General features: G+C 37.2%; 7 protein-coding genes and 1 long non-coding RNA gene across 25 annotated transcripts; 1 reads left to right on the forward strand and 7 right to left on the reverse strand.

The window, feature by feature from the left end:
* Positions 1–8,144: 8,144 nt before the first annotated feature.
* On the reverse strand, positions 8,145–24,068 carry ARL5B (ADP ribosylation factor like GTPase 5B). Its single transcript, XM_040545637.1, has 6 exons — positions 23,913–24,068; positions 16,810–16,870; positions 15,394–15,541; positions 12,447–12,530; positions 11,102–11,253; positions 8,145–10,086 (listed from the first exon to the last, which is right to left on the reverse strand). The coding sequence occupies exons 1-6, from the start codon at positions 23,956–23,958 to the stop codon at positions 10,038–10,040; spliced, it is 540 nt and encodes a 179-aa protein (XP_040401571.1). The 5' UTR covers positions 23,959–24,068; the 3' UTR covers positions 8,145–10,037.
* Positions 24,069–24,125: 57 nt separating this feature from the next.
* Positions 24,126–46,073, forward strand: NSUN6 (NOP2/Sun RNA methyltransferase 6). Of its 2 annotated transcripts, none has more exons than XM_040545635.1 (12): positions 24,126–24,264; positions 25,367–25,475; positions 26,198–26,353; positions 27,998–28,077; positions 29,311–29,420; positions 32,176–32,329; positions 33,969–34,050; positions 36,524–36,643; positions 37,573–37,717; positions 39,526–39,674; positions 41,617–41,742; positions 44,467–46,073. In XM_040545635.1, the coding sequence occupies exons 2-12, from the start codon at positions 25,401–25,403 to the stop codon at positions 44,677–44,679; spliced, it is 1,410 nt and encodes a 469-aa protein (XP_040401569.1). In that variant the 5' UTR covers positions 24,126–24,264; positions 25,367–25,400; the 3' UTR covers positions 44,680–46,073. The 2 variants fall into 2 exon arrangements, with proteins under 2 accessions (XP_040401569.1, XP_040401570.1); XM_040545636.1 differs by lacking the exon at positions 24,126–24,264 and adding an exon at positions 24,373–24,822.
* A 2,772-nt stretch (positions 46,074–48,845) lies between these two features.
* On the reverse strand, positions 48,846–294,678 carry CACNB2 (calcium voltage-gated channel auxiliary subunit beta 2). Of its 15 annotated transcripts, none has more exons than XM_040545628.1 (14): positions 294,348–294,678; positions 282,821–282,913; positions 131,435–131,554; positions 90,763–90,885; positions 86,629–86,765; positions 84,867–84,943; positions 80,750–80,769; positions 77,419–77,499; positions 77,043–77,101; positions 74,634–74,743; positions 60,019–60,170; positions 59,103–59,198; positions 57,590–57,775; positions 48,846–52,882 (listed from the first exon to the last, which is right to left on the reverse strand). In XM_040545628.1, exons 1-14 carry the CDS (start codon positions 294,441–294,443, stop codon positions 52,394–52,396), a joined length of 1,839 nt encoding a protein of 612 aa, XP_040401562.1. In that variant the 5' UTR covers positions 294,444–294,678; the 3' UTR covers positions 48,846–52,393. The 15 variants fall into 15 exon arrangements, with proteins under 15 accessions (XP_040401562.1, XP_040401556.1, XP_040401555.1 ...); XM_040545622.1 differs by lacking the exon at positions 80,750–80,769 and adding an exon at positions 80,915–81,048 and having other exon boundaries at positions 48,846–52,879; XM_040545621.1 differs by lacking the exon at positions 80,750–80,769 and adding an exon at positions 80,915–81,048 and having other exon boundaries at positions 294,348–294,674.
* On the reverse strand, positions 231,806–234,208 carry LOC121064338. The gene is made up of 2 exons (XR_005816461.1): positions 234,035–234,208; positions 231,806–232,293 (listed from the first exon to the last, which is right to left on the reverse strand). It is a non-coding gene; the product is annotated as an uncharacterized LOC121064338 (long non-coding RNA).
* Positions 294,679–326,996: 32,318 nt separating the features above from the next.
* SLC39A12 (solute carrier family 39 member 12) lies at positions 326,997–362,041 on the reverse strand. The gene is given in 17 exon segments (XM_040549129.1): positions 326,997–327,462; positions 332,800–332,987; positions 334,436–334,594; positions 337,368–337,431; positions 340,043–340,150; positions 341,324–341,391; positions 341,394–341,475; positions 342,755–342,861; positions 342,864–342,926; positions 345,594–345,653; positions 345,656–345,764; positions 350,263–350,354; positions 350,357–350,464; positions 352,598–352,805; positions 356,190–356,468; positions 360,437–360,789; positions 361,913–362,041. Coding segments are annotated over 16 exon segments (2,094 nt in total). The 5' UTR covers positions 360,707–360,789; positions 361,913–362,041; the 3' UTR covers positions 326,997–327,333.
* Positions 362,042–386,827: 24,786 nt separating this feature from the next.
* Positions 386,828–421,705, reverse strand: LOC121064332 (macrophage mannose receptor 1-like). 2 transcript variants are annotated; one of them, XM_040545613.1, is made up of 30 exons: positions 421,543–421,675; positions 419,087–419,485; positions 418,170–418,343; positions 416,410–416,574; positions 415,492–415,605; positions 413,021–413,167; positions 411,924–412,106; positions 411,196–411,353; positions 410,707–410,817; positions 409,012–409,127; positions 408,433–408,581; positions 406,105–406,304; positions 405,663–405,790; positions 404,807–404,894; positions 404,099–404,234; positions 402,953–402,991; positions 402,690–402,853; positions 401,507–401,574; positions 400,926–401,026; positions 400,129–400,271; positions 398,872–398,977; positions 397,865–398,061; positions 395,846–395,948; positions 394,944–395,176; positions 393,593–393,758; positions 391,807–391,959; positions 390,404–390,520; positions 389,985–390,149; positions 388,733–388,768; positions 386,830–388,389 (listed from the first exon to the last, which is right to left on the reverse strand). In XM_040545613.1, exons 2-30 carry the CDS (start codon positions 419,115–419,117, stop codon positions 388,187–388,189), a joined length of 3,894 nt encoding a protein of 1,297 aa, XP_040401547.1. In that variant the 5' UTR covers positions 419,118–419,485; positions 421,543–421,675; the 3' UTR covers positions 386,830–388,186. The 2 variants fall into 2 exon arrangements, with proteins under 2 accessions (XP_040401546.1, XP_040401547.1); XM_040545612.1 differs by lacking the exon at positions 419,087–419,485 and having other exon boundaries at positions 386,828–388,389; positions 421,543–421,705.
* A 1,631-nt stretch (positions 421,706–423,336) lies between these two features.
* LOC121064331 (macrophage mannose receptor 1-like) lies at positions 423,337–459,032 on the reverse strand. Its single transcript, XM_040545611.1, has 29 exons — positions 458,855–459,032; positions 457,594–457,767; positions 456,228–456,389; positions 455,192–455,305; positions 453,924–454,070; positions 452,926–453,108; positions 451,919–452,073; positions 450,545–450,658; positions 449,299–449,414; positions 448,282–448,430; positions 447,226–447,425; positions 445,787–445,914; positions 444,322–444,409; positions 443,576–443,720; positions 441,057–441,092; positions 440,793–440,956; positions 439,972–440,054; positions 438,962–439,062; positions 438,484–438,623; positions 437,017–437,131; positions 435,474–435,655; positions 434,603–434,705; positions 432,881–433,110; positions 431,317–431,482; positions 429,753–429,899; positions 428,410–428,526; positions 426,916–427,083; positions 425,122–425,151; positions 423,337–424,452 (listed from the first exon to the last, which is right to left on the reverse strand). Exons 1-29 carry the CDS (start codon positions 458,913–458,915, stop codon positions 424,211–424,213), a joined length of 3,960 nt encoding a protein of 1,319 aa, XP_040401545.1. The 5' UTR covers positions 458,916–459,032; the 3' UTR covers positions 423,337–424,210.
* A 1,361-nt stretch (positions 459,033–460,393) lies between these two features.
* LOC121064329 (macrophage mannose receptor 1-like) lies at positions 460,394–499,058 on the reverse strand. Of its 2 annotated transcripts, none has more exons than XM_040545609.1 (30): positions 498,199–499,058; positions 496,104–496,505; positions 494,641–494,814; positions 492,976–493,134; positions 491,944–492,057; positions 491,199–491,333; positions 490,188–490,370; positions 488,271–488,428; positions 487,483–487,596; positions 487,034–487,149; positions 486,564–486,712; positions 485,085–485,284; positions 483,138–483,265; positions 482,019–482,106; positions 480,647–480,791; positions 479,039–479,074; positions 478,744–478,919; positions 478,105–478,172; positions 476,515–476,615; positions 474,790–474,926; positions 473,575–473,689; positions 472,757–472,953; positions 471,421–471,511; positions 469,916–470,148; positions 469,105–469,270; positions 468,309–468,461; positions 467,765–467,881; positions 465,466–465,627; positions 463,310–463,342; positions 460,394–462,557 (listed from the first exon to the last, which is right to left on the reverse strand). In XM_040545609.1, the coding sequence occupies exons 1-30, from the start codon at positions 498,254–498,256 to the stop codon at positions 462,403–462,405; spliced, it is 4,263 nt and encodes a 1,420-aa protein (XP_040401543.1). In that variant the 5' UTR covers positions 498,257–499,058; the 3' UTR covers positions 460,394–462,402. The 2 variants fall into 2 exon arrangements, with proteins under 2 accessions (XP_040401543.1, XP_040401544.1); XM_040545610.1 differs by having other exon boundaries at positions 496,104–496,455; positions 498,199–499,057.
* Between the last annotated feature and the right edge of the window lie 16,253 nt (positions 499,059–515,311).

Raw genomic sequence — 515,311 nt, forward strand, 5'->3', positions numbered from 1 at the left:
GATTCATAGGAAGTGAAAGAAACTTTCTACAACATTTGCAGAGAATCAGCGTATGAAATTCCAAACAGTCCAATATTGTGTTCATTACCTTCTAATTAGATAGTCCTATAAAGAAGAAGTGCTGCTGGATTACATACCCTACTCCAAGTCCATACTTGGAGTATGGATATTTCCTATAGTATGTTTATCCTCACAGAAGCGTAGGATTTAATTCTGCAGTAATTAATTCCCAATTTTCCTCCAGAGCAGAAGTAGATTAGCTTTTCTACTAAAACAAAAATTGATTCGATCAAGTATCTGCTATCTTGCAATTTACTGAAAAAGGACAACAGAAAATATTTTGAATTTGTATTCATCTTTCTAATGTGCAGAGTCCAATAGTAACCATTTGATGGGAAAAGCAGTTGCCAGAGCTGAGAATAGTGTTCAAGCCTTCGTAAGATCAATGCTAATTTTATTCAATATTCTCTGGACAGAGGAGGATAAGAATGGGCATCATTTTTTTTTTTTTTTACATGTAAGAGAAAAACATAATAAATCTTTAAAAATTAGTCATTCTTATTCTCCTACAAGTTTGGCTTCTTCAGCCAGCCTTTGTCTAATTGTAGTATACTCAGCTGAAATCTATAGCAAATTTCTAACTATATATATACATATATATAGTTAGAATATATAAAATATATATTATATTATATAATATATATTTTATATTTTATATATAATATATGTATTATGTATATGTAATGTATATATATAATAATATATATAATATATATAACTATTTCTAACTATATATATTTATTTATTTTTATTTTTTCTTACCCCAACACTGGAATTTGAGTGTTATTGGTGGTTGAAGATTTTTGTTGTCAAATTTTAAAGCTTGACCAAAAAATTTTTTCTCAACACAAGGTTAAGATACCAAATGTCCAAGCATAATGTCTTCAAACAGCAGCTTCCTTTATGACTTCAATACAGTGGGTGAATTTTTGAATTTTTGGCTTTAGTTCTGTTGTCTACAGAATAACAATAAATAAATAAATAAATAAATCCAAGGAGATTTGGGAGTAGCTGACGTAAAAATTACAAACATTCAAATGATTCAGTGAAAACATCTCTTACAGAACAAAGGAGGCCCAAAACCAGAGTTTGGAACTTTGTTTGTTTGTAAAAAAAAAAAAAGGCTATATTTTTGTTTTTTACTGTTGTAAAAGATTTTGACCAGTGTTAGCAAGTTACCAAGACTTTTTGAAGTAATTATCAGTTTTATCACCTCTATTTTTGGAACATGCATTCTGAGATTCTTTAAGAGAATTCAGTAGACTTTTTCCTGATCAACAGGATCCTTTTGGTCTTTGATCCCAAAAGATCAGTGGTTACATCTCAAAATTTCAACTAATACTGCACTACGTTTTATCTCTTCGCACCTTTCATTTCAGCTGTCAGTGTCTTCACTGGTAATCATGATTGTTTCTGGAGAACAGCGCAGTGAAACCAAAGCCATCTCTGGAGGTAGAGCTTTGTTTGTGGATGCAGAGTATGCTTCATGCACCACTGTGCAGCACAGAAGCCTCTACATAGGCTTTGGAGACAGCTTCTGAGGGCTGGACAATCCAGCCACAGAAGGGGTACACAGGTGCAATCGAGGTGTGGAGATCTCAACTTTCCTAGAAAGCACATTCAGTTCTTGAAGAGTGTGTGCTTTTAACACAACCCTGTGCTTGTGCTAGTACATTTATCTGAGCAGATTTGTGAACAGAGTCATATCTCATCCTACAGACTCAGAGCACAGCGGGGATAGGTCATGACTGCTTACACTCACCCCTGTAGATTTGTCTCAAGTTTTAGGCATGAAACACTTTCACAACTAGCTGTGAAAGGTGTGCTGCAGAAACACATAGAAAGTGAGTTTCAAGAAATTTTTGCTGACTACTTTATTAAAGAATATCCTTAGAGAAAAGCTTAAGTAAATTATGGTCTTTTTAGATTTGACTACCTAAGTGCTCTACACTGTTCACCACTTCATTTCTTTCTCGGTAAGGAGGTTAAGCCTTTAAGACCATACAAGTCAATTCCACCTATAATGAAGATTGGCCAGTAGTAATGTTTGTAGTGGACATCAGTTGAAGTGCCAAGTACTAGGCAATACTCTTGTCAATAGTAATGTAAGTAGTTTGCAAAACCACAACTGTATAAAGAGAAATACAGAAATCATGAGGCCATGAAATATAAAAGGAAGAATTATACATTCACATTTACTTTTATATAACACTGTGTTTTCCTTTTGTGCATATTTCAAGGTATTTTGCAGGAAATGACTTTAAATTCTGTAAATGTGCTGCATAGATGAGGATTGAATTCAGTTCTATGATTAAATATGATGGCACCGGGCTTTGCAAAGTCATGAAGGAAAGTTTTAGCAGGGACAGAAGGAGAGTTATTTTGTTGTCTAGCCCTAAGTGCCAAAGAGGGGGATGATAGAGGGACAGATGTAATGTATTATTACCTCTTCTGGGTTAGTCAGGTAAAAGTGCCTTTCTGTGTCTGAAGTGTCCTGCTGGTTAAAAGAAGTACTTTTTTTCATTTCAAATTCTGCTTTATACAAGAAGCAAATTCGAAGATCCTAATTTCACCACCATAAGGACATGGTTGTGGATGCATAGATCAAGAATTCATACTGGCAACCATGCCTCAGGTAAAATTCAGATTGGCTAAATTATACTGTTTTCATCAAAGTCATCAATAAGACACTCTTTAATAACACCTCTAGGTTGGCATCCTGTTTTGCTAAAGACAGCATTTTTTTTATTATTATGAATTATCAAATCTAAAGCAAATGCATACAGCTTTCCAAGTGACATAACTACTGGAGAAATCGTAGCATGACATGTCACCATACTGTGCTTTCTCACTCCATTCCAACCTTTCTTCAGCCAGAAGTGGTATTTCAGCACTACACTTCAATCTTTGTTCTAGTCTCTCCTCTCACCCCTACTTAAATTTCAAAGAAAGAAAATTCTTGCAGGCACCAATGTGTCTCAGATGCTTCATTTATTTTCATGAACCTTGTAACATTTGGTACAAATCCACATTCCTTACCTCTCTCATTTCAGATGTTTTGATAAATACTGAATCACTTACAACCAATAGTACAGAATAGCAAGAATTACTGCCAGTTCACAGGAGACATGCATTACATCAACTGCAACAGAAATGAGATGGGCAATGAAAGACTGTTAGTGGTACTGCACATTGGGACCGTTGTTATTTTGAGTACTGCTCATTATTAATAATGACAACAAAACTGCTGTGTTCCTTAATTTTAGCCTTCATATGCATTAAGTTTATAGGAAAAACTATAAAGTAATCATCATGGTTAAACACACAGCAAAGTATCTTCATAATTTTAGAAGTAGAACTGAAAGTTCAAATGTTATAGATCTAAAACATTATAGACTACCACATTTGCCTTGCAATTTCTGAGTAGTTGTGTAACTTGGGAGAGCCAAAGAGGAGCAAATAACAATCAAAATTCAGAAAAAATAGTGCATGTCATGGACAGCAGGCAGATGTTGTTATAAAAATGAAATATCATCTTAAGAACCATATTCATTTTTTTTTATTGTCTTTATTCTCAGATAGAGCTACAATAAAAGGTCTAGAATGCAATAATTTTAACTGTAGATGAGAAAAAATGCTTTTAAGTTGTAGAACTGAGATTCAGAATTCTTCAGAACTCACAGAAAGCTTTGCAACAGAAGGGATTCAACTGTCCTCTTCTCTGTGCTTTCTCCTTTGTATCCAAGCATGGTTCCCACGATTTAGCTGATACACGCAACCGCTCTTTTCTAATGAGGTATTTTTAAAATCCCTTATGCCCACACTGAAGCACACGAGTTTTGCAGGTCCGGCATGGTTAAAGCGATCCTTTCCTGCCATCTAGAGGATGTGCCGTGCACAAATGGAAGAACAGAAGCAAGACCTATGCTGCAATAAACCTTGTGTAATTATCAACAGCTATAGAGAAAAGAAAAAAAAAAAAAAAAAAAGGATCAAGATATCTGTGGTCCCAGAAACTGAGCAAGTTACTAAAAAACATACTGTACCACACCTGATATTATAAAAACTCAGTGCAGTGCCAGAACTTGCTTTGAAAAGATCATTTATATGAAGTGCTTTTTCAGAGTCTCGTGCACCTGCCTCATGGCAGGCATGGCAGAAACTTAGCACCAACCCCCTCCATACACAGTGCAGCCTATGCACCTTTCTTAACAAAAGCAAAATATAAACATTTTCAACATCAAAACATCATCATGTTAATTACAAATAAAAATAAAAGAAATTAAAAGTCATTCCAAGATGCAGGTTCTTATTCCTACTGTACACATCGTGATCATATTTATCATTATTTGCCCTCTATACTATCGTCTGCTGGTCTATTTCACAGGGCAGACTATACAACAGGAAAGAGCAAACTCAGCAGAACTCTCCGTGCAGTCAAGTGCACACAAAAATCCAAACAAGTTTATTTCCTGCTTTTCCGTTTCGATTTGTTTTCCTTTTACTTTGAAAGGCAACAGTAAAACAAACACCCTTCATGAAAACAAACAAAGATCCATACTTCCCATGGCTGAAGTGATGTGAAAGTCTCCTTAGGATCAAAGCTGGGGCTTCTCCTGGGGTGAAAGGAAGCAGGTGTCCAACCAAGATGTTTTGTGAACTGGCTACGTTTGGGAAAAAATGTAGGCCTCAGTTCTGACCCAGAGTAAGGATGGAAGATGAAATGTTTTCCCTAAAAATGTACAGAAGAACTCTTCAATTAATTTTCTTTTGATAAAAATATTGTGAGTATCTCTGCCTAAGTTCTCTTCCTATTACTGTATGCAGTATGTTTAAACAGATGAAGGAAAAAAAAAAAATCACTGGTTTAGGAATATTGAAACGCTTCCCCAACTAGGCAAGAAATTTCAAAAAATAAGTTGTAGGAAAAGTATGAGAAGCAAACTGACACGGATCATAACTGTGTACTTATAAAAGCCATGGTGTCAAACAATTTATAGCAGTATAATATAAATCTAAGTCACTGTTATTTCTTGAACAGCACACATTTCAGTAGAAGGATCTCAGCGGTGAATGGCAATTTTTAAATTTGATACAGAAGAAATTGGAAGGATTAAAACTAGAAACTGCTAATGCCCACAGGTATCAAAACAAGCTGTGACATGGATCCTGAGTGTTAGTTCAGCCAGGCAGGCTATGCTTTGGGAAATATGTCCCTGTGCTAGAAACTGCTGTCCAGTTTTTGTAGAATATCCAGTTAGGGAACTCTTTAGGTCCCCAGATGAGATCCCAATGACATCAAGTAGACTACTTCTCTTGAAAATGAAGACTGTGAAGGGGTGGAGGATAAATATGAACACAAAGTACCAGAAAGTACTTAGTTAAGGTATATTAAAAAAAAAAAAAAAAAGGGGGGGTGGGGGTGGTGGGGAACAGTGAAACAAGACTCGACTTGGTAAGACAGCTGTATGTATGAGATGTATGAGGAAAATGCAGCTTGCTTAGTACACTTGGAAAGACTTTTTTTTTTCATAACCTCATATGCTTTTGGCCTTGCACTTGGCCTTGTTGAACCTCATGAGGTTAGCACAGGCCCACCTCTCAGGACTGTCCAGGTCCCTCTGGATGCCATCCCTTCCCTCCTGCGGAAGGCTCAGGGGGATCTTGTAAATGTCTGAAGCGAGGGTACAAGGAAGATGGAGCCAGGCTCTCTTCAGTGGTACAGTGCCAGGACAAGAGGTAACGAGCGCAAACAGGAACACAAGAGATTCTGCCGAAACATCAGAAAGCAATTCTTTACTGTGAGGTGATGGAGCACTGGCACAGGTTGCTCAGAAAGGTGGTGGACTCTTCCTCCTTGTAGATCCTCAGAAGCAACCTTTACTTGGTCCTGGGGCAAGCTATTCTGGGTGGCCCTGCTTGAGGAGGGTGTTGGACCAGATGCCCTCCAGCAGTTTCTTCCAACTTCAACCATTCTGTAATTCTGTGAAACACTGCATGATTTTTGTTTGTATGTATATGCAGATAGTAAATATATGACAGGATGTTTTGCACTTTGAAAATACTCAGTACTTAATGTACTGTCGAGAAAGCTGTTAATCATCTTGTCAAAAATTACAAATGTAAGGAAATATTAGAAACATTCTCAGAATATTGAGGACTTTTTCCTAAATCCATTTTGCTCAAAATACAGGATGTTGCAATATAGCAATTGATAAATATGTTATAGTTTATAAGATCATACCCATTGTGCTAAAACAGTATTTCATTATGAGAGAAGCAGTTTTGACTTGTTTAGCAACTTCTATGAGCAAGCACCTTTGAGCAATATTCATCATACTTGGTTGAGGTTAGAAGGATCAGCTTTTTGAAAGTAGTCTTTGAAGACTTGGAAGTTTCTTTTACTTAATTGAATTTACTTTGTTTATTTGAAATGGAATCACATTTTAAAATGACTGCATTGATGTGTTCCCTCTGAGAGCCAGCTGTTTTTACTAAAGTTGTTTATATGAGAAACTAACATCTACCTGCACTTGTGCAAAGCATTTGACACCATCCACCATGATATCCTTGACTCTAAATTGGAGAGAGATGGATTTGATGGATGGACCACTCGGTGGGTAAGGAATTAGCTGGATGGTTGCACTCAAAGTGTTATTGTCAACATTTCAATGTCCAATTGGAGATCAGTAACAAATGGTGTTCCTCATGGTTTGGGACTGGGACTGTTTAACACCTTTGTCAGTGACATGGACAGTGGGATCGAGTGCACCCTCAGCAAGTTTGCCAATGACACCAAGCTGTGTGGTATGGTTGACACGCAGGAGGGAAGGGATGGCATCCAGAGGGACATGGACAGGCCTGAGAGGTGGGCCTGTGCGAACCTCACGAGGTTCAACAAGGCCAAGTGCAAGGTCCTGCATCACAGCTGGGGCAATCCCCAGCTCAAATACAGGCTGGGTGGAGAATGGATTGGGAGCAGCCCTGAGGAGAAGGACCTGGGGTTGTTGGTTGATGAGAGGCTCAACATGAGCTAAAGTGTTTTCAGAATCACAGAACACCAGAGTGGTTGAGGTTGGAAGAAAGCACAGGAGGCCATCTGGTCCAAGCTCCCTCCTCAAGCAGGGCCACTCAGGTCACCTGCACAGCAAAAAAATGCTTCCTTATATTTAGATAAAACCTCCTATGTTTTCTCCTATGTTTTTTTGCACTCATTACCTCTTGTCCTGGCACTGTGCCCCTCAGAAGAGCCTGGCTCCATCTTCCTTTCAGGTATTTGTACGCATTAACAAGATCCCCTTGAGCCTCTTCTCCAGTCCCAACTCTCTCAGCCTCTCCTCAGAGGAGAGGTGTTCCAGTCCCTTGATCACCTTTGGTAGCCCTCTGCTGGGCTCTCTCCACTATGTTTATTTACATCTCTTGTACTAGGGGGCCCAGATCCGGACACAGTTCTCCAGATGCTTCTCCAGATGCAGCCTGACCATTGCTGAGCAGAGCAGACATCCCCTCTCTTGACCAGCTAGCGATACTTTCCATAATGTGGCCAAGACTACTGTTAGCCTTATTCACAGCAATCAGCCTTCTTAGCAACAACAAAAAAGTTTGGGGAAAAGTTTGGCAGTAAAAGAAAGCTATAATGCTCTAAAGCACCCCAATGTAAAACTGATTTTCACTGAACCACTCTTCCTTTAATAGGCTCTGAAGGTGATGAAGATTATGAACCTGAAGATTCCACACGAAGCGTTTTTCAAAAACCACAACACACCAGCTGTGCTGTTAACAAATGGATGTCATAAATGGAAAACTGTTGTAGTAAATTAAGTAGTAAGCTCATCAAAATCACTGCTATTGTCAAGAATCGGTTTTCTGTAAAGGAAGTGGTAAGGAACTTTTTATTCTGATACAAAAAACTGTTTAAAAAAAGCTCCATCAGTTCAAGGGCTATATATATATGTATATATATATATAAAGCATCATCTGGATATACGTATATAAACATATTCAGGATCACATCTTAAATTACATAAACTTGAAAATAAATTTAAATTACAAGCAGAAATTAAGTCACCACACAAGAAACCTCATTCACAGTATCATTTATTTTTTCATTTATAATTTACTTCCCAAAGAACAAAACAAAACTTATTTTCACAAATTAGAACAGTTGTTAGCATGAACATCACAGCAATAAGCTTTAGTATCAGAGTTTAACCTTGTTTTGCATTCTCTTTTTAAGTATTAGTTTTGGTTTGCATTACTATCTGAGCATTTTGACTTGACACTCAACATAGTCTCTCCTAAATGTGACTTTTGCTAGCCAACATTAATATGTAGCAACCAATCATTGATTCAACTTGTATTTGAAGTCTTTTTTAACACTTATATTTGATGGCATTGTTAACATTTCATTAAGCTTTGTTCAAATAAAAATGGAATCATATTGGAAATTTACAAAACTTAAAATTTTATTAAAAACTCAGTGTGCTTGAATTATTAAAACAAAATTCATCAAAAACATTGTCATTAAAGGACTCTAGTCAGTTAGAATTTTTTCTAGTGACCATGCTCCATGTAGTTGTTCGGGCATGCAGAAGCACAGAATGGTGCTTTTGTGTAGTTTAAGCATTTATGTAAGTTAGATATCTCATTGCTAGCGGGATTTTACTCGGAATTGGATGCCTAGTGTTGATTTTTTTTCCTCCTCTGGATTTGCATTGTGTGTGTCCAATATGCTCTATTAACACAGAATCTGTTGTTTCAGATTCTCTTTCCAGATCTAACATCATCTTCAAATTGAATTAAGAGTTACTAGGTCCAATCTTTTACCACCTGTTTTTTTAACTGGAAGTTCTCTACTTTTTCTGCTTCCAGTTCATAAACTTCAGGTGAATGAGTAACTCAAACCACAAAATCAGAAGGGTCTCTAATCCTGCAAATAACAGTAAAAACAAATATAAGGCAAAATATTTTCCATGCAATGGAATCTAAAAACATTTAGATTTGATAGTATGTAAATAAGGTCAAGGTTAGCTTCATTCTCAAATTCACAGATACATACAGATACAGCACCATGATTCTGTTCTGTTTATAAATCTGGCTTCCCTTTTGATTTTACAGTCATTTAGAAAACAGCACTCTCAATAAAAGGTGAGGAAGGCTCATGTACGTACAGCATTTAAAATTTTAACAGATTACACATAACACTGTCTGCCATGATTCCAAATTTAATTACCACGAGGTTTATTTTTAAAAATGGTATTCAAAGTCTAAATGAATAAACCAACACTTAATAACAATTTTTTTAACCACTGTGCAGATATCTATTTGCAGGTGAAAGGAAGAGAGTCATAACCTAGAATTACTTATCAGACAAAATGAGAAGGACAGATTTCTTTTAAGGCAGAAATTCAATTATATACTAGGTTAAAAGCTACCTTAATAATTAACTATAACTAACTCATTCAGCATTTAAATTTTTGCATTCTTTACTAGTGCTGGCTAGAACTCTGCTGATGTTCCAGGAAGCCCAACTGAATGGTTTTTAGTCCCCCGTGGTTATCCTTGGAGACTAAAAACTATGCCAGAGTAAAGTCAAACTACTCACTACTTTTTCATTATTAAACAAACTATGTTGATTTATTACGTTAGTAAGTTATAGAAACTTTTTAGAAAGAGGAAGTATGAAATATTGACAATGACAAAACAGATTTTATAAAGCTATCATTGAAAAAGTTAGAATACATAGAGGAATTTAAATGCTTAAAAACAGATTCATATATGTCCATCCAGTTGAAGATTAGTGTATTAAAAAAAGGTTAAGAAAATACTTTGTGTTTCAAGTTCAACTGCACTTGATTCAAGTACAGCTTGGAGATTGGCTGATATAAATTAAACATGGTCACTGGCTCAGCAGCCAGAAGTACAGAAAAATGTACATGTTCACAGGATAAATAGAAGTCTCTTCTTTTGGAAAAAAGCTATCTCACTCCAATACGGGAGGTCATCCACTCCAAGCCTTGGCATAATCTGAAAAATAAAGAGATATCATATTGGTACTAGATCTATTGCAACATCTTAAGAGTGTTTTCTACTTCTCCTACAGTTAAAATCCTCTGCTTAAAATTAAAAAAAGTCATCTGGAATGGGGAATGAGACATCAACAGAATACACAATGTTTTAAATTAAGTCCTCTTAGGCTTTAGCCATAAGAAGCTAGTCAAACATGCTATTTTATTGAAGCTTGGCACTCTTTCAATTTTTGTTCTAGATCTAAAACGCGCTACTTTTAATTTGCTTACTCAGAAGTACATAGAACCAAATCATGAGAAACTGCCTAACTGAACACTAGACCTTTTCATTCCAAGACTAAAAGACAAAGACTCAGTTACCCAGACTGAATTGGTTCAAAAAAAAGGCAGTGCATCAAGAATTCCACAATACAGTTACAAAACTGTAAGCATGTCTATATTGAACACCAGGATTGCATGGGATCTAACCTGCTTACTCGCTCCTTTTCCATGTCTATTTAAAGGCCTTCCATTTCAAAAAGACAGTATTCCCTTTGATTTGCTAGGGATTCAGTTACATAGTTGACACCACCTTTAACTTCACCTTTGTAAAGTAAATCATGATTTATCCAAGAAGGCCAGCTTCCCTGTCATGGTGCTAATCTCCTTTGATTCTTCTCAGTTCATCCTGAAGAGGATCACGCAGTGATTTTACTCTGAGTGGTTTCTTTTTTTTTTTTTGCTTGTTTGTTTGGATGACTTGGTCTCACTAATGTCACAGTTTTAGGAGTTCTAATTATTTAAGGCTTCTTAATAAAAAAGCAGCCTAGGATGATTAATGTTTCTGAACTGATGTTCATGAATTCATTTGTGATGCCCCCCTATACCACATTGTTGTCAAGGCTGTACATACAGCACAGTTGAAAAAAAGCTTTGAGAAACGCTAGAAAAAATAGAATACTGCTTTAAAGACAAGATGAAAAATCAGTGTTCCATTTACCATATATTATTGTATTTAAACAGTAAACATTTACCCTTCTCCTGTCAAAGCACAACAGGACTGAATGTGCCATGGGTGATCCTTTATGGAGCTAAGGGTGAGGTATGTGGATATCTCTGCAGCTGTCATGCAGCCTTTCATGTCCTGCTTGTTTGCAAAGATGAGAACTGCAGCTTTCCGTAAATCCTAGAAGTAGTTCAAAGTATTCATAGAAGTTATTATATAGAACTAACAGCCTATTGCGTTAACTGAGTATCTCAAAAAAACGTAGATTAGCTTGAATGCAATTACACAGTAACAGTTTTAACAGCTTTACTGCATTAAAAATCAATTACATTAATACTGAAGACACCAATTTATTTAGAAGTGTTCACCACAGGGAATCAAATTATAATGTATTATACTAATACCCTTTTGCTTTTGTCCATATGTTCAGATGTTAACTAAAGAAAGTCTTGTTAACATACACTTCACAGAGCTCTAAACCATCCAGACAGTGGAATTATTACTGGATAAACATTCCAAAATCAGTATTAGATGCTATTCAAATGGAAAACCCTGCTAGATATTGTTCCCTTGAAATTGTTTTCCACTTCATTAAGCAAATTCTGTAGCAATTAAAACAGTAACAATTAAAAAAACTTTTATACTGCTGTTCCAAAAAGGGAGCTCTAATAATGCTGCAGCAGCTTAAGGAAAAACAGAAGCTAATAAGAAGCTGTTTTTTTTGTATGGAAATCAGGATTCCACAATGCAATGAAACAAACTGGGCTGCATGTTTTTAGGAGTGGAAAAGGGAAAACAAATGCAAAGTGCAGGCAGCTGGCAGGTTTAATTAAAGTGTTTAACATATTTAAATGTATATTAAATTTGGAGACAATTTCTCCATTAAGAGAAAAACAAACCTTTAGGATCCAAAGATGAAAACTCACCACTACAAGTAGTACGTATTACAGCTGAGGCCTACTGATTGTTTTCAAGAGATAATAGATCACAATCTCCTGATCTTATAACACCAGAAGCTAATTACAATAGAAAATTTCACCACAAAAAGTCATATTTCCTCCTTTTTTGTTAATATATTTGCTCCTTACTATCAAATGCAAACTAGATTAATAAACTTTAAAGTAAAAACATTCATTTGAAACACTAAATCACTCAGATTTTTTATTACAATCAAGCAAGCCCTACTACAAAAGTGCTTCATGATAGCTTTCCCTGTTTATTTGTAATTTATATGGTTTCAAAACAGTCAACATGCATGCACATTTAGGCTCAACTTTTCTGTGACAGTGTAACTTCTGTAAATATAGGAAGCATATAGTGCTATTTGACTGATCACAACAAAGGAAAACTATTATCCCAATCCCCTACTTTACCTCATGAGCCAGCATTCTATAAAGTTCCTCTTTTGTAATAGAAAGTCGCTCTCTGTCAATGCTGTCAACAACCAGAATGATGAACTGGGGAAAAAAACAATAGTATAATATGTAAGTACAAAGTGTAAGTTATAGAAAGTACATTTTCAAGTGATCACTACCACAGGCCTTTGTATGTAAGACAGACACAAACTTTCAGAGCACATTAAAAAAATAGAGCAAGAAGTTTGTTACATCCTTTCATTAGTGCCCTAGGAATCCTACATAAAGATTATAGTTTAAAAAAACATCTATTGCTTGTACATTTCAGCACTGCTATTAAGCTCTACTTTTATGTACCACATTTAAAATCACCAGGCTTGATTTTCAGCCCCCACAGCATACACAAAATAGTGATGTAGGTACCAAAAGCACCTACAGATCATGGATCACACTTAAAACATGGATGACAATTGCTATGAAGTTATCAATGAAAACAGCTATTAATGTCCACTACTACTTGTATACTCAGGAAAACAAAGCTGAAATTGAAACTCCCTATTTAAAAAAAACACTTAATCTACCATCACCATCCTCACAAGGCTTAAGAGAACTTATTTCACAATCCTACATCAGACCTCAGAAAGCTATGCACCTGTAGGGCTTAGCATTACGGTGCAACACCTTACCCTTTGTAATGCAAAGTTGGCCTCTCACAACTTTGCACTGGTCTACCTAGGCACTTGGAAACAGCTATGGCACTGATTTTACCCTAATGTTCTTCCAAGTGACATTATTCTCACGGTCAGGCTCTTGTGAAACCTTTAACACTGCTAGGTCTGCCACATCAGGTTTCCCATGGGAGGCAATTGTCACTAGTGTGAAAATGACTCCTAACCCCAGTTTTTCTTTCCCTTTTTTGTATCTTTTAATTCATAGCCTTATACTAGAAGTAGAAAAACAAAAAAAATGTTACATAGTAAGTTAGATACACTTCAAACAGTTTGTGAGCATTATGCAATAGTGTGCATACACAAACCCTAACAACTGATCAGCATTCAACACTCGCCCTGACCAGAATACACACTGAGCTGCTCAAACAGCATCATAGGTTGCTGCCACCAGTAAGGAGATCAAGAGGAAATCTTATAAAATTATACAGCTACTGTAAAAAAAGAATTACAGGGAACACATACTGCACTGGAGAGGAAACACAGGAGATGACGTTCGTCTGAGAGACTCCAGCGCTTCTCTTCCCAACTCTCCACTGGGAATATTTTGCCATCCCTTTTTCTCTTCTACTGTCTTTCCTTTTGCTTTTCTCCCTGAGAATAACTTAACCATGAGAGCTTCCTGCTCTTTCCTCTCCCTGCAAATCCTGTGCTATCTCAACATCTGTGTAAAAAATGTGATCTCTTAAAATACAATTGCAGAATCAATTGAGTTAAGTTGAAACTAAATATAATAGGTATGCTCTACAAAATTATTTTTATTTTTATTTTTTTATCATTCCAAAGATTTTCTTTCGATTGCTTCAATTGCTAAATAAGGAAAGAGAGAAAAGACAAAGCTGCACGTGAGTCGGTAACAAAAAAGGAGGACTGGAAGTTATCGCTACAGTTCTCCAACATATGCTCCAAATCACTGTGCCTTAAAAAATTAAAAAGATTCATTGCCCATTGAAAATGACCACAAACTATGAAATACTAAGTCAATTTAATGCTGCTGTGGCTTTGAGATGTCTAGCAGATGAGGAGGAACAGTATAGCAATTATTCATAACAGGGATGCTAGGATTAGCATACCAAACAGACCCTTTTCTTCTTCAGCTGTTTCCAGCAGGCAAAGCTGCTAAGTAAAGTTCTTTCCAAATGCTATAGAGCGTTGGATTTCACACGCTTACTAGGCAGAACATGGAGAGCATCTCCAAAAGGATCGAAAACGAACTAAGACGCATCTACTCAAATTCCAAAAATCAAAGAATATTCAGTGAACAAATGTCAAGAACTTATCTGCCAGATATTGCTCGCAGATGTTCTTCACCCTCTTGCGTATGTATTTGTATCACACATACCCATACTTTTCAGATAAAATTAAAAGTAAGCTTAAAATACTAGAGCTAAAGATTAAGATGTTATCACCAGGCTTTTAATACATAGGTTTCTGAACATCTGGGTTGGATCACTCTAACCTCCCCTCTCTCAAAAAGAGGGATAGGGCAAAAAAACAACTTATTTTCACATAAGGTTTATATAATGAATAACATCTACAAGACATCTCTATTTTTAGTAGAAATGGTTAAGAAAAATTTAAAACCCTTTACATCAAGGTGTAAAGTGAGGCTACAGAGATTTTAAGTGCACGTTGTGTCCATAACCTTTCGGCAAAGAAACAGCCATTGACGAATTCTACTCCACCCTTTCAAGCAATAGCAACTTTATCAGTACATCAAGAGTACTGCAGTTAGGTTTTCCTTTATCCTTTGGATAAAAGCCACAAGCTGATGAACTTTTAAATACTGCTGTCTAGATAAAATTTCATTCCTCATCCTTAGTTATCATTACTTCAGAACCATTTCAGACCGATGTACAGAAGCTAGGTTAACCACTGCATATCCTCACTGAACTTGCCAAGTACATGGCAAAATTTGCTTTAAAATCCACTCGAAAAATATGCAATAACTCAATTTCTTATTTTAATATCACTCAATTGCCTAGGAAAAAAGTCTAACTTCACAATTTGTGCCACAGATCAAACAACATTGAAGTAAACATGAAAAATACTTAAAATATTACCAGGAAATTGGCTGCATACCAGAGACATATTACACTTTTGGAGTTTGTTCTTTCTTAAAAAGACTTAAAAACAATACAACCACGAACTTAATAAAAATCTACCAATGTTCCTAGTAAAAAAAGAATTTTAAACAAACTTATGGAATTTGCATACTTCAAAGTAGCTTCTCATACCTCTGTGTTCGAATAATAGGTATTCCATGATGACCGTAACGATTCTTGTCCTCCAATATCCCACATTAAGAAATGGGTGTTTTTCACCACTATTTCTTCTACATTGCTTCCTATGGTTGGAGAAGTATGAACCACTTCATTCATTAAGCTAAAGGAAACAATATAACATCATAAAGACCAGCCAATAAAATTCACAAGGCTTGTCACAGCTCAATTTGCTCAACAAATTTGTTGCAGAAAAAGTAAACATGTCTAGCTCTGATAAAAACTTAAAAAGATGAAGCATTTCTCAAGTTATATATTTGAATTTCTATGGAAATAAAGCAAATGTTTAAGAGCTGTTCTTTAGTAAGGTTAGTTTAATGTGAATTTCGTCTGGAAATTGCGGTTGACAAAATTCAAATGTACTTTTTGTTGCAGATTGTAGACATCTGCAATGAAAAATAAGCATGTAAAAGGTTTATAACAAATGCAGATAAACATCTGCATTTTAACAGTGTTCCCTTATTAAAAGACGTTTTTCAAATGACTTTTTAGACAAATTAGATTCTTAAAATGCTCTTATTTCAAAGGAGAAGTCACCTTTCTGAAGATCACAAATAAGGAGAGCAATTAACCATGCAAAATATAAACCAGAATATAATTTTAGAAGAGCATTCAACTTAGCAATTTGATAACGGAATAAATTCTGAAGGACCACTTGTTTACTTAACTGAAAATTTCTCAATTCTACCTTTAAATTTTGACAAAACTTAGGAAAAAGGGTTTTCTGGTACCTTCATATCTAAATATACGGATAGTCATTTCATTATGCACTCCTCCGTCTCCACAATCACAACAGTAACTATGTTCCTGCCAATATGCTTAGATTTATCATAGATATTCCTGCAATGCTGGCAAGATTTAAGGGTGATATGATACAATGCAATAACACTATAGAAGAAGTTTATGGTTGGACCTAGGCAAGTTGAAATACTATTCTGAGGAAAACTTCCATCACAGATTTTAGCCACTGAAATTAGGAAACATTTGGAAACATGTATGGATTTTGCACAGTGGCTAGAACTCCCATTAATATAAAAATCACTTTCTTCTCTGTAGTTCTTGGTCAAATTATTTTTTCAACGTTTACCAACAAAAATAGGCTTTTATAGCAAAGAAATTTTCAGGTCACTATGTGCTTGTGTGTACAATTTTGTTATTCAATTGATTTACAATTCAGTTTTAAAATACTTCAGTTCTTCCACTTAGCATTTAAATATTAAATCTAAATATGTTTAGAACAACTAACACCATTCACATACAAACTACGACCACACCCCTAGAGATTCTGCCAGGTTCCAAATCTGAATTTTCAATGATTAAATCAACGCCAAATACTAAAACTAAGAAAAACAAAGTAGTTTGTATACTTACAACTGGTAAAGAATTGTAGTCTTCCCAGCATTATCAAGTCCCACAATGATTACTTTGTGCTCTGCATACACAGAAAAAAAGACAAGAATAAACTAGCAGAAACAGCAATAATTACAATTCTTGTTAATCACTTTTTCTTATTTAAGAAAGCAACAGCTTGTTTGTCTGAATTCATTATGCTACACAAAGCAGTGATCGCTTCTTGGAAGAAAAAAAATCCATAAAGCCTCTTCTCCTAAGACTACAGTTTAAGGACAAGTCAGTATTGGAAGTGTTCATAAAGTAAGAATTACTAGCATGAATCCATTAAAAAAAGGGAAAGAAAGAAAAGATCTAGTATTAGAAAGAAAAATGCAAGGAAAAAATATAACTTATCAGTGTCGTCATCTTAAGAAGACGAGCAAACATCCAAAATAAAATTTATAATATGCCAAAGCCAAGTTTCAGTAAACCACCAGTTACAGAGAATTTTCAAAGAGCTAGTTTTCCACAGAATGTATGAGCCTGTTCCTCAGTGATGCAAAGGAAATCCAAAGAGTGTAGAAAACATTAGCCTGAAATGCAAGGCTGAACAATAACCATTAGTTAAGGGACCACACCACCATTCTCATGGTACAAAGAGGAAGCTCTATTTTCAGTAGGTGACAAATTCCAACACTCAAGTTCTGAGCTGAAAAGTTCTGCTTATATAATAGCAATCTCCCAAATGCTGCAATGTTATTTTTCCAAGCACTGGGGAAACAAACAAACTCCAGAACTTATCTGTTTCTTTGTATTTAATCCTTTTTAGGAATTTCAAATACAACAGCCCAGTCAATTACGTTTTTTTTTGATACATACCAGAAGTCAGAAGATACCAATTTGCCTACTGACAAAAAACACAAATTACTTGAGAGCAGAAACTACAAATAGATACCAGAAGCAAAACTCAAACAAAAAGCTTGTAAACAGGCTCACTCACAAGGGGTCATACTTAAAATTCTAAAGGCATTTATTCCAAAACAAAACTTGCTTCACAGCTTAGAGATTTCCTCTAAAACACCACTTTCAAATCTACAACACTTATCACAAATTACTAAAAGATCTATCAAATATCAAGGTGGTAGATTTTTTTGCCCGTGAGCAGGTAGTCTAAGGAAGAATAAGGAATTTGTTTAAAAAAATACATCTATTCATGCATATTCAGGGTTTTCATACTGAAAGTAATTTTAATAAATCCCTTTGGGCTTTTAGAAGTTTTGTTAAGAGACACGGCCCTAACACTTGTTGAAACACTTCCCTTTATTGGTTTTTTGTACTGCCACATCCTGCCAACATATCCTAAGAAAATAACTTCTCCTGGCCTTAAGTCCAGTAATACTTTTAGCCCCAGAAGAAGCAGCACCACTAATTAATAATCTTCCTCGATACATAAATAGTATGAAATCCTCTCTGCTTTCAACTCTAATAAAACATTCCACATAGCTAGGCTCTCCTTTTCTTCTTCAAATGCAGTACAGTTTAAAGGGCTTTCGAAGTTGAAACAGAAATACCCTTCTGTTGTTTTCAAAACAACCATATTTCTCAACTATTGTCCGGAATATGACTAATTTCGCAACACTGTTTGCATTATTTCAAGGAGGAAAAGAAGCCAGCCAAACAAAAACAAAACAAAAATTTAGTAACACGTTACATTTGCTCTTTCCCACCTTCACATCAGAATCCAGAGCCTTGCTTAAGAATGAACATGAAAAGCATTGATTAAACGGTACCACACTACTGAAAGCAGGAAAAAAAAAAAGTATTTTTCCCCAATCAGATGATTTTTTGAAAGCCACTGATATGCAAATGGTTCAACTCTAATTGGGAAAGGGAGGGCTGGGCAGAGTACGATGACACGCACAGCTTAGCTCTGTAGTCAAACAGTATTTTATACAGTAACTCAACATCCACATAGAAGAAAGTCACACAAGTATTAATTAATGAGGTGAGGACAAAATTAATGAGATGAAAGCATCAATATCTTACGCAAATAGCTGTGTCCACCTTTAATAAAAGTTAGAACTACTCATTGCTTTCAGAACTGTCATCTGTGCTAATGACAATCTCTTCACCTACAAACACAGAAGTTGAATTTCTCTCTAGTTTGGTTAGATTACACAATTTTTACTTGTACATGTACATTAACAGATAAACATATGAACTTAAATATTGTTATACGAAGACAAAACAAAGCTTTACCAAGTACTTGTTTACAAGAGCAACAAGTTGAAGGCAGATGCTTCATTTAAGAGGAAGGATGATTATGGGGTAAACCACAGGCTCTGATTTATGCTCTTTGTGTTCTGTACTTTGAGACTAACCCAAGTTTCTAACACTGGGTGGTATTGGTATCAGTTTGGGCTGTGCTCCTGAATATCTTCCCCATTCACTATGGTCTTGGCAACAGGAGAAGAAAATCCTTAAGACAGTTGCCACAGTAGAAGAGCTGAGTCTTCATAAATCAGGTAGAAAGAGGAAAAAAATGTAATAGAAATGAGTAGAAGAAGAAAGCAAACACATGAAAAAAAGAGTACTAGGCTACTTGAAAGAATCCAAAGAATTCCGTTATATCAACCTTTCCTGGGCAGTTGTTAAAAAATATATCTATGTGGTATTGTTAAAAAACTGCTGGCAGTCCAGTATTACGACATAACAGGAAAGTTAAAATGATCTTGCAGATGTCAGAAGACAGACATAATACGCTCTTCTCTTCACTTACTCTTATATATTCCCCTACATAAGGGTTTTGTAAAAGGATCTGAAACTGAAGATTCAGTTAGTGTTTTTGCCCTTTCCTCTAACTTGAAAAAAATAAAACCACAAAGAAAAACAAAAGGCTAAATACTTTAGTGATGGGCAAGATGCTGTATTTTTGAAAGAAGAAATCACTGAGAGAAAGAGTACTGATCATTATCAGGCACCAAACAGCACTGTCCAGTTGTTAAGAAAAACTGTCTTGGAGGCTTCAAAACTGAAGGCAGATGGAAGTTTGCTAAACAGAAGGCACATGGAACAGAATTTTACCAAAACTTTCCAGCACGAGAATGCATTCTGCGCACTAAGTGAAAAGCTGCCTTTGAATCTTCTATTTAACACAAGAGAACTGCTCGAATACATCTTGTATTTCCAGACTTACTAACAAGAATGAAAAATTGTCTATAAACTTCACTAGTAACTGGAATCAAACCCCAGAAGGTTTTCTAGATAATGGTCTCTGATAGCCTGACTTTATGGTCTGGGGACTGCCAGCAAGCCTAAATGAAGTAACCCATGGAGTTACAGAAGTTCTACCACGGTGATTTAGAGCCAACCATTATTTTTCTTATGGCAGCACTTCATTTTTTAAAAAAAAATCTATAGCATTTATTCAGAGTAACCTTGAAGATTATGAACAGCTGTCATCCAAAGCAACTAAAATATAGACTTGGGAAGGGTCAAAAGTTGCCATGCTCACTTCTGTTTTGTCCTTATACCTCCATTAAGAGTTACACAGATAATGATGAATAAGTCAAGCAAGGTTTATCCAGATATGTACTGACACAGACAGTAAGTTAGTTTCACCACCATTTATTCATATCTCCACATGTTGCTTAGCAGACTGTTACTTGAGTTCTTAATCATAGCTTAGACTTTCGAAATGACCTTCTTAATTAAAAAAATATACTTTTAAAAATGAAGTTAAAAATAAACAAGAGTCCAACTTGAACTTACCATAATTTATAACTAGATTTGAATTGGCTGTAGGTGACTATTTTAAGTGAAAACAATACTCAGGCAATGTTTTTCTGACAGTTTCAAAAACACGGAAAAAGAATCAGGAAGCCATCAGTAAGTCACCCAGAACAAAGATAACAATCTATTTTAACACCAATTGTTTCTCTTATAAAGAAAATACCTACACTTCAGTTCGCATAGTTCAATTACTCCTTGATTTAGAGCCAATATGTACTGAGAGCTGAAAAACTCAGAAATGTTTAATCGTCTATTTTCAGTCTTTAACCTCTGTACTGTAAAAGCATGAAGACAAGAAAACAAAAAAAATATTAAATAAGGCCCTGGATCAGTTTTGATCACTACTACTACCACCAAATATAATAAAAAAGCCACTGTCCAAAGGCTACTGCCAAACAGTCTGGAAACAAATCCTTCTAAACACAACAGCACAATTAAACAGATGTTCCCTGACAGACTGTTCTAAGGGCAGACACGCTTAGCTTTCCTCTTTCATAGTCATCAACTCACAGATCAGCACAGGCATCACTCGAATTCCATAAGCTTGTCTGCACTGTAGCCTGTCTTGTTCCAAAATCCTACATACTGGTTTTGGAGAGTAGATGGTGCACTGCAATGGAAGTGAAAGCACATTCTGCAAGGGGAGTAGGAGAAAGCGAGAAAACTTTCCCCATCTAAAACTTTCCATCATTGGCTATTGTCACATAGCACCATTTTAACTACTTCATCTTCCACCATGAACCAGTATGGGTTTGCCAAACTGAACCGAAACCAAAATAGGGTGAACCACCTGGTACAATCTCTATTGCAAGTGCGGCGAGCTGGAACAGAACTGACAGGCTCAGCTCCCTGGCAGAAACACTCGGATGCTACCTCAATCATAGGGATAAACCAGTTAAATACAAAGAGTAAAAAATGCTGCCAGAAGAGGTCAGTAGAAGAGATTAGTTACTAGAGTATCACTGGATGCCTATAGGAACATGTTAGATCAAGTCTCTCCACCTTGCCTCTAGTACCTCATCCTTACTGTTGGAAAGAATGGTAAGAGAAACAAATTGCCAGAGAAGTGGATGACATGTAAATTAATAAAGTGACATTCAGTGCTTTAGTAGGATATAAAGTGTCTCTATTACGAGTCTTTTTTTGGTTTGCAGAAATCATTCTGAATGTACTTACTCTTCCATACATCACACATTTACTTTAACTGTGCTTAACCCAGAGGCACAGAAATGCCTGGGGCTTATTTTAAGATGTTAGTATCTTAAGATGTGATTTTTTGAGAAGGCTACCTGCCTATCTTCTTCCTGTAAGTTAACAGTGTTAGTTCACCAGTTGATAATTCCTTAATGTATTTAGCTGCCTAGATACTACTGATTAAATGTCTTTTAAATTTGGCATTTTCAACTCAGCTGCTATTAACCTTTATGTAAAGTAAAAGTGCATTGCATAGTTAATACCAGAGTGAAACAGCCATGATTTCCTGAGCTGTATCTTCTGGCACTTCGGCACACCTCCTCTGCCATGCTCTCCTCGATGGAAGCCACATGGCACTTTCTAAATCTTTACTTTGTTTTGCCAGTATCAAGCGTCTCAGACTATCAGCACAACCCATGCTAGCTATGATGAACTGATTGATGACATGCTCCATGCACATCTGGGTCTATTTTTTATCTCTGCAATATTCCCTCTCATTTGCTAATACAATGATTTTGACCATGCCAGTCTGCTCAACAAGGAGTTTCATGAGTCAGTCTATGAATTCTCCAAGAAAATGTCTAGATTCAACATATAACTAGAAGAACAACAAAAACAAATCAGTAATTACTGCCTTTATAGTTAACATCATCATTATTATGGGGAAAATAACTGTGCATTTAGAGGAACATCCTAGTAGATTGGTCCAAAATTTATCATTGAAGAGAGCTTTTCTAGGGTGGAATTTCAATCTTGGCCATGAAAAGAAACTCAGTTTACTCTGCGGTTGCCACAATAAGACCAGGGAATGGGGAAAACAAAAGCAAAATGATTAAACAAAATGATTTTATCTCCCATTGGGATAAAAGGTGAATGGTAAGTATTTCACGGTACTGTCTCATCCACAGTAACCATCATACTAACAGTTAATATTTTGAATGTATTAAAAATAACTTTCAGAAATTAATATACAGTAACAAAGACACTTTTTTCCACTAATGAAACAGAATCAACATAACCCAGTGATGTCACGTACTAACAAAGAAAGAAACCAAAACAATGAAACTGTAACTCTTACTCCCTTCCTGAGGGTAAATATCACCATCATAGGGGGACCATACAGACCAGCAATAAAAGCCACCAGAAGTTATCTTCTAATCAGATCTCTCCTCATAGAGAACTCCACCACATCTTGGTGGAGTCCTTGAGGGAAGGAAATGAGCAGCGGGCTATAGTATTTAATAAAAAGCAAGGTAGTATTTCACAGTTTTCTGGAGAGTAAGGGGGACCTTGAATCCTTTCAAATGGTTTTCCCACTTGAGAAAAATAAGAGTAACCAAATAGATAGAAAGTAATAATTCAGAAGGCTTGGATAGAAGACTTCAGGAAAAACGTGAGGACACAGCATTCGAGGGGGGGGGGGGGGGGGGGGGGGGGGGGAAGATAAATGGTTTGGATCCTACCCCCCACTCCCGTGAGGTACGAAAATGGTATGAGATGGACGGATGCTACTAAGCACACACGCGGAGACTTTCCTCTGCTATTGACAGGCTCAGAGAAGTTCGCTCTTGGTGACAAGACCATTAAAGGGGCAGCGGGTGTGCTCCGCTCCCACAACTTCTGAAGCCGTGCCGGCAGCAAACACGAGCCACAAAGCCGCAGTAACCTCGCTGCGGGAGGTAACAGATGGAGAGTGGGCACGGAGCCGGCACGGGCAGCCTGAGGAGAACAATACCCCCACCAGCCTGGCTGCTCCGAACGCTGGGCCTCACGGAAAAACAGCACACATGGGGAATTGCTCGAGTATTTCGCTCCCTAACCGACGAAGGCTAGGGAAACGGGATTAATTACAATAAATTGGTATTAAGTAGTATATTTTAATTTATGGTAACCGAGCTAGCGGCAGCCGCAGGCGCTGAGCTCCGCACAAGCCCCTTCCGCGGGGTGCACCGGGAAGGAGTCACCGCTCCCCTAGGCTCGGAGGTGGCTTTTCGGGGTCCCCACACCACAAGCGCCGCCCGACCCTCCCCTCGCAGGCCCCGCGGCCGCCCGGAACGGAGCGGCGGGGAAGGGGCGAGCTGAGCTGCCGGAAAGCCCCGCGCTGAGGGAAGCCCAGCCCGGCCCAGCCCAGCCGGCCCGGAGCCCCCCGCGCCCACCTTGGTTCCCGAAGAGGCTCCAGAGCTTGGCGAACACGAGGCCCATGCCTGGCCCCGGGGCTCGGCTCGGCCCGCGGCGGCCCCGGGGCGGAGCGGGCGGTGAGGGGACGGGGAGAGCGTTGGCCCCGCCCCTAACGGCTGACACGTCACGGCGCCGCGCGCGTCATCGCGCACTGGGGCTGGGGGGGGGGGGGAAGCCGCCGTTCCTCCCGGACGCCTTAAAGGCCGTTGGGCACGTTGCCGTGTGCTTGGTTGCCATGGCGACAGCCGCGCCGCCACCGCCCTGAGGGGCTCCCGCCAATCCGTGGCGGCCGCAGGGGCGGGACTTCCTGCGGCACCGGCGCGGCGGCAGGTGGGGGCCATCGGGGGGGGGAGCGGGACGGGCCTGAGGGGGGGGGGGGAGCGGGACGGGCCTGAGGGGGGCGCTGGGCCCCCCGGGTCCCTCCGGGTCCCTCCCGGTACCCTTAGTGACGGGGGGCGCTCGGGGAGGGAGCCCGGGTTTGTCCTCCTGGGAGGAAAAACGTGGAGCCTGAACCTCGCTCGGGACCCCCCGGGGCTCCGAGTCCAGCCCCGAGCGGCAGCTCCTGTGTTTAATGTTTCCAGGCTGCTCACAGCGGTTCTGGTGTTCTGACTGCGCTTTTTAGCAGAATCGCTTCTCGGTTGTCATGTTTAGGAGGATGGTGGTTTCTAAGACGGACGTTGTAACTTTCCTACTTTGGCATCAAGTTTAAAACCACTGAGATTCTGCAGCATTACATGTTGGTAAAATTGCCCTGTTTATTTGTATCATGGCTCTGCCTCTTCCCTTTTGTAACACATCTGTGGAACTTCACTGCACTTCTGTCCTGCCTGCGTAGTGTTTTTGACCAACCGTTTTGGGGTTTGCCCACCTACTGGCTCATTTTTCACGGTATCCTTCAGACACATTTTAATAATGTGGTAGAAACAAGTCCCGTCACCGGCACGCTGTCAGATCGGTTGTTGGCTTACTAAGAAGTGACTGCAGTTGTGAGATCACCTCAACAATTCTGTGGGATTCTGTGGTTATCAGCAAGTACCTAGTTCGTGTCTTAAAAACATGCTTTTGTAATCTTAACACAAAAGTCACTCAAATACAAATATGAATCATATATATGATATAAATCATATGTATTGCTACCAGTTTTCAAATGACTGCATAATTATATTCAGGTTTCCAAATCTTTTTTTAAAAAGTTACAAGAGTAGGATTGTTGCAAATGCTAAACCCTTTACTTAACTTGTGCTGAAATCTAATTAATAACATTACAGCCATAATCTGATCAATATCTATTTTACTCAAAAAAAAATCGCATTGTCTGAGCAGAAGAATCAGAAGGCTAGTGCAGCTTAGTTTGTTACATACGTTTTATGTTACATTTGTAAACTTACAGATTCTGATAAAAACTGCTAAGAAAATATGTTACTTATTTCAGATCTCCGCCAGGAGAATTTAAACACTGAAGGAAGATGTCTTTTTTCCCGAAAATATATTTCCATCGTGAAGTTGAAGAGTATCTCACCAATGTGTTCAGAAATAGTGAGGTATGTGAAACAGATACTGCTACTATTCATCAGCAAATATACACAAATCGAACACTATTAATATTCCTTCAATTTAATATTTTGTTTGACTGATGCCTTACAATAAGGGGTTATCTTCACATTAGCCACAGATTTTTAAATATAGTTCAATTTAAAATACAAAAATATTCTTTAGGATTGTTGGGTCAAAGTAACATGAAATATTTAAACTAAACAGTAAATCTGAGGCTTCAGTTTTGGAAATTAACCACGTATTAATCCATAATATTAAAGAGAAAAACTTTCTTGCCCCGGTACAAAATCAAAAATACTATAGACAATTTATGAATTACTAAAGTGAAGGGACACAAAAATGATGTTTTTGTCTATTGGTTTAAGAGTTATCAATTGATAATTTTGAATCTGCTTGTCCATCTCTGGCGTATTCTTTCTTCAGTATCGCAGAGCTCACTAGCAGTTGGCTTTGGTATTTGCTGCAGCCTTTTTGGAATCATCTTGCTAATAAGACCATTTTCGAACAAGTCCTTTTCAAGAAATCTATAAGGTTATCTCTGGGATTAGACCTCTATTGCAGAGACATTCCTCACTACTGCACACCACACAACCATTATTCCTTCATTTCTACATAATGTTTATTTTATGTTATGTTTTTTATTGAGCAAGAGGCTGCTGTGTGAATCTTATTAATACTTATTTTAAAATTTATCTTCTTTTCCTCTCAGCTTGTAACTGCTTTAGGTACAAAGGAAGCAGAGAGTAAATATCAATCTCTGTTAAGTCATCTATCTCATCCACCAGCTTTCACAACTGTTAGAGTCAATACCCACTTGGCCTCAGTGAAACACGTGAAAAAAATGCTGTTTGAAGAGATCCAGAAGGTTTGTGCAATTTCTTGTTACAGCAGAAATAACAAGATTTTTCATCTTTTGCCTGATTAAGAGAGCTTTTCATTACTGGAAACTATTCCTTAACTTAATACATGTCGACTACTATTAACATTATACACTCGTATTGATTTCCTGTCAGCATTAAATGTTAAATGAAAATTCATTGTCTAGCAGGATTCAGCAGCTAATACATCCACAAAAAGCAACAAGAGAAGGAAAAAGACAACCAAGTCTTTTTTATATGGCAGATACAGACATTAGATAGGATTGGGATACTTCTGTAGTAAATCTGTACAGCCATCTAACTCTAGAGAAGATGGTAGAAACAGTTGAAAACTGTAGTTCAATATACTGTGTCTAAACTAGTATGTTTAGAACTTATTTTTAGTAAAGATTAAAGGAGATTGGATGAATGGTGGCTTACATAAACTGTTTAAGAATTGAGAGAATCTACATGTTGAAGAATTTTGCTAGAGTGATGCCCAGCAGCTGCCATGACTTTTTTTTCCTGTTTTTTAATCTTTACATATTTTTTATTTTTACCTAATTAAATATTTGTTTATGTGATAATATGTAAGCCATAATGATTAAGAAGCAAATTATTTGGAAACGCTATTGTAGATCCTTACTCTGTCTAAAAAGATCCTGTTATTTAAGTAAATTAATAATGCCAGTGGGTGTATGGGTATATGGGGAGCTATTGGATGACAAGAGCCAAGATGTTTCTGTGATGCTGAGGCAGTTGACAATATTCTGTTGGCTAGAATGGTAACGAGTTATGCTAATTTTAGCTTGATTTTAGAAATCTGGAAATTGATATTTTGCTTTGAGGGAACGTGGTTTGCTGAAAGCTGAATAAAAAAATGGCTTTTTGTAAACTTTTTTTATTTTCAATTATGGTTATATTAGAAAAGGAAACGACAACAGTTTTCAATAAAATTATGCACATGGATTGTTTTCTTTCTTAAGAGAAAATAGTTATTTATCAGATGCAAACTAATTTATGGTTTTGCACGTTTTGGGCTTGTATTTCAAAAGCCTCAGACAATGAGACATCCTCCTTTTAAAGTCCAGGAGTAGTTTTAAAGTGGCAACCTGTCATTTTTTATTTTGCAACTCTACACACGACTCTGCTCTCAGTACCCAATCAAACTTACATTGAAAAGACAAATGAAAAGTGTTCCAGCGTGGCACGTATAGTACAACAGACAATACATAAGTTGATTTTTACTGTGATTTATAATTAATAGCATCAAAATAATAACACAGATTAGACCCAAGTTTCCCTGGTGGTGTTATTGTGACCTGGTGATAACGTGACACAACTTTTCTCCACAAGAGAGTGAAAACAAGTAGTAGGGTTATGAGTGTCAGGACACCATCCCAATCTCTGAAGTCAGTTCTCTCAGTGAATCCCTTTACAGCCTTGATACCATTGTTCATTATTTGGTGTTTTTATTATGGAGTGTCCCTCCCAACATAGCATTTCCCAACCTCTCTCAACTGTTTTCACTACATTTGCTTTTTGTACTCTACATCTTTAAATTCTGAATGGAAAAATAGTTTTCAGTGTAATTAACTACTTAAATACTACATTTCATTTTTAACAACTGTATTTTTTTTTTAATTTAACAGCAATTTAAAGGAATATGTGTTCCAGTTCTTGAGCACCCAGAACTCCAGGACATCTTATTAATTCCTGCCATTGGACCCAGGTTTGAAATTTTCAGACTTTAACCTTAAAATGTCATAACACATACTTTATGTATACATGTCTTGTTAAACGGTTAACAGAACTAATTTGCTATAAATAAAACTGCTTTTATATTAAGACCTATTGGACAGTCAAACTGGGTGAGAGTTTAATCCTTAAAAGAAAGCGTAGAGATGGTACTTTCCTTGTGAGATAAAGTTTTTACAGGGAAAATATAACATAACTGCATCCTCTCTGGAAAGCCAGGTAGGTGACAGACTAAAGAATTAAACGTTTGTGTGGGGGGTGGGGTGGGGTAGAGAATTATTGAATATAGTTACAGGATAGAAAGTTTATTTGTTATAAACAAATAGCTTAATGCAGTGTTTTCTTCCCCTGGGATCAATTCCAGAGCAAGAGGTAGGGAGACTAGCATCAATAATGCTGAGAGGACTCTTGAATAAATTTTATCCTCTACAAAATGACTATTCATTCTTCTTTCTTAAGCTATATTAGAGTATTTCCCTTGTTGCATTTGTGTTTGCCCCTTGGAGTTTTTTCATCATTTTATTGAATACAGTGATGAACATTTTATTTAAAGTATTTTCTTCGTCAAAACTAACATACTTCAGTTAGTGAAAACTAACATACTTCAGTTTATATCATTCAGTTGTAGAGATTGGTAACAAGCTGTTTTAGTTAGTAAATGCTACACATTCTAAAATAGCATTTAATGCTTTTTTTTTTCTTCATTCGCATCTAATTGTCTTTTGTGGCTTTTTTTTTTTTGAACATTCTGTTCTTTTTACACTCAAACATGTTTACACGTTAATACGTTTGGGTAACTGTCTTCTTCACGGTTCTTACTGGCAAAGTTCTCTGCATCTGGCCATATGTTTATTATAGAAGTACTTAGCAGTTGTTAAACACAAAGTCACTTTAGAGTTGTCTGGCCTAGGAAGGGATAGAGATTATTTCTTGAAACCAATATCATTTATTTGTATTCCTGTATTAGGTTTGTAATAGTGGCAGAATGTGTCCGAATCTGATTTACTTTGGGGCAGTTTTTCTGTTTGGCTCTGTACTTTGATTCCTCTTGGAAGTAAAATGAAACGTTTACATTGAATACATGATAATATAGAAGAAAAAATACGTAACTGACACAAAAAAAAGTTATGAACCACATAGAGTATTTGAGGGAGATATATATATTTCAGTATTTTGTTTTTTTGACTTAACTATATCTTGTTTTCAGGCAGGATTTAAAAAAACATGAATCTGAAGTCATTGTTGGAGCACAGTGTGGGTATGCAGTACTTCGAGGAGCACATGTTTATGTTCCTGGAATCATATCTACCTCAAGATGTAAGAGTTCTCTAAATACATCTAGTTAAGATTTAAATAGGAAGGAAAATATGTCACTCTTTGATGAATTTCCAATAAATAGTGCCATTAATTTTTTTCTTCTATTCACAGTTGAAATTAATCTTATAGTTTTATTATAGTGTAAATATACATTTTAAGTTTGTCTAGCTTTTGCTAGAAAATTTCAGTATTGTTGTGCTATACTTATAATAAATTATATGTAATTATTTCTCACTTGCATTGTTACAAGTTCTCCTTACAATACATAATTAATAGCTGAAGTATTAGTTCACAAAGAATTCAGTTTCTTATATTTATTTAAAATTCTATATTTCTTATAAAATTTAAATAATTTCTTATATTTATTTAAGACATGTTTAAAGTAAAACCTGGCTGGCTTTTTAGTGTTTTTTTTTTTGTTTTGTTTTGTTTTTTACTAGTGACGCTTTCCAATGTTGTGGAAAAAAAATTTAAAAATGTTTCCACAACAGATACATCTGGATGGTAGCTGAATGTACGGTGATAATTTAGTAAACAGTACTTGAAGATCTGTTCTGTCTTCATGTAGCCATGAAGGCACTTGACTTTATGATCCTCTCATATTCCAAGTCACAGATCTACAAAAATTGATTTTTTTTCCAGTGGTAATTTGTTTCTTACTATTCATCTCTTTTGATTTGAGAGATCTAGTAGAAACTTCTAGATTAAAAAGTCTTCAATTTTAATGTCAGGTTCTTAAGAAATAGAAATCTGTGGTTTTCCATCTATCAATGCCTGTTAGACAAGATAAAAAAACTACATATACATGTTCAGTGTTCAGCAGCCTATTTATTTTTTATTTAAAGGTAAAAATAACTTCATGTGAAACTAGTATAATTTTGAATGATTCACCTCATTATTCTATTGTGATGAGATGTACTGATGATCATAGTCCTTATTATTAAACAAAGTGATTCAGGAAAGCCTTTTTCCATCCACTTAACTTCATTCTTTTGCCAAAAAGCACATTCAAGAAGTTTTAAGCATGTGCGTAAGTCCAGTTCACTGAACAGGAATGTTTATTAGTCTAGGACATGCTACAGAAATAAGTATATTTGTGTAGCAGTTGTTGAAAATGCTTATTTTGACAACCTCATGAATATTAAAATCCCTCTTTGAGTCAATAGTGATTTATCATAATTGCTGCATGTAATTCTGCATAAAACATCACATTCAAAGAAAAGAAATGATACTATAACTAAAACTTTAGCAACGCTTCAGGAGAATTGCAGATTTGAAAATAAAATAGAAGGGTATGCTCCTGCAGGCCAAATATAATAAGGCTATATTAAGCACAGATAGTTTTAACTAGGGAAAAAAAGAATACAGCAAGAACAGACATTTAATCACTGAGCTAGCAACCCAAATGAGAGGAAACTAATTATCAAAGGGGGGAAGGGAAGGTGAGTTTAATTTAACTAATCACATTCTAAGTTTCATGTTTATGAAATACCAATATAAGCTACCCAAGTTAACAGAAAGGGCAGCTATCAACAGAGAGTGATTTAAAATCCTTTTTGCTTGAATACTGCAAAAAAACATTGGCAAATACCTTGCTTGTTGGATGGGTTAAATTGCTGCAAATTTTTGTTCTGTGAAGATTAAACAGACAGTAACAATAGTTACTGTTACACATTTCACATAATGTTTTGGTTCATGTATAAAAAGAAGCTACACATAAATACACACCCACCCACACACAAAGAAATGTTCAGTGGCTATCCAACAGATACTACCGTTTAAGAATTCCAGGGCATCTCTGCTTATTGAGAAGGCTACTTGAAAAGTAGAAGAAAAGATTCCCAAATACAGCTCATGGAATTCTTGGGAAGCTGAATTGTCATTCATCTTATTCGTCGTATCTTCTGGTTTCACCAGCCAGTCAGCAACCTTTGAAGTGTCATTTCAGAAAATTGTTTATTGCAGTTAGTGGGGACCTTTATTTTTAAGCATGTTTTTACCCAAGCACTGCTCATAGAGCTTTCTCACTATTCTACAAAACCACCTAAACCATCCCCCTTTCCCATCTATTTTTTTATTCCAGCTCAGAAAGCTCATTTAAGTCCCTAGAACTAGAGTTTTTTGTATACTTAAAACTTTACTGGTCTGGAGGTTTTTAATTGGAGAAATAAAACTTTTATAGGATTACTGAGAACAGCAGTTGCTGTGGAGGAAAGAGAGCCATAGTGAAAAATTTCTGTTAACAGGAATATATAATCACATGTATTAAAGCAACAGTTGGGGATAAGCAGCTGTAGCTATGTTCTGCTTAGCTATTGAAAGTTCATTAGACAAATTTAGTATTAGTGTCTTCGTGAAATAATTGTCTCTGGGTATGAACCAGTGTGGTTTGAAGTACTTCTGTGCTTGGAGTACACAGAAGACTGAATCCTGAAGAGCGTGCTTAAAGCTCCTGGGTGACCATGTGGTGATAAAAATAAATAAAGTGAAGGCTTGTCTAGCCTCTAAGAAACAAGTCAAGCTCTCTGATTTGTAACCTAGTGGCTCTCAATACCTCTAGCTAGTTGATAGCCATTCACCATGTACACTTTCAAGCCTAATGCCAGTTAGGTTTTCTTTTTTTTATTACACTACGAAAATCTAAATTATGCTGTGATATAGGAGTTGAAGTAATCTACTGAAAATCCTAAAATATTTGGTCACTACTGTCGTGTCAAGTATAAGATTAATCTCAAAATTTCTTTTCTTTGCCCAGTTATGAAAGCTGGAGATTTGGTCTCAGTATATTCAGATATTGAAGGGAAATGTAAAAGAGGAGCCAAAGAATTTGAAGGAGTCAAGGTTTTCCTTGGAAATGGGATTTCAGAACTGAGTCGCAGTGAAATCTTCAGCTCACATGGCCCAATGAAGTAAGTGCATAGTAACTGCAATCTTTACCTACAGCTTTTCAAAGGAAAGGGAGAAGATGAGAAGGCATTTTAAAATGTTCTGTACCCTGTGTGAAAGCCAAAGTTCGCTTTGACTGAGACCTGTGTGGTATGTAGGCATTTTCACTATTTTGGGGGAAGCATTAGCTTTTGAGAATATAATAGTATTGTCCCTCCTGCTGTCTTGTCACTTCACAGCTAAGGTGGTAGCAATACGATGACTCTGTGGCAGCATGTGAAGGAAATCCTAATTATGGTTAAAGTTCTACAGTAAATATTAGCAGATAACACATTTAGTTGCATAATGGAATCCAGATACCAGTTTACTTGAAAGACAGGAGGAAATAAATGGAGGTCTTTTCAAAATTTGCTTAGCATATAACTTCATTAATATAGAACAGATATTAATGTAGAACGAAAAAATGTTAGTACAGAACAATCTGTGGTAAAATTGCATTTTGATAAATTCTTCTCTTATTTGGATGGAACAGAGCTGTAGCCTTGACAATTTCTCTTATCTCCTAAAAATATTTGCAAGCTTTTTTTTTTTTTGGAGGGTGAAGGGAGCAGGTCATATATCTTTAAAAATATAACAGCATCTGCCACGGTAGTTATCTAATTAAAGATTACTTGCTTCTCTATTTTGTATCCAAAGCATATGGCTTGTTCTTCTTCTGTTGTCTAAACTGCATACAAAAAGCAGCGTATGAAGAGTGTGACATCAAATTAATGACTGAAGCTTTACATCATAAGAACAGACTACAAAAGATATAGTAACAAAGATCACACTGTTAGGGGATTTTTGGTGTATTAGAGCTTAAATGTAGTAGATGTAGTTGTCTTGTATTTTTGTGGCGTTGTTGACATAGACTGGCAGTATGTAAGATCTGTAGTCTGCAAGTTTGCTTCCTCATATCCTTCCTTCTTGTTGTAGGACGGTGCAGTGTATATACAAAATAATACTCATTCTTGTTATCTTCAGAACTCTAGAGTATTGTTTTCAGGCTCAGTTTTGTGTGTTTGTTTTGTCATTTTCTTCTTGTTGTTTTCCATTCTCTTGTAAATTTGTCCTAACATAACAAAGTTATGTCAGAACTTCATCCATATTTGAAACTTTTAGGTTGCTTCTAAGTTTAAACCTTTGTTTTGCAGGTAAGTAAGAGTTTTGAAAAAGATTTTCTTTAGTTATTTGAATGAAATCTCAGACAGTCTAGAAAAACAGAGGAAGATCTAAGTAGGAAATCATATGCTAGTGCCCTAATGCATACCTGGCTAGCCAACAGCAGTAATGGATTGAAATTAACGTATTTTAATCTGTTTTTCTGCATTTTCTTGTATTGTCAAGGCTTGGATTAGATATCCGTTTGTCTTATGTATAAAACAGGTAACTTTATGCAATTTTTTACAGATCGTTCCAATTTATAATGTAGTAGATTTGGTGTTACAGTTTACCCAACTTAATGATGTCATTTTAAAGAATATCAGATTGCTAAATTATAAAAGCTTTCATTTTTGCAAGATTTTCTTTCAAGTTTCTGTATATAAGCACAATGATTTTAATTTAATACTGTTGAAAATGATAAATCTGAGTTCTTGAAATAAATTGTTTCATGTTTTTCAGTGGGATGGGCATCAGAATGATAGAGCCAGTCTACCTCAGTCCGTCCTTTGACAATGTGCTCCCTAGTCATTTGTTTTTACAGGTATGTTTTTTACAAAAATAAAAATCTCTACTATTCACAGAATGATGAATATCCTCCAATCACCCACTGATTGTGTATTATGGAACCTAATTCACTATTTGGCTTGAAAGAAAACAAAGCACTGAAAATGAACGTAGTATCTACATGAGGCTAGTTTAATCACACTGGTTCTGAGATATTATAAGGGACTTCAAAGTGACTTAAGGGATACTTAAAAAAGCAAAAGTTCTTTTTGCACAGATATTCCACAGAACTTCTAGCTTTTTGGAATCGGCTTATGAACTACAAAATACGAGCTTCTTTCAGGGTACATCCTTCTGTAGATAATGAGGAAAATCTCCAAATATTCCATTGACTTTAAGCTTAAGAGAACTTGAGCTTCATTCAAGACAGCTTTTTCTTTTGCAGCTTTAATGCTACTTTTCCCGCCCGCAACAAATCTGATTAAAATATGCAGACATGACAATGGGCCACCTGTGCTATGTTGAAATGTAGGATGATGAAATCATGTAACTTTCTAGTTTTCTTAGATCAGGTAAATTTCTTAATTTCAGTTTGTTGAAATAATAATAATAAAGAACACTTCAAGTAGATGTGGAGACTATGCCAATAATTTTTTTTTACTGTAAGTATTAACATTCCTTGGGTTAAAAAAAAAAAAAAAGGCAAGCCATCCAGCCCTCAAAGAAGTGGTTTTAATCTATAAAGCAAATGTAAATTCCATGTCAAATAAACACTTGTCAGCTCATGTCATGGTCATATCATGGCCACAGTCAGTCAGGTTTGAATGCCTTCAAGGATGAAGACTTTCTGGGCAACCTGTTTCAGTGTTTGATCACACTCAGTTTTTTTTAAAAAAAAAAAAATAAAAAGGCTTTTTCTTATTTTTAAATGGAATTTCCTGTATTTCAGTTTGTGCCCATTGCCTCATGTCCTATCACTGGGTAACACAGAGAACAGTCCAGCTCTATCTTCTTTACTTTCTTCCATCTATCATTTATATATGTGTGGATAAGATCCCCCTGGGACTTCTACAGGCTAAATGGTCTCAGCTCTCTCAGCCTCTCCTTTCATGCCAGGTTCTCCAATCCTTTAAACGTTTTTGTGGCCCTTGGCTGGACCCACCCCAGTATATCCATGTACTGGGGAGCCCAGCACTGAACACAGCACTCCAGATATGTCTCACCCGTGCTGAGTAGAGGGGAAGGATCACCTCCCTTGAACTGCTGGCAACACTTTTCCTTACACAGCCCAGGAGGCTGTTAGCCTTCTTTGCCAGGAAGGCGTATTCCTGGATCATACTCGACTTCTTGTCCACCAGCATCCCCAAGGCTATCTCTGCAAAGCTGCCTTCCAGTCAGACTCCAGCCTGTGCTGGTGCATGGGGTTATTCCTTCCCAGGTGCAGGAATTAGCATTTGTGTTTGTTGAGCTTCATGAGATTCTTGTTAGTCCATTAATCTGCCAGGGTCCCTCTGGAAGGGACCTCTGGAAGGGTTATGCTGGAAAGCAGCATAACCTTCCAGTTTATCAACTACTCTTTCCATTTTTTTATCCTCTGTAAATTAGCTTAGGATGCACTCTGTTCCATAACCCAGGTCCCTACTGAAGAGGTTAGATGGCATTGGCCCCAGTGTTGACCACTGGGGTACACTAGTATTGACTGGCCGTCTGGACTTGTTGCCACTGATCACAACCCTTTGAGACTGGCTTGTCTGACAGGAATTTGCAGTGTGTGAGATGAAGGCCCACATATGATAGTGTTAGTATTTAATTATTGTTCATTTTCTTGAATGCTGTGGCATGGAACTTGAAAATGTGCTAAGCAAAGAGAACATGTAGTAAGGTCACCCTTAAAAGATTTTCATACCTTTGTGTTCAACCACATTAGAAAAGATTTTTTTTTGGAGTATTTCCTTATTTTGTACAATGCAATATTGCTCACACTGCATATTACTTCTCTTCAGCATATCTGTTCGGTTAATACAATTAGTAGCACAGCTTCTCAGTACCTTAATTGAGCAAGTTTAAACTCCTGCCTATTAATCTGATTGCTTGATACTAAACTACACCAGTATATTCATAGAGTAAATGTTCCAATATACCAGGTTAGCGTAAAATACTTGTAATATACAAAGCCACTCTATGTCTGCGGTAGTATCAGTTTATTTTCTTTTCATTTTTAGCAGTGTTGTCTCCCTAGTCATGAATCCTTAAATTTCAGTCATGGATACTCACATGCAGCTTTAAATAAAAATAATTTAAAAAAAAGAGCCAGCCACTGGTGATTTCAGACATCTATAGTCTCTTTTATATAAAAATCACAATATTTAATTTTCTCTTAAGGAACTGACAGCAATATCTTAAGTATCTTCACAGATGATTTTTTTTTAAAAACCTGTTAGTTTTTCCATAATACAGGTCTTAGTACAGACCATAAGATTTGAATTCTCCCATTTTTGTTTTTATGATAGAACTTACCTTCTGTGGTTGTGAGCCATGTTTTAAACCCTCAACCAGGAGAGAGAATTTTGGACATGTGTGCTGCACCTGGAGGAAAAACAACCCATCTTGCAACATTAATGCATGATCAGGTAAGAGGAGTCATTAGGCATTTTCTGTCTCAATAAAGAAAATCTGACCACTGTTCATTTTAGTAGCGTCCTTCACTTATCTCTGTGAGAATGCACAGATAACTTAGAACAGCAAGATGCTAATATTTGAACATTCTGCTTACCAGTGTTTTTTGTTTGTTACTGAAATGGCACAAACTACCAAATACTCACTGTCCCATTTAAAACCTTATTTGCTGCGAATTGAAACCAAACATTTCAACAGGTCACTTTTTGAATGTTACAGACTTAGTTATAATGGAAGAATTTGTATTCCTTGTATGCTACTCAGGAATATGCTGGATTCATGAAACTGACGATGTTTGGAAATCATGGGTTACTGCTGTGTGCTGAAAGAATGTACAGCTTTAAAATAGGAATTGGAAAATAGACAGTATAAAAAATACTGTCTAGAGTCCAGACCAGACCACCATTTTATCCAGATGTCTTTAAGGAAATTGTTCCAGTAGTGGCTGGAATGGGCCAGATGGGGAAGACCGGTTTCAGTCTGTTCTTGTTCCTGAGAGACTCTCAAGAGAGGGAGTTATCTTTGTATATCCACAGTACAGCACATGTGCAGTAAATCCACTTTTTTAGCAACAGACCTAACAACTTTCAAGCACCATCAGATATTAATGTGCATGTGCAGTATGTTGAATGGTGATAGGGAAGAAGCAGTGGCACCAGGTCATCGAGTGCTCATATAAGGGGTGATTTGGCTCACAAGAACGAGGACTACTGATTTGGCTTTGGATTACGAGGACTACTGGAGTGTAGATTTAAGAATAATAACATTCTTTAGGGAAAAATAAGCTTCATTCATTACATTGCTCCAAAGGAAAAAAAAATCAGGAATTGCACATCCACTTAATCCCTTTGTTTTTGTTTTTTAAAAAAATCTTTTTTTTCAGGGTGAAGTAATAGCAATGGACAAGATAGCTAACAAGGTCAAAAAAATTAAGCAGAACGCTGAATTGCTACAGCTGAATTGTATTAAGGCATTTTGCTATGATGGAACAAAGGCACTTTCAGTTGAGAAGAGAGAGGATGAACAAGGTAAAGTAAACAACTTGGGTAGTAGTAGTATTTAGAATAAATAATCTTTTTTTTAACAATAATATTAAACCTGCCACAAGTCCACAAGCTTTCGAAATCTTGGCAGATAGCTAGGTTGCTTCAGCACTGTGGATGTCCAATTATTTTCTATTCTGTTGTGATTATCAGCTTCTCCATAAAGTAAATACAAAGCTCAAACTAACCGTCCTTATCATAACCTAATATGCTCAAAAGAAATGCATTCCTTTTCCAGATACTATCAAAGATTGATGAAGCCTTAAACCTTCTTTCATGAAGATGTTTAACCCCATAATCTGAATTGTTTGGCTTAGCCTGAGAAATAAATTACTTCTGCAGAATTGTTTGGATTTCCTGCCTCAGAAGCCTCATCTGTAAAATGGAGTTATTAATACCTAACTCCCGGGTGTATTGCAATGTTAAGCTCATTAATGTTTGTTCAGCTGTTTAGGGGAAAGTTCTATAGATGCAGAGTGTATTATTTTGAGTTCATTTCATTTGCTTTTCTGTGGTACCGTATTTATGATACTGGTTCTGTTCCCATGATGAAATGATTTGAACGGTATCTGCTGTCTAGATTATTTTTAGTTTGTTGTGCAAAGTATGCTGTTCTTTCTCACTCTATCTCATCCCAGTCACTGGTTAGCCTAAGTAGGGATCACATTGCATAATTCACCTTCCTTGTCCCCATGCCTTCTAGTTTGTTCCTAAAGGTATTTTTCTTAATCATCTTTGAGCAATAAAATATTGTAGGTGGTTTGTAGCACTTACACAGATGAACAAGAGCTAGCTATAATACTGAGAGATCATGAAAGCTTTTCTGTACAGCCCTGCAATTATGACATATTTTGAATGTTGTAGTAATGAATCAGAGGTAGATAAATTGGTAGTGCCAAAATAGACTCATTTCTGCAGTGCTGGAACAAGCTAGGTAGCAGTCGTGTGAAGTCACCCACTGGTTTTCACTTGTGACCTAGCTTGCATATCTGAGGGACAGAAGGAGAAAAGGAAGCAAAGCTTTCTTCCTCGTTGGTTACTCACAGATAACACATATGGAGCCTAGACTTTTGTCTTCGTAATCCTGAGCTGAAGAGTTTCTCCAGCACTAAGACAATAGAAACTTTTGGGCTGTTAAGCCAGTGCGATTTGGAAAGTTGAAAGGATAGGTTCTGCATCTAGTGTATTCCCTTATCTATCCAAGCAGTATTCAAAAGTAGTTCTTGTCTTCATAATCACTGTTTATTAAATTCTTCTGCTGTGGAGGAAGTATGTGTATTGCATTAGAACTTGTAATATTTCACATTATTATGAAGTGCTTTATGTTCTGTATGCATCACAGTTATTATCTAGACAGTCCAATTATGTTACTTCAGGCAGTCTTAATAGTTGACTACGGGCTTCTCTCACTAAAGATTTACACACTTGTTCACTCAGTTATGAGCTGTCTGTGGTTCATAACAACCTGTATGTACAGCTTGGTACCTAGCACCTCTGACCAATCGTATTTCAACAGATTTGATTTTTACATTTTACTTTCAAAGTATTAAACTTGAAAAATATTGCTGTCTAAAGTGATCATGTATTGTTTGAGCTCCCAGAATGGTAAAACCCTTCTGTGCGATGAAATCCACCACAGGCAGTGCTGAGGCTTGTCTCTAACTGTGATCACTTTTGCAGAAACCGTCTATAGCACTTAAATGTTTCATGGCAAGCAGGCAGTAACAGCTTGTCATTATCTGTAGTGAAATCTCAGGGAAAGACAACCACGTTTTACATCGCTGTTTTTACAGAAGGACCTCCATTCTTACCAGAGTCATTTGATCGGATTCTTCTTGATGCTCCGTGTAGTGGGATGGGGCAGAGACCAAACATGTCTTATTCCTCAACTTTAAAGGAAGTGATGTCTTACCAGCCGCTGCAGCGCAAGCTTTTCACGGTGGTATGTATTAATCATTGAGTAGCTAAATTAAATTGAACATCAATAGTTTTGCAGTGTAAAACTTACTCACCCCCCAAACAGTGCCTCATTTTCCCTACATTTTCAGCGGTTAGGTGTTGGGATGTAATTGCACAGAACCAAAAATTTCAAAGTTGATTCTATTCGAGGCAAATGGAGTGCCAGAGTTCCATGAAAAAGTTCCATGAAACCATTTGCCATTCTGCAGTATGTCACTCTTTCTGAATATAAGTTTCATGTCAGTTCTCTGTCCTTTTCTAGGTCCGCTTTCTTTCGTTCCTAGTTACAGTTCTTAGCTGCTTTTAGATCCTATTCTTACTTGCTATAATGTAATACTACAAACCTTAAAGTACTAACATTTCTTTTTTATCAGAGGATATCTTTGCTAAGCTTTTCTTCTTTCTGTGCTTTCCCAACTAAAGTTTTTTCTGTCACAAAATCATCAGCAGTTTTTAGCTTATCCCTAAATTTATTTGAACAATACTGAAACTTATGCATCTTGCCTGATTTCCCAGCAGATCTTGTGCTATCACAGTCCTTGGGGACCAGTAGTTCCCAGAACGCTTGTTCTTCTGCAGATGCCTCCTAGGGTGCAGCCTGCCCCTTTGAAGCTCAAGTATCTGAGTAACTTTCATCAATTGAAATCTACCTAGTTTTCAGTTTCCTATTCTCCATACACCAAAAGATGTCCAAATATTTTTTTTTCTTAGAGGAAGTAGTGCAGTTTTCTTTAATGTATCCGTAAATTTGGAATTTCCTGTTTTAGAACTAAACCCAACATCATCTCATCATCTAAGACTTTTTCTGATAGCTACAGAGACTGAGGAATTCCCGAAAAACAAATCACATGGTGTTCTTTCAAGATGTTAGATCTTTGGGGACTTATTTTCCTCTTGCATCTGGTGTTGTGTAGAACAAGTTAAAGAACTTAAGCCATTTGGTCAGCTTTGTTTTCTCTCTTTCATAGCTGATGTAGTCAAAGAGAAGGAGGAAAGTTGAAATCCTTTATGACCATTTAAATATTTATAAAACAAGACAGTGCTCTCCAGTCTTTCATAAAACCCCTCCTGTAAGTAAAGGTAGCATTCAGTTAGCCTTTCAGCTCTATCATATCCGCTACTGGGTAAAATCAGTTCATTGATGCATGGGAAAGATACGTGTAAGACATATATAAAAAAATTTATATTTGTTTTTATTTTTTTTTTTATTTTTTTTTAATCTTTCAGTTTCATCCATTTCTGTTTATAATAATTGGAAGGCTATAAGTCACAGAGCAGGTTAAAGTATTTTCTGTGCAGCAGCTTGGACTCTTGTAACTTCGCTGCATATAACTCTCCTGCAGTGGTGCTGTAAGGTACTATATGGGATATGTGAGGGAGTACAAAGCCAGGAGGCCATATTACAACTTCCCTTGCTAGTAAGAGCGTGGTTGGGCTGATGCTGAAGGACAAGATTCCACGATTCTTGCCTACATCTGAATTATGTGTATTCAAAGTGAATCACAGCTTGAAAAGCAGCATAGATATAACTTCATGCCAAATATGTGGAAACAGCTGACATCTGATATCACTGATAAAAATACTGTATATCGATGCTTGGAAACAGGTGATGAAAACAGAATGTGTCTGTCTGAGATAGGCAGAGCTGTACAAATAACAAATCTTACAAGGTGAATCATCTCAGTAGCATTAATAAACTGCATGAGTTACAATGCTGATTTTGAAAGAAAAGCCTTTCTATTCCATAGGATCCTTTAATGTAGTCCCTGAGAAGAAATAGCATCCTAATGTCTATCTTAGACAGAAAGATTTGAGTTTAATTAAGTGTTAAGTTTTAATAATATAGCTTAATGTTTTTCTTGGTTAATGTTGCTTAATATGCAGCTTTTTACATTTAAATATAAACCGTTATTTTTTCTCTGCAGGCAGTGAAATTGCTGAAGCCAGGAGGTGTTCTAGTGTATAGTACATGTACGATTACACTCTCTGAAAATGAGGAGCAAGTTGCATGGGCCCTAGAAACTTTTCCATATCTCCAGCTTCAGCGACAGGTACTACTATTTACAGCATACTTCACACAAGCCAATGAGCTTGTTTTGGCACTGTAAAGTTATGCAGTGTATTTACTATCAATAAATATCATTTTTACTGCAGAGAATTCTAACTGCTTGGGATAGAAATAATGCAGGAATTTCTGAGACTCTTGTAAACCTATTTTCATGTTTAATTGAGCTTCACTTAGGGAACATTAAGTAGTTTCTCACTGTGTACTATGGTTGTTTTGATTTGTACAACAGTCATTTAAAACAAGAGAGGGATCAAAGTTCAGACAGGTTAAAATTTCTCTTGCTATTCTTTCTTTATATTAATATATTTTACTCTCTTTTTCTGCACATTAATAGTAAAGGTGAACAAGTTTTTATTAAAGCTTCTGAAGTAGCGAAGACTTAGATAAAGCATGGGAAATAAATTGGAAGAACGTGGTACTTTGAGAAAGGAGGATTTTATATGTATGAGAGCCATCTCTGTGTTACTTTAAGAATGAGGGAATACATTTATTTCAGGCTCAGTGTCCCAAGACTGTACCTTGTCTTTTTTGGAGCCAATGTCTAACATAAAGGTGTCTAGATAGGTAGTATATAGGGAGATGCTAGAATTTTTATCTATGATGCGTACATTTCAAAAATATATCACTTTTATTAGTGCCTCGAATAGTTTACCATCAGACCATATGTGGCTCTCTTCTCCTTTGCTGATGTGATGTGTTGGAGCGGGTTAGTGTTAATCATTATGGCTTTGGGGAAGAGCCTAAATCTGGTACTTGTTTAACTTGTACTTTCTGTAATGACTTGTCCTAAGAAGTTTAGATGCATCTTTTAACTGAAATTTAAAAAATACACAATAGATATACAACGAGAAATTATAAGAAGACTGCTAAAGATTTAAGAGAACTGAAGCTTTACTTAAAACATTTTGTTTGTCAGGGTTCTTCTGCCTGTTGGTACAAATCTAAACTTTCCATCTATTTCCATCTTCTCAGTATTTTTCAATTCAATCTGTTTCAGCTGAGATTACACGTTTTACCTAACAGGATAGAAAATCATACTCAATAGAATGACAAAGCAAAACACAAGCCCTATTAACTCAAATGCAAGATTTTGATTTCATAGACTTGATCTCTCACCAGTAATATGTCTTGAGTGAGGTACTAGTTTTCACACAAAAAATGGCATCCATATAAAAATTAAACTTTTGTGTATAGCGTATTTTAAATAAGATACTGGCTTGTTTACCCACAGATTATAGTATCTTACAACCAGCTCCCCAGTAGTGTAAACTAAGGTGATCTTTTGCAATGAACAGGAAGCTGGAGTCTAGGGCTGACTTACCTCATGGTCCTTCATTTATTTCCCGTGTTCTGTAGTCTCCCAGTGGACACCTGCTTTACACCCAGTCCACTGTTTCCCATGTTCTCACTTTTGCAACGGGTCCTGGAATCATGTTGCGCAAGGCAAAACAGGAGATGGAGCCATTGGTGTTGATCTCATAGGTGGAGGTTACTGCATGGCAGCCAATCCTTTGTGCAGACTTACTGCCTCTTAGGGATTTGCACAGAGGAGATACTGTGTATCAGCTTAAATGCAGTAACTGAACTGGAAGGAAAAAGGAGAAGGTAGAGGAAAAAAAATTGGTCTTTGAACGAGCAAGTCACTTTGCCTTGTGTAATATTTTTGGTAGTCTTTTACCTTTCCATCTCTCAATTTCATTGCTTAAGTCACTACCTCTTGTCTCCCTTTGTGTATTATTTTTTCTCAATTTGCTACAGGCACCTCCTTTTGTCTGTTACCTGGAAAGCACTGAAATCCTATTGAGGGAAAGCAAGAGAAGACTCAGTCTGCAGCCTCTTGGCTGCCCAGCTTTAGAGCACACAGTACATGATTAAGCAATTAGCTCGCATCATGTGCTGTCTGGGTGAGCTCGTGTGTCAGCAAAGTCTGAGGGCTCAAAAATTCTCTGCTCTCTGCTGCATTACAGACTACACCAGACTAGATTTACAAAGGAGATCTTTCTTTTAATATTACTTGTATGGTTTTCTTTTTTTTTTTCTCTTGAATGCGTTGGAGGAATGACCCAGCTAAGAATTAGATTTTTCCACGAATCACCATATTTATTAAATAAAAAACATCATCCAGAAGAGGGCCGTGACTTTAAACACAGCTCCTCTCTAGGATTTTGATGCTAAATGTCCTCTCCTAAATTGAAGAACACTAAAGCAGTTCCTTTCTTTCTTTCTCTGTGATATACACACGTAAGGGGTGGTATCAGTATTGTCATTTACCCATTAGTCTAATTACATAATGTAGAAAACCCAAAGTTCAGACTTTTTTCTGCAGCATCATCATCTTCTGAAATTATGCCTCTTTAGGCAGTACTCTGGAGTGGCACTGTCAGTCTCTCCAGTTGAAGTTTATAAGGTAAAGAATCCAGATATTTCTACTACTGTTACTAAGTATGTTAGTAACTGACTAAGGGATCACTGTTTTTGACAACTTAGAGCTGTTAGTATACAGAAGAGCTTCAACACTTAAAAGTGAAAAAAAACTAAAACCTTTCAGACATACTGGCTGGTGATAACAGCTTTCTCGTGATGGAGGTGATTTCACTCTTAGGTGATGAAATGATTTGGATCTGTGTATAGCCTTAGAGGAGTACGTGTAGGAAACCAGGAACTTTTTACTGATGCAGTAATTTGCTTTTCTGTGTCACTTGCAAAGGAACCTCATATCGGAGGAGAAGGCATGAGGGGAGCTGGACTGGCACTTGATCAGCTGAAGCTGCTTCAGAGATTTGATCCATCCGCTGTGACCGTGCAAGGAATGGATATTAAAGCCTTGCAAGATTCCCGGGAAGATGATTTGATTTCACTGGCAAATAAGGACTGTATAGGTTTTTTTATTGCAAAGTTTATTAAATTGAATGGTAAATAAGCATGCAGCAATACAACCTGGAAAAAAAATACCTCTGTAAGGCTGAAATGTGGCTCTTGGTGCCGCGCCGTTGCCAAGCCAACAGGCTGACGGCAGGGTTGCTGTGGCAGCCAGAAAAGCTGCCAGCTGCTCTGCTGGGAAAGGGCCACGGGCTGGGGGAAGGGCACGGTCATTTGGGGTCGGTTTGCTTTCCTATGACAGCAGGTCACTGCTTGAATGACAAGCACGTTCAATCGCACTTCGGTCTGTTGGCTCTCGCCATGCGAGCAGCTCGGCTAGTGCAGGAAATGCAGGAACAGGGTGGTGTTTTTTTTTTGGGGGGGGGACGGGAACTGGGAAGGTAAGGTCCTTTAGAAAATGCAATCATAAATAGGTGGGAACTATTACTGTGAATTTTGGAAAAAAAGCCGTTTCAGTGGAGATTTGCGGATAGTTAATGCTTCGTTAAGTAGTGCTTCAGGAAACACTGTAACATTTTACAAATAACTTTTATAAATTGATACTTAGAACCTCATTTCTCTTTTATTTTAATACAAGCAAGATTCTCTGTACACATAGTATATACACAAAATACGATTAGGCTTTGTAGCATGTCTTTTATAGCAGCATGAATATATTAAACCATCTCACTCTGGGAATGTAAATAAATATTGTTTCAACATCAAACTTCCCATGCATAAACTGTATTGGTTCCCAAACAGCCTATTGGACTGGCTGACAAGTGACAATTTTAAAATCAAACATTTGCAATAGAAGGGGCTACAGCTGTGATGAAAATATCAAAAGACAGAAAACAATGCATAATATCATCTTAAATGTTGCAAATCACCTTTCAAACAACTAAGAATATTAACTCTTTACTGGTTAGAAAGCATCAACGGCTAAAATCATATGAAAATTGAAACTGGGGAAGCATGCTAATGAGAACTGACTTAATACACTGCTCAAAGTTTTAATAATCTAAACTTCTTAAATGTGTTGTATGTATTTAAAAAATTCTGCTTCAGTTACAGAGGTGTTCTCTGTCTGAATAATGTTCTCTTTTCTTAGTACTGCTGGAAATAGCACGAAAATTGGAGGGAAAAAGTAAGCATGATTCAAAAACCTAAACTGACACCTGTGTTTTGTTGTGGGCTTTTTTGTTGTTGTTGCTGTTTTCCCACTGATTTTCAAAGCATTATCTGGAAAAAATATCTTATTTTGCACACATGGTTATTTGGTTGGATTAAAGACTGACATTTCTTTTCTAATTTGCTTTTTGTACTGTCAGAAGTGCTTTTGCATTTACTCAATTTATAAAACTCTGTCACTAGTCTGGTTGTGTACTTATATTTGCTATAAATGTTTTGATATATATATGTTTTGTACTGTTCTTGAATAAATGAAATGTCTCCTCTTCTGTTCTGCTAAGGCTGCTTAGTATGTACTCTATAAGGCCTATTCTGGCAGACTAGGAGGAGGGAATTCTTGCTTGCTTTTGTAGCTCACTCCTTGCTGTTAACCATGACATGCCAAAACAAGATTTAAAGTCATCTTGTTTCATCAGTAGTAGGTAAGATAACCCATTTAGAATTGTAATCACTTGTACTATAAATTACAGTCCTTTTAGTCAAAATATGGCTACAATAACTACTTGGTAACAAAATGTCTTAGTCCTTTACTGTAAGTACATGTTGAAATCTTTAACTTGGTGCTAGTAAAAAAGCATATTTTTTTTTCAGAATATATAAACTCTGTAAACATTAATCGTAGACTATATATTGAAATTTGCACATACCTATAAAGGGAGGAATTTTTGCCTCCAGTTTCAGTAGCAGGATCTGTGCAATGCTGAATTCTTTGTGAAAATTTGAGAAGTTCCCATACATATTAGTTATAAACAGTCTTTTCAAGAAGGTGATCTTACTTGATTTTTATATGAGAAATTTCTTAGCTCATCCCCACCCCCTCAAAAAAAATGTAACTGACTTGCATTTGATTCCAGTGTAATTGCAGACCAGACTTAATGTGAAAAAACACTGCCGATATCTGAACTTTTAACTATTAGAGTTGTTTCTGCAAAAGTCACTGATAGGCTCGAAAAAACAGTCAGTATATTAAAGAGCTAAGCCTCAGCTTTCTCCCCTGGACCTTCTCTCTGCTGGTAATTCAGGGAGAGGGGATGACACAAGAGGAGAGAGAAAGAGATTTCTCCATCAGGCAGTTCAGAACAGGAATTTGAGATGCTTCAAATCATCCCTTGAAGGAGCCAGCCTCATTTTGACTGTGGTCAAAGCTTGCTAAGTTAGATGTCTAAAGCTGGGTAGATGCCCTTTTTGTTTTTCTTTCCAGTGTGATTGTAACTTTAAAAGTACAGGAATTATAGTACTTTATTATTTTCACAATCTTAACGTATGGAGTATATGTATTTTTAATACCTAATAGGGTTATTTTCCTGATAATGCTTTGCAGACTGAAACATGCTTCAGTGTCTGGTGCTGAAGCACACTTGAAATATATATATAAAATACATTTTTTATATATATATATATACATATCTCACACTGTGAGATATTTATATATTAAATTAAGAAAAAAAAGTTACTGTCATTTTTAATGAAAGATTAACCCTACAAAATAGATACAATCAGATCCTGTCTGGAAAAAAAAAAAAATGAATCCGAAAAGTATCTTTCCCTATTCGCAGAAATAGCGATTAGTAATGATGCCAAATCTAAATATTTATTTTGGTCAATATAAAAGTACTAAAATTGACAGCCTAGTATAGTATGATATATTATTATACAGCTTCTTTCTGTTCATGTGTCATGGAGCCCAAAAGCTTTTAGATCATAGGGTTTCATGTGCTCTTTAAGGAAGAGGGAATACCTCAGTAACAAACAGGCTAGTCAAGGTGATCGACAAGTAACGACTTTGGAGTGGGTAATTTAAAATAAAAAGAGCCTTCTTTTTTTTTTTCTGTTGTTCACTGCTAAAGCTTTATGAACAAATCCAGTTTGTACTGTTAGAATTTACTGCCAAGTAGGATGCCTGATAGGTAAGTGGTAAGAATAAAGAAAGGAGACAGATAATATAGAAGAACCAACTGAATCTCTATTATATCTGATACAAATCTTTTTTGGGGCTGCGTAGGAACACATCTCTAGGGTGATAAGCTATAAAAAGAAACTGTCCATAAAACTACTGTAAGCACATATTTAACATAGTTTGTTATATAAAAGTAGGGAAATAAATTATGGACAAATTGCCGAACAGTAAATCTGACTGAGTAACATTTGAATAAAAATATTCACAATATAATGTCATCCACATATTTTAAAGATGATAGAACAGCTAAAATTTTGGTGAACAACCTGCAATAAAGTAATAAATATACATAAATGTACACCAGAAATATTATATTACATTCTCAAAAGGAATTTCTCTGTTCTTTGTCCAGACTGTGTAATAGTTGTCTGCAGTGTGCTATTTTCACAGAGGGAATACAATTAAAGTCAAAATTGTAAGAACAAAAAACAGGCTCATCAGAGTGAGCATTTGGGAAACAGCCTGATGCATCAAAGCAATCAGAGGTCAAATGTAACCAGAAACAAAAATGCATCTTGAGGAGGCCTCAGTAACGCCACAGGAGGTGGTTTACTGTAACCTTGTACTTTGGACAGACACTGCTGAAAAGCCATCGGACCACTCACTGCATTCCAGTTACGGGAATGCTGATACATCACCGTAAAACCTCTGCAGTTGTCACAGAACACAAATATGACTTTACAAACCAATGGAGCTTAAAAATGGTAATTACTAACAATTTCATGAAAGATAGTAAGTTTAAGGGGCAGAGTGTTTGAACTGGGCAGGAGCTGCATGGATAGGATGCAGAAGATCTGTATGCAAATGCAGAGAAAAGTGAAACTAGGTATCTAGATTGATTCAGGATTTGATGAGTAGGACTGAATTTCCTTATCCTCCATTTAACAAACTCCACTTAAACTGTAGCTTTAAAACCTGCCTTCATTATTTAGGGCCAAATCTTTAGGAGACACTATTTATATTTTACACCTTTAGAAGCATAAATTATCAAAGACTCTGAAATTCTAAACTCCTGATATCAGATAGACTATGAATTCACGAGTACTTTAGAAAAGTTTTTTTTTTTTTTTCTTTTTTTCCATCTGTAAATTAATTTTTCAATTCCTAGTCAGTGGATAAAATTTATGAACCTATTTCAAAATAGTTTCTTCCAACTCTTAACACCTAGTGATGCTAACTGTATAAACCTGTTGCTTATTTGTCCCTGCTGTCCTGTTCCTTTACAGGTCTGGAGACTGTTACTCCCACCTCCTTCCAACCCCTCCTCAAGAATCCTTTCTTCCGTGATGTCTGTGATACTAAACTGATAGACTTGAGCTGCTGAACAACACTGATGTGTACTCATTTGAAAAGACATACAAAAAAAGTTAACACCTAACATATATACAGAGAAATGTTAAATTGTATCACATTCCTTCCATATACTGTAATCCTTTAGAAAAATATAGAGTAGAGGTGACAAGACCTATGTATCACTCAACTGTTTTATTTTCCTCCCTTCTCACTCATTGAGTTTATCATCTTTCTGATTCATTTGAATAGAAATTTTACAGGTTATTTTGTACCACACATACATAAGAAGACTGGAGCTCACTGGGACCTCTAGCATTCCTCAGATTCAAAGCTCCTGAAACCAGATACAGAAATATGAACTCATTAGTATCCCAATGCAAACAATATTAAACTTTCTATTTGCAAAACTCTGCAAAGACATTTCATCACAATAACCTTTGATATGTCCTCCAGCTGGAGTATTTTTAAAGCTTCTTGTTGAAATAATTCTGTTAAAGTGCTTTTCAAAGTAGTGCTCAGCAGGCAGGTGGTATTGTGCAAAATCTGTAGTACAAGCTCACATTAAAACTGATTTGTCACTCTTAATAACTGAAGAAAAATACCTTAGCAAGGCTAAAATAAACCTACTGTCTGCCTAAGAAATGTGTTAGTATGTTGCCTATACATTGTTAGTTGAAGTATACAAAAGATAACTCATTAACTGGACAGGGACATGCCTTTCTTTGTAAGATATTTATATTCCATACATCAATATCTAGACCATACTTAAATATTAGGGCTTGGACTGTGCTCTTTATTTTCTCTTTATTTGTCTGTACATGGCTACCTTAATCCATGGTTTTAATATGCTGCTCACTGCTTTGAAATTCTGCCAAACACTCCTTCAAAATAATTTAAGAAAGGTGGAAAATTAACACCTCCTGTAGCAAATTTTAAAAAAGAAAAGAACAAAAAACATTCAAGGTATTGTAGCGGAATCTATACATCACTTCTTGCAGGACAAAACTGTCATGTAACAGTTGTAGGGAGCAACAGCAGTTTCTGAAGCTGGCAAAATACCTAAAGCCAGGCTATATAGAGCAAGACAATATAACTTTTTGCATTAAAATGCGATCTGATATGATTCAAATAACAAACTCTTTCAATGTTTTTCTCCACTGATACCCTGATAATCCCCTCGTATCAAAAGCCACTTTTTATATATTCTTATATATCCATTGACTAATACAGCAGGTCTACTTACCTATGCTTCCTTTGTCTACAAAGTCATTTAGATGTTTAGAGAAATGCTGAGAATTTTGTTTCTAGAAAATATACCTTTTCCCTTGTGTTCCCCACAGTTCATGCTTTGAACCAACTACTACCCTTGAATAACCACAACAGTCAGCAGCACTAGGAGGAACATCCAAATACCTGACAGCAGAATTTCACACTCTTGAGTTGTAAAAAATGCACGTAAAGCAGGAGGGAGAGCAAAGTATGTGAGAGAGTCAAACTGAACTGCTTGGATGCTAGAGAAAGCATGCACCTCCATTTCACTAAAATGATATTCAAAATCAGGCAATGCTGATATTCCCAGAATTAAAATAATAAATAAAAAGAAATTCCAGCTAAATGAATTATTATCCCACTACAGTCTTTATATAATGTGATATTTACAGTGAAATACAAAAAGTATTTCATTCATACAATTACTACAAAGACTATATGTGATGCAGAACAGCCTTTACACTAGGCAAGGGTATGGAACCTGTAGCCAAAAATAATTATGAATTTCCCCTCACTTACCAGTGCAACAGGTGTTCAATACAAAACAAACTGTTTTCACTCCTTTTGATTTCAATGCATTTTCTCTAGTAAGCTCGCAACAGAGTATTTTGTCACGTTTTTCTAAGCTCTCACTGGCAGCACATTTAGGTGAAGGAAAAGCAGTGAGCTGGCTGCAAAGTGGGAATGCAGAGGAATTGGCAAGTGTAGAAAAAGTGGAGAAGCTACAAAAATTTATTTTCCAACAAAATAATTCTCCACAAGCTGTGTAAACTTTTCTTACTAAAACAAATACTCTAAAACACAAAGATTTTACATTTCCAGTGAAACACTCACAGTAACATTTGCCTGTTTTTACTCTCTTGAAGTCTGAACAAGAGCCAGCAGATTTATGCTTTCTCAATTACCTGGGTCAGTAAACTCCCTCATATTCCCTGACTGCAATTTGGATTTTTAAAACTAACAATAGAGTGAAGAAACAAACATGTTGGGCTTTTGAGTAACCTTTGTTTTCTTCAGTAGATTTTCACACTTTGCTGCCTAACGTGCACATGCACACGTATGCCCATCCATCGCCCACCCACTCACATACACACCTCCATCACGTGTGCTCTATTATTCTGAAAACAGAACAAAAATTAGGTTGTGTCCATTGCAATTTTGTGACCTGTACGGAGAAGAATAATTTATAGCGGTAAACTAGTTATCTTTACCAAAAATTTAAAATGCAAAGTTGGGTTTGCAAGGACAGCATAAGGTATAAGAGTTGGTTAGATCCTCTGTCTCAAGCACTCATTCGTATTTACAGAAGTATAAGCTTTCTGCTACAGAAGAAAAAGTATTTAGATTGAACACTGTTACAGATTTCCTAAATGAGGCTAGTTCCAGTTGCCAGTAATTCAAAAGCAAATCTGCTGACTTGGCATTAGGACTCTAAAACAGTGTGATCAAACTTATATAGTAAGAAGGTGTCGGCAGAAAGAACATTTATAAACTGTATATACAGTACACAGTACCAGTACATAGAAAATTGATTTTGACTTTATGATCCCCTGTGTGTAAGGCAAGACTGAATTCCGTCCTCAAATGGAGACCACCAGAGGTACAAGCAACAGATAGTGGCTTTTAAATCAATATGCAAATCAAGTGCATTACAAATTAAAAATCAGAGCAGACAAAAAGTTTTAGATTTTTATGTGCTGATTCTTGCTTGCTGAATACACGGGAAGTTATTAAACATCAAATGTACCTTTCTCTTTTTTAAAAAACACTAACAACACCTTGATGGCAACAGATATTGTTCAAGTGGCAGCTACCAAAAAACAGCTTGAAAAACGGCATAGTACAACATCAGGGACTCTGCAGTTGTACTACACTAATTCATATAGCACTAACCAAAAAAATAAGTATATGAATATTCTATTTCATGCTATTGCTATACAAGCAACAGCAATACAAATCAGCATACAGAAGGATACCATATGTTCTGCAATGAACAACCCAAAGATATTTTCAAGGGGCATTGTTACAAGACTTCAAAGAAACACAAGAGTGCCAGAGGCAAAAGTTACTGACGGATGTAAACATCCCTGTTCCATTCTCCTGCGTCGTTACGTTTTTTAGATATCACTTCTCCATCCTTGTCACAATATTGGTCCCTCGATTTATGACGACTACGTTGTTTGTTGCATTCATTGTGGTCCTGCTCCCGGTCCCTCTCCTTTGAGCGATGCCTTGATTCTCTATGTCTGTGATCACTGCTCCCATGGGACTCGTCTCTGTGATTGTGATCCCTGTGAGAATCATAGTGGTCACCATGCTCATGTGAGTAGTCCTCCTTTGGCTCTATGTAAGCTGAATCTCTGCTATCTTGTGTTTCTGAGTCAAAAGTTTCTTGCCTAGAAAGGCCTCTAACACCACTGCGATGGTTATGGTGTTGGGTTGAAGAGCGATGCTGGGATTTCTTGATGGGTTCAACCCGTGCTTCCTCTTCAATTTGTGAACCGCTGCGTTCAGGGACTGAATGGTCATTCCTCTGGTCTCCTTGAGATCCCTGCTGTCACAACCACCAGTAAGTTCACATACATGACTATACACTTTAATACTTTCCCCAATACCGCATTAAACTAGAAAGCATCAAGAAACAAATGAAATTTAAGTACACAACACTCCACTTTGGATCTAAACTAGAAAAGAAAAACATTTGAATTCAACTTTTACTGAAAATTCAGTATTATAATACAAACAATTCTTTTCACTCTAATCAGAAAGGAGGGTGGCACTCAGTGTCTGTGACACTGACTCGTCACCTGTGTTTTGACTGTGTCAGTTAGCAATAAGTGCTATCCAGACAAAAAAAGAGCATGCAGAAGCACGACAAACTGCAGAAAAATTAAAGAGGACGCATCATGCCAGGAGAGGGCACATATCAGTTTAGAGTTTACAGATGCCTGCTTGGAAACAGACACTATAGGAAAGCGATTACAGAGGGCTAAGGAGACTCCAGAAAAGAACCAAAGTACAAAATCCTGGCTCTTTTATAGTAGCTTCTTTTTTCTCTCTCTCTTTTTTTTTTTTTTTTTTTTTTTTTTTTTTTTTTTAAGATACAAATGCAATTGGATCTGGAATCAATAAAGTTTGTATTATGATACTAATAGTATCACTGACCTCCTGTTTTTCTCAGCAATAATTTGATTTCCTCACAGTAATGAAAAATTAAAACATTAACTTCATAATTTTAAGAGTCCAAAAATACAAACCATTGCCAAGGAAAGTGGAAGGACAGTGATATTATCACCTAAAGAACTTCCTAACACACCACTGCTATTAAAAAACTAAAATAAAAATTACCAGGTAATATCAAACCTACTCTTCGTCAGCATAATGCTTTGAAATCACTGCAAAATGAACAAGTGGCATTATTTAACTCAATTTGGGGTTTCATTACATTAACCCGCTTTTATTCTCAAACCACAGCCAAAGGTTTTTCAAGCTTAATTGCCAAATCTTCAGAAATAGTTTATGGTGAAATTGAATTACCCTTCTCACATTAGCTTAAGAACTTCAAGACAAAATCATTGCTACTGGCACAAAATTAAAAGTTGGTTTTAACGGAGTTATACAGTCATTTGTTTGTGAGACTGTACTGCAGTTACCAAAGTTAGTCTAAAGTTTGTCCTCGTATGTTCAGAGCTATCTCTGAAAATAAGATTGCCTCCAGGGCAGCTCACAGACGTATCTTCTTTCTGTTTTTGTATGTTGTGGAAAAGAGCTGGGAGAAGGAAGAAATGTTGTCCTTCAGCCACAGATCCTGGCAGGTGGGTTTCCTAGCAACCCAACAAGTCAAATTACAGGAAATTGGACAGGAAAAAAACTGTATTTTATCAGGATTTTATCAAAAGCAACATATTTCAAATCAGCAATTTGACATCGCCTCATTTCTCAGATAGTATTTTGTACTGTAAACTTCCCAGCAACTAGCTGCACTGTTCCATGTGTTCCTCATTTGAAACAAATGGCATACATGAGAACAAGGTACCAGAAACGGCGATAGAGGTTTTTTGTTCTTGTTTTTATGATTACCAAGATGATTGCGATTTGCTGGAAAAAGAACGTAGTATTTGCAAACATTAATAGACGTGTTCAAGGTGAATCGAAATGACTCTATGGAGGTGAACTATAAATGGAACTAAGTGAAAAGCTAAAGAATAAAGCAATGTCTGCTTTGGATGTGTAAACACATTTTCATTAGTTTGTAACCATGACTTTTTAAGACACACAAACTGGATACACACATGAAAACCCTTTAATTTTCATATGGCCAAATGCTGAATATGTAGGCATCTCTATAGAATTGTGACTAATAAAATCTGTCATTGCTGTGGTTTGAGAACAAATGCAAAATCTGAACCTGCTTTGAACAGAATCCTGGTGTAGAAACTCAGATGCATCTCCTTTGCTACAACGAGCTGTGAGCAGGAACACAGTCAATACATTTAGAACCAATACTCTTATTACCCTGCAAGTGCAGAATAGTGTTGGGGGCTACTGGCATTTATGAGCAAATTCATCGACACTAAATATTACAGGGACACTGAGCTGGTACAGTTTGAATATGGATTAAGATCTGGCTTTGTGGTTCACAACCAAATTAGGGCTCTGAACTGGATTAGATTTTGCAGTGCAGAAATTTCATGGCCCAATCTCATAAGGTTTTCACCTAAAATGGAGAAAGTTTGAGATAAACTCATTTCAGTATTCAGGTTGTAATTGCAAAGAAGTAGGGGTTCTTGAAAAGACGCCTAAGCAGCGTTGAAACGAGAGAGAAAAGTCTGTGTCCACACACTCAATTAGACTTGCTCTCTATTTCCATCCAGAGGGCCCCTAATCACCTACACCATGCGCTTGATCCCAGTCTCCTTTTTGGAATTCGCCAGCTATTTCTCTACAAGAGGAAATCTGAGAACAGATGTCAGTTATCAGGACACTGCTCCAAAGTGCAGCCCATCAGATAGGCAGGTGGGATATGGTGTTTACCAGCTCATTCCTCAAGCACCTCATGCCATGCAATGCACACCGTCAGCATCGTGCTACAAAAATACCACTCTGGCAGCTGGCAACACAAATCTGTCATTACAATATACAGCTGGGTCTATCAAAAATACAAAAAACAATTGCATCTCATGACAAAGGGGTGCCAAATTGGACCCAGAGGAGAATGCTTTCCAGTGCAGATGTGGGCCTACCAGTCCAAATGGCTGGTGGCAAGGTCTTTCTCTCTAGAGCAGTCCGCAAAAATAGTACAAGACACACACTTTAAATTCTCCTACTAGAGGTTCTCAACATTATTGAGAGAATGGTTTCAGCTACTGTAAACCCACTCCATTCCAAGGCCTTGACAGACTCAGGTTTGGGATGACAGCTGAAGGTGTGTCATAGGAAAATGAAACAAAAGGAACATTAAGTTCTACATTCCACAAGGGACCCCCATTGCTCCACACCTTTGGATTAACAGGCCTACAAACAAACTGTGAAACTACAAGTACACTCTTGTTTTTAGTCTTTAAAATAAAAAGTTGTTAATTTGTAGGAAGATACAGATAACACAACATTCAAAAAGGTGTTATTAACCTCTGTATAACTCCTCCAGGGCAGGTGGTTAATATTATGAGTAAGTGAATTATAAATCCACACCCAAAAGATAAAAATCTTGAGAAAAATAATTAACAGATCTACAAAGCAAAGGAAGTTTATCTAGCAAGTCTGCACACAATGATACTGAATTTCATACTCAGAAATTCTTCCAGCTCACATTTTTTTCAGGGTGTTTCAGCTCTGAGGATAGAAAAAAAGGCAGAAATGAGCTACAGCTTACAGTCTCTCTTTTCTTGCAACTGCTTCTGAAAGCAGAAGGAGATACCCTGTAAGGCTGGTAAAGCAATATTCCTTATGAAAGAGAGAACCTGATAAGTCTGTGGTCTTCTAATGGGAAATAAATTCTTCAACACACACACAATTGTTTTGTAAGACCATAACAACAAAAAGCGATTTAAAAAACAAATGTTCAGCATTTCAATTTGGGTGCAGAGACTTTTTTTTTCCTTCATTTTCTAAAAGGATGTATTTTTCTTAGCCAAAGTGATGAATTCTAACTAATATATAGGTACACAATTTTGGTGCATATATGTTACTTAGGTGGAAATTCAGATGTAATAAGACATTCTTGGAGCTGGAACAGATGCATTTTAATCTCCACTGTAATTTCGACCTCAAGGTGTCACTCACTGTTTATAATGAAGTAGCATCTTTAAAGTCCTCATTTCAAGCCATGCAACACATATACAGAGGAAAAGCTCTCTTTATGCTGAATACCTTGATATGGTTAAATAAAGCAAAAGTTGAAAGAGAAAAGAAAGGACACAATATGTCCAATGACAATAGGCAAGTCAGTGCAGAGGTGAGAAAAAAATGAATTTCCCAGCTCTCTAGACAGTACCTTGTGGGTTCAGAGCAGACTGCCTCTCGAGGTCTGTCTGCAATATGCAGCAGGACTCTGGTTTTATGTCAGAGTTTGGCTTGAAGGAAATATGTACTTTTCATAGCAATGGCCAATGAATAAAAGAGCAAAGGAAACACTGGGAGGGCCACCTTGACCTTGAGACTTCACTACTGCAGTTAGCCATTTTCAACCTCTACAACTGTACAACTGATACGCACAGATTCCCCCTACCCTTTGTGGATCTGCTCTATACTTAAGCCAGTTTGTCACAGAGGGCCTCTGGGGCTGGAATTTGCCTAGCAGAGATAGCGTGCCTATCAGTCAGAGATTTACCAGAGGCAGGAACATGCTATGCATTAGCCCAGTTTCATTCCTCTGACTGGATTCCATACGACCAGTTATAAAAATGTTTATGGCTGGTACACATGTTACTGGCACAGTGGCATTCTGGGCACAATGAAACCTTAAGTATTCCACTTCAGATCACAATATGTTTTCAATCAAGTTTGCTTAACCTTTGGCATCAAAAATAGCCCACTAGTGAATATGCTAACACACGCCACTGTGAATACAGCAGTGGTAACCATAATGTGCTTGTATTTGGCTTTTATACAAAAAATGGTCAACTGTCTTCTGAAAAACTACTTACTCTATCACCAGCTGTAAGATGTATTCAGCATATTCTAGTATCAGACTAACACTGTGCTTTGGAAGGGGAAGTTGATATGGAAAAGAAAAGAAGAAGAGATGGCATAAAAACTGTACCTGTAAATTAATATTTGGACCTGGACTAATAGGAAGAGTGGCTGTTGCAAGTGTGCGAGTGAGAAGCTGGTTAGGAGGATTGCTGCTAGGTGGATGTGTGGCCTTCCAGTAGGCTTCCAAATAGTCAGCAAGGTGCTCACAAGCATCTTCCAGCTGGTTCTCATCAAGAATTACATCGAACATTTCCTAATAAAGGAAAGGTTTTAGTGAGAATAACCACTTGATTAAGGGAGATCAGCTAGAGACAATGATTATCACACTTTCCATTCGTCAAAAATGAACCACATTTGTAACACTTGTGTTAAGGTATTTCACCTTTTTTTTTTTTTTTTTTAATGCCAAGTGATACAAAAGACAGCAATCATAACTACTGCTAACGTTACACTTGCCAAAGCAATTCCTCGTGACTTCCACTTAGTAGCACCAATAGTCAACAAAGATGGGAAGAAGCAGCTTGAACAAATTTTAAAACTCAAATATTCAGAAAAAAAGTTTGAATATTAAAGCTTCAGAGCTACCGGAACAAAACGGAATGTGAAGAAAAGGAATTCAACCTCCATACCTAGAATAACTCAGTCAAATGAAGGCAAACTAAGACAATTAACTTATAATAGTAATAAACAGGAGTAAGAAAGAGCATCCAGTTTCCAAGTTCCGTGCAAATATTATGTGTAAGATTAGTTACAACCATCTAAATTTAGGAGGAGAGTTTCCTCCCTGGTCAGGGAGACAGAAGTTCTGAAAGCAGCTCTGACAGCCTATGCATGTTTCTAGCATTGCTCATTGACTTCTTGAGGAGCTGAGGAAACTAGTCTCTTAACACAGATGCTTGAACTTAAATGATGAAATTTCCACATCTGCAACTGAACTGAACCTTTATCTTCCGGGTTCTTAACATACTCTTAGGAGCCGAGTATGCAGATAAAAACGTTTGCCACATTTTGCACACAGCTGGGGTCTCATCACCTCCACTTTATACGTGCAAGTTGAGAGAATTTGCATAAATGCATATCAACAGAAGAACCACAGGGCTTCTTAGCTACATGGTACCCCACAGCTCTTTGCCTAAATTGTGACCAAGAACATAAGCAGTGATGGGCTGTGGTAACATATGCCCACGGAGAGCTACTCAAACCACCTGCCTTATCCTAAACTGCTCAGTCATCAAGAGAGTTCATTAGTCAATTTTCAGACAAATACCACCACCGCCCACCCCCAAAAAAAGACAAACAAACAAACAAACAAAAAAGGTAAAACAAAAACTTGTTTTGTTCAAGCAGTGAATGTGTTCAGCACACATCCTAATAACTGTGACAATGAGTGTTTTTTTTTCCCTGTACCCTAGTGAAGAACCCACAGACAGGAGGCATTCTGCAAAAAAGCAATAGTGAAATACGCCAGAAGGGGGCAAACATTCCCAGAAATTACATAATTAAATGCCTGAAAGTAAAGGCACCTTTAAACAGGAATCAGATATTCTCAACTGAACAAGACATAAATTAACATAACTCACTGGAGGACACTGTGCCAGTTTATCAGCTGCCACCATCTGAACATTAAGGTGTTTGGCCTGAGATTTCCCTCGAGATTTTATTAACCTCTGTAAAACCTGTGGAAAATAAGACGTTAACAAAAGTATGTTGGTAGAGGAGACAAAAAGAAAAAGAAAAATGTTTAATCCTTCTCCCATTAATTTTAAGAAAGCATTTTTCAGTCAGTGGCCTGTGAGCAGCTTTGGACTTAAGGTACATCTATAGCCACTTAAAATGTTCATGCTTTTAGCTGTCCACTTGAGCAGATCAAATTCTTCATTTGTTGGCTTCAGGAGCATCTCTCATGCTGCTTACATCCAGGACAAGCTAATGTTCACGTTCTCCCCAGCATTTACTTTTCTGTTATCAACAGTAAAAAGTTCCCTTCCTGTTCTCCTCTGCAGCTACTGTTGTTGTTTGTCTCTAATTTGAAATTCTCTAATTGCTTTCCTCTTCCATCTTCCAACCATTTGATCTTCTCTTTCAAATGCCTCTTCACAAGGCCTGTGTAGGTTTTTTCGGAGAATGAAAGTACACAACCAGGAGGTGTTAAGAGTTCACCAATCATTCTGATATTCAGTATGTTAAAATCTTTCTTTCTTTTCCTTATTATTTCGATTGAACAAACTGTTAGCACTACTTACATGGTTGATACTAAAGGACAGAGGAACACATACAGCACGATCCCAAACTAAAAACAGATTGGAGCTACAGCATCTCTTCCTTTTTTTGGTAACCCAACACCTAAGATATTTGTTGATTAATAACATTTTACTATTCAAAGGAAAGTAATAGCAACATATAACTCTTTGAACTTTAGTAAGGACATATGACCATCTGCATTTAATGATGCAAAACAAAAAAGAACACAGCACAAATATTAGAAAAAATATTTACCTTAGGAGAAGAAATCTTTACGTATACTATAATGGGCGCCAGAGAGGTTTTGCTCAGTTGTGCTGGGTGATTAATGGTATCAGCATCAAGCACTACCAACTGCAGTGTCCTTGCTAATTCAAAAATCCGCTCAATTTCACTCTGAACTTCAGCTGCAGATAAGTAGAGAATTAGAGTTACGGAAATGTTAAAAGGCAGTTAGTTGTATGAAATGTAAAAACTGAGGTAGGTTGCTATGCTGCTCCACCGAGGCATGAGGAGGGTGGCAGTAGCCATTAACCGCCCATGTCACTGGCACGCTAGGGAAACGAACGCACCATTAGCAAGAACATTTTGCCCAGTTCGCTTCCCCTGAGGGAAGGGGTACTCCCTGCCCCTCTCAGCCTCCACCACTTCATGTGATTCCAACCTGGAGAGACACTGTTAACATGTTCCTGTATGACCCTACTCATGCACACAGGAAAAAACGGGGTAAGTATACCTGCTGCATCACATGCCAATCCCCATGCCATTAATTCACTACATGTACATAATTTCATCTCAAGCATTAATTCCACACAGAAATAAATTTGCTCAAACTGGAGTGCCCAGGATAAGCCGTAAATTATACTGAGGTGTCTATGCCAGCAGAAGCTTCTCTTTTTCCATTTACTTCAACTTACCAAAGCTCCAGGGTTTCCCTCACATACTGGCCTCAGTATGGTGCCAGATTAAATATTTCTTTAGCACATGTAAAACACTTTTAAGAACAAATAAATCAATAATGTAACTTATACTACAGTATCAACCTCACAACCCTATGAGTTCTGGAAAGGTGATTTTCTCACAGAAAATCATCTTGTCTTCTACTAACTCATGCTTCCAGCTTCCTAGCACCCTGCCTGATGGGAGTAGCTTCCAGGGCAAACCTCTCCATGGCAGATGTACTGTGTCCAATTTCACAAGTGATGTAGAAGCTGTCTTCATTTCCAATAGAAACAAAACTAAATGATTAAATAGCAAAGTCATTCTTGAAATGGAATGACATTCTCCTGCTCAACTCTTGCCATATCTCTACTTCACTAAGAAATTAAACAAGTTGGGTGATTTTCACAAGTCTATAAAGAGAGTTATAGAACCAGACAAGATTGTAATTCATAGGGGTTCCCCTTATAAGATTGTGCACACTCCATGAACCAAAACCATATTTGATACCTATGTAGTTCAAAGTAAATATTAGTAAATATTAGAAGATACTCAACAGACTCAAATACTCAAATGTCAGCAAGAGGTATCAAATACTTACTTATTCAAGATTTTCTTGTAACTACACTATCAGCATGTTATCTATTGTGCTGGTGACAAGCATTATTTGCTTGAAAATACAACCTACGTGGTCTGGCTACCTGAAGAGCCATTCACAAAAGAAATGTCTCTCTCTCCAAAGACAGATGTCCCTTTCAAGGGTGTTAGGAGATTACTTTTTATTTTCTTAGAACAGAAACTGAATAAAGTAGGCAGCATGATAAGGTTGCAAAATTTTCAAGAAAGAGCATGGCACCCCAGCTAGTCTCCGTTTAGCTGAACGTCTTTTGCTCCAAGTCAATAGGTGACTACTATGATCATTTTATAAACTAAATAGTAACTTGAATGGCCACCAGAAAAATCTATATATGATGTTCTCTACTGGAGGAGGTTTACATTGTATTGGATCTGTTAGAGATCACCTCCATCCATTTGTAGTTATCTGCAATTGTAGCTGCATATATGCCAATCAGTCTTTTACAGCAGAGAAGATTGTGAGACGTGCATGGTGTTCTGCTACAGACAGCATTGTTGCTTGCTTTCCTGCTTGTCAATAAAAGCACTATGGCCCAGCTGCTGTCTGAATGAGGACAACATTTTTGAAGACAGGACTTTTGATAGTTCTTGGCACACTTATGGTAACATTTTCTGCAACTTCATTGCATACAAATATTGTTGAAATGATTCAATACCATTGTCTCTGCGATTTAGTAGAAGATAGTCAATAGTCTATCCCTAATTAAAGTCCAAGTGGCAACTAGAATAAATAGATCAGAGACAATTTGTCATACTGTTCTGATGATGAGTTTGAATTGCTTTCCTGCAATTTCAAACCAGGCTCAACACTTCAGTCAATATAATAATATCAACTAATGCATCATTTTTAAGACCATTCCAGACTGCTGAAAACACTTGTTCAAGACAAACTGTACCAGCAAAATCCAGCCTTTTGCCACTGTATCATAATTTTGGTTGGAGAAGTAGCATTTGCTACACTGCTGGAAGCAATTTTCTGTCAGTATAGGATACATCCCTGTATACTAGATTTCCTGCTGTACTTTTGGAATCAACCCTTTGTTAGGGAGAGGATGCCTCGCTATCTTCTTTTGTGAAGCATACCCAGGGCAATAATTTCAGGTAACTATGATCCTGTGAACTAATAGTTTCCACCTGAGTCTTGAGGTGGAGGGATATCTTTTCCATCAATTAAAGAGCACTTCAGTATCTATATTTCTCAACTCTGGTATAGGAGAAAAGTTAAAGCACCTACACTGCATGGCTGCTGAACTAACATGTTGTGCTTCAACCTCTCAAACCAAGAATGGATGGAAAAAATGTCATAAGTGTTGCCAAATAGGTCCTGATCACCTGTCCCCTGGAGTACTTCTCCAGCTTCTGGAAAAGCCTGCATTTTTCTTGAAATTTTCCTTGTATTCTGGCCTTTCACTACATGTAAGACTGTTGCAACTACTGAAGTAAAAATAGCTTCTCTTTTTAGCTTTTTTATTTTCCATCTTTCTTCAGTCACATCTCTCAGAAAGTGCATTCTGTACCTCTGAAGATTCCTTCCCAACAAGATACTCAACACAGATTTTCTCTCTGACTTTCGACCAAAGTAAGCAAAGAAGCCTAATTTTCATGTGACATAAATGTCACCGGTAGTTAAAATAGAGAGCTGAGACCAAACAAAGAACAGTGACAGTGTAGAATCTTCAGCAGCACAGTAATAAGTTAGCAGCTTCCCATCTCCGTGGATTAATTAAGGTTGGAACTGGATGGTCTTTAAGGTCCCTTCCAACCCAAACCATTCCATGATTCTATGATTCTATGAATACATTTTATTTCCCAGGCATAATGAGAGGCATCAGTATAATCAGATCTACTGTGAAATGTTAGCAGCCCAGCTATAACGGTCAAAACCAGAAATAAGCTATCAAATTTTAAAATGAGCTTTACATGTCGCAAGGCAATCTATTTGACATTGACTCCTTGGTTATTAGAAAGGGAACATATTTTACACGACAGGAGCACTTGACTACGCAACAGAAGGTCAACTCTAAGAGATGAAGCACTTCTTCCAGCCAACATTAATCACTGCAATTTTACAGTTTCTCCTATATACTAATGCCAAATCTCTGTTGTGCCCCCAAATGAACAGAAATTCAGTGCAATAAGAGTACAAGATGGCTTGTTCCATCATGGGGGCAGTCCAAACCAGTTGGGCCTTACAAATGAATTTCAAACAAAAATCTTTAACAGTCCACTACAATAATATCACCTAAAGTAACTGCAAAGACATACTAACATCACACTGCATCCACGTCAATTCACTAATAACAAAACTAATTATGGTGGAGTTTGGGGACACTTATGCATTCTATTATACAGGTGGAGAAACAAAAAAAACCCTTTTAAACCTGGGCAGAAATCATCCACAACACTCAGGAGTCACTAGGACATGCAGCTTGACAGAGCAGCGGCTATATTAGCGCTATGTTTTAGGAAGACCCTGATGAGATGGCAGTTTCATGATGGGGATGCGGTACAAAATGGTGAGGCTAGTGCCCAGATTCTGGCCTGCAAGGATCAAATTAGAAACCACAAAACATTGCTCGTATGAAGCAAAGAGATTTTGGTCTTCAGCAGGAACACTCAAGTTCACATATTGTCAACTGAGTACAGTATGACTTTAATATCCTATTCAATTTGACCTCACCTACTTGTCTTTGGTATCAGTGGCATTAACAGATTTGTAAGTTATCACTTGTGCTGCAACAGCCACAGAGACAAAGCATTCTCTTTTTTCTACAAACGCCTCCTGATATTACATTTGTATAGCATGAAATGAACATACCTAGGTGAATGCAGATCATATTAAAATGATTAGCAGTATCTTGCACAAATGACTTTCAAATAATTTTATAAATTAAGGAGAACAGACATCACTAGTCCTATTTTTTAAGCTAATTCTTTCATATGACTACACTTACTTTGAAATGGTTAATCTTTAAATTCCATGAACACAATGTGGTGAGACATTTAAGGCAGCCTCAGGAATTCCAAAACAAAGGCAAAAGAAATAAAGCACCATATATTGCCAGTGCATTAAAAGTGCACAAAAAATATTGCAACAAAAGGACAGCTGAGAAATGATAAAGTCATATCTGAAATCCAATTAAATGAAAAAATAAAAAGGAAGCTATGAGTATTGGAGTTGTGCCCACATACCTCTTGATGAAGAAATAGATCATGCGTTTGACTGACAAAATTCAAATTTAAAATTTTAATTTCTGAGTATTTGTGTTTATACAAAGGCATATACACACAGGTGCATCGATCTGATGAACAGTGTATATGCTAGGAAATCTGCCTGACAGAATGTGTGTGTCTCCCTATATGTACATGTGTGCTTATATCAGGGGTAAGGCCACCAAAGTGTCTACATGAGGTACTGCACCAGAATATAGGTACTTGGCATGCTACCCCAAACTAAATGAGGTGCCTGTACTCACTGTATCAAAGTGGAGAGAGTGAGGTGCTACCAAAGGTGATCCAGAAAGCTGCACAACGTGCGAGCAGCCCAGAGCTGGCCAATAAGAAACACCACACATACGGAGGTACCTGGTCTCTTTCTTCTCATCACACCCTTCCCTCTGCCAGGGTTGCTGTGGGCTGGCAGGGAGCTGACAGTGGGGGCATGCTGAATGGGGTCCAGCCCTTGCCCAGCACCACCCAGGTCCTCTTAATCTCCTGCCCCACACTGATGGCAAGGTTGGGGAGCTTCTGTGCCCCCTTAGCATAGCCAGCTAAGAAGGAAAGAGACTTAGATGGGAATGTAAGCAAGTAAGAGGGAATAACCACTCTAGCTGAGTCTTCAGGCAACAGGACAGAAGATACTTGGACTACAGGTGTTTTAATGTGACTTCTGACATAAAAGAAATTTTTGTGAATACAGTTACATTTCCCTGGTGTCCACCAAGTCCTTAACCACCAGCATGTTTCATAAAAAAGGGGGGTGAGAGGGTGGATGACTATTTTTCAGGGAAGCGTCTGTGTGCGTTACTCATGCCCAAGATCCAGGGCTGCTGTGAGGCCCAAGGCAGAAGGGAGAGGAGCAGCAGCGAGACCAGGCATCTGCTGCTGCTCCACCGGGCGCTCACATCTGGGGAGTCGCGGGGCGAGGTGCTGCAGGAAAACGGGGCTTTCTCTTTCTGTTTGCTGAGGCTCAGCATGAACAAAAGCATTCGTGGAATGATGATTCTTATGCCAAGCTTGAACTGGAAGTAAAGTTTAGTGGCCTATCAACAAAGAGGCTTGAAATCAGTGGATGGCAGCAGAAAGATAAATGGACACGGCACACTGAACACAGGGGAAAGCTGCATGGAAATGACTCTGGCACAACTGCAGGTTCTCAGAAGGGGCTGTGTACCCATCACTAAGCTCCCCTACACTCTCTTAGTGAGTCCGTGGGGTAATAAAGACTGCAAGGAACCAGTCCAATATTTATTTTGCTCAGGAGACCAAGCAAGCGTCTCCTCATTGCTCATGATGGATGTGGCCACATCAGGCTGCCACTAACTTGGATGGATACTTCTGCACCATGCCTCATTACTCGGCTTACAGATACGGTCCATAGATACTAAATAAGTGGTCCCTAGGTTTGTTGTTTTATTCAGAACAAATGTAAATAAAAACGTTCAGTCTTCCTCCCAGATAGGATGGGGAGCCACCCCAATGGTGGCCATTCGATCTCCCTTGCTGATGCTATGCTGCTCTTAAAACATTTGTGTATTCACTGAGTGGGAGAGATACCGACTCTGTAGCCTGATGCTTAGAGTGGGAGGACCTGGATTCCAGTCCTTTCTCCAGGGAAAGTTAAATTATTATGCGAAGTGCATAAGACTCAGCAGGAGTGACTGACAACCTTCATAAAGGTGATCACAGCCCTGTCATGGGGATGGGAGTTATGAGCTCATATCTCTGTTAGCAGAGGTGAACAGAAAGGAACCCAGACTTCTTTGCATTCCGGTAGAACAACCTAAACCCTTACTCTTGGGCACAGACACCAACTTTTTACCAGTTCCATAAGCCTAGGAGAAAGAAAAAATGCTGGATCAATCCAAACTCCTGGTGTGAAAAGCTTTCAGGGAAGCAAGCAACTAGCTTATTAAAAATATTTAATTCACCTATCCAAGTACCTTAGTTATTACAGACGTATCTATGACCTTAAAACTATTCTTGCATTACTATATTGCTTTGTCTCTAAAACATGCTTTGTTTCACTACAGTTATCAATCATATGTATTTCAATGCAATACCATAGGAAAATACAGTGACATACTGCTGAGAGCTCTCTCTAATTTACAGAAATCAAGATTTTTTTCCCCCATATATCCTTTGGAAGCATGCAGGAAATTTCATTAAAATACTTTGCCAACACTGTACCAAGAAAAGTATTTGTAAGTTAGAATAGTGGAAAGTGAGAATCAAAGTTCTATCACAAAACTACCTGGAGAATTCGTTAGAGAAACACTGATATTAGATGTTAAAAACAAAACAAAACAAAACAAAAAAACAACAGGGCTGGCCCAAAAGGATGGAAGAGCATGTTCAGACATATAAGGCATATAACATTTTATATGTTCAGACATATATATTATAACAAGTTTAGGATCTTCATGCCACTCTTTCCCACCCCTATGTTAAAAGAAGTGTAGCCCCATCCTCAGGATAACCCAAAAGCTCGTGCCTTCTTCTGGCTCAAAGCAGCTTGAGGTTTAGCATATTACTTTACCAAATCTGAGGATTTAATGCCTACAACTGATACTTCTGGACCTTCATCCCAGCTATTTTTAAGATACATTATAAAGAGACAAACAAAATTTTCCTTAACAAATTGAAAACTTTTTTTTTTCCTTCTTTTCTTTGAACTACATTAGATCCATGAGACTTTGAAATGGAAATATACCCTTAGACAAATTTTTGCATTTGTGTTCCATGGCCTCTGTAAATAGGGAAGGAGTCTTCTGAGGCTTAACTAGCACTCTTTTAAGCTTCCCCCTCAACCCCACTATTATCAGGGCAGTATTTACTAGAAACATCATATATATAACAACTGTTATTAAATCATCAAACATGGAGAATACATAACAATATTATCATATATACATAATGTGTGCGTAAACTGTTAGCATAGTTACAAACATTCAACTGTTTTTTTTTTTTTTTTTTTTACATAGACATCAAGAAACTAAAAATACAAGGCTGAAATTTGCACTGATAATCCATTACTATTTCTTCAAGCATTTATGTTTCAATTCCAGAAAACAAAACTCTGGAAATATCAGTGAAATGATGTGAATGGGAGCTTTATATTTGTCTTGAGACACATTTCCAAAGGTAGGCACTCAACTGAACATGCAAAGTAGGTGCATATAATGCCTTACGGCATATGCGCATACAGTTAGGTACAATAGTAAATAAGCAGATTCACAGCCTTTGGACTGCAATCTATTGCACATCTACACACAATAACAGATCAGCATTCACATGTGTGTGTTAGAATATGCAGATTAGGTACAGACACCTTAGAAATTTACAGTGGAAAACACAATCTTTAGTGTTTACTTGTCAATCTCAACTTTATTTTTAGAACTGCTTAATTAATTGGTTGAGAATACTTAAACAAAGAAAAATGAAAGGATTTTTGGATAAAACAAAAACAAATTTAGCAACACAGTACAGCACTGGCTTTTGTCTATCAGTGAGTCACTTACTAGAAACACAAGTGGTTTTGTGAGGTACAATAAAGCATTGAACACAAAACAGCAGGAAAAGTAATTTGCAAGCTTGTATACATACCCAAAACATCTGGAAAGGGAGAGCATTAATGAAGCAAAGAATGGAAAAAGCCAAGACAATCAGGTTCTTGTACAAAGCATACAGCATGAGGCAAGGTTATAACAAGTGTAACATACACAGAAACAACAAGAAAAAGGTTCGGGCCATTTTGACAAAGAAATGCAGCAAAAACACAAAGCTGGTTCAGCAGTTTCTGCAAATGGCATGTGCACATATGGAAGTTTAACTAAGTCAATTGGGATTGCTTTTCAGGTGAATGAGATTTAACCATCTACTGTACCTGCTCAGAGAGCAAAGTCTTTTTTAAAATAATAGATTTCTTATACTCTTTTAAAGACATGAACCAATTGCCCTTTCCTTAAATTTAATTCTAGCATTTCACATGTTAAACAGATAGCAGTATTGACAAGCAAACACTTCCCTTTAACATACAAAACAAGCTTTCATATAAGAGAGGAATAAAACTGTAGTGCCCTACCAAATCTTTATGAGTCAGTTACTATATTTTAATAAGATTCTTGGAGACATTAATTTTACACTAGAATACTCAGAGAATCATAAATATTTAACTGTAGCCTTGGTTTCCAATGAATCAAATCCCCAAATCTATTTTTACCTGATTCCTTTATAGAAGCAAACTTTCAGTCAACAGGTGTCAATTAAGCCCATTGAGACTTCCCTATAATCCTGTGAAGACAGTTCCTCATGCTAATTCCTACTCCTCATTATCATGTTGTTTGTGTATGCCTCCTTCAAATTAATTGTTTTATTTATTAAATCAGTTCCAAATAGTGGCAACTCACTCAGCTGTTTACTGTGCTATGAACATTCATGAACAATATGCACCATACTGCAAACCTATACTGGGGCATAAGGTAAGAGGTGCTCATTGAATTCTCAGGCAACTGTATTTGGTATTGATGTATTAAGCACATTACCTCTGTACCATATTCATTCATTTCTAGAACAAGAGCCATATATAAAATAATACTTATATGAAAAAACAAGGATATATTTTCAAAGGTCTACAAAATAGCCTTCTCTGCTGCAGTTACAACAGCTGCTCTCAAATGTGAGCATAATTTAGGCAAAAATTAGTCAACTTGACTGTTGAGCTGCTTGATGTACTACATAAAGGGGGGTGAGAAAGCGAACACTTCCCATTGAAGCTGGAAGGGATTTGAATGAACACAGAGCAGTTCTGGGGAGCTGCATTTGCCATACCATAAAGACGTTTTAAAATTATACTGGATGTGGAAATAAGCATGTGGGTTTCAGTTCATGCTCTGCTGGCTGTTCAAGGAGGAGACAGAGAGCAACTCATCCCTCTTGTCCCACAGCCATGGAGCCCCCATTCAGAGCAAGACCATCCTAACCCATTCTTCATTAGCAAGATCAAATTTCATTGCAATAAATATTATTTCTATACAATCAGACTAGAACTAAGTAATTGTAGACACACTGAATAAAAATAGCCACAAACACAGTGTTTGCAGAAATTCTGTCTTTTCCTTGAGGTAACTTGGAAAAAAGAAGGCCCTATTATTCTTATATTACATAAAGGAAAATATAGATGGAGAAAACATTTCCCAGAACCCCTCAGCAGACCTGTAGCAGATACTAGAAAAGAACTAAGGTAACCTGAGTCCTGACTTAATGATTTATCTATGACTGATGTTTTTAATAATATATTTACTGAGATACTTTTATTATACATACTGGTACAGAGCATATATATATATTAATATGTGTTGCATATATATTGGCTGTAAAGCTAACACTTAGAAATTAGGAAATGACAAGATAACTGTCTTAAATCAAACCTTTTGTGGCTTGTAATATAAGACAACATTCTCAAGAACACATAACAACATTTCTGTAAGGCTAATGCCTCAACCAGCACACAACTCCATACACTGTCAACTGATAAGCAGCTATTGAATCATTTACTTTCCCTTCGTCGTCAAATGTGTGTTACATGTCTCATTTAGAGCACATTGTCCAAACCCTTCTCTGAAAATTGAAAGAATAAATTGTTTGTGAGCTAGCTTATGGAACTTACTTTGGTGGTATTTCACTGCTCCAATAAAATCCAATAAAACATCCCAGTTCAGTGAAAATCTGGAATTATTTCTATTTTCCAGATATAAAATTGGATGTCAGAGAATAACCATATTTTCACTCATTTCAGGGGTGGGTAGTGGGGTCCAATTTCAGAAACATACTACCTGATTCTTCTGAGCAATTACTATATTAAAAATTAATTTCAAACTATGAAGATGAAAGCCATCCTACAGGAAACCCTGAGTTCTGGGGATTCTTTCTTCCAAAATGGAACATAACCTTGAAGCTTCTTTTAAAAGTCAGTACTAAGACTCATGACATTCCTGATGCTACTGTGTACTGTCAGCACATGACATTAGTACTGACCTGAGAGAAGAGAAAAATTCTTTGAGCTAGGTTGGACATGAAAATAGTATCTCCCCAGCTGAATGACTGCAAGGAAAGAGCCTAAAATAAGAGGACTTCTGGGGAACAAAGCGTCGTAAGCCTGGTATTTGGCAAGGTACCCAACAGTAGCTCCAGCAGCCCATAAAACACTGCCTGGTTTCCATCTGCATTTTAAAAATCAGTACGCTACTGTGTAAAATGCTGATTTTGATGACACACATTATCTTTTGATGGGTTTAAAGCCTAAATCTCAGTTGCAGCCACAATACTTAGTACCTCTATAAATCATGCCTGAGGAATGCAGAAAGTACAGGGGTGGGGGTGGGAATTGCCATCTATAAAGAGCCTGTAAATAACTAGTCCAATGCCATACAGGAAACTCTATCAGAAACAGCATGAGCCACTATTGCTAGTTTGGTCAAAAAAGAGCCTCCCTTTCCACTCCTTGTACACTGCACCTCACCTCCAACTTGGTGAGCCCAGATTGCCATTGGTGCAGCAAAGGGGCCTGTCAGGAAGGGGACCAAGGCGATGCCCCTTCCCCTGCACCTTCCTCCACCCTCCATCAGCACCAAGCCTGGCTCTAGGCATGGGTGGTCACCACAATCCAGGCACAGCATGCTCTGAACTCCCTTGGTGAACTTTACAAGGTGCCACCTCCAGAGCCAAACCCTCAGTGGTGCCACAGAGCTACTTGTAGGCCCTGGGTGAGGAGTGCAGGCTGCTGAGATTCAAAACAGAGGCTCATGGCACATCATGCTGTAGCTTACAGACTACTGGGTTGTAGGCAGCAGACCACCCTCTCCCACTGGGGCAGTCCCATTTTTGAACAGGGAATCAACGTCTGCTGAACAAAAAGAGAGAGATCAATGCTCAGTATACTTAAGACTGAAATTCTGATCCCTCTTCCACACCAGATGCAGCAGAAGCTTGACTCTGGGTGTTGTATAGCTCAAAAATGTTTTAATTACTGGGGTATGAGCTGCTTTGAAGGTAGAAGATGGGTGATGATGAATATTCCTCTTTATGAAAATAATTTTATCTTATCTTGGTTCCAACAAATCTCCTCCGTAAAAACTAGCAGATATATCACCACAGGTGTTTTTGTTCAAATCAATATTTTCTGGCCTGCCATAAATTTAAATTGAAAATGCCCTATTGTACTTTTAGAGAACTTCCTTTGCTTTCCTGAAGTTTTTTACCCCATATATTATACAAGCTTAATAGCAACTGAAACAGTTGCTGACCTCTGTTTCTGAGCAGTTCCAATTTCCCGTTACAAATTTGTACATTTTTCAGAAAAAAAATAAAAACTAAGACAGAGGATTGATGGAAAACTAGACCACAAACACAACCAAAGACTAAACCGCAGACTTAGTCGTGGTACTAAGCTGAATAGTTAACCTTTATACTATTACTTCATAAGCTTTATTTTGCACAACTTCAATTTGCAAATTTAATAATATTCTCGTAATGGACTTTTTGGTGACTTACAAGTATAGCATCACATAAACTGAAAATAAAAACTCCACTATCTGGTATGAGATTGCCACTCACCTCTGCTACTTCAGCCAGCAAAGCACTCACAGCAGTGATAATGCTGTCATCTTCTTTGTGAACCACTGCTAGAAGAGGCCACCTAAAGGCAGGCTACAATGACATTTTCGGATTCTGATTCTACTTCTACCTCGATGTACGTTGCAGCAAGCAAGGGAACAGGCTGTAACACTCTTTGACACTCTTTGTATTTTCTTTTTTTTTTTCTTTTCCTTTTTTTTTTTTTTTCCCCTTGCACAAGTGTTTTCCCACTGACTTACCAAAACAGTTCTATTTTCTGACTCCAGTTATTTTATCCTATCTTAGTTTTCCTGCCAATCCACTGCCCCCACATCATCATTTCCCTTTCTGGCTTCCTTCCTGACTGGTTTTGCTCTTCCCATGGTTTCCCCCATGTCTGGAGCACAGCTCCTAGGAGTGCTTCACCAGCAGCTTCAACTTTCCCAGCTCCTACTCTGTAACTCCAACCTTTTCTGTAACGGTGTCTCACCTCTTGCCTTTCTCCCTACTCCTTCAGTTGAACACCTTTAAATTAAACATCTTTTTACTCCATTCTGCACAGCACAGTAGATAATGAAAGCTTAAACACAAGTACCTTCCTGTTTCATTGTGTTTTTCTGCCCTGATCCAATCTGCTGGGGGCAGGTTCTGCTCAGCATCATCGCCGGACCTTGCCCAGCAGGAGCCAAGTATTTAAGTAATCCAGATACAAAGCTTGGCATGCATTAACTGTGCTTCTACTAATGCTTATAGGAATTTGGTCATGGTTGCTCATTATTTTCATAAAAATACTCAGGAGCACATAACTGGAATACATTTCAGCTCACAAATTTCAAAACCTTGCTAGATTATTAAGTGTATGGGAGTATTGGAGCTTCTGAAAGAAAAGGTTTTGAGAATTTTTTAACACAGGTAAAATTAATTTTTGTCCTATCTTGTTAAAAGTGACCTGGTTGATCTAGTATTTCCCAAGATAATTTAAAACAATTTTATAAATCAGTTAAATTTTAGCACAGTTATAAACAACTGAAAAACAGATCTATAGCAGGAAATATTAGCTAATAATAACAGGCATCAGTTACAACAGACAGACATACCTGTCTATAAACATTTATACAGAATCAGCCATGTCTTGGATGTTTCCAACTGATATTCTGTTAGCACTTCCATCTTAAATAACTCTAAGATGTTGATAGACTTAAGGTATGGTTTTGCATGAGATAAAGGTGAACAATTCAGAGAGCTTTTTATTATTATTATTATTATTTGTACATTCCTGGGCTGCATTTACTTTATAGTCTCTTTTCCTGTAGATGTTTTTGTGATAGCTATTTTACGTGTATGAAAATATTTTAGCATGGGGAGTAGATGATATTCTTTTTATTACTGCATATATTCGTACAGCAGTGTAACCTCATGCTTTGATGTTCAGTCTGGGAAATTAATTCCCGTGGTTTCTGCTCATGTTCCATGACTAGGTGACCTCCATCTTTATTACTAATTTTCAGTTCTATTAAGAAAAAAAGTAACACTTCATCTCTTTACTACACTGTTTAACAGACTTTGGACACAAAACTGAAATTCACACTAAAGAATATTCTTGTATATAAAGATATTCATTATGTTACATTACAGTACATTTCATATTTGAAAACACCCAAACTAAGACAAACATGGAAGCCATCAGATTATGTGTAAGTGAAGATTCACATAGCTGAAAACAAGGGTTTTCAGAAATATGCCTTCAAGAAAGGGAAGTCAAACTTCATAAGGCAGAAAAGCACATTCTACAAAAGACAGTTATTTTATGCAAATGTGAAACAGTCAATGCTCATATGTGCTCAGAAATTCTGTTATAAGACTAGGGATAAGGAACACATTCAGTAGGGTGAATGATACTGTTTCCTGTTCCACAAAATTGTAAGATTTCAAAATATGATGTGGTGTCCAGGAGAAATTAAATTCTCTCAAAAGCTTCTGAGAGAAATGCAGTCTTTTAAAGAAAGCCCTAGCTTTGTCTCTTAAAAAAAAATCATAAAATGTGTACTTCAACACTTTTTTTCAGGTCTAAGATATCAGTAGATATCACTACTTGGAACCTCACCAAAGATAATGCATAAAATCTATAACATCCATATAGTTTCAGACATTCTGATACTGTCACTTCTATTTAACCAGAGGAACATCTGCTTAGATTTTATTTAGCTTACGGACAGTTACTTCCTCTCACCAAGGCAAAGAACAAACGTGAAAAGTGAACATAAGCAGGATAAATCAAAATCAGCACTACATTAAGTTTATCTGGTAATGATTTAAAAATGACCTCCAGAGCCAGGATTTCTGAAATACAAGAATCATGATTGTCTCACAGCAGAGAGAAGGCTATTTTTAGCTTACACAGATGAATTAAGAGTAGTGCACTGTACAGCCATTTTTTAGAGAGCATCATTATAATTACTTACCTAAGCTTGATCTCGTGTTAGATCGCTCTATTATCGCATGCTTACTGGGGTTATTTAATACTGAGCGTTTGGCAAGCGAGATGTCTGCTGTGACTCGTGTAATTGATATACTGCAAAAATAAAACAAAATAGAACAGAATGTTATTTATCTTGTGGGGAGAAAAGAGACTCATCTAACATTAGATGATGTCTAAGACTACAGGAAAACAAGTTCTCAGTGCTACAGTATGCTTTTCACAAACAAAACAAAAAAGAAGATATTTTATTTAACTACTATTGTTACAAGAACTATTGTAAAGACATCCTCCTTTCTGCATAGCACCAAACTGCAGTATGACCGTGAACTGCGAAGCTACGTGGATCTGCAGAGAGTGGAGGCATGGACAGGGGAGAGACATGCTGCAGAAGACGCACTTGTCCTCCCTAGGGACTGCAGGCTTGCTGTGGTGAGATCTTGCACCCAGTATGCCCAGCATCAACTCTACAGAGTTTCAGGGCTCTGAAACTCCTAATTCACTGAAAGAAAGTGTAATTTGTCTCCAACTAAATAGGCTGCTTTCTTCTTTCCCTCATTTTGATTAAATCTTTTCAAAGATTTACAACCTGGCTTACCTCAACCATGTGTGTAAGAAATGTAGGGATTTGCAGAGTTAATAGGTGAAGGTAAGGCTCAACAGGCAAGCTAGTACAGCCATGCAATTCTTATCTTTATTATTCAGTTTACTAGCATATGTTTTGTTTTTTAAACTGAGTGCAAGAGCTACCTATATTTTTCCAGAAAGATCCAGAAATATGCTGGCCTCCTAAAAATGGAGACTGCAACACAGAGAAGCAAACCACAGTAGTGAAGAAGCAAATGAAAACTCTGGGCTAAGTATCTGGTAAGCTCAGTTTTGTGTTTAGGAGAAAACATAAGCCAAGAAAAAAGTGGTTACTTCCAGCTGTTTCATGCAGACCTGCTACATAACTTTCTGCATATTCCTCTTCCTAGGAAAACGATTAACCCAGTTTGTTTTGCTTTCCAGGGTCAAAATACACCCTTTGGCTAAATTCCCCTTTAAACTCTGGTCTAATGAGGTTTAGAGGTCACATTTTTCCAGTGCTGAGGGTTAAATCAGACTGATGGTATTCCCTTGTTCTTCCTTGTATGATTTTACTTGCAATTTAAAAGGAGGAAGTGGATTTGCTAAGAACAGGGAGAGCTCCTCTCTAGAAAGCACACTCAGATGCTATTCAGCTGAAATGTAACCAAAGAGGTCATTTCCTAATGAGTTTAATGTGTGTATATATTTTTCTAAAGCCCTATAAAATGTAACAAAGCCAGAAGTTAATACAGAAAAACAGAAATATTTTCAAAATACTGATCAGCAATATCATTTTGAAAATTTAGGCATGATTTAACTTAAGCTAAAAACATAACCAAGTACTATTTCTGGCACAGCTCCTCACAGATAATCCCACTAGCCTTAAAATGAAATCCAACATGTTATCTGTGCTACTGGTTAGTTATCTTTATTTGCTAATTGATGAATAGTACCACATTTTCAATTTTTTTCCTTCCTACGTGCTATAGGAAAATAAAATCCTCTTTTTCAAATTCAATTATGCAGTATTGAACAAAGATTTATCACTAAAAAATGTGTTTTTTTTTTTTTTTTAAATTATTTTAAGATCTGTTAACAACTTTTTAAGTTCATTTTAATATCTTTTGAGATATATCATAGAATCACAGAATATCCTGAGTTGGAAGGGACCCATAAGGATCATTTGGTCCAACTCCTGGCTCCACACAGAACCACCCAAAAACCAGACCATGTGTCTGAGAGCATTGTCCAAACACTTCTTGAACTCCGGCTGGCTCGGTGCCGTGACCACTGCCCTGGGGAGCCTGTCCCAGTGCCCAACCACCCTCTCAGTGAAGAACCTTTCCCTAACACCCAGCCTGACCCTCCCCTGTCCCAGCTCCATGCCATTCCCTCGGGTCCTGTCGCTGTCCCCAGAGAGCAGAGCTCAGCGCCTGCCCCTCCGCTCTCCTCGTGAGGGAGCTGCAGGCCGCCATGAGGCCTCCCCTCAGCCTGCTCTGCTCTGGGCTGAACAAACCCAGGGCCCTCAGCAGCTTCTCATACATCTTCCCCTCTAGACCCTTCACCATCTTTGTAGCCCTCCCCTGGACACTCTGTAATAGTTTTATGTTCTTATATTGTGGTGCCAAAAACTGCACACAGTACTTGAGGTGAGGCAGCACCAGCGCAGAGTAGCATGGGACAATCCCTTCCCTTGACTGATATAACAACAAAAAGAAGTAGCCTACTCTCCAAACAAAGGGTACATACGCCATTATTTCTTAAAAACTAATTAGTGCCTAAGTAGAACCTGAACTCAAGTAAATTTGCAATGCGAAGTACTTACCGCCCTTCGAATCTATGTTTTAAAAAATCAAATAATGCTTTCTGCATCATATCTGTTACCTAAAAGCAAACAAACAACAAATTAATATTCAAATGTGAAACTGATAATACTTGATGTTAATAATTTGGAAAAACCTGTCATTAAAGTTGACAGCAAATCTTGTATCTGAACAATATGATAGGAATATAAGTAATTAATTCTTTATTTGAAATTGGATATGAAATAAAATACGTGACCAGGTATCTAGTAAAAGTGCAAACTGTATATATTTACCTATGAAAAAAAATGTTATTCAGCTTAATTACTTTTGAACATTCAAATTCACATAAAGCAAAATATTTTTGGCAAAATAAAACCATTCCCAACAATCACGTACCTCATATCCCTTCAAAGAAGGCCCCACTAAAACTACTGGTCGCATAGAAGGCACTACATCATAGGGAGGGATGTGCTCTGTCTGTAAAACAGAAAAAGCTCTCAGCATTGCAGCACCTAGGTAGAATGCTCATTACTTACAATATCAGGAACTCTGAATTTCCAGTGATGTCACCACCAGAGGAATTGTGGACTCATTCACTTTTCTTGAAAACTGGTACTACAAGGACTTCACAGGTACAGGGATTTCTTTTGAAGAAGCTTTTAATTGACTTTCAGTTTTCTTACTACTTTTATGTTTGCTCTGGGTAGCTCAAAAACTGTTATTCTGGAGATGTTCACATGTGCCACCCCATAATTTCTGACTGGTTAATTGAAAAGGTTATTTCCAATAGTTAATGACTTGATATGATTGACTCTACAGAGGTGACATCTGTTTTCCCAACAAAATTTTATTTAGGCAAATTACAGAGGCGAAAAATAAAACAAAAAGAAAGGAGAGAAGCCTAACATATCCTTTGTGCTCCAATCTGCGTACTGCTTTGTAAAATATCGTGACACCACTGCAAATTCCAATGGAAGCACTCATAATCTGACTTCCACATTTGCATCCACAATTCACTTCCAAAAGAAAATAAAATAATGACTGATCAAGTTAGTATTTACAGAAAACTTTCATAAACAGAACTTGGGATAGCAATACTTCCACTCTAGGAAGTTCCCATAACCACCCAAGAGTGGATTATGTTAGTACAATATCCACCAAACTACTTACTGATGTATCATGCATGATTTACAAAAAAAACCATTTTGAACTAGAAATGTAAAAAAGATTGCCTGTTTCCAAAGACTGCCAACATTTTTATATTGTTATTGAAATAAAATATAAGCAGATTAAACTGTTTTATTTTCTTTAATAAATGGCTATTCGATATATATACCCAAGAATGACTAATGTTGTTTTCTCAGAAAGGGCTTTTTGTTTTTAAGAAAGGGTTTGGTTTATCTTTGTCTAGGGGAAAAATGTTTCAAATCCAAACCCAGGAGCCTGTGGGTGATACGAAAAGATGGTATACCAGATCCATTTTTCAGATGCCTACATAGTACAAATACATCAGTCAAGACTGTAGAAGACAGTCATTGTTCATTGTTTCAGTACTCAACATATCCCAAGGTATTTCACAATAACATTAAAGTATATACATTCCAAACACAAAAACACAGACAGACATTAATACAGTGACAGCACAAAATGCTACACAAGCGGCAGTCTAAAGCAGTCTAAAACATGGAAAACATTTTTGCAAATGTTTTTAAATATAATTTATCTTCTTTTTTGTTACCTGTAGCTTCACCAGATAATTAGTAACATAAGAATGAATACCAGTGCCCAAGGCATCATAAGCATGTCAAATGAACTTATCTTAAACAGGGCAGAATCTAACTCAACACATTTCAAAGCAAAACCCTGCAGTTACACCGTGCCAGTATTAAAATGCAGCCCTCCAGTGTTCTTGCTGATATTACTAATAATCTGATAAATGTACTAGAGTCAGCTCCTAAGAGAAAACAGTTACAGAAGTGTAAGTGCTTATAGCATGAGTGTCCTGATGCAACAGATCTTTGTTTTAATGCAGCAAACTCTACTGAAGATATTCATGCTAGAAGTTAACCAGCTATTTGAAAATTAGGAAAAGTACAGAAGCTATCTTATTTGATGGAATATGGGTTATATTTAAGATCTGTTCTGCTGAAACAGGCTTTATTAATATTATTTTTAATCTTTGCAGCTTGAAGGTAACAAAGGTATCAGCAGGAAATTGACTAAGTAATCTAATGGAAGCACCTAAGTAATTTAGTACTAGTGAATTTAATATTCTAAGGGACTGGCACTGAGCTATACAGTTTTCACTTGCAGAGTCAAGTTCAGACACGAACTTGGAATAAAAACTAACGTAGTTCAGATTATATATCTTAGTGGTTTGACCATGAATGACTAGTTTGGGATGCCCATTCAATTTTTACTGTAAATGGCAGTATTAGAAAAGCAACTATAACCAGTAAAGACTGTGATATGGAAGAAAAGAGGCCCCACACAATTAAGAGAGATGGAATTTGTCACTATCCAACAACATGCTTTTTTGTCCACAAAACACATCTAAAGATGTATTATGCAGATTAGTATCCAATATACATCAACGTGTTACTCTTCCTTAGCATTTATACTTGGTTATAAATATGATTAATGAAGAAATTATTCAGAAGCAAGAAACTGCTGTTGAGTTCCACAGCGGGCTGTGAATGACATGGTGCTTAACACAACCTACTGAAGAAAATACTAATGACTGAAGATGAGAAGGATCCTATAGTATTTAAAGGAGCTCATGAGAGAATAAAATGTTTTATTCAGCTAAACAGGAGAGCATCCAACAGCACTGGCAAGTGTCACTTGGCACTATTTCTAAGCACCATATACAGTCTGTTGTTACTTTAGATGTGAGTGGTTAAAACAAATGAAGAAGAGCTATGAAGAATTAGAAGATTTAAAACAAAAGTAGAAATGTAATATCCAGTTTCATAGTTTGGCTGCTAGCTAGTGTCTTGATAACATATTCCAGCAAAGATCCTAGAAGCATATGGCATAGCTTGCTGCAACAGGATGCCAATGGCCTAATTCTGCAGTGCTTTGGGCTGTATATGGTGAGACACTGGCTCTCCTGTGAGCCATCAGTACCATTTCCGATAGCTGAGATACTAAAAAAAATCTGACTGATGGAAAGCAAGAGCATTTGTCCAGTAATTTATACATGACAATAGGAAAAACTCACAGTAAACTGCCGAAACAAGTCTGCAGTTTTCCACTGGTCTTGTTCATCTGCAGATTTTGCACCAAGTGAATTAGAAGCTGAAATACTAAGTAAAAAATTCAAGGATTTTGACTATTTGTTGTGTAAGTCCAATCTGAGTATCTGATTAGATTCCAAGAATGATTTCAATAGACTGAGTTTTAATGAAAAAAAATACTTTGAAAAAGAGATAGAAAGAACAAGCATGCACTAGAGGGGTGTATTATATGTATTTATTAGAAATAAATTCCTCAGATTTAGAAGGCCTTCTAAGTGTGTCTATTTATTCCATCAAAAAGGATAAGTACTGTAGCAGGGTTTCATGGATGCTCTGAACTTAGGACTTTATCTTTTAGTGTACTGAATCCTCTAACAGCTTGATTAATCTCTTCTTTCAATCTAGGATAGCTGCATTGTTAAACTGGGGTAATAATGCTAATGATGCCAGTGGCAGGATAAACATAGGTAATGCTGATATAAACTTACCGATTTCTGCTTCTGCTTAGCTACAGCAGCATGGAAAAGAAACAAAGAACAACAAAGCATGCATGTTATTGGCTTGTCAAAAGACGCAGACAATTAACAGGACTAGAAATGTGACGCAGTGCAGGTGAGCAGGTGGACAAATGGGAGCTTGGAAGTTGGTGTTACCTTCTTAAAGAAGGGCATTCTTTTCTCTTTGGAGTGGGGTGATGTTACACTGTTTGCACTGGGTTTGGGGGAGCGATGGTTTGCTGGAATATCATTTTCTTCTGCATCTAAGCCAGTGGCATCTATGTCTATAGCTATATACAGACAAACAATTCAGAATTATCAGATGACAGGGAAAGTAAAAATAGGTTAAAAAGGAAATTAAAAAATAAAGAAAAATCCTGTCCAGAGTAAAATAAAAATTTAAAAAATCAACCATGAATACAAAACACAATAAAACAATGGGAAAAATTTAAAGGTGCAGTACATTAGGATTAGAAAACACAAAGCAGTCTGTAGCAGCTACTGTAACATTTTCCTCTGATCCCTTATTACAAAATTAAATCAGACATACACATAATTACGCTTAGAAAACAGAGGGGTGGCCAAGTTTTTTTGTTATACCAGTGTAAATCCAAACTAATCCACTGGAATAAAAGAGACTTGTACCAAAGTAAAAAACAGAATCTGACCAACAGCATTTGGCCAACAAGATTTGAATTATTTTACAGTGATGAACACTAAATAAAAAATGTGCATCATCAACTGAAATTTGAAGTGTTACTAGTGTGTACTTGGAAATAAAAAAAAAAAAAAAAAAAAAAAAAAAAAACATAAAAATAATTTTTGGAGCCAAAAAAATAAAAATCAGCCTAATAGTGGTACAGTAATATCAATATTTATCTTAGGGCATACTACAATTGGTATTTTTAAACCACTTTAACTAAAAATGCACAGTAGGCATAAGATACATTTATTAAAAATAATATAAACAGACTTACAAATAATGAAAACTAAAAAGAAGAGGTATCAGAAGAGAGAAAATAGATCCAAGTTATCTCAGAGACCTGGATCCTGTGTGAAGAGTGAGGATACAGGCAGAGCAAAATGGAGCTGAATACAACAAACCACTGTTCAACCTCTTTCCCAAAGGAATAAACAGCGCTCAAAGCCTGTACCATAAATATAAAATAGCTACCCTCTTTAGCAAGTAACTAGCTTGCAAAGTATAAGCAAAAATCATCAGAGACTCAGAAATAAACACATCTTCAAAATGCAATGTCATCCTGAAGACAAAGCCCAATGGATACCTGACAACCAAAAAATGAGACACTTCATAAGCCTTCTTGTTTACAGCACCCAATCCTGATCTTAGGTACTGTATTAATATTGTTTTCATAAAGCAAGTACATACACAAAAGTGATCCACAAACATGCTGTACAACATCACCCTTGCGTGAAAAGATCTTACCCACCTCTTGACACCCGCTGGTAACAGGCCCATCTTCTCCTGCCATTATCATGCACTGAATGTAACCCTAAATAATCTGTAAGCAGTATCGTTTGTATAGACTTTATCCAAAACTATAATTAATCAGTGTAAACTATTATGAAACCACCTTAGTGACCTGCTTTCAGCTGCTTGATGAGTGGGACATCAATTAATACAGCAGCCTGAGCTAATAAATTATGCAACACACAAATATTTCTGTCAAGGCTATGTGCAACTGCTGATTTAAGAAACACTTGGGACAGCGATCTCCTCCTTTTGAGAGGAGTATATTTTCCCATTTGAATTGTCTACACATCTAATGCCACGATCCCTGACATGCCTTGAGTTTGTACCTCTCCCTTTGAGGCTGACCTTGCCAGAAAAGCCCATGAGCAGATCTGCAGCCTGTTTCTATACTCCTGCTCCTAAAAACAGCCACAGAAATCACGTAACATTTTCTTCTAGCAAAGCTGTTCCTTCATCCTCTTCATAATTATAAAAAGAACATATTATCTTTTCTTGAATACAGGCCAGCACAGCCGCTATATAAACCACTCATAATAAGACATATTAGAACACCTCCACTAAAATCATCTGTAAAGAAAATTGGGATTGTTAAGTTTTTCCTGTAAAAGAGAAATGCAGCATTTGATCAGCTATCAATATCTTCATTTTTCATTCTCAGTTTCCCCATTACATAACATCTGTGACAGGTGTTTTTTTTAACTGTCAATTATTTTTAGTTAGCTGATTTTTTTTTTTCCCAAACTCATTTTCCCAATTATCCACATCCTGTTTGGTAGTCATTGAGGACTGTATGGGTTGATTTATTTATTTATTTTAAGTCTTTCTTCACCTTGTTTCATGCTTTTGCAGCACTAGTTTATATAGGGAAAAAACAAACAAACTGTAACTCAAAGTCAAAACATGAAGTTAACTTATTCTTGTTATCTTTTCTTCAACTTATTAAATAATTGATGTGTTTGCCATTTATTACACTTTCACAAAAAGGAGGCCTGGGACTAGCAGAAATGGACCAGGTCAGAATTGAACTGCACTTCAAAGTCAAGTGAGTTCTTGTCTGTAGCATTAGTTACAAATTATGCTTCTTTCACCCTTGGTATGTTTTAAGATAAGCAACAAAATACTGCAGATCCCAAATATAAAGACCATAGTATAAGCAAACACAATCTACTCATAAACACTCTCCAAATTTTCAATGTAACTGAAACAACTTAAATAGATTTTCTTCTTTCTCCAGAAAACGATGTTTCTGAAAACTACTGTCTGAAGAAATGACTCAATGCAATGAAAATTACAGCATCACTAGCAATCAGTGAGTGGGCAACCTAATTATGCTATCTATTCTCTTACCTTTAAATTCTGTGCAACATTCTGAAAATTTCATATGTACTGCTATCTAAGTGGGTTTAGTATATAAAAATATTATAACATTTCAGTTGCTCTAATTAGAAAATTACAATATAGGTCTGTGGACACTTTCTACTGCAAAAACGCAGTCATTGAAAAGGGGCCTTAACAGTAAATAGGACAGTTAAAGGCCTTTGTACGGCCACAAAAGATTAACGTGTGTTCTACCAACTTGTGACAGACACATATTAGTAAACTAAAATATATATTTTCCTACAAAAATGGCAGATAGGGAACATAAGTGGAATTTTGATAAACAAATTGCAACTGTAATAAAGTTGGTCATTACAAACAAATTTATGTTTTCACAAGAAGGACAGATACATTTTTCAATTAATTTAACCACATGAAGGTACTACCATAACTTGACTGAACTCCTGTCTCTCTCTTAATGTCCATGTAAATGCTTTAAAATCTTCAGGACCATTTTAAGATGCCTGCTCCGTATGCCAGCTCCATATAAACTAACGATATGAAAACACTCATCTCAGTCTCTGTAGCCAAGACGCTAGCAATATTCACTAGTATTTTCTGACGTCAGGTATTCCAACTGTCCTTTTTTTTTCTGAGGAGAAGATAAAGATTACAAAGGGACTAACGCCAGTGTCCTACTCCAAATCATGATGAATTTGCTTCATACTTCTTAAATCTAACATAACCAAAGTTAAAATCTGTCTGTTGATGCTCTAAATTCAAAACAATACTCGTGAAGTCTTCTGTCAGAAAAGAAAAAGAAAAAAAAGATAACCAGTATGCTAGAGTTATGTGAAGCAGATTTTCATTATCAGAACTGTGAAACTGAAAACTCCTGTTAAAAAAATGATGTGGTTGTTGATGCTACGGCAGAGACCTCATGGGCATTTTTATTCTTATTGCTGTTTTTTCTCCTCTACCAGAATATATTTCTTGTTCAGCAGGATTCCCCAGACCAAGTCTTTAACTATCTCATCACGAGACTGTCTCACCACTTGACTATTCCTCTGCTATAAAACCTCGCGGGAAAAGCAAAGAAGGAACTCTGTGGATTGCTAAGAGCCTATCATTGCCTAACCTTGCAGACATTATTTCTACTACTTCAAATGAACCCAAATCAGACCGATAGGGCAATGCAAACACACTGGAAATAAGAAAAACAGAACTAAAAGTAATATAAATTTTAGCAGATGAAATGACTGATTCTGTAATCTGAAGGGTTCATGACCTACTCACCAGATGATGGAGGCGTCGATTTTCTGGAACTAGGAACTATATCACCCAGACTGGATGAAGAGTTTCCTCCTGATTTACTGGAGTAAAGCAACAAATTAGTTTGAAGTTTTATAGCTTTCTCAGTATTTATTCTAGCCTATTTATTACTTGTTTTATAAATGAGCTGCTAGCCAGAAGCAAACAACATTTCTGACAGTGGTATAAAATATACATCTTACACAAAACGTATGTACATTTTGAAGACTGAGGAAGTGCAAACACCAATCACGCTCCTTGCTCTGCTGTGCAACTTCATTCAGCTACATATGCTCTTACTGTGATCTAATCTTTAATGACAATTAATATTATTACCTACTACTATAAAAAAATTTTAAACCAATAAGAATATCTGTTTAACAGAATAATTATTAAGAGTGCCCTAGTGAAACTGACAGTGTGTTTGTCTAATGTCTTTTCAATTTAATTAAGCTGTGTTGGTACAAGGTAGCGCTTAGGTAAAAGAAGTCTGTCCAATGAAGATAAAACAGTCTAAGATTTTGTCACGTTCTACTTTGTGAAAGCCTAACCAAGTGGTGCAAATGGAAAAAATATTTTTAGCAACTTTATTTTTGTTACCGTAACTAGAAAAGCACTGAAATGAATGTAAGAACGTATGTTTCTCTCTTCAAACAATTAATGCGGCAGTACTAGTTGATACTTCCTCTATCTTAAAATATTTATAATCACTAAGTAAATTTATTTGTAGTATAGGACAGCGTTATCTCCAGTGAGATGTTCTGGAGAACAGAAGCTTGTACAATTTGGGAAGTGACCAAGTCATTGGGTCAGATGTGGCTGCATCAGAAAGGCCAGGAGACGAGTAAGGAACCAACTTCCTCCTGCTGAGGATGGGACACTCATACAAAAAGCATTTCCCAGCCAGTAAAGACAGCTGACACTGCAGCATCCTGGTCTCCTCCTCATGTTGATATGTTCTTCAGACACTGCTGCCCTTCCCATTGGAGCAGAAAAGCTTTTCTGACTTGCAAAATGTTTCCCAGATGTTTTCTCAGCTCCAGCTCCATCCCACTCAAACATAGTAGTAATATTTCTGTATCCTATATACTCAAGGAGAAGCAAATGGCATTTGTTTCTACATATGTTACTTTTTGATGGAAAACTACTGTATTAAGCATTCCATAGAAAGATCACAGTATTAGATCTTACATTATTGAACAATACAGTTAGATATTGAATCTGCATTTTTATGTCATTATGGCTGCAGTCAGACACAACAAATGAGACAGAACAAAACATTTTTCTCTGAGAGCTAAATAACAGCCACTGGCTTCACTGTATGAAAAAAAAAATCATATTAACATTCTCTGTAATTTCCGAAATCATCTTTAAAACGGTTTAGTACATATAGTATTGTGAAAAAAATATAACATTATAGAACTTAGGGGGATTGATTTTTAGCTCAAAAATTGTGCTTGCACATAGCAAATGTACTAACTGCAATGTGTATCTACAAATACTGTATGAAACTAAACCAGAATGAAAATCACAGGCCATCACAGACCACTAACCTAAGCACCTGCTTGCACTCTGCAATGTCAATGACATTATTAATCGTATACATAAATATTACTTTTTTCATTGACTCAACGTTTTTGAAACCATCAATTTTAACAATTAAAGAGATCTACAACATACACAGCATTGATTTCCAAAATAACTGCTACAAGCAGTGCTACTACTTTTAATGTTTTGTTGTTGTTACCTGGAGTAGAATTTCCCTTGCTTTGCCTTTTGTTCATGCTGCAGCCTCATGTTTTCTAGTTTGACTGGGCTTGGTATGAATCCTATTTCACAGCCTTCTTTTACCAACCGTCCTATCCACCAGTCATTATTAAATTTCTACAGAAAAAAAAAAAAAAGAAATAAGTCATGTATTATGAAATTACTGTATTTGTGATCATTTTGTTATTATTTTTAACTTGCAGCTAAGTCATTTTATGTAATTCTTCCCTGCAGTTAATCATTGTACTATGTTATTATGGCAATGAAGAATAGTGGTAATGTTCAGAAATACATTAAAATAATTATACCTTCCAAATTATTAAAATGCTACAGTACTTAAGCAGAAACTTTCCCTCACAAAACATCATGATTCTCCCTGGCTGTTAATTCCACCCATTTCACCATCTTTATTTCTTTCTGCTTCACAGTCTTTTCTCTTCATACATTAGTTTCTTTTGTTCTCCCTTGATCTTTCTTCTCAGTGGACACCAGAGATTTCTTCTGATCTGCTCCTATCCACTGCAACAATTTTTACAATCTATTTTTTTCTTACCGTATTAAACTCAGTTCTATACTTTAAATAAAATACCACTTCTCAAACTCTACTGCTTCTCTGAACTCACCACTACCTTCTGAAATATGACCACATTCCACTTCTTATATATCTTCTGCTACCTACCTGCATACAGCTCATGTGATCTGTATGTTAAGCAGACAGTGACAGATACACAAGGAATGGATATCTTTGGATAACTAAAAAAATTAGAATTATACAAATGCACATGATATTTCAATTAACTGAATTTCTGCCATTTAAGTATGAGATAATGAGTGCTCCAATTTAATAATATTTATTCATATGCTTTATTGGGTTTACGTGGCAATGGTTTGGTAGCAGAGGGCTGCAGGCATGGTCTCTGTGAGCAGAGCCCAGCAGCTGCCCCATGTCAGAGCAGAGCCAGCTCCAGATGGCTCCAAAAGAGAACCATCACTAGCCAGAGCCGAGCCAGGGAGCGATGCTCAGTGGGCCTCTGGGAGAGCAGATTTAAGGAACTGGGGGAAAAAAATACAAACTGCTGTGCAACAGCAGCTTGGAGAGAGGGGTGAGAGCCAAAACTGTTGACCCCAAGGTCAGTGCAGCAGGAGGGCAGGAGGTGCTCCAGGCATCCCCTGCGGCCTGTGGAGAGGCCCCTGGTGGAGCAGGCTGTCCCCCTGCAGCCCATGGGTCCCACATGGAGCAGATCTCCACGCTGCAGCCCGTGGAGGAGCCCCCGGTGGAGCAGGTGGATGTGGCCTGGAGGAGGCTGTGACCTATGGAGAGGTCCCGCAGGAGCAGGCTTTTCTCAAAGCTGTGTTAGTTCAAACATCTTATTAAAACTGTAACTTTTCGCTACAAAATGCTAACTAAAGACATTCATGTGCGTTTCAAATACACTGTAAGACAATATAGGTGGAAGAAGACTATAGTAATTGAGTCAACAGAGGTTGCCATTATATGGATCTGGCCTATGTTATACACAAAATCTGCAAAAGTAGTATCGCTTAGCTTGGTAAAAGGAAGAGACAGATAATTAAAAAAAAAACACCACTATATTAAAATCTGAACAGTCAGTACTTATTAAAACTGTCCTATAGTACAACAGACAAAACTAGTCAATTTAATTAATAGAAGTACTAAATCTATAGGAATTTTTTCTTCTTACAAAAATAAAAGCACCTTCTTACAAAAATAAAAGCACCTTCTTACAAAAATAAAAGCATTCATGCTTGCAAAGTCTCAACGCTAACTGCTGTTGTCAGTATATGAAAAGGAGGATAAGGTAGTTTTATGAGAAAGTAATACCGCAGATGACACTTCCTAATGTTACAAAGCAATAGCAGAAATTTTGGTAGTGATGTGTCCAGCTCTCAAGTTGCTGGCTGGGGTGAGTGATTCTCTTTAAGACAGCTGTGCTTGGAGAGCCAAGTGAAATACAAAGAGGAATTAAATGCAAAGCAGAATTATGGCCATGCATTTAAGCCCTGAAAAATTCAGGATTGACTGTGATGCAGGACATGTTTCTTCATACAGGAAGCAATCTGTCATCTTTATATGTACTGAGTTTTAATGACTCTAACTTAATAATAAAAACAAATTTCCCTCATATTTAATCAGTGCAGCCCTCAAGAAGAAATGAGGTTTTCCTTGCTTGAGCCCTCTTAGCAGCATAAATTGGAGAAAACTCCTCACAGACAAGAACAGGACAACATCAATCCTACATTGCTGTGCAGTCAAACATCACGGGAGATTGTCATACTGTTGTTTTTTGTTGTTGTTGTTTTTCTTAAATATTTGTGATGTGAAAAGCAACGCTACATTTTATAGCAGTGTATATAATATGATTTTTTACTTTCATCTGCAGAAATAATTAAATTGTAGAGATTTCAGTTCTCCCTACGTTAACTCTAGGAAGCACCAAAATGAGTGAAGGAGCAATGTCTGGTTGGTTACAGAGCCTTGGAGATCAAGCAGGAGAGGGCCACTGCAGGGGAATGGGCAGGATGAGGAAGGGGTGCTACTTGGGCACCCTCCAGAAGAGGTCTGAGCCCCCCAGAAGCAGCAGCCACTGCCCAACGAGTCTGATTCCTTGGGCTCCCAGCCTGGCAGTGCACCTGACTGGAGTGCAGGGTCCCAACTACATCCCTGCTCTGGCCTAGCATCACTGGACAGTCAACTTCCCTGAACTGCTCAGAGGGGAAAAAAAAAATTGATTTTTAAAGTCAGTTAGTTCAGAGTGCTTGTTGTATTACACCTGAAGCTGCATAAAGAACTGCAGTCTAATCTCGTTTTTCATTCCACAGCGCTACATGCACCCACCCACAGACAATATAACACCTCAGCTGAGTTAAGCTTCCTTTCAAGATATTTCTGAAGATTAGGAAAAGTTTGGGAAACTCTGTCTTCCTCATTATCTTCCATGTATTTTTACACCCAAGACTAAGTTCAGCTATGAGGGAAAAAAAAACCACACACATATATTCTAACAGAAATATGCTGACAGCCTGTTTCTGGTTCACATGGAAACAGGGGAAAGGCTTGATGTGAAGTCAGAGATTACCAGCTCATTTGACATATGGATGGAATAGATAATCATACAAAATCATTTAATGCAACCAAACTGCACCGTATTTTTCCAGATTCACCAGAAAATGCTGATGGCTTTCTTTTGCCGAGACTGTGCCTGCTCATCCCTACTTCTGTCATAAGAAGTAAAGCAATTCTTTTTTGCACTATCATCAGACTTGAAACATTGTCTTTGCTATATACACTTGCTTGGAATACAAATTATCCCTTTTTTCTATGTGTTTCATATATATGGAAAATGCTGATCACTAGTCATCATGATAAAGGTACTAAAGTCCACTTCTTGTGTTTCCTTTGTATTTGTCCACCTGCACTTCTACCTGTGTATTAGGGAAAGCTTCTTGCTTCTACAAAGTACCTGTCCTAGCAGAAATTACTATGCAACATGAATTGTAATGACTGAGGGATTTTTTCAGCATTAAAAAAATGGATAATCTAAAATGGGTCAAAGACATAAATTCAAGTGTATGACTAAGTTGTTCTCCTCCTCAAACAAATTTTCCAGTTCTTCTGCTACAAATCTCCATTGTCAGATGGACCATTGTGTGGCAAAATACAACGGAATATGACCAGAACCTGGGAAATCTGGTAAAATGAAATCATTCAGAATAGAGCAGTAGGGTGCTTAGGAAGGTTTGTATGGGAAAGTTACCAAGTTTGAATTGTCTTGCAAGGAGGAGAGAAAGAACAAGAGTTTAAATGTTTGAAAGTTTGCAAAACCTGAAAATTTTCAAAGAAAAACTACAGGAAAAGAAAAGCAATGCAGCGAACTCAAAGTACATTTTTTGACAGTTGATATGTATATCTTGAAACTTATGACTTCAGTTCTTCAGTATGTAATTCTTAAAATATTTTCTATGTCAGGGAAATAACTTTCGTGAAAAACAGGACCTGAAGATTTGAGAGATTAATCTAACCATTAAGAAATGGTAGCACTGTTACTTAAACAGACCTTTAAAGAGATTCACTTACTCCTTAAGTTTTACTTACTTCTTTAACGTGAAGAAAATCTTTAGCCTCAAATGAGATGGCCATGCCTGGGACTGGAACATCATCATCATGAGCTGCACTGTAACCAACATTTGTCCGAACTGCAAATGCAACAGGTTTTGTCTGCAAAGTAAAGAAAAAAAGCTTGAAGATTTCCCTCAAAAATGTGCATATATATAATAGTACGCACAGAGGACGGTTTCTGTAAGTTGTCTTTTTAAAATAATAAAAATGACAAAGAACTTTCAAAACATATGCCGTTCTTCTCAAAATATTTGTTGATCATAGAACAGTCAATTTACGTGAGGCAAATGGCTGACACTTTGTTCCAAAGCAACTGAATCATCAGGAATGCTTGTGTTAGGCTCATCCTGAAGGTCAAAGTCTTCAAAAGTTACTAGCAATTGAGAGCACAGAAAGACTGAAGCACCTAAAATCTCTAGTTGCTATGGAAAACTCAGAGCAAAAGTCCATGTTAAATGTGCGCTGGATCAACATGTGAAAAATCAACATTCTACAAATCACACTAGGAACTAAAGGACAGCATAATTTTTTTTTTCCTGTTGTTAAATAGACAAGCTCAAAATGTGCTTTTACGCTATAAACTATCCATTTAAAACATTATGAAGGATCATGTTTACTTACCTTCGTTATTTAATATCAACACATTTTATGGATTGCAAGATTTTTTTTTCTAGCTACTAGCACTCTGAACTCATTTGGGATAAACCCAATCAGGAATTAGAATCGTAAAACAGTTGGCAAGCCATATACTATGCTCAGTTATGATGGAATTGCACAGTAGATCTTCATTTGGCTGAGATTTATTGGAGATTTCTAACCATAATTCTGTACTGAGGTGGTCATGCATCTCACTTGCATTGCAGTATATTTAAGAGGTGTGTTTGCACTTGCATGGAACATTTATTCTGCTTTCAAGGCAATTACAAGGCCCCTATCGACTTCAGAAGGGAATGAGAACAAGGGAGTCAGACTTCAGGTTTGCCTAGTACTCATTCTTGAAGTTTAAATTGCAATGGTTTACTATGCTTTGCTAATATACAAAGAAATACAATTAAAATGTATATAATAATGAGAATTTAGGTATACAGAGTAAAAGTCATGAAATTCAAACATGGTTATGACCAAAGCTATTGTAATTTGGCTCCACTGCCTACACACTGTAATCCCACTCACAGCAGCAATGGAAGGAAAAATTTAAGAAGAAGAAAACACTTTTAAATTTTATTTTTATTTTTAAGGAGGCCAAATCCAATCCTGAGATTTCATCATCAGCACTAAGCTGTTACCTGTCCCCAGCACTTCAACAAAAGTTGAGCGCTTCCTCCTCGGCTGAGCTGAAAGTCCGCTTCCAGTTCTGCTGCCGTGTTTGCCTACAGCTACCTCACACTGTGAAGAGTCCCACATCAGCCCCAACACAGCCTTCAGCAAACTCCAAAATGAGGAGAATCAGTGCCAGCAACCATTATGGACCCCGACAAAGGGCAAGACGCCCTGCTGCAGAGGCATTCTGAGAGTGTGGTCATGTCAGGCCATCACCAAATACTGGCAAGAAATCACCAAATACTCTCTCACAGAGAGACTTGCTGATTCCTGTTACTCATACCTATACCAGTAGTCAGTATCAGTAGGTTACAGAATTTTTACAAGTTTTATTTTCAAGAAGCAGTTGCAGAACAGACAGGGAGTCTTGTGGCCCCACACCGAGGCTGAAAGCCTTTCTGCACAGGAAGGGTTAAGCAGGTAGCAAGAGCTGCCATCCAGCTCAGTGCAGCCCATACCAGCCTATATGGAGGGCTTCCTCTTCTCCTTGGAGCTGCAACCAGAACACAGGAGAACAACCTCCACTGTGGCTTTTTCTCCCCCAAACAATGCCTTGAGCTTGCTCTCCCAGCAGAGGATATGAAGCATGGCATTCCTGGGACCCACCATTGTCCCACCCCAAATCCTCCACACTGCTTGTCAGGTCTGGTCTAAAGGCCCTACACATTATGGCTGGTATATCTTTGTGAACTGAGACCCACGGGTGCTCACAACTCATTGAGGAGGGTGTGACGTAACTTTTCATCTCAAAATATATTAAAACTTTTACCAGACAACAGTTTTAGTTTTATTAGTAATGATTTCATTGATGCCAATTTGAATACAACCAAGAGCAGATGTAGTTGGTATGGGTCATCATTTTATGGTTTGGGTAAAGAGTACGGTATTTTGCTAAGATGACAAGGTGAAAACAACCACCACCACCACCTCGTTTCCTACATAAGGAATTGCATCCATTTCTTCTTGAGACGGAAGATATGAAAACACATCCCATACTTCATGAATGCAGACCCAAAAACCTGAGACCAAGAATCATGCAATATTTTTCTGATTACCAAAAATCTCTGACTATTCCACCCAGGTTCATTCTGACAACTTGCACAGTGATAGAGGTCAGAAATCTGCAGCATTTAAAACCATGATAAAATAGTGATGGAGACGTATAAATAATTCTAAAAACAATATCATGCTACCTGTCCTCGAAAGGACAGTCGGAAATGATGGGGGGAAAAGGTTCCCTGCTGCTTAATTCAGGTCTGATGTGCTATAAAAGCCACAGGGTTCCAATAAAGCACATTTTAAAACCCCTTAAATAGGCCTGTATTTGAATGAACTGCCGCAGTCAAACAATTTACATCTAAGTGCACATTCTAGGGAGGATTTTTAATTTAGAAGGAGAAATAGTATGCTTTTTCATAACATTGGGTCAAGATTGTCTCTGTGTCCAAAAACAAAACAGTTTCACTAGCAATAAGTTTTGGAATGGGCTTCATATTTATGTGGTATTTAAAATCTAAATAGGCATTTGTACAAAGAGATCCTCAGGAAACTATCAGAAAAGGCTTTTATCAATTCTGTTCATTCTTTGGGATTTGATGGAAAAATCTAAAAGGCTGTGGAGGAAGGGCTCTCCAGGCTGAAACTGGCACCATTTAAACTGCAAGGCTGAACATATTTACAGGTTACCTGGCTGTGATTTTTCTGCTACTCATTCCTCTCCTCCCCATCTCAGTGTCTAAAAGGAATTGATGACTATCTCTGAGGTTTTAAAAAACTGGTATATCAGTCACCTGAGTGAAAAATAAGTGATTATTTCAATATAATTCTTACACACGACCACAGGATTACATTGTTACAGAAGCCACAGTTAAACATGGAAAATAATTATAGTTGGAAACAAATCTGCTCAGTACAGTTTCCTGAAACTTTCTGGAGAAAATAAATTTTTCCTTGTGCAATGGGACATTAATTAAGAAAAACCTACTTAAACCATCTTTGCATATTCTTCGTCTGTTCCAGAAGCCAAAATACTCACTTTGGGATAGTATTATGGAGAGAAAGTAACACTTATCCCAACCCATGTGATTGTATGGCAAAAGACAACTTACAATTTACCTTCCATATCACCAACAAGTTCAGAATAAACTCCACAAATCTTCACATGTGCTATTAGTTACAAATAGCAAAACAGATAGAGCAACATAGAGATGAAAATAGGGAAGTGGCTCTGTCTTTCCCTTGCTTTTAAGGGAAAATGGAATGTTTTAGGACTTATTTTCCTTAAGGGACCTCATTTAATACACAAATCAAAAATATGTTTCCTTTGGAGATAAGTCATACATTATAACAAACAAACAAACAACAACAACAAACACACATGGAAATAATTAAAGAGTAAGTTTTGGCACTTGTGTATTGACATCACGTTATTCAGACTTTTCATGCAGTACATCTTAGTGCTTCTTTATCTTCTCAGAAAATTTATTTATTTATTTATTTTTCCTACTCTGGTTCTCTTTGCCTATGAATTTAGGTATGCATTATGCATCATATATACCGTGCCTGTGAACCACTGCCTATTTTTTCTGCTTGCCTCCCAGCTTTTAAAATAACACATCCCAAGAGTTCATTGTATTTCTTGTTTAGCTACAGTTAGATTACAAATACTTGATTGCTTTTTTTGCAGATCACCTCTTCTAGGTGTTGTTGAAACAACAACAGAAATTTTTAAACAAAAAATTAACAAACTAGAAAAAAAAAACAAATTAGAGTACTATGCAAAAAGCAATAATTAAATAGCCAATAATTTAAAAAATCTGTTTTCTTTCAATAAGAAAAATCCTATTGCTGTTGGAACATGTTGGAGATGCTATTCAGGAGGTAAATTATATGAAAAGCTTGACTGCATTTGCAGGGAATTGATTAAGATTATTTTACTAGATGTTCTTATTAGCTACCACCCTATATTAGAAAATGATAGCCACAATGACAGATATTGTTTGCATATAAACAATTATATGTAAGTATACATTATATATATATACATATATATATAATATATACATTTAACAATACAATCAAAAACTAACAGATGCTTATTTTGCTGAGCAACTTTTTAATACCCTGAACTATTCCATTTTGATGCAGAAGGGCACCTAACACAGATTTCTGGACTCCAATACGAGAGAGATGTATGTAAAAGCTAGACACCCAGGTCCTTTAATAAGCCCTTAATAAGTTCACCTTTTCATTAAACAGATGAACTGTTAGAAGGGCATCAAAACATGATTATGCATTCATGAATACATTTCTGAAAATGGGCATTTATGAGAATGATCATCCACAAAATAAAATTTGGCTATTCCTCCATAACAATTTAAAAACATTGCAGTGTTGATGCAACATGGATGTCCGATTCCTAGCAACCCAACATCATATCTGATTCAGTTCCTCTAATATTCTTAGTTGCAACAAGCACTCAGTTATCCTATGCCACAGATAGCTATCTATAAGATGTTAGAATTAAGCATGCCAGAAAGAAAAAAAAAAAAGTCATATAGATACTGAATTCACCGGTATCAAGTATCTTCCTTAAAAATAAAAGCCAACACAAATTATTGTTTGTTTTTTTTAATATATATATTCATACAAAACTCCACAACTTTCCTGAATATAAAAATTCTACACTAACAGAGTTGATGCTTTATATGCTATTATTCATTTCAATATCAGAAAATATGGATATGAGTAAGCACTAAGTTGTCAAATCTCCTAAATAATACTTTATCATTGAATAGCAGAGAATTGAACATATCATTCATTGTTACGAAGAACGAGTTTTCTGCAAAGCATAGTAAACTGTCATTGTAGAACTGTATCTCAGAACAAGAATGGAAATATTAAGGAACGATCTTTGCTAAACGCTGGTAGGGGGGATAATACACTTACTTATCCTTTCTCACATTTCCTATATCCTCTACCAAATATAAAAGAATGCTCAGCAGAGTACTGTGACTTACTTCTAACAGTATCAGTGGATGAAAGACTTTAGGCTGACTAAAGACTTTAAAATCTCTGCTGCATTGCAACAAACAGACAACTTCAGCAAGCTAATGTCCTTGACATACTTCTAAGTATTCTAAAATTTCCTATTAGAGGCTACTCAAGAAAAAAGAAAAAATGAAAACTACTCCATAACCATCTGAACATGAAAGTTAAGTAGCAGGTAAAATAAATAAATAAATAAATAAAAAATCCTCTTTCATTTTCTGCTATTGAAAAATTAATGTGAAAATGTAAGTAGAAAGCAAAGCAGAACATTTAGCTTCTAAAACAGTTCATGTCCCATTTTAGATACTCGTCATACTGGTACAAAGGGAGACTAAATTACCATGAGATTAGACAACAATAATTAACCTTGCTGAACATTTAAAACTAATTAATTTATAAAATTTAAATGCTAGCTTTTTTACATCGATCAATAATTCTGAAAGTTCCACAGAACTGTAGAATTCAGTACCTTTTCTTTTCTTGAACTCTACCGTCTTGGAGTAAAATAATCCAAGTCTGTTATGCAATTCCTTACTTTTCTAAGGAGCTCAAAGGAAAAATAGGACCTTGTATCAAACAAAATAAAACTTTTTTTTTTTTGAACATACACATATGTATGTTTTAAAATATATCTAGCATTTGCCTACATATTGTACAGTTCTAAAATTAGACTTGGTCAAAACAGTTAAGTACTTTCTGTTCATTCTCCAAATCTCCAGGAAAAAGTGATGGCAGTTCAGCACTCACTTAATCCACAGGCAGGACTACAGGGACAGATATTCCTAGATGTTAAACACTAACATTTTCTCCCTCCTGAAAGGAATAACACAGCTTGAAAATGTATACATCTTCAAAATGAAGATTTGTGACTTCTTTTCATTTTTTTTCCCTGGAAAAATACAATGCTCAACAGACAGAATAACCCATTAGGAGAACAATAACTAGTCTATGAACATCACCATAATCTGTACCACTGGGGCAGCAGGTGGCATTCTCTGGTGTGGCATTCTTCATGAACCAGTTTCAGCTTCTGATTTAAACGCAGAATGTAAATCAATGAAACCATATTCACCAACTGTTAAGCAAACTTTGGCAGAGGACTTTTTTGTAACAGACATAAATTAACGTGGGACTAGGGGGACCTGAGTTAATATTCCTTTTTTTTTTTTTTTTTTTTTTGTCTGAATCTCATTTCTTCCTTTTTGTTCACAAGTTATATTCGTTTTAAACATCTTTGTGCAAACTCTCACTACTAACTCAATACTATTTACAGTATTATTATACTCTGCTACTTATATTCCTTATCCTCTGTTTTATGACTAACTTGCATTCAATGCATACACAAGCATTTGCAGTATCTGTCTCACTCAGTTTGTTGGTTTAAGCAAATTAGAACCTGCTTGCCTCAATCTGTACTTGAGAAATATTGCACCCTAAAAAATACAACCTGTTTTCTAGTAAAGTACTTAAAACATGACAGGACCATCTTTTTTCCGATAACTCATTTTAGATTTTTAATACTGTGCCATAAACCCAGTGCATGCAGCCCCTAGAGATCCTTGCCAAGTAGGTAAATTTTCTGACATGGAATTTGCTCTCAGAACAGGTCATCTCCCTCATGGTCACTAATTTTGGGAAAGGTGCTTGATAATCAAGGTATCTCTATTCCCTGGATTAGAGCATTCTCCAAGCCACTTTCATTTACACCTGAGGCTGTCCTATACGAAGCAATGACCCTAGGGCTGAAGGAACACAAGCAGGAATTAAAGCTGCCTTTCCTTTTTTCAGCAGTAGGTGATGAGGATCTAGGGTCTCAGATCCATCTCATTTCTCACTTCACTTCATTGTACCCAGAGTAGAGGTATGCTGCATTTACACAAGCTTAAATGAAAACCGAATGCTGTTCAGACTGCATGTTTTATAAAGATAATGCCAGCTAAGTCCAGAATTGACTCAGAAAATGACTTCAGTTATCTTTTTGATGAAGTCCTTGTTGATGTTGGCATCTGTGTTAAAGTTCAGAGAATTCATCTCAAAGCAAGTCACCTCCCTCGCTATTTATATATAATGTTATGCATCGTTCATCATACCCACTTTTCATGGATGCCTGTAACTTTAGCTTGAAAGCAAGGAGTTATTTTTCTCTTGGGTAATGAATATAATGGGTCTCACTTGAAACACTACCAGGTTTGCACTCATGAAAATTTAAAATAACATTTTTTTTTTTCAGCTAAGGAAAGATGATACTACTCCCAAACTTCTCTTTAGTAGTCTTGGTCAGGAGTAAATATGTCAAGTGATGACCTACATTTGCCACTATTTCTGCAGAACAACCCCATACATACTGTTTGTGCCATAAATTAAATTTATACACCACATAGGACAAAGATCAATAGGAATGTGACAGTGCAATAGCTGCAGTCTTAAAATATGCCATTTTGTTTTGCCCTGCTGATGGCTGAGAGTCAAACATACAGTGCAAAAGCCAGATGTTTTAGAGAATTGCAAGATTTTTGTGAACAACTCAATTATTTTAAGGGAGTTTGCAATGTTATGAAATAAATATGGTAACAAAAGTAGCTCAAGTGAAGAATGGAAAAATAAAACGAACAAAAGAACTTTCAGCTTTTTAATTCATTATTTGGTAATAATTTATAATGCTGTAACAAAAGAAACAAATCGAAATCACCTGAGTATGCATACAATTCACAAATTTACCTCCTAAACACTGATTATTGTTGGAGCCACATTACGGTTAAATAATCGCCCAATGTCTGCTCAGCAATCTCATTGCTAAGGAAGCAACAACAGTTCACGGATGTCCCAATGGAAAATCAGAGTAAACCTGCTGTCATTAAAAGTACCGATCAATAATAACTTCCCAGCAAAGACTCAGCCCTCTTTTATTTGTGTGGGTGTATGCATCGGACAAGGCTGGTAGCAAGACAGAATCACAGAGTAACTTTGGTTGGAAGCAGCCTCTGGAGTTGTCCAATCCATCCCTCTGATCCAAGTAGGTCTGCTTAGACCATGCTGCTCAGGGCTGCGTCCAGGTGTGTCTTAAGTGCCTGCAAGGACAGAGACACCAGCACCTCTCTGTGCATCCTGCTGCAGTACTTGACCACCCTCTTGCTAAGAAAAAGACCATAAAGTAACCACATATCTATGATTAAGGACATTAAATCTCTAATGGATCACAAATACTGGATTTTATGCTGCACTACAAGGAAAATCAAGCAGTATTACAAGTGGAAATCACCATTTTCTAATTTTAATTGCAAGTGGCCTAAAAGGAGTATTTAAAAAAAAAATATATATATATTATTATTATTATTATTATTATTATTATTATTACCATTGTGTGGGTATTGGAGGGTGAGGGGGTATTATTTCAGGTTAAGACAGCAATTTTATTACTTTACTTTTACAGCAGACAGCAGTGCTCCCATAACTCATCTAATGCCTGAGGCTCAGCTCTTGGATTTGTGCCTCCCAGTGCAAGGTGCTGTACTCAGCACTTCCTACAAAGTGAGGGAGCTGAAAAACAAAAATATGCTGGGAGAACAAAACACAACAAAATTGTAGTTAACAAGAAGCAGCCCAAGTATAGCTACTGTATAATGAGATTCAACTCTTTTGAATTATTAAGACTTCGAATATTATGGATCTGTCTTAAGGGACTTGGGAGACAGTAGTCAGCCAGAACATTTCATTCTGGAGCCAACTTTCATCATTTCTCAGTGTCCAAGTCAGTAATTGGATCTGAGCATATTTTACCACATATTTTCCAAACTAAGGCTACGTGAACTATGGGCAGCTGTTACAAGTGCTTGCACTGCCACCTTACAGCGGGCTGACTCGCCAAATTCTCACCTAGGAGCTTGTGCACCCTGACAGGAGAGCAGTGAGTGAGGAGACGTCCCCATTACACAAGCTACAGTCGCCATCAGCCTTTTTGGCCTCTCCAAACAGGCTGTAAGGAACGACATGGAAACTGAGCTTTTAAAGCTTAAGTGTTATTTTCCTTAGGATCAAGGTGAAATTCACTGAGGAAATCTTCTCTGAATCCTTTTGGTTACTAAGGCTCTCTGCTACTGGAAGGCCCATTCTTAAAGAAAGGAAGGAAAGTTTAACACATCCAGCTGGCAGAAAAGAGTCTGCCAGATCGTTTTTTTTCTTAACAATAGGTATGCTTAAGAGAATTTTTTGTCCTCTCATACTCTCTAGAGATACATTTGTTACTATTTTAGCTCCTCTTCACATACAGCTTGAAAGTCATGCTTCCTACTTCCTTTTACGAAATCATATTTGAATAGAGAGTCACCGATGTCGGTTTACATTCAGCACAGGAGGCAGCAAAGACTGAAATAGCTTTAGTGACGCACAAAAAGCTTTTTCATATGAGCTGGGTCTTTTTTTATTAGAGCATAATGCCATCAGTCAAAACTCATCGGTGGCATGGTGTTGTTTGCATGTAAGTATGCCAGAAAGGTGGATCTGCCGTACAACCCTCTTGGGGAGCCGATGGGAACAACTGGAAACAGCACAGCTGAAGTCTGTTTGTGCTTACTGAAAACATGCTTATTCTGGCAGCAAAATCCAGCAGATGAAAGCTGTCATTTGCAACAAAAATACTGTGCTGGGATTTCAAGTTCTTTTTTCAATGTCACAAGTGAGGACATTTTATGCTTATGAGACATTTTAAGCTTATGAGACAGCATTTTAGTAATCTTAGCATTTGGGCTAAACCAAGGTTCACATAGATAAAAGATCTGCATTAGCATTTTCAGACGATTCACAAACAAAAAATTGTCCAGGAAAAGCATAAATCCGTGACACAGCAAACTAAAGCAAACACTAAATAAATCAATAATGCAATGACTGATAAAAATGAAGATACTATTTTCAAAACCTTCTGAAAAAGGTATAGCATTGAATATGTTTCTTAATTCAGTATTATGCTTGCAAATTTTATTGCTAGTTCCAGTATTTAAATAATTTCACACTTCATTCTTTTTCAATTTGATCAGAAAATCTGTACGACCGCTAGAGTCAAAGATTAATGTTATTAAAACATTTTATTTTTACATGATATGTTAAGCATGCATTTTTAAAAAAAACTGTTCTAAAAAAATTCTTTCTTGGTTAGAAACATACATTTCATAGCTAGATAGCCCTATTTACAGAAGTGATATGAATATAAGTTTAAGGGGTGATATTTTAGAGTTTGAAAAGTCAAATGTCATATTAGCTCTTAGTTAGTACACTGAACAAAAACTTGGAAGTTATTTCAGAAGATGGTAAACTCTACATCTCATTCAGTGGGCCTCTCAAATGATTACAATTTATGTGCATAGCTTATGTTATCCCACTCATCAACTAAGTGCAATTTCTTAAATCCTGCACTATCTGAGATACTTTCCATGTCTAAATTCAAATGGAATCTCTACTCCAAGTCTCCATGACAGCCTAGATACAGATTACAGAAATTATAGCATGACACATACATTTAAAGTTCTGCTGAAAGAACATTTCTTAAAGTTGAAAGTTAAGCATTCCAGACTTCAGTAAAGTCAAAATGGAGTTGCCTTTAACTTAGGCAAACAGTGGTATCTTTAACAAAGCTCTAATTACATACAGTATTATGGTACGGCCATTAACTTCAGAATGATATGTTGTCCTCCAACCTAGTATATCTTATTTACATGCAGGATCCCCTTGGGATAGATAGATCAAGAATATATGAAACATAAGGGCCTATCTATAGCATCCTAAATTCCTCTGAGGGATTAACTGTGGCTAAAGAGTTGGGCTTACCAAGTCCAACAAAAAGAGGTAAGCAGTCTGTAAGGAGTGGTTTATCTTTAAAAATAGCATGAATCACATTTTCCTTCTTTCTTCCACAACTAGGGAACTAAAGCACCAATCCTTAGCTGTCAAGGCATATGAAATCCCATCCAGTACTCAGTGTTACGAGTGAAAGGTTTCTTGAATTTGACATTCAACATTAATGGAAACTTTTGATTTCAATCTGTGATTTAGCTGCCCAGCTGCTATCCCATAAAGATAAATCGATACTCACACAGCATTCAGATAGCTTCTCAATAAGGCCCCACAAAAACAAGAAAATGTTATAGAAATCAATGCAATGCATACAACATTGGGCCACAACAAGAAAGAAAACCAAAAATAATCAACAACTGCATGTTAAATATGATCAGACTACATAGTAAAAACTGTACCATTATATATTCACACTAGAGGGAAAGTTAAGCTAACTCAAACCACCTTCATTTTCTAGTTTTAGAACACTGGATATTGCCTAGTTAGTTTTTTGTTGCTTTGTTTTGGTCAATGCACAATTTTCCATGTTTAAATGAAACAAACAACAAAAGGATCCTGAAATAATAATACATTTTAGTGTTGTGTTGACATTTGCATTTATCGACAGGACAACTGAAATCTTTATATTCATTGCCAAAAACTCCTTGCAACTCCAACTGCAGAATTAACAGACCGCAAATGGTTTACAGCTCTGTAAGAGGAATAGCACTAGACAGAGTTGAGGCCCACTTTGGCTGTGATCTTTTCAAGTATTTGCTGAAAGCAGAACAACTGTGAGACTTAGGAACTAGAGCTATTTAAAGCAAAGCTAATCAGAAACACATAGTTTTGTATGATTTTTATGTATTTTTAAATAATATTCAGCTGAAGGCAGTATGAAGCACAAAAAATATTAGGCCAAATATCTTAATTTTGGCAGAATGACAAACAAAAGCAAAATAGATTCTGTGACACCAACTTTATCTGCTATAATCCTCCTGTAGCTATTATAATTCTCCTTCCACCGCTCAGGCAAGACCCATGGTCTTGGGTCCTCAGCCCAGCCATGGCTGTGGCCATGCACACCTGGGAGATGCGTAACACTCACCCCTACTCCTTCTCCTTGCATGGAAGAGCTTCTGGGAAGCTGAGCACCGGCAGAGCCGCTGTTGCACTGCAGTTCTCCTGCCCTTTTATAGCAGGGTCACGGCCTTACCCATATGTTCTGGTGATCCCCTTCTGCCAGAAAAGACCCCTGGAGATTGAGAATTAAGTCAGAGCAGCATTAAGGCTTCTCTGACATAAGCCAGGAACTAGCCAGAATTGTGCTGGGGAGAAGCCAACATAAGAATGGCTAAAAGCCAGGGTTTGGGCCATTCTTCATCTGAGCTGTGCCAAGAGCAGCCCCTAATCAGGGCCTAAAGATTTAACAGATCTCTCATCCCATTCCAAAAACAATCCCTCAAAGTAACATGCTAGAAATGAATTTACTTCTCTTTAGTATTTCCTAACATTCCTAAAATCCTTTTCCTTAAACATCTCATTTGGATTCTTTGCTCCAAGCACAAGATAAAACAGGTTTCCTGGTGGGTGTATGAGATCCAAGAGTGAAATGCGGTGATGACGCTATCCTTACAGAATATATTATACAGCTGGTGCACAGCTAGTCATCAAACGAGCAGATGAAACACTGGCTGGCAATAAACCTTCCTCTTATTATAGATGTAGAACTGCAAATGTTTAATTCCAGGTTGCATGCAGCAAGAGTTACTACAAAAGCATGAAACAGAGCGACACAGAATTGCATTCTTCGTAAGAAAGAGGCATGGCATCAAAATGGAAAGTGGCAGTTACAAATCCAATTTGGGTTTCTAGACATATTTAATTTACACTTTTCTTTACACTGCTCAGTGGACTGCATTTTCTGTGGGTATGCTGGGAGGTAGTTCCTTACACTGAACCAAAGCAAGTGGAGCAGACCACACACAGTCTTACCAGGGAATGAGCCTGAGTAGGACAATACCGTTGTACGATACAGCTGCTTGTCTACACACAGTTTACCTTAGGGAAACCACATATTTGTTATCACCAACAGATGCACTGGGGAGAATGCCCAAAGGAGGACATTCATCAGGGGACCCCATCACTTCTTCTCCCAGCTGGCCAACAGCTGTCTTTCCTGTTTTTTTTGTTTTGTTTTGTTTTTTTCCTTTTTCCCCCTCCTCTGCCCCCCCCCTGCTGGCTTTTTTTTTTTTTTTTTTTGCCTTCCACAAGTACCTTTTGCTAGAAAGAGCTGATCTAGGTCATCACCTATGGACCTGGTGACAAGGCCTTGTGCATGCAAGTCTGCCTCAACACCCGTTGTGCATCAGTGCCATTTGGAAATGGCCATTGTGGGACAATTCATGTGCACATGGTAATGCTAGGGATGCAGGGAAACAGATGGTAGATTTCTGCTTTTTAATTATGTATTTAATTTAAGTGAATTTTATTAGTAGTGATATTGTGTTTCTCAATTTACTTAAAGAAATTAGAAGACTGTAGTCAAACTTAAAAGGAGGATATTAACCCACAATACTGTTAAAACAGTATTTTTGTGAATAAAAACTGTTTATAAACTATGGAGAAGGGAGAGCGAACAACAACAAAAAATCAGTAGGCATTATTTAATTAATATATTTTCTTCCCATTTTATCTTTGTATTTCTTCCCCAAAGCAAACAGGTGTTCACATCAGCAAAGAAGATTATTTAAACTTGTTTGTTTGTTATCAAATGCAAGATTCTTATCATTTATTCCTATGACTTTGCTCATTTTTGAGGCACACATTAGAAGACAAAAGTATGGTTTACCAGCTTACATATAAACTGAGTCCTTTTGTGCACAATGGGAATAAAAACTACTTAAAATGAATCAATATAAATACAATACTAACTTTACACAGCTTTGTAATTTTTATGACTTTAACACATAACCAGTTTGATTTTTAAAATATTCATTGTAAAACATTGTTATTTAATATAGCACATCATGATGATACAAAGATTGGTTTCACATGAAACAATGCAGACTGTGTACCAAATTAAGCAGCATCCCTCCATTTGTTAAGAACTGAAGAAGACTAACTCATCGGTTTATTCATCACTAAACAAATAGCATACATCTTGTGTTGTCACTTTGCAATGTCACCAATATGGGAAGTGAAACGAACTGGAAGTCCACTATGTAACCAAAATTATGTCTTAATTAACAAAACAGTTGTGTGATAACAATTTGCATAATTAGAATTTACATGAAGGGAATAACATTTTCTGGAAAGGAGAAGAAATATGCTGTCTACGATAACAAACGTGGACCTCCTCTAGGGTTCAAAATGCAGACTGAGATAGCTCACTTAAAGTACCTGATTTAAGGATGAAATAGAAAAAATAAAACAAGGAAAGTGAAATGGAAGAGATGTTATCAAGTCTGGAGAAGGAAGTGATGGATGACAATTTCACTTGAATAATTACAAATCATATAAAAGTAGTTTAAATATGCCATTAAAACAAAGATTTACTGAGAATGGAGCAAATGACGATACAGAGTAATGCCTTTGAACAAGTTGGAAAACCCAAGGAGGGAAAACATAGAAAACATAGAGGGGGCTCTTCTACATTTGTTTCTAACCAAATGGTACAAACTGTCTGAGAACATGAAAGTGAAAGGAAAGATGTCGCAGATCTCATAAAATAAAGAAACTTACCAACAGTGAGGAAAGAATGATAATAGAAGAACAAATGCAATGATCTCTGGGAAAGTAGATTTTAATATACTTTCAGTATATTCTCAAGTAAAACTGCTTCCCATGGGAAGCAGATCTCAAGGAAAAATTAGTTCAGGAAAGTGACAGGTCCTTAGTGAAATAATATTAAGGGCAGAAGCACAAACTAACCTATATGAAAAAAAGATAGCAGGTACATAACCTGAAATTTAGGAAAGATTACTAAAGGGGAAAACTAATATGAATAACACAAAAACAACAGATAAGATTAAAAAAAAAAAGGCAGCATAAAATTATATACAATTAGTTAGGAATATTCAGACATTTTTCCTCCTGCTTGTAATGTGTATTAATAGTAAAAAGGATGATCAAGAAGAGAGAGCTCTCACCCAAAGGGAAAAAAAAAAAACCAAAAAAAAACCCACTAAAACTCAATGTTCCTAACAAAGCAGAAACACAATGCATTTCTGGTTTAGTCTTCAATTTTTTAAAAGTTCTCTACTCCTACATATTTAATAATTTTAAAAAGGCAGTAATGAAACAAACACCCTGCTAGTAAATGAATAAAAAATTAAGGATAGAGAAAGAAAAGCACAGGTGAGAGACAGAGGTGAGACAGAGGTTTAATAGCACTCAAGCTACAGTATGCCTTGCTCAGACAATCTTTGATCCATATTAAGAGGGGAAAAAGGACCACCAGAAGAACAATAAGGCTAAGTTCAGTTTCTAGAAAAATGTAATTCAAATGAAAAGGTTATGCAGAAAAAGCTGGAAGATAACAAGAAAAACATCTATAACAAGTCCACGCAGTCCTAACTTCTTTCTGTAGAAGAACACGCAGGCAGCAAGGATTCTCTCTCTGCTGCTCTGATTGATGCTCTGAACTTTGCTCCTGTAATAGTCTCAACAAGCAAGCTCTAAAAGTGCTTAAGTAAGGGGACTGCTCAACGGATTGGAAAAGCTGATGGTAGGTTGACATCAAATATGGAAGATGGATTAATTGATTTTCTGCAGCTTTGTGTCCTTTGTCCATTTCTACTCAGTATTTCCATTAACTATTTAGATGATAGGATACAGAAAGTCCTTTTTAGGTTTACAAATGATAGCAAACTGGGAGAAACAACAACAACAACAACAAAAGTGGAAGAAAGGACAAGAATTCAAAAATTGGCTTTCTGAATTATTCAAATTAAAAATAGGCCACAATTTAATCAGGAGCACAGCAGATGAGCAGACTTCATACTTGTGGAGTTGGCGACTGCTAAATATATAACTGATTTGACAGTTGTCCTAACAACAAGATCTAAGGACTGGATCACAATTAGAAATGATGGTCAGACACATGTGAGAGGCAGTACCCTGCGGAGGATGAGTAGGCAAGAATACAGCCTGAAGGGGACAAAACAATTCTTCTATGTGATTTGAGAGGGATGGGGCAACAAGAAGCATGTGCTGCCCCACCTTGCGCACAGTGCTTCCATAGGGTGTATGAGAACAGAATTGGTTTGGACAGGAACAGCAAAGATGATTAGAGTTGTAGAAAACAGAATATAAGAATGTTCTCTGCTAGCTGCCAGAAGTTTTAAGAATGAGTTACACAAATACTTACCAGGAATTGTTTAGGTACAACACATGCTGAACTGATGGAGAACAGACTTCCAGAGGATCTCCTGAAAACCCTTTAAGTCTTCATTTCATTTTAGCCTAAACTCTTTCATAATTACATGGGTTTATTTTAACAAACAAAATGTCAACCTCATTAAACCCATTTTTTTTTTTTATATATATCTCCAGTCTTGGCCAGCTATTATGTCAAAAGTGGGATCATTTACCACAACTTAAATCTTTACCAAAACAAACAAACAAACAACAACAACAAACAATAAAGATTACTTTAACCACCAGGCAATGGACTGTAGAACCTAATAGTCACAAAACAGTCAAACTTTCTCTGTTTTACTACTTCCATTTACTCAGTCAAACACATGCTGGACGTCATGGAGTCACCAGAAAAGCTAATCTCTTTGCTCTTGCATATCTCATAATATTGTTTTATCGGAACGGAGATATTACTAGTGATTTTTTTTTGTTGGTTTTGTTTCCAAAGCAAACAGACTCTATATGAATATATACGGGTTAGTTAAGTATCTCTCTCTGATAATCAACAAACTTCTCATGTGTTTATTATGTGGCATCTAAGTGCCACACAAAAATTCATAAAGCATTCATATGCAGTTTGCAGTGGCAATATGCAGGCTGAGAAAGATGCATAAAAAAAATGAAAGACCCAAAGTGACAGAAGGACAGATTTTTTCTTGGATCCCAAAACAGACGAGATGGCGTTTATAACAACCCGGGAAGCTAATAAGTTCCTGGGCAGAAAACAACCCTTAAAAAAAATACCATCCTTACTCAGGGCAGAAATCATCTTTCTCATTTCCAGTTTTCTCAGTTTCATGAAGTTCACTGTTCTAGTTTCTTAAGTTTTTAGGGAGTTTTGAGCAGATCTCAGGCACTCTGAAAAATGAGAAAGAACTCTGTTTTGCTCCGCTCTTTGTGGTAAGAAGGATAGCATATGACTATGGAAAAGGAATGGACTTCCCAGAAAGGAGAGGCAAACAAACCCTCGTGTACTGCAGGCAGACTGCTCTACAAGGCAAGTTGACCAAGGCCTGTGTGCTGTAACTGCTGCTCAGTTCAGACTGGGACAGCACTAACTGCAGAGGAGTTAATGCTGGCTCTGGGCTTGGGACTAGAAAATCTACCACCCTGCCTGTTGGTTTTTGGTTGGTTTGTTGTTGCTGTAGTATTAAAAATAAAATAAAAAATCCAATACAAATCCTATCTTTTCCAGACATTCACACTTTTGCAACTAAAGGTACAAAGCCATCACCATTTAACTTTTTATCAACTATTATTCTAAATTGACTCCTATTATTTATTCTTATTTTATGTAACAACTAAAGACAAAAGGTATAAAGAGAGTTTAGGGCAGAAATATTAATTTATCCCCGTATTTTCTACATTCCAGCACTGTATTACCTGCTCTGTCCATGTAACTGAATGTTCTCATAAAAGTCCCAGAGCTCCAACCCTTTCTGATTTACTACCATCAATATTATTTTTTATTTTTTATTACACTTTTTTTTTCCTACACAGGATCACATTAGCCATCTCTTAATTCACAATGAGATGGTATTGTTTTTATATTGGGGTTTGTATCAAAACTGTATTTTCCTTTGCTTCTGAAATCCAGAAGCACTGGAATTAAGGCAACTGCACAGACCCAAGGTGTTTCTGAGACACTGCATACGCAATGGAATGAGCTCACAGCATTAGAATGGTGGCTGTGCATGACTGTGTTCTGGTGCTTCCTTGGCTTGCCATCCCACACACCATGACCCCTTCACCCAGTAAGTTTCCAATCTTTCACACAAATTTGATAGAGAGGGTAAAAGTCTATACGAAATAAGTTCTTTTAAGTTTTGTGATAGGTGAGCAAGCAAAAGCAAAGAAAAAAACAAGTATATAACAGTGCCACTAATGTACAAATGTCGACTGTACTTTGCAATAAATCAAAAATCAAAGTCATAGAAAAAGAACATTTAATTCTAGTGCTAGAGAACCCCTTTGTTTTGATGTTAGCATGGTAAAATGACAGCCTCAGCAAAGAGAAATTCAGTATGAAGAAGGATCTAGGGTTTACAAACTACATTTACTACCCTAAATACAAATCAAGTTAGATACTACACTGGGAAACAAAAGGAAACATCTAGACGTTCTGTGAAAAAGCTGTGTTCTTTTGAGCAACCTGCAGGAGTGTTTTTCTGCCTTATGCTACAAGCAAGCAATGATGAGCATGCTGCCTTTCACTGGCTAAATCACATTATACCAGATTTGAACCATTAGCATTGAAAGCAACCAATGAATTCCTCAGGAAGCAGAAGCCGTAGCTGACCCAGTAATCCTTGAGAGGCTTAGGACAAGCTTAGAGCCTTTAAAAGCATAGCAGACAAGCACCCAGCAGATCCTCCATCATAAACAGTTTCCTCTCTGGGAAGAGAAAATCCCACCACCCCAATGAAAAGACCTTGGAAGATGTATCCTTCTTCTCCGAGGGGGATATTTAGTCAGGCTGCCGAGACAAGCACCATCCCATGGGACATGGGAGGGGAATAAAGAGAGGGAGGAGACTTCAATTCCTGGGAAAATGCCTCTTGAGGTCAGGAGATTACTGCTGACCAAGCCAAGAAAAGGGATGCACTATTCCCAGAAGGAAGAGGGAAGGAGCAAACAACATAAAACCTTCACCCTTTCTGTTCACAGTATCGAAGTGGTCAACCAAAGGGTAATGGTAGCTTACTGGCTTTTGCATCCCATAACCTCCCAAACTACTAGAAGCCCCGTCCTCGTCATTTCTCTCCCATTAACGTTTCATGAGCTGTTTCTCAAGATATCACCTTTTCTGTTCTTTTTCTAATTATAAAGCAGCTCTTCTACTAGATGACACTGGCATAAATCTGTTAGTGCCTTTTGAAAAGTCATCTATTCCCACATTAGAGGTTTGTTTTCTGTTTAGGTAAATGAAAGTCTTCCAAAATTTCATTCCAATAAAAGAGATTAGAGACAGAAACAAACAAACAAACAAACAGAAAACAAAACCAAAGACAACTGTTTCCACTGACGGACAGGAGACTTTTCACAAAGAAACACAGGGAAGAAAAATAAATAGGTAAGCATAACAAGTGAAATAATTGTTATATGGGCTGCAAATTTTTACTTAATTTTCTTGTTCCAACATGCAACTAAGCTGTATTGATCTTAAGGTATACACTTACCTCAAATGATGCTTAAAAATGAATGAGTTCAAATCAAATTAATGGTAAATGAGTTTTAGAGAAGTGTAAGAATAGTTTTAAGTAAGTTAAATAAGAATAAAATAAGAACAATAACAACACCTTTCCAGAAGTTATTCTATTCCAGGGAAAGTTCTCAACCTTTCTGTGAAAAGATAGGGAAACATCATTTTATTTCTTTAAGTAGCTTCATGCAAACCTGTGAGGAAGCAGACATTCGGTTTTACCTGTACACCCTGGCAGAAAACTTTCATATGTGTCAGAAAGTTTCAATACAATTAAAGTACAACTCATCAAGACACAATAATCTATTGGATAAAAATCAAGAATAAAGTATCCTACAAGGTACCATTGTGACAACAGAACATAAGTAACTAATCAACTATTTAAAAAATGTAATAAACCAGCTGCTTTGAAATCCTATCTATTGTTAATGTAATATAAAATTGTGCTTTATAAAGATAAGCTAATCAATTGAGTGCTCAAAACAAAGTCTCTTCTTTCACTGAATGGCCACCAACAATCTTGCATTTACTACAATATTCTTGATTCTCAATTAGCTCTCCAATTATATAACTGTATACTCCATATCAATTTAGCAGGGTTAGTGTCCTCCACTCAATGTTACTATTTCCATTAGCAACATTTATAACTAATATACAAAAACATATCAGTTGTGAGAGCTATTACTTGAATGCAATAATTATAAATGACTTTTCATTCAACATTAATCCTGGACAAAAAAATGACCAATCATCACATAGGGTAATTAAGAAATTATATCTATAACCTCTAGTGCAAAAAATATTACATTGAAGAAGCAGTGTCAGAGGGGAAGTTGGTGAAAGAGCAATCTCGAGTCATACGTTTTCCAAGGAGGAAAAGGTAAATCTCTCCTTTAAGAACACAAACTTACTAACCCTACAAAATTTTTGAAACAAAACAAGGATAACTACAAAGCATACATAGATTAAGATGGTGTCAAACAGTTTTGTCTTTGTTCTCCCTCTGCAGAGTAGCCAGTTTAAAGAATGGGAGCGTGGCAAGATGCTGCGCAGGTCTAAAAAGCCACAGTAAGGAAGCTTATGTTGCTACTTGCACATATGCAGGACTGACTAAACCTTGAAGTGCCCAGTAGAAACCATGAAATCACAGGTATTAAGATGTGTGGTATGCTCTAGATATAGATAATTTAGGTCATAACCATAAGAGATACAAGCAGTCCTCTGAGATAATCCTCATATGACACTGTTACTACTTTAAAAGGAGTATTTCTATAATAACTCTTGATTAAATATAGAAATATGACAACAGTGACTAAATCTAGATGCTTTATGGCTCTTCTGTGAGGTTCTTCACTCAAATCTGACTGCAGTCACTGGACAGACAGCATTAAGGTTTCTCACAAGAAAACTGGTTTCCTTTTTGGAAAATTAGTCTCCCATCAAGGCATTTGTACATTTTAAATACGTTTTTCAAAATGGTTTTAGAGATACAAACTCAGTTCAGGGGAAAAAAAAAAAAAAAAAAAAAAAAAAATGGAGAGAGATCTTGGAGGTCTCTTCCAACCTAGATGATTCTGTGATTCTGTGATCTATCTATAGCCTTTGTCACAAAATATAAACAGATATTATCGTCTTTCTAAATGTCAGAAATCTCTTAACATTTCATCTATTATCTTCACCAACTCCATTTATTCCCAGAACACTTGAACTCAGGAAGTCCCTAATGTACTGGAGTATCTAAGTCTGACTAAGTTACTTGCTGCAGTTATTCAGCTTTTAAGATTTAAAACAAAAACGAGCAGGAGATGTACAGATGGCTGCATGCACTGGGTAAGAGTGTTCAAGGGTGAAACGATACAGAACGTTTGCATTTCTCAATCCTCCCTGTTAGCTTTCTGAAAGCAAGCGCGTAGTATTGCCATATGCGTTATTTTATAAATGCTGGATTATTTAGTCCTTATTCTTATAGCCTGTGGTCTTAAAAAACTATGATTTAGCTAGAATGACAGCTTTCATTAAAAATAAAAAAATAAAACTAGTATTCCAGTCCTTGCAATTGTGAAAGAAGGTTTGAAGATATTTCCCAAACCTTGCCTAAAGGCTCAGAAACTTTGGAGTGAATTTCATAAATGACATTGTTTTCAGTGTTCAGCTTGTGACTTCTTGAGGTCTGCAGCTAAACAGGGAAATTGCATTTACTTCTCTGATCTTTCTTCCCATTACTTTTCTTCCCTTCATGGCTGATTCATCATCACCAACTATGGTTCTCAGATGTCCTATGTTTTGCTTTTTTGCTTTGAAGTATTTTGGGGTTTTCTCCCTCCCCTCTTTCAACAGACATTTGCCACATCCTCTCTTCTCATCTAACTCTGTCAGGAGGAACTGGACAAAATTCTGCCCAGCCTCTCAAGAACTCTGTGCTACCACGACACCTGTCTGGTATCTGTACAAAGCTACTGCTTTCAGCAGCTCAGGGGAGAAAATAGGAGAAATGCCATCCAGCCTTACAACAGGGCAGATAAAGTGCTGTTGTTTCTTGTAACAGGCCACAGACTGCATGTTAAATTAGTAGCACAGGCATGAGAATCTTACCTTGCCCTGCCTGGAGACTTGCTTTAGCTTGTAGCAGAAATTACCTAGTATCCAGGTGACTGGCACAAATACTTTGCTTTACCTTTCTCTTAGCTTTTTACAACTGTGTTGTAGAATGCCTATTAAATATACTTTTGCAACTCATAGATAGTAATAACAAGGAATTAGGCAGTGCACTCTGCACAGGATATGACTTTAGAATAAAATGCAGCAGACAGTACAGGCACAGGAGGAAGGCAGAGCCCTGAATGTGCAGGCACAGGACAACCATGGAAGTCCAATGGCTAGAAGCAACCTAGAAGCAACCCATCCATCACAACCCACGTGCATAGAACAGTCTTAGGGGTAGAAAGAGAGCAAAGAACCAGTATCCAGCATAAAATAACATCTTTGTTTGTAAAGTGAAGTTACAGCCCAACGAAGGAAGTGCAAACCACAAAGCACGCTGACAGAGTACAACCCAAGATGGATGCTATACTGAGGAAGAAGAAAGCACCAACATCAGCACTGTACTCCTCCTCTTACAGGACTCCACACTGATGATTCCCTGTTTCCCAACCCTAATCCCAACTGCTCCCTTCAGTGCTGGGACCCAGAGGTGCACTGTAGAAAGTATCTATAATTTAATTGCATATAATTTGAAACTGCTGAAATTGAAATAATAGTTAATTCACTGAGCTAGCAATGAAATCTTGGCTTTCCAAATAAAAAGCTTTCTTTTCTCCAAAGCCAATTTGTGAGCCATAAACTGGTAATAATTCAACCAACCTATTCTGTAACTGAGATGCAACAAATTGATAAGAAAAAAAAAATGTGATAAAAAGAACATCCTTTCTGAGAAAAACATCCTTGTACGAAAGCAGCTGGAACATTAGGACTGCCTCCCAAAAGGTCAGTCCACCTAAATCATGTTGGTATTGGTAGGGAAAAGAAAAATCTGGCTCATTTTTCCTACAGATTACAATAGAGAAAGCTCAACATTTTTTACCTCCTCGAAAAATGCATGTTGCTAGCAAAACCGAGCTCAACAAATGGACAGCATTAAATAACTGTGGGACTGGTTTTTGTTTGTTTGTTTGTTTTTGTGTTTTTGTTTGGGGGTGGGAGGAGGGGGTTGCTTTTTCCCGTATCACTCAAATTATTTGCTTTGAAGTTGTCTAAGAATGATCCAGACATGTCTTTTTAAAGTCATACTTCTCATATCTTCATTCAACTCTTTTCAAGGTTCAGGACTCGCAATGCATTCATTTTTAATTACTACAACTAATAAATAACCCAAAACCAAAGTTTACTGGATTTATGCTTTTTTCTGTTATAAAGAGAAACTTCATTTGTAGAAATATGGGCAAACTATTGAAGAAGTTGTACTTTTCAAAACAAATTACTAAACACAAAGGTAAAGCAAAGCAAACAGGAATAGACCCAATCATGCTGCACCAGTTTTCTTCTGGTTTGAAGTTAGGTTTGAAAGGCTGTATGTTTTTTCCAAGCAAGTATGACATTGCAGTTAAACTTTTCCTTGGTCTCCTGAAATTTCAAACCAAGCTACATCAAAAAAATAAGGCAAACATGTAACAAATTCTGCCCCCGCAAGACTGTAAATCAGATTTTCAATTGGATTTTTTTTTTCTCCTGTTCATGCTCACATATCTGGAAAGGACAAGAATAAGAGGAATCTTTTGGGTAAAAATGTTCAGTTTTACATTGTTAAGAGCTGTATTTAGCTCTTAAAAGTACCAAACGTTCCTAAACAGAATAAAGATAGAGTCACATCCAGAATTCAAGGCAAATATTGTCGCTGCCTTTATCCTTTTCATGCATAATGCTGATGACTGTAATTTTGTCTGATTTTAGTGTTTGCAAATTCTCTTTTGCAGTAAAGAGAACAGACCTTTCAGTGTTCCCGATTTGTAAGCTACTGCCCACTATTACATAAACTTAGAGAATATGTTTGCTGAAGGAAGACATTAAGTACCTTTGCAAGCTCAGAGATCCAACGTTTATTATCCAATGCGCCTTTGCATAGTCATGTTGAAAGAGAGATATATATAAACGTGCTTCATGTATGAACATTATCCACAGTTCAGTATCACCCAGACCAGTAGATTTTCAATCATTACACCTACTTTCCACAGAAAGACAATATTCCTCCCTCATTAAGATCTATATGCGAAGGGAGAATGGCAAGGGAAATTCATTGTAAGGAAAGCAAATGCAACAGAGATAGCTGAGGTGGCATTATCTGTACTGGCAAATCACTGCTAATGTCTTCAACAAGTTTCTAAAAATTCTGAAGCAATTTTGCCACAGGATGATTCCCACAAAGAGGTTACATTAATTAAGTAATGGACGCTACACACACTATCTCATATTCCAGAAAGCTTGCAGCTTCCAGCACCATGTCCATAACCATTTTTGTCTCAAAATGCTGTAACCCATTTTTTTGCCTAAATGCAAAATTTAGAAGCACACACTTTCTGATTCTACATTCTTCAAAAAATTATGAACATTCCATTTTACTTTTATACACCAAACATGGTAAAACTATACCACCTTAAAATACAAGAAATCTAAGCTTGTGATTTTTCACCAGCACAGAAGAGCATCATCATTTAAAAGCTATCAACTATAGATATGGCGTTTCCCATTTGATACTCCTGCAGACAGCTGCATTTACCAGTATTCTGCATACCTTGAAGTCTTTGTGATCATAAGGCACAAACTGGAGAGGAGGAGATGTTTCAACTTTAAGCAAGAAAGCAAAGAAAGAAAGAAACCAACCAACAAAATAATAATAATGAAGCAACAGTAACAGTATAATAATATATAAATATATATAATATATATATATTAAATATATTTATAAATATATAAACAGTATAATAATAATGAAGTAACAGTAACTCAAACACTGTGGAACAGTAGTTATCTTTGAGGAAAGAAAGAAAGAAGTATCTGATATTAGAAGACTTTAAAACAGCTGAACTTCCACAAACTATAAAAATAAATAATACAAGTAGAAATCTATTCATAACTTCCAAATCTTGAAGAAGCTACCAAGTTCTTGAGAAACATCCCAAGCTGATTTTGAACACACTCGGTATTAAGTGGATGGTACATAATAAAAGAGAGGTGCCAAAATCAGGACCACAGGGCTTTCATCATTTTGAGGCTTCAGTGTTTTTATCATGAGAGAATAACTCAACTTACAATGTGAGCAATATTGCCAATGTCACCACTGATTCCCTGTTTTAAAAATGACCAGAAGAACAACTGCAAGCATGGCAGGGGGACAACTCAGTAATACATGTAATCATGTAAGAGTCTTTGTCAATCTTGAAAATCAAGTTTAGTAAAGAGAAAACAGCCACATCTCACCCTGTTTATGCAATACATTGACATAAGTACACAGGATAGCCAGAAAACGTTATCCAAGGTACTAAACAAAAGGTAACCATTTTGACATTTTATTTCCACAAGCTAAAATATCGAAGGGTATTAAAAATCACAAGCAAAATAATACAGCATTTTTAAAGATCAACAAATAATTATAAAACTATAAGAAGTTTGCAAATGAAATCCAAGAGAAATAAGGCTTGAATGAGAGGGAGGCAGAGTTGTTGTACAGCACATGGGAAGGAATTAAGAGCACTGGTCACTCTGCTCAGTTCTATCCAGAGATAGCAAATTCACTTAAAAGTCTCCACTGAATATGTCACATATGTTGCACTAGACATGATCATTCATTCAAACTATGATATTTTATTTTGGGGAAAAAAAAAAAAAACACAACAGGAAAACTGCAGATACGTACAAAAAATGGAACACAAAAATCATAGATTACAATGCCTACTCATGTTTACCATTCCAGCACGGCAAAAAAATGCATGCTGAGGAAGGAGACCTCAGAGATTTAGGTACCGAAGGAAGATGTAAAAACAAACAAACAACAAAAACAACACCAACAAAACAGTATTTAAAGAACATGAGAACATGGGAAAACAACATGGGGAATAAAGAGGCAGCAATCATTCCAAAGGCTAAGGCCAAAAAGCCACTTCATTGACTTCCTGCTTGGTCAGCATGCAGAGTATACAGAGCCCGCAAAGTCTTACGTGAATCCCGGAAAATGAGGTTCATGCCTTGACAGGGAATCCGGACAAGTGAAAAAAGTTTTAAGACATTTACTGGTGAAATTTACAGTCTAGATTTCTCTTATGCTATAAAAATGAAACTTGCCATTTCTTTCATGTGAATTCAGCTTCTTTTTTCCACACAGGACACCACAGTGGTGGGATTTGACAATTTGCTAGTAAAAACATGAGTGGCCACTTTTAGAGTTCTTCCACAATCAATGCAGGCTCATTTCTTTACCTGTATCTATCATTTGTATACATAAATTATAAACGTAATAAATGCCAGCACTGATAGACATTCTGAGCTGATTGGAGTCATTAAAAATAAATTGCTAAATTCTATCTGCTGCCTTCTACTTTAACTAGGCTAAATTTAATGACTAATCCCAGGCTTGAATACAGATTTATATTACAATTTAAAAGTTCAACAGTAAACAAAATATGTTACTCAAAACTGGCTTTCTGCACATGCAGCCTACCTACCACCTTTCCACGTTAGGGAAAGTAGGAGTGATTTAGAGGCCATTTAATATATGACAGATTTTTTTCCTTCAAGTTCTAGAATAACACTAAAATATACGTTTCTCCTATTCATCCAAACGTGACCCTAAGATGAAATAATCATTTAAGCATTATCTATGTGTCACTAAATAAATCTATTAAATGTGCTTTGCAATGAAGTCCATCCAATGAATTTTCCTTCTGATTGTGCTGAAATCAGATTTCAAAGCAGGTGACTGGAAGCAGGACAGTGTCAGTGTGGGTCTAAGTACCACCCACTGGCCACAGCCAGCTTCCAGCACGCCAGTGTGAGCTGGCTTTTAGCAAGGTTGTTAAAATCTTTGAGCTGCTGGTCAGGGAGTGGAAGCAACCTGAATCTTTTCCATCTCTAAAAGCAGACTCTAAAAGCTGTTAAAGCTTCTGTTGGTCATCCCAGGAGGGGAGATGCTGAGAAAATGCATGTTGGGACTCAGAAGGGAATAAAAAATGAAAAAGACATTAGAAATACTTACAGAATGTTCACTGAAAAATTGTGAGATTTTACCTCCTATTTTATTTTACTTCCTAAAATGAAGCAACTTTCTGTAACGATAGACAACATACAGTGAACTGCAAGTATATGGCATGTTTACATATGATGTCAAACAAGAATCTGGCATCAAAAGACACCATAAACACAACTGACCAAAAGCTATCATACAAAACGTGTACCAATAGTCATACAGACAGGTCTACCTGCTCTGAAAATTTCAAACAAGGCAAATGTGTAAAGAAAATTTATGCAAAGAATGAGCCAGGCAGAAGTGTTAATACCTTCCATTACAAGTGCATTTTATGCAACAGAGATATGATAGAGACAGTGGCTAGTTTCCTGTATTTTGTTGTCATCTCTTTTTGATGAAGGTCACCCAAAATCAGAATATATGTTTCAGACAGCCTGGCTGGAGACAGTTGACACTCAAAGGGATATTTGGCAATAGCCAAAGAAGTGCAGAAATAGAATCACAGAACAGTTTGGGTTGGAAGGGATCTTAAAGATCACCCAGTTTCAACTCCCTGCCATGGGCAGGGACACCTCCCACTAGGCCAGGAGCCCGAGCTTCAAAAGATCTCTGCAACACCCTGCAACACCACCGACCCCACACACCCAGCACTCTTTCATAGGATAAACAATGACTGGTGCATTGGAGCAGAGATGCTTGTTGCTAAAATACAGTGTTTCATAGCCATCATGTCATTTTACAGATACTTAGAGAAGTTTTACTCTCCACACTTGAAATTTCTTTAGGTGTTATTCAACTTACTGCTAAATTTGACAGTGTTATGCAAGAGCATGTGCATCCCCCACCCCTGCAAAAGGTTTTTTTCCTGTGCATACTTGATACTGATTTCACACAGGACCCAGCATGTACTGAAGCTGTTACTGTCCTTAATATAGTTAAAGCAACATAGAGCAGCTATTCAACTGCTGCTAAAAGGAATCATGCACTTAATTTGCTGGATTTTTAACAGCTTCATTTCCTTCTACTGTACTAAAAATCTCAAACCTTATATAGAGTGTGAAAAACCTAAGTCACAAAAAATACAGAATATATTGAGAATGCCAATCAAAAAGTAACTGAAAACCTCTTTAGCTGAGCAAAAATCTACAATAAGGAGAATTTAAAGAATATACTTTTAAGGTTTAGAATTCTGCAATAAGTGAAAAAGAAATCTGCTAAAACATATTTTGACACTCTTAAAGTAATATGTGTGACCACAATGCTGAATTAATTTATATTCTTTGAAGAAGATAAATTTGGGTTCTTAAACCTTGAGTAACTGCTTAATTTACCAGTTAAATTCAAACAATATGCTCTGAACTGCCCCAACATGTTATCTGCTATTCCCATTCAAAGTTATTCCACTCAAAAGAGCATCAACAGATTTCAGTAATTTGATAAGACATCCTCCCCCTTTTATTTCCACCTAACTTTCAGCTTGTTAGAAAATGTGTCAACCAAGTTAAAGAAGGAAAGAATGTCAGGACATTCAAAGTAGATGACTTGTTTCTATAAACATATTTTATCCAAGCAGAATGGCTTTAAAATAAAAGATTGAAACATGGAAATGAGCAAGAGAGACAAACTGAAGTGTTTGCTATAAATGATGAGAAATGGAATCCAACCTATTTCTCCAATATTTCTAATAAATACTAAGATATTTCTTAGCCCTAAATTTGAGGTGGGCAAGTGCATTAACTTTTCTCTAGCTGCATAAACGCTTGTGTTTATGTTATCACTTACTTTCTTTTATTTCTACTTAAAACATTAAAAAAAAATACTTAAAAAATACTTAAAACAAAAATACCCATTTTAATAAGAAAGAAAACATTTGTGGGTCTTGACATAGAGGTTCTTGATTTAGTTCCAGCTTACAGAAGGTGATAAAAAGAAGTGAGTTTATTGATGAAAGTCAAGATTTGGAATAGTATTTTTTATAATTTCTAGAGGTTGATGCTATGATTATCTAGAAAGATAAACAATATAAATATACAATACCATAGCAATACTGCCAGTGAACACTCCATATGAGCATGTAAGTGATCCATCTCAGAAAAATATGCTTGATGCAACATCTCAAAGAAACTGATTTAAAACTTGAAGTAATTTTGTTTTACATACACGCATATGAAACCTGACAGTATCAGTAAGGACTTAATTATTACTTTTCAGAAAGAGAACTATTTCCCGTATCCACAATTAATAAAATGCCTACTATTAAAGCACAGTATGATGAATTTTAGTTTTTTTCAAACATTTGAGAATAAGATAAAGTTATGGCATATTTAGCAGCTTTTCATCTCTGCAATTCCAGGCTCTCATAAAGGAGTTTGCTTTTGTGGGCATGGTTTATTACATCTAGCACTTTTTTTTTTTTTTGTTCTGATAAAAGACCACTGTGGTGAGAGCTTCAAATCAGGATTAAAACATACAGGGAAAATCTGCGGGAAGTCGTGTACCAGGAGACATATTCACTGTGCCTAGAATTAATGATCATGGCTTCAAGACCCCAGTCATGAATAAACAGAAATCAGTCTCTCTGCAGTGACATGAAAGATGCATGCAGAATGGCATGCATGTTGTATGTTCCAGCTGTTGATTTATATTTGTCTGGATTCCTGTTTTCAGCAGTAGGAAACTGAATATAAAGGATTTCTCAGCTGAAAAGTGTGCACTTTTTTTTTTTTTTTCCCATTCTTGTTGTATGGAGCTTTCAGTCTCAGTCCACATTCCCATGCTACTGCACATTGCTGCCTGTGAGGCTGCATCGTGGTCTGCTGACCATCGGTGTGGTCTACTGACACAACTATGAAATAACGCTACTGAAATAAATGATCAGAGCAGCTGCTGAACTGAAACTTCTTAGACTAATATTTTGGAACCAAAGATGCTGTCATGAAACCACATTGACAGAGACAAAGCATAACCAAAAGGTGCGATGGGAAGAGAGTCAAGTCTGAGATATGCAAAATAAAATTGAGTCTCCCAAATCCAAACATTGGTCAAGAATGTCAATGTTAAATTCTTTCCATCTCCTCCTTTCCCCAGATCTTCAAATTGAATCACAGAACAAGTCTGCATGAATCAATCCACATTATGTCCATATTTCTTTCCAAAAACTATTTTGCCTTGTTTGCCCTTTCCTCATCCTCAGGCCTGCAACTCCATCACAGGCTTTCTAATGAAACTCAGTTTGAGAGCTTGCCTTGAAGCTTTTACCAGCAATGAGCCAAATTCCAAGATGAGCTATTGCTCTGGATGAACAAACAGCAAGGAAACAGTTTTATGCTGGATGACTTAATCTGGTGATTTTATGTTGAGGGAGTTTAAAAGTAGGAGTAGGGAATCCTTCCCTCTGTGAGTTCACACATGCATAGCACATATATGGCAACACAGCTCCACAGGTTTACCCTTGCAAGAAGGAGGCACCAACCTCCTTTGTCACAAGCTTTTGGAGCCATCCCATTCCTAAAGTCACTCCCAGCAGAACAGGAACAAACACTGGAAACACAACTCTTCCTCATCCTTCTGTCAGGGAAAGAAGGATAAGGACTCTGCCTAATTCTACTGTGCAACACCCAACATGGTTGGAATAGACTATTTGTTGCCAATCTCTCTTCTGGAGTAAAGGTGTTTTGAGAGTGGTTAGAGATGTCTGTCTTTGAGCAGGTAATTTTTATTATTATTATCTGAAAACTATGAGGTGGTGCAGCAATACTGCCCATCATCCAAGAGATGGGGAGCTCTGTCAATAGTCCTTCAGCAGCTTATGATGACACATAGTGTAGCCAGTGGGACCAGGGAGACGATTGTCCCCTTGTACTCAGCTCTGGTGAGGCTGCACCTTGAGTACTGTGTTCAGTTTTGTGCCGCTCACTACAGGAAAGACATCAAGGCCCTGGAGCATGTCCAGACAAGGGCTATGAAGTTAGTAAAGGACCTGGAGCATAAGTTTTATCGGGAGTGGCTGAGGAAACTGGGGTTGTTCAGTCTGGAGAAGAGGAGGCTCAGGAGAGACCTTATTGCTCTCTACAACTACCTAAAAGGAAGGTGTGGGGAGCTGGGGGTCAGCCTCTTCTCGCAGGTAACTAGTGATAGGACTAGAGGGAATAGCCTCAAGTTGTGCCAGGGGAGGTTTAAGCTGGAAATTAGGAGAAATTTCTTCTCAGAAAGAGTGGTTAGGTGTTGGAACTGTTTACCCAGGGAGGTGGTGGAGTCACCGTCACTGGGGGCATTTAAGGAAAGGTTGGACGTGGTACTCAGGGACATGGTTTAGTGTGCAATATTGGTGGTAGGGGGATGGTTGGACCAGATGATCTTGGAGGGCTTTTCCAACCTTTATGATTCTATGCTCCCTGATCCTGCGTTTGACAACTCAAGTGCCAGGAGAGGCAGCAAGACGAGGAAGGCCCATGGTTAGCCCCACCAGACAAGGAAGCCACACAAATTCAAGTCCACAGAGCACACGAGGCCTGCTATAAAGGCAGAAGATATCAAGCAATACCACAGTTGCTGAATTAACACTAGGGGAGAACACAAGAAAGTATGCTCTTCTGTGTATGAGTCATTTGACTTGCTAAAAAAAAAAAAAAAAGGAGTAAGGAGTCAAAATAATGAAAAAACTGTGATAAATGTAGCAAGCTTCCTTACAGCTCCTCTGGGAGGGATACTTTCAACTGTAATTTGACTATTATTGAAAGTCAGAAATATATTTCCCTTTCCAATTACTGCCATTTATTACTGATGATTACTAAAAGCAACGTGTACAGCTGAGTCTCAAGATGGCAGGTACTCAGCATTTCTCCTCATTTTTATTTCAGTCAGGAAGCATCTCTTTCATGACAGACTGAGCTGACCTGGAGTTATAGGAACCCCAAGTGCTTTTGTTCATCTGTTTCATTTCAAGTGAACTATTAGAAGCCAACAGCATTTTAAAACTCAATTTACAAATAATTGGCAGAAAAGATGGAGTCAAAAAGCAGAAGAGCATCTCTTCCTTTACTTCAACATTCTGACATCTCTAGTCAAAACAATCAAAGCAGCTGCAGCTTGAGCCTTCATCTTCCCTTTCAAGATGTTTTTTGCCTTCACTTTTCCTTCAGTCACTGAAAAAAGGACAGTTTGTGGATCAATAACACAAGAATACTTGCAAAATAAAAGCCGAAACCAGGGGGTGGATCCCTGCTTTCCATACTTGTCAAATGCAGATCAGTTCAAAGTACTGAAAACAAGGCTGGAGTTTCAAACTGTATTTTGGATTCCAAATATAATAAACAGCAGGTCACCTTGAAAATAGGCATCTACCGGATAAGATTCCCAAAAAAAGAATAAAGGACAGTCTTATTGATATGTATTTCAGTCATACATTTATCTTAAATATTGTATTTTGTCACTGATGTACTATCATACGTTTCCAGGAACAAAAAAGAACAAATTTTATACTCATAAGAAAAAATGGTTTAATTGTTAGCAGGGAAAGAGAATTTTGTAACAGTTATAAAGAAGCAAGAAAGGAGTCTCATCTCCAAGAATAATAAACAAAACAGAAACTCATGATTTCATGCCAATTGTTGGAGGCAACTGAAAGGATAAAAAAATAATATAATAATTACAGCATGGTAAAATTCTCCTGATATGGACAGGGAGGAGTCCAGGTACAGTACAGCTGGATATTGTAAAGAAAATTAAAATGGAAGAAACCATAGTATTCTCTCGACCACTATCAGTAACACATTAGTTGTTTGCACAGCTGTATTGATCATCATTGTACCACTTTTTAAAACTTAGGTAGCATGCACATGTGATGCTATCAATAACGCTGGATTTAAAATTAAAAAAATCCTGGATGAAATTATCATCATCTCCTCCTTGCCAAATATATAAAGAAGGGTTTTCAAGAAAAATGAGTGCAACAATTAATATTTCAGTGGATACCTTCTCAGCTAAAGCTAGAGAATACCACCTAGAAGTTATTTAAGATTTCATATCAGATCCAATAAAAGTATTTGATTGCCAGGTGAATATGAAATGCCAGAGGAAAATGTCAATGCAGGATTGGAGGTACAGAGAAGGTGATCTGAGGTTTGTACAGGCTCTGCAAGTGAATGTTAGGGTAAGTTTACACCATGGCTGTGTTTTTTTTTGTTTGTTTGTTTGTTTTTGCTCTAGGGTATGCACTGGTTTTACATAGAATATAGAAGAAAAGATGACAGGAAAACAACCAGGAATTCTATTCTTCACTGGGGCCTTCTCTGAATCTTCAAATGTTTTTAATGAATTTTTGTCATACTATGACTAACACAGAAACCAGACACTGTTCACAGTTCAAGCTGAGTTTTGCACTTAAAATGTTCCTAACCTGGGAATACATCTTCCTCCCAGGTATCATTGGTTTACTTTGGGCTCCTACTGATTTTCTCTTTAAGTTTTACACAGCCAACGACTAGTTTATGTAATTAAAGTTTCCTAAGAAAACACTTTTGAATTAGCATCTGATGTCAGTCTAATTTTGTACCAAAACACTCTACTGCTACCTATAGTTAGAACTCATCGGCATCTTATGTATAATGTTATAAAACAAGATGTAATTGTGAAGAAAAAAAAACACACTTATTTTTCAACCTTCCAACCATTTTTTTTCCTGATTAAGCATAAAAACAAAAACAGATAATTCCCCCTCCCCACCTCCTTTACTCTTCCTTCTTGTTTTTGTTTGTTTGTTTTTTAAGAGAGGAAGGAGGGGAGTCAGACTCTACAGATCTTTGCCTATGACTCAAGAACCATACCTGGGGGCTGAAAAATGTGCACTTTGGCTAGGTTGGACAACTAAAGTTTTGTTTTCTACCACTGAACTGTTCTCAAAGACACAGAACCTCATCATGTCCAGCAGTGCAAGCTGAGGCACCTCTGCATGGTGATCTACTGGCAGATATACTGAAGTCCTTTCTCCATCTCATTCCTGCTTCCTGGCAGTCCCATCAGCTTTGATTACAGGAAAACTTTGATCTCTGATAAAACACTTCTACTTCATCAGAAGTTTACCCTTTAGTACAACAGTTCTCCTTGTGTACAAAATAAATACTTTAAAATAGGAAGTTACCAGCTGTAGAATATGGCTAATTCAAGTCACCTGTTCTATTTACCTAATACATGCAAAAATATATACACACATGTATTTGTACATGAATATATAAAATGCAAAAATATATGTATAAGCACACACAGCTTCTATAAGCCTGCATTGATAATGCCTAACTTGAATATATTTTATACGTACATACTTTTTAAAAATAGTTTTTAAAAGATAAAAGACAAAAGATAAAATCTCCAGACAGATTTTACATTAAGTTGGAGTTGAAGTATGAAATACACATCGCCCAGAGTACAGAAGACAAAATTATACAAATTGTCCCAAAAATAGATAATACAGATACAAAATCTCAGCATTTATCTTAAGGTGGTTACAAACATTTTAGTTACCTTTAACAATGGCCTATGTCTTGCAATCTTATTTTCCCCTCTATTTTTGAGACAGTAATCTCTAAGTAAAAAAGGCATATGTTAACTTCTCAAAAACAAACAAACAAACAATGGCATGAGAAAGCTGGACCAGCTGCTGAGAAGAGTCAAGTTCTGGAATATGGCATACTGTCTGAGATGTTGGCAAAAGTAAGACAGTAATATAAGCCTCAAGAAAGTTAATGAACCAGGTAATATATGCCTTAACTGGAAATTACTTTGCTTAGAACCACCAGCAGCATCTACCTACATCTGTATCAGCAGAACTGCTCGCTTTGTGCCAGCCTGAACAGCATGCAAAGGCGTATCTTAATTCCTCCTTTCCCACGCCCCATCAAACACACTCACTCCGCACCAGTCACAGATAGCGTCCCCAAATCCACTTCTCATCCTCTTCTATGATTCCCATAACCCTGTGCAGCCTCTGCTGAGACACAGAGCAGCATCTGGCCCCACGCCTGGACCCACTGGTCACAGCCACCTGAACCACACCAAGGGCTGGTCCAAGCATCCTTACTTAAGAGAGCAGGAGTGTGCAAAAGCAGCAGGTGAAGAGCTGGCAGAGAGCTATGAGCTATGCTTGTCTCAGGACTTTCTTAGAACTGTCTCTGTTCCTCAGAGACAAACCATCTCTTTCTGTTGATTATTCAAGGAGCTGCAGGATACTAAAAGATCTATCTCAAGTAAGGTATCTAAATTTAGGCTGAGTTAATGTATCACCACACTTTTTTCCCTACTCAGCCTCAAGAAGCAGAAGAGGAAAGGATACTTATGAAACAGATTTGATCACTCTGTAATCACAGTATGAATGGGATGTGACAGATGTTTTTTAGAGACGGTACTATTTCTGGAGCACTTGGTTCCAGGTTACATGAGACCCCACTGGAAGAAACTATTCTAGTCCCCAAAACAATGCAGTCAAACAGTGAGAATGGATAAAATGTTCAGGGAAATAACGCCCATAATGACAGGCGCTAATGTAAAACAAGCTTATACACTGAAGTTGAAGAAAAAATAGGTCATGAACAAAGACAAAAAGAAAACTATAGGTCACAGACAGCAGTGTAAAGAGAACTGCTTGATGCCCCGGTGTTACAATCTTAAAAAAAAAAAAAAAAAAACAGCAGAAATGACTGAAGAAAATTAAGAAAAAAAAGAGTATCTGCAGCCTGATTCAAGCAGATCCAGCAATGCAGAACTCGCCCCCAGCTAAGCAACAACCAGATTTGCAACTGTACTTTTAGATCAACAACTCATTAATCCCAGCTAGACTACTGTGCCAGCTCACATGTAATCCCAGCAACTCTGATACGCAACATTAGCTGTCTAAATGATAACATGCACTGGAAGTATTCTAAAACAAAATGGCAAATGAGAAGAAATCAATGAAGAAATATTACCATACACAACAGCTGACACAAAGCACTACCCTGTGTTGCTATGGCTTTGGATGCTGTTCAGCACCACAGCGTTCTCATAATTAAGAGAGAATGGAAAGGGTCTCCATGCTGTAACATGCTGACATAATATAAGGACACACATCAAGATGATGGGCACTTCTGGTCTGTCAAAAGTGCTGCTGCAGCTTAAGTAGACATACCTTAACTAGCTTTGCAGCTGCCTGCTAGCAGCGTGGGGTCATTCAGAGGCTGTGAAACCTGCCTGAGAGTGAATAAATACTTAAATAACTAGTCTTGGCACACTGCACTGGATAATTACATCTGACAATCTTTTTCATGCCTTCAGCCTTGCAGGGATACGTAGGCATTATCCCAGCCTGCTAGATATTTCAAAGCAACGGTCCCCAAACCATGCATGGGGCAGTGTGTCGCACTTTAAGACATTGCACTGTTGCAGTCACAAGCCCTCACGACTACTACAGCACACATCAAGAAAGCAACACGTCAGCTTTCATTATTGCTCTGTATTTCTGCCTAAGAGTCAGCAAAGGGATACTTGGTACCAAAATTTTAGTGGTTCACAGTCCTAGTGTAAAAATGATCAAAATTAACTTTTAAACCAGGATTACAGATATTTCAAGTTTTAACAAACTCCTAAAAGGATGCTGGCAGTAGAGTAGTTGGTGGCTTGCAAACAAAGCAGAGTTGAGAGGAACTGAGATTTCCTATTCTGGACACAATTACTGACTGTAGAAATGACAAATTTTTAAAATATAATCACTAAAAAGCAAGTAGTGTCATCAGGCTAACTTATTTTTTGACTTATCAATGCATAAGATTCTGATTTTTATATAAACATGAAATTTGGCAACAGCATCAGAAAAAGTCCTTAGATCTCAGCATCATTAGTGTGCCGTCATCAGCCACAGTGCAGGTCCGCTTTAACCTAGTCCTCATACTACAGACTATGGAGTCCATGCAAAAAATAATCAATAAATAAAAAATCCGCCTTTCAGAATTTGCATTGTAAAACTGTTCTAACCAAGAACGTTTTATCTTCAGGCTTAACAGCTTCATTTGGAGAACCGTTTCCTCTGGGAATAGCTGCTGGCCCACAGGTACCCTCATCTGTTGCCTCTTCATTTTCCATCCCTGGATGATTCCACAGATGCGCTGTGCCCCCCGCTTCCTTACAGTAAATCTCATGCCAAAGTGAGTCAGCAAAATCTGCTTAACCATTTTCTAGAGAAGCAATGCTTTTAAAAATCCAGGTGCCAGAATGCATATTTTCTTACAGTCTTTTTAGTTTTTTTTTTATTTATTACCCTATCTGGGTACATATTGGATGTGATATTAGAATCCAGAAAAAGCCAAAATTAAAAACCTTAAAATCTGCCTAACAATTTGCCATTGTGTGCTTTATTAGTATAGTTTTCCTCTACAGTTTAGGTGTTTTCCCTAGCTGTAAGAAAGGAAAATGGATGTCATTAAAGTGTTTTCACCGAGTGCGTGACACAGTTCAACATTTTTTTTTAATCTACCCTTAATTCACTATCATTTTCTCTCCACTGCTGCATTATTCATGTATGTCAGCCTTTTCTAATTCCTGTGACAAACAGAATTATAATGACTTTATTTAGGATCAACACTTCCACTCACAGTATTAAAAGGTGAAAAGTTAAAGCAGCTGCGTCACTTGGCTCTGCCTGATAGCTGGTGCTGGCGATGGCGAGGCAGCCAGGGAACCGCTGCCTGTGGGGAACAAGTCTGGTTGCACACAGGAGCCAGGCAGCGCCAGCAGAAGTTACTGCTCCGTTGATTTCACCGTGTTTCAGGAAGGTAAAGAAACACCAGTGAAGACAGAAGAGCATACCCTATAATATTTCAGAGCTACTGGGTTAGGTTTAATTTAAGTCTTTAAAAACATTTATTTTAAATGAAACTGACAAATATGTGTAATATTTTATTTATTATTATTAAGTATTAGTATTAACACTAAATATTGCATGGCCATAGCCACTAAATAAAATTATTTCCATGCATTACAGCCTGGAACGTTTTTTTTTTTTTTTTTAAACATTTGGCTTAAGAAACAAACTGCTCATGTAGTTTCAGCTTCAATCTATTTCAAAGCACAAGAGTTTTAAATAATTCATTTTGTGTTTTATACACGACTAGAACTACCCATTGTTATAGAAGGCTGTTTTTGGCAGTTGCCTTTGCTACTTTGACTGTTCACAAGTTGTCTTATAGTCTCAGACGGTGTCAGACCTAGAGACTGTATCTTATGCCAGCTGGAGTGAGAACATTGCCTGGATGTATAGAAATACAGTTTTAAAAACTCAGGATCTGGTAGCATTTTTCTCTATGAACTACAATGGCAGCTGTGCTAGAGGTCATGAATATTACATAAGGGCTGTCCATGCATTCAAGCCAGCATCAGTAAGCCAAATTCCCATAGCAACACTCGCATAGATTTACTCATCACTGAGATGCATCAGTTCAGCAGTAAGTGCTGTAGTGCTACCCTGATTAGTCTGCAAGATATTATTACTTCAACTCTTCTTTTAAAGATTGTGCATTTACTGATAAATTCCACACTTAACCCACATTTCAGAGCAGTCTTTATCATTTCTCCTAACAGGAAAAAAAAAAAAAAACACAACTAACTAAAAGCAATCCTGATAAAATTGAAACTCCTGATTACGATCAGCAATAGCTGTGAGATACAAGGGGAAAGGGAAGAAACAGGCTGCTTTTGGGGCATTTCTGCTGTACTGATCCCAGGGCAGCAGGATCTGACCAAAAAGAGATGTTCAGCATCTCCTATGGTTGGCAAGTTCCAGCAGCACATCAAAAAGCTGCATTAGGAACTCTTATTAAATATAGGTCAATAATTACGTTTTCCAAAAAACATCTTCAGCTTCCCTATTCAAGTTTTCTTGAAGAGGCTGTCTACTTGTGGATTACACTATTGTTTTATTTATGGAGCTGGCCCTCGCTAAACAATCAGATGAATACTTCAGTGATATGGACTCCTGAATTTATGAAGAAACCTTGTAAAACAGGTGGTGTAAATGGGCAGAGGCAAAGCTGGCAGTGGAAAAGGAAACAGAACGGGAGATAGATCAGAGATAAGGAAATAAAAAACGAGGCAAAATGGAGGAGGGGAATCAGAGAGAAATGCAGAGAACACAGGAGAAAAAAAGGTACATCTGAGGAGGAATCTCAATAGTGTATTTTAATATATAAATATAAGAAATGGTACTGAAAAACAGATCTTGGAAAACAGCAATGCACCAAGATTTGACCGGCAGCACACAAAAGGAAAGATTGGAATGAAGTGATAAATGAATGATAACAAACAAGATGAGCCCCATTTTTACAGGTGCAATAATATTTAAAGATATAGTACATACGAAAGAAAGACAAGCCCATACTCTTTCATTGTATTACTGCTAAAAGCCTTACAGTCCTAACTAAACACACAGAAAGAACCTGAAGCTCATTTAGCATTTTCTTACTAATCTGTCACTATCTGCCAGGAGTATGGAGTTAGAAGCAGAAATCTTAACAAGTCCTAGAGCATATTACTCACAGGGTCATTTAACAGTCAAACTGCAAAGAAAGCCAGTGAAGTCTTCAGAAAAAAAAGAAAAAAAAAAAAGATCTTTCCAATAGACTCTATTTACATATGACTTTTAGGGACCAATCCTTCACTCAAGTGTGGTGAACAGGATGTTTGAGGGCTGATTTCTAGAACTCTTAAGTTTTAAGTGTCATAGGGATCCACAGGCAAACTTCCATGAGCATCTTCAGTAAAAACTCTAAGCTTTGAGCATATGCATTGCAAATTAATAAGTATATTCAATAAAAGAAAAAGTGTACACATTTAAATAAGATTATTCTTACTGATGCATGCTAACTGAATGCCTTTTATGGCAAATTCAGATTCTAAGTGATTTTTCCTGAAAAATATAATTCCTACTGTTGTCTGGAAAATCTTTATAACAGGTCTTACAGTGTATGTTAACACATTATAAACATTTGTACCAGTAATGGATGAGATGACAGCTCTTTAAAGCAGAACATTTTATGAATCTTATTCTTTATGAATTTTATGAAAGGAAAATAACATCTTACCTTTGCTTTTTCCAGCTGTGCCTGGGCCTGTCGCTCTGCCTCTCTCCGCACTGCTTCCCTGTCTTCTTCCAGAGATACATCTGAATCGGATGGACGGCTGGTGTAGGAGTCCGCCGAACCCTGCACAAGGAAAAGAAAAATAATGTCACAAGTTGTTTCAGCGTTCAAGAAGAGCAGAAGTGGCTATTCACCTTGTCTTTCCTATTAAATCTGTATCCCTGAAAAGAGAATAACTGCCAAAAAGGGAAAGTCACTTAGTAAAATTACATCTAAGTAAATATTTTCTTCTGGACACTTTCCAGAAGTGCAGGTGTCTTCCCCAGTGTTATATTTCCTGCACTATGCCTGTGTTCTTATTCACATGCATTTTAGTAACCAGAGCCAGTTGCTCTGTAGAGTTACAGCAGTGGTGCAGTGCAGGGCTGAAGGACACACAGCAGCTTCAAGGATGGCTCCATAAAGATGAAAACTCTAAGCAGTGACATTATTAGCAAGGAAACAGATTTTTGTAGCCAAGATGTAACTTCAGTATCAATAATTACCATTACACAATATCCCTGCTAGCAGGATTAAACTCTGCTATCCATTTTTATTTTAGGGCAACCTCTTTACCTGACACACTTTCCCCATCAGAACTGCAAATGGCTCATATCCATCTCTGCCCCTCAGCAAAACATGTAAATGACCACAAATCAACTTCCAACTAATAAAATCTGTCTGGACTCAACACACGTCCACGTATTGCCACAATGGAAGCAGTCACAATGCCAGAACAGCTCTATAAATAATGACAGCTCTGATTTCCCCCTGCATCTCCCTGCATACAAAACAGAGTTCTGCTAATTCAATCAGAATGAAAACAACTGCACTCTCCTCACCGTATTTTTTTTTCTCCTCCCTCTCTACAATACATATAATATATGCCAGTAATGAAAATGTAGGGCTTACACAGATATCAGAATTCTTCAGACGTCCTCCTTTGGCTCTTTTCAGAAGCCTGATCCAGGTGGCCTTCATTAGCCAGACAGCTCAGTTATTGTCCGCAGCTGCAGCGCCCGGCACTGATCTCATAAAACATGTGCACACTGAGCACCGCAGAATCACGGCTCCTTTCCTATCCATGCTCTGCTGTGAGAGCCTTCCTTCTCTTCCCTCTGCCTTTCAAGCTTGCAGCCTCGCTGCTTCCAAGTACTCTAGTGCAATTAAATTCTCAAATTTTCTCATGCCAGTAAAAAGGCAAAAAATAAAAATAATAAAAAAAAATCCACACCACCTCAAAAAAAAAAAAATCAACTTGAATGATAAAAAGGTAAAATAAGCCAGACTTCAGGTAAATGTTGTGAGAGAGGCTTCAATTGATGATAACTGAGATCGACCACAGAAAAATACCTAGGGCTTTTTCCTTTTCGTTTGGGGGGGCGGATTTGGCTGTTAAAAATAGTGCTTATAAGAGAACCTTTTAAAATCCTGTGCAAAATGTATTCAGTGACATTTGCAAGTGCAAAGTTCATTTCATCTCTTCCTAGATTGGCTGGGGGTGGGGTAACAGGCTGTTCAGAGCACTGGGCATGCTCCATATGTGCAGCCTTTTACGCAGATGCTCACATCACACCGTGCTGGTAGCCTATGCCAAATTGCCATTTTACATCTCAAGGGTAAACAGCTGGAAAACGTGAGGTCCCTGCAAAGCTGGAATAGCTGGTACAGTGTCTCGCTGCTGTCATGCATGTCTGCTGCAAGCCCTGCTCCTGTCACGCAGCGCTTCCCGTCACTGTAAGGCACCGAGCCCTCTTGCAGAGACGTAAATCCCAAAATGCGCCTGTTGAACGGGAATTTAACCCCCTAGTCGCTGCTTGTATTTTCCTGACATTGACAGATGAGAAAAGCAAGGATGATGCAACTTACCGCTTAATGCATAAATATTAGATGCTAACAGGGCTAAAGCAAAAGGAAACATTTCATTTCCACGTTCTGCTTTCCAGAGCCACCCTCCATCCTTTCATAAGCTGACGTGGGAATAACAGACTAAGGCATGATTATCCAGAACATTTACGATTCACTGGCAGATATGCAGAATTCTGGTCAAAAAAAAAGATTGGTTACAGCTAAAAGTTTAATAACCTGTCTTTGAACAGACATCAAGGAAATTACATTAAGAAAATTAAGGGATGTTTTGCTTACAGGAGTCCAAATAGATCTAATATGTTACAGTGATCTTCTAAAACTAAAATGCCCAGTGAGCTAAAGCAAAAGGAGAAAAAAATAAAATATACTCAAACTTTCCCTGGAATTTATAAAAAAATCTTGTCCATAAGGGAAATGCCCAAAGTCATTGTAAGCCCATTTCAAAGGTGCCTATTGTTTAAATTTCCCCTTTACTGTGACTTTGCACCAGTGGAGCTGGAGGCAACGGTGACAAAGGACGAGCAGCAACAAGTGGCCAGAAGTTCAGCCTAGACATTAAAGGCTATTACGGTTGACACAATAGTGACCATTGGTCAAAACCATTAATATTATCGAGCATTAATGAAAGCTGAGACTGTGACAAAGCCACCACCCGCCCCCCCCCCTCCAGAACCCCAGCCCCCCAACACTCCAGGGTCCCCCAGCAACCATTCACTGCAGCAGTGGCACCTCCAAACCCTTCCCCAGCTCTGCAGCTCCATGCTGCTCCTCTGGAGCAGAGCAAGGCACCCGGTCACAGATCAACCCCTAAGCAATGCTGTCTTTAAGCAAGAGGAAAACCAACGAGCAAGTCTGACACCGCAATCACACAACTGACACTGGGGGTGCTAGCTTTCTACAGTGGTTCCACAGTGAATGCATCACATTTTCCACTGATGAAGTGGCGTGGAATCACTTTTACTGTCCTTCATCCTGCTGTCCAGAAGGGATGCTGCCTAACTGGTCCTCAGCCTATAAAAAAAGACACCAAGCACAGAAAAGTAATTCCTGTGGCCCTAGAGGAGCCAGATGTTAGGTCAGCATTATTAAAACTGGAATTTCATCTTTCCGGCTGCAGAGATCATTTGTAGTGCTGGTCATGTCTTATGTTGGCCACAAACCCAACATACATTCAAAAAAAATCATAATGATTCAATTTATTTTAATTATATTGACAAATCACATGTATCAAACACAACATTACATTTATTTCCCCAGTGGGACAGACACGGTCATGTAAATTCCTGAGCACAGAAAAAAAATTGGAAGTCTGACATCAGGGCAATCCAGAAAAGGAGGATCATACAATTAATTCATTTTATAAGCTAGTGACTATTTTTATACAAACTAGGAATGTTTTCAACTACTTTCATATGAAAGAAAAATAATTTAAAACTTAGTTCACTGTAGTTTCATCATTATTTTTTTTTTTTATCTGACTTGGAAATACCCTGACTATTCAAGGAAAATATTGCCACGTGGATGTGTATTGCCCATTCATTACAGGTAAGGAAACTGCCCTACCTCCCTGGGTTACACTAAGTTTCAGAGCTTGCTCTGGAGACTAGCAGAGACTTTTCCCAAGTGCTTCTGAAATCTTGTGTTTCTGCAGGTGTTCATCTCATTCCACTGCAATATGGAAGAGCTGCAATGATACATGCTGCTATAGCCCCCAGTTACTCATCTTCCATAGGAAGCTGTCTAAGAAAAGTGAGATAACTCACGTTAATAATTATCCCATCTATTTATTCTTTTTCTCCTTTTCTCTTCCTTATGTGGCAGGTTTACAAAACGTGTTTGTTTTAAAAATCATTCCCGGTTTTAATGACATACTTGTCAAATATTTACCAACTATCTTATCACTTATTCTATTAGAGTAGCTTCTATAAGTTTTTTTTTTTTTTTTTTTTTTTTTTTTTTTATGAAGCCATACTTTTCACATCCGTAGTGTAAAATCATGTGATCATATCTGAGGTCCTCTTTCCTCAAGACCAAACGTCTTATCTTTTGTAGTAGGGGCGTATCATCTTCATAAGACTGTCTTCCAGGTAAAAAACACTGCTCTGTAAAGATAATTCTTGCTGTTATTTTCCTTTACTTGTAGGTAGAAATTCCTTAGTTAAATTAGGTGGTGCCTCTAGAGATCTTATTTTTCATGCTAATTTTCTTTACCCACCTGTAACTTTGGTCAGTACAGTGGGAGCCTAGCTACAGATTTTGTCTGCAAGGTTACGTTTGTAGTGCAAAATCTGATGTGTTTGGTCTGTTACTGTAATAAATTCTCTCTGGGTTCATACAGCTATCATTACACTTGCAAATTCGGTCATGGACTTTATATTATGCCTTCCTCATGAAAAATAAAAGTGGTCCTCTGAGAACACAGGGTTTTTCTTTAGCTTGGTAATCCACTTATGAATTGAATATCACTAGGACAGATAACTCCAAACTCCTGAAAATTCTCAAATAATTATCTTGTTAGAATTATCAAACAAGTTCCTTCAAGGAGGGACTTTTTACAGTATTATTTATTAAATGAAGACATGAAACAGTGTGCAAACATACAAGCTTTTACAAGAAAAAAGAAGTACATGTGAATGCACACACTGTCCTCATTTATAATGCTAGGTTTTCCTCTCAGATGTATTTTTCATCTCTTCACTTATTTAATGCTGAAGAGAATTTTAAATCCAAAAGGAGAAATATCTGTATGCCTTCATACTTTTAATTGTTCTTTGTTAGCACAGTGAGACCTGAGCTAGGTCTCACTAGGTTAGGACATGATTTGAGATGATATACCATGGCTATCTGACGCACTACGACACCTGGAATGCCAAAAAATAAGTTAATAGAAAAGAAAACATTGAAAGGTTACTTCTCTAAAATTTTCAATTCATTTAAAAATCTTTAAAAGTGATGCAAAACACAAGAAAAATGTGAAATGTTAAAATATAGCATAAAGTGAAACTGCTGACATGGGCAAATTTTAATCATAACACGCTAACAAAGAACACAGATTGCCATGTTTCATCACGGACTGACCAACCTGCAGTCTGTGGGCCATACAATTAGAAAAAAACCACCAGTACAATGGGTACCTCAGTCTTGCACAGTGGCCAGAGCTGGCAAACGTGCAAATTTCTTGTTTAAGAAGATTTCTCTAGACCTCTAAGCAATGTCTTTATTTTGAAAGATGTTCTTCAAAGCCTAAAACACAGCTCGATTCTGAAAGTGCCATACAGTGTTGTATAGATTGTAAAATTAATTACTTGAGGGTTGTATTTTTAAGGAAATACTGAAGTAATTCTGATTGTTTGGCATGTACCTGTGGTACGTGCAATATGAAATATATTTTGGAAAAGGAAGGAGAGCACGCATTCATTAAGGGGATATGAGGCAGGAATTTTTGACTCCTTGGGTAAGGGCCATGGACACTTCACAGCCTGGCAGGCTCAAAGGCTAGTCAGTCCTCGTGCCCTCTCTGGTCCTTGGCATGAGCGGAGGCTGGCCATTTGCCCACCACACGCCCATTTCCACTTAAATGCTGTAAAGCTGCTCTGCCACAGGCACCATATAGGGAATGCAAACAACTCTTAGAACCGTCACTGAAATGCTTTGCTTGCATTTAAGAACCAAAGCAACAGTGATTAGAATTTTTCTTTATTTTTTGGTTTACAGCAAACTGGGCATTGCAGTGGAATCTACATCCACAGGGGACATTCATATAGCAGGAGGAGTGAAATTTTAGAACAGCTGGGAGCTTTAGGGTGGCAATGTGATTAAAAAGGAGATTATATAGAAAACCAGTCTTCTCTTTACCCTTAACATGACTTTGGCAAGCTTAATCGCAGCACCCAGCTGGACATTAACAGGTTTCCAGGATGCTAATCCAATCAACAGCTGGATGAGTTTTTTAAAACAGACCTTAGCTTTGCAGAATCCAAGATTTTGGCATTCTTAGACCAGGGAAACAGTTGTACCAGGTACTTTATCAAGCAAATAAATAAATTTAAAAAAAAAAATTTGCACACCAAAAAAAAAAAAAAGGCACACATTTGTACTAACATTTTCACAATACTAGCCTAAATGTTTGTTTTCCTGTTGTTGCTTTGTTAAGAGAAAGTAGCATGAGTTTGTATTTTTAGAGGACTGATTGTTTTTTCTGTGGCTACTCTTTGGAAAACTTTTGGCAACATGCAAACCGTTTCCAAAAAGGCAGCTGCGGAGCTTAGCACAGTGATCAACCAAACACACAGACCCCTCAACCAAAGCCAAACTTTCCCAAATCTGTGGGATGTTCTGGTGTGTTACAGTTTACCATATTTTGCAAAAAACGTCTAAAAGAGACGACTATTTGAGGCCGCGTTGTGCTAAGCATTGTACAGTCACAAAGTGAATGACATACCATGCTTAAAAGAATCTGCAGTCTGAAGGATGTCAGCAGAAAAAAAATGGGAGTAAGAAAGGGATCAAGGTAGCAAGCGCAATAGAAAAAGCAATTTTAACCATTCAGTAACAGCATTATGACTCATCATTGCATAACCATGGTGGGTTGTTATTTAAGCAAGTTTTCTATATGTATTATGGCAGAGATTAGTTCTGTGAAAGCCTCTGAAGGAGGATAATCTGGTAGCTCTCTATATTCTGACAGAGAGATTCTCCCACTTACAAGAGAAAGTTTAGAGTGCTTTTTAGGAAGAGGGCAATGATAGGAAACCAAGGAGGTCTCCTAACTCACCAAAATATGGTTTATCAACAATAATCACATAATCAAAAACTTTAGTTTTTTTTTTTTTTTTTAAAACAATATAATTTGATTTTTCATTGAAACAATTAATTGGATATAGAGGATGAGATTAAATTGTTGATGATTTTGAGCTGTAAGAAAAAGTCAGAGCAACAACAGAGGTAAGATGTTTCCAGTGGAACAACTCAGAGAGAGGTGTCAGAGTAACAAAAATACACCAAGGACATGATTGCAAGCTGCTTGAACTTGAATCATCTCACTTTTGTCTCAGACTGCCAGCACGCACACGGATCTGAGCACAACTTGGTTGACTCATGACAACTTCTTAAAGCCATGGTAACTTAACCATATGTGCAAGCCCTTAGGCAAAGGTAAACCAAGATTATTAGTAATAACAAGTTGCATTGTGGTGTTGTTTACTGAGACAGAAACAGGTAAAAAAAAAAAAAGTAAGGTTTTCACGAAAGAAAAAAATACCGTTTTTGACTGCATTAATCAACAGCTGATATCACAAAGGAAGGATTTTAAATTACAGAAAGACAACACAAAAAAAAAGGATTTAAAATATAAAATGGTATGAGCTGATATACAAGAAAGAACAGAGAGAGAGAGAGAGAGAGAGAGACAAAGATCAGGTCAGATACAAAATCGCAAGGGCTCTCAATTAAAACGAGGAAAAATGGAAAACGCATCTGAGATGACACCAAGGAAACAGAAAGACAACTAGAAAAGGAAAGAATTTACAGAAAAGCATGGCAACCATCATCTCAATTTGTCTCAGCTCAGTTAAAAGTGCCAATTTAGATTCTCTGTTCCAGATCTTCAGTATATTTTTATCTGGGATTTTGGTTCAAGTCATTAAGATTTTCTGCATACTTAAAAATAACTTCCTATAAAATTTAGCATGAAATGCTGTTAGCAATGGAGAATTTTGAAGAAAAAAATATTGCCTTTGCATTTCATCAAATTATCTCTATATATACAAGCCCTACTTAGTTTTCTAATTTAATATTTTAAGTCTACTCCAGATAACTAATGGAAGGTTTGGGTTTGTTTTTTTAATTTCTAAAAATGTTGAGATTAAACATATAGAGTGAAGTCTTCCATATTCTACTATTTCAAATGTAACAGCTGCTTTGAATACGTATTTATGCTTGCTACCCTTCCTTTCTATACTGTAAACATATTCATCTGTTTAACTAATTATTTTATTTCCATATATCTTCTCGAGTTAGTTTGGCAAGTGTGCACTGTGAAGAAGCTGCTGTCATAGATTAGTTGTCAGAAACAACATTTTTCTACTTCTGACAAGTTTATTTTCCAGCTCACCTTCCACTGCTGAAATCTCGATTCTTCCAGTCATGATCTTTTGTTAACAGTAATCAGCGATTGTCATGACATAAAACACTGCAATTTGCTCACTGCTTATATTAGGTGGGCTTTTCTTCTCAACCCCGTTGTCAAATTACACACAGTGAAGACTAATGAAATAATTAATGAAGTGTTCACTAACCCAGGCTCACTTAAAGCTTGTCAACCAGCGGTCGGTCTGTCTGTCTGTGACTCAGCCCAGGTATCACTAGCAGGCACGACCGTCCTTTAAGCACCTGCAGCCTTGCTCTCTCCATTAGTGCCAGAAACACCAAGCGAGCTGCTTACACACTGCGTGGCATCATTTATTCCAGGCCATAAACACTACCTACAATACACATAGCCTCATCGGTGGGCTAAATGTAAGCTCGGTTTCCAAGTGTATCCCGAGCCACGTGGGTCCTTGTGGTTTCAGGTCTTAGCTCCAGCTTTCAGCCTTGTGTGTGCTGCTTGGGAAACATCAGGACTGGTGCTTTACACCCATTACCTATCCTCCGGGTCTAGCATAAAGCAAAGCAAACCGCTTGCAGTTTTTTGAGAAGATGGGGCCCCTTACTCTATTTAGATATTACCAGATTTCTAATAATTAATCTCATCGGATTTCAAGAATTCAACAGTGCGTAATACTTTAACAGCAATGCAGAAGTCTCTCTGGGAAGACCTCCTGCCCCTCTTGTCTATCATATACCAAAATAATAATCTTGGAAAATTGCATCTCTCCAGCATTTCCTATCTTTAAAATTATTGTTCTAAATCCAAAATATACCAGCTGATGTATGGATTGCATCATGTCAACTCTTCGCATCCGTTGGCTCTTTCAGATTTGACTCTAAGCTGTATGTAGCCCAGTGCACCCACACAGAGAGGGTGAGGGTACAAAGCGTGCCACCCAATAGTATATATTCTATAATAATGAACAAATCTATGCGTATTTTTGTTACAGCTAAAACAGATCTTGTACTTTGGATTTGTAATAGCACCACTGAGATATGACCATTTAAATAAAGATGGGAGGGTTAGAAGAGGAGTAAATGTTTTAGGCAATGTGGAAACAGAAACGTGTGAGCTCCTGAAGACAATGATTAGATGCTAACCTGAAGGAAAATAAAATATAAATGAATTGCAACAGAAAAATTAAAGGAAAACATTTAAAAAGCACAAGATATTGTGATCTTTCTGAACTCAATGCTGAAATATTTTTCATACTCTGGAATGTTCAAAGTTTAGTAGAGCACAACAGCCACTTTCCAGGATAATAAGTGAACTCCGGATTTGACCTACAAGACCAAACATTTTCTGTCTTTCAGACATAAGAGAAACTTCAGGACCAGACTTCTTTCTGATTCAGAACAGACTTCGTCTGGGTCAGGAGAGCACATTACATCATATCCCTCTCCAAGCTATTTCCTCCTTGAGAGGAAGCAACAAATTGTGAACCACTGGTTGCTCTTTTATCTACTGCTGCAATACTGAATATCAACACAAAATATGCTTGATTTGCTGACAAATTCAAAATCCTCAGAATGCCTGAGGACTAAAACACCTGCCTGAGCTCTCTCCGGTGTCAGAGACTTAACATACTCCCTCTTATTCTCAGGACCACAAGGTATTTCAGGCAGAAAGGGGCCTCAGGACATCTCCAGTCCAACCTCCCCCCAAGCAGCCATCTCATCTCCAGGCTGAACAAGCCCCCGTCCCTCAGCCTCTCATTGCAGCACGAGGGCTCCATCTCCAACCTTCTAGGGGCCCTCTGCTGAGCCCACCCTGGTTTATCCAGGGTTTATCCTGGTTTATTTTCTTTTTGGGAGGCATCAAATTTGGTCACATTAATCCAGACGTGGTCTATGGAGTACTGAGCAGAGTGGGGTGATCATTCCCCTGGATGTAGCACCTGTGCTTCTCTGTGTTCTTACTGCACAAGATGCTGTATTCAGGAGCTTAGGATTTTAGATGAATCTGCAGCTTTGGAAATCTAACAAAATACTCCTTGCAGAACTTGCACCTTGGCAAGCCGGTATTTCTAGACGTGCTATACGATAGTCAGCTCATTTAAAAACATTAAGGTTAACAATGCTACACATCACCGTAAAGTAACATCACTAATATGCTACTAGCATCAAGCAACTTCGGAAGATTCCTGAGAGGAAGAGCTTCCTTCCACCACATCCCTGCCCAGCTGCTGGTCACAGAGGAGAAGACAGCCTTCGGCACCTGCAATGACGACAAACTCAAGAATGGAAATCCCAGGTCTCAAAATAAGTTGTGCTAACTCTCACCAAAGAAATTAAAACAAATCCACGTCCTCCCTGCCAATTTGTGTTCTTCTGGAGCTGCACTGGCCAAAGGCTGCTTTTTCCTCTTGCTCCATTGTTCGGAAATGAAATTAAACACATTTGGTTATGCTGATTTAAAATTCATTATTTCCTTCAGTTTATGAGGGAGTTTTATGAGTTTCCTCCAGTTTCTGCTTAAAAAATTGCCACCCAAAACCTCAGTGGACCCACAGATTGTATATGTGTTGCTGCACCACAACTCAGGTATCTTCATAGTCAAACCCCCTGGAATATTCTCCAGAGACACAAAGCTGGCTTCCTTGGTCAGGTTAAAGCCAGAAGTCAGCAATAAATGCAAGATGCATTCCAGCTCATCGCTGTTTTGGAAAAAGGAATTTAGTAACTCATTATTATTTTACATTTTACAATTATTTTACATTTTTCCTTAACTGATTTATATAAAGCTAAAGCAGTTGTTACAAAGTATTGTAAATTTTTATTGAGGAAACCAGAACTTCCCCCTCTAGACCTGAACTTTCCTTCTTCCATCCTTCCTTCTGCAATAGTTAATTCAGTCTATAACCAGCGGTAACTCATAAACTTCGCATCTCCTTTACTCTTAAAGTTTCTGAGTTCACAAGGGGTGAAACAAAAATTACGGTTTATTATTTCTTTCTTTGTGGAGAAAGAAAGGAAACGCTTGTTGCTGAACTTGGCACAGTAACACAAATGTGCTCTTTTATAACCTTTCGTGTTCTGTTGCCTGTCTGCAGGCTTGGATCCTTTTGTGATTTCAAAAGGCATCATGTATTTTAAAGCTCTGTTCGTTTTCAAAATCAAGATAGCCAATGATCTCAAGAGTAGCTCCTTCCTGTTTCCCCTTTGATCACAGTAAAAAAGATCTCATTTAAATGGAATAGCATTTTATTCACGCCATAAAATCTACCACAGAATTGCAGGGACAACGCTGTCAATTGTCACAAGGCAAGCTGATCCACAAAACATGTTGTGTAACCGGCAGGACTAATCTCTCCCACCACACTTACAAACACAGATGTCCAGGTTTATTTAAAATAGCCCTAAGCAAAACAGCATAACTCGTGGTTGGGTTTTTTGCCTCTTTTTTTTTTTTTTTTCCTCTTTTAATTTGCCTTTTTTTAATGTATGCTTCTAACTGGGAGGAATTTGATTACAGAAAGTGCTCAAATCTTCTTAGTCCTCTGCTGACAAGGCCAGAATGGTTGGAAGAAATGGTATCAGTTGGATTGTATTTTCCTCCCTCAATACACTAAGAATAGCCATATCCTGACCATTTCCCAGATGTTCTTCCCTGCGAAGTCCATCAAACCTCTGAATACAAGTTGATCTGAGAATTATTTTGCACTAACAAGATATGGCTGAGCAAAATTATTCATTTTTCCTTAAAATCCATATTACTGATGAGGAGAGGGCAATAACATCCACGCATGCATGGGAAAACTCTTATAACCAGAAGGCAAAGCAGTTTAAATTACTAGCTGGTATCGACAAGTAAGTGTTTGTGATAACTAGATTAAAAAAATCATTTTCTTGCTGTTAAGTTTTAGTGGAAAGTCAATCAGCAAAAGCAAAATTTCACATATGGTATTAGAGTCTTGTACAATGAGCCTTATGATTTTATTTAAGCATCTCTGAAGGCCACCCATGTTCTTGCCAGGATGTCTGTATAACAAACAACAGAATTATAGCAAACAATAAGACTTATTCCATCCTAGAAAGACCACAAGATAATTAAGGGAAGTAGAACACAACTTTCTTAAATATAAGTGGTAAACCACAATGTGATACATATGATAAATTGACTATATTTGAGCAACAACCTAATGCCCCTGTTCTTCAATTCTCACTGTTTAGGAGCATAACCATGTTTATATAGAATGCAGATGAAGGAAAAGAATTAGGGTTAATTACAGATCAAAGGCCTAAAGTCTCAGACCTATATAGGGCATCCTTCAGCAACAGGAACTAAATCATTGACAATTGTTGACTTCTGTGAGTGAGTTTTGATTTATACCATAAAACACAGGAATTTCCATTTCAGTGACATCAATATTTCTCTATACCCTATATCCTCTGAAGAGAATCACATAAAAAAATAGACCGGAAAGAACCTCTGGAGGACATGTAGTCCAACCTCCTGCTCAAGGCAGGGCCAGATTCAAAGCCGGGTTAGGTTGCTCAGGGCCTTGTCTAGTTGAGTTTTGAAAATCTACATGGGTGAAAAATTTTGCAACTTTCTACAGAATTTTCCTTGCTAACTTCCTATACCAGAAAAATACAAATGAACTCTGAAAGTAATCTAATACCTTAAAATAATAAATTATGCAGTTAAATGACATTTAGCCTCAATTTATCTTGCTCAGAGGTTTGCACGTGCAGAGAAATACAACTGCGTCGAGTTCGACACAAAGTCACTTCCATTACAGCCAGTTTCAACACATGGAAAAAGCAGTCACTTCCCATGAGGAAAAAGTAAATATCTCATGTACTTTTGGGCAAATATAGATTATAACAAGACATGCAAGGACCTTTTCCTTTCAATCTTGAGCTGTTCCTTAAAGGAATACAGTTATATTATTATAATATAATACTCTAATAATAGTTATACATGTATCAGCTTTGCTTCTATGAACCATCTACTATTTTTCCCTCTGCTTAAAATTCCTGTAATGGTCTACCTGACATTAGACTTAAGAATTCAGCTTAGTAGGAAACGTGTTTTTTTGTTTTTGTTTTTGTTTTTTTTTTGATCTGTGCAACAGCATTGTTTTGCTTGCACTAATACACAAATACTCTGATTTAAACAAATTCTTTTTAATAAGAATATTTGCTGAGATATTTGGAACAAAACACAGCAACTGACTTTAAAAAGGTCAAAACTGCATTAAAAATTATGCTTATTAAGTCCATTTGACTAGTTTGCAACATTTATCAGAACAATAAAACTATACTGCATAACATAAAAGAAGACAGTGCCTTATTCTAGAATTGTAAATGCCAAAAACTGTATGGATATTCAATCATGTATTGCTAAGTTAAAACGTGTAGATTCACATTGTGTTATAAATGAGAAAGAAACACGCTCAGAGCTTCTCAGGGCTTTCATTCATTCATTCCTCAGAGAAAAGCTTCTAAAATTGCTGGTTCTTACAGTCCTGTAATTACAGTTGTCAAAACACCCAAGTTTCACTAAATTTTCCCCTGCAAAAATCCTAGTTATTAATATGGTCAGAGACGCACAAAATAATAAACAAGCTTGTCATGGTTAGTATTACCTGTTTCTACATAAATAAAAGATTTGCTGAAAGAAGAATTAGTGACTCTTACGGAAAATGCAATAACTATCCCCAGCATTTTGTGATTCCTATTCATCAGCTGAAGTTGCTATCTGGGAAGTAACACATAGGCTGAGTAAACAAACAGCACTTCATTTTGTCAACCCAATTGTTCAGAGCTTGTTTATTATTTAGAGAAGGCAAATCTTCATATAGACAGATGCCCATAGCTTTCTTAAACAACTGGATGGATTTTTCTATAATAGACCTCCTGACAGCCAGTATTGAAGAAAAGTAAGTAATAAGTTTAATCTGATCAGTTGTTCGGAACTGGTTCATCAGACCTACTTATCATAATGGACTGGAAAACAAAAATCTACTCCCACACAGGCATGAACACACAATCTCAACTGTAAAAGAAGAAGAGAAATAAAGGGAATTGTGCCTGGAAGGGATGAACGAAATACTTCCAGATCACATGATCCAAAACAGATTTTTCTGGCTTTTGATTCACCTGTGTGGAAGGTTCCTATCAAAATGATGTCAGACTATATTCAGCCCGCCTGCCAGGAGTGTTTAATCTAGCTGTCATAACTACTGTGGTGTTGAAAGGTCAAGGGAGCAACGAGCGATCTAGGCTGCCACACACAGCATCATACACTGTAGATGGGAGAAACGGAGCTGCACTACCCGAGACAGAGCATCTAAACCAGGCAGTCTGCCACAGCAGGCAGCCGGGCACGTACGGCAGACAGCATGAACATGCCTTTGTGACTTTAGCTTCCCATATGTGCTGCAGGGGAGTCACGATTTCAATTTTTCACATAAAACAGCCTGTATATGTACCCCTTTTGCTAACTCCCATCTATCTGTGGACTAAACAACACAGAAATCAAAATGCATGTCACAAATACTTAACTGGAGAACAGACTTTAAAATAATGCTATTTTTAGAAACACCACACTGGGGCCCCTGCAAATTCTGGAAATTTCTTGTACCATATTCATGCACAGCACACACAAGTCCCGTTTCTTTAACAAGAGACATTTAGGATGCCTGCTTCTAAATAGCTGTGACTTTCCTGCATAGGGTTCCACCATGAGAGTTATAAATTAATGACTTAAAACAGGCGTGACATTAGTATCTCTTACCCACAAGACTTCTCTAACTAGAGATGTCTCCTGACATCTAATTAAATATGAAGTATGAATGTATGTGGCGTAACAGGGAGCAAGTTGTAAATAATTCCCAAAAGCCTGCGGACCTATACACACACATACACAGGTGCATGCAGAGAAATCCAAGCCAATTCTGCATTGTTGTAGCTATGTAAATCAGAGAAGCACAAGGAATTAGCTCATCATTAGCTCTGTGGTGCTGTAGCCAGCTTGGTGCCTCTCCTGCTAACACTTGTTTTGGCTATGTTACACTCGATTCAAATTTGTCACTGAAAAATAGCTATTTTTTTTAATAGCGAGACCTGTAGAGCAGATGACAATACAGAAAGGAAAAACTCAGTTATTCCTGATCATGAAGTTATATTCAAGGACAGGTTGGATGGGGCTTTGAGCAACCAGGTCTGGTGGGAGGTGTCATTGCCCATGGCAGGGGGTTGGAACTGGGTGATCTTTAAGTTTCCTTCCAACCCAAACCATTCTATATTTCTATGTTTGTTTGTTTGTTTGTGTTTTCTTGTAAAAGTTACTGTTGGTTGACTTCACTGAGGCAAACTGTCCAGCAAGAGGTGTTGAGCAGTGCTTTGCCAGATTTTAAGAGAGCATAGAACCACTTAACAAATCAGTAAAAATTCTTCCTAAAAGTACATGGAACATCACTGAACTACTCAAAGGTAATGCTACTTTATCATACATTCATACCACATTTCTGAGAACAAATCTACACAATCACAACTGGATAAGTGTTTTCAATACCTGCCCCTAGTCACGACAGGCTTTCCAGAACACCTCTGTTCTGTTGTGAGCTCATGCACTTGGTTTTGACAGGCCTGGTTTGCCTTCACAGAGATCTGGGAGTCTGAGAATTCACTTTAGTTTTCTGCTCCTTTGTTTTCACTTGTATACAGATCTATTGTTAATGATGAAGGAAGTCAGAGACTGTGTGGTTTCATGTAACAAGTAAAAACAGTAAATTCTTTATGAGATCAGCTGCAGTAGGATATTTCACTGAAAAAAAGCATTTGATACTGTCTTAAAAAAACTTGCTAGAGAAAAATAATTATGCATTTTACACACACACACAAAATTTGTACGTTTCCGTATTAGTAAATTCTCTCATTAAAAACTGGAACAAATTACAGGCCCAGATCTAATATTAGCTTCTGCTTTAACCAGGTCCTGAGCAAGGCTTCCTTCCATCCTTCCAGCTGCTGACTCAAACATGGAAAAGGAGGTGCAAGGTACAGGGCTACCTCATGCAGTCTGATGGAGGGAACATGGAGACGGGGCTCTGCACTTGTCTCCGTCCTTGTGGGTTTTTTCACCAAAAGCACTTAGTACAAGTTGGGAGAAGAAAGTGAGAAGCAAAGGAGGGAGCTACGGAAACAACATGAGGATGCTCACCCACGCTGTGTATGCAACTTGAAAATACTTTTGGTTTCTTTTCATTGTTTTTTTCCTTTGTATCTGCGGAGGGAATTGCACTATTCTTGCCAACCCAGGCCAGTCTGCACACTCCTCATCTCTTCCTCTCGCCTCCATAAACTCAAATTTTCAATTCCTTGAAGGAGGAAGGACACAACTTCTCCCTTGCTACTGGATCACCTGGAGTTGAGCAGCATGGTTGGTTTCTAAATGCCAGAAACCACTTGGCCTTCTTCACTTCCCAGGGCTCCCTCCTGTGTGTGCCTCAGTTACAAACCTCTTTCTCAGCCGTGGTGAGCTACTTGTGTCCCATTTCCACAGCAAGAGGTACATTCATTGCCTTCAGACACTCAGCACTAACCTGGTATCAAAAGGTCCGGGTTAATTGTTGCCATCAATTTGCCTCATATTTGCTGTCAGAAATCCCTGTTTCTATAAGTTAATTGCAGATCCTCGTGCTGAGTTTCAGAAAGCACAACATACCCCAGGACACCACGCTATGAAACAAACGAGCTACACTCCATGCGAGGGACAGCTGAGCTACAGTCAACAGGCTGGCATGTGCGTCATGATGGGGAGATGGAGGGAGGGGAAGGCCAGACACAGTGTGCATCTCTCCAATATTTGGTGAAAGGTCTTGAGAACAAGCCTTACAAGGAGCATCTGAGGGAGCTGGGGTTGTTTAGCCTGGAGAAAAGGAGGCTCGGGGAGACCTTATACAGGGTCCTCAGGGGAGGCTCTGTACAATTATCTTAAAGGAGGCTATAGTGAGGTGGGGATCGGGCTCTTTTCCAAAGCACCAGGTGATAAAACGAGGAGAAATAGTCTCAAGTTGCACCAGGGGAGGTTTAGGTTGGATATTAGGAGAAATTTCATTACTTAAAGGGTTGTACAGCATTGGAACAGGCTGCCCAGGGAGGTGGTTAAGTCACCATCCCTGGAGGTCTTCAAGAAACATGCAGATGTAGAATGTAGTAGCATGGTTTAGTGGTGGACTTGTCAGTACTAGGTTAAAGGTTGGACTAAATGATACCAGAGGTCTTTTCCAACCTGAATGATTCTGTGATTCTATTCTGTTCTAATACACTGTCAATAATCAGAATGGCTCCATCCTCAGTCAGTGAGATTCAAATTAAAGAAAGGAGACAAGAAAAAATATACGAAGATCAAATAATGTCATCATTAATAAAAAAAAGAATCTAATCTGGCACTACAGGAGGTTAAACACTTGCTTAACTCTGGAGAAAAAAAATATTTTCAGTACAATTGCACAGATCATTAACTGGAAAGCATGCTGGGCACCCTGGGAGTAACACAGAAGTGACCGAGACCTCTCTGTGCATGAGTTTAGCACGGTTTTTCTCCCCAGCACTTCACTGTCCCAGCTGACACCACTTCAGGGGCTGTCCCAGTGCATGCTTAGAGCCCACAGCTCTCCCTCGGGGGAATCCCAGAGCTCACATGCAATGCCTAAAGCACAGCTGAGACATCTCCAAGCTAGCCATGGGGAATGATGCCATGCAGAATGACCCTTATTTTTCCAATTTAGGAAAGAAAAACTGTATTGCTTCTACACTTTGGCTGCTGCAGAGGATCCATGGGCAAAGGGCTGCTAAGAGCGTCTGTTTCACAAATCCACGTCCAGCTCTGGCTGTGAACATATCTTTCACGTAGCGTTCTTCTCACTAAACACCCTGTTTTAGGCATGAACAACTAACTTCATTTCTAGTACGTGCATACATCATTTGCAGTTGCAACTTAATCAAATATCAGCATTTGTTATGTGTAAGGCCAGTAACTTTAAAGCAACTTACCAGCCTTAAAAGGTTAAACCTCTATCATTAACAGAAGAGAACCAAATATCATCTAAAGTTTAAAGGCAGCAAACCAAAATGTCAAGTGATTTGTCTGAGGATGGACAAATCACAAGTTCAATTTTCCCTCCTTTCAAGTCTGCCCTCCAAGTTACTCTCACGTATGCCTCACGACGTATTCACCTGAACACAGCACAAGATGTTGCTGCCTTAGGCTGAGCTAAGATGAACAAGAAAAGTCATTCCAAATCTCAGGGCTTCATTTTAAGTATTCTCCCACAGGTAATTTGCAGAACCATGCTTGCAATTCGAGTGACTGGGTTTCCCAAACATGCAATCCTGATGTATGATTTGTAGACATGGCATGGTCCTGTGTAAATCTGCAATATAATTAAAAAACCAACAAACACAATATTGCTCAACACTGACATGTGACTCTTTCCAATCTTAACAATACCCTGATTATCCTTTCTCCCTTTACTCAGTTTGTGAAATTGGGTAATTAACAATGACTCAGAATAAACACTGAAAACACATAAATGTGTTTGCCTGACCGATTTCTAGGACTTACAATAGCAAGTTTCTAAAATAGGTGTTTTTTTCCCCCTTTTTATAGCAAAATTAGCCCTGTAAGCTGTTGCCTGCTGCAAATGGAATCAGGGTTTGACTGATTCACTAATAGCACTCAAAAAGCACCTATTCTCAGTTTGAATGTTATTTGACTGCTGCAAGACCTTCCACCCCTTCAGAAATTTAGCAGACAGACTTTCATACTTCTTAGCAGATCAGGCTGCCCTGCAGGAACCATAAGTATAACTGGCATCTGTCAACATCATCCTTAATATTCTAGGCAAAGTGCTCCATCCTGCAAAAGGACATAAGCAAACTCCAGGGAACTGAAGATTTAATTTAAATTGACAACTTCAAAACTTTTGCTTGGAGAATCCAAGTGACAAATGCTGGATTTACAAGACAACCGGAACACTTGCTCTGGACCTCATGACCATATCACCGAAATTATCAGGAGGTTTTCCATTTCTCCTACAGATATTTTCAAATAGAAATCTGTGAAGAGTAAGATTTTGAGAATCAAGTTTTGAGTTTATTCAGTTAAAATATTTTTATATATATTTATATATATATATAAATATACATATATAAATATTTATATATATATATATAAAAGCTATTTTTCTGCAAAAGTTTGAAAGTTGCATGTGATATTTGAGAAAATGTATTTCAATAGTATGTGTAGCTAGAAGTAAAAAGGAAAAAAAAAATGTAAATGAGACTAAATACTGAACACCAGATATAATTTCTTAAAAGCATGATCCTAATATCTATATGCTCCATTACCTGGCATGTATTTTACAAAAACTTGAGTAAACTCAACTCCAACAACTTATTCCAACAAAGAATTAGAAAACTATCAAATGGTTTTCTGTTTTTTTGTTTGTTTGTTTTGTTTTTTATTTTCCCCCCAACAGGCTCATAATAAAAAGTAATATAGATGGCATAATGGAGCCTGTCAGCTTTGTCAAAACACCATTTCTCTCTAATTGCAAGAAATTACGAGTATTTCATTTTTGTGATACTTTTAAAAAATTCTAGAAATAGTGTTTACTAACAAAAAAGTATCCAATCAGCAGATTTCCCAACAGCTTTAGTCATTAGAGCTTAGTCAAACTTTAGATAGACAACTAAAGAAGAGGAAGAACCAAACCGTAGGCACTGCAGTGCCAAGTGGTGAAAGTGTCTTCTATTTCCCTGTTTGTGCAGGTTATTAAGTCCTCCGAGCTGCATCGCCCTTTCCCTTTACATTCACAGGCCTAGCTCTTCTTCTGCCGGAGATCTTTTATGTTTGCCATCTCCCTCATCCCACCAGGCTATTCTAGGGCTGCAGGACTTTTCATCTTTTGTATTGAATTTGTTCCACTGGGTAGAAACAATAGTAAGTAATAATAAAGACTTATTGGTGTGGAAAAAGAAAGCAAGGTGCCTGCAAACACACACTCCAAGTGTTGATACTGCTCCTTTGGGACAACTTCTGTTGTAGCAATAGACTATTAGAGCCATTCACTTCAAATCATTTCTGAAGAGAAAGGAGAAACTTGCATGCCTACCATTTTGTAGCTGGAAGTTCAACAGATACAGTTCAAACCCCCTTTAAGTTGGGTTCAAAGGGTTAATGCGATTAATGGAGACAGAGAAGGATAGTGTTTTAAACTGAATTCAGTTATCAGCACTTTATCTCAACTGCAGAGGTTTTGGAGTAGTTAAAATGAACTGCAGTTCTGAGGAGTTAAATCCTTTCCCAGCCCACCACGCTTTCTCCTAAGCTAGCACATACCCTTCCCTTTCTCATTTCATTTTAGACTGGCTATAAATTTAACAAAGATTTACATGTAAATAAATATACATTCACCTAATTGACCTCAGGAAGGACATATGAAACTAAAAGTGAAGGAAATACAGTGATTCTTCTTAAACGAGCAATTACCAAGAAGGCTCCTCCCTGCTTCAGAAATACTCCGCTACAAAACACCTTTTCAACAGTCAACCTGTCTTCAGAAGAAATCCGAATTAATCCAAACACGGTGCCTGAGCACGCTGCTAGAAGACTGCCCAATATCTCTACCCCAGAGGGCTGCAGGGAGACACCGAGGTGTCTTGGGCCCAATGACAGACAGACAAGCCGCCCCTGACAGTCTTCATTTGTGCACCTAAACCCAGGGGCCTAGGAAGAAGACAGCAGTGGGACACAGCTGCAGATAACCCACGGCCCGCACAAAGCTCACCCGAGAGCAGAAGCAGAGGATCTGTGGCTGTGGGAAAGGCCCTGCTGGGCCAAACGCAGCCCGGGGGGCCAGCCAGGCCTCCCGAAAATGCAAGCCCAACCCTAGATTTCCCTCATCCCTTACGCAGTGACTAAAAAGGTTGTCTGGAGTAATTTTCAAATGTTTTTGCTCTGGGAGGTTAATGCTGAGTACATTTTACCAGACAGCCATGAAAAGTAGTTCCCACCCTTTGTTGGTTTTGACAAACTATTCCAATTCTGTTCTGTTCCAGAAGTTTATTTTGCAAACAGGAAATCCCTACACAAACAAGTTGTAGCCACAAATAAGATAGCTTGGCCTATAGCTTTTTATGGATTCCTCTATTTATGAAATAAAATTGCTTACTAGACTCAAACATCTCAGTATTTCCAGGTTTACAGCACAAAAAATGTTTATTCCATCAGTTCTTAAGAGGTTATGCGTTTTACCTGAAGTGCTAAAATGCAATGCCAAAGACATTTAATATCCCGATACTGAACATTTATGAAAAAGAAATCATTTGAACAGGAGAGGATGGCAGCCACATGGTTCTATCAAGTGATTTTAAAAAATATATAATTTCTCACTATTTCATGATACAAGCAATTTTTCTGAATTATGAGCCGTTCTAGACCCCAGCATTGTCTCTGATATCTGATCCTTAAGTAATATTATCTTTGTTTATCCAAGGTTTGTGGGTAGTGTTACAGAAATTGAGTATCGGTGCTGACAGATATCTAGACTTCTTATGCACTCGGAATTAACTAATAATCCACGTTTGTTTATGCACTGGAATAAAAAGAAAACCAAAGAGGTTTCCAAAACCACATGCAAAACCTGGTTGTACCAGTCTAAACAGTTAAGTTCTGCTGTTGAGTTTAACTGAGTTGGAATATCACTTCACGTGCTCCTGTTTCTTCAAACGTGTGCACACGTAGACATAGAGGTGTGCATATGAAACACACACAGTGATCAAAGAGAGAGTTATTCAAGGGTTGGGTTTCTAAGAGGGCTTTATTGAATTCCTTTAAGAGAGATTTTAATCACACGATGTTTAATTTTATTAGTAATCTTCTTTCTAAGATAAAAATCACATTTTACTTTCACAGCTAGAATGCCTCACACTCATTTTAAATTGTCTGAAATTAATAGTGAACTTTAAACAAAATCTCAAGATTCTTCATTGTCACTCTTTTCACTGACTTTGTCCTTCAGTGATTCATAAGTAATTGTTTGTGTAGGAAGATAAAACAAATGCCTTTTCCACAGCACAGAGCATATGGCTTCGTGAACTACAGATCTGTACAAAGAGAAATTTTCCATTGATTCTAGGTTTTATTGAACAATAAAAGTGTTCTTCAAGCTTTCATAGGCCATCTTTTCTATTTTTGGTGATTTTAAGAATAGCCCCGTTGCAATCTTATCACTGAGTAAACAAACATCTTGGTAAATTTGGCTGCCAAAATAACACTAAAAAAAGCAGACCCGTATTTTCCCCAGAATAATCTTGCTTAAAAGAGAGAAAAAAAAAGATATTTTGGTATGGACTTAATGAAACATTTTATTTGCGCAAAGCAATAAACTTTGGTTTCATGGACCTCTAGAGATACTGAAGGTAGAACAAACACACACATACACACACACACCAAAACCCATGCAATTCATTGTGGACTTCCTATGTTTTTCTACAGATGCTACTTCACTTTGCCTAATTACGTGGAAGAACTGGAATACAATGTCCCACCTGCCTGGGACAGGTGTCTTAAGCATTAAACTATTTTCTATGACAAAGAACTTCTATATTTTTAATAACATTGAAACAGTATCAGGACAAGAGATGGAGAGATGCACTGGGCTCCACAACCCTAGCGCCATTCTTCAGCCATTTAGGTGACTTTCAAGTTACTTGAGTATTTCAGACCCATAGCTCCCACTCCCTTTACAAAACAGTAAGTAACTGCAAAAGGTGTGGAGGAACACTGAGACTGCAAAACAAAACAAAAATAACCAATACAGATTTGCACCCCTTTACACATAACTACAATGAAATGGATTAAAGAAAACAGTCTATTAAAAGCTTATAGTTGGAAACTTTCTTTTGCTTGTCAACTTTTTTTAAACAATCAGTCAATCCACAACTGTAATGCCCTGTTGTTTACTGCTTTGGAGAAACTAAGCTCTTTTCAGTTTCCGTGCTTGGTCTGTGAAAGTTTGTGCGACTTGCACACACAAATGAGTTCAATGTGCAGACAGCTGCATTTAAATTATTTTCCTCAACAACTTCTTCTACGTTTCCTGCATCTCAAAAACATAGCTGTTTGGCATTACAAAACAAGGGGAAAAAAATCCAAAGTAACTAAATTAATTCCTTGAAATGTGTTGGAGAACCCAGAATGCCATAAAAGGCGCTTTCATACTTCAAAGAACAATTTCAATAATCAAAACAAAACATTTGCAACTGCAAGTTGTATGCAAAGAATGTGCCACTTTTTAACATGCGAAATTTGTTTTGCTTTCCTATAGCAAAGTTCATAAACGATTCCTTTGGTCTCGTTATTTTTCCCCATAGCTCCTCAGGTCGTGCCGTGGTCACGAGTTGTGTGGGGGTGGAAGAATCCATCCACACCGCTTACAACACAGCGCTTGAGCCTCAGGCTGCAAAACTGCAACTTTTATGTCAGATACCAATGCCATGCAACAATGCGGAGTTATTTGCGGTTTACTTCTCATCTCCTCTTACATCACCAACTGATTTAAAGTGTCATTTTACACTAATACTGGAGTAAAAACAGTGTCAGATCTTAGTGCGGGCGTGCTGCGGGTTTTTGTTAAGCTAGCTCTTATGATGGACGTAACATTACATCACAATGGCATGTTTTGAACTGGACAAAAGAAATGGCTTGGCAACACTCCCACAAATATACAATTAAGGTCAGCTCTGCAACCCACTTGTAGTCCATCTAAAGTGCAAAGTCTGAGAAGAATTCTCAATTATCTGGAAGTGCAGCCCAAAGTCTGGGTAGCCTCATAACAGTCAGTATTTTGGTATTTTCAGCACCCATAAACGTGACAAGGAAAGGAAATTCAGTTTTAGCTACCAAGTAGTATCTCGCTACTTGGAGGACTTGCAGAGCAATGCCACTTTGCAAAGCAAACTGGCGAGCACTGAAGTCCAACCACAGAAAGCAGAGCACTGGCAGACTTTCAAAGCTGCCCGGTATATCCTGAGAAACACCCAGCGTTACAAGAAACCGTAAGAAGAAAATCCACGCGTTATCTTACCGCTTCGTATTCCTCGCTGCCAAAAAGGTACATCGCTACCCCTTCCCGGCCGCCCCGACCGCCTACGGCACCGGCTCCGGCTGCATCTCCAACTTCTCCGCCTCAGCCAGGCGGGCTCTGCCCCTCTCTGCCCCTGCCTGTGCCGCCGCGCAGCTGCAGCTCCTCGCTGCGAGCGGCCGGGGAGGCGCTGCCCGGAGCCCCGCGGCGCTGGGGGCCGGGATCGGGATCAGGACCGGGGCCGGGATCGGGATCGCGATCGGGATCAGGGCGGCCTCCCGGGCTCCCGCCGCCCGTCAGGCGCCGACTGGCTCCGCGGCCGGGGCCTGCGGCGGGGCAGAGCCCACCGGGCGCCGCCGTGGTGAGGGCAGAGCCCTCGGGGAGATGGCGGGGCCGCCGCGGCACGGGGAGAGAGGCGAAGTGAAGCAAAGCGAAGCAAAGCGAAGTGAAGCGAATCGCCCTGCGAGCCACAGCGACTGCTTGAAGTCGCAGGAGGTGGAAATCGGGTCTGGATTCCCGAGCTCACCTAAAGGTTGCTCTGAGTCCTCTGAAGGCTCTGCAGAAAGCCTGGGAGGTATCTGTCCCTCTGTCTCTCTCATAAAGAAAAAAAAAAAAAGAAAAAAAAAAAAAAAGAATCACTTCAGGATTGTTTTCCGTTGCTATGTTTCACTCACTTCATCGCTTCCTTCTGCTGATTAATCCCAGATTGCTCTGCTAGAGAAGCGTGGTGCAGCTTAATCTCTGTAGCATGATGGCACTCAGGTACCAGACAACCTGTGCCCAGCACCCTCCTGGTACAGGACGTGGCTCCAGCGAGTCCTGCTGCCCGTGGCAGGGACACCTGAGGCCACACCTGGCCCCTGTCCCAGCTCCAGCCCAGGTAGAGAGGAATGCCCAAGGAATGGCAGGCAAGAAAGGGGAGAAGTGGCCAAAGAGCAGGGTAAAACACTACAGACTAAAAGTCCTCGGAGGCTGATTCACTGCCAGCATTCCAAATCTCATACTAAAACAGCACTTTAAAAATGTATCTCATTAAAACTGGTTTAGGAATACAAAATAAGTCAGGTATACGGAGTTGCCCACTGTTAGAGGCTGACCTCCACAGCTCAGGGAGAGGCCACCAGCTGGCATCCAGCAACAGCTTTAAAGCAGCACTAGGAAACCTATCTCCTCCCTGCTCAGCCCTCTGATATGAGCTCTTCCATAGAGCTTGTATTGCTGCTGGCACTATATCCCGTACTCAGGACTACACATAAGCTCTAGGAAAAATTACTAGTGTTGTAAGCATGTAATACCTGAAGAAAATAAATGTGTGTATACTTGCCCATATATATATCTATGTATCTATAATCACAAGCGTAACACAGTGATACCATGATAAGACACCAATTACACACACAGCACTGAAAAACAGTTTGTGCTGCTTAACTTCCCTGTCTTGCACATAGAAAAGAGGACCAGATCTCTCACCTAAGAAAAACACCAAATGATGAAGTTCAAATATGGTGTAGATATCTTCCCCGTTCCTCCTCCCCCAGACCCCTGCTTATTTTAAATAGATCTTGACTATCTCAGTTTCTTTGCATGAGTTACAATACTCTTCTCTCAATCTGCCTTCACTGTCAAAATAGACCTTTGGGCCTCTGTTGACTGTATGTGATGTGATTCATAAATCATGACTTAAGTTAGTGTATATATTCAAATGCAGAGTTAAAACCAAGCTAGGTACTCTTGGAAAGGGCAAATTGGAGATCAGAAGATATTAATATTGTTTCCTTTCACTGTCTTCCAGCCATATGTTTACAAAACAGCAGTAGTTTAATCTGTCAGCCAAACCGGTCACTTCACATTATATCAATTGCAAATTATGCTTCAGACAAGGAATATCATAATATTGTGTTGCCACAAACAAATAAAACATGCATCATTCCTGCACCAAGGTAAATAACAGATATAAAACAGTTAACAGAATGCAATTATCACTCATCCAAGACAGGTGTCACTACTGATGCTGAAAGAGCATGGTTACATATGCTTATTAATTTGAACATAATTGTCTCAGCTTTACTGCACAGCTTCTTAATGTGAAACCACACCTGTCAATACTAGGCAAAACTAGCGTCATCACCCATTACTTTACTTGTCTCATACAGCTCTTATAAGCAATTGAAAAAAAAAAAAAAAACCACAAAGAAACGAAGGAAAAAAACAGCGGAACTGTCACAACTGTTCCTACTATCAAGAATAAGGAAAGCATATTGCTCTCCATGTATTAAAAATTGTGGTGATCTTTTTCTGAACAGTTTCATCAGCTCCTGTACTTTGGGCATGAATATGAAATCAGGGGGCGGGGGGGATTACAGTTCACATACACTCAGCAGAGACTAAATTCAGATTGTCACCATAAGTGACTTACATGTCACAAGCAATTCTCACTACCGACAGTACAAGCAGCCAGAGTCTGGCAGCTTGGACGGTAAATAAGCTGAATTGCTCATTGCTCTCTTGAATTGAAACATCATGACAGGTACCCAAGTCTATCTTAGGGCTCCAGAAAGCAAGTCTGTATATAGCTTTTATGGTTCAAGAGTTAAAGTCTGCAAAAATGTCACCCCTGTTGAGGATGTTTAAACTTATAACAACATGTGAATGGCCTGTGCTCCACTCCTAGTCCAAGGCTAAGTGACAACAGTGGATTTTCTCTGTGCATCCCTTCTCCAGTGGCTCAGTGTGGCATGGGACTGACCAGGACTTGGAGGACAGCATCTCTCCACTATTGATCCTTGCCACAAGGCAGTACAGATGAAAAATATCAGCATCAGTGTAGAAAGAGTAAGCACAGAAGTGGAAATGGCAGAGAGAAGAGTGGGTTGGAAATGGGAATCAGGCAGTGATGGGACAGCAGCAGTTGTGGGAACGGGAAAGTAAAAAAAAATAAAAAAAAAAGTGCAGAACTAGGAAAGTAAGCAGCATGATCTACAGGAAGGAGAAACTAAAAGCTGGACCAGCAGACACATGAAGATTGAGTGATACAAGTGTTCAAGGTAGGGCATGGAATACAATAGGATTTGGAAAGACCTGCACAGGGACAGTCAGCTACCTGACTAGCCTAAAGCTAGGCTAAGGTAACCAGGGAAGAGGGGAATACCATGGAGAAGCTCAGAAAGATGCTGACCCAGAACTGGGATGCCTGAGCAGAACTGCCTGATCAAGCAATTAGCGACTACCTAAAATCCTCTAGGATGGAGACTTCAGCAGGAAAGCAAGTTTAGGATAGCAACGGAGCTTGGATAAACACAGAGTGCCAAAAGTACAGCAACAACTCTGCAAAGAAAGAATGTGGAAACAAAGTTAAGGACTCTGCCACAGTGTGGAATTGCTCCTCTCCTGCACTGGTACCCTCCAGCACGACACATGCTTTTAAGTATGCATGACAAGGAGATACACAGGAAAACAAACACAACTTGATCCAGACTGCACCTTAAGATCCAGCCTTCAGACTAAAGAAAAACAAGCTACCTGGAGGCTTGGCCATGAGAGTCGAGACTATAGTCTGAAATGATGAGTAAATCACAAGAATAAAAGAAATTATCTCTTAAGTGTTCTAATGTATACAATTACTTGTAGAGTAGTCCTTAGTCATCCATGGAATCAAGGACGGCAGTAGCAATATGAAACATCTGTTAACAAAGGCAAGCAATCTAAACTGTAGGTGTGTCAATGAATGTGGACTGTTTGCTCTTGTTGTTTCTGTAAGTTTTGTTCCTTTCATACAAATCTATTCATATGTATAATCCCTAATGGGAAGGAGTAAAAAACAACAGAGCCAGACTCTTTTCAGTGATTCCCAGTGACAGGGCAAGAAGCAATGGATGCTGATTAAAATACAAGAAATTCAGTTGCAACACTGGGGGGAAAAATATATATATTTTTTCCTCTTACTGTAAGTGTGACTGAGCACTAGAACAGGTTGTCCGGAGAGTTTGTGGACTCTTCATCTTCGGAAATACTCAGAAGTTGCCTGGACCTGGTCTTGGGCAACCAGCCCTAGCTGACCTTGCTCCAAGCAGGCAAATGGACTAGCTTATCTCCAGAGGTGCCTTCCTACCTCAAGAAATCTGCGAAACCATAAAAAAACTTGTGTGTATATATATATATATGTAAAATCTAGTACATGCTGATATGTTATTTATTCCACCCCTTGATTTTAATTTTCAAAGATTAAACATAATGACTTTTCAAATTGTCTAGGACAGCATTCAACTCCAGTATTTAAACTCTGACCCATGTCTTTTAAGCATAGCTATGAATCGTCTCCACTATAAATAACCTTGTATATCATACTACTTCAACATAGTGCCTTTGGGAAAACAAACAGAAAAAACTGCTGACACGGTTGTCAAGGTTAATAGACTAAACAGACGCTCCTTGATAAACACAAATCTTTCAACTTGCATCCAGCAGTAACAACTATTTTTTCCTTCAAGAACTCTAAAGGAAAGCAATTGACTCCCTCTCACCTAATTCAGATTCACATTCAAATCCCAGTGAAGAGCATCAATAGCTTGTAACTTTCTTTTGCACAGCTAGCAACAAGAATTTTCTTGTAAACACAAGGAGTGCTTCATGCTTAAGGGAACGTTGGCAATGCTCCTATTTTCATTTTTCATTTACCTGTGGCAGATAACTCCAGAAAACGCATTCCCTTTCACATACGAGACCGAAGAGCAAGAGCTATTTCTCTTCAATTACCTGCCTTCCAAACTATCCTCTCCCGCATCAACACTACATAGCTGTTTAATAGTGTTACTTAAATTGGAAAATGATAATTAGCAAGTAATTTTTCAGTTTTTCCTATGAAATTTAGCAATTTAGCTGTCCCATTCATTTTCTCCTATGGTGCTCAGGATAACTGCAGGCACTGCACTTACATTGGCATAAACTGTGCCCAACTGCACCTCCAGAAGTGTTATTGATCCATGAAAGAGCTACCAAAGGAAACTGAAGCCTGTGTTTTCCTGTTCCTTAGGAACGTTTTGAAGAATTGGTCTTCTTCAACTCTTATAGCCAAAGTTACTTCTTGAATGAACTACACAAGTAATCAGTGTCCCAGTAGTTAAAGCAACAAGGAAACCAGACTGCGTTCTAAGAAGTATCTGAGTACTTTATGGAAATGAACTCTCTCAGCAAAGGAGACTGGAAACAAACTAACCCATAAGAGTTAACATCGGTCAGAGCACCATGCTGCTGCACGAAGGCTCATATCCTTTCACTATCGGTACGTAATTCAGCTCCTGCTAAATGTTCCTATCTGTAAATTATGGTGGGAGGGGGGGACAACTCGACACAGACCTCTTCTTATAGTTCTCTTGGATAACACCTTCCTTTCTTTTTAAAGCACCTCCCAAAAATACCTAGTTTGAATCAATTAAAAGGTTCACTGGATATTGTTTTTTCTTAGATTTTCATTTCAAAAGCATTGGGCAACATCCCAGAACATGGTGCAAACTCCAAACCACAGAGATGCTCTGCATTCAAATCCAGAAGACTTTGTATTTCTTTTCAGTGTATTGTATTACATATACATAAATTTAAAGTTCGTCTCCTTACATAAAAGACCATACACTACATTGGATATTTGTAATGTTCTACATATGGTGTGCATCTGAAAAAGGGTTGATAAGTAACATTTTATTTGATGAGATACTATTTCATTTAGGTATATTACTAAACAATGTCAATTAAATGAAGATGCAATAATTAAAGACCTCCTTAAGATTAATGTCACATCTTAGATCCCCATAACAACCTTACAATTAATGAATAATAAAGTTTGAAAGTATGCTCATGGAACTATTGGAAAGCTATTTCAATTTTATTTTTAAACACTGAAGCTGCTTATCATTTGCAGATTGTTATTGGTTATTATGGTTACCATTCTCTAACACAATCCAATCTGCCTGCAGTTTTCTATTTCAGGATACAGCGGTGATAACATTAACAGCAGACTAGACTTCTCATCTTGCAGATATACATACATTAGGGGCACATGCTATCTCCTCCTGCATTAGAAGATAACATGAGCATGTTCTCAAAGTGTCACAGAAATAACAAGCTACAAGTGGCTGTCATTCTTGCAGTCAAATACTAAAACATTTAACCTAACTCACAAGGACAGTCATGAACATAGTAAAGTTTTTGTACCATTTTAGTTGTATAATAGGTCCTCTGCATTCCTCTGATATTGGAGAGGTGTTTAGAGTTGAAAGATCAGTCCACAGGTGATTGTTCCCATGTATGGGCAAGATTTATTTGTACGGTTTTGTCTGTTTGTTTGTTTTAATACAGTGCAGTCATGGGGAATATCATATTCTTTCAGTCTTGAAGCAGTGAAGCATAGAGAATGGGGATACAAACCTAAGCAGCAAGTCAAGTGGTCAACATGCCCTCACTGGTCTAAGACATGTGCAGAAGTGGCCTGCAATTCAAAGTGTAGCCAAACGTTTCTGAAACAGCTGTAACCTTTCTCAGAGCTTTATGAGGCTGGGGAAAAATTAATTGCAAGAAGAGAAATGCATATGCTTTGGAGCACAAGAACAGCAATAATAGAACCAATCTTTGAAGTAAAATATATAAAATCTATACAACTTGGAAAAAATAGCCTGTGATGGCTAACGTTCCTTAGAAAATACAGATTTCCACTGAAAATTTAGCATTTTAACTCTTTAAAGTCACCAGTACATGCTGCCGATCTGCTACATCAAATGCTACATTAAATTAAAACTGGGGTGTATTTCCAGTGAGAGGCCTTCAACTCTCATATGCGGAACATGTCTACTCCTGGGTGCGCACTATATTTCACGTGCCTCAGGCAACTTGATGATCGCCAAACACTTATCTCCCAGAGCAAGTGACTGAGGAGCAACTGTGGGAATCCCTTTGGCTTGTAGCCTTCTACAGAAGCCACCATGAACTGCCGTGGATACTAACTACCTCTGTCCACATCTCCACATCCTGAAAATTATGCTAAAGTTAGAGCTTGTCCTCTGGGTCCTCAGGACATTCATTTATCAAGTGATATTTCACAGTGGAACGGTCCAAGTGCTGTGTCCTTTAAAACTGTTTTGTTTTTTAAAATGAGGCATTAATTCATATACCAAACCCAATCATACCTTAAAGTCATATTTATAAAAGTCCATGTAAAACTTGAACTATTGATAACTCTGCATTCTGTTCTCATTTCAGAAGCGAAAGCATATCTGATTAGCAGAGCTATAACAGCAGGCCACAGAAGGCATTTTGGCACACTTTGCTTTTGTTTATTCATTTTTGGCACAAGCCATCATTCCATATTTCCATCAATTTAAGTTATTGATTCTCACCAAATGTTGTGGTTACTTTGGCCTCATCATGCCTTCAAATCTCAGTTCCCATTCCTAATTTTTACTATATTTGTAATATTTCTGATGCCTGCATTTTTGGCAAGCCTAGAAGTACTATTAATTATGTTTAATTTTTGTGAGAACCGGTTTGTACAATTTAACGAGTTCCAGTGAAATGAGTTCTGGTGCAATGCAAAAGCTGGAAAAACTCTGCTCGGCAGAAAGGACTATGTATCACTTGAGACCCACTTCAGAGCTCAGAATAGGAATTAAGTGGAATTTAGGCAGCATATGTGCTGTTGTAATGACCTCTCGCACCTCTGAGTATGAATGTCACCCTGGCACTGCAGAAACATACTTCAGTTTAATGAGCAGGGAGCCAGAAGCATAACCCTGGCTAATAGGAGCAGTAACTGTAACTCTCAATGTGTTGTGGTGAAAGCAGAGTCAGAAGAAGCAGTCTGCTAGCTAAGTGAAGCGAGAAGTTAGTAAGGTAACGGAGATAATTTGAATAGTTAAGTTATACCATGCACAGATTTAATGCAATATGTGAGAAAGGCATTTTCAGAACTACCCTGATGAAATGCAGCGGTAATATACTTGCAGTCCTACTGCCCTGTCCACCCTAATTAACAGAAATCTTGTTGGCAGGGAGTAAGAGTGTTAGATCCTGAATATAAGGGACAGGGTTCCAGAGTCTTTTCTCTCCTACACTGAAAATATATATATTGTTTCCAAGTCAGTTATATTATTTTAGATCAGCATAAATTTGTGATTTTTAAATTACATTTTCTGTTTGGTACATTTTTTTTTTCAATTCCCTGTTGCTACAATTCACAGTCAACATTGATTAAATAAGTGCTCTGAACAGCCTGGTTCCTCAGTGTTGTCATTACTGAGAATTCAAAATGTGTACCTCAAACTATATTTCTCTGCTGGGTTTGCCTTCTTAACCCGAGACTGCAAGGTCATGATCCTCTGAGAGAGGCTTCAGCACTTTCTGCACCTCAGCTGGACTTTTAAAGGTGAACCTTCTGGTGTTTCAGCAGACCTTTTCCAGGTTCAGATACGTGACACTAAGGTGAGTTGGGTGACAACTTCTGCAGTCACCAAGAAACTCCTACTGAGTACAAAAAGTTTACTAAACAATTGATTTACTACAATGACAACAAAAAGTGAATATCATAAGGATTCTGATCAAATCCATAATTGTTTATCTTAATATGGTAGTGATCTATAAAAACATATTATTGTAATCCCAAGCTACATTAATTTCTCCTCTCCTATCATCACAAAACTGAACCTAAGGAGTTTATCGTGTCAGGCATGAGATGACCTGAATAATGGATTTACACTAAGCCAGCATCAATGCAGAGTTGCTTTTAAAACTTAAGAAAAGGATTCTCTCAAGCAGTCTAGTTCAGAAACCGTAAGCTTCTCCGCCTAAAACAAAAGATTTCTGCAGTTATGCTGCTAGTTACGTGAAGTCTATACAAATTATAACAAAGCCAAGACTCATGTGAAAGCACAGCAATAGAAGCTGATCACATTTTCTTAACAGAAAATATCCAGCCAGAAAATATGAAAGCCAGAAATATCACAATGTTCTGGGAACTCACCAATTTACTTGAAATCTGGCAGAAAGTTCTCAAAGTGCTTAGCTTGAAATTGACTTTTATAGCATTCCACTGTAGCATGAGCTCCTGAAACTGTTACCTGATTAAGCACTTTGGTAACTCATTCCTTGTACACAGTGATCCTGCTTCCAAGATGAACTGGAAATATTGCTGAAAAGCAATACTTAGACTTCAAATGTTACTTTTTTCAATACCTTATATTACAATCTATTAGTTTCTAGAGAGCAAATACTGAAGAGATTACTCTTTCAAATACAATTTTTTTTTCCATTGTTACGTTATTAGAAAAGGAAAAAAAGAAAGATATGCCTATTTTATTATCATATAATAATAAAGTGTATGTGGATATGACAAAGAGAAACCACCAGAACCTTTCAAATGAAAAATAGTCAGAGTGGTGCTTAAGGAAGCAAAATCATAGTCTCTTCATAAGGTGAAAAACAAAGCCTATGCATGTCTGGGTCTCACAAATTTGCAAAGAAATGCTTTGACCACGTACAAATTTAATTGCACAGAAACGATGATGCTTACTTTACTGAGGACTTTGTCAGACTGAGAAGATGCTGAGTGAAAACTATCACAACGGGAGCAAGTCTTACCAATGACACCCCTGGATCAGAACAAGCCCATTCAAAAGGAAATTTAACTTTTACCCAGAATTGCTAGTAGATCTTAAAAATGATTTTCTGATACTAATAGTCTACAAATATAATTTACTGCCAAGTTAATAATTTTTAAGTGATGAGTATTCTAACTTGTCAATCTGTCAACATCTTTTCAGCAGCCTCAAAAGATTCAGGGAATAAAATATATATATCCATTAAAAGACTGCAAAATGCAATGTATCATTAATGACGAGCTGCAGAAAAACAAGTTGTTTTGTGAACAGCAGAAGTAATGAAGCCTGGTTTCCCACTCACACCTCCACAATACCTTTAACTTGCTCTCATTTCCCTACACACCACATGCTCTGCACACTCAGTTCCCCTCCCCTCACTAAACTTCCCTTCTCTTTCCATGAGTTGCTGGTTGAACAAGAGGCAGCATTTGGTTCAACTACTCTGGAGTTAAATTTGTGCTAATCAGCTGGCGGGATGCTATCTTTTAGATGCCAGAAGACCCCAGAGAGTGACTTGACTTAAACACTGGCATGCAGAGCAAATGGCTTTAGCAGCTCCAGCCAGGCCCCCAAGAAGGTCTCAGTAACTCCGAGAATTTAAATTGGCCATTGGACTGAAGTTAGAGAGAAGCAAAACTAACGGATGGAAAGTGGGATTGCATAAATCTTGTCTTAGGGAACCAACCTAAAATTCAGAGCTGTTACACAAAGACTGTCCATACGCTTTAATACTCAAAAGCTTGATTAAATGTAAAATGCTGCATGAGCAGCAATGTAAACAATATACTTTTCGAACTATCTTTTTCTAAGAACAACGGTTGCTGTTATTAAGCAGTTGCAAGTACAATGTAAGCACCAGGTTTTCATGCAGTGCACGTGCAGAAACAGTGGAGCATAAAAATATAAGTACAGCATTTCTCTACATAACAGTGAATGGTAGGGATCAGTAATAAAAAGACTGCAAAAAATCACATGTGCATATGTAATTAGAAAACCTGTTTTCACAATTTCACAATTCTTCTGCATTTTATCTCATAGCAAAAAGTCACTTTACAACAGAGCAGCCTAGTGGCTCAACAGCCACTGGGTAATGTAAATGTAAATGTAACCTCAATGAAATGTAAACACTAAGGTTTACGTGTAAACCTTAATGTAATGGAGGTTCAGAGGCCCTTTACCTCCCCTTCTTTCACACCCTTTTTATTCTGCATTTCTGCACTGTCCATCCTAGTAAGAAAATAACAAAACTAACCTGTTTGATTTTATGAATTTCCAGGCTTGTTCATTATAATTTGAACTAAAAACAGCAGCATAAATTTCATACACCACTGATGCTGAAAACAAATTCAGGAATATTGGGATAAATTGGCAAAAGTCAGGATATCACTTCACTGTGTCCTCACCTCACCCGCGATGCAATGACAGCCTCGGCAGACCATAAGGAATTACTGCGCCTGATGTGCTTACAGTTTCTGGCAGTTACAGAACTTTCCATATTGTAGAATTTTATGTCACAAGGACTGTGTTGGTGGTGAAAACATGTCAGTGGTTATGCAATAAGTATTATTTTATCTTATTGTAACATTTTGACTAGAATACTTCAGCGGTTAACTTGTTACAAGGGACATCTGACATTAAGAGGCTATCACTAATAGTCACTTTACTTAATTACACATGTCAAAAACATGAAAGAGAAATCAGGCTGTATCTTTTAATCTTCCCAATCTTACCATTGCTTTCTACTTAGCCACCTAAACAATACTTTTTTTTCGGTTATATAGTGTTTGAGGACTGTTACTGCGAAAAAGAAGCTAATTTGCAAGCACAGTTTCCTATAAAATCCTTCTGAACAATGAGTGACTACAGCCAAAATTCATATCAGCCAAGCTAAACAGCCCACTCCCCCTCAAAACATACCGAAAAACTAGGAGAAAAACTGAGGGAACAGGAAAAGAAGAGTCCTCAACCATCATTTTGAAAGAAGGGTTGAGTAAATGTTCAGAAATGCAGATTACGCTGCACAGATGAAATTGCCTTTTTTTTTTTTCCTCCTTTCCCCTGGTCCATTCCCCTTATTAAGGGCCTGCCATGAAGCAGAAATCTACATGATGAATGTTGATGAATTGTTCCAGTCAAGTTTTATTCCTTTCCACCCATATTCCATTTTACCTATCCTGCTTTCTTGCTACAAAAGTCCTTTACATCCACAGCACAGCTCCTTGAGATCTTCTTGCCCTTTCGAGCAGGGGCTCTCCTCCTTCCACTAGCACCTCTATGACGATGCCAGGTAGAGCTCAGATTGCTTCATGCTGCGATACAGGAATAATCTCTCAGATTTTCTCCATTTGTAATTGTACTGGGATTGTCAGAGAATGCCAAAACACACTAATTCATCAGAATTTTTAAGAACTGATGGGAAAAGATATATTAAGACTTAAAGAATTAAGCATTTAACTATGTTAATAACATTAGAAAATGCAAAAGGCAGCTATAGTTACAAGTGTAATAGCTGATTTCCACTATCCTGAACACCTATGCCGAAAACAAATTTGGCATAGCTGTAGACAGCAGTTGTATATCTTCCTACGTCACGACATGCCTATAAAACCCACTGATGAATTAGTCCCCTCCGTCCCCCAAACATAGGTGCGGATTTAGATCCTGAGTGAAGAGCAGTTGTCTACAGGTGGACAGAAGGGAAGTTAGCAATAATCACTCCACTTCCCACTTGGAGATCCCCAAATAATCCAGAGAGAGAAACAATTCAGATTTGCTTTCCTTCAGGAAGAGTGATGCAGAGCAGCTGTTACACGAGGCACTGTCCCTGAGCTTTGTTGGAATAATTCTGAAAAGCAACCGTCATGCCTCTGATACACTTCTTCACTGCAACCATATTCAAATCTCTCATACAGCAAGTTTTTGAGCCAAGCATTTGGCTAACGTTTGTTTTTACTATTACAGAAATACGTTATTTTTACCATTTTAAATCTCCATTCTCTGTATCCTATGGCACAAAAAGGAAAACCATGCACACCCAATTACAATTCTTATAACGTATTTGTTGTCTATCTATATTTTATTTCAGAAGCACTGCTGGTGCTGGGATACCTGCTGCTATCATTCCCTGGCACTAGGGACACACACCTGGGAAGATGCTGCCAAACCAACACTTGTGACAGTGGTACAACCCAACCCAAAGCAGAAATATCAGAGCATAACATTTGTGCCTGTCCAGAGAATGTACTTCAAAGTATTGCCAGCAGAGAGTCCCATTGCTCTCAAATTGAGGAGAAAACTATCGTTTAGCACAATCCTAAGAGCACAGAACAAACAGCAAGCTACTTCATTTCAGCTATGGTTAACAGGGTTACAGACAGAAGTGCTCGCAGCAGCAGCCACCTGCACAGGCTTTCACTTCTGCTCAACTCCAGTACTGGTAGTTTTTCAGAAAGACAGCAATTTAGTACCTGTTTTATTTTATTATATATATATTTTTTTTAAGAAAAACAAGCTCAAAAGTATAATTTGGACTTCTACTGTATGGCAGGCACATTTTTCAACACTATTTATTGGCTAGATGAGAGCAAAGTGAAACATTTTAACTGCAATTAAGTTAATTTGTTAGCCAGCCTGTACACTTCATATTAAAATTAAAGCGCTCCCCAGCATCTGGCCTGCACTCCTTCAGCATATGCTTACCCCCGGCGTAACATGCTTAGCTTGAGGAGTCATCAGGCGTCTGTCGAGCATGTCAGGCTTGCTCCAAGTGGGCCAGCCCTTCCAGCAGCAGCAACACTTCCTCCAGGAGCGAAATCCCCAAAACAGAGCAGCACGCTGGCAAAAACTTCAGCAAATCAGCCTGCATTAACCAACATTTGAGTTTCTTCTCGTCCTAAGGCCTGGTTTAAAATGCCAAGCTTTTGCCTATATGAAGTGATACTGTTTGCTTAGAGATTTCTCTCAGCTGTTGATCTGATTCAGTTCCTATGTTAGGTTACAGCTCAGCAGAGAACCCGTCACCATCAATTAACAAATAGGAGTGGGAGGGCTCTGTGCTCCCAGCAACGTCTGATGATTTAAGAAAGAAGCCTGCACACTTGCTGGAGTAATACAACATTTTATTAATCTCAGTTGCATGCCTTGCAGTGCACATGGCCTCCTGTTAATATATAACAACTAGCTATGCAGTAATAAACAAGTCACAGAGAAGTGTCTGAATGTGAAAACAGATAATCAGATTTCTTTATGTTTGTGGATATGGATTTGTTTTTACTTTTTTCCCCCTTTCTGAACAGAGATGTTAGGCACTGGTATGTCAGGTTGGAAATCTCAAGTCAGGTGGGAAATCTCCCAAGTAAAAGGAAAATTATGCTTGACTACAATTAGGCAGATGATACATTCTAACGAACCTCAACCATGGTTGCTTATAAAAGCTACCATTCTAAAAAAAATAAAATAAAAAATTGCCACATCGGTATTCTGGTACTTCCATGCATTAGCTGGTCCACTCAAAGTGTCAGGAAAACTCCTATGCATGCCATTATTGGCCCCTAATGCGTTTAAGAGTTTGCAGGATTAGGGTCAACCGGCTTAAATTTAGAGTATAGGGTAAATGTAAATAAGAAGAAAGAAGAATAAATGTATGCATTTGATCAGAGGCTTCTGAAGGTGTAGCAAAGAAGAATAAGGTACAGGGAGCAACAGGTATGAACAAAGAACAGCAGGGAGACAGCTTTCTGCCCCTGCTACCACCAAGAAATAAATGACAAGGCAGCGACTCCTGAGAGTAGCAAGAAGCACAACCGTTTTCGGAGGGCTCCAGCTGCTCAGTGAGCCAGGCAATCTCTTCTGATTGTACCTGGAGACAGGCTTTTAATACATGAAGCAAAGTCTCATCAAGTCAAAACTGGTCCATGAGAGCTGAAAACATTTTGTATTTCCAAAGGCCAAACCCATAATACTGACTTTGTAAGTAGACTCTGTAAAGTCTAAGGTAGTTGCAGAGGGACACCTACTTCTCTCACTACAAGAATCAACACATTATATATATATTATATGTTATATATTTATATATATATATAAATAAAGACTTCAGACTGGTTTCCATTAATTGGTTTCTACACATATTTTTATACAGTCACTTCTAAGGTGTATCAAGGTCAATATAAAGTTATCCTCTTTTCTTTCCCCCAACAAAAATCACTGTACATGTGATTTATTTATTTTTTATTTACAACGACTGCATACCACATTCTTAACAATTCTAGCTCACTGAAGCTAGAGCTGGTTTTTAGTTTATACATGATTACTCATTTGTGTTTTTTTTTTTTGGAAGGTGGGGTCTTGGAATGCAGGATTGTTAAAACCTTAGCACAGTTTCAGATGCCAATATTCATCTTAAATGTTGAGATGGCAAATTAAATTAAAACAGTAGAATTAAATCAGCAGAAACCTATCATATATATATGATAGCCAAAGATTTATTTCTCATGAAATAGATACTTCTATTTACATGAAATGGATTCAAGAAAATATAACAAATAAATTACACAGAAGATCAACAAGTGCTTGTATAATTTAATTTGACTTCCAGGAGGCACTCCTAGGCTGCATTATTAAACTGGAAATGTTGAAACCACTACTGTTTTTCAGAGGAAGCAAACCGAAAACTCCAAGCTACAATTTTAGAAGGCTGTGAGAAGTATAGCAACTTCTGATGCAATAGTATATTAACAAAGTTTTTTTTTTTTTTTTTTTTTTTTTCCAGTACAATTACTGAGCTAGCTTTTTGGCAAAATCAACATCCTTAAAGAGTTTAACACATGCTGTGGGACACAAATACCTTGGGGCCAATCAGAACTGTTCTGAATACACAATCGTAGTCCCAGCTGGAATATCACGTTTAGTACAGGGCAGCCCTGATTCCAGAGGCGTACTTTCTGTCCTTCAGCAGATTTTACAGAACACCAAAACCAAGCTTTCAAGACCAGGCTGTCATTATGGCAAATTTCGGCATCACAATATTGAAACAAAAGAACTTTGCACTAGAAAACACAGTAAAAAGATGACTTAAGCTGCAGACAAAGTTAACAGGGAAATTCCCTGGTACTGATCATAAAGTTTCAAAATCTCCCTAGATCTTCTAGACATAGAATAGGAAATACTTTTTTTTTTTTTAATTTATTTTTTAAACAAAACTTCTGAACAACAGATTGTCACAAAACTAGAGTGGAAAAATGCCATCTGACTTCTGCCCTTTCTTGCCCAAGAGGGTGAATTGTCACCTGAGAAGTACCAGCTCTATTAAAAGCCGTGTGCTGTGCATTTCCTGACAAATTAATTAAAGTGCCTTAGAACAAAAGTGAGTGATCTTCAGTCACTTACAGAAAAATGTAAGGTCTTTATTATTAGAATAGGGACACAATTCATCCAATTACTACTATTTTCCTTTATTCTTTAATCCTGTATGGCACTCATGGAGAAGAGAGAAGTAGCTTTAACAATAAATATCAATTTACACAGTGTTTTCATCAGAAGTTTCAATCAATTTTAAATACAATGTTATGAAATTTTACTATATGTTTGGACTATAGTCCAAACGAGTCAATAGAAGCACTGAAAGCCTAAATACTCAGTCTAAAAGAAACTCATTAGTGGATGTCTGATTTTATTTTATTGTAGTATTTTTATTTTACTTCTTTAATTGATAAAATGATGTATTTGGACTCTGTCTCTTTCTGTCCCAAGCTAAAAATGGATGCCTGTCTAAAAAAGTTCTTGTTGACAAACCAGATAATGAGTTGCTAGAGATCACAATAGGCAATATCTCAGAAGTAATAAAACTTTAGAAATATGAGTAATTTTTCTCATCATCAACTGATCTATATGTGGACTGTGGGCACTCTTAGCATATGGCAAACAAATTAAGAGAATTTATTGTAATACTGCCTCATTAAGGATTATGTTATCTGGCATTTGCTGATGGAAAAATGCATGACTAGATAGAGCCTGGTAACTTGTCAATCCACATGTCTAAATCTGATATATTCATGTGGATCCTTCTGTTTCTCCTTTTCTTCCAATTTTAAAAGCAGAAATTGTATTTCATAGAATCATAGAAGCATGGAATGGCTTTGGTTGGAAAGACCACTCAGTTCCAACCCCCTGCCATGGGCAGGGACACCTCCCACCAGACCAGGTTGCCCAAAGCCCCATCCAGCCTGGCCTTGAACACCTCCAGGGATGGGGCATCCACAACCTTTCTGGGCAACCTGTGCCAGTACCTCACCACCCTCTGAGTGAAGAATTTCCTCCTAACCTCTAATCTGAACCTCCTCTCTTGTAGCTTAAAACCATACCCTCTTGTCCTGTCATTATCTGCCCGAGTAATAAGGCGCTCTCCAAAATTTATTTTGCTTCAGTTATCTGAGAGACCAAAATTGCTTTTATTCAGTCATTGGGTACCTCACCAGTCTTGCACAATCTCTCAAAAGACAAATTCATGTTTTTGAGATTCCTAAACCAACTCTTTAGCATGAAGACCCCATACATAGTTAAGTACTGTGTAAATTAAGTAAGGGTATAAGTTATGTACTGCTTAAGCCGTTCCCTTTCCTGACCAGCCTCTGGCACCAAACCTTACTGTGAAATATTATGAGATAATCCACTGAGGGCCTAATTTCCCTTGCGAGTTTAATTTCTATTTTGTAATTCATAGCAATAGCTATGCAATGGAATGTTCTTTCAGTTTTAAAGTACAAAAGAGTTCTGTTTCAAAATGAGTATCTCAAACTCAAAACGTAAATAAATATCCACCCCCACTTAACTCAAGTAAACACTTGTGTAACATTTACCAAAGTATATACAAAAAAAAAAAAAAAAAGGCTTTAAGAAACAGACAGTTGTACTTAACATCTAAATGAAGCATTTTTATATTAAAGCTAATTCATGTCACGTTTCCCCCCCTAAAGTATAAATTTAACTCCAACCACAGTGAATAAAGGCACATCATCCATGCACACATTTGGATTTTACACTTACAATAGCTATAGACAATGTCAGCTCACTGAAATATCCTTTGATGTTAATTCTACCAAAAACATTCTTATTGGCATGATATGAAGCTCACGAGGCGCTCTTTGCTTGGCTTTAGATTAGGCCCTTACATAACTGTAACATCTGGGGCCCGTTTCTACTATGCAAGTTCAAACAGACAATTTCTGCATGTATAAATTCATTTCTGTTTAACAGAAGCATGTGTTTCAGAAAAGTAGAACTGATACACAATTCGGTTCAACTGAACATATAGTACATATTCTCCCAGAAAATAATGAAACAAATAATGCAGTCTTCTATATCTTTAATGTATTCTAGTCTCGCAGAATAGTTGGGTGAGCCAGAACTACTATCCAGTAATATGCACTGGTTACTGTGAATCTGAGAACAGTCTTCAGATTACATCCTCTGAGAGCGTATTGAGAATAAAAGAGTACAACAATTTATTAAAGTGACTAAAGATAAATTATTTCTAAATTATTTTTAAAACTTTTATCAATGCAATAAGAGTGGATTATTCACACTCCTATCTATTTCCTTCTATTTCTGGTATTTCACATTCTCTGTTGAAGAAACATTTATCACAGAATGCTACAGCCCACAGATATCTGAGATTATCTTTCTATACCGATAGGAGTTATAGCTAATTCATCTGGCAGTTCAGAATATTCAATGAACCTTCTCAGACATTGCTCCAACAACAGCAGAGTCTCCACATATCAATCTAAAAGGCTGTGACTTTGCAGTTCACAGCTCAACACTACTTATCTGGATTAGGAAAGCAATTACTTACCAATTAAGACATATAAATAGGATCAAGAAAACAGAAAGTAACACAGAAAAACAACAACAATAACATTCTTTTTAATAATAATAAACAGTCTAATGATTTTTTTTCATTTTAAAGCAAGAAAAGAATGACAAAAAACATATTCATACCAAGGTTAAGCTAAAATATATTATACACAGAGCTAACTTTGAAAGAAGATTAGCGAGACTGCAAAATAAAGCAATTAAGCATTTGGTCAGCTTTAATTGAATTCTCTTGTCCTCACCTACCTGATCATATTTTGATTTCCAAACAGCTCCTAAACTCTTCAGAGCAGAGAATGTTTACTGAACTGCTACTTTATTTATATATATATATATATATATACATATATATATATATATATTCTCTATTTGTTCTCCTCAGTGTTTGGGCCCCAGGCCTCTTTTCTTGCTCTGAAGACTGTATTATTAACTTGTTCTTTGAATTTTCTGAGATGCTCATCACTAGCATTTTATATATCTTCAAAAAGAATTTATCTTCACAATGCACCAGCACAGGAAGATGAAGGGGTAATTTTACATTTTACATTTTTTTTCCCATTTACTACTGCATCAGAGTAATTGATAGCTGTGAGAGACCCCCCTACAAGGCCTGACATCTTTGTAAGACATGCACAATATGTCCCTCACTTTCAACATGACCACATCTATCCAGATTGTCAGGACTTTCCTGCAGTTTTCCCCTCTGCTGCATAGCAAATTTTATATGGAAACAAGATCAGAGCATCTTTCAGTTGAACAGATTGCACCCCCTCTGTCTCAGGATAGCCAAGTCCTCAAACTGACGTAGGATCAAGGGAAAGTTGTTAAAGCTGCCATTTAGAGTGCTGAAATCCCTCTTTTGCACAGTTTATCAGTCTGCATGAGAGGAAAGGAAATGAATGAGGAACCAGAAATTCAGTAGGTACAGAGAATACTTCTTCTGATAAGTGATTTCACAGCACTGTAACAATCTTCAAAGTGTTGCAATCAGAAGAAAGCTTTTTTACGGTAGAATAAAGGTGGTAATCATTGGGTAAAACAGAATTCAGATGCAGATAAACTCCTCAAGGCAGAAGTGTCCTTACTGTTGCATGTTGATCAGTCCCACAGAACAGTACAGGAAAGACCTTGAGGCATCACAACCATCTGCAGTGAAAGTTCAGAAACTGTATTCCTCTTGAGTAAATAACAGTAAATTGAGTAAATGACAAGAACCCAAAAAGCAGGTGAACATGTTCTTGCAATACAAATGCATAGAGAACCACTGAATACACATGAAATAAACCTTTAGTAGTACCTAAATTAATAGTACCACCATTCCAGTTCTGCCACATTTCATGGGGAACAAACCATATTGTGGAAGGGCATCACTAGATGCTTGCTTTGTGCTTTTATTTCTCTGTATTTCTGTTACTGCCTACTGTTGGAAACTGCAAGGTAAATCCGTTGTCTAACTTGGTAGAGCTTATTTTATGTCAAATGCTAAATTAACAGATGAGGGGGAAAAAGGAGAAAAAAAAAAAAAAAAAAAGGAGAAACACGGAAAAGGAGTTTTCCAGCTTTCAAAGTTAGCTTAAAGTCTAATTTGAAACTTAGCTCCCAGGATGTACAGCAGTGTTAAGCTGCCCCTAAGGCTTCAGGACTGAGATGCCTCTGCAAAATCTTGAATGAATTCCAGAAAAGGAGGCTGGTGTTAAATATACTTAAAGTTTCCTTTCCATTGCTTTTATGTTTTCTTTTTTAACTCTGGTTCTGGTTTTGTGATCAAGGACTGACTTACCTGTCCCTCTGGTAAAATAAAAAGCCACAAGCCACCTTTTATTCTGTTAGAGCAATCTCTTTATATGACTGTGCACAGGAGGGCAAAAACAAACAAACAAAAAAGGACATTCAAGGAACTAGTATGCATTTCCATTAAACTACATAGGTCAATACGAATGGTAGTCGTGTCAAGTACCACGTTATGGGAAAGAGTTTTCCCCGGAGCATTGAACAGTGCTTTCCACCACGAACCAAGTTGCAGAGGGACAGCCCACAACAGCAGGAGCTGCCCAGAAGGTTACATTTTCTCTGCAAATAGAGACTTCAGCTGATAGTGTTATTTTATTTTCCCTCCTAATATAATTCAGTCCATTTATTTCCCATGATTACTTCCTTAATATTCTCCAAGAGCCAAGGACATGACATACCCTGCTTTTAAACCTGATTTTGCCTGTAACCAGAAGTAATAGTAGACACTGCACTTCCTATTAAACATTGTTGTATAGCCAATTTTGTTATTTTGTTTGAAAAGTTTCACTTTCAGTACACAACATATCTGCAAAAAGTACTATTTTTCAAAAGCAGAAGAATATGGAAAACAATATAACCAAAAGAGTCTTATTTTTTTAAACACAGTGGAATATTAGGTAATGCATTTCAGAGTAGCTATAGAGTAAACTAAGAAAATTACACAGGAAAAAAGCTGCTGCTGTAAATTATCAAGCACAACATGACTTACAAGTGGTTGCTAAAATGTAATCTGGGCCATGCAAATGCCTGTCATTTATAGAAGGGCAAAACCAGCCACACTTTCTCAATGAACATGGGGGGACCTCCAAGGGCTGGAGGAAGACCAGGACTTTTTCTCCTGGCTCCTTCAGCTCCTGGTCCACTCCTAGCAGTCAGCAGCACAATTCCAAGGCCCCAGAAGATAAATCAGTGACTACAGTATAGGACACTACTTCTGACTCCTCGTGCTGGAGACCAATAAAACCCAATGTGACTGAACAATTCTCCCAAACCAAAGCCAACTGGCTTGGAGTTGCAAAGTCCATAGTATTAAACTAATGCTCTTCCCCTTCAGAAGAGGATGGCTGAAGCCAAACTGCCTCGCAGAAATACTACCTGGCCTGTGCTGCCTCACAGACGATGCCAAAGAGCTGTCTGGAAGACTGCAGGGTAGCCCAGGCCAAACACACACCAGGGACCACTCTGACAACTCAACAATGGTTGAGCTGTGCCAGGAACCCCCTGACGCTCCTCCTCTCCCGAGGAGAGAAGCAGCCTGAGTGCCAGACAGCTTCAGCAACTCCTAAAGGCAAAGCAAAGCCCCATTTATGGCCACAAATATATGTTAAGGTGCACTCAGACGATCGTTTCACCATCGATCCTAAGCCAACTGGAGTATTTTCATTTTATAACCTCACCTGCTCGCCTTGAGCTTTCCTTCCAGCTGGCACTGCACAGCATCAGCCCAGACACCTGCCTTCCTGCTGAACCTCCCCGCCTTCTCCTCAGAGACTGCCCCCCATCTCTGACAGCCAGTGGGGCCCCAAGCAGGCAGGGGAGGCCAGCAGCCGTGCACTGAGCACCTCACACCGCTCTCACAGCCTGGGAAACCTTCATTCTGATCTGAGCACTGCTGCTATTCCCAGGGTTTTCCTTCTGAATCTTCTTCTCTTTCCACTGTAACTCAGTTCAGTTAATTAATTCAATAAAGCTTTGGTAAAGTGTGTGAAAAGAGATTTAGAAAACCAAACTGTGCTGGACACAGCACTGATGTTTAAATGCCTAGTTAGTTTAATGCAGGTGATGGTGGCTTAAGGCCTGGGTTACCACACACACCCAGTACACTTGCAGGCATCTTACCCAAAAACAAACAAACAAACAGACACAAAACAAACAAACAAAAAAAAAGGAACACTTATCTCATTGCAACTGGTGTTATTTCCATGAACCTCTTCTGACACTGACCCATGCCAGTCACTCTTTCCCTTCTCCGCACCTTTCCACACACAGTTCATTCCCCTTGTAAACACAGTCAATATTCAGATGACTATATTATAATACCAATAAAGACATACATTGCCTTTGAGTCACCTGGACAGGACTTCAAGTTTTGAGGCTCCCAGATGACCATGCTTTCTTCTGGAGGGGAAGCTGCTGGCCACCACTGGACCTGCAAAGCAGCTAACTGCACCCCTCAACACACAGGGCTGCTCGGAGTCTGCAATTTCCTGAGAGAACAGGCTTTTTGTTGTTGTTTAATTTTATTTTATTATTCTTGGCCGATAAAAGGTTTCAGTGGTGCAACAAATCAAACCTACTAAATCTGCGTGCATCAGCTCCAGAGCACGGTCAGAAGCAGAAAGTAATCAGAGGCGGGAATTAAGAGAATGATTTTGTGTCCCAGATCTGGTGAATGCCACAGGATTGCTGGGCAATATTTAGACTAGAGGCTGCTAGAAAGAAGCTTCTAGAAAAAGAAAAAACAAACAAACACAAACAACAAACACATAATTCCCATTTGCTATTTCTAGTACAAAACAGATATTCCAGGTTTTACTTCTGATGTATAGAGGTGTACTCTCTAGGAAAGAAATGCTGTGAATTCTAAATGCAATTAGGCTACTTGTGTAACAGAAATAAAAGAAGGGAAAGGGATTAAGGAAGGGAATAAAGTAAAACACAAGGGTATTTAAAAAAGCACATTTCCCTACAGAAGCATTTTTAAATCTGAAATAAAGGACTAAGCAAAAAGAAAAATATATAGAAAAAAATATATAGATAGCTAGCAGCTATCTTCTACACTTATTCTTTTTGGAGAAAATCCATAGGCTTGAGAGAGACACAGAAAAGTCTGAAAATCACAGCACTCTGCATCCCTGAGCCTTTGTGAGGCTGCAGCATGCTCTGTACCCTCCTGCCCATCCAAAACCCTCTGCCTGCCTCCAAGCTGAGGCAGGAGGGGTAGGAGGGACCCGCTTTTTCCAGCTCCTGGGTGGGAAAGAAATAGGGAATTCAACTTTTTCATTTCAGTAGACACCAAAGACATCTTCAGTAGATGGCTGGGATTACCTTCTGAGAATTTAACTAAATAAATACATATCTAAATATTGGTTTTGAATTTTGAGTTATATTTTCTTTCATTGATAGTAGATAGAAATCAAATATGAAGCACTCGTTTGTGTTGTTCAGTGTTGTTTTCCATGCACTCTGCATATGTTACTGGCAGCTCAGGAAAGCAGAAGTTCACAGTTTTATGGTGTCTGACAACGGTGAGCCCTGAGTTACAGATTTTTTTTCCTTTACAGAACTACTATTCAGTGGTATCTGACTTTTAGAATCCCAAATTTCAGTTTGGTACATCTCAAAACACTAAGTTCTCAACCACATCATCTCAAACAAATATCTATAAGTCAAATGCTTTTTTAAGAATTAGATCATTCAGATTACATCTGATTAAAATGGCAACTGCTTATTTTTAATGTCACCTGTTTTCAGTAGCAGCTGTTACTCAAGATGGTTTAACAGCTCACCTTCAACTCTGGATTAATTCCTTTCTCTGTCTTCTCTCTGCTTCCATCTTCTGTCACTCACTCACGTCATCATTCTCTTCTCCCTCTGTATCACTTGCTGCTCTCACTGTATATTGAATTTTTTTTCCTAATTAATTTTATTTTCCTTCCAGTAGTGTTTTACTTTTTCTTATTATTTTCCTGTATTGGTAATCCACAAAAGCCAGCCAGACAAACAAAACCCTGCAAGGAAACTTCAGCTCCAAATCCTACTTTCTCAAAACACCCAGGCAGTAAGAAACTAACCAAAGAGAAAGGAGAAGCATTAACTGACAGTACCAGACCTTTTCTTTTAAATATCTGAAACCTCTCCAGAGATCTTTCAGGCAACATAATTCACTTTAACATATATCTTAATCCTTGTTTTCTTATGAAATTCTGTCCAGTAAAGACAGACTAGCTACTTGTGAAATTACTTCAGTAGTAAATCAATTAGATAAACCCAGACAAAAAATAACTAATTTGCAATGGAGAATATAAAACATTTAAATACTTGGAAAAGTCAGGTCATTTGGAAGCTGCTGCACCTCTAACATTTTTGTTTTACATTTGCTTTGCAGCATCTTTGTGACAGGTCCCTTCTGATGGAGGTGTTCGGAGCCATCTTCTCCCCTTGGTGACAGATTGCTGAGCTGGCAAGCCCACCCCTCAGTGAGGAAGGATGCACAAGAGAGTGACAAGAGCCAGGTATCACTTTGGGTCATGACCCATTATTTTTAAACAGAAACAGAAAGATAGTCTTGCTGTTAAGAAATGTGATTTCAGTTTTTCCCCTTTACACACGATCAGCTTACATAAAGAAAGCATAATGCTGCAATGCCATTCAGAAACAACAAATTTGCTGGGATCATTGATCCATTGAAGGAAATTCCTACAGAGATCAGAAAAAATAACTTTCAATTTGAGTTTTTATTTTTACAACTTACTCCTTATCTTACTGTGCAAGCAAATTCAGGTACAATAACATTTTAAGAAATCCTTTAGAGCCAGAGCTTACTCCCTTGCACAAGCCATCCAGCTTGCATGGCCAAGGCAGTGTACAGGGGGTTGACTGCAACTACTCAGCCATCTCCTTCAGCAAAACACCTCAGATAAACGCAGGCAACACACAACACACATTTGTCCTGGCACTGCTCTGTGTATGAGAGAAGTCTCCTGCCCACCCATCCCAACATGCCTCGCAGTGCCTGTTTCTTCCTAAAGAGATTTAGGCAGTTTGCGTCAATCAAGGATTTAACAAGAGACATAAATGCCATCCCCTCTTAACACAAACAGCTGCCAGCACCTTCCTTGATGATCTCAGGGTGCATGGGCGGCTGGCAAAAATTATCAAAGTTAGTCATTTACGGTGTATTTGCCACTTTTAAACATACAACCTAATCCTGCACTTTAATCATAGGACTGATTTTAAAGGTCCTCATTTTTTCATTTTTTCCAGTAGAAAAACTATTTAAAAATACCATAAAGACAGACATAAAATGGGAATTCTTATGAATAACAATATTAAATGTTTAGAATAAACACAGAATTACATATAGAGTACAAAAAAAAAAAGGAAAAAATATAAACATTAACAGAGTAAGCATAGCTAATCATTAAATTTCTCCAACTGTCTAAACAAGGAAACCGGTATAACCTAACTCATAAATTATTCTATAATTCCATGTACTATATCTAATGCATTTGCAGAACTATGGCTGAAAATAGTACACACATCTGGCTTCAAGTCTTTTCATATCACCTTTTTTCAGTAAAGAAATGAATAATAATGATGAAAATAACTTGAAATTAATTGTTTCAGATTGCAATATCAACACAAAATAAGCTTGTTTTTACAAGCAATAGCTTTTGCTTTTTAAACCTGGTTATGTTTGATACATACTTGCCAACCAGACAATTACAAAATGGAATTATGAATTTTTTAAAAACTGTCCCAATCATTCCCACAACAAACTTCAGGAAATCAGCAGGAAATTAGCAGTTTGCTCTCCAAATGACCTGCTACTCATTAGCTCAGTGGCAGGGCTGGGTGCATTTCTCTTCCTCACTCCCGTCCACACACCGTTTGCCAACAGCACGGAAGGGCAACGTTTCTTCACGTAGAAATGAAATGGGTAAAATATAGTTCATATATTCTCTTATTTTTTCATAAAATAATTTAAATGTGAGTATTTCTTCTATTCCTAGATTCTCCTTTAAATAAGCTGTTTGGTAGCTCCCACCGAACACCACTAGCTCAGTTGCATTAATCCTTTTAGCGACATTTCCAAAAGTTGAGTTCATGATGTTAGAAGCTTATCACAATTATAGTACCTCTTAGCACTTGAACTTTTGATCTGATTTCTTAAAAATAGCAAAGATGCCCGGATCAAAAGCACATTTTTGAAAATAACAGTATTAATGTTATTTAATGAGCTCCAATTTCTTCCAGCCTCTCGAAGGGCAAGGCAGTGTGCTGCATACTGCATTCTACACTTGGACTGATTCAAAAGTCAAAAAGCCGTGTCTGCGTATTTCATTCTGACACTGTTCAGTAGCAATTTGGGAGGCGTGCAAAGCCCCATGCTAACATTCTGGGGTCAAGCTTGTCCATCTTAACTTCGTCTCATGTTATTCCGCTCGCATCTTGGGAGTCGAATCCAGAAGTCTAGCTCTGACTTTCTATTCCCTTCCTCCCACCCCAAGCAGGGATGGTTGTTAGATCAGGTAGCCTACCCCAGAGGCTGAGCAACTATTTTTGATTTTGTGTCTTTCTTAGGAGCCTTCTTGCTTTTCTGCAAAATCTCTGTAAAAGCATCCTATCATGGTGTAAGGATGTTTTCAAAAACCTTCAAAACTCCAAGTCCTGCTCACAGGATATCATTGCAGCATTTCTTAGACAAAGTCAAAATCAAACACATTTTTCTGGAAAGCAGGGTTCTAAACATACACTAGATTTCTGTAAACTAAACTGAAACTGTGACTTAGTAAAACAATTTTGTGAGCACATCATCTGATTATCTTCCCTTCCATTCCCTTCCCTTCCCAGGTATGATACCACTCCTAGCAGGTAAAAATAATGTCCCAAACACACCACACAGATCAAAAATAACATAGCAATTGGTGGCACAGTTCTTGTCTTCACTTATGCTCACACAATCCTAATTAACACAGGGCAGAATTTGGCCCACCAAGCAAGCCCTGTCTAATCCCTGTACTGTATTCTGCCACGCCAGAAGGCTATTCCTTGAAACACTCCCCAGTAAGCTGGATAATTCTAGAAATGACATTTCAATGCCACTGAATCAGTTTGTCTAGTGCTGTGATTTATTTTCCAAGCCTTTTCCACTTGACTGTGCTTGTATTAGAACATACAAATAGTAACAATATCTTTTTTTGAGAAAGAAGTCAAAAAGATGAGTATTTTGGCCTTTATGTTTCGGCATTTATTCCAAAATAACCCAGTCTTTGCAAGGGCAGCATCTTCACTCATTTGTTGTATGTTTACAAAATGCATCACAAATTATAAAATGCAAGCACAACATTGGAGAGGGGAGTATCAGACAGAAAGCATACAAACTAATGCTTAAGATAAAAGTAATGATTTTGTTTAGTGTCTCGGGACTGCATAAAAATGAGACCCTGGCTCAGCTAGAACAGAGCAGCTGTTTCAGCAGTATTTGCCTTCTGGCTCCCAGAAAAGTGGCTAGCAAGGGCAGGGGAACATAGGGAGAAGCGATGCACTGAGCATCCCACTGGCTGCTGGAGCAGAGCTGGGGAAAGTTGAGATTAGGTCACGTCATTGTCCCGAGGCTGATGGCTTGGGGCCATTTTGCACCTCCTTGCCTGAGCTGCACTTAGGGCTCATTATCTCTAACCCTGGATATAAAGCTGAGGGTTTAGCACAGGAAACTAAGCTTTATGATATAAATAAAACCAGATCCTGCAAACAAATACGTCTTCTCTACTAAATTGAGACCACTTTTACAAATATATCCAAGTTCAGCTCCTTGCTGTACTGGCTCTGTAACCTGCATGGAATAAAGTGACATCTGCAGTGCTGCAGCCTCAGGGGAGAGTATCATCATTCCCATACTCTAAATTCAGTCTCTGATTTCCCACTTGTGCCATGTAAAAATTCAACAGGGTTAGCTTCTGCATGAGATCCAGTGCACCATCCTACCATCCATGTGATACAAGAAGAGCTGGCCCTGGTGCACTTGTTACCCCTTCACATCTGCATCTCTGCAAAATGTGGAGGGCCCAGCAGGGCTAAAAGGAGGCACTGCTGTGCCTGATATTGAAGCCAGGAGCATTACACCAATAACTATACTTTTCAGGATATACCTGTCCTTATTGTCTAAGCGCCATGACATTTTTTCTTCTGTTCTTTTTCATTGTTGTCTCCTTGGCACACCTTGGTACCATTTAAAGATCACTGGTTTTGTTACATCTTATTTTCTGATTTCACTTTTTTTTTTTTTCACCTGTTGTCTCTTGCCTTGTGTAAATTCCTCAGACTTAGTATTTTTGATAAAACTTATTTTTAACTCTTCCACTTATGAGACTACCACAATGATTTTTTTCTTGTTTTTATTAGCAAAGCAGTAATATATAAAACCTTGAAGAATGAATTACAACAGCATAAGAAAATTTGTAACTGCTTCCCAGCACTCTATACTCCCTCACATTTCCTTGAAGACAATTTTAGTATGAAAAATCAATGACTACCAAGTCAACTGGAGATTTAAGTATGTAGTTTTCTTCAAGTCAGACTCATTTCCAAACAAATGCTTAGGTGTATGTGCAACAACAGAGATTCTGATGAGCATTCAACTATTTCATACTCACCACTGACCAACATTTTTTTATCTTGGTAAATAAATTACATTCAGTTGAAAAATAATTTTCTAAGTTCTGCTGTAATAGTAATACGGTGTTAGGAACCAAGAATGACAAAAGAACACAATCTGACTAACTATACTGACATAGAAACATTGAAAAACTTCTGCACGTTCCTCCCCACAAAACATATCATATCAGACAGTCTTAAAAAAGACTGGGGGACATGGGGGTCTTCCTATATCATCAGCATGATAATATCATATCATAAAACACTGCCCATTACAAACATTTCTGAAGTTCACCAAAATCCTTAGAGAGGGGTCAGGCAAGCGAAGGTTGTGTGCAGCAGAATAAGAAAATGCTTTAGAGCAGAGAAAGAAGTGGGCATTAAGAAGGTTATTTTAATGGAGCAGTCAAGGCTATTTTTCAGTGAAACTCAAGGTGATGTTTCATCCTTGGGATCTTAATACTACTAGATTTTTTATGTATGATTGAGAGTACTCTATATAGATTTACTAAATTAAATTTAAAAGACATGTTTTTACTACAATCTTGCTAGAATTCACCTTGTAACTGGGACAATACAAAATATGGAAGGATAAAAACACAAAGTGCTGTCAGCAGCATAAACTCACTTTATGTCAGGATTTTGTACGCTGCAGAAGCAAGCAGCAGGGTAAGGAGCTCTGCCCCTCCCAGCACACAGCAGCCACCAGCCTGGGCAGGCTGCGTCCCAGCTGCACAAGGCACAGTTTAGATTCTTCAAACCTATAGAAAACTGCAGTTAAAACATCTCTCTCTGAAAATATAGCACCTGAAAAATACAACTTTAGACTTTCCAAACCGTTTTTTTGCTCAGCACTCTATGGCCCATCACCATATCATTATGGATGCTTCATTTCTCTATTCCTTTTTGTTTTGAAATAAATCTGATGATTTCATCTTTTCTTATGTCAAATTACGCACAAAAGAGAAAATCGGAAAGTCAACACATAATTTACATTAAGTAACTATAGCTTTTATATGGGTTGACATCTTTCTGGCACAATATAGAAAACACTACAGAATGTTTCAAGCTTAGCATAATCCTAACATTTATTATACAGCATGTTTAGATTCAATTATCCTGACTTTGAAAAAAAAGCAAAATTCAGGGACAACACTAGAGAACTGATCTGCATAATCTTCCATCATAGAATCATTAAGATTGGAAAAGACTTCCAAGATTATCTGGTCCAACCATCGCCCTACTACCAATGTCACCCACCAAACCATGTCCCTGAGCACCATGTCCAACCTTTCCTTAAATGGTATTGATTAAATTTGGGCACATTTACACTGAGCTGTGTATTCAGAGTCATACACAAGGGGAGTATCACAGCATTGCTCCTGGTTGAATTCTGAGCAGCTCTCCTTGACTGCCTTCAGGTTATATCCACACGTAGCAGTGCCTGGTGGGTACCACCTGCTCATGATGGATGGGTGGGAAGCACCAGATCCAGAAAAGGACCCAGAAAGAACAGAGTTCAAACCCAATGTTTCAACCCTGAAAGCTCTGTCCTTCAAGACTCCAAAATTTCTTATGGGAAAGAAATATCTTGCTCTTGACACAAGAGCTTAGCTCCTAACGTTTTGATCCCAGAATATCTCTGCCTCGTTCCCCTGCCAGATTTCATCTGGCAGCTTCTGAGCACGCACAAACAGGAGTGAGCTACTGAAACAAGATGTAAACATGTGAGATATTAAGACCCAAATGGAGACAAAGATGAACAAAATAAAAATAAAGTAGCTGCATGAAAAGTACAGAAAACTAGTGGATTTCAAGGACCTGCTCTGTCAGCCGGAAAACTGAGAAAGCAATGTTGAAGATCATGTTCCATCATTCCTAATCAGAGCTACTTGAATAATTCATTTTTGGAAGCAGGGGCCAAATCAATGTATTGTAACATTATGTAATAGATTGTACAATACCATGAATACACCCAATTTTTTTTTTCCAGTTTACTTTTACTGAAGTACAAAATGAAAAATGCACTTAAAATTAGTATTTTAAAAATTGATATCTGATGCAGGACTCAATTTTAAGAGATTTATGAATTAAGATTGTATGCTATTTGTACAATCTCTCATCAGAAATTTACATTTATTTGGACCTAGGTCATGAATGCACTGCTGATTTTCCTTTCCTCAGTAACAGTTAAACATATCTCCCATCTGCCCAACAGCTGAGATCTCAGTTTCAACTTCCATACTACATAGTCATTACCACAGTTAATATTAATTGGTAATCAAACAGAAAAGCACCTGAAACAAAGAAACAAGACAGAAATATCCTTTTTATTTCTACCAGGCAATAACTGAGATGTGGTAATAAGGCAATATGTTTACCTTTTATGCTTAAATATTTATATACAATAAAAGACTTCACCAACTAGAGTGAATAGTCATTTTCTGTCAGCACCTCTGTTTTTCAAATGGAAGTGTTTGATTATATGCAAAATAATATTAAGCATCCAAAAATAACTCAGTGATTTGCATAAACATCTTCCATGGTGTGCTCAAAGCCTGACAGCTGTGATTTTCTTTACCCATGCATAAATAACAACAAAATTAGCCCAAAGACTTGTACTTCACATTTTACATAGGAATTCTAAAAGGGTAAAGGAGAAGGTTATAACTTTCAGGAATACTGGAAAAATACTTAGCTCAGATCTAATAAATGAAATAAACAAACAAAATCATAAGTTGATTCAAGTTAAGATAATTTGCCAGAAAGCTCATGTTAAAACGTGTCTCTTAAATTAAGTTTACACTAGCAAATAAACCAGGTCAAAAGATGACAATAAATCAACAGCATAAAACTCCTAAACTTCCAGAGATTAGTACCTTGTGAATTCATTGCTGAGTGGGACAGAACTATAGTTACAGGGGCTAAATCAATGTATATTTCTTTCAAACGGTAAAAAGCATTTTAAAATATTTTTGGAAGTTTAGAATATTTTAAATATCCAAGTATTTGTGTATTTGGAAAATATCAAAATCTTTCAAATACTCATTTAAAAAAAATCAATAAAATACAAAATTTAAACATTTCAAAATACTTTTAGAACTTTACAGTAATTAAGGCATTTCAAAATACTTTGGCTATTCTATTCTTCGACTAGACTTTCAGTTACTTTGAGAAGTCTACAATGAATACCCATCGTTGTCCTGAACTTGGTGAAGGATTATTGTTTTCTTCTTTCTATAGCCATTCCTATCCATTTAAATTGAATGTATTTTTTGCTTTAACCTCAGTGGCTGCACTGTGGTGATGGAAAGGCAGGTTCCTCATTGGAGGTGATGATTTTCTTCAGATTTAATCAAAACTTAGAAGGCTAGAGGATAATGAGAAAATTACTTTAATGACCTTTGCCTTCTTGCACTATCAGGTCTAGACCATTTAAATACTTCAGTCAAAGTATCCTCTTTAAACAGTATAGTCTTTATTTCGACAATAAGCTGCTCAAGTGACAGAGGTTTCCAACTTGCCTTCAGCATAATATGCACTTTGGATACAGATGAAAATCAAAACTATTTACAGAGTTAGTTCTGCAAAACAATATGGTAACTTGAATATAAAAGTCAAAATTAAACCATGATGTGAAAATCACTCAGTGATAAGTCTGAAATATTTAGAAGGAAAAAAGTCAAGATTAAAAATAATAATAATAATAATTTTAGAAGAAATATATTCCTTCATTATCCCATGGAAATAACTACACAATTTGAAAAATTATCAGATGTAAAGGTTAACCACACCCATTCTCATTATATCTTTCATTCTTACTCACAACTTTTACAGAATGACTTGCTATTTTTTTATGTTTTGAAATTGTGTTGAACATAAATCAGGACAGCTTTTGGATAGCAGTCTCTCTGAGTTCCAAAATATTTACTTAGCTAGTTGCTTAGTAAGAAGGTAGCAGAAAAAATGTCATCACCCTTATGCTAAAAAAAAAAAAAAAAAAAAAAAAAAAAAAAAAAGTTTAACAGCATTTGGGGTTAAGTACAATATGGCCTTGACTGTAGTTTGCTGCCGTGTACCGGAAGGCATATGGAACAGCACAGGAAAAGAGCCTTGAGGCATTACTGTAATCCACAGAGGTTAAAGTAGGAAAGCTAAAATTATTTAATACATTTTAAGCCCATAGTACAGTAAATGGTCCGTTGCTAGGAAGCAATGCTGGCTAAAAATATAATATGCTGACTTTACGTCTAAAAAATTCCAGAAACCAGTCTTGCTGAAGTTATTTCTCACATTCCTCCTTTGGATCAACAGAGTCCTCAGCTGACATTCACAAACATATGAAGCTAAAGTGCTTCTAGACCTGGAGGTTATCTTTGATCAGGATGAGACACGTTGAAAAGATGGATGATCTTTACTAACATTTTGTCAGGAGTGCCCACACCCAGGGAACCACAGAAATAACTAAGAACTCTGCAAAATTATCAGATTTAAAGTTCTGACTCCCCTTTCTTACCATGGATTGACCAGCTGTCCCACTGGACACCTAAGACCCCATGGCTGGGCTGACTGTCTGGGGAGTTCACTTGGGGGGAATTGGAGGATGCAGTCAACAGTCCCAAACCCCATCCTCTAGCCATGATAAATACCCATGAATAACCAATAACCGGCATTTGCTCAGTTCTGTGAAAACAAAAGCATTCAACTGTTCTAACTGACAGTTGTAAACAGATGAAACAATGCTTATTCATGCAAATTAAAAACTAGAAACCTCATAAACAGAGAGCAGAATTTGGCAGTAATGGTGCAGAGAAGTTGCACCCATTTAGTTAGAGAACTGATCAGCCACCTAATAATACCACACCAGTAACAAAAAACAAACATTGCCTCCAAGGGATGAAAGTGCCATGAGTACCTTTAAAATAGGAACCTGTTCCTTACAGGATGTTCTGGATAATGTCTCAGTTTTACACTTCATGTAACAGATCCACTCAGTCACACTTCAAAGGATTAAGAATGCATTAATGGAAGAATAAAATAACCTTAGGCACAGAATTGCAAAAGTAGCACAAATTATTGTAAATAACTTGAAGGTCATGATCAGAAAATATTACAACACCTGTTCATTCTATGTTTAATCTTTATTGAATGCATTCTTCAAATAAACTGTGACAAAAACCTGTACAAAGTATCCCTGAAAATGAATGTGCAAGTAGAAATTGATAATGGCCTTAAAACTGCCAATAAACAACGTATGAGAATTCTATTTCTATGGCTGAGTTATTTTGTAATTCAACTTTATTTTTTATGTTTTTGCTCTACAGTCTTGGCTCCTTTCTAGGTGGTTTTCTGCTAGCAAGGAAGAGACATTGTTTCTGATTGCTAAAGTCGAGTTTTACATTTACGTTACTACTCTAATCCAAACTGCAACCACTTAACAGGCAGGGATAAGGAGGAAAAGCTCAGAGCTTTGGTATGCCTACTTTTCCACCCTTAAACTAACTCATAACTGGAATTGGTCGCTGTCTCAAAGAGTGTGGGATCAGACCAAGGTTGTGTTGTCTTCCCCAGTCTTAAAAGTTAAGCCTTGATTCTAACCATTTGCTATTCTCCATAGCTTCATGGAGAAGCTATGGAGAAGCTATATGGAGAAGCTTCATGGAGAAGCTGTAACCTAAAATGTTCAGTGGCCACACTGATGTGATTCACTGAATCACAGTGAATCTGTGATCTCTGTGACACTCAGCATCCAAGAACATGGCCCAGTTGCTTACTGAGTGCAGAACATTTCCCCTGCCGACCACAGGAAGGCTATTCTGTGCCTCCATTGGCTTGGCATCAGCTCAACACCTAGCTCAGGTGGGACACTTCTGCTAGTCATGGATGCACTGGGGGATGCAAAAGAGAGATGAACACGTCTGACCTCTTTGCGAGGTCATTAAGCAGTTAATTATGAGCACGTTCCGAGTCTGTTTTTAAAGACACTGACAGCAAGAAACACTGAAGAGGTTTTACTGTCTGGAAGTGAAGAATTATCTATGGCTTTTATAAATTATTAAATTTGGCAAGTCTTGAAAATTTCAAGCTAAACTACAATTATTACAGTGCCATTAAGTCTCCTGTTAATGACGAATGGACAAGAAAACACAACACACTTCAGAGATATCTTATCCTTTCTTTTTTTTTTTTTCTAAATATGCTTCAACATTGTTAAATATTGTAATATTTATCATCTCCTTTGCACATTATACATGAAAGATCTGTACTAAATTGACTGGCCTCCTTTTCCACACACTTTGTCCCCAAATCTTCAATAGCTCAATTTTCTATTCAGTTTTAGATATGTAATACCATGCAATGTGGATACTATTCAACTGTTACTATAACTGTCTAACAGCTGTACAGCTATAAAATCACATTGCTAAAGCCCACTGGTAAGACTGTACTACAGTAGAACAAGAATAAATCAAGTACTAGTACTTCAGGAAGAGACTAAATTCAAAGCCTACCATCCAGCATTACCATTAACTAATCTGGAATGTATAGGTTGATGCTGAAGAGCTTTTTCCTTCCTTTTCCTTAAAAATGCAATATTTACAGCAGCAAGTTTACACCGTCACTAGGAGAACACCCGTTCCCAGAGCCAACGCGTTCATAACTCATGATGTAACTCACAGCATGAGGAGTTCCTTGAAAACCGTATACTACAAGAATACAGTAGTTTCCATTAGTGTGGGAACATACCACATTTCTCAGAGGATTCAAAGAATTTCCCTTAGCAACAATAAATCTATGGAAAAAGATACAAGGGAGTAGTTAAAAGTATTGGCTGCAAGTGAAAAAAAGTCCTTAATTCACTATCATGAATTAGTCTAACGCTGCTCAGCTCCTAAAAATGAAGAAATGACTCCAGTAGTTTAGACCAATTGGGTTTTAGATTTCAACTTAAGTGATTTATTTATTTTTTTAAAGGAGGCAATGTGAACATTTGTATGATTTTATTTGCAAACACAATTTCAGAGGAGGTACTTTAAGAACACACCAGATGTGTTGTTCCTTGGAAGAGGTCACCTACAAAAATCTCTTAAAATAATCTCTTTCAAATTTACCAATACATTAAGGGAAATTTACAGTAAAGGCTGCAATTGAAAAGCTCTCTCCCTCTCCTTCCCCCTCTGGTGCAGTTACATACACACATAGATGTTTCACAACTGCTCGTCATCTAAAAAAAGTGCTCTGACTTTCTGCGTTTCTTTAAAGAAAGAAAATAATCCCATGCTAAAGATTAATTCTGATTATGGCTCAAAACAAGAGCAGCTATTTCTCAATGAGTGCTCAAATCACCCACAGAAACAGTCCAAATTAAAATCCACATGCTTACCTGGATCTGATCACTTAGCACGCTACTTTCCCACTAGCAGCAAGAGTTACAGAGATACCACTGCCTCACTTACGCATGATGGACCCCTTTCTGTGACCTCTGTACTGCTCATGCACATAACCTGATGACAGCAACCATATCAACAATGGATACAAGGCCAAGATAACCTGGCCAACACTGTCAGACATAGCAATATTGGGACAAATGGGGAATAAAGGTAATTAAGGGAGGTCTATGACTGGCTTTGCCTCAGACAAGTAAATATCTTCCCTCATGACACCAAGCTCACTCGATGGATGCACAGCAGCTAAATGTCACATCCTAGCTGGAGCCCTTGGTTTCCTTTCAGCCCCTGCACCTTGATGCTCCCCCACCACACCAGCTAGTCCCAGTCCCAGGACCATGACCATCAAGAGCTGGTCCTGGGTCACTGGATTTGCTGATCTGAAATAAGCTTCCCGTTGGTTTTTGAAAGGCGGGACATTCAGAGGGTTGCTTATAAAGGATGCCAGTCCAACAGTGTAAAGTGGTGATTGACTGCAAAGCTGGTGGAGAAAGACGGTCTCACTAACGGACTCGTCCAGTGCAGCCCACATGCCCTGTGCAGGTGAAAAGATGCGTACCTGCATGCCTGTTCTGATGACAGTGCAGAAGGAAGTTGTGTGAATTATGTCATTTTATTAATCAGAAATACAGTATAATCATATTATATCAAGTATTTTCCTCACACTGTTACAAAGCACGCTGAGTTTAAATCAGAATGAATTTACTGACTTTAAATAAACATTCTGAGATAATTTCTTACTCTTATATGACAACACCAAAAACGTGACTGAGCTGATGGCATTCAAAACTCTACTTGAGAGAACAGTCTGTTCAAAAGAAAGTTGGAAAGTCACTTAAGAGATTTTGCTCTATCTCTGTGTCATTTTGCCAGGAACTAAGGCCGTGTTCTGCCCTGTCCCCTCTCCTTTCGTTGGCTGCAGCACTGGGAACTGTTCAAAATTTCTGGCAGTCCAACATTTTTCAACTTACTCTTCATTTCAAAGCTCACAATAGAACTTAATTAAGTTTATGGGTTTTTGAAAGTGACCTTGCAAGAGCCCAATTGTCAGCACTGAAATAGCTGGCATGCAGCACTGAAATAACTGGCATGTTTTATTTTCTATTTACAATGGGAAAAATCTCTTCACATGAGTCTCTGGGATACTGGGAAATATTTTACCCCAAATAAAATAAAATAAAATAAAACAAAATAAAATAAAGAAAGGAAGAATTTGACAGCAATCTTAAAAAGAAAATTACCTAAGTGAAACTAATTATAGACTTATTACATTAATACTTCTTAATGGTTAGAAATGTATCTGAAATTAGAAGTTTTATTTCCTTTGCACAGAAGAATACATTTTATCATTTTTTATAGTAGTTGATTTCCAAAGCTGCTTTAGCTGGCAAGGAGCCAGCTTCTTTCCTCCTCTAGAAAAATCTGCTCCAAAAATATGCTATTTTAGAAGAAAATTAATGTCCATTCTCTAGTTATGTTTTGCCTCATTAGCTCCTATTTTCTATCAATGGTTTGTGACTCCAAAGAATATCACCATGTATTAATGTCTTCCAGGTCTAGTATAGAATCCACTTATGCACTCTGAGTACTCGTGCATTCCTGTTTCGCAAGTGTTCGGAAACAGACTAAATAATTATTAGTTATGGTGTGTGTTTGTTTGTTTTTTAATCACTTACAATAGAATTTACAGCAAAAGTGAAAAGTATGCTCTGTCCTAAGTGGTCAACCAAACACAAAACAAATCAGTTGTCTACTTTGAGAGAAGCAAGTCATGGTACATCACCAACTACCAAGTCTGCAAATCATGGCTTTATGGAGAAGAAGCCACAAGTCCCTAAAACTGGAGGTTGTCCTCCGAGGTTTCTCCTGTATGTTAAGATCTTTATGAATAAAAGTAAAGTGTATTTAGCTAGTGCTCTACGTTTTTGATGACCAAAAGATAGAGAGGCCATAAATATGGTAAGGCATGCCAGTAACATCCTACTTTCACAAAAAAAAAAAAAAAAAAAAAAAAAAAAAAGGAACAGCTCCATACTTCCCAGTGAGAAATAAATAGAGAGGTAGATATCAACAGCTGAGATAACATTAGTGCAATTTCTCCATTCCCTTTGTGCATCTGGGATTTCATACTCTTTCCTTGATGTTTTTAGATGTTCGAGCACTTTGATAGCCAAAGAGTAAGCCAGGACTTGTAGTTTAACAGTTGGAAACCACATTGAGGTGTGCAGCAATTAAAAGAATCTGTAAAATAACATCTTTCCTTATGCCTTCTCTTTTGATCGAGACATTTTCTCCTATGGTGCATATGTATTTTTTATTCAACACAGTGTAGATGTAGAGGGAAATCTGACAGTAAAACCTCAAAATGACTGGATGGCTCAAGGGAAATCATATTAAAAAAAAAGAAGTGCAATTCACTCTTTGCCACAGGGTAGGTTTCAAATTGCAAGCAAGTCTTCCAGTGGAAGATAAAACAAAAAAGATAGTAAAATCCGAACACACTGAACACAGATGAGCCCTGCAATAAAAATAATTCAGACCTGAAGAATACAGTATTGATTTGAAATGCTGAATACTTAAAGATTTATGTGTTTCTTTCAAAGCATCTCTTGAGTATTAGTTTCTAAAAAATCTAAAGATAACAATATATTACAGTAACTATCAAAGTGCCTGTTGAAGTTCATCAAATTTACTTAATGAATTCTCACACAGTTGACTATGGATATTTTGCATTCAAGAACTCTGTAACATAGCAGGAGCATAAAGGAGAGGGATTTGGCCTGAAGAGTGGCCAAGGACATGCTGAAATGAGAAAATAGCATTTGGCATGGAAATAATGCAAAAATTAAATATGCTATATAGAACTGAATCCATTATAGTAGCCAAATACTTATTTACCAAAGCCAACCTGAAGGTAAGGAAATTAGGAGGCAGAGACAGTGGGAAGTCAGACAGAACGGTAACTCCTTAGAAATCTGCAGAGAAGGCATGTTGACAGACTTCAAGCAAAGGTCTGGATTTTTGAATTCTTGAACCCTAAAGATTTTCGAGCTGTATTTACTTCTCTGCTGTTTTGTTTCTTTCTTTGTTTGTTTTTCCCAGGGCAAATTACTTGAATTGTTAATGATTTTGAATCTCTCCTCTCATTTCCAAGATGCTTTCACTTGTGACTGAAAGTATTTAGGAGTTGTATAATGAAAAAGAAACACATCCACATTGCCAGAGGCCTTCATGTGAATGGAACACATACTTCCACACAGGTAACTGTTTGAACATTATTTGTACATATACATTCTCTGCATGACATACCTTTGTTCATCTTTGCCCAGATTTATCTAGTCTAGCAATTAACAGTTATATTCTGTGTTAACAAGTGACAATACAGTTTTCACTCCACTATTGAAGCCGTCTAACCAACCTCCCCTTAAGAGGCAACAAATAAACATTTCTTAGTATTTTTGTAATTGTATTCCTCATGATTATTCAGAGAAGCTATGGTAACTTTTTTTTTTCCCATTTTGTTTTGTTTTGTTTTTTTTTAATCATGGAAATTTTAAAAAAAGATATTTCTACAACAATAAATAATAGAAATGCATACTTTCCTTGCTTTAGTTGTCTGCACAGTCAGACATTCAGATTAGGTCTAAATACTCAGAAATAATTTCCACATGGGAAAAACTGCCTTTAGTTTTCTTCAAGAACAGACTACCTAATGAAAATGGAACTTAGGAAGGCTTTCAAGGGAACAGACATCCCTTATGAATTCAAAGTTAAATATAAATATCCTCTTATGAATGAGTATAAACAGCAAGCAATAAACAGATACACAAAAGCCCGAGAATACAATTACTAAATTTCCATGGAATTCTGGCCAACTGTATCCAAAAGTTTATGACTAAAATATGGACACATTTCTTGAATATTTCTCATGAGCCCTTCTTATTTTATGCATGGTTTTTGTATGGCATCACACATTATTTGAAGGGCAATATAACTTGATGGTATAAAATAACTGCAGGACATTACAAAATCCAGGATTCCAGTTGAAGTTTGGCAACCACGACCAGCACAAAGATTTCAAAAAGGGAACAAGATGAATCCAAACAGAAAACTTTACAACCATAACATCCAGGGCTAGTCTTAGACAACATAACAGCTCTATGTCATCTATAATAGTAATCAAATACGAAGGGGAAAAACTTCCCCATCTTCTATAATATTTCTGGAGTATTCCTAATATTACAGTATGTTCTCAGTCCTAAATACCTGGTAGTTGGTCTCCACTCTCCCTTTCTATTTCCCTTGGCTACCACATTTTTAGGAATAATTCTCCCATTAATGCACTGACGATTTGAGTGAAGACCTCACAAATGCTTATGCAGTTACATGTTTGAATTTGTCATGCATCAGTGGAAAAATAAACCATTTAAACTTTAAACTCTCTGGGTCCACTTATGCCTCCAGAAATGCAAGATGTATCTGGCAATTTGTCATAAATTTAAGTAACAGGCAGACCTCAGTCAACCTTATTCTTTGCAATTCAAATAGAGGAAAATTACATTGCAAATTTATATCATGAGCTTCTCTGATTTTAGCAGTTGCAAAGAAAAGAAAAAGAGAAGTGACAACAGAAATAACTAAACCACTGGAATATACAGCTAGCATTCCTCTATCCAGAATTGAATGTCAAAGGCCAATACAAATACCACCGAGAGAAACACGCATAATTTCCTTTTATCCACAGATGCTTCTGTTACTTCACTTTTTATTTCATTTCAGACAACATTACCTTCAAAGTCAGGTGTATACTTTTTCCTATGCTCTCTTCTATCCCAGAATAAACTGAATAAACCAAGCAAAAAAAATAAATTAAATCTCTTAAGACAGTTTAGGTCAACTCAAATTGATTGTGACTGGGTCAACTGGTTACTTCTTCTGTCTTTTTGTTAACCCTTGATACTGAAAAACAAACCAAATTTTACTTCTTTTAAAGGGAAAAACATCTCTCTGACATTCCCCTCTGTATCTATGTGATTTCAGAAGTCTGTAGAGATTAGAAGTAGCAATTAGGTTCTGTGATATATGCTATATACTTGCTATTACACGATATAAGAAAAAGTACTCCAGGAATGTTTATCAGAAGGAGGGTATCCCTGACATCAGTCACCTCCCACTGCTGGCAGACTGAGCCCAAACACCACCCTGGAACACGCAGACAGGTCCTGCCCACAGCACGCTGCCACCATGCTGCCAGCCTCTTTGGGGAGGCTGTGGGGATGTGGGCAGAATCCTAGCTTCCTTTATCCATGGCAAAACTTTCAGAAATTTCCAGGGAAGCAAGTCCTCCAGCTGACAGCAGACCACTTGATGTTCTGCATGTGCGGACAGCCTTCCTGCTAACTGGATTATGCATCTAATTCCAACCAAAATCAGTGGGGATTACACCAAGAAATAAGAAAAAAATAGAGGAGGCGGTAATAAGGAAGTAAACTTTTTTCTTTTGTTTCCTAATGCTTCAAATCTCCCAAACTTTCTGCACTGCAGCACTGAGTCTGTGCAAGCAAAGAGAGACAACCTGGTGGCCACAGCAGCTTTCCCACAGGTTTGTGTTTGAAGCACGGAGACAGCCCAAGCCTGCCTCTATTAATAGAAAACCTGGACTGCTGGCAGCCAGAGCCAAAGTCCTAATCAGAGCTTTGCCGAGGAAGCTTGCTCTATCTTGCACGAATGCTAAGAGCTGTCACCAACAAATACGAAGGACTTGATAACAACCGAAAAGAAAGCAAATGACAAAGTCATTTTAGTCCATGGTTATTTGACAGATTTAGTATCACATTAGCGCACATTAAGCCAGGCCAAGACAGAACCAAAACAGCAGCCTATTGATTTACTGGAAAGAAACACCTCTTTATAAGCAATGTAACAAATGTAAGAAGGTATTTGGTTGGTTGGTTTTGTTATTCTTTTTTGTTGATGATATTTTGTGTTTTTTGATTGTTTTTGTTTGTTTTGCTGTTAGTGGTGTATTTCAGCCAAAAATATCTGCAGCTGTTCGAGCTATGTCAAACTTCTAATGTCAAGAGCCATGGTTTATCAAAGGATAAAGTCTCCATGCAAGCCAGAGTTGAGCAATCAATTGCCATGGACTGCTCTGATTATTGCACAGATAGATCTTCAAGCCCACAGAGATACTGCTGCACTTGGCAGTCCTCTACTTAGAACTTCTATCAGATCTTTGCCTAGCCTCTTTCAATAACACCTTAAAAACCCTTGAAATGAGCAACAGCTTTATTACTGGTCCATGTTATATATAGACGGAAATCTTTAATATTTCCTCACTTCACCCACTTTTGTAGCTACAAGCAATCTCCTCACAAGATCAATACTAATCCATCCAGAATAACAGCATGCCCGTAAATAGTGACTGCTTCTCTCCTCCGTGTACCTTGATATCCTCATGCAAAAAGAACCCATCTGAGGGAATCTTTTGTCCTTTCCCTTAGGAAGAGTACAGCAAATTTCTGTTCTCATTATCCTCCATGTTTCAGAGTAGAATCTGTGCTCAGATAATTTTTCAATTCTTTTCACATTTTTCCACTGTCTGTTCTTCAAAAAACTTATATAAATTCCTATTTCCAAACTGACCCAAAATGCAGATACAAAAATAGAACTCCTACTGTAGTTGCACTCTCCTCCTTGTATTTCCATATTTGTTTAATCCTTCCTTTCTAATACTATCACTTTTCATAACATTCAAAGCTCTACTTTGTCATTTTCTTTATCTCCATTTTCTCTTACAATTTTATCTTCTCCTTTTTTTCTTTGAGAACTTTACCCTGCGTTTTTTCAAGATACTCTATATTACAAGAGTTTCTGGACCAGTATAACTGAATTTGTATTCTTTATATTTACCACAGATGTCCCATCCACCGTTGAAACATTCTGAGCTGGAAAAAGCATATTTCATTATTTATATCCTATCTTTCCTCTTTCATTCCTCACTTTCTTTACCATTGCGAACCTATGTGCACCATCATATAACTTCTTAAGTAATAAAGTGAGATAGAAGTATCACTCACTTTTATTAGCTCAGGGAATTCATCAGGAATTGTAATTTAGTTAATTACATAAAGTCCGTCTTCCTTCTCTGTAAATTCCACTCCTTTGAATTTGAGTGATAAGAGATATGTGACAAAGAGTGCTAATAACTAAGAGGACAGATATAATAGATAATTTGCAGTCAAGAAGATTTCTCTCTTAAATACCAACAGTGACAACTCAATTTAAATATTAATAAAAGCAGAAACATACTGTCTATGCACTTTCAAGCATCCTACTTATGGTAATAGCAATGCAGCAAATTTTCTACCCACCCAAACCTGTCTTCCAAGGAAGAAGGGTTACTCTAGCATTGTGGCACACAGACTCAACTTGTTTTGCAATGGACATCATGATCTACAACTACTGACAGCAAAGCATGGCAGGAGGCTTTCAGCTAAAGAACTGGAATTTATTTAGGGGTTTCTGTGGCTCGATGACCTTTCTGCTCAGTAGTTTGGCTTGGCACTGAGTCAAGGCCTGCAGCCCTCCAGTGGGACTTGTATGGCTCCAAAGGCCAAAGGACGTTTGGTTGGGGAAAAAAGGCTGTATGTGGAACTCTGTAAAATCAATGCTACCCTTGAAAATGACATAAGGTACAAAATTAAGTGTCTGTCATAGAATACTAAAAGGTGTTTACTTTTTGTAATACTCTAGTATAATGGACTGGCCAAATATTTTAGAAGAAATACAGAGAGGAATATTTCATTAACAGGCATAAAACATTATTTTGAACACCTTGTGGTACTTCAAAATTAAAAGTTTCTTTAAAGTAAATTCTCACCATCATCTGCTGCGCAGGTCAAAAACATCGTTTTAAAAAAATCTACCATGTCCTGCATTTTATTTTGTCTCAAGATTGCAATCTAGTGGCTTTTTCACAGGTGTAGGTTGTATCTAGGATATCTATCTATATATCTATCTATATATCTATATCTATCCTAGGATCTAGGATAGAGCTTGAGGACAAGATTTCTTCTATGGACATAAAGTAACAAATAATAAAAATGCTTACACTGGCCAATAAAAATGAAATATATGTCGATAGGAGACAGTTCAACAAAATGATCTCCTTAGGGATAATTAAATGGATGCATTTTACAAAACAAATTAAAACAAAACAACGACAAAAATCAACCACAAGGCATTAGATGACAAACAGATTTTACAGTCATCTTGTCCAGACAGACTCAGTTCTTTCCAGTAACTTTTCAAAAGCATTCACATGTGTCAGCACCGACATCCTTTAGAGACAGAGTAAAAATATTCTGTATATAATTCAAAACTGAAGTCACCACATCTCCTTCATGGCCATTTAATGAACTTTAAAGAAAGTCACACATCATGTGCAGCAGTGACCAAAGCGTTCCTCAAGACCACATGCATGAAACCAAGGCTTGCATCTGGAAACCCTACAGCCTTACTGAAATCATGCAGATCTATCAAATGATATCTGAAAGGCTTCCGTAGCAGGGGGAAAAAAAAAAAAAAAAAGAAGAAAAAAAAAAGTTGTCAGTATCTCAGCTCTTGAAAGCCATGAGACTTTCACTTCTCAGTCTTGTGATTTCTGAAGTGACGGTCCTTACATCAGTCAGGGTTCTGTCAGACATGTTGGTGCTAAATTTTGGCAAAGGTCTCAGGAACCTCCTAGCTTTTAAACACTGTAGAAAGTTTTGGTTTGGCCTGTTTTTTGTTTTGTTTTTCCCAGGTGAAGGCACACAGGTAGGCAGTCTGAAGCTCTACAGGGGAAATATGACTTGTGCAGGTAGCAGCCATTCGTACAATGATACACAAGCACAGCATGCTTCCTGTCCTTAAAAACCTGTATTCTAAAGACACAGGGATCAAACACCAACTTTAATTATAGAATAACATAAATTTACTAAACACCCTGATTTGGAAAAGCATTGACCACAGGCTTAAGTTTTAAGCAGGTGGGTAATATGCTGAAATTTCAGCAGATGTTGAAATGCTTTGCTGGACTATAGCCAAAAATTTTTCTTACACTCATGATTCAACCTTGAGCCCTCATATTTCCACTGAATATGTACAAAAGTCAAGATGAAATTACCAGATAGGTAAAACTTCCAGAGTCAAATTCCAGATTTTCAGGAAGTTGAAGATAATCTCCACTTGTCGGGATTTAAACCAAGAGATACTTCGACCACAAATCTGATTCTGTAAGGTGCCTTTATGCCTCACTGCAGGCTATCTCAGGTTTTCAATACATTATAGCACTAAAAAAATAATCACCATTACGTACTGAAAAATTCTCATTAATTGTTTTAAACATCCTCATTGTAATACCTATGGTAAACTTATTCTCATTTAAAATACTGGTCATAAAATTATCTTTAGATTTACTAAGAAAATCATACCTTCCATTTCTTAGCAACGAGTAAGTTTTATTTCCAAAGATGGAGAAAGGAATTTAAAACAAGAACAATAACAACAAAAAATAAATCAAGAAAACCAAAGGGAATGAGCACAGAAAAAGAAGGTGAATGCAACAGAGTTGCATAAAACAATTTCATCTTTTTATAAAGCTCTGAATTTCTTCCTTTTGCTCTCTATATCTCAAACAAATATCCAGTCATAATCAGCAATTACTACTAGAACACACTGAATTCAAACTAAATCAGAACTCCTCAAAAATAACTCTTGCAGTTCTATTTATTTATTTATGAAGGGGGAAAATGTTACATGAAGTAGAAGTAATCCTGAAAGCTACAGTGGCTTGGATGATGAATGTATTTCTTTATGTAGCACTTAGTTCCAGACATGTAAGTCATTCCAGCAATTTTTACACTAGATTTTTCAAATCAGTTTGTAGTTCAATTTCACATGCATGTTTATGGTTTTAGTGAGACAACTAAAGGCCATTAATATTTACAACACAGGGATGTGCTATCATAGACACACTCTGGATCAATTGTTCATCTGAACAGAGTACCAAAATTTACTACTTCCATGACACCATACATTATTTCCTTTTGTATGCAAATCAGTAATGAAAGTATCAAGAGGAAGAGAGTTCATATTTATTTTATTCTTGGTGATTTTTCCACAGCGTAGAACTCCAGGTGAGACTAAGGACCTTGGTGATCTCAACACAACCAACAGAAATAATATACAAAATGCCTAAACCTGGTGACAATCACAGCTGAAAAGATGGGAGATCTCTCCCTCCAGGAGGAAACACCATGCATGTTAGGAGTTTATGCCCCAGTACTAAAGTTGTGGAATACAACTATGATTAAATACATCATGGGGACACATATTTCCAAGTTGTCTGAGACTTAACACATTATCACAGATTCTAATCACTGAGCAGGGATTAGAAGATATCTGTAACGCTGTACCTGGCAGATATGTCCTTTTATTCCTGAATAACCCCTACTCTCTGGACAAGGTAATATAGTTACAGGCAACACTATTGAGGCAAGATTTGAGACTCGGTATGCTCACGGGAGAAGCCCTAAAGCCATCCACTGAGCAGCTGTCCGTGTGTCCAGCTTTCTGCATGGAGCCACAGTTTGATATTCTGCTGGTTGGGTCCAGCAGGCTGTACTCTGGCAGCATTATATAATCGTATGCAATGGGGTTAGGAAAGGCCACTGTTACTTACTCTGGAATTATATTTCATGTGTTACTTTATTCCCCAGCAGGGAATCTGGCTATTTGACACAGAAATAATGCACAAGGACGAAACAGCAATGTACTTTCTTAGTAAAGATGAAGAAAATCAACAAAAATATACTGAATGCAGTCTGCTTTATCCCACCGTGTGTTACAACTTATTATAACATATCGATCATTTGGAAACAACTCCTAGGGCTTTTTCAATAGCATTTAAAGATCTGTATCATATTACATACGAGAATGTCCACAGCCACAAACCATTGAAATATATAAAAATAGAAATTAAGACATAACTAAAATCATTAATCCCTCCAAAAAAGTCTTTAAACCTTACTCTTAGGCCTTGACCTTGTATCCTGAAAGCCACACTGGTTTTGCAATTGATTTAGAAGTAAGTAGCACAAATCCTTTACTAGCAGAGATGAAAATTATACATCAAAAGCAAGCAAGTTGAAAGCCTACCATTTTAAAATTTTCCAAAGATAGATCCTTCAAAATATCAATGTTCCAATTTATGTATTTTTATTACTCTTAATTCTTAGAAATAAATGAAATAATTATGGTATTTAATCACTCATCACTTTTTAATCTACCATCTATCACAGTCTATTTAAGTTTACATTTTGAGAGAGAAGTGTACTTTTCTACAAGTATATAAAGAAATACATATATTTAAGGGAACTTTGTTCATCCTTCTGTACTTACCCAGGACACATTTTTGGCCTTGGGTGTTTTTAGCATGGCAACATGCAAGGCTGAGATGACCAACAGAAGCCCCACCAGCATGGAAAGTCGGATGGAGGGGTAGTCCCGGTGCCTTTGTACCCCCGTGTACGGAGTCCCTGTGCCTGGATAGCACAGGCACACTGAGCATGTGGTCAGGTAACAATAAAAAAAGTCATTTTTTCTTCCTGACATACAGTCCAGTCAGAAAAAAGCAGATATTTGTGAAATATATGTCTTCAGCAGAAGCTGGCTATATTTCTGTATATCCATGAAACCCAAAGTTGGCTCTCCTCTTGGAAAAAGTTAAAACCGAAATTCAAAAGGACTCAGTCTCCCAGACACTTCACTTTCACACCGGGAAAACACAGTACTGGCTACTCACCCAGCTTTCCCAAAGCTCCAGCCCTGGAGCTTGCAGGAGAATTAAGCCCAATGCTGGGAGCAACGCGTGAGCAGAGGATGTTGAAGAGCCCGCTGGTGCTGTTTGACTGCTGCTATGTCTGAATATTTCACAACCCCAGGATCTTCCGAGTAACAAAACGAGTCAGGACCTGTGTCAGTACGCAAGGCATGCCCCCGGGCAGCGTGGTACCCAGGTACAGGATGGGGACTGCCACCCTGAGCAGGCACCTGTTGTCCCCGCACCTCCGCCGCGGCGATGTGTGTGCCCAGCCAGGCGTCCCAGGAGCCAACGCAAGAGCAAAAAATCACCCTCCCTGCTCATTTCTCTTTGTTCCTCTGTCCTTCTGTCCCTTTACTTTTACCTCCTGTCAATCTAGATTACCAGAGCAGATCCAGGCTAAATTTTGCAACTATCAGTAGTGATTAGAGTGAGTTGATTGAAATCGGATTATACAGGAGGACCTCTGCCTTCTCACTCAGCACGTGGGCCAGCACCATTTGCAAAATACTTATGCTTCACCGCACAGGATCAGAGCATTTGGAGCCGTCCATTTTAAGAGAAATGGTGCAGCAAAAACAAGCCAGTCTGCACTGTCTTTACAGAGGGGAAAAAAAAAAAAAAAAAAAGGAAAAAGGACCCTGCTTTTCATAGCTGCGTGAATTTATAGGGAAATGTTTCAAACCATTTCCAGATGGAAGAGTTTGCTGGGTTCTCACAGATTACCCAGACAGCATGGTATAGCAGAGAGCAGTGTTACGTACCTCAAGTGCTCTGTGTACCTGGTCATTGCTGCTCAAACATGGAACCCATGCAAAAGTACATGTGGCATCTGAGCACCAAATGCATGAGAAGCATCATCCTTTCCCAGGGTAAAGCCTGCAGAAGCTCACTGCTGGTATCTATACAACTCACAAACATTAACATTCAAATGTGCTCTTTCCAAAGCATATCATTAAATGTATGAGAAAGTAACCTGCCTGAACTATACATAAATATAAATATTCAGTTAGTTATTTACAAATTCAGGCTACCAAGTACAAAGGTAGTACGTATTATAAAATTATAGTGCCACCTCTAACTGTGCCTCCTAACTGTGGTAGGAAATCTTGAAGAAAACAAAAAATGAAAATATAAAAGGAGATTGGTCGAACAGAACAAGAGGCTGAGATGATGAAATAAAAAAAAATCATTTAAGTTCAGCTGAAACACACCATGAATGTGATACACAGGTGTAGTATACATTACTGAATACCATTTTTCTAGGACTTCCTAACTTAATAATATTATCTACACATGATACAGACCTAGATTATGCTCAAGCATCATCTGTCACTTTACACTCGTTATTTAATGTACTTGTATAAATGCAATGAGTCCATGATTCCACAAATTCAGTTTATAAATGGTCCATTCATTGTGGGGGATTATTAATGTATTATTAACACCTTTCAAAGACAACAGCATAAACATTTTGTTGTTGTTGTTGTTGTTAAAAGAAGCCTTAGAAACTGCTTACACTGACTGGGGCAGACAGAAAAGCAAACATTTATTTTCCAGTTGAGATAATCATCTGATTTCAAAATAATTATGGTCTTCTAGAAATTTGTTGTCCATACTGAAGATAACTAGCAAAAGTTCTGTTTTACATATGCTAGAATGAAGGGGGATATGCACATTTTTACTGGATACCTCCTCTTTTAATAAGTCCACCCAATCTCATGGAGCTGAAACAGTACCCACCACCGGCTCATCAGCAGCTTTAACTAGGAGAATCTGAGGACCTTGATTTCTATTTAGGAAATCAGCAGCTGGTAGACTCTAGAAGTTCATGAGGCAGAACCATACCTATCTAAGACAGTATGAATTATTGGGCAGTTTAACAGCAGTTTTTTGTTTGTTTGTTTTTAAGAGGAACATAATTCTTATACTGTAGATGTTGAAGTATAATCCAATCAGCAGAAATTCTGCTAGAGTTAAGGAAACTGTAATTTAATTTAAATATATATATATATGCAAAGAATGCAGCTATTGAATGTTGACTATATTTTGAAAAAAAAAAATAGTATTTCAAAAATAATGAGATACAGAAAATCTTGTCTATTACAGAAAAATTTTGAAAAACGGTGTACTATATGCTGGCTGCCTTACATCATGACAGATTGTGTAAGTCACAGGAAAATACACATTCCAGGAAATATAATGTTAAAAAACAGCAGGTTGAACTTGCTTCTTTCAGTGAAGCTCAAAGTTGAATTTGTAGCCCTAAATTTCACTAATACATTCCACATCATCCTTTAAACAAGTAGACCATTTATGAAATGCATACAATTGAAAGTTTCAATGAAAACTATACAGATCAATCTTAAAACAGAAGCTCATGTATAACCTGTTGCTATTAATTGCATAATCCAATTAGGTAGAATAGTTTGAAGATGCACGTATAGGCAGAGGAACACCTATATATATTTTGATAAACTATGCAGCCCTTCTGGGATACAGACTATCCAAAATCTTTAACTGTTCTCTCATGTGGCATATGGAATAACTTTGCTCAGTCTTAGAACAACTCTGGCATTGATTTTCACTAGTAAGGAGCATTCTTCTTGTATTCATTCTTAAATGAATCACATATCATCCCCTTTGCTGTTAATGCTGACCACAGAATCACTTGCAAGCAGACCATGAACCAATCCGTCATGATATACAAAGTTAACAGATGCACAATGACAAACAGAAGCTCAGGATTTATGCACTTTCCCGGTGATGATTTTCCTCTGTCTGGACAAGCTGTTGCATCACAAGGAGAAGGATCATTCAAATATCTGACATGTCAGAGCTGGCTGAAACAAGTCAGAGGAAATACTTCTTGTTCAGTCCTAACCACAGGAGTACTCCATGCTGATAATATTTTATCTTTTCAACCAGAAAAGATAAATATCACTCATCTTGAGAAAGAAACCATAAATTTTAAAAACTAACACTGAAAGGCAGAAACAGTAAAAAACCCTCTGGAAAAATTCTCTAGACTATCAATGTAATTAAGATAGCCAAATGAAAGCCTCCCCAGAGAGAGAGAAAGAGAGAGAGATATTATCCACAGATGGCAATGCGCAAGCGATAGTTTTCCGAACATAAAATGCCGTGGATAGAAGCCCACAAGGTAAAATTGCCTGGAAACAATAAAGTACAAGCCAATCTTGAACACTTTAGCACGGCTTACTGGTTGGGGCTGCCTTTCACTCATCGGTGACACCTCATCATAAGAAGCTTTTTAGGCTGTGCTTTTGTGTCTGTTAGAGGCCTGTGCTGAAGTGCATGGGATTCTGTTTCAATACCAATGAAGACCACTGTATTTTTCACCCATTCATTTCTTTTGAAACATTTATAATCTATTATGTGCTCCTCACCGAAGACAAAAAAGTACGTATTTTATGAATAACTATGTGCTACGTGTCTGCATTCTCTCTTAACATCACTGGAATAGAGCTCTAGTAAAACATAAATTGTGTGAGATGAATGCATTGTTTCATCTCATAATATAGTTTTAATAGCAGTAGGAAACTGCCACTGACATTCTCTTTTTATGGTGGCAGAACTCTTACATACGATATTTATTGTATGCATGAAAATTTCTTTATACATATGTAACAAGCAAATACCACAATTTCCATATACTTTGATATCAAATTATTATTTCCCCTTATTGTGACTTCGACCATAAAAAGAGAAAACACATTATAGTAATAATAATAATAATAATAAAAAGCCAAACAAAACAAACAAAAGGAGTTAATGATAAATGCATAGGAGATACTTTCAGTGCCATTCTGCAGCAAGTTAGTTTTTAACATAGGATAAATAACTTCAGAAACTAATTTGCTTTCCACTGGTTGAGAATCAAACAGATACATTAAACTGATAACACTTGTGTCATTATTATTTCCGGTTATTCTCTATAATCCCAGTAATCCCAATTCATTGAAACTAATAGGTTGATGTAAGCAAGAGCAAGCTGGAGCATCCTTAAGCAGGCTTGAACCTGTGGTTTTGCGATCTTTGCGGAATTCCCACTACAGTCAAACTATATCTGATAAAGGACTAGGCTGAGACAAGTCTGTCTGCAGCCAGGTTCTGGGAGGAGCAGGCCCTGAAGAGTACAAGTCCCACTTTAGCCTGGAAAAAGGAAGGAATGGCACAAACCAGTATACATAAACCAGAAGAAACATTAACATAAATAGGGTTGTGTAACATAATTGAGTCTGTCACCAGGGCAATCCCAGTTCCACCTAACAAAATTACCTGCAAATAAATTAAAAAGCTCAGAGCTTCTGGGCTTCTCAGAATGCTAATAGTAGGCATCTACATACTGCATTCTTGCACAGATACAAACACTATAAACATACATTTGTGTATTCATAAGAGCATAAATTTCTACTTCCTCGTTGAATTTCTACAGTTTCTGTGGTTTTAATATGATACATATATCCTCAATGAAACAAACTGTTAGAGACTCAATAAGACGCTAATTTAAAAATGTGAAGTGAGTCACCACTAACACAGTAGAAAGCTAACATGGCTTTTCCCAGTGTCCAAGTACATTGCAGCATGCACAGACCTCAGCACAGTGGTTACCCTACAGACCACGCTCTTGGTCTGGTCCTGCAGCAGAAGGGCAATAGCCTCCTTGGGAAGAATTCTGTCTGTAAAGCTATGTTTAATTTTTAAATGATTTGGGCTCAAATGAAACTTGATCATTACCTCCAATAAGTACCCAGAGGTTCAAATTCTAATAGTTGGACTGGTGAAGTAAAAGGCTGGATAGACAGCCCTACAGCAGTGTGGCAATTTTCCCCAGTGAAGCACTTAAAAGTACAAGAAAGTTTCCCAGTGAGATGTTAAGCAGTTATTAGAAGCAGTTCTCTTTCAACTGCACCATGTCTAGACATATTAAAGAAAAAAAAATATTTCAGAGAAATTGATGACTTTATTCCATTCCGAAAGTCAGAGGATATAAATATAGCTTTTTACATTTGTACCTAACACAAAGCTACCCTGTCACTGGTAAAAGAGATTAAGCGACTGATCAGACCTGACCCTATATATTCTGCTATTAAACATAAACTTCATCCCATACAAACAAGCTGGAAAACAGCTGGCATTTGAGTTTCCTCCTTCTTAATATTAACCCAGTTCACAGAATTTTAGAGCCGCAGCTGCTGATGGCTTGCCAGACATGCTCAAGTAAAATGAACTAAATTTACTCCCTCACACAGAAGCCTTTACTGAACTTTATGTAAAGCAGCTAATTTTAATGCCATCAGAGTGCATTACAAATTCCTACTTGAAAAAATAACAAATTAACAGGCACAGAGGTTGACACATGTTGACATGACTGGAAAGTCCAGAAATTAGCCCTGTTGTAGGTACCTGTGGTGGAATCTTTATTTATGTATTTATTTATTTATTTTAAAAAGGACATGAATTTAATTGCAGAAAACAGAAGGTCCTCACCTGATGACCTCCACTGAACAATAAACACAGACATACTCTGCATGTGTTCATCATTAGACCATCGTCTCTTCTTGTCCCACACTCACTAAGCTTCTGCTCCACCAACAAAGTGAGGCTGTAGCCTCATAAAAAGAGAACTACACTTTCTTTTCTAAGTATCAGCCATCCAATTATGTATATAGCTGTTATGTTTGGAAAACCAGAATGCAGTTCTTGATCTTTAAATACTGTATTGCAGTATATATTTATACAGCTCTAATGTAATTCAGTTTTCCAATAACTGACTTCCTAATCCAAACACTTTAATGCAGTGGCTTTTTTTTTTTTTTTTTAATTTATAGGTTTTAATAAAATTCCTAGCACTATCACCAGCAGGAAAACAAACAAAACAAAACAAAAATAAATGCATGGAATAATTTTGATTGCAAGATACTTCAGGAGGCTGCCTGTAACTGTCCCCAGTTCAGAGTTGTCTGAAACAGGAGCACATTGCTAGAGTCATTTCACGTTGGCTCCTCAAACTAAGCAGGCACTGGAATTAACGTCTGCTCTCCAGATACAAAACAGAAATAACAACGTAACGTTGCAAAAAAGTATTGTAAATTTGCTCGTCAAAGTTTGTGAAGCAATTAGATGAATGTTATACAGGACTGCAATGCTCAGTGAAAATCATTACAGTAAAGATTTCAAAGGCATAACACAGGAACATGTGCCATGGGCTGCCAAATGCTACTTGTTATTCTTTACATAGGGCAGGCCCTCAAAAAAGGCAAGGCATGTGCTCTTCTCCTTTCTGATGCCAGAAATATACTGCAGCTCAGACAGTGGTCACTCCTCTTGCTCCTCCTGCTGTCCCCACCAGCTCCGTATCTTGGTAATCATCTCCTCCCTCTGAGTGACTTCTGACTGCATGGATCAGCTTCCCGCCTCCACTCTGCTGTCTTCCAGATGCTTATAAAACTTCCAAGTTATGCATTTTCAGAGCCAATGTGTATGGGAAGAGATATTTGTATGTATCTTTTGTATGTATTTCACGTGAAGTATATTTACGTTAAGTAATCCTTTTCACTGCATTTATTTAAATAGTAAGGCAATATCCTTTACTATGACTTACAGGCATAATTCCTTGAATATTTTCCTTTTTATTTTTCTGTTATTTGCCTTATGACTACTCCAACATTTACTTTAGAGCACACTCATAAGAAATAGAAGCTAAGCCGATTCATTTGTAATATTTTATATAATACAACAACAGGAACATTGTACACACATAAGCAAAGCCATGAAAGTATTTTAACTTTGGTTTTATTTCTAACACTATTAAATACACCCTCCGCTGATATTTTTGTCCTCTGGCTATGTCTTATATTGATTGAAATTTCACTGACTGAAAAGCCAAATAACCTAGACTACGGCAATAACCAACATTATAAAACCTTCAAACACATCCCAAGTTTTAAAGGACTGGATACTGAATTTACTCAACGTTTAACTTTTATTATATATACTGATATATATGTATATATATATATATATATATATATCAGTAGATAACATAGATGAATTCAAGCCTTCTGCCACTGGTAGGATTTTCTTCTCTGCTGTTATTGCACAACTTTGTAAAATATCTCAAACCCAAATTGCTAAAATTGGGCAATGAAGCTTAGAGATACTCAAAATCACTACTTGAACTGTGCAAATCTTTGAGAAAGAGTTTCATTTTAAACACAGTGTTGTATTTAAATCAATGAAATTACCAGTGAAAAGCCTGTATAAATCAGAATCTGTTCAACCATGTTATATTTCTCCTCAGGGACAAGCAACATACTATGAGGCAAGAATTTAAAAACAAAAACACTCTGAAACATGCTTTTAAAGATGACAGCATTTGGCATCTGTGTGTTAAGAATGATACTGGCTTGTATCTTTCCTTTTTTAACCTGATCTTTACTCATCCTTATTTGTATTTGCTATAAACAAAATGATATGATGGGTCTGTATCTCTGCTTCTCGTATTTAAGCATCTACAGGCAGGGAAGACAGGAAGTGTAGTATGAGCAGCCAGTCCTGAAAAGATTGAGGGAAAACATCTAGTGCTGGTTAAAAGCAGAGTTGTAACTGAAGTCAACAAGAAAGGCTCTGAAGAGAAGAGGCAAAACTGAGGAAAGGGAAAAAAGAAAAAAAGTAACTAAATAAAGTTCAGTTTGTCCAGGTAATATTTATATATTACATACATATATTATACTCCTGAGCTGCCAAACACAATCCAATATAATCTGAAGTATTGTACTGGAAAAAAGCCACAAATTGCATCATCTTTCAGGCACTGAAATAAATGTCCTGCTAGCAGAGCTAGCTCAGGAGCGTGTCTTGGGGTTTGATGGATGAAAACAATTGGGACTAGCATGTGATAGAGCAATGTTCAGCAATTTGTCTGTCCTGCTAACAGGACTGTTGGGTTGTGCATGGCATCACAGAGTGCAGACTCCTGAGCTGAAATGACAGTAAGTAGGACCAACCACCCCTGGAAAATGGAAAGGTAAAGAAAAAACAGGACAGATTCTTGTAAACTCCGTAATTTAACACAAACATCTCTACCAAACAATATGCACAATACTTAACACTGGGGCTGCAATATATCTTAAATTTAGGCTATGCCCTAGCTCATGGAAGACCCCTCCATTTGAAGCCTGATTGATGAGAAGAGATTACTCTGGCCTTTGCCTGCAACATGGGTAATATTGGGACGTAGAGCAACAGGAGACAGGTAAAAGGTGTGGGGCAGGTGGCCTCTTCTGAACTATCTCCTTCACAGCAAAGTGAAGCCACAATGGCAACATCAGCAACACTGGGAAACTTCATTTTGGCAAATTGCATGAACTCTGATATTTGGTTCAATATCCAAGACCTGAGAATGATGTACATTTGGAGCTGGGTCTGCCTTGCACAGTAGAGACCCACAGTTTACTAGGTACTCCTTTTGGTGTACACCAACGTCCCTGCTGCTGGCCAGTTAGAGATGCCAGCTCTGAACAAGCTAAAACTGAACTAAGGAGAAAATGGGCTTTGTGACTACAAACAGTCCCAAGCACGTATTCTCCAGCTTGCTGTCTATCTAGCTTTGGCAAGCAATACTCCATCATATTCCCTCAAATAGGCCTTAAATTAATCTACTTGCTTGTCTTAGCTTAGATCTTATCCTCCTGAGTTGTGAGTAACTGGTATGTTTTACTTTCTCATCCAATTCTTATTAAGAAATCTAAACAATTCTCCATTCCAGATAGAAGGACTTTCTTACAAATCATTTTTTCCTAGGTCCTAATGTTCACTGTGTCAGGCCAATCCTACCAACTGGACAAGCTATATAACATAGCATGATGCTGTGATAACAGCACATTATGCATATTCAGTTCAGGAAATACACTTAAGAATCTCTAAAATTTGAACTGAAAAAGTTAATCTATTGAAATTGTGGTACGAGTTTATGCATGAGTAAATTAATTGCTTATATTATTTTTTAATGTTTATCTAATTTGCTAGATTGAATCAAGGATAAAGTAATCATTTATATAAAAAATAAAACACCTTTTTACCTTCTAGACCAGAAATTCACATTTTGCATGAGGTGAAAGTGACATAAAAGTTACTTTCAAATCCATTTGCAATTCACACAACTTTGGACTGGGAGAGCACCCCAGAAACTTGCCAGGTACACACACCAAAAAAAAAAAAAAAAAGATACAACTTCTAAAGAAATGACTGCAAATTCAAGTTTTATTTTGTAGTCTAATTTGTTTTTCTTTAGCATGCTTTTAACTTTGAAGCATGGAAGTATAGAAGTTCAATGTAAACCACAGGCTAAAGAACACACGACCACCATTTTATCAGTAAATTGCTTTGGGTCTCTCTGACCTTGGCAGTTTTACAAAAATTTTATTTACAGCTGGTTGAACTGTTCTTGGACAGTATTTTTCTTCAGTGTAATAGTAAACAAAAAAAAAAATCCTTTTCTGCTTCACCAATTATCCATATTCTCCATCTAAAAGTATATATTTTTTTTCCCACAATATATATGACTTCCTTAATGCAAAACATCTGCCCTATTCTTCTGGTACTTTTATGGCATCCTAGAAAAGCAACGATTTTTTCCCCCTATAATCATGCCATTTCTCAAAGGGTACACAAAGCATTTTTGTTCAGTGTTCCTGTGACAGAGTCTCACAATAAGAACTGTTACTGTGACAAAGCTTTGCATATGAAGGCAGAGATTTCCTTTGAATGTTGTCAGTGCTTGGCCGTGAGTGACTGCAGAGAGTTCACAGAACAGAACATACGTCAGGGACCTCAGCCTGGACCAGAGGCAAAGATCACTATTTCTGGAAAGGTTTTTCTATCTTCTCTGTTCAGTCTCCTTTTAATTATTCTCTTTCAAGAAAAAGATATTTCATTTCGTGTTTCACATTCATTTCAATATACGGGGCTCTGGCATTGTTCTTTTAAATTTACAAGGATCACTCCATCCAGCTTAAAAATGTTGGTATGACTGAGGTCAACCCCTTAACTGTAAGTACTAGCATAAAAAATTATTAGATGATGCCATATCTCTTTGAATGCAAAGCAGTTTCAAAACCAAGTATAAAATAAGGAGAGAATATTTGGCCTGAACACCACATTTGCAAATGCCTGGAGGAAGGGTCACAGTAACTCCTCTGCTCAGGACTGGCAGGAGCTCGGCAATGGCAAGCATATCACCATAGATCATAAAATGCAAAACAGTTCTAAAATGGTTTGTGGCAAAGTCATTGAAGATCTGTTCATACTTTGCTGTCTTGGTTCCTACCAGCACCTGGGACTTGCAGACCCACTTGATTCTGGGACACACTTACTGCCCAGCAGCTTTTCTGGGGCACACTTTTATTACCCTTCTACAATCTGGATACTTTGGACAAGGAGAATACATTTCAAAATATGTGGTAAATACATTGGGACATTTGACTCGTGATAGGCTTGAGTGGCCCATGCTTTGACTCAGGCACTTTCCAACAGCTAATACAATCCAGGTTAAGATAAAAACAAACAGAAAAATTCTTCCTTACAACTTTGGAAGCAGACAACAGCTAAAAACGTTTATGAAGACAAAAATGAAGAAACATTTTTTTCTCCAGCAAACCTTCCACAGACTTTCCTGTATTTCTATTCCACTCTTCCTCTTTCTGCATCTTTTAGCCCTCAGGCCACAGCCCTCACTGAGCACTTCTTTTTGGTGAAGCACTTAGCTTCCCATAACCACTCCAATCATTGAAGGCCCCTTCCATCTTTGTCACTGAGAATTTATTGCCTCTTGATTTACAGAACTGCATGGTCATTCTTCTTATTAAAATAAATGCTGTTTCACTTCCTCTGAGATGTAAATATCTCCTTCTCAGAGATATCATCTCATGTAGTTGCCTGGTTTAATGAGCATTTCTTTACCTCACTCAGGGAAACATTTATTTCCTTCTCCTGCCATTTGATGACATGTTGTGTCTTCTCCTCAGGTTTGTATTTCAGTCTATACATAATCCACACAAATACATTATCACATGTATAGGTCAACTATTAGTAAAAATAGCCAAACACTGCATTATTTTTTAAAATGATTAATAAAATGAATATAGATGGGATTAATGAATCATGGCATACAGCTCGCTCAGTATTTCAAACATGGCGATACTTAATGACTACCAGCAGTTTTTAGCCAATATTGATAACTAAAAAGCGTAAAAAAATCAGTAGTCCACATTACTTGACTTGTTGTACTGCTTGTAGATATATAACACATGTATCTTAAATGAAATGAAATCATAATAATAGCAACAATTTCTTTCATACCAGAAGGTTCCACATATGTGACCTCTCTTCCTTTAGTTTTTCTGTACATGACATTCCTTCTCAGTGTCTGCTGAATTCTTGTTTGGCATCCTTTCCAAATTTTTCTTTATCCTTTCTCTAATTCTCTTCATTTGAAGAGTTTAATTATTTCACACAAACAGTCTAGACTACACTCACTTCTTGCCCCACATTTGAACTTTTTTGGATGAGTTTTTCTAATATAATGATATATGAATATTGGCATTCCTCAGGTGTGTGTATATATATATATATATTTTTTTTTTTTACCAAAAGTTGGAAAAGTCAAGATGCAAGAATAGTAGTCATATCATTGCTAAATAGTATTTTATTTTCTACAAATCTATAGCCTGTAGCAACATTTAATCACTTGTTATTTCAATATTATTATGTGGTAATAGAAATTCAATGAAATGGATGATAATCCATTGCCTCATTTCTTTTGGCTCACAAAACAGATAGGGTAACATCAATCAATTTATACTGTCCTAAAGCAATTGTATGACTAAGCCTTTCTTTCTTTAACTGCTGGGGCCCAAGAATCACATTCTTATATTTATTTACTGGTGCTGGTTTTATGTGGGGCCACACTATTTTGGAATATTTTCAGTGTTCCAGGAGAACAGGAGGACTAAAAACATGAGATTAACTCTAGTAGACTATTTTTTTTTTCTTCTCTTTTGGGTAATCTTTTACTACATTTAATTCTGATTAGGCAGATAACTAACCAAACTAGTTTATTTTCTGAATCTTTTAAATAGCCTGCAGTGGGCTACTTCTTGTTCAAAAATGCTTTTCTTTGAAATAGTAAAATATCCAGTTTCAGTAAAATCTTGGGCCCCAAATTAATTCAATAAAAAACACATGGAAAGCATACTATGTAATACATTTAGCTCGCATTTACAACTAGGAAGATACGAGTTGAACATCCTTCACTATTTCAAAGTCAGATGAAAACAAACATTGAAAGAAGTTGCATATGCAACTAACTGAAAAAAATAATCACAAAATATGGGAAAAACGTTAGTAAAGAAAAAGGAAGCTATATTAACAATAACAGTTACTGGTAAAAAAAAAAAAAAGGAAAGAGAAACAATAAATGAAGCACGATGTTCAAATGAAGCAATGCCTGGTATAGTAGACCAGGTTCTGTGAACAAGCCCATAAGCAGAAAGGGTTATAAAATGTGAAGATGGTGAATGTTATTGCTAACAGTCTGGTTATAAACTCTGAAATAGAGTTTACAGAGACCAGGGACAGCATGAAGAATCTGACTGCATTTTGCCAGATGCAGAATAAGTAGGGCAATATTCCCATAAAGATAATCATATTCACTACTCTATAATAGATCAAAGTTTGCAAATACTACCTTCAAATTATTTATTTCCAGAAGCAATGCAAAACCCAAGAGCATTCCTTCTTTTGCATCATGCCTCTAATGCCACAGAGTATGCTCCTAGCCAGGCATGTGCACTTCAACATAGATGCACAATTTTAAGTGCATGCTGCAGCATTTTATTCAGCTGTTAAACAGTATTTCAGCCAAGTGAAGCAGCAGTGTGGTTCCATCTAGAGGAAGAGCGTGTAAAAACTACTAATCTCTGATGACTAGTAGGTTTTAAATAAAGAATAGGCACAAACTGTTAATACAGCACAGCTGGGATAAAGAGCCTCATGTCATAGTCCTATGAACAGTTCAAATCAACGCAAATCAAAACTCAGCCCTAATTTCATTTCTTCTTGCCTTCACTAGCAAACATTTAAAAGATTCCACAAAAGTAGAAAGTTTCTTTTTCTACTATACATAAAAGTCCAGTGTTAAGTCATTACTTAAACAAAATGTTCTTTCAGCTCTTATGAAGAAGAAAGATCTGATCTCCTTCCAGTCATCTTAATTTGCCTGTTCCAGCCTATGTATGTGCACCCCGACTCTCTGCATTTCTTCTCTCATTCACTAGCCAACAGTTGCCTTTTCTTTCATCATCCCTGCTGGAAGGGGATATTTGATCGTATCAGAACCTTTTCAAGACTTTTGCAGAGAAGTTTCTACTCGTAGAAGCAGCCTTGCTGTGTTCAGCACTTTACCAAATCTATTTTACAATTCAAATCTAAAAATATTATTTATTTATTTATCTCTCATTTCCCTTTGGTAATTTATTCACTTTGCTACTCTGGTTTGATATAAAGATAGCACAAAAGACATTAAAGATGGCATCTGTCCTCAGAGAAGTCAGGAGACTCAATAAGCATTATAAGACAGCTAATTTATCGTGACTTCACACTAATTTATCGTGACTTCACAGGCTCATAAAATTGTTATGGAATGCCAACTTATCCAAAAAAATGTATTAAAATTGGCAGAAAACTTATGTTTTTCCTCCACAACTGAAATCAGGAAGCAGGGAACAAGAGAATGAGAAAATAGATAAAAGACAAAAAAAAATCATAGCCAATGGAAGCAGGGCAAAAGCAGGAGAGAATAAATAAGTAAAAAGCAATTAATGGCTAAGAAGAAAGGTGAAAAATATTTTTACCAAGTGAGAATAGCAAAACCCACTGTGTAGAGAGTGGGGGAAAAGGCAGAGGGTAAAAAGATTGTGAGCTGTAAAGAGGTACTGTGCAGCTAGGAAGGATGAAAAGGGCTTACATCTTACTTGTAACAATCTCTTAAAATACTTGTGTCCATTTTTAATACTCATTTATTCAGGTTTTGTATACAACAGCGTACTTCTACACACATACTCAAGTATCAGGATTCTCCTTCCGTCAAAGAATCACAGCTTTATGGAAAGTATGCACCTCAGGCTTCTTTTTACCTGGTTTGTCCCCAGACACGGGATGAATCACTGGCAGGTCTAGAGACAGAGGTTACATGTCCTGATTCCCACTTGTTATCTCTAAGACACTAACAGTAGAGCACACAATACTGTACTATACTATAAGTGTATGACTTATAGTTGCAAATTGGCAAATTATTGTCAAGAATGTAACACAGATTGCCAGGAGCAATGCAAACAATGTCACTACTTTTATATTTCCAAATTAGTGGAGGGTAACAAAATAATGATCCAGTTTAGCAGTAAGTTATAGTATTACTAGTAGAAATATGAATTCATCTTTAACAGACGAGGATAGAGGAACATAAGTAAAGAGGAGTTCTCTATTTCAGTGTATTTAAAACTATGATATTGCTGCTGACTTGACATTTTAAACATTTTTAATCTATTATTCAAGTACAGTTATATTACATGCAGAATGAAAAGAGAGCAGGCCCTTATTGTCACAATATTTTATCTACCAGCTATATTGTTATATAATTTTACTTCAGAATGCGTAATGAGCTATAAATGTTCCATTTAATACTCGTAAATGTAAGAAGTTTTTCAAAAGAAACTCCTTTCACTAGTAAATTAAATTCAAAAGGTCGTACCTTGGGAATGCAGAAAGAAGAAAGAATTTAAAGAAGGGGGACAGGAAAATGTAGTATTTTGTTCAACTCTAAGCTGGAAAAATGGAACAGTCATTTAAATGCCGCCACAGGAGTCAGAAATAAGAAATTATGACCGCCTAATGTATAAAATAGATTAAAAAACAATAACAACAAAAAGCTAATTGAAAAAAATGTGTGAAATTTCACTTGAAAGAACTGGAGCTACAATGAAAACAGTTTAGCTTCAGTAATAATCCACAACATAACTGTAATGGTCTTGCAGACATCTTTATGTAAATGGAGGTGGGGGGGTTGGGGTTCACACTTATGAAGGGCACTTATTTCCATTTAATTTGGGCAGTGCAAAGTTTGTCCTTGTTCTGGCTAGTATACAATGACCGGCACACAGAGTCTTGGTTCACATAATTTTCCCTTTAAATATTTCCACGCCAGTTTACTCTAATTTATTCATTTACTGTTTTCTTCCCGTATTACCAAAGTAAAATATTAGAAAAGTAGGCTGCAGAAAAAAAAAATGAAAGCAAAAGGACTTCCAATAGATATTTAAAATGCACACTTTCCCTCGAATCCAGAGATTATAAATTGCTCCCAGACAGTTTTATGTCAGTCAGACCCACACAGAACCAAAGACAATCCAATCACATAAAAAAGCTAAAGCTATTTTTGCTAGTCCAGCCAATTCCTTTAAGGTGTAGATATTCCATGGTAATGATAAAAGATGTCACTTCAGTCTCATTATCTATCAGAAAACCACCATTTTTCTGTTCTTCCTTTCCTCCTTCCCAACAGTTTGGTTTTCTTTCTATAATACACATAGAAAAGAAACATGGAGGAAAATCTTCATAATAACAACTGCCATAGCCTGCAACTTCTGCTTGAGAATAGATGTGGTTTCCACTACAGGAGCAACAGAGAAAAGAGGGATAGATGGAAGGCTAAGGTTGATGGTATGGGAGCACAAAGGGTCACAGGAATAGCCCTGGCAGGTGCAGTCCCACAGTCCCAGGAAGAGAAAATACAAGACTCAGACTAATGTCAACAGAAAATTTTGCAAATGTGAAGCAAGATTTCTGCTTGTCAAAATCACAGAGAGTGTGTGGTGGTGAAAAGGAAAAAAAAAAAAGTAGTTAAATCTGGAAAAAAAAATATATATATATAAATCAGCAGTGAAGAAGAGATATGGAGGCAGTGAACAAAAGGAAGAAGGACAGCATCTGCTATGATAAAGAGTGGTCTGGTGAGAAACATGATTAAGTGATAGATGGATAAGATTACAGTATCAAGAGGAACAGACAAAAAACACTAGTCTAAACCTAACAAAACCAAAAGAGAACATTCCCTCAGGAGGTTTAAGATATCCTCCAGACACAGGCACAAAAAGCGTGCTGTCTGGATCCTGTTTGCTGCTGCAGGCAGAATGCTCTCCAATTATAGTCCCCACCATTAGAAAAGAAGCATCTTAAAACACAACCGTACTAAGCTCCTTAATTACATTAAACTAAAACACACAGTGCAAGCCATATCATAAATTTCATTTCCAATCTTTCAATAAAGTTTATATTGTTTTGGAATGCATTTTTTAAGGTTGTTTAGTTTTGGTTGGTTGGTTTAATATCAAAATGTAATAGTTCTTTGGAAAGGATTTTAGTCATAGTAATGAGTATTTGCCTTCCAGACATCATCTCCATCCTTCATCAAATTAGTTCTATAAAAAAAAAATCTTTAAAACATTGACTCAAACTTATTCTGAATGGTCCTTTCAGCTAAGCAAAAATCCCATCTGATAATTCTAAAAAAATAAATAAAAATCAAAAAGTGAACAAGATGAGTTTTCAAACTACTACTTTTCAAACTACTACTGAATAAGTATTAAATACAACATTGGGAAGTTTAGAAAACTGAGGATTTTAAGCTGTTATTAAGAATACAACTGGAGTCCAGCCTGTGGCTTGTCTATCCAGAATAAAACGTTGGCCATCCCTGGCTACACTCCCCTACTGTTTGTTGTACAGTTCTAAGAGTGGCATCAGATGCCCTCTGAGAACCCAGGCAGTGCAGGTATGCTTTGTAGCACAGTAATGTGCTCTGTGCATTTGGATTTGCCAGTCTTATATGATCCAGTAGGTGACTTCCACCTATGCATTGCATCACTTCCAAGTTCACCATTTTGAAGAGCCTTTCAAGAAAGTATGCAGACCCTTCTCCTATACCTATCAGTGTTTTCACGTGCCAGGGGTCTTCACGTGCCAGTTTATACTCAACTACTACTTTGTTGCCTTATAAGCATTTTTTTTCCTTTTGGGCAGGTACGTTGCACCACTGCAAATAAGACCACTCTCACAGCAAAAAAAGGAGAGAGTATGTACAGAAAGGCAAAGCAAATTGGTTGACAACTAGTAGATCTATCCAGAAATGTGCAGGAAACATCTTGGATTCTGCATTTGAATAGGCTTCATGGTGTCTTTCTAGACATATTCAAGGAGAACAGCTGAGTGCTGAAGACAGCTCAGGATTTTTAAGTGACTTCCACCAGATTGCAACTTCTCCTGAAGGCTGGAGCAACAGATGGACAGACTGGACTAAAGTTTGAAAGCTAAAATATACTAGTCAGTCTTTAGGCTTCAGTGCAGTTAGATGCTCAGCAACATGCTGGCAGTGAGAGTTGTGAAAATATTTTTGGGCAACATATAATTAGTACTAGTGTTTTAGACTCCACGATCCTGAAGGAGATGAGATTGTCTGCTGGAAAAGTTCCATGCAACTGCTCCTCCATACTACCTAAAATGGATCCCATTTAGATTCATAGAATCATTCAGACAGGAAAAGACCTCTAAGATCATCTAGTCCAACCTTTAACCTAGTACTGAAGTTCACTGCTAAACCATGCTACTTAGTTCCAAATTTACACATTTCTTGGAGACCTCCAGGGCTGGTGACTCAACCACTTCCCTGAGCAGCCTATTCCAAATGCACAACTGCACAACTCTTTCAACTACAGCTGCACAACTCTTTCAGTAAAGAAATTTCTCCTGGTATCCAACATAAATGTCATTGTCCCACCTCAAAGACATAACTAAAGGAATAATTTTAAGATGTTATTCAGAATTATCTCCACATTTCACCATGAAAATGTTCAGTATAAGAGTTATTATTTCTGGAATTGAGTGTTTACACACAGCTATAATGTCCACATGATACACCATGCCTTTAGGAGCTGCAGATTATGCCACAGAGTATTAAATGGAACACAGCTTCCCCCATGCCCTGATTATTGACCCACAATAGGAAATTGTCAGAACAGGAACAGAAAGACTGTAAACATCTGGATGCAGGTTGTACACGTAGCTAAGCTGAAGAAAGAGCAGGAAAGCCCCAGGACACCTAAAACTGATTTAATCGTGTTAATGTGTTGTCTGCACATCACTCAACAACACCAAAACACGAACAGAAGTTGAGGATGGATATATTCCAATCAGGCCTTCAATTTTATCTCTGCACACAGGTGCAGGACTAATCTCTTTGTGCATTAGTCTAACATGGAGACCACAGAAAGGATCCATGTAAGAATACAACCATCTCCTCCTACCATAATGTTGCTCCTCCAAAGAAACAATGTGAAACCACATAACTAATTGCAGTGATCTGTCTATTTCTGACCCAAAAGCCAATCAAAGGGATTGATTATGCCCAAAATCTGCACAACTTTATAGGGTCTGGACCAGCAAGAGCTGGATTAGTCATAAAACAATTGTTAGACTTGATCATACATTTCTGAATGCCTAAAGTACAATATCCTTAACCACCCTCTAAAATAAACCAAAATCTTCTAAGCTGGATCATTCACCACTCCAACCATAGCCAACTTAAGAACTGTAAACTAATAACCCACAATAAAAGTCTGGTGTTTTTCCCCAGTGAGTCAGACGTTAATAAAAAGGGTCATATCTTAGCTCACTTTAATTTCAGTGCTTTCATCCCCAAAGAATCTTACAATATAACCTCAATTAGCCCAATGCCATGGGGACGACCAAAAAATTCAATAATAACGGGTTTGGATAATCAAGGATTCAAAAAACAGAGATAATCTTCATTGTAATTAAGTCATTTGAGAACGCGGTCATCTTTCACGTTAAGACCAAAAAGATCAAGGGCAAACTCTATTTCACTTATCCTAACCAAGACAAAGTATCATTTCTGTATACAGTTAGCAATAAATGGTGCTAAAGATACTCAGAATACCCCCAAGGCCTAGCAGCATATGCACAATAATTGTTATACAACAAGTACTACAAGTATTTTATAAGAATCACCAAGCATGTTTCTCCCCATTACCCACAAACATTCAAAAAGTGATGTTTTGAGTTCATGGAGTTTAATGTGTTTAGTCTGAGACAAAACATGAGTAGATGTCATTGTGGTTTACAAATGAGCATTCTGACGCTTTCAGATCATGAAACACACTTTGCAAACAGGCAAATATTTTATTCTGTCCAGATAATATTATTCATAATGGTTGGTGCTACTGCTAAATAAAAGTAATAAGTAGAAATGAAAGGATGGGTGATGCATCTCAAGATGTCATTATTTTCACATGGCCCAACCTCCACTGGCATGAGAACTAACAAATAAATGCTTTCAATTTATTCACATTTCAATTTCTGTTTAACAGCGGGACTAGCTATATGTCAAATAAATAGCTGTATAACAAACATCCAACTTTTGATTTTATATTGAATTGATTGTTAAAATGAACTACACATTGGATTGTGCATATTATATGTGAAATATTGTGTTGTTTATGTTCTACTCTTGGTCAAAGATCTCATTTTAATCTCCATTCTTCTGCCTGTTTTCTGCAGAACAGTATCAACTGTTGCATCAGGAAGAACAAAATATATCCAAAGTCAAATTAGCCCTGCAAAACTACTATGGCCACATTCATCTTTCCAATTGTTTACATCTCTGAAATATGATCCACAGGAGAGAAGTGTTTCCAGTAATTTTACTCTCCCCATCAATCCCCTATGCAAATCTTGATTTAGATCACACCTATTTATGACCTTGCTTGTTCTGTGGTCATTTTAAACATTTTGTATAAGAGCTTTCTATATCACAGAGAAACACACTGGGTATTTCTCCTGACAACAGAACTATTTCTCCTGATATACTGCTCTTGTGCAACGTGCTACAAGCTGCTTGTTGCAAACGCTCAGCAATTTCAATTTGCAGCTTAGCCACATCGTTTGAACCTCCTGTTTCTTATCACATCTATCTGACAACTGAATAGCAGAATAAAAAGGAATGTTAAAACATAAATGAATTACTTAGGAGATTATCACGTCAGCTGAGTATAGTTCAGACATATTTCAGCTAACAGCCAATCTTCTTCATTACTAATACTTAAGCTTTGGCACTAGCCTTCCTTGTGGAATTTATTAGAGACAGCCATTTTGCAATACAGAGCAGTCTTATCACACCAGAGTATTGAAATACCCTGTTCTGGAAAGCAAACAAACCATGCAAAGCATCAGGCCATACCTCTGCCACTGTGCTACTGCTCTTTTTCAAAAGAACTACCTCACAAGAGGATTTTTATCTTACTCATGGTCTTTTGTACATATTTTTTTTTTGTGCCAGCCTATCATTCTTTATAACTTACATTGATTTTCAGTTATCATATATGGGTAAACACAGATGACCTATTCTAATGACTCCACTTACACAGGCTATTACAAAGAAAAAATACACAATTAAACAAACAAAAAAGTCAGAAGGGTCAGACTTGTAGTCTGTTAACACTTTAGGTTATTTTGAAATAAAATTAATTCTTTGTATGAACAAGTTCTGAAAAAATAGATGACACTCATACCTGTGAAAATAATCCTTGTGTCTCTGTGCTGTAAAAACTTATTTCACAGATGCTTAGTGCACCAATTGGTCACTCAGACATACATTAAAATACCTGACTGAGACATACCACACCATCTAATATATTAGGAGTTGAACATACAGGTTAGCATCATTCTAATACAAATAAAAACTTACATAGGAAACCCGTACTCGCCGTCGGTGCACCAGCCCACAGCACTGCATGAAGAGGACAGCAGGCAACAATCAGTGTATGGTTTCACCAAGCTTCGGTCACTCCTGTCTCCTCTGAGATACTGTCCATCTCTCCTCACTTTTCAGCCCCAGGTGCAAGGAAACAGGTAGAAAAGCAGTCACCCTCCATCTCCCAAGATGTCCTTTTAAATTATCTTGAAGATGGATGAAACTTACTTTCTCTGATTAAATCAAGCTCTTCTTTTTCAGATGATTAAAAAAAAAAAAAAGGAGGCAGAAAAAAACCCCAACAACAAAAGCAGAGGCACGTCTTTATTTCCTCAGCATCCAGTTACTACAAAGCAAATTCCGAGTTCATATACATCTTTTACTACACATGGCGTAAGGTTTGTATCAACCATTCTGAACTTAGGAAAGACAGAGACGTAACAGGATCTTTATATCTCAGACTACTGCAACACACAGCTTTCCGAAGGTCTCTTGCTGCTGCTGCTGCTGCCGCTGCTGCTGTTGTTATTGCTGCTGCTGCTATTACAGCTTTCTTCCCAATGCACAGACTAGGAAAAGCATCCTTGCTTCAGTGTTACCTCTGTTCTATCTTGGGCACATCTGATTTGTTATTTATCCCTTCCCAACAGCATGAAAAAATGTCGGAGTCTAGACTTTAATTCACTCTGGATTCTCAGGACTACAGAACCACCCTCCAAGTAGTCAGATGCTTTGTCTGGCAATACGTGTTTCACATGAATTGTAGGCAGGACTGCTGAGTGGCCTTACTACCTGACTCACATCAGAGGCACAGGCTCTTCTGCTGATACAAAAAGAACTTGAGAGAAGATCAAAACTCAGAATATATGCTTATACACTGTGATTAACAACCACCCCCACCACCACTTTTTTTTTTTCCTAAAACACTAACAGAGATAATTAAATACTTGGATAATTGAGATAAAGTTTTTGAAAATATAAAAATCATGAAAAATTATTATCCTTAAAGCAATAAGGGCACACATCTGAAATCAGGTCAGATTCAATTAACCTGTTTATGATCACAGGTCATCATTTAGGCAGGCATCACTCTTCTTCTGGGAGTGACTGAATATTCCAGTACTGAAAAGGCTTAATAGCTATATTATATCTTAAAATTAAATCTTTCAGTACTTTATGGCAGTGGTCTAAGAGTCTCAAACATCTCCAGAACTGTACATCTCCGGTCAGATGAATACATGATTCACTTTTTTTTTTTTTTTTTAAACACTGACACAAACTTAACTCTTTCACCACTGACACTTGGCTGGAAAATAGGATATACAATATGCTCAACATAATTAAAAAGAGGACCAGTAATATTACTTTTTAAAGGTATATATTTTTCATTTGGATTTCATGACTGAATTTGTTATTAAAATCTACAATGGAAAAATTACATATAATATGTGATATTTCTATCCCACTTTTATGTTGGCTGTGTCATGATGGCCAAGGAAAGAGTTAAGCATCTTCAAAAGAGTAAAGGAAAAGAAGGTTGTGCCTCTCAGAGATTAGTTTGGCTCCCCAGCTTGATAGTGAAGATGCCAAGAATGTTATCTGTACGTAGGTAAAATGGTATCAGGAACCTAAGCTAGCTGAACAGTCAGGAGTCTTCTTCCAGCTGAAGATAACGAAGATATGCCCACATGAGAAAGAAGTCCTCTGACTCAGTGCTGAAATCAAGTAACTAAAAAAGTTAACTTTTACAAGCCAAAAAAACCGGCCACAACTTGATTTACTCAATTAACACCTGCCAATGTCAAGTACCTTTTTCAAGTACTATGTCCCTCTCTGAATTAAAAATAAATAAATAAATCAGTAAGTGTTAAGTATCCATGCATTTGGGGGGATACAAATGCATATTTAGCATATTTTGGCTCTTTTTTTTTCCAGACCATCTAACAACCAGCAGCTCCCAAGTACACCAGTGGGTTGACTGGCCTCTCTAAGCCCAATGTAATTTTGATGTAAAGCTACAATTGTTAGGGAAGATGTATGGCTACTAACTCATCTCAGCTGGACATGCAGATGCTCACAGGATCTTAAAAAGTATATAAGCAGACTAATATAATTAAAACCAGGAAATTGTGGATGTAGGGACCTCATCTATACACCCAAACCTAAGCTTTATTTTACATCCTAACAAGCAGTCAGATAGGCAATGAGTTATTTTTAGCAAGATAACAGAAGTTGGTAGTTCACAAAGACACATAAGGAAGTATTCTCATAACCATTTCATAGTCCAAAAGCCATTTATCAGTCCAACAAACAATGCAGACTATGCAACTCTTCAGATCAGGACAGCTTAGAGTGATTTTAAAAGCCATTAGCAATAATATAGCAATACTGACAAATAGTGGGAAGAAAAAGGCATTTGGAAGTCAAGACATACTGAACATTACCATAAAAAAGAATCACTTGTTCAAAGCAACTAATCTAAAGCTAGATAGAATAATATAACAGTTGTATATATACACATAACAATCAGTTCTCTATATTTTATTTATCATTTTCTTCCCTTATGAGAGATCCATACAAAAATTAATAACAGTATGAAAACCGCAGTTCACTTATATACTATACACTTTATTTTTATTTTTTTTTAAGTGAAATTTATTTGGAAATTATCAATAATAATACAGGTTTCGCATATATGTTTCTTGTATTGTTAAGGCAAAGAATATGAAAAAGCAGAAATTATTTTAGAAGTTTCAATTGCTTCTGAAGCAGATAAATGCATCTATGTTTCTAACTCTTCCTAAAATTCATCATGACTATCTGGAGAATCCAGAAGCATCCCTTAAAAAAGCAGTATCACAACTCTTACTCAAATTACTGTGCATCTATTCTCAGAATAAAATACTACATAATCCAATCATAAAATCTCTACTTTCAACATAAGAAAATCATTTGGTTGCCCCTCTGTCCCCTTCTTCTCCCAAATGATTAGAATACTTTGTCATGGCGATACTTCAGATGATAACCAAAAACATTTTTTTTTCAACATGAATCTAAGTTGCCTTTTATGGAGGGGTGGGAGAGGGAGGAATATTTGGGGAATAGAAGGAACATAAGCATGTCCAAGTCAAATTTATCTGTAATTAAAACCCAATAAAATTTTATGTTCTGCAAATATGATTTTGTTTACAGTTCCCATAAGACAATGCAGTGAATACAGAAGCATACCATATACATTATCTGTTAAATTTACTTCAACACACACATACACACTGGATTTTACTTTCTTCTGTAGCTGATAGTCTTCCCCTTTCTCATTACCACATCTGTGACTTTAAAATAGTGTTTATTGCATGATGTGTTTATTTAATGATGACAAGTCAGGCAGCAATTTTTATCACTTTCCTTCTTATACTTTCTGGGTGAGCTTAGTCCTTAGGCAAACTGCAACAATCTAATCTTATGATTCTTGGCAAGTCTGCAACCAAAATAATAATAATAATCTTAACTTCTTAACTTTGTCTAAAAATCAAAAACAAAACACGCACAAAAAAAAAACAAACAAAAAAAACAATACTTCCACACTACCTTAACTTGTAGATGTAAGAATACATCTAATCCCAGCATAACTAAAAATTGGGAAACACCACTAAAATACAAAATACTACCAAGCTAGTGAAAGATATTTTTTCCATTCTCTAACATTGAAAATGATAGCTCTATGAACAAATCAAACCTTCTAATTTTGGATTTCTTGTGATATGTGTTTTTAAATAAACTTTTAGTTAGCTATTATCATTAAGACAATACAAATGTTAATATTCTCAGTGAATAATTTTGGCTTTACACGGAGGTCAAAGAGATAGCACCTCCAAAAAAGCAGGTTAGCAGATAATAAAAAAAAAAAATATTCAAAAGGCTGGTACAGACATTTGGGGAGCAGGAAGAAACAGTAACACAATGATGTTAAATATAACAACTTGTACATTAAAAAGAAGGAAATTTAGAACTGTTTTAAACTAATCCATGAGGCTGATTTTCAAATATCTAGGGAAGGCTTCTCCAACATATTGAAGCAGCATGAAGGAAAGGACAAATGTTTTTAACTGAAATTAAATGAACATGCTGGCATGAAAGGTTGAGTAGGAACGAACCCTTAGAGGGTAAACGAGTGATACAGCTATTTGCATTCTCAAGTGCTAAATTTTGCATGCGATATAAACTGAAAGGTGGGAAAAGAAAAAGACTGTCAGAAAATTGTTATCATTTACTTTGATTGGCTTCCTCAGCTAACCAGCACTATCTGGATAAGGCCTCTGCCAGCTCGTGGTCAATCAAAGCTCCTGCCAGACTTTCCATAATCTGATCAAGTGACTGCCTAGAGCTAATGAGATGGATCTGAAGTGTTCAGTGCCAGCAACTGCAAGCTGCCCCAACTACCTCAAATGGCATCACATCAATTCCAATGAGAGCAGTGACAGAATACTTTTTCCGAGTTAAAAAAAAAAAGTTGACAAGTCACAGAAAAATGACTGTCTGCCCTCCTGCTACCTTTAGGATCCTTTATTCAAAAGTTTCATTAGATTATTATTTCGATTTATCCATAGCATCACAGAATGGTGGAGGTAGGAAGGCACTGTTGGAAATCATCAAGTCCAACCCACTGGTCAGAGCAGGCTCAGCTACAGCAGGTAGCTAGTGGCCATGTCCAGTTGGGTTTTGAGTATATCCAAGGACAGAAATTTGCACACCTTCTTCTCGGAAACCTGTTGCAGTGCTTGCCCACCATCACAATAAAAATATTTTTCTTACATTTAATTGGGATTGCCTGTATTTCAGTTTATGCCTGTTGCCTCTTGTCCTGTCCCTGGACACCACTGGGAGGAGTCTTGTTCCATCTTGTTTACTTCTCTATTTCTTTCCTTCAGGTATTCATACACCTGGATGAGATCCACGTGAGCCTTCTCTTTCTCAAGTCTGAACAGTCCTAGCTCTCAGCCTGTCCTCATATGACACATGCTTCAAGCTCTTAATCAAATCTGTGGTCCTTGGCTATACTTGCTGCAGTAGGTCCATATCTCTCTTATCCTGGGGAGCCCAGCACTGGACCAAGCACTCCAGATGTGTCTCGCCCTGCGCCAACTAGAATGGAGGTAATCACCCCCCTTGACCTGCTGGCACTGCTCTTCCTAACACAATCCAGGAGACTGTTGGCATTTGCTGCAAGGACATACCGCTGCCTCATGTTCACTTAGAGTCCACCAGCACCCCCAGTACCTTTTCTGCAAAGCTGCTTGCCATCTGGTCAGCCCCAGACTGCACTGGTGCATGGGGTTATTGTTTCCCAGATGCAGGATTTTGTTGAACTTCATGAGGTTCCTGTCAGGTTCTCCAGGTTGTCAAGGTTCCTCTGGATGGCAGCACAACCCTCTGGCGTTATCAGCCACTCCTCCCAAATTTGTAGTATCTGTGAAATTGCAGAGGGTACACTCTGCCCCATCATCCATACCACCGATGAAAAGATAAAACTGTACTAGCCCCAGGATCAACTCCTAAGGCACAGCACCGCCCTCCAGCTGGGCTGGACTTCTTGATGCTGATCACAACCCTCTGAGGCTGACAGTTCACCATGCCCTTATTTAGTCCATCATTTTGTCTCTGAGGATGACCTGGAAACAGTCTTGAAAACTTTGCCAACGACGAGATAAACAACATCCACTGTGTGTCCTTGTCCTTGACAAGGACATCCCTTGTCCTCTGAGCCAATCATCTCCTTTTAAAAGCTGTAAAGTTGGTCCAGCCTCATATGCCCTTCATAAATCTACGCTGACTACTCCCAGTCACCTCCTCGTCCTTCACATGCTTGGTAATGGTTACCAAAAGGATTTGCTCCATCATCTTCACAGGCATGGAAGTGAGGCTAGACAGCCTGTAGCTCCCCAGATCCTACTTTTTGTCCCTCCTGGACACTGTGGTTAAATTTGCTTTCCCCAGTCTTCAGATACCTTGCTCAATCCCCATGACACTCCAGAGATTGTGAGCTGTTTTTCTAGGACCTCAGCTTAGTGGTACAGATACTCAGAAAGGCCTCTCTCCCTAAAATTTATACACACAAATATTTAGGTCTGATTTTCTCAGTTGCATCATAACAACTTCAAGTACTTGAAAGCATTCTTAAATTCACATCAAAATGTTTAATTTGCTTCTAACTGTAATCATTCTTATAAACCTTTTCAGATCCATTAGATAGTTCATCAGAGTCAGCATTTATGAAATAATATATTATTTTTAGCTAAAGATTTTTGGCTTATTTGCCAGTTGTTAAATGGATGAATTTACTCAGTACCATTTAACATTCTTTCCATGTAGCACTTCAGAGAAACTCATTTGGAGATATTTTAAGTCAGTCAGCTATATATAAATAAAGCATTTTAAGCATCCACGCAAAACTGTATGATGGGTCTATGGTGACAGAGAAATTGTGACAAAAACATCTAACATTTTGGCAGAATAAGATGTTTCTGAACCCCTTGATTTTGTCTATGTTTTATGAGTTGTAGAGAAAGACATGCAGGCCCTCCCCTTCAAAAATCAAAAAAAGACAAAACAAAACCTTTTGCCTACAAAATTGGAGCTATAAACCTTGTATAAGATTCTCAAAAATAGGCCAAGAGTCATATTTTTACAAAGTGATACAAATTATGCAATATATTGCACACACAAAAAGATTAGTATGAAAAATAGGGTTCTTGGAAACTGCTGAAAATAACCTTAATAATGACATCTCTCCAGTGGTGTCATCTTTCTCTATGGGATGTATTATTGATCACGTACTGGACTGTCTCAAGGCTTTCCGAGAATCTACTTTTGTTGATGTTCAGAAACTCTCCCACCGCTTGGAAAAGCACAATGCCATTCTCTCAACTATTTATTTAATGGTATTCCAAATGGATAACCTCTACTGCATCATGCATATATGATCTGTATCATCCAGGAAAAATCTAAGCAACTAAATTTAATTAAAAAAAAAATATATACAATACTAGTTCGAGGCTTCTGTATTCAGTTAACATTCTTAAATAACAGTTTACTGATTTAATCATTGACAATGAGCTTTTGCCAGCTATGGCTCCCACCTTCCTGTCTTCCACCAGAAATGAATGTTGTTGACTTTCTATTAATGTTATAAACGTCCTCTTCTCTGCCAGCCCTTCTCTGGAAAAGAATATTAGCACTAAGGAGTCTTCATTTTCATTAAAAGGGTTTCATGTTGTCTGGCTTTACTTCAGAGCTTTACTGCTCTTTTCTTTTTTTTTATTTTTTATATAGCTGCTGAAGCTGCAGACAACTATTTCTCAATATACACTGAGTGTACTAAATGTACAAAGCACATTTAGATTGAAATCTTTTAATTTAGTGATCACTATGCTATTTTTGGTAGTTAGCATGTATTAATTAGCAATATTTAAAACCTTCGTGCTTATATCTTGTATTCATACATCATTGCTGAAAAACAATTTTCAAATTATCTTTTAATAAGGCAATCAAATTATCTTTTAATAATGCAGTCCTTCATTGTTATCATATTTGATTCTGAAAGAAGCAATACATAAAATTCTTATTGTGCCTGTTAATCTAGAGTTAACACAAACTGAAATTTTTGCAAAAGAAATTTTTGCAAGATCATTTTGCAACATGTTAAAAGGTCTCCAAGATAGTGGTAGCTTGACAGCTTCATACAGACCAGGATAGTGTTCATTTTAGGCAAATTCCTCATGATCTATCTATAGGTGCAGTTGTCCTCATATAGATCTGTCAACAAATTGTAATCAGCATGTCATAGTTTTAATTTTCTAGATCAGTAACAAAGTAAAAAAAGTTAAAATACTTTTTATGACAGCAAGCATAAACTTCTGGATTTTGCTACCACTGGCAGTACTAAGAACACTACCAGGGGAAAAGGAGACTGGACAAATTCAAGTAGAACAGATCCATAAACTGATACAAATGCAAATAGTTAGGGATCTACCATCTAACAAAACACAACAGTTGTGAATGTAGTCATAGGACAACGGACCTCATAAAGCCAACAGCCTTTCTCATATCCTAACTAGTGCTCTCACATGCTAAATCTCTTCATTACCCCAGTTCTCACCAGACTGCTTTCTCTTGTGATCCTCTACCTGTATTCATCATCTTCTGTATTGTCAGCCTGCTTTTCAGATTTTCCTGTCTGACAGATATTTGAACACACCACATTTCTATGCAGTATCCTCTCTTCTTTCCTTCAATTTGTGTACAATCCCACTGTTTCCACTGAGAACTCTAATTCTCAGGCAAGTTCTGCCAGGAGTTCAGATCATACTATGCATATACAGATGTTATCAGAAATCTCATTAACAACACACATTTGGCAGCTTCTACATGTAGTCATCTTTGTTTTCTCCTTCATTGTTAAGGTCATCTTGAATGGCATCTCGGAGACTAACAATCTCTCCTTAATCTTCAACTCAGAAATCAAGGACTCGCTTCTTTCTCATTAAAAAGAAATTCTGTATGACCTCCCCCCTTTTTTCTGTTGCTATGTTTACTCATTCCTCTAGTTTAGGGATTTATTGAACGTTTCCCAGCAGTTACATAATTTAATAAATTGAACCTGATAATTTGAATATTATTATGACAACATTAGCAAGATGACTATGCTATTTTAGTTTCTTTTTATGTGGAGAATGCTCTCTAGGCCATATTTTGATCAAGATGTGTGATGGCCTTTTCCGTAAATTTTTATCTCACGTTTCTTAGGGAACAAAGCTTTATGTGATTGCTTGATCTTTCTTTTCACCTAGCAGATCCTCCTCCCTTTCACTATCTCATCAGTTTCTGCATGCCATTCAATTTCAAATTGGTTTCAAAAGTGGAAATTTCAAGATGGATAAAATAAGAAACACTGAAAACCCTGTTAATTACCAAATTATTGAGAAAAAGCTTAAATTATAAACAAACATCACACGCTGTGCCAAGGCAATTAAACTGTGTCATGCCTATATGTTTGGCCAATCATCATGCATATAAATTTGATCAGTAACAGAGCTTACTGTCCCTTGCCTAGAAAGGATTATCGTTATAAGGATAAATAAAAGAAAAAAAAGTACTTATATCAAAAGGAAATCAAGCTTCTGTAACTCTTCTGCTAAGAGAACAAGAACTTTTTTTTTTTTTTTTTTTTTGCTTTGGAACCTCAAAGAGATTGAAAGGAGATAACCCATATATAAAAAACAGCTTCCTGCAAGCATGGTCATAACATTTTCCAATATTAAATATCTCTGTTAATTTAAAATGCCCATATTATGGCATAAAGATGCCTTTTTCTTGTTGAAAGAATTGTTTTCCCCTCAACGTTTCATTTATAATTTAGAGAAAATGTATTAAACAAAGCCAACTGCAAACATTTGATGAAAAAAGGATTATGCTTATATATATATATATATATATATATATATATAAAGAAATAAAATAAAAAATATTATATTAAATTTACAAATTGGATAGCTACCTTGACAGTAGCTTGGTGTGGCCCAGAGATGAGATGGCAGCTGGACCAGTGCCCAAAGGTTTTAGGGTTCATCAGTGCCCCACCATTTCTTGTCTACTGCAGTTGCTCACAGCATGTACGCCACCACAGGATACTAGGATGCTGAGAAAACAGCTGTTGCAGAGTTTCTATCTTAATTGTAATTTCTATCTTCATAGAAATAAGGGTACAACAACATACAAAAGTGCAATTTAGGGCTCTAGTAATTTATCGTTCTTTGATCTGGTTCTACATCAGAACTAGGAGCACACTGAAGGGGAGAATAAAAAAACAATATTTATAGTCTTTATTCCTCCATTCATGGATGTACCAGCCTGCAAGGGTATCTTTAAAGCATACTGAAGCAAAAGCTTTACTGACACAGGTTTTTCCTTTCTCCACTTTTTAGGGGCTGTCTCTGAAAAAGGATGATTTATTTTACATATCCTTCAAGGGTATTAGAGGAAAAACATTCTGTAGTAGATATAAAAGTAGACTTAAAATTGTCTTTTTCATGTGGGGTTTTAACAGGGTTCAGAATTTTTATTTTGATACTATTATGAGAAGTCTCCTTCCTTAAAAAAAAAAAAACACCCACATAAATTGTATAGTATTAAACTTCTCTATACTTGCAGTCACTCATTTACTAAACTTTTAAAAATATTAGAAAATAAAGCGTTGATTTTCATAGAAATATTTTGAGCTGTTTCAGATGCATCAGAAAGTTATGCAAACACACAAGTGACAGAAAATTCAATGCAAAGGAAAAAATATAGCAGTGCCGTGCTATATAACTTTTTTTTTTTTAATCGAAGAAATAGAAGTAATGTTCTGTTTAATTACAGCCACTAGGTGGCAAAGTTGGCCAAAGAACAATTACCAGCAACTATGCAACTTGAAACTAGACTTTGCATCTTTATAGTTGAATACAAAGAGTGAATCAAAAAAAATGCCCCAGAAAGTAAAACCTGTGTGAAATAATAAAAAGTCAACAATCATAAACTTATTTTTATGAGATTATCTGTAAATATTATTTAACTACTTCATTTATCTCCAAAAAAGTCTCAAAATACTGAAAGCAAAATGTTTTTAGCTAATGTTTTTGAAACACACGGAAAAATTACTGCACTAGGAAACAATGAAAATATTGAATAAAAAAATTATGTTTAGAAAAGAATACCTATGAACACATGCTATCTTGTGTCTTGACATCAGGCATGACAATTCTCTTTTAATGCTATCTTTTGATGGTAGAGGACATAGCACCCCTTATGTTTCTCAAGGAGAAACATAAGCATGCTTTTCTTCCTTTCAAATCAGCACAATCAAACACTCCATATGATTAAATTCTAGCAAATATTTTAGAAAGACAGACAGTTTCTTAACCATTTCTTGCAGTTCTTCATTTTCTTTAACCTTTTCTTGATAGTTCTTATTTTTTCTCCTGTATTTCTGCACTTCTGTTTGTTGACTCATGCTTCAACTTAAATTCCAAAAATACAGGTAATAGCGACATGAAATACACTGATGATAAACTCACTGCTTCATAAACTCACTGCAAATATACTGTAGAGCAAACCCCATCTGAATCGCAGGAACATGTGAAAGAAAAGTTTTCTAGTCCCTCATTCGCCATAGAAGCAATCACTTTCCAAATACCTGCTCTCAATATTATAATATATACTCTCACTTCCAAGAAATTCATGGGCCAGGAGCAAGAAGTGCCCAAGCAGTATCCTGAGGATCAAGAGGACCCTGACTTTTTTTTTTTTTTTTTTTTTTTTTTTGACAAATTTGGCTAGCTCCAAGGCAGAAGTATGGTGAACAACAGTACTAAACAATTTACCCACTCATAAAATGGTAATCTTACTAGGCTTACTGTGTGTTTGCGTGCCAACAGTATGTCAAGTGCAAACCACATCCTCTTCTTGTTCCCAGCTCAAAAGTCTTTAATAGCCACTGGGGCTACAGCATCACTGCATCAAGGGACCAGGAGACTAGAGAGAAGAGGGAGTGTGAGCAAAGGGGAGCCAACTACTGCAGATATTAGGTGCTAGGCAGTATTAATTGTACTCTTTACAGTAAAGTGGAAAAAACTAATGCTAATGCTGAGTATTGACACTATTTAGTTGTTTTCTTTTTTTTTTCCCTCTAAGTGAAAGTCAATAAAAACCATCCCACTCAGAATGAGGAGGAAAGAAAACAGAATAAACCAGACTGAGAACGAGTCATTCCAAAGCAATTTGCACTGCCCAGTTGGAAAGTTACCAACTACACGCAGTAGATGTGGAATGTATTTTTGCCCAGTAGCATCCACTCCCATTCCTAGATCTGTGTCACTTAACATGTCAGTAAACTGCTGATTGCAGTGACGTATCTATAAAATCTATGAGCTTCTGTGTCACAGGAGAGGTTAAAATAAACAGACAGAACCACATTGGCATTGAGTCCTACCTTAACCCTAGCTCAAACTGTAAAGTTTTTAACCGAAACTGCTGCAGCTCTCTTACCACATCTTGCAGCTTCCAGAGGGTACTGCAGGAGGGTGACCCAGAGGAACAAAAGACACACCGCCTACTAAGCACATTTAGAAAGTCCAGTTTCTAGAGCAGACAAAAAGACAGATACTCTCTCATCTAGCTCACCACACATTTCCAACAGGGTGGAATCTTGCAAGTCTTCTTTACTACAAAAACACATCCACATCAAGAGAGGTAGAGTCACACCACGGTGAGTCTAGCCAAGGGCCATTAAGGTGAAGAAGGGCATTTGACGTGCAAGGAGAGACAGAGAGGTGGGACTGTTTGGACTGGAAAAGAGAAGGCTCAGGGGATCTGATCCGGGTGTATAAATACCTGATGTATAAATACCTGGTGTATAAATATCCGGGTGTATAAATACTCCTTTTACAGTAGTTACAGTATCTTCCAAAGCCTACTTCAAGTATTCCCTGCATGATTAAAAAACTTGCTGGACTCTTAAAAAAAATAGCTGTCTAAAGTATTTCTACAGAATTTTCTTTAACTGTTAGGCAAACTATAACATAAGGAAGTGACAAGTTCAAATGCAGCATAAAACACATTTCTTAAGAGGTTCAGACTACTCAGTGAACATCATATTTCTTTCTTCCTAAACTAGAAAACTTTTTTTTTAAAATATATAAATATATATCACTGCTTGTATAAAACACACTTTTCCTTAAAAAAAACAATAAACAATCTAGTAAGGTAAAAGTAGTCAGTGGAGTTTCTGCACATAATGAAGATTATTTTATTATTTGCTGACAAAAGTCAAGTTTCTAACCAAACAGAAATAAGAAAATAATAGACTTCTAGCCCAGTGTCCTAAAGAAATAAAACATATTTCACCATTCATGACTATCTGACTCCTTCCATCATTAAGTACCGGGCTCATTTGCCAGTTTTGGTAGTGGTTGACTGAAGAAGAGAATGTCAATAAAATTAATTTCTTACAGATTTGCTTAAATAAGTAGCCAAGTAAAAAGAAACTATAAATTCTGTAGGAAACATTGAGGGATGAACACACCCATCATTAAAACAAGTCACAAAGAGCCTCAATGTTGAGACAAAAGTCCTTAGAAACTAGAGGCTAAGTGGATAACAATACTTTTTAATAAAAAAAATAAATCCTGCATTATTATTAAAATTTTGGCATCCTTCAGAACATTAAAGTCTTCTCCAACCTGACACAAGACCCAAAAAGGATGCCCGCGTCACTTGAGGGTGTCACAATGACTGTGCTGAGCGTGCTCAGCTGGAGTTGACAGTGGTCCCACAGTCCATGGGGACCCTGCCACAGCCTCTAGTGGCTGAAAGTTTTGAGTGAAGAAAAAAGAAATGGGGAAAGAGAGAGATACCCTGCTGCCGGTGACCTCTGATGAACTTCACTGAAAGTGATAACTGGTTGAAAAGTAGGAGAAAGAAAAGAGGCAGCACTTGGTGAATAGCAACATGCAGCAGCAAAGTTTGGAGTAGCTTCATGGAAGGCAACCCAGATGGAAACATTTTGTTTGTTTGTTTGTTTAAGACTTTCAAATATTTCTCTCCATTTTATTTGGACTCTTCCAAACCAACTCAAACCAAGCACCTTGGAGCTCTTTAGTGTCCAAAAAAGGCTGCATCATGTGAATGAACAACAATTTCCAGATGGCACGTCTCGTGAACTCGAATAAGACATCCCTGGGGTATTAAGTAATGAAATTTCTACTTCCTGCAGCTACTTGTTGCCTGGACAAATTCAGATGGTACCAAAGCATTTCACTTGAAAACATTTTAAACTTTGCAGCCCCACTTTGCTTTAAACCTGATGTGGTGTCAGAAAGTTTTTGCCTCCTAAAACAGACTGTGCACAATATTACTTCTGACTGAGTAATCCTGGCTTCCATGTTTGGATGTTATATTCTTTTGATAACAGAGAAATCAGAAATTCAAACGGACAGGAATAAAGGATCAGCAGGAGCACAGAGAGTGCAGATTTCATACGTATGTAATAAATGTATGATAACTAATACAGCACACTATTTTGAAACACAGCATGCTGCAGCTATGACATTTATTCTCCTAGATGTATAATTAGGTCAAATTGTGTTATTAGTTGCAAATAAATGTATGATATAGGAAACAAACTGTAGTGCCTATGAGTTGCTAATACCTTTGCATTCCCTTGTAGATACCACTTTGAGTCCTGAAACTCAGATAACAGTAGACATGAAACGATAACTAAAATAACAGAAAAACAGCAACTCCATTCTAAGAAAGAATAAGAATGAAAAACTAAAAGGATTACACACATTTAAAGGTATGCTCCAATAAAATAATCTCCGTACAGTCACAGATGAAGAAGGTAAATTGGGTTCCAATAAAGAAAAATCAGATTGTATACATTGACACGAACAGGACCCCAAATCTTTCATTTCATCTTTAATGAAATGTTTAGTTTCTGTATTCTTAAATCACTGAATGTATACATTTTTAGTTCCACTTCACCTACTTAAGCAATTTGTATCGTAGCTTAACTTTCTGCAGGACCATGTTGGGTGCTGGCCCCATGCTTCCCCACTGCCCGCTGCCTCCTTCACAGAGAAGGCTGGGAATCTCCCCTGGCCTTGCTTGCAGAAAAACAAACATACGAACCTTCCTGCATGCTCCAGCAGTCTGGCCTGGCTGGGAAGCAGCCACCAGTGTTACCAGAGAGCTGGGGACAGGAGCTGTCTCCCCCTGACCATGCACAGCCTGGCCTAGTCCTAGGCTCTGTAGCGCAGCCTAAAAGAACGTCTCTGGACCTGAAATCTGCTCCCAGCAGCTGCCCTGATGGCCCAGTTTGCTCAGTTTAAATTATCCCTGCAGAACCTGGAGAAGGCCTGGGGAGGCCCCAGAATGTCTAATGTCATTCCTATTCAACACCACTAAGTTTGGTCTTAAATAGCTAAAAAAAGTTGCAAAGTGAGTACATCATACGCTTTCACACTGCTAGAGAATACATGAGTGCTGGGAATGCAGAGCTGGTATTCCAATTTACAGCTTCATAAAAGTCAAAAGAGAACACATCTTTATGCAAAAAGTTGTTCCGTTATCCCTTCCAGTCTCTCACCTACTCTTCACAATGCATAAAAATCCTAACTGTTTTTATTTCAGGAGTGTTTTATCTTTATTTAAGGATGATCTCTTCTATAAGAGTAGGCTATAGCTCTTTTTAAAAGCAATACAGCATTCACTTTCCTTCATCACAGTTTTAACAGGTCACTACAAGTAGTTACATTAATCTTGCTTTCTCCCATCCTGTGACATAATTCATTCCTTTTAGGACACTCTGTTACAAGAGAGACAATTGCTGCCAGGACACAGGAAAATCTGTACATCTTACGCTTAGCCAGAGTCTCCAGTTTGTCCATAACATGCCACTGCAACCGAACAAGCTAATGAGATTATTTTTGAGTAATCAGATATATTAAAAAAAATAATAATATCCAGAAAGGGAATTATTAAAATATTTTAAAATTTAAATCTTTTTAACTTAAATCTTTTTATACCAGCAACTGAAACTGGTTCTGCATTTACAACTATTTCTCCTTCAAAATGCACCTGTTGTTCCAAAATGGAACCCTAATAATCAACATAAAAACTGTCATGTTTTACACAACTACCTGTTATATGGAGCAAACGCAGAAAAAACTGAACAAAAGCAAAGTTATAGGCTAAAATCTATACATTAATATACTGCCTGATCTTCAGACAAGTGGGGTAAACAGCAGATGAGAAGAAAGAACCCAGCACATCTTTCACATTTTGAACTGCACGACAACTTTGTAAGGTAGGTGAAAGAGGGTGTGTCTTGTACACCAGGCTGTCTCTTCCCTCAGCAAAATTAAAGGCATAAGTGGCAAACAGGTCCACCCTGCTCATGAAAAGAAAAGACATTTCTCAACACAGTCCTATGTCTTAGAATAACCAAGAACAGTCATAGCAGTAAGTGACTCATCGAGATGGGTAGATGGTACAGCATTCACAGATGTCATGTTGTTGGCATTGCATTAATCCATAGGATAGCAACCTTCCAGCACCAGAGCAACTTTCAATCTCAATGACAGGCTTATCTTTTCAGTACCCAGCTACTTTGACAAATAATAGAGAAAACAAATCCACAATTACAATTCAAATCCTGAAGCTCCTTTTTTTTTTGATGTCGTTTTTTTGTTTGTTTTTTCATTTCCCCTTCAGATGGCATGTTTTGTTTTGTTTTTCCACCAAGGGAAATGACAGCTGTAGCAATTGGCTACATTCACAATATAGGAAATCTTTTTATACAGCTACTGCCAAACATATAATAGGCACAGAACGATTTCAACACTGAACAAAAGAGGAGACAGTTTTCTCCTGAATGAAGAAATTGTCAAACATGTTTATGGATTACTATTAGAATTTATATTGTGCTCTGTCACATTGTGTAGATTTGATCATCACTAGGAGCCTCAATAGTACATTTATTATTTATTTAAATCTTTTGAAGTAAATTGTGCTTCCTACAAATCTCTTTCATAAGTTATTCTACCTGCTATATCTCACAAACAAATTGTAAAAGCTGAGCAGCAGTAGGGATGATAAAGTTAGCCTAAAGTGTCTCCTGAAGGAAACAGATAAAGACAATTTTTACTTTGTCTTTTTTTTTTTTCCTAAGTTTTATGTATATTTTTCCATTTTATTTCCTTAAACACCATCTTAGTTTTATCTTGTCAGCTTTTATAGAATCATTGAGGTTAGAAAAGACCAAGTCCAACCATAAATACTTCACAGAACTCAAACAGAGCAAAGCATGGGTTCCAAAGAGATTACCATACAATTTTTAAAAGTATCATAAAGAGAAAATAAAAGCATGAGGACACAGGAAAGACACTCATCAAACCAATACAAACTCTAGTGCTAATAATACATAAAACACTTCGGTTGACAAACCAATACAATGAATGTTTACTTAATATTCACAGCATGTTGAGTCATTAAAGTCAATTCCACACAGAAAAAAAAAAAAAAAGATGGATTTAAATCTACAGCCATTCTCAGCAAAGAAGCAACAAACAGCATGATCACAGAAGAAACGTCTTTCCATTTTGTCTCAACTCTTTAACTGAGGTAAACTTCATTTCTGGAAATATAAGAACCACGCCATGACTGTTTTTCTACTGAGACAAGTGTTAGAAAAACTACCTCTTTGGTAAACCATAAAGCACTATTGCATCGAGTATAAAACATCTCTTGAAAAGAAAAAAAAATATATATTCCTGGTAATATATTGCCTACAGTAAAACTGACATAAACCCCATAAAACACACAGGCATGATTTTGTGGTTTTGCTCTCAATGTGCTATTTGGAATCTAAACATCTTTTAAGATAAATAAATAATTTAATAAATAAATAAGTATATGCACACAGCCTATTTCCACACTAACTTGCAACTGGACAATAAGCCTCTCTCCCTGAAATGGCACAAATAAGCTTCTCTTGCTCCTTATCTCACGTGGCACTCCTCCATCTCCTTCATATCCTGCACTTCTACAACCTCATGGAAACATTCCTTTGCCCTTTTTTTTTGTTTGTTTGTTTGTTTTAAAAACAAACAAGTACATCTCACCACAAGCAAGAGGTGTCATGGTCTCTCTTTTGCTGAAGATAGATTAAGATAGAAATGGACAGACCTACCTGAAGGTGTAAAGGAAATCAGTGTAGGAAGTAGTCTTGCACATAAACTACAATGTAACTTGGTAATAAGTTGTGACTTCTGATGGTTGCTTTGATGTAATATATTACAAAATAATAAAAAAAAAAAAATCAAGTTTTAAGAAAAATCTCCGGATTACATTTTATGATACCAGATACCTCATTGGAACTTCCTTCTAAATAAAATAAAACAAAAATTAAAAAAATAAAAGGTAAAATTGAGACTGCTATGCTGTAACTTTTATATCCAGCATTTCTTTGAGAGAACCAACGCCAGGCGAACAGTCCAGCACAGGAAGTAAAAAAAAAAAAAAGAAAAAAATTCTGTCCCTATGCGTTCATCTGCCTACCTGCCTTCGGTACCATTCATACAAACAAATGTTTTAAGACAGAGATTGATTTGGGAAACAAACCAAAGCATAAATACAGCACAGCACTCTTTACAGTGTCTTTTAAAACGCAAACACTTGAAATGAATTAATATATCTTAATGGTTCCAGATGTGTTCCAGATGTCAGAGATTGCCTCTTGAATGACCAGGCTCAATTATCAGGACTAGTGGTCTTCCGTTTTCATTAGTTCACATGTTACAGTAACAACAACAAAAAGAATGAATTAGATTGAAATGGAGGGTAAAATATGTGTTGGTTGGTGGTTTTTGTTCGTTCGTTCATTTGTTTTTCCTATTTTGATTATTACAGCAACAGCTTCAGAAAGATTTTCTCAATGCTGAAGTATCTTGGGTGATTTAAATTTTAATTAAGCAGACTATTTAACTTTTAATATGAAGAATCATGTTTAAATGTGCACCTATTTTACCAGTAGAGGGTCTGCAATACAGTATTGACTCTCTAATGGAATTTATCCTCTCCTTTGTAAATATTAAAAAAGTATTAAGACTGTAAAAATCTATATTATTATAGCATGACATGGTATTATTATAAGACACTGGTGATTCTTTTAATGAGCCCAAACCCAAGATCCACACAGGCTTTGACAGAAGGTTGCCCTTCTCACAGAGGGGCATGTGTGTGACATATAAACCTTGCAAGTGCAAGGCTTGTACATGTTTGTGTGTTGGAAAGGGTAAAATTTAGAACCAGTTAATAAAACATGATAAATGCATAACTCTGACAAAGAACCAAAGTGTGCTTTGCAATCATAGCTATATGATCCAGTGTTTTTTTGAAGATACATTTTTTTTCCTGAACAAAGGCATGAGACCTAAATCAAAAGTTTCAGTTATTTCATTTTAAGCTGAGTCACAAGAACAAACAGGAAGAGAAGTGATAAAAAACAGTGGGAAGTGTACGTGCTGTGACTGATTCAGCTGTTCAGATGGTAGGTAATAGGCACATCTGCTACTCAACGTTAGCACTGCAAGTCAGATTAAGAAAAAATTCAATTCACCACATTTAACTCCATATATTTATTATGCAAATGCCTTGCAAAATGTAAAACAAGATGAAGTGTGAGCTGTGAGGCAGTTGGCTGCGCTGGAGAAGAATTCTGATTGAACTTATACTAGACTTAATCTGAACAATTAACCACAATCAGAGGAGCTATACTAATGTATAAATAGTGCATAATACATAGACTGACAGTGGAATCCAAATGTTTGCAAAGGTCTAGCTCCTTGCATTTCCAAAGAACAAACAGAATTTCCCCAGAACAAAGAATTTCTCTTCACTGCCCTTTACCCGCAGTTAAATAACATTAAAGAATATTTTACATCTCAGAAGGGAGTACTGTCAAGTTTTCCTTCCTCAAAATGATTTCTACTTCATGACTCAAAGCCTCTCCCTTGAAACAACTCTACCAAAGCTGCATACGGATGTGCCCCAACAGTACCATTTTCCACTGCTAGACACAGAACTGCAGAGCAGCTAGTTGAGCAAGCTTCAGGACAAAACTAACATCCACCAAATCTCCTTGCTATTCATTACTGCAGTGATGCAGGAAAAGTGGAATGAAGATCACGGCAGGCAAATAATCAATCAAAATCTGCAATGGGATTCAGACATCCTCTCTAACCTGCTTCAGAGGCTTTTGTTCTGGATACAGCTGTTCTGCATGAAAAATAACCTGATCTTCATCTCACAGTAATGACAATGATTTATTATTCTTTCAGTACGATATAGCTTCTTCAGCTTCACTAAGGACTCTCTCATGCCATCCTTAACTCATTTCCTGAAAATCTAATTTTTGAAATCCAATAGAAACTGGTTTTTGATTTTTAGGTGCCAAATCCAACAAGGGAAGAAGCAACATGGTAGTGTTAGCAGTGTCACAGGCAGCTCTGCAGGGGTTTTACTTCAGGGTGGCAGACAGGTGCTGTTGGGAGGGCAGGGTGGGTGCAGTGCTGCCCCTTCCCACTCCACAGTCCCAACTGGCACTGCCGTCAGCAACAGCCTTGCAGCTGCGGGTTCTCCTTCAGAGGTTCTGGGTGCCTTGTGCCTGGTTAGGGAATTCACTATGGCAAGAAAAATAATTCTGCCTATCAGTGAATTAACTGAGGTGTTTTAATGTTTGTTATTGTTATTTTTATGTTGTTTCCTGATGCTAAGCATTTAAAGAAGGCTGTATCTGCAGAAGTCATTGAACTAACTTTGCAACTAATTTCTGTTGCACCCAACAGTTGGTGGTAGAAGGTATTAATTAGAGTGCCACGTTACTCTATCTGCTGTTAGAGAATATTGATTGCGAGTTGACTATTACAGAGACTATCGCGAAACATCTAAATGACACCTTAAACATAGCAGCTCCCTGCACACCATAGCAACGGGAAGAGATTGAAGTAAAACGGTCTGGTTCCTATAGCAACTATCACACAGACCATCTGTAATCAAAAGGAATCGTAGCACGGGAAACAAAATGGGGGATTCGGCATAGTGGAAGACTATACACATATTTCAAATGCATTGCAGCTTAGTGCTCAACTCTAGTGTTAAAATAACATTTAAATGCAAGAAATCTACAGAAATTGCTGAAAAAAACTTTTTACTTAATGGAATGCTAGTTAAAATTCATCAGTTCTATATCCCTAAATACAAATGACACATAAAATCAACAATGTTTTTCAGACACAAATATATATAAGCCTCGTGATGCATAACCCATGTGTTAATAAAATATTTGGTTACTATTTTAGTTTGAAACTGAAATATTCTGAGAGTTAGTAGTACAATATTTCTTATTGTTTACTTTGCAGAACTGCTTTAGAACATCATATAATTTCAGACAGCAATATTTAGCCAGCCTGTTTCTCAAATATAAAGGCTTGTTTGGCTTTTGAAAATTGGGTTCTATAAGCCAAAGAAATTAGGATATGAGAAAACAACAAAGGCTAAAAAAAATCCCACTCCACTACGATACATTTTCCTCTATAACCACACAGATACCTGTGTGGCGCAGTTCATGCACTGAACAGAGTATTACTGTATTAAGGCACAGCACACACAAACAAAAAGTAAATTAAATGTTATCAAGGGAATGTATCTTTACCTTTCAGTACTTTAAATCTTGAGAAAATAAGAGAAACCATTATACCCAGGTGGGAAAATACTTTTGTATTACATGTAATTTTGGGTGGAAATTAACTGCCTATAAATACGCTTTAATAACTTGTAGAACCAGAAATCAGTGAACAAAAATGATTGCCAACATCAGTGTATTTCTTTTGCATGGGAAGATGCTGATTTGTAGAACATCACTCATGATGAGGGCAGGTATTTACAGCACTCTGGGTTCATATGAAGTAGAAAGGGGGCAATCTCGAATAATTGTAAAACCACCTCTCCAGTATGGGGAAAGGGCACTACAGAAACCAACACAGTGATCTGACATTGACAGATGTTTGTTCTTGCATGACACTTGCACCAGAGCTTGCATGACAGCTGCTTAAGCCTGCTTCCTCACCATCAGGATGGACTAAAACACAGATGCTTAGCCTGCTACCCCTATGGTCTGTGCATCCCCCGACTCACTTCCCTGGGACAGGAGAGCAAGGTGGCTGGACATCAGTGCTGGTGACTGCTCCAGCACACACCATCCTTCTCTGCAATGCCTGAGGGACTGAGATGAGAAAACAAACAAACAAACAAAAAACCTCCAGACAAAATGGCAGCTGAGAGAAAAGAATTATGGCCAGATATTTACCACTCCTGAAAGCCTACTTCTTGCCCACATCCAAAGAGCAGTGGAAACAATGCACAGGCTAGGTGAATTGCTGTGGCAATGACTGCACATGCCCTGCCACCAACTTTTCTACTCTTCAGACACCACAGGGAATGGCCCATGAGAAAACCTAGGGACTGGGGGCAGTTTGTCTCTCAGGTGGCACAAAAGCTCCACAGCATCTTGTCTTCTCACACTATACAAAAAAGGAACATGGACAAACCCAGACATCTAGGTGCAATGGGAATAAAACAACAAAAAGATTGAGATCCTTTACTTCCAGGAAAGGCTTTACAAGAGCCTCATACTGCTAACAATCTTTATTCTTTTTTATCCAAAAGTAAAGGCAAGACCATATCTTCCAATAGGTTTGCACACTGTATAAGGAACAGAAGTCTAAAAAGAACAAAATAATAATAATAATAATAATAATAATAATAACGACTTTTAATTAACTCTGATAATAAGTTTAACAAAATGTGCTAGCACTTATACAAACAAGAACTGGGGAGGTTGTGGGATGCAAAGGAAGAGTCTTGCGATGGCTTATCTGAGGAAGCTAGTAACATCCACAGGAGCTTATATTCTTGGCTGTGTCTATATTAGCTAATGGGAGCCATTCAGTAGATCAAAGAAGTTCATGTCAAAGCCCCTACCTGCTTCCACTATACGTATAAATGTTTTTATTTCAGACCAGATTTAGTCTGGTCCCCTAGACAAAATATTTCCAGTCATTATTTTAGACCCTTCTGGCCCTATAAAAGATTGAGGAACACTTTGGGACACACCTGGAGTGCAGCGTCCACTTTAAATTCCTAGTTAAGGACTACCATGCCTATGATGCCTACCAAAATCATTCTGTAACCAGGAGATTTATTTACATACCTTTTTTTTTTTTAAATACTCTCAATATATAAAGAAAGAAGACCCTCAAATCTCACAGTAAACTAGAGTTCACTTATATTTCTAATAAAATGATGTGAAAATTTTCAGCACCAAGTCAAGGAAATTCACGAGTTCTGTTCAGTTTTGATTTCTGATTGTTCAAATCTTACAGCAAAAGTGAGAACATGAGAGCAAACAGACTATTTGGGGGGATAATAACAATTAAAAACAAAAAACACAGATTTAAACCAACCTTCTTAAAATTAACATGAAAGCATTTCATATAGTGACAAAATAGTTTACTGCAATTTGCTTCATATTTTCAAAATATTTTTCTTACTGAGTTAATGAACATCAAGTACTAATTGTATTCTCAGATGTTCACAGTACAACAGGATTTCTTCCCTGCAGTTGTGTAAATAACATCAAATTTATGATATCTGAGAATTCTATATTGCTTTTTCCATTATGACTTAATTGCTTTGGGACTGTATGCATCATAAATATACGTGCACTACCAGAGAGATTAAAACCTATGAAAATATAAAAAATAACATGTATCAATTTTAGCCACAGATAATTCTGTTGGAACAGAGATCTACTTCTACCACAGGATGGTGAACTAAAAGATGAAATCAAAACTGTTCTTATCAGAAAGTTTTTCTTCATCTCTGACGTCTGCAAAACTCTGTCATGAGATATATTCCATTTTATATGACACTGCAAAAGGTCAGAACAATTCCCCTAACCTTGTCAAGGCTGGCAAGACTGATACTTGTTTTAGGTAAACTTAGTATCCATGTCATGTGTATTGGACTAAATATAAAATTCAGAGAGCAGGAGGAACAGCCATATATTTAGAAATAAAAAGTGGAATTTAATTTTCCACACCAACAAAAGAGCAACAGTTCTGTATCCAAGAATATAAATCCACAAATATTAACCAGTTCACTATCCATCATCTGATTGTACTTACAGTTCACCTGGAACTTGCATATAATTACATGGAAGCTGAGGGAAAGCATGAATAACTTCCTTGTTGGGATACTGTTTATGACTGTAGTATGATTTCTTAAAGTTGCTTTTTTACCGTAACTCTTTAAATTCCAAAACAGTCTATGCAAGTACACAAAAGATAAATTATTCTTCTTCATCTCCTCCTTAAGTATGCTAAATAACAATTTAACAATGGCTTCTGCACGTTAAGTCGTTATTGTAATTAATCTAAATTGTTTTAAATAACACAAAGGGCTGTTTTCAATAGTCATTAATAAAACTTCACATGTTGTTGACTTGCAGCTGCAACATTTAAAACACACAATACATTTGCATTGTAGACAACATCAGTTTCCATTTCATCGGAGAATCAATCAGCCAATACAACTGACATGACATTCTATAACCACCTTTGCAACAGTGATTTAGTACACTAAGCTCCAGAGGTACTTGCAGCCTAATTCAAATAGAACTGTATAACTGCTATGCTTTGTTTTTCACTGTACTGAGAATCTTTACAAAATATTTAAATACAAAGGACAAAATTGGAATTCTGGAAGCACATTTTTATGTATTTGTGTCCTTAACCTTAGACATCCCTTAAGCTGGTAGCAACACTACAAGCATGACAAAACTTAACATTCAGGGTTTCTGATAGAATATGTTCTGAAGATTACAATTACCTACAGCAAAAGATTTATACTCAAAGCATATATGAAAACACAAAAAGAGGAAACCATTACACACACACACTGCTGCTCAGTACATACAACAAAATATATATTAGGAAAAAAATACACACGTACTGGCAGTGCGCAGTAACCTCGGTTCTATCACATTTATCTCTGTGCTTCTCTAGTGCAAAAAACAACAAAGATAAACTTCTGCGCTCAAAGGGACCTAAGTCTGATTGCTGAGCATAAAAAATGACAAACTTATTTTGCGAAGAAACTCTGCAATTTACTATTCAAAAATGTTTTAGGTTTATTTAAATGAACAAACATGCCTCTGCACTATTTACTGGCTTTGTACAGTTACTATTAAAAGTTACATAGATTATACATGTGTAGTAAGTTTTTCTATCAGCAATTTACATTTTAGAAAGTATCAATTACTATATTTTTCCTGTTTACCTGAATACATGTTGCTGATACAATAAAAAAAACACTGTAGTTGGCAGAAGAACATTAGTACTTATTACTATACTCTGAACCTTTTTTTATTTATTATTATGATACATGGTGTAAAATTTTAATGCCGCTTTACTCTGTAAATAGCTTCTAAATCATAGGCAATAACGACCACAAAGAACTACCCCTTGTGTGATAAACACATGGACACATAGCTGTATTTCAGCAGTGATCAGACAGAGTTACAGCACCCATTTCAAACAACATCTCTAAAATATGCCCCTATGCACCCTTGTTTGGACTATATTTTGCATTTGCAGTATGCTTTGCCCAGCTGTTACCAAAGTGATGATGATTTTTTATCCTCCTTTGCTTGATTCCTCAGTCACTATCTTCAGTTAATGTAATTAACATAGTTGATTATATTTGCAGCCACAAGAATTAAAATAATTCAGGTTAACCAAAGATTTATTTTAAAAACAAACAAACATACATACATACAACCTTTTTAATATGTTGGTCAAAAAAAACACACATTTTATCAAACTTTATATTCAACATACGAATCCATCATGCTCATACATTTAGAATATTACTTCCCTGTAAGTCTTTCTGTCTTCCTCCTGACATTCAATAACACTTTTAAGCACTTTTTATAATTCAGCATGATTTCCAGAAGACACTAATTGCAGTTTTAGATCAACTTCATCAAGTTTACACTCAGTGTTGTAGTTGCATAGTATTTGACAAGAAATGAAATGTGAATTCTGGTGAATTAATTGCCATTCACAGAAATGAACTCACATTAAATTTCACTGCCCATTTTCAAATGTGCTTGTGGCTTTATTATTATGATTATTTATTTATTAAAGTATTTTCCTTATATATGATTACAAGACTTCCTGAAACAAGCAAAGAAAAGAGTGGCTCAGTGTGCACTGATCTTCAGAATCTGATTATTTGAACTGTAGAAGCAGCTGATGGCGGCCCCTTTGTAGACCACTTGATGTGGTCTTGATGTACTTTGCCAAGCAGGCAAAGGAATTTTCTCAATAACACCAAAAAAGAGCGGAAATAATAAATATAAATATATTAATAATAATAATAATAATATATAACAAAAATTTATAGGAAATAAATATAAATAATAAAGCGGAAATACATTCTTGTTTTTGTTTTTTTTTTTTTTTCAATCTAGGTCTAATACCATCACATTCCAGTGGTGGAATCTCCCCTTGAGGGAATGATAATCTCCTTGCAATATAAAGGGGCAAATAAAACTACTAGAAGAAAATAAAATGAAAACTACTAGAAGAAAATATTTCTTATTAAACTCCTTAGACAAAACAGGATTCTGTAAAGAAAGGTCTTGACAAAAAATAAATAAAATGAAATAAAATAAATAAAATAAAACAGCTCTGTTAATAAAATAGAAAAATATTAGCTCACACTCCAATCAATTATTGCTAATAGTAGGCATAGTAAAAATTCAGCCTCAAATGCCGTGCATAGACTTTAACAAACATCACAGACTGATTTGTTAGACACTACACAGGTGTATATAATACAATACTGGCCTTAATGGTATCATAATCAAAACTGTTCCTGGTATTTCTACAGAGAACAACATTAAGTCTACATGGGAGTGGACACCTATAGGGTAAAACAGAGTAGATATTTAAAGCATTATTAGGTATTAGTGGATCACAGAAGGTTGGGGAGTTATGACTGGCCCAATTTCCATCCCATTAAGAGAAGCATAATCTTCAGGATAAATAAAATACTCCACCATGACCTGATTTCATAGTAATTTTATTATAAGTGAAACCTACCATTACAGCAAGTGGTACAAAGTAATTGTATACACTCCACTCAAACTGAACATTTGAGCTTCAAATTCAAACGCTCCATGGCCCAGTGTCTTAATCTTGTCAAGTTCCACCTTTATATAACCAAAACAAATCTCCTGCTATGTCAGACTTGAGATACATTATTACAAAGTTTATTTGAACAGTGCTTGGACACCAGCAAAATATTTATAACAGATAACTTTGGTACAGCAAATTCAATGGGCAAATCATTTAAAAAGGACAGGCAACGAGTTAACTTCTATATTTATATCAGAATGTATTATTATTTAGAAGCTATTAATCAAAAAAAAAAAAAAAGCAAGAGAAAGTAACACAAACTCAAGTAATATGGCCTGAAAACTTTTTAAAAATTTCTTCTGAAAAAATATGATTGAATGCAATTTAATATTTCTTCTCTTTATACATGTTTACACACATTTCTGCTAGGGTATTTTTAAGAAAGCAAATATAACTTAGACCAAAAATATCAAATACACATGCACACCATTATTAAAAGATATTAGTTGAAACTGAATCAATGTCACTGAAAAATTCATTGAAAATGACTCTTCTTTTTACTGCGCCCTTTGCATTGTATAGCCTGGTGGCTTTCTATACAGCAGAGGATGTAGTCTAAAATGCCTAGTAACAGCAGGATGCCTGCCTGCTCATCTTGCCCCAAGCAAGCAACAGCAAGCAAGACTATCTACTACTGTTCTGGCCATCTATATGTAACTATCAGCAGAAATCTATACCTCTCCCCAGAATCACATGAATAATGCATCGACTGCCTAACCATGTAGGATTTATCTTCAAAACACAGGCTAGGTCTCACACAGAACTATAATTAGTTTTGTCACATGGTACCTGAACTAATGCAACAGTAGGTTTCTTCTGCTGTTTTAAAAATATTCACTTAGCTGTAGCTGGAAGCACTATCTCCTGTTTGAACTTTATCCCTGTGAAGAAGTAGGATAGTACAATCATTTTTAACCTAAATAAAAATACTCTTCTCAGATATAGTTGGGTGTTTAGTACTCTGACAAATAAGCAACATCCAACAGGAAAGCAAAGTGCAAGCAATTACGTTTCAAGCTAAATACATAGCCAACACACACGAGACATCTAATCCAGCCCCTGTTATTTTGTGAACACATTTACAGCAAGATATTCATAGCATTTTTCTGGGAGCAGTGAGCACAACCATGGGTGCATGGGATCAGACTGGCTCAGTGAAGTTAATGGAACCCTAAACCAGCAAAAACTACATTTGTCCATTTTACATCCTCAAGCGTTTCCCTACCACAACCACCATGCCATCCCACTGTCTCCTGTTCCTTAAGCTCCGTCGTGCCAAATCCCTACTGTCAGCAGCTCTGCTGCTCTCCTCTAGCCTATCCCATCTTTGCAAGGGCAAGGTGCAGAAGGCAGAGGCTTTTCTGATGCTACGCACATGCTTGTTGGCCCTCCAAAAACTTCACATTTACTAACTGTCCAATTACTGAAATACTGAGTGGGCAAAGGCCAGATTTCACCTGTATGCCCAGACAATGACCTCCACTGTTCTGCCAACTTTGATGAAATGAGCCAGCAAGATTGCAAGAAAAGGGTATTCAACAAAGTGGAAAAGTGTCTCTGCATAAAACCGACTTACTCAGGAACAAATAAACAATGATGGACAACTCACATGGAATCTGGTGTGCTTAAAATAAGTTAATTTAACCCAAGAATATTTAAAAAGGGGCAGTGGGTAATAGTGTACCTAGGAAAGCAGCAACCTAGGAAGTACTTATGGATGCTGAACAATAGCAGTTCACACAAACTCTCTCTTCCAGTCTGTAGCTTAGAAGGTCAACCTGATCTTTTAACCCATAAAACAAATGTCCAGAGCGAGCAGGTAGGTGGTATTACAGTATTAGCAAGATTATTATTGAGGTAATTTGGTCCAAACATCCTTTAGGCTGTTGATGAAAGCTGTAAAAGTTTAGAGAAGTGCTAGAAAAATGACTTCAGCCATGTTAAAGCAGTTGAGTCTGTTTATTTCAGTGAGAAAGTTAAGAGGTGACTTAAACACAGACTACAGGTCAGCTAGAGCCGGAAAGGCTCCTAACAGTAAACAGTTCCTTCATCTCCTAGAAAAAGTCACAACAAAAGCAAAGGATAAGTAACCGAAGCTAGACAAATTAGGTAAAAGTAACTGAATGTTGAACAGCCTTTCAAGAATAAAGGTGACACTATTTATTTTTTTAAATAGGAAAGGCTATTTGAGGGGAGGGAGAAGGAAAGGGGAAGAAGAAGAAAGATGGTAGATTTTCTTTTTTAGCATTAAAAAGTACAGAAGATACTTGCAATGAACACTGTTAACCCAATAAATACTGGAATGTAGAGAAACATACCACCCATTGATGTGTTTAAGTAGTAGGCAATGTGAGGCCTAATTTACTTTTTTTGAGACACAATAATAAATGTGATTCTCAATACTATACTCTCTAAAGAAGCCTTTTATAAAACCAAGCTTAACCTCATGCTTTCTTTTCCTCCTAAAAAACTTGTTATTGATTTATGAAAGCTTCCGATTTTCATTTAGAATCTGAAATCACACAGAGAATTCATGTTTGTGTTTTGGATCATTTGGCATTTAACGCTAAGTCCCATTTTCACTCCTTGGTTTGCTGAAGCGAGGTTGCTGGGCATTCAGCTACCTGCCCCTCTGAAACCAATCTGCTGGTCTGTTTTCACAGTTCACAGGGCCTCTTGAGTCACCACTTATATTTGCCTAAGTGATGGCTCCTCATTATGGGTAGTGATTCATAATTCTCCAGCTGTTCACCCAGGTTTCACATAGGACCTTGGGCAGGTTGTGATCATAAACGGTTTTCTGGATGGTACTGTAAGTCATGTAGGGCACTTGCTTCAACTGTCATAGCAAATGCTCAGGAGTATAGACAGCAAAACTCAGCTTGAAAGCAGTAGCTTTCTAATGCATTCATCTGTTTTGAAACTAATGGCTTACTATAGGTTCAAATATGTGCCAATAAACTATGGACCAGCTTGAACAAGCCAAACTCATTTTCATTTGCTGGCTCCAGATTCAGCAAGTTACGCATTTACAAAACAGGACACATTCAGGGCAGGTCAATGATGCAGGGGAACACACTGTGAACCACAATACAGCAACTAATACAGACCATACGAAAAGCCAAAGATCAGGGGAGCTATCTCAAATACAATTAAAAGAATTCACAGAAAATTCACAAAGCATTAGGCCATCTGACAAAATTTAGACATGAACCACCACAGGCACTGTAAGTTCTAACAAATAAGATGCTATTAAGAATAGAAAACAGACATCAGGCTGCTTCAAATCCCTGACTGCGAATATATTTTGCCTTCCCCCATGGGTATTATCAATCTTAACATGGTCTTGATCACGAAAAGAAACAAGAGCTTCATACTCTTTTGGGGAAGAACATCCACTCATTCTAATGTACTCTAAACATATGTGAAGATGATGTGATTTCACTCCCTGAAGAAGGCATGATGTAACAAATGTTGGGAATGAGCCAATGGTGCACTCTACAGGTCCTTTTAGGGCTGATTTTTGTTTGCATCTGAAGATAACAGACAGAAGAAACTACTGGTATGAATGTATACATTAAAACAAGGAGCCAGTCTGAGGCAAACTAATGGTTTTTCATGTGAGACCTATTGAACAAACTTGGGGTAACCAGTGAAGACAGAATCATAGAATGGTTTGGATTAGAAGGGACCTTGGAGGTCATCTAGTTCCAACCCCCACTAGACCAGATTGCTCAAAGCACCACCCAATTTGGCCTTGAACACTTTCAGGGATGGGGTATCCACAGCTTCTCTGGGCAACCAGTTCCAGTACCTCACCACCCGCTGAATAAAGAACTTCTTCCTTCCTTGTATCTAACCTTAATCTCCCCACTTTTAGTTTAAAGCCATTACTTCTTGTCCTATCACTATACTCACTGACAAAGAGTCCCTCCCCAGCAGGCCCCCCTTAGGTACTGGCAGGCTGCTCTAAGTTCTCCCCAGAGCCTTCTCTTCTCCAGGTTGAACATCCCCAGCTCCCTCAACCTGTCTTCATAGGAGAGGTACTCCAGCCCTCTGATCACCCTCGTGGCCGTCCTCTGGACTCACTCTAACAGCTCCATGTCCTTGTGCTGGGTGCCCCAAAGCTGAACGCAGCACTCCAGGTGGGGTCTCACAAGAGCAGAGCAGAGGGGGAGAATCCCCTCCCTCACCCTGCTGGCCACGCTGCTTTTGATGCACCCCAGGATACAGTTGGCTTTCTGGGCTGCAAGCGCATGTTGCTAGCTCATGTTGAGCCTCTCATCAACCAACACCCCCAGGTCCTTCTCCTCAGGGCTGCTCTCAATCCATTCTCCACCCAGCCAGTATTTGTGATTGGGATTGCCCCAGCTCAGGTGCAGGACCTTGCACTTGGCCTTGTTGAACCTCATGAGGTTCACACAGGCCCACCTCTCAAGCTTGCCCAGGTCCTTCTGGATGGCATCCCTTCCCTCCAGCATGTTGACCAAACCACACAGCTTGGTGCCATTGGCAAACTTGCTAAGGGTATTCTTCATCCCACTGTCCATGTTACTGACAATGATGTTAAGCAGTGCCAGTCCCAATGCCAACCCCTGAGGAACACCACTTGTCACTGATCTCCACTTGGACATTGAGCCACTGACTGCAACTCCTTGAGTGCAACCATCCAGCCAATTCCTTACCCACTACATGGTCCAGCCATCAAAGTTATTTTCATGGAGCAGAGCAAACGGAGCAAAATGGAAAAAAATGATCAGGTGAGGTGCAGAGTAACGCCGAGAGTTATACTGCACCAGGAATATGCCCATGGAGCACAGTGCCAGATGGCTGATCTGGCCAAGCAAGTCTCCAAACCCTTCTGGGTTACCCAAATACTTGGGTAAGCATTTCACTTGTAAGCACATGCACATTTTACAAGGACAAACGGAGCCTTCAGAGCAAACAATCTTCTCTCATTTACCACTGAGGACTCCCCACTCTTAGGCTGAGACTGATAAGAAATGGTGGCTTTCTCATCTGTATGAGGAGGTAGGGCTGGCCTCTGCCTATCTTGTAATGGTTCTAGATACAAGAAACCAGAATTTCCTACCCCTTTTGTCTGGCACTTCTTACAAGCAGTACTTTCACTTTAAAGAGAGAATAATAGTGGAATATCTGAATCATTACAAAATGATGCCAGAAAAGAAAGGGAGGAAGGGAGGGAACAAGAGAGAGAGAGACAAAGAGACCAAAAGAAAAAGACACTCAAGGTCCATAAATCTACCAGACGTCCCTGAATATAAAGGCTGGGGAATGAATGGCATTCATACTGATGTGTTAGAAAACAAACTGTATTTAGTCCAGGCATCTAATGAAACTGCAGGTTGTAACTTTTGTTTACTTTCTGTCACCAAGCAGAATCTGCTGTATCTCAAGTTGAAAAGTTCATAAACTAAACATTATTTTAAAAGTTCAAGAACTACACACACATCATTATATAATGCAAGTACTTAGTTTCCAGAATACACTGAAAGTTTGCCTCTTGACATTCCTAAAAAGGCAGAAATATTTTTAAAAGCATAGATTGAGCATTCTGTATCACTACTAACAATAGCATTCTTTAGTTCTTTATAAATGGCTCTTTACTTTTATTTATGTCACATCAAAACACTAATGGAAATCACTTCTAATCTTATTTATATCAAGTTCAAAGTATTAAGACTAAGAATTTTCCGAAGAGAGATCTTATTTTCTAGTGAATCCCTTTTTTCTTCAGCTAATTAAAATGTTCACTAGAGAATTTAAAGAAGCATTGGGATGCACTTCAGACAAATTTTAAAAACAATAAAAAGAGCTTCTAAACATAAGCAAAGAAGTCCTGTAAATGCTCCAATATTTTTGCAGCTTTATCAACATGATTAATTGTTTCATTTTGAAAGGGACTGTGTCCACATAGAACCCCATAACATATGAGGTCCCACACACATAGTCAGCAACAGTAAAATGAACTCAGAAAACATTACAGAACTAACAGCAAGAACTGTTCCCAGCTATTAGACAAAGAAAAGGGGTGGGATATACCAAAGTGAGTGCTTTCATGGAGCTTTACTCCTATGCTCTGCATTACAAATGTTCTAAAACTGTACATTCAGCTGTGCCAGAGCAAAGTAATAAACTATGCCAAGATTTAATGGCCAGGTTTTGAAAATAGCCATTGTCCTTTTCTGACTAACATACTGGAGGACGCTCATCAGGGATGATTTCCTGTCAATTGCTACTTTAGAAACCAGCCTAGAGAATGTAGGACACGTAATAAGATCACAACTGCTCATTAATCAAGCACACTGTTAGATTCTGCAACACTAAGCACAAACATGTGGCAGCATGTGGTATATGTCATACCAAAAAAGAGCTCCGACTATGGCACATGTGCTTCTGTGAATTACTGTAGATGAAATTTTCGTGGAAACTGCAGAATTGCATGCAAATGGAGAAATCGATCGTAAGGTGAGCACCTGATTCTGGCAACAACAACAACAACAAAAACAGATGACTTAAAATAATGAACAAATGTTGTCATATTTCATCATTAAAGCTTTAGAGAAAGTTTACCTAGATGAAAAGATGGAAAAGATGGACTACTAAAATGGAACATAAGGAATTTCTTCATACTTCAACATTATAGATGAAATAATATTGTCATTCAGTAGACAGTACGAATATTGACAAACAAGAGAATCAAATATTAAATACTAAGATTTATAATGAAGTCTGCTCATACTAAGACAAAATTTTTATAAGTAAAAGCAAAGTCCCCTTTTAAGAGTATTTAATTCTTCAAAATTGTAATACCTAAACAAGCTTCTGGAGTTCACACTGAGGTGGTTCAAACAGTTCCTTACTAAGAGGACTGCTGTCCCATCCTGATCCTTCTTTTTTTTTTTTCTTCTTCTAAAGTGCAGACAAACCCTCATCAAGGGAAAAGAAAACCCTCTGAACATCAGAAGTTAAGGTTTTTCTGACAGAGCATCAAAGCATTCTGTAAAAAGACGTTTTCAGATTCCTGAATTGTTATAATGTTAGACGCTTGTTAATTTTCTTGTTGTATTACTAAGTATTCTTTCATCCAGGAACAAGTCATCTTTTCATTGTGACATGGAATTCTTCCTAACATTTCTAGATTAGGAGTTTCTGAAAAGAACAATCCTTCAGATAAAAGCAGTCAATCTGTCAGTGCTGACTTTTTGCAATATGCTATTTTTAACAAAATTTATGTGGGACAGACTTTTCAAGTTCAGGATAGGACAGCTGATGAAAATTTAAAGAAAAATAAAAAAAAGACAAAGACCTCATCACAAAACAGGCATTCATGGAACAGAATGACACCCATGCAGGTTGTGGATAAGCAGGCTGTTATCCAGCTTCTGCTAGATTTGGACTACTGACTCGGAGGAAAGATACAGACCTTCTAGCCCACATTTCTCATACGATGGGGAATATTTCATGTGCCTGCTGCAGTGAGTGCTGAACACTTCACACAAATCGAAAAGAAACGTGAAGAGGAGCAAATTTCTGAGCAAGAGCAGTCCTAGTGTTTAGGACACATCTGCTTCCAGCAGTGCAGGAGAACAAGGACTCAGAGCAAAGGATCTGATCAGCAGGACTGTTCATCAAGGCCTGTCTCATTCCTGACATATTTTCTTTTTTCTTTGTTAGGAATGACACCAACTAAGACTTTAAGTTTGTTCTGATGTAGAAAGATTATTTTTCATCTGCTCTGCTTGAAGGCCCCAATATTCATATATCTCCCTGAGCTGTGCGATGGCACTGTGGAGTGCAACTTTCTACAGAAAGACACAGACAATACCACACATAAACCCTATTGCAGGTAGAAACAAGACCGTTTTAGCCTTAGTCTAATTAGTTTAGCTTTAGTTTTAGCCTTAGTCATAATTTCAAATTGCACACAAAAGTCCATCTTACATTAGGACAACTTTAATTTATCCACTATGGATAGTGTCCAGCGTTACACCTATGTGTTAGGTATGATGGTCAGCTTATGAAAATACCTTCATTCCATCCAATCACTTAAAAATGTGAAAAAAAAAAAAAAATCACTTGAAAAATGAAAGAGATGTTTTCTGCCTAGCAAAGACAAAAAAAAAAGGTCTGCCTGGCATGCACTGACCAACTCTGCACCACAGTCCTTTCTGGGGCTTCACAGTTCCTAAACCTACAGAAGTAACACACTAAATCTGTGAAACTCAGATAAGCTTTATCAAGTACAATTCAGAAAACAGTAAGTTTACAATTGCTAACAAAGGCATTATTCTTACCACAAAAACATGCCAAAAACCTTTAATCTAAAGTATCCCCTTGCTGTACCTGCCCGTTCTCAGGTTTAGTGTCCTGTGTAGTTTCAGCAGCAGCAAACTCCTGTAAATTCTCAGGTTCAAAGTCTTGAATTTCTTCCACAGGAATTGCTTCCAGCTCATGCTCAGGACTAAGACTTAGACTTTCCCCTGGAAAGTCTGAACAATTTGATTCCTTCAGACTGTCAGGCATTGGGCCCTGGGTCTCTTCTCCAAGAGATGCTTCCATCGCCTGCCCTAGCATGGAGAAAAGGGGTATGCTCCTTGCAGAAGCAACCTGGTAACGATAGCATCAGCTCTGGCAGGGACTGATTACAGACACCTGAGACCTCCTCCTAGCAAGTAAATAAAACAATAAACCCTTCTGTTTTAAAGTAGTTGTATTTTAAAATGCTAAATTAGCAATCTCTTACTCTGTTCATGAGCAGTATCTATTAAAGATTAGATTTAATTTTACCTGAAGGAATTATTTTTAAAGCAGTTTCTGGGTAACAAATAACACAGTGGGTCCTATGAGGAGCAAGCTCTAGGCATTGCAGTGGCAACACAGAGACAAAGCTGATGCCAATCATGCAGGTTTATTGATACCTGTGTGCTCTGAGGAGTGCTTTTTTTAGCAGTAAGTAACCAGCCCTAGAGTTTAAAGTAATCCCAAAACTGGGTCAGGAACAGAACTGAGAACAAACTTCTTCCATTGTGCAAGTAGCAGGAGAGCACAGAGAGCAGAGGGGAAGGAAATGCCTCCCTCATACCAAACTCTGCCCAGTGTAATGGGACCAGCAACAGCATTGGAGCTCTCACACTCATACATAAATAACACAAACAAGAGTTATCCAGTTTGTGTTCAATTTAGTGTTACATCAAACATGAGATGCTGGAGCAGGAATTTGCTAATTAGATTTATCCAGTTTAAGTAGAAGATGATGCAAGATTCTGCTAAGGGGATTGCCAATTTAAAGTGTAAGACCAAATACATAATATTAGAAAAGAAGAAGGAAAAGGGCAAATGGAAAGGGCAAAGGGGAAAATGTCACTACATCTTCAGTCAATTGGATGTACTTAATTAACATCTTACTGAGCTACCTGAATTGCAGTAAAAATGGCTATCATTTGAATCTCTAGGGGAAAAAAAAAAAAAGACCTTTTTGTCACAACTCAACTCTCTAGCTAAAAGCATGTATTAAAATATATTAAAAACAGATTACATAAATGACCTGTCTTTATAAAAGTATTGATGGAAGCTTAATAGAGTCAGGATTGTCAGTTATTAATAATATTGTTAATAGAGTTCAAATATTTTTCCTGTAGGATTAATTAGAAGAGGAAGCATCTGGTATCATATTAAACAATGCACAAAGACTAACAATTAATAAAATAAGACACTGCAATTTGGTTTTTATTGCTTAAAATGCAAATAAAACAATAGGCTAACATGCGTTAAATTTTAGCAAGTCCATGATTACTTCTTTGAATCATCATGCACATCTCATTGCCTTTCATGAACTGTCCAGACAGTTAAAAATCTGAGATCTATTCTTTTTTATCTGCAAAGACCAAGGCACAATGCCACATGGACTTGTAAACAGTGATGGCATCAAAACGTACTTTTGGTGATTTCTCCCATATCTAGAAACAGACACTTATGATGTTAACTTCTGACATTGGCAAGAAAATTTAAAACTCCTCATTCACTTCCTATTCAAGGTGTTTTGCTGTTGTTGTTGTTTGCTGTTTTTCCCATATCTAGTTTTGCTTACTTTTGGAAACAACTGGGAACAATTTGGAAAACAAAGTACAGATTTCTGCATGATGTAGTAGATCTATTACATCTTGATCTCAGCAGAGAGAGAACATTTTATTTTGTTAGAGAGTTTGGTTTCCTTTAACTTAAGGTAGAAATAAAAGCATAAATTTAAAAACATCATGACTAGAGCCAGTATGCATATCTAAGAAGCAAACAACAACAACAAAAAAAGGAAAAATACAAAAGGAAAAGCAATAAAATATTTTTAACTTTATCATCTTTAGAAAGTAGTGGTAGCCTTTGTTAGGCTACCATGACAGTCAGTGTCCTTAGACAGGAGCAGAAACTGCCTATCATCCCCCAGGCTGAATGAATAAAAGAATTAGCATAAGCCTGGAATGATTAAAAGGGAAAAAAAGTCAAAAAAAAAAAAAAAAGTCAAAAAAAAAAAAGCATGTGCCTCCAGAATTAAATAAACATAAAGTTTATTTCAATATCATTAATACACTCAATATTCTGTGAATAGGTGTATGCTCACACATAAATAATAAAATTGTCAGTTAAAGAAACAGGTGGACAACACAACATGGTACAGCACCAGCAAGGGGAAGCCCACTGACGGACAACATTTAAAGCCTAATGCAGAATCATTGGACAGTACTGCTAAATAAAACCAAAATGTTTCAGATTATTTTGAATAAGACATTTATTTATTAATCAAGAAATTATTTGCAATGCATAAAATTTTAGATGTAAAGATTTTGAATGATGGACGCTTCTTGTTCTGCTGCTATCACAGTAATAACTATATTCTAAGTCACAAGCACCAATGGCTGAAAACATTATGAGATAGATCTCAAAAAGAAAGCGTAATAGTAGAAAGTAATAGTTTGCCAATCACAGCCTCTACATCTCCCCCATTTGACTGAATGCTTGCTCAAAGCCCACACAGGACTGTGACCACAGCCGTTGCATGGCAGGAGCTACCTCTGCTCCAAGGGGGCATTGGCCTTTCCTCCAAGACACTGTAGTGCTCTTCAGTGGTTATCAAGTCTGCATTTCATCAAGATCAGGGAAAGTCACTCTCCAGAATACAAAACCAAGCAGTTTTTCCAATACTCTCCTACAACTTCTGTGCCAGGGCAGTATTTCAGAATCTCTGATATAAATAATTCAAACATATGTGGGGAGGAAAAAAAAAAAAAAAAGATACTAAGTCATTTGTAAGGGCAGCAAGTTGCATCTTCAAGGTATTTTTCCCCTCAAAATAATCCATTACTTACAGCCCAGATGACAGCTCCAAGAGGGGAAAATGGCTGTTACAAATTGTGCCTCTTTAGTGCTTAAATTTCTGAGCAGATAAGGATATTAAATACTGTCAGCTGTTCAAACACTTCACATTTTTCCCTCCCTTCCTGCCCATGCACCACAATAGAAAGGGTCATATATAAAAGGGATGCCCTGCTCCTGCTCACACAGTGGATACTACAGCCTGACACATATGCCTTGCCCATATACTGACAGAGGCTGTGAAGAAAAAATCACTGCTGTTTGCTTTTCAAGATAAAAAACAAAACACAGCATACATTTGCTTTGCTTGGACAACCGTCCACAGCTCATTCTTCACAGAGCTGGCCCCACACATCAAAGAAATCACAAGGAGATGCATTTCCTGAATGTTTGAGATTCTCACCCCCAAATAACCTTCTCTTCCACCATTTATTTCCACTCGCTCACTGCTCAATGACAAGGCACCTTTCCAAGGCCTTCACCAGACCCCAGGGGAAAGAAAGGCCCACGTGGGACACCAGGAGCTGCTCAGGGTTCTGCTCCCCTCCTTGTCCTCACTCCCTGCCCACTCATGGCTGCTGCTCCTCGCATTCTTCATGCTGCCTGGTATAGCAGCTGTTGAGATTCTCCCCAAACCCAGTAAATTGTGAGACGAGTCCTGGCTCTGAAGCACTTGTCTCAGCACCTCACCAACTTATCATCATGTTCTGGCTCCCTCTAATTATTTTTCCAACTTCCCCTGCTCCTAAACGTCTGCCTCATGTAGGGCCTCAACCAAAGCTGCTTCAAGATCAAAGGATATTCAATTCACATTTTAATCACTTATGTAATATACAGTGGTTTTTTTAATTATTATTTTTTGTAAAAGGATAAAAAAGGAAGTAAAAGGTCCAAGAAGATGTACTTTCAAAAAAAAATAATGAAAACAACCTATTGTAATTCACGTAAATATTTTAGAGAACAGTGAAAGTGTGTCCAACACATTCTAGAAAGATTATTTACTCTGTTTTATTGCCTGCAGCACATAGTGAATGTTGCTATTAAAAGTTAAAAAGAAAAAAGAAAAAAAGAGAGAGAATCTTCTACAGAAACTTAAAAACAGTGAAGCTAGGATAAAACTGCTTTTTTGAACATATGTTACAAATGTACAGTTATTTATTCTTACAGAGTTTATCTGGCTATTAATTTCAGCAAGATATAGTCAGGTATGTATCATTTTTACTGTAAATCTGATAGTATTTGGGACATGACATTCTGATAAAATTTCCATTTTACTGAGGAAAACCCTTACTAGAGTTTATCCACAGACCAACACTATGTCTTAAGTCACAAAAAAGAATAAAAGTTTGGACAAAATAATCAAAAAGAAAAAAAGGTGACTATTTTTGGCATTTATCATAAGAAATCCAGGCAGATAAGGAAGACTGACTACACAGGAAATATCCAAGGTTGTCCATAGATCTCAGGTAACTTAATACATATTAATTATATGCACATTTGTTCATACAGTTTACCTGTTGCTCACTTGCTCATTTATGTTTCTATTTACATTGTCTATAGCAAAGACATGATAATACTATGCATTAGATTTGATTGCTTGTAGGCATGATCTGCAACCTAAACTGGAAGTCAAAATCTGAAGTTATAGGATGTTTAAGAAGTATTTCTTAAACTGAAGTGTCTGTGTCCAGTCCTGTACTTGCAATAAACAGAAAGTCCCTGGAATGCATACAATGTTGAACAGAGCAAATGTTGTTTACATGAGCCCAAAAAAAAATCACTGCAGGTCAGGGAATATTGCCCTCCAGCAACTGTGGGGCAAATTCACACATCAGGTGCCCACCAGCCTGCCTGGAACTTTCAGGACAAGAGGTCTATTTTTACGTCCTCCAGAGAAAAAAAAAAAAATCAAATAAGATGCATACACACACACATATATAAAAACACACACAAACTATGAATAACCTAAAAGAACTAAAGATCTTTACCTCAACTTACAGCTACACCTCATCATACTATCTTCTTACAGGAGGAAAAAATAATTAAAAAAAAAAAAAAAAAGGAAATGATGGAGGAAAAATTTAGCTCAGTTAAGAAAAAAATATTCTGAAAAGGACTACAGAGGAGAAGCTATTTACAACCAATGAGTTTACCTTATGTTGAAAACTGCTGATATTTTACCCCAGTCCAAATCATCATCCTTGGTATGTTTTTGTAACAATTTGGTTATCACAAAAGTTATCACTTGGAAAAGATACACAAATGCTGCAAACTAATATTCACCATGAAAAAAGCTACAGCAAACACCAAAGTTTTGCTCGAGACAGAGAGACTTCAAGTTCTTGCAGAGATAGGCTGCCCAGACCCAGGAAAGACAGGATGCTCCTAAACCTGGCCTAAACCTACTGTCTCTGAAGGGAGAGATTTGAATCCCAGTTATGGCCAAGTCTTTTCTAGTAGACTCTCCACTGATTTTACTTCCTACTTTTTACTTGTTGTTTCTGCAGTAGGCACATTCCATTACAATTAATATTGGGAATGATTGTCTGCCAGGGTCCACATTAACTTCTGTTTTTCCTCACTTTCAGAATCTCTTATACTGCAAAAAAGAAAAACACCAGACTATATATAGATCATCCACTAGCTCTCTTTGTGTTTTTGGGGTGATTTTTTTGGAGGGGGAGGGAAGCAGGGGAGACAGGAGACATTATACTCCAAGACAAAGTAGAAAGACATAGACAGCCAAACAAGAATAAAATTGAATCTAGTCCTCAAAATTTAAAAGTAGCTCACTAGCTATGCTATACATTAAAATTCTTGTCTAAATGAGAATTGTAAAACTACAGGGAAGCAAGGCTGTATGAGGTTTTCCATTTGTTTTATTATTCTGCATCACATTATAGACTACCATTACATAAAATAAGAGCTTTAAAATAGTTTTTAAAGCAATCTCTTGCTGAATCAGGTGGCTGTCACCAATTTCCAAGCTTTGTATTGAAAATAGAAAGAAAAATATCACTGCTCAGAAAAGCGCCAAGGTTGATATTAATGACAATGAATGGCATGAGTAACAGAATTAAAGTGCAGCCTTTTAAAACTCTTGATCCAAAGCTCCCTGAGGTCTGAGTTCCAAGACATCACTTTTTGGATTCTGTAAAGGAGTCCTTCCATTGTATTTTCATTTGTTAGAAAATTACACCTAGGATTGTTATGTGTGGACCATGGTATTATCAATAAAGTAAAGCTCACCATGCAACATCTGAACAATAGGCTTTTTCACTGTAATGTTTCTTGGGAATTACAGTATTAGATTAATGAGATGTGCAAATGTTTTATCAACTCAATCTCCAGAGTCATGAGTCATTCCTAAATGCAGAACAGCAATAAAATTAAAAACAGCTTATGTGCTGCTGTATTCTACACTCTGTAGGTAAAGACCATATGATTTCAATATAGTAGAACAGATGCAGAAAGGTCCCATAGAAATAAATAAGCTACATAGACACAGAAAACACTGTAGCAATGTGTGCTGAATCTGTACTCAAAGAGATAAAACTAATGCTAAACAGCTGCAGAAACATCAGCTGAGAAGAGAGCCTGACCATCAGATACAGGTATGAGCGAAAGAGACCATTCACAACCACCAACCACAGGCAGCCAAATGAGACAGCTGGTTTGCTGATGTTCCTCCTGTACCAGTGGGACCAAAATTACCCTCTTCTGGAGCATAATTCAGAGCAGAAGACTAATTTAGGTAATACAAATCAACTTCTGGAGGAACTGGTCTTTCACCATGACTGTCAAGCACAAGCAGGAATCCTGCTAGCTGGGGTGAGAGCTTAAGTGGCACTTTCTGCCTTGACTGTTCCCAACAGCATCCACTGAAGACATACAAATTGTGATAAGCAACAGTGAGGTTTGACTTTGTACCAGGTACCTTTTCTCCTAGAAAAGCAAGATAAAAACAAGAAAAAAATGTTTAAAAGTCTAAAACAGGCTAGTACAAATTGTATTCTATCATTTCATGAAAAAAGCAAGCAAGTTGTTCAACGTGGATAATAATTAATAGATACTCTCTTAGATGGTAAGGATGTACCCTAAACAGAAGCAACATTTATCCAAATGCTTCAGTCACCCTCATAAAGGTGAGTAGTCACAACCATAAAGGTGCCTAGAGACCTAACAAACTACAGACTGCTAGCAATAAGATAAATCATTTCTATCTAGAAATCCCTCACATACTCTATACAGTAATTGGACAATGTAAAATGTTTGTAGTCACAGTGGGAAAATTTCACTTCATTCAACCTAATATTCTTGGTCTTCTGCTCACAATGGCTGGAATTAATCTCTGTATTGACACATTAACTTAATTTCCATTTCTGTTTCCAAAACTATGTTATACAGATCACCTGCTTACCTCACAATTTACAATGCTGTTTTTTTTATTTTATTTTATTATTTTATATTTTTTTTGGTCAAAACTCTCTTTCAAAACAGGATCTGGTTTCTCCTTTTAGTAGATGGTGACATACATGCCAACAAGACAGATATAAATGTGTGGAACGCCCTTCAGCCTCAGAGAGTGGTCCATTTGCTGGCCAATCTCAGAACCTTCTGGAAGTACACAGCAGATTGTGTATGCCTTGCAAACTTCAGTTTCTTTCATGGGCACATGAGGATATGGTGATGGTGTCCACGCACACCTCTTCCTGCCTGTGTGCAAGTAAGGTGTACTCCAAACCCTGGGTTTTCCCACAGCTGGGGTAAAACAAGACAGACTGAGGTGCCCCAAGTTCACAGAATCACAGAATCATGTAGGTTGGAAAAAACCTTCAAGATCACCAAGTCCAACCATCAGCCTGACCTACTGAGTCCAACCACTAAGCCATATCCCTTAGTGCCATGTCCACATGTCTCTTAAATCCCTCCTGGAATGACGACTCATCACTTCCTTGAGCAGCCCATTCCAATGCTTGACCATTGGAGAGTGATTCAGTTCTACTGGAAACCGAAGAGCTATTGTATTTTTAATTCTTGAGAGACCATTAAAATACCACTTTCACAGAGTATGTATCAATGCATACAAAGTTAAACAGATTTGAAAGTAAGGTCTATTAGTACAACTAAGACCAAGTTACGGTCCTGTCCCATAGAATCATAGAAAGGCTTGTGTGGGAAGGGACCTTAAAGATCATTCAATTCCACCCCCCTGCCATGGGCAGGAATACCACCCCCTAGATCAGGTTGCCCTAATATTCTGCTTAACTGGCAGAACCACCTTGGTGAGATCTCTAAAATAAAGCCTTATGAAGACCTAGAAGAGAAAAATCACAGAATGATGCTCTAAATAAACAGATGTAAATGTTTGCTAGATTAAGTGTAAGATGCAGCTGCTTGACTTCAAGTATGTGTTCTGAATAACCATGAATAATACTGTTCTTATAAATACAGTGAACATTTATAACACAAAAAAATAAAATCTTCTGTATGCTGCCAGGAAAATCTGCCTAAAAATTTACTATTTAAGATTTGTGTAAGCTAGGAATGGGATTTCCCCAAGTCCAAAGCCATCTACCAACAGGCAATAACAGCAAAGGATTCAAAGTCTAAATGACAATTCAATGTTTCTCCTTCTCAAATGTGAAAAATGACCCAGAATCATACACTGACATATGCTGACAAATTTCGCATTGATGAAAAATTAAAACTACCTTGGAAACAGCAAAATTAATAATTTTATACAGCCAAGTTCTATCTATACTTGTAGATGGCCTGCAGAGTCAACAGAACTGGTAAGCCTAAATGGGTTAGTATTTTGCAGCCCAAAAATTAGAAAAAAACAAGGAGATCAATGCCACCATCTGAACACCATGCTTCAGTCTTAAGCCAGCAGTGCAGTACAAATAGGTACAGCTCAAAGCAACCCCAGGGGAAACACTACAGAGGGGACCCACTCCTATTCCTGACAGGGGTCAATGAGGGAAGCTGTGTACTTTTTGCCTATCAGTTGTTTTCAGGAAGTGAGAAAAACACAAATTAAGTAAAGATATGTCAAAGTTATGACATTTCAGACCCTACCTGTTCCTGTGGATGAACTTTTCCTCTTATTTAATCAAGCAAACACTGAAACAGAGTTTTTCATTATTATTAACACATCTTTCCGTTTCCCCTGGTGACTAGTAACTCAGCCAAATGTATCTCACCCGCAAGTGCTTCCACACGTCAGCAATGAAACTACCATAGCTAGAGTTACAATCATGAGATGAAGTACAAAAGGTACAGATATTTTTTTAAAGTTACTGGTCTCCTTTTACCATTTTTGAAAGTAAGAACTGGTAGGATTTCTCCAAAGCGCAGTTGATGAATGCTGAAAATAAACCCTAGATTTAGCTGACCCTGCTTTGACAGAAAGTACAAGCTGTAGAATAACAAAAAGTGCATGACAACACATGCCAAAGGAGACCAAAGGATTTTCTGAGTATGGTGTAAGTATTTAGCTCCAGACTGACATGACGAATCTTGCCAAGGTAGAAAGCCAACTTCTGACAGAAAGAAGAATACCAGATTAAATGCCAAATTTTGAAGTGGTGTTAAATTGGATTTCACCACGTTGACTGTCAAGCATATAATGGGGACCAAATTAAGTAAATTCTGAATTGCACTCTGAAGAGCAAAAATTTGCTGGAAGGATAAAAAATTAAAACGCTTTAAGTGTTCATGATCAAACTATAAGTATGTAAAATTTCTAGAATTACCAATTTTTGTAAGTGCACAGCCCTGACAAACCCAGAATAAGTTTCCACATTTTAGAGAATTATAAATGCAAATGTAACCACAGAGGTTTATTTTGTCACAAAAAGATTCAAACCCTTGGTCTGAGTTGATTGCTGTCTGCTTTTTCTTCTTTTGGAAGGAGTCAGTGTTTAAATTAAAAATCTTTCTCTTGGTAATATAATGTAATTATTTATGGTATCAGTCTTTGAGATATGGGTTGTTCAGAAAGTATGCAAGAAGACAGATTGAAATAGGTATGTGTATGTGAACTATCCCATTGTAATTTTATCTCATATCCATTGGACCGAGACGATGACAGTCTAGACATTGAAGAAAGTTAACTGATTGCCAGAAATAAGGGATGGAAACCCCCTTAAGTGATGACCTAAAAGCAGACAACAAAGGAATTATTATTATCTTTTCTAAAATTACTATTTCCTTCTAGGAAACTCTGCCAAGTTCCAAGAAATTAAAAACCAAAAGTGGCCTGCCAGGGATGCATGAGATAAGTATAGGAAGGATATATGAGAAAACTGTTAGATAATACATTCCTTTGTTCCTTTCCTTTGTTCATAGATCTTCAAACCAATCTGAAGGGCTTGAAAGAACTCTGCATTCATTCACCTGCCCAGACAAGACCATCACAGTGTCTTGAGCCTCTTGGTCAGTGCCACATCCTTGAAGTCCACAAAACTTACTACACATTATGACCGGGGAATTCATGAGGTAACGTGCGATCCGTAAATCAAACAGATTTGCAGAAACCTTAGATGTAAACTTTGAAAAGTATTTTTTTCATCATTCAAGAACCATCAGTTAACAAAACTTTAATAAATTATTTTAACTTAAGAAGCACCTGTCTTCAGAGTCTTACACGAAATGTGACTGTGGCTTATATAAGTTAACAGGTGTTATTTGCATATAAGGGAAACTACATTTAGGATTTATAATACAGACAGTGTACAAAAATATGTTCTGCTTCTCAATCTTTTGTTATATATTTAAATTGTAGCTTAGATTATTCATTTTCAACTGTGCCACCAGAGATCCTATCTGTAAGTGGGAATAAAAGAATCTAGTCCCACTGGAAGAAAACTTACATTTCTTGGCTCTTTTTCAACACAGAACAACTTACATAACCTGTTTGTAGGGTTTCTACAGGATTTACAGTAGTTGTGTCTATTTGAGAGGCTATTAAAGCAGATACATTAAACTGGAAAAAAAATCTATAACATTTTATACTAGTTCTGGAAGAAACTCAAGAAAGATGTATACATTGTTTTGAACTTTCTTGAAAGAGTCTCAAAGCTCTGAAATCCAACAGATGTGACGTATTAGCAAGATTCAAATATTTCTCTGCAGAAAACATGGAAGTTATAAGAGAACCTGCAATTTACCTGAATATTTCTTTCTACTGCAGAGAAAGTTAGTTTGAGGGAGGATAGAAACAACCCAAGTATCTTACTGTAAAAGCTTTTCCCAGCTAGAAGACATTTCTTATGATGATCTCTAATAATAATAGTGATAGCTATGGGAGGCAGTCCCCAGATTTTCTGCAGGTCTCTTGACACAGCATTATAACCTCCAAGAAGTTTCTCTCTTCCAAATCCTCACCAATATTTTACCTAGCAATGCAAATTCAAATTATTTTACACTGCATGCAGGCTTTCTAAAAGAAATAAATATCGCATGCAGGCTGAACAATGTGTAAAAGATATAAGTACCATTTTAAGTAGCCTTTGCTTATGAACAATTAATCAAACAAGATCAGAAAAACTTAAACCTTCAAGGATTAAGTCATTTCCAAAAAAAAAAAAAAAAAAAAAAAAAAAGCACACAGCACACTGCCAATTTTTCCAGACCACTTCCAATGAATCACAGCTTCCTAGGCCTTAAACCAAAGCTGTCTCTCTTCCTCTTGGCTGTGTCATCTGATTCAGAGGCTTTATCTCAAAAACACATTTTATCACCACACATTTATTATGTAAGGTGTTAACTCATTTTCTACATTCAGATTGCAAAGTATAATGACATTTGAATTGGTCAAATCTGTTACCGTGCTTTCATTTCTTTGTCTTTTTGGTAACAGCAGCTTAAATACTGTTCACTTTCCTTGGAAAATAACAAGAACATAAAGACTTTGCAAATTTTACCCTTTGATATCTTCAAACTGCTGATGGACTTTGAGCAAATATTATAGCTTATAAGTATGGGAAATACAGACACAGCATTCCCACAGCATTCTCCTGAAGAAACTGACTACTCATGGCTTGGACTGGCGTATGCTTCGTTGGGTTAAAAACTGGCTGGGTAGCCGGACCCAAAGAGTCGTGGTGAATGGAGTTAAATCCAGTCGGAGGCTGGTCACTAGTGGAGTCCCCCAGGGCTCAGTACTAGGGCCAGTTCTCTGTAATATCTTTATCGATGATATGGATGAGGGGATCGAGTGCACCCTCAGTAAGTTTGCAGATGATACCAAGTTAGGTGCATGTGTTGTTCTGCTCAAGGGTAGGAAGGCTCTGCAGGATGATCTGGATAGGCTGGACCAATGGGCTGAGGCCAACTGTATGAAGTTCAACAAGGCCAAGTGCCAGGCCCTGCACTTGGGGCACAAAACCCCCAAGCAGCGCTACGGGTTGGGAGATGAGTGGTTAGAAAACTGCCTGACAGAGAAGGACCTGGGAGTATTGGTTGATAGTCGGCTGAATATGAGCCAGCAGTGTGCTCAGGTGGTCAAGAAGGCCAGCGGCATCCTGACTTGTATCAGAAACAGTGTGGTCAGCAGGACTAGGGAAGTGATTGTCCCCTGTACTTGGCTCTGGTGAGGCCGCACCTCGAGTATTGTGTTCAGTTTTGGGCCCCTCACTACAAGAAGGACATTGAGGCCCTGGAGCATGTCCAGAGAAGGGCTATGAAGCTGGTGAGGGATCTGGAGAACAAGTCTTACAAGGAGCAGCTGAGAGAGCTGGGGTTGTTCAGCCTGGAGAAGAAGAGTCTCAGGGGCAAACTTAATGCTCTCTATAGGTACCTTAAAGGAGGCTGTAGTGAGGTGGGGATTGATTTATGCTCCCACATGCCTGGTGATAGGACAAGGGGGAATGGGCTAAAGTTGTGCCACGGGAGATTTAGGTTGGACATTAGGAAAAACTTCTTTACGGAAAGGGTTGTTAGGCATTGGAATGGGCTGCCCAGGGAAGTGCTTGTGTCACCATCCCTGAAGGTCTTTAAAAGACATTTAGATGTATAGCCTAGTTGAAGGCACGCACGACACGAACTCCTGATGGCTCTTCAACAGCAGGACCTTTATTGCCATGTTTCACCACTACATATACTTTCCCCATAGCCCCACACGCTGTCCATGTGCCCGAATCTGTCTTACCATTGGTTAGAGACCCTCAGACACCCGCCTCGAGCCAGCCAGCAATTGGCTACTGCCCAAAACTCATCTTTAACACTGTAGCCAATTTACTTTATCTCGTCCTTGCTCAAGTTTTTGGTTCTACCGCTGTTTTCCTCATTATCTGTAACTCAGGGACATGTGAAACAGCACGAAGCCACCTGTGAATTCCTTTCCCACAAAACAGCACAAAGCTCCCTGCGAATTCTTCTCCCACACCTAGTGATATGGTTTAGTGGAGGACTTGTTAGTGTTAGGTCATGGGTTGGACTAAGTGATCTTGGAGGTCTCTTCCAACCTAGATGATTCTGTGATTCTGTGAAATTTTATCATTTCACTTTGGCCTGTTATTGTAACAACACAAGCCACTTAGGAAAATGTTTTTCCATTTCAGTATAAATGGCATATGATGGATAAATTGTAATTAACGTTGGGAAGAGATGTGTAAAACCAACCGATTTCTGATTATGTTCTGTTACTAACTCTGGCAGTTTCCTCTGAAACTATTTCCAGAACAAGGCTGAAATAAGCTTTGATCTTTTCTTATTACAACCAAACATTTTCTTGACACACTACTGTTTTCAAAAGAATTTCTTCTTAACGTAAAAAAAAAGGTGGAAAAAAAGATTTGTTTTTCAGAGACGTATGCATACAATAACATGTTTTTAGAAATGTAGTAAGGGGACATTACTGATATGTACTGTAATTTTAATAGTTTGTAGGAAAAAATAATGTCAACTAGGCACACTTCACTTTCTAGAGGAACAACGGTGTCTGCCTTCAGCTCAATGCCTCCAAAAGCAGCATGTGATATACAGACCTTTGAGAGCCAACTGATCAACAGTGACTTACAGCTGAATTTCTTTCACAAAAGACATAGCAATCTCCTTCAGCGTAGAACCAGAAGTCTAGTTTTCATGCTGTAATAGCCTTTCCAAATTTCACAAATATTTTCTGGTTCAATCTGCAAAGTAACTGAAAATTCAGAAATACCACTGGAGACAATAAGAAGAAAGATATAAAAGGCAGATACAGATATATTTCTCCCTTCACTTCACCCGTCACCCCTTCTTTCAGCTCCCTACTCATCCACAAGAACCACTTCACTTTCCTACTCAAGGCTCGGTTATTCTATGAGTAAACCATTTGATGACAATCATTTATCACTTAGGAAGCTACCAGTTTATGTGAAGCTTAGAATTAACACTATGCATCTGAACAGAGATCGAACAACTCAGATATTCCACAAGATCGAATGTTAAGGAAGGGCAGCTTTCCAGTTTTTCATATACATAGGACAGCTTCAGGTCTTAACTATTTTTCAAGCCGATCGTATTTGGGAACTAAAATATTACATGCCTAGCAGTGAAAGGACATGCACTAATTGTGCACACGTGGATGTCATTCCTCAATTCAATGCCCAGGAAACCTTTTACTGTAAATTCATTTGAAGATTTACAGTTAATTTTAGCAGCAGTGGAACACAAAGCTTTTCTATGCAACTACTATTCCAGCAAAGAAAAGGCTGAGTGCGATCAGACGAAAAAAGCAACATTCAAATCTATAGAAACATATAATCAGTGTTGGAAGTACTGTCTGAATAAATAGGACAGGAGAAGATAGCTCTCTGCTGCTACTGCCCATAAAACTGGCAGCTTCGTGAGTAATTGGACAGAAATGGCACTTGTATACCTTGTAATGTACCTCCTTAGTGACGTATGAAACCAAACACTCCCGAGTTTGAGCAGGAATACACTGGCATTGTGAAAGGCAAAAGACTCAGTAGATCCCTCTGGCTAATTGCAAAGTGCATTTCTTCACTCCCTGAGCCCCGACAGTGACTAGGAAGGGCTCTGCTCCTTGCTGAAGTGAATGTGAAGCAGCTTGCTGCACAGCAGCCAACCAGGGTTCATTTTTCCTTGAAACTGCTTGTATTTTGGAGGCTAAGATGACATTTGCTTTACAGAAGGACAAACTGTTTCCTTGTGTTAAATATTTGTTCCCAATCAAAACCATACAGCACAAATGCAAGTCCTGAAAATCAATGTAATATATAAAATAACAAAAATAATTTCAAATTTACTTCTCTGTGAAAAGAATGAAGTCAGCAGCTACATTTACTGCACATTTACATATAAGTATAAGCTTGAATTTTAAAAGTGGTTTATAACACCTTATTTCTAAAAAAATAAAAAAATAAAAAATTGAAGATGGTGTTAAAAAATTTCTTTTTATAGTGGACTGCTCCATTAAAATAAATAAATAAATCAGAAAAACAACCCCAGAACAAATCCACTCCAACTGAATAGGCCTGTAAGAAAAAGTGTCAAAATTTAACTTCATAACTTATTTTTGACAGGTTTTGCATTAAATATAATTAAACATATGCAGTGGAAATCTCATCCTATTGCAGATATTTTGTAAGTCTGTGTTTATTATAACTAGAAGACAGCTATGATAGCATATAATAGAACCTTACATCTAACCGCAATGTTCAAAATTATTATTTCAAGTAAGACAATGCTGCACATGAGAACCAGAAACCACAGTGAATTTCCTGGGAGAAGCAGGGGACAAAATAAACAAAACACTTGATTCTTGTTCAGTCCTATTCCTAATTTTGTTCTTAACTCTTTACAACTGTGTAGTTTTTTCTCATAGCTCCTGCATCCAAAGGATCAACAAACAGAGGCAAGGAGGTTCTCAGAGCAGCTGTAAGGCTTTGGTACATTTAGGTCATGCAAAAATACACTCCAATTAATGTAAAACTGCAAAAGAGAGACAGCCAGAGACTAATCACCATTCATGAAGACATTTGGCCAAAAAAAAAAAGCCTTAAGAACTTAAGCCATTATGCTCAAGCCTTTCCCTATCCAGTTCATCATGATGGAAGTCTCCAACTGTACATTCAGCAACGTTGCAAAGATGATGCAACTGTCTACCAGTTTGCCTAACTGCTTAAAACACCTCACATCTGCCTGAGCAGCCGTGCCCATGGCACAGAGGCAGCCCTGTCACCTGCAGAAATCTCACCTGCAGAAATCTCTGGGACACACAAGTCCTGTCATGTCCTTCAAATGTCACGCTACAAAGGGATGCATGTGATGCTGACAAACTTGGGTGCCAGCTGTGGTATACCCTGAGTAGCCAGCAAAAAAACATTTCTTCTCACCCTGGTATACACGGAGGAGAAGCACGGAGCCAGGAGGCATGCATAACATGGCAGCAATTGGAGCACTGAAGACACAGACATGAGAGCAGGTCCAATAGCTGCCACCCACACAGATGTCATCTCTCACCTCAAGCTCACATCTCCCCATGTCCTCTCACAGGGGGCCATATACATCCTCTCAGACACCTCTGAACACTCCCTCATCACCTCAGCAATCTCAAAAGCAGCTCTGGCAATCATTTCAGCAGCCACCAAGTGTAAGCCCCACCTTCAAAATTTCATCTTTCTCACTGCTGCTTGGAAAAGGATGTGTTGACTTCAGCTGTTTGCAAAGTAACATCAAACATGTATGTCAGTTCAAGGCTATAAGAAAGACTCCTAGCCTTCAGTTTTTAATAAAATATTATATTTAGTTGTTCTCCCCTGTAATTTTCTCATACCCTGCTATAAGAAGTATGGAAAGAGTAAACGGATGTATAAGAAGACTTTTTATGATGTCTTGCCTGTTTGTTTTGGTTAGAGGGTGTGTTTTTATGTGTGTGTGCGTTTGTTGTTATTTTTTTAAACACATGGCAGCAGTTTGATTTCTATTCTTAGTAACCATCTGAGGCAAAAAGGGCCCATGAAAGAACTGAAGGCTGCAGAAAAACTTCCTTTCCGCTGGGTTTTTTCTCAGCCATCTCCCCTCCAGTCATGCATGCCAAAATCCCATGCTTTATAGGGGCATCTGTTCTATTCTCTCCAGGCCAAAAAAGGAGACTTTTCAAACCCTTACTACAGATGAGGAAATGTATAGCCCAATGAACCTACTGCAGTTTTCCCATGTACACAGTACTACACAGAGTGCAGTTTCACAACTGCCACCAAAAGGTAAGTGCCTTCCTCCTCCCTCCCCACTTCCTTCCTCCAGCCACATACTCCCAATCTGTTCCTTTCCTCAAATCTTTCCTCCTACTACTCCCTGTCTAGCTACCTTTTACCACATGACAGAGGAAGTGATTTATCAGCCATGAATGAAACCCTAAATCAACAGCTGAACTGACATATTCTTATGAATCCCTACATTGCTCTAAATGCTTCACCCACTCTTCTTTTATCAACTTGGTATACTTCATATGAGAAGAAATACATAAAATATACTCTCTTTCCTATACAAGCACTACTCTTAGAGACATTATCTAATTTTGTATCATAATAAATAGAGATTCACTGGATTTGACTAAAGACAGATTAATATTGCTTGACACAAAAAGCACATAACCCTGAAACAACACTGCCTGACCGTGATTTATGGTCGCATGCTGGCCTTAACAGCGGAGCTTGCCAGCTCCCACTACTGCCAAAAGAAGAAAGCTGTACCAAAATCACACTCTATATACAAACCATGACTTAAGCTGGCTTTGTCCAAGTTCAATACACTCCCTTCAAAACCTTGTATTTCACAGTGAAAAACATAAGATCCTTCAATTCCACCAAATTTAAAACCCACAAAACAAAGGTTTTAATCTGTTTCAAATGAGCAGATGCTGTAGCATGTGTCATGTACAGCTTCAATGCAGCCACAATAGCAAGTACAGGCCACAGGCATCACTGGCATTGCCTTCAGTGAAATCAGTACAAATGAGACCAGAAACACGATGAACTTAACAAAATATTCCCAGACAGAAGCTTCAGAAATAAAAGATGATAAAATTAAGCAGAGTAGTAGGTATATGTTTTCGTGTATTACAATCAGTGTTTGCACAATACCTCTAGAAATTTCTGACACACATCATTTTGTTATGTATAAAAGCTAAAGGCAAGTCTGAAAAGCTCCTTTTTTCTCTACAAGCCAAACACATCTCATAATTAAAGGCACACGAAGACTGTAAGAATATATTTAATTGCAAATGAGCCTTTTTAAATTTAGATATTCTGGCTAGCCACAATCTTGTTCACACACAGTCTTCATGAAGCAAGAATAGTGCTAGCAGAGAAAGCACATGCAGTTTTTCAGCAGAAGATTGCTAGTCCTAGGCACTAACACCAAAGCTAATGCCTGTCCCCGGGCTGCACTACCTCTTTGTGGCTCAGCTTGTAAATGCATAGACTGGCAGGCTGCATGTACGATCTGAATACAACAGCTCTTCCACTCGCAAAAAGGAAAATCAAAGCTAAGCTCTATATCTGGAAGAAAATCAATTAAAAGAACGGGAAGAAATTTCTGACACAGCCTGAATCTCTGGTGAACCCAAGACTAAGAGGCTTGTTTATGAGCAAAACTAAGTCAATATTTTCAAATAGTTTTTCAGTGCAAATCTTAGTTTTACCATTCATAAAATTCAATAGGTAATTACACAGCTAGGCAAATGTCCTTAGAGGAAAGTAGCGGAATAATGAATTCCCTACATAATTATTTATAGCTGTGTTTTTGAGTGAACACAGTGTAACAGGCATGAAGCCAATATTTAAAGGAAAAATAATAAAAAATTAAAAAAAAAAAATTTGTAAAACCTTAAATATTTCAGTAAGCAAGTCCACAGTCTATTTCACAACCTAATCTGTCTTTGCAATACATAGAAATCCCAACAACTCAGACTGCCTCTGTGATTAATCATTAGGATTTAAAATAAAACCTTGACAAATACAGGTCCTAAAGTGCAACCACAAAATATGTAATGCTATCAGAACATGCAATTTGCTTGAAATAATGTTGCTGGGAAGTGCCACAGTGTAGTCTGCAAAATATTTTGTCTGATCCGTATTTTGAAAAACCCTTGGGAACAAAATCATTACCATGCATCAGTCAAAACGGCAGCAAGTACAGATCAGATTCAATTCAGTCTTTCATAGCTAACCCCAAGAACAAGCTGCTTATCACTCCAAAGCTCAGAAAAGATGATGAAAACTATATAACGCAATGTTCTTTATCTCCCTAAAGACAACTGATTAAAGTTAGTTAGGAGCTGATTAAAGCACGGTGTGCAGCGAGGCTTCTCCTTTCCAAATACACTGCGTAATTGCCAATACGAGTTCACAACATGACACAAGGAAAAAAAAAAAAAAAAACGCTTCCCTCCCTCTCCCTCTCCTGCTACTGAAAAGTCAAGCAGGAGCTGCTTGCAAGTGGAAGGAACACCAAGTTGTTGTTATTTTCTTAAGCTCCAACTTCATAAATGACATTCTGGAGACAAAACTAAACAAATAATTCTGCTAATATTAACAGATTGGGATATAATCCAAAGCATTATCCTAAAACCTTATAGGTTTTCAGTATCACAAGAGAAAAATAGAAATAAAAATCTATAACAGATAAAATTCACAGTACAGATGAGATTCAATTGGATGGAACAGAACCATTTTTAAATTTGCTCTTGTTTCAGTTTAATGCTTCTTTTATATAAGGCTCTTCTCTATTTCAGTACTTTGAAAAACAAATTTAAATGGAAAAGATCATTGTGCATAGAGTTGTGCAGGGTGCATTTCATACTCCTTATACAACAGCAGGAATTTTCAAGCAATTTGAATAAAATGTCACTTTGTTCTTTGTCATTCAAATAAAACTAAGATGGCATAGTTTTTACTACATAGTATTTGGTATGCATTGCAGGAAAGTTGCCAGGTGCACATATTGGAGCCAGAGGTGCATATGTCTTTAAGGAAACAGTAAAATGTAAACACAATAAAGCTTTGTCAATGTAAGAAATAGACACTAACTCCCTTCCCTTGCAGCAGCTTTAACTTAAATGGCCAGTGCCTCCCTGGATTCAGATGACTGAATCCTATACATAACTTGTTCTTGCACAGCATCTCCACTGCCTTACACATACAGAACATTCTTTCAGGACGTAGACATACTTCTCTTCTCTCTTCCAGTACCATTTCCCATCAATTCCTGCAACAAGAATCTGCACAACTTTCCCAGCTCTCCCAGTTTAAGGCCAGATCAGCTAAAGAAGACGCAAAAACACCTTCCAGACATTCCTCCTTTTTTATGAGTAATTTAGACAGCCCTTAGCAATAGACGTTCAGGACAATCAGGATTCCGTATTTGTAGAGATGCATATAAAAGTTGCAGGACAAGTTCAAAGTAAATGTGAAAGGAGACAGGAAGTGAGGGGGAAGGAAAAAAGTGGAGGAAAAAAAGGCAGCAGTAGGCATCATGAGCACTGCTGAAACAAAGAGGTTGTGTGTAACCATGTATAGATCACAGCAACTGAAAAAAAAAACTGCAAACACCTCTCCATGCAAAAAATGACTTTCCAGTTTTAAGGTAACACTAAAATAAAATAAAGTAAAATAAATGGATGCATCATTGATTCTACTGGCTTGGGGTTTATTTTTCTGCTGCTTTTCTGCAACATTCACCCATCTCAGTAGAAACAGCAATTTCTTGCACTCACTTTTTCTCACAATTACATACATTTATAGCATGTAAAATATCCTCCAAGGAAGACAGACACACAGAGCAGGCAATATGCACCACTGAGAGAAGGACAGAGCAGCTGAGACAGCAGAATGTGACTGCACCCGGTGACTGGTGTCACATCTTCATTAATACAGGAGAAACGCAAGCTGTCCCAGGGGGACGATCAGAGCAGGTAAGCCTCTTGAAGATGCAATCTAAGCTCTGAAATAAACTCTGTACCAACAACTGTGAAGATGCATTTCTCCTATACATCTTCTTCAACTCAATCTCTACCTTTACATGACTTACTAGGAATGTTTTGTATTTTTATATATATATATATAAATATAATTTTTGGACAATGCAAAATAATATATATTTATCTGTTAACATCCCTTCATTATCTTCAGTCACAATACCATCTCAATACTGAGCTTTGCTTCAGCAATCTATTAAATCTGATTTTTTCCTGAAGCTCATTTCACCCTTCAGTCATTTGTATTATATCACTTGTGTAACTACTAAACTTAGATTTACTTCAGGGAAATATATAAATCTCCTCTCTAAAAATCTCTACTTGACATAGTCATGGTCTACGTTCCCCTCGTAGCATTGGAAAAGATACAGACACTTTTAGACTGTAGCTCACCTACCCTGATTTGTAAATTTGCTTTCAAAGATTTGATTAATCATGCCCCACACTCTATAGAGTCAGTCAGATCGCCATTGAGTACAGGAATCCACCTCAACATCTATATGGAGTTTGATCATCCATCCTCCTTGCCCTGCTCCCATGAATGACAGCTAGAAGGGATATTTAAGACCAATTTCAGACCTCATTTAAGTAAACGAGAAAGGCAAAGAACTGTGTGCAGCTGGTGTAAAATAAACACTCGTAGTCTGCTAAAAATGTTCCAAGCTGAGCTCAACATTCATGAGGAGGCTAAGGAAAACAGCAACACAGATTTCCTTACAAAGAATGCTTGGGACAGGGAGATCTGCTGCCACTCCTAAATGCTACTTTGACTGCTTTTTTTTTTTTTTTTTTTTTCCAGAGTATTTTTAAACAGAACAAAATGCCATATATTAATAATTTATTGAACCAGGGTTTCTACCTTCATGTTTTTATTGCCACTGATGAATTCTCATGACCAAGTAACATTTCAAACCTATGTCCAACAGACATTGAAATGTAATAGGGACCTGCCTTTATCAAATCCACAGCCTATCACAAAACCTGCCAGCATGACTGCAGCAGGAAAAAGCAGAAATATTTTGTAAACAGAAGATGCGTACTGAAACAACCAGTGCAACAGCAGTGGAGTCACTGAATGTTTTGAGCTGGAGAAACACAGGAAGACAAGCCAGTGAGAGGTAAGTCTGGTGTTTCCTTATGGTAAAACCAAAAACTCTGCAATGAAACCTCCTGAATTCCAGAAACCCTCCAAAAAAGATGACAAAGTCTACACTTGTAAAACCACAGCTTAAATCAGCAGGGCATGAAAACCTGTATTTCTCTTTGGACAGGCATGGTCAGAGTACCTTTCATGCTCTCCAGGTTCTTCTCCATAAGCATGCAGAAATTCAATCTCCTTCCATGGAAACACAGCCTCAGTAGCACCGGTCCGCAGCCAAAGACCACAACAGGCTCTGGATGCCCTTCACTGCATTTTTCATCACCTCTGTTGACCTGCTTGATCTGTTCTCCAACCACCCACACAGGTCTGGGTGGGTCCATGAGGCTCTGTGTGAGGGGGCACCCCAAACACACGAGTGGGCACAGGCTATGGGAGACTATAGCACCCCTCCATCCTCCACATGCCTTTCAGCATCCTTACAATGGGCACAATGCTGCCAGGGATTTTCCCTCCAACCCATGTCTTAAAATAACACTGGGATGTGGGTGGAAAACATTGAAGTTAATACTGCCTTGCACAGCACTATTTTAAGCAGGAAATTCCTAGGACTGATAGCGTTTTGATGCTTTCTCCCAAATGTTGCAACTTTAGGTGCTTCCATCAGACTCCACCTCCTCCTTCTCCAGCTTTAATCACCTGACAGCATTACAGAAACAAAAATAATAGAAAACTACTATACATGGAAATGAATAAGAAATAAAAAAAGTATTTTTCTGCCAAGATCAAAACAATAGCAACCAAATATTTTTCCTTGTCTTGGCAGAGACCTTTGCTATTTCTCAGGCCACAGTATCACTCTTTGATTTGACAATTTGTAAAAGAAAATTATTTGAACATTAACATCAGTAAGTCTTCCAGTCTAAGAAGCTGAAAAACACATACCTGGCGTACGAAACTGTTAGAGGTAGTGTCAGAAGATGTACTCCCGTCTGAACCTTTAAATCGGTTTTTTCTTCTTGCCCCTTTACTGTAAGACTGTTAAAAGAAAAAAAAATAGACATACGAGTTAGTTTATGTTACACAGACAGCTCTCAGTACAAGCATTATTGATGTCTGCTAGGCTAGCAGGGATTCAAATGATCAGCTTTGTGCCAATTAATAAGCACACATTCAGTAACTGATGGGACTACCTGCGTAAGTACTCACTAACACAACTAGATTTGGCCAATTGAGCCATGAATGTTTATTTTTCACATTCAGATTTGAAGGACCATTTACAGACTTGTATATTTGTCGTATTATTCACACAAGTCATAACGATTAAAAAACACAGTTTGTTTTGCAGCTAGCTTAAATACACAAACTAGGAAAGGTGATACTGGACCAGTCTCCAGTACATCACAGATACGAGCCACGTCAGCAGAGGGAACAGTAAACAGTAAGAAGTGACCAACACCTTGTTGATTCTAATACAATGTTACAACTGAGGAAGAACATATAATCAACTATTAAAAACAGTTGAAGTAAGGAAAAGTAGCAAAATAAATAAAGAAGGACAAAATATCTAACTAGAAAAAGGATAAATGTATAACTAAAAAGACATCAATTGTATCTACTAAGAAATCAAAAATACAAAGGGAGAAAGCAATTGTTGGCTGAAGTAAAAATTATTAAACTATGTTTTGGAAACACAGCAAATGGCTAACATGCCCTCCCAAGTTATTTGTTCTGTGAGATGAACACAAACCATCAATAAATATTGTATAACAAATTAAAAAAAAAAAAAAAAAAAAAAAAAAAAAAACTTAAAACCATGCTATTTGCAAGCACTTATTTTTGGGATGACTGTAAACCATGTCATGACACCATCTTGAACCCTTCCCAGAGCATTCCCTCCAGGTAAAGCAAAATTCCAAAGATTGACTCTGCACAACTACATTGAGATACACACCTTTGTATCTAGTCATGTTTCTTAAGTTCATCTAAACTTGCAACAAAACCACGTCTTGACTACTTCAAATATTATTTTCCTCAAGATTGATAAATGCAATTTTGTCTCACTCATCACTCTGCTGTAAAGGTCATTTTACTAATCCATCTCTGTAGATCACGTCTCCTGTCTTTAAATACCTCCCACAGTTCCCTGCAATAAATAGGGTCTTTATCTTCACTTTCAAGGTCTGCCTTGGCTTATTCCCAGTCTTAGCTCTCATCTTGCATTCAGCACTGAACTTTCAAGTTCTACAATAAGTCAGGGAGAAAACAAAAACAAAAACAAAAATAACTACCAGCCTCCGTCACCTACACGCTAAATTTTCAATTAATTGATTCATATCTTCCCCCAGACTATCTCACAATCCTTATCCCAAGAATAAAAATTCCTTTATCTCATTGTTCTCCTTAAAACATAACAACAAAAAAGCCTCTTGATAAGAGTGTGCTAGTGTGCTAATACCTCCACAACAATATACTAGTTATATTATTTATCCATTATTTATCCATTATTATTTCCTAGAATTCCAAGTCCATGAAACCCCATCCTGTTGCTGTCTTTGGCCCTAAGCTGCTGCTGCTGGTCCTGCATTTAGACACCATAAGAAAACTATGATCAGCTTATTGGCGAATGTGCCTATGAATGTATTACAACACAAAACTCCTGGCAAGCTGGCCCTGAGACAGCAAACCCTGGGATAAAACTCTGCTTGGGTGCATCAAGCATGTTCTTCCCTGAGTTTGGGCAATCTTCAGAGCACCACGCTGAGTTTCAGGCATGAGTCCCATCAGTTTTCATAGCAGGGAAGGATGGGTTCCTGCGCAGGCTTGGAGGCACACTTAATATCTCATTCTGGCAGATTTTTAAGATCATGACCTCAAGATCTGAGCTTTAACTCATTGCTAACACATGATAAATATGAGAGAATAGTTTGGAGTCTAAAAGTAACTGGAGGATGACAAATAGCCACTACTAACTTAAGATCATTTTTCAAATCAATAAATGCAGATAACTTGTCTCCAAGAGACGCAACAGAACAATCTCAGGCTGTATCTGAACCGTTAATGTTGACTCTAGGAGACTCCAGAGCACTGGCTGAACTCTAGTATTTTATAATTATAATAATAATTAATAATAATATTAAAAAAAGAGAGGTTGTAGAATCTCTGTCCTTGGAGATCAGAAGCCATCTGGACAAGGTCCTGGGCAGTCTTGGTGTCCCTGCTTGAGCAGTGGACTGGACCAGATGACCTCAAGCAGTCCTTTCCAGCCTCAACCACTCTGGTGTCCTGTGAAAACTGAACTGCACGTGATTTTGTACTATATACATGTTGTTTAAGGCAGAACTATACAAAAATCAGCATGCTGCACATTATGGGGATGAAAATATGACTTTCTGATGAGTCAAGTCACAAAATGTAAAATGGAAATTGAATGAGGAATGATTTCACATGATTGCATTTCTAAAAGGGATCTTTGAGAACAGAAGAACATTTTGGTAATACAAAGGACTTCATAGATCTGTAAGAATAAAAAGTAGATTGGAAGCACTGTTAACAGAACATTATTCAAATTATTTTCCAATTACTGTTAGAATAGACAGTTCTTAGAGTACTGTCTTTTTCCACACAATACAATAGAATACTAAGGTACATAAAATATAAAAAAAAATATCTTTGACATTGATGGTCTTTAAATAAAACAACTGATTTTAATTAAAATTTACCAGTTATTAAAATTGCTACTACTGAAGTAACTATGATGGCACAGTTACTTGTCAACATTCTGACCATCTTTTCTCCATTTTTTGTAGAAGGATACTAAAATATTTTAAGAAAAAAAAAAAAAATGAAGAATTCAAAACATCCACGTATCAGTTCAAGAGTATAAAGAAGCTACATAAAGATCACAGTATCTAGGCAATTTCATAACGTACACTATAGTATTGTGTAATCCCCAAGAAGATACTAGAAAAATGTACATATATTCTCTTCTACAGTCACATTCCTGTATTTGTACCTAGTTTCTTCAATATATACTTATAGAATCATATTACAAGTTTTATAGTGCAAAATATTACTACAATGGCAAAACAGGAACTGTATCTGGGGGGTACAAATATGAGGGTAAAATAAACAAGACCAAAATAAAAATGCATTACAGGCACAGACAAAGTACTTCTCTACCTGTGTAGCAACAACTAAGAGCATTTATTTCAGGCAACATCACAGTGCAAATCCACCTCAAACTCACGCTTACCTTGATTTTTCAGTTGCTGGTTTTTATTTTTTTAATTATTTATTTGCTTGTTTATTTATTTTGTGTGCACAGCAGCCTGCACATTTTTGTTCTAGCCTTATTTAAGTGAAAACTATTCAAGGACACAAATGGAATGCTAACTTTACACAGAAGAAACGTTTGACAGGATGGCAGGCCATGTCTACAGGGTGTAGGGACGGTCAGTCTAACAGCTGCTTTTTTTGCATGGACTGATTCTGAATTAGAGGAAAGGGGGTCAATTTCAGCATATGTGACTTGACCGCTGTTTTTGTTATTTTAAAGGTTACCAATCTGGGATTATATTTGTCTTCTAGGCCTTCCAAGTTTATTTCCAAAGTCAGAAATGTCTGAAACTTTGTTCTAAACATATGACGAGTCTTCCACAAACAAACAGATTTAAAAAAATGATTAAACGTCTCTGTCATATGGAAAATCATGAATACTCATTGTGTCATATTCATTATGTTTTGCTTTTTTTTTTTTTTTAACTGTAAGTGCTTATTGCAAGAACAAGACCTTTATACCAAAACAATAATAATAAAAAAAAATCTGCCAGTTACTTGCAATTCTGGAAGAAAAAAGAAAAAAAAAAAAAGATTTTTTTTCCACAATGAACCCAATATGTTACTGTGATTTTCATATTAAAATTAGGTGCCTTATCTATGTTCTGTGCAGCAGTTGGCTGTAATTAGGTAGCTAAAAATAAAGGGCTGAATCACGATGTGCGGACATTGGCCAGCAAAAGCAGCAACCTGGGGCAGCCTTCCTTAAACTACACAGTAGTCCTGCCTACCAGAACAGCCATAAACCCTGCACAACCAGCTACCTATGCCATCCCATAACTTGACTCAGCTAATTTTAATACAACAAATTTCAGCCCTATAAACAAGACTGTTTACATAAAATGTTTTCTGACGAAAACATTCCCACTGGATTTCAACATAATTTCTTACACAAATGAACTTATGTATACATGTAAGTGTTTACAAGATCAGAACTGTAGCATGGTTTATCAGTCAGATGTGTGAAGTTCTTTTAAAATTGGTGGAGTTGCCAGAGACGAGAAACACAATACATGCATTTATGTTCTACAGCTTCTTAAAGTATCTAGCAGAATATGTGAGGCCTTAAAAACAAACAAACAAACAAACAAAAATCCTACCAAAGTCATCTTGCAAAAAAGATTTCATCAACAGAGCCTTAACGAAGCAAAGACTGCTTTCCAACTCGGACATGAAAGTACATTGTGCAACTTTTATTCATCCCATGTAATCAAACAAAATATGGGAATCATATGAAATATTAGAGGCATGCACAGCAGTTTCCTGATAATTAACAGTTTCATATACAACTACCTCAAGTTATTGCAAACAGATGAGATTAGTGTTGCTCAGTGAAACCCTTTAATTTTAATGAGGCTCTGCCTCAACACATGAAAAGCATCCGTTACATTTAATCCTCTAACACACATGACAAGCAGGAAGCATGGTTTATCACTACAGCAAAATACTATCACCTGGAAGAGGTAATAAAACATTTCAAATGACCAACTATCTACATCTAAGGAACTGATCTTCAGTGAAAGTCTTAAAAAATGCCCTTCCCAAGCAACCACTCCAATGGTATTTTTTGCAAAGAGAAGTATACACAGGGCAAGCCTGAACCTTTACTAACTACAATGGGTAGAATAGCATCAGTCATTGAGACTGATACCATGGTTAGTGGCAAAGATGAACTGTTAAAAAATTAGCCTGCTGGTCCTATTCAAAGAATAAAAGAAGGTGTCGAAGATTTATGCATCAAAATCAAATTGGATTCGGGTCTTGAAACAGCAAATGATGCAAGGAAGGAACTGGAGAGAACAAAACTAGGAAATCAAAAATAAAATCCAGAGCTGGAGTGAAGCTTACATGATCTCAGATGAACAAATGATCAATTACAAGGATCAATAGAATACCTAGAGGTGAGGGAAATGAGTGACCCCCTGAAAGAGTAAAGAATTTCTAGAAAAGTCAGAAATTAAAGTGTAGGTATTTTTCCTTCCCATGCAAAAACTTTGAAACATATTTTAAACTGACCATGTCCCAGTTGAAGAATAGCATCCCAAGTCAGTGCAGAATATGTACGTTCATCTCCGTCCATCTCTTAGAAAAAATAATCATTAGCTATTTCAATCAATTCCTTGTGATACGGCAAAAGAGAAAGTTCCTGTAGGTCCTGCAGTGCTCCTGGACCCTCTCTGGTCAACAGCCAGGCATGACACCACTCAGGAACGACACCCTTCAGCGACTGGATGGCATAGTCATCTGGTGAGTAACTGTAAAACCTCACACTCATCACTTTAAATATATATATATATATTATATATAAATAATATATATATATCTCAAGTCTTTAGGTATAATGGGTCAGCTACAGAAAGAGGCATGAATATTTCTCATCTTTGCACCTCAAATCTCACTAGTTTCATAAAGGACAGGTGGTCAGCTTTCAGACAGTACAGCTGAGGGTTGGAAGACATACACAGACATCAATGATAAGCTTCCCAGGACTCCACGGCTCCATTCCACAATAGGAATGGGGACAATAAGGAAATGATTGACATAGAAATATATCCTGGCTTGCCTCTGTCTCATGGCTGGGGTTTCAGGTCACCCTATGCACCCAACACTAGTGCAGCCCTGTAATAGGTACTCAGCCCTGTGACATACCTTCAGTGAAGAAATTGCCTGAGGAACACAGACTCATGTTCCTATAGCAGAGAAGAATCCCAAGGTTAGGTGTCAAAACCTGGGTTTCTTCAAGCAAACACCATTTGCTGTAACACAGTTCAGAGAAGACAATGGGTTCCCTTGAGAAATACTATCAAGTTGAGGATCTCCATATACAGTCATTGAGTTCACACAAGCTACAATGCTGAGTCTGCTACGTCCATTCCACAGTCCTTTAAAATCTTATACCTACATCAATAAAACAAACAAACCAAAATAAAACAAAAGAAACACACACACACACACACAAAAACAAAAAACACATATGACAGATCATTCTTTCCTCTCCACAAAAAAAAAAAAAAAAAAAAAGAAACCCCATTTCTGCTGAGAAATCTTTGATGCTCCTCTCTGCTGGCCGGTGCTGGCTTGCCAACACTGCAACTAGAAATAGCCCGATTCTCACCAGTCCCTATGCTTCTGAGCCATCTCCCAGTGCTGTTGCCCTGGCCCCAGGCCAGGTCACCCATATTTTCCACTCCACCAGACCTGGCCTGCTCTCCTCCTCCCCAGTAACCCAAGAAACCACCTTGGTCAAAATCTGCTGCCCATCCCCCCATTACACCAATGATGAAGATGTCTGCTCCCCACTTGGCAAAACAGGAGCAGGTAACACCACTAGGCATTGGAGATCATGTACAAGTCCCACTGTGCCTCCTGCACCTTCTTAAGCTTGTTTGCTATAGTTGTAGGCCACGTGCCTGCTCCTCCCCATGTGCTCTCCAGGGATTTCTGTATTTCTCTTACACAAGTAAACAGCAGAAGAGATCTGACTCTGTGACAGAAAGAGATTTGCAGGGAAGCACAGCCAGCTACAGGGAAGCTTCCCCCGCCTTGCTGACAGAGACTAAGGCAAGCCCTTGGAGGGCAGGAAGGCTGATTTCAGTTGTTTTGTGTTATTTTGAAACTCTTCTGTCCTGGCACAGAAAAGAACTGAGAAAAAGAAGCAAAAGTAAAAGTATCTGAGACTCCAGAGAAGCCAAGCCTGGAAGCATACAGGAACTTTTCATCCATAACAGTTTGAAATTATAAACCTAGAGACAAAACAAGACAAAAACAGAGATCGCCTCTAGAAAATGGCTAACATACTCAAACGAGTTAGGAGTGAAGCTGCTGAATTGTTTCAGAGGGATTTCAGTCTAGAAAAATGTAAAAAACAGTAACTATAACCCACATATGCTGATAATGTGCAATACCCAAGTGGCAAATAAATGTCTCTGGAAGAGATGACCATGCAAGAGCTCTACCTATTATTGGTGAAGTTTGGGACAATGTAAAACAACCCCTAAGAGGAAAGAAGAATCATCAGAAAAGTAACAGCTGAAACTTGAAGGGCTTTCTTTAGTCAAAGACTAATAAAATGTATTTTTGTCAGCAAGGACTACGATGCCGAAAGGAGGTTAACATGTTCAGAGAGAAAACACTACCTCTTGCCTAACACCATGAGAAAGTCCAATGAATGGAGTTTGACTTCATCTCTTCTTCATTTGTATACACTCTGTTAGGCTCCAGCAAGATTGGATCTGGCTTGTAGGTATGCTGCCAGAAGAGAGTAAAACCTTCCATGCCTCCATAATAAATGGCTATTGTTATTATTTAAGTAAGAAAAGGGATATAAATTCTGTTTGTTTATCACTTACAATGTATTCTCACAAGTTAGTACTGGGAAATATGCTGTTGCAAAATGTTTATTTGAAGAACAGGTAAACAGGGTGTGAATTGTGATAAATCAGCTTAGCTGAAACAGAGCAGCAGAGGGCACTGTGATTAATCTGTGGAGAATAAATCTCTGGTTATTCCCTTTATTTCTCATTACTATAAGACAGGCAGGGAGGGGATGGTGCTATGCAACTGAAAAGACAGCTGGAGATCCAGGAAGGACAACAGTCATAGCCAGGGCCAAATAACTAAGCTGATGTTCTGGAGCCACCAGCATGCATGCTGCTCTAAAATTCACGTCAGCATCAGTCGTGGTCAATACAGAATGAAAAATGAGCAAGCCCATCCCTAACCCCATGCCTGCAGTTCACCTTCAGCAATTCAAGCTTCAGCTGCAGCTGGGCTCAGGGCAGAGGGCAGCCTCCACACACCACAAGCAAGTGCTCCTGGGACGATGCAGCCTTTAGACTGGGAAGGGAAGCCTTCAGACTCTGACATGGAACAGTATCAGAGCATAGGGGAAATCTAAATGCAAGTGAAGGAGCTGAGGAAAACAATCAAGAAAGGAACTGTTTTCATTTAAAATGTGTCAGGTTATTACGACCTGCATTGACAGATGATAGATAACAAGGCAAGAAAAAGAACAGGAGGAAAATGGTAATGGGGAATAGGGAGGAATTCATCCAGGGAAGGCTACCTCCTCCCTCAGCAAGGTAGCCTATAGTTGCCTGGTACAAGGTTTCGTTATATTTTCTTTGAAATATCCCATGTAATTTCCTGATCTGACTTGCTTTGACCATTCCTATGACACAACCCGGGAAGCTGTAGGATGAAATAGAAATTGAATCCAATGATTTCTGGGAATTGATGGACTCTGAAGTAGGGTCATAAAAAAAAAAATTTAAATAGCGGGGGAGGAAAGGAGAAGTAGAGGGACCAGGAATTACCATGAAAGGAATTAATACATTATGTTGTAATATATTATAAACAAATCAGCATAGCACCTGCGTTAATTGACTAATTTGAATATTCTAGTAATTCAGATTTCTAGGTTTGAGAGGTACTTGAAATAAAGATTTAAATAAGGCAATGAAGTTGATTTTTTAAAAATCAGATATAGATCATCACACAAATACATTTCAACAGTTTGCTTGTTTTGTGATTTTTGAAAAGCAATTGCTGAGTTTATTACAGAAGGGTCATACCTAAAACTACTACTTTGCACTGACATATGCACAGACGTTGTGAATAGCGTAACTGTTAACGTGTGCAGACATGTGGACAAAAGTGGGCATCTAAAGGTATATCACAAGCTCTGTATGGACTCAGATCACAGAGAGTACCTAGAACTATGTATTTATAGTAATATAGACCTAAAAGCCACACTATTCTAGGTAATACAGAAACAAACATAAATACTTTGCCCCCAAGGTATTCTACTGCAAAGAAATTCTCAGGAAAAGTACGGTGTGACTGCCAGGATCAACACCTATAGGGATTTTATTTTGTTTGCAGATGTTATTAGAAAAATACATTATAAAAATAAGAAATAGATTTTTTTTCAAAGACTATCTAGGAATAGCTCACATATTTAAGAATCTTTTAAGAGAAATTGCTTCCAGAATGTTAACTATATTCGTGCCTCTGCCAAGCGGTGACAAGTTTGGCCAAAATCTATGGACAGCCATGAGATAGTCCAAGATACCAACCATGATGTACAGCCAGATTAAAAGAAATCCTCAGCTTCGCAAAAGTAAAATTCTTAGATAAAAGAAATTTTGCGGCTTGTTACAAGCATACAAAGGCTCTTTAATTGTATTTCGCTAAATCATAATTACCAGAAGTAGTACTTTGGAGTGAACACTTTTAGGAGTGACATCACTCTGTAAGCTTGCATGTTTTTTTTCTTCCAGATGCATTACTTACTTGGCATGAAATATTTCTAGGATTGATACTCATGTTCCTCAGTGAAAAAGATAGCAGTGGGCATAACTGAAGGACCTGTAGGCAATCTACTTAATGATTCACAAGCACTCATTAAGCTTCTCGTTCTCACTGTGAGCATTTTCTAAAGCAGCGAGATCTTACCATATTGATTTTCTGGAAATCACGTTAATGGAGCAAAAACCCAAATCAGAGTAATTGTCTCAGTGCAGCGCGTGCTAAGGAATTAACTGAACGTTATTATTCAGACAAAGAGCTCTTTTGTTTCCATAATCTTGTTCCTTCCACACCAAAGGTTTATGTACGACTGGAATATATATATATGGAGAAGATGTGATTCTTGTTTTGCCTGATAGACTTTGGTTCCAAAACCTGAAAATTACTCACTGAGCCAAAAAGCTGCATTACCACTCTCTTAAAAAGTGGATCTTTTTGGCTGTAGGTGTTCAGAAACCAATTCTATAAAATAGAAGTACTTTATCTGAAATACAAATGCTGTAGGTGTTCGCAAACTATCCTTCCTCTCTAAACAGAGATTCTTTATACCTAGTTAAAAGGAGGGGTGAAAACCAATTTTATGATCAGTATTTGACACGTATCCATAGTAGCGAAGCACCATATGATTTGACAGTCACCAATCTGTGCTTAGGGCTGAAAAGATATAAAAAGGGGGCTATTTGTAGGTCAGAAATTAGTTCCCTTGCCACCACTTCTGGAGAAGCTGGCAAAGCATATGGCCCTGCTGCAATATCTGTTCTGCGCTTGGAGACTGCAGTCAAATTCACATCCAAAGAAACACTTTTTCAGCTTAATCTAGCCTCTGTTTCAATGCCTGGATTTTGTTCGTCTGTCACCCATCCCCAGCACCTAAAGATCACTCAGCGAGTCTTTTGAGACTGACAGCATTTTCCTGTGGCAATCAAGCACTCCTGTGATGACACTGGACTGCCTTCTCAAAGAAAATAAAGCATCAGGGATAGCTTTGGCAGCAGCAAATAAAACTGCCACCCCAAAAGGGAAAAAACTCCGAACGAGAACAAGCATGTTTGTAATTTAAAACGCACGCAATCAGATTTTACCACCCTTTTACTGGGTTTAAAAATAGCACTGAAAGTCTTTGTAGCCAACTATTGCAAACTCGAAGATATTATGCAATGTTCGTATATTAAACAGGAACCACCTTTCAAAATAGAGCCTTCACCAGGCGCGCTGACATCTCCTCCCTGTCTCCCTCTCCATACCCCTCCACCTGAAGGCAGCGTGCTCAGCCCGAGTTGTTAAAATCTCCGAGCTGACTGTACAACCACCTTCGGCACCGTAATCGAGCAGCTGAAATCTGCAGCGTGCTCAGCACCTCCGGCCCCCTGGCAGTGGTGCTGGGCCAGCAGCAGGGATCCTTCCCCCAGCCACAGAGGTTGTTCCCAGCCTGGGTACCCGATGGGGCCGGGGCAGCAGCGCGGGGCGAGCATCAGGTAGAGGCACAACAGGTCCCTGCAGAACCCCAGCCGTGATTTATACGTGCACCGCGAACATCCCAGCGGCAGCACATCCCTACGCACCGACCCTCCGGGTAACCGCTGGCTTCTCGGGTCTGCGGCGCCGAGCATCCCGCCGGACGCCTTACCCAAGCGCCCTTTAGGGGAGGGGGGCGGCCGAGCAGAGCCGTCAAACTTTGTTGTGCCGGCGGGGGGGCCAAGTTGAAGGGCCGGGCGCTCCGGCACCCCCCCGACAGCCCCCCCTCCCCGGCCGGCAGCGCTCCGAGCCCTCCCCGCTGCCGCCGCAGCCCCGGGGCTCCGGCCGAGACGTGCCTCCCCTGCCCTACCTGCGCCGCCGCCGCGGGCGGGGGGTTGTCCAGCAGCTCCATCTGCACCTCCTGCGCCGGGCTGGGGGGCGATTTGGACATGTCGCTCTGCACCATTGGAGTGGAGCTGCCCGCCAAGCCCCCTCGGCGGGGCAGAGCCGAGCCGAGCCGGTGGGGCGCCCCTCAGCGCCCGGCCATGCCCGGGGTGGGGTTTTTCTTTTTTTTTTTTTTTTTTTTTTTCCTTTTTTTTTTCTTTTAGGGGGTGGGAAGCGGGCGGCGGCTCGGCCCTGCCTGCAGCCGGCGGGGAGCGCGCAGCGCGGCGCCGGGGGACGGGGCACCGCCGGCGGCGGGCGAGGGAGGGAGGGAGGGAGGGAAGGAGGGATGGAGGGAGGGCAGGGGGCGGTGCGTGGGGGAGAGGGAAAGTGACAGCGAGCATCTCCCTCCCGGCACCTACCGGGCGGCGGCAGCGGGGCGGCGCCTGCCTCCCCGCCGGGCGCCGCGGGGGCGGGCGGAGAAGTTGGGCCCCAGGGGTGAAGCGGGGGGAGAGGGATGCAGGCGCTGTGGTTTCCCCCCGAGGTGGTGGGCGAGTCGCTGGTGAGGTGCTCATGGAGCCTCCGGGATGGCAGCACCCCCCCGCAGGCTTGCTGGGGGTCGGTTGCCCACCCTCCCCCGACCCCCGTCTCAGCGCTCTCGCCCCCCGCCACGGCCGGGGCTGTGCTACTCAAAGAGCTCCTCCGAAACTCCTGGCCCCCTGCCCAGAGGGTACTCCTTCTTCCCGTCCTCGGACATCCCCATGCACACCTCGACAAGGGAGGAGGAATTCCTAGCTGGCAGGTGGGATGGAGCCCGCTACCTACAGTAGGGAAATTTCAATGTAGTTATCGTGTACCTCGTGGCAGGTGTTTGAAAGATCTCTTCAAAACCAGGAAAAAAAAACCGCACCCCCGAGATGACGACTGGGCTGGAGAGATGCAGCCTCTGAGCACATCAGCACACAACACAATAGCCACAGGCACAGCATGTTTTGTGGAGGAAGACTTGTTATATCTCCTCGTTGTCTTTGGACTGGACCAGGCGATGCTCCAGGCAGCACAAGAGAGAAGCTGGTCTTTCTGATATCACTTTGCATTCATGAAGTCTCTTATCAGTTCATTTAAAACAATGAACAATCAGTAAATAAAATTTGAACGGCCTACGGTGCCTTATATTTACAATCACAATAACTAAGAGTAACATAATAGTCACGTGCAGGAAAAAGAGCCAACAAACCAAAACCAGCACAAAAGCTAGTTCAACTTCAAGAAGCACTTTCAAGCTTTTTCCCAACTGTGGGGTTGAGTTATCTCATTTTTCATAGCAGCAATAAACTTCCTCTCTGAATAAGCTTAGCCCTGCAGATTTTCTTATATGAAAATATCTTGCAGAAACCACCCACTTTTTGTGAGGGAATTGGCTTTCCCTCTGAGTGGAAGAGCTCTGAGATCTGAAGAAGCTTCAGAAATTTCACTTTTCCAAAAAGTTTCACAAACCAAAAAGTGTGTTTTTTTTTTTTTTTTAAAGTTGTCATAGTATTTTCAAAAAGTAATTTTGTCCAAGTTGTTGTGTATGGCAGAACAGAACCTTAAGTGTAAGTGAAAAATATGTCTGATGTGCTTACATGTCATTCAAATAGCTAAATAGAGAGGCTGATGTATCTTGAAACTATAAAGGTGCTAGAGCCTGGGCTGCTTCCAGATGTTCTCTTGATGACCATAAGCAAAAAGATGTTTTCTCTTTACACTTTTCGTGAGAAGAATGCACATTTCATCTTCTAACATAGGCCTTGCAGTAATTATTTCTTTGTTGCTTCCAAATTAGATTGTTTTAATGGAGTTACTTTTTGTGACCACCTCAATAATTAAGGAAGGACATTGCATAAGCAAAGATTTACAGAAGAACCTAACACAATATTCCTGTTTATGATTGCTAAGGAGAGTGTTTTTATTGAACAATGCTGGCTTTTATTTCTAACACCTTTATAGCTTCAGAACCATGTATCCTTCTGTTTCAAAACATTCTGTACAAACGGCTCGTGATCCACTGTGACTCCGTACAGCCTGGACTTGGTGGATTTTCAGGCATCCTTCAAAGTCAGCATCTTCTCACACAAAGAAGGGAGTGGTAGCTATTTATTCATGTAGCAGTGGTCCTTCATATTGTCCTCTGAATTTTTCACTTCATGCAGGGTATCCGGTATTTTTTCCTTTAAAGTATACCATTTCTTTAAGAGTAACAGATTGCTTTGAAAGCATTACAGTTTCTGAAAGCATAAATTGTACACTTGTGTTGAAAAAGTTTTTCGACTTCCTCATAAATTAAAGCTTGAATATATCAAACAAAGTTCACTTTTCATCTAAGGGCTATATCTTTTATGATTACTTTTTCTTCTTTTCTTTCCTTTATAAAATATGAAAGTAATGATTTACTTTGTTTATATACAGACATACAAGGGCTGCAGAAAACAGGGACTCAGGAAAGAAGTTTTTTAAGGCACAAATAATCAAAAGGGAACTCAGTGACTATAGAAAAAGATAGTTAAATACAGAGAGTTGTGCTGTATGGTTATGTCTAAAACCAAAATGAAACAGCAACAACACAACAACAAAAAATACCAATTATCTCCAAATTTCTAGTAAGTTTATTTCATTTTTCCTCCTGATATTCTACCTAACTATTCTTTAGTAATAATTTTCATTTATTGCCTTGATGCAATGAGTGGCCACAGTTAACCTCAAAAAATAACTGTTCCACCCCTTCTGTTTAGCAGTTGAACAGCATTCTCTAACCTTGAAATGTGCAGTGAAAATCCTTCAGCTGAACATATACCCGTGCTGTCATCCCTCTGCATGCTGTTTTTGGCCACATCCAGGATAAGGGTCAATGTGTAAAAACAATATGCAGAGATCCCAAATTGCTAGTCTTTCTCAAGGGGAAAACAACCTGCTATGCCTAACCACTTCTCAGCAGACAATCACTCTGCTGCATTTCTCTTTTACACTTTTATCTGCAATGGAGAGGTGTTGTGCATGCTTATTTGGACTTTTCTAAACATGCAAATTTTAGGAGACCAGAAGAAAAAATAAGCTCTTTATCAAGGGGGAAAAAAAAGAATAACAACAAAACCTTAGGCTGACAGAGAAGATAACCCCCCCCCAAAAAAAAAAAAATGTTGTTGTTGTTGTTGTTTGAGATTAGATGTCCTTCTAGAGCAAGGAGCATTTCACTTCGCACATGTAACTGTCCTTTGCCACCAGTACAAGAATGTCGGTGTCCAGCATTGTGTTCTTACCTATGCACGCATGTGTAGGATTGATATAATCTATAGCAATCACCTGAGTGTGTACAAATAGGCCTAGAAAGGTTTGCTGATATTTCTGTAAATGCAGCTAAAAGCTAAATTCTTAGGCCCAAGGGAGGTGATTAAAAACTTGCATATAGGCCTGTGAGCTTACAATGACTGCTATGAAACTACTAAAATGCTTGCAAATGAATGTGTGTTTAAAGCCCTGATACAGCAAATTCATCAGGAGTATCAGTTAAAAAGAAGTGCTGGCTACCAATACTCTGTGCTACTTTCTGCTTAAAATGCATTGTAGCTAGTAAATTCAATACTATGAAAACACAGATTCAATTGGTTACCTGGATTTAATATCTCGGAACAGACATGGTCCATCTTCTCTGGCGATAAATTGCAAGCTGGCTGTCAGGAGTGCGAACTAAAGAGAGTCTCCTTATTTTTGTACTTTATCTTTCCCACAACAAGTCTGAACAAAAGCACTCAGCTAATCTCCAGACAAGCTTACTTATGAATCTATTATCAGTCTGTATCAAGACACAACACTGGCTGGCAGAATTTAATGAGCGGATCTGTCCTTCCAGCTTGCATTCACTATGCTTTACTCTGTGGGATATAGGTGAGATGCAACAAAACCTTGATTGATATGGTTATGATATATTCCATATATTTGGGGGAGAGGGAAGAGGGGAACACGACACGGGACAGTATTAGGAGGAGCAAGTTTTCTCCATGATGGAATATATGAGCAAGATACTGGCAAAAATGTTCTTAATGCACAGGAAGGCTCGCAATACTTGCAACAGCCACAACACCTACTAAGCACATATTTTTCAACCCTTTTCAAAATGTGGCCAAAAAAGGCACGCTCCTGCTCGCTAGCTGTTCGTTTTATTACAAAAGGCAATTTTGTTGTCGATGGGTTGTGTACGAAGCTCGTGTTTGATGAAGCACTTCTGCAGAAGTTGCTTGATTCCGTTGATATTTTCTTTCCTTTTTCTTTGCCCTCCTGTCATAACTAAGACCACATATCTCCTTTGTATCTCCAGTCCTTACCAACTATGGTGTTCCTATTTATAGTGTTATTGCTCTCTTATTATTAAATACTTGAATCACAAGAGCACAAAAAGGCTTTATAACACTCTCACCCACAAATATGCTGAGCCCATGTGAGTTACTGACATGAGAGACAGCTTTTAATAGACCATGCGGACTGTGTCCAAGGACAGCATCCGAGCTCTTCTCAGCTCTGTAGTGTTGGCCTTTCCTCTACCCTTCATTGAGCCCCATACTCAGCTTGGGTTTTTCTGTTTTAGGGAGGACTTTCTTTTTTGTTGTTGTTGTTCCCCACCCAACAATCACTAATTTGTGGCAGCAAAGCAGAATTTCATTCACAATGAATGGTGTAAGAAAAGACAATGACTGTCCCTAATCTATATGAGGATTGCAAAACCATCAACATGGCTGACAGTTAACTCATGGCTACCAAGGTTGTTGGCAGAGTTAATTGCCTCAGAGATTGCAGATTTATACTGCATGGATCTGAAGCACAGGTCACTGGTGGCACAGCTCCACGGTACCATTGAGCTGACTTCAATGCCTGGTGTTTGCCAGAAGTTGCTTCCCTCCCTCCTCGCCTTGGCTGTGCTAACCTGATCCTCCACTGCACACCATCGTGCTTCTCCCAGCATGGAGCACTCCATTCAGGAATTGAAATTAAAATATAGCAGAAAATGAATTACCTTTCCATAGGGTTAATTCTCTGCTGCTCTATCTTCATGAGCCATCGTACCGTCAGATAAGTGCAGCTGCTGGGTGGAGAGGGGGGGCAGCAGGAGCACAGCACTCCGAGCAGGGCTGCAGGAATTCCTTCCTGGCAGCACACCAGCCCTGAGAACAGCTCAGCTATAAACATCAAGCTGCAAACAGGGTCAATTTTGAAAACATTACTGCAGAATAACGTTGGTTTGGCTTCTGAAAAGTAATTTTTGGTAAGCACTTTGAGTTTATGCAGCAAAATGAGGGGGAGGAAGGCAAGTCTTTAAGCTTTTGTTTGTTCCTCTCTTTTTTTCTCCTTTACTGCTAAGTCTCTTTTACTCGGCTGCCCCACTATCCTGACCAAAATTGAAGTTTTCTCATTTTGTGAGAGAGCAATTTTCAATAAATCTTTACCAGCCTTTGAGTTTCATAAGAAAAGTGATTCTGGAAAAGAAGGTATCAGCAGTCACATTAATGCCATAATGTATATTCTGTATTGGCCACAGTCAATTAGTTGCCATCAACTCATCTTTACTTATGCATTTCCAAAGTAAAATGTTGAGAGAAACTTTTGTCTGCCAGAAACATGAAACAGTGCATAAGACTTTGCCATTCTCCCCTCTGATTCTGTGCTGTCCTGCTCCAACATCCTACATTAAATCAAGAGCACTGATTTAGTATGAGCCATACCAAGCCTGTTACATATTTTATTAGGATAACTGTCCTTAAAGTGTCCTTCAAAAGCTTAAGAATTAAAGATTGGGCTGAGATGATAGTTTTTACTAGAATGTCACAGAATCATAGAATCATTTAGGTTGGAAAAGACCTGCAAGATCATCTAGTCCAACTGTTAATCTAGCACTGCTAATCTACCACTAAACCATGTCCCTAAGCACTGCGTCTACACATCTTTGAATACCTCCAGGGGTAAGACTCAACCACTTCACTGGGCAGCCTGCTCCAATGCCTCACAATTCTTTCCGTGAAGAAATCTTTCCTAATATCCAACCTAAACCTCCCCTGGTGCAAATGAGGATATTTCCTCTTGTCCTATATCTTGTCCTTATCACTATGGGATACCCTATGACTTCAGTAGAAAAAAAAAATTACTGGAAGTTTAACAGTAGTCTTTTATTCCTTGTCACATGAAAATAAAACAAACTGGTAAGCATCAAGCAGATTTGCTCTACATTTTGTAGCTTAACATATTTTTTCAAACTATTTTGAAACCATGTATTCTATAATACACTTTCAAATACTTTTCATGACACTTTTCTCAAATCTGAATGGTTTCTTAATATTATTAGATGCTAAAACAAAACAAAACAAAACAATTTTTTTCTTGTCTCCATTTTGTAGGAGAAAAACCTTGAAATAAATATAATACCTTCTTTTGAAACAATATTTTTTGTCCCATTATTGAATTGCACTGACAAAAGTAATGGGATGGATCAACTTTTAAAATTAGGATTCTATTAAGAATCAACAGCTAATGTTGATTCTTAATGGTATGTAAGTCTGTACCACACGACATTAAAAATCTAGCAAGACAGTACTACCCCTGCTGGGTACAACAGGAACTGCTGCTCATAGTGAAAGCCATTAAACCCATCCACATTCTTTGATTAGTTTCCTCAATGAATAATTCTCAAAAAGAGAGAAAAGAATAAGAGCCTTGAAGCATTGTTTATTCAGGGAGGGAGTGTTAGGTTATCCGTGTTCTGACAAAGCATTCAACACAAAAATAAATCTTTAATTTTGCTTTAAAACGTCCCTTAATAGAAAACTTGTGTAGAACTTGCTTCTGTTTACATTCTTTATGATATTCTGTGGTGCAAATGGTCACTGAAGACGTGTTACTGCCAGGCTGAATTAACTTCTGTGCGAGTGGAAGTTAGAGCCAGAAGGGCTTTCCCTTTTAGCAAAACAGGAAGAAAATCTAATTTCAAATAGTGATAGTGAGCAAAGTCTTGATAATCTCCTCCTCAAGAGTGGAAGATGATCGTGGTCTTTGGTAATTAGTAAGCTTTCTGTACACTAAATGATTTTCTTCTGAGAACAAAATTAATTTGGGATGAAATTTTACAGCCTTTATTTGGGCAACATTCAAATCAACTTAATCCAGTTGTTTTGTTCCTTTTCTTTTTCTTTTCTTAAATATCCTCAGTGTGCATCTGTTTATTTACTCTCAACGTAAGAAGTCCTGAACTTGGAGTTGCTATAAGAAGGAGAGTGTCAGTCATGTATTGCTAGACCAGCATGGTGGGACTGTTTCTGTTCAAGGAGTCATTGAAAACAGATATTTTTGAGTATCATATTAACCAAAGCCAAAATTGAGAAAGAATTTGTCAAATAAGACAAATCTTAACATTTTAGATTTGACACTCCCATTACCCTACCACAAAAATGAAAGGCTTTAAATCAGTTGTTGCAGATTTGATAGTAACATACAGTAATCTATGTTTCCCCATGAGTGAATCACTGTGGAGCCCATGAACGCTGAGAAACTCCATCATCAATGTCTTTTATTTTCTTTTAATGTGGTTTCAGTGAGATGGATATATTTAAGATCCCCAAAATAACTAGTCAGAGACAATTTTATAGCATAGCTTTCTTAAGTAATGCTTGACATTGATATTTCTTTAAATTAACCTAGTTTGAGTTACATGAAAGAGTTTTCTGAAGATTGATGAAGTCAAATATTTTCCAAATGAATCTTGTTGGCTTCCTAGCTGATCTTGCAGCAGGATCACCTGATCTTTCATTTGCTGGCATCCGGATTTGGCCAGAGAAACTTGGGTAGAACCCCAAAGTTAGCCATGTTCTAGAGGCTACGAAAAGCATGTTTGGATGCAATCCTTAAGCCTGGCCCTACTGACTGCAGTGGAAATGTTCATGTTCACCCAAATACAGAAACATCAAAAAAGAGAACAGTTCATGTTTATCTATTTGGGCACTGGACATTTCTACAGTTTGAGTATTCCTGATTTGTGAATGAGCTGTATATAAATTAGTACCAAAAGGAATCTTGCAAATCATTCATGTTTCATTAGCTTCACAGAACTCTTCATGAGTTACAAGGTGCAATACATTAGTTTGTAATTGGATGCCAGAATCCAAAACAATGAGTTTTCTCTTCCATTGGATATACTTTAGTATGGCTTATAAACAGTAACACAATTCGTCCCTCATACAAGTATTACAAAGCACTTTATACAAACTAATTAAATATTTACTGTAGCAAATATTTTGATATCTTCCAAAAGCTCATCTACTATTCAACGCATAGCAAAAATATGTTATGCTTTCTACAGACTGACACAAAACATTCAGAATAGATAAAACATACTTGAAAAAAGCAACACTGTGTACTAGGGTAAGTTTCCTAACAATTGAATAATATATTGGTGAATGGTTACTTGCATAAGTAACATGGCCAATGTCATAAAAATTACTTATCAGTGTGAATCATATGGCTAGCTGCTAAGGGATTTGCAGTTTGGTCCACTGTGAGGTTGTTCTCTTTGAGAAAAATCTCTACCACGTGCTTTTACCAAAAACAATACTGTTTAATTCAGTTTTGCTATATATGTCACCCAGCATAAAGGAAACAATGACAGTAGACGCAGTGAGATAGTCAGGATAGAAATTTCAGCTTTTTGCAGCCAAACTATTGTTCATGAATCAACTCCTGGACTCCTGCTGTTTCAAATCCAGTACAGTAATATAAACCAAGACTAATTTTTTTTTCTCACTCATATGTTGAGTGCAATAGTTCTCAAACCATTAAAGTGGCTATTTGATCACTCTTTTGGCAGAGGCAGCAATGTCCTAAAGCAGACAGCTGACGATGGTCACCCATTCAGCCTCTCCAACTTCAATTGCTGCATGGCTCTTTCAGGAGAAAGTATTGTTTTGACTGCAGTACTTGTTCAGCCACTACTATAAACTAAAAGAACCCCATAGGAACTTTCACCAGTGTATGTATACAAGATACAATCTTTTTTTCTTTCTTTTTCTAAATAAGCAAGCTTAAAGTTGCGATAAGGACTCTTACTCGCATTTCTTACCTGACAGTAATGCAAAAAGAGTGCATACCAATCCGTAAGGCAGAAGGTGAAGATCACACAGGAGAAAGAAACTTCTTATATGCCTGTAGTTCAGAGATTTCAAAACCATGTGCTGAGTATAAGTGCTCTTCATAAAGTGCTGCTATAAAAATGCATGCTACTCCACACAGTACTCTCACTTCACTATGTATCTGAGTCTCTGCTCTGTTTTTCTTGGATTGCACATATGCTATTGTGCAATAACAGTCTATTAACTCTATTTAATTAGCGTTCGTGGTGCTGTTTGCAACTGCAATAAAAGTTTGTTTACCATAAGCCAGAATAGTGTTTATATGTCTCTTCATTTGCATACCAAAATTCTGTGTTGTAAGAAAATTCACCAGTCTTCTACATTTGCTACCATGCTTCAATCAGAAAGAGAAAAACAACTTCAAGGTAAGTGTCTTACATGCACAAAGAGTATGTATTCCAGTACATTTAATGCTTTCATTACACTGAATTTCTGATTTTTCTAATTGTCTTGCACTGTATAATTTAAATGCAATCTTTTTTCAAGCATTTTTATTTATGTTTTTTTGAACAGAAAGAAACCATTCACAGATGTCAAATGTTGATTAGAAATAATAGTATAATAAGCCAGTTAAATTACAACTTACAGATCAGGAAACAGAAGTACAGAGCAGTTAAATGTTTCTAAGGTGAGCTCATTCCTGCATTTTAACCAAACCAGGCATTGAATAAATTAAAATGTCCTTAATGACAGGAATCAGATCTCCAGATTTTTGTCTTTTTGGAATATTTAACCATTAGATTAAAAAACAATATTTATTCTTCCCCTCATCCATGGTCCCAAGGGGCCTTGTTTGCAGAACAGACTATTCTTGATGGTTACAGAATTCTCCTGACAGATAAAGACTGTAGATCTAAGTATCTGTAGAGGTGTTTCTTAGAGAAAAAAAAGTTACCTTACTCACAAGTGCAAACCTAAAAGGAAATATAGATTTGAGTTTAGTGCTTCTGAGACCACTTGGCACCCCAGCAGGGTTTTTCAGGTTTGCATTTTAGTATGGTGCAACCTCAATACACTTTAGATCACATTTTATGTGCATAGTCCAATTTTAGATCAGACTTTATCCTTTAGAATTAGCTTAAATTGCAGAGATACTACATGACTTCTTTTAGAGGAAATCCATTATGATTGTCAAATAAAATAAAACAAAACGAAACAAAACAATCCATCTCCAAGCAGAAAAATAAGACAAAAAGCATGGAAAACATAAAACACAAAACTGATATTGCATGCCTTAGAATGTCCCTTTGTGTTTTTTTGGGGGTAATAAACCAGTTATCAGAATAGAAACCAAAATATCCTTAAAAACAGAAAGAAAACTCTATCAGTACAGTTACTGTATGTCTAGTTTGTCTGTGCACATATATATTTTTACTGACGAGCAACATAAATATTAAAAATATAGATTCCTTGTAAATGTAGTGTGAAAGTCCCAACATTATATCTGCAAATATTTGAGAAAATAATTCCTTTTCCAGAAACAATTCTTAAAAAAAAAAAAAATTGTCCAAGAGGTAAAATGGTGTATTGCAAACCATCAATGCAAAGGAACATACTGTATTGACTAACATTTCCACATCTTACTAAGCATAAGCTTCCATAAGCAAAATACTTAAGAATAACAGATACAACACTATGAAAGGGAAGACTGATGCATTAGAAGTACCATTTCATTACATTCAAAGTTAGGGATCAGATTTGGAGCCATATTCAACAAGTGTAAAGGATAAATTCCTTTATAAAGAAGTTTATATAAAATGAAACAAAACAAAACAAAACACTTTTTTACAAGGGTTAGTTTCTTAAATTTATTTGCTGCCTAACTATTGTCATCACACAAACAGGTGGACTCAAACGTATTTAGAATAATTAGATGCAATTACTTGATCACTGTGCTTATTATTAAAAAAAAAAAAAAAAAAAAAAAAAGAGGACTAAGTTCAACTGGCCAACTTTATTAACAAAAGCATACAGTAAAACCCACCTGTAAACATTAACCCAGGTTAAGCTCTTTGTGATCCAAAGCCCAGTTTGGGGAAGAAACTAAACAATTAATAATACTAATGATAATAATGATAATGATGATGAAATAATTAACAATAACAATAACAATAACAATAACAATAATAATAATAATATAATGTTTGTAAAGTAAAACTGTGCTTGCAAGACATGAAAAATGAAAGCCTGGACAGAAGTGATATTTTATAGAATCATAGAATCTTAGAATCATGCATGTTGGAAAAGACTTCTAAGATCATCTAGTTCAACATTAAACCTAGTACTGACAAGTCCACCACTAAACCATGCTACTAAGTTCTACATCTACACGTTTCTTGAAGACCTTCAGAATGGTGACTCAACCATTTCCCTGGGCAGCCTATTCCAATGCGATACAACCATTTCAGTAAAGAAATTTCTCCTAATATCCAACCTAAACCTCCCCTGGTGCAACTTGAGGCTATTTCCTCTTGTCCTATTGCTTGTTGCTTGGGAGAAGAGCCCAATCCCCACCCCACTACAACGTTTTTTAAGGTAACCGTATAGCACAATAAGGTCTCCTCTGAGCCTTCTTTTCTCCAGGCTGAAAAACCCTTGCTCCCTCAGTCGCACCTCATAAGACTTGTTCATAAACCCTTCACCGGCTTCATTGCCCTTCTCTGGACATGCTCCAGCACCTCAATGTCCTTCCTGTAGTGAGGGACCCAAAACTGAACCCAGTACTCAAGATGCAGCCTTACCAGAGCAGAGTACAGGGGGATGATCACTTCCCTAGTCCCTCTGGCTACACTATTTCTGATACAAGCCAGGATGCTGTTGTCCCTTTTGGCCACCTGAGCACTCTGCTGGCTCATATTCAGCTGGGTATCAACCAATACCTCCATTTCCTTTCTGCTGGGGAGCTTTCCAGCCATGCTTCTCCTAACCTGTAGCGTTGCATGGGGTTGTTGTGCCCCAAGTGCAGGACCCAGCACTTAGCCTTGTTGACCCTCTGCTGTGGTTTAACCCCGCTGGCAGCTAAGCACCACACAGCCGTTCGCTCACCCTCCCCCCTCCTTCTCTGGGATGGGGGAGAGAAACGGGAAAGTGAAGCCTGTGGACTGAGATACAGACAGTTTATTAAGACAGGAAAATAATAATAATAATAATGATAATAGTACTACTACTAATAATGTGTACAGAACAAGTGGTGCACAATGCAATTGCTCACCACCCACTGACCGATGCCCAGCCTATCCCTGAGCAGCCGGCCCCCCAGCCCGGCTAGCCACCCCTATATATTGTTTAGCATGACGTCAGATGGTATGGAATACCCCTTTGGCCAGTTTGGGTCAGCTGTCCGGGGTCTGTCCCCTCCCAGCTCCAGCTGCACCCCCAGCCTGCCCGCTGGCAGGACAGAGCGAGAAGCTGAAAAGTCCTTGGCTTAGTGTAAGCACTGCTCTGCAACAATTAAAACATCAGCATGCTATCAGCACTCTTCTCATCCTAATCCAAAACATAGCACCCTACCAGCTACTAGGAGGAAAATTAACTCTGTCCTAACTGAAACCAGGACACCCTCATACAGTTGGCCTTAGCCCATTGGTGCGGCCTATTTAGATCCCTCTGCAAAGACCTCCTACCTTCGAGCAGATTGCTGAGCAACACTCACACCTAACTGGGTGTTGTCTGCAAACTTATTGAGGGTGCACTCGATTCCTTCATCGAGATCATTGATAAAGATATTGAAGAAAACTGGGCCCAGTACTGGGCCCCGGGGGACACCACATCCAATAAAGAATGAAGATTCTCCTTAGTCCTCCTTTTCTTGTTTATGTATTTATAAAAGCATTTTTTATTGTCTTTAACGGCAGTAGCCAGATTGAGCTTCAGTTGGGCTTTGGCCCTTCTAATTTTCTCCTTGCACAGCCTCATGACATATATGTAGTACTCCTGAGTACCACCCCCCCCCCCCTTCACCCCCACCCCCGCCTTCTTCCAAAGATCATAAACCCTCGTTTTCTCCCTGAGCTCTAGCCACAGCACTCTGTTCAGCCAGGCCGGTGCTCTTCCACACCAGCTCATTTTTCGACATGTGAGGACGGTCTGCTCCTATGCATTTAGAATTTCTTTCTTGAAGAGTGTCCAGCCTTCCTGGATTCTTTTGCCCTTCAGGACTGCCTCCCAAGGGACTCCGTCAACCACTCTCCTTAACAGGGCAAAGTCTGCCCTCTGGACGTCCAAGGTGGTAGTTCTGCTAACATCAACACCACCCCCGACTTTTCCAAGAATTGAGAACTCTATTAATTCATGATCACTGTGACAGAGACAGCCTCCAACCTTCACGTCACCCACAAGTCCTTCTCTATTTACAAGCAAAAGGTCCAGTGGGGCACTGCCCTTTGTTGGCTCATTCACCAGCTGTGTCAGGAAGTTGTCTTCCACACACTCCAGAAACCTCCTGGACCATTTCCTCTCTGCTGTGTTGTATTTCCAGCAGGCATCTGGTAAGTTGAAGTCCCCCACAAGACTTCAACAAGGGCTAGTGATTGTGAGACTTCTCCCAGCTGCTTGTAGAATATTTCAACTGCCTCTTTGGCCTGGTTAGGCAGCCTATAACAGATGCCCACCAGGACATCTGCCTCACTGGCCTTCCCCCCGATTCTTACCCATAAACATTCAACCCTGTCATCACCATTATTAATTTCAAGACAATCCAAACACTCCCTAACACACAGGGCTACTCCACTGCCTCTCCTTCCTAGCCTATCTCTTCTGGAGAGTTTGTAGCCATCCATTGGAGCCTTCCAGTCATGCAAGCTATCCCACCTTGTTTCTGTGATGGCAACTATGTCATAGTTTTCCTGCTGCACAGTGGCTTCCAGCTCCTCCAGCTTGTTGCCCATGCTGTGTGCATTGGAGTAGATGCACTTCAGTTAGGGTAGCAATCCTACCACATTTTCGGGGCAAGAAGCCCCAGTTCCTGCATGACCATTCCCAGGCACTTTGGTGACTTCTAACCCATCAATGTCCCTTGTGCCTTTGCTGCTGCATTGCTGTCCATCCCCTACCGGAGGGGCAGCAGACCGATGGACCTTGCTAGCACACCATCCTATAACCATTCTTATACCACCCCCAGGCGTGTCTCTGTCAAGCCTGGTTTTATCCCCTTCCCCATTCAAATTGAGTTTAAATGAGATTTTGAAGAAAAGTTATTGTTTTCTATAGAATATAAAACATTTTCCAAATAGTTTTAGTCTTTCTTTAACCATTCAAGCAATCAACAGAAAAATCATATTGTTAACATGTGAACCAATCCCAGTCTGACAACGTAGACCACATGATCTGTAAAATTTCTTTGTATTTTTGTCAATCAGAACCTACAGTTCTCCATGGCATCTGTGATTAACAGCTATCAGCCTTGTCAAGAGGCATTTTCATAATCTCTGCATGGACTTATATTGATCTCTGTAAAAATACCCCAACATGCTATTAGTATTTTTAATAAATTACAACTTCAGATGGATTGCATCTTCACATTTCTAGGGAAAAAAATGGAAAAAAAGAAAACTTAAATTGTTAAATATTTGTCAGTAAGTGGCTTTGCTGAAAGCAAATTGTTGCAAATTGGAAATCCAAATTATTTCATCAGCTTCTTCCCTGTTTCAAAATGATTTTGAAACAGCACTGCTGATCCACAAAGATTTATGAAGCCAAGGGTAAATGAAAGCCTGCTGTGGAACAGCACTTGTCCTGTGACAAGACGATTTGGCTGTGTGAGTGAAGGTGTCTCACGAAGCCTCCTTGAGCAGTAGAAGGAAGCCTGTACTGCAAACAGGCAAAGAGATCCAGCTCAGACAATAAAAAGCAATGGGGCACAGCCAGGGCTGTAAATCCTGCCCAAGCTGGTAGTGCTCAGGTGTCTGGCAGGGACTGCATTCTGTCCTGCTGCAAGTATGCTTCTTCTGTGCTGGCCAGCAATTTAAAAACCATCTCTGATTTATGGTTGTAGCCTGTGTGATCCCTGGCTGTGGTGACTACATACTACCTCTAACATTTCTGTTGTTTATTTTCCTTTTTGTTTTCGAGGGGAGTTGGTTTAACTGAAGACTGCTCCCTGTGGCTATGACTACATACATGGAAACTATGAGGCCAAAATGCCCGAAGTAAATACATCAGGATTTCGTGAATGGGAAGTGATGCTTGTTAAAGAGTATATTCTCTGGATATTATGAGTGAGTCTCACATGCAACTTCTGTTAGCACTAATCTGCATACATTTAGAGCAAAGACAGATTAGACTCCTGTGGTGGTACTTTCCAGATTGTACTATAATCAAGAGAATCCATACAGAATTCTCACGTTTCCTGCAGCCTAAAAATGCATGCAGCAAAATCAGTTCATACAAAAAGCCATGTAACTACAGCTATTGAAGCTGTTTAGGAAGTAATATACTGTGCCAAAAAAGCAACTACCACATATACCACAAAGCAAGGACATCAGAACTGACTGCATTGATGATAAAGTTCCTGGAACATCTGACAATTAATCTTAGTTTGGAAAGATTTTTAAATGTTGGCTTACATGACTAATTCCCTTTCACTCCAGCGAAATATTATGCATATGCCAAAAGACCTTTGCCTCTACAGCAAGAACTTTAAAAGGAAAACAGAGCTATACATCCCACTTAGAAAGGGCCAAAATGTCAAAAAGCTGCATTGTGCTGATATATATCATCGGAAAAAAAAATAGCTATAAGGGGAACAGCGTCAAAGAACAAGGCTCATTGACACAGGTTAGTTATTCTCCATTTAAGAGTTTGAAATTTATTTGACAGCTGCTTATACACACCCGCCAAGTTGGTATATTGAGTAACACCCAATCAAGTGCAGCGTGTTGGAAACACTGATCCAATAGCTGCTTAAACCATCAAACATAGAAGGAGACCTTACAGAGAGAAAATATAATTTGTTGCCTAATGAGTCTGGTCATTTTCTTGAGGTTAAATCCTGCAGTCAACTCAGTGGTGGCTCTTGCCTTTTCATCAAAGCAACAGTATCTCTTTTGCTCCATGTTTTTACATGCTGTTTCATGTCCATGTGCTCTGGTATTTAATCTGACTTTAATTTCTGTTATCAATGCTCTTTCACCAGTGTGTGTGTGTTATTACTAGAGCCTTAGAGAATTTTCATTGTGGTCATTTTAAATGTAGATGGGTTTTAGCAGTCATAACCTTCTCAGATTAACTACAATGTTGTGAACACATTTCTAACAACACTATGCTAATGACTGAGAATGCTGCTATTAAAAACACTGCACACACTAACATTTCCAAAAATAACATTTCAGTGGTGTTACTCGTGAGCAACAAAACTCTCCTGAGAGACTTGTAACCATCATACCCATGTTACCAGTGGTTGCGTTTCTAGCTGGTACTGATGAATGATCACACCATGCTGTAACAGGTGTAGAAATAACTTTTTGAAAAGGTGGTCTTTATTTCAGCTCCAAAAGCTCAAATCAAGCTTAATAAATTATATCTAACTGAGTTGATCATATAAAAATATTACTAATTGAAAAAAAAAAAAAAAACACCACCTTTCTGTGACTTCAGCTGTCTTGGAATGACTACACCTTTACAAGCAGGCCTGCTGAATAAAATCTATTTGTGATATCGTGTTAATTCAACTGATAAACTCCTGTAGAAGAGCTCTGAATTGAGACAGAGTCCATCCAAGTTCTAACTATTTTAATAGTCATTTAGAACAATCAATTCTTTTCAAATCCCTCATATATTCTATATAGATGAACTATTTTGGAATGGTTATCATAAATCTTTAAGAGAAAAGGAAAACATTAATGATATAAACATTCACTCTTTCTAAATAGTCATCTCCTTCACAGGTCATAGGGAATGTTTCAAGCTACTACAGAATGCATGCTTTAAATATATGCTAGCATTGTAATTGGCTTTAAAGTGATGAGTCACTTGGATTCCAGCTAAGACAGATCAGTTTGTATAGCTGCCTGCTGGGGTAATGAGATAGGATACAGACACAAGCCACCTTTTGCACCCTTAGATTTTATCAGGAATGGTTTTTAAGTGCTCTTGTCACATTTCATATTAGCATGAGTGCAAGAAGGGTTGCTGAAAATTAGGTCAGGTTCTCTGAGCATTACCAGATCAGTCACTCCAGAAAGGAGATCACATTTTTAGAGCGTGATTGTTCCAGTGCTCTGGGCTTCTATGAAGTGATTAGGCAGAAAAATCTGTATTAAAATTACCATAAAATGAAGCTGGTTTATTGCATTTCTCTATATTTGCTGGAACTATTGTTCTTCAGATAATTTATAACATTTACTATTAGATAGCCCTTTTTGTGCAGTAGCTTGAAAAACAGGTTGAGGTATTGAGTCTACATTGCTTGCCTTTATGGATGTAATAATGTCATACTAAAATACTAAAGAATCAAAGTTTGGCTTATAATCAACAAGCCTGAGTGATACATTTATCTCATTCCTACCTTCATACAACTTCCCTGTACAGTCACAACTGATAGAAACTTGAAATCTGGGACAGTAAAGTAGCAGTGCCCTACCTGCCTGATCTGGGTACTCCAGGGAAATTCGCCACCCTCACCCCAATATTCTGTTGTATTGCAGGTTGAAGGACAAAGCAGGAAATACTACAGCTACATTTACAGTTTTTTGTTTTGTTTTGTTTTGTTTTTGTTTTTGTTTTTGTTTTCCCATTTCTCTGTACTAACTTCATGTGAATGCAGTTTAGCTTACTTAGGTTGTGATCCTCTAAGGAAAAAAAAAAATCTTTAAAGATTTTGTACCAGCCATTATTTAAAATACGCAAACCCTAAAATAAGATCTTATCAGATAGATATTATTATTTCCTTACAAAAAAAAAAAAAAAAAAAAAAAAAAGAGTGAGAGATTTGACATATCTATCTAAGATTCCAAACCTCTATATAATATTGGGTAGAAAACAAATTTGCAGGATAATAACCCATTTGCCACACAGCTTCCAAATTTTCTCTTCCATTATCTTAAAAGCCTCAGGCAATTTGATCTTGCAAGGAATTCCCAAATGAAAAGCATAAATACAGTTAAAAGAAAAGAATGTTTTAAAAGGAGAAAAACTAAATATTACTTCAACATTTTTGAAGGTTTAAAGCCGTTTTCTCATTTGGTCTTGGCACAGCGCTTTATATGAAACAACAAATGTAAATATTTATTGCAAAGTCTGGCTCTGTATATCCAAAAATCCTGAGGATGACAGCCAAATGTCTTGTCAATTCATTGGGAGATCCCAAACAGAAACAGGCCTTCTTTGTTGTGATATCCAGTGCATAATAATGGAGTAAGTTCTCTTGCCAGAAAATAGCTATTAATTTTCTTTTCTACTATCTTGGATCTGGCCCACACCATGAATAAATTGTTAGCGTGAAGTATACAGTATTCCTAAGAATGCATTTACTACCATTTTCATTAGCTCCAGATTTTCCAGACCGTAAATGTGTTCTGTGGGCAAACATGCAGTATACAGGTAGGGGTCACTTCACAAAAAATGTTAGTGTTTTCACTTGACTTGCAATGTCAAATGTTGTTTGCTGTGAATTTATGAGTGCCATGTATTGAAGAAATTACAACATTTGAGAAGAAATTACAACATTTGAGAAATAGATACTGGTTTCTCTATAGAAGCCATAGCATCAGCTTCTGGTTTATATTCTCTATATTTAATAGATGTCAGGAAACAATATGTGAAAAATTCCATGGTGAAATCAGAGGGGATTACAAACCATTGAGATTATAATGGATTTTATGCTAAACCCTCTATCCTGTCATGAAAAGGGTAGGGGTTATTCTTCTTATGGAAAGTGTTTTAAATATTTCACATTAAATAAATCTTTTGATATATTTATTAGGGATTTAAGTATTACTGAAACTTAACATTCCTTGGAGTACTTAGAATTGTTTGCAGTTCCATAGTTGTTTACGTCATATGAAAGAAATTATATTTCATTTTACCACAGCAAAATACGATTGAGTCTGAAGGTGACCAAAAGCTTTTCAAGAGTAGCTGAAGGTTGAACATTTTGGAAAAAGAATAACAGGAGCAAACATTGATGCAGTAAACCAACTGAATGTCCTCCACTTTAACTTTTAACACCTTTGTGAAGTGCTAACTAGTTGTAGTCACCTGGAAGATCTTTGAGAAAGTATGTGATTGAAGTATTAGAAGTACTTGAAACAACACAAAAATGCTTGTGTAGGTAACAAAGTCACAGTCAGTGAATTCTGCAGGTAAAGAAGCTTTTGCTTGTTAGAGAGCCATTTTCTCATGTGTAGTCTGCCTTGTTAAACACCTTTTAGAATCATAGAGTCATAGAATCATAGAAATACAAGGTTGAAAAGGACCTATGAGATCATCCAGTCCAAGAGTCTTCCTATCACCAATGATACCCACTAAGCTACTAAATCATATCTCATAGCACCTCATCCAGGCACTTCTTGAACACTGTGAGGGACAATGACTCCACCACCTCCCTGGGCATGCCGTTCCAATGCCTGACCACTCTTTGAGAGAAAAAGTTTTTCTTGATATCTAATCTAAATCTCCCCAGGTGCAACTTGTGGCCATTTCCTCGAGTCCTATCATTAGTTGTCTGAGAGAAGAGGCCGACCCTCTCCTCATCACAACCTCCTTTCAGGAAGTTGTAGAGTGCAATGAGGTCTCCCCTGAACCTTCTCTTCTCCAGACTAAACAATCCCAACTCCCTCAGCCACTCCTTGTAAGACTTGTGCTCTAGACCCCTCACCAGTTTTGCTGCCCTTCTCTGGACATGCTCCAGGGCCTCAATGTCCTTCTTGTAGTGAGGGGCCCAAAGCTGAACACAGTACTTGAGGTTCAGCCTCACCAGAGCAGAGCACAGGGAGACAATCACCTCCCTGGTCCTGCTGGCCACACTATTTCTAATACAGGCCAGGATGCCATTGGCCTTCTTGGCCGATGTCTTAGTCTTTAGTCTTCTCATGTCCCGTATTTTACCTGAGTACTGGTTATTTTCTGCACTGATGACATACTAAATAAGGCAAAAATGCTGCTTTAATTCCACTTACAGACATCTACAGGTCTTCTGAAGGAATCACAGTTGTACACATTATCTCATTGTACTATAATGATTCTCTTAAGTGGTTACAGATTTCTCATCTTATATTGGGACCCTGGAGGACACCGGGGGAGCCCTGTTGTCTGCCAGCTGTTTTTTTCTGTTGAAATGATCCCCTTGAGTCCATCCAGGGTTCTAGAATTGCTTTATACAGATGAAATTCAAAGACTTCACATAGAAGTCAGGCCTGAAACTGTTACACGACTGATCCAGACATTCTGAAAACTGTTCTAATCTAAAGGTCTGGGGTTTATAAAATTTGTATTAAATTAAAGTAAACAATTAAAATGCATTGAGATCACCTTTGAGATACGTTAGTTTCACTATTATATTTCATTATTCATGTTTATCTTCAATTTCTTCCTGTTTTCTCTCAAGGCAATCTTTGAAATACTGGGGACTATTGCTTTAACTGAGGATGCATTCACTCAGATAAAGAGACATCTTAGCAACTTGGCATTTTTAAGCGTAGGTTCCAGAGTTCTGAACAACTTTGGAAAGACAAGAAGTGCTATCCAAATAGAAAACTTTATCTGATGGGCACATTTGAGGATTAACAAAAGCATGGAAAGCTCACAGCACGGTTATAACTGTGCAGTGCAGGAAACTGAAGAAGTTTATTGATAGCAATTAAATTGTTAACTTTTGAAAATAAGATGTTATTTTTTGAACTTCAGATTTCCAAACGAGCATATTAATGAACTGATTTTTGGTTCATTCTCTTATTTGCGTAGCTTTGGTAGAAATGGATATCGGTGGAGTTGATAGTACGTACAATTTGCAATTTTTGTTTTTCAAAAAGGCTTACTTGTTTAAACTTTTAAACATAAAAATCTGTAGTTCTAATACTCTTTGTACAGCATAAACTGTACTAATTTTCAGGGTTGTGGACTGGTTGGGAGTGTTAGAAAAGATGAAATAACTATGCAGTCCATTTCATCTCTCATTCTCCTTTCTCTATAATCTATAGCAGTATACAGTGAATATTGTACACTGTGGGAACTGTACAATGCTGGATGAAAAGGACAAAGGTAGGGGGAAAGTTCCTGTGTGTCATGACCTTGGACCAAAAGCTTGCAACATTTGCTTTTGTTCTGGAATTCCAGAGCTCCTACACTATTAAGATGTTTGGAGCAGGAGGAGTTAAGCAGAATTCAGGCATCTAGTTTAAAAGTTGCAGTCCTGGAGCATCCACTCAATTAATGAATAATCTCTGGAGGTACATAAGTGTAATGAATAACTAATTTGACTTGTAAGCTTCATAAAGTGGGTGAGTGGGTGTTGTTTTCTGTTTGTTGGTTTCATTTTTTTTTTCTTTTTTCTGTCACAGTCTGAGCAAATCAGAAAGTATCTCTTAAGGATTCCAGATCTAGAAACTAAGCATTTTCTGTAAGGCCCAGTGAAGACATGCATCAGACTTGCCAAGTTTGAAGAGGCCTATGCATGAGCTGGCCTCTATAAATAAGTAAGTGTGGTTGCTATCTTTTCTAGAGATAGTTGAGAGAAACACAGATCCCCTTCCTTATGCAAGGTGTCTAATGCCTTTGGGGAGAAGATGCCTGGAGAACTTTGCTGGGGATAATGGACTGTTGTTTTCATCAGGAGGAGGTTGAAATCCCCATCTCTTACTCCTCAAAGGACTATGCTGCGCTACATCAAACTTATTGGCCATTCTAAGGAATGGTGCTCCTATATTCCCATTAACACTCCATAAAGATTGATTTAAGGTAGTAGGCCAGAGAGAAGGCAATGAAGGAATAGGACTAACATGGTACAAATTGGGAAGAGTGGTACTCCTAGGGGTTGTGCTGCCATTTAGAGACCTTGACAGGCTGGAGAAACGCGCAAAAAGGAATCTCATGAAACTCAACAAAAGTAAATGCTAAATCCTGCCCCTGGGGAGAAATTACCTCATGCGCAGGCTGGGGACTAGATGGAAAGCATCTTTGCAGCTTTACAGCAAAGTCTTTGGAGATGCTTTTGTACAACAAATTGGACACGAGCCAGAAACATGTCCTTGCAGCAAAGAAAGCCAAAAGCCTCCTGGGCTGCATTAGAAAGAGCATTCATTGCTAGCAGGTTGAGGGAGGTCACCCTTCCCTTCTGCTAATCAGTGCTGAGACACACCTGGACTACTGTGTCCAGTACTGGGCTCCCCAGGAAAATAGACACATAGACACTCTGGAGCAAGGTCATAGAAGAGCCACATAGGTGGTTAATGGCTTGGAGCATCTGCTGTACAAGGAGAAACTGAGAGGCTTGGGACTGTTCAGCCCAGAGAAGAGAAGGCTTCAGGGGATCTTATCCATGAATATGAGATTGGTGATTATTCCACTATATCTGGCAATGGTGTGACCTCACCTTGAATATTGCATGGAGTTCTGGGCTTCACAATATAAAAAGGATGTTAAAGTACTTGAATGAGTCCATAGTAAGACACCAAAGCTGGTAAAAGGACTGTCCTGTGAGGAGAAGCTGAGGTCACCTGGGTTGTCTGGTGTGGTGAAGAGGAGGCCGAGAGGTGGCCTCATGGCTCTGGGCAGCCTCCCGAGGAGGGAAGGCACAAAGGGAGGTGCCAGCCTCTGCTCCCTGGTGAGCGATGGCAGGACGCGGAAAGGGCACAGAGCTTTGTGAGGGGAGGGCCAGGCTGGGCACGAGGAGAAATGTCAGTGTCATGAGGGTGGTCACACACTGGGACAGGCATCCTGGAGAGGCAGGTGGTGCCCCGTGCCCATCCGTTTTCAAGGGATGTTTGGACAATGTCCTCAGTAACATGTTTCAGCTTGTGGTCAGCCCTGAAGGGATCAGGCGGTAGGACTTGGTTTTTGTATGTCTCTTCCAACAGTCCTGTCCTATCCTGTCCTGTCCTGTCCTGTCCTGTCCTATCCTATCCTATCCTATCCTATCCTATCCTATCCTATCCTATCCTACCCTATCCTAAACATGAAAGAGAAAAGGTGATGGAGCCAGACTCTTCTCAGTGGTATCTAGTGACAAGACATGTCATCCTGGAAATACAGGAAATTTTACTTAAGCATAAGAAAAAAATCATTTTTACTATGAAGGTAACTGAACACATTGCCCAGAGAGGGTATACAGTCATCGTCCTCAGAAATTCTCAAAACTGAACTGGACAAAGCCTTGGGTAACTTGCTGTAGCTGAGAATGCTCTGAGCAAGTGGATTGGACTAGTCAACTTCCAGACCTGACTCCACTTTGGTTCTCAGGTGTCCAGACTTGTGTCTAGACTCGTGTCTAGACTCTAGTCTGCTCCAAGAACAGTTTCTGTTTGTTATAACGCATAAGAAGTCTCTGGTATTGGGACTAGAATCCCCCTAACTGGTGAGCATTCTAATTTGTCATGCTGATTTATAAAATTTGGCAGAAAGACCTCCTTCAGACAGCCTCTAGAAAAGAAGAGTAACTTTGTTCAGATCTTTGAAAGATAAGATGTATGTCCTCAGGAGAGATTTATAACCAGTTTACTAGATCCAGAGCTCAGCTGATAGGATAATATGACTGAAAAGTCATGGAAAAATCTGTTCTGGGGAGGAGTTTCCCTCTTCATTAGATTTTCCCTGAAAGAGCTTGATTAATTCCTTTATCATTTAGGTAGGTAATAAGAAAACTGTATAATTAGAGTGATAACGGTATATGAGCATGTCGCCAACAGGAAAAGAAAAGCAATGTAGTGCCAAAATCACTACACTGTCACTCATGATAATTATTTAGTAGACACGTAGTCACAGAGATATCAAGCACTGCTTTTCTCTTTCATTGCAAGGGGTTTTGTGTTTTCTTATTTGATCTTCATAGAGCTAAAAGTCACAAGGACCCTTTTACAATATAAGGTGTAATACCGTGCATTTAGAACTTTACTTTCAACTTTCTTTATTTCTCTTTCTCTTTCTCTTTCTTTCTTTCTCTTTCTCTTTCTCTTTCTTTCTCTTTCTCTTTCTCTTTCTTTCTCTCTCTTTCTCTTTCTTTCTCTCTCTTTCTCTTTCTTTCTTTCTTTCTCTTTCTTTCTCTTTCTCTTTCTCTTTCTCTTTCTCTTTCTCTTTCTCTTTCTCTTTCTCTTTCTCTTTCTCTTTCTCTTTCTCTTTCTCTTTCTCTTTCTCTTTCTCTCCTCCTTCCTTCCTTCCTTCCTTCTTTCCTTCTTTCTTTCCTTCCTTCTTTCCTTCGTTCTTTCCTTCCTTCTTTCTTTCCTTCTTTCTTTCTTTCTTCCATTTGGAGAAGATTAATTAAGGAAGAACTATTTGCACCAGCCTATCTGTCACCAGAAAGTAATAACATAAGGCAGGCAAAATTACACTGGTAGACTTACTGGAAGGGTATTACATGATCAGGTTAAACTTAACAAATTGAGTTTGCTTCTATTTTGCTAAAAATCAGTTCCACAATGGATTAGCTAACAAAATGTCATTGTAGTGACTGAAGGATGCAAACCAGATATAGGTTTGTTGAGCGTGTTCATAGAAAAGATGTTTATATCTTACATTTTAAATAGACATAGGGGATAAATGAACATGCAATGTGTTTTTCATCAAACATACTGCCTAGGAACTTTCAGTGCTCGAGAAACCGTGCTGGCTGTCGGCTGTATTTCAGATGATCTCCTTATCATGTAGATCACAGCAATAGATGCTTTCTGCAGACTTATGGTTTTTATTTATTTATTTTGTTGTTGTTGTTGTTGTTACAAAGACATGAAAAAGTGCATGTTTGCTTTTGTTTCAAATAGTATAAAACAGAAATTATCACTTTTAGTAATGTTTCACCAGTAAAAAAAATGACCTGAGAACTCAGAAGTGGTTTATGCATTTACACACTATAATTCTCAGTAATTCTGACTGGTTATTAAAATCATTAGAGACTGAACTCTGAATCTGAGGCTATTTTATAAACATATGTACAGCGAACGTGAATGTCTCTTCTGCCAAGGCTTTCTGTTTCTTACCATGGAAACCACTACCTTTGCTGGGGAACAAACTTGACAATTTGTTGTCAAATGCAGCCACTTCTGACATAAGTAGGGCATAAATAAGTGCAGAAGAAAGGAAGGGGACTTTTTACTATTGAAATATCCATTTTGAACATACAGACAAGTAGTTCTTGAGTAAGCTATGGACCTATAGGTTTGTTCTTACTGTCTTGAATCTGGGATGCCTTTTGTGTTGCGAATCCTGGAGAAAGATATGAAATATATCATATATGAGAGATACAAGAGAATCAAACAGTCTAGCTCTTGTTAAGGCTATGGTTTACATTCATGCCAGAACTGTAAGCTGCAAGACTGTATTGTAGGTTCATTAGTAGCTACTTCAGGTCATCAGCAATTTTCAGTTCACATTGCTCAAATCAGATGGCTATCCATTATTAGAAACTGTTTTTCTATGTCTTCATATGTAATGCTAGCATGCAGTAAAAGTGAAAGTGGTTAGTTATTGTTTTGCAGAAAAATAAAAAAAGATTGGGCACATGTCCAGTGTCAGCTTATGTCTCAGCTGGGAAGCAATGACTTCAAAAAACAGTGATTGAAGAAGTGCAGGAGATCTGATCATTTGCATTCTGGTATAAACTTAATGCTGAATACCAGTGCTGGTATTTGTACCATCAATTAAATCTTTTTATTTTTCTTTTGTTAGGTATGCTCAGAAAGCTGGAATGTGTTTTCTGACATCAACAGAAAGTGGGTAGGAACTGTTCTAGCTCTAGTTATGCTTCCTTAGAATTCAGAGCATCCTTTCTGAGGTCCCTCCAGCCCATAATCCTACACATGCTATAATTATGAAATGTCTGGAAAAAGATCTAACAAATTAGGTTTTGTCCACCAATACTGAAACTTAGCACATAGCAGAGCTTATTCTGGGGGGAAGGGAGGCAAGGAGAGGAAGGGAAAGAAAGAAAGAAAAAAAAAAAGAAGACACCATAGCCCTTGAGTGAAGTGCATGTAATTATTTCTAAAAAACACATCTCCATAAAGGAGAATCAAGGTCGAGGGTGGAGGGTTATTTAAGTACAATACAACCTAAGAATTTTGATGGCATATTAAAATATTACGTGCTAGAAAAGAATTTTCAACAGTCATGTGCTTTCTTAGTACACTCTAATAATGCCACATAACACTATGCCAGACAGTCAGCTACTCTGTTGTCTAGACAAACGGCATATTCAGGTTAATTACAAGCACAACAAGCAAAATTAAAAAGTAGGGGGTTTGGTAGTAGGAAATGTTAGAAGATGGACTATGCTTTCATAAGTTTTTTCATTTCTCATTACTTCAGATGGAATTGAAATCTTGCACATGAAATTGTACTGATTTAATCAACTATGAATATGTATTTTCCAAAATATATGGCTATGAACATATGGATCATATTTTCAATGCATGTCTCAAGTTTGAGAGTTATTAAAAGTCATCTGTTTTGTAATATTTAAACTATTTCCAGTGTTGAAACTCTACTTCTTAGACATGATATTTTCAAGCAACATTTGTAGAGAATTGTGTGGGTTTAATGTTTGCCAAAGAGAATGAACTACAATGCGGAGGAGCTGATTTGCTTTATATATTTGCTGTTTCTTTCGGCATTTACCCTATCAACTACAAGAACTTTCTCCCTAGACGTTTCCTTGTTCTGGCTTTTCTGGTATGTATCTGTTTTGCCCTGTTTGTCTCCAAGTGGAAAAGGAGATGCTTTGCATTTGTACACGATGATGAATCACGATGCAATTTAGAGTGCATCACCACTTGTATTCATTTCTTCACCAAATTAAAGAAGCAGACTTATTTTCCATTGCATCTTTCCTTCTGAAGCCTTATTCAAGGTGCACTAGAAATTATCATTAGTGAGGTCCAGGAGAATGACAGAATGATTCTAATATTCATTGGACTCCTCATGTGTATAGTACTTCCAGAATGAATTGCATTCTTCCTTTAGCTGAGCTGTGGATGTCATTTTCTATCTATGCTGCTATGCTGTCCTGGACATATCAAACAGACGTATACTGTCCAGTTATGCCCTTCTGAACTTGCTGATGATTACAGCTGCTTGCTTTTGAACTGCTGTAGCATGCATATAGACGACTTCTGTGTGTGAACTTCACAAATGCAATGCCCATACCCTTTTGGATTAGGACAGCATCCAGAAAGTAGGTGTGCTCTTGCTCCAGAGCTAAAACTAAACATTTGCACAGAAATATGAAGATGACTTTGAAGTCCTGAAATGAGGACACAGTACAGTTGCTATCGATAAAACCACCCAAGACCACCAAGACTAAACCAACACACTTCAGCATGGATACAAAAGAAGGACTTGTCCTTATGTCTAGTGCTCATAGCAGTGTCTCTAGAATAAGAAGAATAAAATTGCTGGCACCATGGTGTAGATAATAATCTCTACTTCTGCATAGGTCTCAGTGAAATTTCCAGTGTTGTGTTGCTCTTTCTGAATTTCAGAAGTCACAAGTATTTGCAACACATAGCTACAAAACCATCAGTATGGATGCTGAAAGAGAATGACAGGTAAGAGCACATATATAGGACTATTTTATGGATTGTGATATTTGCATACCAGAGACAAGCAGGTGATATGGCAAATTCTAGAAAGTCCTTGCCAGAGAAGCCAAAAAGAGTTTTTGTGAGAGGTGGTGTGCCGGTGGATATCATGTCTGGTAGGCAATGACAGAGACACCTGGGATACCCTGAAACAGTTGTCTGGCCTGGGACATGGGTGCTGCTTGCCCACCACCTACCTTGGTGAGGGCAACCTGGGCACCTACCCAACAGACCAGTTGTCCTGATGATTCCACTTCAGTGTAGAGGCCATGAAAAGAGAGCAGAAATTACTGTGGTCTTAAATTAAGACTGAGATATGTCACAATAATCGCCTACTCTAGTCACTTATACCCACCTCCTCTCTGTCATGGGATAGGCCAGGATAGTCTCTGCTGGCCCCTGGGAAAAGGATGAGGAAGGGTTCCCAAGCCAGCTTCAGTGGGATGAAAATGATGTCACATACAGACATGTCTACAGCTCTGGATCACTGGGGTGCTGTGGAGTGCACAGCCCGAGCCTGCGCTCACAGGGTTATCAGCCAGATCACTTTCACGATATCCTTGGCACCCAAAGCCAAGACTACACGTACCGTCTGAGAATTTGCCCTGAAGTGAGTCCCTTCAGGACGCTGCAGAGACAGCTATAAAACCTTTGATCCTTTCTCTGCAGCCGTCAAAATGCCTGCTGCGGTACGGGGGAGCTGCAGGAAGGCCTCTCGGAGAGCTGCAGAGCTACCCTGCCTGCTCTGTCTCCTGTCATCTCTGCAGAGGAAGCAGCGCCGGCCCTCTGCAATTCCCGCACCCCCACCAGCTCCAGGATGTTGTTCTGCGCTGCCGGCGATGGGAGCTTGGCAGTGACTTCAATACGATGGGGCTGCTATACAGCATCTCCCGTTGTGCTCCGGACCGTTATCAGAGACATAAAAGGAAGAAGGCACTTCTTACGTTCCCCTGCGTGACCCGCGGCAGCAGTGCTGCATGTGGATCTTTTGCTTCTCTGGGGAGAATGGAATGAAGGTGGCCCTAGCAAAATAAATTACAGGAGTTTTTGTTTTGATTAAAGCCATTGTGTAACTACTGCTTGTATTTTCTGCAGTCACATTCCTAAGGCTGCAATCACAATAGAAGGCAGCTTATTTTTAAGATAAGACTTGACAACAGGTTACGGTAAAGCAAGAGAAGCTAATAACATTGACAAAGTAATCCCTTATTATAAAATTATCAGCCCTAATCCTCACTTTGGTGTAAACCTGTTGTTGGTTTCCAGATGCAGGCCAAACATTGTTACAATGATAATACACATTCTCCAATGCAATGGCAAAGTGAAAGAAAAACAGTCCAAATATATTTGCTAAGGGTGGGTTGCTGTTTCAAAACCAACCATGTTCTCCTACATTAAAAAGGCATTTTTTTGTATCTGGAGAAATGCCACCTTCCTGTTTAAAGCATAAAATACAACAGCAGAATAGACGGCAGTATTTAAAACATGCAGATGAGCTCCAGAAACTTTCTAAGGGCATTGGGATAGCTGGCTGCAAAGAAGGTACTATTTATCTTAAGAGTCACTGGACAATGTGTAACATATACAAAAAAAGAGAGGTACAAAGTCAACTCTCTTATGCTTAGGATCCCTTATAGTTTGGAGTTGGAAGCATTTTTTATGAGGCCTTCTACCGCTTAACTTCCAGGAAAAGATACTGTAGCAAACAAATTCCTTCAACCTTCCTTTTTCTCTCATTTTCATCATGAAAGTGTCTGAAAACTAAGAATAGATGAAAGAGAGAAATACTAACCCTCTTCTTGCAGAAAAAATCCTGTATCTATAGATTCATATATTTTACGGTTTCAAAGGAACATTATGATTATCTAGTCAGAACTGCCTGACAGGCTGTAAAACCTCACCAAGTAATCTCTCCATCAAGCACATAACATCTGTTTGAGTAATTGCATGCCTCTTAGAGAGATACCCAGCCATGATTTAGAGGCTGCAAGTGATGAAGTTCTGCAGCCCTTACTCAGGATTTGACTCAATGAAAACATTGGCATATTATGCTCTCTGTCTGTTAGGTTTGGAGGAACAGAAAGAAATATCTGGCTTTAAATAGAGCCTTGTTTGAAATCTGTATGAATAAACTCTACAGTATTTAAAACAAACAAAAAGAGAATGCATCATAGGAATACTTTTGTACCACCTTCCCTCTTGCGAGGACACAGAACCATATTCTTCTCTCTTTTTTCTTGGGCTTTCCAGAGAACATTGACAAAAAGATGAATCCTTCAGATTTAAATTTATCTAGTTTTCAAATTCAGTGACCTATAAAATAGTTTCCAATACCCTGTAAAATGCATTGTTCCTGAAATACAGTCTAGTTTTGCTTTATGTCTGGTAATGCTCCTTCTTCAGTATCCAATTTTAAACATACTAATGCCAGGAGAATTAAAGCAGAGTAACCAACTTTAAGCAGAAGCACAAGTTCTCTCATAGGTACCGTAAGAATTCAAACGTCTATGGGCTAATGAGACTGGGTATTCAGACTTGGTACCAAGTCAAAATGGTGACTGAATTGCTCACGTACTGATAAACACCACAGAAACAGGACAACTCTGCAGCAGAAATAGAGTAACTGGCATTCTGATTGATGCATTTGTGCATGAGGCGGAAGCTGTATGAATACACTTGCTTGTTTAGTGTGATGAAAAAAATATGATAAATATATATGTAGCCAAAAGATAGTATTTTCTGAATGGGTTGATGCAAATGCAGTATGCTCACAGATCATGTCAGGACGTGAACTTATGCTTGTATGCAACTTCAAAGAACACAGTGCCAGAAATTACTTGCCCTCTCTCTGACACATTGATGATAAAAAAATATTTCAGAATATAATAATATTGCCAAAACATGATCATGTCGGTAATCTTGTTTCCTGTTGTAGTGAGCATTAAGCATATATAAACAAAGTACAGTAGCTCTGCTCTTTGAAATAACAAGTTTCCAATATTCATTTGCACCATCTGATACAAGAATAGATTTTGCTTACGTTCAGTGGTGTCCTTCTATTGCTTGAATTGACTGCCACAGCTGAAGGTCATTGAATTCGTGCCAATACAAACAGATGAAATACTGGAAAAACATTAAAAAAAAAAAAAATCTTACCTTCCTAAAAACAAGCACAAACTCCTGAAAAATGAAACCTTTGAAAAGAGAAGCATCATCTAGGACTTCTCAGCTGACGAGGCAGCTTTCAAAGTTAAACCCACAGAAAAAAGCAGTCATAATATTTGCACACCTACATAAAACAGGTTTGTATTTTACTTTGGGACTTTAAACAGCTTGGTTCATTTCCCTAGCCAGATAGAAACTTCCTGTGTGACCTTGGATAAATTGTTTGTGACGAGGTTTTTGAAGGTATGTATATGTACACTTAGATGTGCATTGGGGTATTTGCTAGAGATTCCCATAATTTACAGGCACTGAAAATGAGTACATAGCTACCTTTAAAATGATCTAAGGGTGGCCTGTGGAGGACCAGGAGTCCACAAGCCCATGAACCTAGGCTGTTCTAAACACTAAAAATCACACTTATTTTCATTTTAAATTTTGATGTTAAGGTAGTGTGGTACCCATGAAGCCTTTGAGAACTGATACTGCTCTAATATAGAGTCTGATCTCTGTAATATGGGAATAATTGTACCTTCAGTAGAAGTTGCGAAATACATGCACAAAACATTTTGAGAAGTGAAAAGTATCATAATGTAGCTGTTTTTCAAAGTTAATTAAGACAAGGAAGAAAAGTATGCACCTGTTTGCATAAAGAATATGTTTGTTCTGTAACTTGCTCTCCTTATTAACACACATGAGAGAAGGGAGAAAAAATGCGCCTCAACTCTCCTATAAAAGCATAAATTAGGTAGGGGAGGATTCCTTATGCCAAAAAATGACAGCATCTTGGTAATAGAAATCACAGAGCTGAGTGCTGCTCAGTACCTCCTGGAAGCTGCTCAGCACCTCAGAATCAGGACATAATCTGTATATTTGTTTCAGGCTTGATTCTGTAACACAAAATTAAATGAGTCATCTGTAACTTATGCAGAATTCCCATGAAATCAAGAGGACTAATTACACAAAAATCACTCAGAAGGAGTCAGACCCTAAGAGAGCAAAACTATATACACTTTAGACAACTGAAAAAGTTCTTTGCACAATGCACATCGCATTTGTATGAATAAGCTAATTGCTGGCTGGAAGGCACTATTGGTGTTTATTAAACATGATGGCTCAAAAGCAACATCTGGCTCAAGGAATCCCTTGATTTGAGAAGGCTGGAAGGGATATTGGGGAAGAAATCCTTTCAACTTTTCTTATAATATTTCTCAAACATCTGTCAGGAGTGGGAGCAGAAGGTGGTTACTATGACAATTATTATGGTCCAGTGCTTGACTGTCACAATTCCATCATGTGTATGACAAACTATGCGACAGTCAGAAAAGCACTTACACTCATCATTTTCTACCTACTACAGTGGACCAGTGATTTACGACTAACAAGGATCATTATGCTGGCAAAATAAATAATGAATATACTATAAAGAGATTGCTGTATGCATTTAACAGTTTAGTTTTGTTATACTTTTTAGTTTTATGTAAATACATTTATTCCTATGAGGCAACAAACTTTTCTGTTTCAAATTATGCAAATATGGTTAGTCCACTTTAATTATTGCATATAAAAGTGTTTTATTCTTTCTTCAATCAGACTGGCAGAGATCACTTAGAGCATTCAACTAGAACAGTCTCAATAAAAACTAATCAAAAGCTCCTGTGAGTTTGAGCATGGGATCTGGTAAACTCAGTAACAAATAAAATATAATTCTAAACATTCATGTCTACAAAAAAAATCATCTGAACAATAAGTTAATAAAGTAAAATAGTTATCTACTGTTCAGATATAAAAATCCCAACAACTTAATTTATATATCACTATAACAGACATGACACAACTGTGAATAATGCTATCCACTGTCGTAAGTGGTACTTCAAGATTTCTGATGGAAAATTCATATTTTAATTTTCTGTTCATATATAGCCAAAAGTAAGAGGCAGAGCCAGCCTAATAGTAATCCAAGGTTCTGTAGGAGAAACATCAACCAGGGTCGCCGTGTCTGAATATGAGTCATTTCAGGAAGCTAAAAAAAGAATAAGACACCAGAATGAGAGCCAGATATATTCATCTCTGGGAAAAAAAGTCTTATGGGAAAACATGACAAACTTCATTAGAAAAAGTTTCAAAATACTGTGTTTCTGAATATAGCTATTAATCTGTTGCATGTTCTGTACGTTGTAATGACACAGATCTTGACTGTGAAATATTTAAATTAATAAAATTCTACCCATTTTGGTTCTTTTACTAATACCAAAAAGAAATATAAATGAGATTCCAAAATTTCTTAACTTCTCAATAGTTCTTAGTAATTTTATACAGCTGTCTGTAAGGAAATGCTTATTTAGTAAAATTAGTGATTCCCTTTTGTGGAAATAAACTAGTTTGAGTTATTTTGTTTCTGTCCTATATATAGGGTCAATCCTGCTCTCGCTGAAATAACTGGCAGCGCTCCTATTTACTTGGGCTTTGGTAAGTACATAAGTAGAAAACAGGTTATTTTTTTTTTAATATGCTGGAAAGTAAATACCTTTAATATTTTTCTATGAAAGTTTTAAATCAAGTAAAAGAGCAGCAGCTGTTTATAATCATATTAGAAGCTACTTACATGTTGACCTTCCACCCTACATGATCTTTTATCAAAGTTTTAAACAAAATGTATGTCTCAATAGAGCCTGTGAAAATAATGCCTCAGGCTCAGACTCTCTTAGTATTCATGCATTGTGTATTGTGGACACCAGGGGAGATACTAACAACTGCTGCTATTTTCACATCCATTTTGGAAATAAAGATAGAGTAATTGCCTGGCACTGCACTTTTTAATTTTTATTTTGTTGTTGTTGTTTGTTTGTTTTTGTCTATTTTTTTGAGAACTTCAAAACAAATTAAAATATGCAAAAAATTGAGTGACTTGTCCTGGCACTTTCCCATTGCTTTGCCTTCCTGCTCCACTCACAGCCTGTGCTGGAATGAAGCCACTTATTTTGTTTGCTCTTTTAGAGCCTCCTCACACACGCTGTAACAGCATCAGCCACTGGGAGACAGTGGAGTGGTGCTGAGCAAGGAGGCTGATGGGGCACATTTACACCTATTTGCTGTTATGCTCGTCCTTCCCTCTGTCAGAGTGGGGTCTCTGGATCTGCTTCTTTGGCACTCCTCTTTCTTTGGAAGTTGATATGGGCCCAAATGAAGGCTTTAGAGTGAAAAATCTGCCCACACTTTAACATTTTGCATAAAAATAACAGGCAAACCCAGAAGCCCTAAATCTTTGCAACTACTGGGCAGCAGTTTAAATTATGGTACAAATCTGCATTTTAAAAACTCGTGCAGTTATATTTAATTTATATTTAAGGGGCTTCAGAAGCATTTAACCTAGAGCAAATGTAAACACCTCAGAATTCTGATGTAAATCAAAATCTGAACTGTCATCTTGTAAGTGTTCAGAGCATGTGGTTTTTGTTTTGTATATAAATAAAAACGGTTAATTACAGCTTAGGCCTGAATCCAGGCTTTCAGTCCAGACCTTTGTTCTTTCTAATTTATCTTTATAATCAGTCTATTTTACCTTCTTCCCCAGCACATAGATGAACAAGTTCTCTGACCATGTACAAGAGAAAACTTTTCCCCCTTCCACTGCAAAAGCCACTATTTTCTCTTATTGGTGTCACTGCTGACTTATGGTATACACATGGCAAAATAGGTTGCTAAGAAAGTTTTAAAAAGGAATTCTCTGCAGGCAGTACCATTCCTGTGTCCAGTGCAGATCTCTACTCCCTCTACTTAACCTATATGCTTCTTAAAAAATGCACAGATCATTTTTATAGCTTTACCTAGTGTGACATCCCTGCTTATCTCTTTGAAAATAAAAGCTAACTGCTGCCACAGTATCAGTGATGGTTCCCCTACTCTTTGTGAACTTGCATGCACAGAATGCATGTGGCACAGCAGGGAAATGCTTCCAGTTGGGAAGCATAAGGCTATTCCATTGGCAGGTGCGCAACACCAGAATTTAATAGCACCATAACCAAGCTGTTGGATGCCATCACACTTGCAAATGCTTGAAGTCTGTTGGAGGCCAAAAAGTTACTGTTAACTGAAGGACTACTCTATTCCTACTTCAGCTTATATTTTTATCATGAGTACAGGAAGAATTAGTAAGCACCATGCTGACTGAAGGTATGAGGGCTCTAAGCCGTGGGCTGGTTAAACACGAGTTCTACCAAGCTGGGGCACATATGGTATGGCTGTGATGTTGTGCCACAAATGGTATGGCTGTGCTGTTGTGCCACACCAGCACAATAAGCCTCTTTAAAAATACCCCTTTGTCTCCAAAATCCAAAAGATAAGTTTAAGGTTAGTCAGAGAAAACTTCAGTTAGGTGCCTCAGGCAGGGAGTGGTTGGCTAGCTCACATTTTTTTGATACCTTTATTCTCTTTCTTGCTTCTATCTTCCACCTTTCAAATTAGACAGTAAGTTTTTTTTGGTCAGTAACCATATAAGCCTATAGGATTTGAACAATCACTCAGAAATTATCTCCCAGTCCTTAGGGTTTAATACAATGCAGGTGAATTCATAAATATTTATCCATAATGGTTACTTCATAGATACTCATTTAAAAGGCTGATTAAGGATTTGCAGGTTTGTTTCTCAAGAGGAAAAGAGGACATTTTATCAAAGAAACAATTCATTAGGAGTGAGTTGGTCTGTTCCGCTCCATGTATTGATATCTCAAGTTTTGTTTCAGATTAAATGAATGTTAAAGAAAATATATGCTTTCGATGAAAGGATCTTTGGAAATTGTGCAATGATATGATTATAGTTATGACCTCTAAACAGAGGGCAAGCACAAAAATCTCACTATACTTTTCATAAAAAGCTGCTTTTCAGGGGATTTAATTTTGGTTAAACAGAATCTAAAGACATGGTATTACGGGTTTTTACTTACATGGATATCTTGAAGCCAACAATCAGTTCACATTGTAATATTTCACCTGTGCATACACATTTGCAAATCAAAATATTCCTCCCTTCTGCCTTCCCTAATTGCTATGAAGATGAAAAATTTTGCAAAATTCCTTGGGGAAAAATGATGAAGGCTATAAATCATTTTATCCATTGTCCTTCCCCTCAGATTTTTAAAATGATTAGTCTATGCTGCTTATTAATGAAGCTAGAATGCCATTTTTAGGAATGAAAAATATTTAGTTAAGCACAAAAGTAGTTTTGTACAAGCTTGATTGTGCAGCAATCTCACAGTGCTGTCTTGTGACTGAACCTCCATCTCATATCCCTCAATGTTCCACAATGCAGAGATCAGTGAAACTGTTCAGTCTTATTTAACTAACACAGGAAGTATGTGAAAGTCCATAAAACAAATTCTGAAAATTATAGTTATGCTTTGCACACCCTTAAGTATTTGTACACCTTTGGAAGGAACATTGATGATTGCTGTTTGTAGATGAGAATGCAACGGAGAATGAAAGTTATTTGCATGCAGAAAATTGAAAAATATATAAAGCGTGGCTGATTATCTTTTGAGATGTACAATACAAACACATGAAATTTTTCAGATCTATAGATTCCTGCCATGCTACAGGAATCTTTTGAAATAAAATAATATCTGTGATACTTAGTACTTGCACTTTTGGCAAACAGATGAGCAACCCAATGGCAGTTCTTTTGACAAAATGCAGAGAAAAACTGATTGGAAACCCTACTGTTCATAGCAGGGAGGTGAGGGAAGTAAGATCTTTCTCTTTCTCTCTTTCTCCTTCTCCTCACATCAAGAACAAGGTTACAGTGTTGAGCTGAGAACAAGAAAAAAACGTGCACCCTCTTTCTGCATAAATTTGTGTATTTTCTTGGGCTTTACAGCTGGCACATTGCTTTGAAGACTCGGGAAAAAATGTGGTGTTGTTCTAGGAGCTTGATCCTCCTGATCCTTCTCTGAAGGAAAGATATGACTAAGTCCTTAACCATGTTAATAAATCCGTGCCTATTATTCAATAGGAAGGCACCCTCACCTCCAAATTTCTCTGTGTCAGAAGAAGATACACAATGGTATCTTGGTACACAATGTTCTTGTCTGTTATTCACTGCCTCAGTCAGGACAGTTGACACATCCACAATCCTCAGGCATTCCCTCATAAACTCTTAGGAGCATTTTATATTCACATTACTTATGTTACAGTAGGAAAAAATGGACTATAAAGCACTCAAGGTCTAAGGCCAATGATTACAAGTAGATTTTTTAATGGGTTATAATACTGACGTGGCATATGAGGTTTCAAGTATAATTCCTGAACCTGGCAAATGATATCATAGGCATGGGGTGCGGGGTGGTAGTAAACAAAACAGAGACAGCCAGATTTGGGAAAGGCGTGGTAACAGTTTATGAGGAGAGAAACCTTTTTTTTTTTTTTTCAACCTCTGGACCTAATGACTCAATATACTCAGTCTTTGTTCAGAAGCTTGAAAACAATTTTATCTTAACATACATTAGTTAAAGAGCCATGTGACACTTAAAATTATAATAATCTGGCAAGGTAATTAAGTTCTGTGTTATTATGAGTGTAACGTTTAGGCATCTCTTCAATAAATTATGTGTCCTGAGACGAGTGACTCCACTATGTTCTTGCACAGCCCTTAGACCTCTCTCTCCCAATTCTCTCTCCCAATTTTTTTTGTCTTCATATTTTATTTTTCTATAGTTAGATCATTGCTATTGAACTGGGATTATAAAAAATGATGGAAAATATGAAAAAATAGACAATATAATAGGTTTTTAATTGCTTAGGAACTCATCCAAACCTCTCTGAGATAGAAGGGCAGGCCACAGAGAGCACAGGTTAAGCATCTTGTATTTTAGTTCAGAAACTGCAAATTCATCTTGAAGTAATGGATGAAGAATATACAGAGAAAAAAAAAAGTAACAAGAAAATGTAACCAAATATAACCAAATTATTCAAGATTTAAAAACAAAAACAACAAAAAAAAAAGCAAAAAAACCCCCTGCAGGTTCAATTTTTTTTAATGTTAAGTCATCTTTAAGCAATTCTTCCAGACCTAAATATATATTGATTTATATCAATATATAAATCCTCTTTTAAAAGTCCTCTATGCCTTTCTCATATGTTACTCTCTTTATAGCCTTTATTTCACCTTTTTATTACTAATCACACCTGTAATGGCAGTGACACCAAATAAAACCAGACCATTGATCTAAGCACTGTACACGTACATGGCAAATGTGTTCTTCCCAAGAAGCCTATATGAATATTTTTTCCCTCTAAGTTCATCTGACACTCATCTGTAATGTGGATATGTCAAAAAGAAAGTATAACAATAGACAGAATTTCTCACCATTTCTGCTAAAGATAAATACAAGAACATTCCAGCGGTAACTGTAAAAATCCAGTTTTGAATGCATGGGTCAGTTGAAACAGAAAGGCCAATATAAAGCCCTAAGAATGCTGTTAGTGCACTTATAAAATTCATCAAAATTGCAATCTTTGTGGGGAGCCCAGTACTTAGTAGCACAGCAAAATCTCCTGCACAGAGAAAAAAGAAGACAGAAAAATTATTATTTAGCTGATAAATGTATTTGTAGGATTCTTTGTAATAAAACATGAAGTAAAATAATTAAGATATGTACAAAGAAGACAGTGAAGGATGGAGGACTGCCCTTAGATTTCTATAGAATTGGTTATAAACTCAACCTATATCAAAAAAAATAACAATAATTTGTATTTGTTTAGCTGTTCCTAAAGATAGCATACAGTATACAGGAGTGGCTTCTGTTAGTTCTCGATGTTCTGTGATATTTCCAACTTGGATACATGCAAAAGTGAAGTCACATGCTTTCCCAGAGTTTCTAAATCTTTCTTGATTGGGAACTTGCCAGTTAAAATCATGTGAGTATATTTACAAGGTCTTTGAATGTTTTACAGGTGCTGCAAGTCAGAAAAAACTATTTCCGTCTGATTCCAGATTGAGTTCAATTGCACTGATTTTAGATTTTTTAAACTGTACATCAGAATCCTATCACATATTTTTCCTTCTAAAATAAATGATCTTATAAGAGGCCCACAGCAATAAATTTTAAAAATTCTTCTCTATCCATGTGGAAATATGACTTAGACACTGTGGTACCATTGCACCAGAATTAAAGTCTGGCTTTGGAGTTAGGTATTCAGTACTTTTACATTTTCTTTGAAATTTGAACAAGAGTTACCAGTTTTACAAGATTTCCCCATCCCACCTTTTTGTTTGGGGAAGTTTTCTACAGAGACAGCAAAAGAAATCTCCAGAAGGAAGGAGGGAAGGAAAGAGGGAGGGAAGGAAGGAGGGAAGGAGGGAAGGAGGGAAGGAAGCTGAACCTAAAGTTCTCAACTCAGTCTTGCCATTATATGTATGTTAATCATCACAACGTCAGGAACAACTTCAGCCATACTGAAAGATTTACAATAAGGCGATAATTGGGGAATTTTTTCAATAGAACTATCTTACTGTCCTGTCTGCTAGTAAAATAGATCATACATCTTCTTTTATTATCTTGTGATTCTTGATTAGTAGCAGGAATGAGGGTAGCATGAAGGTTGCATTGTTAAATAGCTCTGCTGCTGCATATTAAAACTCAGATAGGCCCTTGTGTCAGGAATGCCCGTTTTTGCACACATGGCTCTTTCTCACAACTTCCTATTTTTTTGTTTCTATACACATGAGAATAAAGGGCCACTCTGATCTGACACCATTTACATCTGAAGAAGGTGAGATGAGATGGTAGCCAATATTTATGGCAGAAGTCTCCTTTTTGTGAAGGGGAAAGAGAAGTACATAACTTCTTCATATACCCATCTGATACGTTCCACCTCACCCACTAAAGTTCATGACGTTATAAGCAATTTCTACTGATGTCATACAGGAAAGAATTCTGTGGAAAAGTTGTAACTACAAAGTCAATCAGGAAATAGGAAAAATACACATATATATTTCTTACCCATTTCATGAGGAATTTCATGGCATAAAATAGCAATAGTTGTTGTCACACCTGTTTCTGTTGAGGATGAGAAAGCTGCTCCTATTACCAAGCCATCAGCAAAATTGTGAAGACTGTCACCTACCAGAACCATTATTGCTAACAAGCTAATTTTCTTACCTAGGAAAAAGGAAAAAAAATCAAACAACAAAAAAAGCCCAGAAGTTTAAACATAAAAAGTATTGTAATTTTTGCTAGGTTAAAATTTATTTATTTATTTATTTATGAATTCACATATAACATCATGAAAAGTCACAACAGTTAGAAGACAATAGTGCTTGTCTGTTCTGTCCTTGAAATTATACTTCCTTCAATACACTTGAAATGAAAAAAGAGATTGTAGAATAATTTAGAGATTAAAATACCAGGAAGATTTTTTTTTAACTTTTTTTTTTTAGGTCAACTCTTTAGACAAAAAGCTAGAGTTCAGTTTGAGTCCAATTTTATGATAAACCCTAAGGGTTTCCATACTCTTTTTTTGGTTGATGAAATTCACACAAGTTTTCCTGCATCCTAGAATATTTTTTTCCTTAAAACTGGGAGGTTTTCCACCATCACTCTCAGAATTGCACAGCTGCAATTAAGATGAAGTCTCATGCAGCTGATCATTTTGATACTGTGAAGCATTTTAATAATGAGTTATATTTTCAGGGTCTGTTTTTATGAGATCGTATTAAGTGGAAAAATAGAGATGAAAGGCAATAAGCCCCAGAGTGTCACTATTAGCTCAGTGTCACAGCATGTTCATTTCTAACTTTTGTTCCAATCAATTAATAGCAGTTATGCTCATAGTATTCCTGTCTACAGCATCACTCTTGGACGCAGATGGCTGTTTTTCCTTCCCACACTGTTCTGTGAGCTTAGGGTGGAACAGCACATTTGATGCTCATGACATCAAACCAGACTTCTTGAGAGGAACGGCGCTACTGGTGATACAAGTACTGAAATCAAGCTAGGGAATTGGACAGTCTCTCTGTCTAGCCTGTAATCCAGACAGCTGGGTAGCATGCTGAGCAGATTCATGACGAGGGATTTTATCTCTTCAAGTAGCAATGAAGCTCAATATTTAGGCTCAATGTCTAGGCTTTGCAACATATTTCATAGGCTCCACTATTGTATACACAATCGTAAAAGCAGGGCATTAGAAAATGCCTCCCAGGAAACTCATCCACCTTACTTCTATGCAGAATAGACAGTACACTTTGCAGAGGGTTGCTTTTATGACTGAAAAAGCAGGGTCACAATTTGGACCTTAAGCATCATGTTTTTTCCTGGCCCCACACAGACATAATATGACAGTCTAAGGAGGTATGCAGAACCATCTGAGTATTGTTATTACAAGGTTTTACTTCAGTAATATTTTTCCAGAGATGACCATTTTATGGTGATGGGGGAGATGTTTTTCTTACACAAACTGGCTAGAACTGAAGCTTTCAGACTATTATAAAAAATAATAACAAAAAAAAAAAAAAAAAAAGAAAAGAAAAGAAAAGAAAAGAAAAACCAACACACTGCACATAAAAGCCTAACAACTGTATTCAGAAAATCCTGCCCAGTTGCCTGGGAGCTCTGCGGGTTCAGAAAAATTGGCAGGCTTGTTAGATTTTCCTGCCAGCTTACAGAGCCAGACATGGATGTCCCCAGTTTGCACAGTTCTTTCTAAACACTATAGGCAGTTTATAATCAATAGTGCAGAACATGAGTTACAGAGAAGTAATAGATTGCTGCACTACATTAAGTTTGTGACTTGTAATAAGCACTGGTGAAGACGAAATCAGGGTCTGCCCTGAGATGTTAGTCTCTTTTACTCAAGTAGGTGATTGTTGAAAAAGTAGTATAATTACTGGAACTCATTCCAGTGTGTTGTCTATAATATAACAAAGGGGTCAGGTTAACATGATGGAGCAATTGCAAATGTAAGCATCGTGAACTTACTTGACTGAAAGTTAAGAAGATTCACATATAAACAAATCTGAACGCTTTTCTTCATTTACTTTCAGCCTATTTTAAAGCAACTTTGCTACTAGCAATTATCTCCCCTGAATTATGTTGCTGCAACTGTAACTATTAACTATCAAATTATTACCATAACTATTTCTACAAAGCCTCTTCTTAAACAATCCTAACTTTATTTCTCTGCTTAAATAAGAGGATTGATACTCATAGCAATTGTCTTCCATAATTTTCATAAAGCTAATAGGTGCAGGACTACCACCAATGCTTTTAAAGTTTTGAATAAGAGTTTAAAGCAAATACTTATCGATACCACCAAAGCAAGGAATATAAGAATTACTTTGAAGCTCTCTGAAGAACACAGGTTGTCCTAAAACAGAGCCAGAGAGCCAGCCTGTGCAGAATCCTATACGTGTAATAAATCGCTTCTGGTTTAAAGGGGCTATTTGCTTTACCATGTAAAAGAAGAAGGAAGCAGGATTATATTAGTATAATGAGCAGGAAAAAAAAAAAAAAAAAAAAAGGAAAGGAAGGAAAGGAAAAGGAAAGGAAAGGAAAGGAAAGGAGGAAAGGAAAGGAAACACAATAATTACACTACCTTTAAAAGTAAGGGCCCTATCAAAGTTTGCAATTATAAATATTTGGTTTATATTAAATTTTGAATGTTTCTTTTTAAGCAAAGGATTTAGAAAAAATAGTTTGGAACAATGAGTAAACAAACACTAAAGCATGGGCATTATAAGATTAATGAACTTCACAATTACAGAGTTGGCAGCTGTAAAGGTCTTTAAGCAGAGATTTAATTATGTAGCCAAGCACCATCAGATGTGGTGATGTAGCACATAGCAAACACTGAGCTAAGCCAACTTCACAATTTTAATTCCATCTTAGGTCTTAAGACTTCTCTTATTGCTTGCCTAGCCTTTTTGTTGATACTAACTTTTTGTGCTGATCACCTTATTGTCTGGAGGAACTTCAGTAGACTCAGAATCTTCTGGGCTTCTCTAATAAAAAGGAAAAGATGATCAGTGTTAAGGGGCTCTTCCAGCTGCTGCTACAAATATAGGAAAATATCAAATATATTCATGCATTTTGATATAAAGATAGCTGCTGCTTTTTGCATAGATACAATTAGGATTATTTTGAGTGCTGGCAGTGTGATTGATACTGCAGAAACATAAAAAAGAAACCTCCCTTGATCAGAAAAGATTACAGTCTAATTGAGGTAAGAAGAAAGACATTCATAGGCACTGTTGTAACCCCCAAAAATCACATTTCTGCTTGAATACACAAAAATCCAAGCCAAATGCAGAACTAAAAAGAACATAATAATTCAAACTTTATCTTTCAATTTTGTCATAACAGGATGATTGTAGTTTTCTGGTGGATAGTGTGTCTATAGGATTTCCAAGGAAAAATGTGTATATACCAGAATACCCTTGGTGTTCCATATTCTTCACATTTGCTCTGTGAAACACGAGACTAAAAAAGATGATCATAGGTAGGTTTCACAATAGCTGCAAGTACTGTAGCTGAGTCCTCCTTCCCTGCTCTTCCTGTTGCTTGTAAGGCTTTTTATTTTAAAAGCAGAAAATGCAGCATATGCAATTATTAAACTGTAGTCCATCAGGATGTGTTTTGTTTACATTGAGACTGAAAACTGTTCCATCAAACAGAACTCTTGAAACACTTCCAGAAAATAGGGAAAAAAATAAAGGGGGGGGGGGATACTTTTTTTTTTTTCCCTTCATAGTGGCGCAATATCCAGTGCCCTGCCTCTTGGCCTTTCAGTTTGGCTCTGTCTTGGCACCGGGCTTCCCTGGCCAGGCATAATAGCTCATGAGTACAGTCCACTGTGAGGAATGAAAATTAGCCTTATTTCACATGAGGAAAGAGCCAGTAGTTTTGTCCTTACCCCAGACAGTTAATCTGATGCATCAGCCCTAATGTTTAATTAACAGAGACTGAGAGACTGCAACTGTCGGAAGAGAAGTAAGAACGTGAGGAATCTCTCTCTCTGACCCCTTAGCTTACTGGGGCTTTTCTTTCTGACTACAGAAATTATTAGATTTGTATAAGGGTGAGATACACCAAAAATTATTTGTCTGAAAGTAGAAAAAAAAAAAAAAAAAAAGAATTTCTAATCACTATCTTCTCTCTTCCCCCATCCCCCCCCCAAAAAAAAAAAAAAAAAAAAGCTTGTTAAAGCTACTGTGGCGGCCAGCGAAGAGTCAACAACAGCACAGAAGAGTGCTTTGTTAGGGTCAGCAAGCAGCACTCCAAAAACTATAGCTGAGATGCGTACTGGCTGCAAAACAGGACATGTTTCTTGGCTGGTATTAGCTTGGTTGAGAAGTGGGATTTGTGCTGTAGAGGCATGAGGAGGGAAAGGAAAGGATTTGTTTTTTAAATTCTAGATTTTAAAGGAAAAATAAAAGTCTTCAATTCCCATGATTGCAGCCAGTCGTATGAATTCCAGTAATTGTTCCACTTCTCCTATAATATTTATCACATGCCACTTCTTTGAACTCTGAGTCAAAACTGCAAGACTAATCACTGACCTGAAGGATTTATAAGCTTTTCTTAGTCGATCAGTGTTTTTCTTACTGTTACTCACATGGTTCTGAAAAATTGGCTGCTCTTGCACAAACTAGCTAAGTCAGGCTAGTTCATGTGATATACATAACTTAAAGTTGATCTTGCAGCTGAAAGGAATGACTAGATTGTTCATTACCATAAACAGGAAGCTATGACAGGGCTCACAAATTAGTAAACATTCTTCTCTAGGACGTTTGCTCTGCATTCACTTGACAATTTCCCAACCATGTTTCAGAGATATGAGACTCTTACCCATCACAAGTGCTTTGTTAAAATGGAGTTCACGCTATGGATGATCTTTGACTTAAATAAGCAGAAACCTATGCATCTAAGTATTACATATAAACTGAAGAGGTTGGTTGGAAAAAGAGAAAACAGGTTAAAAGGTATGAGTCACTTTACTTTGCAAAGATACATCTGTCCATACACTCTCCACAGATGGAGAGGAAATTACGTAATTTCTTATAGGCAAGCACTCTTCCCAGATATCCAGCTTGTTTGTATTACTCTTCAAATTTGTGGAAAAATATTCAAGAACATTCCAAGATTTCCTCTGTTCAGTAATTGTAAACTTAGCTCTCACTGCAGAAAATCCTGAAGTTTTTCCAATGGGAGAGTCTGCCCTTATATACAGCATATTTTGAAAAGAAGAGAGGAGTGAAATCTTCAAGAATTTGGTACAAATTCTCAACAAAAGGTAGTATGGGAAGTGTATTGTTATATTAATCTGAAACACACTTAAGAGAAGTCATTGGAAAATTTTGTGTTTGAAAAGTATCTGTAAAAGGTTATTATAAGCTTCAAAATCTATAGATTCCTGACAATCATGTCATATAATAAAGACAAATCAATAAAGACTAAAGCTTCAAAACTATAGATTCCTGACAATCATGTCATAATAAAGACAATCAATAAAGACTGAAAATATATTGATTATTACATGTATTGGTTCATTTTTTTGAGGAGCAGAGAAAGAAGAATATAAAATCAGGGAAGTATTTCACATCGGTAACCTACCAACTGTATGGTTGAAGTAGATTTGCCTCTGCCTGAATGTTCATTTAACTCAGATTCCACTGGAAGATCATGGGAATGTTCCCAGTGTCCATTAACTAAAGAAAAGCCCTGCTGAATGAAGATGCTTTGCAATTAGTTCTGAAACCCAGTGAACACAGGTGCAGTCTTTCTCAGCCTTTTGTGAAAGTTTGGCATTTATAAGAATTATTTTTTAAAACAACTATTAAAAAAAGATTGTTGGTTGGCATCAGCATTTCCTAATGTTTTTTGGTTAAAAAATAAAATAAAAAAAATAATTAAAATTGAATCAAATAAATCATAAATGACCATAATGTTTTGTTGAAATTTATTTCATCTTAAAGCTGAAGATTAAAATTGTTTAAATGTTTATACATTTTAAATATTTTTATATGTGTTTAAAAAAAATGTGGGATGATGATACATAATTCTCTCCAAGTATGTAACATAAGTAAATATTTTTTTACCAAACTGAATATCACTATTATCAAAACATTCTCATTCTATTAATTTTGCATAATATTCTTATGGACAACTCAAAGATAGTGGGATCAGGGACTCAGTATTAAATATCTAAATCAGGCCAGTCATTAAACACTCTCTGTAAACAAAACGAGCAAAGGCTTAGCCTTCTTAAGAGACATTAAGATAGTCTCCCATGCTGAGAAACTTAACGAGCCATCACACAGTGTTACATTATCCTTGTGCATAGTTATATTTTCAGACATCAGCCACACTGAAATAAAATAACAGAATTACCATAAGCATGGAACTGAGCAGGGAGGTATTATTAATGATTGTGTTCTACTGACCACAACATTTATATTGGATTCTCAAAAACATTGGGATAGAGGTCAAAAACCATTTGGAAAATTTAAGATATCATTCTTTAAAGCATCTTGTGCTTCCATCTATGTCTTTCTCCTCTTCAAACCTAGACTAGAGTAAATGATCGTTACTGTTTCATATGGACATAGAGTCTTCTCCTGTTCCACTGCTAGCCATAAGGTATGCTTACAGAACACATTCAATTAACGGTTTCTTTTTTGAGTTACAAATATATGGAGCACATTCATGGAGCATAAAAATCTATGGAGCAAAGCAAAATAGAAATTGAAGGTCAGTCCGGTAGGAATAGTTTAGAAAGCTTCATTTCACTCATACAAGTGATAATTGCTTTCCACAGTCATCTTAACACTTTGCAAACTGTGGAATCTCTAAATGGAAAAGATTTGTAAAAGGATAAAATGTACAAAACTATACCTGATCACGTGGTGTTACCAAAAGAAAGAAACACTTTTCTATCAGAAAAAATCCATGAATTCCTCCATTATTCCCAAAAGTTTCCATATATATTCTTTCCCCTCATAGAAATGTTCTACCTCTTGTACTTCATGTTTATGCAAACCAAGAGTCTAAAAAAAGAGATAAAGTAAAACATTTAAAATCAAAGTGCTTTTCCTACAATAATGATCATGTGTTAATTCAATTTCTTCCCCAAATTTTCCACCTCTTTAAATTGGCTTTGAGCTAATCAGCTGAATAGTAGGTGGATTAAATGAATTATCATGAGCTTCTACTACACTTCATCATCTTTCAGTGCTGAAAGCTGTTATTTTCAGAAACAGTTTTATGAAATTGTCTTTTATACATTTTTGAGTATATATTTTTGGAGTATATTGATCTTTACAGTCTAAAAAGTTACTTGCGTCGTCTTCAGATGCAAACTTCATTCTGAAAATAATCTATAAGGCTTTCTGCTGGTGAGCATGCTTCCATTTTTCCGCAGTGGAAGGGTGTAGTAGCCTTTCTTTGCATCTCTTCTGCAAGGAGGCACTTTAAAAGCTACTGGATATATCACTTTAAAATGGTGGAGACTACTTTCAAACTCAAAAGGTGTTTATTAAAGGAAATTATTTGTCTGATGTTCACTGAGAATTGCCCTCCTCCAACCACTCTCTCAGTCCATCTTCCAGAGATCATGTATAGAGTACAGAGAACATTTTGACCAGAATCTTGAGTGAAGGTGTGAAGATCTCTTTACACGACCAGCGGAAGTCTCCTTATAACAGCTGTGTCATATCAGAGGAGACTCAGTCAAAAATAAATGAATACACAATGGAAAATGTGGTTCTTTTTTTCATGCTTAGAATTTATTCTATGAATTTAGGAAAAAATTGTACCATTCATATTATACAGTTTAAGGCAGCAGTATTAACTTGGCTGAGAGCCCCTGGATCTCTGGAAGTATTTGCAGAGGGAACTGTTGATGCCTTGTAGAACATTTGAACAATTTCTCCCAAAATGTGTTAAAGAATCTCCCTCAGGAAATCATTTCATACACGTCTGGAGAACCTGACTTGCACACAACTTGTGGGTTATCTGAAAAGTTTTTTGTTTGTTTGTTTGTTTGTTTTTGTGAAAACAGATACCTTTTCTCTGTATTAATCATTTATTGAATTCTGCTTCTTACTACTTGGAATTTCTCTCTGAACTACAAATCGTAGATGTAATTTGAATGTTGATAGTTGATTCATAGATTTCATGGAAAGCTTTGTTTTTAATCAGATTAGCATTAGCCAGGTTTAAATGAAACTTTCCTCCGTGTGTGAATGTGTGTGCATGTGTGTGACTGTGTGTGTGTGTGAGTGCTTGTGGGAAGATCTTAAAAACATAAAAATGTGTATTACCTACCTGAGGAATAAGGTGTAGCAATGCATCTCCAGAAAGTGTCCCAACAGCCAAACCAACAAACAGCTGTAAAATGAGTGTATAGATTTCTTGACAGGAGTTAAATAAATGAGGGTTGTACCAAACATAGATCCAATAGTAATAAGTAAAACTGCAACAGTGCTGTAACCATATTCTGTAGGGAAAAAGAAACAAAATAAACCAAGGGCACCTTTAACCATTCAGTGTCTGTATTTGTGTTTGTATTTGAGTCTTTGTTTTGTATTTGTTTATGCTTTTGAAGCTATGTTTTGCCACCTCTGTCTACAAGCACACAGAGAAGTAAATCACTGTGCTACATCCATTCTGCTAGTCATGTGTGATACAGATGACAGAGTTGGAAGCCTAAAAAACTTTTTTTTCAGACTTTACAGGTAATACATTCTAATATCTTCAAATTTCAGGCCTTAAGAGATAAGTAGAGTGTGACTGTGCAGATTAGAGATACTTTTAAAGCAGCACAGTGAATGCTGGTCTGCATTTGTTCCCTGTCTCAACAGATTTGTGCTTGTTATCTTATGTCATCACCTGTGTATTTTTATAGTCAACACCACATTATTAACCAAACTATATTCAGTAAACAGACTGAGGCCTAAAACCTCAAATGAATGTAGGCATTTTGTTTAGGATCTAAGCATAAGACTTCTGGTCCGAATGTTGTTTACTAGTTGTTGTGAGCTTATATTCCTTTAGTTATTGCATCAGGACCAGCAACCTATTTTTCCCAGGTTACTGGGATTTTTGAAAGGTTTCTCTTATAATTCTTGAAAGTTATATGCTGCTCACATTTCCAGCCTTTTGCACAACATGAATCCTGATTAATCTGTATGGGAGTCTTATGATGGAGGTAAAACTGATGAAAAACAGACATAAAGGAACTAATGCCAAAATATTCCAAAGCGTCACTTAATGTTTCACACTTTAATAGCACTGCAAGTGCTCAGCACCTCATAAAATCAGACAGTAAATTTCACAGATTATAGTAGGTTATAGTAGGTTATAGTAGATACTCATGAAAGGTCAGGCCTTGGTGACTTATCCAAAACAGCATAGCCTGTCAGTAAAATAGAACTGAGAATAAAATTAATGAGACTATGCTCAGGTCATTAGGTCACACGTAGGTCAAACATGAAGCCCTTTGTTTGTCTGTCTCAAGCCAGAAAATCTCTGTGGTCATGGAAACCTTCCTTAACCAAACAGCATGGGGAAAAGGGCTATAGAAAGAGCTCTTACTCCTTCCACTATGTGTTTGAATAGTTCAGTTTTTCTCATCTACACAGATCTCTCACCTTTATGAGATTACTAAAATATTGGTGATTAGGCTGATAGTCTTAGAGTTGGGAGACTCTCATTCTAACTGTGAATCTGCTATGAACCTTGTATATGACCTGGATAAGTTCTTTACTTTGTCCCTTGATTCCCCATCTGAAAAACGGGCATATAAAACCAGTTAAGATTGCAAGGTGTTCAGGTAATGGGAAGAAATAACAAGAAAGAAGGACTGTCACCTTCTGGGGAGATTTAATGATTCACCCTATTTTGCACGTTTCTTACTCCTGTAACTATTCTTGGGATATACATGAATATCTTCCGTGCCCTTATCTAATCTATTTTAATTCATGCTCATAAATTCAATTAATCTGCACGCCATGGAATGATAGCTCAGCTCATTCCCATAAACTAACTAATGTGTCCAGCTTAAAGAACAGATATAATTTAGTGTTTGATAATGACGTTCCATAAGGATCATTGGCCAGCTAGGATATGAGAAAAGTTTACTAGTTCCTAATGGATCTAGTCATCTAGAGTTAGCAATGTAGGATAAAGGTTACGAAGGCACTGATTTGTAGCCCACAAAACTTTTCTAGGAGCATCAAAAGAGATGCTCTCAGTGCAGGGGATTATTGTTACTCATTCCCTGTTGCTCATCCCTGGCTCCCAAATCCCCTTCCAGAAATTAATGTTCCCTGCCATTGCACCAGCATACCTATGCATACCTAACCACTTCCCAAACTGTTACCCATTAAAAAAAAATAAATCATGATCTCAGATCAGATTCAGACTAGGGAATAGTCTGAATAGGGAATAGAGGAGAAGCTGTATCAGCAAAACTGGTATCATGATTCCTTATCCCTCGAAGCAGTGGCATGTGAGGGCTATGACTGCAACTGGAAACAATCTGTTTGATTACACACTAATTCAGTTCTTTTTCTAGTTCTATCACGCAACTTCTGCTGCCCATGTGATTGGCTTTCTTGTAGTTTTTCTTTTCACGATAGTATCCCCAAAGTTTCTCTGCTGTAAAATATCACAGTATGAAAATTCAGCAATGTTCACACAGAACTTATCTATATTAAGCAATTGCCACATCATTGTATAAAATGCCAGCTAACGTTGCATTGAAGCTATATATAAAATTAGTGTAATGATTCCAGTATAAACTTGGTGGAAATTGTGCAAAGCCACTGCCCAGCAACCCACTGATGAGGGCCTCCTATGGCTCATCTGCAGTCCTCTTTGAAATGGGAAAAAAAAAAAATCACCACCAAACACATCACACATTAAAAAAGAATTCTGTCTAATATAAAATTGAAACCTTTGGATTCCTTCATTTCTCAATATAGTGTTATTATCTGATATGTATGCTATAAAATCAGAGTGAGAAATTACAGAGAACATGGATCTCATCCTGTTTTGGTTTAGGGTTAATAACGACCAAAATCTCTCCAAAAGCTAAGCCCCTGCACCCCTTCACCTGAGTTCCAACAACACTACATATACTGATAACAACAATGTAACTCACTTTCCAAAGTTGTTGGTGGAAGCTTTGACTGCTTGGATTCTGAAAGCTGACATGAACACTTAATAGTTGCTGAATGATAGCTGGACTGATTTGCTTGAAGTGCTCCTTAGAAATGGATGAAGAACTATTTTTTAAAAATATCTTCACAAGTTCATTGGCAGAGAAACAAACCTATGTAAAAAGTATACAAAATTACTGAATATGTCACATACGTTTGCATTTAACGCTGAGGTGAAATATGCAATTGTTGAAGGACAGAGGGTTATACAACCTAGAAAAACTTGTTTTCCATATACGCTCTTCGGGTTAAATTATTTCAATAACTTCAATTGCTTCTAATTCTTCTTTTTCACAATTTAAACTTGATACTATTTTATATTTCAGATAGACCAGAATCTTTGGTATGAAGCACAATTTCTACTGAAGCCTATTAATAGCACCTGAGAATCTGACACAATAGTATCTCTAAATGTTTTATTACTGTACATGCTAACAAAAATATTTTAATGCTAACACAAATCACGTTCTTTGCTATTAGTGTAAAATTGAATGTCTTGCTCTGTATCAAGGCAGTACTGAATTTTGTCCAAGCTGCATGCTTGCATTTTTAGTAAGGTATGGGACTAAGCTGGTTTTCAAATTGTTTTAACAATGGCATATCACTTCAGGGTCAGTACACTAGATGCTACATACCCTAGATTTGATTTAAAGACTACTTAATTTTATTATGAGGCATACACGAACTTAATCTACTTTTTGTTCTTTTCATAAAGTCTCTGTCAAAATTGGAAGTTTTCTTGTGAAGATTTATTTTGAAATATTTTCATGAATTGTTTTTTCACCTACAAGTTGAAACTCCTGATTAAAACATGAGCAGTTAGCATTAAAATAGTTCCAGTGAAAATTTCTTTAAGAACTTTTAGAAAGAGGTCCAGATCAAATGTTATCTCACTTATAGGAAAAATCTTCATTTCTTAATGTCATCTATTTTGTTTCTTTCACTTAAAATTGTCTGCAACTGAGAATCAAGCAATCCCTAAATATTATTTTTCTAGTCACTGGAATTTGTAAGATGTTTAGATAATTTTTGTTTGGTTGGTTGGTTGGTGGGTTTTGTTTATTTGCTTTTAAGGACAATTATTATTTTAATATAATATATAATAATAATAATAATAATATAATAATATAAAATAATAATGTGATTATCCTTTCTTTTAAATAACCTCATTAAAAAGCACAGTCTTCCTGCCTTTGTTCATCCATTAGTAAAGTAAAATATGTCTTGTTGCTCACTAAGTTGAATGAATTGAGTACTGATACATTTAATCTGAATACCCCATTCAGATCTTCAGGTCAGTAGGTGATCTTGCTGCCCAGATTTATTCTGTCCTGCCTCCAAGCACAAGGACAGCAGGAAGAGAATTAGAGAATTCAGGAACTACTATATTAGAAGAATAGTTCAGTTTGTCTGTTCTAGATGGTTTTTGACTAAAAGTGTGCAACACCAATGAGTCATATCAACACTTGGAAGATTAGGTGATTATGAACAGCATCCCTCAAAGGTCGATACTGGTATAATTTAATGCCTTCATCAATGACCTCAGCGATGGAACAGAGTGCATCATACACACTCATGAAACCCTGTTGAGACAAGTAGTCAATATGGTGACAGGTATGGCTGCCATTCAAAAGGATCTTGACACGCTAAAGGCTGACAAGCCCTTCATGAAGATCAGCAAGGACAACCTTATGGCACCTCAAACAGAAAAAAAAAAAAAAAAAAAAAGCATCAGTAAAGGTTGGGGAAATGTAACTGTAAGGGAGCTTAACAGAAAAAGCCCCTGGGTCCTGACTGGCAACTTGAACGAGTCACCAGTGGGCCCTTGTGGCAATGAAGGCTAACTGCGTACTGGGCTGCGTTAGCAAGAGTGTAGCCAACAGGTAGCGGAGAATGATTATTGCCTTTTATGCAGCACATGTGAGTTCACATATGGACTATTCCCAGTCTAATAACCAGCAGAAGGAGAAAGATACTGGCAAATGGGGAAGGCCACCAGGACAGCCAGGGTGCGGCAGCAAGGAGAGTCTGAGGATGCTGGGTTTGTTCACTTTGCAGAAGAGATGGCGTGCAGGAGATCTTAACCTACTTAATGGGTGTTATAGGATAGATGGAGAGACAGCCTTCTCAGAGGTGTACAGCAAAAGGGTGAGAGGAAATAGGTATTAGATGCAGCAGGTGAAATTCCAATTCTTATTTAAATTTTTTTTTTAAAAAAAAAAAAAGGGTAATAAAGCACTGGTGCAGGTTTCCCAGAAACCATCTTTGGAGACATTCGGAATTCAGCTGGACATGGCCCTGTGAAACCTGATTTGACTTTGATGTTGACCCTGTTTTGAGAAGGTTAGAGGAACCTATGATCATAAATCTTCATATGATTTTATGATGACAAATTTTAAATGAAAAACCAAAATCTCACCTGGAAAATACACACACCACACATACAAATCCTTAATACTCATTTAGTAAAGTGTTCTTGTGAGTCTTGGGGCATAAGGACCTGCAGCTTTTCCAGTGACCAGCCTTTTAAGCTTTATAACATAGGGAGCAAGACATAGGGAGAGTGATAGCGAAGAAAAAAGAAAACAGAATTTGCATAGTCATATGAAAAGCTGGCTACCTGGATGGATGGATTTGGTTCCACCCCAAAATGTTTCTTTAATGAGGAATCATAAATGAATCCGCAGCTATTGTGGTATAGTTTAATGGAACTTAATATTATTGCTCTTATTAGATCTTCTACTACTTATTTGTTTTAAATGCATTTTTAAAATCTGTAGAGACAACGATGATTTAAAAAAGAAAGCAGTTACCTTTTTTTTTTGCAATGGTGTTTCAAAATATTCCTATCTAAAAATCAAATTACAGATCTTAATCTAGTTAGCAAACACAAGCTGTAAACCAGTCAATGCCTCATATGTAGCAGCATCTGTTAATCATGGAGCACAATGGCTATCACAGATATGTGCAGAAAGCAAGAGACAAAATTAGCAACAACACTGAGACAAAAAGCCTCTGATAGAATATGTCAAAGAAAATAGATATAGCTAAAAAGAAGAGGAATGGAATAAAAATAAAAGCTAGGAGTCAATAAAGAGAAGAAATTCTCTTCTGTCCAGATGTTCCTTTGTGATTTCTCAGCATCTGTACAGAGTATTTGTCTCTCAGTTTGACTCCCAAGCCTCAGATAACTCCCTTGCACAATTATCTTTCGATTTACAGTCAATCTCAGAAGTTCAAGAAATCAAAACTTGTGTTTTATAAATTCTTCTATTACTGGAGAATGATTTTGCTTCTTGTACAAATATTATTACTGATATCTGAGCTTTATAATTTAAAATTAATAGGAAATAGACTTAAAGTGGCCTTCATTTAAAGTTATTTTGAGACCCCATTAAATGATTCATGTCAGCTCATCAGCATGATTCTGTTTTGTGGTCACCTGGAATGAAATCACTATATTGAAAGGATATTTACTCCCAAATACAATAAAATTATGCAGATAAACATCTATCAGAATGGCATTTAACCAGATGCCATTTGTCTCAGTCCCACATCATAAAATGACCATTCAGCAAAAGGCAATTGCATGTCTCCAGGGAGAAGAAAAATTGCCTTTGAGTTAAGCTAAAGTGTGAAGAGTGAAAAACAATGGAAACATATTCTTTGCAGCATATATTTCAAATGTATACTTCAAAATAATACAGAGCTTATACTTTGAAGTCTCCCATTTCTGTCTAAGGAATGTCTTTCAGTCTAAAGGATGGAAATAAATTACCATCTTAATCACTGTTATAAACAACAATTATTTATTATTTAATTTTAGGATAAGGATGATGTCATCTGTAATGAACCACTGTCCTTCAAACTCCTCAAAGAGGGTACTGGCTGGCAGCTAAAGTTCTGTCTTACAGACTTCACACATTTTCTAAAGGGGGCTTCTGGACACCATAGGTGGATAACAAAAGTGTTTGGAAATATACTTCAGTTTACAAAAGCCTTTTTTAAAAAAAAGTCATATAGAACCAGGGAGGTTTAGGCTGGATATTAGGAAAAACTTCTTTACTGAAAGGGTTGTTAGGCTTTGGAATAGGCTGCCCAGGGAAGTGGTTGAGTCACCATCCCTGGAGGTCTTTAAAAGATTTTAGAGACCTTAGTGATATGGTTTAGTAGAGGATTTGTTAGTGTTAGGTCAGAGGTTGGACTAGGTGATCTTGGAGGTCTCTTCCAACCTAGATGATTCTGTGATTCTGTGATATATTTCACTTAGTACATAACCAATTTTCTTTCTACAAAGGGGCCCTATAAATTCTGAGACATAAAAATGAAAAGATATGTGAAAACGTTGAAGCCACACTCCTCTGTCTTGAAGATGATTCTGTGTAATACTGATCATTCTCTTAGCCCCTCCCAACAGTTTACAGCTTATGTTCATTACATACTCCAGTCATAAAGATCTTCTGCCTATTAATATTTAAACAAATATAAATAATTAAAAATAAAATTTGGTATCTATGTGACTTTCTGAAATTCATAATTAAAAAAAAAAAAATCTTGAACTTTTACCACTGAAATTATGTGATTACTATAAAAACATAAAAATAAAATAACCTGATCCCAGTCTGTGTTACTTTCGTGATCTTCAGAATAACCTTTCAGGTAGTCTTCTTTTGTATAATTTTCTTTGACTGAAATATTCTGGTTCCAGTATCTCTATCTGTCATACTATAATGTCTTCTTTTGTGACTGTGGAATTGTCCATTTACAGTGCAGGTCTTTCTGGCTGTAAGCACATTCAGGAGTTGTTCTAGATCTGGTTATTTATCAAAAAAAAAACAAAAAACAAAAAACAAGAAAAAAACAGGAAATGTTATTATGGGAAAATACACATTTAAACAGACAAAACCTAACATAGTTGTTAAAATTTTGTTAATATTAATTCGATTCCTCATTCTAATATTTTTCTCTCCTCACTTTGGTACTGCATGTAATTTCAGTTTAACACCTCTAGAAGTTCAAGCCACTACATATTCAGCATTTCCTTCTTTGCAGTACCACACCGATAATATTTTGCCTATGGCTATCTCAGGGGAAAAGAGATGTGACTGAAAGGCAGTTCATATTCCTCTACAAAAAACATAACTGAGTGCAATGGATGTGTCTGCTAATGAAATGCTTAGTTTTATGAGGAGCGTGATCCATCATTCCTTGTTTTTCCCTTCCATTATTTTCAGTCTGGTTACTTTCCTTCCGCCCTTAATTTTCAAGATGAAGTCATTATGATTGTTTCTGTAAATCCATGTTTGTCCATTAAGAACATAAGCAGTCCACAAAATTTCAAAGGAATTTAGATCAATGAGATTAAAAATGTTTCTATGTGATAATCCTCTATTTTTTAATGTTATTATTCAGAAAGAGCAAATGATATAATCTTAATAGTAAATCTTATAAAAAGGCTTGTGCTCAGTTATCTGTCTACTTTCTTTGTCTTAAACAAACAGTTCTGAACACAGCTCAAGCTACATTTGTTTTCTAAATTTAGTCAACTCTAATTTGTTGTTTTTTTTTTTTTTCCCATGCTGCCAATTTCTTGCTTTTTCCTCCAGTTTCTATTATGAATTTAAATAAATTTAAAGGAACAATTTAATTAACTTAGGCTTAAAATACTTACACAGTAACAAACCAGTTAAGTACTTTTCAGCTTCTCTGAATGACATTCTAACTCTACTAACCATAAAGGAAGTCTTTCTATTGTCTTCACTGGGGACTGGATTTTACCATATATAGCTATTTAGAAGCACTGTACCCAGCTGGCTCCATCCTTTCTTGTGAGTCAACTATTTTATAAGATCTACATTGGCAATTTTAAAGGAATGGTTTTGCTGCAAAACTAGTTTATGCAAATGCAATCTAGGTTTAGGACTGAGGACTTTGCTCTTTGCTTTATGATTTACTTATGTGATTCAGTATAGTTCTTTGCACTCTAAGAGTGGTAAAACATGTTTACCTATGCTTAATTCAACTTTTTAAGCTGTTTTAACACTTATTTAATGTAACTTTTAAAAAATGCTTTGAATATCTTCAGTGTTGCTTTTAGCAATTACCACAAAGAAAAGTAGGTATCTTATAATAGCCTTCTAAATCTATAGTAGGCCCGAGTTGATGGTTTAGCTTTTTAAACTGCTAAGCATCCAGAATCTTTTACAGGACTTAGTAGCAGCTACTGAGAGCTCAATGCTTCTATTATTTTATTTTATTTTATTTTATTGGACCACTTAGAAATTTCAAATGCATCTATTTATTTATGGTCAAGTAGCATTTCTAATATGTCTAGCAATAGAACTCCTGAAGAAAATGGGTCCTCACATCAGAAGGCAGGTAGGGAAACACAACCATAAAGATGTTTTAAGTTACAGTAGGCAGATATCAGAGATATGTATATCAGGCGGATATATATTTGCTCAAAGAAGAGTGGACTGCATCTACTACTTCTCTTCTGGGGGTATGTCTGCGGTGAAGTGTGAGGGACTAAAGTGCCTAATCTGGCTACCATACATGAATTATCCCCTCTACCACAAGATTAATCTTGTGATATAGTTACAGTAGCATAATGAACTGCATAAAAAGCAATGTAAATGAAGCCTCAGCAAACTCTGCCCTCACAGCTAGACTGCCACCCTCGGAGTTCGGACTACACTGAGAAACTAACTCATAATTCAGATGACAGTACTTACTTAATAACCACAGTAACAATATTTTATACCTCCCAGAGAATTATCAAAGAGCTTATTTTCTAAATTTAGATGGGTCTACTTAACAGCTATAAAATGAAATGGCATTTGATGAAAAGGCTAAAATGAAGTGCAGAAAGTCCTTTAGGCATTTAAACATAGTTTACATAATATGTGTGTTGCGAAAGGCACCTAAAGATGAATAAATAGCTTACCTGTCACTTGAAGCTCAGTGGTACTGTTTAAAGAATTGAAAATGTATTTCATAAAAAATTCTGGAGAGGGCAAACTTGCTTTCCCCATACAGACTCCTTGGAGAGCCAGAGTAATGATTAAAGCAGCCAGGCGTGGAAGAGTGTTTTCATCAGCACCATCTCTGTCCATTATATCAGCATTTTTCTGCAGAGTACTCACATCAACACACTGAAATCAGGACAAAACAGCATGAAGACAGCCCTGGTCACCTCCATTTAAATAATAAGAGTGACAGGAGAAGAAACCGGAGAGAACATTTTCACTAGCAGCCAGGGTAACAAACAAACAAGCAAACAAAAAAAAAACTAAGATTAAAGCTGAAGTTGACAGCAGGACAGCAAATAAGAAACAGAGAACAGTTTCAGGAGAATGGGGATAAAGTAAAAAAATAAAAAATATTATATGAGGGAGAAGATAGCCCATCATTCAGGTTGTTTTTCTTTAGCAGTATTTTCATGTTGTTTCTGCTATTCCTATGTCATCCTCAATTGCTTCCACAACTAACTCCAGAAATTGGCGGGAAAGGGAGAAATTTTTGTTGAGGTATAAGTCATTTACTCAAAAAAGTAATTTCAACTCTATATCAGACTTCAGAAAGAATTTTCTTAGTGATTTTCATTCCCTATTTATTAAATGAAATCAATAATTTGTTATGGGGCACTTATCTAGGGTGATATGGAAAACCATTATTCTGCAGATAAAAGGTGATTTCCCTGCTGTGTGATCAAAGAGGTGCAGTAGACAGTCATATACAACACCTATGTGGGTGGGTGTGTGCAGGTCTGAAGTGAGGGAGCAGGCTACAGCTCTCTTATTTACCTGGAAATGTATCCCTGTTTTCCTCTATCTCTGCCTTTCTTGTTTACTTTCACTGCAAATGCTTTGGGTTTGAGAGAAACAACAACAAAAATGGAGTGAAAATTATAAAAGATGATTTACCTTTTTCCATATAAATTAAACTGAAGAGTCAACTAAATGAGCCAATACAGTGTTCATTTATTTTACATATACCCATCTGTCTATATATATGCCTTAAACACTGTGGAGAGGAGGCTAGCATTTTTTTCCTGTCCTTCCATTACACATTTTAATTTCCAGAACCTGAAATTTCATCTCTCATTTGAAATTTTCACCTTGGCATGGTTGAGAAGTGGGCCTGTGCAAACCTCATGAGGTTCAACAAGGCCAAGTGCAAGGTCCTACACCTGGGTTGGGGCAATCCCAATCACAAATACTGGCTGGCTGGAGAATGGATTGAAAGCAGCCCTGATGAGAAGGATCTGGGGATGTTGGTTGATGAAAAGCTCGACATGAGCTGGCAATGTGCGCTTGAAGCCCGGAAAGCCAAATGTGTGCTGGGCTGCATCAAAAGCAGCATGGCCACTTTTGGGCGAGGGACGGGATTTTGCCCCTCTGCTCTGCTCTTGTGAGACCCCACCTGGAGTGCTGCATTCAGCCCTGGGGTCCCCAGCATAAGGACATGGAGCTGTTAGAGTGAGTCCAGAGGACGGCCATGAGGATGATCAGAGGGCTCGAGCACCTCTCCTATGAACACAGGATGAGGGAGTTAGGGATGTTTGGCCTGGAGAAGAAAAAGCTCCGGGGAGACCTTATAGCAGCCTTCCAGTACCTAACGGGGGCCTACAGGAAAGCTGGGGAGGGACTCTTTGTCATGGAGTGTAGGGATAGGACAAGGAGTAGTGGTTTTAAACTAAAAGAGGGGAGATTTAGATTAGATATAAAGAAAAATCTTCACTCAGGGGGTGGTGAGGCACTGGCACAAGCTGCCCAGAGAAGCTGTGGGTGCCCCATCCCTGGAGGTGTTCAAGGCCAGGCTGGATGTGGCTTTGAGCAACCTGGTCTGGTGGGAAGTGTCTCGGCCCATGGCAGGGGTTGGAACTGGGTGATCTTTAAGGTCCCTTCCAACCCAAACCATGACTCTATGATAAATAATATTAGCTGTTATGACTGAGGATATTTTCTGTGAAGACAAAAACATATAAAGAGGCTCTAAAAATGCCTTTCTTCTATCACTGTCTTACATCATTGGCCTTTCCCATTACACAAGTGTTGTGATTCTAAGCATTAGACAGCCTATAATGTTTTGAGTACCTTTCATTAAAACAAAAAACAAACAAACAAACTCTTCCCCCTTCCCTCCTCCCCCCCCCCCCCCCCCCCCCCCTTTACCCTCATGCCAGTGAGTGGTAAAGTCTCAGATACAGAAGAGACTTAATAATTGAATATACTGCCAGCACAAACAACAGACCACACAGTAAAGCACTTTATGGATTGTTGTTCTATCTTGACATGCCAAATACCCACCAATGTCTCTTTACAGTTGCCCAGATACCATTGGATTTTTTTGGGAAATCAGCACGTTCACCAAGACTTAGAACCAAAAGTACGGATCAATGAATAATTTATGATGGGAAACGATTACACAAAGAACACAGAAAAAGGGACCGGAGGCCTTCAGCATCCTGCTGCACAGCTAAGACTCCTCACCATCTTCCGCTCACATAAGAAACTCCTACTACAGTATGACATATATTAAAATTCAATGAAAAAAAAAAAAAAATAAATTCAAAGTTTGCAATTTTAATTTCCAAATTTAACTATATATCATGATCAGATCTAAGGGGCTTCTCACAGCAGGTCAACTTGTACTTTAAGAGTTATCTAATCAGGCAAAACCTTATTTATTGCCCTTTACAAAGAAAACAGTTTTTTTTTTAGATTGTGAAATCATGAATATTCTTATTATTTTATAGGTCCTCCTTGAGATAAGGAATAATAAATAGTGTTGAGAAAACTTGGTGCCTGTTTCCTGACTTTGAAAGGATGTTTTCATTTTAATATACTCAATAAACTACTTTAAAAAATAAAATAAAATAAAATAAAAATAAAAATTAACATTTAAGCTTATCTGTATCAGTCTTTCTGCAAGGCATATTCATTCTTGCAGATAATTAGATGTGTCCCAACTAAAGGAGGCCATAAGATCTTTGGACAGATTCCTCATTCCACCTTACTTTGGATGGACATGGAAGTAAAGGTTCTGGCAAGGATCGCATCACAGCAGACTGATTTATCATTTTTGTTATACTGCAAGACCAGTTTTAGAACTGCTCTGGTTTATACCATTTAGGTACAATCATTGGTAACATACCTATGCTGGCAAATACAACAGGTAAGAAAGCATTTCTGTCCTTGAGGCCAAGTGCAAGATTTTGCATCTATGCAGCTACACTCTTTATAGCTGCCTTAAGCGAAGCAATTGTTTCTAAATTATCTACTGGGAATGGTCCCTAACATGATACTTCCCTAACCACTTCTCAGCAGAATCTGTGGAAGTGTTAGGTAGCACATGACAAAAGCAAGTCAAGAAGGCTAGAATTGAGCAACACGTACAACAAAAGACCAACATTTAGCCTGTGATCTCACACTGCTATTTACCAGTAGTCTGGAGAGCCATCATATAGACCTGACATCTGAACTAGCTTACAGGCTTATCAGTAGCAAATATGAAGTTATTTTAAATTTCTTTACCTGGGTTTCAGGAGTTTTAAAATGTAGCTTTACTGCAGCTAACGTATCTTCTGTTTCATTCCGTGAAAAATAATAACAGTCTTCATCATGCCTTAAACTGAGCATACTCTGTAGGTAAAACTTATAATCCTTATTACTCAAGCTGACTTCTGAAGAACACACATCTTTATGATGAAGAATGTAGAGGAGAATAAGAGAAATTCTCTCAAATACTTCTTCACTGAGATGGTCTTCTAAGCCTCCACCAGCTATTAGTAACACAGCATCTGGTTCGAGGCACTGCAAAAAAAAAAAATAATAAATGGAAATTCAATTCAAGTAACACATTGCCAGTCATCTGCAAATTTGATTAGTGAGGGTAATAGGAATTCATCTCTTAAATATAAGGGATCAAACCTAAGACTATGCAGATGCAGGTTGATGGATTTACAGTAGGAGGGCATGTGTAAGTCATTGCAGTTCTGTTGCTGCAAGATCATGCCTTGTGTCTTTTTCCAGAGCCCCTTCTATTTTTAAGAAACATTAAGCATCCAAGGGATTTAAGATTTACTACAAAACAGAAAGAATTCTGATCAAAACTTCACTGTGGAGAATTGAAAGTCTTCTACTGGCTTCAACAGATTTTACTCCTGGTTATAAATATATTAGATAAGGTCTACTGCTTAATCATATTTTCACCTCTGCATGCTGTATGTGTTTCTGTTATGAGAGAAGGACCATATCTGCGCTGTAGTTAATTCAAGGTATGTGAACAGTTACATCATATTCAGTGCACTGTTAAGAGACTTAACTGATCTACAATCATATCTATATCTTTATTTTTTCTCAGTGAATCCTGATAATTGGAACAATTCAGCTCATTGCAGAAAGTCATCTCAACATCATTTAGTCCTCTAAACGGATTTCAAGAAGGACTGAACTGATACACTCACTCTATGCAGGCTTTCTATCTGAGCAGTCATAGATTCAAAATATAATTATATGTAAAACTCCATTGTTCTTGATGCAACAACATTTTTCCAGAAATTTTTGCCAGCTCAAACTAAAGTTAGTCTTTAAAACTAGGCCAGAAGACCAATAGGGCTCTAAGTCAGGCTACAGAAAATAAGATAGTGAATTCCAGAATAAAGAGTCTTTCTTGAAGAGGTCCTGTAACTATTGTCATTCATTCTGTAGCTAACTTATTTATTTATTTTTCCCAACTGTCTCTTTCCAGCCATTTTATAGCCATGCCAGCTAATCTCAACCACTGTGGCAGAGCAGACAGACTGTACGTTTGTGAGAAGACACTACAACAAGTGAAGGTACCACAGAAGGACCATAATTACACTCAAATAAATTCATGAGTCCTAGACAGAACCCATTTTGTCAGACTAAATTGTTTATGGCTACAAGCATGATGTGTTCAGCAGTGTGGCTCACCTTGTATGTTAGTTCATTTTCCTACACAGAAGCAGAGTAGAATCAAACACACATTGTCGTGTTCAGAAGCCAATGTTCCCTGGAGGAATTGAGAGAGCTGCCACATTTTAATAGAAATAATTCCAGCAAAAATTGTCACAAATAATCTAAAAAAAGAGAACTGTGGATGGTAATCTCCAAATTAAATATTTATACTCATAAGTAAGATAGATTAAAATATGTTCCACTGTGCCCTGCCTAAATTGTTTATCAAGATCTAGAAGTTGAACTTTTTCAAGTATATGTCTCTAAACATTAGTATTTGGGCTAGGAGAAAAAGCTATTCTGTTTTCTGTCTGTAAAGACCTCAAGTTAGTTAACTAACCTTTTCAAATACCCAACAGTAGTAGAGTAAATATCCTGCATGTAGTGGAAAGATTTTCAAAGGTTTCTATAACATTTCAAAACCCAGTAGGGATAAAGTTTAATAAAGCAAGGCTTTTGTTTGCTCTTGCAAGGAACATAACTGAAAAGGAAATTGCTTATTAGAAGGAATCTGGTGCATTGTAAAAGATGCTGTTATTCCATAGTATATGGTCAGCCCATAAAAGGTAATTGTTAAGGAGATATCAGGAGAAAATAAATCGGTTCATCACATCTAATTTTGCTGTCAGAAATATTTTATAGGCGTAACCTCCTCCTGCATGGTCTTGGTTTAGAAAAACTTATTTGCCAAAAAAAAAAAAAAAAAAAAAGAGCCCAACTTTGAAACTGGGAACCATGAGCTGACTTTCTTTGTTTGAGACCAGAATTTATTAACAAAAAGCAAAAACAAAAACAAAAAAACAACAAACAAACAACAACAAAAAAACACCTTACAATTGCAGGAATATATGCCCTTTGTGTGCTTAGGAGATAAAGGATTGTTACATGCTCAAGAGCTGTCAGCCCCTATCCAAAGGGTCTTGGGAGCCAATATGTAACGACAAGACAGAAAAGGGTCTAAAAAGTGTTAAACTTCATTAATTTTAAATATCCATTGGAGACATCATTAAAAAGAAAAAAAAATCTAAACCCAAAGTCATCCGGTATGACGAGGATCCTGGATTTAGAAGGGAAAGTATAGTCTGAAATCAATTAGTTATTCCCAACAAGCATGAGAAAGAAAATGCCAACGTGAGGTGGGGTATTCTGTTTCAAATTTTGGAGATCTTGAAAGACAGGACTTCTCACACAGCTTTTGCTATCTTGGCTTACCCAATGTTGTTAAATCATATTGGAAGACTTCAACACAGCTCCGTGTGGGTTGCATGTGACTGAAGATTCCATCTCTCTCTCATGGTTTTTCTATTGTGAACTGTGTTCATGTGGCACTGCGGGATGTGTGCAGTATTACTGATACATCCAACACAGAAGTACTGGAAATGGTGAAATTTTTCATGTTTTTGCCACACAAATTTTCCAAGATGAAGCCTAAAGAGCAGGGAAGTCCTAACCAAAGTAATCCCCAGAAAAGTTTCACTTCGATTTCTTCCATTCAAGGACACAGTGGTTATGCTCTCCACAAAAATCACAAATAGAAGAAAATCTATGGCAATCCAAAGAAGCAATACAAAGAGGGAGAACAAGAAAGCCTAGACCCCTGTTTTGTGAAGTTTAGAGACATCTATATCCATTACCACTTAATACTTTCTCAGATTTTGATCTGGGTCCATATTTATGTAAACTGAGGAAAAGCTCTTGCATCATTTCTTTTATAACAAATACCCATAGGGAATAACTGACACCTACATTGTTTATGTATGAAATTTCACATTGGAGCTCATATAAAAAGGAGAACATTTGAAAGAAGAGACAATTAAGTGAGTAGTTGTCTTCTGCACAGGAGAAAAATATCTCCATTTCATCGGCTTGGCTGATTGCCAAGAATAGTATATTCTCAAAGCAATCACTTTTATGAGCATCCTTGTAATTCTGATGTAAAGAGACAGTCAGCTGTATGTAGGTCACTGAACCAAGCCAGAGCTAGAGTAGAGTAATGTTAATCAAAGCCATGACTGACCAAGCCCTTTGTACTTCCTTTCAGTTAAGTCGCTCACTTGTCACTGTCTCCCTCCTACCAGAACCTATGATCTTATTACTTTTGTTCCTTTTCTTGTTCAAATGTTCAAATGTTCAATGTTCAAATCAGGAATCCGTTCTGAAAATAGTCTCAATTCAACTAGACAGCCAAACGTTCTGTGAAACTGTACCTTGGACTATTTCCAGTTTCAATTTGGATTTTCAGATTCATTGTTCTGTCTTTGATTTTCCTTGACCTGAACTGCTTACCAAAACCTCCCCTGAATCTTCAACATTTCAGTGAATTGGCAGATGAATCTGTGAAAATCCTGTCTGGGTTTTATTTTTATGAACTAAATCTACAACAACAACAGAAAGTGACAGAACTGGTGCCCAGTTTTTACCTATGTCTTTCCACAGTGGAAATCTGTACCCCAAATTCAAGCTCATGACTTTATATTTAGATAAGAGTTAAAATAGAAAACCTTTGCTGGAAAATAAAGACTTGAAAACTTTAAAGGAAAATTATTACTGTTATGTGACTGAACCATGGGCTTTTTAAGGCATACTTGTCGTGTCTGGAATATCTCCTCTTTACAAGATCAAACAATTAACATTAATAATTTACAATGAAACAATTAAAATGGGGACTATCAATTTTTGGCTGCAACAATGAGTCTTTTACATGTTTAGGTTTTGTATTTAGGAGGGTTTCACTCTAATAAAGAATTTTAGAACTCACTGACGATCCTGTAAAGATATCCCTCATTAATTGAAGCACTAACCAGATTACAATCCTCTTGCATGCCATAAATCCGCTGTGGGCACTCAGCTCTCTCCAGTAACATTTTGATCAGTTCTCGTGAGTGGTTCATGTGGAGCTCAGTGTTGTCAGCTGAAAGAACGCGTAAAACTTCCATCAGATAGCCTCGGCTGGGAGCATAGCTGCCATCCTGCCCATGCTCTTTCCCAAGCTGTCCTTCAGCAATGAGCACGCTGAATATGAAAGCAGAACATACCACCCCAAGAGCTGGATGCTTGGTCAGAGAACACATCTCCTCTTCCTGCAGTGCGTGATATGCACTGAATGTTGGACTGTTGTTTGCACTTCACAGCTTAAACTTGAAACCTGAGGAATCTGAATAGTAAAGGGGAAAAAAACCCCAACCCCTTAATTAGTGTGAATGCAATATGTTTGAAAGGATTTATTAATTGGTTGGCTAAGCTGATTTGCAGTGACAAGCTGTTTTTGAACAACAGGGAGCCTGTAAGGGCTTTGCAGCCTGGAACAGCAGGAAACTAAGACAACCATGGCCTTAAAATTTCTGTAGAATTACCAATAAGAGGTTGACTCAAATTGCCCTTCCCTCCTCATAAAAGTGAAGTGTGTGGTTTTCATTTCACTGTTATGTTATTGCATTCACCAATAATCCTCTTCAGTAAGAACAGGAAAATACTGTAGCTTTCACTTTCATTCCGTTATGAAATAGGTTTTTAATAGCAAAATAGCTGTAAATAAAGATTACTAGTCTAATTCTGATACAACTTCATAGTAATTATATTACAAAGCAGCGATATAGAGCAGGTTTTATTTTCAAAACACTTTATCAACGTTACCAAACTCCAGCTGTACAACACAAAACAAGAATGAACAGGATGTACTTAAAGGTTAGTGCTATTTTATGGTCAGAGGAAAGTTTCAAGACTGACGTCGTAATTTCATTCATAGAACTCAGTGAACAAACAAGAAAAACACATCAGAAGCAACAAGTTCAACTTTTTAAAACTCTAGATACAAAAGACATTTTGTACTGTAAATCTGTCTTGACACTATCTTTCCTAATATATCATTACCTTTGCTTTAATAATAATCTATCCCAATATGGAAGAAACATAAAAAGAGTTTCACTTCTGTTCTCCACAAAGACATTTTCACTCTCTTGATGCTGGCAGCAATATACATTTGCAGATGATAGTGCACATGTGTTAAACAGCCACACACACGATCAGCATCTTTTAAATACAATACAACACGTGTGCTTTATTTTAAAGGAAACTCTGCTAAATCAGTATTTAAAAAGAAAAAAAAAACTGCTGAATTCAAACCGGCATTAACTCACTAACTAAAGGTTAGTATATTTTAGACGCTAGGAAATCTTTTGATATATTCATATTTAGTTATAGTTATATTTACTGTTAGCATTTATGAATACGTATCATTGTTATGGGGATACATTGATTTCTAAACATTATTTCCTTACCTTCTGAAGGGAAAAAGAATGCTTGTGTATCTAGCTTTGTGGCCTTTTGAATCCTCAGAAGTATTTAGCTGCTGGAAGTCCAATGTTTTTAAAATTCTTGATGGCGCTCTGGAAGCTGGAGAGGATTAGTTTATTGCTGCCTTGAAAAGTTTTCAGTTGCTATGGAGAGAGCTGCTCTTAAGGTAACAATGGAGGTGGATAGGAATTAGTACATGTTCTTCTTGGCAAGTTCTAAGCATCACAGTATTTCACATACTTTGGTAGTTATCAGTTTATGTAAACAGTCCCTGCTTTATTGTAGCAAACAAGATGTATAAAATATATTGAAGAATCTTTCATTACAATGAATAATACATGCAAGCACCCTAGCTGTTCTCTATTTTACCACATTATCGGTGCAATTTCATAATGCACCTGAATTTCTTCTTCAATCAGAACTTTCTATCTTTTTGCAAATACCAGAACAGAATAGAAACTGAAATCTTTTCAAGCACCTTCATTAAGAAAATGCTGGTTTCTGGGGGGAAACACTTTCCATCAAGAACAGTCTCTTTCATCCTTACTCATTCTGTACCACAACTGCACCAATTAAAAAAGGGTAACTCAGACTCTGGTGAAAAGGAAAAAATACATATTCAGGTTTTCCTGAGGGATGCTGTTGCAAAGTTGACATATATGTCGCCATGCTGTTACAATGTCATTGCACTGGAAGTTAGTGAAAACTCATGACTGACAGATTTCCACAGCAACAAGTACAGCAGTCATATCATTCTCCCACCTTCCAAACCTTCAGCGTGGTAATGAAGAATTAGAATCAAATTTGTCTCTTCTAATCCTGTGAAACAGTAAGCCTGCCTACCTTACTAGTAATAGAAATGCTGTAATTCTCTTTAAAGCCATGTTGACAAAATCCTGAGTTCTAAAATGCTGCTAATGTTTCTTCCAAGGTGGTCATCTGAAAGGGAACAGTCCTGTATTAGTAAAGCTGAGAGCTGGCAACAGACACTGCCAACAAAAATAAAAGAAACCAACTACAGCAGCTTAAGTGAAGTGCAAAATGTAAACAAATGTTCTCAAAAATACAAAGTAAAGTACATGGAACTATGCACAAACTCTTCTGTGATCAAAGCTGAGCATTTTAAGAATCACTATTAGTTACTCAAGTACATAAACCCCCCCATCAGTATTAAAATACATTTTATTTACCTTCCCAAATTCCTTTCCTTTTTTTTTTTAATATGAATGACTGAAAAGCAGAAACACATAAGACATATCTCCTCTAGCCTTTATGTAATTTGCTCTGTGAAACAAAGCTAACTACATCCACATTTGTTCCACTAATAAAAATAGTTCCTCAGATAATGAGGGAATAGCTTCCAGTATTTAATTCTGTGGATTGCTCAATCTTGAAACAAACATAGAATAGGTTTATTAGTATATAATTTGGTGGTTTGTATGTAATTACTAATTGAAACAAAGAATTTATTCTATCCAATTAATGTGTATAAACAGGGGGTGAATTGCTTCAATTTGAGAGAAGCTGACATTTAAAAAACACACATTTGATGATTTATAACTATTGAAAGCTGCTGAGAGAAGATTTACATAATACTGGCAACACCTTACACATTAACATTTATATTACAGAGTGATGGTAAAAGGAAATGTTCATTATTACATATCATATCCATTAAAAAACAACAAATAACAATTGGTAGAGGGTACTATGACTGATTTCAAAGGAGAATTCACTTCCCTTTTTAAGGCTAAGTGTTGCAAATCTTTGTCTCTGGCTTGTAAATGAGTTCCTCAGAGGTGGCGAAGTTACTGATGGGGACTCAAGCTTCCACCTCTGCTTTTACCCCTTGACAAGGCATTGCCTCTGCTTTCTGTCATAAGCTGTCATCAAAAAATTTTTCTGTCAGCACAACACTTGGAGGACTACCTTTAAAGTAATTTCTAAAACCAATTGCTAACTCCTCTTTTGAAACCTTTCTGTAATAGCATTGTTCCCCTACAACCCACCCATGCTGACACCATTCACCTGATAAAATGGGATATTGATAACAACAGAACCATGTAGATGCCTATTATAAGATTGCTGAGATAGAGAGATTCAATGATATAGTTTAATGACTCAAAACCTCACAAAGCACCTCTCATTAACATCATTCTCTCGTTTGTTATAACAGTCTCTGCTTTTGGCTTAAAAGTGATTGCATATCTTTTGGTGATTTCTAAGGGGGGGAGGGGGGGGTGAGAAAGTCTGCACAACGCTCATAATCCAATAGACTCTGCTTGTTGTAGAATGATAGTGTGTATGGAAGAAAAAGCCCTCAGCTACTGCAGAACTGGGGTAACTCAAATCCACATAGCCTGCCATTCTAACACACAACAGATTATATATCGGAACTAGAGGTACGGTAAACTTCCTGATTAAATAAGCAAATGAAATGTTTTTGTTTTTTTTTTGTTTTGTTTTGTTTTTAAATCTATTCTACACTTAGTTAACAACCTTTGCATGCTCAAGCAAGGACACGAGGTCAATAATTTGCAGAGATAAACCACTATTTTAAATCAATTTGAACATATACCATGGAGGCATACTTGCAAGAGTAACTGATTGCTGACAGACACTGCTGAGTGTTGGAGGAAAGTGAGTAACAGAAAAGAGTGAAAAAAAATAGGAACTTCTCAAAATTTGTATTTTATTTCATGTTTGGTATCATGACCTCAGACAACTCTAGAGCAAATCATCTTCACATACAAATGCAATCTTTTATGACTTTTAGTGAGTAGGAGTGAAGACAATTTCCCACTAGCATACCAGACGCAGAACATAAGTACATGCAGCAAGCCATCTTTGGTTACAGGATTTTTATTTACTTGATTTTCACTTTAAGTGAGCCAACACGACTTACTGCACCTTGTCTTGTTGTTTCTCCCACCTACGCACCTGCTGTGAGAACAAAAGCAAGTTGCCCATTCACAAATGCCATGAATAACTGCACTCTGCAATTTACTGCTTTTCAAAGGATCAGTGAATAAATTATGTGGGAATAGGAAAACTCTTTAGAGGACTCACTCAGAGATGACAAGGACATTCCTATGAGTTCTATCAACCAGGTAAACCACTTAATTTTATTTTTTTATTTTTTTTGTACAACAGAATGGGAGACAATGCAAACATCATTTTTGCAAGACCCCTACTGAACTTCACAGCTTACTGAGAAATGCAGCCGTATAACTCTTATTCTTGAACTACTGTATAACTTGTTTTGATGGACTAAGCAAATGTATTTTTTGCCCTTTTACTAATCACAGAAATTTTGGCAAATAGAAGAGAATCCTGTAGTACTGCAAATTTCCTCCATGTTATTAATGTGAAGTGTGCACATTACTGTAATTACAGCCATAGGCAGCATATTAACATACGAAAAGACTATATTTTGCATGTAATTTATGTAGAATTTCTTTATATAAAATATCCTTGCCAAAGAATTAATGCCACAGTGCTGTAATAAAAAATGTCAGTACTTCAAAATTACTACAGTCTATTCAGCTTCATTGGCCTCACATGCCAATCCTCACAATATCACATATATTGAGCACCAATGAATTAAAATAAATGAATGCTATTGAAATGAACAGAGCTAGACATTAATATAGTTTTATATATTAATATATGTCTCTGGAAAAAGCCTTGTATTACTTCAGGATTGCAAAATTCACCTGTTACAGACAGTTTCCTGAGCAAGAATTGTGAATCTATTTATACTAGAAGAAGGGAACTCATGGATTATTTCTACTATAGGTAAGTGAAGCTTCACGTTTTGAGAAAAATACCTTCTAAAGTATTTTTTTCACATACTGAAGAATTAACCTGTGATGTTTATTGTTTTAAGATGTTCCCGTCCTGGTATGAAAGCTTTTATATGGGTTAACAAAATATTCATTTACATGGAAAATGCAATCTAAATGTCCTCATCTTACAAGGAACTTCTCCCTCATACAGCTTTTCCATTGATGATTTTCTGGTCAGGAAAAAAAAAAAAAAAATGGCTACAGGAACTTGGTCCACGGAGATAAAAGTATCTGGGATGATGACCCAAATTTTTTCTGAGTTTGGAAGCCTTCCCTACATTGCTAAGGTTATGACTGTTCAATGAATTCCTCTAACAATGTTCCACCATTGCTCACAACCCTATGAATTTCTGCCTTCTCTATAAATTTTGCGCATCGGCCTGTTTTCATACTTTTTCAGTGACATGCGGAGAAATATTCATGCATTCGGATCACACACGACCCTCCTGAAACCTGTTTTCCTAACTCACATTCACTAGTGTTTAACTGAGTCATATTGCTTTATGGGATCCCACAAAGTAATTTTTAATTGCAGAATCATTCAGGAATCAGGTGTGAAAGCCTTATGGAAGCCTCGGCTTCTGCCTTGTTAACTCTTTCATTCAATTTATAATCCTATAAGGAATTATCACAGTTTGTTTTTCCAGATCTATTTCCCATAAAATCATCTTGATTAATATTAACTATTTTACCAATCTTTTAAACTCCTTACTGACTGCATTCTACAGTGTCCTTCCCTGCTGTTGGCTGGGATTGATGTCTGGTGAAATGGCCTACAGTTACCCCACTCATCTGTTTACTCCTTTTAAAATATTGGAAACATTTAAGATTTCTTCCATTCTTGAAATTTCCCCGTGCTTCTGGACATGTTAACATATTTGTTAAAAGTCACCATTAATGGTTCATAATGCTTGTGACCAGTGCTGCTGGTTAAGAGTATGCTATCCTGTCTGGCAGATGCAGAATAATTAACTGAAATAATTGTTTGGTTATGATAGAGTAGAAAGTACCTTCATATCAGCATAAGCACTACACTATTTCTTTTGAAAGGTAGAATATCAATATACTTATATGTACTTTACATACACTTTTAAACAGGCTTATCTAAACCTTATACCTGGACTAGAATTTACTTTGGCTTTGATATACCTTTTCATACTTACTACTGGTTACTTTGATTTCATACTGATTACTTTGGTTTTGATATAGTATTAACCTTTCTTTGTCCTTAACCTTAGCGTTTGATAGGCTTTTTTTTCTTTCTTTCATATTTGTGCTCTTCTTTTTTCTCTTTTTATCATAAATGATGACTGCGTTTATTTACTTGTTTTCATTGTCATCAACCATTCTTTTTTCCATCTTATTTTATACATTATTTGATGGCATTATATTTATACTGTTCTATACAGAAGTACAACTGAAGAGGAGAAGACACAGTACAAATTACCTTACAGTGTTCAAAAAATGATAAAGCAAAATATGTGATTGTCTTTTCAAATTTTTTGTTACGATTTTGATTGCATTCTCCCATACAAAATACTTCCTAAGACAAATTTGCCTTTTTTAATGATTGCAGAATTTGTGCTATTTCTGTTTAATACAGCCTTCTTAGTTATCAATAATCACTCTCATTTTATTTTTAAAAAAACTCATCTAGTTTTGCTCGGTGTTGTTTCCAGCATTACAGAAAGCACCTTTTTTAAGTACTGCATGCACACACACACACAGAACCACATGAGTCTGGAAAATCATAAATGCAAACTATAATCTCACTTTTCACAATTTAGCTGAGCTTAAGATGTGTATTTATTAACCATTAGATACAGTTACTTAAAATTAACAACATACAATCAGCAGCACAGTGTAAAGTTCAAAGAAGCCTAGTAGAACGAGTCAGTGCCTGGCAGTTGCTAGCTGGAAAAAGAAAGCGTGTGGATTAGTATGCAGAGCATTAGCGCATTGAGGTTAAATTTTTAATTAACTCTTTATAAAGAGGTCTGGTTTTCTTTTTACCTAGAGTTTTCTTTTTTTTTTTTTTTTTCTTTTTTTTTTTTTTTTTCCAGAAATCCTCACAATAACTGAAGAGGAAGCTGATGCAAATTTATTTAACATCAAGAAAACTAAGGTTCCTTTTAAACCAGTGACAAGGTTTAAAAAGGGAGGTGGGAGTTCTGGGTTTAAGGACCCACACTCTGCATGTACCTTCAGACAAAAGTCTAGAAAATGGATGCATCCAATGTTCTGGATTTCCTCCCTATCTTCTGAGTGATGAATCTCCTTGCATCGTTTCTCTTCATCCTTTTGAGTGACATGGAACTGTCCTACTAGAAAATCTTATCTATTAAAGGGAATAAACATAGACAAAGAGATTGGCTGTCTGCAAGCTGGGATAACTGGCTATGTATTAGTTTGCTCTCTTACTGCAGAAAAAAATATGAGATACACCCTCCAAAGACTGTTTTTATTGACACTGTGAGAGAGGGAAGTATATGCACACAAGAGAGAAAAATAATACTCCATGATCTGTCTCGGCATGTTCCTTTATATTATCTTTTCTTTAACACATCCATAAAGCCAAATCAAATCTTTCAGAATGAAAATATGTAGGTGTATGTCAATTAACCATTTTTTTAAAAAACATCAAACTTTACAGTAAAGCTGCCACCCTTATCATGCTTGCTACTCTTTTGTCTTTAATCTGAATGTTTTCCCAAAAAAAGCTAATATGCTGTTCCAGAGAGCCTTTGTATTATATGCATAAAGCCCATTAACTCTTTCACCTTTTTGTAAAAATTAAAAAAAAAAAAATAATAAAAAACTACATTTATTATATATATATATGAGTATAGTCTCAATTACTTACCTTTTTTCCTTATTGTATTTTCCTAATTCTGTTTCCATTTTTTCCTCATTTGGGGGGGGGGGGGGGGGGGGGGGGGGGGGTTTCTTTTCTCAGTATGATTTCCCACATTGAAAAAGGAAGTGATGCTTAAGCAGTAAAGATCTATGCATGTAAGCAGGATTAGCCTTATTTAAATTTGGTGTATGTAGAAGTCTGTATCTGGGCTAGTCATTGGAAGAAACAGATCTAAGACAAATTTTATCCGGCCTATTCTGAAAGTCTACTTTTGGGAGAGAGGAATTGCACTCTGGGGTCAGAGATTGTATTTATACATTTTTATATAAATTATATATAATTTATTATATATTCATATACATAACTTCCTTTAAAGTTAACAGAGCCTGTAAGGATTGTCTCTGTTCTAGACATCTGTACCATGAAACTACATTTTGCCAGCTGAAGCCCTCCATGCCTCTGTATGAATTCCCCCTCTTCTTCCACTACAGTAAGTCTTGAACAATTTTGCCCATTTCAAATATATTTGACAGAGTAGTAGAATGCTCAAAGATATTTCATTTCTGCAAGTTTTGTGCAAAACCAAGGGCTAGACAGAACATTTTACTAAAGTCTGCATATCTGAAAGCTGCAAACTCATCTATAAACATGAAAGAAATGTAAGAACAGTGTTATGAATGCCAGAAACCAGCTTATTCAAAACAAAGAATCCAAAGAAAAGATGCCATTTGGCAAAATCAATATTCATTAGATTTGGTACTCGATTAATTTTTAATGGATTTCTGATCATTTTTATACTTATGAGAAATACTTCCTTTAAATTAGTGAATTCTAATGAAATATTGCCTACTGGAATAATGGAATAAAACCTACTGGAATAAAACAATCTTGGAACTGTGGAACTAGCAATTATATTAAAGATGATAAAAGTAGACATACAGTAATCGCTACTTGACATGCCATTTTACCACTGCTGCCCTCTGCTGTATAGAACAATTTCCAAGTGCTTGTATTTCCTACAAAGCTGGTGACTGATTAGTTGTAGAGGCAGATATTCAAACATGTATGACAAGATTGCTTTTGTTCATTCCTTTAACATTCAATGAAAGTTCAGGCAACCGAAGAATGTGAATTTTAAGTATGACTTAAAATTATTACCAAAGTCAATATAAGTATTGTTATGTAGAAGAAATACATTCTCACATTTGTTTTGTAAAGAAGAACGACTTACCTCATGAGGTAATGTACCTTTGGAAGGACACCCTCAAATGGGTACACATCAAACTACCCTTGTATTTAGCAATGAAAGCCATAGACACCTACATGATGCTTGTCACATATTTTTAACAGAAACAAAAAACTATAAAGTGTTTTGGTTTTCCAGCATGAAGCTTAGCTTAGCCTCATCAGTAAGTTAGCCACAATCACAAATATGAGACAGTTTCTGAGCAAATTATCTTTCTACCCTTTGATTTTCAGAAGGATTTATGGTTTTGTTGAAAACCCTGCTAAAGTCCATGACATTAGTTAATTTTATTCTGCTTAATAAATGACTTTTTGGCTGGATTGAGAATCAAAATGTGAGGTGAACCTTGTGAAGAGAAGGATGGGAAGTGAAATGAAAGAAAGAACCAAAAAGACACCTAGAAAGAGAACCATAAAGGCTAAGAAACACCCCACTGGCTCTGAGGAAATGTTTTTATCTGTTTCACTATTCTGTATCAACAATAGATGATGTTATTAGTGCATGCAAGCCTAGCACCGTGGTCTGTTCCCTTTAAATCTCCTTTTAAACCACAATCTCCTACTAGTTTCAGTTAGTATATTACAAAATTGGAACAATAACAGTTGTGTATCCATTTTATCCACAACCTTCATAGTTTTTTAGCCACCAACAATACCCCTCATCAGTTTTTTCCAGGCTAGAATTATGTATTTTTCTTTCAGTTTCTTAAGACAGTTGCTCTATCCCTTAATCTTTGTACCTATTTTAAGCCCATGTACTTCCAAGATGTGGAGACCAACCACAACTTCAGAAAATACTCAAGATGAGGATAGTACCCCAGTCTTGCATAGCTGAAACAGAATGTTCTTGAGTAGATTTTAGCAGAACTAGCAGAACCCTTTCTTTTCCTTATGTATTTCTTAGTGACTACTGATAGCAGGCATTTGATTTAGTTAGCTCCTAAAATCATTATATTGTTTTGTAGGTCATCTTAACTTTGGTAGTGATGCATAAAGGCAGTAGTCTGCAACAGTTTTTGCCATTCTCACATACATTCTTCAAGGCACTTGCTTCTAAAAATCAACACAAGGAAAATGTGTATTGAGGTTGGGGTGGTAGATGAATATAGTATGACTTACACTGAAACTTATTACTAGGGAAGCTGAGGGCAGGAAAAAACATACCTTTATTTCCAAGAGTGCAGTCCTACAGCCAGTTCATTGCAATAGAAGCTAAAGGGAGCTGCCTCTTGCTGCTGACATGACAGTAACATATAAATATAGATCTGTTGACTAGTTAAACATTTTAAAGGAATTAAATGATGAATTCCTACCAAATCTCAACTACAAATAAATGATGCTTGGATTCATCACAGTTTTATATGAATAATGCATCCCGTATTCCTGCAGAAAATCTTGTTTCTTAGGATTTTGTTAGTGTCTTAGGACACATTATCTGCAAGCTATTATCAGTTCCACATAGTTCTCAGTTAGCTTGGAAATATTAGAATTTTTATTGCCTCCTGTTGAGTGTACCTGTGGAAAATTACCGAAATTCTTTTGTAAAAATAATTATATATAATCCAGATATTTTTACAGGACTTCTTGATTTTTAAAAAATAAAATATGATCTTAGACGGAGTGCGAACATGTTCATTTCTAAGGGGTAATGTTGACAACTATCAGGTTTTACTTGACAGTACTCTTTCCAAATTTCCTAAGGAACTGATGCTTGTTTCTTAGGACTTCTGGACTTCTCTCTTTCTTCCCTCACAAAAGAACTGAAGTACTTAATCCTTCCTCCTTTCCGAACTTCCAATTTTTCCACATGCTCCATATTAATATCTAACCTCCTAAATGCAGTCCTTGGTGCACTTAAGAAAAAGTCATGTCCCTAGACTGAAACTATTACATTAATTTGCTTACTTTCAAGCTGTTTACAGAGAAGTAATTTTCCTTGTAAGCTGTTGTCTTCCAGGTTTCAGCTAGCTCTATATAAACACAGGATACAGTCTGCTTTTGTTTCTTCTGGCTTTTTTGCATTGTCTTGCATTTTTGACATGCAAGTCACCCAGAAACACCATTAGTCTAAAAGGAAAAGGAATTAAAACAGTGTATGTGGTGACTCATAGGAAACATGAGTACATTGTCTTAAATTGTAGTGACTGCTTCCAGTTGTCATTAGCATACCAATAATAACATAGGAATAAGTTAGTGACACTTCTTATATATAAGACATAGCACATCATGCTGACCTAGGGTTGAGGAAAGCTTCACAGATAAGGGTGTCACTACCTAGTGGAGTTGAGAGATGTTACTCATTGCCTCAAGAGCACATTAAAACCGCTTTAGGTATGACTAGTCTTATACTCTTCATGATCTTTGAGTTTGTACCTGAGCAGGAATGGCTGAAGCTAGTACATAGACACATCCTACTTCAGCCATCCTGGCCGATTCCATTGGCTAGTGGTGTGCTAGGGTAATATATCCAATATATTACTTATACTATTAAAATAGTTCAGGAAAGAGCTTCTCTGGAGTGATCCAATGTGAGAGAAGACTAGCCAAGTATATTAACCTCCTTCATTGACTTGAGTTATATTTTCTTACTTATCAGCATAAATCCCAGTCGCTATTTACTAGATAGGGGGTAGTTGAACTGCCAGGCACCAAGACATTCAATTCACAGACACAGGGCAGGCTGTGAGCCTTTGAAGCAGTGCGTAAGACGGCACATGCCTTACCATGGGGATTTGCAGAAGTGTAACAGTAAATATAGTGCTACATGCTAGAACAGGTGGAAATGCTAGCAGTAGGTAAAGCCCAGCTGCTTGAGGGTGCTAAATTTGAGTGTATACATCAACAAAGCCAATGTTTGCTCTGTTAGCCTGCCTAAAACATAATCTTTGCCTCTGTGAAGACACTGGCTGATAGTTTCGTTACCAGTATTCATGTTCTCCATATAAAATACAATATTCTATTGTTTGATAGGGATGCACTGGAGTCATAACTGATGCAATTTTTAAGGTTCATCAAAAACTGGCCATTCAGGCTTTTAATTCTGATGGTCCTCTTACAGTGGCTATAAACTTAAAAAATATGTAATAGCATGCAGCAGCTTAAAGTCAAATCCTGGCCTCACCCACAGGCAGGAAACCGGAGAGAACAGTGGCAAACCTGGGCATTTTTCCCACGATATTTTCGTTAAACATTCATATGAAGCATTTCTGAAATTCAATTCCTAGCCTTGGCTATAACTCAAATTGAGAATTTATCCAGGATAATATAACCCAGGACTAAGAATCTTAAACGGAATGTAAAACATCTTCATAAGTAGTTAGTTTAATAAAGAATCCATTCAATTTTGTAAGAATGGAGTTTTTAAATGACGTTTCACAGAGGGCCATACAAAACATTAAGGATGACAACAGCATAATAAAAATTTATCATCAAGACAAAGAATTCATTTAGAGTTTGATTACATACTATTGTACAAAAATGGAAGACAGCTGCAACACTATCACTAAAAACTACCAAGCTTTCATTTTTAATTTGCTAATTGAGCAAATGAATATTCATGATCTCAAACTTGTAGCAGTTCTGCAGTTCATTTCTCAGCGACACGGTTTGCAACACTACCATAAAAATCCAGACTAGCAGAAAATCTCAAAGAAAGCTAGCAGACTGTTTAAATTTCCCTTCTCCACACATTGCCTCATACTCCCTATGCAATATAACACTATACTGATGACCCTACTCAGACTTAAATTCATGTCCCTTTTAACAGGGAAAGCTACTGACCACAAAATAAACTTATCCTTTAGAGCTCTGGATTAATTTTATCTTTTTCTGATTCCCCACAGCCGGGATAACTGACTTTGTATTTTTGTTGCTTGAGAGGATGGCACTTGGAGTTGCCCACTATTTTTCTACTACAAGCAGAAAACAAAAACAGTAAAATTACTGAACGCAGCAAAGCTGCAATGATAATTCTGTCTAATGATTGCTTTAGGTTGGAAATAACTCTAGATTACTTTCTTAATGGACTCAAAACAAAGCATTGGATTAAGGTTTACTATCAAAACCATTTCTAAGAAAAAAAATGTGCAACAAAAAATGAGTCCTTTGAACAGTGTAATTTGAAAAGATTTTTTTTTGTCTGTAAGTTACTCAACTGTCAAATATAATGTTATAGGTATTTGTTACCATAGCTTTTTAACCACAAGTTTGTTTTGTTTAATAAAATGTTGTGGGACATGCCGAAAAGACAAAATTACCAAAATCTGACTGTGATGAATTTCACTGACAAAAGGGCTTGCATAAGTACAATTTATGCTATTCCAAAACCAATTTAAATATAGAAAATAACTCATTGGTTGGGATTGACATTTGCCGTGCAAAATCCATCACAGCAGATGTCTCAATTCCCTGAGACATTTTCTTCAGGGAAGACAGATAAAGTACACCAGCTAGATACTCACAAATTATTGAACTTGAATTAATTCAGTATACCTCATCTATCGTATTTACATAAGGTTCCAGTCCTGCCAGTCACTGCATGATGTACAGAAAAGAGCACTTGACTAGAGTGAGCAGAGCCTACATAGGAGCACAGAAAAACCCTACTTGCATTAGACAAACCTCCACTTTTGGCAGCAGTGAATTTCAAGTAAACTTCTTAGGGAGCAGCTGTAGATGGTTACAGGCTTGTTTACGTGTAGGTTTCTCATTTCACTTTTGAATGTGATTTTTAAATTGCTTCTGCTTAAACTGGAAAAAAAAGGTTACAGATTAATTTATTGTGATACAAAGGAACTTTGCATTTTTCATTTTAAACGAAAAGTCAAGCTACATTTCAATGAATATAGGCATGTCTATGCAGTCGACCAAACCAATGTAATGATTGATTCAATCTTCTGTACAAACAAGGATAAAACCTGAAACTAATTATGCCTGGCTATAGTCAGCATTCCTTGACTTTTTTAGTTTCCAGACAGCAAAAGTATGGCAACCAAAGAGTGAGAGAGTGTATCGCTACAGGAATTTCTGTTTGGTCCAAAGATATTTCTATTGTATTTACAAACAAACAAACAAAGGAATGTTGATGGCTACAGAGCACATAATGAAATATCTACCCACAAAAATATATTTGTACCAAACAGAATCCTAAAATCCTGCCCTGTGGTTCACTAGTATATTCATGTACAAGCATAATTTTCTCTAGCAACATAACAGATGGGCTCAACTACTTTTTCAATTGCATCATGACTTGTGTTTCACAGCCAGGCACACCAAGAAACCAGCAGTTATGGAGGGGGGAGGTTGTGAGATATGAGGGACTGAGGGTCCAGTATTTTTTCCATGATCTTGCACTGAACAGCAAGTCAGAACTCCTGTCCTGCAATCTTCTAACTCGACTCAGAGATTCCAGTTGTCCAACAGTTTTCTCCAACTCTCCTGCCATTCTAAACCTTCTCTACTTTCCTGCAAGATCCTTCGTCTAGCTAAAGTAATTACCTCCACAAGTTCAGCTGCAAATTTCCCCTCCTTGAGTTTATCTACTTATATCTAAACACCTTCATAAATCAAACTATTATGCAGTACAGCCAGTATTAAATATTTTTGGACAATTTAACTACATGAAAATTAGAAATGCTGTGGTGCTGCCTCTGTGGTGTGCATAGTCCCCTTAGCACAGCAAAATCCTGATTCTTCTGTCCCGATTTCAAACCTTTGTCCTAACATCTGGCCTGTTCTTATTATCCCTTAGATACAACTCTTAAGTCTTTTGATGGCCACCCTCCAACACACTCTACTGAATTTGTGCTCTGATTTGCTCTAATACCCAGCCACTACAACTCTCCTCTTAGAACAGTTCCTGCATCATCTCTCCTACAAATCATCCATCTTCCCTTTCATCCATATTTCGGGACTGTTCAGTCTTCTGTAGTTTCCCTTTACTTGCCCTTTGTTTAAGCCATGGTATATAGATATAAAATGCATATGCAAAAATATAGGAATAAGTTATAAATGGGCAAGTATGTTTTGGTGTTTTTTTGTTGTTGTTTGTTTGTTTGTTTTTTAGTTTTCTTAGAGACAAACTAAAGACACTAACAGAGAAACTGTTATGAGACTAACATTAGCTGTTTAGGAAGCTGTATATTTAGTTCTGAATACCTTAAATACCTTAGCACATATCTTTGGTATAATGTCCAGCTCAAAATTTTTATAACAGATGCACACCTCTTTACACATATGGTTGTGCAGTAGAAAAGCAAAGTCAAAGACCTTTCAGTTAGAATAGGAGCTCATGGGATTTCTGATGCTCCTTAGCTTTATGTGGAAGTTTATCCTACAATCTTTTGAAAGCCACATGAAAATAGTTCTTAACAAAAGGATACTTAGATGACCTTTGTTCTTGAGGGAAGTTCTTCTGTACCAAGAAAATGAGGTCATCTTTTTTTTTTTTTTTTTTTTTTTTTCTGTGGCAGTTTCATCAATCTCCTGGAAACTGTGGGGACAATACCAACAGAACCTGCCAAAATCCACATGATATGCTGAGAGAAGCCAGTATAGAAAACAGAATAAATGTTTGCAAAATTTGTTTAGGAGATACGCTACAACTTTCAGTGCAGGTTTCTGTTTACCAGCTGATGAAGGCTTCAAATTTAGCACTGGCATAATCCAGCCAAGAGAAGACAAAAATTGGTGGGATGAGTATCAGGTGCATGGTCACTATCTACTTGTGCTGTGTTAAAAAACACAGCATGCAGGAGGCGGAAAGGATTGGTTGCAGGTATGAACCTTCAGTTACAGAAAGGCTACCCAGTTGATTGAATTAATTTACAAGTGTATGTGCATGTATGCGCATGTGTTTCCACAAAAAAATGAAGTATGGCTGTGAACCCTTTTTAGATAGATTTCTCTGCATTCAGCAGTTCATCACTCCTATATTGGTATAATTCAATCACTAAGATTTTTTGAATGTAAAGGTGTGATCATACAGATAGAGGTTAAATAGGTTTGCATTTTTTAGACTATCATTTTTCAGATTAAGGCTTTTTCAGGACACTTAAACTACATTGAACTCCAGGAACCTTTTTCAATGGTGGTCACTTGCAAAGTGGACCCAAATTACCTGGAAGGATTTCCTGACAGTCCATTATCTAACCAGTAAATATACAATCATGTACCCTGCAAAGTGTGTCCTAATGTATATGTTAGAGGACAAAACCCACAAACATTTATGGGAATAATAATAAGAAAAAATAAAAATATTATGAAATAACCAGTTTATTCTAATCCCACTGAAACCTTTAGATGCAGTATTATACCTTATATTTTATTTTACTCTATAGAGTAGGAAACAATTTCTTTAGTGGCTCGCTGCCCTTTGACTGCAGTAAAAAAAAAAAAAAAAATGCATTGAGCTGACAAGCTGACAATCAGTATTCCTGATGATACAGACAACTTCTAGATATCTCTCATTCCCACAACACTAGAAGAAGAGCATTTGTGGTCACATAGCTACAGAGTACACTTTATTTCAGGCAGCTGTAGGTTTATCAGTTAATGAAAGCTGAAGTTGATTTCCTCTTGAAAAGACTGTTAATTTAACAGGACAGCTGGCTTCCTCCTGTAAACCCTGAGAAATGACAGAGATGACAGAACAGCAGAAAACAAAAGAAATCAGGGGATCAACTAATCAAAAGACACATATCTGAATAAGATGTTTGAATGGCTGCTATGAAGGCTGCTATGCAGAAAAACATTATTTCTTGCCCTGTGCTCAGTCTTTATAGGTTAAGCAATGGGCATCCTGAGTATCCTTTGATTTGAAGGATAAATTAGCTATGCTGCTCTGTATTTCCAGCATAGTTCAAAAGTAAAGATGGTGCTGAACATTCATTATTTAGTCCTAAAGGCAAAGATTAAAGGATGTTTTTAAGGTAAGTCAGGAGCACAGAAAGGAAATCTTGCAGGAATTATACTTCAGCATATTGCTGAAACAAAGCTGACACTACAAAAACAAAGTTGGGAAATTGTTAAATATTTGTTTCATTTGTTGATGGTAGAGGTAAAATATGTAATCTCTTTATAAAATAATTAAGAGATACAGTAGAAGAATAGGTAAGTTTTACCATGTCTGGGCTCTGATTAAAGTAGGCAATTACTATGGTGCTTTCTGGCCTTTCAATGTATGCATTACCTGTACCATACAAATATTTCTTTGAATACAAGCTATTTATCATAGCCCTACATACTTGTTAATCACCTGAATCAATGCAAAAGCAGTATCTTGAAGTATAATGAAGTCAAACACCCAACATCTTTCAGAACACTCATCTGTATTGCCTTCTACTCATGTTCTGAGCTCTATTATAACACTAATATGGAAATTCTCAACATAGTGTATTAGTAAATAGAGCTAGAAGTCACTTCTGATGAAGTACATTTGTGGCTTTTAGTGTTACAGGAAGTGTTTTCTGTTTGGTCAGTCAATTCTGTCTCCATGAATGATTTCATACAAATAAACAGATCATATTTCAGGTTTGTGCTTCTAATACTGGAAAATCATTAAGTAGACAAGCATGGAATATGAGAGTGTATTTTCTTCAGTAGAATACACATGGCAAGGTCTTATAAAAAGCTAAATTTTCTTTTCCAAGACAAAATTAAATGTTGTTATAAGCTTTCAGAATTCTTTAGTGACAGACAAATGAAAGCTGGCTATTTTAGACAGTAAAAAAAATGCTTTGGAGGAACCAAATCAGTGGACACACGCAAGAGAGAAGCACATTTTAAAGACCTCCTGAGCCAGCAGTCACATTTGGATAATTGTATTCTACAGCCACCCATGGACTTATCCTCCAGAAACATGGGAAATCCATTTTTGATGCTATGATATCCCATGGCAATTAAAAAGCTCATGATTTTATATGCTTCCATAATATTTGCCCTTTATCACCTCGTTTTATAACTGAAAGCTCCTAGTGCATTTAACCTCATTGCATGCTATAACCCAGTCACAACACTGATTACTCTGATAACCTTTCTCTTCACCTTTTATAGAGATCCTCTGTGTTCTTTTTGACTCAAGAGACCTACACAGCATAAAGATATAGTTGCATATTTCCTCATACTCTTAATTGCTTTGTGAATGTTACAGGGGACTGACCAAATGCTTCTTAAATGCCTGTCACTGCACATGTTTTTGATATACATTTTTTTAGGATTATTTTTCCCTCACATACATCATTTTGATTTTCATAGCTGTGCTTTAGCTTCCATGTAATTATCTCATATCTTAGCAGTGGACAAATCTTCTGCAGGTCTTAACAGTCAGGGTCTAATTTTGACAAATATGTATAATTTTGAGTCATTGCTAAATGTCCCCATTAACTCTTTCTTCCAGGTGGGATGCAATAGCGCATGACCTATGATCTCCTCCACATGTGTACCAGGTCGTTACGATTCTAGCTGAGTTGTGAGGCATGATTTTCTAATAAAGAAAAGAAAAGAAAAGAAAAGAAAAGAAAAGAAAAGAAAAGAAAAGAAAAGAAAAGAAAAGAAAAGAAAAGAAAAGAAAAGAAAAGAAAAGAAAAGAAAAGAAAAGAAAAGAAAAGGTATTTATTCTTCTATAAACTATCATATATTTTTCCTAATTTTCTTATTACTTTATTTACCTCAGAGAAAGTCAGTTTACCTTGGAGAAAGTTAGACTATCTATTTTGTAGTGCTCAGGAAACACAGATGGTTTTACAGACTGATGAAGTATTTGTTACATTCTTTCCTCTGGCACTGAAGATTTTTTTAGGAATAGATTATGTACTAGAGCAAACAGCAACTTCAAAGTTCTTTTTTTCTTATGTGATCGGTATTACTGTGACCTTCTTTCCTTTACCCTGACAAGGTCTTATGTTCCTGGGATTAAGCTTCTGTTGTGAGTTTTCACTCCAAAAAGCAGTAATTTATTAAATCTTATATACCTGCTGTCTGCATGTTTGCCAATAAGATAAGTACAAGTCTATTTGCAGGCAACTGGAGTTTTCCATTATTCCTGCTTTCTGTGTCTGAAGTCTCTCAATCTGTTGCAGTCTCTAGCATTTTAGTGAGCATACGAAAAGGCAACAAAAATAGAAAAAAAAGAGAGAAGTACTGTTAGCAATTACACTGATGATCTCTGATGTGTCAACGTCATATTGCCTCTAAGTGCAATCCCATTTCACGTTTTTGAAAAATCTGCAAAGAAACTAATGTACCTAATGAAAGTCTGGAAAAATATGAAAACACCAAAATGGGCATTTACTGAAAGACAATAAAGAACAATTACTGAAAGACTGGTGATGAAGTGAGATATCTTCATCCTGACAGTAATAAATACAAAGAAAGTTGGAAATAAAAGTGGCCATTAAGTATTCCCCAGTGGGCCAAGTTTGGTGTGTAAATAAGTTTCTGAAATTGAGCCAGAAGAATTCCTGACAGTTCTGTGTCACTAATAAGTTAATTTACTTTGCATTTTTGTGGACTTTTCAATTTTAAGATTTAAAAGCAATTAACTGTTCTCTAGAATGCTTCTGAGAGCTAAAAACATTTTATCACTGAAGGAGAAGCTGAGGAAACGGTTTTTGATTCGTCACACAATGCACAAATGGCTACCTGTAACATTAAAGCGAAAGTCCCACAAGACTTGCAAGGGGGAGAAAAAAAGAAAGAAAAACAAGAAAATTATTAACATTTTACTGTGTTTGCTTTATTTAAAAGTTACACTTAAGAGCTACGTGAAAAGATAAAAAATAAAAAATAAATCCTACACAATTCTTTAGGCTAGTAAGAGTACTCCAACTGGAAAAAGATGGCCAGCACATTATCTCATTCACCAGCTAAAAAATTAATTTTGAAATCAGAATCAATTCCCTCTCATCATCTCCATAACAGTTCATTTATTTGCCTCGAGGTTCTGCTTCTCAGTGATGCTCAGGGTCGTATCTGGTTTGCTCGAAGCAAACCCTGTGTCTGTGAGCGCAGCCTGCCTGTCTGTGGGAGTAAAACCTGGACAACTCCAGCTGAGGTAATTCACTCCCCAGCAGGGATGAAAGTCCGCTGTTATGTCGCAGATGTCATCGATGGCTCCTGCGCTTCCGTCAGCGTTTACTATAGGTGAAACTGAATAAAGAACAGAACCTAGACCTCCCTCCCGGCCGCAGCCTGCCGCTCGCTCGCTAGATGTCGCCGCCGGCTGCCGGGGAACATGGCGCTCCTGGCGCCGGCTGCCATGTTGGGCGCGAAGCCGGCGGCACGGCTTCGCTGGGAGCCCAAACGCTCCCTGGGAGCTGACTCGCTCGCTTTTTTCTGCCTCCCGCTGCTCTGCTCTCATCGCCGCCATCTCATCTCATGCACCCCACCTTCGGTCTGCGAAAAACCAGATACACACAAAGGCCGGGTGGGGGCCCGAGCAGCTCCTATGCAGGCAACTTAACCAGGTGTAGGGCAGCAGGCAGTTGCTCCTCATGAGACTGGGCCGTGACCGACGGGGAGGAGTGAGGTGCAGATGGAGGATTTTGGAAGTCCCCCTCCACTTTTGGGCACTGTTATTTTGTGAGGTTTGGCCCGCCACATTGAACGCAGTCATGGCAGCCCATGCGGTAGGGAGGACGGCCAAGTCACAGAGGCACTGGAGGATTTTAGTAGCTCCCAGCCTGGAGACTCCACTTACATAAATTAAATTAAAAATAAATTCTGGCCAGATTTAGCTGAACTAAAAATTGAAATTTGGGGATTAGACTGGACTGGACTTTTGTAAACCGTTTTCCTCAGCTATATGCATCTCTCTTAGGAGCATCACAGCCCTCATTTCTGATACTCAGCACAACTTAAACTTATCAAGGGTTCACTGGTGTATTGTACACATCAGCTCAGGGCAACTTTGAATAAAAAGACTGTATCAGGACTGTAGGCAAGCACACTTCACTGATTTCTCACCCATCCTGGCACTGAGCTGGAAAGTGTGCATGAGAATACAAAGGCAGGTGGGTGCCTATTGAGACTGATTTTAATAGTGGTTTTGTGGAGTATCCTGGAGTTCTTTCATGAATTAACATTAGAGATAACCAAAAAATAAAAAAATAAAAAAAGATTAGTATGGGCCATGCCAGGCATTGCATAATATATCAGTTAAGAACTGGATTCTGAGGTATTCGTTTTTTCTCATGTAATATGTGCAGTATTTCCAACACCACATTCCTGCACTAGTTTTTGAATCCGCCATGCTTTTAAAATGTCTTTTTAAAAGTGCTTCCTTAAAACCCTGACAGAAGAGCTAGTCACTGTATTCACCAGTAGTCATTCAGTTTTCTTGTATCTCTTTTTCATCCCAAGCTATAGGCCATGAGCTTTGGGACAAGAACTAATAAAACACACAAAATAACAACAATAAAAATTCCTTTTTATTACCACTATTTTAATCACACTCTCCCTGGATTTTGTTTGTCCACAATGATTCTTCACAGTGTCATTGGATGTGTCATAGCATTGTCATTACTCAATTCAAATATATGTGAATCTTTCATTTGTTTAAACTTCAAACTCATTGATTGGCACCATGGATGTACATAGGTTATTAAATCTACACAGGCAAACAGCTAAATCATATCGTATAATGAATTTATCATAACAGTGGAAACTGTTATGCATATTTAAATACTGTTTTGTGTTTGCTCCAATATGTCTTAAAGAAATAAAGGTAAGAAACACCAACAAGGAGTTAAACCATTTGAATGTATCTGTAGTAGCTACATTTGAAATAATTGGTGTAGGTTTTCTCTGTTTCGGTGAGAGTCTAGTTCTCATGATTCTCTAGAGTAGGTCAAGTAGTTGTACCCTGATGTACCTATTTCTCTGTATTGATCACAATGGGGACTGTGGGTGAGTAGTTTAGCTACTACATAGATATTTACATATCTAAATTATGTGGGATGAATTCATTCCATTCAGTTGTCTTAGGTGGTTGAGCCTGTGCATGAAGGAGATTATGTTGTCATTGCAAATTATTATAATGAAAAATGAGGGAAAGATTATGTGAAAATGATTTTTTTTCCAGAATTTTTCTTTTTGTGACAGTTGTTGCTGGCCTAAAACCATTTCCACAAAACATGTTTGCCTGTTTCTTCTTAAGACATGCTAGGTTTATTTGTAAGTATGTTGTAAAGATTACAAGATTATTTTAATAACCAATTTACTACCTGGATTAAGTCTTCATACTTTGCCCAAGTCTAAAGCTTTAAAATATATAAATAGGAAAAAATAAATAAAGGGCACACTTCTCTTTACATTCTGTTTAAAATGCTTGAAATAAGCAAAAGGATGAAAATATTTTTATAATTGTAATGAATGAATTTGCATGGTACAAATTGATATTATTCATAAAGGGAATGAGTAAACCACATGGCCCAGGAGTGATCCAGTCTGTTACGTATTAGATGTTTATAAAGGTCAGCAAAATTAAAAGTAGGCTCGCTGATACCTTCTGAAGGCTATTATAAACAAAGAGGTAGCAGAATATAAAATTATTAATTAAAACTAATTTGTATATAATTGATGGGAAAAATAACAAGATGAATTGTTTCATCACTCCTTTTGTGGTCTGCTGTTAGACGGATACCAGAAGGGTGGAGGGAGAGAAGACTGAATTTGATCATCCTGGGCACTGTATTTACTGTCTCCAACAGCTCATGATTCACTGTGATGCTACTGGTACTGCTTGTCTTTCTCTTGCAATGCATGAACATGACAGTCTCTGCTGGCCTCAGCTGAGCAACCAGGAAAGTGAAATTACTGCCCTTATTGTCATCTCTTTCCCTATAATTCTTTTTTCTTCTACATCATACTTCTTCTGTTTCCTAGTATTGAAATGATCCATCTGTTTAAAAATAAACTACTTAAGTGAATCAAGACAGCATCTCTGAAGCATTGCTGTAAGGAAAGTAGAAGCAAAAGTTTAAACTGCTGAATGGTATTGGAGATTTGTTGGCTCCTGGAGTAGCTACAGTGATTATATGCAGTAACATTTTTCATCTTTCATCTTCTCAGCTTTTCTTTTGTGGGCATGTTTTTCTCTTATATTAAAGCAGTTAGGAATGCAGTTGAATAGCAGCAGCTGCAGCACATCTCAGATAACTTCCTGATTTCCCAGAAAGGAAATTTGTGATCATCTTTAATACCATATAAAGTCTTGACAAGCTATTTTTTTTCCTTCCCTATAAAAAATTGTTCTAAGAAGAGGAGTAGAGAACAAGGGGAGCTGTTAAAAAGTCTTACTTAAAATTTGTAATAACAATCGTTTGTGAAGGGATCTCAGTCCATTAAAATCCTAAACATTTTTAATTGTTGTGCAGTGAAAATAATAATAATGATAATAATTCTGTAACTGCTATTTATTCTGCAAGCATTATCATACTGGGATAGATTTATATTTTTTTTTGGTCACCTGTGATTAATTTTACTGACAACATTATAACAATTGTATGTCCATTTGATCCCAACTTCAGAACTTAAGAGCAATGTAATGTCATAAAAGGCACAGACATACTGAGACTGCATGCTGCTGTTTCTGGATACATCCTGTCACTATTCTTTTTCCTGTAGTTACAGTAGCATATCATGCCTTTCATCATCAGTGTTCATGATTTGACACAACTCTTTCCTTCATGTTCTTTTACAGATAAAACCTACCACGTCCAGCAGTGCCACTCCAATAGTCTGTACAAAATTTTTCCGTTGTGTCAACAGTTTAGTCTATATGCAACAGCACTCTTAGATACATGAAAATGTTCCGACAGATGCAAAGACAAACTAGCACAGAAAACTGAAAATATTAATTCTCAGAATTCTGCCGTTGTAATTTTGAGACAACAAATGAGTTGTAATTCCATACACACCCCTGTTTTTGCTCTGATATTTTGAATACCATAGAATTTCAGCTCTTCTGCAGCCACAGTTACAAAATAAAACATCTCCTTTGACTGCAAGAAGACTAAGAGTTCTGCATTTCCATTGTTTAATGATATTTTCCTGTCACAAAATGATCACAATCTAGTTGCAGAGGAGGTTATGTATCCTTCAGAAACTAGTGGGAAAAATCAAGCATTATTTATTTATAAAAATAAGGTAAGCAATCGTACACAAATACACATACACACATAGCAGTATAAATTCTTATATTTAACAGCAGTGGTGAAGTGTCTTATGTTCCCCACTCTGAAGCTAATTTAACTGAGACATTCGTAATAAGCAGTATTTTTCTTATCCCAAGATCTGAACTGACAGTGTTTTTTAGTATACAGGTCTTTTTGACAAGAAACATGCAGACATCTGACTTGGACACAAGCAGTAGGATAAAGCATTGACAGAGGTAAGAGTCTCCTCTGCCCTGTGCAACCCAGCCCCCTTCTGTGTCTGAGCCCTGGATGAAGTGCATGGCCAATACAACATTCATCTCCAATAACCAGTCTGAAAAACAAGTGTAGAGGAGTCAGAGGGCTTGGGCACAAAGATCTCTGTCCAGTGGCTTGTCTCATTTGATTGAATGACCTTTTTCTTTGCTATAATGATGCTGTCCCACACTGCAATAAATGGGTAAGGATGGCAGTGCCTGCTTCACATGAGCAGGTCTGGGGCAGGGCTTTGGCCTTCCTCTCAGTCCCTTACGCAGGTATGGGTACTGCTGCACTAGTTCACTCTGCAGTGTTTTCACTGCTGTTCTCACCAGGGTGCTTTCTGTCTTTCCCTTTTCTGTAAGTCAGGGACCAGCCTTTGCAGTTTCTTGGTTTCTTGCAGAGGTATCAGCAACATACATTATGCCTAGCCCCATGATCATGTCCATTTCTTGTTCAGACATGATGCTGAACTGAACTACAAAATATCTGTACATAAAAATGTATAAAAATCTATATCAAAAGATATTCATGTGAATACACAGATAGCTGGCATAAGCAGAGCAGCATGTCTATCAAGCTCTTCTTTCTTCCCACGTGGTGGTGATACCAGCCAGACTCCTTCCCTGGAGCTCCCAGGCTGTGCTGAATTTGATCACCAGAACACCACTACTATGAGCTCCTAATTTTCACAGGTACAGACCATAAAACCTGCAAATAACTTAAAAAAAAATAAATAGAGCCCTATATTATACATTTCTTAAAAACGCTTTCTTTCTTTTGAGAAAGATAATTTAAATTATGGGGCTCATTGAGATGGACATATATACTGTAAGACCCAGCAGCCTGTATTGTTTTTAAGTATAAAACAGGAAAAGCACTTTCCCTATTTGCTCATCCAAAAAGGCAAGTGTAACTGTATTCCCAGATTGCTGTAGCACATACCAGGAAACAATTTAATCTTCAGTCATCTAAATGGGAAGCAGGTGGTGTTTTTCTCATTCCAGTTTTATCCAAAGTTCTCTGAGCTGTTTCCTATTTCCTCCTGAGAACAGCAGTGAGTTGGTATTATGGGATTTGCTGTAGTAATTTAGGGAGTTTGTTATTATTTTTTTAAGGGTTTTTATCTCAGAGTTTTACAAAGTGTTCAAAGGGTTTTAATTGTAAAATTTACTTTTTATTTACTGCATTTTTATCTTTACTTTAAATAGCCTATAGTTTTAGTGGTTGTGGTGGCAGTTTTTTTATCATGTCTCTTGGTTAAGTAATGTCATGCAGACGTACCAGAAAGGGAAGAGTCATACAGTCTTGAGCTGTCCTTCAATATCTGTGGTTGGAAAGACCCCTTTACAAACTTAGCCGAAGCTGTAGAGTAACGTGTGTCCATCCAGCAAAGGAGTGCAGGGGAAAAAATGAAAGCTGAGAAGGAAACAAGTTAGCAGGGGCACCCCATGTTTTAAGACTACTCATGATAAAACAACTTAAGGAAGTATTCCTGATGGAGCTTGCTAACAAGTTGCTAACAAGTTGCTAACAATAATATTATTACTTAGGGGACTTTATTGTTTACTGGCTATCTAGAGAAAAGGTAAATAGTAGAGGTAATAAAATGTGTTCTCAAGCCAATCAGACATAGGCACGTATGTCCTGGTGTAGAAACCTATTCCACATATACAACTTATTCTCTTTAAAAGAGAGCCTTCATTGCATCATCTTTTTGTCAGTCAGAGACTTTAAGCATAAGAAATCCTGACAACAGCTCTTACAGATGGGCCTAGGAGAGCATCTGTTTCCCCTTATAGATACTTGGTAGAAGCTCCTGTGCTCTAGCCCTCTTCCACCAGACACTTCTTTGCTGATGCTGCTAGTGCCAGTTGTCCCCCAAAGCTAGGAGCAAGATGTTTCCATATCTCAGCAGAAATGTTGCATGTCTTAAAATACGATATAATAGACTGCCCCTGAGGAAAATGCTGCTATTGTGTACAGTTGAAGAAACTCTGAATCTTGTAGAGCACATTATCAAATGATATTACAACAAAAATTTAAGAATTTAGTTTCAAGAAATACACAAGTTATTTTATTTCTCTAAACTGGAGAGTTATGTAATGCAGTATAAGATAGCCATTTATTATACATTCTTAGATTTAAAAAGATGCATCTCCATTGCATACTGCAAGCATCATTACCAAAATAATACTCAACAGATAGAATCATCTAATATTGTATTTTTGTTATTAATTTGAACCAGCTGGAAAAATGCTTATATTTACAGAAAGCTGCAAAAATGCAAGGCTGTAGAAAATGTCATAATTGTTCTCAAAGTTCAGACTAGAATTAGGAATACAGGAGCCTTTTCAATTATTTTCCATATATATATTTATTTTCTGGTAACAAACTAATATTGAATTCATCGAGGCGGGTATTATAGTGGGTTTTACATGAATGAAAAAATAGTATCATAAACTGAAGCTGCAAGTCTGAAATGAGCAGTTTCTCATCATATCTGAAGCAATACAGCAGGAAAATATCACGTAAAGATACAAGTAATGATTTCCTCTGTATACAAAAAGGAGAAACGAGTTAAAGAAAGCAATTTCATATATTAAACATCAGTCAGAGTTTTGCCCTGACACCTTTGGAGCCAGCTTTTTAACCATGCTCATTTACGTGAAAAATGTATTTGTACTCCCGCTTAAAGAAACAGCAGAAACTCTAACACTTTGGCGGGCATTTTGGAGGGAATGTATATATGTGTGAGCGTGTTTAAATAAATCCATGAATTTTATATCTGTGATGGGAGAAGATTATTATTTGGGTAGGAAAATGCAAAGTTGCCCTAAGATTCCACTGGGAGTTGCACAGATTGCTTTTAGTTAGTTGGGACATATGGGTATTTTGTCAGACTACGTCGGTATGTGCATCTTTTTGTTGGATATCCACAGTTGCTTCTGATCCACTCAGTCTGGTTAAAATATATAGTTGGTTTTGTCTTTTCTTCCTCAGGTAGAAATAAACTATAATTCCAGCTACAACTATAGAAAGGGCTAGTACAACAAGCAGCCATATAATGCCAGTGGAAAGTGCTTTCACCGTTTTCTCTCCTGTAAGTGGATGAAATGGAATCAACACCTTTGATTTTAAGAGATTTCAGAATCCAGCAAAAAAAAATAGATTTATTTAACTAAAAGTCAGAAGAATGCAATAAGCATGTAGAATTTCCCTTCAACAAGTTGTTGTTACCGACAAAACTGAATAAAATATAATTAAACAAGTCTAATCATAAAACAGTTTAATTCAGAATCTCTTGTATTTCCTGTACCGAGATACAGATGAAGTTTATGAACTTTTTATTTTTAAATACTCTCAAAAACAATATTTAGAAACTATATTTTCTTGTTATATTTGAGTTTCTCCTTAGTTCTACTTAAAAGGAAGTCTACTTACCTGTGTTTTCTGGTGACATCTCTGTCTTTTCAGGAGCTTTTGGAAAGAAAAGAAAATGTTTATTCTGAATGCTTTAGAAAAAAGTGAGGCAATTTAAAATTTCCAAGTCTGGATGCTCCTGAGAATTCCCCCTAAATCCACCTGCTTTCCCAGGGCAATGGAGCTAAGCATGTGTAACCTCTAATACAATGCTCTGCTATTTCTTCTAAGAGCATCTGACCTCCTCAGTCAAGATACCCAACAAGAAATGAAATTATCAGTTTTCTGTTACTTCCAAAAGTGTTTTCAAATATGTTTGTTTCCAAGAAACTGCACGTGAGATCTATATTAAATTTTAGGTGTTTTCTGGAACAAGAAACATTTCCTGAATGAAGGTGTTATAAGTTAGAAATGTATCATGAGGATCTTTACATAAGCTGAAAAGGATCTGTGAGTTTAGTTTCTTCTGTTGGAAACAACCACTCCTTGTGGATTTGGTTCCCATTGCAATTGTACTTCCTAAATGTATCAAGTAAGGGAAAGATGAATAGAAATATGTAGTTTACCAAACAAAATGTTCATGTTCTCGAACACTTTCATTTAGTCTCTTTAGGTAATCAAACCCTTGAATTTTCTTGCAGGTGATCATTTTGGTATCAAGATATTATTAGCATTTTATTAAACATGATTATTAACCTGATAAGTGTCACATATAATTCTACCATGTGATAAGTGCCACAAGAAGGTATTTTATCATAGTCCTCTAATCATCAGTTCAAACGATAGTAATGAAAGTAAGCGCCAAATCTGGCATTTATTATCAGACAGAGTTTTTGTTGCACTCATCAGAACAAGATTTTTCTGAGAATATGGTCAGTTGAAATGAAACAAAACTCGCTGCTTTTGAACTTAGACTACATGATAATTAATGGAAAATTCTAAGGAAAACTGTCTTTTTATTAAAAATGAGTGGTCTCCCTCCATTCTTTTGGCTAAACATAGATACCTGAGGTACACATGAGAGTAGCACAGGGCTGATGGTGATTTTATAGGACTTGCAGGAGCTGCAGCCTTGTGAGGAGGCAGTCAGATGCCACATGGGATATTCAGCTGTTCGTGAGGCCTCAGTATTTGACGGCTGAATGCTGCTATTGTAGTTTATTGTTTTTGCACATAAAGCTGTAATATTTTACATTTTTACATGTTCTACAATATACAATTTAAATATATTATGAGACATTAATAGCCACAGTGTATTAGAAATGTTACTTACTTTTTGCTTTTTTACAGATATATCCTTTTCTGAAAGAACACACATTGCTTTTCCAGTGCCCAGTCAATGCACAGACTTCTCCACAGTCTTTATACCTTTTGTTTACAGGCTCTCCCGTTTGCCAGTTGACAAAATCCACTGCAGACTTTGTCCATACCCATTGTCCTGATGTTTAAAATGAGCATATACATATAAAACAATGTTTTAGACAGAACAGGTTTTGATAGGTAGAACAAAAAATTATAGTATGAATAGATTAAATGTTTCAGTTACAGTTCTAAGTGTATGTAAACATGCTTTGAAATAAACATATATTTGATATATATTTATATTTTCAAATACACAAGTTTGCTTTCTTAATATAGTCATAGTCATTTTGTATGAAATGATAACATATGATTAAATATTGAAGATACTACCTATGTCATTTTTCTTTAGCCCTATCCAAAAGTTCGGAGATTTTCCATGAAGTATCTTAATGGTGTCTGCCAGAAAGTTTGCTTCAGTATAGTCTCCTACTGATACCAAATCAGCAACTGAAAAGTATTAACAAAAAACATCACAATGTCTCATTTTCTTGCAGCTTAAGTCAAAAACTCTTAAAAGATATTACTGATTCTTGCACATAATGTTCAATAGTCTTCTTATGGTTATTGTATCCCTATAATTGTATTTTGAGCAGGACTCTGAACTGTGTGGATGCCAGTCAGTATGAAGAGAAGAATTTTTGTTTAGCCTTTAGGTAATTTAGAGAAGACAAATTGCTCTCCTACAACACTTTTGGACAGGTCCAACCACACCACAAAACTGCAGGTAGGCTGAAAGTGATACATATGATGTTGTCAGCACCATGCATCCTGCTGTCACACTACAGCTGTCACCTGCCAGTGACTGGGCAGCATTTTAGCAGCACTGTGCTATTAGAATTGTGAAGATGTCCAGAAGTTAAGTTATACTTGTCATATATCCTAACAGCACAAAGCTGTGTTGTAGTCATCAGAAAATAATCACCTTCCTGGCCTGCCCCAGGTAGTGTGTAGGCAAAAGCATAGGAATCTAGAATATGGACCAACATCCAACTACGATCTTTTATTCTGGTTATCAGGGTACTTGCAATTAAAAGAATATCACTCAGAAATACATTGTTGATATATGGGATGTTTCCTGTTCTTACTCACACTGAAATGTATTCTGTTTCACAGTAATTCTCAGTTAACAGTGAAATCAGAGATGTGGAGTAAAGTGTCATCTCTCCTCTAATCTACATCTCTTCTCCCCAGATCACAGATAGCAGTGGGGACTCTTCCAGAGAAGGAGCTGAACAACTGAATGTGTTTTACTGGTTCATGGAAGCCAAGTGACTCTTCTATCTCATTTGTTGTTCAGCCAGTCAAATCCAATTAATAAACTGTGGCCTGGAAATAACGAGGAAAACTTTCCTAGTTTGTATCCTAGTTCACTCTGTGTGTGGATTCTCTCTTGTTTAGGGAAAGGGAAGATAACTGCAGTCTGTGCCTTCGTGGGATATTAAGAGTTTCTCTCTACCCAATCACTGATTCTCATAAAACTAGTAGGGATTTCTTTTCTTTTTTTTTTTTTTTTTTGATATTAATATCTCATCTGGTAATAGAGATCTCAAAGATGCCTCTATATCTGACAAAGTTTAGTTCTGTTGCGAGACAACATAAATATAGTTTTCTCAGAAAAGCAGGCTAAAAGCATTGTTTGAAGTTTTAAAGTAATCTAAGACTTTCTTAGCAATGTCACCCATTACTTCACCTATTTCATTGCATCTTCAATCTTTCTAAAATACAATACTCACCTAGTCGCATGCATTCCTGATGAGCTTGAGACCAGCTTTTTTTCCTGGTGGCCTCAAAGTAATAGCAGTGACTGTGGAAAGGTACCCAGGATTTGTGTCCTTTTGATTCAGGGCATTTTCCAGGAAGCTGAGGGGGCTCAGTTGGAGCCATTACTGGTAAGAGATCAGGTAGTTGGAATCCAACAATTTTATAAAATTTGTTTTTCCCATTATACAAGTATATGTGTAATGTATACATGTATATGTATATGTATATGTATACAAGTAATATACAATTATACATAACTAAAAAGATTACATTAAGTTTGTCATCAGAGAAGAAATGAAGCATGTTGGGTTCATATGGCTTTGTTTGTGAACATATTTTATTTCATATTTATTAATCAAGGTGATTAGGAAGATGCACTAGTCTATAAGAAATATGGATTCTCTCATGATAATTTTTATAGTGACAGTAATCAATATAATATCCATCTGGTTTTCTGGCATATATATTTGCCTAATTAGTTAAAACTGCTATTTTTAAAATGGCTTTTGATACTTCGGTCTCATTTTTTGACAGCATCAAAACCTTATAACAGAAACTATGATTATGAAAGAAAGAAAGTGTTGATATGACTTAACATGGCTTGCAGGATTTTTCATTAAACTGCATCCTGAATAAGTTCCATAGTGACTGATATAATAGGAAGATTTTGGATGAGAAGATAAATGCAGATGGAATGAAAATTAAATGTTCTGCCAAATTACATTTTCTTCCTGTGAGTCTTCCACAGTCTATTTCTTTCCCCATTAAGGAACATTCAGCTCTCAAATTAGATTTCCACAATATTGAAGTAGACAGAGATATTATATATCAACTCTGATGATTTTTGTCAAATTACAGCTTCTTGGGATGTAATTTGGCATGTAATTTTAATGTTTCTAATGGCTCAAGATCTTTCATAGTATTAAAGAAAACATAAGAATACTTAGATGAATTGTGAAATCATATTTATACTAACTTCCACAGAAATTTTGGGTGTTTGTACTTGAAAGTTCCTCAAAGGTTTATTTAATTCATCCTTGTGCTAACAGGTGACAAGAAGTTGATATATAATACCATCATTTCTAGCAGGTGTTTGTCATGGCTGTTCTTAACAACCTCTAGTGATGGAGACTCCCTGATCTGTTTTTATTTTGTGTTATGTGTATTTTTGTCCTGTGTTAAAGGTTTTTGTACTGTTAAAATCTGAAGGCTTTCCTTCCTGTCTGTTTCCTTTAAGTCTGTCACTCCTTTTCCTACTCATATCAGACATAGGGAATAATTTAATTCCATTTCTTTAGGGCTCATTTTCAATAATTAAAATTGATTATCTGGTTGAATTAATTATTCCCAACAATTAATTATATCTGGTTTCTCTTAGTCTTTTGTTCCTTAGTCTTTTGCACAAGCCCAGTTATAATCTTTCCTTATAATTCTTGTTTCCAAGTCATCTGAAAACCCTACTTTCAAACTTTTCTGTATCCTAAACTGGATACAGAATTTCATGAAGGACTTTTCCTAGACTGAATAGTTAAGAAATCATTGAGTATTCAATCCTCACTTTCTTAAAATTTTGGTAATGATTAGTATGGGTTGATTTACTTCGGGAAAGAATTCCAGACAATCTTTAGATCTAGTTAGTTAGCTGCTTATGTCTTCCTATAAACTAGTGCAAAACAAATATTTTTTGCAGTGGTTAATTATATTAGCACAGTTGATAAATCTCCACACCCTATAGTTAAAACATATAAAATTGCTTACCATTTGATTTTTTACAGACAGAAAAGAATTTTTCTCTGCACGAAGCTGTCTTCCAGGTTCCATCAGTATCTAGGTAGACACATGCTAATGCCTGTTTTGGTTCTCCACTGGACCACTTGCTGTAAACTAATCTCCATCTGTCAGTCCATTGATACGTGCCCTTTGTCTGGAAGTAAAATCCATGTCATAATTTCAAGGTTGCTGATGGTGACATATCCACTACACAAGATCCTCAGAGGACTGTCATGTAACCAGCATGTAATCATATGCTTACTATTGCCACCTTTTTGTGCTTGTAAATGCTAATTGCAAGAAGATGTGCAGGGTCTGTTATACACAAATATGAACACAAACAAATTTTCTTTCTGCCCTCCAAAAAGTATCTAACATTAATTCAGAACAATTTTTCAAGTTTGGGGAAATGGAAGTGAATAAAAATGGGACGTGAGTAAAGGCATAAATTAGTTTTATGTTCTGTTTACCACCGTCATGTTGGTACCACCATGAAAAGGCCTGGATGGTGTGGGTGGAAGTGTTCTTAATAAGCAGTGATGATCACCATTGCTTTGGTTGTAGTTATCGTGACTGTGATTCATGGGGAAGAGTGTAGCATGTCAAAAAAAACACCTACCATCCAAATGTTCACCTCCCCTGTCATAGTCTATATGTCTCAAAGATGGAAAAGTTTGATGTTCTCTTTTTTTCCCATAATATTCTAAATTTTTCATGGGAGCAATTACACCATGAAAAAATGTATCCATTGCTTAATATGTGCAGTTATATCATATAGACTAAAGATGCCCTTAATTAATTTTTGCCTTTGATTCTGTCCAGAATTGTATTTTTCTATTGCGACTAGAAATAATGCTACTTTAGGAGAATTATTTGTGAACATATATACACATATCAAAACCATTCCTTCACAGATCTCTCATATGCAACCAGAGATATTATGTCACTAATGACTCAGGTAAATAAACACATGAGAAGAGGGCAGGATGTACTCATGCATGTTGTTCCTGGTATATCTTTTAGATTAAAATAAACTGATAATGTTGGAGTTTTCACTATTTATCATCAAGATCCTCTAAATGACTACAAACCATACAAAGCATTGTTAAATACTGGCTTGCAGGAGTATTGCCTTGTGCTAAAACACTTAAAGAGTTCTTAGTTTGTTAAAATCTCCACTGTATGTCCTTTTTGGTGAATGCCAGCGTAGATGGGTACTGCACTGATACGCTGCTTTGAGCAGTATAGTGGCAGAAATTCCTATAGTTTTCAAGATGAAAGCATACAGTAAGACCAGCCCCCGTGTCAGCTTGACTATCTGTATTACATGCGTTCTTACCACGTTGCTGTTAAGACCAATCCACAGAGGCTCTCCATATTCCTGTGCAATTAAGAACATCAGTGACTGGCTATATGCATCTAAAATGCTAGCAAGTTCTGAGGCATTGTTATTGCAGGATTTTTGTGCTTCCTCCCAATTCATTCTAGAATGAGTGACAGAATAGCTAGTGCCATCTGAATGGTCAAAAGCAAAGTCCAACACTGTTGCTGAAGACTTAAAGAGTTTAGGGTCTGGAGGAATAAAGGAGAAGAAAAACAAAACACAAGAACAGTTATATCTGGAGAACATATATTTGACTTGAGCAACTGAATAACAATATTATTTATGAACCTATTAGAAAATTGCTAATTTGAATAGAACACCTTCTCATTAATTCTTTGTAAGTAACAGATAACTTCAAAACAGCGATGAGATTTCTGGACAAAAGAAATACATTTTCAGCTTCTGGGAACTTGGTACTGTTGTAAATTCTCACAATTTTACACAGCAGAGGTAACTTCATACCATGAGTCAAAAATAGCCCACCTACTCTGCTTTTTCAAAATACTCTTTGTGACTTAGCATCTTCATGACTGTCAGTTTTATTTGGATAAATGTAAAATTTACTTACCACTTACATATCTGTAGATTATTATTAAATTGTGTAATTATGTTTATGGTTTTTAGCTATTTAATTGCACTATTTAAAATAAGAGCGTTTTGCTTTCCTAACTTCTGATTTGCTTTCCTAAATTCCCTTTTCCACAACATTGCTAAGTAGCACTGAGGTGCAAGAGGGGCTCTTGTTTTATTGATATTTTACCTAAAAACAAACAAACTGTAACATAAAACATGCTAAATAAGAAAAGTAATTTTAATCTTTGTGATATAAAGCCCAAGTTTAGTGATACAGAACTCACCACTATTCTTCTGGCATATATACCCACTGGATTTATAACATGGCTCATCACTCCATTTTCCTGTATCATCAGGAGGACCTCTCTTCAGAGCACCACAATCATACTGTTGGAGAAAGGGGAGGAGTATGAGCATACATTGATATCAGAAGTTATAAAACAAAGTACTCTAACCCCGTGAAGTTTCATCCTTTTTTTCTCTTTGAATTCTGACATTGTGGGTTTTTTATTACAGCTCTGGAAACACCCTCCTTTTTTCCCTTTCTCTCCTTTCTGGCCTCCTCTGTGGTGGCCAGTTCCACCTTGGTACTGTCTTGCAAATCTTTTCAACCAGCTTGTTCATATAATCATTTTCAAGAAGACATATTTGAAAGATGCTGTTATTTTCAAGAACTTTGTCACACTTTCTGTCTCAATGAGCAGCTCTAATATTTTTAATAAAAATGAAAAAATAAAATAAAAATGGAGGCCATGATTTGTATTTGGCTTGCAAAGCCAAATAGTGGTTATTTTTACAGATGTATCTAATTGATGATCCTTGACATAGAGAGAGTTATCATCTGCTTTAATTCTTAATTCTTTAATTCTTTAATATCTCTTTTATTTATAGCAGATCAGGTGCTGAGTGCTTTAGAAGCTGGAACTTCAAATTAGTTACAAACTGCAACAGCCTGCTATGCTGCCATATAAAAAGTTTAGGAATGCCTGATTTAGTGGGTTTTGTGGTCTTACTCTGAAGAAGATTAGGTAGAAGAAAAGAAGCCAATCATGAAACAGTAGAGAAGATGGGCAATTGCTTTTTAAGCTTGAGCAACTTTTTCAATAATATTTCATTCCTTTGGAAATCATAGAATGAAAGAATAACCTAAGTTGGAAGGGACACAAAAGGAGTCCAACTCTTGGCTCTACACAGGACCACTCCAAAATCAGACCATATGTCCAAACACTTCTTGAACTCCAGCAAGCTTGGTGCCATGACCGCTTCCCTGGGGAGCCTGTTCCAGGCTCTTTCAGGATTCTCTGAAGGAGATAACATGTTCAAGCTGAAGAAGAGGATTAGAATGTAACTTCATGTATTCTGTTTGTTGTTGGTGGTGGTGTTTGGTTGGTTTGTTTATTTGTGTGTGTGTGTTTTTTTCTGGATGTTTCCCAGGAGCATTATTAGAGCTGTAGTGAAGTTTAGTCAATGTATTGTGCTATAACCTATTGTCTTTCTGAACACCTTTGACTAGAACATAATGGGCAGGAGCAGAATTAATTGGCTGAGGTGCAGATTTAGCTGCTTCTCTAGATGTATTATTTCTGACTTCTCTGCAGGAGTGAATAACAAAATGAAGGATGGTTGGACAGCAAGTAGGATAGTGACATAGAAAGTGAAAGGTAAGTTTTGAAAGGAAGGTATAGAAATAAATGTGGTTCAAATATGTACAAGGCTATTTTGTTTACAACATTATGGGGTTTGATTTCAGTGGTAGCAGTGAAGAGGCTTTGATTGCTTTAGAAAGTTGTTGATACCTATTACCTAGGTAATACTTGCTTTAGAAAGTTGTTGATACCTAAAAATAGTTGATACCTATTAACCCTTCACAATTCAGTTACAATTTTGAATATGAAAGGAATAGAAAAAAAAATTGAAGTCTTGCATGCTCTCCTTTTTCAAACATGATTTAACTTATCAAACGTGAAAATGGTTCTAACATGCTAACTTCTAAAATTTGAATTCTACATTTACTTTTTCTCCAAAATGAACAGAAAATTACTATGGAAAAGAAAACTATCTGTCATTCCGTCTCAGAATACTTACAAATTTTTGGCAATCTTGCAGCAATATCTTTTTCTCTTGTGCTCTGAGTTAGCTCGTAGACTCCAACATTAAAACACTGTATTCCTAATCCCAGTTTAAAGATAAACATACAATTTGGAGAAAAGGCTGAGGCAAAGTCTGAAGCAACATGAGATGTTTACTTGAAGTGATATTGCTCTCCAGATTTAACTTCATGGTAAACTCTGAGTGATATTTACCTGTAACCGATTGTGGCCATCTTCTGGACGTAGGCTGTCAAACAAAATGGGTTCTACAAGTTTTGGAGAACCTGGAGCCCAGTTTGTATAGGAGACAGTACTTCCATCAGCCCAAACAAAGTTGAGTTCACTGAGTACATCATTCAAGCCAATCCAGGGATCATAAAAAACATCCTTCAAATGGTAAGTGAGAAACGCTGGAAAAAAAAAAAAATAGAAAAAAGGTGAACATGTCATGTCCCCAGTCAAGACATCAGCTCATAAACAAATCTTTAAGTATTTTGTTTGTTTTGTTGAAGTCTTTTAAATGCATTTAAATTAGCATTTGATCAGAAATGTACCCAATTTGATTAAGTCAAATTTATTATGTCAAGATTATACTAGTCCTTTGCCCATGTAAAGTCTCAAAGAGTGAAAGTATTTGGAACTATAAAGCAAGATCAGAAAGACGTAAGATACAAAAAGCTGCCTGACCACCATTTTGTCTAATGAGTTCACTTATTTCAGCCCTCAGGATGAGCTGACTGACTGACAGAACTGCAAATGGAAGCCCAGAAACGCAGTTAAGGTGAAAAAGTGCCCTCATTTGACATTGTACTGCTGAATTAATTTGCAGAATTTAGGCAGTCATTTCAGAGAGGTATAATAAAGTATCCCTTTCTGTTTCTGGCAAAAGCAGACTGTGGGTTCCTTTCTTTTTCTCTGTGTCAAACCCTACAAGCACTATGTCTGGATCTTTTATTTTGTGGTAATTAATACCCTACAAATAATGTAAATCAGTTTGCATGGAATGGGAGGAAGCAACCTTTAGCATCACTGAAATTAAATAGATAGTTCTAGTTCTTCAAAAAAATGTTTTGTGCTGTGGCCATATAACCCATGTTAAGTATGTATATTATAAAATACTTATATTTACATGCTGTCTCTTTTTGCCATGTTCTTCTTTGCAGAAAATGACCAGTGTCTACAGAATAAATGCTATTACCTAAAGGGTCATTGTACTATACCTTGTACTTGTTCATTTGTTATGGTAGCCAGGTGTCCTCCAAGGCTGATACAAGCTCTACTTGCAGCATGCCAATATTGATAGGAAGAACCAAAGAATTTGTAACACTAAGGAAAAATAAGTTAGACCATCAGTGAGAGACATCAAAAGGAATTTAGGTTTGCATTACACCAGTTTAAGTAGAAATTAGCCCCATCAGAGCAGAAGAGAATTTTCTAGAGCTAGCAGGGACTCAGCTCTGTAACCAAGTCAAAACCATTCACAATTTTTAAATTTACTGTGTATCTTTCTGAAAGGAACTGTGAATGTCACAACAAAATTCAAAAAGAACTTTATAAAGTTTATAAACTATAAACTTTATAAACTATAGTTCACAGTAGGAGTTTGTAGAGCTTAATGTGTTAACTGACTCAGTTCTGGAGAAGCCCAGCCCAGGATTCCATGTGAAATCTTTGGAACTTCCTGAAAAATAGTTTTGGCCTATGGTGTTCTCATGTGTGTATTCAGCCTTTCCCATTTACTAGCTCTTTTATAAATGGAGATACATGATGGCTTCTTAAAAATGTATGTATAGCATGATTTCTTTAAAAGTGCATAGTCACATAGTCACCACACTACCAATACACATTCACCCTGGTATAGTTTTTTGGCAATTATGAGTGTGCCCCATGTGCCCTCTCCTCTCTGTGCAGTACCAGTAGCACTCTCAGAGAATGCCATACTCAGTTTGTGGAAGATAAGTCTGACAACTGTTATAAAAAACAAAAAACAAACAAAAAAACGTACTGCACTGGCATATGGGTGCTTTCAACACAATATTCTTTATGTTAGAAAATAGAACCCTTGCTTAGTAAGCTCATCAGAGTTTGTCCCTTTTGGGAAGAGGAAAGTATATTACATTGAAGCTAGCTTGGAAAAATCAGGAACTATTTCTGATTTGTCCCAGCTCAAATGACTGACTGTACACTACAATTGGTGCTTTCAGTTGAATTCAGTTGTGGGTTTTTGTTTGTTTGTTTGTTTGTTTAGTATATATTACGTAACAGTTTTCTAGTGTATCTCAGATTAATACTCTTCAAAAAAAAAAAAATCTATAATTATGATTTAATTTTGTAAGAATTAGGTAGCTGGTTAAATTCTTAATGTGACTTTGGATAATCACTGTCAAAAGATATTTGGGAGACAAAAGGCCCCTTGTGTAGCTTTAAGTATCTTCTCAAGGACAAATATGATTGCACTTAGATGCATGTTACGATACCTGATTTTTAAATAAAAGCCAATCTTCAGGACATCCTCCTGGAGGTAAAGTTACTGCTGGAGCAAGTGTTGCATTTAGAAAACTCCTATGCCTCTCACAGATAAAGCCATTTGAAAAACCACAATTGACATCATTCCACAAACCTGAAATCAGTTTAAATATAGATAATAAGACATTGATTCAAAGACAGAAATTTGTGGAAAACTGAACTGGCTTCCATGCTTGTAGCATTGAAGGCACTCTGCCTGGGAATGTAAGACTGTGTGCTTCAGCTAGACTCTATCTCCATCATTGCTTGCAAGAGGATTTTGATCCTGCTGTGACTGTAGGAGTAGTAGCCATAAGATATGGCTGACATGGCGACTCTGAGTGAACCCACAAACAGCCTTGTTATATTCAAACCTGATAGTGTAAAGTAACACTTTCACAGTGAAAGCACAACTAAATGTGAAACTCCATATGTCTGTTAGGTCCTTGCTTATATGTTCTATTCCTTTGCTAAATACTCCCTGATTATTTTTTTGAAAGAAAAATTTGCTATTGATTTGAATAGAATATACTGCTCGTACAGCTGAAAAATTAATGACCATTTTATCCTTGCATCCCCATCAACGTCAATCTCTTACGGCAAATGTTACCCCTGAACTAACCTCAGTTATAATGACTACACTTTATTATGTATATTTTCCCTCAGATTACTGGGAAACAATGGATTAAAGTTGACAAAATATACTTAGCAAACAGGGGAAGAATGATAACCATAAAAAATATATTTTTTTAAAAGTTGTGTAACTCACCACTTTTTTTATTTAAGACTACACAATTTTCTTGACGAAGAGCAAAGTTGGGCTCCTCTGCTTCCCAGGCTGCATAGTACACTGGGCTCCCATCCATCCAACTGAAAAAAAAAAATAAAAAAATCCACACAGTAGCTGTTGATCAGACAATGTTCATAGGCAGTTCAGGAAAAACAAAAACAAAAACAGACAAAAAAAACTATTACTATTTCTATATATGCTAAAAATATATATTTTAAAATATTTACAGCTGAGTCTGTCTGTAATTTGATTTTAAACTAGGATTAAAAGAATTTAGATTTAAAAAAAAATCCTGCATGCCAAATCCAAGAACGAAATTACCTTCATATTTAACAGATCTTATCTATGTATTTGTAGCATGGATATTCCTTATAAAAATGTCATTTAAACCAGTGATTTTACAAATTAGTTAAACCAAGGGGGAGCACACATTTCAATATGCAATATATATCTCCGAAACTGCTTTTAACTCCCTTGCAGGTGTCCCTGCAGAAGGAACTCTGGCAGGACAAAACTTCTGCTCTGCTTTTTATGAATCATGATGTAGCTTGATTACCTACCTAAACTGCTGATCAGCATTCCGAATTAATCCTATGAGATATGACTCCAATTTGCCATTTTTTAAGATCTAAATGCAAAAATGTACTTTTTGTTAGTGCTTTCTCTTACTTAGTTATCTGGTATTTAAAAGTGTATATTTTGTGCTATTGAAGCAAATAGATGAGTAAGTGTTTTATGAATGATCATGCCTAGTCACCAGAGAGGACTCCTGTTGAAATAAATATAATAAATCACATACTTCTGCTTTGTTGCTTTTACTGCTGATTCCCTAGTTTATGCTGCTGTACTGGTGGTATGATCAAAGCTTTCAAAGTGTGTTTGTGCTTTCAATTTTGAAAGACACATGGAAGACGAGAAAAAAAAAATAAACAGGATAAAATAATTTGGCACTTAGCAGTAAGTAAATGTACATTTTCCTGTACTTAGGCAGCTGTGTAATTCCTCAAGCTGTCTGTCCTCTACTCCTTTCATATCCTTTCCCACACATAATAAAAGAAAACATCTAATTACGTGACACAGAGAGGAGGTTGTGGGACTACTTTGGTATTAATAAACCAAACAGAGTTATGGCAGAAGTCTGAACCAATGTCTATGCTACCTGATTGTTAGCATGACCCTGCCATGGCCCACCATGTGCCCACCAGTATCATCTCAGGTAATGCTCTTGAAATACATAGGTGGTTATGATATGTTTTGCATCAAAATTAATTCATGAAGCTACAGATTCTTCTACAAGTCAGTTCCTGACCTGAAGGATAAATATTTCTTTGGTATGTAACCATCAGAACTACCCTGGCAGTAGCCTTAAATCTGCACTTAACACTGCACTTGAGAATACGGTATTCAGATGAGAAGTAACTATCCTGGCAAAAGGACAGTTTTGTCAACATCTGCCTGTTCATTGCTCCTTATACACATCTGGTCATGGGCAAAACCCTGTTTAGATTAGAATATATAAAAATATGCCCACCCTAACAAAAGGTAAATTTTTTTCTATTTATTTTCCTAAAGAGAAGCTCTGTTCTGTAGTGTAAAAGTTTTTTTTTCACTGCACATTGAAATCTACTGCAGATAAAATGTAGTAATATTATGCAACAAGCATGTCCTCCTGTACTTCACAAGCATATGCAGTAGGGTGCATATATGATGTATATGGTAAAATATAACTAAATTTCTCCTTACATATTTCCACAAAAATTTTCTTTGATTATTATCTCCAATAGTAGCAAGATCTCCATGATTGTTTCTGCAGAATGTTCTGGCTTTTTCCATAGAGCTACTTTCTGTGCTGAAGAAATACTGTTTGACCCCTTTTATAATCCATCCATCCTCTGTGACTTCATACACTGCAACACAGAAGAGGAGTCTCTGTATTCTGCACAGTCCTTACAAAAGTTGCTGTTGTTAGCACCCTTTGGATGCAAGGAAATGAAACAGAAGCTTACTGGCAGAAGGGCCCACAGGTTCTGGCTTTAAGGGTGTCCCTGTAACAAAATGGGAAAGAAATGAAGGTGTAAAATGTTTCCCAAATGTTGATCCGGTGTTAAGTGTTCAATTAGTGGAAATGATCTCAATGACATTCAAATTTCTATCAATACAGAATATATTTATTCAGTAACTTTGGTTCAAAGTAAGAAGGAATGTTTAGGATGTATTACAGCCCTACGTCTCTCTTGGTAGAATTTTGGTAAGTGCCTTTTGAAGGTTGACTAAACTTTCTTGTTTCTGAAATAAAACAAGTAAAAATACTTTACTTCAGTGTTGGTGTACTCTGCATAACAATAAAAGATTCTGTATAGATGCCGTCAAATTTGAGCAAGAAAATCAAACACTAAACAAATTTATCCTTCAAAATGGTTTGTTTTTGTTTGTTTGTTTTTGTTTTTGTTTTTGTTTTTACTATTCATAAGTTGGTGAAACATTTTTTTCAGTGACATTACTTTGTGGAGAATCACATTTGACTGAAAACCCATGAACCATTGAGAAATTACTTAAATGGAAAAATCAAATATAACACTGAATGGGACACTGGAGCAATGTATCTAAACATGCAAGGCCAGGAGCTACAAAAATGTAAAACAAATATCATTGTAATTTTTTTTTGCCACAGAAATTCATCATAGTTTTTGTGTTGCTGTATCTGCAATTGTTTTAAATGAAGTGTGTGACATATATGCCTGGGTAAAAAAACATCATGTCACCTTATAAAAATATTCTCTTGCTGGTTGTTTAAAAGATTTAAATGATAATAACTACATAAAATCTGCAAGTACAAGGAAATTCCCTCCAAGTAAAAGATCCAAGAAAAATACAGTTTAATGTTAAAACAAAGTTATAGTTATCAGTTGAAGCATTGCATTCTGAAAATATTGATATATTTTGGTCTATTTTTCCGTATGTAAAATCTCTGTGAAAACAACCGAATTTTCTACAAGCATGTAACTTGCAAAATTTCCTATTTTGATACAGCATGATGCAACTTAAATTCTTTTTCTAAGGTGAGCTTAGAGTAAACAATAGGAGTTGGACTCGATGATCCTTGTGGGTCCCTTCCAACTCAGGATATTCTATGATTCTATGAAATAGCCTACCTTTCTTTATTTCACAAATCCAGTCATGACTGTATTCACAGTGCATGTTAATCCATAACCTGAAAGACTCTTCATGGATTACTCCACAATGTTCAAATCCAGTTTTGTAAAAAGAAAGTTTTTCCGTATAATTCACCTACAATAGAAACACAGCTTTGATTTTTATTCTTATCTTACAGGTAAAAGAGCTGAACTCTGGAAGGAAAAAGAGGTAGCACCAATGTTTCAAACCACTCCTTACTTTCCTCATGTGGCTTCACATGAGTCCATGTGGGCTATTAAATCAATATAGCATTTTGTAAGAAAAAAAGAAAGTCTCTCATCTTACACAGCATTTAATAGACTCCAGCAGTCACATGAAACCTCTTTGCTGTGGTGTGGAATTGAATGAGGTTATAAATCAAACACAGGGGAAAGGAACATGGCAATACATCACCACAGACAAATAAAACCATTCTCATATATTTGTCACCTAGATAATTGTCTCTGTAACTAGTGCTCCATGTTAACACTGTTTTGATGGTTTTACCTCAGGGTTTATTGGTCTTTTTCTTTTCCAAACCGGTATGAAGAGTAATGACCGTGAGTTACCCAATGGTAAGGCAGCCATTTCTGGGAATTCTTATACAGCCTTCATCTGTGCCAGTAATATAAACAACTCCAACAGTGAAAAAGCCAGAAGAGAAACTGGAAATTCTGAGCACTCACCGGGGATCTGTCACTCCAGGAGTACCCACCATCAGGGTCCAAATGATGTAAACCTATCCAGAAAGGCCGAGATGATGGAGATTTTCTTCTAGAGTGTGAAAAAATATATTATGGAAGAAAAGGACACGTTAGCTGTGCTAAGTTTTGCAAGTTGCATGGGACAATAACTCACACTTACTGAAGGTTTTGAGGAGTAGTCAAAACTTTGAAACCAAGAGTATAAATGTATGTAATAGCCACAAGTATTGGCTGATAAGTACTCGGTCTGTAATGGTGAGGTAGGATAAGTGCTTCTGAGGATTTAAAGACTAAACTGTTGAATTACTAAAAGGAAATTATAGTTGAAATTTTAAAAAGAAAAAAAATGCTGTTGGTCAGCAAACTCTCATTAGCAAGTAAGTGCTTACCACTTAAAATTTTCCACTTTGCAAATGGCTTTGTTGAATATACAGCATATTGATTTTATTCATTGATGCTGCAATTATTGTGTTCTTTGAAGAATGAAATGTTTAGGTTTACTTGAAGTGACAATTTATTTTCAAAATGGTTTAATGAATAAACTTACAAATGAGTCTGAAGGAGAAACATTCAACTGATTTTTTTTTTCTGTTGGTTTTGTTTGTTGTTTCTTTTTTAATTTTAATAGTTTGTGGATTTTGATGAATTTTAGGAACTCCAAAGATGTCTTTGGAAATAGTACCTATACAATTTTTTTTCTCAGCTCTTTTTCTTATGGCTATGACTATAAACAGATATAGATTTTCATCTAATTATCTCATGAGCAACTCAAGAATTTATTTCTGTACAATATATTGTTACACCAAAATATCAATTATTAGATATTTATTTTACTCACATTATTAAGTTTTCTATCACTCTTTGCTCTTCTTCACTATTAATGGCAGCCAAGTCTCCTCCTATTTCTCTGCAAAAATCTCGGGCTTCAAACCATGTTTTCTTTTGGTTGTTTTCTCTAACAAAAAGCTGTAGATAAATTTTAGAGTAGAACATTATGTTTACAGTGTGTTAAAAATAAATCTGCTGACTGCCATGTATGACAAAAGTAGGGAAAACATTCAATTAAAAAGATCATATACAACATTAATCAAACAATATGCTACTTGGATAACCCTACTGATGCAGTGATACAGTGATCATTGCAGTGATTTCCATGAGTAGTCTGTGTAAAAGCTTACTACATTTGTACAATAATGTGCCATTCTCTGAAGTTCAGACTTTCTATGAATTTGGAACTCTTCTATCTCATGAGCAGGATTATTGGAAAAAGTAGTACTTACTCTGAAGCACGAATTAGTGCTATTGCTTGTATCCCAACCCAAGGGACATTTGGAATAAGAAACTCTTTCAGGAGCAAGAGGAAGAGCCATTTTTTCAGCTAGTTTTTTGCAGAGAAATTTTGCTTTTATTTCACAGTTCTGAACATCCCACAGTCCAGCTGCATTTCCAGTCCTTAGGGCAACACAACCTGCTTCATTCCCTTTGTGAGATATGAAAGAAAATTAAAATGTGTTTTAAAGTGCTTCCCCTGCCATTTTTACAGCTCATGCAATTCATTTACAAAAGTCTTTGAAATATTATATGTCGTGTCTGCTTTTTAAAGAAGAAACCAGCAAGCAGAGTCCTTCAACATCTTCACTGCCCCTTGAAAAGCTTTGTAGCCCAAGTGCATGAACACTCACTTGCCTAGCTTTTTCCTATGCCACTCACGGCAAGGATTTGGCAGCCTATTCCACCAAGGAGCACGTGTCCTTCTGAAATGCTGTCTCCATCACCTGATGAGTTTCATTCTCTGCTCTCAGAATCAGTGGAACAATAGCCTGTGACTCTCCACAAAGCAACTGTGGAGCTGCTATTAGTGTATTACTTTCAATCTTAATTTCTAAGATCACTGCATACACCTCAATGTTAAACTCCTAGCCTAAACAAACAGCTAAATTCCCTGCCTCTGTATTCCCCAAATGTGCACATACAGAGAACTCATCCCGCTTCCACTTGGGTGGAAGTTTTGGAGTGGAGAAAAGAGCAGGTAGACCTGAGAGAGTTAGCAGGTGTCCAAGGCTGCCACATCAACAGGGGAACAGGTATTAGCCATGTGTCAGGTATTATGAAAACAAGGAGAGCTTTTCAGGGACCCAGCAGGCAGGGAATTAGTTGCAAGTGAGAAAGTCCTTACATTGCTGGGTTCAGAGCCAGAGAAAAGCAATCTGCCTGCCAGCATGTGGGGAGCAGGGTGACATCTGGCTGCCAAGCTGTCCTGTCACATTCTTCATTTTCTGTATTAAAAATCCGTCCTTATAATGTAGATTAAATAAAGCTAATTGCAATGAAAAAGGAAAGGAAGGAAAGGAAGGGAAGGAAGGGAAGGAAGGGAAGGAAGGGAAGGAAGGGAAGGAAGGGAAGGGAAGGGAAGGAAGGAAGGAAGGAAGGAAGGAAGGAAGGAAGGAAGGAAGGAAGGAAGGAAGGAAGGAAGGAAGGAAGGAAGGAAGGAAGAAAGAAGGAAAGAAGGAAAGAAGGAAAGAAGGAAAGAAGGAAAGAAGGAAAGAAGGAAAGAAGGAAAGAAGGAAAGAAGGAAAGAAGGAAAGAAGGAAAGAAAGAAAGAAGGAAGGAAGGAAAGAAAGAAAGAAAGAAAGAAAGAAAGAAAGAAAGAAAGAAAGAAAGAACGAACCTATGCAACTAATCCTCTGGTGCTTAAAGTGCTTATTTAGAGGTGCTGTCAGAGCACCTCCAAGACCTGACTGCCTCCAGGTGCTGTCATAGCAGACTAAACTGATGTCACCAAGAAACAGCCCAGGAGAGTCCAGAAGCAAACCCAGAGCTGGAAATGACACTAGCTGAGACATATTTGTGATTATCCTACTGTAATTTATGACTCTTTATGTTGATTCAATTACTGAAATGTTTTCATTTGCTGCAGTAACTCAGACGGTTGTCTGGGATAACAGGAGGGAAGCCCTGAGATAGTCTCCTTTGACCAAAACTTTAAGGCATGACTACTGACTACTTGCAGTTGCAATTTCACCAGCCTTGCAGGCTGATTTCAGGGATGGCTAAGTGCAGCATCACAGGAAAAGGATTGGTCTTTGGGGAACAGTTACTGGCAAGACCAGACAAAGATCTCAGTCCTCAGTGCCTACTCTGTCTTTGCTGCTATTGAGGAGTGAAAAGGCAGTGGGAAGGGCAAAGGTGTACATCTACTTTGTGTAAGTCTCTTTTCCTTTACATTTTTCACACTGTGAAATAAAGCAACGCCTGAAGAAGGCCGTTGTGATGACCATATGTCACCAAGGCTCGGTGCCAAGGGAAAGATTTACAGCTCGATGCTGTCACATGGGGCACGGGAGCCAGCAAAATTGCAAGACTTCACGCCTTAATTTCCAAAAGCATATATATGTGACACACCCCAGGCATGATATCTTGGGGTCAGAGAGGAGCACTTGTGGACAGATCAATGAGGATGCAAAGGTACAAATATCTGCCTAACCATTACACCATTTCCTACATGACATTTGAAAGCTTGTAACTGCTGTGTCCCTCTTCTCCAGCACAGGACTTTAAGATCCTGCTTTTAAACACAAACTACAAAGACTGCACAAGAAAAAGAGTACCAGGCATTGCTGAGTTCCAGTTTGTGTAGAAAACGCCTTCACCAGTCACCCATTTGAAGATCCCTTGCTCTTCTGTGTCTGTGAGACCAATCCAGAAGTACTTCTCAGAGCTCAGACCAACGAAGCTGGTCAGGTAGGCTTGCTCATATCTGAAACGAGATGAGAAGTTAGATGGTGATGAAACTTAGTTATCCTATAGTTTGCCATTTCTCAGCATCCTAAACCACACGAGACTAGAATGAATGGAGTCCCCTTTAGGTTTCCTTTTTTGTGGAAATGCCTCACTTAAGTGGATACCAGAGGAACTAGCTTCAACAGTAGTCAAGGCTGTGATATACTGAAAAACTGCTCCACGCAGAGCAGAAGCAACTGTGATCTTTTCTTTGAGCACTGGAAAACATGAAGGAGTAATGAACATTTGGTTAGCAAAGATGTACTGTGTTTATTTAATATTTTTCTCCAGAAAAAAAGGTCATTCTTCTTTTATGGTTCCACATTTTTTTCCAAAACATTCTCAACTATTTTATAAAATGCCATAATTATTCCACCAGAAGTACAATGTTTAGATTCTTTTCATACCTGTCTGCTATACTTGTTAAATAACCACCACTCCTTTCACAGGTTTTCTTTGCTTCTGAAAATGTTAAAGGTGTATGTCCAACTAGATAGCAGTAAAAGCCATGCCTTTCCCAGCCCTGTCAAGAAGAACATGTGTAATACACTTGTAGATAAAGAGCATATGTGTTAGTACTTGAATTTCAATGTACACTCTTAAATCCACATATTTTTAATATAAACTAGTGCAATAACATATTCATTTGAAATCCAGTAGACATAATAATTAAGCTTTGTGAGCCTACAGAGAGAGATTTAATGCATATGATTCCCTCTCTTTCAACAACTAATAAATCATACATTTTAACTCAGAAAAGTCAGAGGCACGTAGAACGGGGAGCGTATTCAGATGTAGATGAATAAAACATTTCTTTGCTCAGAACCACCAAGAATAGTCTGTGTTATAGTGAGATACTGACTCAAATGTACTTATGTTTCTAGGCTAAAAGAACTGTAACTAGGCTAATTAATTGATTTAACCCATCAATTCACTTTAAAAGTCTAACTGAAGATATGGCATAAAAACTACCAATGATCAAAGGTCTGGAGCACTTCTCCTATGAACACAGATGAGGGAGTTAGGGGTGTTCAGCCTGGAGAAGAGAAGGCTCTGGGGAAACCTTATAGTGGCCTTCCAGTACACAAAGGGGGCCTACAGAAAAGCTGGAGAGGAAATGTTTGTCAGGGAGTGTAGTGATAGGACAAGGAGTAATGGCTTTAAACTAAAACAGGTGAGGTATAGATTAGATAGAAGGAACAAATTCTTGACTATGAGGGTGGTGAGGCAGTGGCACAGGCTGCCCAGAGAAGCTGTGGATGCCCCATCCCTGGAGGTGTTCAAGGCCAGGCTGGATGTGGCTTTGAGCAACCTGGTCTGGTGGGAGGTGTCCCTGCCCATGGTAGGGGGGTTGGAACTGCATGATCTTTAAGGTCCCTTCCAATCTAAACCATTCTGTGATTCCATACTGGGACAGAAAATATTCAAAATTACAGCTGAATTCCAGTTTCCCCTTCTTTACCAGCTCAAAGTATGCTTGCTGCACCCAAGAAAGCCAAGAAAGGTTAATATATATATATATATATATATGTGCTCAATATTTGATATCTGCCTAGTTCCAGTTAGCGCAATGAGCCTCAGCTGTGTTCCCTGTATAGGGCTGTGAGAAATGTTACTAATTATTGAGCACTAGTAAACAGGAAAGTAAACGGAAGAAATGAAGAGAAGAATAAAAGCAGTAGGATACAATAACTTGTTCTGAAAATAAATTCATTTATAAAAACAAATTGATTGTTTTGATTTTACTTCATTAGCAATTAGATTTGTCATCATCTTACATCACGTCACTGTTCAAAAATGGTTCCCAGTTTCTACTACATCTTAGATAACCACAGATGGTAGTGGAACAATATAACATATGCACAAAACCACAGTAATGGCTTTAGCCTTTTTCACAGACAGTTCTGAAAATAATGGGGATGACTCATATTAGCAACAACAAAATTAAAAATAACTTTACTGTAAGTAAGGGAATATATTGAAAATTATCACTCTTGATTTACAAACACACTTACTAGAGGAAAAAGATAATCTCAGTGTCAAGTGGACCTTGTGAAGACAATGGGTTTCTATTAACCAGTTTATTGATATTTTATTGTTACCTTCGGACAGGCAGGATCAGCCTTTAGGGTCCCAGAAACTCCCTGTAGTGGCTTTCTTTTGCAGATATAATGTAAATTCCTATCACAAGGACTGTCTGCCCAGTATCCATCCTAGGTGCAATTTGGGAAGAGGTGAAAATTAGCCAGGCAGGATCTGTTTCCTTTAGAAATTTTCTTGGTTATTTTTTTTACAATATTTCTTCAGTGGGAAAATAAAGTTCTGTGTTCTTTGAATGAATTCCCAGTATTCGTGCTTAAATGTGAGGTTATGTTAAATGTCATAAGCAGTCTGTTAAGGTTTGCTTGGTATATAATGTACACCCACAGTCAGATATGAGCATTTATCTAGTTATCTCTAATTTAATTTTAAATTTAATTTAGAACAACCATCCTTTGAGTGAATAAAGACATCATTCTCTAGTTCCTTGCATTCATACTAGAAACAAAAATCAAACAGTATAGTGCTGCAGAAAGGTGGGATCATTTTACCTCTCCTGCCATAACAACGCAATCTTCTTGTCCATTGATTGCATGGGTTGGTTCTCCAGGCAACCATTTGGTGTATGTTACAGGAGTCCCATCACTCCACTCAAAATACATGTGCGTGCTGAGGTCATTCAGGCCAATCCACAGCTCATCCGTAGCTTCTAAAAACAGAAATCCACCTGTATGAGACACCTGTTGTGACAGTCTATAGGAGCAAGATTTCTAGGAGATGAGCTGAAATTGTCATGTTTCAATACAAATTCATCTGGATTAAATGACAGGGAAGTTTATTTCAAGATCTCATTCACATTCTTCTTTCAAGAAGCTAAAAAGTGAGATACCAGCAGGAAATGAGATTCCTTAGCTTTATCGGTAAAAGCTGCTCCCTGTATCTGTAGCTACAAGGTGTCTGAGGCAGATGATCAGCCCAAACACTGTAGTCCAAATAGAGCTGGTTTTTCCTTAAAGTGATTTTATGCAGTCAAAAACAAAAGAAAATCAAACTGAAAACAATGAAAAATAAAACAGGGTGCTAAAGATTCCTCTCGTGTTTGCGGGGATTTTTGTGATTTTATTTATTTTTTTCTTTTTATTTATTTTTAGCTATATATCTGTATGTTTCCCTATAAATATTCATATAAAACAAATAAAAAACTTTTTTAAAATGCTGTAAAATTTAAAATAATATAATTTCCCATTTGTCATGAAAACCACCCTATAGAAATACTCACTGTAACCAAGCTGAGATAGTATGAAGCCATGCTCTTCAGGATTGTGAATACTGACCAGATTGCCATTGCTGTCATTGCAGGAAGTTAAGGCTTCTTTCCATACCCTGGGGTCTCTATGAACCACATAACAATGACCTGCATAGGGCAACCATCCTTCTGGGCATTTAACTGGCGGTGCATCCCCTCAAAATAAATACATATTTCAAGTTTTTAAATGATGCAAACACTACAATGACATTTGAAATCAAATAATAAGCTAATTAGAGTGAAAACTGAGTGATTATAAATAAGCAGTACTTCTATTCATTCCTCAGATGTGTAAAACATTTTAGTCTGTTTGCTGTTGCACATTGTACTTTCACAGAAAACATGCTGTATTTAAACAAAAGCAGAAAATAATGGAGCCCATGGTAACTGGACTTCACTAGTGTGAAATGTTCACTTTTGGATGGGGAAATATTTTGAAATTGCACGTGATGTTTTCACACAACATATCCCATCCAATTTTATTTTGCAAGTTTCATACAGGTATTATTACTGCAGCACAAGTAATTCCATGGCTTTCCCTGATAGTCGTCATTAAATTAATCACCAAAGAAGAAAAAAATAAAATAGTGCAGTGGAAAAGTGGTCTGAAGGAAGTCGATCTATTTTGACATCTTTGCAGGTCACATACAATCCCACAAAGAAGAGCTCAAGCCTATTGGTGCTGTCTCCCAGATTTCAGTGAGAAGCCTAGATCTTTTCATTAGAACACACCTCAGGGATGGTGAAGCATACCTAACTTTATTTTCTTTCACATTAGGATGTGCAGTCCATGGTACTTTTTTGATAGTGCATGGGTTAGATCTTTGCCTCTGGAATCATGAATACTAGAATGAATTAAAAATTGCTTATGTGGTTGCTAAGTTTCAGGAACATTTCCAATATTTAAATGTATTTGGTTTAACAAATAAAACATGCTTTGTTCTGTTTTACTCATCAAAGCAGAACAAGTGAAAATGACCTTTTTTTTTTTTTTTTGAAGTAGCTGTGGAATTTCATCTAAGTGACACAAATTTTACTTTTATCAAAGGTTTTCTATTTGCTTGACATACCTGATGGAAGACTGAAAGGATCCAGTGTCAAGTTTTCCTTTTTACAGATATAGCCAACTTTCTTCTCACATGGCTGGTTTTCCCATTTAGCATCTCTTCTGGGATTTAGTACTGCACAGAGTTTCTCGGGCTCAGGAGAAGGACTTCCTTCATAAAATGAAAAACAAATTATTTTTATGTAGCACAGGTTTTATGTCAGCAGCTGAAAGAACTATTTACTTCCAGCCTTTTCATGTGTCAATTATAGACTCATGACTTCATTGCTACAGTTATTTTTCTACTGCAGATAAGGAAATGTAATTTAAAAGCACCCATCAAAACATTTTTTTCAATGCTTTTTGCATAGTTCACATTTTCTGCCATATTTGATTGCAGAATTACAGTCTCAAAAATTAGATGGTCCTATAAGTTTTGTGAAAGTTGTCAGTTTGCACAAAAGAGAGTCTAAACTTAGAGACCACACTGATGGAAAAGGTGCAGCAAGTCCTCTCCTTGTCCCACTGACCATTTAATCAGCCTGTACATAGGTGTCAGCCATAGATCCATTAAAAGCCATTAAAAGTATAGCTCACAACCAGCTGCAGCACACCTAATGTTCTTGCCCAGTCAGTAGATGCTGGACAGAAGACCCCTTCCAGACACTGAAGGGGTACCTGATACTGCCATGGTAGTGATGCTGCACTCAGACTGTAGGAAATCAGAGCTCACAATTTCATAACTCATGAAACATCTTGTTTTGTGTACATTTTGCAGTCAGGACCCTGTTATACTAATAGAACTAATTAGTAATGAGCTTAAAGACCTCAGTTACATTCATGGAATCAAAGGACAGTTTGAGCTAATATTCTGGGGCAGGAAGACAGTAAGGCAGCATCTTTTCTTCATTTATATTCAGGCAAGTAATTTTTCAGATGCAAAGAGAGAAAAACGTTCTTCAGAGTAAGAGCCATCAGCTGCTAGTGATAAAAAGAAGTTTCAAAAAATGAAAATTAGAATTCTAGGTCTGTATTATAGAACTAAACCAAGTTCATTGAGTGAATATTATTTTTTTAAAATATGAGAAAAAAAAAAAGAAAAAAAAAAGGAAAATTTAACTGTGGGATCTGTTGTCTAGCAGTTGAACAGAGAGTGATGGGAATTGATCAAAGTCCAGCAAGGTGTGATTCCTCCTTGTGGGATCATGTTAAATGGCTTCAAGTTCCTACAACTGTGTTTAGCGGAGCACAAAAATAATAATATGGAATTCCTAAAATATAATATAAGGCAAATCAGTTGGATGAGACATGCCAAATCACAAAATGGGAAAGCAAATCTCCCTGTTTCCACATTGCCCTTACAGGGTAGTCTTTCCTTTCTATGTTAGCTTCCAGTCCAGCAGCTTTCAGCATTGTGCTGGAATGAAAAAGGTCCACTCAGGCCCTTCAGAAAGGTCCTTTCTGCATGTCCCCTCAGTGAGAGCTGAAGATTTGTTCCTTGCTGCAAGCAAGGCCTTCTCACGTGCCCTTCTGCTGGGTGCATGTCTCTGCCCTGCCTGCATCTACTCCTGCCCTCCAGGAGGTTCTCTAGGACCACCGTGTTAGGGGAACGAGCAGTGTTTTCCTCTTCTCACAGAGGTTCATAGTTCAATGAGTCACAATCTCTCTCCCCTCACAAAAGATGTGATTTACAATAGTTATGCATTAAACTGGAAATGTATAGATTAACTCATCACAGTAGTCATCGTGTCTGGATACAGGAACTCCAAGGTGTGGGCTTCTTGACCTGAGGACCAGCTGCTCCTCTTCTCTGCAAGTCTGAAGGGATTTGACTAGTAGTACAGAAGGTAGAAAACCCTCTGTCAGGCTCAGTGGCACGGGGCTTTCCCCCCATTCTTTGTGCCAGACAAAAACAGGTGGTGCAGGGGGCCTTTGAGACATAAGGAGGGCCAAGAGATGGACTTACTCAGTAAGCAAACATTCGGCATTTGCTGTACACTGCTACCATGACAACCATCAGGAGATCTTCAAAGACAAACTGCCAGTGCTGTGAACTCCATTTACAGGCTTTCTCGAATTTTAAAGAGGAGACTAGAAAGGAAGAAAAGTGTAGGAGGCGAAGGGGAAGGCTGATATTCAGACAGCTGAGTCCTTGCAAGCAGCAAGGTCTGATAACCCTTGTGGGAGCTGGAGACACAGGTTTTAGCTTACTTGAAGGTAAGTATGGTATGCTACAGCTCAGCGCTCTTCACTTTAGCTACATCCGGTAGAGCATGAGTTTACTTAACCCTTCTGTTTGAAACTCCTTTTGATACACGGTGAAAAATAAATAAATAAAAATCTTCATTCTCAGTTTTTTAATCTCATGTCTCATAAACCTTTCAACCTTATTTCCTTGTATTCATGGGGAATACTACAGTTCTGTAGTTAATATGCATTCAACATTCTGTCAGGAAGGATTCATTCAAAAAACTGTTAACAAAATAAGATTACAACCTGTTGCCCAGTTTAAGTATCTGAAAGGAAAGCCACCGCTCCACTGCCAGCCGCTGTTGAGATTCAGACTGTTAAGCCCAATCCAGAGGGGGGATCTCCTGCTGTCAATCAGATCTAGGTAACCAAAAGAGTGGGAATTCTCATCACATTTGTTATGAAATGCTCTGCAGTCTCAAGTTTCAGAGGAGGATAATAAATGTCTGCTAGTGATTTCCAAGTTCAGCACAGAATCTGTGTTTACTAGTAATAAATTCTGAGACTTTATTCTGCAGTTGAAAGGTAGAGAATGGCAAAAGACTAGTTTGCATATTACTTTATCTGGATTTAATTTTATTCTATGGTTGTATGTAAGCAATAAGCCCTAAAAAAGTGAAACACTGAATTGCAATTGTTAATATTTACAAGTTTAGTAAAGTTTGGTGAAATTAATTCAGGGCCTTCATTCTACAGAGTCCATGCATAAAGCCACAAAGTCTTTATGCAGATTTTCACTGGTGTTTTGTAAAAAAAATTTATGTTATTTTAAAAAATCTATTTTATTAAGTCTACAAAAAGAATACTGATTTCTTAATACAAAAGTCATATATTGACTATCTACTATAATGATTTTCTTTTGAGGTCCTTTTCTTGGACTGGTATGTTCATATTTTCTGAATATGATCCAAATCTTGCTTAATTAACTGGAAATTCTTAAGTTATTTGCAAAGAATAATAATAATAAAAATAATCTCAAATGACAACTCCACAGCTTTTATAAGTTCCACTTTTAAAAAGTGTAATTTACAGTAATGTCAATACTTTCCTAGCAGCGGAAATGCTAATAATAATTTAATTATTCATTGTAATGTGATTAAAGCACCAAAAGATTTTTATCAGACAAAAACTCTTTGACACTCTTTTTATTGCTTGTTTGCTCACCTCTTAGATACATTTGCTCGTGTATCTCTGTGACACTTAGCATCTCTGCGTTCTGTTGTTGGCAGCTCTGCCTTGCTTGGTGCCATGTGAGAGCTGACTGGAAGTTTATCTGGTAGTAGGTTCCTGTCAAAGGATCTATACTCCAAAATTTGTCGTTGTCACTGCCTGTGTGAGAGAAAAGAGATTTAATATTGCAGTTTGTTAGAAATATCTTATAAAAATGTTATGAGAAAATTTAACTACAAGCTTACTTGTGAAATTAGATCATTCTTGGGTAAATAACCCTAAACCCCTAAAACCCATACTTTTCCGTTAGTGTGCTCTTTATTAAGTAAAAGAGGGTTTGCTGTTGACATTAACAGAGATGATCTTTCATCCTTCATTTACAATTTTTCTGCCAAATCTGATATTCTTCAGATTAAAAAAAAAAAATCAATAAAGCAAAACTGCACCTTAGCCATTATCTACTCTGAAAATCTTCTCAGATTTTCAGAAGCTCATAAGCTATATCTGAATTAATCCTTGGCTGAAATACAACTGAAATGCAAAGATTTTCAATGATGGAAACTTTACTCCTTAAGTTATGTCATCATTAATTTTAATTACATTTTTTTTTGCATCCTATTTCTAGTCTTCATGGGTCACTAGAACTTAGAAATTGTCTTCTGGGAGCTTTTTGTTAGCAAAACTGTTCTCTGGGTATGTGCTAATACACTGTGATTACAACTTCCCTTAGCTTTTTCTTTCGTTAAGTAAAATAAGTTGGATTTCTTGAACCATTCTTCAGAAAAAAAAAAAAAAAATGTTTCCTATTTTTCTATTGTGTTTCTTTCTTGCTAATCCATTTCTATATCTAACATTCATTTTAAATTGTAGACCCAGGTATTGATGACAATGTCCAACAATTATATAATGCCAAATACTACTTGTTTCCCTGTTTATACAGGGAGGGTGTTTTGCCTCTTTTAAGCTACTGTGTGTAATATTGCACCGGGTAGTCATTTTCAGTAATGTCAGTGAAAAAGATGGTGGTGGTTGTTGGCTGATTATGAGCTGAATCTTATTTCTCCTATCTATCAAAATGACAAATTTGAGTCTGTGGTATAGCACTGAAAAATTAGGTCTGAGGCAGTATTTTCATTATTTTCAGTAACACTGTATTTTGCTGTCCTTCAGAGTCTGCTCTCAGATGCACATACATTTATCTGTTGGCTTTCAGTGCAGCATGAAGCAAAGCAAGGGAGAAGCCATCATGTGGGAAACATCACAGGGGAAAGGCTGATGATGCAGCTCTTCCAGTAAGACCTGTGAACCAATCTTCTTCCTTTTTGTTTTCGGAAAACAAACTACCTTCCCATGGACTGTAGACCAATATTTTCATGCAGAACAAAGGTTTGCATGGATAGAGACAGTTGTACTACTGTTACCACAAATAGCAATGAGGTAGGGAAAATTATAGACTGTGAGTAGCATCTCGATTTTGAGATTTGGCTAAAAGTGGTCATATTTAAAACATATTGGTCTTTTCTCAGGTATTAACTACTGATGGACATACCCAGACAACTTCAGTTTGACTGTAGACTCACAGGAAATGTGTTTTGCTTCTTCTGTAAGGAAGATTATGTCACGGCAATACATCTTTTAGTAAAATAAAGCCACCACGAGAGTTTTCGTTTCCATGTTTGTAACAGCATTTCAGTATTGATGTATTTACCTAACAGTGCTGTGTGACAGCACCTATTTCAGCATTCGAAACTTACTGACAGTTGGACAGAATCCGTACAAGTGGTCCACATCGAAGTCAGGTGTTGTTGCACACCAGAGCAAGCCATCTGACCGGCCAGCAGCCGTGCACCCGGTGTACCATTTACCATGGAGCTTGAAAGGGAAGGCACACGGAGCTCCATTGGCATTTCCTAGCAGTGTAAACAGATCTGAGGGGACAAAAGAGAAATGATAATATAGGTATAGGAATCTCTACATGTCTGTACTCTCCAAAAATGATGTGGAAAAAGTGTCCCACATGTTACAACACTGTAACAGGAGACCTACTGTCACCAGCAGGTTCTTCCTCAAAAGTTCTAGGTAGATCTTGCAATTTACCGTTCACTGATGATATCCCCAGCTGTAACTGCCGGAAATAGAGCAGCTACTACAGGGAGGAACCATTTTTGTCATATATTTAAAAGTGGTTTTCTAAAAATATCTTGTGTAACAGAATGGTAGCATGTATAGAATTATTTCCTTACATTTACTATTGGCAAAAACCTTAAAGATTTTTGTCTTTCATCCAAGAATGCTAATACAATTTCACTAGTACTAGTAAACTACTTTAGTTTATTTAATTAAGTTTATTTAATTAAGCTTGTTTAATTAAATAAAGTGCTTAGAATAAAGCTAATCACTAAAATAACTTAGATCCACCTTTGCTTTTAAAGTAAAGAAAAACAAGAAAAAATGACTTTTTTTTTTTTTTTTTTACATACTACACTCTGTAGCCAAGCACCTCTGCAACTCTGGATGGAGGAATGGCAGCCTGAGTGTGTGAACTGATCACCCAACATTGCTTCAGGGGGAACAGCTGCTAAGACTAAGGGGAGCAAAAATAAAAGGGCCCTGTCTGTGATGGCAAACAAGTGAGTACATGACACTGTCAGGATTAATCTTCAAACATTATCTTCATGGCCTTGAGAACACAAGTCATCCATGGTTCCATAGATCTTCCATTTATTTGTTGTACCTGACACCTTGTTCAGTGCAATATTGTCTTTTTTCCTTTTGCCAGCACTGAGAAACAAATCTTCCCCTTGGATTGCCAAGCTTGCATTTCTTCATTCCCATTTTTGGAATTCACTTTTCTTGTTGCAGGGATACAAAGAAATTTTAGCCTGGTCTTGCTTGTAAGGCACTCCCAGACATTGTGCAAATGCCATGCTCATCACCTGCTGGTCAGACACCCATGTGAATTTTTGTAATTCGCTGTTTTTGTTGCAAGCAGCTGTTGTGACTTCATGAGATCTCTGAGCAATTAAGCACTGCTTGCTATCCTCATTGTATATTAAAAATATATCATTGTCTATAAAACAAAATAATCAGAATTAATGTATTTATGGTGAACAAATTATGAGGGACCTTGTAAGGAAAGAGATGTATTTTGTTGACAATTCTATGCTAATCTCCTGACTCGTGTCAGGAGACAAGATCTTCTGCACTTTTGCAAAGATCAGGCAGCATTTTCAAGCCTTTTCTTTCCTTCTGGTAAGGAAAAATAAGTGCATCTCATATAAATATAGTGCAGAGCAATAAGAACACAAACTATATTATGACATAGCTTCAAAAATATCATCAGTATAATGGAATTTTCATGAGAATACTGGATTTTATTTTTCCACATCCATGACGAAATATACATTTCTTTCAAGATTTCTAAAAGAGGCCTCACTGAATATTCAGAGGTCTGCCATCACTTCCTGCATTGTGAATTTAGCTCATCTTACATACATTTCCACCAGACTATATTTGTGGTTAATAAAGCTAATAAGTGAAGTTGCCAGGAGTTGGACTTGATGATCCTTATGGATCCCTTCCAACTTAGGATATTCTATGATTCTATGATTCTAAGTTTATTTGACCTTTGTCTTCTGTAATTGACATGTTCTGTTGTTTTTTGTTTGTTTGTTTTTCACATGACCTTTGTTTATTTGGTTTTTGTTTGTTTGTTTGGGGTTTGTTTGTTTTTTAAGGATGAAAAATGGTGACTTATTACCTTTCCCTGTTCCAGTATCCTCTCATTAATTCATTTATCATCAGAAATCAATACAAATAAACACAACCAAATCACTCAGAAATTCTCACAAGAATCAACACTGGGTGGTATATAAATATACCATGCATGTGTCTGTGCATTCGTGTAGCATCCTTCTATTTGTCCAAGAGTAACTGCACAACAGAATACGCAATACCCTTCCAAACACTAAAGTAAATTCCTAAGCTAGGGATAGGATATTAGGGCACTGTCAGTGTTGAACTGTGAGCAGAATAGGAAGTGCCGGAGAAATTTTGATTAATGAATTTATGACAATTCTTGTTTTATCTGTGTTTAATATTCTCTCTCTCCCCAGAAGGCCCTGTGTAATTTTAACAGCTTTGTAATTTATGAAGGTTTCACTTCTTCAAATCTGGATTCAGAATTACAACACAGTTTCTTCTTTCCTTTAGACAGAAAGTTTTAAATTATATCAAATCTTTTAATTATTACAGCTTACTACTTAAGTGTAAAGTGTAATATACAAAATTTCAGCAATTGCCCTCATAATTGCCTCATATTGGGTCTAATAGTAGGAATTCTCACTGATAATTGTGATGCTTGTGATTGGGCCATCACATGGGGTTGGGTTCCATCTGGCAGACTCCAGGGTAGATACCCTTTTTTCACTGGCTGGTGCTGGCACAGCTCACATGACACAGTATCCACTTTCAGAAACTGTAATTCATATCCTGATCCTCCACAAATTTAATGAATTGAAGTATGGGTAGGGAAAATATCCTTGAACCTTATCACCATTTTAACATCAACAGGGAGAGCCAGCTGAAGTCTGTTCACAGTCAGCTTCAGAGCGTTCACTGCATCTCTCTGCCTTACAGTAAAGGTTGCAGTGGTTATTCCTGGGCATTCCTGGGCCATTCTTGACTCTGACCTTTACAATATTTTTTCAGTTGCCCCAATGTTACAGCACAGACTCCATTGCTTCTTACACATTGTCATCCTAAGGACAGGATATACACATAAAGCACTCCTTAATTCCTTACACTTTCTTATTTTTCACAACTCTTTCCATTTACTTCACAGAGTAGACATAACCAGTAATTAAGATGCATCCAAAAGAAATCATTAGCTGAATGCATGACTGTCTTGACTTCTGACTCTCAGCTTTGTCTTATCCAGACTTTACCTTTCTCTTTAAAAGTGAACCAATATCTCTATCTGCATCTATTGTAACTCCAGTTAGGATGAATATGAAATAAAGGATAATCAAGCTGCATGAAAATCTTAAAGAGCTTAAGAAATGAGCAAGAGAACAAAAGCTTCCACTTTCACATGTATTTTTGCAGAGGATAAAGAATGAAACTCACCGAGTGTCTGAAAAGCAGTATGAACGAAAGAGAGGAAAACTAAGACTGTAGAAAAAGTCAAGGGTTTCATTCCTTTCTTCTTATTCACAAAAAGATGAACAGAAATTCATTGCTGAAGTAGTAATCCAAAAAGAATTGTTGGTGCTGGGTCCTTCTAAAACTCTTCCTTGGAGAGTTTTAATTGAAAGAGAAAACTCTGGGCTGTAAATAAGGAAATATCCTGTCACGTGTGGTATTTTGAATTCTACAAACAATTACAAAATTCAAACTTTGCATCTGAAAATTAAGTTTCCTTCCATTCAGATGCAAGTGACAAAGTTTGAACAGTTTGACATCATTCTGCTATTTTTTTATTATTATTGTTGTTGTTAGTATTATTTAATTAATTGATTTTTCTTCTCTGGGATTTTAAAATCCTGGCCCTCAAAGGTAAATTAACAGAAAGAGCCCTTTAAATGCATTTACTTTAAATCTCATGCCTGTGAAACTGAGAAAAAAAAAAAAAAAAAAAAAAGTTCCTGACCAGATATACTGGTATATATAGCAGGTCACTGCAATAAAGGATGTATTTAATTTGGTTCACCAAGCAGTGTTAACTATCACAGTGTGAAAAGTTAACTGGAATAAGATGATTTAATTTTGGTTGGAAAGTTGACAAAGAGAACACTATGTATATACGTTCTTTTTGTTTTCTCCAGGTTATCAATGGGTGACACTATTGTGTCATAATTTCATGTGAATTTGACTCAGGTGAACCAATGCAAATTAGACAAATCTTTACAAATCTTTCTGTTAATTGGTGATTTTGACAACAAAACAGATTGAAAACTACCTTTCAAAATTATTTAATACATAAAATATGCATGAATTTTAACACTCAAAATTCTTTCTTTGTACCATGTATGAGACAAGCAAAGAGAAATATTCTCAAAAAAAAAAAAAAAAAAAAAAAAACATTATTTGTTTTGAAGGAAAAAGTGGAAAGATGTTCAGCAAAAATTACCTTTAGAATTTTGTCTCAGTTTTCATAGCTTTATTATGAAAACAAATCTCCCAGTATATTCTGCAAGAGTGATGCATCACTTGATGTGAGAGAAGAAAGCCATTTACAGAATATAGGTTCTTACAGAGCTGTGTTAACGATATCATCTATCAAAATATCAAAACTATAAATCATGTTATTAGTTGTTATATTTATGGTTTTCTTTTATTCATCTGTTTACTCTTTTCATTTGCCTTGGCTTTATCACTAGCCACCAAAGAGTGCTGGATTCAGTTCAACGTCAGTATTTACAAAAACATAAACATTGGTACATTTTGTAACTTACATGAAGGAAAAAAAAATAATAAGCTTAAGATCAAGGGGACTGACAGTAAAAATAGTTTGAGCACAGAATGCCCTTCATTTCCTCTCCTCTGAAATATTTTCTTCTTGACTTCAGTATCCACCAACCACCAATCCAATGTCATGTGAATCTCTCCTTCCCAACAACCTCACCTGTACAGCTCCTATGCACTTTTTAAGGGTCTGTTTTTCCCTGAGATCCTTGAGATCTTTTTTTTTTTTTTTTTCCCAGTCTTGTGTAGACAACATAGAATTTACAGAAAACAAACAGCACAGTAAACCTGATACACTACCAAAATGCTGTTCTTAACCCCACTGCCTTACTGGCCTGAACCGTCTGAGGTTAAGGATGAATAGAGTGTCCTGTCATCAGTTGAATTGTCAGAGAGATGGAGGTTAAGAGAAGGCATCGAAAAATGAGATGTCAAGTGAAATAAAACAGGAAAGGATTCTTCCAGCTTTATTTGGCATTCACTTTATTTTATAGTTTATTTATATTTATTTTTATTCATATGCCTTGTTCATGTTTCTGTGTTTCCTTATAATCTTATAATGTAAATGACTCATCTGGTCACCAATCCATATAACATAGTTTAGCATTAGCATGCTAATTCAACAGCACTGAAGTATTATTATGTAAGATATAGATCCTTTATTGATATAATGTAATATTTAATTGATGCAAAATATCCATTGTAAAAGAATATGGCTAATCTAAATTGAAGCTCTGAAACTCCGTGAATGAAGGACAAAGATTTCACTTATAGTTACAATATTATGACAAGAAAGACAATATGGCAAGTTACAATATTATGGCAATTTTATTTGTGTAGAGTGCAATTAAGGTGCGATAATGGAGGAAAGAAATTCATGTAAATCTCTGGTTATTCCAAACACCATTTCATTTGAGTAGCAGTATGCACTCTCAAAAGGCAGGCTTCGGGGCTGAGTGGTGTCGAACACTCCATGTATATCTGTACTTGGTTCTGTATGTGATGGTGCCACAGATCTCTTAAAAAAAACAAAAACAAACAAACAAAAAAACCCACTAGGTTATTGATCCATATCTTTTAACTCCAGGTTCACACTGGACCTTCTATTTGTCATGCTTGTTTAATTAGCGATTTTACACAGTACTCTGAGTCTTAGTCCTGAGAAAATGTCTTGAAAAGCATAGAGCAATAGCTCTTAATCCATACCAAAGGAATAATTGCTACTTTAGTTCATAATGTAAGCTGGTGTATGTAACATTTACTATGACTTCTTTTGTTCTGGCTAAATTATTTTTTAAGCTTGACCGTATAGCTTAGCTATGTAATCACATTAGATGACGCTGTGTTCATCTTTTTCTTTGTTGCTGGCAGGATCATTATCTTTGTCCCCTCCAGGTAGGTCACTGCTGTGCTCTAGCAGTGTGCTATATTGCCTCACTGCTCGTTGAGTCTCACTTTGGTTTTTGATCTTGAGTAAGAAATAAGCCATGAAGCCCATCGCTACTAAAATGATGAGGACCAGAGTAAGTATCCAAACAGTGCTCTGACCATGTTCTTTGTCTTTTTTGGCATCTGTAAATAAATACAAAGTTATTAGAAGTGTGTCTGTTATAGCGATAAATATGTAGACTACTGGACTCATTTTCCCCTTAGTTACTGTGGTGTTAATCAGGATCCCATGTTTATGAAGGAAGTGGAATATAACTTCAACATCCCCTGGCCTTCTTCAACTGCTCTCTTGGTGCAAGTATAGGAAGTTGAAAAAGAAGCTGTGGTCATTAAGTTGTATATATGCTCACATGCTTTTTTAGGATAAGAACTGTATTAAATATCTATCATGGTGTCTCTGTGTCAGCCCCCTCACAGACATTAGTGTGCATAAGAAGGAGCAAAGAGAGGGTGATCAGTTTACTGAAGCATTTAGTTTTCTTGGGACGCTGTGCATGTCTTCTAGGTACTGCTAAGTCATTATGGTAATTGATTCAATGGCAACTAAGTACAACACATATAATGGCAACACATATAATGGTAAAAACAACACATACAATGGCAACTAAGTACAACACATATAAATAAATATATAAAAGACAAATTATATATTTCATAAATTTTATATTTCATGAAATCATAATCTTATGAAATTATATAAACTCATAATTTCATAAATTCAGTACATTAAAAAATACAAGTGTTTGTTTTCGTATCACTTTGAATTTATTGGGAAGGAAAAATAAAGCCTACCTTTCACATTTGCAGTTACTTTAAGAATAGCTGTCAAAGAGAAAGACAGATGTTTCATCAAAATTGCATTCCCATCCTGACACTCCCATGTTCAGCAAGAGATCTGGTAACCTGCACACCAAGGTTACCTTAACATGTCTTCTAGAAACACATTTGCTAAATTAATGATGAAAATGTGTGATTGATCTCAACCTGATATTCAATGTAATGAAACTACAGTGTTTTGCATTTCAAAGCCTCCTTCTCGACTCTTTTATTAGTAACCAAATAATCTCCAAGCACCGATAGCTTCTGACTGCATCAGGCTGGTTCTCCTTTCCCCTCTGGCTGATAAATCTTGTCATTATTGGGTCTGCACGTCAGCAGATGGGAAACAACTCGATCAAATGCTAAGGCTATAGGACAATTTTCCTGTACAGCACTGGGTCTCCTTTGAGATTTTAATTCACCGTAATCCATTCGCATCTGTAACTATATTTATCAGCTCAAGCTTTCTTATGCAGTTTTTCCCAGCTGTGCAAAGAGGGCGCCGTCTGCAAGATATTTCTGCATAGGCTGGACAGCAGCTGGGTGCAAGCTGGCCGATGGCCTGAGTGTTTCAGCGCAGCAAGCAAAAGGAGCAGTGCAGCCACAGCGGAAGCACAGCACCACATTAAGCTCTGGCCTGTTCATGGGCTAGGAGGAAATACAATTGTTAAATTGTCCCTTGGGAGGATGCAGGGCTTGCTGTGTTGTTAAGGGTGCTTGTTCAGAAAGAATGTTCTGCTGGAGAGCCTGGTGTCAAGGGAATATTAAGGGAATACTGTCAGCACTTTGGCACGGCACTTAAGGGCCACTCCCAATCAAACCCCCAAAACGAATTGTGTGTAGATGTGTTTGTGCTTTCTGATATAACCAGTAACAAGGAATTACCTTCCTGTAGTGTCCTTCTTTCTAACTACCCAAAGAAAACTAGAAGTTGCCCTAAAAGAGGAATTTTCCATTTCAGAAAATGCTCTGCCGCTACCAAAGCATGTGCAGCTGTTTGCCACACCAGCTGCAGCTTTGCTCTGCTAGGAGAAAGGACAGAACCTCAGAAATGTGCTGAAGCTTGGGGGTTGCGAAATAGGGCAGGAAATTGTACTTTTTGAAAAAAAATCTTTTTCAGAATTAACAGTTGAACTCAAAAATACCACATGGCTGCTTGGCTCACTATATTCTGATATTTCTACTTCCTGACCAAAGCAGATGGTGCTCAGTTACACAAAAACACAACATTAAAAAAATAAATGCTAACCAAAACACTTCAACTATTTTCAAAGGTCACTATACGTGCTCTGGATTCTGCTTCCGTTCTGTTATTATTTAAATGAAATTGCTTCATCCATCTCTTGCTGGAACAGCATGTAACAGTGCAGCGAGAGGAAGAAAAGCAAATAATTGATGCAACTCTTGTTCCATAGAACAGGAATTAATGTTAACAGGAAAATGTGTTTGCATGTTGGAAGGGAGCAAAACCACAAAGGAGCTTAAACATTTTCCGGAAAACATTGATAAGCTTTAGTTACTAATTGAATATTCATTACGGAATGTGAGAAAATCTGAAGTTATAAAGTAATAAAACATGAACAGTGCATACAGCTCTATGTATTTGTAATATTTTTGGCTGAACTTTGAAACAAGTGTTAAGGAAAGTCTGTAAATAGAGCATTTTATTTTACATAAATTGTGGGTCTTTTGTAGTAAAGATATTATGTTATTACTACTGAAATAAAGCCATAACCATCAAGAGAAAATATTAAACAAGTCACTTACTCTTTGGTTTCTTACAAATAAACCCTTTTTCAGAAGAGCAAGGAATGGCAATCCAGTACCCAGAGGAGGCAGACAGTTGCACGCAGTAATCAAGCTGTTCCTCTGAGGGCTCTCCTTCACCCCAGTTGACAAAGTTAAAGGCATTGTTGTCTTGCCAAAGCAGCTGCCCTGGTGGTGCAAATGTTAGTAGCAATACTAATAGTTTCACATCAAAGATCTTCACTAATATTATTTTTCCTCTTCAAAAATCCCCTCTGTGGTTATTTTCTAATGCATTTCATTTCTCTTGATTCTCATCTTAAAAAACAATATAATTGCATTTCAGCTTTATGATTTGTGATTTGCTAATCATAACAGTTAATTTACATATCTCTATTTTTTTGTCTAGTGGACTAAATTTTCAAACAGAAAAGTGAATAAAGCTAGACTTTTTTTTTTTTTGGACCTTCTACATTCTTTTTTCAGCAGCACTCGCTGAAAATTAAGGAACTTTTATTGTGAAGCTTGAAATACTCTTATTTAAAATTAAAACATTTATTTTTAGCATAGCCTCTAAAATAAAAATATTGAATTAGCAATGAGTTAAACGGAATCTAAAAAAAAAAAAAAAAAAAAAGAAAGAAAGAAAGAAAGAAAGAAAAAATAAATCCTTTCTGAGTGATTGTGGGCTGAAACTAATGTTGTTTTTTTTGCAGTTACATGTTTTTTACTGAATGATTTGCCTGGTAGCCAGAAGCCTAATTTTCTCCATTCAGAGAAGTGTGATGGAGCTCCAACCAGACACCCACAGCCCTTTCAATGGGTACTGCCTGGCCAGGAGAAGGTGAGGGCCGCTGGGACACATTCCCAACTGGACCACAGAGCAAGCAGGGTGGGCATTGCCTTCTCACAGACCAGGAGTGGGATACCCTTCCCCAAGGAGGGTTGAGGATAGAGGTTATGATCAGTGGTATGCGTCAGGGACAGGTATTCTCTGTGAAGTCTTGGTTACATGGCAGCCAATTAGCAGCCATGTAAAATTGTCACAGATTACAGCACTTCCCAATCAGTGAAATTTAGAAATGAGGCCAATCATTGTCTCAATTACACATTGCACCCTACTTTCCCATAGAACAGTGTCTTTTGTGTTTTGCCTCTTGAGAGATATTCCCAACACCTATCCACACCTTTGCTACTAGACCAGATATACAATAAAAATATCGGAATGGAGGCAGTGCCCATGCTGGCAGGAAGGCACATCCCCTTTGGTGGACCCAGAGAATAGCCAAGATCCATAACTGAAGCCAAGCTGACTTCTTTTCTACAGCCTTTCACACCTATTGGATAAACCCACACACTTCCAAGACTTTTTAAATTAATATGCTATAAATCTATTTTTGTTTGGTTTTAACTACATTTTACCTTGAATTAGTTCCTCAAAAGCAGCAATACATCATATTTCTGTTCATTTCATGAATCCTATTTATGATTATATGTAGAAATTAAAATATTTACCATTTGCATTTCTGTATATTCCTATCCAAAAGCCACTTGTCTTGCTTGTGTATAAGTCTGCTTGTTCTGCTAGAAAGTTTGATTCAGCCAAGTCTTCTACAGAAGCCAAGATGCCACCTATCACACATAAGAAAACAAACAAAAGATGGTTGGAGGTATGCCCTGCTGTAGAAGTCAGCTAAAGTTTCAGCCTTTGACATAGGACAAGATTAATTATAAAAACTGCTTCCTGCTGGTAGGAGTAAGCAAGGGTTTAAGCAGAGACCAGAAAGAAGCATAGGGAACAGCACAGACTGTGAGTCTGTTATAAAAAACATGAAAACACAATAAGGATGGCAATTTTGAAACATCAGGGGAAAAAAAAAAAAAAAAAAAAACCTTTTTCAAGTGTTTGGATAATATTTTTCATAGGTATTATGGATGGTTATTTATTTCTTCTTCATGGACTTGACAGGTTATTATGTAGCAGGTAAAACTGCACAGCAACCAAATTTGTAATTCAAACTAGGATTATTTTTTCTGAAAGTGTTTGCAAATTAAAAGTGGTGGAGGAAGAGGGCTAAGAGGATCTAATGAGATGTGAAACAAAAGGACACATTTCATTTGGACAGCATAATGTTTCCTTTTCTTTTTCACAGCCTTCTGAAGGCATAGATGAGGTACCTGGGTACCAGACAATTCAGCAGTGTCGGTGGAGGACAGACAAGGAGCAGTTCATGGTCTTGGCCAGGTCCAGACACCTCCAAGAGGAGGGAGGAAAGCATTTGCTCTCCCCTGGCTCTGCAGGCTGCCAGGGAGCCCATCACTGGTAAAATGAGGACTCTCAGGCAGCACTTGCAATCCTCTTCAGATCATGCAGCCCAAGTTAAAAATAAGTGATTGCTATTATAACATTTACTTCTGCCCTTGCATAGGAAGAGATACAGAAAAGAGATGAGGCCAGAGAAGTTTACCCACTTTAAAATCTCACTAAAAGTAGAAATTTTGTGAATAAATTTATATGTTTGTGAACAAATATAACAGTGTTAGAACTAAGTACAGCTGGTAAGGAAAAAAAAAAAGAATCAAAAAAAAAGAAAAAAAAAAGAAAAAAAAAGAAAAAAAAAAGAAAAGAAAATGGAAATCTAATCACCTTAATTTCAGTATAAGTGGAAAGCAAACAGCATCTATGGTGAAAAAGAGACATTGACTTCTTTTTATATATGCATATATACATACGTGTGTACATACATATATACACATATGTGTAGATATTGCAGCAGTAGTTTTCAAGACTTTTTAAACATGATTTTCTTTTTTATGTCAAGATTGAAATTCCATCTTTGAGCAAAACTAATTATTACCTGACTGAATGCATTGAGTCACAGACTGAGCCCAGCTCATTTCATTGGCATTGAAATAATAGCAGTGGCTTCGAAAAGGAATCCAAGCTATGTGATCAGATTCAGGACATTTTCCAATATCCTGTGGGGGATCAGAAGGAAGTATACCTAAAAGAAATGAGATATTATGGATACTTTCATTCAATAGGCATTGCAGTCCTTCGGATATGAAATCAAGTTTTTTTTTTTAAAAAAAAAAAGCTTTCTTAAAACTACTTAAAATATTCTGAATTGCTAGAATTATCGGTGACTATGGGGAGAGTGATAAGGAGAAGAACTGCTCAATTGCAGCTGAGCAGTTCAATATGAGCCTGAACTCTTCAGTGTTACCAGTTAAATGAAACTTGAACAGTTCAAAGAATATATGGGTGTTCAGGATTCTTTTTGTTGTTGTTGTGTTTTTTTTTAATTTCAGTTATTTCTTATGACTGTCAACTTCATACAAATGAGATACAGTAAAAAGAAGAAAAACTAGAAAACTAGAAAACCCTCAAGAGTTTCAAATAACAATTTGATTTTTAATGAGTTACCACCCAAATCATAAATTACTATGGAAATTTCCAATCTAATATTCTCCTTGAGATAATTCTTACATAAAGTTTCTGAACAGTTTGACAATACATGGAATAATTGGAAGCTCATTTAATATTTGTGTAGAAGGTTCACATTTTCCCACAATCAATGACATTATGGGGTGAAACAGTGACATTATCAGTCAGTACATACATTTTAAAGTAAAATGAAAGTTGCAAATGAATGGAGATGAAGCTTAGAACATGTCCTGGAGAAGAAATTAAAGCTGAACTACACTAAAACAGCTCAAAAGAATCTCTGAATTTCCATTAACTCTGTTACTAGAGCTAACAGCAGTTGATCTAGGACAAACGAATGACAAAAAGTTCCCATCCTAGAGCTTGCCTGTAGTGTTTTAATTTGTAGCATTCCTCTGTGAAGTCCATAGAAACACTATGAATTGAGAACTTTTGTTTCAGCCCATAACAGACTTTATTTTTCTAATACTGTCATACATGAACAGCACTCACCAGATTTCCTATTTCATCAATAACCAAACATAACTATTCCTCCTTTCCCCAGTTTTTAGAATACAATAACAGTGAAGCTGTTATTGAACACTGCTTACATGGAAGGAACAAAATTTATTTTATATTTCATGGGCTTTATTGACTCTAATCCTTCCCACAAAATCTCTGTCAGCAAAAAGTTTCACGTTTTATACTCTAAAGTAGTAAAAAGTTTAGTATTCTCACAATCTGTTTCCTGTCTGCCTGCAGCATTGAAATCCTACTGCAGTTATCACCCGAGTCCAATAAAATGGTAGGACCTCTGCCCGTGAATAACAACTTCTTAAAAATAAAACACTCTTCATGCAAAATAAAGGTATTGACACTGCATACACAGGGTCATTATTCTGTAATATTTACTTAAAAATATGTACTTTAGTTGAAATAGATCCAGCAAGATTTCTTCCTTAAAACTAAAAGTCATCATCCCTCAATCATCTTACCCTCAGACATTTTGCAGACAGGAAAATGTTTTTCATTACAAGGTGCTGTTTTCCAGGTCCCATGGACATCTAGGTAGACACAGGCTATTTTCTCTTTTGGTTCTCTGTAGTGCCAATTAGAAAAATCAATTTTCCTTTTATCGGTCCATCTGTAATATCCATAACCCTAAAATTGAAACAGACTTTTTAATATATTTTTCTACACTGTAAACTCAGATAAGCTGATTTGTAAAATGCACATTCTTGCAGTGATATTAGAAGCTCAGTTTGTATTTCTGTGCTAGCCCTGTTAGAATATTATTCAAATCCTAATTTGATTAATATGTAAAAGCAATGTAACAGTACAACAGCAGAACACCACCCATGAAGGTGTTTTGAAAGCTAAATGGGGCTTCCCAGGTACTTCTGGTGCTCGGTCCCTTGCTGGGCAATGTTGTGAGGTAGAATCACTGTTGCAGAAGAGTCAGGTCACCACAAAGAACAACATGCGCACCAGGAACACAAAACCTGTAGAGAGCTCAGGGGAACTGGACCTCTGAAGCTGGCAGTCAAACAAGGACTCTAAGCTCAAGTACAGTTTGCAGGAGAAACATCCAGGAGTAAACCGCAGCAGTTCCTATGAGAATCTCAGAAAAGTGGAAGTTTCTTAGGAGCAAAAGAAAAACACAGGAACAGAAGCCTTAAGTGTCAAAAGGACAAGTACACAAGCTCCTACTGAGCTCAGCATAATCAGAGAAAGATCACTGCCCAAGGAACGGGAAGAAGCTCAGAGCCTCACTCTGCACCAGCAGGGCCAGCTCATTTATAGAATTCTGGTGAGATGATGTCTGGTGATCTAAACTTGATCACAATGGAATTTTGACTGCTTTATAAACCACATTTCTACAACTGTTGTATCAGCCAACTTTGATATTAAGTATACTTAAACACTAGCATTTGTTTTGGATAGACATCTCCTGTGGAGTTCTGCAAGTGGGAGGATCTATGTCAAGCATTTATTGCAAGGCCTCCATAGGGATGCTGTGTTTCAAACATGTTTTGCTATGTTATATATCAGCGTGGAAAAAAATTAGTAAAAAAAAAAAAAAAAAAAAAGCACTAGTAAAGAAAATCGTTACTGATGGAAGAACTAATTTTTAATATCAATGTAATTTACTTAGCTCAAAGATGCAATAAAAACGTGACAGTACATAATGTAAGTACATTGGACAATTATATATTCATCGGAGAAGCTGAGACTCATTTTGGCACTCAGTCACAGAGCTGACAAGGCTAGTGCTCACTCAAATGTTGTGGTGAGCCTGGATCACAGGCTGGTCATCTAAAAGTTAACCAGGTAGTTTCACATAAGTGTCTAAGATTCCCACAGAGTTAGCAAAGATACCAGTGCTGTCTGAGGTTCCCATCCTTCTTCATTGCCTGGGATGGTGTTTCATGATTTTAAGATGGATAAAGTTAAATAGACCCCCAATCCTAGGTCCCTATATCACACTACAAATCTCCCTTCTGGTAGTAATCCAGCCATAGCATTTAACCACACCACCCTTCAATTTATTAAACTTACCACATTGCTTTTGAGCCCAATCCATAAGGGCCCTCCATATGGCACTGCCTGCAGCAGCAGGAATATATTACTGTAATAATCTAAAATGCTGGCAAGATCTGAAGATTTCTCCTTGCAGGCTTTTCTTGCTTCTTCCCAATTCATTTTAGAAGGAATGATCAAATAGCTGCTGTTACTATAATGGACGAAATCAAAATCTGGAGCAGTTGTGGAATGAAAGAGTTCCGGCTCTGCAGGAAAGAGATATAGATTTGAGAGGAAGAGGAGAAAACTTTTAAGTAATGGATTAATATTGTGTGGCAGCATAAACATGAAGTAAAATATTTTGTATTTAAAATGCAGGAGACACTTTAAAGGTAACCGAGAATTGTTTGTAACTATAATGTATATAGTGCATTCAGAGATTAGGGAGAAGCAGAAGAAGTGTTGTGCATGTTTGTAGACATACACTCTCACCAGATAAAATTATGTGAATACTCATCACACAGGAATTCTCCTCCTATCTCTAGGTTCCCTTCCTGCAGTGCAGATAAAAGCATGGTGCAGAATCTCCATTCCACTTGAGTTTCAAAATAGGATCAATTTTGTGATCAAATCAACAGGAACAAATTTCATTCTAAGTCTAAGAAGACTCTACTTCTTCTTTTCAATGAAGAATAAAATTTAAAAAGAAATTATAATTCTGCCTTAAATGTGGAAGTAGAAGACAAAGACCTGGAACTGATGATGGGTACAGAAAAAGGACATACATGTTCATGTTGTGTTGAGAATGCCCTGGAAAGTGTTTTTGCTAGTGATGCCTTTGTGTAGCTTTCTGCACTTGCATGGGACAGAGCCTGAAGCATGTGGCCCAGATATGCCTTCTTCCTGTATTTTCAGTTGCAGAACATGACTTGCTACCCAGCAGTTCCCATTTCTCTTCCTGCAGACTCTGCAGTGTAGCTATGTTCCAGATGTGTCTCCCACCCTGAGGATATGTGAAGAAAACTGGAACTTTTGCCCTTCTGATCCTTAGTCTTGTGACACAAAAGCATTGCTAGGGAGTGATGCAATAACCAGTTTAACTGACCTTAACACACACACACACACACGCACACAATCTCCTCCCAAGGGAATATGTGTGAGGGAGGGTTTTTGGTGAGACAGAAGGGCTGATGTCTGGAGGTGGGGGCAGCCTTTGCTGTATTGTAAAGCTAGCTGAGATACCTACAGTGGGTGTTACTGATGGACTTTTCTCTATGCTTTCTATCTACATTTGCAAAATCACCTTATTCAGACACATATATCTGGGTCTGTTGACTATCTCACAGACGGCTAAACTCCTTTTTATGTCAACAGATAGAAACAGGATTTTGAAGGCATAGGTCTTCTAACCTGTGTTAGATGAATCTCAGCCTTCAGGATGAGATGAATCCTGCCTCCAAAGTGTCTACTTGTCATGTACAGGCACCAGATCTAAATGCAGATCTCTGACGTGTAGGTGTATTCAGACTCTGTGAATGCTGGTAGGTATGTTGGTAGGGGAGCGGCCACAAAGCACAAACATTTCTGTAATCCTTATCCTAGAGAAGGTTTCATATCTGGAATTCTTGAGTTGGGAAAGAAGCCCTGCTTCCTTCACCCCAATTGCTACAGACACAGATAGGCAGTTGTAACTGAGGACTTGTATGCTCACATTGTTCAGTAAGTCTTCCAAAAAAGAAGGTGAAAAATAAAACTTACTGCTGTCCATCTGGCAAACATAACTTTTTTTATGCTGACAGTCAGTGTTTTCCCAGCGCCTTGCTTCATTTACAGATCTTTTCGTCATGGCAATACAGTCAGTCTAGGGAAAAATTGAAAAAGAAAGTTATAGCAGATAAAGTACAAAATGTCTGGCAAATTAACGGAGGAAGTTCTGAGGAGGCAAAGTTAATAGCTTTCTTCTCTGATTTTTTTTTTGGCTTTTGTTTTACTCTATCATTTATTGGAAAAGAAATGTATCATGGTTTACATCTTAAGCCAACGTATTTTCCCTGGCAGATTGCTGTAAGAACTTTTGTCACATTATTAAAATTTCTTGAAGTGCACCAAAGCTATTTTTGCTATATAGCTTATGGTAATCCGTACTTAACTTGTTGAACTTTCATTTGGATTCATGCTGTCAAGGAGAAGTAATAAAATGAAATAAGAAACCCAGTGCATTTAGTAGAATTTGTATTTTCAGTTAACATATTATAGATATTGATGTATTAATATAATGTATTTAATATTAAGTTAATATATTTTATATTAATAGAATGTTTTCATTTAAATCTCCTAAATCTAATAATTCTAAATAATTCTAACAGTAATTATAGTACAGTATTCTTTTTCTGCAGTTCTAAACTTCTGCAAAGGAATGAAAATAACTTCATGTTCTTAACAGGCCAATTAATCACTGAGTACATCTTTAAAGACTTGATATCTGAAATATTATTCAGTTTTTTTCCACTTAAAGACATTAAAGTATAGAGGTCCTAGCTGAGAGAGAATTCAGAATTCAGGCCAGTTACACTAAGTTAGAGAATATTATCTAAGTTATGCACTTGCTGATTTTTTTGTTTCTGTTTACCTGTATTGTAGTATACCTCCTGTTAACTTCAATGTATTCATCCCTAAAAGGGAATTGTCTTGCCCAATGTGAATAGTCAAAAGAGCTTCCATCTGTCCACAGATAACTACCCTCATTATTAATATCATTTAATCCAATCCAAGTTTCACTGGAGACATCCTTTAGATTGAAGGTGAGGAAGGCTAAAACAAAATATATTTTAAAATGGGTAATTTAACAGAAGCATCTTCATTCTATTAAAAATATGAAAGGGATAGTTTTTAAGATAAAAACGCTACTCACAGTGTTCTTGGAAATATTATAGAAATTAAGGTTAGAAGGGACTTCAAAGGATTAATCAATTCCTAAAGGTAGCATAAATAGTCCATATGTCATTTCTGATGGATGTTTGTTTACTGTCAAACCTCAATTTCTGGGGGCATTTCAAGCCATTGCTATTTATCCTACCTTCCAAAACCATAGTGAACAGATCATTCTGCTCTTTCTGGCCTATGGTTTTGCCAAGAGATGAGAAGTGCCATAATAGCTCACTCCAGTCTGCTCTCTGGATCAAGCAGTTCTGGGTCTTCCTTCACAGAAGCTATTTAGATATGCAGTCTATTTTGACTACATCATTAGATGGGCCAAAAACTCATTTAGTGGCCGCAAAGAATGAGTTTTATAGGAAAGGAAAGGTGCTGGGGAAGGTCAGAGGGATTCAGGAGAGGGACAGGTGAGGAGGAAACAAAGAAGACACTAAGATTTTAAATCGATGTGAATAGTAGGTTTCTCCTGCTGTTGCCCCCTTCTCCCTCTATCCCCTAACAATAATGGCTTGTGTTCAGCTTGCAGCTCAGCTCCAGATCTTTTTCTGGTTACTTACATCTATTTTTGATAGAAATGATTATTGCTGTGTTGGTGTAGAAGTTTGCACTTAACCCTATTCAATTACACCTTTTTTTCCCCCTAAAAAAATAAAAATAAAAATCCCAGATTTTTCAAGAACATTTCAAATTCTAACCCTGACCTCCATCATGTCACTATGCTACCTGCAAATGTGACATACAGGTTGCTGGTTGAAGTGACTACAGCAGCCAAGACAGAGCTTTTTGAAATATCATTCTCTGTATCCTTATTCTGATGAACTACTCATGACTATTGCATGGTTTGCTGTAGATACCCCTGAGCTTGAGAAAACATTGAAGATAAGAAAGATGGGGGGGGGGGGGGGGGGGGGGGAGGGGTTATCTTGCAATGGAATCACGAGTATTCATCTTTATCATCACTATGTGATTTATTTTACAATTATTTCCCCAGGACCAGCATTGCTACGAGGTTCTGTGCACCGTCATCAGTATATACAGGACCTGAATGTTGTGATCCAGTGCAAAATAAGTAGTTGAGATATGTCACTTCAGAGTGCTCATATATCTAAGTTGTTAACCTCTAGAAGGGACTATATTTGGTCACGGCAGCCACTGTTACAATCTTAGCTAATAATTGTGATGTTTTTAGTGGCATTTACTGTCATCATACCTAGCACCAAAAGGTTGGGATTTCATACCTTGCACTTGATCATTGTGAATAGAGGCCAAATTTCCCCCTAATTCTATACAAGCGCTTCTTGCAGACTGCCAAGTCAGTGTCTCTTCTTCTCTGGATCCAAATATTTTATAACACTGTAGGGAGAATAAAGGATTAGGCAAAATTTCAGGTGTCAAAGCGAATTAAATTTGATTTGATTAATTCAGTTCCAGTCCCTGCATGCAAAGAGTAGCAATTTGTGGAGCTGCTGAAATACCAATCCATTCAGCCAGCAAGAAGTTGACAGAGCTAGTCACAGCATTGTACATGCAGAGCTCACAACCTCCCAAAGCTACTGATAGAGATTTTGGGTCACATTGCTGAAAAGTAAAGTTTTTGAAGGACAAACTGTTTCTGGATTGAGACTGTTACTTGGGACAGATAACTCTCTGATCGAGTTCTTTCAGTTATATGCCACAGACATTACTAAACCCTGTGCTTAAGTTAGCATTCAACATAAATGAAGCAGCATTGAGAACTGCTGTTTTGTACAGTATATTACTATCACATAGTGGTTTTTTTTATTAATACTGGTGTAAAAATTGTTTCCATAGCTGTGTATGTTCTGAGGGACATATTTTTAACTGACGTATGCTGCTTCTACATTTTTCTTTTCCTCCTTTGAAAGGAAAAAAAAATCATTTTCCTATTGATTGCATTGTGGGAGTGATTTTTAGTTTTGTTTTATTGTTTGTTTTGTTTTTCTAGTGTCTATGTGTCCAGGTGTACTTATGCCTGACTTATTGAAAAACAGTGTTTGCTCGTTTATTACTTTTAATTTAACATTTATTGCTGCTTGTGTTACTCAACTTAAGATGAAATTCTGTGGTAACTGATTATGTATGACAATTCTGTTCATATTTTCAGCTTGTTCATATTTTCAACCCAGATAAAGGGGGTTACAATTATACATTGGGATAATGGAACAGCAATTCTGTACAGTACATCTAAAATAAACAGGAGAAAAATATAGAAACTGTGAAAGTTTATGGGTTGCCCAGGGAGGTGGTGGAGTCACCATTCCTGGGGGTGTTCAAGCAAAGGTTGGATGTGGCGCTTAGGGACACAGTTTAGTAGGTGACATTGGTGGTAGGGGGATGGTTGGACCAGATGATCTTGGAGATGTTTTCCAACCTTAATAATTCTATGAAGCTAAAAACGTAGACACCTAAATATTTCATAGAAATGAGCAACTCCCACAATCCATTCCAGGAATAGATGCATTTCATAGACCTTCAAGATCATCTGGTCCAAATTATAACAAAACATTCTCGTTCACTTTTTTGAGATTTACATACAGACTTAAAAACATGAAAATTCACTTTTAGAATACCACTTAAAAGGCTGGTGTATAAAATAAGAGCATTTATATAGTGAGATAAAAGGGATAATTATTTTCTCTACTTACAGCAAATCTGCTAAGAGCTACTGAGATTTGTTACTTCACCTTATTATGAAACAAAAGCCAAGTTTCAGGACATCCTCCCAAAGGTGGAAGTACAGTAGGAGCAAGTCCTGAGTAAGCTGAATTGTGCCTTTCACAAATGAAGGCATTTTTCAAAGCACAGTTTATATCCTTCCAAAAGCCTGTAAATAAACAAAATACAGAGAAACACTCTCAGAAATTCTTGTACCACCATTACAGAGGATAACTCTGACAATATTCATAAAGCACAAATGAAACCTTCCAGAGACAGGTGAAACAGTTGCCATTAGCCCAAATACAATCCTTCCTCTGCAGTGTGTTTGTCTTCTAATAGTGAAGGCATGCTTTTAACCTCAATGTAATTGTTATGAAAAACTGTCCCTGCTGTTGAGCTACGTGGGGAGCCTCAGATTTAAATAAGTGGCAAACATATTAGCTTTTGATACCATTATCTCCTCAAGATGTTCAACCAATTGTTTCATGTTGCTATTTTACTCACCAAAATCTTTTGACATTATCACACAATTTTCATCATTATTTGCAAAATTGGGTTCATTTGGAGCCCAGGCAACATAGTTCACTGGGGTCTTATCCAGCCAGCTGAAAGAAAAAAGGGCAGAGTGGTTGCAGGACAGATATCTCCAGCAGCCATTTAGAGATATGAGGTTTCTTTAGCAAATGAGCTAAGCAAGGTATCAATAGTGACTGTGACTAGAGGGCAAAGGCTCTAAAACTGAAAGGACAGTTCCACAGCAAATGCTACGGCCTCTCACCTATTTAGTATTATCACATTCAAGTTCCATCAGTGTCCCATTTTGTCAAAGGCTAGGTAAACAATGTCATACTCAACAGCTTCTTACAGTCTGGATGAGACTGTAACACCAGAGCTTGAATTTCTCTTTCATCCCAGAAGAGTGTCCTCCAGAAAGAAATCTATTTGTAGAAGGCTAAAACAGGTTCTCTGCCAGTAATTTCAGAAAGCTTTTGGGTGAGATTTTGCTCATGATTCAGGCTCACGTAATTTGGGATTTATTTATCAATAAGTGGAATTCATATGGTTAAATGCTTATGTCTAAACCTCTGGAGCTTTCTACATAGCCATTAGAGATCTAAATCAGAGTTAATCTCATCTTAAGGTTGATGTCTAAAGTGAACCAGGTGAACAGCATCCTAAACTTAGCTGCTTATCCTCACTACCTATGAAGGGTTGCTTGGGTCTTTAATTCAGATCTCTCAGTGTAAGACATCAAATGAAATGAATCTTACCCATGAAATACTATTGGTTTTGTTCACCCAGATTTAAAAACTAACTAACTAAATAAAATTCTTTGCTTAAATGTAGGAAAGCTTAGTACTTCTGATCTCAAACTTCTGAAATCTATCTAGAGGACAAATGCATAAGAATTATTAACTTGTAAGATGAAAGCTCACACAAATACCTCTGCAGAGTGACATGAAATTGCCATCATTGTTGTCTATTACTAGCTTTAGTGTTCTTCTTTTACTCACCTGAACTTACGATCAAAGCTGACAACTAAGCCAATGAAAAATGATTCCACTGCGTGAAATATTCCACTCTCTTTTGTGTTAATCTAAAACAAAAGCGATTTAATCACTAAACAGTTCCACAGTTGTGCTTTCCTTGTTTCTTTGTTTGCTTGCTCGTTTTTTACATGATTTGAGCCTCAGGCAAGAATGTTGTAGGTTCAGACCTGAACTGCAAGAAGGCTAAAGAGAAACAGATCCTGGAGGAAGGAACCCAATGGACAAGAAAGTAATAGTTACTGCGCTGTAGGCTACATGTCTTAGAAGAGAGAAGCAACCTGGCCCTGAGCTGCCCTTTGCTACTCCTTTAATATTCACATGCATTTTTTCTCTACTTACTAAAAGTTAGTTCTTGACAGGTCCTGAAAAAATATACTATTATATAAATAAGTAATGTAGGACAGTAGCTCAGAATTTTAGCCTGTCTAAACAGCTAGACCATTCCCTTTATTTTTTAAGCTGCTCTTCAGTCAAAAGTCAGCATTGGTGGCGGCTGACCTTGTCCCTACAGGAAGGCTGCAGTATAGTCACACTGCCTATGAATTGCCTGAGCCTGTGGGGTGCAAATTACTGTTTTGTATTGGACGCTGAGAGGAAAAAAATATCCAAGGGACAAATCCATGACCAATGCAATCTTATCAAACTGTTTACTTGTAAAACAGAGTGAAATTCATCATGGGTTCAAAAGTGCCCACATTCATTATGCTGAACTAATAATTAGAACATAAATATAAATAAATAATTAATAGATTATATATGAAATAATTAATAGACTCAGTGCTTACATATTTCCATATAAATTGTCTTTTGCTTTCATTCTCAATGACAATAAGATCAGCAAAGTTCTTCTGGCAAATTCTCCGTGCTTGTTCCATAGGGACATGTTCTTTGCTGAAATAATACTGTTTATCCTCATGTATAATCCATCCATCATCAGTGGCTTGATATTCTGGAAGATAAAAAAGCATATACATTACATTCTCATCTGGTCTGTAAAAAGTCTAAAAGCTATACCATAAACCTTCCTTTGAAAGAGGAAAAAATCCTACCAAGCTTGTAGTTTGGTTCAGGTTTTAGCGGTGTACCTGTAAAATAAAAACGTCATAATGAGCAATAGTCTAATAATAATACTACTAATAATAATAATAATAAATGATTATTTCATTAACAGAGAAAGAAAATAGAAATATGAATTATCTAATAAACTTTTCAAGATTTTAGGGCATATACCACCATATTAAATTAAATGATAATTTAGAAACATTTAGCTAGTGAAAAATACATATGTTTAATGCGTACATAGGTATCTCCAAAAGCACTATATTAAATAAGTCAGTATATGCAGCAAACCCTTTGTAGATGAGACTTACATCCATTTGAAAATTTATTTCATATTTTAAGCCTAGCATGCTATTGATATTTTTTTACAATCACGGAACAAGTACCAGACACCATAATCCATCTATTCAACTCTCAGGCTTACCTATTGAATAGTAAACTACTCAAAAGTACTGAAAGCATAATTTTCTTAACACCACACATCATTTCCAGTATCTAGATACATTCCTACTATCCTGATGGCTTCCCTTTTGCTTGGCAAGTTTGTTTTTAAGAGAGTCCTGGAGAGAGCCAGGCAATGTATGGAGAGCCAGTAGATAGATACCAAATCCCACTTCCTGATTACAGTACAGACCAGGAGGCAGCAATGTAGCTGATGCTATACCCAGGGCTAGCTGTAGATCCTCAAAGGTAGCTCTGCTAGGATGCCTGTTTTTTTGTTTTTCTTCACAAACACCAGTAATTCTATTAGCTTTCTACTCATTCAGTTATTAGCCTTCCTCTTTTCTTTTGAGCTTTGATATAGAGGAACACATTATTAAAGAAAGAACAAGAACAGTTTACATGAGAGAGAAGCAAAAAAATAATAATAATAAAAAAATCTGTTGGAAATTTCTGAATATTTTCTCCTTAAGCAGATAGTGAAGAATAGTACTAGGATTATTCAAATGTATTCATAGTGAATTTATATTGTTAACCTAGTTTGGATTTTATTTTTTAATCCTAATTAACTCTAACTGTCCTTGCTTTTCAAAAAGGAAAAAAAAATCTTAGTTGAATATGTACCCATGTTCTCATCTCAACAAAAAAATTTGTCTTCGTGAGTGTCATACCAACTAAGAGACTTTAATAGAATGGTCATAAATTGATTGATTTTTTGTTGCTGTTGTTCTTTGTTTTTAACTCCTTGAGAAGTTGAAAGCAGCTGGAGAATACTGGAAAGCATGAGGTTTCCAGGTGAACAGCATTGCTAAAGGTGACTGCCCCTGTTGGACCCAGCTCCAGTTGTGCTGACTTTTGCCTGCTGCCTTTTGCAATGCTGTGGAAGTGACCAACAGTGAATAATTTATGAAAAATATGCTCAGTGCAACTCCTTCTTTCAGGAGCTGTATGGTAAGACATTTAGTGAACAACGTTATGCATGGATCTCAAGGCACACCAGGTCAAACAATGGGATTAAGTGCTGAAAAATGAGAGAATTAACAGCTGAGCTTCTCCCCTCTCATGGGGATTATCATCTAATCTATACTCACAAAAACAAGGTCTAATTTATGTATTTATTTATTTATTTTTAACTTCTGAAAGATCACCTAGGGTCAAGATAAACTGATCAGAGTCTCTCTGTCACACTTTCTGAACTCCCCCTGAGTAATCCCATCAAGAGCAGAAAGCCACATCTGTACGAAGCAGCATGCCAGAAAGGACTGCACAGAATGTGCTGCTCCAGGCTGGTGCACAGAAGTCAGGCGTTTGGTGGTGTATTTGCAAGACTAATCTACCCACCAGGGAACAGTAATTCTTCCTGTTTGCATAAGTAATTTTTTAATTACTCAATAAGTAATTTTTCACTGTTTAAGGATAGCTGCTTGTTGGCAGAAGTATGAGGTATACCCAGTTCTCTTTGTGCAGCTCCTTCTCCCTTACCCACACTATCATGCCTCCTACTCATTCCCTGTGTGAAGCCAGCTTTCTTTTAATTTCAGGGAGCTTTTAAGGTGGTTCTAGGAGTCCCTCAAGGCTACGCTACCTTCTGGTGTTGATCAGCTTTTCAGAGTTGCTTGTTCCTATAGCAACATCTCCCTCTGTTTGGCTCCCATTGTTAGTTTCACAACGGGAACCAAAGCTTTTTTTATCTTTTGTACAGGGAACTCTTAGTCCCTTCCATCTTTAGGTCTCCTGGGTAAGCCCAGAGCAGATAGAAATACAGGGAGGAGATAAAAGCAGAGAAATCCTTGCTAAAGAGATAAGTATCTTTGTCTTGCAAATTTATTCAACTTGCGGCAGGAAGAGATAAAGCAAGAGATAAAGTAAGAGGGATATCTTTGACTTCCTGCATCTGAGTACAATTGAAATAGCTCAGTTCATTCCTCTCCTTTTGTGTTGCATTCATTACTCAAATTTTCAAATGAAAAATTCCAAATATATTTCTTCCTTTCAATTGGTTGAAATCCATATAATTTGCTTTTGAACTTGTGCTTATCATTCCAATTAAATGGTGAACTAATCATACCTTTTTTTGTTTCACAAATCCAATTAAGTAAGTGTTCACAGTACAAGTCATTCCAGCGCATTTGGGGTGATCTATTAAACATAACGCAATGTTCAATTTCTTCATGGTTGTTGGGTTCATCTTTATCCCAGTTCTCATAAATTACCTGTGTGGGAAATACATCTCAATTACCATGCGTTTTGAACTGAGTGGAAGTGACTGTGTTTGTCATCATCACACAATTTCAGGGTCTCATCATCCCAAGCACCTCATTTATGGGATTGAAAGGAGTTCAGAGAGTTCTGAGAGGGCTGTGGAAGTCATGCCAATCAGCTCACTTTACCCCTTGCTCCCCAGAGAAGGTGAAAAAATTTCACTTTATAGAAAAGCATGTTTCTGATGGAGGAAAAATAGATAGATGGAGAGAGTCATGTTTATCTGGCTTTGTAAGAGATGGCAAGCTGACTTCTCTGTACTGTCTGTCACACAGCACTTCCTAGTCTGGGGTGCAGCAAAGATCTAGGAGCTTGTGCTGTGGAAGATGGGGTATAACATGGCACCAGGAATGACAATACAGAGCTTTGTACTTCCATTAGAGTGCTAAGATAGTGCCATCACTGAGCACTGCAGCTGTTCAGCTGATGTGTTAAGTGCTGCCCTGCACCTGCCAAAAGTTTAAAGAGATTGGAAGAAAAGCATAAAAACATGAAAATCTATTTATTCTAAAAGTCAGAAAGGCAATTAACCTTCAGCAAATAAGTACTCACAGGAGAGCCATCAATCCAGGCAAATCCTTCATCAGGATTTAAGAGAAACAAACCCATCCAGAACCCCTGCATGTGCACTCCTTTATCCCTAAAGAAATTGTACAATAACAATGCATGAGTGTAGAAAAAGGAGCTATGGTATAAGCGCTAAAAAAACATGAAAACATGCAGTTTTCTGTCATATCTCAGTTGGGAGCTGCTCCTTCACTGCTTGCCCATAGCCAGGCTCACTGCCTGCACCCTTTCCAAGTGCACTTTGTTGAGACAAGGCATGTTGCACTTGAATTTAATTTGATGGGCAAGTGGAGTGGCATAGCACTAGTCTGGGCTCCCATCCTCGAGTCAGGAGCATAGTTCTTGCTTGAAGCAGGAGTTCATAGGAAAGGTTTTAGTAAAAGTAAAGCATGAATAGAGAGATGAAATATGATTTAATGAATGAAAATTAAAAAAAATATATTTTTCAACTTCTCTGATTTCCTTCTTGACACTTCCTTTGAAGTTTATTTAAAAGTTTCTGTTGTTTATCTCCCCATATCTATGAATCATATACAATAGGTTCCTATCTCACTCACTATATAGCAGGAAACTTACCCTTCCCAAAATTTTAATATGCTAAATCAAAGAGCTTTAGCAGACGAAGAAAAATATGTTCGTTTCTTCACAATATTAAAAAATAATAAAATGAAAATGGATGAGATCATGAAGACTTTTCTATACAATAGTTTTAAATGTTTTTGAAAAATTTTAGAAATTACACCTGAATTCACCACTATGTGAAACACAGTTTTTTGTTTAAATATCTATATATTATTTATCATTGAGATGTCTTAATATTAAATATGAAATGCAATCAAAAAGTAGTGGTCTGATTTGGGGGGAAAATGCTATAATTTCTATATTGTGTGTAATGTGGCATTTACAGCATTTATATAAAAGAATGAAATTAAATTTGTTTGTTTGATTTAAGTCTTCAGTTTATAGTCTGAAAATTTCCACATTAATTCCTTGCATTTCAGTTTATGTTATATATTACCTCAAGGTTCGTTTTTTGTTTTGTTTAGTTTAGTTGTGGTTTTTTTTTTGCTGTTTTTTGAATGTGTGTCTTAAAATATGAATCATAGCCATTTAAAAAAAAAAAAAAAAGGCACAATTAGAGCCAAACAATTTAATGCCTCCCTTTTGGAAGAGGGCTAACATGTACACAGTTGAGCAAATTTGGAGAAAACCCTTGATGAAAAACTTACAAAAATTTCAGAAATATCAAAACCATTTTGAAATATTCAAGCTGAAATACACATATTTTTTGAAAATATAATTGTGTGATATTCCCAAATTATATCTTTCCATTTTCTTTTAAAAATTGCTTGTTTTTATTTGCTCACTTGCCTAGTTCCCAATACATTTTGATAGAATTCTTATTTAGTATAGCATTAACATGAAAATGAAACATTGTACAAGTACTCACAATGCTAACCGCCATATTAAAATCTGATCTTCTCTTGAATTGATAGTGACCAGATTTCCTCCTATTTCTCTACAGAATTCTTCAGCTTCAAACCAAGACTTCTTTAGGTTTCCCTCCCTCACAAAAAACTGTTGAGAAAAAATGTGATAATAAATTACTAAATATAATATAACATATAATTGACTATGTAATTAAGATCAGTATCACTTCAGCATCACTTTATTCCTGAGTAAGGCAACATAACATCTGTCAAGACCTGTAATATTAAACATTAGTAATGTAGACTGTATTTTTTTCTTACCTTCCTCTATTTTAAAATAATAAGGGAAGAGTAGTGTAGGAGATTAGGGAGAACAAAAGTTGTCACAATAATTTATTACTTAATTGGAACTTTGACCACTGAAAGGCTCAAAATAAAATAGAAGCGTCCTGTCTTAACATTGTGCAGTAGAAAGCAGGAAATTATCAAGAAAAGGAAGGTGGTGGGTAGTTCATTATGTTAGAATAGAAAAGATAGATGAGCAGAAAGAGCTATAATACAAAGTGCTGTTACAGGGTGAGGAAGAGATTTTTCTATTGTGCAAGCATACATATAGCTCTGCTTCCTGATGGGAAGTACACACATTCACGAAGTAAGGAATTGGATGCTTGACATTTTTGAGAAAGGATAAGCAGCAATTTGGTAAATGGCAAAATCAATAATGTAACAGTAATTAACTGGGTGTGACATAAAAGTCGAGACCCATTTAAATACAGAGCTAAAATCATCTCTGTCCTTCGAACAGGCAGAAAGTCTCAAGAGAGAAAGTGAGAAGAAACTTATGTAAAGATCTGGAAGAGCAATGTTTCAGATTATTGACCTTTCCTTGTACTATTTTGCTTTTACTTTACTTTTTCTTTAAAAAAAATAAGACATTTCTAGACATTTTCAGCTAAAACAAGAGAATGCACAGAATTTTTACTTGCTGATGTGTCATGAATGGCAAACTAAGTCCGGATCTAAAAGTATCACATTCTCTGAGGAAAGGTTGTTGAAGGGCCAGGCTCTCATAAATTTTCTCTTAGAAAATAATGTCATAGTCAAGTGACACTGCCAACTCTTGAGATATATTTGTTTGAAGTCCCAAATTCTTGGAAGTAAACAAATGGAGTGAGGTTCTCACCTGTCATTTAAATAAAAGAACATTTTTAGCTCTCTGTTTTCATTGTAGCAAGCTTTTTCGTTGTTGAGTTTTGTTATTTTTGATGGCTATGTCTCATGGATTGTTTTAGGGTTGTTTTTTTGCTTGTTTGTTTGCTTGTTTTTCACTTGAATTCCAAGGAGAAGATAATTCTCCAAAAATGTCCCAGCACTGGGTCCCTGCACATCAGGGTGAGCAGGGCACTGACCCCTGGGCTCCCCCATGCCCAGGCTTGCAGGGAAGGAGATGCACACTGACCTTGTAGCACGAGTCTCCCTGGGAGGCTCCGTCCCAGCCCTCGGCGCAGGCAGCTGCAGGGACCTGCGCAGGAGGAGCAGGGGGTGGAACTCCTGCTGCCCACTGCTTGCAAAGAAAATTTGCTGTCTCCTGGCAGCTAATGACATCCCATAATCCAGCATTCGTTCCAGTTCCCATGGCAACACAGCCTTGTTCTTTTCCTTTGTGATATACAAAAGAAATGAATGAAACCAAAGTCTAATTGCTTTCTAAGAAATGGGCTATTTGATTTTATTCATACAAAATTGTGAAAAGGAAGATGCAGATTATGCAGATTAAAAGCCATTCTGGATATAAAATTATTCTAAGTATCTCCTGCTACAGCCTAGATAGGGGTCAATGAGTCTCAGAGAGACACCTTTCCCAAAAATGGATTTAGGATACAAATATTCCTCATCTTGCCAACCCCAGGCAAATCACAGGGCAAATAGCACTTGATTTTATTTACATTTACAGAAGATGGACTGTCAACTACTTTGTGGTTCTCAATATCAGGTAATTCAATTTCAGGAAAGGTGATATCAAGTACAGCAAGATTTTCTTGAAACATAACTAGCTACAGTAAAAGCAAGGGTTTCCAGTCGTATGTTCTGCTGAAATGCAGAACAGCTGGACATTTGCTGTCCATTTCTCACATGGGCACCTTGTGGGTCAAATACTCAGCCCATAATCATTTTTCTTAATTTGATGAGTTGCTGTTAACAGGTGTTAAAAATGCTGAAAAAAATGAGACCCATGGACCTTATTAATTCCTCTACATTGTTGGTTTTGGTCTAGCTCAGGATAAATATGTTTCTATCCAACTTCACAAGTAATGAGTTAAGCAGCACCTGGCACTCAGCTGCGACTGTGTGTGTTACACCAGGGATAAACACAAGATCTGGCAGTGTTGGTCACCTACAGCTGTAAACACAAAAGTAGCTTCTCTAATTTCCAGTATGAGGAGATGGAAAGCAGAAACATGCTTGAATTTCAGACAGACTCCAATCACAAGGGATGTGCCCATGTAGAGCTTACCTGGCATTGCTGAGTTCCAGTGTGTGAAGAGAGGAGCTTCACCACTGGTCCACCTGAAAGTCCCTTGTTCTTCTGTGTCAGAGAGACCGATCCAGAAATATTTTTCAGACCTCAGCCCAGTCAGGCTAATCAGAAAGGCTTGCTCATTTCTGAAGTGGAAAACAGTACTCAAACACAAAATACTATTTGCTATATAAATCTGATTGATAAAAATAGATGTATCTCTATCATGCCAGCATGGCCTCAAGGAAACAGGTCCTCAATAAAGTTCAAGCAAAACCTCAGCAAGCTCTTAAATGTAGTCAGAAATATTTGGTGAAGGACAACTTTTCCCTTTTAGGCAAAGGTATCTTCTTTCCTTTCCGCCTGGTTCTGTGAAACGTCACAAATCACAGCTCACATCAGTTTATAATTGTATACTACTATTGTCCAAGACTTTGTGATGCCTCAAATCTACCAGCAAGTCAGGACCAAAGCACTGTTAGCTTTGCTACATATTGTCTCGCAAAGCACTCATCTTCCTCAGAGGCCATAAAGCCTGCAAAGACCATTTGAGGTATGGATACGTGAGATGACACATTCTGGCTATGGAAGGAATGTACGTGAAGCATTCCTATATTTGTTCAAAATTTGGCTTAGATGGTATTTTAGGGAATATTTTTGAAGATTTCCTATAATTAGATAACATTCATCAGTAAATAAAGGAAAATAGTAGTAACCACTTTTCAACAGAAAAGCAAAAATAAAATAAATGTTTCTTTAATTAGGAATTGAAAATTAAGAGACAATGGAACTCAAGAACCCTCGAAATCTGAAAATTGTTATAGTTAGTTAAATAAAATGCCCTAAAATGTCTTTTTTTTTTTTTTTTTACTACATAGATAATTTTATTTTGCTGAATATTTTTGAAAAGTGTTATTGAACTGGTTTGAAAAGCTTTCAAAAATTGACTTTTTTTTATTTTTTTTTTAATCAGAAGTACTAATGTGGAAGTAGAAAGAAAGATATTTTTCCTACCTGGTTTCCACTGTGGCTAGATAAGCTTTACTTTGTTCACATGTCTTATTTGCATCTGAGAACGTTACAAGGGCAGAACCCACCAAATAACAGTGAGAACCATATATTTTCCAACCCTGTGAAAAACATGAGGTTCTTAATCTGAAATTGAATTAAACTTCAATATAGAAATTAGCTCCACTATTTTGTATGTAAATATTTGATGTTTAGTTTGTTGCAGATAGACTTAAAAACAAGATGAGACTAGGCAAATCTGTTAATAAAGAAAATCTGCTTTTTGTTGTTGTTTGCAGTTTGCTCCTTCAAAGACCTTTTTATTTAAAGGGTGACATTATGATATTACTCTTCATCTCTTCAAATTTTCAAAGAAAATTTTGACTCTGCTATCATATTCCAGTGTTCTGTAAGGTTGAGATTATGCAAACCTCACCATAATAAGCCAGTGATCCAGAGCTACAGGATCTGACATAATGAAGTGCAAAAATATTCCAATTCTGAAATTAATTCAGCTATAAACACAGCTCCCCAAACTGCCCCTGCCACCCTTGGAGGAATGTGTAAGGAGACTTTCTAAGCCAAGAGGAATCCAGCCGGTGCTTGTTTGTGGGGAGGGTGGAAAGAAGGAATATCACCAAAACACCCATGCTTCTTCCTGTTGTTAGAGAGATTTATGCTGGCTGGTATAGATTTAATGATTCTCTGAAAAGGTGAATTTTGGAAAAAATACTAGTTGGGAAAAAATAACCTGCTGATATCACTGAAAGGCCAACTAAGTAGTCCATCAGTAGTAACATGGTACAGAAAAGTTAATCTTATATTTTGAAAATATTTTATTTCTTCTATAGTTCTTACTATAAAGATTTTGCTATGGGGACTGTAAATAGTAGATCTGAGAGAAGGGACAAAGTGCCTTTTGGTAATTTTGCATGTTTGGCTACGAGCATAAGTAGAGAGAACAGTAGTGAAATGATTTCAAAGATATATGTGATTTTGTTACAAGGTGGGTCACCTGGAAGTGAAAGGAAAGGAAGTATTAATATACGCGTAAGTGAATCTTGACATTCTAGAGTATTTTCAGAGTAAAAATGAAGTATGCACATATATTAGTAATTTGCTTATGGGAAAAGACTGTTTCCTCAAGAGTGGAAGATACAAACAAATGCAAAGACTCTAAAAGAAGAAACAACAAGTAAATTAATTCCTGTTCATTTTTCCCAACATAAATCATTTGTGAGAGGTCATTTACTTTTTGGCAGCCTGGGTCTGTGATCATCTCTTTTTCAAGAGATTGTGACGAAGACTTCTTTTTACAGATGTAACCAAGTTGCTTATCACAAATATCAGTTGCCCAGTATCCATCCTGGAATAGCAGGAAGAAGAAATACATGTAAAAATATTGGCATTCATAAACATAAGAAAACTGCTACTTTCCTCCTTCTTCACTACAAGGCCCACTGAAATATATTACATAAGAAGACTGTAGGATTGTCAGTGGAGATTTATTTATATATATATATATATATATATATATATGTCTTTGAGGAATGGTTTAACATTCATTTGAGGATATTTTGAGATGAAAGAAGGAAATAAATCTCGAAGTGTCAGCACTATTTCCTATTATAACTGTCTGTTTCATAAAAGGATTTGTAAAGATATATCTCATCTGGGCCTGATGGATCTGCATTTACAGAGGCATTATTTCACTATACTTATGGACAAGAGATCAATGAAACTGAAATAATGCATATCCAAGTGTGTGACAGTAAATCCTATTATTTCATTCATCAAGGAAGAGACTGAAAATGACTGCTTTCTTTTAAAAATGGAATTATGTAAAAAATAAAACTGAATGTAAAGCTTTTTTTTTTTTTTCATAAAATCTGGTTTAGGGTCAATTCTTTTGTTGCCTAATAGTGACAAACATTAATAATGTTCTAAAGCATATCAGTTGTGCATTTTCAATTTATTTATTTTTTAAAGTTCATGACACTTTTTGTGTGTGTGTGTGTGTGTGTGTGTGCGTATGTGTGTACTTGTGTGTCCATGTGTCTAATAAGCCAAACAACCACATGTGGCAAGAAAATAAAGTCTGACAGACAAACTGTGAGAAACACTATAGGGTTTTAGGTTAGATTATTTGGCAGATATGTGTAAATGTTCTTATTACATTACAGCTGAAGAACCATGCCCTAATGCCAGGTCTTCATGCCTTAATGAAATGATACTGAGGAACTTAATGGTCTATGAGACTGGAAGATAAGGTATGCCAATAACATCTTTGATAACCACATAACATATTACTTGCTCATTCTCCTCCCTCTCCAGAGCTACAACCTTTTTCATTGCTGCAGCCAGCAGAGCAAGGCTAACGTAAAGCTTCTGCACCTGGCTTTGTACCAGGTAAGAAATTTCAAAAAGTAGCCCTAGGAAAATAATGCCTTTCTGTTTCTGACCTCCCCTATACTCTGAAGTCTCATCTGGTTGATGCCAAATTTATGGGGGAAATTATTTTAAGCTAAGATATAAAAAGTTTCCTGAACAAGCATGTAGGGACAAGTGACTTCAGTTTGAGGCAGTTATTAGCTTGCATTTCTACACAATGGCTGCATCGTTATACCTGCCCCTTCATAACAACACAGTCCTCTAGACCACTCATGTAGGTGGGATGTCTGCGCTGCCATCTGGTGAATGTCACAGGAGTCCCATCGCTCCACTCAAAATAGAAGTGAGCCTTCAGGTCATTCAGACCCAGCCATAGCTCTACTGTTGGCTCTGAAACATGAAAAGAGACAGGTTTGCTTATGGTCTGCTATGCAATACCATGAACACTTCCAAACCCATAACAAACAGTGACTGATAAAAGCTGGGATGTGGTACACGAGAGGTGATTTTGTGCTTCAACAAAAGCGCTGGTTTCTGTTCAGATCTGTAAGAGTGTATGTATCTTGGCCTCAGATGCCATCCAAGAATCCTGAAATTAGTAAACATATGGCTTTTTATGACTGGCAAAAGATTTTTGCAAACTTTCTGAGTGCCTATGACTTGGTAAAGCAAAATACTTGGAGCAGGGAGTGTAGGACAGGGAGAGGCTGTGTGTGTCCTGCCAGTCAGGAGATCATACTGAACACAAGACATCAAGGCATTTGTCAAAACATGTCTTTAACAGAGGAGCATGAGAGGGTCTGTAATGGCCAATCAGTGGTGGTCACCAAGTCCAGCAAGTGTGAGGACTGGTTGCTACAGATCCAAGGAAAATCAAAAATATTATTTTCTTGGAAGAAGATAATAGCAAGAGGTTAACCTCAGCAAGAAGTTAAATTTCTTTTAGATTTGGAGCTCATTTCTGAACCAATTAACATAGCAAAAAGGCAAAAATACTGTGATTGTTGGAGGTTTTTATGTGTCTCTTTTAGGAATATATATTTTTTTCTTTTCCTGCTTTAAAATGTTTTAAAATGTAGAGTATACCTTGATAAATATATATCATTGTTTACATAACTGCATCAACCAGAACACAAGTTAGATATGGCCTTCAGCTTGTGACATTTCAGAGAAAGCATTAATATTTAGTGAGGTCCAGCTTTTGTATTACAGATGGGGCAAAGAAACTACATGTGTACTCACTGTTATCAAGCTGTGACACTAGAAAGCTATACTCAGCAATGTTGTGGACACTTGCCAAATCTCCATCTTGCCTCTTACATGAAGTCAGAGCATCCTTCCATGTTTTGGGTTCTCTCTGAATGCTGTAACAGTAGCCTGCATAAGGCCACCAACCATCTGTGCATTTAATAGGTCTCAGTTCCTCTAAAATAAAAGCACACATTTTCAGGATAATTTCATAAAGAGAAAAATAAAGAACACTAGAATGAAGTCTCTCTAGCACTTTTTACAAGTAGTACTATATGAATAAACATAAAGCTTCAGTTAGAAATGCAAATACATTCAAATGAAAAACAAATGTCATTAAGGCACAGTATGCTCAATATGCAAATAGAGTGATAAGAATAAGTCTTCGTATCTTCAGTAGAGCATCACTGAAAATTGCCCACATTATGTCAGAGATACAATTTAAAATTATACTCTGGGGGGAAAGAGAGACCAAAGCTCTCTTTTCTTCCTGCTATAAGAGTAGTTTTTATAACATTCCCAGATGACAGCCTCTGGCAGATCCCTCCTGCATGGGGCATGTCCATAGACACAAGGTTGTGTCATCGAAGCTGTGGCCCATGGATGAAATGCAGCCTGTATGAATACTGCTGCTCCTCCTGCTCTCTGCATATGAACTCATCAAGTTGCATACTGCTGTTGAGGAGATTTTTTACATAAATATTGGAATAATGGCAATTGCTAATTTGAAGCAAATTAGAAGCATAAACTTCCTACAGTATTTATGCAAATGTGATTGTTGACACTGGTTACTGTGACAGAGCAGCTTCTATCAGTTTTACTAAAATGAATGATAGATTGAGGGAACAAAATAATAATATTCTCCTATGGATGATTAATACATAATGAGAGGTTGAAAAATAATGTTGCGTACCTTTGTGTCTTACAGGTCTTTATAGATTGTTCTTACTGGAAGTTAGAGAAAAATCTTTCTTTTTATTTGACTAACTTACCCTTGGGTATACTGTCAGGTTTTGAACTGAAGTTTCTCTTTTTACAAATGTAGCCAAGTCTCTGGTTACATGCTTGGTTTTCCCATTTAGCGTTCTGTCTGGGATTCATCACCCCACAGATTTTCCCAGGGGTTGAGAAAGGATTTCCTTTAAGTAGGAGAGAAAATAGAATCTCACAACAAATATAAACAAAAACATCAACAAAAAGATCACATTATCAGTAGAAACATGAGGTTATTCTGATTTTTTCTGTGCTTGATATGAAGAAGCCCTCCCCCACAAGATAACTGCTGTTGTATTTTGCAGGATGCTGTTTTTGGTCTATGTTTTGAGAGTGGAGTATGTACACTGAGTGAGATGAATGACTCTATCTTGATTTCATCCTAGGATAATATTGGGAACTTTCTAGATCTTTTCATGATATCCTGGTGCTCATAGACAGAACAGCGGAAACTAGGCCTTTATTCTGTTTCAAAAACCTCCTAACTAAAAATATTCACCTTTAAATGATATATCTCCAGTATATCTCAAGAATTTCCAGTTCTACTTTCCTATAAAAGTTTTTCTTTTTTCTGTTGTGGTGTGAAAGAACATCTATAAGCAGCAGAGGAAATTGCCTGATACAGAATTTTTGAAAACTCAGAGTTTTCAAAACATGAACATGACTGGGTAGTGGCCAAATTGCTGTCCTCACTGCCCTGGCAGTGGCAAACCCCGCATCCACCACCCACACCTCTGCCACCAGCTCTGGGCTGCTTCTCCTCCTCTCTGGGTGATCTTTCTCCCTACGTGTGAGGAGCACCACAAGCCCACCCTTGTCTTTGTTCTTACAGGTGGCCTAGTGCTGCTTTGCATGTAGTGTTGAGGAATTATGAGCTGGCTCTCAATAATATTTAGAATTTGTCCAGACAGCATAGTGCCACTATTTCCTAAACACTTTTCTACTTTTGGAAGGCTTGATTTAAATTTATACTCTTGGATAAGATGTTATGGAAAAATTCTGATCTCTGATCTGCAGGGTTATACATCACTCCAAAAGAGACTCTCCATTCATAAACAAGCTCTTTGTTTATATGAGAAAATAAAAGAACCAGCTATAACAGATGTCCACTGTGAACTTTCTAATTTGAAAGTGTACTATAAAAATAAAGGGTTAGGTCTTTGGCTATTGAAAATCAGCATGGACTTCCCTGTAATAAAAGCAGCTAGGGTAGTTTTTAGTTGGTTTCCTATCAGAATCCATTCAAAGATTATAAAACAGTTCTTACCTGGAGCCCAGTTTAAATATCTGAAAGGACTGCCCCCAGCCCATTGCCATCCACTGTTGAAATTCAAAGTGTTCAATCCAATCCAGAATGCAAAACTGAATTTTTTAGTTAGCTCTAAATTAGAAAAGAAATCATGGTACCTTCCTATTCTCATTATTAACAGTACATTTAAAAGAAATAAAGTCAAAAGTAATTTACATTTCTTAGTTTAAACCAGTTTAGACCAAAAATACTGCTTTCCACATTAATGAAATTCACAGATTAAAAAAGTAAGATTTGCAAATGAATTAATGTAAAGATAGCAAAGATCTCATCTTGGTAGCAAAAATGAAAAATCAACATCTGATTTTACTACTTATTAAGTAATTACATCTCTCACTCTGCCACAAGTTCCTGTTTCATTACAAAATAAGAGATATTAAATAAACAAAACAAAACAAAAAATATTTTCATGAGTATTGCACTAATATATTTCTGTAACAGATTTCATGGAGTAAACACATCAAAAAGCTTAATAAGACAGTGTGCTAGCAATGTTTTTGTATGTAAATGTATCCACAAATCTAGCCACCATCATATGTTACCATTTATATCCTCTATATTATTAAAAATAATCCTTGAACGACAGAGGAAAGAGGTACATTTGAGGAACAGTCAACAGTCCTGCTTGGGAATGAATGCACCAATGGGGAAGGCAAGTGGAGGAAACCTTCCCTGACGGAGCAAGCTGCAGAAGATGTGGCAACTCCTGCCTGCAGTGCAAAGGTGGAATGGAGCCTCTTTCTTCCCAGAACTGATTCAGGACCAGTCCTTCCCCCCACCCCAAAAACAAACAAACAAACAAACCAAAAAAAACAGCTAATGTAAGGGCACAGAGCACCTCCCTTTTGTCTCCTGCCGAACCACCCCTGACAGCCTGTCTTCTTCACTGAGCTGGAAGAATACAAGGCAGCCAACTTTTTCCTCTAGAGCTCTGGGGCAGCACAGCTCCCATGCATAACTTAAGGTTTTACAGTCCTGTTCTTTATCATTTTACCTCCTATATATGCTTGCTCATGTGTCTCTGTGATGCTTAATAGTTCTGCATTTTGCTGCTGACAGCTTTTCCTTGCTTGGTGCCATGTTAGAGCCGATTCTGAATTTATCTGATAGTGAATGCCAGTTGAAACATCTTCTGTCCAAAATCTTTCTGTGTCATCTGGAAGAAGTGAAATTGAATGCTGCTCTTAGGGGATTGGCATTGCATCAACTAAAAGCAAATAAAGCATGTGAAGCTGCAAAAGCTATAAAACTGCACTGTATTAACTGTATGGTATCATCAAGTCTAAAACACCAGAAAAACTGAAATCAGATTAGTCACCAAATAAAAAAGTATATTTTTTTAAATTAAAAGCTTATTTAAAAATTGTAAGTTTTTAGAAGGTGTGAGACAGTATGCAATATTTGTTTTTATTTACAAAATGGATACTAATACTAGGTAAACCAGGCACATCTATATATTAAAGAAAAAAAAATCATGGATGAAGTCAAAGGAAGAACTATGACACTGGAGGCTCTCCAGGAGAGAAATTCCCTCTTAGTTCATCATCAAAAGAAGTAACATCTTCAGGCATTGGAGTACCTGGCCCTTGACAGTCCAAGGAGCTATAAAAATGGTCTGTGTAGCACCAATCTGCAGATCATCTGCAATCTTTGTTTGCAGAACAACTCAAAGCCTTGTGAAACTGTTGTGCTATTGGGAAAGCAGTTGGCAAGGAAAGCAAAGCAGTCGGTGTTCTGAGGTAGAGGAATCCCAAACATAGGTTTAGTACAAAGATGGCAGAGTTGGATAACTTTAGCAGCAGCATTTTCATGTAGGCTGGCCTTAGGAGACAAAAACAAAATAGGATAAGTATGTTAAGGGAGAAAAAAAAAATATATATATATATTAGTGTAAGTAAGAATTGATGTACAGTACGTGCCTGAGGAATAAAGAGTAATGAGAATTTTTAGAAAGGATGATAACAGTCTAGATTCAAGCTGGTCATGCTATATGCACTTAAGCCACAAAATGAGACATCTAAGAGCCTCCTCAGTTCTTTGGTCTATGAAGAGAAATAAGCACCTCCAGCAGGAAAGTCAGAACCTGGCTGGGCTGAACCATGTTCCGGAGGGACCTCTTCCTCTCCACTCACTTTAGAGGGAGCACTTGGCTACTGGGGCTAATGTTCAGGCAGTTGGTTTTCATTAGGGTTACTCTGAAAAGGTTTGACGTGAGGTTGTGAAGCTTGTATCTGATATAGCTCATTGCTAGCAATGAGGTATCAGGCATACCTCATTGCTAGCTACCTCATTGCTAGCTCAATAGGTGGCTTTCTCAACACCATTTCATGACAAGTTAATGAGTAAAATTCAGCACTTACTTATTAGTGGGCAAAATCCATACAGTTTATCAGCATCAAAGTCTTCAGTTGTTGCACACCACAGCCAGCCATCTGACCTACCAGCATCTGTGCACTCATTGTATTGTTTGCCTTCATATTGGAAAGGGAATACGCAAGGCTGTCCATTGGCATTTCCTCTTAATGTAAAGGTTTCTATGGGGAAGAAAGAGTTAAGAGAACATATGAAATGATCATAAACTCATAAATCTGATTTCCTAGCAACAGATCTATCATTCTCTCTGCCTATCTAAATTGAGGGATCATACCATCCCTTTTATTAATTTTCGTTCAGCTAGAGATTTTAAATAAAATGTTGCATTAGTCTGCTTTGGGTTTTAAATGTTGTTTTTAGAGTTTGATATACACCTTGTAGGAAAGTCTAATTCTGCTCTGTGATGATAAGTTGTGGCTCCTGCAAACAGAAAAGCCTCAAGTATATCTCATATATAAAGGAGTTCATTGCATGGTAGTAGTCTGTGTAGCTCAGTAGGTCAGGTTGTGAAAGGCATCACTACACAGTAAAAAGCTTAGTTTTCAGCTGCACGTTTCTGTATTTATAGAGCTATTGCAGATTCACCTTCAACTCAGATTCTTTAAGGGTAGCAATGCTTCATCTTTTTAAATTATCACAGTATTGCAGAAGAGTTATTTTATCCTGAAATTTCTGACACATGCTCCCAATCTCACATTCATGCAAACACAGCCATCCACTTTTTTTCTACACACGTTATTGCTTTACTGTTTCTCTCTGTAGCTATACCCAATGACTGACATATGCTTTAGACTAGGACTATCCTTCTAATTCGGTCAGACTGGAGGGGAGGAGCTAATTCTTTCTGCTCTTACCTCACTTCTTGAAGTAGAAGAGAAACTTCTACAGCTAACATGAATAGAATATATGGCTCTAAAAACCTGTGATTGAGATTGGAGATTATGGGGAGGGTAAATGGAGAGAGCTTCCCCCATCTCCCAACACCCTCCTGTTCACTGCTATCTCTTTTAGTAATTTCACATAATCACCAGTTTAAATATCCTGCTCTTATTATCTGCTTTCCCCTCAACATTCCTAAATATCCCCTCTTTAATTCTCTGAACCCAGAGCCACCAGTATAGTACCTAATATACTCTTTACAACCCGTATCAAATCTGATAACAAAAAAAATAATCAACAACACTGTAAAGCTGACCAAGGAAAAGCATTTTCATATCTAGTTTAACGCAAAACCAGCAGGAGACTTACCCGGTGACTGTAATGTACCATGCATGAGGTAAAGAAAAAACAGGAACTGGGTGAGAGTCATTGCAAATTTTATTTTCCTTTCATTCTTCTACCAAAAGTAGTGTATAAAATCCTTTTGAGTGAGGTTAGTGCAAGTCCTTCTCTCTGTCAAAGGGCTGATGTACTCTGAATAAGGAAATATCCTGTCACATGGCATTTTGAAATAACTGAAGTGCCCATTGCAAATACTGCTCTCTTTGAGGAGCAAGTTGCTTCCAAAACTAGTTTCCATCCTTGTTACTAGAGGTGATAAGCAGAAGGGAAACATTTGTCTTTTCTGTGACTTTGCAAATATTAAAAATGGTTCAGATGTTGAGGTGCTACAAGAGCCAAATCTGTAAAAAGCAACTTGTGATGAAAAGTGTTGATGAGGAACCTGCAGCGAAATATCAAGGATTAAAAACTCAACCTCTGCTTTTACCCTTACACCTCAGACGAAGAGGGAGACAAGACCTCGGTGGTTCAGTACATCACTGTAGTGTCACAGTAAGAGTCTAGAAGACAGCATATTTTACAGAATCTGCAGTATTCAGTGCATTGTGCATTATTGCTCATTTTGAGGGCTAAAATTGTGGGGGTTTTGTTTGTTTGTTTGCTTGCTTTCAGCACTATTACACTCCTTGCTTTGATCACAGTTTGATCACAGTTGAGGCTGGGCAGTTTATAACTACTGGTTGAAGATCAGAAAGAAGTGAATATGTTCAATGCCATAGGCTAGTGATAAGTTTTCCTGTATCAGGAGGAAAACTTAGGCCTGCAGTACTTCTGTTAAGCAAAATTATGTATTTGTTTATCTAAGAAATTCCGAACAAGGGAGAAAGCTTGTTCTAGAACTAAATCAAAGTAAGCTAAAATCAAAAATGTCCTTTTAATATGTGCCCAAAGTCCTTACCTCAAGACTTATATTGGCCTGGCAATTCTTGTACAACTATGCTAACAAAGTTCTGTTGGCAAATATTCACATGCAGACAAATCCTGCTGTTCCTTCTGTTTATTTGTATCAGTGAAATTTAAAGAATTCTTGATTTCTTTAAAAAACACTGAAAAAAGTGAGAAGTAAAATAATCAGTGTACACATAATGAGGTCTCATACACAGAAGTTGAACTGAAGATGTCACAGAAGGATTTACCATCTTTGCTCTTATTTATAAGGTGTTAGAAAAAAATAATAGAGCTGACTGAAGTTGTTGATTTGATTGCTAAAAAGTACTAAGAAAAATATATCAGAAGAAATCTTGTTGGATTTCAGTAAAAGCAGGAAGGAACTTGATAATTTTTTAATAACTATTTTATTTGCAGGTGACATTCAAGGAGAGCATAGTGTCAGCAAGGCATGCAAAAGCAACCCAAAATGGTAAGTCTGAGTGGTATCACAGACAACTTGAGACATCAAAACTAAGTTTACTGAGTGAAACTACATTTCTTACAAATCTTAAATCACAAAATGAGATGGCTCTGAGAGAGGGGTTCTCGAGGGAAAATACCTGGAGGACACGATTTCCAACTGGTTCCCTCCTCTGCCTCATAAAGTGCAAGTGCCAGCTGCACTCTGGTCCGAAGTGGGCTTTAACCTGCCTCAGTTGCATGGATACTTGTAAGGGTTCAGCTCCCCAACACTGCAGAATGACTGGGGAAGTTCAGTACAGACACTGAGGCAGGCTAAAAGTTAACAGAGGAACTGATGCTTGTTACCAGCGCCTCGGGAAATGTTCCGCGTGCCACATTGTGCTTGTGCCAGAGGCTGGTGTCAGCAGTGTGCTAAACTCTTGATTTTATTTATGCTAAGAAAACTGGGTTCCATTGCCTAGAAAGGAAAATTTATTCCTTTTTATTATTATTGCTTTTAAATTTCCAGCTTGCTCTCCACAGCCTAGAGAAGGCAAGTTGTGTGTAAAATGGTAAGTGCTATGGCTAAGCACTACTCCCCACAAAGTGGTTAGTGTCTAATTGGTATTTGCAGCTCACCTAAATTCTATTTTGTACTGACTTCTGCTGTTTAATGGCTTAAACTTTGTTTTCTTGCAGATTCCTCATATAATCTTCTGCATTCCTCAATTTTCAGTTCCTTTTTCTTGCATTTAAAAATGGCAAGTTGGTGTTTACTCAAGCTGAATTCAAAGATGTGGGGGGAGAAGCCCTCCTTTTATTAACAAGTGATTGCTCAGATGGGAGCACCTCCCTTCCCCTTCCTTCAAATGGCCACCAAGGTGCTTGGGAGCAACCATACCTGTCATATTGGCACTCAGCACCTTGGCTGTGGCTTCCTGCTGCATCCACATGACTAACAAATAGCCCTACTGATGGTCCTGGTGCTTTTCCTGTTGGTAACATTCAGCAACATTCAGCTGAAGTGATATTCTAAGTGTTGCCATTTTTTTATACTCTACAGTTTATTTTCATTTCCTGTTTAATACTGTGACACATCTGAGAGTCAGCCTTTGGCAATCAGTGCCTAACATGATCAGTGGAGACAAAAGTTGGCTCTATCGAGCTAAATTGAGAACGGCCATCACATATGCACGAGAGGCTGCAAGGCAAGGTCAGGTCCATGGGAAAGGAAAGTACTGGGAAACTGGGCATTGTACACGTGAGAGAGGAGACACCTACATCCAGGGAAGCAGTGCTGTATGTCACTCAGGATCTACCAGCACAGTGTAAAGCTAAGAGGACTCTGAAAATTATGCTGATAAAAACTGTATTTTTTTTCTACAGCATTAACAGTCAGGAGGAATGCAATGCTAAACCCTTTGGAAAGGTCAAACTATTTTAATTCACATTATTGAATGTATTACTGTTAACAATCATATTAGTAGACAGCAAAAATAAAGAAAAGAAAAAAAAAAAGTCTATGCCTGAGCTTGAGAGAAAGAGAAAGAGAGAGAGGTATGGGGTATGGAATGTTTTCCATTGCAGAAAATGAAATTGGCAAAGTTTTACATCCCAAAGTTATCTGAGACAAGTATACAAAGCCCCAAGCCCCATTTTCATACTAAAGGGGATACAGCTATAAGGAACAATAAAACAGGTGGACAGCTGGAGTAAAGTTTATGGGGCAAAAGGATTTCATTATTTCAACACAGTTGGGCTTTTCCTTTTTTTTGAGTTCTTTTCAGATTCAAAAAGTAATAGAAATCCAGTTCTAAATAATAATCATATTTTATTGAACTTTTATTCTCAGTAGTTTACTTTTATTTATTTTTCAGTATGTTCATTTTTTCTTGACAATTTATTCACGCTGGTGTTTTTGCTAAGATGCTTAAGAGTAACATCTTGACTCTTACAAAAGTACAACATAAATCACTAATTCTGATTTTGTAAAATATGCATGATACAAAAGTCTGCTATTGCAAAAAGAGACAGAGGGCTTGATTTAAAATTGCAGGTGTCCTCACTGGAGAGTTTCAACAGATATAATTTCAGCATGTAACTTGCTCCTCTAAATTAGTGTGTGCCACAGGACCCATTCTCACCAATTCCTTAATGACCAAACCCATAATTTTAGAAGTGTTTCATTGACCGTTTCTCTTGATAGCTGTTTTTGTCTTTTTTTTCTTGTAGAAGTAGATTGCCATGCCAGCTCCAAGAAGAGTGAGAATAGCCAAGACAAGGAGAGGCCAAATAGAGAGATGAACAGGTGGATGAATCTCTTCATTCCTTTCCTTGTCTGAAATGAATGCATATTACTGTGAGACACCTGAGTTTTTATTTATTTATTATTATTATTATTCTATGTACAACATGAAAAACAAGGAGCTCTTCTCTCCTGTCTGAACTTGGAGTCTGTTCAGAGTATATCTGAGCTCTGAGTTGTTGCTGATCAGTAGCCAGATCACTTTTGCTAATGATAATGTGGTCTCAGTGGATCTGGACTACAGTGATACATGGAAGTATCACTTTTGCAGTATCTTCCAGTGCCTTAATGAGGGAATGGGGGAAAAATTCAAGACCTTTGGTCCATAAAGAGCAGTTCTTGAGAGCCACAATTTTAACAGTCATGATTTAGGTCATGCTTTAGGTCACACTTTATATATGGCTAAGGGGTGCTAATTATTTGGAAATCAATTTTACAATATTTTTCTGTCAGATTATTTACAATAATACCTGTGGAATCAATTTGCATGTACACCTACATAGGTTTTTACAGCCAAGTTAAAGCTCTCTGTTCTCAATGTTAGTCACTAGTTGGGTCACTGTTGAGCTTGTCAGCTCAGGGTTAGCCCTGTGGCAATCTGGTCATCCAAGAACTCATGTGCATGTGGGATTATCCTGAGAGATTTATAACCATGCATCTCAGTAACTGTCAGCAAGGCTTGTTCTCTAAAAAGGGATGACTGGAAAAAAAACATTTTAAGGTTTTTGTTTGTTTGTTTGTTTTCCTATTTAAGTTTTCTCTAATTTTCTTATGAAAGATCTTACCTTTCTCATGTAGGGGACTTCCACTTGGCTCAACTTCAATGAATATCAGAGAGAAACAATATAACACTTCATTAGAATTCATAAGTTTGACTGTTTCACTAAAATTATACAGGAACAAAAATAACCCTGAAGTGTTACCGTTGTGTTAAAGTCATATATGTCTATTATAAAAGGCATCATAATTTAAGCAAAAAATAAGTTGCTAAGGTTTTACCTTCCTATGTAACATTAGTAAACTATTAATTAAAATCTTTATTTTGTTTTAATATTTACTAACACATAAATATTGACTTTTTTTCTATGTTCATTCAAAAATCATTTCATATTCTTCTTCTAATATTAGTTTTAATTTACTAAGAACATGATGTACAACACTGGAGATTAATTTCATGTAGTATATTCTAGGAAGCTCCTCATGTTCGGCAGGATGCCACTGTTACAATTAAGTCTGAGATTCTTAAATATCTCCCCTAGAAAATACCCTGTGAACCAGGGCTTTAATCATCCAATGTGCCTATCTGTAAGAGAGGAACAGAGAGAAAGAAAATAACTAAAAAAATCTTTTGTTGTTGTTGTTGTTTAAGAAAGAGGTGTAAAATGTACTAAACTTAGAAAAGAGGAAAAATAAAACATACCAGATGTTCTTAGTCAACAAGAAAAATTATTCTGAAAGAAGACTTCCTAAATTATCAAGAAAGTGTTTCTCCTCAGGGTTCCTTTACATTACAGTTTGGACAAGTTCACTACTGAGGGACAAGTTATGAAAGCGAAATGTAAACGAAAACAACAACAACAAAAAAAGCAGAGTTGAACTTAAAATAAATAGATACAAAGGAACAGTAACTCCCTACTTAGGCAGGGAATAGCTATATAATAGAATATCTTATGATTCCATGGATGGATTTTAGTGGTTTCTAACTGTTTTATTTGGATAAAATACATGGTTAGCTTTTATTTGCTGATAATATTTATTTTATATTTTTTCACAGAAACTAGGACGTTAACTATTGATACCATTATTCTTTTGGTTATTTGTATACAGTCCCAACATATCTATAAAAAGAAATCTATTTCAAACCTCAGAAAGGAATGGCTGAATTATAATTCGTAAGTTCTTAGTGAAATCTTAATGACAGTTAACTGATTTACTGCAAAGAACAGGCTTATTTAAAGATGAAAATTAAAAGTGCATTGGGGATAACTGCTTCTTGGTTGTATTTTTAATCTCTCTCTCTCTTTTTTAAATTTTTTAATTTTTTTTAATTAAGCATAATGCATGATTCACTGGCGACTGGCACAAGAGTCCCCATGGTATTACATGCCAGGCCTAGGACAGAACAAAAAGCAAAATTTGCAAAATTAAACCTGGTCTCACAGATACTACAAAAGAAAGTACACAGAGTTAAAGACAGCAACAACCATTTTTTAGGTAAGATTGATTTTAACACCTAAATTAAAAGGGTATGATAGTGCTTTCTTTGAGACAATTATAGTTTTGTATCTCCACTTGGGAATACAAGAAAAAAAAAAAGGCACTACATTTGCTGCTTTATTTTTTTTTTTTTTTATCTTTAAAACTTTGGTCTGGCATATCAACTATTGGCCAAATTTTTCCAGAAGTACTGATTTGACAGGTTCTGTAGTGACTTTCTTGAAATCTTTTAACAGGAAAGTTCTCTTGATATTGCAACACAACCAGCTGTTCTTTTAGTATTCCTGACACATTTTGAGGTTGTTGAATCAGGTCCAATGTTACACTGTTTTTTGATGTTGGGCAGTAATGTAATTTTTGAGCATAATAAGCTTGAAAACGAAGCTTGAATATTCAGACAAAATCTTCCTTGCAAGATTATAACAATTATGACAATACTTAGTTCCTGGAAAAGTTATAAATTTGGATAAGTGTTTGACAGATGCCATACTAATATCTGTGTTAGGTATTCAAAAGTCTAAAAGTCTCATTCTCAATCTAGAGTGTATACAGCACATTACCATATTCCCATGTGAGAGCAGACATTACTGCAAACACAGGCAATTACAAATATCTGGAAAAGTGGGATATGCCAAACCAAACCATCAGAAATTACTTCCAGACTTCCTGTAGAGGAGTACAACAGTTACTAGTAAACAGATCTGCTCTGTTCCTAAAGATTTACCTTTGTTTTTTTTGCAGATAAATCCTTTTTCAGAAGAGCAATCAGTGTTATCCCAGTAACCAAGTGGTGCAGTCATTTCCACACAGTTGTGCTCCACACTGGACTCTTTCTCCTCCCAGTTAACAAAGTCCACTGCAGCATTGTCTAGCCACAACCACTGGTCTAAAGAGCAACATATAGAGTAATACATTTTTGAAAAACTTCCATGAGATATATAACTTCTCAGCAAATTACTTCAAAAAATTAATGAATCCATTTTTTCATTAGGAGACCACATCATTTTTCTTGCTAGGAAGAAGCCACCATCTTGAAGGAAGGTGGCTTAGGAAATGCTACACCAAAACAGTACAGAATTATTATAGGTATAATAGTATTTCATTAATTGGCATCCAAAATAACTATAGACAGAATGAGAAATTCCAGAGTACAACAGTCTTCATTACAGTTACAACTGAAAAAAGTTTTCTAAGCATTTGAGTTCTGAAAATTGCTAAAGTTGTCCTTATTATAAAAGTAGTGCCACAGCATGGAATATTAGAAATGAGACTCTGCTAGAATCTGACTGCCATTCATTATGAGTTCACATTTGTAAAAAAAGACTTCATAAAAAGGCAGTGGATTATTGTAGGAGAAATAATTCATTAATTATTTTCGCAGCTAAATCATTTAATAATCATTTAATAATCGTTTAATAATACTACTTAATAGCAAAATAAGTCTTTTGATTGTATGCTGCATGCTTCAGTATCCTTCTTCTAGAAATCTGCTTTAAATTTACCATGTAATTATCTTCCAGATAGAATTGGCTGCAGGATATTTTTTGCTATTGGTCAGGTTATCTATACCTGCAATATCACTTGCAGGTTAACTAAATCGAGGAAACCCTCCATTCAGTGTTCATCTGGCTATCAATAAATCTCCAGAAACACCATAAATCTTTACTACATGCCCTGAACGGTTCATATATTTTGAAGAAGAGCTGTGCCATACGCATATGGAGCACCCTGCATTAGAGTGATACTGACTAGATGAGCAATTTTCCAGCACAGCCTTCTTGTAGGAAGTTATGAACAGACAGGCTCTGTTTGGTGCTTTGGAAATATCCACAGTCACGCTGTAACTTGTTGGATCCAGGATCTATTCTTCACTCAGAGGGTTGTGAGGCACTGGAAAAGATTACCCAGAAAGGCTGTGGATGCCCCATCACTGGAACTGTTCAGGGCCAGGTTAGATGAGGTCCTGAGCAACCTGATCTAGTGGGTGGCATCCCTGTCTATGGCAGGGGGTTGGAACTAGATGATCCTTGAAGTCCCTTCCAACCCAAGCCATTCCATGATTCTGTGATCTATGTGGATGGACAGCTGACCAGCTTCTGACCACCACTAGAAACAGATTGTAGATCAACACAATGCACATAACATATGTCTAGAGAGAAGGAGAGGTAAAGGGGTGGGCAGAACATTTGTATAGCTATTTATACAGATAGTGACCAAATTTATAAGAGAACATTTGAATCATCCAAGTTTTGATAGCTATTGCACTTTTTTTATTTTTGTCACTTAGGAAGAAGCCTGGTCCTTTTCAAAGACAGGCCAAGTCACCATGTCAAGCAACACTGTTCTTAGAAGAAAGTATACTCAAACAGTTACAATGCCAGTAGGGTCTCATCTTTCTTCGTGGAGACAGTAACAGGTCACAATGATTATTTTGCACATTTTGACTATTGTGTTGATTTTAACTCACATCCTGGGTCTGAGCTTTTTCTAGCATTTCCAGGGTGGTAGAGAGCAACATGATCTGGAAGTCAGCCAGATAATTCAGCCTAATTACAATATATACATTTTTTCACAATGGGAAGACTGAGGTCAAAAACCCAGAAGAGACATCCTGGGTAAGGCACAACTCAGAACAAATCTGCTGACTAAAATGTGGAGATTGTGTCAGAGAGGCAGGAAGTTTCTTTTTTTCCTGGATCATAGCTGAATCATAAGGTTCAGATTAAGGTTCAGGGAGGTTACTTCCTCACAAAGCATTCAGTGATGTTCCCCGGGAGACAGAAGCATCATCATAGTGTTCACTTCATTTCATTAGTGTAAATTATCTGCCAGCTCAGGTGGTAGGATAAACTTTTTGTATCAAATAAGGACCATCCTATTGTCATGATTTATATCTCTATATATATTGCTGTTAAGCATTAAAAAAGTAAAATTAGATGCTGCATTTTTTTGTAAAAGTAAAGTTATCCTCTTTTAATGTTAGAAAAGCATTTTAAAATTAAATATTGAAAGTAAGACATTACCATCCACATTTCTGTAAAGTCCTATCCAGAAGCCTCCCACTTTGTTTGCAAGTGGTTGTATCATATGAATCAGAAAGTCAGATTCATCCACGTTTTCTACTGAAACCAAGGTAGCACCTGAAAGGCATTAACAAGCAAACAACCATAACCTACATGAGCAACTACTAAAATGACCTCTTCTTTTAAGTCTGTAAAAATGAAAACTTTCAAAAGTTTTATGCGTGCTGGCTTCACCCATTTCTTCTCCAAAAGTTGGACTCGACAATCCTTCTGGGTCCTTTCCAGTTCGGGATAGTCTATGATTCTATGATTCTTGTGGAGGACAGAGCCCTGCAAGTGCTTGGTGGCCATGGTTCCCCACCACTTCACGCAGGATGGAGCCCCAGAGGCCAGAGACTGACAGGGAGCTTCTGTACCCCATCTAAATCTGCAAATTTAGGTAAATAAAGTATTTAAATGATATTTTTAAAACAATCTTTTTACATTTTTGTGTGTTTTGTATAAATTTCTACTAATCTTGTCAGTCAACAGAGAAGCCTCTCACCGAACTGAGTGCACTCAAGGGAAGCCAGGGCCCAGCTTGTTGCAGCTGACGCTTCGATGTAGTAGCAGTGGCCATGGTAAGGGATCCAAGCTTGCAGGCCTGCTGATTCAGGGCAGTCTCCAGGCAGCTGAGCAGGGTCAGTAGGAGCTACAACTAAAGATGACATATGGTCTGAAATTGGTATTGTATTATGAGCAACCCACCAAGCAGGACATGTGCATAAATAGGGTGGGATTTCTCCCACTAAGCATTAACTTCCTAGACCTCTGCTCCTGACTGTTCCTCCAGGCCCCCAGCCCAGACACTGGAGAAAGCTAGGCAGTCAGCAGTACAAAACATCTTACTTCTCCAATCACATTTCTCAAGACAAGGAAGCAAAGCACATCCTGCAATACCTAACTAAGTGGCTTGTAGTACTGTGAGGAAAACAAACCCTGAGAAATGATGACACCCATCCCAAATCTGTATTCTCACATCACAGCAGGCTCTTGTAGGCTAATGAGTACTGCAGTCCCACATCATACAGCTGCCTGCTGTCTGTGTGTGGTCACTATAGGAAGATGCCATCAGTGGAGCATACTTCCACCAAATCAGTGCAACTCCTATTCACTTCTGTTGGTCTGCAGGTCTTGCACTGCATGCAATGACCAAACATACAGCTGGAAAATTTAACTCAGAAGCTCCCTTGAATCTCAAATATGGAACAGTCTATATCATGCAACCTTAAAACCCCAAGGAGAGAAAACAACACACTTCTACAAAATCATACAATGTGTAAGTACATTCATTTGCTTACCATCTGATATCTTGCAAACTGAGAAGTAGCTTTCATTGCAGGATGCTGTTCTCCAGGTACCATGAAGGTCTAAATAGACACAAGCATTTTTCTCCTTTGGCTCCCCCGCTGCCCACTTAGTGAATTTGGTTTTCCAGTTATCAATCCATTTGTAATAGCTCCCAGTCTGAAAACAGTTAAGTTTTGGTAATTTTGGTAAGTTTTTGGTAAAATTGTGTGTGTGTGTGTGTGTGTGTGTGTGTGTTTTCCATATAAAAAGTTCTGACACATAATGTTCCATGTTTATTGGAATTTTCCAGAAAAAAAAAGGGGGGAGGGGAGGGGTGGGAAGGAAAAAGCCCTTTAAAACCCTTTGCTGCTCTGTTTTTTTAAAACACTGTTCACTGTACTAAGCAATGTCACTGAATGCTGTAGGTACGAGTTACATGCATTCTACATATGAACTGTGCTGTGTTCAACAGCACATTACTTTTCGGGAGGTTTTTTGGAAGTAACACAAATTTCTAAAACACAGGAAGAAAATCAGATAAGTCCATCTTAAGTTATGTAGAAAATCTCATCTCAAGATAAGCAATTAAAAATCATTCACCTCCTCTAATCTGCTTCATTTAAATTTAGTCTGTAAGCAATTTGATGAGTAAAGATTATTTGTCAGTAAACAGTCAAAATCAGACATAAAATCATTACACACATGGTGAAACCATTAACATGATGATTGTTTCAGCACTTTTACAAGGTGGGCATCCAGCAGGACTATAAGAAACAGGAGAGCTCATCAAGCACCTGAACTTCCCATCTGTCCAGCACTTACCATGTTGCTGTTAAGACCAATCCATACAGGCTTTCCATATTTCAACATCTGAATCCACAGGAAAGAATGGATGTAGGCATCTGAAATGCTGGCAAGTTCTGCATGTTTGTCTTGACAGTTTTTTCTAGCCTCTTCCCATTGCATTTCAGACGAGATGATTAAATAGCTACTGTCACCATAACGAGCAAAGTCAGAGGATGGATTTGTTGCTGGTACTTCAAACTGCGTGGTAACTATGGAGAGAAAGTTGAATGCATGAATTTAAAACATACCATGGATATCTAACATACAAGAAATTAAAAGAAAAAAAAAAGTGCAAAATAGCCAAAAGTCAAAATATTCATTTAAGCTCATGAGCAATTTGTAAATGAAAAACAAACAAAAAATTTTAAAACCAAATTTGTTAATGTAAAAAGCAGATTAAAATCCCATGAAGTAGGCAGTATATTTTCTAGGTGCCTGACTCATAAATCGGGTATTTGAGGTATACTATACTATATACTATACTTCTATACTTCTATATATTTTGACTAAATCTGGATATCTGAGTAACTGGAACAGAGGTTTTAGGGCTAGTATTTTAAGGCATTTACTGTTGTTCTCTATTATCACAACTTGAGACTTTGATACTTGATGTTAATTGACCACCACTCCTTGTTCACTCTAAGTCATTAGCCTGTCCATGAGGTGAACGCTGTCTGAACATTTGAGCCAAGCAGGGTCTATTTCTACCCTGTGAATCAGTGATGTGTAAAGAACAGTTGTATGTGGGATTATATGAGATAAAAATGCCTCTCTAAAACTCTTGCAAAACTTACTTGCTGTGCAGTGAGATGGGTTTCTCACAAACAAATTAGCTACATTGAGAGTGAACAAGCTGCAGAAGCTGATTGAAATGAGGCAGCTAGTTTTTACTAATGGTGTGATAAAGGTGAGGTAAAACTGTTTTGTTACCCATGCTTTGGCTCCTCCATTCCTATTGCATGGCTGGGCTGATGCAATTTGCATGATTACAAATCTATAGCAGGAGAATAAACATTCATTACTTGTTTTGGTGTAAAATGTTCTTCAACAATTAAGACACGGCCAAGAGGCTGTACATTTTAACAGACTTCATATGACATTCACAGAGGAAGATTACATGCTCTACTCAGAGATAGACAGGAGTATGAAACTCCATGGTTTTACATTGCACTTAAAGAGGATGCCAAAAAGTCTTCTGTTTCACTAAGAAATCTGTTTTCAAGTATTATTCTCTAGTATTATTTGTGATTTAGGTACATAATCCTAACTGAGATAGTGGATCCTCTCCAGTAATATCTGCAGCGCAAAAAGTACTTTAAAAACAGTCTTCTCTTAAGACTGGTGGTGCTCAGAAAACCTGAGAGACTCAGAATGAGACTCAAATCTAGAAAAAATCATATCAGTTTTCCATGCATTTCATATTATGTTTGTCTAATTGAGCTACTTATTCCGTTTAGGAGACTGGGTTAAACAGAACTCACGTGAATTCATTTGGCATATATAACCTCTCTCATTTTCACAGCTATCATCTCGCCATTTCCCATCTGACTGTATGATGAAAACACAATCAGTCTGAAAGAGAGGACAATGTATGCAGTCATTAGAAAAGGCAAACAGGATGTGGTGAGGTGCTCCTATATTCCTAATGCAAGCCTGATGACATAGAAGAGAGGTGAGAAGAGAGTAGTTTGCTGAGTACCTTTGTAATTAGTTCATTTTGCCAAAGTTCAAATTGGCTTGACCTGGTATTTTTGAACAACCCATTTGACCTAGGCTGTCACTGATACCAGTCAAAGTTTGAAAGAATCGTTTATAAAAACAGTCCCACTAGTTTTATTAAGAATCCTTTAATGACTACAGAAGTTATTAGGGTACCTACAATACGTCTTCTCAATGCTGATTCACAATTATATACAGCTACTTAAAAAATAAAAATAAAAAAATCCATGCATGAAAAAAATAATATATGAACTATTATTGAAAACAATAGTCTGGATTTATCTTAACAGAAGTAGTCTATCTTGCAGAAAGCATGAACTCTCTATCAGTTGTTTGCAGTCATTATCAAGTTATCATTATCAGGTGTTTTGGGGAACAACCAAAATTTCCCTTTACTTCCTTATTCTTAATTTCTTCAAGACTTCCTTCAGATGTCTCCCCTAATTTCAGGATTGGCCTTGTCCATCTTTCAGCATTTCCGAGCATATCCAAGTTTCTCCGCTATACTGACTTAAACAAGTTTTAATCATAAAAACTCTGACTGATGGCAGTTGTCAAAAGCTTTCCGTGACCAGTTGCCTATCATTTCTGCAGAAACTATGCATGTCCTTCCTTTGGGAAGGAGATTTAATTTCAGCAGAATGATTTCCCTTTTGCTGAAAATGTCCTTTTGTACCATTAGAAACTAATGAAACTATGTGGGATCATATTGTCTAGAAATGGGACCCGTAGGTAGACAAATACATGTTTCAACAATAACCTTAATTTTGGTTTATTGTAACTTTTCTCTGCTTGGTGTTGTAACTTTAATGTCAGTGGTAATGTGGTTTGTGCGGGAATTGGTTTAATATATTCCTCTCTGGGCTTGTTTTACAGAACTGGTATTTTACAATAGTTCAGATGAAAAGCACAATGTCCTTCTTCAGAATCTCTGCCAAATATTCTTGGTATATTTGGAACGGATATCAGGTACTTTGCTAAGCCCATTCTGCTTGCAAAAAAGTCTTGTTTCAGCATCTTGTTATTGGTGCTGTAGCTTCCCCTTAAGAAAAATTATCTGGTTGCCTAAGATACACAGGTTACTTAAATTTTCTGTACCTCTACAGTGTTGTCTGTCAACCAGTCAAAGTCATAATAGTTGAAGTAGGTTTGTGCCTTTTCTGGTGCACCGCTAACCCAATTGGTATAGGAAACAGTGCTCCCATCTGTCCAAAGAAATGTGGACTCTCTGTTGATATCATTCATCCCAATCCAAACATTAGTTGTAGCATCCTTTAAATGATAGTGGAGGAAAGCTAGAGGGAAGCAAAGAACTTATTAATGAAAGCTCATCATGACTCACCCAAAGCATGAAAAGATGTGGACAAGTTCGAAACTGAAGCCATATTAAAAGGATAACATTTCCCAATATAGAACCCATCTGCTTTTAACTAACTTTTAGAAAAGCATCTGTAGGAACTTACACTATACAAGCATTAAGGTTGGAAAAAATAGCCAAAAAAAAAAAAAAAAAGACACTCTGGAGCAAATTAAAAAATGTCCTATTGCCTATTACATATGCACATGTAGCATTTCAGAAAATCGTATTGCCAGTTTGCCAGTGAGAGCAAGAGAGACAGACAGAGAATACAGATGTCAGGTTGAGAGATTTGTGCAACCACACTCAAAACAGACTGGAAGTTTCATGAAAACTGAGCAGCTGAAAGAACTAGAAACACACATTATTTCTTACATGTAATAATTTAGCTACTGTTTCACACTTCAGAATTAAAACCAAGCACAAACTGGCCTGGCTAATAAGACATTTTCAGCTGTTAATTTGCTTATGTATTTTGGAAAGTATAGTACTTTCCTTAGTAGGAGATGAATATTTTTCTTTGAGAGGTAACATGTTTCAGTAAAGCCTGAATATGTACCTTGCACTTGCTCATTTGGTACTGTAGCCAGGTTTCCTCCCAGATTAATACAAACATCTCGTGCATCATGCCACACAAGTTTTCTTGTTATATTGGAAGCAAAAATTTTGAAACACTGGGGAAAAAAAAAATAAATAAAAGCAAGCAATTTACTCAAACAAATACGGAAACTTATTTATGAATAGTATCAACCACTTACAGGACACTATCACTATTTCTCCAGAAATAGAAAACAGGGCTAAAATAAATGACGGATTTCAAGAGTGCTAAATTAATGGTGTGCAAGATCTTTGCATAAAGTACATACATCTGTTGAAGTAGATATTTGGCCCCTCTCTTCACCCAAGGTGCAATCCAGGAACTGAGTATCATCTGAATTTATCATAATGACATCAGGTCTATAAACCTGCTTCACATTTTCTTCTGCCTGCTTCTTACAGGAACAGAAGGATCATTTAAGTTCAAGAAAATGTGGCTTTGGGTAACACAGCAGCAGAAAATGATCTCCACTGCTCGTTGTCCTGCTTCCAATGACTGTGATTATAACTGCTCATCCTGCCAAACTGTGTGAAATATCATTGACATGTTGACCCAACATTTTGAGGACGCAAGTGCAGTGCAGAGTGTGTAGAGCAGAAAAAACAGCCCTTGGCAAATGGAGTTTCACCTCCAGTTGTTACAAATTCTTATGTTACAGCAATGAGGACTTCCAGACTAGGACTGTATGTGAAATCGCTTTCAAAACAATTGTAGTTTGGCATCATGTTTCTGAACTCAGAGCTTTGGGAACTCCTATACAAGCCAACAGGATTATTAAAATGCTTTCTTTCTAAATCACTCCACCTGAAGAGTTTTTTGTTGTTGTTGTTGTTGTTGTTTGTTTTTTTTTGAAACCAACCATTATAAACTTCAGTTCCTAACATAAATAAGTAACACAGGAGAGAAGTATTATTAAACAGCAATAATGTATTTTAGGCTTGCACAGGCTATGTTCTCTGAAAGTTATTCAGCATACACCTATTTTTACTGTATTCCTCTGCAAAGTTAAATGTCTAGTTACCTCCAGAAAAGTCCAGCTACCTACCCAGCATGTACTGACTGGGTAATTACACTGCAGATTTATTTCATAATCATATTATTCATACACATTTTTTACGGTTCTTTTTTTCAGTCCCACTGTCATACATAATTCACTTAAGATGCTTGTTGACATACCGTGTTGTTAAAGAGAAGCCAGCTTTCTGGACATCCTCCAGGAGGCAATGGAGAAGCAAACGTTGAATTAATAGAGCTATTATGCTTTTCACATACAAATTTATTGGAGGAACCACAGTTTACATCATTCCACAAACCTAAAAATAGTTAGATTGAGTAAACAAGTCAAGATGTTATAACATTTGTAACAATAATATATCACTCCCTATTTTGAGTAAGAAAGAGGGTAATCTCCGTTTCTCAGACCATCAAAGTGATTAAAAGACATGCATGCTATATTTATGCAATCAGCTATTGTTTACAAATGGAAGGTCTTTATGGACCATAAGGATGATCAAAGAGCTGGAGCACCTCTCCTATGAAGACAGGCTGAGGAAGTTGGCGTTGTTCAGCCTGGAGAAGAGAAGGCTCTGGGGAGGCCTTATAGGAGCCTTCCAGTACCTAAAGGGAGTCTACAGGAAAGCTGGGGAGGGACTCTTTGTCGGGGGGTGTGGTGATAGGACAAAGACTAATGGTTTTAAACTGAAAGAGGGTGCATTTAGATTAGATATGAGGAAGAAATTCTTGACTATGAGGGTGGTGAGGAACAGGTTGCCCAGAGAAGCTGTGGGTGCCCCATCACTGGAAATGCTCAAGGCCAGGCTGGATGGGGCTTTGGCAACCTGGTCTGGTGGGAGGTGTCCCTGCCTACGGCAGGGGGTTGGAACTGGATGATCTTTAAGCTCCCTCTCAACCCAAACCATTCTATGATTTTGTGATTCAATGACTTTTGCCGCTCAACACTATTAGTTTGTGGGCTACTGCCTAGCAATTGCAAAAAAAAAAAAGGCAAGTGACTCAGAAGAAATGCTCTATCATCAGTTAACTCCATTCCACCCTCCCTACCCCCACCCACATCAAGACAACTGAATAGGAGAATTACAGAAGACAGAGGATGAGAAAAAAAAAATAAAGATCTGATGAATATACCTTTATCAGAACACAATCTACTACATTTTATATCTCAGGTTTCAGCTTGATCTGAGAGCAAAGTAGCCACTGCAGATCTGACTGAGCCAGTTGAAGTTCTCATATTAGCACAGCTGTAGCGCTTTGTGCTTAATTTGAATGTCTGACCCTGCTGCTCTTCTTCCAGGGCTCTCCACAGTGTCTATACCTGTTTATGATTTGTTCAAGCCATGGCATCATTACATTGCAGGCAGCAGTGGTAATACACCAGCAAGCAAATTTGAAAGCAGATGTAAAATGGATGAGATAGGAAATTCTGGATCAATCTGAGTGCACATTATAATGTTCGAGTGTGTTATAAAATATTTGATATTTTTTACTCATTGGCTTTTACTTTCAACTCCCTTTCTTCTATAGCTGAATCATAAATATTTTCTCAAGTTCATAGGAGTAAAGATAGGCTCTGCTCATGTATCAGGTTTTTACTTAGAGAAGTAGTAAAAAACCCTATAATGTGTAGTGTCAATCTTATAAATGCAGACACAGATGCCCACATTAAATTACACATGGTGCTAAAGTCTCCCCCTTCTAAAGACATAGACTCTTCCATGACTGGAGTTTATGCCTGTTACCACATCTTGTTAGCTTGTCCCTCTTCAGAAATTTCTGAAAACAGCTGTAAAAGACTGCATTGCAGCTAAAGGCAGAAGTTTGACACCATCAATTACAATCCACATGAAGAGAAGCAAAATCTAATAGTTTAGACTTGTTACTTACCTGGCTTTGACGACATTACCACACAATTTTCCTCATTATTTGCAAAGTTGGGTTCATTAGGAGCCCAGGCCACATAGGTTACTGGAGTCCCATCTACCCAGCTTAAATAAAAGATACAAAAATAGTTATTAGTTAATACACTTCAGTTATTAGATGAAGATTCTAATGAACATCTCACCATGAAGACAATGTCCAAGAGCATTAATGGGAACTGGCTAAAACTGGAAAGACTGTTACAGAATTTTTTCTCCTTACCTGATTATCCAAATTTGAAGAAGTTTGTGTAAAATATTGCTGGTTGCAAAACAGAAGAAAACACAAAGAATATTTTCCATTGACAGGCAGGAGTGATCAGTCATCATTTAATATCAGAAACCATTATTCAGTTAGCCATAATAAGTAGTAGAGAGAATATTAAAAAAATTATTTATCTTAATTGATCACATTTTATCATCTAGATAATATTGTGCTCCTCAGTCTAAGTATTCCTGATGTTTCCATAGATGCAATTAAGGACAAAAATGTTCTTCTGTAAATTTTACTCTGAAGAGAAATATTTCAATAGGTTAATTAAGTCATGTGTCCAGAGATATAATGTCAGCTTTAAGACCACTCTTTCTGAAGTATCAAAATTATTTTTTTTCTTTAGGCCTGCATGCTTTTTACGTAATAAATTGCTATTGAAGGGTGTTGCCCTTAAATCTAAATAGATGAGACATTCATTAGACCCAAGCAATAGCCCTTCTCCCCTGATTTGTCCTAAATCAGGAAGTCATAGTTAGGCACAGCTTCAGTCACTCATAACCTCGTGCTTCTCTTCCACTCTTTCCAGGGTTAGTGGTTTACAGACACTCAGTATTGGAGGAAAAATATAGAAAGGTTCAACTAAAAATTCCTCTAACCCTGCTTCAGGTCAGTTAAAAGCACAGTCTGTCACCTCCCAGAAGTGTCTTAACTAGCAGATGGGAAGGTAGGCACTGTCTGTATTGTGCTCTTTAGTAACTTTTACCATTAATTTTAAGTTTATTTGTGTGTTGATGATTTTTGGAAATACTTGTTAATTTTACTGTCGTGTAAACTTCCACTAATATTCCTCCTGGCGTGGGAGTATGCAGTGACTACCCTGAAAACCTCAATCAGAAGCATCTTTTGAATTCATTATGCAGTCCTTCCTAATTCTGGAGGGTTTCTCTGGAGCTACAGTATAGAGATCAAAAGCAGATGAAGGATAAGCTCTGAAGAATCAAACATTTTGTGTGTGCATGCATATGTGTGTGTGCTTGTCGGTATAAAATCCAGCACAGAAAGACATCCCTCTAGTTTATGGGGCCAATCTTTGAAACAGACTTGAGAAAGCATGAGAGTAGAGATGCCAAGCTTTTCTTGACTAAGTATCAACTCAAGAAAAAACATTGTTTTCATTTTTCTTTTTGGAAAAAGCTACTGGGACTTAGACTATTCTAGGATCCTGCTTTGTACTTGTTATGTACATCCTTCAGTCTTTGTAAAACAACACATTTAGTACCTCCAGCTACATAAAATACTGTTTGTTTCTACATGTTAAGAGCTGCTGTGATGATCTGAACTTACCTAAACTTTTTATCCAGACTCACTTTTAAACCAATGAAGTATTCTCTTGACTCACTCCAGTAACGATCCTAAAACAGAAAGCAACTATTTTATTTTTTTATTAAAAAAAAAAAAAAGTCTTTGAAATAAAACAAGCAGAAATGCATATGTTATTAATTACTGAAGTCACCAGCAATAGGCATGTGCTTACAGCTGAACACAGTTGTGTTTACATGCTCAGGGGCAGACATCAGCTTTTCAGCTGGAGCAGCAGAGTCCTGCAGCTCTGAGGACCCTTAGGATGAGGAGAGGAAAGCAGAGTTTGAGGCAGAGATTGGTACTTGTCTTTTCTCCTCCCTCTGTGGCTGCAGCACTGTCTAGCGCCAACCTCAATTCTCTCTGAAACCAACTTCTTCCCAAACCAGCATGGTTTACCACCTCACTCTTTCCACTGCTCTTCCTCACCACCTCAGCATGCCTGGTGCCAAACAGGAGAGACCAAACTGCACAGGAACAAAGGACATTTTGGGGGAAAAGGGGGGAAAATCACCAATTTCAGTTAGAATTCATTAACAAAAATGCTGATGGCTCTATTTCTGAGGCAATTCAAATTTTGCAAGCAGGCTGTCAAAAGCATTTGTACTTTGTATTGATTCTTACATTTTGTTTCAGAGCTCTCTGTAGGAACCTTCTCTCACTATTACTACTAATAACAGCCAGGTCTGCAGAATTCATCCTGCAAAACTCTTGGGCTTTTTCCATGGAGACCTGTTCTTTGCTGATGTAGTATAGTTTATCTTCATATATGACCCATCCATCCACAGTGGTTTTATATTCTGGAAGATAAATAAGGTAGCCTTAAATTCTTCATCAATAGGACATAAAAGCTAATTTTAGAGTAACAATTTTGATAAAAAATAATTAACAAGATGAAAAAATGAATGCAAAAACCTACCATATGTGTCAGTCGGTTCAGGTTTTAGCACCACTCCTGCAAAACAAGAGAACAGAAGGCATAACGTGTCCCTGTAGCATGTTTTTGTGACTGACTGCAAGGAACCAGGTGAGGACCAGGGCAGAATTCTGTACCCATTTGCCATTGACTAGAAAAGAAGCAGACTTAGTCACACATTTCAGCTATACGTTATGAAATATGCATGGTCATCTACTTATAATTTTGTATCATAAACTGTGCTTTGTTCCAGCAGAGTCATAACTTTGCTTGGACCACATACCTGTGAAGAGAAATATAAAGGAAAATCAGTCTTCCACTCTGTAAGACACAGTAGATTTATCTGAAACTCTTTAAAATTCAGTTTTGTAGCCCTTTAGTGAAACCTCAGTAGACATATCATAAACTTCCAGAAAGATCTTCTCATCAAGAGGCAGAAAATTTCCACTAGATTTCTTCAACTCTTTCAAATATTCTCTCTGTCCCAAATATTCATAAGCAAAAAGAAATATGACTTTTTATACTGACTGCAAGTTGTTTCTGCTTCTGGTTGGAAAAAGAAATGCCACTGTTTTGAACCCCTCCTTTTCCAGAAGCAGATGTCTCCTGAATAATTGTACAAGAGAGCTTGGAGCACTGCTTCCAGACCTGTTTCATCAATTTTTCCTGACGATATTGTTAGAGCTATGGCTAGCCTCAGTGACAACTGCCAAACATACCAACACAACTGTGATCCTGAACACTTTTCTTTCATTAAAGGGATTCAGACAACAAAAAAGAGCAGAAAATTTTCTACTGGAACATTTTCCTTTGGAGAAAGAAAGAAAAAAAAAAAAAGTGATCTGGCAGAATCAAAATATCCCAGACAAATGTGATATCCCAGACAAATGTTTCAATACTTTCCAAAGTTTTGGTGGATGTCAGACAGGAAACCTGCAATCTCCACTACTGTGCAGCAGCTCCTGACTGTCCTCCATGGCCACTTGGGCTGTATGGCAAGTGACATGGCATGTCTGACTCTTCAGGCACCCACCCTATGAAAAATGGGGCAGGGTCTCAGCCATCCCCAGGAGGCTCAGTATCAGGGCTGGAGCGCTGCAGGAAGGCAAGGCAAAGCCTTCTGCTTCCATCCATCTCTCATCACCTTCTCTCAACCCTTTTAATGGATTTGTGGTAAATTCTGTTATATCTCAGAGCAAAAATATGTTTGGTGTACAAATATTAATTTATTTTTCTTAGCTTTACTTGTGTTAGTATAATTTTATTTTAAAAAAAAAAAAGTGTCGTAAGGAATGCACAACTCCTTACTTCCTACATCACAAGGATACAAACAAAAAGTTCTTAATATACAAAATGTTTGCAATCTATGTAACCCTCACAAATATATGGGTTATTAATACATCCTAATATACACCAACAAATAAATTCATTTACTCTGATCATCTATCACTGAAAAATCCTTGCCTACATTATGCTACATAATTATCTTGGCATGCATTTGGAAAAAAGTACAGTTTTCAAAATTTTGTATGTTTCTCCAGCAAATTACATTAGAAAACAACTACTTAAAAAATATTTAAGCTTCTTGATTAAAGAGAAAAATAAAAATACCTTTTTTTATTTGACAAACCCAGTTATGCAGTGCTTCACATTCCGAAAGGAGCCACTTCATAAAATATGACCCACCATCCAGCACACCACAGAACTTGCGTCCTCCTGAATCTCTTGAATGATCCTTCAAGATTGTGTACCTAACCTATAGAAGAAAATATATTTTCATCTGTTTCAGCAGGTGTACTCTCCATTGGTAAAAAGAAACAAGGGTATTTGAAAGATTCCATCTCTCACTAGGACAAATACAGGAAAAGCAATAGGTGCAAGAATTTTTACAGTGGGGAAACGTCACTGATTGGGAGATCAGGCTGTCTTGACATGGAGGGCTTTTTCTCTTGTTTGCACCTCAAGCTCTAAACACAGACAGAATAAAAATAGGCAAATGGGCTGTTTCTAATGGACTCAATCTAGCTCAGAACTTAACCCCAACACAGTCACACTGATCCTATGCAGGCAAGGTAGTTTGCACTTCATCAGCTGTAACCTGGTTCAAAATGATATTGTCCAACAGCCATGTGGTAGCTGTGACCATATTGTGCCTCAGTTCAGCATTCATGGCTTCCCTTTACTGAGGTTAATGAGGACAGGAGTGTGGCTTTCAGCAGGGAAGTCTTGTCCTACAAACCTAGTGGAGCTACCTTAAGGAACTGACATCCAAATGGGAAGGGTGATCCATTTGCTATAACATGCTTGGGATTTTCAAAAAGTTCTTGGCCAGATCTCAAAACAAAAAAAAAAAAAAAAAAAAACACACTTTTAAGGAAACAAATGTGTTACAAGATAAGACGAAAGTTCCTTGCCTGGGTCAAAAATAGGAAATAGGAGTAGGAGTGCACGGACGGTAATAAGGAGCAGAATTCTGCAGGAATATTTCACACATTTGTGGATATTTACATGAGCTCAAGAGGTGACTGAATAAATTCATGGAAATAAAGAATTAAGAATAAAGATCTGAGTTCTGGTTCTGAAAGACCCTGAGACATCACTTTCTGGGGGATGCAGGAGAATACTGTGAAATCTGTTTGCTGCATGCTTAGCTCTTAAGATGTTTCTGGCCACTGCCAAAGACAGGATACAAGGTCTGATATGACTAATGTTCTGATGTTATGCGTTCATATTATATTCTTGAAAAAGAAAATATGTTGGAATGCTGTGCAGAAAGCTGCGGATCATAGTGAAATGCAGATGATTTCCATGTATTCAGATGTGTTGCAGTGATTTTACTGATGGTTATCAAGGTTAACAACCATATAAATGTTTGCAGGATTAGTGTTCTCTTTCAATAGGAGGAGTAAAAACCCAGAAAGCACATGTACAAACCCCAAGACTTCTTAAGCAAACAAATCTGATGAAAAATTAAAATACTCACTGGAGAGCCATCACTCCAGGCAAATCCTTCATCTGGATTCAAGGAAAACATACCAATCCAATCTTTTTCAAATGAACAGTGAGTGTCACTAACACAAATTACAAGACAGAACAGTGTGTAAACACCAAAACTATCAACATCCAGGAACGCATCTTGAAAGCTTCTACGGCACATTCCAAAGTGCACTGAAGTTGTAATAATTATCCTATTAGCTTTCATGAACGTCATACAGATGTATATATTCTCCCTGGAAATATCTATTATTTATCTGCCTATTACTTGCTTTACTTGCTTTTACTCTTTGATACAGTTTTTCTGGAATGTACAAGAGCTTACACTGAACCAGTATCCCCAGTTTGAATGTACTAGTGCAACAAATGTAATCAGCAGAGCACCAAATTGCCAAGAGCTAGCTCTGACATCATGAGCTATGCAAAGATTGTTGTATTAACTTGGAACTGTAACTAAGATCTTTAAAAACATGTTAGTAATTGTTGCGTACTTTAGACAATGGATGTTTCTTGAACAAAGATAATAGAATCATAGAATCATTTAGGTTGGTAAAGATGTTAAAGATCAGAAAGTCCTTAACTAATTGTCAGTACCCTAACTATGGAGCTGTAAGAACAGCTCACATTTTAGCACTGCTAGTTACCATATGAGAAGCCACTGTACACTTGCTCAGTGCCAATGGCTTATTTATCAAAATTATTGGTAGTATTGTTTTTGTGTTCAGTTTTCTTAGGAAAGGAAAAGCCTTCACTGATTCAAAGAGGCTGATCCTCTTGAAAATGGTCTCAGCTTTGACTATGTCAAGGTGAGACAAAAGTAAATATATTGGTCATATTTTCTATCCTGCTAAAAATACAAACACCCACAATATCATGTATTCCTAAATGATATCTATTAGCCATGATACAGATTTTTCAATCCCTTGGATATAAACAACTCCTTTTTCATGAAACAGTTAATACTAATGAGTAGATAAAACTTCAAGCTTATCACAGTGTTTTTGGCTTTTGAGGAGCCTGTTTCAGAAATCATTTTAGAGTGTTTATAATAGTTCATATTAAATGCTTTTTTTAGGCCTGGTAAGATAAACACATAGAAGATACTCACCGTTTTGCTCTTGATAACATTTGTTTCTCCTCCTCAGAGTTAATGGTCACCAGATCCCCTCCCATTTGTCTACAAAAATCTCGAGCTTCAAGCCAGGATTTCTTTTTAATATGTGATCGGCAGAAGCTCTGGAGAGAAATTACTTTAAAACATATTCTATATGTAAAATGTATAATAGAGATATACACACATATAAATAGCATGTAATGTAATACACATGTATAATACACATAAAATAAACAATGAAGAAATGTACTCTTCCTCAAATACACAAGCCAAGTCATAGCCCACAGGAGAAATAGCATGGATTATGCTGTTCATAAAAGTTTTGCATTAGAGTGGTCTAATTAGTTGCCATAGAGTGACAAACAAAGGGGAGGAGTTGCTAGAAGGGAAAACAATTCCCTTTAACTTGTTTTGCTTGTAGGAGGGCTCAGGCCACCCTCCAAAGGGAGGGAAAGGAGATTAGTTGTGGCCAAGGCAGGACGAAGGAGTCTGAAGACACAGGCAAAAGTTTGACCTCATGGTGTACGTCTCACTTTGCATTTGCAATATGATATCTAACAGTTTGGTAGTTTAAAAGAGAATAAACACTAGTTTGACCAAAGCTAGAAATGATGATATGGGGATAAAGGAGACCAAGTAAATATCATTCCCACTGAGTGAAAGAAAGAAATGGAAGTAATAATAATAAGAAAACCAACAACAATTAAAAGACAAGACCTCATTAATTCAAATAATGTTATAAGAAATACTAACATCTCACACTTACTTAGCATGTTGCTGTTCTGCAGGATCCCAAATCAATATTTACACTCTACCCTCATTTGTTGTTCAAAGTCCTTTCATATGCCTGATAGTTGCAATTGAGTGCACTTCAAGTACAAGTTATCTGTAGCTTTGGTACAGCTATCTAATAAATGTTCATAAGCTTCATAAAAACTGGTTGATTAATGTTTCATGTGATGTATTATCCTTTATTTTGGGGGTAACATGGTTTTCTTAGCAAGGTTAAGCCTTAGGCATTTTGCTGCATGTGGGTGGACATTATTGTTTCTTTACTTCATTCCCTGAGTTCTCACATACCTCGGCTAAATATGGGATTTTTGCACAACCTAGTGACCACAGCTGATATAAAGAGCCACGCTAACAGCCAAATTTTGCTGCTACTACTATTTAATGCAAACTCTCAGCATTGCTGTCTTAATAATGTTGCAAATATTATGTTTTTTCATCTTTGTTCTTATCTTTTCCATATGTTGTTTTTTTTTTTCTATGGACTCAGTATTTATTCCCCTTCTTCCATTTTCTACTCCAGTTTATTCTACCCCTGGGGCACAAACTTCCTGATTTTCTTTCCTGTGTCTTTCTTCCTCCCCTTGTGCCCAGTTCCTTAAACATCATCTTCCTTCCTCAGTTTCTTCCCCCTTACAGATGATTCCTGGAAATTTTTTTTTTTGGGGGGGGGCCTTGTTCTTATCTCAGATATTCATAGAATCATAAAATGATTTACATTAGAAGAGACCTTAAAGATCATTCAGTTCCAACCCCCCTGCCATGGGCAGGGACACCTCACACCACACCAGGCTGCTCAAAGGCCCATTCACCTGGTCTTGAACACCTCCAGGGATGGGGCATCCACAGCTTCTCTGGGCAACCTGTGCCAGTGCCTCGCCACCCTTATAGAGAAGAATTTCTTCTGAATATCTAATCTAAATCTACCCTCCTTTAGTTTAAAGCCATTCCCCCTTGTTCTGTCACTACACTCCCTAATAAAGTGTCACACTCCAGCTTTCTTGTAGGCGCCCTTCACTGGAAGCAAATATTGCCAAATGAAGATGTCCCTTTGTCTTTCCACCCTTCGTGTGTTTTTTTTTTGTTTGTTTGTTTTCCTCCCCAAACCCAACATTCCAAAGCCTTTCTTCTTTTAACTATTTAAGCACTTACTTTAAAACAGGAACTACTATATTTGCTTGACACCCAGCCTTCAGGACATGTGTGTACTGGAGCAGTAGTTGGAATAGGTGGGGCAGTTGCACCATATGCCCACTGTTTACAGATATATTTTTGCTTTGTCTCACAGTCAAGAACATCCCACAATCCAGCTGTAGTTCCAGTTCTCATGGCAACACATCCTGGCTTATTTCCTTTATGAGAAATAAAAAAACACCTTGGCTATCTTATACAGTCTAACTTGTTTAATTCTTACTTGAAGATTCTTTTTTTTTTACTTTTTTTTTAATGTCCTTCATAATTAATTATATGGGTAGAAAATAATTTATTTTTTTAATAGGTAAAACATTTGTTTGCAAGTGAGGACTTCATTCCTACTTACATTAAGCATACTTTATATCAGGTGGTATAACCTCAGTTACTAGTGCTTTTCATAAGTGCACACACCGCACAAGATGTAGTCACATGCACACAAGCTTATATAATGGCATATTTGTGTTCTTTCTTCTTTTTCTGAGTTTACTTAGCATTTAATTTTTTTTTTTTTGATTCCTGTTGAGCACAAAGCTGAAATTCTAATGGACATGTCTACCACGGTGCAATAATTCAGTCCTGAAATGAAATGGTCAGCTATAAGACCATCATTTTATGCCAGTTCAAGACATTTTTTTCCTATGTATCACTTTACATGCATCAAAGTTTACCTGCCATTTTTCTGATCATGCTCAGTCACTCATTTGCCTGAGATTGTCCTGCATTTTATCACAGGTAAATTTTCACTATCAGATATAATTTAGTATCATCAGAAAATTTTGTCATCTGACTATTCACCACTTTTCCACATCATCTGTAAGTATATTAAACAACATGGGCTTTGGCGCAGGTCATTACAGAACTCTGTTGGTGAGCACTCTTTCCCTATAGAAATTAGACTAGTTCTAACCTTTTGCATTCCCTGTCTTTTAACCAAATTTTATATTCATTGCAGAGCTTTCTTCTGTCAGGTCAGATTAGCTGAAAGACAGTTTCAGTATGGTGATGTGAATGCAGTTTTCTTAGCATCACAAGTAAAAAATATATGGTATGATCATTTTTGATACTGTGATTTTGTAATTCTAACTTCAAAATCTTACTACAATTGTTCCATTTCAGGCTCTTTCTTATGACTGCAGAATGGTCTCAGGAACTGCCTGTAGCCTGTTTATCAGAAAACAGGTAATTTTCAAGATTCTAATAACGGTTGTCTGTGTGAAGAAGAGCCAAAAGGTTAAACTTAAGTATATCAGATGTCCAAATATAAAACTGTTATTCAAATTATTCCTTTAAAATTAAAAGTTGGATTTAGGGAACTTCCAGTTCCTTTGAAATATACTGAAAGGCTAAATGATAAAATTCAGTGGATGTTGCCAATGCCAACCTGAATAGGGACTGTGAGGTCAGAGTGCATCCACCATCGACAGTCACAGCACCTACCAGGCATTCCTGCATCCCAGTGTGCAAAGGAGACATCTTCACCGTTGGTCCACTTGAAGGTGCCTTGGTCCTCCATGTCAGAGAGACCGAGCCAGAAATATTTCTCAGGCCTCAGCCCGACAAGGCTAGTCAAATAGGCTTGTTCATACCTGTAAGGGAGATCACAGTAACACAAGTAGAAACAAAAGCCTTTATCCAAATTCTAATTGCCTGATCTGATGATGAATCCTATTCTCCTTTTCTTTGCTTCGGATTAGAGGGAGGGCCTTACAAGGGCATTCTGGCACTATATAAATCAACAACAGAAAAAAAAAAAAAAAAAAAAGATTTTTTTTGTTCAGCTACAGACCTCATCTGTAACTTGTAATTTACTGTCTGTCCTTGTGTGAGAACTGTGAAGTAGTTCATGAGTAATTTAGGAACATACAACCTTTACCTATTCAAAAGACAAAGAAAAGTGATTATCATACCTAGTTTCAACTGTGGCTAAGTAACCTTTTTCTCCTTCACAAGTGCTGTTTGCTTCTGAAAATGTTGCTGGTGCATGTCCAATAAAATAACAGTAGGTCCCATATCGTCTCCAGCCCTGTAATATGATTATAGGATCTCCTTATGAGTTTTAAATAATTGTGGTGTCATGTATTAAGTGAGCTATACCATTTTGAAGTGAATGAAGCACAATAATCATAAATATTATGAATTAGCAAAATTTTGCAGTGAAATTAGATTCCTTCTAAATGGCTTCTGTAAATAGCTTAATAAAGTTTGTAGTAACATTAAGAGAGAGAGATAAATTCCATAGTAAATAACAAAAATTACTTCTATATATAAATGATGTAAATTCAAATATTTCTGGATGATTCTCAGACAAGGGCCTTATTTGATCTGAAAAATTAATGTTCCAGTCTTATATACTTACTTTTTTGCAACCTACATCAGTACTTTCCTTTTCTCCAGCTATTTGTGATGCAGGTTTTCTTTTACAAATGTAACCAGCTTTCTTCTCACAGACGTAGTCTGCCCAGTAGCCATCCTATGAGGCAGGAAAAAGAAAGAAATAGCAATGAGATTAAGATGAATAACCTAAAGAAATTGAATAGAATTTTTTTTCTCCCTTCATTCTGAAACAGAAACATACTGTTTTCCTTATGCAGTCCCCCAAGCTGATAACAAAAATAAATCTTCTCACACTCAGTGAAATAGCAGAGTGGTCTATGGTAGTACTGCTATGGCCAGTAGTGATGAGCGGGAATAAGGGTGCTGGGTTTCCTGGCCTCTTTTCAGCTGGAGCTGGTCCTCAGCCTGTTCTGCAGGAGCAGGCACAGGCAGTTGTGCCACACAGGGACAGGCAAACAAGCAGACACAAAGGCAGCAGCAGGGATCCCCACATTACACCATTGCCACCAGAAGAAAAGGCAGAGGAGAATGTATCCAAATGACATTCAAAGACCTGCTTTATGGCCCCAGTTTCAGTGGTGACTTTTAGATGAACTTGAAGAGAAAAATTCTTCAACAATGCAGCCATGTTTTCATTTTATTTATTTATTAATTTATTTATTTAAATGAATGGTCGTAATTTAGTCTCATCTTTTCTCCTCGCATCCTTTTTCCTGGCCCTAAATAGTTGATGAAATAGCAGGGCACATTATTCTTTTGCTAAGAATTTAGTTTTAATGTTAAAGTCAGATCCATGCTGAATAATGTTACCTGGCCCTTGATCAGTACACAATCTTCTGGTCTGTTTCTGGTGCTGGATGGCTCTCCCAGGTGCCATTTTGTGTATGTCACTGGTGTACCATCACTCCATTCAAAATACATTTGAACCTTATGGTCATTCAGCCCAATCCAAAGCTTGTCTGTCGGCTCTAAAACATGGAAAAGACCTCTTACAGTGCTGAATCCTTTTCTCAGCAACCTCAAGCTCTAGAACACATAATCCCTTAATTTATCAAACATAGCATTATTTAGTTTGTTACATAATCATTTTAAATGTTAAATTTTTCACACATATATTACAATAAATACAGTGTTCAGTGTGTTGCAAAAATAAGATATAATGAAATAATAGAATCACAGAATATCATCAGTTGGAAGGGATCCACAAAGATTATCAAGTCGAACCCCTGGGTCTATTCAGGATTATCTAAAAATCCCTGTACTGAATCAAAATAAATAAATAAATAAACCACTTCTTTTACTCATAGCACTCGGAGAAGAGTAAATTACCATACTGATGCTAATGTACAATGGTGATATGGTGGAACTGTGTGAATAGTTAGTTTTCAGGTTCTATTGCACTGGTCAGATTTTAAAATATTGTTTTGATCTAACTTGGAATATGTTTTACTTGTCTTTCAAAAAAAAAAAAAAAAAGAAGAAGAAGAAGAAAAGCAGAGAACCCCCCCTAAGTCCATCCCCCAAGGCCTAGGATATTTCTTTAGGCAATAAATTAAATCTCTGATACTACTCAAAACTCAGCAGTGTAAGGATGTCAGCAACCGGATCTAACTTTGAAGCTAGCCATGCAAGCTGGGGCCAGACCATATGACCTTCAGGGTCCCTTCTGACCTAAATCAGTTTAAGATCCAATGGTTTTAGGCATTCTAAATTAAAGGAAAGTGAGAAAAATGAATGGTAAATTTAGGCAGCATTCAGAAAAATTAGAAAAAAATTCTGGAAGGATATTCAAAATTTTCTCAGTAATAATTAAACTGAGGGATGATACTAGAACCAAAAAAGTAAACAAAAGCAAAAATATCTCACTGTAGGAGCTGGTTGTGAGGATGGTTGGCATTAAGCAGATAAGTTACTTTTGATGAAAAATGATAATTTTCTGTCTCGACTATTTTGCACTTTTCAAATAGTTAATTAGGGCTTTCACTACCTCTATGCACAGGAAAAAACAAAATAGGGGCAAAAAAAAAAAAAGTGCAAAAAGTAGCAACATATCTACAGACTCTTCACATTTCTGTCAGTATTATTAAAACAGGCCATGGTGAGATCATGATGTTAGATCCAGTCATCTAAGTAGGTTTCTTCAAGAAGCCCAAGCAATTTCACAGCTGTCTGCCTGGAAACCCCCTTGGCTAGCTCTGCTGATCTTTTCCTTCTGGCAAATTCCAGCACTTTTCTTCAGTAGGTTCCTTCCATTGCTTCTGCAGAGACTCTTGCTCTTGCTGATCTTGGTGCTGGGTGACCAGCAAAGCACAGGAAATGATTTAGAGCCACACTGTAAATTCCCCAAATGTGCTGAAAGCAGTACATGTGTTGCTTTTCCATAGAAAACATTTTTCAGATTTGCAGTTCTATTTCACAATACTTCACTGAGAAAGCTTCTTACTTGGGTGACTGACCCCCTGCACTGGTGCAAGGCAAAACACATCAGGACTGTTGAGTAAGTCTGCAAGTTGCTGCATAGAGGAAGGCATCAGTTTTGAAGCAGAACGGATAATACTGCACTAACACTAGTGCATTGTGTGTCCTTGCATGTCTTTGGCTGCAATGTTTCATGTTAATACAATTCCTACACCTCCTTTGAGGTAGCTGATACTTCTTTCATGCAAACAAAACAAACAAACAAAACAAAACAAGCAAGCAAGCAAATATAAACCTGGAAACACTCACTGTACCCAAGCCCAGACACTATAAAGCTGTGCTCTTCAAGGCTTCGGATGCTGGCCAGGTGACTCCCTTCCTTTTGACAGGAGGTCAAAGCTACTTGCCATTCTTTGGTCTCCCTGAAGATCTTGTAACAGTGATCTACATAAGGTACCCATCCATCTGGGCAAGTAATAAACCCAGTATCACCTAGAAATAAACATCAGTGTGTTAGAGGAGTTCAAATGCTATCCAAAGGACACGAAGCTGAAAATTGTTTCACTCATTCTCTGTAAAAGCTCTAAACTAAGAATTTTCTTTGGAGATTCTTATTATAGCGAAATGATGGATGGAGAACATTAAACACAAACATGATTCCATGATGGCATGTTTAGCTAGGAAAATTAAAGATTTTTAATACAGATATTAATTAACATAAATTCTAGAGTTATTATACAGTCAAATGTGTGTAAAATAGACGTGTATAAATTTTAACACCTTCTGCATTACTTAGTAGCTATTTATCAGTTAAGGGAAATCAGAAATCGTCATCTGCACTTAACAGACTGCTTACGAGTTTCTAAAAGATTAAGTATGTTGGTAGAGTGAAAATCATCTAGACAAATTTGGAACTAGATATATACAAAGGGAAATACCAACAACAAAATACTTATTCACTTAAAATATCTTTTATCTTTGCAATGTGTCCATTTTTCTTCCTTTAAAGATATTTACTAACTTCCCTCTTCTGAAAATAATTTTTGGTTTGTTCTCCTTTTTCATGCTCAGTACTGTGTGTATTCAAAGAGGAGACCTGACTCTTTCATTCTGTGTGTTTTGGACTGGAGAGCAGCCTAGAAAGGGTACAAAGGTTGTAAAAACCAAACAAGAACAAGAAAAGAAAAACAAGAAAAATGAAAATGACAGTACTGGTTAAAATTAGTTCTTATTTCTATTACAACTCATCTCTGCCGTTAGGAATACCAAGCAATTCAGATAACAGCTTCTATTTTCAATTATCAACATAGATTAACATACCTGAGGGTACCAAGGTAACATTTCTTTTTTTACAAATGTAGCCAAGTTTCTGATCACATTCCCAATTTTGCCATTTAGCTTTTGTTTCAGGATTCAAAACCACACAGAGTTTTCCAGATTCTGGAGAGGGACTTCCTTTGGGAAATGTACAAAAAAAAAAAAAAAAAGTGAACTTTTCTGAAAGCCAAGTAGAACTCTAAGCCCTAAAATGCACAGGAGTAATTACTCCTGCTAGAAGTGACAGCCCCAAAGATCAAGCTTTTTCCACCTTCGACAAGAACTGAGGTAGTGGGAATGCCCCCATGATGTCTAATATATCATCATTTAAGTGTACATGAACAGGTAACTCATTCTGCTGACTTTTAATATTACTTGCTGGTAATATTGCTAATAATATAATAAATTATAACTATACTAAAATATAGTAAATTAATATTGTTGCTAGAGACCAGAAATGGGAGAATATGTGTTTATGGGGGTTGTAGTATTATTCTCAGGCCTAAAAAACTTTTGCAATACATAGAAATTTCTGATTTCTACTGGTATAGAAAAAGCTATAGAAAACTACAGACAAAACCTTTTCTAAAGCTAACACAAGAAAAGCTAAAATCCATGTTGTTTTGGTGGCTTAATGTTAACATTCTACTTTTTCTCATGCTCAGATAAACTGAGAATAAAAGTTAAAGTATTTGAGGTATGTATCTTTTCTCTTCAGAAATACAAAATCAAGGAAAGTCACAGCTACCTGGAGCCCAGTTTAAATACTGGAAGGGGCTGCCTCCAATCCACTCCCAGCCACTCTTCAAGTCCAGTCTATTGAGCCCAATCCATAGCATAGAATCTGTACTTTCTGTTAATTCTAAGTAAACAAAGGAAGACTTATAAATCACTTTTAATAGCAAATAATATTAGTCATTATTAGTCACTAATAATATTTCTAGGAAGACTTGCAATTCTTTAATATCTAACTACAAATGTCTTTAGATACTATGGTATCTGATAAATTGAAATATTCCAAAGCTTTGATCCATGTAAAATGCAAACAGCAACACTCTCTTATTCTTTCAATCACCTATCGTGAAATGAGCTGCCACAGGGTAAATTCAGAATTAAAGTGTTTTTGTAGAATAGCCCAAACACTTTAAAAGATTGGAGATATTCAAGTGGAAATATTGGTGTAGTGTAAGTGTAAACTCACAAACTTATAAGTCTTATAATTTAAATTCATCATTAGAATAACAACTGAGACTTTCTTCCATGCAATTCCTCCAGAAATACATGGGTGGGTAGAGACATGATATGGGATGTATGAATAACTGATATTTTTCAGTTTGTCAAATGAATTAAAAAAAAAAAAAAAAAAAAAAAAAAAAAAAAACAGGTGCTAAGCTGCATTCTCTTTTTGCATAAATATGTCATTTCTCTTACTTTCAAAAATTTTTAAGTTTACTTTTGATGAAAAAAGGAAATTTTCATTTACATTTCAGAAAGGTTTTTTCTCTTTAAAACAAACAAACAAAAAAACTAGATTTTAAAATGAGATAACATTTCTAAATAGGAAGTCAAACTGCTACACTAGCAGGATGCTGGAATACTCTGAATTTTGTTTAAACTTGACAGTGATTTTGACATGAATTTGCAATTTCTAAAAGATTTTGTTTACTTACTTTTGTATATTTAGGCCCATAGACATTAGCCAAAACTGTACCAGGTAGTCCTTAGCTGTGATGATAGACTGAAAAGATCCTGAATGTCAGGGTTTGCTTTATTTCCTTACCTTTAAAGTACGTTTGTTCATGAACATCTGTGATACTCAATAATTCTGCATTTTGTTGTTGACAGCTCTTCCTTGCTTGGTGCCAAGTGAGAGCAGATTCAGAGTTTATTTGGTAGCGGACATTTGTTAACAGATCTGTAATCCAGGTTGTATCTTTATCTGTGGAGAAAATAGTTATTATGGGGTGACAGTAATTCACTCACAGAAAAATGAGTTGAAGGTTCTCTTTATGCATGACATTCTCATTAAATGCTGGCTGTGCTGCTCTTTCAAGAGCACTGGAAATGTAACAAGCAGGATAGGGAAGGAAGAAATTAAAGCCTGTAATCTGACAGGTAGTGCTGGCAAATGTTCCCTCCTGTTGCATGAAGATACATAATTCAGGAATTACTACAAGGGAAGTGAGTGCATAGAGAAATATATTGCATGGAGCGCTGTGGCAGAAATTGCAGTTGAAATCTATAAAAAGATACATAACTTCTCCTTCTCATTCTTGGCAGCAGTTCCCACTGAGAGCTGTGAGACCCAGCTATAGAACTGAATTTAACATCAGACTGCTCTTAGATAAATCTTCCCCTGCTAAAAGCTTCTGGATGTGTCTGCCACACAGCTTCGGATCTGGGGCACTGCAGTAGGACTGAGCTGCATGGTGCTCCTCTCCTGATTATCTCTGCTTCTTTCATCTGTTGAGGATCTATACATGCTCAATAAAGTGCAGTATGAAATTGAGTCAGATGCTTGATTAGTCTCAAAAGCCAGTATGAAGTTAAATTAAAAGAACTAAGAACTGGTTTTCAAAGGCTTTGAAAATTACTCATTGACCCTATGTCACATGCCATTTAGACTCATTGTAATAGGTATCATTGCAGGGACCTGGAAAATGTATTTGATTACAGATCTGAATCAAACCAAATGCACATTTTGAATGGACTGGGGTAAAGGAGTGTTTTAATAATAAAAGATGTAATGTTGATCAGGAGCAATGGGGACAAAGAGGAGAGCTGAGAAGTGTCTGATGTCCAAAGCTTATCAGTCAAGAATAAAGCCATAACGGGAGCTGGAGAGAGAAGTGACCACAGAAATGGAGGACAATTTTTCAGAAAGCAATTGAAGTAGTAGTAGAGAAATGCCAGGAATGGGAGGCAGCTGTCAGGGGAGTGGAAAGACAGCTTTCCAGGCAATGTGAAGAGGTCTTAATAAGATCAGTAAATGGACATGTACTACTTAAGCAAATATACATATATATATTCAGATGAAAATCACGAAGACTGAATTGTTAACTTTGTCATTAAGCTTCCTACAGCTCTTATTTTTGTGCCCACATCCATCACAGTGGGGGGTCCTCAGAAAAGGATCGTACAGGTTGTACAATGGTGACAGATTGCATCCTGCCTGGGAAACAGGGAGGAACTCAAAATTACCCTGCTGCTCAGCAACACCACCACAATTAGTGGGAACTGCATGTTATTTTACTATTCAGTCACAGTTTTCTCCACGCCTTTATGCAACACATGTTATTTCTTTGTGTGGAGTGCTGTAAGATGTGGCAATATTGCTAAAATCTATTCATGTACACTACCCATCATTATAAAGACATTGATACTCTGCCAGTGCTGGTTCGACAATACCACACTGGGGGAACCTGTGTGGGAACAGATAGCTTACCTTTTAATGGGCAAAATCCATATCGCTGGTCTGCATCATAGTCTGCAGTCGTTGCACACCAGAGCCAGCCATCTGATCGGCCAGCATCTGTGCACTCGGCATACCACTGCTTCTTGTACATGAAAGGGAACACACAGGGTGCCCCAAAAGCATTTCCTAGCAGTGTAAAAGTCTCTGAGAAGACAAAATGATAATGACAATATGGAAAATAAAACAAAGTTTGAAAAATACAAAGTCTATGTCAATGGTTGAATTGCACCTGAACCTTTCCAGACTTAAGTGGCTGATACGTGTTGTAGAGCAGTGTTATTTGAAGTAATAACAGCTAAGTCTAAAACTAGTTCTTTGTACTGACAAAGATGCTTTCAGAAACTATTAATAAAGCTCCAGAGCTCTACCCTAAGGTACTACTACTTTAAAAAATGTCAAGAGTTATATAAAATGCACAAGAGCAGGAATTAATATTTGGATGTTCTACTTCCTGGAAAAAGTAAACATCAGGTTCTTCTCTCTGTTTTTGTTTTAGTGAGCATTTAATCACCTCACACACAGTGGAGCAGCCCCCATATACAAGGCAGGGGGACGAATACTGAGAATATTCTACAAGATGGGTTGGTGGGTTTCAGAACATTTGTTTTGGATGTGGGAAAGCCATTCAGAACAATCAGACTTCAGCTAATTAAAAAGGGAAATTGTACTGGTAATTATAATCATGCCATGAGCATTGTTATCTTCTGAGTCACAAAAGCCACGCTTCCTCCACCCACAGTGAGCCCTTTCCCAGCTCAACCATATTGTGCTTTTTTCTTGAGGATATAATTTCATTTTCATGTTGCTGTATATGAAAATTCTCAGTATTTATACTCTCCCAACAATGTACTGACAGGGTATGGTGAGCAATAGTGATTTAGAGAATGCTTACATGTAAGAGTGAGTGAGTGAGTGAGTAAGTATATATGTACATATGTATATAACATAATAAAATTGTTATATAATTATGTGGTATTTAACTAATAATGATATGATATAACATTAATAATTTTAATATTGTTAATTTATGTAATGTATTTATTATTGAATTGCAATATGATGTATTAATATGTTGAATATATAATTTTCAATAATCATATATTATAAGATATTATTTATATAATTAACTATTTAATTATGTTATCATATTAAGGCAGTACTTATATAAAATACTTAAAATGCTAATAGTACTAATAGAGTATATTATATGTACTATAGTATTATAGTGTGTATACTGCATATATGATATGTGAATTCTTGTTTTATATATATTATATATATAATGCAAAAAAATATGGAATTAAATTCAAAGCTAACTGATTTTCTAAAACTCTGATGGTTACTGAAGGAATCAGAATATTCAGAACCAAAGATCCAAAACACTCTAACACAACGAGATTAGTGCAATGGATGGAAGAACAGATTTTCTTTACCTTCATATCTCTGGGAACATAAAACATCCATGGCCCCATACATCTTCCAGTTACTCTTTGGACTAAGGCCTTTCTTTAATATAACATTATCATGTTCTCCATTGCCAGGACTGAAAAACAAATCTTCTCCTTGAATTGCAAGGAGGCTTTCATTTCTGCATTCCCACCACTGGAGCTCACTTGTTTGGTTACACGGATATAGGGTGATAAGAGACTCATCTTCCTTCAGTGGCACACCCAGGCATAGGTTCAGTCTCACACTCATGAGCTGATGATCAGTAATCCACCTGAATTTTTGTGCTTCATTGTCTTGGTGGCAAGTTGCAGTTCTAACTGACTGTGCAATAGAAGCCTGAAGACAGAGTTTGCTGACTTTATTATACATTAAAAATGTTTCAGTGTCTGTAAAACAAAGTAATGCAAGGAATATATATAGTCAAGATAAGTGACATGATTCTATTTCCCATTTGCATAAACTAGAAAGCATTGCTTTCTTATCAGATAAAAACATGCTTTTGAATGGAGTCTGTTGCAACATCAGTTTTATTGGTTAAAAAGCAATAAGGTAGACAATAGAATATGTGTTTCTTTATGTCAATATATTGTGGATTAGTGGCAGCCAGCAGCATCAGCAGAGCTAAGCACATCTTCTTGGATTTATTAGTTGGATATATTGGATATATCTTGGATATATTAGTTATGTGAATTCCCTCAGCCACTCTATCACCATTGCCCTGTTTCCACGTGTCCTCAAATGCATGGCCTTCTGACCTCTGCAAACTTTCCTTATGCTGCCAGCCCTTACAGGTGTGCTAGTAGGGTCACAGCCATCTTTCCTGAGCCATTTATCCTTTCCCTCCTGAAGCCAGATTTTTTTTTTTCCTTTTCACTGAATAAATGTGGGTAAACTACTCTGGACCTTAGAAGGTCCACCTGTAACAGGAATCGGGTCTTCAGCTCTCTGGGTAATTTCACTGATCATGTCTACAGTGTTGACATCAATGTAAAGTAGAAGTAGTTGAGCTAATTTCAGTCCTACAATGAGTTTATTGGTAGCAATAGTGAATCAATATAGGCACATCTATGAGTGCATTCTGCTGTTTTATGGTGTACCTTGTGACACACCCAATTGTATTTCCCTCCAAAGTTTGTGGGATTCATAATCTATTTTGGTCTGTGATAGTTCTTTTGATCACTGGGTGTCATATATTCTAAAAAAGGTATTAAAAAGAAAAAAAGAAAAGAAAAAAGGAAAATCATAAAAAAGCTTCCAAAAATATTACATCAATTTAACTGATAACTTACAACACAGATAAAATAACTATTCTGCTCCTGCAGTGATACTATGTACAATTAAGAAAAATAGATACTCTGAGGCAATCAATAACAACTAGTTTTACTCAGGAGAGAGCTGGTTCTCCAAAGTTGTCTGCTTAACAACTACGATAGAAATGTAGGTAAAGGGATGGAAGTACTATTATCGCTAAAGTTCTACAATAACTTCCCAAAGGTATTCCAACTTTATTTGACACAAATTTTACTTCATTCATTTTATCAGTGCCAGTGAATTCAGCAAGTCTGTTCAAAAGAGTGAATGGGAATAATCCTCTCAGTAAGCACTAAGACTCTGGATTGCCCAGCCATCAGCTGTGAACACCTTAATGTCCTCCAAATTATCCCACACTTCACCACCCCTTAATTTTTTCTTGACTGATTTTGCTAAACATTACTCAAACACCTAAAAACAGTTCAAAAAATAAGAACACAGACGTAAAATAAAAAATAGACATTTAAACGTATCTTACAATTTTCTCTAGGTTTGATCTTCCGAGGTCACTGAAATGGTACTACCACTATACATGAATAAAGGCATTAAGAATTCAGTCTTTGTTTCCATGTCTATTCTTTTTTTTTTTTTAACTCCTAGATCCTGCCCTTGCTTTTTGCCTGCCCTGAAGAACTCCTCACCTATATGTCCCAAACTAATAATGTACATACAGGCACTGCCGCAGGACTGTAAAGAACTCCGAAATGCCAGGAAACACGGAAGCACTTTCACGCAGAGCTTTACAGGACACAAGCGGGAGGCACTTACCCGCCAGCTGCAAAGCACCGTGAATGAGAGAAAGAACAAGCAAGAAGCCAGAGAACATTGCAAATGCTACTTTCTTTTCTTCCTTCCACCAGAAGCTGTATAATGAGTGTTGTTGATAATAAAGTCCTTCTGAAGAGAGGACAGTGATCAATCCTTCTCAGTTTCAAAGGCTGGCTGGTTGAAGAGAAAGCTCTGGGTGCTAAATAGGGAAATATTCTGTCACATGCCATATTTAAAAAAAAAAAAAAAAAAAAAAAAAAAGATGATGACCGCATAGCACAAATTTTGCCTTTGGATTTCTAACTGATGGCAAACTGTTCTGCCTTGAGAAAGCAGGTGATAGACAGAAGATTATATCTCAAAACTTTATTGCTCTCTCTCCTGAAGAAACATCCATGGAGCTAACAGCTATCTAACACCTTAACAACTTAATCACACAGTGAAAAAACACCATCACAAAAATGTCAGTCTCATGCTTTCATGTGTGAGATGAGTCAGAACTCAATTTTAAAGGTCCAGGATTTCACTGAAATTCACTGTGCAGGATATTATTAAAATTTATTTCCTTCTATATGAGATTCCCATTACCTTACTGACCATGAGTTCTGCAGAAATACAATTAGGAAAACAAGACCCAAATCTACCTGAAAAATGTCTCATTTTCAAAACAGTTCCCATTTTTCCCATGAAAATGCACAGGAAAATACAAATCTTGTCAGACAGTGATCCCAAGAGCCAGCCACAATTTCATGAAATGCCACGTATACAGGTGCATTGCAGATCTACAGATACATAAGATCTGGGATCTTATGTAGATCACAGAACCAAACTCATGAGTTTGTTTTCTAAGCATATTGGTGGAAACCTGGAAAACACAGTGCTCCTGTCTGATCCACAATAGACTATCCCTATAACTGCATAAAGTTCTGACATTACCACAGTGGATTTCTACCAGGTAAATATTTTGTTTTATTTAGAAAAACTTTTAAATAGAAAAATCAAACTATAGCATGAGATTATTCAAAGTGTAGTAACATACTTATTCTTTACCTGTAGCGAAAGTGTGATAGCAAGGAAATTTGGCATTGTCTCCTCTTTGTTGCCATGATGATTGCATTTCCTAAGTACAGGATTTGTTTATACTTGGCTACTCAGCAAAAAGACACTACAAGAAAGAGAGTTAGTCTCTGAGAAGGTCTGCAAGATTAAAATAAAAAGGAGAAATTGAATTGCGAAATAAACTACAAGGACACAGGAGGTACAGAAGTTAGGAAGTTAAGGACAAAGTTAACTGAATTTTCTTTTTCAGACAGTGACGAAATATATTAACAATTACAATAAAGTCAATACCTTTTCCTGGAAAAGACATTTGAGATTTCTAGAACTTTTTTTTTTTTTTTTAAGTCCTTTAATCAGCTACCAAGCATTTTGCCTGGAAAAGGTAAAAGCTTTCTTTAGCCTGAACTGGTATCTCTCAGACAGCACTTCCTTACGGCATGTGGCCTAGTTATATAAAAGATAGATTGTCACTTATGCTGTCAAGAGTTTTAACAGCCTTGTTTTATTCAGGAGCTGATACAGGATGAGGCATTCCTCCTTCTTCTCTTTGTAGTTGCACAATTAGAAAAAAATAAAAATAAAAAGTAAAAGAGGAATGGTTCCTTTACTTTGCCCTCTGCAGTTCCTCAAACCACCAGCGCCAGACACATCTGGCAGTATAACAAACACTGTTTTGTTAACAGATTGAATGCTCTTACACCTTTCCCAGTATGCCCAGGATGGAGAATTGTGGGGCGCTGTGCTGGTTCCTGGAGGGGGGTGGCTGATCAAGGCCATCAAAATCCCTGGGACCAGACTCTGAGGAAGAGCAAAGCCAGAAGTGTTCTTTGTCATCATCACATCGTCACACCTGCACCTGACACCTCCTGGTCACTGCAAGTCACCAGACACATACCTTGGGGAGTGCCAGGCAGGAGGTGGCATTGGTTTATTGCTCCATTGCACTTAGGTAATCAGGCAACATCACGTGCCTTCATCTCAACGCTGTCCACAGGGGTAGACCCACCATCCCACCAAGCTGCATTTGTGTAGGTGCAGGTTGGCCATTCCTGATCTAGAAGATCAGAAGTTGGGTTAAAAGCAGAGTTATACTCCTTGGCATGAATTTGTCAATTCTCTTTTCCTTCAAATTCAGGGAGGGTGCAGTGTCGGCTGCTAGAAACACTAAGTCTCTAGAGACACCAAGACACTAATCCTATAAGGAGGTTGATCACTAACAGAGTAGAAGTTGACTTGCTAGAGGTTCACCTGGAAATCTCAATCAGTTCATTAAACTTTTCCTTACTCAAATATCGAGAGAAAAAGAACAGCACAATATCAACAGCACCCTGTACCTCAGTATATCTGATGTGCCTAAATGAAAAAAAGGAGTGACATAAAGTGATGGTTGCTTTGCAGGCAATAATCTGCCAAACACTGATGTCAGATGTTCACTGGCAGCTACAATGACATAAAAAGACCTTTGTGTTGAGCTCATAAAGTGCTCTGAGATCCTTTGGCATCAAAGAGGCTTTAGGATCTGCTTTGTTGGAAGACCAGTCCCAGCATGTCTTCCCACACACTCAGATGCAGTGGTTGAGAGCAACTGATGCATTCTTGTGCTTGCAGTCCAGTCCTGACCATTAGGGACGGATTGCAAGGCGATTGCTCTCATGGGTTACAGCATCAATTAGTGACGCTGTGCCATGTTTAGTTGAATATTTTGATATAGAGATGAGATAAGCCTTTGTTAACCGTTATTTTTCTGGGCCACTTCTAGCAAGTGGGGACAGGTGCTGTCTGGCATCCATTGTAAAAGTTTTCATTCAGGCTGAGAAAGGCATCACTTTAAGCTGCTGTTTATCAGTAGTTCAAACAATAAAATCCACACAGGTCAAAATAAAAGCTAAGTAAGGGAAACAAGCCATTGGACTGAAAATACTGTTGCTAATGCATTCGTTTTCTTGTTTTTTTGCACATCTGTTGAAAGCAAATGGAAAGCAAGAAGAAATTGAGCAGAAAGGCAGCAGCATCATGAACTTCATCATGAAAGGGAGACCAAAAAAATTTCCCTGGGGAAAAACAAGTTTGAATATTGTTTGAGGAGCGATATTGTCTGCTTATTTACTTTTTTTCTAAAGAATTGGGATTTACATGTTTCATCTCAGAAGACTATAATTATGACATCCTCGCATCTTAAGTCCATTATGCACTGCCAGAAACTACATGTGTGGGTACTACATGGACAATAGACATTTTAAAAGCAAATTTAGCAGCATACAAATGAAAAATGAAACTTCAAATGAAAAAACATTTCCCTAATATGGAATTATTAAATGAATCTTCACTAATTAGAATTGGAACTCATAAAAAGTCTGCACTTTATTATTATCCAGAGCAGGAAGTATTAAATTAGTTAGACACAAATTTTGAAATGACAGCAAGTTTTTCTGAGGTAATGAAAAAACAATTGTCATATTGTCATACAATTGATTTACATTTTCTACAAAAAATGCTGTGAATATTTTTAATGGGATGAATAATTTGCTCCATATGATCTGGTCTGTATCATGCTAGCAGCAATACAATGCAGTTAATAATAAAAAATTACCATATTGTTTTCACATCTAGAATTGATCACAAATTAGGAAAATGTCATGTGCTCTATAAATATACTAGAACAAGGAAAACAACATGCAAAGAAAGTATAGCTCCATGAAGTACTGCAACAACACAGAGAAGTAAAAAATACACCAAGTTTTTGTTATTTTAATCTTCACAAAATGAGTTAATTGTGACAGAATGGTCAACAATTTTAACTACACTAAGAAAGAATAAAAATTAAAGCAAGGAGAGGATGTATACTGAAATTAAATAAGACACCTTCTGGTCTTATATTATGACCAAAGGACTGAAATATTTCTGGTGGTAATGTTAAACCATTAACAGTAATAATCTCCAAGAAATTATGCATGTATAAAGTCTTAGAATACTGGAGAAGAGAGTAACACATGCTTAAATCAGATTTAACAACAAATTTAATTTGTTATAAGAAGGGGAAACTCCGGATTACACTGACTTCAATAGAAGGATAATGAGAAATAGCATGGATATTTCACTGATATATGGAGATATTCCTTAAATACCTATTTCTCTAATAGTCTTTTTCTTTAGGAGTAACCAGAAAGTTGTTGGACCTGTCATCTAACATTGTACACCTGTTATACATTGTACACTTGCAAAGCAAAAACGAGCAAGACGTAAAAATAACACTCCTGGTCAACTCAAGAAAGCATTTCACTGATGTAAAAATCCTGACAATCTCCTTATCATTCTCCTAACTTAGATTTGGCAAGTACAAGTAACAAATATGAGTGATCTTGTCTTGACCAGGAGTGGAGGAAATATGTTTCAGAGAAAAGGCTCTCTTCATCCGATAGAACCATCTAATCTATATATTCCTTTTTGAACTCTGTAAGGTGATATACCCCAATATATATTTTGAGTAACATATTCTACTGACCAAGATGTACATTTACAAATTCGACATAGGTAGCCACTGGATCATTGTCAGACCTTCACTTCTTGTGAAGTGTTTCACTTCAGATGTTTGGTATCAGCCCAGCCTGATTTTATAAAGAATTTGTAGGGATATCCAAAGCTAAAACATCTCTACACCTTGATTAAACATACTCCAAATTAACATCTCAATTCTCTGTATGGCCACTTTATTACTCCATTCATAAAACCATAAGCAGTCTTCTGTGTTCAAGGCTCCTCTCTTATTTTTGTTATGCAAAATAAAAATACTATTTACTGTCTTTGACTTTTACACATCTGTTTTCTTTTTGTAACAAGAAACTCTTAAAAGAGGGAGAAGAATTTTTAACTTTTTAAAACTTTTTTTTTTTAATTTTTCCTCTTAAAGGAATACCATAAACCCAGAAGGATGCAGAAGAATTACATGAACTCTGAGGAGATGCTGGAGGAACTTAGTCCAAAGGAAGGAAGACTGGAGAAGGACACAATAACAATCTGTAAAGACGTAAAATGTCGCTAAATGGAGAATAAATTACTCTACATATCTACTCAGGAAAGGACAAGAAGTACAGGAAAAGAAACAATGGACTCAGTTTAGCAAGGGAGAGTTAGGTACCAGGGGAAAAAGGAAAGAAAAGGAAAGAAAAGGAAAGAAAAGGAAAGAAAGAAAGAAAGAAAGAAAGAAAGAAAGAAAGAAAGAAAGAAAGAAAGAAGAAAGAAAGAAAGAAAGAAAGAAAGAAAGAAAGAAAGAAAGAAAGAAAGAAAGAAAGAAAGAAAGAAAGAAGAAAAAGAAAAGGAAAGAAAGAAAGAAAGAAAGAAACAAAGAAAGAAAGAAAGAAACAAAGAAAAAGAAAGAAAGAAAGAAAGAGAGAAACTTCTTTTTAATTAATAATTAATTACTTGGACAGATTATTACAGATTATTTAGTGAGAGACCTTTTAAAAACAAAGTAGGCAAGTAGTATGCAGAAGTCAGACAAACTCACTTGTTTCTCTTACTCCAAGGGCAGTTTGACTTTCTGTCTCCAGAAATTAATAAATATTTTCTAGGTTACAGTTCAATGTTCAGATATTCTCATTCATCCTTATAAAAAGAAAAATAACGGTGACACGGTATTGCAGACTTAAACTGAAGTAACCCTTAACTTTCCTGTTAATGTCAATCAATAATTTCTCATTGGAAAAGGTCTTGTCACCCGTTTCAGATACGTATGAAAAAACACACCATTAATCTCTTCTGCTCCGTCTCTCTTCTGTTTGTGGCACTGGTAAGTCCCAGGGTGTCGACATGCAGTTCACTAAGTCTAGACAGTCACAGAACACAGACCATGACAACAGATGCATGACTGCCACTGAGAAGCTGTCATGGGTGCCCCCTCCACTTTGGTGGCCTCTCAGCTGCTTTACCAGGCCTATTGGGCACTAATGCTACCCTAGTTCGAGGGAAGAAGTTGGTTCTGTAGCTCCTCAGACCAATCATATAACTAAAGGGACACAGGATCAATTACAAAAGCAAGCAAATGTGGTGAAAAACAAACTCAACCATCCTTTGCATTGTGAGTAAGATAACAGAGAAGATTTGGGGCTGGGCTTCACCAACAGCCTGAGTCCATCCGCCAAGGCCTGCAATGGCTTCACCGCATCTCGTGACCAGCTGGGCAGGGCCATCCTCACCCCAGGAATAGGACTGAATCTGGCAGCTTCTATACAGAACCATTTCAAAACACAAATCCAACTGAGATATAGCCCTTTTTTTTTTTCCCCTTAATGTGCCAAAGCAGCTCATAACAAGGTTACTCTAGCTCCGGAGTGTGTGGGAGGTAGGGGTGAGGCCCAAAAATCTCTGGTGTGAAGACCAGATCTTTAAGTCCCTTATGCAGTATTGGCCTTGGGTTCACAAGGGTTGGTGAGACCTACCCAAGCCTTCAATGGAGAGAAGAAGGAGCTGACTGCATGGAAATTTCTCTTATTTTCCACAATTTTAGGGTGTTAAAATTAGAGTGGCATGTTAAAATGAGAGAGTAAACTGCAGAGTCAAAGTCATCACTATACTGACAGATATCTGAGGGAACCAGTCCCAGCACTGGAGCTGCAGGCAACATGTCCCAGGGATGGAAGACCCCACGTGAGAGGCTTGCACCCAAGGGTCATATCACAGCTGCCTAGCCTGATGACCCAAGAGCATTTGAACCTCAATATTTTGGCTGAGGTACAACAGGCTAACATATGCTCCATGACTGCTGATTTATAGATACACTCATCAACCTTTTGTACTACCCTTTAGCAGCTTTTCACTAACCATTGGAAATAATCAGCATACATCTTTGGACTATTGTTTAAATACACGGCTCGTGTAAGAAAAATTAACTCATCCAGTCATATTTCCTTGATATCAGTATATAGCTCTAAAAATAACTGGAAAAATCCCTGTTCTTTATATTATCTCTGTCACGGGCATTGTTTTCTTCCCATGCTTTATCACTTTTTCCTTCCGTATTAAAAAAAAAAAAAAAATGCTTTCCAGAAAGAAATGTTTCAAAATATTTTCCATGGGATAATACTTCTATTTTCTACACCTTTTAAATCTTTTCTCTTTATGTTAATTCTCTACTATATCTAAGTGTGGGATTTGACTTGAATATATGAAAAACTCATTGAAGCAGGAAGGTTGGCAGAAAAATGTATTTAAGGCTGTTTTCTTCCCCCACTAGCTGTGGATTGATGAGGTCCAAAGCTTCATATTAAATATGGGTAACAAGGGTATATGTCATCTGAAAAAAGTCCTGATGTCAGCCAGCTCCACAACACTGATTCATGGCCTGACCAATCTGTCAGTCCATATGGGGGTGGGAGAGTTGTAGTAATTCAAGTTTCTTCTTTCTTCATCAGCCTGAAAAGAAGACTCTGTCATTAGTCCTCTCTTCACACACCTGCCACCTGCAATTGTATCATACATATTTTCTGGAAGAGGAAGGAAATTTCATAATTAACAGCAGACAAGGAGACAAACAAAGCAGACATTCACGTAAGCTGTTACCAAAGGAATCTTTTAACTGTGAAACGATAAAAAGATCTGTAGGGCTCAGTTGTTTTTTTGTTTGTTTGTTTGTTTTTGTTGGTTTGTTGTTGTTGTTGTTGTTGTTTGTTTGTTTGTTTTTTCCTTTTTTTTCCTTTTTTTTTGTTTTCCTGGGCAGTTACACACGGAAGAGCTCCTATAAAGAGTGAAAGGAACTCTGTGAGCTGCTCTAAGGACTGACTTTAATCTGAAATGGTTTCCAGATTTCTTTGTTATGAGGGGTATCTAAATCTATCACAGTTCTTCCATGCGTATTCTGAGCATTGTGATATCACTGCAATGCAATTTATTCTTCTTTGATGTCTTTTTGGGGTTTGAATTCATAACCATCAGGGAACAGGAGATGTTTTGCCTAAGGCGCAGCCATCAGTGCAGTTTACCTACTTCTCAGGACTGTCTAATCTATCACCTTACTTAGCCTGACCTTGCCCTGGGCACACAACTTTGGTCACTCTGTTTGTGCAGAATTGTCTGTTTTGGGGAGAAAGGCACCTAACACATACCTAAAGCAATCCATATTTAGGCATCCAGGCATCTGAGCTCCACTAATGAGCCTGAAAAGATCTACAGGGGTCATGGTCATGGTTGGATATTAGGAAGAACTTCTTTACTGAAAGGGTTGTTAGGCATTGGAATAGGCTGCCCAGGGAAGTGGTTGAGTCACCATCCCTGGAGGTCTTTAAGAGAAGTTTAGATGTTGAGCTTAGTGATATGGTTTAGTGGAGGACTTGTTAGTGTTAGGTCAGAGGTTGGACTAGGTGATCTTGGAGGTCTCTTCCAACCTAGATGATTCTGTGATTCTGTGATTCTGTTTTCAATTTATGGTTCAGACTTGCAGGACAAGTGCTGACCATGGGCACACAGACCAGCCTCCCTCTTGCCTTTTCTCTTTCTCTCTCATCTACTCCTTGCTACATGGGCATGAGATGAGAGTTGGAGGGTGTCCTCAGCTAAGGTGAACTGGGCACCATAACTATTGAACTTTGAAGAGGTGTAGCTTCAACTTCTTTTACCCACTGTTGGTCTTCCACAAACATCTCAGTCTTTACAAACAAGATGGTCAGTAACCTGCAGCCACTGGCTATATGTAGAAACTTCCATTTGACAGACAGCTGTGAAATGAGCTGGTAGTCTCCAAGCAGATTTCCATGAACAAACCAGAATCCCTATGGTGATTAAGAAAATTTTGTACTGCACAAAGCTGCCCTGATTTTCAACTTATCCGGACACAGGAAAAGTGAAAGGTTAGTCTTTCTGTTTCCAGCTCTGCACTTATGCAACTTATCAGGCCCTCCTCCCTTCCAGGCAAACCACACATCCTGTAAATCCCACACCTGCCCAAAATGATGGTGTTGCAAAGTCTAACTGACATCTATAAAAATGTTTTCAGCTCCACAAATATAAGGCCTCATGTCATGACACATAAAATTATAGAATTGTTCAGCTGACCTGAAATATCTGTGGAAAGCTGGTGAGCCTTGGCCAAAACTTTAGATTTGAACCACAGCCAGTTCCCAACTAAAGGACTGTCCAAGGCAGCATCCTCTGCAGCCAATGTCTTCAGCTAACACTTATCTCTAAACACATATCTAAGTAGGCACATCATCCATCAAGAAATACATTTGCAGATGCTATTTGTATCTGTGTACATGCACTGCATGTATGGGGTGCTTTTAACTTAGCTGAATTTCCAAAGCCAATGTACATGCAAAATCGGTTTGGACTCCTGCCCACATTTTTAGAAATCTTGCCCTTTTTCTTGGCAGCAGCACGGTCTATCAAACTTAAGTCTGCTTTGGAAAGCTTCAGTGAAGAATTCATTTTCTTGTTATTTTGCATGAGACAGTGTCACTGCATTCATGAACATAATTCTTCACATAAAACAAATGCATGCACTATTTAAAGTACTCTTCACTTCAGTAACATTTTGTCAGCTGCTTCACTAGGAGGCATATAAACAGTTGAAGATGGGCAAAGAGTTGCAAGACGATTTCTTATACCATGAACATTGATTAGTTCTGCAAAAGATCTGCACAACATTGCATAAAAGAACTGTATGGAATAAAGATCAAAACCAAACATGATATGTGGGCTGCAGACCAACTCCATGCATTATTTTCAAAACTGTATATAGCTTTTTTTTTGATAAAAAAATAAAAATAAATAAAAAGATTAATTTGATTAGCCTTAACACTTAAGAACTGGCTGGAGTACTCAGAAACATGTACAATTCTCATTAAACTCTACCCTATAAAGGATAGGGTTTCAGCATATCAGAAAACAGTATGAGGAAAAAGAGGAACCAAAGAATTCAGGAGTAACCTGAATTTCTGGAAAGGAAAAGGCAGGAGTCACAGTCAAGCTCTAAGGAAGGAGCAGTAATTAAGATTATGTAGAATGGGAAGGTGTACTGACAGCACGTTTATGGAAAGATTTTGTGCTATTCTAAATGATAACTATTCAGATAACAGCAAAAGGAGAACTTAATAATTTATTAACTGAAATTAAATAGTGCCCATGAAGTGGCATTACTGCAGAGCTGCCTATCCTGTGAGTGGATGGTGCACATCCTTCACCCACACCAGCAAGTATTCCCCCAAAGGGCTTTTTAAGCCCTGTTGGCATGTACAGCATTCAAGAGACTGCTCCCACAAGGCAGTTTGAATGCAGCCACTGCCAGCCTCGTCTGGAGCAACAAGTTTATTACTAGCATACATCTGGACCACTCTAGCCCAACTGTCCCGAGAAGATGGTGACATTAAAAAGCACACTGACATTATTAGTAAATAAGCTTTGGATATGTTGCCTGGGGAGGCGTGAAATCACTATAATTGTCAGAAACTTTATAAGATGATTCTATATCTGTCAGCAGCTGCTTAGTTTTAGCTGACACTGCCTTTGGACAGGAATTTTTCAGTTCCCTGTTTCTATTATGAATATGATAAAAGGTTCCTATTGGTAGAATATATACATCGCTAAGACCTTTAACCTTTAAATTAGATCATATCTCCTAATGCTTACCATAGCATTATATGGAATAAAATCCTTTCACACTTTTCTTCCATTCATGTCCAGAACAAAAGAGAGTATGTTTATTGTAAACTCTAAAGTGAGATTTTTTTGAAGCTTACAAACCTGAAGTGACACACTGTTAGAGAACAGAGCTAGTGTGACATGAAAATGACATGAAAATGACAGATCACAGTACAAGAACAAAATGTGTCTGTGTATGGAAGATTTTTTATACCGATTTTTTATAAGACTATCAAGTGAAATGCAATGTTATCAGCTAAGAGCTTGACATTTCCAGTACCACAAAAGATTTGCACAGATGCTGTGTATTAGGGATTATAATTACTATTCTTGCAGTTATCTAGATGAACTTCACAATTTGACTCTCTCTGAGCGGTGTTACTCCTGTGTACAGGCTAGAATAAGTAGGTAACTGCTTCACATAGTACGTGGGTTTCATACTATAATATTTATCCCAGAATTATGCTTAGATAGGACTCAATATCCTGTAAAATAATCATAGTTTGTTGGTTTTTTTTTCGGTTAACATGCAAACTGTAAAACTGCTCAGGCAAAATGAACAACTTCTCCGGGAGAAAACCACTTTGCTTTTGACTGTTCATAATACAAGTACCTTCATCCATCAGAAGCTTTATTTACTTGTAATGGAATGATATTCCTTTTTTTTTCTTTCTTTCTTTCTTTTTAATGACAAAAATATTCTCTAATTGATCTCTCAGAAGCAATTTCATGTAGATTACTGTGTATGACTGAAGTCTGCCAGAGCTTTGTCACTTCTTGAGAGCAAGAAGAACTACTTACTGCTACTGATCTCATTAAGATGTATCAACAGCTTTATGCTTCTTCTGAATGCTTTAGATAAGTGCAAAGATCATATCTGACTATGGGAAAGAATGAATCTGATGTCTTCAAAGTTCTGCAAAATCATAAAGACTTCTGAAACTAATGCTACTTCTACATGCTCAGCTGAAAATCAGGCCTCCTTGACTGGAATCTTATTTTAAAATCAGTAATATTTCCTGGTATATTTGCTACAAAAATAGTATGGTAAAATGTATTGTGTATGTTCAACCCATAATTAATTCATTTGAAGTCTATATGAGATCAAGTTTGAAGAGTCTCAATTTTAGACAGACAGGAGATGTAACAATCTGTTATAACTTCAGCAATATTTTCTTGAATTTCTGTGGTTAATTTTATTAGATGTCAATAAATACATACAAGCTTATTTTGGTGTCTTTTTAGATCATTAATAAGACATAGGTCTGTCTTTAGGTGTAAGTTCTCAAGTCAGCTCACTCACCATAACTTTCAGATACTATTCAGGATATTTAAATCTTCATTTACCACAAATTATATAGTTTTAAAAAAATGCTGCAAACTTAATTATTGCAATGACTCACTATATTTCAGATCACAAAAATGCTAGAGATGTCATTTTGAAGTAATAATTATATTTAAATCAGTCAGAAATGTCTCCTACATAGTTAGAAAACCATAAAATAAAACAGCTCTTCAATAGCCTTATATACATAGTTTTGAAGAGAGATTTTGAGTTGTTGCACATTTCCAGAACATTAGGCTTCCACAGAATGCTGAGATACTAAATATTCCCACTGAATTATTTAAAAATTGGGGAAAAAATCACTTGTGACTTCTAGAGCATGTGTTTTCTCTTCTCCCCACCCCAGGCTATGACGATAATCTATCTAGATTGCAGGATCAATCAAAATCTTTTAATTAATTGAAAATATGGGAGCATCAGCTCAGCTTGCCATGTTGGTTAATATAGTAATCATGGTCATAGAAGAGAATCCAGAACATTCAGGTAAGAAAGTACCAGTGGTCTCTAACAGGTAAAGATATATGTATTTTGAAATGAATTCTCTTTTATAACCAGGCCTCTCATTTGCTACATAAAAATTGCTTGCTTTAAACCATTGGTAGAAACTATAGATTTGACAGTGGTGCCCCAAAAGGGAACCCTGTATGAGCCCTGCACTCAGCCATGCCCTGAACCATCCAGGGCATAGCTTCACTGCCAAGCTGCTCTGAGCAAGATGTTGTGCAGCAGACTGGGGAATCGAGCCTTGCACATCTGCAGTCTTGATAAGCACTCCCCTCAGTGGTAAATAAAAGATGCTGCAGCTTTTCAGGGCAGCAGCACCTTGGGGAAGCCACTCACGGTCTGCACATCAGTGCCAGTTTTCTAAGCTGGCCCAGAGCCACCTTGCTCCCATCTGCAAGCCAATGCCTCGTGACCAGGTTAATCTGTGTTAATCAGTAAGAAGGCTGCCACATGAACCATGCCTTCACTGCTCCTGCATCTGAAGGGGCTGCATACATCCATGCCTGCTCTCATTGGCAAACTCAGAGGTATAGCAGAATGACACTCGCTTTCTGTCAAGAGCCTTATCAAGAGCAGACCGTGAACTTGAATGGACAGACAGCTTTCCTAGAAACACAGTAAAAATCATAATATTTTAAAGCATGGGTTAAATAATTACTTTACCCCACTACTATCTCTGATCAGTTTTTAATATTCACTGAGCTGCACAGGGTTTTTCCTATACCAGATCTTTAGTTCATGCTGTATACAGACAAACTATGAAAAAGACTGGCTATTGTAGATATAATTACAAAGCTCTGGCATTCTTTATCAGTAGCTGCATTTATTTCTCAAACTGGCATGAAAGCAGTTGTTTCATTTCAGGTATTTTTAAATACAAAATTCTATAAGTACTCTTTTCACTAATATTTAGAAGAGACGCAGTTCTTCATTTTCTTGGCACTTACAGTTCCTGATGAAGCCCAAACTCTGGGGCAGAGAGCAATGCAGAAAACACCCCTAAATTAAAATGCAGAATGAACTTCATAAAGAATACATAGTATCTGGCTTTTGAAATGAAATACAAAACTGAAGATTATTGTGCAAGGAAAGACTGATCAGAGAAAGTTTCCTCTGATGAAAGCAACAATAAAGGATAACGCGTATGTATAACTACCACTGTTCTTCATGAAAAGGTGTGACTCAGGGTTATATTTCTTTAAACTCAAAATAAACTCTGAATTAACCAGAATAGTCTGCTATTGCGATACTTACAAAAAGAGAGGTATATTTTCTTGAAAGATGCTCTCTTTTTAAAGTTGTCAATTGAGAAACTGTGAGTCAAGCTATGTTGGCATGAGACCGGGAATTGAGCAAGATTATGGAATGTCTTTAAATGTGAGGGAGAAAACAATAGGCACCTTCAGAAGTGTCAGATCGCTACCCTCTTATGACCATTAGAAAATCTTTTAATATTTTGCCACTCTGTAAACTATGCTACACTGCGCTAAGCTGTTCATCCTGTTGGGCATTTAATAGGCAGGTGTTATTAGAATAGAAATGGAAATTCTGGAATTGTAAGGAAAACATAAAGGACTGCTGTCAGAAATTGTTATGATACATGTGAAGTTTCAGAACATCCAAAAATATTCCAAAGGAAGAAAAAAGAAGTAAGCATGCTGAAGAAATACTAAATGCTTTTCTATTTTAAAGAAGTATTGCAATACTGTATTTTTTTTCTCTGCTAGCTTATTTATATAGCAAAATTTTGTATCAGAATGCACTGAGTGTATTTCTAGCCTGTTGTTAAGTCTCTGTGTGGATTTTTTTTTCCTGTTCCATGCAAATCACAGTAAATCACCTCACATTTATTGCACACTAAAAATTGTCTATTAGAGGATTTACAGTGGAGTCACTAGAGTTCTGTAAAATTCAAACCCAGCTTAGTTGTATGCTCATTTCTATAAACAGATGAATGCAAAACACCTCTTCTAATCAATGAAATCCCCAACCTACAAACGTTGAGGCCAAGAGAACAACCACTGAATATTTGCCAACTCCTGGGCTCTTCACTAAGCTTTTGGACACTACCAGGATGCTGGTTTAAGCATAGCTTTCATCTGACCTTGTAGAGCTGTTCTTAAATTGTGATAAAAGACAAAATTACTGGCTTAATTCAAGTAGACAGCCTTGTCAATACTGTTGTGTAGATCTGATAGGGCTCTACATGTATGTGTGTTGCTAGGGTTGGAGAAAATATCTCACAGAAGACAGGTCATATGCATACTTTCAATCAACCCCTACTGCTATTCTTCACCACTTCAGGACACTCTACAACTGCTAGTCTGTACGCCATTTCAAGAAGCTCTTGCCTACTCCTGAAACATATTCAATAAATCCAAGACGGATAAGTTCCAGGGTGATTCCCCTCCAAAAGAATGGAGATCTGCACTGCACACGCCATGTGTAGAACCGGGTTCCAAATGTATAATCCTGTATAAAGCTACCAGCTGCAGAATTGTAGAGGATTTTACAGTGGAAAGGACCGCTGGGGGTCATTTGGTTGAACCTATTGATCAGAGCAGGGCCTCAAAGCTATATCTCCTTTCAGATACCGCTCAGGGCCTTTTCCAGCTGAGTTCTGAAAATTCCCAGGGATGGAAATTCCACACCAAGGATGGCTTTTCTCTAGTAATTTTATCTATGTTGATATACTAAGTGTGCAAACAGGCCACTTTCATTGTTTGTGGTAGAAAAAAAAAAAAAAAAGCGTATGAATCATTAGAAAGATTGGGATAAAATATTAAACTTTTGGAACTGAAATGATCTTTGTATTCAGCGTAATTTCAGTCAATTTATGAAAGTGCGTAAGAATCAATGGAAAATAATTAAACGAAGACAATTCATAGAATATGCTTTTCGTCCATGATTCTTTAACTGAATACAAATAGCTTTCAAGCAAAATCTAAGGATTTCCTTCCTTTTTAATATATTTCTAGCTTCCCCATTTATTTAAAATCCCTTCCCTATTTAGTGCCACTATGCCAAGTTTTTGTTTGTTAGTTTGTTTTTGTAATTAAATTTCAAACCTTCAGTAAAGTAATTGTAATGAGGACAGCTTTTAGTGGCGCAATCAATCCTGTTTTAGTTTTAATCCAACTAAGAATGAACAACTTCAATGCTGTGTACTTTAAATGTATCTGCTTTGGGAAATAATCAGTCAAGAAGCCAGGCAGTCCCTTTCCCAGACATTTGTTATTTTTGCAATGCGTGGAGAGTGCACATTTCTTTTTTCCCATTTCCTGTTAAAATTTTGTTGTAAACAGATTTCACTCTAAATACATCCTAAATGTTGCTTGGTTTTGACTCTATCATTATGTCAGAGTACACAGAAAACTGTGCCTTTAACTCGCTTTCTGATAGGAGCCTACCTACCATCACCATCCCACACTGTAGCTCTGAAATCAGAAGCACCATCACCAGGAGAAAAGGCTGCTGTTCCCACTGCCTGATAATAAAAAGCAATTTTCTTGCAATATGGGGTGCAGGAGAAATCTTTGGGGTGACAGGAGATGTGTAATCAATCCTCATCATTTTTTCACCTGCCCCTTCATGGCTGATTCATCCCCCTCATTGCCTCCATTGACCACAGAACTCATACACTCATACCTTTTCTCCTCCCTGTTCTTCTTGCTTTTTCCCCATCCATCAGGTAAACCCCAAACTGGCCAGTTCTGGTAGGTGGAATTACCGGCACCTTTTCTTCAGACCAAGCATGTCCCAGGACACCAAAAGCGTTTTTATTCTCTAACAGGTTGTTTTGAAACAAATATCTCCCCTTTCTATAGTATCTCTGCAGAGAAAGTGCTTGCCTGTAAACTTTCACTCAGTGCCTTCTTGGGTTGCAAAAGACCCTACACGTTTTCTCTGTAACTCTCTAGTGGAAATCTGTTCCTTGACATCACTCCACAGGCTTCCCCACAAATCTACTTTCTGTTTTTCTCACAAAAGCCCTGGTTTCTATTTGCACCAAAGATTCCCTCCCATTGTCTACTCCATTACAATGCTCCAAAGTGCTTCCCTCACCCTGTGCACACTCACTGCTCTCAATGAAGAAGCAGTCTCTTCATCATTCCAGATGGCTCTGCCCTCTGAAGACATCAGGAGCCAGTTCAAGGTGTGGAGGGAGCCTCCCTTCCCCCTGATCCCCAGTTGTGGCAAACTGGGAGCAAACACAAATATCTCTTGGGCAGCTCCTACTTAAAGTATGCTCATTCCCCCTGTTGCTTCTTCATAACCAGGAGTCTTCCTCCTCCATTGCAGTAACAAACCAACCCTTGAACTCTCTGCACTCCAGCATTTCCAACATCCCTGCCATTCCAAGCCATTGGGATTGGCCAGCCTTGCCTGGCTCTCCCAGCTGGTCAGATCCATCCTCTTATCAACCCAAGTCTACATTTCTCACTGCATGAACTCCTCTTCTTTCCATTACTGAACATTACTTCCTCCCACCTCTGGAAGCTCTGTCCCATCATTAGCCACTTTTGGTGGACCATGGAACAGATAACCCTACAAGTATGTTCCTGAGCATTGACTACA

This window comes from Cygnus olor, chromosome 2 (assembly GCF_009769625.2).
Source record: "Cygnus olor isolate bCygOlo1 chromosome 2, bCygOlo1.pri.v2, whole genome shotgun sequence".
NCBI lineage: Eukaryota > Metazoa > Chordata > Aves > Anseriformes > Anatidae > Cygnus > Cygnus olor.

Excerpts from the sequence above, each read along its gene's own strand:
- LOC121064332 (XM_040545612.1), bottom strand. The coding sequence starts at position 421,612 with ATGAAACCCTTGACTTTTTCTACAGTCTTAGTTTTCCTCTCTTTCGTT. Across the intron at positions 402,992-404,098 it reads GATTTGTGAAATAAAGAAAG|GGACACCCTTAAAGCCAGAA; the intron begins GTAGGCTATTTC and ends ATTTTGTTACAG. Across the intron at positions 402,854-402,952 it reads ACCTGTGGGCCCTTCTGCCA|TGTATGAAGTCACAGAGGAT; the intron begins GTAAGCTTCTGT and ends TCTGTGTTGCAG.
- NSUN6 (XM_040545635.1), top strand. The coding sequence starts at position 25,401 with ATGTCTTTTTTCCCGAAAATATATTTCCATCGTGAAGTTGAAGAGTAT. Across the intron at positions 28,078-29,310 it reads ATTCCTGCCATTGGACCCAG|GCAGGATTTAAAAAAACATG; the intron begins GTTTGAAATTTT and ends TCTTGTTTTCAG. Across the intron at positions 36,644-37,572 it reads CAACATTAATGCATGATCAG|GGTGAAGTAATAGCAATGGA; the intron begins GTAAGAGGAGTC and ends CTTTTTTTTCAG.
- LOC121064329 (XM_040545609.1), bottom strand. The coding sequence starts at position 498,256 with ATGTTCTCTGGCTTCTTGCTTGTTCTTTCTCTCATTCACGGTGCTTTG. Across the intron at positions 486,713-487,033 it reads TTAGCCACAGTTGAAACTAG|GTATGAACAAGCCTATTTGA; the intron begins GTATGATAATCA and ends TCTCCCTTACAG. Across the intron at positions 468,462-469,104 it reads AGTTTGCAAGATATCAGATG|TTGTAGCTCCTACTGACCCT; the intron begins GTAAGCAAATGA and ends TGTCATCTTTAG.
- CACNB2 (XM_040545619.1), bottom strand. The coding sequence starts at position 259,997 with ATGCTAGGGCAGGCGATGGAAGCATCTCTTGGAGAAGAGACCCAGGGC. Across the intron at positions 81,049-84,866 it reads ATCGACGCCTCCATCATCTG|CTATAGACATAGATGCCACT; the intron begins GTGAGTAGGTCA and ends GTCTGTATATAG. Across the intron at positions 77,102-77,418 it reads CTTCTTTGAAGGGATATGAG|GTAACAGATATGATGCAGAA; the intron begins GTACGTGATTGT and ends GTTTGCTTTTAG.
- LOC121064331 (XM_040545611.1), bottom strand. The coding sequence starts at position 458,915 with ATGACTCTCACCCAGTTCCTGTTTTTTCTTTACCTCATGCATGGTACA. Across the intron at positions 456,390-457,593 it reads TGGATTTTGCCCACTAATAA|ATGACACAGAAAGATTTTGG; the intron begins GTAAGTGCTGAA and ends CACTTCTTCCAG. Across the intron at positions 455,306-456,227 it reads TGAGCAAGCATATATAGGAG|AGCTAACTAAAAAATTCAGT; the intron begins GTAAAATGATAA and ends TTTCTAATTTAG.
- ARL5B (XM_040545637.1), bottom strand. The coding sequence starts at position 23,958 with ATGGGCCTCGTGTTCGCCAAGCTCTGGAGCCTCTTCGGGAACCAAG. Across the intron at positions 12,531-15,393 it reads CCTATTATTCGAACACAGAG|TTCATCATTCTGGTTGTTGA; the intron begins GTATGAGAAGCT and ends TTTTTTCCCCAG. Across the intron at positions 11,254-12,446 it reads ATAGAATGCTGGCTCATGAG|GATTTACGGAAAGCTGCAGT; the intron begins GTAAAGTAGGGG and ends AACTACTTCTAG.